At 36.8% G+C, this 576,716-nt stretch overlaps 13 protein-coding genes, 1 long non-coding RNA gene and 4 other non-coding genes across 44 annotated transcripts; 6 read left to right on the top strand and 12 right to left on the bottom strand.

The window, feature by feature from the left end:
- Positions 1 to 111,264: 111,264 nt before the first annotated feature.
- Positions 111,265 to 112,337, bottom strand: LOC109579456 (acanthoscurrin-2-like). Its single transcript, XM_019989773.3, has one exon. The coding sequence runs from the start codon at positions 112,335 to 112,337 to the stop codon at positions 112,107 to 112,109; it is 231 nt and encodes a 76-aa protein (XP_019845332.2). The 3' UTR covers positions 111,265 to 112,106.
- Positions 112,338 to 112,352: 15 nt separating this feature from the next.
- Positions 112,353 to 304,494, bottom strand: LOC105225008 (zyxin). Its single transcript, XM_011203305.4, has 5 exons — positions 304,354 to 304,494; positions 299,046 to 299,627; positions 123,641 to 124,011; positions 123,436 to 123,561; positions 112,353 to 112,683 (listed from the first exon to the last, which is right to left on the bottom strand). Exons 2-5 carry the CDS (start codon positions 299,517 to 299,519, stop codon positions 112,353 to 112,355), a joined length of 1,302 nt encoding a protein of 433 aa, XP_011201607.3. The 5' UTR covers positions 299,520 to 299,627; positions 304,354 to 304,494.
- On the top strand, positions 127,436 to 127,507 carry Trnat-cgu (transfer RNA threonine (anticodon CGU)). The gene has a single exon. It is a non-coding gene; the product is annotated as a tRNA-Thr (tRNA).
- Positions 129,839 to 129,910, bottom strand: Trnap-cgg (transfer RNA proline (anticodon CGG)). The gene has a single exon. It is a non-coding gene; the product is annotated as a tRNA-Pro (tRNA).
- Trnat-cgu (transfer RNA threonine (anticodon CGU)) lies at positions 130,621 to 130,692 on the top strand. The gene has a single exon. It is a non-coding gene; the product is annotated as a tRNA-Thr (tRNA).
- Positions 167,346 to 177,750, top strand: LOC125778482 (uncharacterized). Its single transcript, XR_007422745.1, has 2 exons — positions 167,346 to 167,458; positions 177,540 to 177,750. It is a non-coding gene; the product is annotated as an uncharacterized LOC125778482 (long non-coding RNA).
- On the bottom strand, positions 281,668 to 283,178 carry LOC105225006 (UV excision repair protein RAD23 homolog B). The gene has a single exon (XM_011203303.4). The coding sequence runs from the start codon at positions 283,020 to 283,022 to the stop codon at positions 282,084 to 282,086; it is 939 nt and encodes a 312-aa protein (XP_011201605.2). The 5' UTR covers positions 283,023 to 283,178; the 3' UTR covers positions 281,668 to 282,083.
- On the bottom strand, positions 299,890 to 304,495 carry LOC105225009 (histidine--tRNA ligase, cytoplasmic). Of its 2 annotated transcripts, none has more exons than XM_011203308.4 (5): positions 304,354 to 304,495; positions 301,497 to 301,709; positions 301,002 to 301,430; positions 300,331 to 300,930; positions 299,890 to 300,263 (listed from the first exon to the last, which is right to left on the bottom strand). In XM_011203308.4, exons 1-5 carry the CDS (start codon positions 304,444 to 304,446, stop codon positions 300,060 to 300,062), a joined length of 1,539 nt encoding a protein of 512 aa, XP_011201610.2. In that variant the 5' UTR covers positions 304,447 to 304,495; the 3' UTR covers positions 299,890 to 300,059. The 2 variants fall into 2 exon arrangements, with proteins under 2 accessions (XP_011201610.2, XP_011201609.2); XM_011203307.4 differs by lacking the exon at positions 304,354 to 304,495 and adding an exon at positions 301,787 to 302,153.
- On the bottom strand, positions 304,493 to 308,031 carry LOC105225004 (protein SPT2 homolog). The gene is made up of 5 exons (XM_011203302.4): positions 307,800 to 308,031; positions 307,107 to 307,457; positions 305,958 to 307,041; positions 305,768 to 305,891; positions 304,493 to 305,673 (listed from the first exon to the last, which is right to left on the bottom strand). The coding sequence occupies exons 1-5, from the start codon at positions 307,857 to 307,859 to the stop codon at positions 305,502 to 305,504; spliced, it is 1,791 nt and encodes a 596-aa protein (XP_011201604.2). The 5' UTR covers positions 307,860 to 308,031; the 3' UTR covers positions 304,493 to 305,501.
- Positions 308,032 to 310,543: 2,512 nt separating this feature from the next.
- On the top strand, positions 310,544 to 313,652 carry LOC105225003 (LIM domain-containing protein jub). Of its 2 annotated transcripts, XM_049456573.1 has the most exons (8): positions 310,552 to 310,706; positions 310,769 to 311,802; positions 311,877 to 312,279; positions 312,345 to 312,485; positions 312,551 to 312,720; positions 312,788 to 312,850; positions 312,911 to 313,076; positions 313,136 to 313,652. In XM_049456573.1, the coding sequence occupies exons 2-8, from the start codon at positions 310,804 to 310,806 to the stop codon at positions 313,384 to 313,386; spliced, it is 2,193 nt and encodes a 730-aa protein (XP_049312530.1). In that variant the 5' UTR covers positions 310,552 to 310,706; positions 310,769 to 310,803; the 3' UTR covers positions 313,387 to 313,652. The 2 variants fall into 2 exon arrangements, with proteins under 2 accessions (XP_011201603.2, XP_049312530.1); XM_011203301.4 differs by having other exon boundaries at positions 310,544 to 311,802.
- A 192-nt stretch (positions 313,653 to 313,844) lies between these two features.
- Positions 313,845 to 317,345, bottom strand: LOC105225002 (nuclear pore complex protein Nup93-1). The gene is made up of 12 exons (XM_011203300.4): positions 316,945 to 317,345; positions 316,703 to 316,883; positions 316,456 to 316,635; positions 316,137 to 316,384; positions 315,845 to 316,078; positions 315,637 to 315,778; positions 315,205 to 315,565; positions 314,880 to 315,126; positions 314,694 to 314,817; positions 314,501 to 314,627; positions 314,139 to 314,443; positions 313,845 to 314,076 (listed from the first exon to the last, which is right to left on the bottom strand). Exons 1-12 carry the CDS (start codon positions 317,103 to 317,105, stop codon positions 313,957 to 313,959), a joined length of 2,430 nt encoding a protein of 809 aa, XP_011201602.1. The 5' UTR covers positions 317,106 to 317,345; the 3' UTR covers positions 313,845 to 313,956.
- Positions 317,346 to 318,198: 853 nt separating this feature from the next.
- On the bottom strand, positions 318,199 to 321,385 carry LOC105225001 (PP2C-like domain-containing protein CG9801). 3 transcript variants are annotated; one of them, XM_011203298.4, is made up of 3 exons: positions 321,267 to 321,385; positions 321,012 to 321,172; positions 318,199 to 320,957 (listed from the first exon to the last, which is right to left on the bottom strand). In XM_011203298.4, exon 3 carries the CDS (start codon positions 320,738 to 320,740, stop codon positions 318,248 to 318,250), a length of 2,493 nt encoding a protein of 830 aa, XP_011201600.2. In that variant the 5' UTR covers positions 320,741 to 320,957; positions 321,012 to 321,172; positions 321,267 to 321,385; the 3' UTR covers positions 318,199 to 318,247. The 3 variants fall into 3 exon arrangements, with proteins under 3 accessions (XP_011201600.2, XP_011201599.2, XP_029405556.2); XM_011203297.4 differs by having other exon boundaries at positions 321,012 to 321,130; positions 321,206 to 321,361; XM_029549696.2 differs by having other exon boundaries at positions 321,012 to 321,155; positions 321,206 to 321,347.
- Positions 321,386 to 321,782: 397 nt separating this feature from the next.
- LOC105225000 (dosage compensation regulator) lies at positions 321,783 to 327,657 on the top strand. 3 transcript variants are annotated; one of them, XM_011203296.4, is made up of 5 exons: positions 321,783 to 322,008; positions 322,081 to 322,570; positions 324,300 to 324,621; positions 324,707 to 325,930; positions 326,001 to 327,657. In XM_011203296.4, the coding sequence occupies exons 1-5, from the start codon at positions 321,930 to 321,932 to the stop codon at positions 327,561 to 327,563; spliced, it is 3,678 nt and encodes a 1,225-aa protein (XP_011201598.1). In that variant the 5' UTR covers positions 321,783 to 321,929; the 3' UTR covers positions 327,564 to 327,657. The 3 variants fall into 3 exon arrangements, with proteins under 3 accessions (XP_011201598.1, XP_029405554.1, XP_049312525.1); XM_029549694.2 differs by lacking the exon at positions 321,783 to 322,008 and adding an exon at positions 323,259 to 323,362 and having other exon boundaries at positions 322,430 to 322,570; XM_049456568.1 differs by lacking the exon at positions 321,783 to 322,008 and adding an exon at positions 323,262 to 323,362 and having other exon boundaries at positions 322,436 to 322,570.
- Positions 327,658 to 328,158: 501 nt separating this feature from the next.
- On the top strand, positions 328,159 to 489,726 carry LOC105225017 (E3 ubiquitin-protein ligase highwire). 2 transcript variants are annotated; one of them, XM_049456565.1, is made up of 32 exons: positions 328,159 to 328,908; positions 329,490 to 330,486; positions 330,551 to 330,934; positions 331,008 to 331,455; positions 331,514 to 332,108; positions 334,109 to 334,834; positions 334,906 to 335,045; positions 335,120 to 335,652; positions 335,715 to 335,851; positions 337,761 to 337,930; positions 338,012 to 338,749; positions 338,837 to 339,082; positions 339,988 to 340,115; positions 340,187 to 340,639; positions 340,700 to 341,032; positions 341,096 to 342,052; positions 342,140 to 342,741; positions 342,798 to 342,945; positions 343,013 to 343,115; positions 345,067 to 345,202; positions 473,357 to 473,470; positions 473,591 to 473,699; positions 477,181 to 480,127; positions 480,190 to 480,513; positions 481,815 to 481,981; positions 482,060 to 483,523; positions 484,481 to 484,859; positions 484,945 to 485,975; positions 486,039 to 486,380; positions 487,768 to 488,232; positions 488,293 to 488,486; positions 488,553 to 489,726. In XM_049456565.1, the coding sequence occupies exons 1-32, from the start codon at positions 328,838 to 328,840 to the stop codon at positions 489,034 to 489,036; spliced, it is 16,065 nt and encodes a 5,354-aa protein (XP_049312522.1). In that variant the 5' UTR covers positions 328,159 to 328,837; the 3' UTR covers positions 489,037 to 489,726. The 2 variants fall into 2 exon arrangements, with proteins under 2 accessions (XP_049312522.1, XP_049312521.1); XM_049456564.1 differs by having other exon boundaries at positions 340,184 to 340,639.
- Positions 345,345 to 372,806, bottom strand: LOC105224999 (uncharacterized). Of its 3 annotated transcripts, none has more exons than XM_049456574.1 (7): positions 372,685 to 372,806; positions 349,283 to 349,736; positions 348,393 to 348,602; positions 348,137 to 348,304; positions 346,915 to 347,074; positions 346,292 to 346,423; positions 345,345 to 346,225 (listed from the first exon to the last, which is right to left on the bottom strand). In XM_049456574.1, exons 2-7 carry the CDS (start codon positions 349,658 to 349,660, stop codon positions 345,660 to 345,662), a joined length of 1,614 nt encoding a protein of 537 aa, XP_049312531.1. In that variant the 5' UTR covers positions 349,661 to 349,736; positions 372,685 to 372,806; the 3' UTR covers positions 345,345 to 345,659. The 3 variants fall into 3 exon arrangements, with proteins under 3 accessions (XP_049312531.1, XP_049312533.1, XP_049312532.1); XM_049456576.1 differs by having other exon boundaries at positions 372,701 to 372,719; XM_049456575.1 differs by lacking the exon at positions 372,685 to 372,806 and having other exon boundaries at positions 349,283 to 349,878.
- On the bottom strand, positions 384,000 to 436,857 carry LOC105224998 (uncharacterized). Of its 4 annotated transcripts, none has more exons than XM_049456569.1 (8): positions 436,077 to 436,856; positions 435,010 to 435,981; positions 392,550 to 392,832; positions 392,341 to 392,483; positions 390,611 to 390,796; positions 390,438 to 390,541; positions 389,087 to 390,375; positions 384,000 to 386,064 (listed from the first exon to the last, which is right to left on the bottom strand). In XM_049456569.1, exons 2-8 carry the CDS (start codon positions 435,772 to 435,774, stop codon positions 385,532 to 385,534), a joined length of 3,303 nt encoding a protein of 1,100 aa, XP_049312526.1. In that variant the 5' UTR covers positions 435,775 to 435,981; positions 436,077 to 436,856; the 3' UTR covers positions 384,000 to 385,531. The 4 variants fall into 4 exon arrangements, with proteins under 4 accessions (XP_049312526.1, XP_049312527.1, XP_019845331.2 ...); XM_049456570.1 differs by having other exon boundaries at positions 436,757 to 436,825; XM_019989772.3 differs by having other exon boundaries at positions 435,010 to 436,856.
- Positions 489,727 to 492,242: 2,516 nt separating the features above from the next.
- LOC105224995 (troponin I) lies at positions 492,243 to 519,948 on the bottom strand. 15 transcript variants are annotated; one of them, XM_049456586.1, is made up of 11 exons: positions 519,767 to 519,918; positions 512,770 to 512,812; positions 512,096 to 512,317; positions 511,730 to 511,858; positions 511,529 to 511,652; positions 503,975 to 504,075; positions 498,392 to 498,435; positions 497,439 to 497,580; positions 496,661 to 496,703; positions 494,837 to 494,878; positions 492,243 to 492,636 (listed from the first exon to the last, which is right to left on the bottom strand). In XM_049456586.1, coding segments are annotated over exons 2-10 (822 nt in total). In that variant the 5' UTR covers positions 512,785 to 512,812; positions 519,767 to 519,918; the 3' UTR covers positions 492,243 to 492,636; positions 494,837 to 494,876. The 15 variants fall into 15 exon arrangements, with proteins under 15 accessions (XP_049312543.1, XP_049312550.1, XP_049312549.1 ...); XM_049456593.1 differs by lacking the exons at positions 503,975 to 504,075; positions 512,096 to 512,317 and adding an exon at positions 505,206 to 505,306 and having other exon boundaries at positions 519,767 to 519,948; XM_049456592.1 differs by lacking the exons at positions 503,975 to 504,075; positions 512,096 to 512,317 and adding an exon at positions 510,768 to 510,868 and having other exon boundaries at positions 519,767 to 519,947.
- A 37,097-nt stretch (positions 519,949 to 557,045) lies between these two features.
- On the bottom strand, positions 557,046 to 557,117 carry Trnae-cuc (transfer RNA glutamic acid (anticodon CUC)). Its single transcript has one exon. It is a non-coding gene; the product is annotated as a tRNA-Glu (tRNA).
- Positions 557,118 to 576,716: the final 19,599 nt, after the last annotated feature.

Raw genomic sequence — 576,716 nt, 5'->3', positions numbered from 1 at the left:
TTGAATTCCATCTGATGCCTTCTCTGTATAATACAATATATGTATACAATAGGAACCAAAATAAAAAAATATGTAAATGACGGATAATGAAATCTCAATTATCACTTTATCATGCGAGAGTATAAAATGTTCGGTGACACCCGAACTTAGCCCTTCCTTACTTGTTTTTATTGCGTTAACCAAAAAGGCGAAAGAATGTGGAGTGCAAAGTAAGAAATAAATATTGTTTTTATAAAAATGCTTTTGAAATAGATGGCAGTTCTCAGAAAAGAGAGAGAGAGAGAGACAAAGGACTACTACTTATGACCAAAATTAAGCGCTTTTCAGAAGTCTTGCTGGGATTATATTACATGAAAGAAGCTTAGAGAACAAAACAAGTATTAATCATTATTGTTTTTCAAAATATTCTCCATTTAGATCAACTTGTATACAGTTTTGCAGGCGTTAGGACCATTTGTCAAAGCAGTTCTTTCAGTCGATTCAGAAATTTATGTTCTGTTTTTGTAAAAAAACAGACAATCGACACGAGCATTTTTTGGGCGTTTGATAAATGTTGTGGGCTCCAACGAGAGACAATTATTTTTACAGTGAAATGTTCATGCATTTTTGAATATATGCCGATTTCACTTATATCCAAGTTGTCTCTATCTCACCTTAGATCACATGGCGGTCTTACATTATCAGTTTTTGCCCAACAAAAAAAAATTTTGGATCGAGAAGAATATTTTAAGTTACTGTAAATAGCACAAAGCTTCCAACCATCTTTGCTTATGACAATAACATCCAAAAAGTTAAAGAGAAAACAGTGAAACTGATCTCTTATGGATTAACTTGAGACATTTTGGTTAATGTTTAGGGTATGAAGCACGACAATGCTAACTTGTACACAAAGATCTGAAACTTTTGCAAAAATGACGTCGAGCAAAAGCGATGCTTGACAATGTAGTTGATGGACATACAATCGAAAATTGCATCACTTGGTGTCGGGTGGTGGGTTTATGAATATGACGTCGACACCGTTCAACGAGTCATCAAATGCCAGTCCAAAATTTTGAAAATTGAGCATCAATAAATTTCAATTAGACCTCGCCTTAGTAGTTAGGTCTCTATTTGCTCCTTTGGGAATACTTCAGTAACACTTTACGCTTTAATCTACAGCCCGATATTAAAATTAAGGCAATACCTTCTTTTTCTTTACTGACGTAGACACCGCTTACACGATTATAACCGTGATAACAACATCGCGCCAATCGTTTCTTCTTTTCGCAACGCGACGCCAATTGGAAATTCCAAGGAAGCCAGGTCCTTCTCCACTTGATCTTTCCAACAGAGCAGAGGTCTTCCCCTTCCTCTACTTCCGTGTATTGCGTCGAATACTTTCAGAGCTGGAGTGTTATGGGCGATACCTTCTATGGCATAAAAAGTTGCAAACTATTTGCTCACTTTACTCAATTTCAGTTCTATGATATCCAGCTCTGCTTCCTCACACCCCATACTCACCTTTAGGGAAGTGCGTCATTATCGTATTTGTCGCCCATGGCCAATGGACGCTAACTGCCAAGTCCATCGTTTTAGCGCGTTGATGGTAGTTACAAGCTCATTAAACGATTTGCAGCATGCGTTGGACAATGCCTATACTGAAGACGGGAAGCTTATAAAAGTTCTCGCAAGTAAACAAAGAAGAGCCGTTAATTTCTTTTTATGAACCAGCTGGGAAACATTTGCTGCAGCCAATTCGCACGCAACTTAAGAAAGAAAATGGAAGAAGAAAAAATCCAAGAAAAGTGTAGTTAGCAACCCAAAAAATACCGTAAGATAAATATCATCAACCCCACTGGCACCCACATCATCCAAAGCAACAAATGCTGTAATCAGCAGTTAACAAAATATAAAAACAACAATATAGATAATCCTTGGGAAAAAAATTAACGAGATAGTAAAGGGAGAGTCTAACGAGCAATTAGATTTCATTCCATGTTGGGGAATTAATTGCCTTTCCTGCTAATGTGCCTCGGCGTGGCCGCACGAGGATGCTGCTTATTTGAAACAGCTTGTGTCTGCTGATTCATTGACAATTGCCCAATTGTTATGGCCTCCATTCGTGCCTGAAGCTGCCCAATGAAATACATAGCGCAAGTAGACACTTTGTAGGTATGAGTGGAACTTCGAAGGATAAGGCTTCGAAGGAATGTTGGAGCTCAGTTAATTTTCTCTCTACTTGGCTAGCTAATATCCACTACAACTGTTGCAATAATACGCAACTTCACACCAATTGACAATGTAAGCACCTTCTCGAGCTTTGAGGCAATTAAAGTCAACGACCGCAGGCGCTCCTTCCGGTAGACAGTTATGTATGTAAATATGTATGTTCTAATATAGTTTGGACGAGCTTCTTGATTAATTTTTTATTGGAAAACGTGTTGGCATGTGAATAGCTTGGGTGGCACAAGCTTAACAAAAGAATATTTACTTTATTTAATATATTTTACTGATAGGTTTTTAGAAATTTGGCTTCCATGCACTTGGTTTGAGCTTTTTTTTTTGTTTCCTCATCATAAATGCAAAATAATTCCTTCAACTAACTTGTTTGCATTATAGTATATGCTTAGTCTAAGCATGAAGAGTTTTTCAATTTATCTAATGTTTATCCCACCTTCGTTTGACGACATCTGACAGCCGTTTGGCGTCAGTTTGACAGCTGCCATTTAACAGAAGTGACCTGGTATGCCCAACTTCTTGGCCATTCAAATCAGTCTTTTCGTAGAACTACGAAGCCTGATTTAATTTCTTATGTTAAGATCTCCAATATTTTATAACTTTCAAAACCCTTTGGTATGGATTCATCAATCCAGTAATTAATGAGTTTTTTTCGATAGGGATGCTACAAAAGTAGACCGATAGGACGACCGGTCTTTTAGCATTTCTCTTCAGTTAGGGTTACCATTTCATCACGGAAAGATGTACGATCCAACAACGAGTCGAAATAATTAAAATTTACTACAGAAATTCGGAGTCGGTGGCCTCAACTTCAAGAGCGATACGTTCAATTTATGGTCGTCATCCTGTCAGATCAACAATTGAGCGTTTAGTGGAAAAGTTCGAGTGCCCAGGCATAGTACAAAATGTTCCCGTGCCAGTGAGACAAAGAAGTTCCCGTAGTGTCAAGAATTTTGCTGTCGCTAGCTCATCAATTGAGGAACACCCAAATCAGTCTCTCACACGTTGGGATCTCTGTGACGTCATTGTGGCGAATTTTGCGAAAAGATCTTGGCCTAAATCCTTCTTCTTCTTCTTAATTGGCGTAGACACCGATATTGGATATTCCAAGCGAAGCCAGGTCCTTCTCCACTTGGTCCTTCCAACGGAGTGGAGGTCTTCCTCTTTCTCTGCTTCCCGCGGCGGGTACTGCGTCGAATACTTTCAGAGCTGGAGTGTTTTCGTCCATCCGGACAACATGACCTAGCCAGCGTAGCCGCACTCTTTTAATTCGCTGAATTATGTCAATGTCGTCGTATATCTCGTACAGCTCATCGTTCCATCGAATGCGATATTCGCCATGGCCAACGCGCAAAGGACCATAAATCTTTCGCAGAACTTTTCTCTCGAAAACACGCAACGTCGACTCATCGGTTGTTGTCATCGTCCAAGCCTCTGCACCATATAGCAGGACGGGAATTATGAGCGACTTATAGAGTTTGGTTTTTGTTCGTCGAGAGAGGACTTTACTTTTCAATTGCCTACTCAGTCCGAAGTAGCACCTGTTGGCAAGAGTTATCCTGCGTTGGATTTCCAGGCTGACATTGTTGGTGATGTTTACGCTGGTTCCAAGATAGACGAAATTATCTACAACTTCAAAGTTATGACTGTCAACAGTGACGTGAGAGCCAAGTCGCGAGTGGCTGGCCTAAATCCTTACAAGGTCAAATTAATACAACAATTGAAGCCGCTTGACCACCAGAATCGTCGTATATTTGTGAATTGGGCTGAGCAACAACAATGATCCGGATTTTCATCGAAAAATCATCTTCAGCGATGAGGTTCATTTTTGGCTGAAGCAAAATATGCGTTATTGCTCAGGCAGCAATCCACACTTACCCATGAGTCACCATTGCATCCCGAAAAAATTAGGTTTGGTGCGGTTTATGGGCCGGCGCTGTCATTGGGCCGTACTTCTCCCGTGATAATCAAGACCGGCAAGTTACTGTGAATGGGAATCGCTACCGCTCACTGATAACTGAATATTTTTAGCCCAAATTGAATGATATGTTCTAGGACAATATGTGGTTCCAACAGGACGGTGCAACAAGCCACACAGCGAATGTCACAATCGATTTACTGAAACCAAGTTTGGTGAACATGTTATTTCACGAAATGGCCCTGTGAATTGGCCATCTCGGTCGTGCGATTTGATGCCATTAGACTATTTCCTGTGGGTTTATGTCAAGTCTATGGTCTATGCCAACAAGCCAACGATGATTGATGAACTTCGTACGAATGTCACACGTGAAATTACATTTACATTACATTTGTAACTACGTTATAACTACGTTTTCTGTTAGTAATGATAGGGAAATATGTAACAATTTTGAACTTCTATTGCAGAAGTGATGATCCAAGAAATATTAACTAGTCAGAGCCCCGAATTGCGGTAGCTTGTTTATGGTGCTAAACTTGAGTTTCTGATTTTTAGAATTCGTTGCTGTCACCTTTAGTTTTGTACTGGAAATGATAAAAAGTCCTATTGTTATGAAATCTGTTTTTGGAAGATTTTTTGGACGATGCATACACAATGATCGATCAAATTAAATTTTCAAGCAGTTCCATACACTTTTTTATTATTTCCCTCAGTGCCTTTAGCGCATTTTGGGTATTTTCGGTTTCGGATCATGTTTGGAGCGCCGTTCGAGAAGTTTTTTTTTAACAGTTTTGACATCATAGTCGTAAATGTTTTGTTCCAGGTCATAAACGTTTCAGCTACGTTGTTAAGCAACTCTCTTTCGACCTCTATTGCACTTCGCTTTTACAAAAGATTCAGGTTTTATAACCAAAATATCTGGAATGGATGTATAGAAGATGTTGAGATCTTCGTCTTACTCTCTTCCCCAAAAAAACTTGTCACGCCCAAATCAAACAGAACAAACTTCACACGAACATAAAAGTTGTTTATTTGTCGATTAAGTTTACGAGTGCACTTAAAATGTGTCAGTCCGGGTCAATTTTGATTAGATGGTAAGTGTCTTAAAATACAATAAAAACCGGTTATTCCACGATACACACTGCCATATGTTGCTAGCAGAAACACAGGACGAACAACATCCATAGTGAATTGTCATGAGCTTCCTGAAAGTTACGACTAAAGTATACTTGAAATTTTTGAATAATTAACAGTTAAAATTAATGCATAAAAATTTGCATAAATTGGCGACTTAAAAACTTTTTAGACAGTACAACATGGTCGCGCATGTACTTGCATGAAAGCAAAGATAGCAAAACAAGTATTCCCTCCACCTCAGAATTGCCAGTACGCTATGCTTAATTATATTCTTATTTTGCCTGTGAGTCTTATGCACAAAATTTAAATACAACGCTGTTTCTAACACTAATTATGCCAGTAACACCCACACTAGGGGTGAAGAAGTACAGGACGCACAGTCTTTTAAAAGAAGCTCATGTCGGACGAAGCAGTTAAAATTCCACTTGGCATAAATACCACAGCGGTAAAGTGAGTTTTTATGAGTGCCACACGAATACAGTTTGGCTAACATACTTGTACATATATTTTATATGTGTTTTATTTACATTAAAAGGGTGGTTGGGTAAGTACGGCTGAAAATCAGAATATAATTTCACCTATGAAATGTTATTGGACAAGCAGAGCCCTACAGCTGTTTGGTAATACTTTAGTGACCATCTCGCAGCAGGAGCTGTGTGTCGAGAACAGAAGCTGTGGTTCTCGATAACTATCCACTCAGAGAAAGTTGCTTTGAGCTTGGGTCGCCTCAAATGAAAGTCTGTGGTATCAATGGATCATCTGCGTTAGGAATATCCGGCTTGGCGAAACTTAGATTCAAGTACAGCTCACACTTCAATTGCATACGTTGTTTTCTCGTGCAAATAGGTTTCTTATTAATATTGTACCCTGGAAGGTGCAGGGTCTTAAAGAGGATTGTACCTTTTCTATTTAGCTTCGGCGTTTGAACTATTTTCTCCCTCCAGGAGTAAATTGAAGCCGTCGCACGATAGGTAGTCGCCTTGTATGAAACTTCATTTGACATCGAACGGCTCGGAGAGGTTCTTCCTTATCCTTCCCGATCCTGAGCAGCTTTGAAATCGACGAAGAGGTGGTGAGTTCTGTCATTGGGTGTGCTTTTACTTGTCGGGTCCCAAACCCAGCGCACAGCCCCGGGGTGGGATGTTCCGCCTTCTCACATTAGCTCGCCTTCAAATGGATGTTTTTTGGCTACCCTGAAGATACTTGATCTAAAACCGGAAGTCGTGAGCTGCTTGGAGCCATATGTTTAATAATTTCTGGCCATTCTCAAGTTAATGGCTCTCACAGGACTTTCCTGACTTGCGTGAACTTCTACACAGCCGAATTTTCGATCACCTTTGGCCAATTTTGTTTATTAAAAAGAAATTCTTGTGAAAATCGGGATCGGTGGCCATCTTGTTTTGAGCCCATTACAGAACGTACGAGGCGTTTGATGATCGTTCGGCATCAATTCTTGAACGAGTTCAAATTTTGTAAGCGCGCAAACCTTCCTTTGCAGAATCTTCAAAAAGTGATGAACTCATTTGGGTCTTCTTTGTTACTCTTTTCCACAGGATAAATATCGTCTTCGGTGCCAATCTTCTCTGAATACTCCGGCTCCAATATATCTAAGAAAACACTTCATATGTTCTCCTACTGGAATGTACTGTTCCTTGCAAATGCAGTATATTTTTAGTATCGAAACATCGAAAAAGAATTCAGTAAACAGTTTTATTTACTTGAACGAGTTTAGTAGAAGACTCTAAAAAACAATGAAAAGAGATTTTATCGAACAACCCTCGTTAATTTACAACAATTAGTATGTAAGTCTCTAAAAAAGTTGAAACTGTTTGGCAGAGATTGTCGTTGCTGGGCTTAACATGCATAAAAATAAGTTAAAAGTTGTGCTGATGAGCGGCACCAAAAAAAGCAGCAACAATAAACTAAACTCAACAGGAACAACAACTTGAAGACAACAGGAGCCAACGTAGAGGAGGAGTTTACACCAAATGAGAACGCAAACACTAATACGAAATTGGTGTCACCACACAAACGACTATTTCCGCTTCCTACGCACGTTCCGTCAGCTAAAACCGGTGAAGAGTTAAATGAGAGACACTCTTGAACTCGGAGTGGGGCGACGGAGACAAGTCGGAAGAGTTCATGTTAATCAAGTTATGATAATTATTTGTAACAAATTTGTGCGACTAACTGGATGGTGGCACGTGGTTTGATGAGGTTACATGATGGGGTCGCTGGAGTTCTACACAAATTTTTGTAAGCACTGATGATAAGAGCAGAGCGCGAGGCTTTAAAGTGTCTAAATTAACATGCAAAACAGCTTTGTGTCAGCGGAAGAAGGGGTTGTGCGACACAAACAGGACATCGGCCCATAAACAGACAGCAGAGGAAGTGTAGCGAGTTCCAGCAATTTCACCGAACGCCAGTCATTTTACATTTAAACAATTAAAATTTAAACTGGCGTTAAATTAAGCAGACATTAATGTTGTTCATGCGAGCGCTGAGTATAATAGGAGAGGGAGGGGAAGGGGTATATATGTATATGTGCATGTCAGCTGCTCGATAGTTAAATTTTCGTACCCCGCTTCCACTTTCTTGGCTTGTCGCCGGCGTCAGTCAGTTGGGAAGACAACTTTCATGACAAATTCAGTTTCATTTCGTTTCGCTTTGTGCCAAAACTGAGAAACTTTTTCTTATCACTCAAGTGAGCCTGCGAAACTTGGTCGTTTTGGACGCATACTTTACTGTCTAATATTCTTCGTTGCATATTGAATTATTTATGAAACAAGGTTACCGTAATGGACACCTTACTTGTTTGAATTGTCGAACTTGCTTTTGATACTCGTAAGTTGAAGATTTATCGTGCACAGTGTTTAAATTCACAGCGAAATGATCAGTAACTTAAATAAATAGATAGATGTATCTTGTAAAAGTTTCAAGAAAATGAAATGATTTGTTTCTGGAAAACCGTCTTTATAGGGAAACAGATTTTTACTTCAAGGTACTCTAAAATATATCGTAGTATCTGAACGTTTTAATTAGTCTGTGCCCAAAAAATTAAAAGGTGAATTTAAACTGCGCGCGCCGAAGGATTTGGAAAACTATTTTTTTTTAGGTTGGTAGTACTGTCAGTCACATTTAAGTCAAATTTCATGTCAAAATATTCATTAGTGTTTGAGATACGTGTCGTTTTGTGAGCTGCTAAAAGTGAGTTTTTCGTTTTTTGCGATGTCGAAATTTGTTGAGCAAAGAATATGCATTAAATTTTGTTTACGGAATCAAACATTCTGCTGCGGATACGTTGAGGATGGCAAGAAAGCCTTTGGTGATGAGGCTATGTCTAAAAAAAAGTTTACAAGTCGGGTACAGTGAGTTCCAAGCCGGCCGTGAAGTCCGAAGACGAAGAGCGGCCAGGGCGACCATCAACCTCAACCGACGAAGCTCACGTTCAGCAAATCAAAGATTTGGTGTTGAAACTCGTCGATTAACAATTAGAGACCTGCTGATGAAGTTGGCATATCGAAAGGCTCAGCCAATACCATTTTGAAGGATGTTTTGGGCCTCAAGCGCGTCAATGATCCGACTGGTACCGAAAACATTGAATTTTTTGAAAAAAGGCGTCGCGTGTTGAAGTGTGTGAAACGATGCTTTCCGACTACCAGGGTGTCATGAAATGCATTATAACTGGCGATGAGACTTGGATCTATGTTTACGACCCGAAACAACCGTCGAGCGAATATCGTGCCAAAAGAGAGCCGAGACCAAAAAAATCGCGCCAAAGTCACTCAAAAATCAAGGTCATGTTGACTGTTTTCTTCGATAATCGTGGTGTTGTGCATAATGAATTCCTTCCAACCGTTCAAACAGTCAACAAGGATATTATTTGAACGTTATGCGTCGTTTGCGTAACGCTATCCGCCTAAAAAGGGAATTGTGGAAAGGCAATTCTTGGTTTTTACACCACGATAATGCACCATCCCATACTGCCCTCGTAATTCGTGATCATTTCGCCAAAAACTCAACCCATATCGTTCCGCAACCACTGTATTCATCTGATCTGGCGCCGTGCGACTTCTGGCTGTTCACCAAGCTCACAAGATCGCTCCGGGGACACCGTTTTTATACGATAGAGGAGATTCAAGCCGCAGCGAAGACGGAACTGAAGGCCATCCCGGAAAGTGACTACAACCAGTGTTTCGAAAATTGGAAAATCCGTTGGCATAAGTGCATTGGATCGGAAGGGGATTAAATTGATTTGGAAGAATAAATGAATTTCTTTTTAATTTTAAAAACTTCGAAATTTATTTTTAAGAACACTCCAAGAGCACTTACTTCCTCAACTTTATTTCAAAAAATGAAATTATCGTATTTTTAAAACAATATTTCTTCAAAGTACATGCAAAAAGTTATTGCTAGTAATCTGAGAGTAATCTTCTTCGTTATCTAAAAGGCTGACAGGGTACTTTACTGAAGAAAGGAAATCCAGCAGCTCTGTCGACGAGAGAGATCATAGATAAGCTATCAGTCAGAATAAACCGATCCGAAGAAAAAACTATTGAAGGTAAACGTCCTCCATTAAATTAGAAGAACCACTCTTCGTTTCTGTTTCTGGAGGGCTACTGAGCGTACTATTCGCAACACCATTACCTATCTTGAGACCCAGCATTCGTTATTGGATAATATTCGGTTGAATAGACCACGAGCAGCACGTAGCGAAAAATATTACAGTCGTAGCTGGGAGTATACACTCGGACTGACATATGGAACGACATAAAATATACAAGAACTGAAGCCGCTTGACCCTCCCAAGCGACATTGCTTCGCTCTAATGGGCTTTTGAAAAGTTCCAAGAAGATCCGTTTTTTCGAGCCAAATTTGATTCAGTGATGACGCCTATTTCTGGCTCAATGGGTATGTAAACAAGTAAAATTGCCGGTTTGGGTAGGTCGATTGGCACCAAGATCGTGTGATATCACACCGTTCGAGGATATGTAAAGTCTAAAGTCTATGCGAGCAATCTCCGCTTCGATTCGGCTTGGAGCAAGACATTATCCGTCACTCGTCAGTTACCAATCGTAACCGATCGAAGGAGTCATCGAAAATTGGACTTAATGGATGGATCATCTGAAACGTAGCAATGCCGCGACCATCATTTTAGAGATAATCTTCAAAAAATAAATACCAAAGAATGTTCTTTAGAATGATAATAAATATTCCCCATTAAATTTGAAGTTTCTGTGTTTTTTCTTTAAAATAAAATATAATTAGATTTTTTTTCGAGCAGAAGAATTCAATAAAGGACATATAGTTCTCAACACACTGTACACTAGTGCGAGTAGTAAATTTATTTTGACACTTTCTTAAGACTTATTACCACACGATTTTTCGTCTTATTTACTTGTGCCACTCAAAGATAAGTTAGCAATTTAGCTGCGGCTGTAGCATATTTGAATGGAAATTAACGCCGCAAACCAAACGTTGACGGCGGCATAAAGAAACCGAAATGTGACTTTTCATCCCCAAAAGTCACGCAACCGCGCTGAGGCCCCGCCGTACACTTTGTCATTTAAGATAGTTGATAGTTTACAAAAGTTTCACGCCATAAAACTTTACCTTTACGCACTCACACACTCATTGACAATTAAAGAAATTAAGTTGCCACTTAAGCGAGCTGTCAGTTTGACGGGCAGACATCTTGTTTAATGTTTGCATTATCAACAGTCTAACACCTTAGCGTCCTCCGCGCCTACCACCGCCAAACCGTAAGCACTATTCGAACTACTCACGGGCACATATGTTTGTTTGTAAGTGTGTGTGTATATATGTTGGTGGCAACTCGTTGTTGTTGTTTTGTTGTCGTGGCAGGATATGTACCTGCCACATTATAAATGCCACTCATAATTAAATCAAATGTTTGCCTGCCTCCAAAGCGATAGCACACAGCGAGTAGACTCGCCGACTATTCGCCGCTCGGCTCGAAAAGGTAAAGTTTGCTGTCAGTTGCGTCGCGTGAAAAGCTGGCATTCATTTCGCAAAGCGGAAAACTATTCACAACCCGGCTCCCGCACACCCCTTACAAATACAACACGCAGGCAATCAAACAAAAAACTATTCACACACACACATGAGCCGTGATCCTTTGGGAGTTTTGTGCATTTAAGCACTATCGCAAGTAAGCATATCGCTGACTGTATGAAAATATGCTTAGCTCCGCAGCATATTCGCTCACATTTCACGCACTCACACAAACACATACATGTATAGAATACATCCATATATCTAGAACTTTATTCATTTCAAATTGTGGCATTATTATTGTATTTCGCCAGTTGTTTGCTGTTTGGTATCATTATCACTTGCGGCACGGCAGCGCCGTTATTTCAAAGTGATGAGTTTATACACACACATACATACAAATAAATATATGCTGATGATACTTTTGACTTCCATATAAGAGGACATATGTACATATCCTGCATCATTTCGTGCCGCCTCGGGCTTTCCATGCCAAATGCACATTAGTCAAACATTAAGTGAGTTTCGTTGAAATTCACTTCGTAATTTTGGCGCAGCACTTCAACTGCTTAACTGTTTAATACGCACAACTATCGGATAATAAACATATTTAGATAAGTATGCTCATAAGCGTATGCTTACGCCGCCATGCAAGAATACTAAATTAAACGTATGTATGTACGTTTGTATTATATGTGTGTGTGAATCCACGGATGAAAGTAAAAATATATGCGAGTATAACTCTAAACGCATGGTTTCTACTAATGCTTAGCTAATGAGGGTTATTTAAACGATAGAAATATGTGGCATCCCTTGAAAACATATTTAATTATTTAAATCATTTATAAAGAAATTATAATATACTTGAGGCCAATTACGATAAAAGCATTAAAGGGTAGAAAGCATGAAAGGCAGAATTGCTCCCAACTACAACAAATTTTCTCAAGTACAAGGGATTTTAAAACAGAATAAAATGTTAAATTCGGCTTCACCGAACCAAAAGCACCCTTCACTGGTGCTTTTCTTTATAATTTTAAAATTATTAATTAATACTTTAAAATCTACGTATGTAGTTCCCCCTCAAAGTAATCCCACACTTGTGCTAAGGGTTTTCCAATCATAGAAACAGTTGTTGAAGACAATATTCGGAACAGCCTTCAATGCACGTAGCGATTCACGTTTAATGTCGTTTGAGTTTGCTGAGTAGGCAGAGGTCATACGGAGCTAAATCAGGCGAATACGGCGGTTGCGGCACGATAATGGTTGAAAATTTGCGAAAAACTCACAAAGAATCAATGCAGTATGCGACGGTGAATTATCGTGGTGCAAAAACCTGGAGTTGTCGGCCCATAATTCCGACCTCTTTTTTACGAATAGCTTCGCGCAAACGACGAATAACACTAAAATAATATTTCTTGTTGTCCGTCGGAAGGAATTCGGAGTGCACCACACCTCGATAATCGAAGAAAACTGTCAATATAATTTTGAATTTTAACCAGCTGTGATATTCGGCGGATTGATCGTCTGTTTTCAGGTTGTAAGTATAGACCCAAGACTCTGCACCAATACTAATGGGTTTCATGACATCCTGGGAGTCGGTAAGCATTGAAGCCGTCTGAAGAACAACAAAGCGGCAGAGGCCAATTAATTACCGGCCGAGCTATTCCAATATGGCGGCGAAGAACTGACAAGATGTATGCATCAGCTTCTTTGCAAGATATTGTCGGATGAAATAATGTTCGACGATTGGAACCTAAGTGTGTTCTGTACAATCCACAAAAAGGGAGATCCCGCAAACTGCGCCAATTATTTTGGGATAAGCAGGATATCGCATGTACGATCTTACGATCGTAGTGTGGGAAAGACTGAACCTTAGACCTGATTAGAGTGTCTTTAGTCCTGGAAAATCAGCAACTGACCAGATATTCACAATGTGCTAAATCTTGGAAAAGACCCGTGAAAAGAAGATCGACAAACACCACCTCTTCGTCGTTTTTAAAGCCGCATTCTGCAGCACGAAAAGGAACTGCCGTTATGTCTGAATTTGGTATCCCCGCAAAGCTAATACGGGTACGTAAACTAAAAGTTCCATCACGATCGGGTTCGATACCAAACGAGGTTTCAGACAAGGCGACTCCCTATCGTGCGACTTTTTCAACCTGCTTCTGGAGAAAATAGTTCGAGCTGCAGAACTAAATAGAGAAGGTACCGTCTTCTATAAGAGTGTACAGCTGCTGGCGTATGTCGATGATATTGATATCATTGGCGTCAACACCCGCGCCGTTAGCTCTGCTTTTTCCAGACTGAATAAGAAAGCAAAACAAATGGGTCTGGCAGTGAACGAGGGCAAGATCTTCTGTAATCAAACAACCCATCGTCGACTTGGCACTCATGTCACTGTTGACAGTCATAACTTTAAAGTTGTAGATAATTTCGTCTATTTAGGAACCAGTATTAACATCACCAACAATGTCAGTCGGGAAATCCAACGTAGGATTACTCTTGCCAACAGCTGCTACTTTGGACTGAGTAGGCAATTGAAAAGTAAAGTCTTCTCTCGACGAACAAAAGCCAAACTCTATAAGTCGCTCATAATTCCCGTCCTGCTATATGGTGCAGAGGACGATGACAACAACCGATGAGTCGATGTTACGAGTTTTCGAGAGAAAGGTTCTGCGAAAAATGTTTGGTCCTTTACGCATTGGCCACGGCGAATATCGCATTCGATGGAACGATGAGCTGTACGAGATATACGATGACATTAACATAGTTCAGCGAATTCAAAGACAGCTGCTACGCTGGCTAGGTCATGTTGTCCGAGGTGGAGAAGGACCTGGCTACGCTTGGAATATCCAATTGGCGCCACGTACCGAAGAGAAGAAACAACTGGCGCGCTCGGCTATAATCGCGTAAGCGGTGTTTGCGCTAATTAAGAAGAAAAAGAAGAAGGCATAGACGTTGCTCGATATCAAGGGGTTACTAAAGTGGTATTTGGCGCTGTTGGAAGCATTACTTAACCAGAGAGGGAAGCGTAACTCAATTGTGCATGCGTCAGATGACATATGATGTTACGTCAATGTTGCAACACAAGTGTCGCGAGTCTATTTAAACAGCTAGTATCGTTTTTCCGATTCGCTTTCTAAAGCTTGGCGTATCAAAATAAATCATTTCTGAAATAATTTTTCCAAGAACTTTATTCAGTGATATTATGATATTTTCTTAGTTATATGCTTCTTGTAATAAATCTAGTAAAATAATATGTGCTTTTAGATATTCAGATTTCTTTTAGACAGGATTAATCTAACTTCTGTAGTCTCAAAACAAAAAAAAAGCAACAGATTAAACTGCAATTAAAACTATGAACCAAAAATAATCGTTCAATAAACCCATACATAGCATTCAAAATTTGCAATCCACACAACCTCGCTGCTTATCTACATCCTCCAAAACAGCAAACGAGACTCCCATATGCTCATAAAGTTGCAGATTTATGTATATAAATGCATTGGCGAAAAGCAATCGTATAGAACAGTTTCCAAAAACAAAGAATAATCAAAAATAGAGCAATGAATGGCAGTAAAAGCTTTGGCCTTCCCAAAGCGGCGCAGCGGCGGATGCGATAACCATGACCAAATGTGGCAATGACCATGCATTGATTTCCGCCCTGACCGACGAAGGCTATAAAATATGCCGACTGCACACACATATGTACATGCAATGCCTATACTCGTTGTGCGTGTGTGTATGTATGTGCACTACGATACTTGCCATCAAAAGTCGACGAACGGTAGCTGGTAGGCCGCACTGCCTGGGAAATCGCGATTTCCATGGTCGCAGTCATGCCCTCTGGGACCATTAAATGGGAAATCTGGACATTTGCAATTTATGAGTAGGCAAACATAGCGGCCAGATAGAGTGAGAGATAGTATTTAAATATTTGACGGCGGTTGGGGCGCTGGCTGAGGTAAATGGATGAGTACTTCGGTTGGCACTCGCATTTCCGGTCGACGCCGCTGATGCGTACAATTGGAAGTTCCGAATTTGTGAGCCATTTTTTTTCAACAAACAAACAAGAAGAGTTTTGAGCCTTCTGCACTTTTATTGTCATCTATTATTGAATGAATTTATAGAAAGGCGCATGAATGAACAATATGGCATGGGGTTTGAGGCATGCCACGCGAAGTTGGCTGCCGTTGCAGCACAGCTGTCGCATATTACGTGCACAGGACATTAAACAGGACGATTTTTTTTGCTCACACAATTATTTGGTTTTGCAATTTTCACATATTTTTGCATTTTTAATTTCGCCGACAACATTTCCATGCAATTTCCTTTGCGTCCATATTAAGAATATGAAAAAAGTGAAAATAGAAAAAGTGCCTCATATGCAAGGCAGCAGCTGCCGCTTTGGTCATTGACTTTGCGCTGTTAACACAAACCTAGAAAAATGAAAAAATGCGACAAAAAATAGAAAAATATACCAACAGTTATGTGAGCCAAGGCGCGTCCCGAAGGAGCTCAACAAGTGCGCTCGCATAAATAGAGCCCATAGTAAGGCTTCAGTCGGGCGTCCGGAGCACAGAATGCGAGCAATCGAAAGATGCAAATCCCGGAAATATTTAACGGTACATAGCTCGGCTGACGGCGAGCGGAAATAACAAAATAAGCAAATTGTCTGGCGAAATAAAAATTACTTCCGTGCGTAAGTAAACACTGAGAAATAGGAAAATACGAAAAAAATGAGCAAAATCCACTCAGAAAATTATAAAAAAAATTTACCAAAGAAGAAGCTCTTATGTAAGTGCTTTTTAAATATGAACTGTTCTCCCTCTCTAATGGAGAATTTCATGCAAATAAATCACAGCAAGTGAAAGCCTAACGCTTGTTAGCCACTTGCAGCGTTTGCTTTTCCTGCGCCTCCTTCCTTCCTCTCAAAATCGATATACTTAAAGGACACCACAGCTGAAGCTCTTGCCTCGCGCCATGCTGCGACCTGTTGATTTGTCACTTTTAATGTTTGTGTGGAAAAAAAGAAGAAAAAAAACAGAAAAAGGACAAATTTGTATGGTCCTTTTCTCAATCGCCAGCCTCGAAGGTAGTGTGTGGGGGCTGGCGATAAATTATGCAGGATTAAATGGGTATTAAGAAACACACAAATTTCATTCAATATTCTAACGGCAATTTTTTACAATTTTTTCAAGGTGTCGGTTGGTAAATATTTGCTTCGAACAATTTTCTGTAATGAATTATGATAATTGTGGGGCAAATAATTTATTGCTCCATTAGATGCTTGTTTTACTTCTATTTAAATTATGCTAATAAAATTCATTGATGATCTATGTGGTATTGGGGCATAAAAAATAGGTCGGATGATTTATTTACGAGCTGCGAGATCCGAAAATGCTCGCGGGGATATTTACGGATTTTTATTTATATAAAACAGAAAGAGAAAAAATAATTACTTAAAATTACATTAAATTTTTTAAAACCATAAAATGTAAAAATGTGTAGTTATGTATTTTTTAGAAAACATTTTTAATATTGTTTTTTATTTTTATAATTTCAGATGTAAACAGTGAACTACATTAAGAATTTGGTGAGTGAAATATTTTCTAACATACTTGTATATATACATTAGGGTGTTTTTTTTTTTGAACTATTAATTTTTTTCAGTCCCGTCACGAAATTTTCTTGGAAATAGCCTAAAAAAAATTCCCTGAAAATTTTATGCTGTATGCAATTTTCATAGATTTTTTAACACATACCATCTATGAAAATTCTATAAAGCCTTACTTAAAAAGCCGAATTATCTCGAGAAGTAGTAATGATAGCGAATTTGGCCTCGAAGTTTTTTATAGCAAATAAAACTTCCTACAAATTTGTCATGTACATTTTTTCTATGGCTTCTGTCATTTACGAGATATATACAAAAAAATGCGAAATTCTTGGAAAAATCGGGCTTAGAGCCCCGTTCTGCCTCGGCGGTGTGCAATTATTCAATTATAAAATTGTGCAATAGTGTTATAGATATTAAGTTAGTAGACTTCTTTAAAATTCTGAAATATTTATATGTACATATGTAAGTAAATTTGAGAGGTAGTTTCTTGGAATATCAAGAAATCGTAAGGACTCCTGCTGACTTGCTATGTGTGCCAAAGAAGTACCTTCTCGCTCAGGTTCGTCATTACCTCATTCAACCGAAGTTTTCTGCCTCGCTTGTGATTGTTCTGTGTGGATCAAGCATCAAGGCGTGCTCATGTCGACTACGTTGTACGAGTATAAGCCTCTGATTAGAGCTTTAGCCGTGTAATTAATATCAGGCTCCGAGAAATTGATGTTGGACTTTGTTTTCTAGCCATTTGAGGTAATTTAGAATGCTTGCCACTTTGCCTTATACATTTGTGCATTTGTTCACTACGAGTACAGGCGAATTAACCTCGAACTGAACTACGCTGTGGTCAATTAGGAGTACTGAAAAGGAGGTGGTGCTTTATATTTGGGGTGAAAACCTTTCGAGACAAATTTCTTGTGGAGATTGCGATTAAGTTTGTTCGCTCTCTGAATGATATGGGACGTGTTTCTTTCAAGTGCAAAGCTCCACCTATAGTATTTGTGAATGCTGGGTTTATTTGGCCTTCAAAAGAGTAATTTCAAAAGCCATCATAGCGTTGCAAAATAAAAATTTCTAATTTCGCATGTTTAAATCGCTTCATGATAATATACCACGAAGCTTGTAGCACCCAAAAATTTGAGGTAATATCTCTAAAATTTGGTAAGCATCTCTTTGTCAAAAAGTTGAATTATGTCCGAGTAGCAGGTGCTTTTGTAAACAACCGAACTGAACTTCTCGATATTTACAATGGTTGCTTTTGTTCAATAAAAAACTTGCATCAAGCTTTGTTTGCGGAATGAATATTTTTGCGCGGACACGTTGAAGATCTTGCGGAAGACTTTTACGAGGTTTGACAATTAAGTAATGAGACTGATTTTATTGCCGCTCATGTGGTAAACCTGTGACCTTGAAATTTCCTTTTTCTTTTACCGGCATCCCTCCCCTCTCCATTGATATATGTACCATCGCTCTAGCTTAGTTTAGTTCGCCTGCTGCGTCAAGTTGAGTAGACGTGTGTTTGTAGTGCTCGTCACGAAAATGGAAAAACGAAATCAAGAGCAACGCGTGTGATAAAATTTTGCGCCAGATTGGGCGAAACAGCTTCGGAAACCTCCACTAAAATTGTAAGAGTGTATGGTGAAATAAATGAAAGTATGGAAACCAAACGCCAAAGCTCACAATGGTTGTCTCCGCGCGACCTCCGCCCGAAAAAAGCTCGCATGAGCAAGTCGAAGGTGAAAACGATGATTTTTGCTTTTTTTGATAGCCGTGGAATCGTCCACAAAGAATTTGTTCCACCGAGGAAAATTGTGAATCAAGTCTACTATTGCCAAGTACTCGAAAGATTGCGAAAACGAGTCAATATGGTGCGCCCAGACATCGCTCATAACTGGATCCGTCATCACGATAACGCGCCGTGCCACACCGCCCTCAGTATTTGGCCTCTAAAGAGATCGCCGTGTTGCAACAGCCGCCTTATTCGCCCGACATGTCACCCTGTGACTTTTTTGATTTCCTAAAACAAAATCGGTGATCAAAGGAACCCATTTTGAGTCGATTACGGAGATCCAGGCGGCCGTGACGAGGGTACTCGCGGACAACCCAGTCGAAGCGTTTCAGAAGTGTTACAAAGCATGGAAAACGCGCTGGAATCGCTTTATAGCTGCCCAAGGGGAGGGAATGGCAGAGTTGTAGAATAATTTTCAAATATACGGTTTTTATGAAATCAGTCTCATTACTTAATTGTAATACCTCGTACTGATCGTAGTACGGCATAAAACACGTTTCTAAGTGATACAACGAGTTCCAAGTAGGCCGAGAACACGCTGACGACGAACCGACCTGTGTCAATTAGAGCCGCGTCTAAAGAACCAAAGATTTGATGCTTGAAAATTAAAGACCAAGCTGGTAGTTAGGAAATGTAATTTGGCTAAACCTAAACCATTTCGAAGTATGGTTTGTGTCTCAAACGCGCTAAGTCTCGATCGGTGCCAAAAGTACGATAATGTACCATGTGCTCGTCTCGTTCCGCAAACACCATATTTATCTTAATTGGCTCTGTGTGACTTCTAGTTTTTCAGCAAAGGCCAAGAACTGTCAACTCGGCACTATTCCTAGAAATTACTTCATACATAAAAGTTTTCGGCTGTTACAACAACAACTAATGCGAAGACACCATCGGGGAAATAATAACAGAATCGAAGAAGGTCTTGAAGCCGGAAAAAGATTATTCCAACTGTTTCGATAACTGCAAAAAGTGTTGGCAAAAGTGCGTTTTATCTTAAGAGGATTACACAGTAGTATATTCGCGTGTTATCCGTCCCTCTATTTGTATCAAAGTGAATTAACCTACTAGTTTTTTAGCTTTCGATTGCCAACGTCCTTTTCTCTCTACTACTACTATTATACTACTCATTTATCAGAACCACTGATATCTGTCACACAAACTCATCGATCAAAACTAAGTACTTGTCCTAAGCCCTTTTATAAGAGATCTTCAAGAAATGTGGCACGGATTATTGCCCAAGACAATGCTATAATATCCATAAATTATTCAGATCTGATATGATAGCTTAAAGTTAGCATACGAACTATCCGATTAATATGAAGATAAATGTCTTTTTATAATCTTTATACAATACAAAATGCACCTGTGAATATTATTATAGCTCCGGAATAACCGAAGTCAATATTTTTTATAGTTTTATTTAATTTTTTTTGTATTGTGATACTGCTGTTACTATTTTCAATAGCAAAGTTCCAAGAAGATCCGTAGTTTTCGAGCCAAAGTTTGTTCAGCGATGAGGCCAATTTCTAGCTCATGGATATAAGAAGTTGCTCCATTTGAGACAAAAAACAACCTGAAGAGATTCAAGAGCTGCCATTTCATCAAGCAACACAACGGTTTGGTATGGTTTGTGCGCCGGTGGTGTCATCGGTCCATATTTCTTCAAACATGATGAATGTAACCATCAATGCCGAGCGTTATCTCGCCAATTGAAGCCCACGATCTCGGCGACATTTGGTTTCAACAAGACTTCGCCACTTCCCACACATCAGATCATTCAATGCATTTTTTGGAAAAACACTTCGGTGAGCAAGTAATTTAATATTTTGGGCCGGTCGATTGATCACCAAGATCGTGTGATATCACACCGTTGAACTTTTGCTTGTGGGAATATGCAAAGTCTAAAGTCTATGCGGACAATCCCGCTACGATTCAAGCCTTGAAGCAAAACATCAAGCGAGTCATTCGCTAGTTACCAGTCGAAATGCTGGAACGATTCGTCAAAAATTGGACTCAACGGATGGACTATCTGAGACGCAACCGCGGTCAATATTTGAAAGATATAATTTAAAAAAAAAATGCCAAAGAATTTTGTTCGAACGATAATATACACTTTCCATTAAATTTAAAATGTCTGTGCTTTTTGTTTAAACAAGTAGGGAACCTTGAAAATTATCACCCTTTATCTGGCACAATTTTTGAATGTTAACATTGCTTTTATAGTGCCAACAGCACAGCTATTGATCACATACTTAACTTAGGTGACAGAACTACCTCGTCCTTCTGATTTTGCTTTATTGAAAATTTGTCAGATGTTTAAGATTCCATTAAAATAGTATTGCCCCTGCATACCACTAACACAAATATTTATTTATAAATACATACATATGTATGTATACTCGGTTGTATTTTCAATCATCTCTCTTATTGAACTTTATCTGCCTATTTACGAATTTATAAAACAGATCCATTAAAGTCAGAGACCCAAAGTTTTTGCTAAACAATTCAATTAAATTCAACCGAGTTGCTAAAAGGCTTCCTTTATCATTGCGAAATGCGAAATTATTTTTTCTAATGACATCGAAACCATTTCAACGACTTTGATGTGCGAAAATGTGCAAAAAACAAACACAACAAACAACAATAATAAATAGAATGAATGAACGAGGACAGCTATTTACAAGGATATCCATTTTTTGAAACACACACACTTATACATAAACAGACATGCGCCTCTAATTTCCAATTAAATATTATTCATTTTTACACTCGATGTACTCCATGTTGCTACATACGTATATATGTACATATATGAACGTATGTATATATGTATGTGTAATTTTGTTCAATTTTGTCAAATTTAAATCTACTACCCTTAATTACATACATACATGCATAGAGGCATACAATACTACGTAATGAGCAGTAGCTTCGTTAGACCAAATAAGCATTTGCATTTGCATGTGTATGTGTGCCATATGTGTGCGTGTATCATTTTGAGAATGTCAATTCATGTGCAAAAATCCCAGCGCTTTTGAAAAATACTCGCATCTATTTATGACGCCAATGTGTTTGTGCTAATGTCAGTATGTATGTATGTGTGTCTGACAGTGCGCAAATAGAGTCATTTGTAGCTAAGTGTGTTTGCAGGGCGAAATTGCTTTGGTTTCCAATCATATTTGTGGTTTTGCGGCTGAGCGATGGCATTGGCAATTCAGTTAAATAGAACATAAAAACGCTTACAGCTCATTGCCGAACGCTTGAATGCCTGTGGATGCCACAAAAGTTCGGCATGCCTTTGTAAGCGCACAGTTGTACATTTGTATATAAGTACATATGTATGTAAGCGCATTTGTGTTTAAACACCGATATCGACCAGTAAGGATATGTAAATGAATTCATGGGCACACGCCCGCCCCGCCTCTCAACACAAGCTGCAACAATTGGGGAGTATCATTATCCATATACACATGTATGTATGTACATACATATATGCATGTGTGTGTGCATGCGTGTGTTAAAGTGTTTACAAATGTGTCTTTTTGTGTTATTTTTCTGGTTTATTGGGCTAATTCAATAACCAACAAAGCCAGAAATGGCTACCACAAAAGCGAAAAATAACAACAACAACTCGCATGTAACCGAATATCCTTGAATACCGATGAAGCATACGCCAAATTACAATAGATACACATGTGTGTGTAAGTGTGTTAGATATATCAGTATATATAGCTATCAGCAGCCGGAATAAACAACAACAACAAACAAACAACAACTCACGACCGGAAGGGGCGAAAGCGTTTAGGCTAAGCAGGCGATATGAATATTTTGGCCAACTATACATTCGCATTCATATAAGTACATGTGTGCAGGCATGTATGTATGCATATGCATGTGTTGGTTCGCCCACAGGATATCCGTAGTAGATCAACGACACGACAGGACGCTAGGCAGGCGAGCGAAATGAATGAAGCGTCATTGCGAAGAACTTTCGACCATTTACTCATGAATGACTGCGCCAAAAAAACCAGATGCGTATGTGTCCGCGTGTGTGTGTGTAAGTTGAATTTATGCCTGTATGCAAGATTCGGTTTTCGCAAGTGAGCTTGTTAGACAGTTCACACTCAATCAGATAACTTTGTTGCGGTGTTGCAAGCGGAAGGAATTTCATGCCGGTGCGAATGAATAGCCTGGCAAGGGACACTGCAATAGATAAAGCAAAGAATAGACTACAGAGGTGGTATAAGTTACGGAATGGGTGAAAAAGATATTTGCGAAATCGCAATCAACAGTTAAAGCGTGGAGCTTTGTAGCAGTAGTTCTTCGGTATAAAGCTTAAACTGAAATATTTCATATTACGCCTTTGCTGGTTGTGGAATCGAACGATTTATTAAATCTTTAACCAAATTTTGAGTTCAAAGATTGAAAAGAATTGACAATTTGAAGACACCGCTTACGCGGTTATAGCCGAGTCAACAACAGCGCGCCAGTCGTTTCTTCTCTTCGCTACGTGGCGCCAATTCCAAGCGAAGCCAGGTCCTTCTCCACTCGGTTCTTCCAACGGAGTGGAGGTCTTCCTCTTCCTCTGCTTCCCGCGGCGGGTACTGCGCCGAATACTTTCAGAGCTGGAGTGTTTTCATCCATCCGGACAACATGACCTAGCCAGCGTAGCCGCTGTCTTTTAATTCGCTGAACTATGTCAATGTCGTCGTATATCTTTTACAGCTCATCATTCCATCGAATGCGATATTCGCCGTGGCCAATGCCAAAGGACCATAAATCTTTCGCAGAACCTTTCTCTCGAAAACTCGCAACGTCGACTCATCGGTTGTTGTCATCGTCCGAGCCTCTGCACCATATAGCAGGACGGGGAACGTGAAATATGTGTATAGTTATATAAAAAAGTGGCGTTGGAAGCCTCTATTAGTATTAGTTTGTCGAAGTTGGAGACCGATTCTACAAGTTAACTTTCATTACGTCGAAGGTTAGACTAAGAACATGTTAGATTTCATGCATGGAAAAGGCCGAAATCACAACGCCATCGGTGATCGCGCTCAACTCAAAAATATTATATGTATTTTTTCAAAAATTTTACCCTGAATTCTTAAAATACTAAAATAAGTAAAAAAAGTAAGACTGTTCTCATATTTTATAAATTCTAAATTTATTCTTGATGACCTATGTCATCCCCCTCAAAGTAATCACCCTTGGTCCCAATTCACTTGTGTCACCGTTTTCTCCAATCCTTGTTAAAGGGTAACATGGGTTTACGGGTTTCAAAAAATCGAATATTTTTATTGTCCTATTAAATTCTGCAACGCCTCAAGTATAATGTCCTTAATTTTCAAGTTGGTCTGAGTAATTGTTTCGGAGATACAGCTTTGGGAACTTGTGCGTTGAAAAAGACAGTTTTTACCCGAGAAAACCCATGTAACCCCTTAAAGTCAATTTGTGGAATAGCTTTCAAGCGCGTAGCGATTCGCGTTTAATATCTTCAATTGACTATTGACTCAAAACAGTTCTCCCGAAGTGGTCATTTAAGGAGTCATCTTAGTGTAAATTATTCGGAAAATCGATTTGCATTATTGGTTAGTCTGTATAGATTGTAATAAACATTTTCTCAAATTATTAAATTGAAATTCAAATCATTACGGTCGCTACAGCGTTTCTTGTAGAAAGAAAACAGAATGGGGAACACAGCGGCTCCAGTTTTTTTTAAACGCGTTTTTCTCAGAATGGTGTTTTTCAAAACGGTTTCCACTCTCAAAGTAAGAGTTTTGAAGATATCTTGCTCCAATTTGGAGAGAATTTTTAACTTCGTTCTCTATCGCGCTATGGAAGCTTTGTTTTGATATCTTCCCATTTTTTTTTCTACGAAAACCCGTCGAGAAAATCGATGCTTTTTTTTTCAATTCGCCCAATAAATAAAAAAAAACCGGACCGATTAGTTAATTTCGATACTTTCAGTTTGCTGAATAGCCAGAATTCACACTGATCTAAATCAGGCGAATGCCGTAGTTGTCAGACAATATTGATTGAAAATTTGGCGAGAAACTCACGAAGAATCAATGCAGTATGCGACGGTGAAAAAACCTGGAATTGTCGGTCCATAAGTCTGACCTCTTTTTACAATAGCTTCGCGCAAACGATGCATAACATTCGAATTGCAATTCATGTTGACGGTTTAGCCGCTGGGAATGAATTCGGAGCGCACCACACCTCGATAAGCGAAGAGAACCTTAAGTTTTGACCTGATTTGAAGTGTTTTTTTCGACTTCGGCTCACCTTTGTTACGATATTCGTCTTATTGATCCTCTGTTTCCGGGTCGTAAGCATATATCCAAGATTCATCGCCAGTAATAACATGCTCTATGACATCATGGCAGTCGGAAAGTATTGTTTCACTGACGTTAACGTGACCCTAGTTTTCGAAAAAATTTAGTGATTTTGAAACTGATCGTGTTTTCACTTTCCTTAGGCCCAAATGTCCTTTCAAAATAGTTTTCACTGACATTCCTGCATTTTATTGACTGATGATCAGTTTTATTTTTATAAAAATTCCAAGATCTTTTAAAACCTTTAAAAATCGAATGAGATGTGATACAAATAGATATTTGAAACCGATTTCGCCTTTCTTGAACCAAAATGTGATACAATTACGTTAGCATCCCCACATTACAAAATTTGTATCACTATTTTTGTATTTCTTACACTATTTAGAGACAAATGACATTCTAGTGCCTTTGGAAACCGTTAACTGGAAGAAGAATTTGAGTCCGATGGTTTGGTCGAGTTGAGTGATGATATAAACATTAAATATTAGGGGACCACCCGCTTACATTTCTTAAAAAGTCCTAAGATAATTTCCTACAAAGTTACATCTGTCTGTTTTGTATAAGTTCATAAGTTGATAAGTTTGATAGTAGTTCAAAAGAAGTGAAGCAAGTTTCACTAAAATAGTTCAAATCTAGGTCCAGTTATTTTTTGCAAGAACGGCGGGAAGACGAAAGGGACAACAGTCGAAAAATTCATTAATTTTCATCTGCTGATAAAACTATTTAACGTTTCACAAAAGTGTTTTTTGGTGGGCGCATTTATTATTATTAGACTTATTACTCAAAAAATCAGTTAAAAAATTTATTTAAAATAAATATTCCTGAAAAATAGACCAAATCAACAACTTTACAACATCCATATGTGTACAAATAAAACAACCCATACACATACCCACTTCTTCGCATAACAAGTAACCACAAATGTGCCGTTATCTAACCACTGTCATCGCGCTTATGTAGTTGCACACCTGCGTAAGTCCAACCACCACTCCGCCTCCCTGCAACAACTGTGAGACTAACTGAGACTAACCGTAAAAGCCGATACACAGACTAATCGACTGCTCGTTAAACATCCACCGCCACACCAGTCTCATGACTCACCCACCCAACGATACTTGGCCTTCTTGCACTCAGGCATTCACAGCGTCCTCATGGCTAAATGGTTTCAACGTGAGTTTATAACTTTATCAGCATAACGACTCCATTATCCTGTCTATAGTATGCTGCTGTTATGCTATTTAAGGATATATCGCTACACTAACCGAAGCGAAGCGCCGTATGAGAATTCCTTTGTTCCTACCTCATCTCATCCTGCAGCTAAATAACTGGTTGGTTGGTTGGCCTGTATTTGTGGCATTTAAAAATAACTTTAATGGGAAATTTATCGATCATATTTTTGCAAAAGGCAAACGCAAGTCACACACACCCACAGCGTCATAGCCGCACTGCCTCAGAGTGTACGAAGGCTCGTTTGCAGGAGGCGATGATCCGAACCAGGCAGATAAGATGAAGCGACAAGCGTAGACAAACCAGAAAAGAAAGGATATCACTTGTCCTGTTATGTGTCTCCCTCCGAAACCTCCTTAATGCACGCAGCAAAGGATAAGTGTTAAGAAAACGAGGGTAGTCTAAGCACAAGGATGGCTCAACCGACGGCGTAAAGTAAGGGAAAAAAATTTGAACACAAGCATATTAAATGTGTTTGCACACCACAAAAGGATATTAAGACACTTTATAGACGTTTTCACTTCATTAGTTTTGATTTAAAGTAGCCGAGTGCCGTACGCAGTGTCGACGTAAGTGCATGAGCAGCCAGCTATGTGCCGTTAGAGATATTCAATTTTTAAATAAGATTTTGAAATTTCCCCGCAAATTCACAAATTCGCCTAATGTAATTAAGTTAATGCACTTGACTGGCTGTTGCGCAAAATATGGAAATTGCAAATTATATTTAATTCGCAGCTGAAGTCACTTGCCTGCGTCATTTAATCGAATGTGGCATGGGGAATATGAAATTTAAGGTAAAGAAAGAAGACAGCGAGAGTTAACTAAGGAAACATGCTGAAATGTCAGTTTAGAGAAAAATAATAAAATTTTAAATAGATCATTAGAAATAGTCTTTGTTAAATATATGGAGTAAGTATTAACCAGATTCAACCCATTTGTAGCACTCAAACATACACTCATATTTTTTGGAAACCGAAGTAACTTTTTTAGTAAAAAATCGAATAGATAAATATTCTGGGTTAGTGGATCAAGGTGCCATGTGACCCTTGCTGAGAATCATCCCGGCTGAGGCCCTCAAATAGCAGAGTCTCGAACGGAGTTTTCTGATATCTGGCACCCTTCGTAATATAATATCCTTACTTGTGAATCGGAGGCTAAGACACCCAAAATATGGCTACAAAGAATGTAGAGGATGGAGATGACAAAAGTGGACCTGTCATTAGCACATCTATCAAAGAATGGTTTATTTTAAGGTCCATAACCCAAGAAAGGCAGAAAATGCACAGAAGCGTACAACTGCAACCGCTACTTAATGAGGAGCTGAAAAAGAAACTCTAGGATTACACTGATTGCGCGGAAACAGTTCCACTCAACTTAAAGATGGAACCACCAGCAGTGGCAGTCAAAAAGCGGAAGATTGATAATTTGCTGCTGTGGTCCAGAACCGCAATATCATTGGTGTCCTAGACGTCGGAAAGAAAAATTCCCAGAGCTCAATGGAAGTGGGTGCAAGCTGTGCTGTTAAAAGTGGGCTGGAGTTCTTATTAAGCAATTCGGGTCCGACACCATCATGGACATATGCCGGCTGGGAGCAAAACAAAATGATTGCTTGCGATGACAAGAAATCGGTCGAACTTTACAAAGCCAAAATAGCCAACGGTAAACCTTCCGGAGCAAATTTGATAGCAATGGACAAAAAGTCCAAAGGCAGGGGTCTTGATCGCAGCTACACCAACGTGGCCGGATCAAATAATGCATTTAATTAGAGTCTGTAATCTGAATCCGCCTACGAAGAGGGGAAGTTTGTTAGGGTCTTCGAGGACCCCGTAGCTGAATCTGGCGAAGAGACCAAAGGTTCACAATGCAGATCCCGGAGCTGCTAATAAAGGAATCCATCGAGGCGCTGGCGAAAAGTGTCGGGTATCCGAAAATAAAATGAATGAAGTCGAGGAAGATCCTATGGTGTCCTTGAGTGATATTGAAGTTAAATGTCCTTCGCAGTCTGAAGGCAGGTAGACTTTCAAAATTTTACACAGAGAGGGCTCTTGAGCCACTTCCAGGAAGATGGTGATATCACAGCAAAATAGTTTCAATAGCCCTAATTACCCACTTGACAATAGAACAACCTGATTTTGTTCTTATTCAGGTGCCATGGAATAATTAGGGGAGTATTCGCGTACTGAGAACACTGAGATGCAAGTTGTACTCAAGTATAATGCCAAAGTAAAGCTAAACACTTCTGTGGATTTAATGAATTCCACTTCAGATATCATCAAATATATCGTATACATATACTTCTATGCTTAATCACACATATTTTATGAATGAAACAACAGGGAATTCTTGCTAAATATGAACTTTAAGTTGGGCTCAAGGCGCAAATACGTTTCGCTATTAAAAAGTCTCTTCAGCGTCGTTGAAAGTGATCAAGTAGGATTCACAGTTTGTAAAATAACATTTATTGGCTTAAGTAATGCTTAAAAGGCAACAAAAACACAAATAACAACAACAACATAGGTTGACTAACAGCTCAGAGGGGAGAATAAACAAAATTCCGCTTTTACAACACGTGCACAAAAGTGAAGTCAAAAGGACAAACCAGCGCAAAAGAATAGCTCAGGGCGTTCATGTCCTTTCTTACTTCGCAAAAAAACGGCAAAGTAAGAAAAGAAAGCTGCTGGCGCGCGACGACCGTCAAAGTGAACAAATCACACCCCATTATTCCCAAATGCCGCGCAGAAAGATTGCGGCCCACACCACCAGGACCACGACGCCGGCAGCAAGCTTCGGCAGCGAAGAAAGGAACTGCTTTGTGGCAGTGCGAACAGGGGGCGGGAGCTGCAGAGAAGGGCAGCTGTAAGAAAAATACCGCTACGTCACTTTTTCACACAGATTTTCAGCGGCTTATCGCGACTTCATTTGAATATTGCGCCGTTTTTTTCTTCATTGCATGCCATTCGGTCGGTGTCTTGGTGGTGGCTGGCGCTCCTTAAGGATTTTTTATGTGTTTGTTAATGTTGTAACGGAGATTTGTGTCGAGTATCTTTTAAATAAATGAAAATGGCAATAACAAAAACAATAATAATAATATGAGCGCAGGCGGAGGGAGAGTAAGGAGGAGTGCGCAGTTATGTCAGAGGAGGTGTACAACAAGCAGTAAACAAGCAACATAATAACAATAATGAAAAGCTATTATGACGCTATGAAAGTCGACAGCGTTCGCCGTTATCCTTGTGGCATGGCAAGGACCTGCTGACGCGCGCAGTGAAAAATTATGGGCATTGGAGACGCTGGCACTTTTATTAAGCTACTATTAGGCGCACTACAAGCACTTTTAAGCCGCTGATCTAATTCTTTGGCGATTTTATTTCGGGATTTGCTGCGCATTAGTAACGCCACTTGTGTGCTATTTTTCAGCTAAAACTTATTTTATGCGATTACAAAATGGCGAATTACTCTGACTAAGCTGAGGACTTAATTTTACTAACTGGTTTGTTAGGAAGTACATAAATGATTGCAGTTCTTTATGTCTGAAAATGATAAAACTTAAGTCTAGCTCATAATTAACTGTATCCAAGAAAGCGCTAACGGATAGTAAAAATTCTTGGGGAAATACTTCAATAGCTCTAGATTCATATCAGCTTACGAGATCGTAGAAATTTCAGTAAAAATAATGATAGCAAACTGCAAAGCAAATTCCGGGTAATACTTAACCGAAAATACTGTAGATACTTCTATACATGGTATAAAAGTACCTGGAAATACTAGATGTAATACACCTATTTTTCACAATTTTTCTAGTCCTCGAAACATACACACTTTTCATAAGCACTTTTGTGGATGGCCTTCAGCTCCTTTAGCGAATTTCGTTTTACCTTTTCGTTCGACCGAAAATGAGTTCAGTGGAGCGGCAGTTTCAGTTTGAAAAACAAGAAAAAACACTTTTGAGCCAAATCTGGTGAATACGGTGGTTGATCGATATTCGATCGGTATTCTTTGGGTTTTTGGCTTTAAATTCGGTCACAATTGTGGCTCGATGGATTGATGTATATTATCATCGTGTAAAATCCATGGATCGTTCTTCCACAATTCCAGCCATTTTCGACGGATGTTCTCACGCAAACGCCTCAATTCAGCCAAATAGCATGAGTCGAGCAGGAACGGGTTTCGTACCCAAAATCATTCAAGCAGACTATCGAGAGAAGTCTAGGTCACTAAAATTGATCAAATAATTTTGATATTCCAAATATTTCACTCTGAACTAAAATCAATATGGATAGGCTTCGCAAACATTGCAGCATCAGTAGATCTATCGGGTTCTACTCTAGGAGCACGCGAGGTCCCGACCTCTCCAACGTAGTGGAGATATTCCTTTTTCACTGCTTTCATCGGCGGATGCTGAACCTGAAAACCTTCAAAGTTGGAGTGTTCTCTTCCATTCGGACAACATGACCTCGCCAGCGTGGCCGCTGTCTCTTAACACATTTGCTGAACTACTATAAGTCAATGCCGTCGTATATATCGTACAGTTCATCGTCCCATCTACTGCGGTATTCACCATTGCGATGCGCAAAGGACCGTAAATCTCCCCAAAACCTTCCTCTCGAAAACTCGTAGTGCCGACTCATCAGATGTTGTTATCCTCTAGGCCTCTGCACTATATATCAGGTCGTAAGGTAAGCTGTTCGTTGAAAGAGGACTTTACTTTCAATTACCTACTTAGTCCGAAGTAGCACCTGTCGGCAAGAATTATTCTGAGTTGGGTTTCGAGGCTGACATTTATGTTAGTGTTAATGCAGGTTCCAAGATAGACGAAATTATCTACGATTTCGAAGTTATGACTGTCATGAGTGACGTGGGAGCCAAGTTGTGAGTGTGATGATTGTTTGTTTGATGACAGGAGATATTTCGTCTTTCCCTTGCTCACTAGCAGACCCATTTGCTTCCTTTCTTAATTTATTCTGGATAAAGCAGAACTAACGGCGCGGTTGTTGGGGATAATGATATCAATATAAACCAGCAGCTGTACACTCTTTTAGAAGATTGTACCTGCTCGATTAAGTCTTGCAGCTCGAGTTATTTTCTCCAGCAGCAGATTGAAGAAGTCGCATGATAAGGTGCCGTATTATCTGAAACCTCGTTTGGTATCGAACGGTTCGGAGAGGTCCTTCCCAATCCGGACGGAGCTTTTGGTATTCTCAACGTTAGTTTACACAGCCGTATTTGTTTTGTGAGGATACCAAATTCAGACATAGCGGCATTAAGACAGCTACTTTTCGAGCTATCAAAAGTAGCTTTAAATTCGTTGAATAGGTGGTGTGTGTCGACTCGTTTTTCACAGGCATGACATTCGAGATCTAAGCCTACTCGGATAAGGTCGAAAACGTTTGTTGACGGTAGCTTTAAGTCATTCACACAGTACGTTCGATAGAACTTTGCATTCAATGTTGTGAAGGCTTATCCTATGATAGTTGGCGAAGATTGTAGGGTCTCCCTTTTTGTGGATTGGATGGGTTGCACTTCTTCTTGAAAAACACTACAGAGTTTCGAGAGAATAAATCATATTCGTATAGACATATGCTGACAACGTAAATCAAAAGTCTATAAGTATTTGAACTTTCATATAAAAGTATATCATCTTTTATTGAAAAAATGTTTATGTGTTTTCAATCCTTATTGCTTTAAAATATCAAGTGATGGATTTTTATTTTTTTAAATTTAAAATAAAAACGATAGACTATTAAATCCCCTTTCTCCAACCCATCAAACCAAAAAAATTAAACACTTGAACCTTAACCGCTGAAATAAAGCAGAAGAACAATGCAAACAAGCAGAAAAGAAAAAGAGAGAAGAACAAACGCTGAACTCCATCATTTGGATGTGGCAACTTCCATAAAAAAACAAAGGACTCGCAAGAGTAGCCAGAAACAAGTAAGCCAGAAGCGGAACAGGAAAAGGAAACAGTGACTTCACGCGAAAAGTAGCAAAAAAACAAAGCGATTCCGATGAAAGAAAACAAAAGATGCAAGAATAAAATGCAGCTCGAGAACTAACAAACATTAAAATATTTATATCCAGTCGCTCCACCGCAAGCAAAGGAAAGGAAACAAAAGAATGCGATTAAGGAGAAAAAGCTAAAAAAAACAAAAACAACGAGGCGAGCAAAACAAATTAGACAACTTAATTATGAATGAAGTGGAAAAGTGGGAAGCTGCGGAAAAGCGCTCACGAATTAAGGAAAATGCTTATGCTCCAGCTGTCGTCTGTCGCGGAGTGATGCCAATTGCAAACAAACACAGCCAAAGCAAATAAAATTTAGTAATAACAAAAACAATGTTCTCAGCCAATTGCTAGCAAACCAAAGCTAAGCAGGATGTCTATAATAATGAGGTTAATACTGACAAAAAAACAAAAACAATAAAAAGAAAACGAATTATTTACTTGCTTAAATGGCTTTTGTCGCGTGAGTGTGTATGTGAGTTGTGTGGGTGACTCCTTTAATCGGAAAGAGTTTGAGTTTCTCACTTATTTACTCTTTTTAATTTCATTTGGCTTTTGTTTCTGCTTACGCGTCTTTGACAAACACAGCGAGAATATAAAAGAGATTATCAGTCGTCTTAACGGTACGCAGTGGCGGCACTTAACCCCTTCTCTGCCTCTTTTTGGTAGATTTGTGTATCAAATTAGGCATAAAAGTCTGCCTTCGAGTTTAATTGAACGTCTATTCGGCGCACTTTACTCGGTACAACAACAATAAAAAATACTCGCACAATGCTCAAAACGAATGGTAACGAAGAGAGCAGAGAAGGCTGCCGCGAAGGGCTAGAAACAATGAAATTTTCCAATTACTTTGGCGCTTATTAAAAACTTTTTAATTTCAATGCGCGTTCAGAAGACAATGAAAAATGTTTGCTGCTTTTGTTTTCGGTCTAAGTGCTAGTTCTGGTTTTGTTGTAGACAAACCGCACACTTGATCCTTTACAATGAAAGTCGCTGGGGATGTGTGGAAGATTTGGGTATATTGAGGAGCGACTGAGTTACTTCTTAAATAAAATATGTATAGGCATGTGTTTAAATAAAAAACTTCTTCTTCTTTTCTGCCGAGTTAACAACTAATTACAGCCAGGTCCTTCTTCACCTGATCTATCCAACGGAATGGAGGTCTTTTTTCTAACTCTGGTTCCGCCAGCGGCTATAATCGCATAAGCGGTGTCTACGCCAATTAAGAAGAAGAAGAAGGTTCCGCCAGCGAGTACTGAATCGAAAACCCTCAAAGCTGGAGTATTCTCTTCCATCCGGGCAAAATGATTTGGCTAGCACAGGCTTTGTCTCTTGATACTTACAAGTTGTATATCAATGTCGCCGTATATCTCGTACAGCTCATCGTCCCATCGAATGCGATACTTACCGTTGCCAATGCGCAAAGGACCATAAATCTTCCGCAAAACCTTTCTTTGAAACACTAATAAGGCCCACTCATCAGATGATGTCATTGTCACCGTCATTGTCACACCCTTTATATGGCCGCTGTAATAAATGTCATAAGGACCTTCTCGTCTCCATCGTCGATTGCATTTCTTAAACGCCGGTGATGTCAGCCTTCATTTTTACGAGGCCCAGCTGGGCAGCGGCACGTTCCTAATCCAGGGACCGGACATTCTAAGTGCATGCGCTTAAATCTTAGTCTTTGTTACTTTTTTGTGGTCGTCATCAAAAATGGGGTCTTTCATCCGAGGTTGTTGTTTCTTGTTTGATAAAAACAGATCTGTTGAAATAAGAGAAGAAGAACATTTGAAATATTTCTTCCGAATAATATATTCTCTATTTCTTATAACCGAAGAATTACAACATTTTCATACAATAAGATCTTATCAATTGTACAAGGTATCTAATATCCAATGAATAAAAGTTAGTTTAAGATTTAGGAACCGAAAAAAAATAATTTCATAAAGAATAAAACAATTAATAACTTTATTCTGAAAATTTTGTCTTAGCCTTCATAAAGTGCGTTTTTCTCTTTCCTCACTCCTCAACTGATATTTTAATAGGTATTATTTTTTCCCTCTCTCTCTCATCACTTAAGTAATAACTATAGGAGAGTACAATAAAGTCAACAAGTATTTATGAGATTATCCAATTGTATCTTCTGTGTTTTTAGCATAAAGTCTGATGAAAATTATTCCATTATTTTTGCATTAATTATATTTTTGCCAATATGAAGGTAGTTTTATAATGCCACTCTAATAGAAACCCTTGTCCTTAAGAGTTAACATCAAATCATTTGTCATTGACGGGAACTAGTAGTAATCACTCGGTGTAAGAATACTCGTAAAGGTAATACATAATAACCTTCTCTCTTTTAGGAGTCATTATCGACATGTGTGACTTAGCGTTGTTCGGATGGAATATAATTTCTCTATATGTTTCCTACAGACGCTATAATTGATCACAGTACAGATCTAAATTGAAATTTTGAAGGAAGTTGTTCATAGGACCTGATTCTTTGCCAATCAAGCGCACAGTAAAACTTTCTTTTCAGTCAATACTGGCTTGTCCACCGTTTGCGCCGGCTCACCATGATCCGACCACGTTTGCTTTCACTTGTCAGAAGTGACGCACTTTTCATCACAAGTAAACATTGGCTTCAGCAATATGTAGCCGGAAATTCCGGCCTTAACGCTCGTTATTGTATCCATCCGTATTTAAATGATTTCAACAATGTTTTGCTCCTGGGAAATTGAAACCGTGTGTACCATACGTGTCGGACTCGACGATTTCCATTACTTTATCTGTATTTTGACATTAAAATTACCGGAAAGGAATCGACGCAACCAAAATTGCTTTACAATCCGAACTGAATAAATATTAGATTACCTCCTTCAAACCTTAGCCGCGGCTACGTGACAGATGGTCCATTCGTTGAGTCTAATTTTCGATGACTCGTTCGGGCATTTCGACTGGTAACTGGATAATGACACGGGGGATGTTTTGCTCCTAAGCCTGAATCGAAGCAGGATTGTACGCATAGACTTTAGACTTTAAATATTCCCAAAGGAAAAAGAAAAAGTAGGGACCGATGATTCCACCGGCCTACAAACCACACCAAACCTTTGTTGTTTTTTTGGATGAAATGGCAGCTATATGCTATAGTGAGCCGATCTGAATAATTTTTTGACCCAAATGGATGATGGTGTTGCGAATAGAACGTGCAGAAGGCTAATTATGTTGACCATTTAGCGAAGCGCGAAATAAATTTTTTACAGTACTTGCAATTTTGTAGTAAAGTAAGGGGGTTTTCAATAAGAGCGCTACGAAAGTTTTTTTAAATAACACAAAAACAATTTGAAAATGCAAAATATCCTGTGAATATTTTGCGTCGCCCCCTCGGGCATGCTTGAAGTAGTCCAGACCCTGAATCCAATTTTCGACGGGTTTCAAGCATAAATCAGCCCATACTGCTGCAATTTCACGTTGGATATATGTACGTACGAAGTTCATCAATCGGCGCTGGCTTGTTGACAGGCCATATCATTCTATTCGGGCCAAAAATATTCGGTTATTATTGAGCGGTAGCGATTCTCATTCACCGGCCCATAAACCGCACCAAACGTTATTTTTTTCAAGTTGTTGCTCAGCCTAACTCACGAACATACGACAATTCTGTTGGTCAAGCGGTTTCATTTCTTGTGTCAATTTGATATCGTAAGAATATAAGAAAATAACTTTTCGCAAAATTCGCCACAATGACGTCACAAAGATGCCCAACGCTTGAGAACGACGTGTGAGGGACTGATTTGGGTCTTCATCAATAGAAGCGCTAGCGGCAGCAATATTCTCGACACTCTAGGCACTCCTTTATCTCACTGGCACGGAAACATTTTGTACTGTGTCTTGTAGATTTTTTACTGTGTGCTCAATTGTTGTTCTGACAGAACGATTATGACGACCACAAATTGAACGAAGCGCTCTAAAAATTGAAGCCACTGATTCCGAGTTTCTTTCCATAATAAAATGACAAACCTTACTGCAGTGAAATAATAAAAGAGCGGAAAAAATATGGCGTCGTTTGCTGTACCTATCTGTCTACTTTTGTATGTAGCTTGTTTATGAAAATATTATAATATATGTAATAACATCCTTTTCTATTTCTTTGGCTATCTAAAATCTCTACTACTGACTCCATTATCATTTATCTCTATTATCAATTCACTTTACGTCAATAAGGTATTTATTGCATAAGATTAAAATTAGTCTTCATTTGCAGTATATTTTCCAAGTTAAAATTTTTGTTTTCGAATAATCATAATATTTGGCATGACAAAATTTTCAAACTCTTGGTTTTTTTCATTTTTTGATTACTATCAGTATTATTAAAAATTGCATTAATAAATAAAAATTTGTTCAGTCAAAAGAAAATCATATAATATTGTACATTGTTTATGTTTTTTTTTTATAATTAGCATTATACATGTTCCTTTTTGGTATGCAAGCCATAATTTTTCAAATTCAACCTGATTTATTAATATCTAGAGGGAAAAGTTGCAAAATAATATCTGTAAAAAAGTTCTAAACATTAAAGCTCGCTGGTTCAATTTTGTCGACATTTTTTTATATGTCGCGTAAAAAATATATATTTTCTGTATAAAATACCCCTATTTACCAATTCACTTATATTCATGCACTAACCTCATAATCTACAGCTTATGTACAATTATATACTGCAAAAGAGATACATAAGTACCTTTAGTTGGGCGGAGCCTCGTTTAACGAATGGCGACGCCTACACGATGCTTTGTTGTTGCTGCAGCTAAAGTGTGACACGAGTACCTAGCAAAAGCTCTAAAGCGTAGGCGGAGCTTTTGTATGCTTGCAGTTAGGTTTTCGAGGAATCTTTCACACATACATCCAGCTATGGTGGTGTGTGTGTTACTGCAACAAGATAAAACATTTGTAGGTGGATACAATTTATGTGCTAGAAGTAAAAAATATATATAATGAGTGAATAATGGGTAAAACATACAGCAAAATGAAAGCAAAAATAAAATTTTCTATGTATAAACAAGTATAGGATATTTGGTGGATATACATAACTACAAGCCACGTAGCTACCTGACTAATACTAACACATAGCTTACATTTATGTACAAATGCTTGCATTTTATAAATATGTCTGTACAAAGGCATGAATGACATCATTTATTACTTGTTCTCATGGTTGCGTATACGCCCTGTCGCACAAAGAAGTATGAAAACATTATAAATGGCACTTTTGTGTAATTCTGCTTGAGTAATGCGCTTAACTTGAAACATATTTAAATATGTCCAAAAAGCATAAATTAATGCTAATTTGTTTTGAAAAATTATTTGAAGTAGCGCATGCATAGCCAAGTCATTTTAATCAAATTATGCTTACAGCTTATTTGTTTGGACATTTAGATGACATAGTACATATTTTTTAGTTATATCCCAAAATCGCGTGAAAAAATTATACCAATTGAATCTACCACAACTTCGGCTGTTTGTTTGGCGCTCTAGTAAGAGAGCTACATAGTAAATTGCATGTTCGAATACAGAAATTCCACTGAATTAGTCAAAATTAAACTAAAACTAAGCTATGAATACAATTCTTTCATTTTCCGAAGAATAATATTTGATATATGGGTACAATGTTCCACTTAAATTTTAACTCTTTTCTTCCTCCAAGAATTTTACCTAAAACATGCATTTTGACACCTTAAGTTATCCTCCAATGAGTTATCCAACACGACCTCATCTCTTTTCTGAGGGTTCCGGCGACGCAATGGCCGAGATTAATTTTTTTTTAATTTCAGATTAGATAGTATGTAGTGTAGATTAGATAGTGTATGTTTGTAACAATAAACAATTCAATCAGTCGTTTACAACTTTTTAAAAGCTTAGCGCCTCATAATGAGCTTGAAATATCTATTACACACTACTTAAGCAAAATCCAACAATCTCGCTGAGAACAAGTCCTTCCAACATCTCCTCACAATCTGTGAAAATTAACGAAAGCGTTTGATAAGCACGTCCACCGCCAAAAAACCGATTACCGGTTGCATAAGACTCATTCTAAAACTAGACAGGTACCACCCACTTTTACTTGAAATTTGATATCAAAGGAACTTCTCAACCAATATTAACTAAATTTGGTGCATAACATTACTTTAGCATTATTGTGATATGGTTTAGTCGAATAAATGGTCGAAACTTGAGATTTTAGTCCGATGTAGCACACGTTCTAATGGGATGTAATTAAAACGTGTACAGTATATGCTAGATATAATATATAAAATCGTCAAAATCACAGCATAAATTTGACTTTATACCGAAAATATCGATAAATTTCTGGAATATATTAATGCAATTCAGAGAGCATAAAACAAAGAGCCAACATTAAATTTTGTTTCAAAATTGGTGAAACAAGTTTATGGCGATAATTGCCTATCCCGTAGCAGAGTGCATGAGTGGTTTCAACGTTTTCAAAGTGGTCGTGAGGACATAAATGACGATCAACATGTGGGCCAATCAAAATCCGTGATCACCGGAAATTCCATCGAAACTGTGCGTGAATTCATCAAAAATCAGCCGAAATCATCATTGAAATTCATTCTCCAAAACATCGATTTATCGCCGTTTGCTCCGCACAAATTGAGTTACGATCAAAAATTGATCAGAATCCGTCTCATCGATTGACGCTTGTGACCGATTGTTTGATCAAAAATCACATTTTAACCATTAACCGCTCCCAGTACTCACCTGATATGGCACCGTGCGACTTCTTCCTTTTCGGAAAAATTAATTTACCCATGAAGGGAAAGCGTTATGCAGACGTGGAGGCCATTCAAAAGGTTTGCACCGGCATGCTGGCGGCCATACCAACCAACGAGCTAAATCACTCGCTCAATATGCTTTTGGATCGTGCAAAAAGCTGTATCGATGCAGAAGGAGACGATTTTGAATAAAATAAATTGATTTTGCGAGCGCACCTTATACAGTCTTGTACAAGTAAGAGCGTGGTCGGGATAATTTATAAAAAAAAAATATTTTATGAAACTTTCATATTTATATATACATTGTACACATTACAAACAATGATGCAATTTGGTCAATAATATGTCCAGTCACCACCGGCGTCGATAATTGCCTGGCATCTCCGAGGCATGCTTTCTACTAATTTGACGCGTATTCTAGTGGCAAGAATTACCAGATTCGACGAATTTCGTAAGACAACTGCTTCAAAGTGTATGTAGCTTCTGTTTAATATATACTCACACAATAGGGTTCGCACCGGGCGACTGCGACGGCCAATTCAATGTAACGATGCCAGATTAAGTTTTCCACTGAGTATAGGGCTTGCTGCGGTGTTTAGAATCGTTGTGCTCCTGCAGAATCCAATCTTCATTTTTTCTGATGAACCATCGTTTGGCAGATAGCAGTAATAGTAGGGGAGCCCAAGAGGGGATTTTTGCAGTTACTTAAGCGTGTCAGAAAACTATATGGGGAGAAAGATTGCACCTTTTTATGTACCCCTACCAAATATGAGCCCTTAATATGGAGGCGGGCGTTGGGGGGGGTTCGTCAGATTAGAGAAAAAAAATCGATCCTTCGGGAAACTCGAGCGCGTCAGATTAAGAGATGGTATGTTAAATGCATGAAGACGAGTGTATATTTCAATATTCTGACAGTTTGAGGGTGGCTTAGAGAAATAGCAGGGTGACAAATCTGTAAAAAAAAAACGTCACCTTGAAATACTCGAGCGCGATAGATTTTTTTTTCATTTTAAAGGTAATTCTGTCAGAATCACGAAAATCATATAATCTGACAATTTCCGTGGGGCGATACAGGTAAAATCGTCGATAAAAGGTCAAGCGTACTAATCACCATAGCGTGGTTGTTGTTAGTAAACGCTTGACACTTTTGTTTGTTTCGTTCGTTTTACAGCGATCAGTTTTACATCCATTGTAAAAATGAGTGACGTTAGTGTCAAACTGTGGCGAAGAAACGTATGAAAAAAAAAAGTTTATTCCACAAACTCTAATTTTTTTTTATTAATATTTAGATCTATTTTCATATTAATAAATTATTCAATTTTCTATACATATACATATGTATATGCATACAATATACATAATACATATAATATTGTATACATATACATATATATACATATGTATACACTGTTTTTATTACATCCTGTAACAAAAACAAGAACCAAACAGAATTCTTCCACTTTTAAATCGTCAGATTAACGATATGCCTCTATATAATTGTCAGATTATCTTTTGGGAAGACTCTGACATCAAGTTCATCCCACTGTATAAAAATCTGACGCGCTCGAGTATCTCAAGGTCACCTTTTTTTTTTACAAGTTTTAAAATCAATAAATGACCTTTGTCCACGTCGAAATTGTCAGAATATTAAATGGTACACTTTTTAGAGGTTCATTAACATTCGCTTAGAAAATCTGACGCGCTCGAGTAACTTATTTTTTTTTTTTTTTAACCTGTCATTACGGCCTTCAACCCTGACTTGATTGTCAGATTAATATATATCGACTATCAGAAATACAATGCGCGTATATACCATAAATTACTGACGCGCTCGAGTATTTTCATGTGACTGTTTTTTTTTACATTTTGACACCAAACCCGCTCTTATCCCCACTAAAATGGAAAACTTCACATAGACTTTCTTTTTGTTTTAATGTTATCTTGACAATCTAGTAAGTCTCCATGACGCTCCAGTAACTGCAAATTTAGCACTCCGGGCTCCCCTACTATAAAGCCTTTTTGTAGATTTTTACCATTTTCTCGGCATTTAGGTTGTCAATAAAGAGGTACAAAGTGTCAAATCCCTGCTTTGAGAAGCAGCCCCAAAGATGCACCTTCATTCCATGTTTTACGGTCCGCTGAACAAGTCTATTGTTGGAAGTTGACCAGGCTCGCGTGAGGACAGAACGTGTCCATATAGAACATTCATCAGTAAAAATGACATTTTCAAAATCTCTATCAATATTCTCATGCGCCCAAGCGAGTCGCTTTGTCACAAGTTTTTCAGTCAACAGAGGCTTCTGCATTGTGTTTCGCCATTTCAAATCATGAGTATGAAGAAGGATTAGGATAATTTCGTAGGATATATCTAAACCTTTTGCTTGTCCTTGCCGCAGTGTTCCGTGAAAACAGATTCACTGTCCTTTTTTCATCTCTTTGGTTCACTTTTCCTATCGAACCAGATTCTGATAAATCATTGACATTTTTAGCCACTTTACATCGCTGTGTTCTTTTCTGTACAAATGCCTTCGACTTTCTCAATATATTTAGCAGCCGCTGATGGCGACATTTTGGGAACTTTCGGGTGGATGCAAAAGAACACAGCCTCGTAGCGCGACACGTCTTAGCATTCATAGCGTTTAACGTGATTCTCTCTCAAAAGATCACTAACAACTGAACCTTTGTTAACAAGGCATCAAGGACAAAGCTTCCCTCTATCGGCTCACGAAGGAATTAGAGCGAAATCTTTCATTAACTGTCGGCAAAGTCGACCACGCTCTTACTTGACGGACTGTATATGAAATTTAGCTAGCAGCGGTCCACCACCCCAAAGCAACATATTTTTAGAACGTCGTCCACCTTGTTACTGATTGTGTCTAAGAACCTCGCAGTTACAAGTGCACTATGTCGTCTGCATAGTCTATCAGTTTGGGTTATGTCCTTTAAAATTCTTTCAGAAACTTATTAGCTACAAACGACCATAAATCATGGGTCACAGCACACCCCCTGAGGATCCTTGTTTGAATACTCTCCTAGAAGGAGGGATGCATATTTATGATTTATATATTTGTCCTATATCATATATTCTCACTTTATTAAATAAAAATGGCACCATTATTTTGTCATATATTTTATTTTCCAAAAATAATACATTTAAATAAATAAACAAATCCGATTGTCAAAACACTGCACGAGACAGTGACAACAATGCCAAAACAATTCCGAGATACACAAGCATCTTAAAGACTCAGACAACCATAATAAAGCGACTCTGACAGCAATGACTGAAAATGTCTGCAAGCAACATGAATGATTTAATAAACAAATAAAGCAAATAAACACATCCATTAAATATGACTATATGTATATCTATATATGTATATGACACATAGCACTTGCACGTATACATACACATGCACATGTGAACTGAGTACTTACAAGTCACATTATGACTTAAACGCCACAAGAACAAGAACAAAAGCGCTTAGGCCGACCACAAGATGCCTCCGCAATCAAGTGAGACTACATCATTCTTAAACTCAAACAACAAACTTACAATGCCCACTTACACACGTGTACACATACATACATGTTGCCATAAGTTGAGGCACACAACTAGAGAAGACAACTGGCAAAGCAAACATGCCGACTTCACTTGGCCAAGAATAATCGGAATTTCAGGCTTGAATGACTGAAGTGCTGTAGTAAACGCAGACGAATTCGCACATACGAATTTTACATACAAATATTTCTACGTATGGGAGTATACATATGTGCTATGATGACTTATTTTCTGCTCTTGATGACATCGTCATCGTCTTGTTGAAGTCTTCTTGTGCGCGCAGAAGATTCTCCTGTTGCACAACGCCTACATCTGTAGTAAGTAATTTCACACTTGTTAATACTGTATATATATATTTCTATGTGTATGTCTATACATATATATATTTATATGAAGTACTAGGCATCCTAAGAAACTTGCAAAACCAAACTAACTTGAATCCATTGTTATTTACATAAGTGACTTGATTTGATTGTGATGCCGATTATGTCCTGTATATGAGGTGTTTATTACGGTAAATGACAATTGAGGAAATAAAATGTTCCACATTACGAAATTCCAAATGGTTGCTCGGTTCACTTTCGCTCGGACTTGTTCATTTAAAATTAGGACATAAAAAGTGGAGTATCCACGTTTTCACAAATGTAACCCTTTTTGAGTAAGTTAAAAATTATTAAATCTGGTTTTAATTTATGTTCGGAAGTTGGAGGTTGTACAATCTATTATAAACCCGACATTACCTTCGAGTAAATATGAAAATACCTGAATACCTGTGATTGGAATTTGGAAAATAATACATGCTTAGATTCTTCTATATACTCTGTACACGTCGGAATCTCTAAAGGTAGCTTCTAAAGCACCCATGCCGACTAAGTATTTGGGTTAGATGGAAATCTAGTTCCCCATGTCGTGGATAAACAGTATAAGTCTGTGGGCCCAGCGCCCTCTGTATGAGGAATTCCACCGCCGCTGCCATATTTTGCTGGTCTGGTTCCTCTCCTCTGCCCTTGCCGATACTGTTTTAGGTGCTTATAGCTGCTATAATCGGTCAAGTTCATCTCCTTCAATGCCAATGGGCGGCATACTAGCTAATACGTCAACAGCGTCGGTTGATATAGTCCGGAAAGCTCATATTACTTGGATTGCAGAAAACCTCTGCACTGAAATTATTTGTTTAGCGTACGATTTTATATCCATTGCCTGTATCCATATTAGTGCTGCTTACAATATTACCGAACTCATTGCCTCTATTGGCCATCATTCTAAATAAAGCATTATACGTTTTGTTGTCTGAAGAGAGTCGGGTTTATTACTAAAAGCAAATGACCTCATAAAAAGTAATCTAATTGTTTGATATCACAACTTCCTGGAGGCAATTCAATGTCACAATTTCTCCCAATAATTAGGTTGTTGCACGTGATTGTGTTATTGTGTTATTATGTTATTCACCGCACCACTTAGATGAAAGTGAGTTTCGTCAAAGAAGATGATTTTCTTTAAAAAAAATCGTTATCCTTTTCAAGTTGTTCCAAAGAAAATCAGCAAATTCACAACGTTTACGGTGGTCCAATGGTATAGTTCTCTAATGGGAATAATTTTATATGGATGCATGTCCAAACCATTTCTCAAAATCCGCCAGGTTATAGTTTGAGACAGTCCCAGTCTTGACAACGTCTTCGAATCGATCATTTACGGTCTTCAGCAACACTTGCCTGAACAACGGCAATATTTTCATTACTTCGAGCGTTATTTGTCTATTTGGGACTTTTTCTTATGAAAAGGAAATGCACTCGGAATTTTCAACAATTCGGCTCTTACCAGCTTTTATAGCATAGAAACGTACACAATTATTTTCATTCTTATTCCGATAGTTAAGTTTGTGCGGCAGCTATATGTTATAGCAGTCGGTTTTGAATGATTTTTTCGGCGATTGCAGCGATGCTTTGAAAAATAATCGCTGTGGTTTTTGAATAATAATCATGGAACAACACAGCTATGCATTAAAATATACTCTCAAAACGACTTGTCCTCAGTGTTTCTTAGTCTAAGAGTTCAAAAACTACGGTTTTTTTTTGCCTCTAAAGATCCGCAACCCTTAAGCGAAATCCAAATAAGTTTTTGTGCTAATCCATAATCGCAGACGAAGCATGAATGCACTGTTACACTCCAAATACCAATATGCAGTCGAAATAGTCGGACTAAAGAGCAATAAATAGATCAATTCCGATAGAACCTCATACCACCGGCATCCGTAACACTTTATTTAGGACTTATTTTAATTTGGTCAATAATATGTCCAGTCATAATTGCCTGGCGTCTCCGATGCATGCTTTGTACTAATTTGACGGCGTATTATAGTGGCAAGGATCTCCAGCTTCAAAGTGTATGTGCGTCTTCCACGAAGCTTCTGTTTAATAATATTTTCAATAGGGTTTGCATCAAGCGACTGCGACGGCCAATCCAATGTCACGATGCCAGATTGAGTTTTCCACTGAGTACAGAGCTTGCTGCGGTGTTTAGGATCGTTGTCCTCCTGCAGAATCCAATCTTCATTTTTTCTGATAAACCATCGTTTGGCAGATAGCAGTCAAGCATTTTTGTAGATTTTTATCATTTTCTCGGCATTTAGGTTGTCAGTAGAGAGGTACAAGGTCCGAATACCTGCTTTGAGAAGCAGCCCCAAAGATGAACCTTTATTCCATATTTTACGGTCCGCTGAATAAGCCTATTGGTGGAAGTTGACCAGGCTCGTGTAAGGACAGAACGTGCCCATATAGAACATTCATCAGTAAAAATTACATTTCCAAAATCTCTATCAATATTCTCATGCGCCCAAGCGAGTCGCTTTGTCACAAGTTTTTCAGTCAACAGAGGCTTCTTCATTTTGATCATGAGTATGAAAAAGGGTTCGGATAGTTTCGTAGGATATATCTTAACCTTTTGCCAAACAAAACAAATTCGCTATTATTTTTTCATCTTTTTTTGTTCACTTTTCCTATCGAACCACGTTCTGGTAAATCATAGACATTTTTAGCCACTGTATATCACTGTCTCCACTTCTGTACAAATGCCTTCGACTTTCTCATATATTTAGCAGGCGCTGATTGCGACATTTTGGGACCTTTCGGGTGGATGCAAGGAACACAGCTTCGTAGCGCGACGCGTACTTAGCACTCATGGCGTTTAACGTGATTCTCTTTCAAAAGATCAACGACAACTGAACCTTTGTTGACAATGCATCAAGGACAAAACTTCCCTCTATCGCCTCGCGAAGGAATTAGAGCGAAATCTTTCACTAACTGTCGGTAAAGTCGACCACGCTCTTACTTGACAGACTGTAACTCATGGGTGGTCCAAGTATACAGGATCCGGCACTCGTGTTCCAATTAAAAAAGCCATAAATTCGGTACAGAAAATTATTTTTATTAATTTCCAGCCATTCTTGGTTCACTCGCGCTCTGTGAGACGGTGCTGAGTCTTTTTGAAACGTCCATGGTTTGCGACCGAAATGTTTGTTTGCCCACGGCTTCAAAGCAGCCTCTAGAACACTTTCCCAAAAATATGTCGCATTGTGACAGTGGCCCAAACCATTATTTGTGGCGGGTGCTGCCTCCCGCTGGCCAACCGATGACTTCAATTCTCGTATGAACAGTCGGTCAAGTAAACCTTATCGTTTTGAGAGTTTACGAATTGCTCAGTTGGAAAAATTTTTTCGTCAGAAAACACAATGTTCGGAATTTGACCGCTTTCGGCAAGCGAAGCAACTTCTTCGCGCTCTCAAGTCTAAATTGTTACTGCTTCGGTGTGAGATCATGGGCCTTTTGGAACTTGTAAGGCTTGACCTTGAGCTCATTTTTCAATATGCGTCGGATGCTGTGGTCGGATATTTTCAGTTCTTTAGCCATTTGATTGGCACTTCATCGTGGATTATAAGATATAAAGCAATCACACTATTACGTTTGAATTCCATCGCTGATCACTTTTAGCAAAACGCTTTTGTACACTTGTGAATAATACTCCGAACTGTCATTCAGCAAATTTATAAACAGCTGATTCCAGTGCGACAGCTGCGCGAACGGTGTGAAGTTGGTTACACTTCGACCTTGTAGGTTATACGAAGCCTTTTTTGACAGATCTGGCGTGAGTCGCGACAAACTGTCATGTTATTAATTTTAGTGCTATTTGACATTTCATCATGTAAAATTTACGTCTGAACAGAATTTACAAATCGTTCTATTTCCAATTTCTTCAAAAATGATGCCGGCGAAAACGTAACCGTCAATAGCGACCGTTATCGCTATGATAACCGATTCTATGGTGCCTGAAGTTGAAGCTCCTGATCCCGTCAACATTTTGTTTCAACAAGATGGCACCACTTCCCACACATCGCGTCAATTAATGGATTTATTGAGAGAACACTTAGGTAAGCAAATAACTTCACGTTTTGGGGCCGGTTGATTGGCCACCAAGATCGTGTGATATCACACCGTTTGACTTTTTCCTATGAGGATATGTTAAGTCTAAAGTCTACGCGGACAATCCTGCTTCTATTCAGGCCTTGGAAATCCAATGTGGAAATCGACTGTCTACTTTTTTTTTGTAATAGGGACAAGGGTTTCTGTATAAGAGTGCATGATGAAATTAACTTCAAAATCGCAATAAGTTATCGAGCAATTCTGTCTATTCAATGCAATGGATTTCTTTTAATCACAACTTGGAGAACACACTCTCTCTAAAAGAAATATTATATTAAATTTATCATAAATTCTTCATTTAATTAAAGAAATGCTAACTAGCGTAATTATCTTTTGCAACGAAGCGCGAAATAAAAAAATAAATAACATTTATCTAAGCAAACCCCATAATTAAGCACGGAATATATGTACATATGTACGTATGTACTCATAGAATCACGTCATGCAAATGAGACCACTGAAATCGGTGGTGGATTTTTAATTGTCAAAGCATTGATTGTGAAAATGAAAATGTTGCTCGCGTCGAATTAACCCCTTCGGTGTGTCGCAGCAGATCACCGTATGCCCCGAGCGACCTGCACACTCAGGCATTCGACATACCTACGAATACTTATGTACAAAGGTACGAGTATGTGGGCTAAGCTGTGTAAGTCAGATTAAGCTGATTGCGAGGTAGGCTTGTAATCTCCTTTGGAAAATCTCTGCCATGCGACGCAAATTAATGAAGAAATAAAGGCACTGGAAAAACAGGTTGGACTGCTTTCGCTTGCTAGCTAGCTGGCGGTGATGGGTGGTGGCACTCTACGCATTTCTTCGTCATCGTTCTTTTTCGGATTACATTAAATTTCAAAAGCCACATGATGACTCTCTGGGGTGCAATAAAAATCGAATTAATAAGGAAATTCAGGTTAAATGAACGCTACAAATGTCGCTTTAGCTGGCGGCTTGGAAGTGATGCGTAATGAAGCAAGCTGGTGGAGCACATCACCGCTTAAGCATTTGTATACAAATTTTTACTTAAATACAAAAATGTGATTAATTTCTGGAGTTTTACTAAATTATCTATAAATGTTGTAATAAAATATGACATTAAATTCGCTCACACAATTGGAAAGTACCCCATCTATTATTACTCCTGTGATGGGTCAGCTTGCAGGTAATTAAAAGATTTGAGTGTTTCTGACACTTCTACGCCACAGGTGCGTGATATAGTGGCCTTAAAATCCCACACAAACAAAGCATTTTCCTCTATTTATTGAAATATGTATATGTGTACAGATAGACAAATAGTATCTATATACCATTGTACTCGTGTGAATGTTCACTGCTGGTCACAAATGTGGTCGCAAACATCCGGTACGCAGAGATAACTGTTCTTAATATAAGTAAATTATGACTAATGTCCTTGACACCCACTCAAACCGCTGTCAAAGAGACAAAGGTATGCATGAAAGCAATTTTTATAAAGGGTTAGTCAAGCTGAACATTTGAATATTTGAAATAAATAAAACTTAATTTGAATTCGCTAAATGCGTATGGAGACACATATGGTTATAATAGCTGTATAATCATGCTCTTACTTGGTTAAAAGTTAAACTAGAAACAAGTAAAAGAGAACATAAGCGAATAATATATTATGATCAAATTTAAACCGGACTGACGAAAAAATAAATTTTAAAGTATTTTATTATTTTTCTGATGCCAACATGGCCATTTTGAAACATGGTATCTTCAACTTTTTTGATGTTATCGTTATTAGAAGAAGCAGGATGACTCTGTAACATTTTCAAAGATTTCGTAGCCGTGATTCCATTTGAAACACAAGGAAATTGTTTTAAAAGTTTTTTTCCATGATGAAAGTCGACAGAAAAACTTCTCGAGTCGTGAACACACACTAATTGACATAAGATCAAATTTCAAACGAACATAAAAATTAGGAAGCAAAAATTATCAGATCGGTTTCCGCGCATAGTTTAAACAGACCAGTCCGCGTCAAATTTGGCACTGCATACTTGTTAGTCGACAACTTAAAGTCGCTGTGGTCCCACTGAATTATGAGCATGTAGGAAAGTATTGTATTATTTTTCTTAGTTAGAAGTGCTTCCCGAAGGTTTTCCAGCTCTTTTTAAAAACATTTATTTTTTTTTTGTTTTAATTCTTGACAGCATTTCGATTGAATTATATGGTATTACTTTTTCTGTCTCAGATAAACATGTTATAGATTTGTTTCAATTTCTCTGCGAACTGCATTTATCTCTCTACAAAAAGTTGGAAATTTTTCACAAAATTCCACCATTCATTCCCGAAAACAGGATTAAAACGCGGCTAATCAAAAAGAGAAGTAAAGCAATAGAACTGTTAGTTACATGCTCAAAATTTCTTAAAAATAATTCATAATTATTTGGGGAGAATTCTCAGCATATTCGACATAAGAAAATACAGACTTTTCTCTTACTCAATTCTTGACAATGTTTGAATAATTGGACCACCAAAAGAGGCGATATGAAATATAAAATTATTGAGTTAATAAAGAAAAGAAACTCATTTAAAAGTATTCTAAGAACTATGTTCCAATAAATGCACAATAAAAGAGTATATTCTTTCACTCATATAAACTCATCTAACAGTGAGAAATCTTCACATACTTTTCAATTTTGCGACACTCCCCAGTACCGACATAGTTTAATTGAAAAGCCTGGGAATCTGAAAATCAATATCTCGTCTTTAACTATGTGTCTTTTAGAAATTAATAAAAATGTAGATGACTTCGATTTTGGAATCAATTACTATTGCGTTGACCCATATAACCTCATGGTTTCCTCGAGCAAAAAACGTTATTTTTCCAATAATATTTTGTTATAAAAAAACTTAAATATTTTATTTTAGTTATTCCAAAAATAAATATTTTGCAAAGATTTATCGAAATTTTCAAAGCAAAACATTCAAAACACGGCTATAACGATATAATTTCCGGCAGTCATTATAAAAAAGGTGCCTCCGCATTGACAGCAGATCTTCTGACAGGATCGTTTGACGATGTAAAAAAGCAAAAAATACGTGCCTTAGGTAAGACCATAAACTAAGCATTGGGAGAAAAAACAAACAAAATGAAAATTTATTTTTGGCAGACGTTTTAAAAAATGCAATTTTTCGTTTAAATTTTGTTAAAAATTTATCTGTATTTTTTTTTTGTAACTGAACAAAATAAAATCCTTCTTTCAAGATCTTGTAAATTATTTCTCAAAAATATGTGTACATAAGAAATGTGAACAACTGACTTTGAAAACATAGTTTGGAGAAACACGTGTTTAAAAATTTAAACGAGTACACATGTAGCAAACAACTAGCCGAAATATTCAGTTATTCATCAATATTTATTTCGTCGCCTTAAAAGTCATCTCCACCAGATGTAGTTCACTTATCCTAACGATTTTCCAGACCTCGAAACACTTTTTGGGATGGACTTCAGCTGCTTCAGAGAATTTTGTTGTATCTCTTCGATCGACTGAAAACGGATACCACGCAGCGGCAAAGTGGGTGATCAATAGTATACATTGCGTTTTTGGCTTTAAATTCGGTCACAATCGGGGCCCGATGAGATGGTGCATTGTCATCGTGAAAAATTCATGAATTGTTCTTCCACAATTCCGGCCGTTTTCGACGGATGCTCACAAGCAGAGGCCTCAGAGAGTTCTATTTGGCAAATTCATGATGCATCAAACCATGAATATCAAAAAAACAATGAGCATCACCTTGATTTTTGAGCTTGTAGTGGTAGTTTTGGTTTCGGCTCATTTTTTCCCGCTCCATTCTGATGATTGTTGGCTTATTTGCATGTCAAGCATAACCCCATGTCTCATCGACAGTGATAATGCTCTCCATGAATGTGGGATCGGAATTCACACAATCGAACATATCCAAAGAAACCTGTTTACGGTACTCTTTCGGAAAAAAATTCAACTTTATCGAGCCGAGTCGAGCAAGAACACGTTTCATACACAAAATATCCACAAAAATCATTCGAACGGACTCGTGACGATTTTTAATATTTTCAGTTGAAGAGATCGAAATTCGTTCAGAACGAGGGATGTATTCAATGATCTCTCGACCATCTTTGATGGCTTTGTACTACTCGTAGGATTGTCTTCAATGATTTCGCACACGAAATTTGGTTAGAAATACAAAATTTTAGACAAACTCTTTGTTCGATATTTTCATATATTTTAAAAATCGCAACGCGCTACTGAGGTGTACCGACTTAAGCAGCTGCTGGAAACAAAATGGTTGACTGACCGCGCTCATATTTGACATAGTAATTAAGGACTATCTTAGCAATTTAGGAAAATACATTTTAATTAGAATTTCCTGGTATTTTCTGCCACATGAGCATTTAGGACACTTTTCTAGAGCTCTTATAGAGTTAAATAAGACAAAAATAAATCGATATTTTGAGGCTGTGGGATTAAGGACAATGTTGTTGTTGTTGCAGAAATCATTACTGAAGTTATTTCGAGGCGGCATGGCGCCGAGTTAATAGTCTTTGATGGATAAAATTTCTGATCCGTTCCAGTTACTTAGACTCAACTGTCGTGGAACGGAGGTTAAGAACGATCTAAAACTGTTGTAAATTTTCAATAATTAAGGAAGTCAGTCAAGATTGCTGGTAAATTTCCAATTCAAGGTCCTTGCTTTTTACATCTACTTACATTTTAATAACGCTCCTATCTTCCCAAAAAATGTATGGAACACCCTAATCCGCGTATATATGTATGTATGTGTTAAATGCCTTGCATTAATGGGTGAAATCGTGTTGAAGATGCGACACTAAATCCGTGCCTGAATTGATATGAGCTTTTTGTAGATTATATACATACATACCAATACATATGTATGTATGTACATATATGTCGTATGCATGACATTCGTATGTACCCATATGACAGCTGCAACTAACAGCAACAAATGAGTTTACAAATTCAAACATGCGTATAGAGCAAAACAAATTAGCCATTTAACACAGCAGAAACAGCAACAACAACAAAAACTACAATAACATATTATATGAGGAAACAAATGACCATAACACGATAACATGTTATGTTGCAGCAAGTGTTGCCAAAATACCGGATTCATGTGGTTGTTGTTGTTGCTGGCATAACTGCTGTTTGGCTCGTGTTATTACACATTTTGCAAGGCTCGTTAAGTGACAAGGACTGTGTAGCCTTTTGCTCTAGTTGTTGTTGTACTTTCTACTGTTTTTGTTGTTGTAGCCATTATTGTGTGTTTGTGTCGCTCTGCCACTCTGGTCAGCATCTGCGTAATTATTCAATTCAATTAATCCCTTTTACGCCTTCATCACCTTTCCCCCTCTACGTACTCTCTCACATTCGATGGGGCAAAAGTCCTTTCTGCTTTAATTCTTCTTCATGTCACTTCGCAATATTACGTTGTAATATCCTCCTAGTCATCTGTATGTCTGCCTTGCTAACTGGTTGGATAACTGTCATTCTGGTCGGTTGACTGCCAGTAGCCATGTCCATCTCCGTTTCCGCTTCCGGTTATGAGTGTAGTATGGCGAGTGCGCAAAATTTGTGGGTTGGATATGAAAAGTTAAAAGTTAAGGATTCATATCTATTTAGAGCCCAATTTATCTAGTAAAACCAATGTGTATATTCTAATTTTCTTGAATCTTTGTATAGCTTTGATTTTGTGGTGGGTTTAACTAACTTGTAAGAAAAGAAGTGCGTTTAAGTAATTTTTTATAAAAAAAAATTAAACAAAAAGAAAATAAATTAATGACCGAACCGAAATTATAATACCCTTCATAGAGCACAGTTTGCGCAAGTACTGAAGCCGCTCGACTTTCTTAAGCGACGTCCCTTTACACTATGGGCTCTTAAAAAGTTCCAAAAAGGGCCAAATTTTGATCAGCGATGAGGCCAATTTCTGGTTCTTGGGTGTGTAAGCAAAATTGTCGAATTGTGGACAAATGGCTACCTGAATAGATTCAAGAGCTGACATTTCTTGATGCTTCAAGACGGCGCCACTTCATACCCATTACATCAATTCAATTGATTTATGGAAAGAAAACTTCGGTGGGCGAAATGCATTATGTTTAACTAAATCTAAAATCATAACCAGTCAGTCAGTATACATCCAATAAAAATGTTACCCAATAACTGTCTCCAGCCATATTTTCAAAGTCGAATCGAAGTTGTTTATAAGGAAAATATATCTTTTATGAAGATATTTAGCTTGTCTCAGATCGGCCATGTGATTGTAGCGAAGACTTCCACAATAATCCATGCCAAATTTTGTGAAGATAATTTGTCAAATAAGAAAGTTGTCCATATAGGGACTTGATGTCTATCGATCAGTTCCTATGACAGCTATATTCTATTATGATTGAATATCAGTGAATTCGACAAATTCGACCGTGTGACGATTTGAAATCAAATTCTTAAGAACTGAGAGACTATTACGCGTACGTACAGACATGACATGACTAAGTCAACTCAGCTCGACTCGCTCGCTGATCATTTATACGTATACATAGATTGATTATCTCAATTAGACGATTAAACGTAGTGATTTGAAATTTGGAATTTTTTCAATAAAAATAAAAAAATTCTGAGAATAACAATTTTGTCGCAGGAATTTTTAAAGTTGGAAAAGCCAACTTTTTGAATATGTGATGGTTATTTTTGAAAAACAAAAGTTAGTTGGTGAAATTTTAGTTTGAATGAAAAAACAAAAATTTCTATGTTAAATGAATGGGAAGCTAAAAAAAAATAGCGACCCCTTAGAGTTAAGATGCAGCGCTTGGCTTGAGGTAGGATTTTTATTTTGTCAATCACTAGCTTTTGAGGGGCTAAGAGTTGAAAAAAAATACCAAATTTTTTTTAAGCACTCTAATATAATACATATAGTATATACTTTGTAGGGTCTCTGTTTCCTTCAAGAGTTTTTTTCGGTTTCGGCATGTTCTCAGAGCCAGTGAGATTGGAGTAAAAATGCCTGAGACACCTTTCTGTAAATGGCCTAGTCTGAGTCAAGGGTTAAGTTTGGGTTAGACCCAACGACGAAAACATTGGTATTGATGCCAGACTCATAGGTTGGATCACAAAATTTTCATGGATGGTTCATATATGATGCCATACAGGATGTTTTAACCTCAGTCTCGAGTCGAAGAGAAAGTTTTGAAATAATCCTCCCCACCTTCTTGCAGGCAACTTCAGCAATTGGCGTTCCTCAGAGTTTTTGGTCTCACCGAACTCAACTTTGCTGAGGACATCTAGTTTATTGAACTCGTGGGAGTACTCACCAAACTCATACGAGACCTAAATCGAATGCTAGACTACAAGCAGATAACGGGTTAGTGGTCTGAGTATATTTTGACACAGTAATTTTAGTGTTTTGTGACCTGTTGCAATCACTTTTATAACGGGTTATCCAAGTAGAGGTTTAGAGGATTTTCGATAGCCTTTTTAAAAAACTTTGTTCAGCGATGAGGGCCAAACATGATTCTGGCTCAATAGGTATTTATTTAAAAATGATATCTATGAGGGCGATGATAACCGACTAATTGATGCCTGAAATTGAAGCTCGTGATCTCGGCGACATTTGATTTCAACAAAACCTCGCCACGTCCCACACATCGCATCAATCAATGCATTTATTGAGAGAACACTTCGGTGAGCAAGTTATTTCACGTTTTGAGCCGATCGATTGGCCACCAAGATCTTGTGATATCGCACCGTTAAACTTTTTCCTGTAGAGATATGTAAAGTCTAAAGTCTACGCGGACAATTCCGCTTCGATTCAGGGCTTGGAGTAAATTATCATTTATAAGCTGTCTGGTTGTATTTTTGTTTCAAGTTATGCTTTTCAATGTATTTATGGCACATACCGCACCACTCGAAGGAAAATACTATAAAATACACATTTTGTTTTAATATTTATTTTACTATTTCTCCGCACTCTTATTTATTAAATCAAAGCCAAGTTGGAAGTTTTGTCTCTAAGAACCGTTATGGCAACATGTACATAGTTGTTTAATAATTTCATTTTAATTCACTTTTAAATATCCGCTCACATTTCACTTCCGTTTCCGGTTGTCCCTTGTCAACTTTGTCCCAACTCAAATAAGCAACCGTAAAGGAGAACTAGAAGAGCTCTGACTATAAGTAATTGTATGTATGTATGTATGTGTGTGTATGTTTGCCCACTCAATTACACGCTTTGTCTCCTGGTCTAAACTTGCTTGCGAACGGAAATAAAGGAAAGCGTGTTTTTTGGGGTAAAACAACTGTCAGTTTCCTTGCAAAAATGATAACCGATTAAAAAGCTTTAAAAAAAAACTATTGAAATAATTTTTGAGTAGGTTTGTATGGAAGTGTATGTGCTTACTTCAGCAAATGTTTGTTGTTTGAGCAATCGCCTTATCATTTCGGCAATAAATTTAATTTTAGTTTACTTTTCAAACAAAAAACACACCACATTTTATGCCGTTATGTGACATACACACATTTCATGGAATAAAAAAGAAATCTCAAAACAAGCATTTCTCCACCGTGCCACCAAACAGGCACACATCATAAATCAAAAATAAATAATATAACAAATAGAAAACGTCTTCCCGCTCCGCAATGCAGCGCAAACTGAGAAATATATACAAAACACCGCTTTGTGTAATGGCGCATGAATAACAAAAAGGATATCAGACACATACACACAGACCGACATATATGTATGATTACAGGCATGCGCATCCTTTGAGACTCACTCACATCCTCATAGCGTCTATTGCGTGCGTCCAGAGCGCAAGCTGCGCCAAGCGGCCGAATACGTGCCACAAAAGCATGCAAATGTGACTACATTAGCTATGCCAACAACAACCACAGCGCATATTAGAAAAACCGGCAAAAAAAATTTCACTGAAAACCGCAATAAACTCATTTTTTATCTTTTGCATTTTTTAAGCATATTCCCCTTACCCCATAGCCACCAAGACGACCAAACCTCGAGCCTCTAACTTCGAGCTGCTTCGTATCCTTTACGTGTGCGTGTTAACCTTTGACTTGCCACAGTACCCAGTGCAATTCTCCAGTAAACTCCATACTTTATATATTTCTTTCTGCGCATTTTCGCACGTTTTTGACTCTTGTTTGCATTCGAATCGTTTGTCATTATTTAAATTCCACTGTGACAGTTATCGCTGGCATGCGCGCATCTTAAATGATATTATCAGCTGTCATGTCTTCATATCGCTGGCATTATTTCTCCAACAAATACTTACCAAAACACTCGCATGTGGAAGTAGAATATTCTGTACATGTGTTAGCGGTAGTGTGTATATGTTTGAGTATTAGTGAAGGGTGTTCTGAGACGACTGTGCCTACCGGGTTGCGTCCAGGGGGTAGATTAAATTAAATAGCTACTTCAACAGATCCAGTTGTGATAAATGATGTGTTGCGGTTATGCTAAAAAGGTTCGCATATGAATGCAAACATGCACACATACCCAATGTAGAAGCCCATAGGCTCATGACAGACATATCGTTCATATACCATAGTTTCATTTACTGTTTAAATCATTGAAAACTGGGCTGAAATTTGTTTAAAGATATTTTGTTTCAATACACAGAAATATTTGTAAACCTTAATATATAAAAATCCAGTGTCCTTGTGTATGTTCCGAATGAACTCAAAAACGAGTCAACTGATATTCATGAATGTTGGCATATACATGTGATTTGGTCCAACTTAGATGATAGAATAGTTACGAGTATTATTCAAATTAATCGTCTCCACAATTAATAATTAACATATCTATATATATAAAAGAAAGTTGTTGTTAGTTACACCATTTGATTTGGCTGAGAATTGGTGGGGAGGTACCTTAGAACCGGGGTAAGGACAATGGATACCTTTTTATCTCTTTATATCATAATTTAGTACAACTCATAAAATAAAAAATATTTATATTTCAAATCATAAGCATTTGTTCAAAATTCATGTTTGTAGGAATCATTTGAATATATGTGTATAATTTTAAACACATTCTTCCCCAAAAATAATGCAATTGCTAAGTATTTGGAATAGTAGAAAAGAAGTGCAACCAAATATGCAGTGAAATAGATTATAACTGGCCCGGTAGTCAGTCATTGAGTATGTTTTATATCACGTGCATCCCAAAATACTGATGTCATAATCTTTCCAGCCGCCGTCTTCGCCTTTCCACGCTTGAGAACCGGTTCATCATATGCAGTCCACTAGAATGACTGTCGATTAGACTTCAGTGGGAAATGAAGCAGCTATGTTTCTATCACCGACGCAAAAATTCGGGTTTATTCCGATTGGAGAGCACTCAAATACTTCTCAGAATCAGTTATTCGTTGTGCATTTGTCGGACGGCGGGCAGAATGCAGGTCGCAATTTCTATCTGAAACGAGATTCATATTTGTTAATAACTTATCTTCTAGTTAAACTAAGAAAATTCCAAAAATAGTGTAAAATTTTACAATTTTGTTTAAATTGAAAAAACAAGTTTTTCACTAAAAAATTTTGCTTTTTGTTGTTTAAAAATATGTTCAATCTTTATTTTTCTTAGTTTTTTTTTAGTTTTAATAAAAGATATTTTAATGCCAAAGATAATAAATTTTGTCCCAATTCCATAAGACGTTTCGTTATTTTCTAATCTGCCCGCCAATTAAAAAAAAAATCATAAAAATGAAAAACCGAGAAATTGCGCGTCAAATTTTAAATTTCTGACCAAATTTCATGTGCGGAATCATTGCAAATTTTGGAAAAGGCTTACGGTGATTCAGTTTTATCAAAAACATAAACCAAGGAATGGTACAAGGACTTTAAAGACGATCGAGAGATCGTTGAAGACATGATTCGTTCTGGACGACCTCCGACCTCTTTAACTGATGAAAATACATATTAAAAAAAGTGAAGGATATGGTGCTTCAAAAACGCCAGGCAAGTGTTAGAGAGATGGCAAAAGAGCTCGGCGTTCTTCCCAAGTCCGTTCGAATGATTTTGGTGGATATTTTTGGTATGAAAGGCGTTCTTGCTCGACTCATTCCGATAAAACTGAGTTTTTTTTTCAAAAAGAGTACCGTAAACATTTCTTTGGATCGTGCGAATTCCGATCCCACATTCAAGGAGAGCATTATAACGACCGATGAGACATGGACTTAAGAGTTTTACATGCAAGCAAGTCAATAATCCTCGGAATGAAATCCGTTTCCAGTCGATCGAAGAGATAAAACAATATTCGCATAAGGGTATCAAAATTTCTGGAGAAAATGTTCGTTATAAGGCCAGTCACCGATGATTTCGTTCCTTTTATATATATATGTATATATAGAAAAATTTGAAGAGCATGTTATTCTTCCATTCGTGGAGAGTTAGTTTTTCTTTATTTCTTCAATTTACAAAAACAAAATATACTAAGCTCTACTATTAAAACTCTTTCTCGAACATTTCCAACCCACTCAGTTGACGTTGTTATTGTTCCCCTAGCGCCGGAGCTTTTCAGAACACTATCGAATCAAAAAGTCTAGGCCGCGTGTGAATTCCATTGCCTTATTGTTGTACACATACCTAATTTGTTGGGCATCAACAATATACATATGTATATATACACTGATATTATACAGTGTGTGTTTTTTAGTACTGTTCGCTTTTAGACTATTGCTTTCTTCAGACGGATCAAATATTGACAGTATAAGTCCGAATTAACAGCTTGGCTTTATTTGGTTAGTTGCTCATCCAAAATTTGGCTACTGAACAATCAATTCAGTGGCTTTCCGACGATTTCCCGACGTTTTCTATTCCATGAACACTGTGAACATTTCCTGCCTTGCATTTTCACCTCTAACGAAGAAAAATTTTAAAATATGTCTCAAACAATACATACTGAGTCAAACAACTATAAAACTATACGAGTATACTTGTAGCTGAGAAAACTTTTTTTAAGACATATAATCTTTCTATGGCATATATCACTTATACAATGCTGTAACGTGAGTTACAGTTTAGTAATCTACTGGTAAAGCGAGCACGAAAACAGCCAGCAAAAAGACAGGAGCTAAGCTAAGTTTTGGTGCTAGGGCTGGCACTGCCTCTGTAGTTGAAGCAAAGCGCAGTTCTAAGAAGGTGATACCACCAGCGGCAGCCGGAACCAAATCCTGTAGCTAAAGTAAGTCCAAAAAGTATGGAGAGGATGGAGATGCCAAAACTATTGCCGCTATTAGTGCGTCTGCTATGGAATCACCTGCAATCGCCAACCAATGAGAAGCGTACAAAGGAAGTTCAGGAATCCATTGATTGCGCGAAAGCGGTTGCACACAATTTTAATCTAGAACCGCCTGCAGCGACAACCAAGAAACAGAAATCAGCTGAAATGGCCAAGCCCTCAGCCAAAACGCCCAAAACAAAAGGTTTGTGACGCGATTGAAATCATTTTCTGAAGTGGCCCGGTACCGCATTACCATTCGTTTGCTGGATGAGGCGATCTCCAATTTAAAATTTTCAGAGCCCAATGGAAATGTATGCAAACGTGGCGGTGGCAATTAAGTAATCCGGGTCCGTCATAGTCATACACAGTTCAAGGTCAGGTCAAAATGATGACAGTGATGACGAGAGATCGGTTCAACATTAAAGGCAGGGTGGGGAGGTATACTCCAAAACCAGACTTATAGCGGTTGACAGGAAAATATTTCCATCCAGGCCAAGAGCAAGGATATAGATCCCAGCTACACCGTCACTGAAATCCGCCGACTGAGACGTAGAGATTAGTTAAAAACTACATGAAGGCATTTTGGGCCTCCTAAAGGTCTAAGTGCTTCGTCAGACGGCTTTCTACCGCCTATCTAATCTATTAGCAAAATAATCGATTTATTTTTACTAAATCTTATATTTATCGAATGGAAAATAATTCCTTCTCGTTTCACGGAACACCTTTCAAGGCGCCAGCTCCCTTCTTTACCGAACAAGTGCACATCCGCATTTTACGAAATCCGCTTGTGTGGCACGTAGAGCAATTTCAAATATTTATGAGGCTATATGGCGATTTAGTAGACTAACAGCACGCTACGAGTACAATGGTAACAGCTGGTCCAAGACAATTGCCAAAATGCGGCACGTGGAAGGGGGGGCAGTGTGGCATGTAAGTGCCAAAAATATGCTGTTATGAAACTTTGTGCATTTCTACTTATTTACAGTGTTACTTGTAACGGAACAAGAAGCAGAAGGTGGTTATATTTGATATATGCACCAATTGTCAATAACACTTACAAGGAATATGAAACAGAAACACCCGCCAGACGCGCAACATTGGGTGGTAATAATTTTATCGGCGCTGCGAGAGCAATCAGCAGAAGTCATTATTCATAATGAAGGCATTTTTGCAATATTAAAAAAAGAAACAGCGAACTTTGTCTCGTAATGCGCGAAATGTGCCTTGCTTTCAGCAACTCTTACTTGGAGAAATTGAGAAAAAAGAAAGAGAGAGAGAGCAAGGCACCGCAGCCGGAAGGGTGTGTACGCTTCAGTACAATTTGCGACGATCTAAAATGCAATAAAAATGAAATTGTGAAATAAAATGTTTTGCGAAATGTACTTCTTTATGGCCTGTGAAATTAGTATTTATGGATGGCAAGAAGATGATTTGCAGCGACGCAACGCAACGCGAAATGCCGAAAATCAAGGAAGGAAGTCAGGTAATGGGAAACAGTTCACCGATAGCGACGCTTCGACTTTATGTGTTGTGATAACACGTGCCAACTTGGACGCGACCAACACTGCCGCAAAACGACAAGCAATTGAAGCTTCCTCTTTCCAAAACTTGAATGGAACAGGCGGATATTAGTAGAGATAACAACGATACCTGTAATGATAGCAATAAAATTGAATTATGACTATGAGCACAACAAATAACATGAATATTTCGTATGATTACGCGGTCGCGGGGGGCAGTTCAGTTGAAAAAACTTTACCGAAAGTTGTAAACATGTTCGCGAAACAACATTTTAATATTCATAATGTGCACTGGAGACTCCATTACGATAGATACTATAACGCCATTACTTGTCTAAATGGCACACAGCGGGTTAATGCGCCAAATGGCCCATTCGGCTTTTACAACGTTGCTTTTCGTAATAACCCAAGTACAAATAACCGTTTTCACAACTAATTGAAGATGAACTCGCCATTAAATGACCGAACTTTAAGCGAACTCGCTATTAATTTACATTTTAAAACATCCACTCGCTTGCCAGCAAGCAAAGGGTTAATAAAGGTGGTTGTTAGAAAGTATAAAGTATCGAAATAAAGTAACAGATTGCAATAATTGCACATTTTAGTTAAAAGTTTAGCGTAACGTGTCCCACAATGGGACTGTGATATCGGATGTGGGCTCAAACTGTATTCGAGTTTTTGCAATTTGTTGTTGTTTTGAGAGCTTCCTCAATTTTCTGATAGGCTGCTTGAGATGGTTGTACATTATTCAAGGTAATCCTTTGATCCATATACTTGGAACATTTTATATGATATCAGATGGAGCTAAAGTAATTATACACTTTTTATTTTCAAAGCAGAAAAGACGCAATTCTGTTATATAATGACACTGACTTAATAACTTGAACTCATTTGAAATACCAATATAACCGTTAGACCCTAATTTCTTCAAACTAATTGGTGTTATAGCTGGTATATAGTTCACTATATATCCTACATAAGTAAGCAAGTATCCTTCTCTAAAATGATTATCGTCCGAAGAGGATCGTACTCATATAAAGAAAAGACCTTACTTATTTACTTTTCAGTCTACAAGTAAATATAGTTTTTTCGACATCAAACCTAACACTTAGCCTTCGTTATCCAAATAATGTCGATGAGTTATTGCTCTTATAAGGTTCCCCTGAAATATGGTTATCGAACTACATACATACTTACCCAAAGAGTATAGACTTGATATATCTTCTTCTTTATTGGCGTAGACACCGCTAACGCGATAATAGCCGAGTTTACAACAGCGGGCCAGTCGTTCTTCTTTTTTGCTGTTTGCGCCATATGGAGATTCCTAGTGTACTCCACCTGGTCTTTGCAACGGTCGTCCTCTTCCTCTGCTTCCATCGGCGGTTACTACGTCGAATACTCTCAGAGCTGGAGTGTTTTCATCCATTCGGGCGACATGACATAGCCAGCGTAGCCGCTAAATGCCCATAACTTTTCCGCAGAACCTCTCTCAAAAACTCGTACTCAGATGTTGTCATGTTCCATGCCTCTACATCATATATTGTATCAGGACGGAGATAATGAGTGACTTGTAGAATTTAGTCTTTGTTTAACTTTACGGGGATACCAAATTCCGACGTAACGACATAAAGGCAGCTCCTTTTCGTGCTGCTAAACGCAGCTTAAGAAATCGACGAAGAGGTGGTATATATCGATCCTTTTTTCACGAGTCTTTTCCAAGATTTGGCGCAAGGTGAATATTTGGTCAGTTGTTGATTTTTCAGGCATGAAGGTCCAATCAGTTTATTGGCGGTAGGCTTCAGTCTTTCACACACTTCCCTCTATAAAATCTTATATGCAATATTAAGGAGGTGGTAATTGGCGCAGATTGCAAGGATCCAAAGAAGCTGATGCATGCACCTTGATAGTTCTTCACCATCGTATTTGAATAGGTCGGCCGGTAATCCATCGGCCTATGCCGCGTTGTTGTTCTTCAGGCGGATTATTGCTATTCGAACATCGTCACAGACTGGCAATGGAACATCTATTTCGTCCCATTCAAAGTTATCCTTGTCCGTTAAAATGCACCTTTGCCAACACTTTTTCCAATCTTCGAAGCAATCGGAATAGTATTTTTCTGGTACAGCCTGCAAAACCTTCTATTCGGTTTATATCTTCTCAGTCGTGTTAAAACGGTGTCCTTTTGATCTTGAGGATATCCAGAAGTCGTACGGAGGGTATGACTCGAGTTTTTAGCATAAACATCGCGAAGAACTATGCATTTTACATATATATAATATCTGATTTGGATGTTCAAAGGGCAATCAAAACAAATGTGTTTAAATACCTTCTTCATTCAAGCTACAATTGGCAACCGGTAAGATAATTAACCTTACCGCGTAGACACTAAGAGTAGAATGACGAGAATTGCAATCTCTACAATTATGAATTCACTTGCGATTACCATTGCACTCACCAAGCTTCAGGCAGGCTCAGCTATCCAGTAATAACTCGCAAGAGAACAGCGCAACTCCGACCCGTTCACACTCCAACGACACCGGGGCTGAGGTGCGTTTTCTTCCAAACTCAGTATTTTTCAGTTGTCTGCGATTCTGTTATGATCTAGTATTCAAGCTAGATAAAGGAACCTTGGGTTGGAAATCTGTCTGTAAATCTCTAAGAGATAGATCTGTGAATTGCAATTTGAAGACCCACATGTATATTTATATTGGGATTGTACACTGCCTTCGCACCTTACTTAAGAATATCAATGAATCTCAATAATCTCTGCATATATAACTCGCTTGAACTCAAAAAGACTGATGGTGTGATTGTTAAATGATCTTCGAGTAAATTCTCGGTAAAGTAAAAACTAGAATTATAAAAATATTTTTTTCTGAACTGAAATCTCTCGAAAGGCAATACAGAAACAGCCAGTTTTTTCTTAGTTCATCGATAGATCTTGGAGCCAAAATTAGCGGCGCCACCTCGTTTCTGACACTTACATTATAATATGAAGAATATCTCTCTATTCTCTCTTTGCAAGTACTGGAACTCATATTAATTACATATAGCATGTACTCAGTTCCAACAACTGTTCCATTTTTGACCCGAAATTTTACCCTCCACAGACACCATGCGGCACGAAAGATAAAGCATTACGGACTTAAAAGTTTTGTTGGAGCAGTAAGAAGGCGTAGCAAATACTTCATATAAGAGTTTGTTTTTCAAATTGCCATTAAACAAATGGCGAGATTTTTTTATTATTTTAATTCGGTTAATTTAGTTCAAGAGCTGCTTAAAAGACTTATTTCCTGCGACGCAACAACCGGTAACGCGCATGGCATACTTAATGACATTCGCAGCTACTTAAGCACATAAAAGACAGGCGAAAAAAGTGCACGGAAAAAGGATTGTCTTACGAAACCAAAGGGTTAAGCAGACACGTTCCGCACGCATTTAAAAAATTAATGAAAATAAATTGTTATTTTTTCCACGTCAGCGCGCTAATGTGGGGGTTGTTGAAGACAGTATTCTGCTCGAGAGCATTAAATACATTTCTCCACTTATTATAAGAGAAGAGTTTGAAAAATGAAGAAAGCACAAAATGAGAAAAAATAAATCCGCGAAAAATAAGAGCATCAAATAAATCACATTTCCAGCGACACGGCGAGTTCTTAAATAACCACAGTTGTTGGTCTGGACAGTTGAAAAGCTTCAAAAGTAATTTCCATAATTAATTTCACTGCTTTCCGCGCATTTTAGCGCATTTCCATAATTCAAGCGGATTCGCGCGTGAAATCTAAGCAAAATAAAGAAAAAACACGTTTGCAGCAAAGACCAGCCCAAGCGCGGGTAGAAAGCAAACAGCGCGCATCCATTAATAATCAATTTAATTTTTTCTTAATAGCAAAGGAAAATTGCCCAAAAAAATAGAAAATCACCGCTGAGTGGCGGCAACACCCAACCTGCCGGGGAACCATAGCGCGCAACAGCCGCGAAAGAAAGCGCGAGGCTCGCTAAGCTACAGCCGTCGAAACTGCGCGCCGCCATTGAGGGTGGTGAGCAAAACGCGGCGCTTTAATTAACCGCAATTATGTGGGGGCGCACGCAGCATTAAAAAGTAGCAACAAAATCTACAAAAAATCACAAAATAGAAAAAAATATGCTCAAAACCACCTTCCACAAACAACCCTTGAGATTTTTTTTGCAGTTATTTCCATTTTTCTTTATTTTTAATCTCAGGCTCCGTGAGTCAATAAAACGCCAAGTCAAATTGTGTGCTTATGGGCTGCCAGAAGCGCTATACTTCACTCATCTTCATTCATTCATTCAGTCCATTGTGCAATTGTGCGTCGGCTGTTGATGGCCCATCAGACGTCGTTGGTCCGCGTGGGTCGGCAGCTGGTCCGCTCAAATGTCGAAATGATTTACCGTGTCTAATCGCCAACTGCAGAGAGGCTTTAAAGTGTTTGTTTAAGAAACGCAAGTACCACTGAAAAACCGAAGCCACTGTTTACTTTGTGGTTTGTTTTCTTTGGCTGCAACTGACACTGTTTGCATTTATTTCAATTTTTTAATTTTTTTTTTGGAATCCTTGGAAAATTTTTATGGAAATTCTCGTGCAATAGAACAAGATTTCCGTATTTTTATTTCGCTTTTAATTTCGTGATAAATTCTTAATAATATACTTACTCTGCAGTAGCGCGGTCGTCGTCTTTTCCTCTTCTAAACTAAAGATAAGCCCTTCTTCAGCACTTAGAGCGCTTTTGATAACCTTTGTACTGTGGCTATTATTTAATCAGGTATATACGAGTACTATATTGTATGTATGTTTTCCAGTCCGTATATGATTGGTGTCTTTAGTCTTCCAGCAACACTTCTATACCCACTCCAACAAAAGGAAGCGCTTTGTACGGAATATCTCACAGTAGTCCTTCTTATGACTTGTTGAAGCTTCTTCTATTCTTCTTTATTGGTGTAGTCATCGCTTACGGGGTTATAGCCGAGTTTACGAAAGCGAGTCAATCGTTCTTCCTTCCCGCTGTTTGGCGCCCATTGCAGGTTGAAAGTGTAGCCATGTCCTTCTCCACCTGGTCTTTCCAAAGGAGTGGAGGTTTTCGTCTTCCTCTGCTTCCTCCGGTGGGTACTGCGTCGAATACTCTCAGAGCAGGATTGTTTTATCAATTCGGACGACATGGTCTAGCCAACTTAATTCGCTGAAGTATATCAATGGCGTTGTTTATCTCGTACAGCTCGGCCGTCCAGCGAAATCCGATATTCACCGTTGCTAATGCGCAAAAGACCATAAATCTTACGCGGGACCTTTCTCGAAAACTCGTAACGCCGACTCATCAAATGTTGTCATCGTCCATGCCTCTGCCCCATATAGCAAGACGGAAACAATGAGTGACGTATAGAATTTGGTCTTTGTTCGTCGAGAAGGGACTTTGCTTCTCAATTGCCTAACAGTCCGAAGTAGAACCTGTTGGCAAAAGTTATTCTGCGTTGAATTTCGAGGCTGACATTTTAGCTGATGATAATTCTGGTAGACGAAATTATCTACGTCTTCGAAGACCCATTTGCTTCGCTTCCTCATTCAGTCTGGAGAAAGCAAAACTAACCGCGCGGATGGCAGTCCGCCTTAGCTGTACCCCCTTATAGAAACCTCGTTTCGATTAAAATCTGCATTCGAAATTTTCAGGCTGAAAGATTGATAGGCAGTCGCCTTATCTGAAACCTCGTTTGATATCGAACGGCTCAGATAGGTCCTTTCCAGAACTTTTGATATTGCTCAAGTCAATTTACATAGCCGTATTAGTTTTGCAGGGATACCAAATACAGACATAGCGACAAAAAGGCTGCTTTTTTTCTTGCTGTCAAAAGCATCTTTAATATCGACGAAGAGATGGTGTGTGTCAATCCACTTTTCACGGATCTTTTTCAAGATTTGACACATGGTTACTATCTGGTCAGTTTGTCATTTTCCAGACCTGACTGATAATATTCAATCAGTTTGTAGACGGCTGACTTTAATCTTTCACTCATTACGATAGAACCTTACATGCGATGTTGATAAGGGTTATCCTACAGTCGTCGGCTCAGATTGCGGGGTTTCCCTTTTTGTGAATTGGGCGGAGCATACTTAAATTCCAATCGTTGGGCATGCTTTCGTCCAAGCATATTTTACAAAGAAGCTAATGCATGGTCCTTATCAGTTCTTCGCCGCCGTATAGCTCGTTCGGCAATCCATCGGCCCATTTCTGTTCTTCAGACGGGTAATTGCTATTCGAACGTCTTCATGGCCGGGCAATAGAACGTCCGCTCCATCATAATCGATCGTAAAGAAGGGTGCAACCAAGAATTTTAACTCTAGCAACTTGCAGAAATTAAAGTCAGGTTACCTGAAGGTGCACAGCGTCAAGCAGAGGATCGAAATCCAAGCAATTGTGTAAAGTTTTCCTGCCTGAATCAGTTTATGCCATTAAAACCCCTACAACTAGAAAAACAAAAGCCTTGCTGGGGACGAATAGACTACCAGAACTCTTACGAATTATCTCGCATCAGAAGGATCTTGTAAATGCGAATGTGCTAGTATTCACCAAGCTCAAGTGACGCCAAGAACAGGAATGCATTTGCGTTCTATTATGCTTCGATTCTACTGGCAGTGGAAATGTAGTGCCTTTCTTTGTACTCGTAAGCTCATCAGCCTTAAAATTTCCTGGGATTCCGTTATGGCCTGTTTGGTAACTATAGTGTTCATGAAGTACATAACTCGAAGCCATTGATAATGAGGTGAGCCATTTTTTAACTAATCGCGATTGCTTCGTTAATCAGCTCAAGACTTGCATTACCACCCTGCTACCGAAATGGGAAGTTACTTGTTTGAAGGAGAGTGGGCTCCGAACCATAGGATTTACTGTTGCCTTAATTGATCAGTACTTTATGAAAACCTATTGAAATTACTTAGAACCCACGCCCAACACGCAATTTGATCTTATCAAGTTGATCATTGAATTGAGGGAATGAAAATACATACAATTTCTAGAGCTTCTCCCTATAAGAAAAACACAAGGCTCTGCATTCTGTAACTCGATTATGTACTCAATATAGTATTTGTACATTCTGTAACTCGATTTTCGATTTTCAGCAATCTTTCGGTAAAATATTCGATAGCTTTTGAAGAAAGCAAAAACATTGTACACTTTTATGTATCTGGCACAGGGTTTCAAACTGTCCCATATTATAAATTTGCTCTCGAATTTTCGAATAGAAACATTTTCGACGAGTTACAACCTGCACACGAAGATTTTAACTATTAGCATTACCTCAGATCGTTTACCTGTAAAGTATATGTGTGTGTTATATGCAAACGTCCTCGTGGTGTATCTCTCTTAAATGCACAACCACCCAAAGATATTCGCATAAATCATGTGAGTTATATGCAAATTGTATCATATGCAAGATTTCCATGATTAATGTCTACAGATACACACACACACACATGCCTACAGTTGTACAAGCTGGTCGCCACGCCGCCATATCACGCGTAATTCACATTCATAAGCGACAAATGTGGGCGGACACGAGCGCGCAATTGCTGGGCCCTGTCATCAGGTGCATTTAATTGCGCGTATTTCGCTTAACAATCTCGCTTCGGCGGTGTTGACTTGGCTTCGGTTGTTGTTGCTGCAAATTGGTGGCATGACCGTAATGCATCTAATTGGCATAATGCGTATGCACATAAATACATAAATTACGCTGGCAAAGGATTAATTATGTAATGCGAAGGGTGGGAGGAGAGCGTGCACATATGTAAGGAATTTCCACTGCTCGCGAGAGCCGCTTACAAATGAGTGGAGTGGGCGCTGGTTGGCCTAAAAGGTTAAATCACTAATTTATGTCGTCTTATAATGACAATTAACGCTGATTTATGATAAGGCATTGCTATAATTCGCGGACATTCATTAAGAATATTTATGGAAAATTATATTTAATGGCTGGGTATGAGTTATTATGCAAGAAAAAAATTATTAGAAAGCGCTTACGAGATGAATACTTTGAAAAGCATGAAGAGAGAAATACAAAAGTGTATGGAGTAAAAAAAAACAAACCAGAATTAACTTCAATGCCATTATGTAAAGAACTCGACGCACGCTTGCAAAAGTCCAGACGCTGAACCCAATTTTGACGGTGTTCAAGCATAAATCGGTACTCCTGCAAAATCACGTGCGGTACTTGTACGAAGTTCATCAATCGTCGCTGGCTTGTTGGCATAGACCATGGACTTGACGTAGCCAAGGCGGCAAACTGTGAGAAAACACGTTCACCAAACTTGGTTTTCAATAAATCGTTTGTGACATTCGCTGTATAGCTTGTGGCGCCGTCCTGTTGGAGCCACACATTGTACCAGCTCATAACATCTTAATGTGCCGCTCTTGATCATTTTTGACACCGCCGGCTATAAACCGCACCAAATCGTAATTTTTTTCTGAATGGAATGGTGACTCATATGTGTGGATTGCTCCCTGACCAATAACGCTTATTTTGCTTATTGATGCAGCCATACTGCCAGAAATGAGCTTCATCGCTGAAGATAATTTTTCGATGAAAATTCGGATAATTTTCAAGTTCTTCCTCAGCCCAATTCTCGAACGTATCATGACTTCGTAAGGATGTAGGCCAAAATCTTTTCTCAAAATTCACCACATCGACATCACAGAGATGCTCACTGCTTGAAAACGACGTGTGAGAGACTGATTTGGGTCGTCCTCAATTGATGCGCTAGCGGCAGTAATATTCTCGACACTACGGGTACTTCTTTGTCTCACTGGCATAGGAATATTTTCCCCACTAGACGCTTAATTTTAAACGCTCCATTAATTGGACGTAGCGCTCTCAAAAGTTGAGGCCACTGACTCCGAATTTCGGTAGTAAATTTTAATAATTGCAACTCGTTGTTGGATCGTATATTTTTTTATGATAAAATGACAAACCCACTTAAAGAGAAACGTCAAAAGAGCAAGTAAAAATATGGCGTCGTTTTCTGTCCCCATCGATCTACTTTTGTAGCGTATCTATTGAAAAATGCGTTAGATACTATATAATATCGTGAATCTTCCACATAACATTAATCCATTAACTGTACTCTTATTATTAATGCCAGAAAAATCTTTTTGGAGTTCCTCAGTTTAATTGCATGAAAAATATTTACACGACGATAAGGTGACTATGACAGCTCGTGACGGTCATGTTTGCTTACGGATTTCTATAAAATGTTGTCAGTATGTTCACATTTTCCTTTTGTACAACGCTTGGAAATTATTCGTGGTCATTTGGAATATTCACGTTATTCAAAAAATTCAAAAATTCACATTCATCGAAAATCAGACGAGGCCATTTCTGGTATAGCTTTCTTAACAAATCCAAAATGGTTAGACCAACCGAGAAAAAACACAAATTATACAATTTTGCCTATATTTTCTTAAGCTGGTCCAGTCAATCAAGTTTCAATGGGGTAGGTCTCTACAGTTATTGCTAAAATGAGTTATTGAAAGCCGTATTCTTTTGTTTACACATTTTATCTAGATTTGCTTTAATTATTTCTTCATAATCATAATGCTTTTTTGAAATACATTAATTACTATTTTTCATTAAGTTTGCCTGACAGATTATTTATGAGGTGTTTTTATTGAAGTCCATTACAAAATGTCATTTTCTATCAGAAGTTTTCATTAAAATGTGTTTCTAACTTTGATGACAAAATCGATTCAAAATCTGTAATATTATAATTTTATATTTTTCAGCAAATATAAGAATTTTTCTTTTTATGAAAATACTTTTGGAAATTTATATGCAAGTCCTCATAACTTCAAATTACACTTTAATCATAATTTAAGCGTCTTCTCAACCATGAAAATTGCATATGCATTTACGCAGTTTTCCCTTCATTTAACGGCACTCATTTCCACTATCATGCCGCAATGAAAATGTAATGTGACCGAAAAGCCTTGCATCTGAAATGCCAACAATTGTTGTATATAAAAAATGATAAGAAAATCCCATTTACACAATATGAATATTCACAAGTGCAAATGACTCGTGCAATGATACCGAAAGACACGAACATCGTCGAGTTTACCACCAACAGGCAACGCACTTGCCACCGAACCACCCCGGCAACGCGGACAGCCGACAGGATATCTTGCCGCCCAGTACACGGATATGCCAACGGGCCAAGGCAACACTGAATTGCTGTCATTAAAAATGTTGACAAATGTCAACAAAAGGTGTAACGGTAAACACAAAAGCCATTTAACGGCATATCTTCATGCAAATAATAACTTCCTTTCATTGTTGCGCATTGTTGTTGCAGTTGATACGCATCCTTCTTTTTTGTTATCTTAACTGTCAGTTTTAAGTTTGTCTGGGTCATAATTGCTGGTTTAATGACTGCTGTAGCGAATGTGTTAATATCGCTCGTTTTTTATATTATTAAAGGATCATATTATTTTAAGTTCTTCGGTTGGGATGACAAATATAAATACTTACTTCAATATTACCTCAATGTTTACAAAAAACTGGGTTGAAATCAAAAACGTTTGCTGAAATTATATCTTTTTGTTGACACTCAATACGAGTACGAAAGCTTTTTTCACATTTAAAAATCGGACCAACATCCAGGAAAGTGCTTCAAGAGACAACGGCTCGCTGGCTAGGTCATGTCGTCCAAATGGATATAAAGACTCCGGCACTGAAAGTATTCGATGCAGTACCCACAAGGGTAAGCAAAGGAAGAGGAAGGCCTCCACTCTGTTGGAAAGACCAGGTAGAGAAGAGCCCGACTACACTCGGAATATCCTATTGGCGCCAAAAAGCGAAAAGAAATAACGACTGGGGGGGGGGGCGGGCGCTGTTGTAAACTCGCCGTACGTAACGCCAACTCACCGATGTGTCAGATTCGCCCCCCCCCCCAATACAAACCGAAAATCCCCTGACCATCGATCCAGCTTCGATCGAGACTATGCAATTCTACCTCGCCCGTTTTCGCCTGATAATGCCTCAATTAAGCGGTTATTTGCAGATCAAAATTCGGTCTATTGTTTTTTTTTCTACCATGTGAAGGTCCGTTCGGCATCGAACTTCGTTTTCCAGCTTTATTTAAATGGTCGACAAGTAGCTTCGGCTTTTGTCTTAGAGTTCATCTTGGAGTATTGATTGGCCTTTTCTAATAGACATTCATAAGACTAAAAAGCTTGTCAAACACCAATTGTAACACTTGTATGAAGGAGGGTGAGGTAGAAACTTCCAGCACTTAGTACTTCTCATTGGTCCAGCTTTCAGTCTTTGTCCAAAACAGGTGCGGCATCCCTGAAAAACTCTTTCTTTTGTCGTCGATTTGTAAGGATCTTATGATCCAATATATATACATTTTTCATGTAGCACAGCGACGCGCATTCTATACGTACTTTCAAAGAATATCCCTCTTTGTATCGTTCGATTCTTAAAACTACCTGTGAACAGTACCAACTAGTTTTTTTTTGCACAACCTTTGTAGTAATGGCAATTCAAAACCGTGCTTGCCTGTCAGACATCATCCACGATTTCCAATATTTACCGACTATTTCGAAAATTGCAATCCAGCAGTGGTTCATGGCCACTTTTGCATTAAAATTACTGGAACGGAAACGACGAAATGGAAATTTAGCGTGTTGAGTCTTTGGAATATTTTCAGCCGCTTGGCGTAGGCTTTTTCCTTTATCAAGGAAAATCTGTACAATTTGGCGTATTTTCTCTTTGGTGGTGTCCATTTTTGATGCGTTCTTAAAAAAATACTGGGTCAAGCTATCACAAAAATGTTCGAAAAATTTGTTTTAGTACGAAATCTTATCTTTTTAATGTCATAAAGCGCGAGACACTGATTACTAAAGCTATATGTTAGAAAGTGAAGAATTTTTATTAGATCTTTTACTTCTGAGGCATCTAAATTTAAGTATTAAAAGTTCCCCATTGAAGATATATTATATATATATATACCTATCATATGTGGCGGTTAGGTGTTAATAAGGTAAAACCTATTTAACCAGCTACTTAATTAATTATCTTTATTACTTACAAGTAAATGCCGACTTACAATTATATTTTGAGTATGAACATAATGTAAATTTTTCTGTTTTCAATAGAACACGTGGTGGTCTCGTCCGTATCAAAAGGAATAACCGATTAGAGAGCAAGATGTCATCAATATTTAACGGATTAAATTTTTAGTTTGCTGAATACAGTGGTGCCAGATGAAGTGATTAATTAGTTACAATATTAGAAATGTTTAATTTAACAAATTACAATATAGATAAGTGATCTAAGTGTAATCAACCAAAGCCTCGCCAACCACACTTGATTTCACATTCCTCTTCATAATTGGACGACAAAATGCATGGCAATATTTTAACACCATTTATTCATTAAAATTTCCACAATTATAATTACAAGCACTTAAAGTTCATACAAGCACACACACATCTTTATGTTCGCTATCTGCATATTTGGTGTAAAAATATCACACCACATTTTGTATATTTGTATTTGTACGATTTTATAAATTAGCTCTCATTTGTACATGTGTGGTTGAGTCCATAATTTGCTTACCAGCGTCATTCACACTCACTCAAGCACCACTTGATGGCACGGCCTAACCTAAGCACACAACTCGATTGCTTGGCCGCCGCCATCAACATCAGCGTCAGACCTTCCGACGTCCTTAAGTACCCATTTGCCTGCACACATTCCACTTCCACTCATACAAGCACACAAGTAAGTGTGTTGCTGCACTCACACACACGCATAATTGGCGTTCAAGTGTGTGTTTTGGTAATTTAATTTGAATTTGCATGAATCCCTCACACACACCCCCGCCGCACTCAACCAACTGGTACTCTTGCAAAATGGCATCAATGTGCAAGCCGGCAGCAGCCCTAAAAGTGCCAAATGTAGACCCTTTTCAAGGTGCAGCGCCAAAATGGGACCAAAATCGGTAATTAAACTTTTTATGCGTTGTCTTCGCCGAAGAAGGTGTAATTGTGTAGAAGTCAGTTAAATTTTATGCATTTAATTTCCCTCAATGTATGGATGTGTGTGTGTGTCCATGTGTTGGGTCCGTTATCAAGGTGCTTGGCTCTGATTTTAATATTTTGATAAATTTTATGATTTCACATATGATTTTAATGACGTCATTTTTGACATAATAATATATTTAGACACATATATGCACATATAGTACATACATGTGTCTAGATTCGTAAAATGTGCTTAAACGTACAGGTTTAGTCAAAATGAGAAATTATTAGGCCATTCATTTAAGTTATGCAAACGCTTGACTTAATGACGATTAATGTGCTGATTATGCTACATTAATACGACATTATCCAAATATAAATGTAGAAATAAGATTACTTTTTACTTTGTTTTACTTGTATTGAGGCATGGGTTTTTGCCCAAGGCAACGGTACAATCTTCGAAGACCAGACTATAGCATATAGGTTGAACACAATCAAGTTCTTGGATGGAAACTATTCCTTTTGTGCTTTTTGTTTGATTTTGAGTTCAACACCCATATTTTCATACTCTCTCATACTCATAAAAATCCTCTGCTTGATCCTTGAAAGAATAAGGAACTGCTTGACTTAAGAGGTTACTTGGAAATTGCACGAAGGAAAAAAAATTTAAAATTGGATTTTTGGCAGACATTATAGTTGTAATCGAAAAAAATCCTTCGTCCAAGTCATTAAGAATTGTAATCAAAGACCTGTGTAAAATTTCATGCAGATCGGTTGAGTAGGACTCGAGAAATCTTGCAAAACCGACTTCAAAAACACTGTTTCGAGAAAAAGTCGGCGCACTTAGCCTGCTAGTCTCGAGCTCACAAGTTCTCAAGGATGTATCTCCGAAACTATAACTCGGATCAACTTGGAAATTGTAACCCCTTAATTGTTTTTTCTCTCACAAATATTCAACACAAGAGGCATAGATGTGGCTACTAGAATTAAAGCCATATGATTCTTCGTTAGCTCTAACCTTCGAGAGGTGCGTGTATAAATTTTGGATAGCTGTTGGATCATTAGTTTGTGAATTATGTCATTTTGAGTGAAGCTTTTGAAATTTGGCGTGTTGATAAATGATTGCTTTTTGAAGCTAAAAAATTCAGTTGAAGCAAAAGAGGTTGTTGCCGACGAAAACATCAAAAAAGTCTACAAAATAATTTTGGATGACCGTAAAGTGAAGTTGTTCGAGATAGCACGCTTACTAAAGATATCAACTGAACTTGTAAATCATAACATTAAGGAGTAATTGAGTATGAGAAAGCTCTATGAAATGTGAGTGCCGGGTAGTTCAGTTTTAACCAAAAACAGCGACATGTTGATGTTTCGGAAATGTTCAAGCGTAAAATTTTTGCATTGATATCCATATCACACCAAAGTTTAATCGACTGTCATCCGAGTGGACTGCACACGATGAACAAGCTCCAAAACGTGGAAAAACGCAAAATTCGTCTGGCACGGTTATGGTTGAAGAGATATGCTTGAAATAATTTTTATTGTCGACCCTGAAAAAGAAAAGCCCAACAATACGACACGACACGACAGCGACTACTACACAGCGCTATTGGACTACTTGTAGGATTAAATCGAGGAAAAACGCCCTTATTTGATACAAAAAAAGTTCTGTTTCACCAAGACAATGTACCTTGTCACAAGTCAATGAAAATTATGGCTAAAATCTTTGGTTTGGGACTGCTTCCGCATCCACCGTATTCTCGAAATCTGGCCCCCAGCGACTATTTTCCAAAGAGTACTCGTTGGGAAGAAATTTTCGTCGAATGAAAAAAAAAAACAAAGAACAAAAAAGTACTACAAAATTGCTATAGAAAAGTTGAAAGAAAGTATATGAGTGTAGCAGCCTTGAATATATTGAATGTGGTAAGACGGGAACTTTGCAATTGACCTGTTACTTATGTCTACAAGTTTTTTTTCTCAATTTATCATTTACAATCAAATCGAGAAAAGTTTTATCCTCTGACTGAGCCATGTCTTACTACTTTGGAAACGCTTTTCTACGACAACTTTGAAGGAGTCATCCGATAATATAGTACCCTTTTTACACCATTGTTTAGTTTCAAGCAACACGATAGTGGGAAAAGAACCTCATAATTGATTACGGGTTTCAAAATATCGTTTTTTTTATTGTCTTATTAAATTCTACAACACCTCTCGAATATTGTCCTAAATTTTCAAGTTGATCCGAGGAACAGTTTCGAAGATACAGGATTGAGAAGCTAGTTAAGCTAAGTGCGCCTTTAAACGCGTTTTTCTCGAAAATGTGTTTTTCAAGTCGGTTGGCAAGATATTTCGAGAACTACTCAACCGATCTTCATTTAATTTTACACAGGTCTTTGAGATACAATTCTTAAAGACTTGTACGGAGGATTTTTTATTTTCGATTACAACTATTTGAACAATTTGAAACAATGTCGGTAAATTATTATTTTTTTTTAATGTCTGCCCTATTCTTAGGTTTTTTTTTCCTTTGTCTAAGTTCTAAGTTACTGTTTTAACTAAAACACATATTTATCACTTTAGATGATCCTGTAAGGAGTTATCCTGCCAACGTGGGCGCATCATTTTTCCAAGGGGTCACCGGAAATGGCGCCGCAATGGCCGAGCTTAAAATATTTGTTTTCCGAACATTTTAGAATTTCTTTGATAAAGGTGTATGTTTATAACAATAAAAAATTCTATAAAATATTTATTTTTTTATGTGAGAAAAAAATTGTCGAAAAAAGGATGGTTTTTATCTGAGGAAACTCATGAAACCCTTTAAGAAGAAAACCTTATTTCGACTTAAATTAAGGAAACCCTAATTTGCAACCAAAAATTCTCACGTCAAAGTATCAGATATTTTTAAAAGAGTCAGTCGGCTTTATTTTTTCTGAAATCTCACACACTATTTCGTTTAAAGGCCCCCCTTGTTACCCAGCGATGTATGAGGTTAGCTTAAAATTATAACGGTCGATTTACCACATTCTTTTAATTCAGTTTTTTGATTTTTAATCGGCCTTTTGTGCCAACTTCATACAAGCTTATATTTACTATGATGTATGTATGTGAGCGGTTATTTCTTTATAAATACATATGTATATGTATGTATGTTATAACGAAGCTTTGCATTCGTTTATGTTATGTTAATTACATAATAAAGGGTGATTTTTTAAGAGCTTGATAACTTTTTAAAAAAAAACGCATAAAATTTGCAAAATCTCATCGGTTCTTTATTTGAAACGTTAGATTGGTTCATGACATTTACTTTTTGAAGATAATTTCATTTAAATGTTGACCGCGGCTGCGTCTTAGGTGGTCCATTCGGAAAGTCCAATTTTGGGCAACTTTTTCGAGCATTTCGGCCGGAATAGCCCGAATTTCTTCGGAAATGTTGTCTTCCAAAGCTGGAATAGTTGCTGGCTTATTTCTGTAGACTTTAGACTTGACGTAGCCCCACAAAAAATAGTCTAAAGGCGTTAAATCGCATGATCTTGGTGGCCAACTTACGGGTCCATTTCTTGAGATGAATTGTTGTCCGAAGTTTTCCCTCAAAATGGCCATAGAATCGCGAGCTGTGTGGCATGTAGCGCCATCTTGTTGAAACCACATGTCAACCAAGTTCAGTTCTTCCATTTTTGGCAACAAAAAGTTTGTTAGCATCGAACGATAGCGATCGCCATTCACCGTAACGTTGCGTCCAACAGCATCTTTGAAAAAATACGGTCCAATGATTCCACCAGCGTACAAACCACACCAAACAGTGCATCGGGATGCATGGGCAGTTCTTGAACGGCTTCTGGTTGCTCTTCACCCCAAATGCGGCAATTTTGCTTATTTACGTAGCCATTCAACCAGAAATGAGCCTCATCGCTGAAAAAACACGCGCGCGAAACACATTTCGAACCGAACACTGATTTTGGTAATAAAATTCAATGATTTGCAAGCGTTGCTCGTTAGTAAGTCTATTCATGATGAAATGTCAAAGCATACTGAGCATCTTTCTCTTTGACACCATGTCTGAAATCCCACGTGATCTGTCAAATACTAATGCATGAAAATCCTAACCTCAAAAAAAATCACCCGTTATTATCGTTACCCATTCATTCTCCTGCCATCACTGTCAATTGCACGCTTCCATAATCAAAGCAACACGAGCAACAAACGAACGGCGATTGCTCAAACACGAAATGAGGGCTGTTAATTCGATTAATTACAATAATAAACAGCATGTCCGAACAGCCCAAACTCCGCCTATTGGTCAACACCCTCGCTTCGGTACCCAAGGTACGGACGTAGAGGCAAGCATTCGTCAGCCCACCGGCAACGAGTAATATATGTCCATATATATGTACGTTTGCATGTATAGACATGTGTAATTGATGTTAAATCGAATATTGTTGTAAAGAGTAGAATGTGGGTTTGCAGATCTTTTTTGTGGCAGCCAGCAGCTATAGCCACAAGAAGTAAGACATTTTACTAACTCTCTGACACCCACGTATACATGTGTAAATGCTCATGTGAATTTGCTTGTATGTGTGCTTAATGAAGTAGCCCAAGGCCAACACAATAACTAATCACCCGCAGCTTCGGGCTTGAACAAAGTATAAATCTAGTAAATACGCATAACGAAAAACAAACACGAATGCGTACAAAAACAACAAGGAAACGTACAAAAGGCGTCGCAACAATCGAAGGATAATGACAATGATAGATTTCCTAATATCTGTCATGTTTATGGGTAAATAAAGAAAAATTATCGAAAATAGTAAGAAAATTGGGGTAAATTTTTCTGTTCCCGTTGGCAGGCAGGCAGGTCAGCTGAGATGGCGGTTACACAACAATTAAGAAAACATGTAAGGAAGTGTTACGTTCCGGACGAACCGATTTTTGATATTTTCAAACAATTAGGCCATATTTCCCTAGGTTTAAAGTCAAACTTCGGCTGCAGCGAAGCTTTAATATATTAATTTATATATATATATATATAAAAAACAGAGAACTTCAAATTTAATGGGGAGTGCTTACTATCATTCGAGAGAACATTCTTTGGCATTTATTTTTTGAAGATTATCTCCTTCATTTGCTGGTCGCTGCTACTTCTCGGACGGTTAAATTTTCGTTGACTCGTTCGAGCATTTCAACTGGTAACTGGCGAATGACACGAGTGATGTTGCCCGCATAGGCTTTAGACTTCACATATTCTCACATGGAAAAAGTGTAACGATGTGATCACACGATCTTGGTAGCCAATCGATCAACCCAAAACGTGAAATTATCTGCTCATTGAAGTGTTCTCTCTATAAATTCATTGATTGATACGATGTGTAGCAAGTGGCGCCATCTTTTTGAAATCAAATGTCGCCAAGATCACGAGCTTCAATTTCAGGCCATTCAGTCGGTTATCTTAGCGCGATAGCGGTCGCCATTGAGATATACGTTCTCGTCGGCATCATTTTTGAACAAATATAGACCAATGATTCCATCGGCCACAAACCATACCAAACCGTTTTTTCCTGGATGAAATGGGAGCTCTTGAATCTCTTCTGTTTGCTCTTCGTCTCAAATCCCGCAATGTTGCTGGTTTACACATTCATTGAGCAAGAAATGGGCCTCATCGCCGAACAAAATTTGGCTCGAAAATGTCGTATCTTCTTGGAACTTATTAAGAGCTCATAGATCGCAGCGATGTCACTTGGTAAGGTCGAGCGGCTTCAGTTCTTGCACAAACTGTATTTTGTACGCTTTCAATTTAAGATCTCGATGTAAAATGAGCCAAGTCGTTCTAAACGTCAGTCCGAGATGCTGTGAATGGCACCGATTCGACTCTCCACGGTCTTCGTGTATGCTCTCAGCTATTCGACCATTATTTCGATCTGAAGAATTTGTTTAGAGATTATAGCGCTGCCTTATATAATAACCCATACCTTATTCTTGAAGACCGCTTATCTAAAACAGTTTTTTTTTCATACAAGATATTGATTCCGATTGTTCAGTTTGTATAACAGCTATATTCTATAGTGGCCTAGCGGCCATTCTGGCAAATGAGATTTTTCTTGAGGAAAAAGAAATTCGAAAATAGCCCTATATTTTTTGGATCCCGTAAATGCAGACGGACAGACCTACGGACATGGCTAAATCAACTCATATCATAAGGTCTCCAAGTTTCTTTGTTACAAACCTCGTGGCAAACTTAATAAACACTGTTCAGGATATAAAGAAAGGTTTATGTTTAAGCTTTAAACACTGCGAAAAATTTTTAAGGAATATGCCCTCAACAATCGGTATTATTTATACTATAAACGAACTTTAGGATCAGTTATGCAATTTTTGCAACTAATAGGGTTTTGAAAAAAAGAAAGAATCGTTTCTTCAAGTTATCTAACATTTATCTAAGATGAGCACTTTAAAGCCGACCAGACTCACGGAGTCAAGGCACTCGTTACTTTCTAGAGAAAGATATCTACCGAAACATGTCATCATATCAAGTAAAACATGGAATCTTATAATTTCGGCCTAATTCATAAGAGAAACATCGACAACTAATTCTTATGAGACATATAACAAGTGTGGCTCAGGAACTTCAAAATATACCTTTGCTTCCATCTTGGCTTTACCATCTGAGCAAAATTTATTTTCCACCGAGCCACGGGAAAGGAGACATAGTCGTTAGGGCGAAACTGGCAAATACTGTGAGGGATGGACTGATTCATAGCGTGATTCCTTCCATTTAACAGTTACATTACAAGCTTAATGAGCGATTATTTAAAAAACAAGGCGGTGTCCATCAAACTTTAACAAGTTTTTGTGAAATTTTTTGACGTTAAGGTTCTTCTGATCTTACTAAGCAGGATCCATCATTTGTGCTGATACGATTATGATGAAATTCAGCAAACTATTTCACGACCTGTGAATATGCTATGAGATTTCAAGAGAAATAATGGTTTATCTAAACTCGTAATCCAAAATGACAGAGCTAGCATCACTTCGAGACCAATAACTCGTGAACTTCTGTTTGAGATGTTATAACACTTTCAAATTATTCTGGACTGAGGTTGGTTCTGTAAGGCTGAATAATTATTAAAAAAATCGTTTCTGCATCGATTTCAGTACCCTTTTTGATATTTTATGATCTTTCAAAGGATGAAGAGCACTAAAAACTCTGTTCAACATGTTGCGGTGGTACAAAAATGTATGTATATTCATAAGTATAGTATAATACAAAGGAAAAATCACATAAAGACGCAATCATTTACAGATTGCAAAACAATTGAGTTTCCTTCGGGGATGAGGAGAAGCAAGAACAGAAAATTGAAGAAAATGAAAATGTAATAAAAGCTGAGCAATCATTGGATATATATATATATACACAAAGATTATGCCGATTTATTATATAGGTAAACTTATATATAAAATACATTTATATACATACATATTTCCTTAAATTTCGCCCTTTCGGTCAATTTTCGCGCCGTAGTAGGCTAAAGCCTTCCAACTTTTCATTCCGCCGACGCAAGGCGCATTGCAGGACGAACGACTAAACGAAAACAATCAAGTTAATTTGGCGCCCCGTCAAACGTTTGAAGCCCTGCAGCAGATAAATTAAGTCATTAGTTAGCTCGGAGGTTGTCAGTGCTATTGATGATGTTACTGTTGTTGTATGTAAGAACTTTTTGCGTACTGTTGTTATTTGTAGCCAAAACGCGACACACAATGAGACTACATTGAGACAAAACTCACTTGTGTGAGTGTGGATGTAGCTTCAGCGACGTGGGAGGGAGATGCTCTGGAGCGACAGCCAAAGTGGAAAATAAATTGGTGAACGTTTGTTTTGAGATTAACCGCGATTAGAGTATGTAAAGCGCAAATGTTTGCCAGCTGTGTGAGTGCCAACAACAAATGAGGATGTGACCAAAAAACAGTGCCAACAACAAATTAGCAAACTTAAGAGTGTGGCCGGAGCAACGAATTTCGTCCTGTGAGTCAGTTGTGCGTCGCAAGTAAATGCTGGCGCTTTGATAAGCTTCAAACTCGTGGCAGCCGTAGGTTAGGCGAAGTTTATGCTTTATGTCTTGTGCTTAGGTGAGATTGGCGCAGAAAAATGGCAAATGCGAGAATAATCGTCTCGGATTAGAAGTTTTCCTCGCTGTTTTCGTGTTTACGAGTGTGCAGTGCGAAGAGTGAAGGAAATTAAGTGGTATTAATAAACACGCGAGGTCTCTGCGCTTACTCAGTAGGGTGATTAGTTCGCTTTTGCTTTTATATAGTCATTTTGGATGTAAAGAGCTTCTTGTGACGATGTTCGAGGATATTTGCCTGCTTACTTATTGTAATAAGGCGTCGTGTATGTGTAAGCTAATGAGATACCCGCTCGTCGTAGATTTATGGATTAAGGATCCAAGTGCATATAATATAAAGTAATATAAATTCCTACCCGATTAAATTTTATCTCGGAGGTGGTATGAGAGGGCTTAATGGGAGCCGATGTGAAAATTGGACCATGGACGAGACACTGCCCGTTTTTGATGAAATCGCATATCTCGAGACCAACCGATGTCGAAAAAATTAGTACCTGGCATTCGTTTCATATTTCTATCTCACAGTGACGAAATCGGATAACAACCAAGCCTACTTCCCATATACCACAATTTTAAATTCCATTTGATTCTTTAACTTTCCAGTACACAAACCAGGAAGAAGAAACAAGCAGAAATCTTTCCGGACAATAGTGTTTCTGTGTATCGAAAATGATTTGAATCGGGTCAATACTTCTCTGAGTCCCCATAGACCTAATATAAAGATTCCAGGTGACTTTATGTTGCATATATTAGCCAATATTTGAGTTATCTCAATTGATTATTTCAAGTTGCAACTTAGCCCTTTATTACTTGTTGATTAATGGCGTTATGTACGCGTGGTAATGGTCCGAGTCCACATATCTGGACACCAACAAATATATGTAACAAGTACCATCAAAATTTCTCAAATTTTACTCAAGTTATCGTTTTCACAGTCGGACGGACAGACAGTAACTCGGATTTCAACTCATCTCGTCATCCTGATCATTTTTATAAAAGAACTCTACATCTGTCTCGATTAGTTTTAGGTGATACAAACTTTAAGGTGAATAAAAAATAATAAAACTTTGCAGCAACATGTTGGGAGAGTATAAAAATAATAATCATCTTGTTATTTTTTAAATTTTTCATTCTCAATCCTCAACTGCTATGTAATTTTCTCATTGGCATAGATTGGGAGAAGTTGATTAACTCTTGCACATGAAAAATAAAAAAATGTAGATCATCTTGTTAGAGAGCTCTCTCAACAGTTCTTACAGCTCAAGTTAATGACTTTGAGTTCGGGTTTTCAGTAAAAGGCTCATCTCCGTCTGATTCATACCAAAATTGTTGAACTTTTATAAAAGAACATCAAGCACAAGCTAAAAAAGAAAATGTTTATAACTTTAGTGCGACTAAATCCCAAAATCGAAAATACGACGCCACAGCCAGAGGACTCACCAATATGCATGTTGCATTCAGGAAATCAAGAAAGAATACAAATTACTTTTTTTGGACTATGAATATGAGACAAATTTTCAGATGCGATCGACAGCAGATGGATTTTTCGGCTCATAGAAAGAGCCCATATCCGACATCTGCACCGAGGTCACGGCCTAACTGTCAACCCGGAGAAAACAGAAATCCTAGATAAAAAAGTGAGCTAAAATGAAGAGCTGTTACTTCAAAGTTGCAATTCAAGTGGTGCAGTATCGAAAAAGTGCGACATTAAACCCCTGCAGCAGACACAATGGACCTGTTTGCTGAGTAATGCAGTCGCAATGAAACTACTTCTACAAAGGCTCTGAAAGTTATCCTCGATGTTCGGTCAATCTATGTACATATATATACATAATATCATACCGAATTTTGTTAAGGAACCCGTTAGAGAAGAATGAACCAATGGTTCCGTATTCGGTAGTTTCAACGACGAAACACATTCATCGACGGATAAAAGAGGAAATAGATAAAGGAGCAGGTACAGTAGAAACTCGATTAACCGGACTAATTGTTGTCGATAGGCATTCGGATAATCGAAAATCCGGATAATCGAATGTATGAAGAAAAACAAATAGATATTCATATCCTGCAACGAAAATCAATGTTTATTAAGAAATGAACACTTACTTATGTATGTATGTACATATTTTCTTAGATTACACTACATACGAAATACTAAACTGCAGCATTAATCATGAAATACAATAAAATATTTAGGTACGTATGTACGAATAATTTGTCTACAATATGTATTTGGTAATTTGCATTTGGTTATTTCATGATAAGTAGGTAGGTAATAAGTTTAATTTGGTTTAAAATATTTGGTAATTGTCATTTGAGGTAAGCAACTTTTTCTCTTCATTGCTGCTATATCACGAACTCGTTTCAGTTGTAGTAGACTCACAGTATCACTCTAGGGGTATTCTCTCGCTCTTGCAAACCCCTTGCACGGTGCAAGAATTGCATATCTTTCCTCTCGGTGCACCGGCACGACAACAAACACACGCAGAAAATTATTTGCAAGGGCTGTAAAATATGTCAGACCAAAAACTATGTATATTTGCGTGCAAGTCATGGAAAAATATAATTGCAACCCTGTTTTAGCTGACGTTTTACATAAAGTCATATAGCGTCGTTAAATTGTCTCTTACGCTTCGGCAGGTTTAAATATGTAGACGTGACACGCACGTCAGAGCGGAGTCACAATTGCAAATGAACTAAAACAATAATGAAACGCGAGGGGCAGCGGCAGCGACCCCACACTGCGCGAGCGGAATATGCAAGTTCCGACACGTTCATAATTTCTACGTAGGTACATATAAATTGGTCGCGATTGGTAGTCCGGATAATCGCGAATCCGTATAACTGAGGGCCGGATAAACGAGTTTCTACTGTAATCCATACGCAGAAAAAAGGTTCAAACCAAACGATAACAATGCAGTCTTTCAGGCCGATATTGTTAGTATATATAATACTTAAATATAATTTCGCTAAGATTCCGCTGACCGTTGCAAAGGTTTTTTGAAGCAGTGGACGCTTGAGGAACACTTCACCAACACTAGCAACACCAAACACACCACAAATTTAGACAGACCAAAACTTTTACAAAATGGGAACTAAGTAATATTGTAGGAGTGATCACAGGTAGCCTTAAGGTCCCACCTTCAAAAATTTTAAAGTGGGCTTGGTGGAACATATCTTTGTGAATACTCAGTCTTCAGCTGGATAAGACAGGATATATTTCACCGCTCTGAATAGTCCAACTAAAGAGATATTGGGCAGCTGATTTGGGAAAAATTAAGTGTTTTACCAAATATATTAAATTGACGTATAAGACTTAAATTGGTTACCACCCGGGAGCACATTGGACCTAAGGATGGCCTAACTGCGTGCGTTAACGCATTTGCGCCTCTCTTTTCAACCAATGACCAACCATTTCAAAATATCATCCAGCCTATTCAAATCTTAGCTCCTGATGAAAGATCAAACTTCTCTAGTAGGATATATTGTTGGCTATCGGTTTTATTTTCTTAGAACTATCCTCTCTGTATATCTAATTGACTTCGGAACACAAATCTCACCCATATCTCACGCATATCTAAATTTCTCACTGCGAATTAAAAAGGAAAACTTTTTCCTACAGTCTTCCAGCAGTTTGATTGATTTCTAAGCAAAATTATCTTTACAACCTTTCAGTGGCATGTGGCGAGATTTATGCCGCAGTAAACCTTTCAGCAAATTTGTATGCAACACGAGAGTAACCGACAATTAATTGCCACAACGCAATCGGAATTAAACTAATCAAACTTGGCTGCAAAGAAATTAAGTCAAAAGCCGATTGTAAGTAAAACTAATGAGTTGAAGGGCTGTTGACGAACTGCCTGACAGTTTGAGGGGGGAGGCGAATAAATGCACCACAGTTCACTAAACTCGGTATACGTATGTATGTGTGTATAAGATGGTATATGTGTGCTGTGGTGGCGACCAAATAAATTGATGACGTTTGCAAATGTGGCTGCCAACATTTGGTTGTCTGAATCAGATAACACAAACAACAATAGAAGCACATAAAGCCAAGAAAAGCAACAATAGCTTACAACAAACAGCGAAATTCACCCACAGCCAAATATTTACACAGAAAATTCATCCGCGCTATGAACACGTGACCAAAGAGAGTCGAAAAATAGTGTGCGTTAAAGGAAAGAGAGCGCTAAAGCACACCCAGCTCGAGCGGAGTACGAGAGACTACCCACATCTTGCTTTTACTATTGTTGTAGCACAACACAAAGAAAAGGTTGTCGCTGCTTTCTCCGAACTTTCTTAACCTCTTCTTCCATTCCCACGAACTGTTTTCTTAGTGGCGCATTTTCTTATTGGAAGCACGACTTTCTTACTGGAAATGTACGGAACTACCTGCAGCGATGAACCTGTAGCTGCGCATATCCTTTTTCGTAGAGGGCAACACACATACACACCTGTACATAGCTTACTCCTGGAAGTATATAAACTCCTCCTCATTTGTTGGTACTATTCAGCGCGAAAAAGTGGGGGATAAGTGGGCGTTGACATTTTCGCGTTGTTGAGTTTAATTGAGGCGCGAATGCCGTGACTGGAAAACGTTTGGCCACTCCTTCGTAGGGATTTCGTTAGCTGTAGGAAATTGCGAAATTGACGTGGCAAATGATTAACAGTAGACGTTTTTTAGTGGGGAATTTTAGGGTGTTCTACAAACCTACCGCCTGTTATTTCAAGCAATACGACGTTTAAGACGGCGATTACGAAAAAAAACATAATGAGATGGAATTTCGGAAAGTCTTCACAAGCCGACATGACTGCGATTGATATTAACCGCCTTAATATAAACTTGTTATACACTTAAAACGCGTCATCGATCTATGAGGATCCGATGATTTACTTTGTTAGGAGTTTCTGGGTAATGCAATACGAGATCCATCGATCTTGGATCAATCTTACGACATAACCTATCCTTAGTGTGGTCTGTAGCTTCATGATCTGTCTTATTCGAACGGTGACTAATTCGATGAAATATCGTGGCAACTGCTTTTTGTCTACGCCGCAGCGGAAGCCTTTTATTAATATCTAAGATTTTTAACAAAATTTCTACTGCTTTTACTCAGACTTGTAAGGAAAATACTCTTTGTAAAATAAAAAAAAAAATCGAATTTAGTACATTTTACTTTATAAATTACCTGCTGTTTACTAAAATTTTCGAAGGGGAATAATTTTAAATGTTCATCAGCTTTCGATCGACAAGTAGTTTTAAAGCATGTTAGGCTATCCTCTTCTTGAATTTATTTGAAGCAGAGAATCCCATCAGATTTGCTATACAAGCCAATGCTACAGGTTTCCTGAAAACTAAACTCAGCACTGAGGTGAATAAAGAAGGAACGATGGCTGGGTAATCAGCCCAACATCGGTGGGTATGAAGAGAGCAATTTACAGCGGTTGTAGAGCTACCGAACCCACCTTACAATGTACAGGTGCTAGAGTCTATGAACACTCAGACTTCGAAAGTGTTGAGAGGCTTTTCTACGCTCTACAAGGGATGCCAAAGGTGCCATGTCGGCAATAAAGACGTTGGCCTAGGCAAAAACAAGTCATGAGTGATTGATTGAAAGCGAAAGCGAAAGCGACCTATAAACCGGCGCTGAAAGTCCACTTGGCTGCAAGTCTAACCGGTCAAGGGAGGAAAGATTGGATTGGGCTACGGCAAAAATGGAAGAAGACCAAGCATACTTAACGTCGATGCCGACATTCACACCCGAAATTAACAGACCGGATCGAGAAAGAAGTTGCAACCATACGGTTGCTGTCTGCTGACCCGCTATACGACGTAGAAAAAATAATGACGCTGTAAATATAAACACCTGGCTTGATCATGAAAAATCTTAACCGTACAGGGCGCCAGCGCGATATCCAGAAAGCATTTAATCGAGGCTCTCGTTGACCTAAATTGTAAGGACGACTCCTGACTGCTATGGGTAAAGAAAGTATTTGCGAAGCTTTAAGACCTGTAGGAGGGCGCCATTATAGAAATCTTGGATCATAGTTTCATTCCGTCCATTCCGAAGTCGAAGGTGCTAATACTTCAACGGTAAAACCAGAGGGTGCATTGCTGCTCCTCAGAAGACAAAATCGTGATGGGTCGACGGATAATTGGAAGGTGATGAAGGTCACTAACTCTGTCAAGAAGAATGGCAGTCAAAACTGCATCCTCAAAGTAAACAAGTCATCTGAGGTTGTTCTATACAAAACGTCCGGGAAGATGGCGTGAGGCGTAGGTTGGATGAGTCTTTGTCCCGAAATACGCTACCCGGCCGAAAACAATGAAAACGCGCTGGAGAGGTGATTGGTGGGGTGGAGAAGGATCTAGCAGAGATCCTAGAAGCCAACCTGAAACCTCCAAGAGTCATGTAAGCGAGAACCGTGAATTGGATCTGCTCTAAGTTCTTTTAAGGAATCTTTTGTCTATACAAATACAATAGTATAGTAGCTTCGGTGAAACCGCAATTAAAGTTTTTCTTGTTTTTTTTTTTTTATTTTGTATACATAAGCCTTCCTATAGCGAAGCAACTTTATTGCCGAGGCTCTTAAGCGTTTCATTTAGAACAAAGTTGAACAACTCATATTTCAGTAAAATTTCATCAAAGGCATTCCACGACGATGCAAATGCCACAAATTGTTCTCTAATTGTCGTGCAACATTTGCGCATAAATAACGGTAACAAAACCAACAACAACAATGAAGAAAGTAGGAAATTGACAACAGCAATTATAACTTCCTGCAGCAACAGCAACAGCAGCTGAGAATTTATAATATTTGCATAATTAAAAGCGATGAAAGAGGTGAAAATCTCAAAAATTCTCTACCACGCCACGGCGCTACACCCACCTCAACGTCTCGCGTCTAACTGCGCTGCTTAATTTATTTAATTAAATTCAAAGTAGAATTTGTCAAGTGTGCCTTTGATATTTTAAACGCGCCCCATTGAGGGGTGGACTCGACATTGCGGAACTTTTAATACGAATGTGAGCGGTATATATTCTATGTACATGTATCAGATAGTATATATGTACCTATATGTATATAGTGCATGCGTTTATAACGATATAAAGCTCGGCGCCGTCTTCTCATCAGCGCCATCAGCTCGTTGTGATGAATTTCGTTTCATAATTGCTTGTAATTGTAACAACAATCCGCATATTTATAAAAGTTTACGTAATTGCTAATGACAACAACAATAATAACGGCACGTCAAAGGGTTGCGGCCAGCTGTGTTGCAACAACCAGCCTTCAAACTCGCTCCTGGCGGTCACAGCTGCTGTTGTGGCTTTGGCGGCGAGTGAAGAAAACGGGGCGCCTCGTGCTTGTTCGCAACTATACAATGTCGCCAATAACCGTTGTTCGTTGTTGCATGCCAAAAATATTAGTCGCTGGCGCTTCGCGAGGCGCGAGGCAGCGCCTTCGCCGAGTGCTGACTGATTGGCTTAATAAATTGTCAGGCAAGTTGTTGTTGTTGCGTATAAATGTCACAATAAGTTTTGCGGTGAGCGGTGAGGGGGTGGCAGTTGCGCCGCCTGTCAATTGTTGTCAGTCAATCAGCCGCGCAATGTCGCTTTTCCGTTCGCTGAGTATCGCACATCGTTGAATGTTGCTCTTCGCCCACGACTGGTTATGCAGCTGTTGTTTGTTGTTGCTGCCGCCACATTTATTGACAGCATAATTGTTGTTGTTGACTTTTGTTTTGACAATCATTAATCACGTGTCATAGCCGCTTAATATCTGTTGTCACAAAAGCCAACCTGTTTTTATTGTGGTTTTTTATGCCGTTGTTTTTGTAGTTGCCTTCATTGTAGATATGTTTGTGCACGTTGTTTGCTGGCAATTGAGCCGATTAAAAATGTCACCAATGTCAGCAGACATCATTTTTCTCGGCCAATCAATGGCGCTATTCATTGGGGAAAAGCAAGCGCCGCTCGACAGCGCTTTAAATGGGATTTAGCATTAAGCCTACGAACAGTGGGTCGAGATAGAAACAAATAGGGAAGTGAAGAAGTTACTTCTCAAATTTCGTGTTTTTTGTTAGAACTCAGGAAATGCACTTGAACAAATATTGGTTTTTTAGACCTGGTTCTTAAGTTGTACTTTGGATTTTTCCTACTCTGTTCGTTGAAGTCTAATTGCAGCGCCTGTTCACCAACGGTGCGGCTGCGAGCGGGCCTCAGTCTTGAAACCATGTATAAATGTGTATAAAACTTTATACTACTCGACTACCGAGGTTGTGCGCTGAGTTAGAGACCCACCACATAGAAACCACTCCCAATAAAAAAGATACAACAGCGTCTGATGAGAAACCTCACCTTTGATGAGGAACGCAGCAAACGAATAAGGATTATGATTTAAGGGCAGGCACCTGGAATGTCCGTCTCCTAAATTGGGAAGGTACCGATGCCCAGCTGGTTGATGTCTTCGTAAAAGTGAAGATTGACATCACCGCCGTCCAAGAAATACAATGGACGGGACAAGGATGGAGAAGTGTACGTCTTTGTTACATTTACTACAGCGGTCATATAAAGGAATGAAAATTCGGTATGGGATCCGCGTCATAACTTTGAAGTCGTATATAATTTCGTCTATTTTGGCACCAACAAAATTACCAGCCTTCTAGGGCATGTTTTCCGGATGGAAGATAACACTTCAACTTTGAAGGTTTTCGATTCAGTAGCTACCAGTGGAAAAACTGGATAAGATTCTTACACTTATAGCTTTGGAGACTAACTCACGATGAAGAAAATGCGTATCCACTGAATTGCGGGGCTAGGGGCATAATAGGAAATTTAACAAGCTTTCCAGAGAATTAAATAAAAATAAAACCAATAAAAAAAAGATGAGCTAAAGAACTTGAGCGTCTTCAACTTTGCAAGAAGATTCCACGACACATGAGTGGTTTTAAAACCACAGGTGTAATGTTTTGTGGACCACCCTTTACGCACTCACCGTGTATTTCTTTCCAAAGTATAAAGACACAGATATATTTTAGATCTAACCCAAGAGGCTCGCCACTTCTTTATGTATAATAAATGCACTTTAATTTTTTAACGATTTGCTCACAATGATTTGGAAAAAAGTATAATCTTTAATTAACAAAAGGTATATAATATTATGTATCAAATTAACGATAATGTTCGGGGAAATATGGTGGATGTTCGCCAAAAGGAAAAAAAACGTCTTGATCGGACCGAAGTCGTAGCGCCAGAATGATGATGTTAAACAAGGTGTCCGTCCTTTTTGTACATGTCTTCGGCGAAAGTAGATGTTGGTGTGTGATGTCCTTGTGTGTGTGTTAGAACGTGGTGGATGATGTGAAGAAAGTGATGATGAGTGTGGGGAATGTGGCGAATCAGTGTTGCATATGTACGTAGATGTGTGGGATGATGTTGACGGGCAGAAGTGGGAAGGCTGATACCCATTTAGCCATCCTGGGCCCCCTAGGCAAATTTTTAGCCTAGTAATCGCTGGAGTTGTTGCAACGTAGCTACCACATTGCCGAGACCGGTTGGACGGCGGGTTGGTGGCCTAGGACGCTGCCGCCGTGTTACGTTATGGTGGTCTCGCGGACGCGAGTCGTCCGGAGTGGTCATTGGCCTTCGCTGTTGCTGCCGTTTTGAACGTCGTTTACCCCCGCGGTTGCGTGGGGCAGAGTGTCGCCCGGTCTCGGGGCTGGTGATGCGGTGCAGCATAGTGTGGTGTGGAAGCATACACATTTGGCACACATAGCCGGACGTACACTCTTGTGTGGTATGCGTAGGCGACAGGCAACTCAGGCAATGGCCATGAGCCCGGGCAACCTGCTGGCGTTGCTGAGGTGGCATTCCTTTAAATATGTTGCAGTGTGGCAACCTGTGCGAACGACAACATAGAGGACATCTGATGCGAGGTAGCTCATTAGGTTGCGACGTCGGAGTTGCTCGAGTTGCACTGCGTGCAGCGGTGGACTGCGTTGTTGCCGTGATGGTTCGCGGCGCTGGTGTTGGGACAGCCCCCGGGCGGGGAACGTGGACAGCCGAACGGATGGTTGGCATTGGTGCTGTTGCCGCATCGATATCCATATGTATCTAGAGAAGAGTTATCATCATTAGATATTGGTTAAATATAGTGGTGAACTATGTTGCCACGTGGTGTGGCATGAGTGAGATGCAGAGGTTTGCATCCTTTTATGTTATTTTTGGTTTTAATATATTATGGTTTGGCATGAGTGGGTCGTCATGTGGATCGACCCTTTTATGTTATTTTTGGTTTTACTAAATTATTGTTTGTGGTATATTTGGCGGTTTTTTCGGTTTATTGTCGGCTTTTTTTTTTTTTTTTTTTTTCGGTTTACGGTTTATATATCGGTTTTTTCGGCTGTTGGCAAAAAGCATAGTTTAACGACCGGCCTGGTTAGTGTTCCAGTTTGCGTGCGGAGATCGACTACGCGAATATGACCGTCGGAGCTGTAGTAAAGCTTCTCTATGCGGCCAAGCCGCCATTCGGTAGGGGGGAGACAATCGTCATTGATCAAGACGCAATCTCCAAGCTGAGGCGCCTTTTCTGGTGTTTTCCACCGGTACCTTCTGTGGAGGTCCTTTAAATAATCTTCTTTCCATCGGCGACTGAATTCATGATGGAGAATTTTAATTCGTTCCCATCTGTTTAATAAGGAGAGCGTCTCCACGCCAGGCTCAGGTGTGGCCAGGATGGGCGCTCCTTTAAGAAAGTGGCCGGGAGTTAGTGCTGTGAAGTCTGAGGGATCTTGCGAGAGGGCTGCGAGAGGCCGTGAGTTGAGAACGGCTTCAATTCTAGTTAAGAGTGTCGTGAACTCTTCATAATTGAATTTATAAGTGCCAGCTAGCTTCTTGAAATGTGATTTGAAGCTTTTTACGGCTGATTCCCATAAACCACCCATATGTGGAGCGCTTGGGGGGATAAACTGCCAATTGATGCCTTGGGGAGCATATTTTTGTATAATGTCTGGTGAGACTTGTTTCATAAAATCCACAAATTGTTTCTCTGTGGCTCTTTGAGCTCCGATAAATGTTTTACCATTATCGCTCATGATTTTGGATGGAAAGCCACGTCGTCCGACGAAGCGAGCAAATGCCGCGAGAAAAACCGCCTTTGTCAGAATGGTACATAGCTCAAGGTGTACTGCTTTTGTCGTAAAACCGACAAAGACAGCCACATTGCCTTTCATCAGGGTGGGAGACCTTAGCATGGACACCTTTATTTGAAAAGGCCTACCAAAGTCGACACCTGTAGTGGTGAAAGGCAGAGCAAAGTTACAGCGTTCCGGTGGAAGTGCTGCCATAATCTGCGTTCTCATTTTCTGCTTGTGCATAGTGCAGACCTTGCACGTGAAAATGCACTTCTTGATTTGGGGCTTAAGGCGGGGAACATAGTACTCTTGGCGTACCATATGTTGCATGAGGCGATGTTCGGCGTGTAACATGAGTATATGGATATAATTGATGAATAATGTGGCAAATGAGGATTTCTCTGGTATTATTATAGGGTGGCGTTCATTATATGTTAGGCTTGAATTTGCAAGCCGACCATTCGCACGAAGCAGACCTTTCGTGTCTAGAAATGGATTTAATACTAAGAGTGAGCTCCTTTTATCAATCGGCTTCAGTTCTCTTAATAAGGATATGTCGCGGCTGAAATAGCGCGTTTGAGTTGATGTGATAAGGGCGATTTTTGCCCTTTGCAAGTCTTGGTGCGTCAAAGTATCGCCTTGGGGATAGGTTGCCCCTTTAACTTTATACTTGAGTCGCTCTATGAATCTGAGGATATAGGCGACTACTCTGAGTGCTCGGGGGAACGATGAAAATCGTGCAAGGATGTCAGCATCATCCATTGTAGTGTGATAAGTGGCGATTTTTCGACCTTCTGGGGCAATTATGTTGCGCATGGGCGATTGTGGCCAAGAATCGGGAGATTCTGTTAACCATTGGGGGCCATTCCACCAAAGGGTGGAGGTGGCGAGATGCAGAGGTTTGCATCCTCTTGTACCTAGATCCGCAGGATTGTCAGCACTGGCTACGTGTCGCCAAGTGGCTGCTCCTACTAGGTCAAGTATTTGAGACGTTCTGTTGGAAATATATGTTTTCCACGCATGTGGTGGTTTTTCCAACCAGGCTAGAACTATTTCGGAATCGGACCATAGATATACCTTGTATTTTGCCATGTTCAAGTGGGTCCGTACCATGGAAACTAGCTTTGCTAGTAACAGAGCGCCACAGAGTTCAAGTCGTGGTAGACTTATGGTTTTTAGAGGCGCAACTTTTGCTTTAGCCACTAGTAGGTGGCTTGTAGTTGCAATATCGCTTTGGGTGCGCACATATATAGTGGCACAATATGCCTTTTCAGAGGCGTCGCAGAAGCCGTGTAGTTCCACCTTGTATTCGGGGGAATAGTTTACCCACCGTGGAATTTGTGTCTGCGAAATGTCTTTTAGGTTATTAGCAAACTGGGACCATCTTTCTAAGCGAAGAGGTTTCACTTGTTCGTCCCAGTCAGTTCCGTCTAGCCATAATTCTTGGATCAGGATTTTCGCTTGTATCATAATTGGCGAAAGCCATCCTGCGGGGTCGAAAAGTTTTGCCACAGAGGAGAGAATTTGGCGTTTTGTAGTGGCGGATAATGCGGATATGGACTCACTCGTGTATGAAAACTGGTCCGATATCGCATTCCATTGGATGCCCAGTGTTTTTGTTGTACTTTCCTTTTCAAATATAAGGAAATTAGTATCCAACAAATGGTCTTTAGGAATATTTTTTAAAATATTTGGGTGGTTGGCTGTTATCTTTTTTAATGGAAACCCTGCGGTATTGAGGGCATTTATTACCTGTGATAAGGTATCGTATGCTAGTGGAAGACTGTGGCTTCCAGACAGGATATCGTCCACATACGTCTGTGTTTTTAACACTTGTGTTGCCAGAGGAAATTCTGACTTTGTGTTTTCTGCCAGTTCGTGGAGTGTGCGAATGGCTAAGTATGGAGCACAGTTTACGCCAAAGGTTACTGTTTTTAATTTAAAGTCGCGTAGTGGACTATCAGATTTTCGGAATTTAATTCGCTGAAAATCTTGATCGTCTTTATGTACGGCTATTTGTCGATACATTTTTTCGACATCCCTTTTGAATACGTATTTGTATATACGCCAATTCAATATGAGGAGCATTAGATCTGGTTGACGTGTAGGTCCCGTAAATAGAATATCAGTTAGGGAATTCCCCGAGCTAGTGGTTCTTGAGGCATTGAAGACAACTCTGACTTTTGTTGTTTTTTTTGTCAGGCTTTACTACTGCATGATGTGGCAAGTAGAATGAGTAATATTTGCCTTTTAAGATTTTTTCACATGGGCTTACTTCCTCCATGTGATCTAAATGAAGATATTCTTCTAAGACACCATCATAATCTTGTTTCAGCTCACCTTTTCTAAGTAGGTTTTTTTCCATACTTAGAAACTCCTGTATTGCAGAGGTGCGAGAGTGACCTAAGGCGATTGTATCTTGAAATTGTTGGTTTAGTGGTAGTCGCACGACATACCGACCATTATCTGATCGAGTAGTTGTGGCTTTATAAAAGTCTTCACAATACTGATCTTCTGGTGTTGTAATTGAAATGGGGGGGAGTTCTTTTAACTCCCAAAATTTTCTCAATTATGAATTGAGGTACTCGTTTGAGATTTCCTCAACTTGAGTTGTCATTGCTGTGACTGGTTCCGCAACTAGTCCACTTAGGACCCATCCGAAAATGGTACTTTGCGCCAGTAGTGTTTTCGAAATTTTTTCAACACCTTCCAGTATTATTTGCGATATAAGATCGTTGCCTAATAGAAGGTCTATTTGAGCGGGGCTGTTGCAGTTGGGATCTGCTAGAGCCAGATGTGAAATCTTATCCCAATGGTTGCTATTTATTTGATAGCTTGGAAGCATGTTTGTTAGTTGCGGTAAGACAATAGCATTTGCTTAAATGCGCTTATCCGCGTGGGGGGAAATTAGGGTAATGGGGCATATTTTGTTAGAGTTTTGTACTACTCTTCCGCCCATTCCCGTAATTTCATAGTTGGCATGTTTTGTTGGCAATTTTAATTAATTTTGGGCTTTAGACGCTATAAAGGATCGTTGGGACCCTTGGTCTATTAAAGCTCTTAGTTTGAACAGTTGTCCTCGATGTTCGATGGAGACAACTGCTGTGGGTATTAGTACTCTACTATGATTATCGCTGTGTAGCGTTTGAGATTTTAATGCCTTTGAGCAGCATGGCGCCTCTTGGCAAATTTCGAGATTTTGTGTTTCGGGAGTTGCTGTTGCAACTAAGCCCGTGGCTTTTTTTGAAAAAGCGCTACTTTGAGATGTGTTGGGAAAGTTGTTTATGTGCAACATAGAATGATGCCTTGTGTGGCAATATACGCAATTGAATTTTCTTTCGCAAGTATTAAGATTGTGTGAGTAGGGCAAGCAGTTTGTACAGAGTCTTTTTGACCTGACAAAGTTGTTCCTTTCAATGATATTTAATTTATTAATCTTCTCGCAAGTTCTTAGCTTATGCCCTCCTGTACATATCATGACGTGAATTTATTTTGTTCAGATGCGAACGATTGTGCTTGGAAAAAGCTTCTGTTTAAATTGTTGTTGTTATTGACTTGGGGTCTATTGCAGCTTCTGTTTAGGTCGGGTTGAACGTTTTTAGTTCTGACTGTTTTTTTATCTACCCTTTCCGCAATTTCATATTGGGCAGTCAAGAAATCTTTCATTTGCTGCCATGTTGGGCAGTCTCTTCTTGATGAGAGCGATTGCTCCCATAGAAGTAAGGATTTTTCTGGTAATGCTGCGGTGCATATGTTTACCAGAATAGCGTCCCAACTGTCTGTGGGAACATTTTGTGTCGTTAGATCCGACAAACAATTTGAAACAGTGGATTCTAATTTTATGAATTCTTCACTTGTTTATTTTTGAATTTTCGGCAAGCTCATGAGTATGGTTACTTGCTTGTCGACCAATATTCTTTTATTTTCATATCTTGCTTTCAGAGCTTCCCAAGCCAAATTGAAACTGTCATCACTTAGTGCGAACTGTTTTACTATTACGCCTGCTTGACCTTTTGTTTTGTATCGGAGATGATACAATTTTTGCGCTTGCGATAGTTTTGGATGGTTAATGTACACGGCAGTAAACATGTCCCGGAAGGACGGCCATTGTTCATAATATTTCTGTATCGCACGCTGGTACTTTGAGATGAATGCCTGTTGCCTCTTGGGCTTGCAATTGTGGTACCTCTACTCTACTGTAGGGAGTAGGTGCAATTGACTTTATAAGATTTAGTTGATCTGCGATCATAATCTTTGTATCTTCATACTGGTCTAAGCAGTTTTCAAATTTGGCGTATGCAGAAGATTTAAAGTTTTCTGGTAGATCTGAATCGTCAGTATCTACAATTGCGTCATATGCAGCTTGGAGACGTGTCCAAAAATTTTCAATCGTTTGGCTTTTTATTTCTAGCGCCGATTCAGAATTGTCTTGAATCGGCGAAGAAGCAAATCGAGTGCAATATTTTATGAGACAGTCGCTCTCAGAAATGAATTTGGAGAATGTTATGTCTTTCCCCCTCTTTTGTTTTGTAGCACCTTGCTTAGAGCGTGTAGCTTCTGCAGGTGTACATGGACTCTTATCGTCAGTAATCATTTTTGGAATTTTTAGGAATTGAGATGTTTTAGATTCTTTTGAATCTATATTCATTTAGAAAATGCAAATTTGTAAAATATTTGTGTATATTTTCTTTCAGTGTATACTGAGAACTTAATTAACCGAGAACTCTTTTAGTTAAATAAGAGTTTTTTATTTCGTACAAAAATTAATAAAATCGCGTTTATAGCTTTTTTTACTCGCCGTTGTGTTTACTTGCGTATACGTTTATTATTATTGATGTTTATTATTATAATATAAATTATATATTATAATTTATTAAAATACTATATAATAATATTATTATAATAATATTATTTTTTGTATTACAAGTATTTTTTTTTTTTTTGTCTTTGTGCGGATTTATTTGTATGCCCTCGTACGTTTGTGACGGAATGGGTCAATACCTTTTTTTATATAAGTATGTATGTGCGGCTCTCTGTGCTTGCCCGTATGTTTTCGTGTTATTGCACTTCTCTTTTTCTTCTTCTCCGGGAGAGATGTATTTTATTAAATTTGTTTGCCTATTAGGACTGTGAATATATGTATGTGTGTTGTATGTTTCATATACCCGTAATATACATATATGGTTTATTTATATAAACCTGTATTTCTTTTAGAAGAAAATTGTTAATTTGTTTTAAATTGCACACAGTTTATTTTGTGAAATAAATTTAAAAGAAGAATTTAAATTTAAAGTTTTTATTATAACTTTTTTAATGTGTATCCTAATAATAATATTAATATTATATCCTATATGTGGGATATATGTTTTGTAGTTTGTATATACTTGTATAACTATGACCGCATGTATGCCATATGTATGTACAAGTATGTCTAGAAATTTAAATTTGGCGGTACGAAAAAACCGAAGAACATAGAAATTGTAATATGCAGGTATTTAACCTCTGCATTTAAATGTGAGTATATACTTGTTTGTATGTATATAAATAATTTATCGTATGTGTTAATGTTTATTAACAGTGATATTTTAAAAATGTATGTATATATGTATGTTTATGCTCTCTCTCTTTGATGCTTTCTTAAGATTTTTTTGTTGCGCCTATTGCTTAATTTGAGCAATCCCGCTTTCTGCTTTAAGAAGCAGAGGGAGTATTGCCGGAAAATTTACAAGTAAATACTTGAATACTGCGATAATATTCTCTTTTTGGTGAGAGTTTGCATAAACAAAAGTAAGCATGCGTAGGCGATATAATAACAATTTTTTTTTTTTTTTTAATATCGGGTTTTTAATTTATACCGTAGTATTTTATATCCGTTTTAATAAAACGTTGCTTAATGCTTAAACGGCTTTATATGCAACCGTAGTTACTAGCATACATACATATATACATAAATCAAAACCAAAAAATGGAAACGATACAACTCACTTTGATTTCCCTTAGGGATTTTTGGGTTGTACCGATCAGTGAGTTTGTTGTCCAGTTCCTCCTCTTCGTTGTATGCCAGCTCTTTTCCCTTTCTCTTATCTGCTTTCTTTCCCTTTTTAGTTTTTGATTCTTGTTAGAACTCGCGCCCGTATAAATTATTGTGAGTGTGTTTGTTTTTTAGTTAGTTTTAGTTATTTCAATTTAGTTCGCGCCCGTTTGGTTTTTTTTTTGTTTTTTTCTTTTATTAAGTGAGCTATGTATGCTCTATTTTGTGCTTTTGTGTACCAAGCACTTTGTACTAATGTCACTGACACTTTCTTTTCTTTGTATTATGTATATAATATGTATATTAATTTCCTTTCACTTGCTTTTATGTTCTTAGATTACTTTTATTTTTTGTTTAAGTTTTTCGATCACTTTAATTTCCACCACACTTTATTTTAAGTTTTGAGATTTAATTATTATTAATTATTATTATTTGTTTAAGTTAAGTATATTTTTTGTTTTTTTTTTTTGATGAGAGATTCTCTGGTTTGTTATTCTAGGTACTAAGCACTTTATTTTGCTGCCACTAACACTTTCTCTTTTGTTTCGAATTGTTGTATTTTGTGTATGTATATATTAATTTTGTAGCACTTGCTTTTATGTTCTTAGCTTGCGTTTACTTTAAGTTTAAGTTTTGATCACTTTATTAAACTTTCGGTCACTTTCCCATGTATGTATATATGTATACATATATATGTATATAAAAATTTTATATTTTTTATTTATTTATTTGTTTATTTATTTATTTATTTTTTATTTTCCGTAGTGCCTTTCTTTTAGGCTCGAAGGACCATGTAATGTTTTGTGGACCACCCTTTACGCACTCACCGTGTATTTCTTTCCAAAGTATAAAGACACAGATATATTTTAGATCTAACCCAAGAGGCTCGCCACTTCTTTATGTATAATAAATGCACTTTAATTTTTTAACGATTTGCTCACAATGATTTGGAAAAAAGTATAATCTTTAATTAACAAAAGGTATATAATATTATGTATCAAATTAACGATAATGTTCGGGGAAATATGGTGGATGTTCGCCAAAAGGAAAAAAAACGTCTTGATCGGACCGAAGTCGTAGCGCCAGAATGATGATGTTAAACAAGGTGTCCGTCCTTTTTGTACATGTCTTCGGCGAAAGTAGATGTTGGTGTGTGATGTCCTTGTGTGTGTGTTAGAACGTGGTGGATGATGTGAAGAAAGTGATGATGAGTGTGGGGAATGTGGCGAATCAGTGTTGCATATGTACGTAGATGTGTGGGATGATGTTGACGGGCAGAAGTGGGAAGGCTGATACCCATTTAGACAACAGGAAATCTGTAAAAAAATAAAGAGAGTTTTTAGAAGCTGACATATTGAATATACATACTTTATTTGTGAATGTGCCGCAGGTTGAGCGGTGGCATCACTAAACTTTTAACTGAAAACTAAAAACTCATTTAGGAGTAATATTTTTCCAATATGTGTGGAAAACAACCAATTGATTTTTTCTTGGAAATTAACTAAATCCGAGATAGATGGGTGTTACAGTCAGCTCTTGCTTCGGTAATGTCTTTCAAACAGAAGTGCCTGCTATCAAGGTAGCAGCAGACTAACTTCTGCGAAGTAAGGATGCTTTCAGAAACCATACCTCAGCTCTGTTAGCAGATCTGCTATACAGGCCATGAGCTTGCTGATAGACTGCTGTTTCCTTTTCATTGGGAGTGGTTTCTACATAGCGTGTCCCAAACCCGGCGCACAACCGCGCTAGTAGAGCAGCATAAAGCTTTGACCGCACTAGAAGTGACAATAAGCTACTTCCAGGATGCGTGAAATCGTCAGAGATTTAAAAGTCGATGAGCTTGCAAGAAAAGACACCCTTACAGAAATTCCATGAGGATGGGAGCTTGTAATTTTCCGCCAGTCTTCGTGAATTCGGGACCTGGATCTATGGGCCTCACGAAGGTCCATTAAAGTGCTAGCTCTTAGCAAGAATAATATGACCGAGGCAGTTGGTGGTTGTTCATTGGGGGTGTTTTTTACGTGGCGGGTCCCAAACCCAGCGCACAACCCTATGCAGGGGATAATTCGCCTTCTCACTTTAGCTCGCCTTCGAACAGACGTTCTTAGGCTACCCAGACGATATTTGGTCAAAGACCGAAAGTCGTGAGCTGCTTGAGTCATATATAAAAGAATCGTTTCTGCCCACTCCAAAGTGAATGGCGATCAGAGAACTTTCCTCACTTGCGTGAACTTCTACACATGACTCCATCCTCCAGACTGAACAAAGAAGCAACGCAAATGGGTCTGGCAATGAACGAGGGCAAGACGAAATATCTCCTGTCATCAAACAAACAGTCGTCGCACTCGCGACTTGGCTCTCACGTCACTGTTGACAGTCATAACTTTGAAGTTGTAGATAATTTCGTCTATTTAGGAACCAGCATTAACACAACCAACAATGTCAGCCTGGAAATCCAACGCACGATTACTTTTGCCAACAGGTGCTACTTCGGACTGAGTAGGCAATTGAAAGGTAAAGTCCTCTCTCGACGAACAAAAGCCAAACTCTATAAGTCGCTCATAATTCCCATCCTGCTAAATGGTGCAGAGGCTTGGACGATGACAACAACCGATGAGTCGACGTTGGCCACGGCGAATATCGCATTCGATGGAACGATGAGCTGTATGAGATATACGACAACATTGACATAGTTCAGCGAATTAAAAGACAGCGGCTACGCTGGCTAGGTCATGTTGTCCGCATGGACGAAAACACTCCAGCTCTGAAAGTATTCGACGCGGGAAGCACTCCGTTGGAAGGATCAAGTGGAGAAGGACCTGGCTTCGCTTTGAATATCCAATTGGCGCCAGGTAGCGAAGAGAAGAAAAGACTGGCGCGCTGTTGTTGACTCGGCTATAATCGCGTAAGCGGTGTCTACACCAGTAAAGAAGAAGTAGAAGAAGAAGTTTTAGGTTTCCTAACTCGACATCGTCCAATAGGCATTCATGCCCTAAGTCTGAAAATCTTGTCGGATGTTAGTTGAGAAAGTTGTATGGAAAAGGAAGAGGTGGAAACATCTAAACACTTTCTCCTTCAAATTCCCACTTTCGTCAGTTTGAGGTTGATGCATTGGTTGTATTGGCTGGAATTGAATTAGAAACAGGCTTCGATATTCGACGGATTTTTGATCCATATTTAGAAGCATCACAACGGACATGCGTCTCTATCAGTCCAAACTAATCCTAACCTGAAATTCGAATAATAGTTTGATTGAATACTTCAATCTCTGAATTTCTTGGAATGAAGATCACCGATTTTCTTCTTAAACTCATTTCGATGGGATGCAGTACGATAATACCGGTGTATTAAAGTGGTGAAGAAGAAGCTTAAATTATTCAAGGCGTCTTATTAAACTTTAGTAAGCATTATTGACCTCTTAAACAGTTTCACTGTAAATTTTAGCTGCGACTAAAATTCGCTAAGCAAAAATAATTTAAAAGCCAATGATTAATGGCATGTCATATTTTGTTACAACAAATGTAATCTGCTTAAGACTTATAATGGTGTTTTCGTTGCGTTTTTCAATATTCGCTCAATTTCTGCCATGGAAGAGATATCAATTTCTGCGATTAATGAAAATTTAAAGAAATTTTTGAAACAAAGCAAATCTTTACACCAAAAAATACATAGAATTCATTTTCCATTGAGTATGAGGTCAAAGCATTTCCAAATCCTTATTTTCACAAAACCGCAAAACTTCTATCTCTCCTATTTAAACTAACACACACATCTAACGAAATAAATAAAAATAATCTTTATTGCGCTGCCGTCAGTCGCGTTCAATTTTAAGTTTTGCCAGAATAAATTGCGATTTTCTATTACAATTCGATAAGATCTATTCAATATCGTTGACATGCCGAAGAAAGAGCGGATGGGGGAGGTACAAAAGCATAAAACTTATTGGAGAACTATTCTAAATCGCTGTCATACGCATATTACGAATGCATGTGTATGTTTTTTATAAGTGTGTGTGTGTGTGTGTGTGCGTCACTCAGCCGCCTGCCAAAGCCATAATAATAAAAGTCATTTTAACAGCTCCTTCGGCGCATTCACCACGCCCGATGTCGAGGCGAAACTTTCGGCTGAAACAAACGCCGATGATGCTTTTGTTCTTGTTATTGTTGCTGTTGGTTGCGGTGGCCATAGATTACGGCTTCCAATATTGTTTAATATCGAACTCATCCCACCAATACACTTTATGATAAAGTTGTTTCAGCGCGCTCATTCATTATTACTTCAGTCTAAGATCGAGCACACACACACACACACATACATATGTATGCATATGAGCAATCGCGCATGTGTGTATTCATATGTGCAATTTCTAATCGCCTCAAGCTGTTATAACGGGTGATTTTTTTGAGGTTAGGATTTTCATGCATTAGTATTTGACAGATCACGTGGGATTTTAGACATGGTGTCAAAGAGAAAGATGCTCAGTATGCTTTGACATTTCATCATGAATAGACTTACTAACGAGCAACGCTTGCAAATCATTGAATTTTATTACCAAAATCAGTGTTCGGTTCGAAATGTGTTTCGCGCTTTACGTCCGACAAATTTTGTTCAGCGATGAGGCTCATTTCTGGTTGAATGGCTACGTAAATAAGCAAAATTGCCGCATTTGGGGTGAAGAGCAACCAGAAGCCGTTCAAGAACTGCCCATGCATCCCGAAAAATGCACTGTTTGGTGTGGTTTGTACGCTGGTGGAATCATTGGACCGTATTTTTTCAAAGATGCTGTTGGACGCAACGTTACGGTGAATGGCGATCGCTATCGTTCGATGCTAACAAACTTTTTGTTGCCAAAAATGGAAGAACTGAACTTGGTTGACATGTGGTTTCAACAAGATGGCGCTACATGCCACACAGCTCGCGATTCTATGGCCATTTTGAGGGAAAACTTCGGACAACAATTCATCTCAAGAAATGGACCCGTAAGTTGGCCACCAAGATCATGCGATTTAACGCCTTTAGACTATTTTTTGTGGGGCTACGTCAAGTCTAAAGTCTACAGAAATAAGCCAGCAACTATTCCAGCTTTGGAAGACAACATTTCCGAAGAAATTCGGGCTATTCCGGCCGAAATGCTCGAAAAAGTTGCCCAAAATTGGACTTTCCGAATGGACCACCTAAGACGCAGCCGCGGTCAACATTTAAATGAAATTATCTTCAAAAAGTAAATGTCATGAACCAATCTAACGTTTCAAATAAAGAACCGATGAGATTTTGCAAATTTTATGCGTTTTTTTTTTTAAAAAAGTTATCAGGCTCTTAAAAAATCACCCTTTACAAGTTTTCCACTTCACCACCCCACCGACCACCGACACTTCAGCTGCCGTTTGCTGGTGGCGCACGAAGTTGCGTCGTCAATTTTCGCGCTTGAGGAAAATTTCTCTTCCTCACCCTTCGCATCTAACTTCACTCATACACACGCACATAATTTCCCAGTGGCATTGCCGTAACTTCTTATCAGCGTTTTTCTTTTATTACACTTATTGTTTTTGTTACTTTTTGTTCACATTTATTATTGCTGTTCGGGCAAATCGGCGCTTTATGCGAGTCGCTTGCTTTTGTTTTGTTCCGAATGGCGCGCCATAAAGATGCCATCGGTCTTGCGGGTTTTCTCTTTGTTAGCTGAACTTTATCTCCACCCCGTTTTTGGTAGGGACGCAGGGGTGTTTGCTTTGTTTTTCGCCTTTGCTTGGTGCCATAATCAACATAATGCTTAGAAAATGTAATTTCTCTGCTCTTATCAATGGACTGGAGCTCTTTTAATGAATTCAATATAAATATTAATGTTGCTGTGTTATTGTTGTTGTACTTATGTAATTTGTTTGTTGTTGTTTTAGAGCTAAGAAAAATTCGTTGAATATCCGTCTGTCTTTATATACGCGAATTAGCTCCAGTGTTTTTGAGGTATGAATTATATATGAAAATTCTCACACGTCTCCAAGATGCTTCTCATTTGTAGGAACCGCCGATATCAGCCCATATTAGTATAGAATATACTTTCCTATACATTTATTGATATTCTTTCATAATTCTTAGACATTTTTTTGGTTTGGCGTTCCTCAATCTTTTTTCCAAATCCACCCAGAGTTTCGGATTGTTTTTAAAATAATAAATGGTGTCCATAGTACATTGGATCTTTACTAGAGGCCCATGACCACTCCAAGAAACACTTCTCCGTAATATCAACTTGATACCTCCATGCCTTATGGTCTTCGTTGTACTTTTTTGAATTGATTAGGGGGTCAACTGACATTTTGTTTTTCTTTACCAAAGTTGAACTGAACAACTTTTGTTGCATCGGAGCATTGAATTTTGTGTCAATCTAAAATATTTCTGGCCAAATTCAAATAACCGGTTTATGTGTAAACTCTTCAATAAACGTAGTTATTTTGGACTCTTTTAGATTATCAGAGATCACCTTTTTCTTATATATAAAGTTGACATTGTCGTCTGCAATTTATTTTTTACCTGCCCGGAAGCTGTAAATACGCACCTTTTACCGATTTTTGTGATGAGCTCATCCTGCTTATTGGAGGTTTGTTTCTGTCTGCCGCTCTTTTGAACTTCCAGCGACTAATTTTAACTCCCAAATGCTGCCTTATATAGGCAAACATTTTCCTTTCTGAAAGCAATTTTATATTAACTTTCCTTTGTTCACTAGATCAATGTCGAGCTCCTGCCGGTTTTGGCTTTGTTCTTAACAACAGAAAATATCTGTAAGTGTCATACAAAATGATCGATCGAAATCAATATAAAGATCCTCATTATTTTCCTTGTGTGGACAGACCTTCGTCCAAAATATAGTCCGCTCCAGGGTGCTAACAGCCGTGAGAGCTTACGGCAGTCTAGACAGTTATATTCAATCATTCCGACCTACCATAGTAAAACAAAGGCTATGTTCGTAAATGCATCATGACTTGCAGCATAAGCAACAGTAGCAACACTGCAAGTTTGACGTACTTCTTATACAATTTTTGACAATTTGCAGATACATTTGTTTGCATTTTTGAACTCGTATAATACTAAAATGCAAATTTTCTCTACCGGAAGATTTATTTCTTTTCTTAATGCGCTTGTACGTTACCAAGAGATTTAAGAATTTTCTCTGCGGTGTGCTGTCCAGTCTTATATGTGGATTTACATTTTTAACTTCGGTCACAACATTCTTCCACAATACATTTTTTTTTTCCTTCTACCCGATTTAAACTCATCTTCCATATTCAACCGTACTCTCAGCAATAACTGTGTCTCCGCATTACTGAGATTTTAACTAAAAATTTAAAAATAATAATTAAAAAAATTAATATTAACATAATATAAATAAATTTCAATACAAAAATAAAAATAAAAAATTTTTTAACATAATTTTCGTCAGTCATCGTAGTTAAATGCAGTAAACAATTTTTTGATAGAAATTATGAGTGACGGCTGATAGAAGTGTTGTCTTTTTGAACGCTTGATTATTGCAGTGCTGCAATATTGGCATTTCTGAACGTTCTGTTTGTTATGCAATCGTCATAATGCATTTACGAACATAGCCAAATTGTTTTGGTAAATTTTATTTTTATTTCTTCAATATAGTTCCCTTCAAGGGTGACACATTGATAAATGCGATGTTTGTAATTCGATTTGTCTTTTGCTTCAAACAAGTCCTCAGTTTCGGCTATCACTTCAACGAATTTCTTCTCAGCAAGCATTCTTTTGAAACATAGGAGCCAGATCTGAAGAAGGCGGTGGATGTGGAAGCAATTTGAAGCCCAATTCATGGATTTATGCCATCGTTTTCACCGAATTGTGACTTGTAGTGCATGGTATTAGCGATTTCGTCCTCCTAACTGTTCAACTGTGATGGTCTTTCCAAAAGTGAGCTCGTGCATTTACAACTTTTTGGAGACTTTCTTACATTTTCGTCGGCAACAACCTATTTTGAGTGTCCAATGCCTTCACCGTTTTGGGGGCTCATTTCACCACGTCTAAAGTTAACATACCAATCCCTGATGGTGGATTCTGCTTGAGAACTGACTAACTATATTTTTTTACAATAAATGAAGTTGCTTCATTCAAAATTATATAATTCACGAAGTATTGATCCGACAGCTGTCAAATTTATACACACGCCTTTTGAAGGTTAGGGCTTCTTTTACGAAAATGGATTTTCCTTCTAAAGAATGAGTATTCGAATTATCTCGTATGTTTAGATCTTCCACCAAATTATCAATTCAATATCTTCAAAAATCGTATGTACCGGCTTAGCATTAAAAATATTACTTAAGAGTACTTTAATGGCTGTTTCGATATACAAATAATCAATTAATCTTTTATCGAGATCAATTTTCACACAGTCGTCTCCTTCCATGCTAAATCCGTTCTTCTAAGGAGCCTGGAAGCTATACCTTCACAAACATTCTATAATAGCTCAATATGAAAAATTTCTTGTGAACTTGCATTATTGGTTTTGGATAATAACTGCTGCCAAATTTGCAGAAGATATCTCGTCAAAAGAAAAAGCTTTCCATACAACCACTGTACTCGTATTCCGATCGCCAGTTTGAGTGGCAGCTCTATGAGCAGATAATTTCACGTTTTGGGCCAGTCGATTGACCATCAAGATCGTCTGATGTCACACTGTTAGACTTTTTCCTGTGGGTATATGTAAAGTCTAAAGTTTATGCGGACAATCCCGCTTTGATTCAGGCCTTGGAGCAAAACATCACGCGCGTCATTCGCCTGTTACCAATCGAAATGCACCAACAAATCATTGAAAATTGGGCTCAACGGATTAACCATCTGAGACATAACCACGTCCAACATGTGAAAGAGATAATCTTCAAAAAATAATTGCCAAAAAATGTTCTTTCGAATGATAATAAACATTCCCCATTGAAATTGAAGTTCCTGTAATGTTGCTTTAAAAAACTAGGGAACCTCGAAATGGATCACCCTTTATTTCGCCAACAACTTTTTTTATAAAAAAAACGCATCGCATTACATCCATATTTTCTTTTTAATAATGATGTTTTTATTAATTTCTTAGTGTTTTTTCTCATAATATCGTATTATTTATATATTTTCTAAGTATTAATTTGTTCATCGTCTGCTTGGTATTTTTATTTATATTTTTTTTTTTGCTTTTTCGCATTTTTTCTTCTTCAATATCTCAATATTCTGCGTTAATCAATATCAGTTTTATGTAATATTTTGATTTTTGATTGAATTTCATCAGAATTCCTTTAGCTTGTATGCTCCTCGTCTTACTTAATTACACAATAATAATAATAATAATATAGTAGTTGGAGTGTTCACACTCGAGCGGCTACAAAATACTATGTAATATTATACAGTTATGTATTTGATTTTGTTGTAATTGTTGTATATTTTGCTGCGCACTTCACTAACTTTGGTTTTGACTGGCTTTTGGTGTGCTCGCAATTATTTATTAGATCTGCATTTACAATTTAGCGTAACATAATTTATTCGCTATGTGTGTGTGTGCGTGTTGCATGGACTTTTTGAATGTTTTTTCGTGTTGTTATTTTTTTTTGGTTTTTTGTTTCTGCATTTTGTTTGCATTTTTTGCTTTTGTGGCATGGATTTATTTCTGAAACTGAGTTATTGTGATTTGATTCAGATTTGGGATGGTTTATATAAGCTTTATCTGTTGCGTGTACAATGTATTGCAATTTTTTTAATATTTTTTTTTGTTTTTTCTCACTCTTCAAAGCCTACCGTCCAGTCTTGGAAAGCTCCAAAGTACACACACGCAAATAAATATGCGCTTGTTGAGATTTCTTGTTGTTGTTGCTTTACAATTCCTTCCATTACCGCATATATTGTTATTATTTATTTTTTATTTTATTTTTTACAGTTATTTATATGAAGTAATTAATTAATTATATTTTGAAAAATACAACAAAGAACTGTAATATGTATGTATGTATTGTAGTACTACGGTACTTTCACTTTACATCGTCTCATTCTTTCCTAATTAATATTACAATTTTACATTTTCATAAATTATACACACTCTTATGGAATAAATATTTAAAAATAGTTTTTCTTTTCATAATATTCGCACACAGTTGACAGTTCGTTTTGCATTTCGCATTCAATATGTATGAATATGTATTGTGTAATTGTTGTTTTTGTTTTTATTCTCAAACTATGCTCATACAATTGATTTAGCCTCACACTAAACTAAACTTAAAAAATAATCAACAATTCATCGTCAAATTTCTGCTTCACATAACATTCGTACAATGCAAGAGTCTGCGTGAAATTATTTCTCTCAGTGTTAATATGTAATTGTTTATATAATAGTTAATAAATCATATGGTCTCAAACCAGCCATGCTTATTTTAAGTTTTATGTACAGTTGAAGCTTTAAATATTTTTATTACTTTTGTGTTTTTTGTTGTAATACTTAATAATAGAAAACAGCTCACTTAGCCTTTAAACGATATAATTTAAATTAAATATTCTAGAGAAAATAATTATTTTTAAATAAATTTACAAATTGTTACAAAACAACTAAGTATGAGTCGATACAGTTCGGTGGGGATGACTAAAAACACCATTTTGTTTGCATTTTCAATAAAGTTGTGAGATTTTACGCCTTCATTTTCTAGCACTCAATCAAAACATTGAAATTTTTTTCTAATCGCTTGAGGGACACTGTAGAAGGTGTAAACATGATTACAAAAATAAAAAAGTCGAATATTTCAAGTAGTGTTGCGAAGAAAAATGTGTTTAAATGTGCTACATAACTGAAAAATATCAGAATGACTATATCAAATAAATGTTGCGCGATATTGTTGCTAAGCAATTATTGCGAGAAACAGTGTTGCAAAGCATAATGTGTTTGTGTAATAATATAATGGAAAAAATTAAATAAGGCATATCGAAAAAAATTAAATATTTAATAGATTACGAAAAATTGTGATTAACAAAAATTGTTAAAAAATGTTGCGAATCGGTAAAATATATGAAAAATATTGTTGCTGAAAAAAAAAACATTTCTTTTAACCAATGTCGATCATTTTTGAAATCAAAAAAGAAGTATAATAGTTGGATGAAACCCATGGCTTCAGCGCTGGTTTATTGTAAGTGTTTATGTTTCTAAACAAATTACTGTTAATGTTGCGCAACATTGTTTTTGGAAAAAGAAACACGAGCAAGCTCCGGCTATAATGCCATTAATATCGTTGAAAAAAACAAAAATATGTATATATGTAAAAAAAAACATAAAATATATATATTTTTTGGCATTTTTAATTAAAAAATAATAGAGTAAAAAATATATTAAATCGAAATTATGCAAAAATTAAAAATATTTAAATAAAAATAAATAGGATTTGACTATATAATAAAAAATGAAAGCAATAAAATTAAAAACAAAAAAAATATATTATATATAATAAATAAAAACATTAAAAAACAAATTAAATGAAAAAGTTATTAATTTTACGAAATGGAATATTAAAAAGAGCTAAAAAGTGTACGAAAAATAAAAATTATTCGATAAAAAAAAAATAAATTTATTAAAACTAGAAAATAAATTAAAAAATAAACAATATTAAAGTTTAAAAATTTATATAAAAGTTTATTTAAAAATAGAAATAAATAAAATTCATCAGAAAATTAAAAAATAAGCACAATGACTATTTGTTGCACATAATATTGAAAATAAATTATAATAACTATTATTTTTAAGTGAACAAAGGCTTATAGAGCTTTAGATTGTTAAATTACCAGAAGCAAGAAGCAATTCTGAAAAAAATGTATTAAAAAATTATTACAAAAATAAAAATTTAAATAAAAAAACATAGTAAAATAAAAATCATTTATTTATATTACAACAACGAGTTAAAAAAAAGAAATAAAATTGTATGAAACAAAAGTATTAAAGACTTCAAAAATACAGTATACGAAAATAATATAAAACAAAAATTAAAATTAACTGAAAAAAATATATAAAAAGTAATAATACAAAATTTTAATTTTCTTTATAAAAATGTACCAAAATAATATTGAACGTTAATTAACAAGACCAAAAATTATTTAATTTTAATAATTTAATTAACTAAAATAAAACATTTTAAAAATAGTAATGAACCAAATTCAAAAGCTTTTAATAAAATGCCAGAATAAAATATTGAACTTTTTTTATATTAATAAAAATCAGAAAATGAGATGTCTTTAATAAAATTAAATAAAAAATATTTATAAAAATAGCCGGTAAAAAATATGCATTTTACAACAATTCAAAGCAACTACAGTTAAATGAAGAAATTTTAATTTTGCCTTTTAAATTTAGATAAAAGCTTAGAACTCAGCGCAATAAAATTTGCTCAATTCTATTTTAATTTAGTTCAAAAACATGTTTGGCACACTTTGTCCTTATATTCGAAACAATTTTCTCAAACAAAATTTTGCTTTCAATACTAAACGCCGGTCTCACATTGCAGTAACATTAACACAAACAGTTATTAGCAAACATCATGGTAGAACACACCGTTAATTCAAAAAAAATTGTTTTTGTTTCAAATTATACTAATGTAATACATATTTCATATTAAAATTAGATATTATAAATTAAAATTAAATATTGTCCTGCTATGAGATAAACTTAAAAACTAAATTCTTTGCTAAGCACACTTTCGACTTCACATACATAACGGTAATAAGGAAAGTATGCGCATTAAATAATAACTGAGTCAATAATAAAAATACATACTCTACGATATACACACACATGTCTAAAAAAGCACGCATAGTCAGCACACACACATACATATATGTGTGTATGTGGGTTGTAATGATACTTTTAGGTCTGTCGCCGCACAACTTCACTGATTTTTGTTGCCTTCGACACAACCGCCACCCACACCATTCAGTCAATTTATGTCGTAGTATTTTCTTTGGTAGCTTTTACAGCCGCCGTCCGCACCAACGCCACCAGGACCAACGAGGCCACCGATACCGACACCGGGCGCTCCACTAATCCCACCGCCACCGCCGCCGCCACCATTTAAACCATTGTTGTAATAGCACCCACTGATGCTGGTGGCTCCGACGTTGGCGCCGATGCCGACGCTGCTGCCGCCACTGCCACCGCCGGCAATCATGGCCAAAGCTTTATTTTAGCTAGACGCGCCCAGCGAGTTCTTCATATGCGCTGCTGCTGCCGCTTGCACGCCGAACGGTGAGCCACCGGGACCGGTTTGTGGACCATTGTTGTTGTTGTGATCGCCCGGTGTACGCGGTCCGTTTTGCACCACACTGCCCGGTCCGCCGGGACTGCCGCCGCCCATCAAACCACCCGCACCGGTCGGTGAGCCCTGTCCAATGGCGCTGGCATGTCGCTTCAACATCGGATGATTAGCCATTGAGGCGAAGACCAAGCGCTCCTCATAGTCATATTCGCAGAGAATCTTATTCTCGCACAGGTAGAAACGATCGCCAACACAGAACCTGCAAGTAAAGAAGAGAGGTAGAAAACGTCAGTTGAGCGCATGTAAAAATCGTTCAGCATAAAGGAAAAGTTATTTTCTGTTTTTGAGCTTTCTGCACGAAGGGAAATGTCAGCAAAGGAAACATTTCTTCCACTTGCTTGACTCGCAAATCGAGGGCATTCAAGTCTAAAGTCAAGTCGTTGTCAATTGTCATGACATGCGAGAGTGGCTCTGAACAAAGCGTAGCACTCATTTATGACATTTTTAATTTTTTCCTTTGAGTCAGACAATTCTCTTCACTTTACCTTCGTTGAAAATTGTCTTCCATTCATTCGGCTGACAGTTGTCGATATTTGTTTGCATGTAGAAGAGTGGGAGCGAAAGCAAATGGCCACAATTTCATTTAAAAGCGAAAAGGTAAGAGCTGAGACAAGGGTTCAGATGCCACAGAAAAATCATTCGTTTGAAAACTTAGCATTTACTTCGTATTGCTTCTCAGCTTGGGTCATATATTTTTTCTGTTGTTCTGTTGTTAAATATATTTAATCATATTATTCTAAAATAAAATACTACACTCGATCGAAATCGAAAATTAGATACTCTTACATATTATAAGAATAGTATATGTGCTGACTTCACATATTTTTGGTTCCTGTTTAGGTCATGTCCATAGACCAAGTGGATTTAAATATAGTTCTTAATACTTTAGGAAGTATAAATACATTTTGAAAAAATCCACCGCTGAATCCTCACCAAGGGAGCTGATTGGTAATAAATAGCATAGTATCACGAGGAAGGAAAGACCAGCTATTCGCCAGGTATCTAGCTAAAAACTGGCTTCTTATCAGAGAGTTCATTACTCCTCAATAGCAGATACCTACATCCAGATAGAGTCTTACTATACCTGTAGGTGCAAAGGCTAGCGCTAGAAAACGAGTTGAATTGGTTCTAGCAAGGCAATAATACCAGAGACTGCCGGAACCAAATTCTGTAGCTAAAGAAGGGCTGCCGGGGAGCAATGAGACGAGGAAGACGCCAAAACTAAGTATATTAGTACGTCTGCCAGGAAATAACTTGGTTTTAAGGTTAATGAGCCAGCGAAGCCATGCGGAGAACGACGAACGACGTGCTATGAGAAGGTTGCAGCTGCAACCGCTAAGTAATGAGGAACTTACAAAGGAGCACCAAGAATCCATTGACTGCGGAAAGCAATTTTGGCTAATATTAATCTGAAGAGGCTAAACCGTCAGCCAAAAGACCAAAAATTCATTTGTTGATGTGACTTGAAACCGCATTATCATTTGTGTACTGCAGGGAAAACATGGAGGAAAAATCTCTATAGTCCAATGGAAATGGATGCATGTTGAGGGACTAGACTCCCTCCTCTCTCGATGAACAAAGACCGAACTCTACAAGTCGGCCTTAGGAGCGTTCGAGAGAAAGATTCTGCGGATGATTTATGGTCCTTCAACGAATTAAGAGACAGCGGCTACGCTGGCTAGCTCATCTCGGCCGAATGGATAAAAACGCTCCAGCTCTGAGAGTATACGGCGCAATACCCGCAGGGGCAAGAATAGGAAAAGGATAACCTCCACTCCGTTGGAGAGACCAGGTAGAGAAGGAACCGGCTGCTCCCGGAATCTCCAATTCGCACCAAATAGCGAAAAGGAAGAGCGACTGGCCCGTTCGACTATAACCGCATAAGCGATGTCAACGTCAATCAAGAAGACTAAAAAGACTCCTTACAAAAGAAGAAATCAGAGGTCTCGCAGCGATATCAGTTTGATCTCAGAAAAGTACTCTCGTTGTTGAGAAAGTTGAAAAGTGGCCAAATTGATCATTGGTGAGGGAACTGACTTTATATCTAGATATTGTTGTTGTGTTTTTTTATTTATTTAAATTAATACTATCTGAAACAAAAGTATGCTGTAACATAACAAACATTTAAGCGATATCAGTTAAATCAGCGGAGCTTACAGAGGAATTACAAATATGTGTGCACACAACAACCCAAAGGAGCCAAAGCTGGCGAGTTCCTCTCCCAAAAGGGTGCACCGCCATGATTTATGCAACATTTTCACCAACCAACTGCCCACTCATATTTACTGTGACAATGCCACAGCAAAGTAAATCGATTGACAGTTTATTTGCAGACAACAAAAATGAAAGCGACAAGCAACTGCTGCTGCTGTCACACCACCAACAACAACAAATCACTGGTTGCTGGGAAAGTTTGGCAGCAAAAAAGTGCAGGTTTGTGTTTATCTTACAAAAACAAAAACACAAACAAGATGAAAAATCGCAGAAACAGTTGCAAAAAAGCAACAACAGCAACTAGCGCAGCACCTGTGACTCGAAAAACTGGGAGAGGTGCAGCACATAGCACAAAAAGCGGCACCGCTGATAAGCACACACACATATGTGTGTTTGCATGGGAGTGTGTGTTCATAAGCCAACATATCACCGCTCATACCCACCAGCTGTCAGTGTATCATCGCCGGCAGCGTCTGATGAATGTCGCTTGTCGCCTACCGCCTACCACGACTAACGGCACTATTTTTTCCTTCACCCAGCTTGTTGACGGGGGGCTTTGAAACCAATCTGTGATTTTTAACTCTGTGCTGGAAAAAATTGAGAAAAATAGTGCGCCGCAAAATAGCTGGAAAAAATGTCATAAATTTCTCTGAAATGAGCGCAACAAAAAATCCAAAAAATTCGTTTGGGTGTATCCAGGCAAAATACCACAAAAATGCAAACAGTTCACTTGTAGTGGGGCACGGCTACATAGTTGTGGCATGTGGCATATACAAATGGAAAACGGTAAATGTTTTGCGGCAGAAGCTGCGGGCACTTCCGGGCACCACTCACTGAGCATCCATCCCTTGTGCTGGAGACCACGGCTGGCAAGCAGCGCCCCCACCCACTAGGGAGCCGGTGACTACACTAGCCTAGAACGCCAACAGGCAGCCAGAAACAGTCGCAGCAAGAACCAATGGTCACACAAAAATATTTGCTTTAAAAAAATTACAAAAACAAAAACAATGCCAAACAACAGCGACAATTCGGACATACGTATCAACACATCAACGAGCGCCAATATCGATGACGACAGGAAATTATGCAAACTTTATGCTGAAGGCACCGAAAAACACAAAATAAAAATATGAAAAATTAACTGTGAAAACCATGGCTGTATGCACGCGTTTATCGTTTTTACGATTTTTATTTTGATTTTCTTTCAGCGCGTCAGTTTTTTATTGTTTCACTTGTAGTGCTGCAACTGAAGACCCGCATGTTAAATTAACACAAACGTCACATTTCCGCTCGAACAAAAGCCACAGAATTTTTACGCAAAGCAAGAAAAAAGCAGAAAAATTATATACACAACTCAAATATGGCGATCGGCCGGCGGCTGTCAACGCCACTGTGAAGTGGCCGCGTCGCGCACGTGAGCGTCCGCCCGGTGTGAGAATGAGCAGGCGCTGGGCGGCTGAATGACAGTACGCGACGCGGACGTGTGGTGCGGGAGTGTGGCAGTGTAAATTGCATGGCTCAATGATTTTTTGGCAATTGAATTAATTTTTAAAAAATTTATTAGCTGCAATACAGTGAAGCGCGTGAATTGTAAATTAATAGCGAATTGTTTGGGCAAGCACTGCGTCGGAATTGAAGGAAAAGCAAGAGAAATTAATTGAAATTGAGACGGGAGTTAATAATTTTTAAAGTACAGTAGCTGAAGCATTATTTGAATACAGTACATAGATATGAATGTATGTGTGAAGTTATGAGAATTACAAGTGTTTTTAAAATGGAGAATTTAAAGTTTTAGATTGATATCCGCGAAGTAAGAGGTTTTTCAATAAGAGCGCTACACAAGTTTTTTAATGGAACAAAAACGGTTTGGGATATCAATGAAATTCTTTCATTATGTAAAATTACATTCGATGCCCTTATGTATGGAACTCGATTTATTTTGCATGACCAAAACGGGCACGCTTGCAGAAGTCCAGATGCTGAACCCAATTTTCGACGGCTTTCAAGCATAAATCGGCCGATACTACTCCAATTTCATATTTCGATATTCGATCGGTCAGTTTGTATGTTATAGTGGTCGGATATCGGCTGTTTTGACAAATGAGCAGCCTCTTTCTGAGAAAAAGAGCAACATTTCAGAAAAATATCAAAAGCTGAGTGGAACTAGTATATGATATGCAGACCGAATATGGCAAAATAAACGCAGTTCGTCACGCCGATCATTCACATACTACTATGAGCAAGAAATAGTAAGACTTTGTTCATAATTTTAAAATTCTTAATTAATACTTCAAAATCTATATCGTCCCCCTCGAAAGTAATCCTCTTGCCTCAGAGAAAGTCAATTTCCGAATAGTCTTCAATGCACGTAGCGATTCGCGTTTAGTATCTTCAATTGACTCACAACGTCTGAATAGCCAGAAGTCACACAGATCTAAAACAGGCCAATTTTGGTGGACAATTTGGCAAAAAAAAACTCACAAAAAATCAATGCAGTATGCGACAGAGTTTTCGACCCTTAATTTCTACCGCTTTTTACGAATAACGTCGCGCAAAAGACGCATAACACTCAAAAAGTATTTCTTCTGGACAGTTTGGATAGTCGGAAGGAATTCGGAGTGTTCGGAGTGCACCACACCGCGATAGTCAAAAATAATAGTCAACATAACCCTGATTTTTGACCCGATCTGACGTGTTTTTTCCACTTAATGTCACATTTATCACGATTTTCGACCGATTAGACCTGTTTCCAGGCCGTAAACATAAATCCAAGACTCATCCACAGTAATAATACGTTTCATAACATCCTAGTAGTTCAGACGTTAACGCGACGCTGTTTTTCGACAAAATTGATTGATTTTGGAACCAATGGTGCTTTCACGTTCCTAAGACCCAAATAACCTTTCAAAATGGTTTTTACTGATGTTTCTGATAATCCAACGATGCCAGTAAGATCTCTGGCTGTTAATCGTTTAGTCTCAAGCACCAATTCCTTTATTTTATAGACGGCCTCGACGTGTTTCGTCTTCAACGCGTTCTCGACACTCTTTGAATAATTTGTACCAATCAAAAACATTTGCTGGCGACAAAGGCCTTTTCCAAAATTCTGAAGGTTTCGGCATTAGAAATTTGATTCCGCACACAAAATTGAATGGAACTTCTTTGTATAATTTCACTCATCGTAAAAGTTGCCGAATGTACTTTACGTACTTCAGAAAGACAAGCATATACTAAGCACTAATGATTTTGATGTGAGATTTGGCATAGATGTCACAGACAGTCATACCAACCTAGAAAAAAATATATGTTGACGATTAAAAAGTTTTACAATTTTTTGCGCACAGTAGTATACAGACAGACAGACGAATATGGCAAAATTTACTCCAGCTCGTCATGATCACGGTGAAAGGTGAGATTATAACCTTCATTTAACCAAAAAAGAAATTTAATTCGGGAAAGTTGAAAAAACGTTACAGCAGTTCAAAAATGAGTGAAAATAATAAAGAAATTAGCTATATTTGAAATATTTGTATAGAAAATAAGAAAAAAATGCCACGCAAGTCACCAATGAAATTTGTGAAGTTTACGGAGACGATGCAGTGTCAGTTCGTGTAGCACAACAACGGTTCACTCGCTTCCGTAATGGAAATTTCGATGTGAAAGATGCATCTCGATCTGGTCGAACTATCGTTGAAAAATTCGATGACTTTATAGAAAAGTTTGACCAGGACCGTCACATAAGCAGCCATGACATCGCTAAGGAACTTAACATTCATCATCAAATGGTTTTGAAACATTTAAAAAAGGCTGGCTACAAAAAGAAGCTCGATATTTGGGTACCACATGAATTGTCTGTGAAAAATTTAATGGACCGAATTACCATCTACTGAAACACAATGAAATCGCACCATTTCTGAAGCGAATAGTAACAGGAGAGGAAAAGTGGATCAAATACGACAATAATGTGCGAAAAAGATCATGGTCCAAGCGTGGTGAAGCTCAACAAATGGTCGCAAAGCCAGGATTGACGCCTCGAAAGGTTATGCTGAGTGTTTGGTGAGATTGGAAAGGAATCATCCACTATGAGCTGCTCCAGCTTGTTCAAATGACTGATTCTACATTTTACTGTCAAAAACTTACGAGATTGAAGCACGCAATCGGCCAGAACTAATAAACAGAGAGGACTTCGTCTTCCATCAGGACAACGCTAGACCAGACACAAAAATGAGTGTCGTGGGAGCTTACAATCAAGACAATGTACAGCATCAAAAATCAATGAAAATAATGGCAAAATAGCGAGATTTGATACGAATCTTCGCAGACCTCTAGAAAAAGTTTGACGGAAAGAAAAAGAAGCGGAATCGTACTACGAAGATATAAGGAAGATCGCTACATATAATCGGTGTATCCACTTTCATGACGAAAGCTAACATAATAACCAATTTTATAGTCTTTTAGACCATAATAGTTACTCCGTAGTGCGGAAGTCAAAACAAGGCAGCGTTTTTAAATATAAAAAAATGGCCAAAATCATTGATTGGGGTTTCGCATTAGTTTTCATCAGTTCACAATATTCTTCGAATCTAGACTTAAGCCACTTTTTCCGCTCCAGAGGCTTCAGGAGAGAAGCGGAAAGAAATTTAGCCCCAAAGAAGTAGTAAATCCCGTGCCTGAACACTATTTTGAAGAAAAAAGTAAAGCGTAAAATAAAAATCAACGGAATTCATATTTCGTTTACCAAAAAATGCCAAGAAAAGTAAAAAAGCGAAGTGAGATTTTGTATGCATTGAATTTTCTCTTCAACATTGAAATTCCCAAACCAAAAACGACAAAACCGGCGAATTGCAAAAATCATGACGATTGATACACGCAGGCCGACGGCCAAAACGGTTGCAGCCAATTGGCAATTTAAATATTTTATTTAGTGGAAAAATTGGAAAATGCATTTTAAAAATGCGCCTCAACATTGCACAACAATGTGGCCAAACAATTGAGGCAAGGGCCGTTGCCTCCGCATGCGTGTATATGTGTGTGTGTTTGAGTGTTTTGTGTGAGGCCTCGCTGCTGTGAAGGCAGCGCAGAAGCGTGTAAGCGGCCTCTCGGCGCCTATTGTGCTGCTGCTTGCTTGCTATGAAGAAAATCATATTAATAATGCATGCAATAACGGCATATTGTTTTTATTTTGTGCACGAAAAAGCGGCAACAACACAAACAAACACACACACGCGCACAAAAAGCACTAACAAAGGGATTGAGGGGGCAACAAAAGGGTTATGCGCGCGTATAAACAATAAATATAAAGGAATGCGCAAAAAAAAGAAACAAGAAAAATAGGCGCGCCCAAAAGTATGCCTCACACAACAATTGAAACGGAAATGGAACTGCGGCACACGACGGCCATGAATTTCAAATAGCAAAAATCAAATTTAACGCCGCAGCAGCAGTGCGGGAAACTTGCGCCACCACTTGTTGTAGGTTGTTATTGTTGTAGTAGTGGTGGCGCTGCCACACATACAATTTATTCACAAAACCAGTGAAATGTCGACACATTTGCGAATGGATATGCATGTGCGTGTTTGTGCGTGCGTTTGTGGCGATAATATTGTCCGTCTGTTGGCATTCACAAGCTGGGCATAAACTCTCGCTGGCAGTCTCTTGAGTGACATTTCAAGAATTGGCCAAATGCTATAAATTCGGCGATTTTCCATTAGTGCACCCCTGTGTGCTGGGGATGCAGCGCTGATGAGGGGATGCAAAACTGCCGAACAAGCCGAGAACTGGCAATAAAAGCAATATAAATATAAATAAGCGAGGCCTAGGCAGCAAGCTTGGCCCCGTCGACGCAGCGGCCAACCCTTTGCCTTTGCGTTATAAATATGTATGTATGTTTGGATTTGCAACAAACATGCATATTGTTGCTGCCACAACACACAATGCGCCAATAAATGCGCTTAAACACACAAATAACGGTAATAGTAAGCATACAAATAAGCAAAAGTCAACGAGCGCGTAAGCCTCTTTCGCACACACGCACATGCCACAATGCTTTCGTTGTTGTTGTTGTTATTGTTGTCTGTATTTGGCGCCGATTTGTATGCGCTTATTGTGTTTTGTGTGTTTTGCATTTATTTGCCACACTTATGTACATACATACGCCACTTTTGTTATCCTTTCTTTCCTTCGTTCCTTTTCGTGCGAATTTTTATTGCCCTATTTATTATTGTTGTATTGGTGTCGATTGCAATTTTGTTATAATAAAATTTAAACAGCCATTTTGGGTATTATTTGATGCGAGATTAAAAAGAGATTTACCTCGGCACTTAAGGGCAACCCACAATAATGCGAGAAAGGCATGCAAAGTGACCTGTGGCAGGGAAACCAAATTTGCGAATGTGAGCTCAGGTTGCAGAAAGGGTTGCTTTCATAGATTTTGGTGGCAGGATATTTATGGCTTAGTATCGATAATTGACCATAGAAATAAATTTTTAATAAAGCAAACTACTTAACACGCCATAAAAATGGACATAAGTGTGCAATATTAATGCAGAGTAGCGTAGTAAATGGTGGTAGAAATGGCGTAGAAAGCAGAAAGGCTGCAAGTTCTTTTTTTTTAATGGTCCCTTTGTTTAATATTTGCGAAAATTATTGTTATTTTTGTAATGAAAGTTTGCCACGAAGTTAGCAATGTCTGTATTTTCTCAATCTGTTTATTCGTCTAGTAGTTCTGTATACACGAACTGGTCTCTGTCACATGACTTTTTCTTTGCACGAATCTGCTTTTTTGCCATTTCTGCCTTATAAAGTGAACGATCAAGATCACGTTCAAGTATTGAAGTAACGAAGTTAAAGCTTTTCCTTGTTTTATAGTATATAAATAAAGTTAAAAGAGAGAAATTGGATGTCTGTTTTCTTAGTATCAGTTTCTAAGTTAGCTCTTGCCTAGCTTTGGTCCATACTCTTCGAATTTTTTGCGGTTATGAAATTTACGAAAGAGTTAGAGTAAAACTAATGAAAAAAGCAAACAAAAAGCATTTACTAAGGTTTAGAAGTTTGAGAATTTTATAGAATCAAAGTCACTATTAAATTATATGCCTTATACTACTGTCTCTGAGCCATTCGTCGAAAGGTTTTTTTCTAGGTTGGTATGACTGTCAGTGAAATCTGTGCCAAATGTCTCATCAAAATAATCAATAGTGTTTAGTCTACGCTTGTCTTTCTGAAGTAAATAAAGTTCATTCGGCAATTTTTACGATGAGTGAAATTGTACAAAGAAGTTCCATTCAATATTGTGTGTGGAATCAAATTTCTAATGCCGAAACCTTCAGAATTTTGGAAAAGGCCTTCGGTGATAAGTGTTTGTCGCGAGCAAGTGTTTTTGATTTGTACAAATTATTCAAAGAGAGTTCACAACGCATTGACGACGAACCACGCCAAGGACGGCCATCAACAACAACTGATGTTGTCAATAAAATAGGGGAATTGGTGCTTGAGAACCGACGATTAACTGTAATCACTAAATTTTTTCAAAAAACAGCGTCGCGTTAACGTTTTCCGACTAAAAGGATGTCTTGAAACGTATTATCACTGACGATGAGTCTTGGATCTATGCTTACGACCCGGAAACAGACAATCAATTGCCCAAATATCATGGCAAAGGTAAAAAAATTAAGGTTAGGTTGACAGTTTTCTTCGATTATCGAGAGATCACAGCAACTGACTAACTAATAAATAGATCACAGTTCATAAACATATTTCCCATATTTATCAATAAGTAACTTCTTCTTATTCTCTTCCACTTAGCGCAGTTTACTCTATATGGAAAGATATTTAGAAGTATTAGTTATAATTATTGAAACCTTGATAAAAATAACATTTGACCCGGGCTCATTTTTGATCTCCATATCACAACTAGTTTACTTGAAATGTTTGCGAAGACAATTATTTGATCAGCACAAAGTATTCAATGAAGATCGTGAAATCATCGAAAACTTGTCGCACGCATGTGGTTCATCTACATCTGTTACTAACAATCACATCGACAAAGTTGAAGAAACAGTGCTTGAAAATCGCTGTATTAGCACCAGGGAGATAATAGAGGAGCGCGACACCTCTTATGTATTGACTCACCAGATTTTGGTTAATGTTTTTGGTATAAAATAAGTGAGTTACTAAATCATATCGTCCGAGTGGATGAAAATACTAAAGCTCTGAGAGTACTTGACATAATACACGCTGCGGGAAGCAGAGGAAGCGGAAGACCTCCACTCTGTTGAAAATACCATGTGGAGAACGGCCTGACTACACTTGGAATCTCCGATTGCGCCAAACAGTGAAAGCGAGGAGCGACTCGGGCGCGTAAGCCAATAAAGGAGAAGAGTGAGTTACAATCGTCCCAAAAGATTTGAATGTGTAGTAAAATTCTAGCATGTCTATGACTTTTTGGCCAAATTATGTAATTTTTTTTGCCAGTCCGGGTCAATTTTGATCATATGTAAATACTTTGCCAAATACTTTGTAATAAATTATAGATCTTAATAGAAAGTTTAATATGCAATTTCTCTGTTTGTGGTACGTTTCTTTTGATCTTATCTGTGCCTTGACAATTAATATTTTGAATTAAGTCCTGCAAAACATCATTTTGTCCACCGCATACTATGTTTCCGTACTTGTTTTATTTACTTAGAAATTAATATTCAAGGTCACAAACTGAAAATATTACGTAATGTATGCAACTAACCTGTGATTGCATTGTTGACAAGCGAAACATTCCAAGTGATAGACATTTGTGCGCGCTCGCATGACCATCTCAAAGGCCGGAATGACTTTACTGCAGGCTGCACAATAGCCAGTGTTGCCAAATAATCTAAAAGTACAACATTTCATTAAAATACAAAATCATATAAGAAACATATATATATTGCTTGGTCTACAAGCGCACATACCTCAAGTAATCGCGTTTACACAGCATAAGATTGCCCTTCGTGTAGAGCGTAGAGCCCACCTCGCCCAGGCGGCAATCACAACAACCACATTTGAGGCAATCCTCGTGCCACAGCATGTCGAGGGCGCGCAGCAAGTAACGGTCCTGTATGTGCTTGCCACAACCGGCGCACAACTGGCTGCCATTACCGTTGTTGTTGTTGTTGGCATTGCTGTTCGCATTACCGACGGCGCTGACGGTGGTGAGACCGTTGTTGTTGCCATTCGGATTACCAATATTGGGATTGCCATTGCCGTTGTTGGGATTTTGCGCGCTCTGTGGATTATTTGGACCCATGTTGGGTTCCGTTTTGGTGATGTCCATAGTCATCATCTGCAAAACAGTAAAAAAAAAACAAAGGAGCGTTAGAGCAAAATAGAAAAATAATTAAAAACGACATGAAAAGGGATACTTAGGCCATAGAAATATGTGTGTGCATGTGTGTGTGTTCTTATAATAATGAATGGGTTAAATAAATTAAGGTCTGGTGTATGCATGAGTGGCTAATCTAAAGCGAAATAAATCTGCGTGGCATTTTTCCACCTCTAAAAGTTTGCAGCGTCTTGATAAAAAAAAATTAAATAAATAAATTGGCGCAAAAGATTTATCACCGCATCAAAAGTGAACGCAAATGCTTTTGTTGTTGCTACTTTTCAGTTCTTAATCTATGATTTTAAGCGTTTTTTATTTATATTTTGTTGCTGTTCAAGTTTTACGCCTAATAAATTAGCCGAGTTGATACTCTTTGCTTTAGATTGTGCCGAGGTTGGCGTGTCGCTTGCGATTCCACCCGTTTCATTCAGCCACCGAAGATAGGTCTTTGAAAAAGTCATCATTGCATTAATTGCCACCACTTGGCTTCACTTTGAATGGGCACACTTGAGAAGGGTTGTGCGCGCCGTCAACGACATTGCCTGCAAGGTGTGCTTGCTGGCGAAATGTTGGTGAGCGCACCTTTGCGAGCATTCATTTTTTACGAACCGTTTATATAGAGAAGGAAATTAAATTGCATAGTTTGAGGTTAGGCAGCGCACGTAATGGAAAGTTAAGTATGAAAATGCTCATGTAGGAAGTTTGCAATTTAGAAAGCAATTTTAACTGATGAGAAAAAATGGTTCAGCAAAGAAGTTAGAATATAGCTATTGTCATTGTAGAAATTTCCTCTTATTAAAATTAACACCCGAGAATATTATTCGGCAAAACCTAGAACAACCAAAATGTATTAGAACCACACAAATTTCAATATTTATATTCCCCTATATATTCCTACCACAAAAAACACTCTAAAAATATTCATTATATAAGTATCCAGATCGCCATAATTATTCAGAATATTCGTACTAAAAGAAATCGGTATTTTTTGAGTAAGAAGTTTTATTGTCCATAATTTTATGCAAATATTTTTTAATACAATAAATTGAAGCATATATTAATGCATACAAAAATTAAATTTAAAAGCGAAAAAATGTTTGATATCTTTAATTTTTAATTTTATATAATCTTTCAAATATAATATCATAATTTTTTTTTTGATTAATTAAAAGAAATTAATTATAAAAAAAGGTACAATATTAACTTAATTACTAATTATTTTAAAAATTATGCAATTAATTAGTTAATTTTTAATTACTTAATTAATTAAAAATCATTTTTTCGTATTTTAAACAAACAAAGAAACGTAATATACTAATTAAAAAAAATATGTATATAACAAATTATTAAAATGTATTTAATTAGTAATTAATTAAATAAATAATACTTAAAAAAATATATTTTTGTTTTGATATCTTTTTTGATTACTATACAATAATTAATTAATTATAATTAACTAATTAATACTTAATTATTTAATTAATTTTTTTATTCGTATAAATTATTAAAGCAACGTTATATACAAATTATAAAAATATTTCTATATTGAATTATTAAAATTAATTTAATCATTAATTAATTAAAAAAAATAATAGTAAAATTAATTAAATTATTTAAATAATAAAAAATAACGTACATGAAAAAAACAATATATTTTTATTTCTTTTTTGATGATTATATAACAATTAATTAATTAACTAATTAATTATAATTTACTAATTAATTACTTAATTATTTTTTCGTATTTTAAATAATCAAAAGAACGTTATATACAAATTAAAAGATATGTATATATCAGATTTTTAAAATTACTTCAATTAAAAACTGTATAAAATACAGAAAAAAATATAAAAAAATACTAATAATTAAGAATAATAACTAATTAATAATTATCAAAAAAAATTTTGTTAAGTATTTTTTTCTTATTATTTAATTTAATTTTACCATTATATTTTTTATTAATTAATAATTAAATTAATTTTAATAATTCAATAAACAAAATGATTTAATAATTATTAACTGAAAATTTTATTTTATACATATTCTTTTAATATGTATATAACGTTTCTTTGATTAATTACAATAAGAATAAAAACAATAATAGCTTACTCCTCAATGTTCACTCTCTAAAAAATACTTTTTTAAGTTAGTATAGAACATGTGTTTCCTCTAACTCCAATTTTTTTAATACTTTTCTGAATAAGAAAATCTATTTGTAACCTCTTTGTTACCATTTTATTCTAAACAATAATAAAACATTAATTTTTTCATGATATTTTCATAAAAACACATCAATAAAACCAGATTCATCTATCTAACACCCGAAACACTCAGAAAACTGAGTAATTTAATACCCAACAACACCTATTCTGAGATGATTTAAATGTAATTACCCTTCCATATATTCAATAGAAGCTTATCATGATGACTGACATTCAAAATATTCCAACAAATTTTAAGCTTAAACTGAAAAAGTATACAACAAATACACCAATGTACACTTCAGACTTGAATTTTAATGTCTCCATTTCACCAAGCTATTAATTATGGTCCGGTGCAAAAACTGTTTCAAACACGACCAGCAGACGCCCACTTGTTTTCCTTCAACTTCTTATTTTGGTTTTATTTCTTTTTTCGCAGCAGATTTGCTCACTTTGAAATTCGCTCGCGCGCAACAAGGATATTTTGTTGCAAAGGGTTACTCACTCAGGATATAAAACCTGTAGTGACCTATGGACCTTAGCGCAAGAAGTGACCAGTCAGCAAGGCAAAAACAAAGGAAAAACATAATAAAACAATAGCAACAAAATAGAAAAAATAGCAAAAACTCCTACAGTCGTAACAAGTTCTCTTTGCCATTGTACTTTAATACAAATGTATAGCAACAGTTGCAATTATTCGCAATAACAACAACAGCCTTCGAAGCTACTATTTCTGCCATTTTTTCTGCTTATTTAAATGTTTTGTAGTGAGGGAAGGTATGGAAAAGGACTTTTTTCTACATATTTCCAGCAAATACGTCCTGCAAACCGTGATTCGCTACAATTTCACCAGCTGGTGGAATATACTAAATCGCTAAGTCCATAAGAGTGTAAGCTGAAGTCTAGCTCAAAAAGTATTGATATTGTTTGGGCTTAAGTTTGTTTTCGGCTTTCTCTTCTACTTTTGTTTTAGCATTTTTGTTTGCGGACTTTCACTTTACTTAATTATTTCCACACATTTTTTGTTTTTATTTACCACTTTTCTCTTTCAAAGCCTCAAAAGAGTGAAAATGCATACATAATGCATCCAAGCTTGTTTTTGTACAACAAATCGCAAGGATTATTTGAAAATTATGCAATCGAACGTCATTGAGATGAGCTTAAAGTGAAGTTGCAATTAATGCGTCCCTTTAGCTCAGTGGTAGAGCACTGGTCTCGTAAACCAGGGGTCGTGAGTTCAACCCTCACAGGGGGCAACGAAAGGCGTGAAATGCGTCAGTAATCTTTTAATTTTGAAAGTAATGCAAAGAAAATGCATTATGTAATCTACTTTGTTGCTTTGTTATGTAATGTTATTTATTTGCAAAGTTGAGGTTATGAGGAACATGTGAAAACCGCATATAAATCTGCGATAACTTTAGTCTTCCTGTTGATCAGTTGTAAGGGTAGATAATTTTTCAAAGCGACAAAAAATCATATTAGAATGAAACAAAAATGAAAGAAACAACAATTTATGCGCGATAGGAAACCGCGAAGAGGAAGGGAAGCGGGATGTTTGAATTATTAAGGGTTGAAAACGGCAAAACTATGTGTACGTGAGGTAGAAATTATATTATAAAGTTGTTATTCATCAAAAAATCTACAACTTTTGTCTTTACACCTTTATCACGTGACCTCAAAATGTGTGTAAAATGTTTAATTAACCTTTTTTTCACGAATTTAGGAGCAAACTTCCGTATGTTCTAAACAAACTTTATTTTTTTAGTGTAGAATTTGTAATAAAGGGGTTACATATGTACATACATATATAGGTTTACGGATTTCAAAAATATAGATATTTTTTATTGTCTTATTAAATTCGACAACACCTCCAAAATATTGTCTTAAATTTTCAAGTTGTCCGAGTAATAAAATATTTCATATTTTATATGAGACAAAAATTATAGAAAAAATGGTGTTTTTTACCCGACGAAACCCATGTAACCCCTTAAGAATTCAAAGAGATGAGTAGGAGACTATCTCTGCCGATCTTGTCTTATATCTTACTTTTTTTACAATGGGTTCCACGCCAACATTACATTTTTACACAAGTCATGGATACGATTCTTAAAGATTTGGATAAAGAATTTTTTTCGATTACAACTATTTGAAAAAAATGTCTCGAAATTTTAATTTTTTGGTGAAAAAATGTCTGCCAAACCAAAATATAATTTTCAGTTTTTTTCTCAGTCCGAGTTCTAAGTTAAAGTTTTAACTAAAACGCATATTTTTTATGCATATGATCATAGATGCTCCTGTAAGGAGTTATTCTGCCAACGAAAAATCATATGAATTTTCTCTGGCATATGCTTTGATACCAAATATATACCCATTATCTAATTTATATATGCAGAGTCGTTTGCACATTTGTAACAATAAACGTACATTCTAATAAAATATTATCATTATTTTACACATTCAACACCAAAAATGCTCAATTCTATTATTTTAGAGTCCTCTGATGCAAAACTGTGGTGAAACAGGGTCATCTCGAATGAGTACACACCAACGAAAAGCTACGTTCTCGACCATTCTGAATTTTCTCTATGACAGAGAACGTTTAATATATATGCGTGCGACTACATACATATTTGATTCACGCTTTAACAGCGATTGAGGGGTTTTTAGCAATGTCTATGAGACATAACATGTGAAATGTAAATAAAAGTATGTACATAATGTAATGAGCAGCGATAAGTTATTATATGATTAGAAGAAGATTATATGATTTGAATTCGCGAAAGCGAACATAAATACTATCTTTGTTAATGTGAAAATAAAGCCTATTTTATGTAAGTTTTGAATATAAAATACAATTATATGTACATTTACTTCATAACATACATATGTATTTCATTAACAATATCATATAGTTATTATATACAAAATACATATGTATGTTATTGTGACAAAGTATACATTAATATAAATTTGATATATTAAAAATTATACATATAGGCATTTCACATTAACATATGTATTTATGTTCGCTTTCGCGAATTCTAATCATATAATCACATGTATGTATATTGCCCTGCATTGGTTCTCTTTTATTTACATTTACATGTTATTCTCATAGACTCTAAAAACCCCTCAATCGCTGTTAAATGTGGTGAAACTCGCTCATAATTTGTCTGTGGTGAGACTCTTCCATCTCTGCCGAGTTAGCCAAAAATATTTTTACGTTCTTCGCGCCGTGAATTTTCTCTATGATATACGTTCTCTGTTCACACAATACAAAGCAAAGCAGCACAAAACTATAGCCTACTTTTCTGCGCATGATTAATGCAACTCTCAAATCTAGCTGCAAACTGCATTACCGACAAGAACGACCTCGAACTTGATACAATAACACAAGGACAACTGATTTGAATGCCAAGACTTGGTTTCTCTAATGGCAAATGAGGTGAGCAGAAGCCACACTACACAATTAGGCACTTGCTTCTATTTAATTTCAAGAAGCTTGCGCACGCAACTAACGTTTATTCAAATAATTGCAAAGGACTTAAAACTTATACCAAATACTAAAAAACATAACTCAACTGCAAGGGCTTGTTCGGGAATTGAACCCGAGACCTCTCGCACCCGAAGCGAGAATCATACCACTAGACCAACAAGCCGATGTCACCTCGATCGTCAAAAGCCGCAAATCACAGCTGCCGAGTGAGCCGACAAATGTGCGAAAGTGATGAAGCATCGAGAACAAAGAATCCCAAAGAATACACACGAATCCACATGCATTGTTGTTGCTTGCTGCTAAGCTGGCGGAGCATGTGCAAAACAAGCGCAACGCAGCGCATTGGAAGCGAGGCTAATTTTAGTGCTGCGATGCGACGAATTGCGAAATCAGAATTGAAAAAAAAAACATCGCAAGTGAAACGAGAATCATAAAAGAGAAGTGGGAATATTCGAAATGATACCTCGTATTTGACTGACTCATTAGCCTGCATTGTGTGTGGAGCAGTTTTTTGTGCTAACTTTTCGCACACATCTATGTACATATGTATGTATGTATTATCCAGCCTACTAACTAAAATTAGCAAATAAACTTGCTCATTATGCTTTCTTTCTACCTCATTACACACACATTCTACATTTGCCTGCCTTCTACCGGCTTTTCACTGCTTTACCGTGTTTTTAATTTTTTGCTACGTTTTTTGCGCTCGTTGGCCCCATTTAACGTTCTGCGGCAGCGCACATGTTTATAGAATACACAGCCTATGCTAGATAAGAACAACATTCGCGCTCGAACAGCAATGCGCATATCAGCACGAATGAGACAGCGTGTGTGTAGTGTTGTTGTCTGACATGTGTCAGCATTTATATGTGAGCCTCTTTAGCTCAGTGGTAGAGCACTGGTCTCGTAAACCAGGGGTCGTGAGTTCAAACCTCACAGGAGGCATGGTTTCAAAATTTATAATTTTGTTTGAATTTTTTAATATGAGGAGGAAATTAAGAATGTTTGGAAAGAGAAATATATTAATTTAAAACTTAAAAAGTTGATATTATAAAGTAAGTCTGAAGTATTAGATATTAAAATAATAATATAAGACTTAATGGTTGCCAATTATGATTCTGTAATTTTTTGTGAGCTGAAAAAATTTGTTGTGACTTTTTACCGCCAATAAATATAATAATTTTCATATTTTCTTAAAAGAAGAAAAATATAAAATTTACAAAATTGCAGCGTTTTTAAAGAACAAAGTTGAATTTTGTAGATTGAATCCAAATTTTGGTCCTTTTTGGAATGTTTTTGGTCTGCCAAAATTCAATATTTGATCAGATCAGATGAAAAAACTGATAGGTAATTGTAAAAACGCAAAGAAATGTTCAAAGATAGAATTTTTTAATCATAAAACCATTTCGTGCTTTAGAATTTTGCAGTTTTTCTTATGGATTTTTAGCTTTTTTAATAAGTTTTTTTTTTTCAATTTTAACTGATTTAAAAAGCCCAAAAAATTTTATAATATTGAAAATAAAAAATTTTAAGTTTGACATTACTTTTCATTACATTATTTAATTTCAAACAATCTGTAGTTATTGAGCGTTTGGAAAGTCGGATTTTCTTTCGATGTCTTTTTCAAAAGTCTTTTTCACTTTTTAAAAAGAGCACCCAAGATTTCTCAGGTTCCATTGAACCGTTTTACCTGAAATTCTAGAGAGTCCTCATTTATAGTCTTGTCTATGCTTGGAACCATCCATATTTCCGAATTTCACTTCGTTATTTTTTAAAAATTTGAAACAGTCAAAAAAGTGATACAATAATTGGTTTTTTTCAGGTAGTCGTCATTTCGAGAAAATTTATTTACATTTTTTTTTCGTAGAACCAGACATTACGACATTATTTTAGTTTAATAATTTTGTTTTTTGAAGACATGACGCGATCTGAACGACCTTAGACCTCTTCAACTGAAAAAAATATTAAAAAAGTGAAGCATAGGATTCTTGAAAATCGTCAGGCAAGTGCTAGAAAGATGTCAAGAGAGCATGGCAACTCTCGCGAGTCCGTTCGAATGATTTTGTTGAATATTTTGGGCGTGAAACGCGTTCTTGCTCGACTGCTTCCGATAAAGCTGATTTTTTTCCAAAAAGTGTACCGCAAACAGGTCTTTTTGGACACGCTTGATCGTGCAAATTTCAATTCCAAATTCACGGAGAGCCGAAGAGACATGGAGGAAAAAAAAACGAGTCAAAACAGCTCAAAAATCAAGGTGATACTCATTATCTTTTCTCAAAATTCGTGGTTTGGTGCATCATGAATACTTTCTGGAGCGAGAGACGATCAATAAGGAGTTCTATTTGGACGTATTGAGGTGTTTGCGTGAGCACAAAAAATGAAAATGGCCGAAATTGTAAAAGAACAATTCATGGCTTTTACACAACGATAATGCACCATCGCATCGAGCCACGACTTAAACCGATTTCAAAGCCAAAAACGCAATGAATAATGAAAACCATTCATCAACCACCGTATTCACCAGATTTGGCTCCGTGCGAATTTTTCTGGTTCCCCAAACTGAAATTGCCGCTCAGTGGAACCCGTTTTCAGTCGATCGAAGAGATAAAACAAAATTCGCTGAAGGAGCTGAAGGTCAAAAATGCTTATGAAGTGTTTTGTGGAAAAATGGAACTGGAAAAATCGGTGGCATACGTGTATTACATCTGGTGGGAATTACTTTGAAGGCGACAAAATAAACATTGATGAGTAATTAAATATTTTGCGTTTTATTTACAAATTTCGGCTACTTTTTTGTGACAATGTATATCAAAAGAAATTTATTCCTCTGAATATTTCGTTTATCGCAGCCCTACTGTATCACTCAAAAGACACTAATCGCAGGTGTCGCTTCTAATGACAATTTAAATGCCTCGAAAATTATTGCCGCACAAACAAAGGAAGCTTAAATGCTTAAATTAAAGTTAATCTATATTTTTTTAAATGAATTTCCATTTTGTCTTACACAACACCGGCCGCAAAGTCTATTTAGTTAATGAAATATAATGATAAGGGCAGGCTTTAAAACGAATTTATAATACAAAAAATAAGTGCAAATGTACATATATAAATTGTACATGCTAATCTTTGGAGATCACTTGATTTTGGTGTGCAAATCCCCAGAGGCAGTCCGGCAACATTTCTAATAAAGTGGCAGCGAGCGGCGTTTGTGTGGCGGGAATGTGCAGAAATGAAGCCGTCGCCGACATGCAATGCTTATTTAGTACAGACACTTGTTATTGTTTTTGTTAATATTACCGGTTTCGTTTCACACCTGTCAGTTCATTAGCGCGCACACTGGAGCTTTTAAAAATGTCTTTAATGCTCTAATTAGGGGAGTAGCCGACAAGCAATGAATTTGCGCACATTGAAAGAACGCTACCCATTTGGGTATTCGATCACTGGCGACAAGCGCGCCGTTTATGAGCGCTTACATATGTACATAGCGCATAGCTACACACATGCCAACCAGCGCAAGACTCATAACTGACTAATTAACTTAACCATTTTGGTCGATTTATGAGACGCGCGGCGGCACGGTGTGTGTGTGTGTGTTTGCGATTGCGTTGAAATGCGAGCGCGCGCGCACACACCAGCAATTTTGGCGACCATGTGAGTGAGTGATGAAGTGACAAGGTGGCAAGGTGGCGATGTGAGTGAATTTAGTGCCAAAGTTGTACATTTTAATGGTTAGTAAACACTAAACAAAGCGGCATTAGGTGATATAGAGCATAGAGCAAGAAATAGTGTGGTTTATTGAGTTTTGTTGTTCTTGTTTTTGTTAAAATAAAAGAAAATAATAGTTTTTTTGGTGACGAAGTAGCGCTAATGGGCAATTAAAAGCTGAAAGGCAAACAGACTGCGCGGCTGGCGCTATATATCTTAGATACCTATCGCGCCGATCTATATTAGACAAACCGCGCCACTCACACATTTCGTGCAATTAAATTTAATGGTTTGCAGTTTCGCGAAAACCGAAAATCACCTAGAATTTTTAAATTTATCAATATAATTTACCGAAAATCATTACTTAATTGCTGGGCCAGCGCTCGAAAGCGCGTTCTTTTCTACCTTGCCTTTGGCGCTGACTTATTATCTTTTCTACTACGCGCGACGTTTTTTGCCACTTGACGCTCAATTAAAGTCTATGACTTGAGGTAAACGATCGCGTACGACTGGCTTGACAACCGCCATGTTTGCGCTTACGGAATTCGGCGCGCGCATTTATCTTTTCGCTGATTTGCGCTTTGATAGCGTTGCGCATTTTGCGCGCCTTTAAAGCGTCGACGACCAAAAACGAATCAAAACGCGCGCAGCTGTCAAATACGCGCGCCCCCACAGTCTACACAAAGTGTGACAAGCCAGGCGCCACGCCATAGTGGAGTAAAATGGCAAATGCAACAAAAAAGGTTAAGGCGCTTCGGGCAACCGCTATAAAAAACAAGTAATAAAGTTGCTACAACAACACTGCGAGGCGTTTGAGTAACTCATATGTGTATATGTATGCATGTAGGTATGCTGATTTCCTTTCGCTGTTGTTAAGCGTTGAACGCGCACTTTTTGCTTTGTGTGTTTGGGAAAAATGCCCGGAATTCCTTGTGTGGCACGCGATGCACTTGCAACACGAAAAGTGCAATAACAGTAATTCTTTCGCATACTTTTTGTCTGCAACTTTCTCACTGATAGCGCGTAACCGCTGGTATAAACTCCACTTCCACATTTATGCGCTGTTATGCAAAGCACCGCGGTGTAGCATACTTTTCGGCGCGGGACTTATTTATCGTGTAACTTTCTGTGTTCATAACGCATATATTTTGACTTTATCCTTCGATTGCACATTTACCGCAGGGCACCAGCTGTAGTTGCACTATCTGCCAATATTGATGGGTGTTTATTGCTGCGGTTTGTCTGGCAGATAAGGTCTCTACGGTTAGCGTGGTACATACTATATATATCTATGTACATGGTTCGGATAGAAACGCGTAAATGTAACAAAAAATACTTTTGAAGTGAATGCTCAAAAAATGAGTTAAAAAAATCACAAAGCTAGATCCGCTATTCCGTTTCGAAAATAAAAGGGATATGGAGTCCAAGACAATGGCATATTGGTTTTAGAATTCTCTAATGTTAAAAACTTAGTTATATTAAGTAGGATCTTACGAAGTCTTTTAGGCAGCTACTAGGTGTGTGAAATCTAATGTATTATGAAGTGCTAAGGAGACACCAATGGAAAGACGTTAAATTAATTAATTTACACAGACGACCTTATTGCGGTAGCAGGGACCAAACACCTAGTTGATGTCCGGTCAAGTGCAATGATTACATAAACCGTCTGCGCCGATTGTTCTCCTCAATGAGTTTGGAAATGGCTGAGCAAAAGGCAGAAGAAGTCTTGCTTAGAAGTACTAGAAAAGTGGAGTAAAGTATATCCCTCATCATAGGGGAGTGCGAGATTCATTCACACCCAGAACTAATATATATGGGAGTAATAATAGTCTCAAGGCTCAAATTTAAGAATTCACTGCAGGTAAAGCGAATAAAATCCATATCAAGAATGATGACAAATAAAAGCTTAATAATATGGTAACAGCGGTGGATATGGTCTGTAGGATACCGGACATCCATTCATAGATCGACAGACAACATGGGAACCTGGATGTCCACCTAACCCAAAAACTAAGTGGACAGGGTTGCTTTAGAAGCTACCTCTATAGATTCCAGCACGGCATTAGTCCGAATTGTCCGACGTCTTCAGACTGCTTTGAAAGCCCTGAGGATATATCCTTTTCTTGTCTCGCTTTTTTAGTATATGAGAAAAACTTAAAACTACACTTGGTGGTAATTTTACGGTGGAGAATTTGACGATACTCATGTGTCAGTCCACAGAGAATTGGAAAGCTGGCAACCTCAAACATGACAAAACTTACACATATAGAGCACAGTAGGCGTCCGTCAGTCCGTGACATAAAGAAGACTTAAATGTCTTATCACGCCCACGTAGTAATACTTGAGCAGGTGGTTCCGTGGGAGACTGGGTTAGTAGTAAGTTCCACACTCCAGCTTTTCCTTCCTTTAAAATCGGGAATCAAATCAACATATGTGTTACGCAGTTCTTAAACATAACCTTAAAATATAAAACTGCATTTTTTTAAAGCAGGGCGAACTCCCATATGCAGTACTTAAAGATTTCGGTGTTGAAAGTAATACTCTTGCTAAGCACTTTGCTTCTTCAAATGGTTTTCCTTTTCTGGGGAGCTTATTAAGCGATTAGATCAGTCTGGAGCTCTTAAAAAATCTACAACTTCAAATGTATTCTCTAAATTAGGAATAAAAACTGAAATTTTTACTTTCGAGCTTTATTCAACACGTAAGTTAGGAGTTAGGTTAAGAGGTCGACCCTAACAAGGATCTTACTTGAACAGTTTATAACGCCAGTCATTTGTGTTAACTAAAAAAAACTTCTATATAATGGATCATAAGACCTTTACTAAACGACAGAGCGCTTTGAGCCTATAACTTGTCGGGACGGCCAAAGTCAGTGTCGGCTATGCTTCCTCGTTCACTAAAAATAAGACCTTCGAGAAGTTTTATCCTAACTCTGTCTGAACAATGGCGGAGATAGTGCCTGGATCATTTTAGTGTGCTTTAAGCAATAACCAAATCGACTTTTAGAAAATCCCAGACAGTCTAATTTCGTTTAGAGTTTAAGTTTCATAAATGCCTTTCTCAAGAGCGTTTTTAGTGACAATATACTCCAGAATACAGGAAGAAAAATTCTTATAGTAGGAAGTTTATGTTCATTCAAGCTTCGAATTTCGCTCACATTCGAGTGAATTGAGTGAGTGACTAACACTAAAAAACTCGAAATCAGCTTCGAAGTATCACGCTGAATTTTTAATAAATTAAATTAAACCACAAATCGCTTGTTTATGTTTGCTTTACTTCTATAAATTGTAACTGTAAATAGTAAATCACTCAAACGTTTAAATAAATAACTCACTCATACATGACTCAATACATAAATAACGCGTAACAATTAATTCCAATGCCAATGGATATATGGTAACTAGCCATAGAAAATCCTAAACATCAAAACAATGCCACGAATGCGGGTAGCGACAGACAAATTCAAAAATCCATAAATTTCGGCATAAATGGAAAGTAAATTGATTAGAAATTTACAAGCGTTAGAAAATACAGAAATAAAACGCGCCAGAGAATATTCACTTTTTATTGTTATGAAAATCAGCGCGCGGCTATTTGTACACAACACACACATATACACGTTCACATTACACATACATGTTCAAATTGCACATACACATTCACATTACCAATATACATACATATAAAAAATCATAAAAGCATATTTGTGAGTTTGTATGGGCGATTATGTCCAAATTGAGCGGCTGGCTGACCTAGCCGGGCAGGTGTGATGTGCTTTTAGTGGCACAATGTCCACGCGCACAATGTTGTTGTTGTTTGAGATAGAGGGTATGATTTCATGAATATTTTTAAATTTCCATTTCAGCGATGAAATTGAAAACAAAAGGCTATGCTCGATGCTAGTGGCAACAGTGGCGGCGAGCAATGGAAAGCAATGTCGCTGCAAGCAAACTCTCATATGAAGCAAATGGAGTCTAAAAAAATATGTAAAAATTTGTGAGACCGGTTCGATAAGGCACTGAATGCTTCCGAAAACAAATAAAATCTTCGAAAGGCCGTTATATATTGCAATTTCCGATATTTTATTGCAATGTATTGGAGCTACTTAGTTTATGGGTGGACTTATTAAAGAACTTGAAATCAGTTGCTTGTTTCGGGGAACTTCTCTTAATGAAGGCTGGAACCCCCGTGTTGACTCTGTCTTTATTCGGTAGAATACCCATATGCTTGACTCATCTCATTGGGATCTTGTTGGTGAAAGATCAATTACAAGTCTTCTTTGTTCGTTTCGAAACATATTTTACCACATGGTTGGAAAGCCACCCGAAACCTTGTTTCCAAGTGTTCTTTGGACTTTCTAAACCTTTTTTAATTTGTGGCGGCAAAACCATCAGAAACACTCTTAGTTTTCGCTCATTTAATATTACTGGAGTAGTGTATAAATTTTAGCCGTGAAGATTCTCAAAACGCCTAACCTCGCTGTCAATAGCATCGAGTGTATTTGTGGTAAGACTTGTATGGGTGCTAGGCCACAGCGATATTGCGGGAAATAGTAAAGTTGATGAGCTAGCAAGGAAAGGCACTCTAGGGGCGCTATCGGTATAATGGGAGCGGATCGGTACTCCCATATCCTCTTGTGTTCTACTACCAGATAACTGGCCTTTGCGGAATCTTGGTTACCGCTGGGCCATCATCGGTGCAAGCGCTTTCAGAAAAGCCTTTTGGTGATTTTACTGGAGCAGTGCACCCGTGAAGAGCTTCGTTCTGCTCCTCAAAAAATTCGATACTATTTCAAAGGGTTTAGTAAGGCATTTCTTTAGTTTCCTTTAGTTTCGTTAATTCTTTTGCCAGCCTAACGATAGTTAGACACAGTACACAGTATGTAGATTATTGGGAAGGGGCCACCACTAGAAGGAATCAGGACTTTTACACTAATTTAACAAGCCCTCAGCATGATGAGAACACTTTTCCAAACATAAGTATGGTCTTTATAGGGAAACTCAGATTATTATTTAAGTTTTTTTCAGGGCGGTTCCTTTGTTTTTAATAAACGGGGTTTGTTCAATGGTTTCTAAGCATAATTGAACAAGGTCTCCTAGGTTTTTAGGATTTCGATTTGTTTCAAAAAATATTTTCGGAACAAGCTAGGTGTCACAGATCACAGGTATATAGCAGTTCTCTTGCTTCTTCACTAAAAAAAAAATACCACCCAGCCTTTGCTAACCAACCTCGTACTTGCCATAATTTTATATGAACTCACAGATATGCAAAACTCTTGGCCAAGTTTGGCCACACGCGACCAAACCAGCTTGGCGGCTCTGGGTGTGGAACAGCCAAATTGGCCGCTTGACGGAATTCGTTGATGTTTATGGAATTGAATTTTTGGAGCGCGGCGGAACTGAAAGTGAGTTGGCATGAGAGCGCAGAAACGCCGAATGCGTGAACGACTGAGCGGCAGAGGGAGCGAGAGTGCTACTGCCCAATTGGTTCTAGGAGTTCAGGATGCGTGGAAGTTGCGCTGCCATATCGAGTTACAAACGATTTCCGCCGCGTTAAATTTACATAAAGTGATTTGATTTGATTTTGATTGAATTTTTATGAGGCGCACACAATTGCTGCCGCCACCAAACACAAACTCACATTACGCGCCGGCGGTGGGCATCATTCGGTGTATTTGATGGCAGTCAGTCAACACAGCGAACTAACTGTTGAACGGTAGCCACGGATGGACGACGCTGATGAACAATGCGCGCGATGTGTTGGACGCGGATATGACAGCGGTCTGCAGAGTGTGGAGGGTCAATGGCGGTTGGTCAACAAAAGGAAAGAAATTAAATCGAAATGCCTAAAAAGCTATTTGCAACAGACTGCCACGAACGACTGACTGACTTTCAATGCTGAAATGTTTGTTAACAGCGCGCTATTTGTTTGGTGTTGTGCATTTTCATTGGCATCGTATGCGCAATTATGGATTAGCGAGGCATCGGCTAAATGAACCAACTGCGATTCAGTACTATTGGCCTATAAACTTATCTGCTAGACACACAATGTTCAATATTATTGCGCTCGTTTTGTATTTGGCGAAGCCAAATTGCGGCTGTTTTGCAAATTTTAGTGCATAATTTATGCAACAACGCACTAACGGTACTCAATGTGATGGAAATCATATTTCGCTTCATTTAGAGTAGTGTTGTAATCGATAAACAGCAGCACTTCCTTGACAGTAATTGAGGTTATGTTGATCATAAATTGTTCGGATACAATGACAAATTTTAAATGGTAGTCGAAAAAGTTTTTTCGTTTTTCGTCGACGAATGTCGTTGCAGTGGTATATCTCCAGTTCGTGTAGCAAACAACGGTTCGCTCGTTTGCGTTCTGAAAATTTCGATGTGAAAGATTCATCTCGCTCTGGTCGACCTATCGTTGAAAAAGTCGATGAAATTATGGAAAAGATTGACCAGGACCGTCACATAAGCGACCATGATATCGGTAAGGAACTTAACTTCACCATTACACAGTTTTCAACCATTTTAAAAAGGCTGGCTACGAAAATAAGCTTAATATTTGGGTACCACATGAATTATGCAAAATGTTATGGATCGAATTAACATCCGCGATTCTTTGCTGAAGAGGAATGAAATCGCACCATTTCTGAAGCGAATGGTAACAGGAGATGGAAGTGCATCAATAAAGTGCGAAAAAAATCATGGTCCAAGCGTGGTGAAGCTCAACAAATTGTCGCAAAGCCAGGATTGACGTCTCTAAAGGTTATGCTGACTGTTTGGTGGGATTGGAAGGGAATCATACAGCTGATCCAGCATGGTCGAACGACTGATTCCACATTTTACTGTCAACAACTGATGTGGTTGAAGCAAGCAATCGAAAAAAAACGCCCAGAACTGATCGACAGAAAGGGCTTCTTCTGCCATCAGGACAACGCTAGACCGTACACATCTTTCTTGACTCGGCAAAAACTGGGAAGCTTGGGTGGAAAATTTTGATACATTCACCATATAGTCCTGACTTTGCAACATCGGACTACCATTTGTTTGGGTCACTACAGAACTCCCTTAATGCAATAAAGTTGTATTTAAGAGAAGCCTGTGAAAACTACTTGTCGCAGTTTTTCGCCGAGAAACCAGAAAAGTTTTACACTGATGGAATAATGTCTCTGGAAAAAAATGGCAAAAAGTGGCCGACAAAATGGTACATATTTGGTTCAATAAAGTGCATTAAAAATATAAAAAATAAGTTGAAGTTTGATTAGAAATACGAAAATACTTTTTCGACTACCCTATGTTTGTTATCGATCCAAATGGGATTTGATCGATCGACAATTTCGGGTCAACTCTGGTATTGTAGAATCGGCTGTTGAGGAAATTGAGTCAAATCACGACTCTTCTCATTCCGTTATGCTATTTGATAGCTTCATTTAATCATACTGGTACTCATATTCTTAATAACTCTTAATGATCGGAACAAAATTACAATACTTTGCTATTATTATTTTATGCCTACACACATAAAAGGCATAAAAATCCAAGCAACTAATACAAATGACTCTTAATATTTTCTGACGCGTCAGCTTAAGGCTTTAATTGGACATTTATATTTTTTAATTGTCCAAAAACCGCACATAAATCTTTATGCCTCCGAGTTTAATTCAATTATTTTAATTTATGAAAATACTTTTGCATTTATGAACAGTAATTTGCGCTGTAATCGTTACGCTTGTCGAACAGTATGACTTATAAGTACATAGTCAACCATATATTTATATGTTCATAAGTATCCATATAGAGATGCCTATATACTGTACACTGTACACATGTGCTTGTGGGTATTCTTATATGCGCCAACTGGCCATAATTAACCCTTAATTGCTTGGAGTCAAATGGTAAATAGAAATAGAAACAGCAGCAACAACAACAATCACAACAAAAAACAATTAGCTACTCAATTAAAGTGACAGCAGGTGGCCGGCCGTTGGACACTAAACGCTAAACGCCAAACGCTGAACGGCAATCACCGCCTGCCATTCGACATTCGCCAATCGCCAATTTCAAAATGCCAAAAACGAACCGAGCAACCGAGCAACTGCTCAAGTCAGTACTGCCAACTGACCAAATTGACTGCAGCCAAGAGACGACCGAACGGCATTTGCTGTCATTAACTGTCATTAACCAATTTTAATCGCTTAAACAGCAATAACAACAATAACTGCAATAACAGTAGCAATGGCAAGAAAAATCGTCGGCACAAAGCATAAATAAAGTGAATGCGATTGCAATGATTTGTATGCCCCGGAATCGCTCATCCGCTCGCTTGCCACAAATGAGCCGCCAATCAAATTATTTATGTATGCATCCGCCGTCGAGTTGACTCAGCGATTGTTGGCCGCCTAGCTGCACTGCCTATTAACTGTTGCAGCCCCTATTGACTGTCGCATATATATTTGATGGTTTGACTTTTATTTTTGAGGTTAGACTTCGTTTTCCTTAACCGTTCGGCAAATGGAGAATCGTATCATCAAGAATTTTGTATCTGACCCGATAATTACTTTCCGTTACATTTATAAAAGTCTAAAATGTCAACTAGTTCGCAGGTATTATATAAAAAATCAGCCTAAAAGTATGCAATGTCGATTGAAAATGCTGGTTTATCGGTTTTAGTGATGTGCTGCTGAAATTTCCCAACGGAAGCCCAACATTCCAGATTTCCACCAGGGGTATAATCGGTTTTCGTCGAGGAACTGTTTCGTTACATACTTTCGTGGTGATCCAACGGTTGTGATCTAACGGGCGGGGTTAGACTCATGCGGGGACTCGTTGCATGTTAGACATATATTTGATATGTCCGAGTCGAGGCTGGATAAGTAGAAGTTTAACCTATTACAGTATCCAGAACGAAACTGAGTAAGGATCACTCTGGATTTTCGCGGAAACTCGAGCTCTTTGTCTGCAATGGGTGGTGGTTTGACTCAAAGTGTGACGGAGTCGGCGAAGGGGTTTATGGCTCCACTTTTAATGGCGGTCAGTGCATGTCTGATGTTTGTTGTGTCCGAAGTCCGGTCGGCGTGTTGTCTTATGTCGAAAAAAACTCTTGATGTTCCTATGAGGAGTTCATTATGCTTCTTAACTGGCAGTTTACGGCCCTCACTGTGGAGATGTTCGATCGGAGGCATCAAGTGGCATCCCTTTATAGTCCAGAGTGCAGTGTTCTGGGATGTCTGAAGCTTCCTCGTCTGTGTTTTACTGCATCCAGGCATCCAGTTAGCAAGGATTTTGTTGCGGCTCTGTACGTTGGTGATAATTGCGGCCATACGAGGTGTGAAGGGACACAGGCTGTCTACTGTCACGCCTAAAATCTTAAGCCTATTCCTTCCAGTCAGATATGTCAGTCTGAAAAAGTAGAGGATTTTGAGGTTCCGTTTTAGTAGCTCATCAGCCACACCAACAGATAGGAAGGCAACGATCGGCATTGTATATTTTCAAGCGAATGAATTCATTTATAGCTCCTATGAATTAAGAGAAAAATCAAGGTTTTTCTAAACTGGAAAAAAAGAGTGGTCAAGTTCGAACTTTATGAATATTTCTAGTCCGCGTTTTGGAGGCAACCCTCAACTGTATCGGAGGTGGAATTTTAGGGTTCTTCAAAGCGCTTTGTTGAAAATAGTAATGCAAAAACCAGGTTCTGAGACTGTCATTTTTGAATTAGAAAAGATAGCCAAAAAGCAGGAACACATGCTTTTTTAGATTTCAATTTCAAATTAGAAAAAAAAAAAGTAATTATAACAAGTGTGCCGTAGAGTGCTCTCCGTCCTCAGTAATAGCAGACATTTGTAGCCATCATCATTAGTCAGCGAGAAGAAGGCAATGAAACACTCGGAAAATGCAACTCATGCAACGCTTTTGAGCTTTGCGCATGCTCCTGCTCAGCGATTGTGGCATACAGCTGTCATTAAGCTATTTAACCGCAGTAATGATTACGATTGCCGGCAATGGTTGTTGTTGCAGAGCGCAGTGATGACATTTAAAAGCTGAAAAATTGCATACGAAACCGTTTAACGAGCCAGTCTCGCACAAAACACACACACAAACACACTTTTTACAGCTCTGAAAGTGTGCTGCGATATTAAATCAGCGGCTTGATTGCATTAGCAGCGGTTAGTGGCATACAGTGGTGGCGCTGTGCGCTGGCTGTTGCAGCGATTTTAGTGATCATTAGCGCATGCAATGACTTTACGAGCGGCAACCAAGCGCTGTCGGTTGTCGGCTGTCGATATTTACTTTTATTTCTTTTCAGATTTTTTTCGCAATTGCCGCTATTTGCCTTTCGTTTCTTTGGCGCTGGTATTGGTAGATGTAGAACTGTAAGCGCTCGAGTGTCATTCTTGTTGTTGTCGTAGCTACTCTCGTGAGCCGTTGCACCTTTTGGCATTTGTGTGGCAATTGTCAGTAAATTTATAATTGAACAAACGCGATTTTGACAGATTTCAAAGATAATAGTGCAAACGCGCGATACGCTGCGCGAGCGCCAGAGGTAAGCGCACTTTATTGACAGCCAAGCGGCCAACACCAAAGAAAAAGCAAGAAATAAGAGTTTAAAATCTGCAATGGCAGTAATCAACACCCAGCAGTGTGTAGCACAAAGCAAACAAAGCGAAACGCGCTGATTGGCAAACACATGCAACGCCGCTTACAACCGCAGCGTCCGCCGCACAGCGTCAACCAACGGCAGGGCACTTCGCGTCACCGCCACCATGCCGCTACGTACTAAATCATAATCATGTGTAATATTTTCAATAATAGGCAATTATCGTGAGACAGTCAGTGGCACTGCGCGCGGCATGGCGCTACACGGCAACTTCCGCGAGTCGCCAAGCGCTGAGAAACGCGGCTGGTTGCCAGCGTAGAGACGCCGCCAGCTGTTGGCGCTGCTGCTGTACTTGCAGCTGGGAAGGAAAACTGGCAGCGTATCGAGTAACCGGTTCCCAACACAAGCACATGTGCTTACAGTTACAAATATATGTACTATTCTGAATGTGTGTGTTTGTATGCGCGCGCGCAATTGCCATCGCAACGTACCGCCAGCAATAATTCGGTTAATTGCTATGCCTGTTGCTGCCAATGTTGTTAATAGCGCTTCTGCGAATATCAGCTGTCATCTACAGCATAAAAACAACAAAGAAAACATTGTTGCAGACTTGCGAAAGAAAGCGTTTTCCCAGCGCTCAAGCGCCAGTGACAAATTGAAACTCAACGACTTGAATAACTATTTCACTTTTCCCTCACTTGTTTACTTTTTTATTATGTATGTATTTCAGCGAATTACGTTTGCCAGTCAGGCAGCGTGCGCAAGTTGCTACTTGTCGTCGTGGCATAATTAATTTCGCATTTGTTGCACGTGAATTTATGCGCGCATATTTAAAATGCATATCAAAAAACGAAATTAGTGAAATAAATCAATGCGAGCGAAGTTGCAAATGTGACGCGCACACAGTAGTAATAACAGTAATTGTGACAACAGCAGTAGCTGTCAGCAACATATGCGCCCAAGTCGCGCGCTTTGCAGTGTGCGCGCAAAAAGTGTGTTTGTACGTGCCTCAGCGCGGGCGCACGTAGCGTCAAAGCGCGAAAATCGCATAGCCACTTTATTACATAAATATACAGCATATATGCACGTTTACAGTCATGCGCGCCAGTATATACGCGTTCATATGCACACAATTGCCGGCTGAGTGGTCAAATCGCGACTTCATTCGCAGCTTTCAATGCGTCAGCGAGCGCCGCGCGTTGTGTGGTGGGACTTTTGAGCTCTAGATCTCTGACTAACAGAAATATTATGAATAGAAAAGTGTGAGGAACTGTCGTAAATTATCATATGTTATTCCTCAACTACTTCTTTTTTAGTCTATTACAGAAATTTCTGTTTAGTATTAGTCCTATAACCTAATTTTGGTCAACCATTTCGCAGAAGACTTTTCTTCGAGTCATAGCAAATTTCCTCGACTAGCTCTTTCACTTAGCCAGAAGATCTCAACTGACTCCTATCTTTAACTACTACCCCCAAATATGGTAGCTTGTGAGTCTCGAACATCTAAATTCACACAATGCACCAAAATTCATATACAAGTATATGCTTAATATGCCCTTAGAAATACTGTATCGACCTGTTCGTTCACGGATTCCTCTTGATGACTCCTATCGCACAGCCCAATTGTGAAGTTCGTATGATCCCAGTTAAGGAGCATAATGAAATCGCCTCCAAGCAGTTCCTGCTAATGTGCTTTCGCAGAAATCATTCTTGTAGTCACCTGCATGGAGCGGTACGGCCTCCTTTGGAATATGAAGAGGTCATTCCTGAACGACATCATCAGAAAATACGCCGACCAGACTTCGGGCGCAACTCACTTCCGACAAGCATTGACCGCCATTCACAGTGGAGCCATCAACACCTTCACCGACTCCTCTTCAGTGAATGGAGTACTTGGAGTCAAACCACCACCCATTGCAAAGGACGAGATCGTGTTGTCACGGGAATCGAGAGTGACCCTCATGTAACTTCCTTCTGGACACTGTGACAGGTTAAGCTCCTACTTTTACAGAATAGACCCCGACATATCCAATATATGTCCTACGTGCAATGAGTCTCCGCATAACACTGGCTACCTCTTTGCATGCCGCACCAACCCCATTTATCTGACACCCCTCTCTCTTTGGTTCGACCCCGTCGAAACAGCGCGTCTTGGGCCTTCCGTTGGATGACGTCAACGACAACTTAGCAAATTCTTACCATCCTGACGGCACCTGTTACAACAACAACATGGAGTCCACAAAGCAGATCATGTAAGTTTCCATGATTGACGGGTCTATGAAATTGGAACAAGTTTTCACTTTCATATATTCAGTGAAATCCTGAGATCGTAAATGTTATAAGCCGGTTCAATAAGTATATTTAAGCTAACGTACACCCTTCATAACATATTCAGTTTTGCTTCTAGGAATCGACTACAAAAGATCTTAAGCATAAACAGAGAAGTCGAACCAAAATTGAACAGCTGATCAAAAGTCTTATATTGATGGCCAATGAAAACTGTAGAGTCAAGGTTCAACGATACAGAGAACCGCCCGAAACCCGGTAATAGAAATGGCAAGCCCTTGAAGGTTAAAACCATGATACTTTTTCCCCGTATTTTCTAGAGATTTCACCAGCTTGGTAGCGTCTCAAAATCATCGCAAAAACCCAAGACTAGTTACAAATACATAACTAGTTCCCAGAAACTTTTTTCCACTGACAATAAAGTAGAAAGATTTCAAATGCATAAGGCTATTAATAAGCCCACTGTTAGCCACATCATCGATCCACCATTTACAGTTACAAAAATTGGCTTTGCACGCCAGAAATTATGCAAAATAAATTAACAACCAATTAGCGCGGGGACTCACGTTGCTCAAATTAAGCATAAATACAAACTTCAGCTCCTATATGTACAAATGCGCAGAAATTTATTTACATGTCTGGCATGTAAAACGGTAAGTGCATACATATATTTTTACACGATTTGTCCACTTCATTGCCAGCTGCTGACAGTTTGCGCTCAGGTGTTAATAATGTGTTTGATACAAGCACTTTAAAAACTGATTTTTAATAATAGATAACGGTCAATGTGGTAATAGATAAAAAATATTGTCTGGCGTTAGTTTACAGCTACACGGCCAACTAGCTTTATGACTACTAGCGGTACTGATTGTGTTATGGACTGGGTGTTATTGGAGTTAAAAAATCCATTTGTTCGTACTTTCGGAAATTTCTTCTAGGTTGAGGTTATTAGTGTTGGAGAATAAGAGTATGTATAACAATGGACTTCAAGATCAAAATATAATTGATATTTTATTATTGAAAATAATATTTACACACATACACGCTATATTAAGTATAGTATGTGTACAGGTATGTATATTATCAAGGAATCAAAAAAAAACGAACGATCTCAAAGTTATTCCACAGCTAACCCTTGAAAATCGGCACCAAAGAGGTCCTTTATAAAAAATAGTGATTTCAAATGGTTATGTCGATATTGGGTTCTATTTTAATCATATTTGAGGAAAGTGCTTAACAGCTAATATTTAGTTGTATGAATATATAGAAATGAGGTCAAGAAGTATTTAATTGGCAAGGATGGGTTTGCCAAAAATTTTGCAAGCACGATCGAACGTATTATATAAGGGATAAGGTTAAGTTTAGTAAGTAATCTAAACATGTCATAAGTGATCTTTGATCAACTTGGTGGTAATACTGTTTTAGAAGAATCTGTCTAAGGTTCATTTAGCGTATAGAATCAAACTTTTTTCTTAAATGGAAGTCCAACATTTTTTAAAATGAATCCGCGACTATTTAAGTGAAAATAAAATATATCTTCCAGAAAAAATCACAAAATAACACTAACCATAATCAATGAAGATTCATATGTTGAAGACGACTGCGATAAAGAGTATAGTTTGGGCACCACTGAACTTGATACGAAGGCTGCTATATATATTTCTGTCCTAGGCAACACTAAGTGTTGCCAGGTGCAATCTGACATTTTCATTGGACAGTTTGACATTTTTTAGCAGAACATCACACAGAACGTTTTGTCATTTAGTCGTGAATTGTTTTATTTACAGGAAATTAAAAAATTCATCTCGGCAAAAAAATGGAATTAACTCGTGAACATTTTCGTGCGATCATTTTTCACAACTTTCGACGTGGATTATCACGACAAGAGTGCATCGATGAACTAAAATCTTTGTATGGCTATGAAGCACCATCCTATAGCACTGTGAAAAACTGGTACAACGAATTCAATCGTGGCCGACGCTCGCTCAAAGACGAATTCCGTGAACTGATAATGCAAGACCGTCATGTAACATACCTTCAGATAGAGGCATGCCTATGCATTTCTCCCACCAGCATACATTCGATATTGCATGAACACCTGGCCGTAAAAAAGGTTTGTTCTCGTTGGATCCCGCACAATTTGACAATCGCTCAAAAAAAGGCTCGTGTGGATTGGTGTAAAGAGATGCTGAAAAAATAAAATCGCGGTGCTTCAAAAGACGTTTATAAGATCGTCACAGGTGACGAATCATGGATCTATGCGTATGAGCCCGAAACAAAACAGCAATCGACCGTGTGGGTCTTCCAAGACGAGCCAAATCCAACGAAAGTTGTTCGTACACCACCATTTGTTTGCCTGAAGTCTTCGGAGAAATTCGAAAAAACGAACAAGAGAAGACGAATCATTGTGCACCATGACAATGCGAACTCTCACACATCGGCTCAAGCCAGTGCCTTTTTGACCGGGCAAAACGTCGAATTGATGGGTCATCTTTTTATTCCCGCACATCAAGAAAATAGTGCGTGGCCAACGATTTTCGTCGCCAGAAGATGCTGTTGAAGCATTCAAAAACCATGTTTTGGAGGTGTCTCAATCGGAGTGGAAAAAGTGCTTCGAAAATTGGCGCATGCAAAAGTGTATAAATCTTAATGGAGATTATTTTGAAAAACAATAAAACCATTTTCGTTGATAAATATTCCTATTTTCATTATTAGGCCAGAAATATAATATAGCAGCCCTCGTAATTGCTTAATAAACTGAAAAAACACATAAAATTTTGTTCGAATGGCGCCTAACTGAATAACAGCGTTGCATTTACAACAATTCCTCAGCACATTAAATCCGCGCAGCAAGTGCAACGCACGTGTTGCATGAATTTTCACACATTTCGGAGACAGAAATTTCGCACACACATTAAAATAAAGACCCTTCAAATTTAAAACTCAACAAACAGAGGCCCACGCAAAGTGTTGCAAGTGTCATATGCGGTAAACATGCAACACAGGCGGAACGTCAACGTGTAATGTGTAAAATAATTAAAACGGCACACTCAGCCCACACAGTGCGCAGCGCACACGCACACACATACAAAGGCATAAACCAAAACGGTAGAGGCAGGCGACTCAAACAGCTTATGTGGCAATGCGTTTTTTCAGTGCCACTCAGCTAACGAAAATACGACACCACAACGCGGTAAATGCCACATTTGCCACGCGCAGATACACACACACACATTGACAATAGCGCCTTTAATGCGACAGCAAACACACCCACCCAGCGCCCACACTGGCACAGACACTCACAACTGCAATCACTTGCCACACACGCATTCCACAAATTCCGGCGATGCGCCACACCAATCAACATGCCATGCCACTCAGGCAGCTGTTGCAACGGCAGCCGTGTGGCAGCGACGCGCAATTTCGGCAGCAAATCGTGTTTGCCGCCATCAACATTACAGCGCGCAACGGTACAGCACACAGTTGCCAACAGACTGACGCCCACACCCCAACAACATGCACGATCGCTTGGATGGGTGTGCGTGTGTGTGCGCGTCTGCTGTTGACGTTTGTCATATGAAACTCACCACTAATTAGTGTCATTACACACGCTCCATATGACGTTGCGACAATTTTCCATTACCAACACCCAAAGCGCCAGCAGCAGGCTGGTGGTAAGGCACAAACCTCGGTTTGAAAAACCAAATCAGAGGCCACACCAACTGCAACACTTTCACCAATGTCGCCGCCACCAACGCCAACACCATGCGAATGTGTGCGTGTAATCACAGCGGCCAACGGATGACTTGTAGTCATAATCACCGTTCGCATCCCGAGAGCCGTCATGTGCAGACAGGCGTTGGCAATGCGCGCTGGTCACCGCTCCGCTGTCTGTTTGCCAGCTGAAATTCGTTGTGAAATCCTATACTTTTAGGCGCATTGCAAAAACACTCCAATACTACATAGCGCTGGCGTTGGCATTTGTGGTGGCCTTTTTGGCGTTTGGCCGTGGTTGGGCGGCGGCAAATGCATGTGGCCAAGCTGTTGTCATAGACAAATTCAATTCGAGCAGTCAAAAATGTGATAGGATTTGTGTCCGGCGCTCGTAAATTGGTGCGAAAAATTACGCTTTTCAAACACCTACGCATACATACATATCCACACATACATACAAATGCATATGCAAAATGGTTATGCAAAGATGTGTGGTGAGCGCCTCATTGTAAATTGAGCGAGGGAAATCAACGTTTTTTGCTACGCTTTGATCAAAATTGTGGAGGATTGTATATCAACACAGAACTGAAAGTATCAATTTAAAGCTTAGATGTATTTAGAAAATTTTAATTGTCAGAATTATTTAGAAAATGTTTAAAACGTTGAGGGAAATCTTTAACGAACCTACGAAAGTGTATCAAGTAAATCGAGAGAAAACGAGAACAGGCATTTTATTTAACAAAATTTTATATAATTTTTTTGTTATATAATAATATATAGATATTTACATATTTAAACATTATTTTATTTCGATAAGTATCGATACATATGTATATCGTTATAAAAATCGATAAAAAGTGTATCTAAATATATCGTTTATATTGTATTTATAATTAAATTAACGAACTATTCTTAAGCACGATTATTTATCGATATTTTACAGTTTTAAGTTTGTTTTTCGATTATTAACGATAGTTTGTATCGTATAAAGAAACCGATAAAAAGAAAATATATCGAAAAAATCAAAAAGCGATTTACTAAAGTAAATAAACTTTATGTAATTATTTAAATACAACGACTACCGATTTTCGGTTGTGATAAAGAGCGAGAGAGTTCTATTCCAGTCATTCAAATTATATATAGATAGATAATCGTGAATCACGATAATCATCGATATTTTATAATGTTAAGTTATTTTAATTTTTCTATTTCGATGTTTAAAGATAATTATATGTATCGTCCATATCAATCGATAAATTGTCAAATGATCGATAAAAATATTTATCATTATTTAAAGTATCGATAAAAATAATAAACGATAAGTATTTTCAATCCTCTAAATAAAACGATAAAAGAAAAAAGTTTCGATTAAAGCTTAATCGAATCAAAAATATCGATAAACTTCATGCCATTACCTAAATATAACGACTATTGATTTTTGGTCGCCCATATCGACTTCAATATGTAAGTTGCATTCCAGTCATTCAAATTATTTATAAATTAATAATTGTTAATAACGATAATTTATCGATATTTTATAAATTTAAGTTATTTTAATTTTTTATTTCTATATTTAACGATAATTATATGTACATATGACTAAATAAATCGAAAAATACATCAAGTATCGATAAAAATATTCAACGATAATTATTTGTACCGTCTAAATAAATCGATAAATATTTAAAATATCGATGATAAGAAAAAGTATCGATAAAATCAAAACTCAATTAAATTAAAATCATAGAAAAATTTCATATCATATAACGACTATCGATTTTTGGCCGCGATAATAAGCCTAAACCAACTACAAAATGTAGGTTTCATATTAATTTATAAAAAAAAATATTCCATTGAAGAGTTTAGGTATATGAGTTATGTCTCCATTGAAATCTAAGAAAAGCCTAGACGAAAAGTACAGCAAGATTTTGTTTAGATAGATTGCCTTACCCGAGTTTGAAGTCTCAGTTAAGGTTATATAATTAAATAATGAAGTTATTAGCTATTCGAAACCATTTTCACGAAGCTTCGACTTCCTTTTTCACTACTGTGCTTACTGAACAGGTATTTGCCCAACCCAAACTACTTAGAGCTACTGCATGTGCTGCGAATAGCCAGCACGATATCACTACATGATCCAAACTCGATAATTATGCCTAAATGATTAAATTAAATAAAAACTTGTTAAGTTATTTACTGAACTCTTGAAGCAAAAACAAAACAACGAGCATACGTATAACCACCCTTCGTTGTCTCGAATTAATTACCACCTTCACTTTGAAGAAACCCAACGACTCGCAGACGAACGTTGCAGACAATCGACGGTGTAAAAATGCCCACTCATTACTCAAATGACCACCAAGTTAAATAAACACAAGCCAGCCAAAGGCCAATCATCAATCTTAGCAGGGATCCCTTTCATTCATAAAACATGACATAAAATTACACCTGGCTCGGTCGCAGAAGTCCAACGCAGTGGCGCGCACAAGGGTGTCTCTGGCGATTTGTGGCCGACGGACAGACGACGGCACGTTAGGTACTCATTGGCAATTACCACATAAAAAGTTATGAGCACACACTCACAGCCTAATTTTCGTAGCAAATGCTACTAAGTAACCATGCGACCCCTTGCAATGGGACTTATACTATGTGAGTGAAACTATGCGACAATTTTCTGGTCAAATCCCGCACGAAACGGATTTAAAAGTAACAAACTTCCGTTAAATGGCGTGCAATATGGCAATTTTACCGGTCACTTTAATTGTATGTCGGCCTAGGGGGACTCGAGGTGAAGTTTTGCAAGTTGGTCCAAATTACAGGTTGATTGCAAGACGCTCAATCGAGCGCGAGGTTAAAAAGGGTTTGAAGGAGTCAACGGCGAATACCTAATGCGACAGCAGGCGTATAACGATGGCGCAAAACGGTATAATTAAGGGTTACATGCTGATGGAATTACCGCAAGGAAGGCCAGTAGTCGCCTAAGAGCATGAGCGGTAAATTGGGTACAACTATATACAACGTAAGTATGTGAGTAGCGTGCAGCTAAGCGAGTGTCGCTAGTTAACGAACTAAACTGTTAAGGAATTAACTGAGAGTAATGCAGTGAGCAGGAGGAGGCGGGTCAACCAAGGAAAAGGTGGGCATGAGAGCAACGGGTATAACAACTATAAGTAGTATTATTAAAATAATGAAGTGTACACGAGAAATCGGAATATTGATTACAGTTAATGAGGCAGAGCTACCGCATAGCCAATCATGCATACAGGTGTATACAGTTTTGGGCAGCAAATCAGGGCAGCTTATTTTATTTTATTATAAAGGAATTGGAGATGAGGCGATAGTTTTGGTCGAGCTTTTATCTTGAAAGCCTCTGAAGTTAGCCTTTAAAAGGAGAGTGTTATATATATTAAGTAACTTTAGATCGATAATATAGAAAAAATTGCCTTAAAACTTTCGTGTTAGGTGGTATTCACCTTAGCTAAATTCCTTAAAGGATAGTTACTAACATTTGAAGCAGTCTACGGTAACTCTATGGATTGTTTTTGATCTTTCGGTAGTACATTAAGGCAACAGTTGATTTATAGATCCGAAATGCAACTTTTATCAGGGAGGTGAGCATTAATTCGACAGCAGGGCGGTGATACTATTTTCGAGCTCGATCACTGTGTGCTAAAAACAAGTCAATCCCTACTATCAATTGCACCAAAATACTTCATTATCAGGCTCGAATACAGGGTCAGAGCTGATCACTAAAAAATGCAAAGCTCGCACGAGAGGGCATCTTAGTATCGACTTGATATGATTGGGAACGAACTATCCGCTGTATTCGTGCGTTTTAGCGATGAACCTCTGAACCTCTGGACCTCAGCAGAGACGTTCTCAACTGTCTCGCCGACCTTCCCAAGCGACATCGCTTCGATCTATGGCCTCTTGAAAAGTACCAAGAAGATCCGACGTTTTCGAGCCAAATTTTGTTCAGATATGAACCCAATTCTGGTTCAGTAGGTATGTAAATAAGCAAAATTGCCGGATATAGGACGAAGAACAATCTGAAGGGATTCAAGCGCTGCCATTTAATCCGGAAAAAAAACCAACGGTTTGGATCACCCTTTCGTTAGTTTTGAAATACCACCGAAGTAACTCTAAATGAACCTGCCTGAAAGCTCTAGATATAATTTTTGGATCACCTCTATGAAAAGTTTTAAATATTTGTTGGCATTGCATTGAACAACTGCTATTAAATCGATGTTAAATCACAATTTAGTGATCTTAAGACTGTCATTTTGAAACCCATATATATTTATATATTGCTAGGCTTGATGTAAGAAGTATGAATTTCTCTAATAAGAACTCCATGAATCATTAAGAGCAATTAAAAATTCGAAGCGTGCTATTTTTCTGCACAACATTGTGGTTTTAAAGTCAACCAACTGTGTTAGCACACTTTTTTATGCTTGGATTTGGAAGAATGACGAATCTAAGAGTCTCAAAAAGAAAACGCTCCGAACAAATTATTTGCATATTTGTGACTTAGACGCATTTTTTCAAGTTCTAACGGTAAATACGAATTATGAAAATAAACGCAACAGACTGTGCTGCAATAAGTTAGAATGTTAGTCGCTGGTATTTGTAAATGTCGAGTTCGACGGAAACGGAAATACAATCGTAAGGCACGCAGCCGTCAGCGTCAGTCAAATGGGCGCGTAGAGAAATCTACAACCGGACTTAAGTTTCGAGGAGTTGTGTAAACATTTAAATTGCATTTCATTTAAATTGGAAGCACGAACGAAAGACTCAAGAGGTGGTTTATACTACAGCAGGGATTTCGAAGTGAAGAAAGGATTTGCGGCATATAAATTATTATACGACATGCAAGAGGAGGAGAGAAAGAGCGAGAGGGAAAAAGAAAGAGAAATATGTATGTAGAAATGCTTCAAGAATTCAAGCAAAAATATACAATAATACTAAAAACGGTAAGTTCTTGTGAGTGAATGTATGTGTAGAGGTAAGTGCCACATTTGCATACTGTTGGACATGTGCTGGCAGTTGACCTGAGAGTCAAGTGTAGGGGAAAATAGGAAAGGCAAGCAATAAAATGTAATTTAAAAACAAATATGCAAGGCTTCAGCGAAAACAATTATACAAAAACTACAAGTGGAAAAACAAACAAACCAACGACAACAAAAAAGCAAGAAAATGTTATAAATATGAGAGACCAAGAAGGTAGGAGAAAATTGAAAAAAATATATATATATATACAGTGGCGGACAAAAGTCTACATACACCCCCTGTTTTCTTCGATGTGAGAGTACAAAAACTTTTTAGAAAAATGTGTTGATACAGTTTTATTCTAATATCTATTATAATAACAATTAACTAAAAAAAATCATTATTTAACATAAAACAACAAGTTTATGGAAGAAAAACTCAAAAATTGCTTTGACAAAAGTCTACATACAGTTCTAATCTCCTACTTTGTACATTGCAATATTAACAGTAAGGTAACGTTAGCCTTTTTCTTTTATTTCAATATGTTTATTGTTTGATATTTATTGAATTTAGTTGTGGTTTAAACATTTCAATAGCTATAATGGCTCCGCGAAATGAAATATCAATTGATGTAAGAAATTTGGTGATAAAAGAAAGAAAAGAAAAAAAATCATATGGTGAAATTTCTAAAATTTTTAACTTGAGTCGAGCAACAGTACAGACAATTCTAAAAAACTTTAAAAATAATGGTTCCAACGAAAATAAACCGCGCAGTGGACGCCCAAAAAAACAATCTCGTAGAGACGTCAGCCTGATTCCCAACGAAGTAGACCAAAATCCAAAAGTAAATGCTCCAAATATAGCCGAACGCGTAGTAAGTACATCACAAATGAGTATCCAACCAAAAACAATAAAAAAAAACTCTAAACGATAACGGATTCCACAGTAGAACACCACGGAAGAAACCTTTTATTTCTGAAAAAACCGGAAACTTCGTTTAAAGTTCGCCAAAAAACACAAAGAAAAGGAAATGGATTTTTGGAAAAAAGTTTCATTTACAGATGATTCTAAATTCACCCTTTTTGGTAGTGATGAAAGGGCTAAAATTTGAAGGAAAACTAACGCCACGCTTGAACCGAAGAACGTAGTATAAATTGTGAAGCTCGGTGGCGGCAGCGTAAGGGTTTGGGGAGCTGTTGCGGCCTCTGGAGTTAGAAAGTTGGACTTTATTGAAGATGAAATGGACGGTACTTATACTTAGTCTCTGTTGGAACATAATTTGAGGCCTTTGGTGGATAATTTAGGGCTCGGTTCCGGTTGGATATTTCAACAAGATAACGATCCGATGCATGCGGCGCAAATTGTCAAGGATTGGTTGCATTATTATACTCCAAGTGAATTAAATACACCACCTCAAAGTCCAAATATGAATATTATTGAACATGTATGGGAGATTTTGGAGCGTAGAATTAGAAAGAACCAAATTTCTAGCTCTGCTCTACTCTAAGAGCGCATATTGGGACCTTGGAACAGCATTACATTTGCAGCGTTGACAAATTTAGCAGAATCAATGCCACGGCGTCTTCAAGCAGTTATAGATACCAATGGGGACCCAACTAAATACTAAAACGTCTTAATAACTAGCATTTTTTACAGTTTTTCGCACTGAACTAAGATATTTTTGTACTGTATGTAGACTTTTGTCAACACAATATTTGAGTTTTTATTCCATAAATTTGTAGTTTTATATTAATTAATGAATTTTTTAAGTTTGTTGTTATTAGAAAGAAGATTAGAATAAAACTGTATCAACACATTTTTCTAAAAAGTTTTTGTACTCTCACATCGAAGAAAACAGGGGGTGTATGTAGACTTTTGTCCGCCACTGTATGTAAATGGCAAACAATTATAAAGCGAAACGTGAGTCAAACGCAGCTTGTTGTAAACTTGGCTGCCACACAGCGCCAGCAACAACAAGGAGAAACATAACAAATACATATGGAAGGAGAGGAAGGAGGGGAAAAAACTAAAAGAATATACCACATAATTCATTTTTAATTTTTTTCGGAAAAACTTTTTCATTTTGCTTTGCGTTTGTTGTTTTAAAAATGCAAACAACGTCCACCTCTGCTGACAAATGTCATACTAATGGCGCCTCAAACGTGTAATGCTTCTTGCATAACAACTACTTGGACTTTTTTATTTCAATTGTTTTTGCTTTGCAGGCGCCATTGTTGCCATTGGACCCACCAAACACTCATTACGGCCAATTTGGCGCTGCCAGTGAAACCTGCTAAAATCTGCCGAAGTCCGGTGAGGTACTTTGACTTTTTAAACAATAAATCATACTGATGATAAATATAAAAAAAAAATCAGAAAACTGTATTATTTTTAAACAACATTAAGCGTTTGCATGTCTGTTGACTGCGTACAACAACTCAAGGAGCAAAAATTGTTTATCGTTACCCTGAACATGAATCTGTGGAAAGACGAAAGTGAAAAATCTGCACATACAATTGAAACTGCAGGGCAAAACAGAAGAGCTTGGACACTAGGCATTTCCTAGAATATTATTAGTTCTTTTATTTGAAGATTTTCAAAATACGAAGAGAAGAAAGAGAAACTATAGCTTGTAAACATCTTTAAAGGTTCATGCAAATAATGAGATAACTATTTTCGAGATTTTACAATGGATTCCAATGTAATATTCATCATAATTGAGAATAAATCAGAAGCAGACAAAATTTCTTAAAATTATTACAAATTATTAATGTTTATATACAGGTGTTTATATCGCCGGGACCTGAAATATGGTTATCTGTAGTACTAGATTCCAGCATGGGAAAATTCATGAAGCTACCAGGCTGTTTTCGTATTGAAAAGCCACGCACCAGATCGATCATGTTGTGATGGACGGAAGTCATGTCTTCAGTGTTTTAAACGTGCGTACGCCCCGAGGACCTAACATTGAGTCTGGTCATTATCTGGTTGCAGCTAAGATACGCACCCGCCTTTGAGCAGCAAAAAAACGCACGCCAACCATCGCAAGGAAAGTTCGGCGTTCACAACAGACAGCCAAACGATTTTCTGCTCGAGCACTGATCAGCAATTCGGTATAATGGAACTATAGAGCAGCATTTCTCATCATCACCACTCACCACCCATCGAAAACGGCTGCAATTGTGGTAGAACACTTCATGGATTTATCATCGATAATGCACCATCGCTTGGAGCCACGATTGTGATCCAATTTAACAACAAAAACGCATTGAATACCATCGTTCAACTACCTTATTCACCAGATTTGGCTCCGTGTGTTTTTGTTCGTGTTCCCCGAACTGAAATTGCCGCTCCGTGAAACCCGTTCTCAGTCGATCCAAGAGTTAAAACAAAATTCGCTGAAGGACCTGAAGGCTATCCCGAAAAAAGCTTATGAAAAGTGTTTCGAGGACTGGAAAAATCGTTGGCATTTTTAGGGGTTACTTAGAAGGCGACAAAAAAAGTATTGATGAAAGTAAAGCTATGATAATAGAAGAGGGTATAATAGACCATAGATCGCAGTGCGTTCCTCGACTTTTGATATAATCTATTCTACTTGTATAAATTTTGTTCCTGTACTTTTCTCGCCAAAACGCTGCTCATATCGAAACATGCCGATATTAGGCAGCTGCCTTACTGAACGGTCGGAATCAAGTGCTTGTATGCAAAACCTTTTCATTTGACAAGTTACATATCTTCAAGAAATTTGGCATGAAATATTGTGTAACGGATCGATCTCGGAAGAAAATGTTTAGATCGGATCTCCATATTATTCTCACGATTAGAGTTTATATTTAGACTTAGAGAAAGATTAGAGTAGCAAGGAATCATTTCTATTGCTGAATGGTATTATAGCATCGGTGCAGTTGAAGGTAACGATTATTATTTTTTTTTTCAAACAGAAAGGCAAACACTGTGCAACAACTTATAGCGGTACTTTGTGTAATAACTGTAAATCAAACAATTTTAGCAAATCTAATATAAAGAATAGTGAAAAGGGGCTGAAATCGTAGGAGGAGGTTAAAGTAAATCACAAAAAGTAAAGAATAAAAAATGGGAAGCGGCATAATTGCTGAAGAATGTAATAAAGAAAATGCAGGCGCACATTGCAACATGTGTTGCCGCTTCATAACTCATCAAAAACATACCGGAAGTAAGACGAAAATTGTTGTTCTACTACTCACACATAACCACACACATATTACCAACTAGTGCATACATACATACATATACGTATATATGTAAGTATGTATACAAATACATTTGTAATAAAAAATCCAAACTGGAAATTTATGACTATTTGGTGTGGAAAGTAATAAAGCAGCAAACAATAACAAGCACTAAAACATAGAAAACACCAAAAGGAGAGGAAGAAGAATGCAAGTGCGAAATAAAGCACTAAGGCATATATGTATGTACATATGTGTGTATGTACATATGTATGTGTGATTATTATTATGGCAGCACAAATTGAGCGCAAACGAAGGAGGATTTATATTTCACCATTTTTTCGCAGCTTAAACCTTTTTTGCACTAAAGCAAGTGTGTGTGTGTGTGAGCGCGTGAGCATGTGCTGGTATGTTTTCGGTTGTGTTGGCGTGCGACATGTGTCGTTGATTGGTATTTATGGGCGTTTAAGTGCTCTCATTCAGCACTCATATTGTTAGTGCTAAATTGCACTTAAGCGTGTAGTTTTGTTGTTGTTGTTAGCAATTCACGTGCAATTGACAGCAGTAAATGTCAAGCGGCACTTTCAATCGAAACACGTTTGTTTGTATGTGTGGGGTCATAGTTTATCCTTGCCACACTTGAAGCGCAGCCAACTTCAACTGCAACTTCAACTTTGAAGAGCCTTTCAGCATACAAGCTGCTATTTGCCAAAGCTCCATGCCACAGCGAGTGAGTAGTGCCAAAGCAGCGGTAGCAGGCAAACGGATGATTTCATTTAGTTATGTATTATATACATACATACATATGTATATGTACATATGTGTTCATATCTACCTACAACATTTGGTGTCAGCTTGCAACATGCCACTATAGCGTCTGTTTTTGCCCCCCACACTTCGATTCTCGACAGCACAAGAGTCAAGCTTCAGTAAATTTATATACATAAATGTACATGTGTTAGTGCGACTGTGTAGATGTGTTTGCATGAGCAGCTTGCCACACCGCCAGCGCTTTGTATGATTTCAAACAAGCCCTACTCGACGCTTTGTGGGCCCCACTGTCAATTCCACGCCACTTAACGATTTCTATTCGGCTGCGAAGCACTCGCTTACATATGTATGTATGTATGTATGTATGTATGTATGTATGTATGTACATATGTATGCATGTAAACACGAATGCAGGTATGCATGTGTGTGTGATCGCACAAATCGCTGCGAATCAACGCATTTCGCATTAGTTTCAATACAATTCTCATTGCTTTTTGTTGCTATTGATATTTACGGCTTTAGTTGTTGTCGTTGTTGTTGTTGTTGCCACGCTCATGTTTTACACATCATTGGAATTTTTATTAAGTTGTTTGCAATATGTTGCTGCCACGCCGCCTGACTGCATGACTGATATAACAATGAAGTTTAGCGCGGAAAAAGGAAAAGCATAAAAAACAGTAAAAAAAAAAAATCAGCAACAACAACAAATCTTATATGCGCTGTCAACAACTGGGCCGCTCTGTATGCCACATTTCCTTTCGCAAATAAATAAATGCTCGTTTATCTTCCGTTTATACGCCGAGTGTGCATATTGTTGTTGTTTTTGTTGCTGTTGTTATTGTTGCTACCGCTTTGTCAACAACCATTGTCGTCTTATTTTTCTGCGTAAACAATTACGACAAATTGCGCTTTTATGGAGTTCAAGCCCGGTTGCAAACATCTGTGTATGTGGCAAACGCACTTACGCGCAGCGACTCCGTTAGAGATGGTAGCCACAGCCATAGGGTTGATCCCGATTTTAGGCGGAGACATTAGACATACTACAGTTACAAATAAAAAATGATTATCGAAACTTTTCTCAGAAAATTCGAACAAAGAGCATCATAACTTACTTGACACCTATATGCTATAGTGGTCCGATCCGAATCATTTTTGCGGAGATTGTAGCGTTGCCTTAGAAACTAATCCATGCCAAACTGTATGAAGATAACTCGTGATATAAAAAAGTTTTCCATACAAACACTTCATTCTGATGTTTGTATGGCAGCTATATGCTATAGTGGTCCGATATCGGCGGATTTTGGTAAAAAGTTCGTGCGCAAAATTTCAGATAAATATCACAAAAGGGTGGACTACAGATAGGCGGACAGTCAAACGGACATGCCTGAATGGACTAAGATCGTCACGTAAATCGGTTATATACAATACTTAAACTATACATACATATATAGTTTAAGACCTTCGACTTTTTTTTCTGGATGCTACAAACTTTGTGGCAATCCTAATATACTCTGTTCAAGTTATAAAAAAGCTATACCAAAAGGCTAACTTGCAATACGAGAGATATAAAAATAAAAATACTGAGAAATACAAATAGGCCAATTAATCTTCCTCAAAAGATTACTTAACAGTCGATATTACAGAGTTCCAGACTTCTAACAACTAGTCCCGCATGGTTAGCGGAGCTCAGATATTTTCGAAGCAATAAGAATGCTCAAAAGTTGGATAAATAAGGTAACTTGCAGAGAACTTTTTAGTTCCTCTACTGCTGAATAAATACACCCCGAACCAGAGTAACTGAAATTTAATGGATCAAACTCGCGAATTACAATTCTCAGTTCTCTCTTTTAATTTTCACATTTTCTAGCTAGACCATAGGACCTTTTCAAGAGACACGTTACTATAGAGCAAGACCGCTTTTTCGCGATGTTACGTATACCACCCGCCGAACTTAGCCAAGAACAGAAGATCCAGGATCTGAACAGCCGAATGAAGTTGAGGATAAATAAATGCCTTAAATAATGCCTGAGCACACAATTGTCACGTGGATCTGACAACTCAATTTTAGAAGTCTAAGCAAAGGTAGCGCTCTTAGAGCAGACAATTAGTCATTTTAGACAAAATGGAAAAAACTACATAAAAGAAACCACTAATATTAAAACAATTTGGGTTTTGGTTATAAAATGGTTATACATATATTGGATATTATATCTGACAACGATTTTCAATATTTTTTGATGATACGTTATTTTTCATTTTAGGTGACGATATGTTGGTTCTGGTTGATTACGATCATAGGCCTAAATTTAAAAAAAAACCACTCAAGAGCTTGGTGGTTATATCAAGAACTAGCTCCTGACCAACTAAAACTAATTATTTAATATTTCTAAAGCTGCTTCCCCATAACACTAACCAAGTTTTATACTTAAATAACAATTGTTTATTTTTCCAGATTAATACCAGTGATCGATTGCTCAACGGGGTCCCGAATTTTCTAAATACAGATCTCTAACTAACACACACAACGACACCAATGGCCGCCCATTCCCATTGTTCGCATGTCAAGCATACATATGTACATAAGTGCTGCTTAAATACTTAAGAAAACTGTTGTTCACTGACCCACCGTGTGACAGCTGCTGTTCGCGGCGAGAGGATTTGACAGAGCAAACTTGTCAGAATTAAAATAACTTCGCTGTGGCAAAATAAAAAGTCGGAGATGTGGAAAAAGCAAGTAGGCAACGCTCTGCAGCAAAAACAAATGCACACACGCACTATAAAAGTTCGCACACCAACACAACAACAACAACAACTTCTGCAGCAACAACAACTGCTCCGACTACAACAACAACTACAGCCACAACAACAAGTATACGTACTACCACTACAGGCATTTGTTTGTACAACTCAATTCTCTAAGCGGTAATTTCAGACAGTTAGACGCACTTTTCAAGCACAACAACTCCGATTCCAGCGGGTGCTATTGACACTGGCATTGATATGCACTACGCGTCGCTATGTGGCAAGCTGATGAACATATGCATCTACACAAGTTTGTGTGTATGTGTGTGGCTGCCTCCAGTTGCAGCTGTTGTCGGCTGATATTTAGTTAGTTGGACGTTTCCGTGAATAAATCCTTCTCGCAGTTGATATAACTACCAATAAGGTTATGGTTAATTAGTTAACAGCAAACATCGAACAGGTAAAGAGTAGGCACCTAGTGGCTTTCCGGAATTGGTGAGCTGCAGGCGTTCTCAGCGCATATTAATTGAGTTCAAAGTACACAAATATAGTAGAATGTTGTTGTGAATAACATTTGTTTTGATTTTTTTGGACTGTTCATAAATTAACAAGTTTGTATGAAGTGAAATGTTGACGAGGGGAAATTATATAAACTCTGAAGAAAAAAGTTGGAACTTATTAATTTTTTCCTAATACTCCGGTATGGGCTTATTGATGTCTCTGGAAAATGGAAATTTTTAGCAAAAACTAAGCCTTTCAAATTTTTGAGAGCTTAGAAAATATGTACATATGTACATATGTATATGACGACGGTTTTTTTAGCATGACTTTCTTTGACCTCCGCTTTGTTTGCCGTTTGACTTAAGAGTACTTGGCAGAAATAAGGCACTCAAACCGTTCTTCAGAAAGTCTTTCGCGAGAAAAAGGTTGCACATTCAGTTAAACAGATTATGTTCACTTGTAAATTGTGTGATTTAACATAAATATTTTACGAAAGTTTAAAGTTGATCCAAAAGGAGTGTCTGCGGTATGAGCGAATTTGTAAGAATTTTAAAGTTTTGGATCTCAAATTTGAGATAATTTTAAGCAGAAAATCTCACCACCAGACACCTTCCTTCGGAATTTTCGGGTACCCGAAATAAAAGTGAAGACCTTTGGCTAAAGTTGGATCTAAAGCCCACACTTGCTAGCTTTTTGGATTGGGTTAAGTTAGTTCTAACTTTATAATTGGTCAACAGATGCAGGTTAGCCGATAAAGCCTTTAAATAAAATATCTATTTTTGCCAGAGCTATACCCAATTTTGAGTTCTCTGACATTTCTTTTGGGAAAGCAAGGTACTGTAGGAAATTTCATTAAATTATCGTTTCCATCAATAGCATTGGGGTATTTTTCAGCATTCTACCAGCAACAATTCTGAGACTTTTCCTTTTGAGCTAATCGATTTACACCTATTATAAGTATATGAGATCATGATCGAGCTGTAATTTAAATTTTTATTTTTGAAAGGCAATACGCTTTCACAAATCAAAGATGAGTTGGGACTCTGTGTATGGTGACTCTGCACCATCGTTTACCACCGTAAAATTTTGGGCAACTGAATTTAAACGTGGTCACAGGAGCTTGGAAGATGATGAACGTCCTGGGCGTCCAAAACTGTAACCACTAACGATAACCCCCCCCCATCGCTAAAGTTCATCAATTGTACTAGACGACCGCCGGATTAAAGTTAGGGAAATAGCTGAGATTATGAAGATGTCAAAAGAAAACTGTTTGTCACATATTAACCAAGATTTTTGGGCATGAGAAAGCTGTCCGCGCGTTGGGTGCCGCGTTTGCTTCCGCTAGACCACAACCGTGCGCGCATAAACATTTCCAGCGCTCTGTTGGCTCAGTTTAGAGGCAATAAGACCGAGTTTTGGCGCCGATTGATACTGTAGACGAAACTTGGATTCATCATTATACGCCCGAAACAAAAAACCAATCTAAACAGTGGAATTGTAAAGGGGGAACCAGCGCCAAAAAAACCTAAAGCTGTGTATTCGCCTGGGAAAGTGATGGCGAGTGTTTTTTTGGGACAGCCGTGGAATTATTTTTATCGACTATCTTGAAAAAGGAAAAACTATAACAGGATCATACTACGCATCATTATTGGACAAGCTAAGGCAGAAATTTCGAAAAATCGGCCACATTTGCAAAAAAAAGAAGTCTTGTTCCACCAAGACAACGCACCATCTCATACCTCAACAGTCGCCATGGCGAAAATCCACGAATTGCGGTTCGAACTGCTTGACCATCAACCTTTATTCACCGGATCTAGCACCAAGCGACTTTTTTTTGTTTTCTCAACTTGAAACTGCGCTCGGCGGCCAGAGATTTTCGTCAAATGAGGAGGCAATCTCTTTCGTGAACTCGTATTTTGCAGACGAAGACGCCAAGTACTATTTGGAAGGTTGCAGAGATGGGAGCATCGCTGGGAGAAGTGTGTGGAGTTACAAGGAGACTATGTAGAAAAAAAAAAAAATTTTTTTGAAAAAGAGGCGTGCAGCATGGTTTGGTCGGTTATTATCGGTCAGCCCTCGTATGTAGTCTTTAAATAAAATATCAATTTTTGCCAGAGCAGTACCCTATTTTGAGTTCTCTGACATTTCTTTTGGGAAAGCATGGTACTGTATGAAAAAATGTCATTATTTAACCGTTTCCATCAATAGCATTGGGGTATTTTCAGCATTCTACAAGAAACAATTCTGAGACTTTTCCTTTTGATCTAATCGTTTTACACCTATTATTAGTATATGAGATCACGATCAGCTGATCATTCAGATCTAACTAATTTCATCAATTAATATTTTAATAAAAGTCTTAGAAGTGACATCTTATGTACATATCTAGAGAATATAGACAAATAAAATGAAAAACATCATTATCAAAAGGTCAGTAATATATTAAGCGATTCAGGAGATGCATTTTAAAATAGATGAACAATCAGAGAAATCGATAAATTTTTGTTGAAGGTGAACAGGAGGTATATTTAAACATCGCAAGGGGATTGACAATAAAGTTTGTTGTACACTGATTTAAACCCTACAAACCTGTAGGTACTTTTCGTAAAGGTTTGGACAGAGGGTAAAAATTTCGCACATGTCGTATATGTATATAGCTGCTGTCGGACGGAAAACCAACAATAAAATACCAAGGTGGCACTAATTGCAATAAAACCGCCGCTAAATTCATACACATATACAATATAAACATACAAATATATCTGAATATCAAACTGAAAAGACTGCTAAGACTGCTGTGAATGAGAGATCATTTGATTTATGCTCGTAATTAGGCACGTTTTGCAAATTGAAGATCGCGACAATAAACTATGCTAACAAGTTTAGCACTCCCCAATAAGCCAATAAATGCCAATTAAAATCGCAAACCAAACAAAAACGCCAGCAACAGCACGTCTACATGTACAACAACAAGTGTGTTTAGTGCATTTACAACAAATATAATTGAAGTATTTACAGCGATTGTGGCGCATTGAATGAAAAAGTCATGTCAACTGAGCTACTGAGCCGCTGAGCAGCTGCAACAACGCGCGACATTTACATATTTAAGCCGAACAATAATTAAGCAAATAATTAATATTGTTGAGGCAAAAACAAATATTCAAAGCACAAACTAGTGGCATTTTGAGATGCCGTGAAAAGCAATTAACGCGCAGCCACTGGGGCGCTAGCGAGGCGGAGACTTCGTCGAACCGGCGAAAAATTGCAAATACGAAACAAATTTATTTAAACGACTTAGTAGCGATTCGAGTAAATCTTAAAAGCAAGTGTCGAGCATGTCAAACGCCAAGCAGTTACATACACACATACACACACAAATTCAATACGAGTTATACTTATGGTAGACATTGTAGTTGATCATTACACTAAATGCACATAAATCACTCGAAAGTACTGTAAATAAGCGGATAAACACAGTGACGAGTGTCTTACGCTCGCATGTGCATGTTTGTTTTAGTAATTGTAAAATATAACTCTGCGTGCTTAAGCAAAAATGTGTGAAAATGGAAATATACTTTTGGTTACACATACATACATAATTATAAGAAAAGCAATAAAACAATGGATTAAAAAAATTAAAAAAAATCGTTCACTTCGCAGCCATAATATCTTTCAGAGGGGTACATAGTTCTGACAGCATAGAAGGGTATAAAAAGTGTTGCCAGGTGCAATCTGACATTTCCATTGGAAAGTTTGACATTTTTTAGCATAACATCACGCCAGAACGTTTTGTCATTTAATCGTGAATTGTTTTATTTACAGGGAATTAGAAATTCATCTCGGCCAAAAAAAATGGAATTAACTCGTGAACATTTCGTGCGATCATTTTTCACAACTTTCGACCATGGATTATCACGACAAGAGTGCATCCATGAACTAAAATCTTTGTATGGCTAGAAGCACCATCCTATAGCACTGTAAAAAACTGGTAACAACGAATTCAATCGTGGCCGACGCTCGCTCAAAGACGAGTTGCGTGAGGTCGTCCAAAAACAGCCGTAGTGCCAGAAAACATCGATACCGTACGTGAATTGATAATGCAAGACCGTCATGTAACATACCTTCAGATAGAGGCATGCCTATGCATTTCTCCCACCAGCATACATTCGATATTGCATGAACACCTGGCCGTAAAAAAAGTTTGTTCTCGTTGGATCCCGCACAATTTGACAATCGCTCAAGAGAAGGCTCGTGTGGATTGTTTGTAAAGAAATGCTGAAAAAATACGATCGCGATGCTTCAAAAGACGTTTATAAGATCGTCACAGGTGACGAATCATGGATCTATGCGTATGAGCCCGAAACAAAACAGCAATCGACCGTGTGGGTCTTCCAAGACGAGCCAAATCCAACGAAAAAAAAACATTTTCGTTGATAAATATGCCTATTTTCATTATTAGGCCAGAAATATATATAGCAGCCCTCGTATGTTGATTTTGATCAGTCAGTTTGTATGGCTAATATATGTTAGAGCATTCTGATCTGAAACAATGAAGACGACTTGTCAAGTAAAAAAGTTTACCATGAAAGGACTTGATTTTGATCGGTAAGTTTGTATGGCAGCTATGTATGTGCTATAATAGTTCGATCTGAACTATGTACATATATGGTTGGGATTGTACTGTTATATAATACATTAATCCTTGCCGAATTTCGCGAAAATATCTTGTCCAATAAAAAAGTTTTCCATATAAGGAGTTCATTTGGATCGGTAAGTTTGTATGGCAGCTGTAAGTTATAGTGAACCGATAACGGTGGTTCCAACATATGAGCGGCTTCTTGGTGAGAAAAAGACGTGTGCAAAATTTCAGGCTGATATCTTAAAGGTTTAAGACTATACAGACTGACAGGCATGGCATTATCGACTCAGCTTGTCACATTAATCGTATCTATACTTTATAGGGTCTCCGACGTTTTCTTCATGTTCATGTGCAGAGAAAAGAATAAATAAATTAGAAATATTAGTTCATATAATTTAATTTTTCTATTTTTTCGTCTATACTTTTAGTACATATAAAAAAACGATATAAAAGAAACCACTCATATTGAAACAAAATTTGAGTTTCGATTATAAAATGGTTACAAAATGGTTATATATTGGTTATTTCTGGTAGCGGAAGCCGAAAAATCAGAAAAAAGTTGTAGAATTTTGTTGCTTAACAATAAGAAATACATAAATTGGAATTACTAAGTTTTGAAAAGGCAAACATAAAATATTAAATTGCTGATTATCATCAAACGAGTTTTAAAGTTAAAAAAAAATAAAAAGCTTTCGATATTACAAAAAGTTTAAATATTAACTTTTAATACATTAAATTAAACTTTAAATAAACACTAGTATTCATTACATATACTAAAATATGTATAATTACAGATTATATAATTACAATTATATTAATTACAGATTTATATTTAAAAATTTTCAAAAACATTTTCTTCTATTGATTATTATTAGCATTGCATAAAAGAAAAAAATAAAATTTGTTGCACAGTGTAAACTTTGCTTAATTAGAAAAATGTCAATGCAACTTTAATTAACGTCTCGAATAAACAGTAAATGATTTGAAAAAATTGAAATCCTCTTTTCACTTATTGGTTTTCCAATTAAGAAAGGCGTAACTCAAAATTAAAAAAAAATTAAAAAAAAAATTAAAAAAAAAATTCAAAAAAAAAAAATAAATAAAACAAAAAAATATGTAAAATTTTGCGGAATACGAGTTGAAAGGGTGGCGAAATATTTAAAGAATATTAACAGCTGCGCTGGTGCACGAATTGCTAGCCCTGCATGTAATTCCAAAAGTAAAATTGCTTTTGCAACAAATTTTGTAAACCAAATATTTGGTTGAGTGGGTTAACAACGAAAACTAAATGTCAACATATCACTCTTGTTCATATACACAAATATAGTATGACTAATTGCAAATATACCCTGCAAACCATGAGCGGGTAAAAACTAGATAATCAGTGGTAACATGGTGGTAAACGTGGGGATAAACATATAGAGTGTGTCTTAGGCCGAGCGAATATTTAACCCACTCACGTACGTATACATGTGATCATACAACAAAAAATAACCCGAAAATGTGCGTTGGTGTTAGTGCATAGAGAAAAAATGTGTAGTTTTGTATTGAAATATGTATTTGTCACAAGCGGGTAGCCCGTGGTTGGCTGGGTACATACTTATAAATATATGTACATGTGTGTGTATGTGTGCGTAATTGTTTTTGCCGCCTGTTTGCTTAGCAATCTTGACGAAACACTCATGCGGCAGTATTAATTACCGATTCGCAAATAATGAATACAATAAATGCCAATAGGCAAGCGTTATTAAGAAATAGCAAATTAAATGCCAATGCCTATTGAGAATGTGAGGTAATTGGACAACAAAAACAAAAACCAAATTAAATAAAAAATATGGTATTAAGAAAACAGCCGCGCTAATGACAACAGACCTCAATTAGAATTACAGAAGTTGCCACATACATACATACATAACGAGAAATAATGATTATAGCAACAAAAATGCAATTATACATTGACAAAAAACACAAATGAAACATAATAAAAATTAATTGCAAAAACAAAATTTATAATAAAAATAGCTATGTATGAAGAGGGGTTGCTAATAAAAATGAAAACAAAGAATAATTATTTTTAACAATGAAAGGAAGTAAGAATTAGTAAAAAAATATTTGCAATTAATTTAAATTTGTTAAGCGGAACTATTTTATATATAAATCGAGAGGGGTCGAGAGATCATTGATCCTCGTTCTGGATGACCTTTGATCTCTTCAACTGCTGAAAATAATGAAAAAGTGAAGGATCGTTAGGAAATTGTTACAGAGATGGCAAGAGAGTCCGTTCAAGTGATTTTGATGGATATTTTGGGTATGCAAATCCATTCTTACTCGACTCGTCCCGATAAAAATGACTTTTTTCAAAATGAATACGTTAAACAGGTCCATGTGGACATACTTGATCCTAGGAATTGCGATGCCACATTCACGGAGTGCATTATAACAACCGATGAGACATGGGTTTATGAGTTTGACATGTAAACAAGTCAACAATCAATGAGTGGGAGGGAAAAAAAGGATCCGTCGAAAACGGCCGGAATTGTGGACGAACAATTCATGGATTTTACACAAAGATAATGTACCATCGCATCGAGCCACGATTGTGACCGAATTTAAAGCCATAAATCCAATGTAAACCATCAATAAAGCACCGTATTCACCACATTTGGATCCGTGTGATTTTTCATTGTTCTTCAAACTGGAATTGCCGCTCAGTGGAACTTGTTTTCAGTCGATCGAAGAGATAAAAAAAATCGCTGAAGGCCATCCTAAAAAGTGCTTATGAAAAGTGTTTTGAGGACTGGAAAAATCGTTGGCACAAGAGTATTACATTTGGTGGGGATTACTTTGAAGACACGGCCAAAAAAAAAAAATTTGGTCTAAAAATCAATCACCCTAGTACTATAATACAAATATTGCTATATATTCACATGCGACTATTCATACTTTCGTTCATAGAATTGTATAATTGTGTCGGCGATTAAGTTAATAATTAAGCGAATACCAAATGCGGTTGCACATATCAAATTTAATTAACAGCTGCAATGCAATTAAAATGGCAGCCAAGATGTGTCAGTAGCCATGAGTAAGCACAGCATGCGAAATTAAAATTGTACATTTAAGGCGTATTGAAAATTCGAATAATTTCGTATAAACGCTGCGAATACTTTAGTATAAAACTTAAGCAAGCAAGCCGATCATTTACGAAGCCTAAACCGATTTGGTAAGTAGTTGCAATTATATAGATTGTATTCATACTATTTTGTATGTAACTGATATAGTTGTACTGCAGTGTTCTCAAGCAATTGTTGTAATGATTATGCTATGAGCTCATTGAAGCGGAAGTAGGGCTAAAAAACGATAGCTGTTACTCCAAATGGATTATTTGGAAACACCGCAGCAGAACCTGTGTTTTGGCCCGGTTTCAATCAGCATTAGAAAGCTTTTTCTAGCAAAGGTCGGATCTAAACAAACAATGACGAAACTACCGGCGAATTTCTGCCATTAAAAACTCTCTCTTATAAGTCACTAGTAATAACCCATGAAAACTGTATGAAACGTGGTTCCATCAATGCATTCCGAAGCCCATTTGAGCACAACACAACAGAGCCGTCAGCGCAGCCTCTTTCAGCCCAGAAAAAGTACCGAAAGAGGTTAGTCTTGCGGTGAATTAAGGCAAAAAAAAAAGTATCTGGAGACCACACACAAAGACTCCTCGCATCTTGGGAACTACGCCTATGTTGGCAGCTTTAAATTTTAAAAAATTAAGGGCTTTGCATATCTCGGAACCAACATAAATACCACCAACAATTTAAGCCCGGAACAATTTTTGCCTCAGTGGAAGACATCCACTCTGTTGGAAAGACCAGGTGGAAAAAGGCCTGACTATACTTAGAATCTCCAACTGACGCGAAAGAAGAAGTCACTTATTATTCCGGTATGACTATACGGCACAGAAACATAGACGATGACGAACCGAGATGAGAAAACACTTGAAATATTCGAAACAACAGTTCTCCAGAAGGTCTTTGGAACTGTCCGCGTAAGCGATAAATATCGAAGAAGATGGAACCACGAACTGTATGCGTTGGTTAGGCCATGTCGTTCGAATGAAAGATGCTCCTTCGATTCGATGAGTGGACAACAGAAACAAGAGTGGTCACGCATCCAATGAAAGGATCAAGTGCAGTATCCGAAAGAGTTGACCTCGCGAAGGACAGCGGCCACTGGCGAAAATTTTTGTTCCTGGTTCAGATTGTACCACGGTTGTAGTATCCAAAAAGGACATTTGAAAAAAAGAAATTGTAAAAAAACAGGTCCCATTTGAGAAAGAAGAAAGTATGGCGTCTCATCAATTCAAATAAATAAAATAAGTTTTGTAAGTATATTTAACAAAGGATTGTAATATAACATTAACTCTTGCCAACAAGTGCTACTTCGGACTTAGTAAAGAAGTAAAGTCCTCTCTTGACAAATAAAGATCAAACTCTATAATCCCCGTCCTTCTCTATTACTCCCATCCTGCTATATGGTGCAGAGGCATGGACAATGCCAACATCCGATAAGTCAGCATTACGTGTTTCCGAGTGAAAGGTTCTGAGGAACTTTTATGGTCCTTTGCGCATTAGAAACGGTGGATGGTAAGATGAACTCTTCGAGATATACGACGACGCAATTAAGAGACAGTAGCTACGCTGGCTAGTTCATGCCGTCCGAATGGATGAAAGCACTCCACAAAACACAACAGTTCCGTTAGAAATCGATGGGGAAACTATATTATATGCATGTCTCTGTATCGTTTATGTCCTGATTAAAGTTTATAATAGAGGACTAAGTATTTAGTCATTTTCAACTCCATAATTAACTTTAGTGTTTGCTGGAGCTTAAATGCTCGCCGACTGCGCAAACTGCGCGCTCACATACAAATAACTGTACATATGCAGGCATTGTATGTGTTTCTCAGTCAAGCGCATTGCTGTTTACAGCATAGAATTCATGTTGATCAAACACTCCAGTCAAGAAGTTAATAAGGAGAAAAAGTCTTTAGAAAACTATAATTAAATAAAACTGTATATAGTGGCATACAAGTAAATACACATACACATGTACAGTAGTATGTAAGTCAGCGCACACAAGTGTTTTGCACTAATTAGTGTATTTTTCAAGCGAGATGTCGGATGTCGGTTTTGATTTGATATGAATGCAGAGCAAAAATAAAAATGGCCTGCCAATTGTGGCATTAAGTAGCGGCCAACCGGTTGCATGCCTGCCGCATGCAGTGAATGTTGCCACCGCCGAACGCCGATCGCCGTGTCCGTGGACGTTCACCGCCGTTGGCCTCCACCACTAACTACTACTGCCACTAGGCTACGACGACTAACTTGACCGCAAGCACACAATTAATTAAGTCTCAACTGCTATCTTTCAATTAAAAGCCAAATAGAATCACCATTATTAGTGCTGGTGATTGTGGCCGATACGGAGTTGGTCACCACAGCGGCGAGCAGGCGGCTGGGCAGGCGGGCAGGCAGCGAACGCTACCAATTTGCGAGCGTGGAGCCGTTAATGTGCACCGATAAGCGATTGCAAAAGAAAGCGGCAATAACTCAAATGGACATATGAACACGTACAAACACCGCTACGAACATATGTTTACCCATTACATACATACATATGTACAGTTGTACGTGGCGGTCATCATAAGGCGAGTGCGCGCCTTAGCCAGCGAGCGAACTAGCTGCGCCACGCCTAGCGCAATTTGCTTCGGTCACTTCCATATTTCCCTACAAGTTGATGGACAGCTGACCATAACTGGCGCTCGAATGCTACAAATATGCTTTGATTGTGCCCATACATTCCAGCGATGCGCATTTATTTAATTAAAAAGTAGCGCATATCCTGCAGCCGCCCATACAAATGCATCAGCGCACGTCGCACCGGGTGCGAGTTTGTAGGCGAGTTCAAGGGAAATCGCATAATTATAGCGAGTTTATGATATGTCTTGAAGTGCCTGCGATTGCCATTTCTTGCTGGTGTTAATAACGGTAGTATTTACATGCCACTTGAGACGCACAAATACGTCACTCACACACGCACCCATACGAGGGCGGCCCTACAAGTAAATTGAATGACAAAAATTCCTCACATAGCACGTGATCATGATCTCAGCAAGCTCAGACTTTTAGTTTTAGGTTAGGTTAGGTTAATCTGGTAGGCCAATAAGTCACGCATAAACCAATTTTGGTTCTTTGCGATACCAGATGGAGTTCAGTTTCTAGATCCATCAAGGATAATCATCCTTCAGGATTCTTGCGCTTGTATGGCCTCACTATCGATACCTCCTCTAGGACCGTAGGGACCCCAGATGCTTACAGCGTAATCTTGCCAATGCCACAAGAGATGCTCCATTGTTTTCCTGGTCCCTTGCTCTAGACATTTCATGCAGTCTTCTCAATCAGTCAGCCCCATTCTGCGGGCATGTGCCGCCATCAGACAGTGACTAGTTAGTATTGTGATCATGTTCCTGTAGTGTCTTCTATCGAGTTCCAATAATTTTGTGTACTTCCTATCAACATGGCTTTTCAGTTTTGTACCCAGGAACCGTGTCTACGACGACTCTTCTTCAATGGCGACCATTCAAAATTAGTTTAACGAGTTTCAGTCGATTTCAGGAGCCACACCCAGGTTCACCGAAAACGACTACTATGGAGTCTACGGTCTCTATTGGAGGACCAGCGATTGAAAATAAGGCGGTAGGTGAGATACCAGGCATCTCTGAAAAAGCCGCGAGGATCATATACTGCATGAAGTATTGGTCTTGTAAAAACTTTCATTTCGTGTCCACCGAAGAACCATGTAACCTCCAATACGCACCAAAAACTGATGAATAATTAAAACAGTGGATTTAACCCGGCGAAAGTGATCCCAAGAAGTCGAAGACGGCCAAATCGGTCAGAAACCGTTTCTGGGATCCACAAGGTGTTATATGTCACGCTTGCTTGGTCCAATTCGAAATAGAATCGGGAAAATTACCTTATTTGGCGAAGAAGAGCTCTTTCACCATGACAATACCCCGGCTCACATCGCCGCCGAAGCCACTACCATTCGAATTGTGCTTTGGAGTGCTGCTTCAATATAAGAATTCTCTTGATTTGACACCGGGGGCTTTTTTCATGACATTCCCCAAAAAAGATATTCACCCGATTTGATCCCGGGTGGAAAAAACAATAATTCAGACAGACTAAAGTTTCAATAGTCTTTAGTCTCGGCGCTTATCGGACCACCCTCGTATATATATGCAATATATAATGTTATGAAAACTTTGCTAAAGCCTCAACGGCCACTTCAGACTTCGTTATCATATGCACAAAGACGCAAGTCGATCGAAATCAATCAGTTCGATCAGCACCGACTGCACCGGTTTTAATTATGATTTGTGTGCCGTTGATTAGTGTTGCAACAGAGTGTCTCATTGTTGTTGTTGTTGTTGCTATTGTTTTGCAGTGTGCTGTAAGTAATTGTCGACTACTGGTGCCACATGCCATATCCTTATATTGGCAGTCTCGAGAAAATTTTTAAGAGGTGCGGCATGCCCAAAGGCGGCAGCCGAGCGCAGAAATTAGCTGTAATCGTCACCAATTAGTGCAGGCGATTTTCATTCGATAATCCATTTTAGCAATATCAAATAGTTACATTGGCGCATGTTTCACCTCCATGATTGCCGCGTAAAAAGCTAAAAATCACTTAATTACACATAAAAGGATGTGCTTCGCTATTTTGTTTTGAATTCAGATATGCTAAAGATGCATTATGCAGTTAATTAGTAGAAAATGAGCATCGACTTAGGTGCGATTGACTCAAGCGATTGTGCATAAAGCGTGCGCAGTTTTGATTCCGAGAATTACGCAAATATAGCACACAAGTGTCTATTTAATTACAATTTCATGTGGCCTGCTGAGGTCTCGACTAAAAAAAACAAATTGCCAAAAGCGTAGCTTGCATTTGGGAATCACTATGTGAAATTACGGAGCAGAGATGACAAGAGTTTGCTCTGTCGCAATAAATGATCAAAATTAATATGTCAAATGATTTGGTACAAAAAACTCTTGGCCGGACAATTAGATTCACAGAGATTTTTAACCAGTCCAAGACTTTTAACATTACAGCTTAACTCACAAATATTTGAGGAACATTTTCATGCCTTCATGACAATAACATCTTGAAATAAGTAAGATATTCCAGAAAGAACACATCACTAAAGACCTAGCATTTGATTAGTCGACGGTACGAGTTTTCGAGAGAAAGGTTCAGCGAAAGATTTATGATACTTGGTATACGCGATATGCCAAGACATTGACATAGTTCAGGAAATTAAGGGAAAGTGGCTATGCTGACTAAGTCATGTCGTCCGACCGGATGAAAACACTCCAGTTCTGAGTGTATTCGACGCAGTACCCGCCGGAGGGAGAGGAAAAACCAGGTGGGGAAGCACCTAGTTACACTTCAATTGGTACCAAACAACAAAAAGGACGAACGACTGGCGCGGTGTTGTAAACTCGACTATAACAGCGATGTCTACCTCAATAAAGAAGAAGAAGACTAAAGTTCTAGAAACAAAAAGGAGATTACTCGATGGTAAAAAGAAGTAAAACAAGGACCGTCATTAAAAAAAAAAATCATAAGAACTTTGATACTTCGAAATAGAGTTCCATGTTCTGAAGTTAATTCAAAAATAGGAGAGGAGTTTTTTTATAAAACAAAAAAAAAAAAAAACTTAAACACAAAACCACAGATATTTTATTTCATCTTAACTTCAAACATGGGATTAATTAAAAAATCTTCTTTTAGGAAAAATCACAACAAACATTAGGAAGTATTAAATGTATAAAAAGGCCAAACACTCTGTCATATTCCTTAAAATGCTCATAGCTGAGATAGAGTTGAAACCATTACAAGAAGTTGTTCCTAAACACCCAACAGCCCGTCGAAGAAGCATAAAACCTGCAAAATCATCCCAAATGCACACCAGAACTCTACTGAACCCTTATTGAAAACTAGGAAGAACCGAAAAACATCTCGCGTATTAGATAAACAGAAATGAAAAGAAGTATCATCTAAGACACATAGGCTGCTATATATATCTCTGGCGTAGGCAACACTAAGTGTTGCCAAGTGCAATCTGACATTTCCATTGGAAAGTTTGACATTTTTTAGCATAACATCACTCAGAACGTTTTGTCATTTAATCGTGAATTGTTTTATTTACAGGGAATTAAAAAATTCATCTCGGCCAAAAAATGGAATTAACTCGTGAACATTTTCGTGCGATCATTTTTCACAACTTTCGACGTGGATTATCACGACAAGAGTGCATCGATGAACTAAAATCTTTGTATGGCTATGAAGCACCATCCTATAGCACTGTGAAAAACTGGTACAACGAATTCAATCGTGGCCGACGCTCGCTCAAAGACGAATTCCGTGAAGGTCGTCCAAAAACAGCCGTTGTGCCAGAAAACATCGATGCCGTACGTGAACTGATAATGCAAGACCGTCATGTAACATACCTTCAGATAGAGGCATGCCTATGCATTTCTCCCACCAGCATACATTCGATATTGCATGAACACCTGGCCGTAAAAAAGGTTTGTTCTCGTTGGATCCCGCACAATTTGACAATCGCTCAAAAGAAGGCTCGTGTGGATTGGTGTAAAGAAATGCTGAAAAAATACGATCGCGGTGCTTCAAAAGACGTTTATAAGATCGTCACAGGTGACGAATCATGGATCTATGCGTATGAGCCCGAAACAAAACAGCAATCGACCGTGTGGGTCTTCCAAGGCGAGCCAAATCCAACGAAAGTTGTTCGTGGAAGAAGCACTTCGAAGCAAATGGTCGCCTGTTTCTTCGGCAAAACTGGCCATGTGGCGACTGTTCCGCTTGAGCAACGTAGGACGGTCAATTCTGAGTGGTACACCACCATTTGTTTGCCTGAAGTCTTCGGAGAAATTCGAAAAACGAACAAGAGAAGACGAATCATTGTGCACCATGACAATGCGAGCTCTCACACATCGGCTCAAACCAGCGCCTTTTTGACCGGCCAAAACGTCGAATTGATGGGTCATCCGCCGTACAGCCCTGACTTGGCACCCAATGACTTCTTTTTATTCCCACACATCAAGAAAATAATGCGTGGTCAACGATTTTCGTCGCCAGAAGATGCTGTTGAAGCATTCAAAAACCATGTTTTGGAGGTGTCTCAATCGGAGTGGAAAAAGTGCTTCGAAAATTGGTTTGAGCGCATGCAAAAGTGTATAAATCTTGATGGAGAATATTTTTAAAAACAATAAAACCATTTTCGTTGATAAATATTCCTATTTTCATTATTAGGCCAGAAATATATATAGCATCCCTCGTACTATAGAATCGCCTTCACTTTGTAAGAGTCTCTTTAAAGTCGGCACAGGAAGTTTTATATTTCCAAACCAAAGCGTGTCGTGTGCAATTACAAAAGTTGTTCACTTTGTGGTTTCGTTTGTGCAACGCGCTGAAAATGCGATTTAAAAAGCAATGCAGGACATTATGCAAATACACGAAGTCCTTGCACATGCGGATGAGAGCATACGTGTAATCATTACCATTATTTAAATATTAAATAATGAGCGTTATGTGCAAAGAGAGCAAAGGTGCTGCTTGCCGAATTTCCAACGGTGACAGTGCATTTTTCATAGAATTTACCGCGCGACAACGGAGAGGAGGTGGAAATGCATAAATATGCGAACGGCAATGCGGCACAGATTGCGTTGCATTCGATTGGCATGCAGCGGCGGCATGGCTCGTTTGTTGCATGAACCGATTGCACAGGCTGTTTGCGTGGAATGCATTTAACGAACGAATTATTATCAGCACTTTACACTGTATTTACTTCATTTTAATAAAATTTCATGTGATTTACATTGGCAGCGACGCGGCGGTGTGGGGTGAATTCGAGCGCATATGCCGCAAAAAAGTGTGCATTCAACACCGACAATGTTGCAACATGAACGCATGGCTGGGCGGACGACCTCGGTGCAATCGCGCGCCTTTCAACCCGAGCTGGACGCTTAAAGGCACCTAGCAGCGGCACCGAAGTGGGATAATGCGTGAGTGAGGGGGGCAGGGGCGGTGCTGGTATCCTTCGAAATGCACAATTGCTCATTCGAATGGAAATTATTTACTTACAGTCGTGTTGCATGTTGATTTACAGTGCAGCCGACACTTGCGCGCCCACAACGCAGACACACACAGTTACATATGCATGTATGCATTGGTATTTACATAGTGCGTGTGTATGCGGTTTATGCGGCAGTTTATTAATATCCTTTCGTCATAAATGCATACATGCCGGCATTCAGGTGCACTCGAGTGTACATTGTGCTTGCATGCATTTTAATGGTTGTTGCTGCTTTTTGCTCAATTTTTTTTTGCATTTAAAGCGGTGATTGTCATGTGTCGTTTGTTGTTGCACGCGTTGTTTATTTTTGTAATTTTTGCACACAATTTTTCTTATTATTAATTTTTATATAATTTTTGCAAATTTAATTTCGCATTTGTTTGTTTGCTTGCCATTTTTTGTGCAACATTTTGGCGCTGTTTGCGTTTTTTCTCGCCATTCTATGTAAATGAGTCACGTATTTGTAGGCGTTGCAAGCGGTCTACATGCGTTTACATGTGTTTGTGCGTGTGTTTGTTTGTATTTGCATGACCACAAGTGTTTAATAATTTCCACTTGACTAAGCGTAAAATCTGTTGTTTGTAAATGAAGCAAACCAAAAGTGGATTTCACTCGCATTTCACCTCATTATACATATACATACACACATATGTATGTATATACAAATTAATATAAAAATATATAACGGATCATCCAAGTAGAGACACTTTTTTCAGAAGCCTCTTTGGACAGATCACGCGTGAGTCATGTGAAGAATGTGTTTCGCCCGCTTCGTTCAACTTATGGTCACCATAATCGGCCAACTGAGCGTACTGTTCGCAGCACCATCATCCATCTTGAGACCCAGCATTCATTATTGGATAATATTCGACCGAGCTCAGCACTCAGTGAAGAAAATATAGCAACCGCAACTGAGAGTGTTCGTGAAGACCGTTGACAGTGGATTCGAAGCCGTTTGCAGCAACTTGGACTGACTTATGGAACGACTTCCCAAGCGACATCGCTTCACTCTATCATCTTCCAGCCAAATTTTCTTTAGCGATGAGGCCCATTTCTGGCTCAATGGATATGTAAACAAGCAAAATTGTCGCATTTGGGACGAAGCAACCTGAAGAGATTCAAGAGCTGCCATTTCAGCCAGAAAAAAGTGTGATTCAGTGAAATTATCGATCCATATTTCTTCAAAAATGATGCCGATGAGAACGTAACCGTCAATGGCGACCAGTATCATTACTATGCCTGGAATTGAAGATCGAGATCACGGCGCCACTTCTCATCGCATCAATCAACGGAATTATTATGAGAACATTTCGGTAAGCACCAAGATTTGCTACCAGGATGGTGTGTTATGACACCGTTAGACTTTTTCCTGTGGAGATCTGTAAAATCTAAAGTCTAAGCAAACAATCCCGCTTTGATTCTGACCTTGGAGCAAGACATCACTCGTGTCACACGCTAGCAATCAGGCGAAATCCTCTAACGTGTCATAGAAAATTGAACTCAACGAATAGACCATCTGACCAAACGTAAGATAAGAGATATTCTTCAAAAACTAAATGCCAAAGAATGTTCTTTCGAATGATAATAAAAACTTTCCATTAAATTAGATGTTTATGAGTTTTTACTTTAAAAAAATGGGGAACTTCGAAATGCATCTCCCAAACTTCAAACCTGGTCTTGAAAATTCAAATATTTTCCGGATTTTTAACAAAAATTTAAATTTTTTTATATGTTGTGGGAACTAAATTTTGGTATAGCAATCTGTCGAAGCCAATAAATGATATGAAATGCTAGAAACTAGCATCGGTTTAACTTTTCACTTGTGTATTATGACACTTTTGCCACCGAAGCCATCAAATATAAGTATGTACTAGTATATATACTTTCGGATTATGAATCAAAATGTTACCACTTGTTTACAGCATACACCTTCAACTTCGGATTTAATCACCACCTACTGATATTAAGTGAATGAATATTGAATTTGCTTACCTGCAAAGAGAAAAATAAAAAAATAATGATTAGAAAAATGCAAAAATTATTCTTTTTATTATAAAATTATATAATGCTATATATTACTTTGTAGGAGGCCGACATAGATTTTTGAGAATAAATTAAGAATATTAAAATTATGAACAAAGTTTTAATATTTTTTGCTTAAATCTCAATCAAATCAAACATTTTTTCATACTTTTTTTTAATCATAAAAATTCATTCCACACACGTTCTCGCCCAGCTGTATCACAACCAATAAGGATTCCGAAATTGTACGCAATTTCGTTTTCGAAACTTGGCAAGCACTAAAGTTTAGTGACTAAACTCACGCCCAAATAATGCGCTGTAACACAAAGAGAGCCTAATTTGAAATTTCACAAAAGGAAATGCTAATTTTTACGCCGCTAATTAGTAAACATATTTACAAAAGAATGTCGCATGAGTGTGTGTGTGTTTATGAATATTCATTCGCTTGGCATTTTGTAATTACCAAGGCATTGTGCAATTGCTAATTGCGGCCATAATAATAATTGGTCATTAAACAATGTGACTGCAAGTCAGTTAACAAACAAATGATCAACACTTTATAAAATTATTAAATGCAATTAAAAAAAAAAATTATTGGGCTTTTATGAATAAATAGCTTGCGATATGGATTTGTAGATATGAACAAGTGACACCAGACACTAGAAAAGATACTAAGCTAGCACTTCCGACAGAAAAATATGATTTAACTTTTTTTTCAACAAGTGGCAACTTTCCGCGGCAGCCCTTATACTTGTAAATAAAAACTATGATTTGGGTACTTTCTCTGGCATTAAAGAGGTTCTTCAACAATGTATCTGAAGAGGCTATTATTTGAACCCTCAATAAATTTGAGGTCGAAGATAATCTCAAGTCTCTTATGGGACAGAGGTTGTGGCGGAGTGGGGAAGTGCACGAGCACTTCGGAAAGTACATAGCTTATAGTTCTGGATTCTAGTGGTGAACGACATTTTGAAGGAACTTGAGGAACAAGCCTACCAGGTAGTAGCCCCTCTGTGGACGATGTAGCTCTTTGATAAAAGGAGTACTCCTAAACAGCAGTAACAATCTCATCCGTATCTAAGTGTAGTCACAGGGAAATGGATTAGCAAACTGAGATATTTTTATTTACTATGAGATACATAATCCCTTAAGTTACTCTCCTCTCATTGGGAAGCTCTATTCTGCAACTGGTGACAGGGCTTATCCTTGATAGGCAGCTCTCATGGAAATTTCGAGGAGAAATTGAAGAAAGCATTGCTCGCCTTATACTGTGTGTATATCCTCGGATCAAAAGGGATGTTCTGGCTCTATGAAACCGTAGTTAGACCAATAATGTTTTATATAGACTCCGGGCAGGGACAAAATTTAATTATCCACTACTTCGCTTGCAATATTGATAACTGTACCACGGAACCTTCTTCGAGTCAAAGGTAAGCCTCCTTCCGAGAAGCCTGTATTCACAACGATATTCGAGCGGCCTGACTTTTAGCTCACTGGCTGTGTGCTCAAAACTAGTGAAGTAATACATGACCTCATTAGCATTGGCTCAAAACTTCATCCATATTAGACTTATTTTCGCAGCGGAATCGTCGGCATCCTTACCACAATTTCATTCGATTGGAAATAAGTCCGCTTTTCGATGTTGGCTTCCGCTCTAGCGCTGGATCTATGGACCTCTAGTGAACTCCGCAAGCGTTGGTCAACAACAAGAACTTATGCGACTGCGAGACCCTTCTGGCCAAGAGTGAAGAGTAAAAAGTTAACCCAGCTACTTACTTTTTGCAAAGTAAATCTCGTCGCAAATTTTGGTTTTTTAACTGAACAATGTCTAATAGACACACACAGAAAGTGACTAAATATTTTGTCGAAAGCTCCATACCAAAGCATGCCGCTTTTATGAGCTGAAAACGTTTCGTCGATTTTTGAGGGTGTATGTTCTACTTTTAGAAGTTTTTGGTTAACACAAAGGAGAACCATTGATTTTTGGATCAACCCTACAACCTAACCCAACCCTCCTCAAGTAACAACCCAAAATATTCAACAAAAATCATTCGAGCGGACTGACGAGAGATGGGAGCAGTTTTGCCATCACTCTAACACTTTCCTGACGATTTTCAAGCACCATATTTGTCACTTCAACGATCTCTTGACCGTCTTTGAAGGCTTTGTACCATTCCGAATCACCATTTCCTAAAGCTCGGAGTGCTACCAGACACCGTCTGCAGAAGCTGTATAGAAGAAGGTGAGGTGGAAATTAGTCAACATTTCCTTCTTGACTGTCCCGCGTTTGGAAGGTCAAGACTTAAACATTTGGGAGCGCATACCTCCAAACGTAATTATAATTATCGGGTGCTTTTTTGCCACAATGTACTATTTACATACGTATGATGCAATAGCATATTTAGGTATTTAAATTGAAACGGCTTATTTAATATCCCATAAGCCACCAATAGTAACTCCAAAACAAGGTTAAGCACACACATTGGCGCTAACAAGCGACAGAATTCAGCGTAGATAAACTAGTTGAGAATAGCAGTTGTAATTGAAAGAAATAGTCGCGGCTGAAAAGTGATTGCTGACCATAAGACAGTTACAGTCAATTAAAAAATGAGCATATTCACAGCGTTCGGCACAGTTTCGCGCAATTAAATAGCCGATCAAACCCATTGACACACAATGCCGATGGAGCGGGAACGAGTCCGGACAGGGGCTTGCTCAATTATGGAGCATAATCGCAATTAAAAATAGCTGGTTGTAAGAAAGAACACACGCTGTGCTTATGTTATTAACGGTGCTATTGAGATTTTAATATTTTTTTGAACTTGTGTAAATTGAAAGCTTGACTTTTAAAGACTGGCTAAGTGTTTATAGATTATTTTATAGAGAAATCAATTTACACGCAAATCAGCATAACCGATAGATAACTGGTAATTATTCAAATGTCAAATGTGCTGACCACAAACAACAACAAATCAGCGCGTTTGAACAAAAAACCATAAATAATAGCAAAATGAGTTTTTAATTAAAATTTAATTTCCATTTCGTGTATGCAAGTGTTGACTGTTGACTTTGTTAGTTTACGAATTATTTCCCCTCCACTTTACTTTTGTTTCGGCAATTCGTAGTTTTTAGGGTTTCTTGTGATTTGCTCCACACACACTTTTGGCTTGGAATTTGTATTTTAGCATCATTATGTGGCGGCAGAGGAAGTGAAAAAAGCGCGCGCCGACACACAGACAGACAGACAGACATATGGTGCAAATGATGAAAAGCAAATCAGACAAACATAACATAATTGGAAAGCAACAACAAAAGGGCGCGCGAATAAAAAGCCAGCGCCAAAGCGAAGAACAACAAAAATAATTGTGAAGAAATCTGTGGGCAACGCAACATGACTCAATTTATTTTTAAATGCCAATTAAGCGCACTTTAACTCGAAATGACAAACAGTTGGGGGGCGCATAATGCAGAGGCACAAACAAAAACCGACACACACGTGCACCAAACTACATACGAACAAACATGAGACTCATACAAACATAGGAGCGCATACATACATTAACGACGGCAAATCAGTGGCCACTTAAAGCGATCGACTGACTGACCTGCCGGCTAATCAGCCGACCGACCAGCGAACCGCGAACCGCGAAAGGCGAGCGACGGCCGCGCGAGTGAAAAAATCAGTTGTCTTCCACAGAGTCTTAAAACACTTTTCGCGCCGAATGATCGAGGGACAGTAAACTCATACATATCTACATTTGGTACAGAGGCCCTCGTGCGCCGCCTGACGGGAAGTTAGTGGATAGCAAAGTGACTGCCTTAATTCAAATTTACGCAACAAATGGACAAATGCGAGAAGACAACAAATCATTAACGGCTATATAGGAAATATACAGTAAAAATATGCATAAAAGCGAAGGAGAAGTGGCGGAAAAGCGCATGGCAAGAAATCAGAAATAGTAAACGATAATTAAAAGGACATTTTTAATTGCACGAGTCTTATGTGACTTGACAGTTTAATTAGACTGACAGCGCCAATCAGTAAGAGACATGAGTGGGCAGTGGACACTTGGACGCTTGGACCGCAGTGCGGCTGAGATCTGAGGAAAACTGCACATATTGTTGTTGCTATTTATAGCAGATATTGTAATCTTTTCAGTGGTGGTTATAAATAAATGCGGTCGGTGGTTATGACGTGTTGTCCATATTTATATACTTATTAATATGAAATGTGGCTGACAAGATCAGAAGATATCTGCATGAAACTATGAGAAAAGTTTGATATAAGTAAATATTGAAAAAAAGTAATAATACAAAAATTTTAGTTCGAATGTATGTAAATAATAAAATTATAAAATTATATGGCGTGAGCCTGCCTAGACATACGTAAATTTATGGGCAAGATCAATTTAGGTTAAATACGATCAATAAGATAATGTGTGATAAACTCTGATCCAAACAACTCATGTAGACAAATATATATTTATATATGAGATCATTTTATATCATACTGAACTGATCAGATCACATCACAGTTCAGATCAGACAATTAAGGTTACTAGATATGTGATAGGACCAGATCAGATGATGGCACCATTCACCTCTAGTCACCCAAACCCAAATCATTAATAAACGAACCAGTCTTTCTCATCACCATTTCCTAGACAAAATCTACATATCGTACAAATAAATTAGAGTAAGGTTAGTTAGGGTGAACCATTTCGGGGTTCCCTATTTTTTAAAGAAAAGCCAAGAAACCTAAAATTTAAAAGGAAATGTTTTTAAGCATTCGAAAGAATTTTTTTGGGATTCATTTTTTGAAGATTATCTCTTTCAAATGTTCGCCGCGGCTACGTCTAAGATGATTCATCCGTTGAGTCCAATTTTCGATGACTCGTTCGAGTATTTCGACTAATAACTGGCGACACATGACAAACCCGCATAGACTTAAGACTATACATATTCCCACAGGAAAAAGTCTAACAATGTGATACACACAATCTTGGTGGCCGATCGACCGGCCCAAAACGTGAAATTATCTAATGACCGAAGTGTTCCCTCAATAAATCCATTAATTTATACGATGTTAGGGAAATGGTACCGTCTTCAATTTCAGGCATCAAATAGTCGGTTATCATGACGCGATAACGGTCGCCATTGACGGTTACGTTCTCACCGGCATCATTTTTGAAGAAATATGGACCGATGATTCCACCGGCCTACAAACCACATCAAAACGTTGTTTTTCTGGATGAGATGACAGCTCTTGATTCTCTTCAGGTTGCTCTTGGTCCCAAATGCGGCAATTTTATTTGTTTACATACCTATTGAACCAAAAATGGGCCTCATCGCTGAACAAAATTTGGCTCGAAAACATCGTATTTTCTTGAAACTTTTCAAGAGCCAATAGAGTGAAGCGTTGTCGCTTAGGAAGGTCGAAACGGTGCCAAGTCGACTCTCGTTCGTGTACATGATGAAATGTCTATCCATGATGAAATGTCAAACAATACTGAACAAAATAGCATGACAGCTTGACCCGACTCAAGCGCGATCTGTCAAAAAAAGGCTATTGAAAAAGCACCTCTACTTGGACCACCCATGAAATCCTAGATTTTATCTGATTATTTTAGTAGAGTTGAAGTTAAATTATGTCGATCTTAGAAATCAGATGAGAAGAACTTAGAACAGCTGGGTTTCCACATAAATTTGTTAAGATCACATAAAGTCAGATAAGTTTAAATTAATTGAGATCAGTTGAGACTAGTTGAGGACCAATAAAATCAAGTCGGACGAAAAATTTTGCATATTAGAAGAAAATGCGACAGAATATTTAATATCGAGCAAACTCTAATCATATACAGATAAAGTTTAACATCAGATCAACGTCACTTGAGGTCTCATTAAACGAGATCAGTTGATCTAAGATAAGATCAGAAAGAATAATACGAGATTTGACTAAATAATAAAAATAAAGTAAGTAAACAGGATAAAGGAAGAAGAAGATAATACTTCACGCTCACGGTTAAAACGGAGAACAAATACGTTAAGATGCTATGAATGTATGAAAAATGTTTTTGTGTTCCTTTATGACTCATGAATACTGAGCATTCTAGATAACATAAGAATCTAAATTTAAGATATACGGGAGGATGTTTTCTGTGACACCAATAGTTCAACATATTAGAATACAATACTAAAACTTCGCGATATACCAAACTTCATTGAACACCCAACCTAAAGAACGCTTGCGACCATCTACGAAAACACCATTCAGCAACTAATTTCACATAAGTGCTGCTCATAAAAATATATAGTATTATGACTTCATTATAAATTTCACCAGCTAACGAATCAATTAACCTAAACAAATAATTACAAAAGGAAAACAAACACTAAAATGATCGTTCTAATTTTATGACATTATTATGCGCCTAATGATCCACTTCCCACAATGTTTACATGTCGATGTAGCGCGGTCATGTTTCCGCACCCCTGCTCAAACAGCTTAAAAGCATGTCGAGCTTTATTTTTATTTTATTTTTTCTTTTTTCTAAAGTATCTTCTGCATTAATAAAGTCGAGCTTAATTGTCACACTCTGCCAACAAGCAGGTAGGCCAAATAAGGCGCTCGCTGGCTACGAAAAACGTTTAGAAATAACAATCACACATAATTGGCAAGTAGGGTGAACACGATGTGGCACACAAACACATACACAGACGGACATATGAGCGCAGTGGTGTGAGCTACCACAACCGCAACCTTAAAACTCAAAACTTCACTCAACCTCCGCTTGGGCTTCTTCGAAACCAACAAGCCACAATTGTAGCCCCGTTCTCGTTCTCAACTTTCAACACCGCTGCGCCGCAATCTGTGGCACATATGCCAGCACATACAAGCGCACACTTGCATATAGTGTTTCCTGCCTTGGCACATTTACTCTATTTATTAGTGGACCTCATACTTATGGATCACCTCTTCCTGCTTTTGTCTTCATTCTCATTTTTATTTCTATTTTTCAGTAGTTGCTACTGTTGTTGTTGTTGCGCGCTCTGCTGTTGGCAACATTCTTTTCCGCCAATCAATTGCTGCGCTTTGGTTTGGCTACTGTGTTACTTAATTGTTTTTGTATCTATGGTGCACATTGCAGTGGTTCGAGGGAACCCTTTGCAGATATTTATGTATTTTAATTGGTTGTTTATTTAGCTACTTTCCTCATTTGACCGTAATTGCAATCTCCGACGTACACTTAGACGTTTTAAGCGAGTAATTTGACTTTGAAAATAACAAGAAGTTGGGAGTAAAGGCCGAAAGTAAAGCGGACTGTGAGCAAATTTTCCGGGAAAACCAGTGATGGATTAGAAAAAGTTGTCATTATGCTAAATAGTATTAATTTGTTCAAGTGGTTACAGGGGTTTCGTCGAGCAAGAAACGGACTAATTTTTTTAATATAAATGTTTTATTCAAAAAAAAGGTGTCTCAGCGCTAATGGCAGATTTCATCTCCGAAGAAGAAAAGATAAGATAAATATATGCGGACTGTCTATTGTACCCTCTCCTAAGTCACAACGACCCACTTAGCGCCAGCATATTGACAAGTTCCAATCCAGTTCTGCTAGGTGCTAATAAGGCGATGTGGTCCCTGTATGGAAATATGGATCCAATAGCCTTTATCCTGCGTCTGCAGACTGTTATGCAGTCAATTAGTAGATGTTGTGGCTTCTCTCTCTCTGCCGCAGAACCGGCCATTTGCAGAAGAAGCGAGGCCCATGTTATATAAGTTCTTCTTGAGCTTACAGTAGCCAGTGTAGAATGTGACAAGTAGCCTAGTTTGTCCCTTGGAATCTTGGTTACATATTTAAACCTGCTGAGGTTGTAACCACCCATTAGCAGCTTCGCATGGCGCATGGCTTGAAGTTGTTGCCAATACCTCTCCCTACCTCCTCCTTTTTTCTTGCGGATCAACTCCTTTATGATATGAGGACTCACCACGATGAAGAGTTCGGGCCTGTTCTCTTTTGGCTATATCTTTGTGACCGGGTACCCAGATATATTTTTCAAACAGACGGCAACTCCACCCAAAATTATTTCCTAGCATCATTTTGATTACTACTTTAATTGTTGCACATATTGTAGTATTTAATTTATCAATATTGTTGAACAAAAATTTCCAAACAGGTGGCAACTCTCAAAAAAAATTTTATTATATACCCTTTTACAAAAAAATTCTTATATTAAAAATTTTCTATATCTATATTTGAATTATATTTTTCAAACAGATGGCAACCCTCACCGAAAAAATCCCTCGTAACTACTTTCTACTGTTTGTTGCACATATTGTAGTATTTTATTTATCAACCTTTTTGAACCGGAATTTCTAAACTGGTGGCTACCCTTAAATTTCTCCCTTTGCTTTGTTTTGCTTCGTTCATTTTAGCGCTCTTTCACAGCGGCAACTTGGGATTTCATCGACATTTTTCGAAGTTGTTAATTAAGTAAAATAATTATGTTGCATGAGCGGCAAGTGGCCAGGTAAGAAATTACAAGGAATTACATGCATTTTTTACATATGTAGTACATGCATGTGCGGAAAAATAGCAAAAAAAGCAAACTTATTTACAAAAACCTTGCGGCAAAGTTAAAAACCCAACTTCAACATACTAATGCCACAAACTAAGCTGCTTTACAATTATTTTACCACTTGGTATCCCTTTCTTTCTCTTTCGTCTTATTTTATTCGATTCTTCTTAACTTATTAAGCTTGTGGCATAAAATCGTTCATTACCACATATTTTGCTTTATGACGGTTTTTACATTGTTGTAATGCAATGTTATTGTAATGTCAACCCTTTTTTGTTGTTGCGGCATTTTTGTAATCCTCATTGGCGGTGTTGTTATTGCTGTTGTTCACCTTGTCAGCGGACATCATTAAAATACCTCAATTGTCGCCCATACTTTGCGAACGCATTATTGCGCTTATTCAACGTTAAATGCGCTCTTTTACTTTTAATTAATTCTTCGTGAAATTTTTTAAACCTCCTTTTTGTAGGTTATGTTGCATTCGCAGCAATGTTTGAATTTTCCTAATGAGAAGAGACGATTCGCTTAAATGAGGTTAGGAAATGAATATTTATAACAAATCAAGATCAGTGGGGTTTTGGCAAAAGATCGGTGGAAAATAACTGGACAGCTTCTATAACTAGTAAAGACCTCCAAGAGATTGAATAATCGGTTTGAGTAGTCAAAAAAGTCAAGAGGTTCAGTCATTAATTTTATGTTGAGTACTCTCTAGATTGATTCGATTCGATATGCCAAGCAAACATAAGTTGAGAGAAGGCAGTTTAGCGCAGTAACGAACAAATATGTATTACTCCCGATAAAGTTGATTTTTTCAGAAAGTACCGTCAGCAAGTCTCTTTGGACGTGCTTGATCGTGCGAATTCCGATCCCGCATTCATGGAGAGCATGCAAACAAGTCAAGAATTATCTGAATGGAATCCGTTTTCAGTCCAACGAAGACATAAAACAAAATTTTTTGAAGGAGCTGAAGGCCATCCCAAAAAGTGTTCATGAAAAATGTTTAGAGGACTTGAAATATTGATACCTATTCCATTACTTCATACCGTGGCAGCCACAAATGTTTAAAGCGCAGCCTTGAAAATGCGGTCTTTTTGATATGTCAGATACATTCTGTAGGCGGTGGCGCTATAAGACTGTGACCAGTGAGTATTCCAAGTATATTCCTACAGTTCTTTCTATCGAGTCCCAGTAAGAACTTTGCATATTCCCGATCTAGCGCATTACACATTACTTTTGCAATTTTGCGTTCAGTTAGATCGTTCCAATGCATTTGGATTATTCTTGCCATACTTTTGTCCAGATCAATTTATAAACAATGCATGCTTTTCCAAGGTTCATCACGTTTTCAGGTGATAGCCGCACACCATTCTCGGCAATCTTCTCCACGACCTCATTGTCCTCAATTTGTTTGTGACCTGGCACATAGTAGAAGTGAAGTCGCTTGGCGAGACTTCCCACTGCTAGCCTGCCTTGATAGCTGCTTGACAGTCCCTGTAGCTGTTAACTCTGGAGTTCTGATGCATCAGAGGTGGCTAGCTTCGCTTTCCCAATAGCCAAGACCGCTGTTTGAAATGTTCTGCAGTGGATTTAAGATCGTTTTAAGCAGAAAAATCTTTCTCACAGCCAGACACTTTTTTCGGAGGCCCTCTCAGAGATGGGTTACGGGATCAAGGGATTGCTAAATTTCTCAAAATGAATCGCTGATTATTAAAATACCCAAAATTCTTTAAATCTGTATAATTTTTATTTATTTATTAAATAAAAGATCCCTCCAAAAAAATACACAAAAAGTGGTATAACCCCTAACGCCAACTCACCACCTTTCATCTGAACTGTTTTTGTCACATCACATCTCACCTTATCTCACAACTCACATAAGTTCCACAAAGCTAATCTAACCTAACCATAAATTACACAGAAAGCAAAGAAAACTTCGTTATATGAAATAAATATACATAAATATGTGACGGATTTTTTTTTAAACTTTTTTGTTTGTGAAAAAGCATTTAATTCAACCTTTATCTGACCGGAAATATTTTAATCAAGTTAAAAGCTTGTAATATATACAAGTATAAATTTCTAGACTCCGTCCTTCCGATTTTGCGCTCAGCTAAAAAACCACATTTAATTAGCTATAAGTAGCCTGATTTTTTTGCCTCAATTATTTACATTACGGTTGTTTTTTGTTTCGTTTTTGTGTTCGTGACGTCTTTCACAACATGTTAATTAACGCAATTACGGTTCTTTAACAATTTCCGTTCGACCATTTTAAGTACTTGCACTTGTTAACTTGTGCTCGTTTAATTGATACTTGTATCGGGCGATTTTTTCGAGTTACTCAGGTATGCTCATACATAGTTGCGGCTGACTTGTGCTTTTTTGTTGCTGATAATCATTAAAACAAAAACAAAACTGTGTTTAACAATGTTTTACGTAATTAACTACCTTTTCAGAGCGCTTATGTTGGGCACTCGTATGTGAGTCTAGTGCAGGCGCATAGGAAATGTGGAATGGGTAGCATATGTTTGAGCATTCATGCATATAAAGGGGTAGTAATTATGTACTATACGAGTGTACAAAGTCTTATTTTTTGGTTTTCAGTGGTTGTTCAGTTTAAGGGAATGGTTGCTAGATACGACGAAACTTCGAGAATATCTCGTTATTTCATACCAATCATCGTTACAATGCTATTTAAATTATTTTAAAAGTAAAAAAAATCTCATTAATCTTCTTCTTGGTCAACTGCAAGTTTTCGATAAAAACAATAGAGACACTCTGTACTAAGCTATAGTTTTTTCAATTAAAATAACTTTCAAATATTCATAAAACAATAATGTAGCCTTAGAAATATAATTTTGTATTAAGAACACTACTTTGCAAACCTTAAAGTCATTTTCTACAACGTTTCCACGACAAGCAGGGCTTATATTATATAACCGGAATACAGGGAACTGCAGGCTTAGGAAGCACTTGCATAGTCTCTTGCGCAAACTGTCGGTTCTGCGACATGGAAGAGGAATATCCAGATCATTTGATTCTAGATTGCTCAGCTATTTTTAGAAGCAGGCACAAAGCCCTAGGTTCCACTTACGTGGACAGAGATTACATCATCTCAGTTGAGTCCAGAAAACACCTGGAATTGTTCAGAATGCTTCTCCTTTGTGACCATATGTGATATAGGAGAGGGCACAATAGACTATAGATCGCAGTACTATGTTCCAATTTTTTATCTATCTATATATATAACCGGAACGGAGGTAGATTTATATTCAGCCAAGAACCATAAGCTCTACAGCGTTTATCGAAGTTATTTGAGGAGCTCTTCAAAGCAACAACTAAGTGCAAAAGTCAATAAATATATGTCTCGAAAGAATTGCCAACCATATCCGTATACAAACTGTACACGAAATTTACGCCGCTACCAAAGTCACTCTTAACGAACGAGAGGATTTATCCTTATTATAAAATCGGAATAGTGTACTGAGATATACACCAAACTGTTCGAATTTTAGGTTACGAAAAGACACTAGACAAAGAAAACTACTCATAAGGCAATCCTTCCCACGACAGTCGGATCTAAATAACCGGAATGGACACGGATTTTTAACCGGCCAAGAACTGTCAACTCGGTACCATTCCTCGAAATTGCTGCAGGAATGTTTAATGAAGCTACCACAAAAACAACAACAAAATAAAAAGCAAAACGAAAGCAGGGAACGCTACAATTGAGAATTAATTTCAAAGCAATGAATCGAATATGAGTTTTCCGAACTGCCGAACGTTCCATGGATCTATTTGAAATCGTATTAGTTATGAAAGTCTAAATTATGTGGCATCAAAATTGAATATTCCATATTACATACTTATACCATGTATGGTATATAAGTCTATGAATTAGAAACATAAGGCGCCAAACGAAGCACGCCCACACAAAAGCCGAAAATACACCATTGAAAATGCTTAAAGGAAAAATAATAATCCCATAATGCAGTAGAGCCTTGAAAAGGGTGCAGGGAAATCCAAAAACATACACAAACACATGTGCATGTGTATGTCATATGTGTAAGGTTATATGTAGGTGTGTGTATTATTTCAAGTAACGTGTTAGCAGCTGTGACACGAGCGCTTGCAATCAACCGAAATTCTTGTACGCACATAAATTTTGGAATTTTCATTACAACAACAAAACTACAATAAGTAATAATTTATAAACGATAAAGCATGAAATACAAATTTTAAATGAAGCCAAAGGCATATGCTTGTGAGGTGTATGCGTAGAGCTACCCTCAGTGAGATATATAGCATGACAAACGAAAATCACACGCACACAAATACATACAATTATGTACATATGTATCTGCATAAGATATTTTTCGAAAATATTTTCTATTCAGATTATAAAACACATTGCAAGCGAATGTTTCGGATTAAGTTAGCGTAAATTGAGGGCTGTGAAAGGCAGCGGTATATCGTTATATATTTTAGTAGCGTGATTATGACTTAACACGAAGCTATTTAAAAATCGAAAATATAACAAAAACAAAGCGCAGCATCAACAAACAATGCCAGCAGCGTAAAATAAAGAAAACGAATCGGCCACTTATCCATAACTTATTTGAGAAATATGTCATTTGCATAGGCGAGTGTCACGTTACGTGCTGCCACTTTCCTTTTAACCCTTCACTTACTTTCAGATTAAGTGAGTTTCCTGCGGCAAAAGAGTTTTCAACTCAAAACTGTCACTTGGTTTGTCTTTTAAATACATTTTTAAGTAAATATATACACCAACAAAAACATATATATATGTAAATGTAATCACATATATCTCTGCTAAAGCTATATATTTCTTTTCTTCCATTGATATTGTCATTAAGTGCTTTTTGCATTTAATTTTTGTATGGCTTTGTTGGGATTTAATTGCGTGTTAATATTTTATAGCATTTCAAAACTGTCAGCATCAATGCAAATGTCAAATATTACTTGCAGACAGTTTACCAACACACATACATATTTATTCACACGCAGACACATTTTTAGACAAAGTGCCTGTCACTTTTATTGAAAGTTCCTTTTTTAGTGCGAGATGTCTCTTATTTTTAATTGAATTATGCCACTAAGTGAATATACCCTTACCAGCTCAGATGAATGGAAGCAAGAATTAGAATAAAGCTTTCTTCATTTATGCTTGGAATGTGTCAGTGAAATGTCTTCGTGGAATTGTAGACGAAGTAAAAGCCAGATCACTGACAAGAGAGGGAGGATGGAGGCATGTGTAAAAGTTCGCGCAAGTGAGAAAATTTCTCTGATTGCATTTTACTTGAGAGAAACGATTCTTTTACATATGGCTCAAGTAGCTCACGACTTCCGGTCTTAGACCAAGCATCTTCTGGGTAGCCAAAAAAAAACCTTCGTTTGAAGGCGAGCTAAAGTGAGAAGGCGAAATATTCTTCCCCAGGTCTGTGCGCTGGGTTTGGAACCCGACTCGTAAAAAAAACACCTCCAATGAGAAAAATAAAAGAACCACAGATAAGACCCCATTTTAAGGACGACCCCTGTAAACATATTAAGGAGTACGATTTAAAGGCAGGCAGAGGGAATGTCTGGTCCCTTGATTGGTAAGGTGTCGATGTAAACAATTAACACCTCCGCCCGATGGTGCAAGACTTCACGCTACCGTGAATTACAACGAATTCGACACATAATTTTCTTTTGTCCACTAGTGGAAGCGGGCATGTCAGTGGGTTATAGAAAAATGGTAAATTAAATAGACAATCTGAAATTGGTTTCAGAAGTTGCCACTTAGTCGCATGACAGTTTTTGACGAGCCACATTCATGATCTCGTATTGAACAGATCGCTAATTAAAGATGCGCCAGACAGCTAAGACAGTGGCCATTTCCAAAGACCGCGAGAACTATCCGTTCCGGATTTTTTACCTGGCCAAGGACGCCAACTTGGCGGAATTCTTCCGCTACAACAATAACCTCGAGAACTATATCCTGAATTAAATATTGGTGTACAGAAATTTGACGACGAGGTTGCAAGGAACACTTAAGAGCTTTTGACACTGCGTAACTACTTAGAAGAAGAAGAAGAAAACTGTTCTACAGAGCGATACTGTTCTACAAACGAAACGTGATCTGAATGACAAAAATGACTCACTTCTCCAACGATGAAGCGACCTAATTGATTAAATTGGGTAACGAGCTGCTTCCCCATCTACAATATGCTCAAGATTAGGCCCTGTTTGGCTGAAAACACACACAGCACACCCCGAAATGTGTGTCGAATGATGTCCAATATCGTCAACCATTTATAGGAATCTGCATAGCATACTCATACATTTATTTTTAGACGGATTCACTAAAATGGTTCATCGCTGGTTCACCTACATCATGCTAAAAGTGAGGAAAGGGTAAGGTTTCTGTAAACTCTACTTTTTACACTCTCTTATATTATTACTTTCAAGAATACTATTTCTTATAAAACTTCCTTTAAAATTTATTTGAATTACTTTCTTACAATTTGACCCTATATTACTCCTGAGTTCCAAGTAAAATATTGAAACAAATTAAATTTTGATAATATTCTTGAAAATTCTAAATCATCAGGCCTTTGTCAACTATCGGTTTTATACAATACCTTTCAAACAATTATGAGAATATAAAGGATAAGAATCAATTAAAAGCGACAATATTCCGAAATAATAGTAAAGTAAGATGGAAATAAATTTTCTCGGATAATTAAGAAAGCAAACATTGTCGCCATTGGCATTCGGTGAATTTTCCGAAGCGGCCAACATACAAATATGAAAGGCCAAGAGCACAACAAATGCACCTTTATACATTCCTCGTCAGGTTGACGCATTGACAACGAATGTGACAGTTGATGTGACAGTTAGTGTTGATGTTGCGGTCAAGCAACTTGTATTTTAGTTCGCTGGCAGCTCGTTGCGGTAGCGTGTGAATTGATCGATGAAGCGTGGAAGACACGATAAGAATTGCGCATTTTGTGGCGTTGCCAGTTTTAAGTGATTTTTATGTGCCAACTATATTAGCCAAGCCATAGTATGTAAGGATAGATTATACTCTAGAAATCTATGCATGGGACGTGTAGCTTTGAAAAGTAATAAGTGGAAGAAAATAGAAGAAAAAAAATAAATAAGTGAAGTAGTACCGTTCCCATGGCGGTCGGGTCTATGTAACCAGAACGGATCCGAAATTTGCACTCGAGACTTGGCTCCCACGTCACTGTTAACATCTCATATCTTCGAAGTCATAGACAATTTCGTCCATCATGGAACCACCAAAAACAACGTCAGCCTCAAAATCCAACGCATCTTTTGCCAGTAGGTGCTACTTTGGACGGATAATTGAGAAATAAATTCCTCTCTCGACGAACAAAGACCAAAATCTACAAATAACTCATCATCCCTGTGCTGTTATATTGTGCAGAGGCATGGACAATGACAATATCTGATGAGTCGACGTTACGAGTTTGATTTGTGGTCCTTTGCGCAATGGCAACGCCCAATACCGTGGTCGATAAAACTACAGGTGGAGAAGGATCTGGCAATACTTGGCGCCAAACAGCAAAAAGGAGCCATGGGAGCAGGTCTAAAAAAACTTCTAGAGAGTAAGGAAATGACCTTAGTTTTTCAATACCTAAAACTCAAATCTACAGAGGAATCATGACATTCACCATTAAGTTCTAATTAACAAAATTAATATTTGAAAAAGGCCAAAAATACTTCGGCCGTGGAGTCTTACCCTTGCTTCCATGACTGAAAACGGTTTTTTGAGAAACCGAACGAGAAAAACGAAAGACAAAATTGTTGCGAAATTTGTGTTAGTTTACCGTTAGTTTACGGTATAGCAACAGGCTAGAGCAAATTTCTCGGCCAAAGCCATGTGTGCGCCATCAACTAATCGGCCGCCTGTCAATAGCAATGCACGGATTTTTTGGGGCAAGAATGTGCAATAAAGCGCGCACATTCTCAAGAAGTAGCCAAGAGTGCAAGATCGTGTGTATGTATGTATGTATGTAGAACGCGTAATGACACTAAATTATTAAGCAGCGGCAAAACCAAATCAAATCAATTAAAAGCCATTCATTTCGATTCAGTTACGCCACCGCAAAAGATTTTCGTTTATGTTATGTTGTTTTTGTTTTTGGTTTCTTTGCTGTGCTGCGCTTTGAGTGCCGCCACTTGGCGAGTATAAATTGCCACTTTGCATTTGGCAGCCGCACAAACAAAACTGTCAAATGCTGTTAATGACAGACAGAGTGTGGTCGGCCGAGCGACGCGGCAACTCGCAACGTGCAGCGAATGAGGCGGCAAAAGCGAGAAGGGAATTTTGCAGGAGGGGTAAAAGGGGAAGCGCTTTTGTGCAGTGTAACGAATTAATTTCTTAAAACCAAATTTCTCAATCAACTTCAAGCGAAATGCGGACGTGGAGGAGACTGAAGGTCGGTGGGAATGTGGAGAAATAAGGTGCGACTACGAAGAAGCAAAGAGAACGAGCGAATCGCAAAAGTGCATTTCGAATGATTCTAAAAATATGCGAAAACAAAAGAAAAAACAAGCAGAATGAATGAAGAAGGGAAGTAGGAAAGCAGAAGAAGAGTGTGATGCATTGAAGCGCACACAAAGTGTCAGCCACAGACACAAACAGAACAGCAGGCAACAAAGTCGCGAACAGCAGCAACAACAACGCAAATGCAGCGTATGCGCAATATCCTAACAACACTATATGTTTTTATTGGTCTAAACCGGCAAACGGGAGAATGGCAGCGAGCTAAGCAAGCAGCCAACCAACTCGCTGGCTCACTGTCACGTGCGAAACCTTGTAGGAAAAATCTGAAGTAAGAGTGTGTGTTTGGTTCGAGGTTAAAATTCTTATGGTTATACAAGGACTTGATTTTCAATCGGTGTACAAAAGCCATTGTGGTCCAATCTGAACAATTTCTTCGGACAATGTAGCAGTGTCTGGGACATAATCCAAGCCTAATTTCGTGCTGATACCTTGTTTTCATACAAAAAGTAGATTTTGATCGGTCTGTTTCTATGACAGCTACAACCTATAGAAGTCTGATATCAGCGGTTCCAAGAAAGAAGGAACTTCTTGGGTAGAAACAGACATGTGCGAGTTTGCAGTTCCAAAACAAAATCAAAATACAGTCAAAGCTTTATTAAAATGAGGCATTGGCTGGTCCCAACATTTTTTGATGCTTATTATGGTCAGTCTTTTAAGTAGGCAACTCTATTAACCGGACAGGCTGGTACCGCCAGTGTCCGCTTATGGGAGATTTCACTATAATTGAAACCAGTTCAGTACTAGAGGCATATTTCGTCGATATATTTAGCAATATTTTTTAAAAAGATTTCATAAAAAAAGATTTGCATAAAAGAACACTAACTGACTACTCGGAGGAAGTCATAATATCGCATACAACCGCTCATTTGAAAACGAAGTAAACTCGAGTGGCTCTTTACTTTCTTTACTGACGTAGACCTCGAGTGAGTAATGGTGCCAAAAACACGAAAACCGTGCGAGTGCATAACCAATACTTTTACCTAGAGGGCAGGCAGATACCAACAACCATATGACCGTACCACGGATATGCGAAGTACGCTTGATCGCAAGGCTGGTTGGCTGCACTATTAAATTATGCTGATGCAGCTAATCACTTTGACAGCAACGGCATTTGAAATAAGCGCAACGAAGGCGAACGAAGAAGTAAATATAATAAAAAAAGAAGCGCACTAAACCAACGATGCGGAGGAGCCGTCAAGCGAAAGCGCAGCACACACACACAAAATCACATAAATCGAGTGATACTAAAGCAGCAAATTGTGTTGAAAAAAGTGCGAGTGAGTGCACACTCTCGGCTGCTGTTGCACAATTTCTATGTATTTATTCATAAAATTATGTCTAAGCCATGTCACAGGACAATTTAGCAAACAAACTGTCAGAAACATGACAACTCAACATGTGCTACTGTTTACAGCAGACAAGCGAAATATACATATATATGGGTATATATGTATATATACACACACGCAAGTGAGATGCGCACTAATTGAAGCATACACACAGGCGCACAACCGAGTGCATACACGCCTGAGTAAGTGACGGCGCTGGAAGGGAGCGCTTAAGTGAAATTGTGTAGAAACAGTTTGAAGTGAAGGCAACAATTAGCTTTTTGAGTGGGCAGTCTTGTAATTTTGAGTTGGAACAATAAGAGAACAAAGAACTGAAGCGCCAACGCACTACTAAATGTGAAAAGAATATAAATATTCTGGAAGATTATGCCGCTACAACTTTTAACGTTGAAAAAAATGGAAAATTGAAAAATGCTATAATAGTAAATAAATATAAAATGTGGTACTCTCAAGTGCCTCAACAACAAATAAATTCATTAATAATCATTTTCATCCCTTTAATTAGGCTTGTATACTTTGTATAAATACTTACAGTGTCTTATCAATAAGTCGAGGTAATAAAATATTGTAGATGTGACACTTGTAGACATAATAAAAAATACTCCATTTCGTAAGAATAAAGCGACTACTTGTGGGTTCGATTACTTTATGACTACCTATAAACTAAAATTGTTATAAAATTATGACCGACATACTAACTATATAAACAAAAACAACGATATGGCATTTCGAAAGCATTTCGACGAGCTAAGCATGTTCTATTGTGGTTACTACACTTCACTCGTGCTTATTTGTTCTTCTTATCACATACATATGTATATTTATTATGTGTATGTAAACACATATAATTATAGTATTTTTGGAATGCTTAGACAGTTTTAGTATTTTTGTAATAAATTTTGGTGACAATTTTAAGTGGTCGTAGAGAAATCGTAATTAAAAATATAATTTGGAATATTTCGAAAATAAAAAGTGGCGTGGAAATTTAGAATGTCCAACATATACTTTAATATATTTCAGATGACAGCAGGTTGTTAATGACTATTAGCGTAACACATAAAATGTTCGTTGGAAAAAAATTAAAACGAAACTACTAAATATTAATGGTTGGTCCGTGCTTGGACCATATTCATTAACATAAATCACGAGGCCTTAACAAAGTGTTAACAAGAAAGGCAATAAAGCGTGTGCGAGTTTTGTTGTAGAAAACTATTTTGCAACAAAAATAATGATTTTGTGCGTGATAGAGTTGGAAACTATGAAGATGGAGAATGGTCTCGAAATTTCGGAATTTATAATGCTATATGATTTTTTTTTAAAGAATTGCTAACTGATGCTAGAAAAATTAATAAAAAAAAACTTTAATGCATATATTTATATTCCTTTTTGAAAACTCAGTTGAACTTCTCTAATTCGAAACACCATAATACACAGAAAAACTTCGAGTTATGAAATTTGACTTCTATTAGATTCAAGGATTCGAGTTATGGAAGTTCAAATGTATTTAAAAAAAATTTAAATTTCTTGCAAAAAATATGAAAAAATTACATTGATCTGCGCAGAATTAAAATAATTTACTAAAAAAACTTTAAATATAATTAACTAAACGAATTAATTCAAAGTAATTAAAAAAAATTATAATAATAAATAATAAAATATAAAAAAAAAATTAAATTAATTAAAAAAATTAAATTAATAAAAAAAATTAAAATATTTTAATTACATTAATTATTTTAAATATAAAATTATTAAAAAAAATTATAAAAATTTTAATTCAACAAATAATAATTAAAAAATTACAAAACTAATATAAAAATATAATAATAAAAAATATATACATATATACATATGTACATTTCATAAAAACATTCTAAATCTCAAAAATTTAACATAAAATGTAAAAAAAAGAATTGTTTAAAAAATGGAAAAGAAATATTAAAAAATAATAAAAATTTATTGAAAAAAATAAGTTTAAAAAGATATATTTGTTTATAAAAATTTTGATTCAAAAAAAAATAAAAAAAATTAAGAAATGAATGAATGAAAAATAATATATGTTTATAAAAATTTTATTAATTATAACAAAACCATATTGTTTTTGTAAAACTTTTAATTATAAATAGCAAAAAAATTTATTGAAAAATTATAAAAATAAAAATTTTAATTAAATGTAAAAAAAATGCATTTATAAAAAATTTAATTAAAAAATAGCAAAACATTTATTAAAAAAAATTAAATTAAAAATATATATTCGTACATATATAAAAAATGTAATACAAAATAAAATAATAATTGAACTTCGGAAAATAAAGTTTTTTTGTTTACAAAATAGCAAAAACAGAATTTAAATTTAATAAAAATAAATAAAAAATGTATATACTACCACTTTTATAAAAAGAAATATTTTTTAAGTATTTTTGAATGTTAAAAAATTAAAAAAAAATGTATTTGATTATAAACATTTTAATAAAAATGTAACAACTTGGACTTCATAAAAAAATTTTTTGTTTTATTAAAGTTTTATTAAAAACAAAAAAAAAATATTTAAAAACAAAAAAAAAATTATTTAAAAACAAAAAAAAATAATAATTTAAAAACAAAAAAAAATATTTAAAAACCAAAAAAATTAATTAATTTAATTAGGAAGTGGCAAAAAATTAAATAAAATAATAATAACATATTAAAAAATTTGGTGTATAAAATTTTTTTATAAAAAACAACATTATCAAAAATTAATTAAAATAAAAAATAATCAAAAATAAATATGTAAAATATATAATAATAATTATAATTAAATTAATAATTATAATTTAATTAAAATCAAGTTATCAAAAATATATAATTAAAAGTGTTCACACTGTTTACAAGCAAACAACACAATCAAGCCCTGAACCATACACCAATGCGCTTAGCGGGGCCAAAAGGGGTGTGTCACAGTGATAAGAACTTACGAACCAGTGCAAGTGCTTATCAGCCAGTGACGCCACTTTACGACAACCACAATAAATTATAATCACAACAATAACACAGTGGTATGACAACAACAAAAATGTGGTATAACAACAACTATATGGTATAACAACAATCGCTTTTCATATGCGTCAGCGCACAAATTACTCAATTAAGCAGTCAATGGCTGGCACACAATAAAAAATATGAAATAAAATATATAAAAACAACAAGAATAACACATATAGGAAAAAAAATTAAGCACTAACAATAACAAAGCAAAAGCAGCAATAAAAGCCGCACCGATGAACTGTGGACCTATTTTTAGTTGCAACAAAGTAGCTAATTATTTCCCTGCTTTTCTATTTTAATTAGAATATTATTTTGAAATTCGAAATTATTGTCATTTTAATTGAATATTTCACTTTCATACTTTATTTACGTATGTTTTGTCACGTTTCAATTTGCTTATGAATTATGTTTGTTATTGAAGTGTTTTAATGTGAAGACACGCGGTTGCTTCCTTGATTTTGCTGCTTTTCTCGCTTAATTGCCTGCACGAGCGCTTCGCACACAATGCTTTTTTGCTGAAATATGTAAATGAATTCCGGTGTTTATTGGCGTGATTACTACTTAACTACAGCAGTGTTTAATATTTATTCATTTTATTGTTGTTGGTTGGCATTTAAAATTGACGGATGTGTTGTGCTCTCTATGCTCGGGTGCTCGCTTAATAAATGAACGATTACCGTAAATTATTTAAATACTGAATTATTTTCTTAATTATGTAGTAATTTTATAATAATTAGAGACAATAGCTCGTTGGACCGGTAATAGCCGATTATTGCATACATTCTCTGCTTTAAATAGCTCGCTAATTGTTATCAAACTTTAATGATGCAGTCAGATGAGTTATTGCATAATAGCTGTCTTCGATTGCATACTATTTTGCTCGTTAACGTTTTTGAGTTCTACTCTCGTGTTTAAAAAAGACAAGGGAATACAAAAACAAAGTTAAAACAAATTTTAGAGTATTTGAATACCACATTATAATGGTATAATTATATAATTGAATATCTATTCGCTCATAACAGTTTATGCGATTTGTACCTATTGCTTGTTCGATTCACCACTCTCTAATTTCTAAGCAAATAACATAATTTAGCTAATTATATAAGCATGATTATCATTATATATTTATCCATTAAAGCCCAAAATTAGTAACTTACGTATGAAATGGGATATTTGAAGACCTTAATGTCAAGTTTTACACCCGTTCAGTATTTTCAATTAATATCCCATAAAACAATTCCATATACAATTGCAACAGAAATGTGGAAACTTTGCTTACCTACAATGAGAAAGAAAAAAAAATAAAGTTGGCATATAATGATTTATACATTATATTATAATAGAAAGCGTGTGTTGGAAAAATGATCGGTAAATACAAGATCTGTCGCAAAAGAAACAGAATTTTTTAAATATAACTGTTTCTGGTGGCGCCACCTATTGGTGGGTATATGAAATAAAAAGTTTGGTCTCTTGTTGATATTTCGTAAAAATTTTAAGACAATTGGATAACTACAATCGATGTTATCGATCAAAAAGTGACAGCAGCTTTTGGTCATCGGTCGTAAAATGCGTTTTGAACAAAGAGCAAATATTAAATTTTGTTTTAAACTTGGGAAAACGTTTACTGAAACATTTCAAATGATGAAAAAACTGTATGATGATCAGTACCTATCCCGTAGTAATGTGCGTGAGTGGTTTAAGCGATTCCAAGAAGGTCGTGAAGACCTCTGTGACGATCAGAAGTTGGTCGTCTTCAGAAGTCAAAAATAAAGACAATGCTGATTTGTTTTTACGATTCCGACGGTATTGTACACAGAGAGTTCGTCCTATCTGGCCAAACGATTAATGCTGTGTATTACTTTGGTGTTATGAAGCGTCTTTTGTCACGCATTCGTCGTGCTCGACCAGGCAGGGTCCTGGCGCCTGTTGCACGATAATGTCATCGCTCGACGCTTGTCACTGAGTTTTTGACAAAAAAAACTCCATATTAACCATTAATCACTCACCCTACTCACCTGATCTGGCACCCTGTGATTTTTACCTATTTGGAAAACTTCATTTGCGCATGAAAGGATACTGGTTTCAGGACATTTCAGCTATCCAAAAGGCGACGACCGGATTTCTCAAAAGCATTCCGAAAAATGACCTTAAACACTCATTTGAAATGCTAATTTACCGAGCTAAACCCTGTATCGAAGCATAAGGAAACTACTTTAAATAAAAAAATATAACTTTTGACAAATATCAATTTTTTGTTGTTTTTTTAACAGTCCTGTTTCTCTTGCGACAGACCTTGTATGTTACAATTAAATGTTGAAGGATATTTCGAAATGAAATTAAATCGTAATCACGGAATTGTAAAAAATGGGTCCAATATAGCAGTAAAAAGATGCCTACTCAGACTTTAACAGTAGGGGCCTAAACTGCCTCGAAAAGCGAATTATATTAAATTTAACTTCAGACAGGAGAAAGAAACAGCTATATATTCCATTCAGGATGTTTACTTAGAATATAACACCAATCTTTTCTCTACGACTCGAAAGTGTACATAGGAAGATTAATAAGTTTTATACGACTAGTGTATGGAGGAAGACTCAACCTAGAGTCCCATCGAAAATGGCCTAAGGCGAAAAGTTAAAGTGGTTTTTTACCCGCCTCGAACTTGTCAGAATGGATTTGGCAACTGGTGTTTCATATAACAGAGCCATATTCCCATATGGATTTAACCAAAGTTGGTAACATACAGATCTCTAAATTCCTCAGAACAATGTTTAAGACGTTACATGGGCTTACGGATTTCAAAAAGTCGAAATTTTTATTGCCTTAGTAAATTCTACAACACCTCTAGAATATTGTCCTAGATTTTAAAGTTAATCCGATTAATTGTTTCGGAGATACAGCCTTGAGAACTTGTGCGCTCGAGGCTAGCTAGGCTAAGTGCGTCGTCTTTAAACGCGTTTTTCTCGAAACTGTGTTTTTGAAGTCGGTTGGCAAGATTTCTCGAGAACTACTCAACCGATCTTCATGAAATTTTATACAGCTCTTGAGATACAATTCTTAAGGACTTGGACAAAGGATTTTTTTCGGTTACAATTATTTGAAAAAAATGTTCGCGAAATTTTCATTTCTTTTGTAAAACTGTCTCTCAAAATCTAATTTTTAGGGTATCTTCTTTCCGAGGGGTGACCGGATATGGTCGAGTTTAAAATATTTGTTTTCCAAAAATTTCAGAAATTCTTTGCTAATAGTGCAGTTTGTAACAATGAAAAAATCCTAATAAAATATTTCATTTTTTATATGAGAAAAAATTGAGAAAAGGCTGTTTTTTACGCGAAGATACAGATACCCCTGAACAAAATTAAGAATACCTTTTGCTTTAAAGACTATGGTGTCTATATGAAGACTAAAATTAGGATTAGGGACCGTAGTAACTCCCAAATCAACCAAGTCAGAAATTTGCTCTAGTAAACAATCTTTTATGTGTTATATATTGTTACAATTTTAGGACTTTTTACTTGCAAAGCTTTTTTAGTCAGTCCAAATCATAGTAATGCTTGAAAGAAGTGTTTCGAAAAAAAATTGTTTAAAAATGTTAATGAAAACTTTATAAGAAAATGGTAAGAAAGAAATATTTTTAAAGGCAAAATTTATGTCGAAATCAAAAATGTTAAGAGTTGCTCACAATGGTGTTTAATACTATCAGGTACCAACCAAGTAATGAAAGACATGGAAGAAAGCCAGCAATGCCCTAAAGAGAAGTCAATTCTATTGTCAGATACTCTAAGCAATTTCTATTTGCTGCTGCTTAGTGGAAGAATACTGCGATTCGCCAAAGAACATTTAAATTGGTCTTCGACAAAATGGTGCAACATTTTATGGTCGGACGAATCGAAATGTGTTATGTATGATGGTAAGGGTTCGTGTCAATGTGTAAAACGACCGCTCAGTGAGTTCCGCAGTCGATGGAAGATACATATATGTATGTATATGACGACATTGACATAGTTCAGCGAATCGAGAGATAGTGACTGCGCTGGCTAGGTCATGTTGTCATGCTATGAAGGTTTTCGATTCAGTACCCCTCGGTGAAAGCTGAGGGAGCGGTACGCCTCCACTAAGTTGGAGAGATCAGGTGGAGAAGGACCTGCCTGCCCTTAGTATCTCGAATTTGTGCCAAATAGCGAAAAGAGGAAAGGAAACTTCTTAACTCAGTTATAATCGCGTATGCGCTGTCGATGCCAATAAGGAAGAATAAGTACAAGCATATAACCTTATTTGCCATTTAATTATATTAAAATCTTTCTCATGTTAATTTTTTATCTTATTTATTCGTTTTTTTTTATATTATCTCTATTAATATTTAAATTCAGCGTCTTCGCTACACTTATCACCCTTCCTATCCCCTCAGAGTCGCCCACACCCACTAATATGCCTGAAGTCACGCTAAATCGCCGTTGCGCTTCACATGTCTTCATAATTATTTTCAAATATTAATTAATAATATTTTTTGCGATTTTACACAAGCTTTGAATGATTCAATTAGCGCTATTACGCTCGCATATCGCTTGCCATTTTTGCTGTTTTTGCTATTTTTCGTTATTGGATATACATATATATGTATATAGACATACGATTATATATATCGGCAGCACGAGCACTTTGGCATTTAATTAATAAATCAATTTCATTGGTGGCAACAAAGCGCAATAAACATTTTAATTAAAACTTGTAATAAAAATAAATGCGAAGATAAAAGTATAAAAAATGTGTAATTAAAATAAATAAATCTTACGAATCACTTTAATTGCAAATCACATGCTTGCGCGCACACACCCACATACATATCCATACACAATATATGTATATGCAAATATATAATAGTAAATAGTGATATAACAAAGCATATGCTTAGGCGCAGAGCAAGCGGAGCAACATGTGCAGCGTCGGTAGGGCTGACGATCAGCGCCGAGCGCCAAGCGAATGGCGCGCAGTGACGACGACAGCGAGAACGATGAATAGCAGCACTAATTAGTTTGTTATTCCATTTAAATTAGACAAACGGCTTGGCTAGCTGGCTAGGTAGCAACAACATCAACAACAAAAGCAAACACAATAGCAGCTTTCAGTGTATTCAGCGACAGCCAACGAGCAGCGCACACGAACGGCTGCTGTCAGTGCGGCTAAGGCGTTTTTATTTATGATCATTAGCGCAAAAAATGTACAAAATATACAATATAAATAGTAAAAAAAAAAAAAAAATTACAAAAAAAAAATAGAAAATAAATATTTTAATTGTTTTTCTGAAATCCTTCATTTTCACTGCTTCAGCACTTACTGGCTGCTGTTGCTGCTGTTATTGTAGCGGTAGCGCGCTCTAGCTAGCTATCGCGCCAGCTTCTGTTGTTCTTGTTGTTGTTGTGTGTATATATGCTTTTTCGTTAATTGCATAAAATGTAGAAAAACTCATAAATTTTAATGAGGTCTCTTTAATTAAACTGCAAATTGTTGTTATTGTTGCTGTTGCTGTTAGCGTCGGCACATTGAGTGACACGGCTGCCCACTCGCGCCGTCGTCGCCTTTGCCAAGTGACATAGCATGGAGTGAGCGCGCGCTAATGGAGTGGCGCAGAGTGACTGCTTGGACAAATATGTCCAACGCTGGCAGGAATCACGACGTCACATAACTCCGTTTCAGTTCTGAGCTATTTTAATGAGATGGCTTGTAGATGCAGTTCAGCGGCAAGCGGAAAACGAAAAGGGTATACTGAGAAAAATTTCTGTAAACACTAAGATGAAGTAAAGATTAAGAAGACGGATTTTTTTTTATTTTAAGCGTTCTAATGATGTTTTTCAAGCGGTCTGCTGAACATTTTAATCGACGGTAGATGGCGCTGCAAGCTTGTGTTTATAAAATTTAGGTTTACGCCCCAATCTATGCTTCTTCTTCACTAAGGACATTTTAAACTTTAAACCGGAAACTGTCAACATTATGACTATGATAATATGTGTGGTGGGGTAGATCGCGGTTTACGATTTTTGCGTCATAAGTTTCGCACCTCAGCCGGCGCTTAAAAATATGCAACAAAAATACTTCACTTAATGTAATCTGAGTAAAATTACCTATATTTTGGAGTAAAAGAGGCATAAGCTTTAAAATAAGACAGTTTCATAAGGTGAAATATGAATATTTCCAGTATCTATTATTCAAAAGCAATTAGAAAATACCTCCTCGAAAATACCACCTCTCAAAAATATGCAAGAATGGTGATATATTATTCTTCCATGTTTTTGAGCGGACTCGAAAGCAAGCAAGTATTGCTTTCACCTGAAAGGTTTAAAATTTTCGAAAGCTTCGAAGGAATTGAAAGCTTTAAACAGCGTTAAAGTTTTAAAACTTCAAAAATCTGCCAAGCAACAACAAGCTTTAAAAAAAGTGAAATCTTTGCACCCATCGAAAGCTTAGAAAGTGCGCAGAGCTTTAAATTGGTCGAATGATTTGAAATCGTCGAAAGCTTCAGAGCATCTGAAAGCTTTAAAAAGATTCAAAACCCACAAAAACTCCCAAGTAACTAAAAGCTTTGAAAGAAATGAAAGGTTTGCAACCAAAAAAAACTTCGAAAGTGCTCGTAGCTTCAAATGGGATGAAAGCTTTGAAATCATCGAAAGCTTCTAAGCCATTGAAAGTTTTAAATAAACAGAAATCTTTAAATTAAAGCTTTCAAGCTTCGAAGTAGTTTGGAATGTTTCATAGCATGAAATTTTAAACTTTAAGACTCTTCAACTTTTTTCATTCAAAGAGATTGAAAAAAATTGCCTACAATTAGGACTGAAAAAGCAAGAATTTGAGAAATATTCTTTTAGATCAGAAATCAAGATCAGCAGCTAACAGCTTCCCAACAACTTACAAACTCATCCATTTCAGACACAAATTAATGGTGCACCTTCGAGTAGAGAAAAACGTCACGACACCATGACAAAAGTATGCAATTAAACGTCAAAGCAGCACACACACCAAAAATGGAGAGCCACCGCAACAACAACAGCTGGCAAGTGGAGATTTCCAACCAATGCGGTTGACACACCTTCACGCCAAAAACTGTCGAATGCCACTGCGAAGCGGATAAATTTTTTTCCGCAGTGCACTCATTAAGCTACGCTCGCGGAATTCAAGCGCTCGCATAACGAAAATAAAAATGACAAAATGCAAAGAAAAACTAAAAATAAAAACATACAAGAAATGGACAAAATAAAAATCAATAAACAAGAATGGCACACAAAGAGAGAGAGAAAGAGGCCGAGCGGCGCTGGTTGCACGTTGCGACGTATGTGGCTGCTGGTGTCGCGTACAGCGATTGGCATAGCGTTTATTTTATAATGTCAACTAATAAGTGCATCAATTGCAATATAACCGCCCCACCACCACCACCGGCAGGCGACGCACCAGCGAAGCACCGAAAGAGCGGCGCAGCAATGTTAGTTGGCCATTAGCCATGGCCGTTGCTGCGTAATCACACACTGTTGCCGCCGCCCAACACTGACGACTGTTGCCATGGCCAAGTTCGTGGTTGTTGCTGCTGCGTCGCTCGCCACCTTACTTAGGCAATGGCTGCGCGATGTGCGTGCGCGCATGCGCGTAGCCGCTGTTGTTTATTGGCCAACGCACGAATGTGTTTTGTTATATTTGTATGTGTGTGTGTGTGTATGAAGGTATGCTTGTGCAATTTAATGAAAATAATGAATTGCGTTGTTGATCGAAAGGAACGCTTATGAGACATGTCAGTGCGATTCCCAATTCTGTAGGAAATGTAGCGAAAAATAAAAGTTTGAGCCAAGCAAACACACGCAGGTGAATGGGTGCACCAGTGAAGCCGAGCAATGCATTCGCTTTTGTTGTTCTTGCTTTTGCTATTAAATACCTCATCATTTGTGGCAATTTATGATGAGCGAGCGCGGAAGCCACAAATGCGCGGCAAAACTCCAGTTTCAATTGCCAGAAGACACGTCGGTGCTGCGGCGCAAGCGACAAGTGGAGCGCTCGGGGCGCAGGCTGGGGTTCTGTGGCATGCCAAACTATGTGGTTGCTCGTTTGGTGACACTGATTAATCCGCATTCCGGATTTCGGTGCTTTTAACTCGTCTTCGGTGCATCTATGCATAGGTGTGTGTGTGTGTTTAATGTGCTGGTTTGTCGGATTATTGTATTTGTCAGGATGTTACACCGTTGCTCCATACATATACATACATATATGTTGGTATGCTTTATGCGAGCAGCGATAAGAGAAAAGACACAGTAATTGTGTGTTAAGATAATGCATAAATCAAAGTGTATTTGGGGCACTCTTAAGCGGACTTGCTTTGGAAGATCTTAAGTGCAACACCTAATTTTTGACGGGAAAAAATTCAGTAAATTAGGAGAGAGGCATAGTTTTTGAATAAAGCAGAAATTTGCAGCTGTTATTCGATACTCAGTTTGATTGATGATTAATGTAACGGACCTCACATGCATAAAGTATTAGTTTATAGACAAATAATGGATCTGAAGCAACGGTATTATCAGCTATCATAAAAAAATGTAATAGCATTATCAGCTGACATAATAAGATAAATATATGGCAAACATGTTTCGACAAAATAGAAAGCTTTTAAGTAAATGTAAGCTTTAAAAGGAGTGAAAGCTTTAAAGCGATCGAAAGCTTTGAAGCAACTAAAAGCTTTAAAAATGGTCAAATCTACGAAGACATTGAAAGACTTTAAAATTGTTTTTGCGAAGGCATTGAAAACTGTAAGCACCGTGAAAGTTCTAAAACCTTCAAAATCTCCCAAGCAACTTGAAGGTTTGAAACTGAAAGTTTGAAACCATCGAAAGTGCGCAAAGCTTTAAGTGGAATGAAAGCTTGAAATCATCGAAAGCTGCGAAACAATTGAAAACTGTAAATGAGTAAAAGCTTCGAACTTTTTGAAATTTTCGAAGAAACAAAAAGCTTTAAAAGAAAGCTTTGAAACAATTAAAAGCTTCGAAGTAGCTAATAATTTTAAAAAGGTTAAAGCTTTCAAACACGTTGGAAACTTTGAAATAACTAAATACATGTAAAGGAGTGAAAGCTTTAAAACCATTAAAAGCTCCTTAGTGGCTGGAAATTTAAAAAACTGCATTTAAAGCTTTCGAAGCTTTCAAAAGAGTGTAAGCGTTAAAACCATTAAAAGCTTCGTAGCAACTTTAAATTTTAAAAAAGGTGAAAGCTTCGAAATCGTTTAAAACTTATAATTGAAGTAGATAAATTTTGAAATAGGTGAAACCTCTGAAACTGTTGATATTTTTCGAAACCAAAGTTTTGAAAAGGGTGAAAGATTCAAAAACAGCGCAAACTCGAATGCAGAGAAAACTTTTAAATAGAAAAAACTTCAAAGTAGCTGTAAATTTAAAGAGGTAAAGCTCTGAAACCATCGAAAGCTTCAAAGCATATGAAAGATTAAAAAAAAAAAGCGAAAGCTTTGAGAATGTTAAAAGCTATTACACATTTTCGGGAAAACAAGTCAAGGTAGCTACTAAGAAGTAGCAATCGTCGAGAGTATCGCAATGTATAAAAAAGTGGCATATCGTTTCGGTTGTCTGAGAATCCCGAAGTTAAAAAAATTATTAGTCGATGATTGGATTATTATGATATAAGCTCCAGCTGGATGATCTGACTACGCCGCAAATCATTTTTGAGCAAAATACAACAGCAATATCGTTAAAGAGGTAGTACCTACTCATAGTACTCACGCGAGTTATCTAATGACTAAAAGTAGTCATCATTAAAATTCCCACTAATAACGTTCACGCATTCGAACCAACACATTAGCACTCAACTTGCCCACATGCACACACACATACAGGGGTAAATACAGAGCAGGCAAACAGTGAAAGAATGAATTCTAGTTATTCGGAGAGACGTAGACACAATTAGTGGATGGCCGTGATCGCGCACAATGTCAGACTTTATAGCCGTAAATGTAAGAAAGAGGAGCAAAGCAGAGCAAGCAATGCATTTACGTTAATTATATTTAAAATGCTCATTATACGAGTAGGAATGGGTTTCGTAGCAAATTGGTCGAGGTTTCTTTCCGTCTGTTGTGCGAAGCGGCTTTTATTTTTGTCTTCATTTCTGCTTTGTGCTGCGTGGCTCCCAAAGGAAACGCTCACGCGGACTACCAGTGGTCGTTTTTGAGAAATTTAAGCAGAGCCAAAGGGAAGACAATAAAAGCTTCGGAAGGAAGGAGTGCGTGTCAAATGTGAGGTTTTTGCGAAATACAACAACAACTCGGCACAGCAGTTGCAACACCAGTTAAGAAAAAAGTGTGCTTTCGAGCACAAAGCAAATAAGTAGGCGATCAGTAAAGCAAAAAACACAAAGAAGATGAATGAAAGAATCGGTGCAATGACGGCAAATACTTTGCTCAAAGAAAAAAGGTATTTTGCGACCAATATTAATTAACTTAATGGGGTTGCCCACTCGCTATGTAGGTACATAAATAGTATATGGAGCACATACAATGGAGAGCGTGTGTAAAGCATTGAGAGATCGCATGCGCGCACTGCTTGCAGATCAGTCGTTTCAACTATTATTCTTTTGCGTAAAATCAGCCTTGAGCACAAAGGGCACTAGGGTATATTGGTAAAAGGCTAATGGATGTGGAGTATTCCTGACAAGACAAGTTACAGCGTTACTTTTTGGCTTGCAAATGCCCTTCAAAGGTGTATTATATTATATTATAAAAGAGTATAAAAACCTTTATCAAGCATTTGATCGGTCAGTTTATATAGTGGTCCGACTTCAAGAAATAAGCAGCTTCTTGGTAGAGACTGATGTGAACTTTTTTGAAATTCGGTTCAAACTCATAGAAATAAACTAAAGATCTAACTGAATGAAAACTTAAGCTAAGATCTAACTGAGTTATTTCTTTCAGAAGTCTCTGGAAGTTATTTTGCCACACGGGATAGTCGATAAAATATCCCTTAGCTAAAGCTTAGTCTCGATCTAACCTCATTGACCATTTTCTCTTCGCAAACCATGTTGATCGGCAATGAAGCGCCGAAGGAAGCTAAAAGAAGTTAAAATCAAAAAAATTTCCTTCGTGGACTCAAATATAATTGTTCGACTCTGCCATTGGGTTCTTTGCAGCCCTTATGTTAAAATCAAGTGAGCCTTTAATTAAATAAAGGCAAATATTTTTACCAAGATTTTAGAAAACTGAGTTAGAATCTATTATTAGATCACGCACCGAAAACAGGTCTGGTTCCAACACTTATAAGTACAACTGTAATCCTTAATAAATAATTGCAAGAATTAAACGATGAAAACTTCGAACGAAAAACACTGTAAGCGGCTTAAATCTAAAAACCGCACAAAGCTGGATCACAACAAAAGGCAAACACAGCAAATTAGGCAGCAAAGAGAGCCGCGAGTAAACGCTAATGAGCGGCAAAATGACCTTTAAGCATATAAATATGCGTTCCTCTAGTGCTTTGGTCTTTCTTTCAAATTGTTTTGCTTCATTTTGCGCTTTTACTCTTCTAATGAGCACATCGGTTGGCCAGCCAACACAGCGGAAAGCGGCAGCACTGCGTGACAGATTTATGGCAACACTGACAAACGTCAGCGCATTGCAACGCCAAACCGAGCAGCAACCACAACAACAACAACAGTGTGACTGTTATTAATAGCGAGAACAAAGAGCGAACATTAGTGACAATTGCCGCATGCGTGGGCAACTACTTCGGGGCTGTTGTCGCCGTTGACATGCAACATCTTTAATTGAGCCGCGAACGCATGCAAGGTCTTGCGGCGGTGGCTGTTTGGTGAAGAGGTTATGTGGCATTTTAATTAGCAAACACTTAGGCTTGCAGTGTTGTAGTAAATCGTGGCAAAGACGCAAAGCAAGCACGATTAAATGCACAGTGTGTGCAAAAAATGTGAAAATGTGGGCGCGGCAAAGCGAGGCTACCAAGTGGTTGTTGTAGCTCGTTAAAAAGCAAAACACTGGCGCGCTTGTCGTGGCGAGGTGCAGTTAGTCACGTGGTTAAAGTGCAATATGCAAAAAATATGCTAATAAAAGCAATAACAACAAGAACAAGAAATATGCAACTGATCAGCTGTAATTGTTGACTTTTTATACCTTTTACAGGGTGTAATAGATGTGCCATGAAGTTTGTAAAGCACAGAGAAACCGCCGGTGACTCTAGACAGCCTGTGCTTAAATGAAGAGCCTGACGAGCTGCGTCGCTTTAGCTTTATCCGTATGTATATAGGCGTATTAGTTCCTCAGTTCTGAGCTATCGATGTGAAATTTCACACAAGTCCTTTTCTCTAAGCCCTATAAACTCTCTTAGACTATAAACTGATCGATCACAATGATTCCTTGTATGAAGAACTTTTTTGTTTGTCAATATATCTCCACTCCAAAATTACATAGATCGGACCACTATAGCATATAGCTGCCATACAAACTGACCGCTCAAAATTAAGTCCTTGTATGAAAAACTTTTTTATTTGACAAGATATCTTCACGAAATTTGGCACAGAGTATTGTCCAAGGCAACGCTACAATCTCACGTCTTACTTTTCATATCGGCTCATTATAGCATATAGCTGCCATCCAATTGACCGATCAAAATTAAGTTCTTGTATGAAAAACTTTTATATTTGAGAAGATATCTTAACGAAATTTGGTATAGATTATTTTCCAAGTTAATACTATCATCTACGTAGAAATTGCTTAAATCGGATCACTATAGCATGTAGCTGTCATACAAACTGACCTCTCAAAATTAAGTTCTTGTATGAAAAACTTTTTTATTTGTCAAGATATCTTCACGAAATTTGACATAAATTATTCTCCAGAGAAACGCTATTATTTCCAAAGAAATTGAATAGATCGCGCCACTATTGCATATAGCTGCCATAGAAATCGGCCGATCAAAATCAAGATAAAGATCAATTCTACACTTTAAAGCTATGAGAAATGCATCTGTAAAGGGTATAATAGCTTCGGGTATTCGAAGTTCACGATTGCATTTATTGTTGTATTAAATCTATGATTTCATATAAAAATAAATGCAGAATTTGCAGCTACACACCTCACACACCTTGGCCCCTAAAATCTTCATTAATTTTGCTTCTAACACTTCAACCCACACTGCTGCCCACTCACGTGCAATTCTCATATATTCTCGTTGTTGTTTTTTTATTTATTTCTTTAATTGTTTTTTATTTGCTATTAATATATTCCATTAACTGCAACAACAAATAGAGTTCAGCCCGCATTAACGGTGCTAATGGCGGCAACAGTTGCGGCCTCAGCTGCTGCCGCTTCCCACTTAATAAGGGCGCAACAAGCTTGTTAACAACGCGAACAACTAATGATCGATCGCGCTTACCGTTCGCCAGCAACACCACCAAAGCGCTCCATGCACATACACACGCGCACACTCACAAATAACGACTGCTGTCTATGTGTGCGTGGTTGTTTGGCTTTTAATTAAATGTGATTAATATTAAAGGCAAGCAAGTCAGCGAATACGGCGCGCAAAAGCGACTAGCTTGACGGCCAAGCATTCAGGCGGCGCGCGGTATAGCACCGCCAGTGGCAAGGCAAGCAGTTAGGCAGGCAGGCAGCAGTCGGGTGCGACGTCAGCGATCGCCTAGACAACAAGCGGGCAGCAGCATTCGTAAGTGGCAATTAAGAAATGCTTTTGCTACTTTTCTGCGTTAGTCGCTTAATTAAGTTGGAAAAATCGCACTAAAACAACAACAACAACAACACATATTACAACAACTGTAAGTGCATGCAAAATGCCGTTCACTTGGCTGCATGCGCAGCATATGTGCACACACCACTGCCCGCTACCCCCACAACATTGCGTCCCCTCTCGGGCGCTGCCTTCATCAGTCTCGGCGCTGCTGGCTCCCCTTCACTGCTCCACTTAATTGTTACATTTCGGCGATAAGTTAAATTGTTGCTGTTGTAATAACAAGCCTTACCACACACAAGCACACATATATGTACATATAAACACATGCACACACATTTTAACGGCATTCAGCGATCGTTAGTCGGCATTTGGCGCGAATAATTGCAATATTTGCACGTTCTAATCATAAATTGTGCGCTACAATAATCAGCGCGAATGGCAAATGGCAGCAAGCACGAAGTTAGGGCCCAACGTCAATTAAATTTGCGCAAAAAAAACAAAAACAATAACAACTAATTAATAAATGCCAATTAAAAATGTTTATAAATAACTCAGAAATAAAATTAAATAAGCAGCGGAGAAAAATTATATTAAAAAGTATAACAACAACCAATAAATCTGAAAATTCGATGCCAAGAAGCACTATGTAGAGGCAATAAATCTTTTAGCCAATTATATGAAAAAACTAATAATATTAATGATTTCATTAGGAAGACGACGAAAACAATTAAAACTCATTGTGGTCACAAGTATCATCGGAAAAAACCATAGCAAGACGCTGCAAAACATAACTCTACATAACAACAAGAAACATAGCACACAAAGCTAAACATAGCGGAACATAATAGAATAGAGCTTTGTGTCAATGTCGTCGCACATCGCGTACAGCTCAACGTTCCATCAACTGCTGTACTCGCCGTTGCCAATGCGCAAAGGACCATAAATCTTCCGTAGAACATTTCTTTCGAAAAGTCGTAACGCTGATTCATCAGATTTTGTTTTCGTCCATGTCATAAGGCAGGAAGGGGATGATGAGTGACTTGTCGAATTTGGTCTTTGTTCGTCGAGAGAGGACTTTACTTCTCAATTGCTTACTAAAACTAGTTTCTTCGACTTAGAAGTTATGATTGTCAACAGTAACGTGGGAGCCAAGTCCTGACGACTGTTTGTTTGATGGCAAGAGATATTTCGTCTTGCCCTCGTTCACTACCAGACCCATTTGCTTCGCTTCTTTATCTAGTCTGGTAAAAACAGAACTACCGCCGCGGTTGTTGAGGCCAATGATATCGATGTCATAAGCCTACGTCAGCAGCTGTACAGTCTTTAGAATATTGTACCTTTTTTATTCAGCTCTGCAGCTCGAATTATTTTCTCCAGCAGTAGATTGATCACACGATACTAGTCTAGTTTATCACGAAACCAAGAATTTTAGTGACACAAAGGCAAGCAATGAAGGTCGTGAAGTCAAAGAAAATTTGCTGCATGTGAGTCGTCCATTCATCTCTTAATGACGTTGATAACACCGAACAGGTTAAAGAAATCATACTTGAAAGTTGTCGTGTTGACATCTGAGAGATAGTAGAGGATCTCAACATCGTCAATGGATCGACACAAGACATTTTGGTTAATGTTTTGGGTATAAAACGCGTCAGTGGTACACTTATACCAAAATATCTGTATCTTTTGCTAAAACGACGTCGAGTAAAGATCGCACAAGGATTGCTTGACAAGACACCAGTGGACCCTACATTCATCAAACGCATCATTGGGAATCAATACTTGGCATTAGAGCTATTTTATCCAGATAACTAGAGGTATGGCATCTAGGATATTTCAATCACGGTGATCCTACCTCTAATTCTTTTAGTTGACTTATGAAGACTGTAACTACAACAAAAAATCAGAGTCCTGTACTGACACGCAGTAAACGTAAAGAAGATGTATGTAGATGAGAACAGAAGATGTATGTAGATGAGAACAACCATTAGACTACTTACTATGTACTTTGCCAGCTCCTTCTTCAATTCAAAGTTGAAAAGCCTCAAGGAAAGATCTAGATCTCGAATATTCATGTGTGGGTTTATCGAATATTACAGTGCATAGCCTAACAAAGCTCTAGAAACTAAAGCAGGTACTCAGATTTGTAATTCAATAAAAATATTTTAATCCCTCATATGGGTTAGCTTAGGTTAGTCTGGCAGGCCAATGAGCTACGCATAGACCAGTTTTGGTCCTTTGTGATACTTCAGCTACTAGGTCTATGAGGTGTAGTCATCCTTTAGGATGCCTGCGCTTGACACGAATTTCAACAGACTCTGAGGCTTCACTATCGATATCTCTGCCAGTGTATCATACCGTGAGGACCCCAGATGCTTACAGCGTAGCCCCTCATATGAGTATGTCGTAATGCCACCAGATACCTAAAACCACTTAAAGTTATGAGCTTATATCATACAAAGTAGAAAGGAGTACCACTAAAATCTCCTATTAATTATCTGCAAACTCACATACCACTTATTCCGATCCGACCTCTCCCCAGTACCCCTTGCCTGGTATTATTCTATAATACAATATATTTGAGATAATTTTCTGGCTCGCATTTTTTGTTTGCTAATCACTTTGGTATTTTATTTGCGCAATTGTTTATTTTCGCTATTTGCCGATTACACACACATACACACACTCGGCGTGGCAATTAATTTATTTAATGAATGAATTGCAAGTGTTATAAATGTTGTAAATTAAGTCAATGTACTCATTATCTAATGAGTTGGCTTTTATCAGCAAATTTGTTGTAATTTTTGTTTTTTGTTGTGATTGTTGCGTTTGAATTGAAGGTGACAACTGATTAGTTCATACATGTGCATGTTTGTTTGTATGTATACATGGAACTAATATTGTCATTAGCGGCGAATTCATTGTAAACAGTTATGTAGGTACATTATGTATGTATATTTCAAAAGCAAAACAAATTAGTTTTACAAATAATGTGTCAATAATTATAAAAATAACTGTGATAATGAAATTAAAGCTAAATTTCCTCAACTAATTACCCCAACCAGCAAGTGTACTTATGTATGTATGTTTTATTGCAATATTTTGTTAATGTTTGACTTCCGTAAATTTTAAAATCTCTTATTTGTGAAATAAAGTAAATAATATTTTTAAAATTCTTAATAAAATGTCTATATTATAGTTTTCATAATTTTTATGAAACTAAAAAAAAATATAAAATTTTTTATGAAAATAATTTTTTTTTTTTTTGGAAGTAAAAAAAACTTATTTTTTATGAAATGAAAAAATTATAAAACTCTTTTTGGAAATTAAAAAAATAATAAAACAATTTTATTAATATTTGATAATTTAATGTTCGGAGCTCTTCATCAATATTCAAGTTTTTATATTTACTGTGATATTAAATATGTTGGCAACCCTATTGAATTTATTATATAAATTTTTTAAAGATATTCCTTGGATTCTTAGCAATATAAAGAAAAATTATTACATTTCAGTATCAGAAGATTAAAAAAATTATATTTAGGAATACCTGGCAACCATACTGAAAATTCAGTTTGTTTTGTTACGAAAATTTATACATATTAATTTTATATTTTTTATTTTTATAGAAATTGTTGGAAAGTAAAATCTTCTGACATTTTTCTTTGGAACTTCCCGATCCCTTTCATAAATCTGTTGGAATATATTTTCATACATATGTTCCAGCAAGGAATAGAAAATGCTGATGCTGACAGAACAGACCTTTCATCAGACATTATGAGCTTGCTCAAAAGCAGAGAAAGTTCACTCTGAGTGAGAGCAACTCACTTTCTGTTACATTTTCAACACTAAAAGCTTTTAAGGCAAAGAAATATAAACATAATTTTCAAGAAGGTCCAAATAAGTTACTTAGTATAGGAATATATCAATGTACGGCGTTGGGCATGCCAAAATAACTATATTGTTAAGGGTAATTTTTATTTTAGCTTTTTCTAATTTTTACAACTATTATTTCTTTGCCTAGTATTGTTCTCTTATTTTATTTAATTTTTTATTTTATTTTTTTTTTATTCTTACTTTTTTAATCTTATTTTTTTATTTTATAAAATCTGTTTAAATAATTGTTTCCAATTATTAAATTCAATATATTTAGTTTCCTTTAAATTTTCCTGTTTATTTATTTTTTTAATTTCCTCTTTATTTTTCTTTTTTTGTTTTTTTTTCACATTTGTAACAATTTTTTTCATTTAATAAATATATTATTTAATTGTTTCTTTTTTTCTGTATTTTTTATTGTATAAAATCTTTCTAAAAATATTTTAATTTATTAAATTAAATATTTTTTAATTATCTTTATATTTACATGTTTATTTTATTTCCTTTTTATTACTAATACTACTTTTATTTTTTCACATTTTATAAATATTTTTTTAATTTAATAAACAAATAATTGAATTTTCTTTTGTATTTTTATTTTTATTTTTCATTTATATACTTTTTATTAATTATATTGTTTTCAATTTCACAATATTATTTTCAACACCATTTTTTATTTTAACTTTTAGTAATTATAATTATTATTTTTTAACATTTTTATTGTATCATATTGTTTTATTTGCATTTTTTAGTAGCAAAATAATATAACCATCAACGCTGGTGTTACATTTCTTTTTTTTTTTAATTTTTTCCAAATTATTTATCGATTATTAATTAAGAATTAAAATTATAATACTTTTTTTATTTCTATTTTTATTTTTTTTTTTTTAATTTTTTATATTTTAAATACATTTTTTAATACAATATTCTTATTCTTTTTCTTTTTCTTTAAGCTGATTTTACTTTAATTTAAATTTTTTAATATATTAATTAAAAATTAAAACTAATTAAATGAGTTTTATTTTTTTTATATTTTATTTATAATTTTTAATATATATATTATAATAATTAAATTTTTTTTAAATTTTTTTCATTTTATTTTTTATAATTTATATATATTTATTAATAAATTTATCTTTAAGCTTTTATCGATTATTAATTAAAAATTAATACAAATTAAATGTGTTTTATTTTTTTTTTATTTTATATATTTTTTATAATTTTTAGTTTTTATCATATTTATTTTTAACTTGTGGCTGATTAGTGTTTATCAAATATAATTCATTAAAAATTAACATTAATTAATTTTTTATATGTTTACTTTTTCTTTTTTATTTTTTTATTTTCTTAATAATTTATAATTAATTTATTTCTAAATGATATTTTTTCTTTCATTATAATGTTATTTTCAACCAGTGTTCGTCATTCCAATTAGAAAAGTATTAATTTCTCGAATACCACGAATTTGCTACACTTAATAATTTCTATAATATGCATGGTCTCTATATTATAGAAATTTAATTAATATAAATTTCCTATGGTAATAAAACTGTGATTGAAACAGATGCAGATCCATTCACCTGCCATTTCTAAAGCGTCTTCGAAAGGTTGATTATATGGCAAGGGTTATATATGATAATTAATTTTTTATTGCAAATTTTTTCAACGCTGTTAATTTGCGGAAAGCAAATAGAGCTAATGCGCACCCTAGAGCGCGCTTATTTCTCAATTACATAATAAATTATTGCCGCCTTTGATGGTGAGAAGGCGAGAATGAAGGAAAATAAAATAAATTAATTTTCGAACAGCTTCATTAGACTATTCGAAGTTGTACAACAATTTGCTTGCCACCACACAAGCGACACGACAACTAATTATTAGTAGCGGGATTGCGGCCGACACATTACGAAATTGATGAATTGCGGCGAAGGCGATTGGCAGCGACAATTCAATTAGAAATTAAATTTCACATTTCGTACAACTAATTTCGAACACAAGTGCACAAACGCACGCACGCAGTCATCTCGGCATAGAAGTAGATCACTGGTCGGTCGGTGTTGTGACGATCGGCCGATCGTCTAGCGCCCGCAGCAGCGGTGAAAACGAAAGCGCAAAAGAAGCCGAGCAATAAGGCTAATTAAAAATGTCAAACGTGGCCAAACTGCAGCTAATTAAAAAATATATATACACACATACATACAAGAAGTAAGAATTTGCGACAAAAAGTGCAGATCGAAAGCAACAATAACAAAAAAGTAGCATGTAATATGTATGATGCTCGCAGTAATTGCCAGCGGACGACGGCGATCGTCGCTTTGTTCGAGCGCGGCGGCGACAGTTTCTTTAATTAATGCAATCAAATTTCGTTGCAACAACAACAACAACAGTAACAATTGCGGCAGCAGCAACAAAAATAACAGCAGCGCGGCAACGCGAAGGCAATGCATGGCTGTGCAACATGCAACGGACAGCAAGCTGCCAGCAATATATGCAGGTATATACACACTGACACATATGCAAACAAAATACACCAGCACACATACTTATACACATGCACTCAACACTCTTGCGCCGCTTGTGAGTGACTGACAGCCAACTAGCCGCTTGATCGCACGACAGCCGAAATTCCCCGCGCTGCCGCCGCTCGTTGCAAGCGCTGGCAAATTGGCAAATGACAGCGTGCAACAACAACAACAACAAGATCGTCGACAACCAGTGATGAGCAGCAAGCAATGCGCGCAGTAAGAGCCAACAACAGCAACAACAAGCGGCAGTGGCTCAACCACCAGCGCCCGCGGCGGCAGGCGGCATGTGCGGTGGCAACGATCGACAACAATACAACAATGGCGCAAGCAATTATGGTGAATAAAATTAAATTATGCGCTTGGTTTACTGCATTTTCGCTAATTTAGTTTAATTTCCTTTTGGCATTGTCATTTATTGTGCTGTTGACTATAATTTGCCGTTGTTGCCGCTGATTGTTGCCGTTGCTTTGTTGTTGTTCAGTATTGGTAGGTAGCCGCCTCACCACTTACCACTTGTGTTGCGGTCTGCATGCAAGCACTTTGTGTAGTTGCAAAATGCTTTTAATTGAAATTAGTGAAATTGCTGATTTTAAATCATTTTCATGAATTTGCCTTTTAGTTTCAGTCAGCGAGTAAGCAGAGCACGAAAACAATGAAAGGACAGCGAGCGGTTGCAGTAAATCTATTTGGTTAAGCGTAAATACGAAGAGGCGTATTTTTCTTGTAGACATTGTAGACAAATTTTTTGAATATTAGATTGGGTAAAATACCGTTAAAACATCAAGTTCAGACATCCTTAGCCGAGTCGTTAAAAATACGGCGTAAAATCCGGTTCACGAGCCCTTAGCAATGTCAACTACCTTTGAGCGAGAGACAAAAAGAGAGAAAGAATGTCATAAAGGAAAGATCTTCTGGTTGCCGTTTCGGTCAGCTGTCGCCTACTTGGAAATATGCGACCCTTAGCAATATGGAGTACCTTTGCGGGAGAGACAAAAGGAGAGAGAGAATGTCATAAAGAAAAGAGCATCTGATTCCCAAAAAGTTCTTCGAACAACTGTTGCCTACTTGGGAGCAAGCGAGTAACTATACTATATAATATTTCAAATATACTATTGAACCGCCACAACACTTGATTATAGGTTATAGTTAGAAACCACCATGGAAAACAAAGCTTAAAATTAAAACACACAAAAAACATTTGTTGGAACTCGGCCAAAATAGTTTAAGTCAAGGAAAAATTATTGTCGCATATTTGAGAATGTCCTAATAAAATAACAGTAACTACCATTCAAGGTCCGAGAGAGCATCCACAAGATCTACATAACATATTAAAGCGATCGTTCAGTTTCTTGATTTTGAAACCTTAAATACGTTAAATTTGAAGACGTCAGAGTCTACGTCTAAACACCCCCTAAATCAGTATGGAAAGATTATTTTAAGATGAATCAAAGATTTCTTGAATTAAATAAGCTATAAAAAGACTAGTATAGAGATAAACTGCAGCCAAAAAATAGACATTTGGTGACTTCATTCGGTAAACGGCAAATTTGCTGGAACTTATGGTTAATTTTTGTTATGTAGAAACATTCTTGTCCGCATGACGGACTCTTATAATGAAGGGGTTGTAACCTTTATCGCATTCGCTCGGGCGATTGGAGCATCTTTTTAGAAGATAACTATAAGTTCTGTTTTCAATTTGATGACTGACGATGGTAGCACAAGAAGCGGTAGGACTCCTTTGAAGTTCCCAGGGAAGTCGGGTCTAAGTAACCAGAACGGAACCGGATTTTTATCCGGCCAAGGACTGTCAACTCGTCAGGTTTGCTGCCGCTACAACAACAACAATTTCTCAGTCGAAAACTTGGCAAAGTAAATATTTGATATCATAAAAGAAGGACATAGAAGTTCACTGAACGGATTTATTTGGTGTCTTACTAAAAAATCCGCAAAATTCCAAAATTAATGAGATGATGACCGCTTCAACAGGCCGGTGAAGTAAACCCGAATGGACACGAATACTGTAAAGACGTCCTAAGAATTATTTCAAACATTTTTCCTGCCGCTACAATAACAACAATCACCGAAGAGACTAGCTTTAAAGTTTTTTGGGAAGAAGGGTATGTGAAATATTTTTAAAACAACTAATATCACTTCAGTTTGATCAAAGCTAGCATAGTTATAAATTTAAGGCTGCTAGCTGACCAAATCTGATCCGGACCGTTCCATTTAAACTACGAGCTCGAACCAAAGCCATACAAAAAATTTCCTAATGCGGTAAAAGCTATTTTTATGTTCGTGTGTGGATTGCGTCGTCCATTCTGCTCTGTTAATGACGGTAACATCAAAAAAGTTATATAAAAAGTGCTTAAAAATCGTTGTATTGGCATCAGAGAGTTCGCAGAGGATCTCCCATAGATAGCAGATGAACATCTCTTATGGACGACGCAACGCATTTTAAGTAATGTTCTGGGTATGAAGTGTATCATTACTAGATCCGTTTCATAAGTTCTCGAAATCCAAACGAGACGTTTGCCAACAAATGTGAGGACCATACATTCATCAAACGCATCTTGTGGTAACCAGGCGTCGGTTTATGAATAGGCCGTCGAAACTGTCCAACACTTTAATGCATGTGATTCCAAACATAAGCCGGAACCGAACAAAAAACAACAAAAATGACTGAAGACACTGAAGGCCATCCAGCCGAAGCTGATAACAAGTGTATGTAAAATTGGATTAAGGTTTAAACAATCAGTGATAAGATTGATCAGCGCTGAGATTGATCAACATATTACCAATTGATGGTAGCAGAACTATATCTTACCCTTAGGATCCACTTACGAAAAGTAAAAAATAGGCGCGCTATAATGGTTTTGGCCAATTATTAAGTGGGTATGCAGCAACAACAAATTATCGAAAATTGTACAACAATAATTTTTGATGCCTCCCATCCAACGAAAGTGACAAAATTTTTTCCAATTGTTTTGAACTAACTATTTTCAAACCGTATATACATATGTATATGTACGTACTTATATTTATTACTTTATTGTTAGCTGATTATATACGTGTATGTGTGTGTTAATGCTGGAATGCATTTTTCCGAATGTCTAACTTGAGTTTTATTTGCGGCGAACTTGTCAGCTGCAACTAATGCTAATGTGGCGGCTGTCAGCTAAATTCACCATTGCCTCAGCGGCAATTGTTGCAATGCGAATGCAGCGTTGCGCTGGTGAATTTTATTGCTGCTACACTTTTTCTATGCAATTGCAGTTGTTGCTGCATGCAACTGGGGTGCATTGCAAATGCAATTTATTTGCATTGTTATTTTAACTTTATTGCAATGGTAATAACGCTGGAAACAACAACAACACTGGTGAATGGTGATGGCGGCAGCTTGGCTTGCATTTTAGCCACAATTAATACGTTAAAAATGCGAATTGCTGACGCTCTAATGCTGCTGTTTCCACTTTTTCACTCTTGTTGTTGTTGTATGTGCATTTTTTGTTTCCACAATTATGGCTAGTCAATTAATTCTAATGAGTTTACTGTGTAATTTCCATTTTTGCAACTTTGCAACTTAATTTAATGCGTTCATGCCCACACAACAACAACAAATACAATATGCAACTGCCACAGCAACAGCATAATATGTGCAACATACGGCAACAACAGTAAAACAACTGTTGTGTAGGCGCTGAAATATTACCCCTTTTAAAATGCAACAATAGTTTTATTGTTGTTGTTGTTGTGGTCCATATTGTTGTTATAGTTGTTATACCCTTCACAGGGTACATTGAGTTTGTCACGAAGTTTGTAACACGCCAAAGGAAACATCGGAAATAATATAAATTGTATATGTATATTAATGATCAGCATGACGAGCTGAGTCGATCTAGCATGTCCGCTGTCTGTCCGTCCGTCTGAATATTTTCAAACTGGTCCGAACTCCCTCAGTTTTCAAGCTATCGATCTGAAATTCTGTACATGTATTTTTCTCCCTACGGAGTTGCTCGTTTGATGGAATTGCCGATATCGGAACACTATAATATATAGCTGCCATACAAACTGATCGATCGAAATCAAGTGCTTGTATGGAAAACTTTTTTGTTTGAGAAGGTATGGTGCTGAAAATTGGCATGGTTTGTTATGCAAAGCAACATTACAACCACCAAAGAAATTGTCCAGATCGACCTACTATAACATATAGCTGCCGTACAAACCGAATGATGAAAATTAAGTTCTTCTATGGAAAACTTTTTTATTTGAAATGGTATCTTTTCCAAATTCGGTATGGATTATTATGCAAAGCAACGGTACAATCTCCGAAGAAATCGTCCAGATCGTACTACTATATCATATAGCTGCCATACAAACCGAATGCTCAAAATTTAGTCCTTGTATGGAAAACTTTTTTATTTTACAAGATATCTTGACGAAATTTGGCGCGTATTATTTTCGAAGGCAACAATTCAATCATCGAAGAAATTGTTCAGATCGGATCACTATAGCATATAGCTGTCATACAAACTGATCGATCGACATCAACATCAAGACTTTTTACACCATTTAAGCTAAAAGGAAAGCGTCTATGAAGGGTACTAGCTTCGGTGCAACCGAAGATAACGTTATTTCTTGTTTTTGCTATTGCAACAACACATTGCGCCGACAAATACGTGTGTGCTACTGGCTATGCGCAAGTTGCAATGCGTTTTCTGTTGCACTCGCTGCACGCATGCGCCTAGTTATTCCCATTGCTGTTACTGTTTTGCTTATAATTAAATTGTTTTGCACCGTTGTTGGGTCTGCTGTTTAGCATTTTCTTGTTGCCGCCTGCATAATTAGCGGGCACTTTTCTTTTTAATTACGTTCTGGTTACACATTGTTGTGCCGATATGATTGCACTTGTTTTAATTGCAGTTGTAATGTTGTTATTGTTGTTGTCGTTCAACCAGCACGCCGCTGACTCGCTGGCTTTAGGTATTTCGCTAATTAATTTCTTACGTTGTTGTAATTAATTTCATGCAAACTCATATTTATGTGCTTGCGCATGGCGTAAGGCGCTGCGTGTGTACGTGCGTATGTGTGTTATGCATTTGTGCCACTTGCAATGTGCAACAAGCGCGTTCAACAGCTGCCATCACCACCAGCGGTGCTTGCGACTGCCAGTGCTGCCACCAGTGCAATTTACACGCTTAATGTAGTCGAGTGGTAATTGCTTGTTGTTGTTGCAATTATTGTTGATATTGTAAATTTTGTTGTTGTTGCTTTTCATGTTTTCCGTGTTAGTTGTGTCCGCGGGCGGTATTCGCCAATTAGGCGCAAAAGCATTAAACTCGCCTAGGCGGCCGCATAATTTCAACTCCTCCTCCTTTCATATCTTTTCTAGCCACTATTTTCTCTTTTTTGTTGAACATTTCCTTCGCACTTTTATACATGAAACTATCATACCAATATACAAATACACTTGGACGCCGTCTTAAGACGTTGAGCTAGGCGGCAGATCCAAATGTATAAAATACAAAAACAACATATTTATGAAAAGTTATATTAAGCGGTTTTTCCACTTCCAAATATCTAACTTCCTTCTTACTAAAGAGAATGAAAAATTGTGGACCATGAACCAGGGCGAAGGCGGCGCCAACAAAAATCCTCCATGCGTACCCGTAGCCTACAGAGCAGGCAGATCAACCACGACCAATACTGCTCTTTACAAGCTAACCTCGGAGATACAGAGTTTGCTGGAAACAATGCAATCCGCTGTCTAGGATATGTGGAGGAATTTTGAGGACAACCGATATCGTACAAAGGGGACTAGGCTAGCCAAGTGATGGTGCAGAGGGATTATACTGAATATCAACCTCGAAGGCGACCATCGTCCCGTTTACGAGGCGCAGGTCCCTGCCTAGCCTTCGGAACCTAATCCTTAAGGGCAAATAGATAGAGATAATTAATATGGTCAAATATCTTGGTCTCACAGTGGATTCCATTCTGCAGTGGAAGCAGCATGTTGACCCGTGGTCAAAACTACTAAAGCATTTGAAGTCATGCTCGAATTCGTACCGCTACACTGGTAATCGGCCAGGTTGCCAAAGGTAAGGTAATCTCTTTCCAGAGCTTGAAGGACTTAGGTGGCGAAATACCACTAGCTCTTCTTCTAAGGGTCAACATTACCAAACTTCACTATTTACTTCACTAAGAAGATCAAGGTTACTTTCAGCAGCAAGGCTAAATGGAACGGTACTGCTCTCAAGCTACTGCATAGGGATAGTAGTTACAATCAAATGAAACACCGATGGCTCAGATACGTCGGAGAGAATTGGTCGCAGAACCACGAACTAAACTCTCCACAATTTTCCGAGCATATTCCAAGCAGAGGCCTTTGCTATAAGTCGGTGCGTTCAGATAAACCTCGCAACGTACGAGATCAAATCGCTACTGGTGCAGGAGTGTATAGAACGTTTGAATAGTCTATCAGATCGTAACCAAGTGCACCTCATCTGATGAGGTCGCACGCTCCGCAGCATCCACCAACTTTGTAGGACCCGAACCGTTCATTGCGGTTGGTCCCCATACTATAAAGGATCTGCTCCGTAGGGATTAAAGAGTGGTTAAGGAGGGAAACAACTCATGGCAGACGCCATGCCAAGTTGCTAATGTGTGGTTACAACCTTAAAAGGTTTAAATATGTATTAAACCTCCCAAGAGACAAACTCACGCTACTGTCGCCTTCTACACTGGTCATTATAAGCTCAAGAATCAGTGAGAAAAGAGCAAACCATGGAAAAAATTGAAATAAAATCATATATTTTAAAAGCCTCCGAAATATATATTTCAAAGTCGGGCCAGTGTTTTATATATTTATATTTTTTTAGTTTTTTCGAAGATCCGTTGCCGTTCTAGGCTTTTAAGAAATTTGTGCGCTTTAGATTCATACGAGATGTTATAATTGCTATAAGATCGTAGCAGCGACTCATAAATCCGAAGAAACACGATTGACTCGAGACTATACCACAAAGGAAACAAATTTAATAACTGCAATCCAAATTAACAGAAACTCGATTACAGCCTTGTAAGTTCTGTTAGGCCCGGATGCAACGACAAGAGTTTTGGGAACGTTCAAAAACTACTGAGACCAATCAATGTGAACTCCGTTATGAGAGATCTCAAACCTCAACTTAGGTATAAATGGTATTAATTTTTGGGTTATACCCTCTACATCTCAAATCAAAAAATGAAATGCCAAGCCAAGCTTTTACGAGTTCAACTCAAACGCTTGAAAACACCTTTTGATCTTCATTGAGAAAATAGGCACTGCACCAATTGAATGATTCCTGACTTTTCATTTACAGTTTCGTAGAAGACAAGAACTTATGAGCATCTAATGCTAAATTTGCGATTCTAAAATTATTCCACGTTTTTAATATTTTTTCGTTTTATACCAAATATTTCGAAACAAAAAGTTCTCATGACCACAACATGTCTTTTTTTCTCATTTTTAGAAACCTTTAGTGTTTCGCATACATTTTTGCATAATTTCTGCTGCGTTCACAAGGAATTTTAACAAGTACGAAAATATTTTTTATACGCTCAAACGCACGGGCAACGAGTCGCAAAAAAGGCAATGCGGCAAGGCGAGAAGTAACGGGACGAGGAGCGCACGAGCGCGTACCGATCGTTGGTGCGCTCGTATATGGCTTGCTTACGCTTAAACGAGTAGTGCCGAGAGAACGCATCAACACTAAAATTTCAATTAAAATCAGCAAATCGCGCTTGGAGACATGAAATGCAAAAAGTTTCAAAAAACCTAAACAAAAAACCAAATAACGAATTAAGTCAAGCGCTTTTTTCGCTTGAAAAATTAAGAATTCTACAAATGCGCGCAACTACATAAACATAAACACAAATGAAGAATTTAACCAATGAATTTTAACGAATTAATAACACAGCAAATAAAAGCGCGCGGTGCGATCTGCTGTCGGCGGGGCGTGGAGGCGGCACAGGCAAATGGGTGGCGCGGCGTAGGCCATAATGAGGCGGATCGTGTATGCGCGCTTGTCAGCAGCCGAACAGCCCGCGAATCCCCCGAGTGAGAACGCGTGAGTTAGGCCGTCAGCCAGCCAGCAAGCAAGCGAGCTCATTAAAAAATTCCAAAATCTCAACTCAATGAATGTGACAAAATTTTTAAATCACCTCGAGACGACTACGCCAATGCATAACGACGACTGACTGATGAACGGCAACGCGTAGCATGTTGGATGGCTAACGCGAAGAACGGATGCTTGTCTGCAGGGATGGCAGGTCACAACAAAAACAACAAATAACTGCTGGTGCTGGGCTAAGAATGTGACGCGCATACACATATTTGGTTGGCAGCGGCGGTGCGGCGGTCAAAAGCGAATGAAAAGTGAACACGAAAAGTGCAAAAACAAATATAAAACATAAATGCCTGCGCACGAAGCCAATCATACAGCGCAGAGCACAAAACGAGGTATAACAATGACAAACAACAATCAGAACGAACAAGAAAAAGTTAGTTAAAGCATAAATAAGTACGCGCTGGAGCAATGTCGATGAAATCGAAACGCCAAAATGATTATGTATGTGGAAAAAGTGCAAGTGATGCGCACGCAGCGGCTTGGCGGCGGTGACGAAACATTTTTAGAACAACGCCACACTTGCTAAATATACCATATATATATATATATATATATGTGTGTGTATGAATGTGTGTAGCGCTAGCTTGGCTTTGGGACCAAAAAGTAGATTTCTGACTGTGCGCAGCGAACAGCAGCAACGTGGTTTGACTGAATTGAGGTATTACGACAAGCGCTGCTACCATTTTAACTGTGGCGCATTGTGTTGCGTCGTATTGTGCCGCGCGCCGCGAAACACCAGCTCGTTGCCGCCAGCCGCTGATTGGTTGTGGTATCGCTCAGGCGCGCTTATAGATATTTTTAATGAGGCTCTAATTGACATCTGCATTTATTTGCACTGCAACAAACTGTCAGACCAGCGGCACCAACACAGCCAGCCACAGACAGGAAGATGCCAACTGACGAACAGGCCAACTTGTATGTATATATGTATGGCGGAGTATGCTTGCCTGGCGGCGCAGAGAGCTCATCGATCACCGAAATGACGGCGACCGCGAAAATCGGCCAGGCAACACAACAGATCTTGCGGTGGCCCGCAACAACTACCACAAGCACGAAAATAAAAGCAATGAAAAAAACAAAAAAAAAATTGGAAAAAACTGCACTTCGCTGCTGGCTGTGTAGCTGAGTTGTGGAGAGGAGCGCGCTGAAGAGCATAAGCGCGGAAGCGCAACGAAGATATTTTAATTGGCATTTTAACTAAAAGTGTTTAGGCTTTAGTTAAAATTGTTCACTGCCGCTGCGGCCACTACCGCAATTGCTTTGCTACTGCCACTGCTACTGCTAGTATGTTGCTGCTGCTGCTTGGCAGGCAATTGGCGGTAGTCGCGTCTCGTCGCATCGCTTCGTTCGCTGCGCCTCATTATACAATAACAATGCAAAGGTACGTTCAACCCAATTAACAGATTTTTTGCTTGTTTGCCGCTGCAAAACTGCAGGCAGCAGCAGTAGCACGGCGCACAGTACCGACTCAGCTCGAAGCAACCGGCACATAAGAGCGAAGAAGCCGCCAACCAAACTTGCAAGCAGCCACCAGACACCAACAACCAACCAACGAGGAGTCAGCGCGGCAACAACACAAATAAAGCAATGCAAAGTCAGTCAACAAAAGTCGGCAAAAGCAACAAAATCACGAAAGGCGGCCGGCAGTTGATGCTCGGCGGCTTGCGGCTCACAGTGTTGCATGCACCTTCATTTGTGCAACTACTTAGTTAGTAACTCATATGTTGCTACAATTCTTCGCTTTTTTTGCGTTATTACTTTTTTGTTGTTTACTTTTTTAGCCTCTCGCCTCGTTTTGGGCTTATCACGGCAACTAAAAATCACAAAATAATGATGAAACACGCAAAAATCTGCAATAACACAATGCCAAGCGGCAAGTTGGTAGCAGCTACACATCAATAAGCTGCAAAAAATCGGCTCAATCGCGTCAGTATTGCCATTTCGGCATCACATCTCATCAGCGGCAGCTACGTCAAGCCCAAGTGTAGCTACAACTATTGGCCGGGCGATGGCTGTCTGTCGTTTATATGACATTCTTGTCACCCACCCACTCTATGGGAGTTCCTTTATAAGACAGCGACATGCAGACAGTTTGTGAGTTTGATTTCTAGACAATTTTTAGGTTATTTTACGAAATGTATAGTATACTATCCCGAAAGAAAAAGTAGCGGGTTGCCCTTTGAAAGAAATGCCGGTACTTTATAAGCAAGATGTTATTTTTATGCCTTGAATAATTGTCTTCTTCTTTGTAGAGGTTCAGACAATACGAAAAAATATTATTTACCTCTTTTTAACAAATGAAAGACAAAAAACATCAAGAAATATATCACAAATAGTAGTCCTAGGTAGCTTTTAAACGGTTGTTCTTTGGCAAATCAAAGGTTACTTGGTCTACGGTCGGAAGCCATGAGCCGCTTAAGCTATATGCAAAAGAAACGTTTCTGACCACTCCCAAGTGAATGGCAATCAGAGAACTTTCCTCACTTGTGTGAACTGATTGACTTCGCGCTTTGGGGCCCGAAATATGGTTATCTTTAATACTAGATAACAGCATAGGAAAGTTCACCTAGCTACCTGGCTGTCGCCTGATCGGAAAGCTATCAACCAGATCGATCATGTTGTGATAGTTAGAAGACACGTCTACAGTGTTTTAAAAGTGCTTACGCTTCGAGGACTCGCAACAAGATAGTGGTTGTTGCAGCCAAGATACACACCAGCCTCTGTGCACCAAAAAACGCATGCCAACGAAGGTTCGACGTGGAGAAGCTGGAATCACAACAGACAGTCGAACGATTTTCTATTCGACTTACACTCCTGCTCTCTGAGAGCAACTCGTTATAGGAGAACTGTGGGACGGTATTTCAAGCTCCTTACGTTCTGCTGCAATCGAAAACAATGATTTTCGGAAAAGGCAAAAGAAAAAACAGCTGGTAGGATGAAGAGTGCCCTGTCACAGCGGAGAGAAAATGGACTGCCTACCTCGCAACGTTACAATCGACCACAAAACTTGCGGTATGGAATAGATAGCAAGAGTTGTAGAGGGAAGCCAGACGCATTTGCAAAAAAAGAAAGAGGCAAAAATGCGTGAGTATGAAAAGTTTGACAAGCTAGCCGATGGGGGTAACGCTCGAAAATTCTACGAAAAGATGCGGCGACTAAAGGAAGATTTCAAGACCGGAGCATAATTCTTATAGAACTCCCAGTGGCGATCTAGTAGTTGATGCCCAGAGCATTCTAAAATGATGGAGAAAATACTTCTCCAGCCGCCAAGTATTTTCTTGAAATATAAACCTTTTCTAATGCCTCCAAGAATGTGACTTGCATGGTCACTCTTACTAACTTTTATTTAAAGACGTAGCTTAGGTAAGATTCGTGAAGATTACGATATATGGTACTTTAGGGTGTATATTAAGAATTAATCTTTCGCTTTTTAAAAATTTACAATAAACTTAAGACTAACAAATTGAGAGCGAGCTTCAGTAATACTTTATAAAAAGGTATCTGATTTATTAAAAACGGGTTTTCACAGTCGGTTCTGAATTTAAGATCAAAAAGTGCACTAACTTCGAACTAAAATCAAGTTACGAATAGTTTGCTAGAAAAGAGAAAACAATAACGAAACCCAAGATCGGCAAATGGAGCTGTACTTGTTAAAGATCGCTAAGAGATCTACTATTTCAAAACACTAAAATACTTCAAGCTAAAATTTGTCGACTTCGCCTGCCACACAAGCACTAAGAAACGAACAAGAAACTAATTAGTCTCCTTTGAAGAATCTTCAAATAATTGCCAGTCGCTTAATGGGCGTAACTGATACCGCAATTTTTGACCATAAAGATTTGTTATTTCCATCAATTGAACGCGCATGAAATGCCAGTCAAATAGCCATGCTGCGTCGTTTAACAACGACAGCAACAACAATGGCAACAACAACAGCAATTTGCGCGACAAGTGCAACAAAAATGACACGTGTGCTCTAGTGGAAATGCAACAATGAGGCGAGCAGACAGGCCTGCGACAAAATGTTGCCACATTATTAAATTTCTATAACGATGCAATCAGCGCAGCATTACGCGCGGAACACACATAAACGCGCGCCAACAAACATACAAACGACAAGCTATAATAGCAACAACAGGCAAACAGACAAACGATAAGGACAATAACAAGCGCGTATAATAAGCGACGGCGGCGGCGGCGGCGACCAGAAATTTTATGCGTAACAATAAAATAAACAGGACACCTTCCAGGGCGCAGAAGACGACGACGACGCATGCGGTGCAGCTCCACGCCGCCTGCTGACCACCAGCGGTAATAAGAATAATAAGAACAACAACAACAATCACGATGCACTTCAGTTACTGCGTACGTTCACGCATGCCAACAGCTCGAGGCAGTCGAGGAGGAACAGGCCGCCGAAGATCGCGATCACGTATGGCTTGATGATCGCGTAATGATGTGTCGCTGATCGGTGGCGGCTGTGGCGCGGTGGCTCACTGATGAGGCGAATTGCTGCTGTTTCTGTGACAACAACCACAACAGCGATTGGCAGTAACAACACTATTCCAAACGGACTGCTGTCTACGCGCGCGCGCGCTCCATGACTGCTCACCTTTCGGGTTTTGAGTTGTGCCGCTCCTGTCTTCCTCTTCTTCTGAGTTCGTTACTTGGCATTTTCTACACTATTCGCTTTTGCTACTCATTCTAGGCCGGTTTGGTGCGTCCCGCCAAATTGCAAGCACACTCAAATACACACACATACATACATACAAGCATGAAATCTCTTGTGGAACGTTGGAAAGGAGGAGTGCGCCCCAATTAAATGTGAGATCGTGTAATTGGCAAATTAATTTCAAACCAATTATCGTGTGTGTGCAAAGCAAATGCACAAATTTATTGTTGTTAATGTTGTTGTTGTAGTTGTTGTCGATGGAGCAGAAAGCAGCGGTAAAGTGTAAAGCAGTAAAATCGGTAGCTCCCTGCGTCGTCGAGGTGGAAATGGGGAGTTGGCGGTCGAATATTTGTGAAATGTTGCTAATAAATATGTAATACGATCGTTTCTCGTTTTCTTTTGCGAAAATGTGCGAAATAGCAAAGAAATCTATAGCGTAATTAGCAGTTAGCAGGCGGCGGTGCCTTAGCGGTTTCGAAGTTGTGGCTTGTTCGAAATTTATTTCACTATAAATAATGACGGTAAGTGCTGGAAGCAAATGGGCGCCTGCTCGGCAGAATATTCTGATAGGTATTTGCGTCGAACATGCAAGGGTATGTAAGATCAGTGGCATTGCTGTAAAACGGAAGATTGTACGTATGCTCATACGTCAAATATATTTTTTGAGCTTTAGAAGCAGATGATAGCAGAATATAACTTCTGAACTGTGTGCCAAGGTGGCGCTTATGAAACTGAGATCTGTTATTCCACAAATTTTGGAAGAGACGAGCTAAAACCATATCTTCTGGTGGATAGAATCATTTTGGAATTAGATTTATAATGCTAAGATCAGATCTTTCATAAACTTTATGAGGAAGACAGCGTTGAAATTTCTGTTAAACATTCCCATCAAAAACCATGTTTGTAGACTTTCCACATAACCTCGAAATTTGTGTGAGAAATTCAAACAGCCAAGTTTTTTTAAAAACAAGGTTGCCAAACGCATAAAAAATATAAAAAACAGAAAAAAAAATTAAATAAAAAATGTTATAAAAATTAAAAAAAAAAATTATAAAAAAAAAAATAAAAAAATTATAAAAAAAATTAAAACAAATATAAAAAAAATAAAAAAAAAATAAAAAAAAAAATTAAATTAAATATAAAGGACAGGCAACCTCGCAAAATTTTCGATTTTACAATTCCCGTTATTTTCTAAAAAAAAAAAACACCTAGTAAAGCATTATAAATAGAAACGATTTGCTAGAAAACATCAAATCGCTTGAAACTTGCTGAAGAAAATCCCCAATACTGGCATAGAGTTCTCTGGAGTGACGAATCTAAGTTCAATTTATTCTAGTCCGACGGGAGATCGTATGTACGACGTCCTCCCAACATGGCGCTGAACCCCAGGTACACTGTGAAAACAGTAAACACGGTGGCAAATCTGTTATGGTTTGGGGAGCCTTTTCATCTCGTGGTGTTGACCCAATTGTGCGTGTGCAAGTGTTAATGGACCAACATCAATATAAAAACATTCTGAAGAATGTAATGGAACCGTATTCTTAAGAGAATATGCCAGTCCATTACATTTTCCAGCACGATAATGACCCAAAACACACTTCAAGGTTAGCGAAGAGCTGGCTTACGGATAAAAATATTGACGTTTTGGATTGACCTGATCAAAGTCTCGATCTCAACCCAACTGAAAACTTATGGGAAATTATGAAACGAGATCTTAAGGACAAAAAACCGCGAAATAATGACAAGTTGTTTCAAATGGTTCAACAAAGTTGGAACAGCATATCAGTACAAGCGTGCCAACAATTAATCCAAAGTTTGACGCTAAGGCTAGGCTAGACAAGGTTGGTAAAAAGAAGGGGTATCCAACAAAATACTAAAAAATTTAATAAATTTTTTTAATTTTATATAAATATTTTTAAATTGTTATTGTCGTTTCTAATTATATGACCAAACTGAATTTGGTGTTCTTTATGTTTACTTCATTATCTTAAAAATGGAATTAATGTTGTTGTTTTTTTTACGTAAAACTCAAACAAAATGCGTTACTTTGTTGACTCCAATTAATAGTTTTAATGTGGCAATCTAAATTTTTAAAATAAATTCAGTCGTTTCTAATTATAAGACCACCACTGTAGTTCCTAAACTCAACTATGTACAGAACACTGTTATAAGATATTGCTGAAACGGGATAGTATTGACGAAAATTTCTCAAGAAATGTCTTTACTCTCTGAAATCACCAATTAATCACAAGATTTACGAAGTTTCAGCTTGGCAAACCCACATTTTTCGAAATTTCATGACTAACTCTACACTTTAGCAAAATATCGGCGATACTCTACAGCTGTATTTGTTGTTGTTTGCAATAAAAATCCATTTCATGTTGAACACAACACGGTAAGTGCAAGGAAATTAGCGCACCAGGTGGGAAATACACGAAATTTCCATTCAAATGACACATTACGCGCGCATGTGTACACAAACACACACACATGGCGAAATATGAGTAAACAATTCACGAACGCAGGCCAAAGATCCGCACCACGAAACGCCGAAATTCCGCTGACTACGAAATGCCGAATCCAAGTGAAATATAATGCAACAAAGCGCACGCACACACACACACATATGCATGTGTGCGCCAAAGTCACTTAGGCGACACAACAAAACAGGAACAAAATTGTCTGTATGTATATTTGTGTTATTGCAAATGCAATGCCTTTTACAGCCACCAGAGTCGATGTAGCATATGTCATTGTTGCTGCTGTCGTTGTTGTTGTTGTTACCGCGCTTGCATTTACGAGGCATAATTTTAATAATAATTAATAAAAATGTAATGTGCGTGCACTTCATTATTCATTTTCGCCCCTGTCGTTGGACGGCGGTGCCAGTGCCGGCAAAACACGCGGACGGACATGGGCAATGCATGGGTGTGCATATACTGTATGCATGTGTGTTTGTGTGTGTATTAAGCTGTCCGCCACCAAAAGCGTCATATAAATTCAAATAAATGGCTTTTATGGAGACGTATGTATGTATGTAGATATGAGTGTCTGTTTAGGTGTACGCGCGGACGGACAGCAGTTTGGTTGGTTGACCGGTGGACTGACTGCTTGGCTGCTTGCTCCGCGCAAGCTTGGCGTGGTCTTTGCTGCATTTCGCACTTTTACGCGCTGTCCGCCTTCCAGTCAGCAAGACCAGCAGCCAACAAATGCACACATATGCGGCGCACAAGTACCTGCCACAATCGCCGGCAGGCAGTGCTTTCGCGCACCGGCGAACCGCCGCTGCATTTGACCACATTTTTATTATGATTTTTGTTCGGACACTTTTGTTTTTGATACCCTGAACAGTGTTCAAATTATTGACCTACTCGTAAGCACCTGTTCAAATAATTTTCTGAGAGTTTCAGAGATGTCCACGTCGTCTTAACTGTAGGGTTTTCGGTGCTACCTGGAAATTGGGTATCCATTAGTATACTTACCTAAAAACTCTTCACTGAATACCGTCCAGCTGAGGCCTAGCTTGTGAGATATCCAATGCTATACACCGACATTTACAAAAACTTCTTTGTGCCAGTTTGAGGATCTGAATCGATGTCGTGTGTCAAATTAACCCACAGTTTTTGAGATATCGATCTCAAATCTTGCACACGTTCTTTTCTTTCCAAAAAGTTGCTCGTTTGTCGGAATTACCGATATCGGTACACTATAACATATAGCTGTCATTCAAACTGACCGATTTAAATTAAATCCTTGTCTGGAAAACTTTTTTATTTGACAAGATATCTGCAGGAAATTTGGCACGGATCATTCTCAAAGACAAGATTACAATCACTGAAGAAATTTTTCTGGTCGGAGCACTATTGCATATAGCTGTCATACAAACTGAATGCTCAAAATTAAGTCCTTGTATGGAAAGAATTTTTAGTTGACAAGATATCAACACGAAATTTGCCACATATTATTCTCCAAGGCAACCTTACAATCACCGAAAAAATTGTTCAGATCGGAGCACTATTGCATATAGCTGCCATACAAACTGACCGATTTATATTAAATCCTTGTATGGAAACTTTTTTATTTGTGAAGGGTATTAGAGCAGCGGTGCAGCCGAAGCTAAAATTTTTCTCGTCTTTTTCTGCATTTATGCCTACGCTCTTAATTATTAATAAAGCGTATTGCAATCGCGCCGTTCGACAGCCGAGGTGTAAAGGCGCGGCGCTGGAAACGGGCGGCGTTTTATGGCACTGCCACTCACCCTTTGCCGGCGTGGCAACGGAGTGTATGTTAACTTTTTAATTAACGAGTTTTCTTTTCGATTTCAATTTGCCAAGCGACGTGTATCTACATACATACATACATATATATGGTTATACCAATACCAATACAATTTTATGGCAGTTTTAGCGTATAAAGCTATGGTCCCAGTTATTCGATACACACAAGCGCAGCGGCAACCCTCATATATTTATGACTTTTTATATGTCAGCCAACAACCCCGCTCCTCTCGCACCCAACTTTCACGTCCTAAGCTAGCATTCTTCCCTTTTAACGCCGATTTATTGCTGTGCAGCGTAAATCTCGCTTAACTACCGCGTGTATTTGTTGTTGTAACAGTTTTGCGGCGCTGCGTTTTTTTTTTATAATCCCCTCGAATTTTTTTCATTGATTCGCATTGTGCGCTGCTGTCTTTTTTATAACTAATTCAATTAAATATGGGCGAATCCCAATGTCGCCGCTTGCAGCAACAACAGAGAATAGTTTCACAGTTTGTTGTTGTTGCTATTCGATCGTAACGTAAGTGTGGTTGTCGGTGCTAATTAATATTGTGTGACGCGTTCTCAAAAAAAGGGGCACAAACGAATAGACAAATAGAAAAAAATAAAAAAAAAAACGGAATAAGAGCAAAAGAGCGAAAGAGCGTGTGAATGAGAATTGTGAAAAGCAAAAAGAGCACAAGCAGATTAAGCAGCTTCGCGCTGCAATTCAATGGCAAATCAACAGCAGCCATCAAATTGAAACAGCAACAACAACAACAACGGTAAAACAGCTGCCACACCAACACGCCGCGCCGCCGTGTTGCAATTTATTAATAGTATATGCAATTTGTAGCCGCCTGCTTGCAATTGCTGTTGCTGCAGCGCTTCTGTGCTGGCCGCCCCGAGCGGCAAGTGCTCCATACGAGGCTAGACGAGCTTTGCTTGGTGTCGCGCACGTTCGTACCGGCATCGCACCGCTCTGTAGTCTAGCCAGGAGGCTGCTGCCACTTAGTCGCTATGCTCATATTTTATTACATTGTTGCATGCAACTTGAGGTTTCGAATGTGCGCCACCACATAGGCCTATCACTGCACACTTTGCATTCCGATTCACAATGCGGTCGAGTGCCTGTATTTGTATGTGTGTGTAAGGCTGTTTACAGTTGTCAAGTTTGCAATGCAACATTGTGCAACAAAGATTATTTTAATATTTTAATTTTCGATATTTTTGGCAAGTTTGAAAAAAATTATATTGTTTTTGAAAAAAAAAAATATTTTTTCGAAAACCTTATAATTCTTACACAAATTTTTTTTGAAATAAACTGAAATTTAAAAAAAAAATAATTTTAATTTAATAGAAACCAAAATAGCTTTTAATTATACATAGAATTTGTTTTAGAAAAAAAATTTATTTTTATTTAATGAATTGAAATTTTATAAAATAAATATTTTAATTAAAAAAAACAATAATTTTAAGATTTTTTTTTAATTAAATAACATAATATATGCAATTTATTTTTTGTTCAAAAATGGCGTCTAATAAACTAAAATTTTAATAAATTCAATTTTTTTCGAAAAAATATTTTCTAAACAGTTCTAATATTATTTTTATTAAATTAAAATTATTATTTCAATAAACTTCAATATTATCCAACAATTTTTCTAAAAAAAAAAAATAATTTTTCCATAACATTTCGTTTCAATATTCAACTTAAAATTTTAGTAAATTTAATTTTAAAAAATTCTAAAATTAAATGTTTTTATTTTATTAAATTAAAATTATTATTTAAATAAATTTCAATATTCTCCGAAAACAATTCTAAAAAAAATATTTTTCCATAATAATTTTTTCAAAATTTTTTTTTACTATTTTATTTCAAATTTAACTTAAAAATAAAACATTATGATTTATCAAAAAAAATAGTAAATTAATTTCTGGTCCGACATTTTTTTTTTGCTTTTTGTTTCAATTAACTAAAGAAACGGAGGTGGCTCTGTGCCTTTTTCGCCAAAAAATAGATTTTTCATGCATGCCATTTTTTAATTAAGATTCCATATATGATCTTGAATACTTCGAAAAGATTAATACTGCCCGAAATGACTTCGTAATTGGAACCGATTTTAGTTGGTGGAGCAAATCATCTTTGTCGTAGTATTCTTTGAGATCGGAAAGGTCCAAGTGATCGCTAAGGAAGTACTCGTTAAAATTAATATCTTTAGTTAGCTGGAGGAAATCACCAATTTTTGATTATTTGGCAGATAAATTGCCACAAGAACAAGAAATAAAGAATATAATTTACACTTTTGAAGTATTCTTGTTACAGAGTTACTGAAAATAAGATTACGATGTCTTCTTCAGTATTTACTTTTAACCATCCTAGAGTTTCGTCCAGCATAATTATATATATAATGTATACGTATATACAACCACAAGTTCGATCTTCACCTACTAAATAATAAAAAAATTCTCTAAGGTTCTACAGAGACACAATATTGATCGAGAACACGCGAAATTTTCACTTTAACTATAACGATACTGATCGGTACTACTTAAGGTCGATACAATAATTAATATAATTAATAATTTTTTACGATAAACCTCTTAACACTTTCTCAGCTCTCTATAATAGAAAAATGACTTTTTCATCTCTCGTTTCTCAAAATAGTTAATGGCTTTGTTAAATAGTGTTCTTCCAATCAAGCAGCGACATCGGCAGCTACCTCCGTGCATACAAACAGATATACACGTATTTGACTTGATTTCATGTAGCCAATGATTTAAGTGTGACTATTGCAATCTGTCCAATTAGCAGTAATGTGCGGAGGACGAACACTTTGAAGTCTGCCGACGCAAGACTAAAAATTAAAGTGACTTGGTCGTTGTGGATGTGAGGAGGCGGACAACTTTGTTGTAAATTGGATGTAAAGTGGAAACCGAACAATACATACATATGCAAATATGTACATATATACAAGCATATTTGTATATCTAAAAATATCTGCAGAAATGACGAGGCTTTTAATTTTAGCTTTGCCCACTGATAAGACACCAAGCGGAATTAAACTACTTAGCAAATACTTAGTTAAAGATATTTTTGTGAAAAAATATTTATGCATAGAAAAATAAGAGTGAAGTATTGGAAAACGAAGTAATAATTGCCGAGAGGAAATTAAAAGAATAATAACAGCCACAAGAACGTTCACAGCCCCATTAGCAGCAGAGTTTATGAACAGTAGCAGAGATATGTAGTATATTAACAGGAAAGGCTCTCATATAACATAATCACATATAACAACAAAGCCAATCACAAGGACAACAACAACAACAAATGTAACGACGGGTAACAGGCACAGGTACCAACAAAAGCAACAACAAAATGCTGAAGTGAAGGAAGCACAAACAGAGCTGGCAAGAACACGAGTTAACTGCAAAATTATACAAAAATAGCAACAATTCGATGCACACCAAGCACAAAGCGCTTAAGAAACGTGTCAAAAGGCCTACAAAGAAGGCAATTAACACAAACAAAGCAACAACACAAAATATAAAATAGTGGCAGAGCTTTCAACTCGTAGATAATGCATTGTTTGGCTTATAGAAAGGAGTTTTATCCTCGTTCGATTTACAAAAACTTGATTTTTTGCATATGAATGCATATTTACTTGTTCATATTCACCGAAAATTTGTATTTGATCTCTGAAATAGTTTCCAAAAATAAAGTTGGGTAAATATTATACAAGTAATAATAAATAGGCAGCAAATTGGTCTTGGGGCTTGGTGCTATTGGCTCCCAAAACTTTAGGGGGTTACAAGGGTTTACGGATTTCAAAAAATTCGTCCGTAAACGCGGGTTTTTTCTTTCTCAAAACTGTGTTTTTGAAGTCGGCTGGCAAGCTTTCTCGAGAACTACTCAACCCGATTTTCATGAAATTTTACACAGGCCCTGATATATACTCGTAATAAGACTTAAACGACGAATTTTTTCGACTTATAACCCCTTAAGGGGGTTATTCTACTCTAGAATTTTGAAAATTCGATTTTTTTTCATATATTTACAAGTTTAGACCCTTAAGAACATATCCTCCAAAGGATTTTTAAAAATTAAAATTATTTTAAGAGCTACAGTTTACTTTAGTGACGCAGAGTGCCTAGCCCGGTAGCTAGGTAGACTCACTTTATTAAACGCGTTTTTCTCGAAACTTCCTTTTTTCCACACGGTACCGGAATTATCTCAAGTTCTATACAACCGATTTACTTGAAAATTTTGTTGTGGAACCTTCTTTATATAATCCTTTATCGTTTCTACCAGCATTGTGTCAAAATTTTTGTTTTTAATATTTTAAAAAAATTCAGGAATTTCAAAAAAAAAAAAAAACAAGAGAAAAAAGCAAAAAATGATTTTTATTTTCAGGCAGTTTCGCCATATTTCCCCTCCCCTCTTCCAAAATTTTTTTTTTTTCGTATTCCCTGAGGTAGGGACTATAACAGCATCCTTACTGATTAAGAATTTCTTTTGATTTTTTTTTTTAAGCAGACTACCAGGAGGGTTAGGATCAATGTCACCAGGATGCGCCATTTTTTTTTACACCTGTCTCTCCCACCCCCCTCTAATTATTTTAATGTTTTTAATATTTTTTTTGTGATTCTTAAACCCTTGTGTTGCCACCCGGGTACCCGGGTACCCCACGGAGTGTATTTTGTTGAATAATAATTTTTTTTTAAAAAAGATAGGCTAAAATCCTCTTGGATCCCCCTTTTTCTCCCCCCCCCCCACCCATGGTTTAACCGATTATCTAGCGAATTGTGCATTATACATAGTTTAAATTTATTCTACTAACTTCAGAAATGTTACATTTGAAAATAAAAACACGTCTCAGCCACCCGGGTACCCCGACAGAAGTTCGGCGCAGTTTGTATAATACATTATGAATTATAATTTTATTTTATATCTAAAAGGAGTAAATAAGTATGTATAAGATAAACTACAACAAAATTATGTTCATTTTTAATTATTTATTGATAAAAAAATGCTGTATATAATAATAATAATAATTTTATATGTTTGCGCAAGGGAAAACATGAAGTTACAAAAAAATTAATGAATTTTTTGCTTTCTGCACCGTGAAATATAAGTAATAATTTAAACAAGGGAATTTAAATAACTAAATTCTAAGAATTAATTAAAAATTTAAGAAAAGTGAAAAATTACTCATTGCAATGTAAACATTTAGAAATGTTCACCAAATGCTGATCGCATACGGGCTTATCGCACTCAACACAGGATTTCAGTGTCTTTCGGCGTTTGCGAATAGGCTGCTCGTTACAAATGTAACAAGATCCAACAACAGCTTTCCTCCCAGTGGCGCCTCGACATTTGTCATTTCTGGGTACCACCTCTACTATTGGCCCTTCAAAGAAACTTTCGACTGGGATTTTGGTAGAGTGGTTTCGCATTATTTGCTGATTCGGGACACGCTCTTCGATCATCGGCATTGCTCATTCTTCTCACAATTGTCGAAGAGAAAGTCTTCGTCTGTTTGTTTTCTTGCAAAGCATGCTGTTATTCTCATAGTAGATGACATAAGCAGGTACATTTGCAATGTCGAGGATGTTGAAAAAGAAAGCCAGCGGCCATCTACACGTTCGCTGTGTCAACGCCAGCTTTTGTTTGATTATAAAACAAAATCATTTCTGGTTTTTTGCATCAGAAATTTCATAATCATAGTGCATCGTACTTATAAGTATTACAGCTTTGTTTTTCTTTTTATTTTATTTTATTCATATTTTGTTTATTTTATTCATATTTTTCGCATTAAATTTTCGATAAAATTAAAATTCCATCGTGGTAAATAATTCGTGTATTTATTTTATTTACATTACCTCAAAACTGTGCTTTCGGTAACTCCTCCATCATTTTATTTATTTGAGGTATATAAATAAAATATAATTATCTTTACTTATCACTTCACAAACTTTTTTCAATAGTATTGCAATAAATAAATAACTACGAATATCGATATGTAATGCACACACGCTAACGAACTATCCACACTGACTGGAGTGACTCCAGTGAGTCAACGACGGAAACTTAACTATACCGCTTATATTCATTTCACGGAATTCTGGAACGTTCCTGAGGAACAAAGCAATTCAGAGAGCGACCTATTTCCCCACCACTCGAATTCCACGCAACTGGCTTTCGCAAAAACGAGAAATTTACGTTAGAGGAGCGCGCGTTTTATTCTTGATTTAGGACTAAGAAGGTGTCTTTACATAATTTATATGGTACATTCCAGTAGAAATACCTTTTTCAGATATCAACAAATAGATCCTGATAGAATGCACTCAATTATTTTTACCTATAACGCACTTATTGCGTACGGGTACCCGGGTACCCTGGGCGGCAGACAGTGTGATTTTTTTTGGGTGGCAACACAAGGGTTAAGATATCGAATAAAAACACCATAAAAGTGAATGCTAAAAATATGTTTGGCTTTTTTTTAAATCAAATTCAAAAAACTGGTCCAAAATTTGATTGGTCGCCCTGTGACGAAATGTCTACCTATATACAACACCAACAAAGAAAAAAGCAACAATTGTGAATACCTTGGCATTGCAGCCACTCGCTGACTTTCAACAGCTTCGATCGCTCGTCTGCTGCGACTTCATTTATTACTCGTTACTTCCACGCGCTTTACAGCGACAAACGAAATTAAAATAAAATTATTATGGCATATTTATTAGCTGTTAGCAATTACAATTGCATCTTTCAGTTGCAACAGCATACATAACCTTTTATTATCAGCAATTGCATTATCTGCAATCCATGTATGAATATTTTAATGCTTTTTGCTCTTTTCGCCACCTCTTTGGGGAATATTGCAAAGGCAATGCACGCATCACGCTCATTTTTAACATATTTTTTATGCATAATTAATTTATTGTTTAAATGCTAATTAATACGAGTTGCAATTAAATTACGATTATTGCTGTTGTTGCTGACTGCTGACTTGTTTCTTCGCTATCTACATCTACACTTTGCTGTTGTTGTCAATGTTGATGGCAAGCGAAAATGGGAAAAACTACAAAAAAAAAATTACAATAAAATTTATGAAAGCGGCAAGTGCAAGCAATTATAGCAAATATTGCAACAATGTTGCGCAATGTGAATTTAACAACTCAAAAGACTCGGGAAGCGCATAATGAGCAGCGTTTGTGTGAAAAAGAGCTTCTAAAAATATGCAGAAAAACTGAATGGGCGAAAATATCATAAGGTACGCAGAAGAAATCGGGAGCTAAAAATACATATATGGATGTTAATTTAACGGGTGAGCCAAGTAGAGGTATTTTTTCAATAGCCTTTTTTTGACAGATCAAGCGTAAGTCATCATGGAAAGACTTGTGCAAGAACTGAAGCTGGTTGATCTTCCCAAGTGATCACGCTTCGTTCTATTGGCTCATGAAAAGTTCCAAGAAGATCCGACGTTTTCGAGCCAAATTTTGTTCAGCGATGAGGCCCATTTCTGGCTCAATAGGTACGTAAACAAGCAAAATTGCCGCATTTGGACAACCTGAGGAGATTCCAGAGTTGTCATCCAGAGATAACAACGGTTTGGTGGGGTTTGTGGGCCGCTGGAATCATCGGTCCATATCTCTTCAAAAATGATGCCGATGAGAACATAACCGTCAAGTTTCCTCACTAAATCTGAGAAAATAGTTTGGAGAAAAGCCTGTTTATGGTTTTGAGGTCCGATTTGACGGCTCATATCCCCGAAATTTTTCCTTCAAATTTTCGGAGAATATCCTTGTACATTTGATATTTATGCAAAAAAAGTCTATGCTGCTGGAATTCAAAAGTAGATATAACGCCTTAACGAACAAAAACTTGAAAAGACTTGAAAGCATATTCTAGCAATTAAACACGGATTTGGCTTTTGTGTTCGAAAACTCGTGAGAAAATGCTTCATACTAAATGCAAGGCAATAACAAATTATTCAGCAAAAAATTATGCATACACACATACATACTCTCATACACATACATAATTTTTTCGTTTGCATATTTAAGATTGCTGCATCAATTTGAAGCCAATTGCCGCCTGTTCTTTTTGTTGTTGTATACTTCTACTGATTGGCTCGCTGGCTGGCTGGCTGCCGGCTTGCAATCGCTTTTCGCTGCAATTATACAATATAAATATGTAAAGCAATAAAGAAAACCAAAAACAAAAACAAATAAAACAACAAAAAACAGTAGCGTGAGTAGCAACTTATTTTCATGGCATTGTTGCACTTGCTACCGTCGTTGCTGCTGCTTTTTGTTTTTGCTGTTGTGTTACAAGAAAATATTTCCAGAAAAAATCGTTAATTAGTGGAAATAACTTGGTTTAAGTGTTAATTAAGTTTAGTTTAAATGAGCTCGTTAAGAAGAAAAATATTACAACAATATATGCATGAGCACACAAACACACATACATATCCATATGTATGGATGTAAGTGCAGACATGAAGAGAAGGACATGCATTGTGTTGTTGTTGCAGGCAGGCAGCAGCAGCAGCAACATGTGTGCGCAATCAATCGACAGACTGGCTCATGAGGAGAGCAGCGAAGTACGGTAGGCGGGGCAGATGCAGCAGCAGCAGCAGGCGGTAGACAACAAATTTTTGTAGTCACACAAGAGTGTGAGTGCATGTGTGTTTATAGATCGTGAGTAAGTGGTTAGCGGTTGGAAAAGGAGCATTAGGTACACGGCGAGAAATTGTTCAGTTAATTTAAAAAATAGTGACGAAAGAGATAATGAAAACAAAATAATAAATATAAAATATAGCAGCTTAACTAATGAAAATAACACAAAAACATTACGAAAAAGAGGGATAAATAAAATAACACAGAAACCGAAAAAAATAATAAATTAAAAAATAAATTTAAAAATAAATTTAAAAATAAATTTAAAAAATAATAAATTAAAAAAAATAATAATAAAAAAAAAATAATAATAATAATAAAAAAACAAAATAAAAAAATAATAAAGCTCAATTATTCAAACAAATTGTTTGAATATGGAACAAAAATGATTTGAAAAATGGAAAACACACAATTTTTGTATAATAAAAAACTTTATTTATATAAATTAACAACAAAGAAAAAATTAAAAAAAAAAATTAATTAAGCAAAATATTAAAAACATAATTTTAAAAATATAATAAACGATCTTTATATTTTTTAATAACTTTAAGACATAAAGTGCTCATAAAAAATACGAAGCTAAATTTAAAAAAAATACGTTACAAAATATTGTATAAATAAAAAGAATTAAAATAAAAAAAAATTGAGCAAAAAAATTAAGTTAAATTAATGAAAATGTGTCAACTTTGTAATACTATAATTGAATTTAAAAACTTATACAAAGTAAGAAATCACACTCCAACAACATTCAAGTGTGATGGTCAATGGTGTTGCTAGGTCCAATATTTTTTTTTTTAATTTCAATATGCAAGAAAAATGTCAGCTTTTTCAGAATAATTGATATAATTATTCATTACAGAAACATTAATAACAGCTATTTATTGCTCTTATCTCTCTTAAATAAAAATAAAACAATGTGCAAATTATTTGAAATTAAAAATATGGGGTAAAGACAAGAAGCTATTAAAAATTTATTTTTAAGCAACAAAGTCTAAAAATACAAGCATTGTGATAACCATTATCTGCAAATTTTATTATATTTTTAAAAATAGGAATGTGAATACACTGAATGAAAAACAAAGAATGCTCGTATTCAGAATGTACGAGGGGATATAATATACAACATGATAGCCAGCCATCGATAAGCAGCGGTTCAACAATAATTCAGAAATGTTCAACTACATATATACAATATTATATTGCTACATAGATAGAATATGGGATTTTTTATGGTGTTATTTTTCATTCATTTAATCAAACATAGAACAAAGTAAACAAAATAACTACCATACTGTACACTCTGGATAAGGAGCCAAACCAATTCGAGATAATGAGTTCAAAGAAAAAAAATTCTATGTTTTTCGAAGTTAAAATTGAGATTTTTGATTTTTGGTTTCGAAAATGAGATTATTACAAATATTATAGATACTTATGTATGTACATCATGAAGATTCCTAAAAAGGTAAAAATATGAGCGTCACCCACGTTTTCCTCCAATAAGTTTTTTTATATACAATTTGAGTTTTTTTCGAAGACCCGATTTTGATCGCTTAGGGAATCTGCTGGGCCAGTAATTTAAAAAAAAAATTATATTTTTTCGAAGGTCTAGAAGATACGCTTGATCGAAAAATGTCATACATCATTAAAATGAAATAATGATGTTTAAAATCAGCTCAACTTCGAAATTCGAAGTCAAATATTTCGAATTTGGAGATCAATTTCGAATTTAATTTTTGTTTTGAAGATATGCTTGATCGAAATATGCTATGCATCAGTGAAATAAAATATTGATTTTTCAAATCAGCTCAACTCTGAAATTCGAAGTCAAATATTTATACTTTTTTTTGAAGAACTTCGAAGATTAGTTTGGCCGAAAACTATTATACATCTATGAAGTGAAATAATGATTTTTTTTAAATCAGTTCAACTTTGAAATTCGAAGTCAAATTTTTCGATTTTGGAAACCACCTATTTGTTTCGAATATCGACGAAGACAATCGAAGAATGTTTTACACCATTGAAATGAAATAATGCTGTTTCCCATTAGGTCAATTCTGAAATTCGTAGTCGAATTTGAAATATTGAAAAAATTAATGATGTCGAATTTGAAGCGAACTTCGAAAAATTTAGAAATTGTTTTTGAACTTATGACATAATCTCTCAAAAAAAGATTAGTTTGGTTCAATACCTAGAAAAAAAGTCGATTTTGTCGAATACTGCCACAGTTAGATTGAGGTTAGAAGCGTTTTGGAACTTCGAAAAGTGAGTATTACTGCAAGAAGTTGAAACAACTTAAATGCATTTTACCAAAGGAGAATTTCGTAGCAATTAAAATTCGAAAAGCTAATTAAAGGATGAACTAATAATGATAATAAATAAAATATCAAATTTTGTCTACATACTTGTATTGTGAAGAAAACCCGACCCAAAGTGAAAAATTAAAGTATTTTCTTTTCGAGTAGTTCTAAAAGTGCTTGAAACCTAAGACAAATTAGCATTTCTTTGTACTTGAGATTTTTAATATATTTTAATGTAAATTTTCTGAACATTATTTCGGCGGTTATTCTTGAAAAAGGAGCGTTGAGTAAACATTTTCTAACTTTTTTGTACTAAATCTCGATTAAAGACTTTAAAGAGTTTCAAAAATCTCTGTAAAAATCGATATGGCCAATCTTAAAATATATAAACAAGTATAACTCATAATTGTGTTTTTTTTTTTTTTTTTTTTTTTTACAAATTTGCAATCAAATGTGGATGGTTTGGCAATTATGTTTGGAGTGCTAGTTACGTAAAAAAACAAACTCGTCAGCAGAACTTCCCAAACTTAGTAAATGTAATTGTATTTTATTTTTTACTAATTTTTCACAGTGTATACTTCACGTCTTTGTTTATATGAGCATACACACATAAGTACACACAAAGCAGTACTCATGATCAGGGCCGCATGGGGAAGTCTGTTTACTCTGCTCATTATTTTCCACTTCTGTGCGCACACAAACGATTGCCCGGCAATTATTTAAATCTTTACAATATTATTAATTATTTTTAATTAGTGCGCAAATTTATTGATAGCAAATGCCTGGCCGCAAACAGCCGAGGGAAGAAGAAATAATTGACGCAAAGAAAGCACATACTTATGAACACACACATATACACATCTGTATGTACATACATATGTATATATTTTATATGAATGTGCTTCAGCGTGAATGAAGAAAGAGTCGGCAGAAAAGAAAACGGCAGAAAGAGCACAGCGCCAATCAGCGAGACAACTTGAAACGGCAGCAACCCACATGAGCCTGCTGACGGCTGACTGCAACTGAAAAATGCAACAGCACTGCAACCACTTTACGAGCCGCTGTCGAGCACTTGGCCCCCCACCGACCGCTGTGAGCCAACACCGCCAGTGTGGCTGCGACGTGCGGGTGGCACATTTAGGAAGCAATTAACGAAGAAAACGGCCAATTGTATGCGAATTTTGTAGTGCATACTTCGTGTTGTTGTTGTTGTTATTATTATTATTATTTTTGTTGTTGCTTACACACTTATAGCGCCGACACACCGACACACAATCAGGCCGAGTCAAAGCCAAGCAACAGCCGCAATCATTCACGTTCGCTTGCCGTCGTAGTCGTTGCTGTTGTTTTTGTTGTTGTTGGTAATATTTAATGCCAGCTTCCTTGGCTGTGTTGACGCTCTGTGAAGTATGTAGTGTTAGCTGTTGCCCGTACCGCCCACCATGCTCATCAGCCACCAGCCACCGTCCGCATCGTACACCGCTCAACGCCCATCGCCTTTGCGGCTGTCGCTTGGTGAGTAATTGCCGGTGGTGCGTGGCGCACTCGAAATAGCGACGAACGCGCGCCGAAGGGGAACGCTGTTTGGCAGAAAGCGGAAATTTTAGCTAAAGAAAAACATTAATTGGCAATTATTGTTGCTGCTGGCCGAGCAAACACACTGTTGCACAGGCAGACACACACACAAATGCAACGCTCTGGCTGCCTACATATTTTGCATGCAACAGCGAAGTCGAAGTCGACGGTGTGCGAATTGGTTGCGAAAAAAACGTGTGAGCGACTCGTGCACACTCACACACACACACACGAAGCAGAGTACATGTTTATATAAAATTTGTACAACAAGACAGAGAAAATAGAAAAAGTAAATGAAAAAGGCAGCAACGGCAGCCGATCGTGGAAAAATCGCCAAGATCAGACGCGGCGAAAAACAGGAGCAAGAACGGCGTATGTGAGTGTTTGTGTGTCGTGGGTTCGCTAGCGCGCGGGTGGGGGCAGGTTGTAGCTTTAATGGCTCATAGTTGCGGGTAATCACTTGCTATTCGTTTATTGTTTACCCTTGTGTTTACACAGCCTGTTTGCACTGGAGCAGCCACCGGTGCATATATTGTTGGTATTGATGGTTGTAGAAAAGCAGTCAGTGAGAGTGGACGTGTTTTTAGTGATCTAAAATAGCAGCAAACATTTTGTGATTTTTAAAGTGGTAGCAGGCTTGTTTTTGTTAGAGACTTACCGGGAGACTGGTACTGGACTTTTGACATATTGGATGCTAATACCAAAAATTAGATAAGTACTTTTGATTTAATTTCAATATAATTTATTTGGCACTTACCTGCCCCTTTTTTGATAAATTTATATACAGATAATAAAAATTAAATAGAAATTTCCCCACGTAACAGCGAATCAATTCTTTTTTTGCCGTTTTGATTTAGTCTATCAGCTGTTTTTTGTTTTGTTTCTCCTTTTTCTCCTTCTTCGTTTTGCTTTGGTTACGGCATTGCCAACCATCAAAATATAAGTAAGGTTTGATAGGGAAAAGACTGAACGTACCCACTGACAGGTGTTCCCAACTATTCTCTGGCAGAGTTATGGCCTCTGAGAACAGTTTGGGATGTACACCAGAGAATCCTTTTCGGAGGAACTCAAAAATCTTGAGAACGCCTCCAAAAGGCAAAACTGAAGAACCCACCGCTGCTGGATCAGCAAAAATATGTGAAAATGCCGACCAAGCAGGCAAAGGTGGCAAATCTGACCAGCTTCGAAATAGTGAAAATCCCAATATTTTCTGCGAACTGGGTAAGAAAATTAAAGAGCTCGAAAGCATGATGTCTGGTCAGAGACATATTAACCAAGCTATGCGTGATCTGGTAAGCTGTATCACAAGTTTGTATGACAAGGCAGAAAAGCAAAAGAATCCGTCGAAAAGAGTTATGGTAGGAAAGGCGTCGCAGGTATCCCCTGTCCAAAGTGATAAAAATGCCCCAAAGAGACCTCGCGAGATATTGGGATATTTGCCACCAACCAAGAAGCCGAAAAACATGAGTTATAAAATGCAAGCAACATATAGTGAGGTCACTGAATGCATGCAGAAAGACAGTTTGGGAGATAAGCCCGCAGGCGAGAAATGGGTAGACGTCGTTAGAAAGAAGAAACCGATCGAGAAGAGAATCAGATCGAAACCAGACGCTATAATATTAACAAAAAAGGAGGGAGCGTCGTATGCGGATATCCTGAAGAAAATAAAATGCGACAGAGGCCTCGAAGAACTGGGTTCAAACGTGAGGTACATTAGAAAAACCCTCAAAGGAGACCTGCTAATTGAACTGAAAAATCAAGCAGAAAAGAGAGCCGACACGTTCGAAAGCGCCCTAGAAGGAGTTATTGGTGAGATGGCCGTAATACAGCCAAAAACGCATAATGTTACTATTACGTGCAAAGACTTGGATGAGATAACCACACCTGAAGAAATCTGCGAGGCATTACAAAAGGAGTGTGGGATCCAAAACCTGGGGAAGCAAAATATAAAAAATTTGCGGAAAACTCGAAGTGGCACTCAAATAGCTCATATATGCCTACGAGCTGAGGATGCTAAAACTTTACTTAAGTGCGGTAAAGTAAAGATCGGGTGGTCTATCTGTCGTCTCCGGGAATTTACACCTATTACACGCTGTTTTAGGTGCTTCCAACTAGGGCATATAGCACACAAATGTAGCAGCCCCACTGATAGATCATCCCTTTGTACTCGTTGCGGAACCCCAGGTCACATGGCAAAGACATGCACGAATTCCCCGAGTTGTATGCTCTGCAAAGGGGAACACTCTGTTCTAAGTACGGCCTGTCCTAAATACGCAGATATGTTGAAGTCAACGAAAAAATGAAGATATTGCAACTAAATCTCAATCATTGCGCTGCAGCACAAGACCTTCTTAAACAGACGGTGCTAGAAGAAAACATAGATGTCGCCATATTAAGCGAACAATATTCTCAACGTTCGGAAAGCACTTGGTGTAAAGATATAAGTGGCAAAGCAGCAATATGGGCCTGCAAAGGACAAGCCTTCACATCTCGCTCCAAAGAAACCCATAATGGCTTTACATGGGCGAAAATACAAGGAATATTTTTTGTAAGCTGCTATGCTCGTCCTAGTGCAACAATTAGCGAATTTGAAGATTTCCTCCTTGAGTTGTCTCTAGAAATCAGAAGCAAATCGCCAATAATAATAGCGGGAGATTTTAACGCATGGTCTACTGCTTGGGGTAGCAGAATTACAAACCATCGCGGTCGTCTCATTCTAGAATTTCTGAGCCAAACAAACCTTATGATTTTAAACAGTGGCACACAAAATACCTTTCAAAAGGGAAATAAAGGATCAATAATAGACCTAATGTTTGCTAACGACGCGCTTAGCAGGCATACTAAGTGGAAGGTGTCAAACATGTATACAAATAGCGACCATATGGCGATAATTGCTGAAGTTTCGTTCTCCCAGGAAACGGAACGCTGTCCGAGAAATACCTCTCGAAAACGAAGTTGGCGTCAAAAGGAATTTGAAACCGACGTTTTCCAGAGCGTCTGGAGTACGGCAAATGCATCAGGCGAAAACGCAGCCCACTTAGTATCCGCTGTGCGGAAAGAACTAGTTGCAGCTTGCGATGCAACTATGCGCAGGACGAGATACTATAACAATCGAAAGCCGGTATACTGGTGGAACGACGAAATTGCCAAGCTGAGGAAGCTCTGTCACTCAGCTAGACGCCGCCTACAGCGTAACCTGGGAAGTGATAACGAATTCAGCCTTAGAGAAGCATTTAAATGCCAAAAAAAGCTCCTGAAGTCAGCCATTATCCGTAGTAAGAGATCCTGTTTCGAAAAGCTCTGCGAAGAAGCCAACATAGACCCCTGGGGAACGGCATACAAAATTTGTATGTCAAAGTTCAAAAATAAGTCGAAGCAACCCAAGAATGCATTATTTATGAAAAACATTGTCGAAGCGTTATTCCCGACACATGCCCCCATTTCTTATATTAGACGAAACGAAGCTACGGAGCCACCCCTACTAGTCACAGAAGACGAACTATTGGCTATTGCGAAAAAGATCAAAAACTCTAAAGCGCCAGGAATAGATGGTATACCAAATAGAGCCCTTAAAGAAGCCATAACCCTAAGGCCCAGTTTATTTGTTAACATGTACAATGCGTGTATATTAGAAGAGGTATTCCCCGATCCGTGGAAGATACAGCGTCTGGTTCTACTGCCAAAGCCAAAAAAGCCACCAGAAGAACCGTCATCTTATCGACCTCTTTGCATGCTCGACACAATTGGAAAAGTGTACGAAAGCATTGTAAGAAACCGCTTGGAGTTAGCAATCCAAAAAGCCGGCGGATTATCAGAGAGACAATACGGCTTTATTAAAAAGAGGTCCACTATTGACGCACTAAGAGAAGTAGTTGATACTGCGAAATGTGCAATAAGTGGAAAAAGATGGAAAGGTGGCACAAAAAAATACTGCGCGCTAATAACCCTGGATGTGAAGAATGCGTTCAACTCCGCAAAATGGGCAAATATAATAACAGCTCTGCACGATATACAAGCTCCTCCTTATCTGATAAATATTATAATGAGTTACTTTCAAAATAGGAGATTGCTATTCGAGACGGACGAGGGCACTCAGAGCTACACTATCTCCAGTGGAGTACCGCAAGGCTCGGTTTTAGGCCCGCTGCTATGGAACCTGATGTACGACGGGGTGTTAAGAATACCGCAACCAAAAAATGTGAAAACAATCGCATATGCGGATGACCTCATAGTGGTAGCTGTAGCCAAACATCTGGATGACCTCCGGGTCAAATGCAATGATAGCATAAATGGCTTGCGCCGATGGTTTACTACCATGAGTCTAGAGCTGGCTGAGCAGAAAACAGAAGTATTGCTCATAAGCTCTAGGAAAATTGAAGAGAACATATCGTTAACCATAGGAGAATGTGAGATTACTTCACAGCCGCAGCTGAAGTATCTTGGGGTAATAGTGGACTCAAGGCTCAAGTTCAAAGAACACTTGGAGAATGCGACACGTAAAGCGAATAAAATATATAATGCGTTATCTAGAATGATGGCTAATAAAGGCTGTGTTCGTTCCAGCCGACGATGTTTAATAGCTAAGGCAATAAGTTCAGTGATCCTGTATGCGGCTCCAATATGGATACAGGCGCTAGAAACAAAATCATATAGTAGACCAATTAACACAGTGCATAGGCTTTCAGCAATACGAGTCATAAGTGCCTTCCGAACTATTTCAAATGACGCCGCCGAGGTATTAGCCAGTATGGCACCGATTGACATCCAGGGAGACGAATTCGCGCGAATATATAATCTATCAGAGACGTCTACCATAGCAAAAAGAGAAGAGAGAAATAAAAGCATTGCAATGTGGCAGCAACGGTGGCAAACTTCATGCAAAGGACGGTGGACCTATCGACTGATTTCGGACATACACTCGTGGTTAGGTAGACAACATGGGGATCTGGATTTCCATCTTACCCAAATACTCAGTGGGCATGGTTGCTTCAGAAGCTACCTTTTCAAATATAGTCATGACTTTAGTCCATACTGTCCGACGTGTTCAGAGTGTAGAGAAGACTCTGAACACGTGTTCTTTTATTGCCCTCGGTTTTCAAGCATAAGGGAAAAGCTAAAAACCACCCTTGGAGGTAGTATCACGGTGGAAAATTTGACAGCACTTATGTGCGAGTCCTCTGTAAAGTGGAAAGCAGTCAGTGAAGCGGCAAATCAAATTATGACAAAATTGAGACAATTAGAACAGATTAGGCGTCAGTCAGTCCGTGCAATAGAGGAGACTTAAACGTCTTCTTCTCTCCCATGAAGTAATACTTTGTCCAGTGGTCCCGTGGGAGAGACATAAGGTGGGAGTAGGTTAGGTTTAGCGGATTAAAGTCCCGCACTCCGGCTTTCGATGCTTCCTCCTACTATAAAAAAAAAAAAAAAAAAAAAAAAAAAAAAAAAAAAAAAAAAAAAAAAAAAATACCCATACCCACACACACACACAGACGCATGCAATACAGATGTTGGCAGCTGTTTATGCGCCAAGCAATTATTGTCGCTAGCATGGCTAGCCACCGGTCTAGTTGGCCAACGCTGTCGCGGCAACAATTCAATTAAGTCGCTGAGTAATGCAGATTGATTAAGATCAGTCTGTGGACGCGGAGAACGGCGAAAAAGGCGTAAAAGAGCAAGCAGTTCACGAATGGCTAAGAATTTTCAAAATACATTTTTGCGCTAAAAGCATTAATATATTATTGATATTTAAATTTTATTCGGTTTTTGTTTCTATTAAGCTGTCACTGATTGTAAATTATTGTCGGAGAACATGCAGTAGAATGCTCATGCGACAGACACACCCACCACTCGATCAAATATTTCATTATGGAGCGCGTACAAATATAGGTGACTGCAGTATAATGGGTAGTGTGGCTACCAATAAGTTAGTCCGTTCAAAACTCAATATAGTATTAAAATTTTAGAAAACCTGGAAGAATGAATTTTTAAAATAATCACTTCTACAATTTCGCTCTAACAAGCATCACTCGGGGGTCAATAGCAAAACTTTGTAGTTGAAATAATGAATTGCGAAACTTTACAAAAGCTTTTATAGTGTCAGATTTCCTGTTTTATTTATCACAACTACTTTTTTCTTTTAAAATTAACATATTTATTATTAAAAAAAGATTAATGGAATTATGTCAAAAGCTTTCACGGCTTTCTACAAATTTTTACTTAGTTTAAAGCGCTGAAAGCTCTAAAAAGTGAAAAGTAGAGCTTTTCCCAGACATCATTTTAATTTCATGTTCTTCAAGCTTCCGAGTTTTTCTGCTTGTTCTAATATTTCAAGAAAGCAGTGAAAGCTCAAAGCTCAAGAATGAGTGACTTGAGTTTAGCTGAAATAATTATTATAAATTCACTCTTCCAACGCAGAACACTATTTTTTGTCAACATCCTTGCAATTATATTAAAAGCTTTCACGGTTTTCTACAAATTTTGGCTTCAAAGCTTCATGTAAATTTTAAAATGGTTTTCCCAGACATAATTTAAATTTTATGATCTCTGAGCTTTTTTTTCTTGTACTTATATCTCAACATAGCAGTGAAAGCTCAAAGGTCGAGAAAGCATAACTTAAGTTTAGCTGAATTAATTTTTAGAAATTTTGACAAAAATCTTGTGGCAGAAAGCTTGAAAATACTATAATGGTGAACACTATTTTTATCAGCATCCTAGCAATTATGTCAAGAGAGCTTTCACAGTTTTCTACAAGTTTTTAATTAGAAGCTTCATATAAGCTCTAAAAAGTAAAAATAAAAAAATAGAGCTTTTCCCAGACATAATTTAAATTTCATTCTCTATGAGCTTTCAAGTTGTTCCTTCTTGTTCTTATATCTCAACAAAGCAGTGAAAGCTCAAAGTTCGACTTAAGTTTAGCTTAACTTGGGTTTAACTGAATTAATTATTACAAATTCACTCTTTCATATTTTGACAAAAATCTTCTGAAGGAAAGTTATAAAGTACTAGTACTAGGTGAACACCATTTTTTATCAACATTGAATATGCTTCTTTAAAGCACGGCTTAAAGCTTTCAGAGATTCCAATTAAATATAATATTTAAGTCTAAATTAACCAATAAACGACTTATGAGCACGAATTACTATTGAAGCTTCAGGTAAGCTTTGCTGAAGCTTTTAGGATATAAAAGTTTAGTCCAAACTTTGGAAGTTATATATAACATGCACTGACTTGATCAAAACAAAACAAAACAATAGATTTACATCTCTCAAAAATACTCTAAAGCTTTTTATGCTACAAATCCGACAATAGAGGAATGCGATTTGCTCTAGGTGGCTTAAAGCTTTTAAAGATTTGAATTAAATATATTTTTTAAGTCTAAAGGTAAAACGTATTATGAAGAAGAAGAATTAATATTGAAGCTTCATGTAAGCTTTTCTGGAGCTTTTGGGACATTAAAGTCGAAGCTTTGAGCGATCAAAAGAGCACGCATTGACTTGATTAAAACAATTAAAGCACTCACATAGACCCATATTTCTCAAAAGACTTAAAGCTCGAGTTTTTATGTTACAAATGCGACAATAAAGGAATTCGATTTGCTCTAGGTGGCTTAAAGCTTTTAAAGATTTGAATTAAATATATTTTTTAAGTCTAAAGGTAAAACGTATTATGAAGAAGAAGAATTAATATTGGAGCTTTATGTAAGCTTTTCTGAAGCTTTCGCGGCATTAAAGTCCAAGCTTTGGGGGATTTATAAAACAAGCTTTGACTTGATCAAAACAATTAAAGCACTCACATGGATCCATTTTTCTCAAAAGACTCAAAACTCGAGTTTTTATGTTACAAATGCGACAATAACGGATTTGGTAACTCATATGTCAAAGCGAATAAAGCTTTAAGCAGAGTAGTAGACATAACATTTTTTGTTCAGAATTAAAAAATTCGATTTGATTTGAAAAAAAAAAAAATTAAAAAAATATCTACCCGCGGCCACTAGTGGCGAAAATAATACCCGCAGCTCATAAACAAATAAAATTTTTACTATTACTAATAGCATATGGATCCAAGCATCTTTAATAGAAAATTTATTGCGAACATTTTATGTTTGCTTATAAAATAATTGGCAAATGCATGCAACATGTCTTAGAAAGTTTGTATGTTTGTATTTATAACTCAATTATTTTTGTTTATATTTCGAAATGCAAAAGAATTCGCGGCTGTGGGTGGAATATAGGCCAAACAGGTGATTAGAACAATAAGTAAACAAACAAATTTAATTTATATGCAGTGAATGCTTACTGTTAAGTAAATAAATTTGAAAGCATCAAAAAAATTAAATGTGAAATTTTTTTTTAACTTTCAAAATTATAATTACCAAACAAATAAAATATGTATAGAGACGAAAAAAACTCAATATAAATTGGTAGAGAATTGAATTCGTCATAATTATGGTTTCTGTCATTGATAAATAAAATTAGCACGGACACATACCAAATATTTAGAATGCTTAAAGTGTTATTAACGCTGAACAGGTGAACAGTTTTTAACACAAAGAAGAAAACGTCGGACAACCTATTAAGTATATATGACGGGTGATCCAAGTAGAGGTGCTTTTTTCAATAGCCTTTTTTGACAGATCACGTGTGAGTCGTTTCAAGCTGTCATGTTTTTATTTTTCGTTCTATATTGTTTGGCATTTCATCATGGAAAGACTTCCGCACGAACAATGTTTACAAATCGTTCAACTTTATTACGAAAATTCACGTTCTGTAAAGAATGTGTTTCCCGCCCTTCGCTCAATTTATGGTCAACATAATCGGCCTACTGAGCGCACTCTTCGCAACACCATCACACATCTTGAGCCCCAGCATTCATTATTGGATAATATTCGACCACGTCCAGCGCACAGTAAAGAAAATAAAACAGCCGTGGATGAGAGTATACACGATGACAGTGGAGAGTCGATTCGTCGCTGTTCGCAGCAACTCGGACTGAGGTATGGAACGACTTGACGTATTTTACGTCGAGATCTTAAATTGAAAGCGTACAAAATACAGCTTGTAGAAGAACTAAAGTCGCTCAATATTCCTAAGGGACATCGCTTCGCTCAATAGGCTCTTGAAAAGTTCCAAGAAGATCCGACATTTACAGGCCAAATATTTTTTCAGCGATGCGGCTCATTTCTGGCTCAATGGGTATGTAGTATGTAAACAAGCAAAATTTTGGACCTGCCATTTCATCCAGAAAAAACAACGGTTTTGTGTGTTTTGTGGGCCGGTCGAACCGTCGGTCCATATTTTATCAAATATAATGTCGGTGGGAACGTAACCGTCAATGACGACCGTTATCGCGCCATGATAACCGACTATTTGATGCCTGAAATTAAAGCTAGTGATCTCGACGTCATTTGGTTTCAACAAGACGGCGTAACTTCTCACACATCACATCAATCAATGGATTTGTTGAGAGAACATTTCGGTGGGCAGATAAATTCATGTATTGGGCCGGCCGATTGGTCACCAGGATCGTGTGATATGACACCGTTAGACTTTTTCTTGTGGGGATATGTAAAGTCTAAAGTCTATGTGGACAATCCCGCTTCGATTCAGGCCTTGGAGCAAAACATCACTCGTGGCGTTCGCCAGTTACCAGTCGAAATGATCGAACGAGTCATCGAAAATTGGACTCAACGGATAGACCATCTGAGACGTAACCGCGAACAACATTTGAAAGGGATTATTTTTAAAGCATAAATGCCAAAAATGTTCTTACGTTAATAAGCATTCCCCATTAAATTTGAAGTTTCTGTGATTTTACTTTAATATAGTAGAGAAGTGGATCACCCCTTAAAATATAGTAAATATTGACTAAAGCATTTCCCTTTATCATTTTTCTTGCATATTCCGCGTTCTGAGCAAATTTTTTGTAAGTTCATTCTGTTTGCATGTTGCATGGAAATACGAACAGTATTCACTGCGTCCATAGCCTAAGGCGGCTAACATAATGCGCGTTCTTCTGCCTCTCTGTCTTATTTATTACGGTTTTTATTATACAAAGCATTAGTGAGGCATTAAAATAATTTTCGCATTTTTAAGCATTAAAAAATATTCCAAGTTGAATATAATACATACATACATATGTACACAGACAGACTACTTAAGTATTTTCTTGGAAATTTATCACTTAAACGCTTTCAAGTTTTCCTGCCGCCTATTGCTGGTGCTCTTGCAAATCCCTTTAGGAGCAAAGCCAACAAGAATATTTATTATTTAGACGCCAAAGTGACCGCCAAAGATCAACAAACACTGAGCTGTTGGCGCAACGGCGTTCTGCTTGCTGATGGCGCTGTGACAACCAACGCACAACAAGTACCGTTGTGATCGTGTTGTTGACACTTCAAGGCGTCGTCGCTGAGCCGATTTGGGTGCGTGAGTATGGCATACACTTGACAAATTTTCAGCGCGTGCTTTGCCCACTAAACCAATCAGCCAAGACGTAGGGAGACAGACAGACAGATAGCTAGCTAGCCAGCCAGTTGGCCAACCGGAAAAGCTGGCAAGCAGGCGGCCAAGCGAAATGAGCAACAATCTAATGGCCAAACAATTCAAGCAAAGTGGTAAAACACGTCACTTGTCAGCGTAAAATACAAAACATAACAACAATACCAACAACATGTGTACGCACATATGCCATATGAATGAAAACAACAACCACATAAAAATAGCTTAGTGTTTTTTGTAGAGGCGCTAAATACGTTTATAAACAAATGACAAACGCCTGACGTGCTATTTGCGAACACAAAACAAAAAAAGCAAACAAAAAACAGTTTTTCATTGTTATTTAATAGACGCACTTTTTCTAACCCAAGACAGACAAATAGACTGCGCTGGCTGCTTAAACAACAGAACTGCCTTTGCTTAGCCGGTAAGCGCTTTCGGTCACACTTTACTGTCGTCGTCGTCCAGTGATTGTTGCAGACACATTTGTTGCTGTCAACGCGCATTAACGGTTTTTACCTACTCTAAGTGGCTTCCTCTCTCGCCAATGTGCTCACGTGTCGCACGGCTGACACCACTTGTCAAGCAGTCACTCTGTCGTCACGTCACTCTGTCAGTCAGTCAGTCAGCCAGTTAGTCAGTTGACCAGTCTGTTATTCACCTTTTCTAAACAAAGTGTCTGTCAAGCGCTTGTTGTTTTTGTTACGTGTCCGTAATGCCCGTTACTGCTACTGTCATTGTCACTACTGTTTATAATGCGCATTGTTGTTGTTGTTGGTTTAGACGATGTTGCTGATAGTGTCAGCGTCGCCGAGCTGTGCTGATTGCGATCGCAGCGTCACGTCTCTTAACAGTCTGATCACATTTCACACGCTTGTTGTTGTTGTACATAATATGCGTCGCTGTTTGTTGCTATTGTTGTTTTGCTGTTTTTCTTAATACTTTTGCCGCCGACAGTTTGTTAATGAAGTTGTTGAAATTGTAATGTGTTGCTGACACTTGTTGTCAGTTGACAGTTTGATACAAGTTTAAGTATTTTGCGCTTTATTTTCTTACGGTTATTAGTGTAGTATTTTTTATAAAATTACTTTTTTTACAATTAGCTACACTTGAAAACTTGTTGTTATAATTGTATAGCATAAATTTAATTAAATATTTAAACATTTTTGTTTTTGGTAATAATTTTAGTGGTTTTAAATGAGTTGCAGACAAGATACAGTAAACTCTCGATTAGGTGAACTAATTTTTGCCACACATATAGGCACTTCAAACAAAATAAATATTATTATTAAACATTTTTTTCTTCCTTTTTTCTTTTTTAAATTTTGTAGATGTCAGAATCTGATTAAATATAAAAAACAAAAAAACTGTAATAAAAAAATATTTCAAAATTAATAATTCAAAATTTTCTTTTATAACACTCATTAATTATTAAAAATTAACACTTCTTTATTTTATTAAAATAATTTTATTTGAGCAAGCATTATCAAATTTTAATAAAAAAAAAGAAAAATAACAAAAAGTTTTATTCACTTATTGAAAACACACGCCTTTGAACTATCCACTATATATTGGAGGTGTTTAAATAATTAAGTATTTACTGCATACATACATACATTTTACTTGTTGATTTTATTTCTATATATAATTTTTTTGTTTTATTTTATATTTTTTATTTATTTTATTTTCAATGTTTTCTTTATTTTATTTTTTTTTTATTCAATGTTTTTCATTTATTTAATTTTTTTTTATGAAGGTCTGATCAGAACAATTTTTGGAAGATTTAACCGTTGCCTATCTTTCTTTCTAGATTTTACCGTTGAATATGACATCAAATACAAAAGTTTTCCATACAATGACTAGATTTGGATTATTTAGCTTGAATGACAAATATAATGATCTAATATCGGAATTTTCGACAAACGAACAGCATCTTGGGGAGAAAAGAACGTGTGAAAAATTTCAGATCGATTTCTCAAAAATTGAAGGACTAGTTAGTGTATATACAGACAGACGGGTACGGCTAAGGCGACTCAGCTCTTTTTATTATATTTTTTATATTGGTCATTTTTTATATAACATTATTTATCAATAATAAAGCACTTTATATGCATTTTATTATTTATTTTCAAACGTGCTTGCCATAATTTGATGTTATCATCAGCTTTTGTTTTATTTAATCAATTATATCATTATTACTCAATCTTTATTGCCTCGGATGTTCCTTATAAAATTATATATAATTATGTTTGAATTGCGGATGAAAAAAAAAAACAGATTTTAAACCTTCCAACCAACAAAAAAAACTATTATTTGATAATTTCTCTCCACTGGACTTTAATAATGTTTATTTTTTGTTTTATAAAAATGGGTTTTTATTAGTTTGAATATAAGTATTTAATTTATATTATATACAATATTACATTCCATTTTTATTATTATACTATACATAAGACAATTATTTCTGTTATCTATTTTATATACTTTATCCTCATATTGTGGTTTATAATTGTTTATTTCTTATTTATTTTGGCCTAAGTTTTTACTCTTGTTTATTTGAAATGGAAATATTTTAGTTTATTTATATTTTATTTTTATTTTTATTTTTTTTTTATTTTCGCTTTTTTACTTTATTTTATATTTTTATAAACCATATTTTATTCTTATTTTATAAAAATTATTTTATTTTATTTACTTTACTTTTTACTTTACCCACTTGTATCAAACTGTCTTTTGCTGAAAATTCATGCACTTTCACAACAATGCTTTACCTGCTTTTTCTAAACAACTAACGTTGCATGCACTTATTTCACACTTCTCGCACGTTACTGTTACTATTATTTTCTATAATTATATTTACTCGCATTCGCACTTCTGCACACTGAGTGATGTGTTAATTTTTTACACAAAAACAAAGATTGTCTGATTTGCTATTTTCTTCACGATGCTTGTTGTTGAGTGGTTTTTCTCAAACACACTTATGTATGTATGTATGTACCAATAAGATACAATGTTGTTGTTATTTAATTAACGCGTAGTCGCAACTGTGATTTCTCAATTATTCGTTATTTGCTTTTAATTTGCGCTCTTTCGCTTTTGTGCTAGTGCCTGTGCCGTTACCACTGCTATGCTGCTGCTGCCACTGTATTTGATGTTGTTGTTGCTGTTTTAGATTTTCTGCCGATGCCACAATTCAATTTTAATTAACTTTGATTTTTGTAGCGACACACAAATCCACTCAAATATAGTAGTGTGTATGCAAGCGCGCTGCTCACTACAATTATAATTGGTTGCTTTATGTATTTCTTTTGGCAGAATTGTTGTTGATTGAAAACGCACTTTCGCGGCGTAAAATCACAAATCACAAAACAAATAACGGACAGCGCGCAACGAACCGATCCCACAATTAGAAAACCGGCTTAATGTAGTATTACACGCTCCAAAAGCACCGATTCGTTACAGATTTGTTGTTGCGATTTTTGTAATTAATTTTGTTTCCTCGATTAGAGCGACAATTGCCAAATTGCAATTAGCGCCTCGCAAAAACCGCACAATTTTTTTTTTATTTCTACACTTATTTTTTTCTTTCTAATTAGTATCGAGAATGATATCGCTCGCGCACCGCTTTGTTGCTGCTTAGGATCACTTGAGCACGCTGAACTATCAAACAAATAAATATTTTTGTTTTCCTTTAATTTTTTTTTGGAATTAGTGAATCACGCGAAAATCGTGCGACTTTATGAACCGACTGCGTCGACGTTTATTCGACGAATGAATGAAAAATCTGAGAGATTGAAAAATGAATCGCCCACCCGGCCGCTACCGCTAAGAATTTGTCGTCTCTGCTGTTGTTATCGTTGCTCTGTATACAAGCATACCCACAAACACACGAGCGCGAAGCCGCTTGGTGGTTGCCGACTTGCCGACTCTGCGCGGCCTTTGTTTTGACTTTGTTATCGTTATTGTTGTGCAGTTGGGTCCACCCCTTTGCCTTGCGCACTTTTCAAATTTCCCGCAAACGGCACACAAATATGTTGCTGAGAGCTGTTTGCCACTCAGCCGGATTTGTTTGGCCAGCCCAACTGGGACTTTCCATGTTTGTTGCTCTCTCGCTCAACGCGGCGAGACCGGCTTTTTCATTGTGCTCTGCCATTGACAGCATTGCATGCGTTTGTTTGTATGTGCATGTGTTTATTTCTGAGATGCTCAAGTGCTCCTCCACTGTTGCTCCACATCACACCACCGCCAGGCGCCTACAATGTGGTGCTCGCTTGCTCACTTGCTCACATGCGCTCTCTCCTTCGGTTGCTTGTTGCTCCACTTAATGGGTGCTCTGTTTTGCGGTGGGGTTGCTTTTGAGGAGGCCGTTGTTGTTGTTGCTAGTGTTACATAGTGGCTTTTGCGCACATTCCGTTGCGCTTTGTGTGTGTTTGTTGGCTTTTGTCTGCTTTTGTCCTTAGCTTTGTTATGTTTTTGCTTTTGTTGTTTTTATTTTTATAAAAGCACCTTTTTTTGTTTGTGGACATATTCGCATCTGATACGCGATTGGACAGTGTCGTCCTTGACGCGCACAGGTATATAAGGAGTCTCCTCCACTCCACACAATATACGAAAATACCTACATACACACGTAAGTTTTTGGGGGGCTACATAGTGAGGGGTTTTGAAGTATAGTTTTATATGTTTTGGTGGGTCTGGGTTATAAGTAGTGTTTCGGCATGTTTGGTCTATTTATAGCAATTTTTCGAAAGTTTGTATTTCCAAATTATTCTTATTCTATCTTTAGATCATCTTGTGAGCTTGCGTTGTGGTCGAAAATGATCAGTAAACTGTACTTTCCTAATGTATGTACATACAGCAAATATAGAAATTTCCTTAAATACAACCTCCCATTACGGTAAGTACCAGGAACAATAAATGCTCTACTAGAGGTTAGATTACAAACCAGAGAGGTCTTAAGATTTTTTCCCGCGAGGGAGCGCTAATCTTGTATACTACCAAATTTTTAAGCTATTTGACCTGGATCAATTTACAGAACGCTCTATTTTTAGAAGAACGTCTAGACACACTCCACAAAAGGAAATAAAAACTAAACACTCATTAACTACATACCTACATACATATGTATGTATATGCTGTGTATATATTATATGTATACAGGCAGATAGAGCTTCATGGTTGAGGATTTTAGCATAATATAAAGAACAAGTCAAATGTCGTCCTGCTTTAGCAGCGAGAGCATACATTCATATACTTATGAAGATTACGTGTACAGCTAGTGATTCTTCCGGAAATAACTTTGAGTCTATAATAACCGTCATCTTTTAGGTTGGGAAATATCTATTCTGGGAAGTATAACTTACTAACTCTAATCGTAAAAATTTCGAAAGCTGCATAGCCCAATTTAAGGCAGTTCATAATTTAAGTTACTTTAGAAAAGACGCCATATTTAAACATATACTTTGGTAATTCAATTTTAGAGGCTAACTTCGACAAAAGAAAAAGTCACTTACTTATTAATCTAACAGATAGAAATTAGTTGAACCTAAACCCAAAAAAACCCGATTTTGACTTACACTGTTATTAAAAGCTCATAGTTTAAACCTCGTCAAAAGCAAGTATAAAAACAATTGTAAAATTATAAAAACTCCCGCGAATATACAGAACCCTACTTTTACCAGATAGCTCATACACAACAAAAACAGGAAGAGTAACTCTGCCAAAATACTAACACGGTGTCAACAAAAAAATTTTGAAAATTATATCAAATTATTTATTTTACTTTTAATATTATTTATTTATAAATAAAATAAATTGTTTATTAAATGCCGTCGCTGCAAAAATTTACTTATGAAGCTAAACTTCTACACACCCAACCACCCTCTCTTTATGAGCTGACCGTGATTTGTTTATGGAAACAACTAAATAAATAACAGCTGATGCATTCCAGTGAGCGCGCGGATGAACACCAAAATAAAATGCGAGTAGCACGTGTACTAACAGCGATTGCGCTCTGCAGAATGAACATAAACAAGAAAACTGTAAAGTGCCTGTTAGCTGCAACAGCGAACTGCTAACCACATGCAGGCGAAATATAAACAATAATAATAAACTGTGAACAAAGGTGAGTATAACACAACTTTTTGTGGACAGGTGATAGCTTTAATAATATCGTGATTGACGTAAAATAAAAAAATTAAATTAAATAAAATTAAATTAAATATTAGTGAAAAAAATGTTACGAAGAGATTATGTCTCAAGTTTTATTAAGTAATTCGTCACATCTCTCCCTCCCACATTGATATGTTAGCTGTGCGAAATTTGCTTGCTCCGCTTGAGGGTGTAACACTTAATTTGTAGGCGGTCGCCTAATCCTCCCAGCAAGTGGGTGGAGCGAAGACCATGTAGATATTCGTATATATGTATACATACATATGTATGTATGTATATGTCAATATGTCAATATGTTTCTTTAATAAAAATGAAACCAGTAATGTTATACGTATATGTATACAAGTACGTATGTATATTAAATTACTTATATACTATATAAATAACTACAATATACAGTTTTTTCCCAAACAAATTAGGGGTGTAAATAATAGACACCGGTAAAAAATAATAAAATTGCATTAGTAAATATTTTTGAGCCTAACAAGATTATTGGAACTACATTCACACCTCCCAGCATCCAGATGAGCCCTTCGCTTTAGTAGTTACAAACACATTTTGGTATGCGACATACATATGTATGTATGTATGTATATATGAATATTGTGATAAAAGCATAGATATGTAGGAGTACGAGTAGATCGATAGCGAATGCAAAAGGTGTGGTCGAACATTCTCTTGTTTGAAACTAAAACAAGTAAAGGGTGCTCATTTTTAATTAAATGATTAATAGTTTTTAGCAAGTAACGGTAAATGGCAATGACAACCAAGGTAGCATAAAGAAAGGGGGAGGAAAGGCAAAAAAAACACAACCAACAACAATACTGCAACATTACAGAAGTAGCTAGAAAAGTAGCGGTTAAATTTTGACAGCTATGTAACCCCTTTTATTTGTGCGTAAACGCTCATTTTTTAACGTGCACCCCTTTATGGTAGACGTCCAAAGGATGCCATAATGTGCTTTTCTTTTCACAAATAATTCGTGTTGGAAAATTGAAAAATACAAAACTAAATAAAAATAGCAACAGCAGCATACGGTTTTTCGTGGGGACTGTGCAGTTTTGCTGCTCTTGGTCGCGTGGTTTTTTGTTTTCGGCCTGTTTTACAGTTACGCTGAAGGTGTTGACGCACTTTGCGGTCCACGCTGTTTTCGCAATAATGATTAGGGTCTTTAATAGCTATCATGAATCTAATGAATGGGTTGACAGAATGTCATTTTTTATTTTTGACATTTTTAAGATTGTGCTGGTGCAGGCGGAAGCAGTGTCGCGCGTTAAGTAGCTAGGTAAGTATATACACGTGTTGGAACGTTGAAACTGCATCTCGTTTGTTTATTTTTGAGACGTCGTCATTGTGGTTTTCTCTTTCAAACAAATAAATTGGCGTTTTGGATTTGTTATGTTGTAGTAAATTTCAGTAAGAATACGTTCTAGCATTTATCTAGAGTATTGTTTCAAGTAGAGAAAACTGCATATTCACCAATAGGTGTTAGAAACGGGATAAGATGCTGAAATAAGAAGTTAACTCCCACCGTATGCATTGGAGGGGAATGTTCTACGGATCCTCCTGAACAACTTTGCTTAGACCCATAGTCTAAAACTAGTTTCAAGCAGGCGAATTTAACGTCGAAGTGAAAAATCGGTTGTAGGGGAGATACGCGAATATGGTTGTTTAATCTGACCGATTCCGTCAAATGATCAAAAGAATATCAAAATGCCTTAAACATCGCTGGCGCGAAACCGGTTTTAGACCCTTAGTCTCTTAGGCAAAGTCGTTCATAATAAGCCGTAGAATATTTCTCTCATACGCGATTTTTCCGTTTTTTTGGTTCCCTGCAAATCGACACGCTTTAACATGAATTCCGATGTAAAGACGGTAATACCTAATTCCTGTATTGAGCTGTTAGTATGAAGAAGAACAATATTAAGAGTCATAAGTTTAAGAGTTATTTCGGAATTCAAGATGTCACATCACACAATTTAAGATATTAAGCTTCAATTCATTCAGAAATTCCTTTCTTAAGGCTTTACTGTTTCTATCATCTGAAATCCCTCTAGTTGTATCAGAGTAATGTAATCTATGTTCCAATGCTTGGATGTATACATATATCAAGAAGCCTGAGGGCAATACAAAGCTGCCCTTTTCCTTCGGTGGTCATACTGAATCGATACAGAATAACCGCCATGACTACATTAAATCTGGTTTGGACCTGTAGAATTTATTCTTTTTTAACTTATCATAGTATTATATCTTTTCTAAAGTAACTGAATATTTTGCGATTCTTTTTTTTTAATAAATTGAGCACCGAGGGATGACTACAGCCGATTCTTCTAGAAATTTCTCTACATGAAACTCCTTCTTCTGCCAAAGTGAAAATAACCACTTTTTCATCGCGAGCAAGTCGTTTGTATTTGGAGCTCATTTTGTATGCCTTCCGACATAACGATTGATATATGTTTGACACAACTTATTTTTTTTTTAATGTTTTATATTTGTGTAAGTCAAAGATCACTTCGTTAAAACCTAACGGAAAAATTCCATTACCGCAACAAGTACCGTTACAATGAGTGATAGAACACGTATTAGCTAGAAATTTTCTTAATGGTAGTGATAATACAAGAAAAACGATCAATAAGAATTACTACGTGGCCGTTTTGAAGCATGTTTGTGAAGCAATTCGTGGTAAACGACAGGATTTGCGAAACGAAACTTCATGAATTAGCCAAAAACGAAACTGTAACTGTTTTCGGAACTGAAAAAACGGCTTCGGCGAGTCCGCTTCCGCTGAAGCCATTAAAATTCATTTGCTGAAAGCACGGAAAGTCAGCTCAAACGAGGCGTAGAACTAGTGTATGGAAAATTGGATTAAGCTTTAGCATATTTGTATGTAATTGCTTAAAATGAGTATATTTTTACTTTATAATTTTTTTGTCAGTCCGTGTCACATTTGATGACGCTAGTTATAGTTTCGAGATTAGACATAATGCAGCCGTTTAAGTTGTCGGACCACTACAGTATATGTATGTATTTTAAGATGAGGCCTTTGCTTTTGTGAAATCCGCGAAACCTCGTATCGCAAGTATACCAAAAGTGTCTTGGGAAACAGGGTAGAAGTGGAAAAGCCAGATGCAAACAACTTTGCTTCCACTGAGTGCCAGGCCACATTAAAATCCGATGGAACGAGCTACCTGGATGCAAAACTGCAAAGCGGTAGATCGGAAGTACACAAAAATCCTATTGACACTCGAATGGGGATGACAGATCGAGAAGACTGCAGGAAAGGTCTAGAGCAAGGCAGCAGAGAAATAATGGAGCATCTTTTGTTCACTTTTCCGGCATTGGCAAGACTACGCTGTAAACATCTGGGGTCTCCACGTTATGCTACACTGGAGAAAATATCGATAGTGGAACCAACGAGTATGTTAAAATTCGCATCAAGGCGCTAAAGGATGACTACTCCTCATGGACCTAGTAACCGAACTTCATCTGGTATCGCAAAGGACCAAAACTGGTCTATGCGTAGCTCATTGGCCTACCACACTAACCTAACCTATAGTTTCGGGAAGCTTTGTCGAAGAATTCTCTCCGATCTCGTGTATACCACAAGACTGGCGGATATAAAGTTATAAAATCCAGAATTAGAGGCTAAAAATAACACTAAAGTAAAATTAGATTTCCGCTAAGCAATATCTTTTAATAATTAATCGGAGTTTGAGCCGACCATAATCTAAGCAGCAGCGGCAAATTATACATAAAATATAATAATAAACATTTCAATTAAAATAATTAGTACAATAAAATGTTGTTGTCGGTGTGCGGCCTCGTGAAATGAGTGGCCAGTTGTTTGGCGCATTATGCGTGTATAAGATGTATGTATGTATGTGTATGTATTTAAATGTGTGAGCTAAGCACTCAATTAACCATTTTAATGATTAGAGGGCAGAAGGCCACGCAGCAAGGCATCACATACACACACACACGCACGCATTTGAAATAATGTGGCATGCAACCACCCTCAGCGCATGACGCTTTTGAACAACACTTTGTTTTCAAGGCACTTTTTTTTTGCTGAATTGCTTTGCTTTCTTTGCAGCGTGCTTTCCAATTATAAATAAACATGCGAGTTTGAGTAGGGCAAAGAAATAACGGCGGTTGCATGATAGCAGCAACGCCCCAACAAGGACGCGCATTTATTAACACACATACAAGCAAGCATATGTGATGGCGGTGGGTATGTGTGTGAGTGTGTGTGTGTTGAGAAGCTGCTCTTCACCCACATTATTGAGCACTCATCATCAACATCCAGCGAGTGGTAATCATTTAGAAAGCTTTAATGCTGCCAATGAAGCAACCGACCGACCGACAAGGCCATGCCACACCATGTTGCATGCCACTATGGATGGCTTGTATTTAAAATTAATTCTACAAAAGTGCGTTTTGATGGATAAACACGTGGCGGCAGCATAAAATCTTCACAGCACTCAACTGGAGAAACTTCGCGTAGCGCATCCACCACTCACGCGGTGGCTGCCACTAATAGAAGACGGGTGTGTATGTATAGGTTGGTATAAACATACATGTGCTCTCGTATTGTCCTCGTCGCGTTGTGTTGCATTAGAAAATTCATTAAATTGAATTTCACGAAATTCAACCACCAACCGAGCTCATATGTGGCAGGAGGCTGCCTGCTTGCTCTGGTATAAGGCTCCCAAACCCAGCGAAATGTAATAAATTGCACGCTAATTGCTCGGGTTCAATTAAAAACGCTCTTCAAGCGCTACCCAAACTGCTCACGGTGGCAAAAATAGAAAATAATACACGAAATGTATGAATAATAAGCAAGGACTCTCATTTTCTTTGAGAGAAAAACAGTCCGAATGTATTCGCAGCGTTTCGCATATGCTTGCGTGCTAAATGCAATCAGATTTTGCACAATTCTCACAATTACATTTGCATACCTGCCAGCCATCGACTTTCTAAGAGATTGGCATTTTCAGCAGGCTTCCGCCCCAAAGCAGCACAAAAGCAAGTGGACGCGTGTTTTTTGTTTTAACTTGCATTTTCCTCCTGTTTTCAACTTTTTTACATAATTTTATTTTTTATTACTCACATTCAACCAAAAATATATTCATTCTCGCTACCCTTTTTGTGCTCTCACCGTAAAAGCGGCGGTTGGGTGATCTGTTGCACAATAAATACATTGTGTTGCAAGTGACGCACATAGAGACATCAACTTCAGGCTCATAAGCAGCGAACGGCAATTGCTTATGCTTATCCTTTGTGCAAATAATTTCCTAATTATTGACATACAAATTCATGTATAAATGGATTAGATTGCCGGGTGCAGCTGTGTGGTGGACTGGTTACTGTCATTTGTTCTCCGCTAATTGGCATATACTCGTATCAATGGTACAAAGAAGGTACATATCATTACACCAATGTATCTCTTAAGAGTGGAATGGCGGTAACAGGGTCTGCTAACCCGAGTAGAAATATACCAAGAGTAAATACAGTTTTTTATAATTAAAAAAAGGAAGCAGCTGAGATTTGTAAATTGGTGAAACAGGAAAACAGAAGAAATAAAATTAATTACCTTAACGAAATGTATATCTAGAAGGTCTAAAAAACAACTTTTTCGATAGTCAAACGATCCCAGAACTGTTTTTGTCCGGCCAAGGACTGCAATTGTTAGGCATACGAAAGCAAATTCGAGTAAACTTTCAAAGGATACTGAGCAAAAAAATAGTTAGACTTTGTTCATAATTTCCAGAATAGCATCAATGCGTATAGCAATTCACGTTAAGTGTCTTCACTTGACTCAAAACGTGTCTCCGGAGCAGTCGTTCGTGTTTGCTGAATAGCGAGAAGTCACATGGACCTAAGTCAGGTGAATACGGTGGTTGCGACACGATATTGGTTGAAAATTTGGCGAAAAACTCACGAAAAATCAATGCAGTATGCGACGGTGCATTATCGTGGGTCAAAAACCAAGAGATGGCGGCCTGTTATTACAGCCTTTATTTACGAATAGCTTAGCTCAAACGTCGCATAACTCTCAAATAGTATTCCTTGTTGAGAATTTGGCCGATCGGAAAGAATTCGGAGTGCATCACACTTCGATAATCGAAGATAACTGTCAACATAACCTTGATTATTCACCTTTGTCACGATATTCGGCCGATTGATCGTCCGTTTTCGGGTCGTAAGCATAGATCTAATAATCATCGCTAAATATTAACACGTTTCATGACATCCTGCTCTTTGAAAGCATTGTTTCAAGACGTAAAGGCGACGCTGTTTTTCGAAAAAATTTATTGATTTTGGAATCAATCGTGCTTTCACTTTTTAGGGCCATTTAATTTTTCAAAATTTTCACTGGTCCTTCCGATACTCCAACGATGCCAGTTAGATTCTCTTTAGATAATTTGTACCAATCAAAAACACTTGCTCGCGACAAACGATTATTACCGAAGGCCTTTTCCAACCTTCTGTATCTTTCGGCACCAGGAATTGATTCCGCAAAATTTAAACTCAATCTTTGAAAACAGTGTCGAAAACTGTTGAAATAGGTGCATCCCATAAGTTTTCTCTTAGATTAAAACAATGCGATGACTATATTTTCCGTAAAATAGAAACATGTTCCAGGAATCCATAAAACTCCATTCTATACAAGAAAATTTGCTGAAAACCCGATACAACGTATTTCACAGGCGGGTACAATTACTATCCAAAGTTACAAGAATTACTTCCGTTGGCTTCCAAGTCAAAGGTAGACTTTGAAGAGAACTGGGCTGCAATCTGCGTACTTAAATAAGGTCTAGTAAAAAGTAAGTTATTATTTTGCGAATAGATGACGTTAGTAACCTGTATCTCGAGACGTATAAGTACGTTCGGGTTATGCTACATGGCAGGGAGTTAAGACTTCCAAATAAAAAGATGGGAAAAAAGGAATTACGCCATATATTGCAGTTTCTCATTGATAAAAACTGAATCCCAAGCCAGGACAATCTGGTGGACAAGACAAGATTGACAGTCAGGAAGAATTTGGGTTTCAGAGAGCATCATTCGGCGATCTAACCCCGTTTGGATCGGTGAGTACTAATTTGTGTTTGTCGTCATTGGAGCAAAGCCTTGCAGCAGGGTTGCTTCGTATCCTCCTGACTCGTGCTGGCATTAAGTCCAACCCGGGCCCGGAGGAATTTTTCTGCTGTGTCTGCGCAAAACGGCTTCATCCAAACTCCACCTCGGTCAAGTGTAATACATGTAATGGCTGGAGCCATCTTAAAAAAAAGCAAAAAAAAAAATGAGCTACTCATCTACAGCCAAACTCTTAAATCGAGCCTGCACTGTCAACAATTGGACCGTCTCAAAGAAGCAGGCGTCCAGAGCAGCCAGTTTTGGCTAATAGGAGAGGAATGCCATCGGACCAACGACAAGTTATACACATCGATAGTAGTTCGCCATACACTGCTTGGTTGGAACGTTTTTATGCATCCACCTTATAGTCGGGATGTGGTACCAAGTGACTGCCATCTAATCTATATTTAGCAAATATTTTCCTGGCGAAAAATTCTACTAAAAACTTCCGAAAAAAAATAAATTGTGACCCTCTTATTGCGTTTCACATTACTGTATAAAATATTAGCACACCCTATATAAAGACGTGATTAAATTTTAACGCCTTCGAGTTCGGAAGACCACATTTTTCAAAATTACAAACACACCAACTTAATTCCAGCGACAATTTCCTTTCTTCTAGCGCAATTATCAGCGCATAAATCAATTGTGTAAATACTCGAACGCCGGTAACGTAATGCCTCACTAAAACAAACGAATTTGCGTAATTTCACATTTAAAGCACTGCAACGAAGGCTCCATTTTCCTACAAACAACAACAAACAAGACATATGTATACTATCGTCAATGTTCAGCGAAGCCTCACGGGCAAGTATCGAGTTTGCTTCCGAAAACTTGATGTGTGCACGGCGTAGGTAAGTGCTAGGGGAGGAGAAAACTCCTGCCGCTTTCCCTCACTGGACACTGTGGGAATGCGCGCAGAATCATATTTGCACAATTTCCGTTGCAATTCGATTACTTGTTTGACTTCACTTTCTTCTCGGTTGTGTGTCAATGTATTATCCGTATTCATTTCGCAATTTCGCAAACTGAAATATTCATATGTATGTGTGTATGTACAGTACTGTGCAAAACAAAAGCAACAAATTTATTTCAACCGAAAATTTTGATACATTTTCTTTAAAAAAGTTTTACAGTGAGAGTGTGTTCAAATAACGGATGATCCAAGTAGAGGTACTATTTTCAATAGCCTTTTTGGTTTGGCATTTCATCAAGGAAAGACTTACGTCTGAACAAAGTTTACAAATCGTTTATGGTCAACATAATCGTAACACTATCAGCCATCTTGAGACCCAGCATTCATTATTGGATAATATTCGACCGAATAGAGCACGTCCAGCACGCAGTCAAGAAAATATAGCAGCCATAGCTGAGAGTGTACACGAAAACTGTGAAGAGTCGATCCCTTAGATCTCAAATTGGAAGCGAAAAATGCAGCTTTGCAAAACTGAAGCCTTGCAATCACCAAGCGACATTGCTGCGATCTATGTGCTCTTGAAAAGTTCCAATTCTGGCTCAATGGGTATGTAAACAAGCAAAATTGCCGCATTTGGGACGAAGAGCAACCTGAAGAGATTCAAGAGCTGTCATTTCATCCAGAAAAAACAACGGTTTGGTGTGGTTTGTGGACCGGTGGAATCATCGGTCCATATTTCTTCAAAAATGATGTCGGTGAGAACGTAATCGTTAATGACGACCGTTATCGCGCCATGATAATCGACTATTTAATGCCTGAAATTGAAGCTCGTGACCTCGGCGACATTTGGTTTCAACAAGGCGGCGCCATTTTCCACTCATCGCAACAAACAATGGATTTATTTAGAGAGCACTTCGGTGAGCAGTTAAGTTCACGTTTTGGGGCGGTCGATTGGCCACCAAGATCGTGTGACACCGTTAGACTTTTTCCTATAGGGATGTATAAGGTCTAAAGTCTATGCGGGCAATCCCGCTTCGATTTAGGTCTTGGAGCAAAACATCACGCGTGTCACTCGCCAGCTATCAGTCGAAATGCTCGAACGAATCATTGAAAATTGGACTCGACGGATGGACCATCTGAGACGTAGCCGGGGTCAACAGTCTTTCAACTGTCCTAAATCCTCAAAAAATAAATGCCATAGAATGATAATTAACATTTTTCCTCGAAAAAAAAGTAGAGAACCTCGAAATGTATCAGCCTTTAGTCAGAACCCACCGGCACTACTATTTCCATGAACACAGCTGTATATACATATACATATGTATGTATACATATGTATGCATGTATGAACGCGTGTGAAAGTCCATTCGCCGAGTATCACTTGAAATGTGTGACGGTCAATTGCATGGAACTGCGAATCGCTTCAGTGACCCAACATACACACACAAAGTAAATCTTAAATGCACACACACACACATGCGCAGCCTCGAGTAAGCATCTTTTGTGCATGTGTTTGCATAACAGCTCATCCTTATCAGTTACACGCATTGCCCGCTGAAATAATCTACAATTTGTTTGCTTTTGTTTTAAAATGCGATAAATCTGCATGCAAATGTGTGTGTGTGACGGCTCGCAGCCAAACGCCTCAACTTCCATGACTGCTTCTCCGCAACCATGCCTGTGGTTGGGGGTGTGACGTGAGTGATATTGGCATTGCGGCTATTATATAATTGGGTCTTTCTTGGCGACGAGTGCCTGCAAGTGATGGTCCCTGCCTGCGGCGGAGCAATAGTCCATGCCACACCCGCCCACAGATATTTCGGACTTGTAAGGCAAATAATTGTAGAGGGGAGAGTAATTGCAAGCATATGTTTAGTGGTTGGTATAACTGATTAATTTTTGAATAGTATCCTTTTGATGCTAATCTGAAGTGACCATATCTACTTGCCGCAATTGAAAGATACGGGTATGAGTTGAGCAGAATGGAAATTCTCGCTGTAATATTGTTCAACATTTGCATGCAGCGACCCTTTATTTAGCGGAGGTTCTACTACCTTGAGGAAGCTTTGGAGTGTTGCCACCTCTCCACCGACGCGAGTAAGCTTTGGACTACCATCAAGGCTTTGTCTAACCTGAAGAGCTATGATGACCGAGTGGAAATTCAATTCAATGTGAGCTATTTCAGCCGGAAATTCAGTTCTAAAGATTCTTGAGGTTTTCATACTGCCGACATTCTTTCACCTCCTGAGTCTAGCAAACCACTAGCATGGCTTAAGCAAAATGCGCTGCACCACCATAGCACTTAGCGTCATAACCGCCCAGATAGTTCATGGCCTCAACCAAAACACATTTCTGTGAGAGGACGATCCTCGCAGCGTTGGACTTGTCAAAAGTCTTTGACAAAGTCAACCACACAACATTACTTGAGCACATCGAACAATCCACACTCCCTCCAGGATTGAAGTTGTGGACTAAGAACCGCCTATTCGGTCGGCAATCATCCGTACTATTTCAAGGTAAAAAACCAAATTGAAAAGAATCAAACAGGTAATTTCTACATATCGAAACTCCCTAAACCACCAGAGAGATTATCTTTCCCCTAGCACACTGGTGATTAAACGACTATCTCTCCAACCTTTCTCGAAGGAGTAAAGACATAGATGACGTTAAGATTCCGAGTGTCAATAATCCTAAGATTTTAGGTGTGACACCAGACAGCTTTTACTCCTCAAACGAATTCAGAGCCGCAACAAAATCCTCAAGTCCCTCGTCGGCAGCACAGAGGAAAAAGAGAAAGAAACGTCTTTGGCAGCATACAAGGCAATCAATTGATCGGTCCTTAACTACGCCGCTCCAATATGGTCGCCTGAATTCAGTAAAACGCAGGCGAAGAAGCTTCAAAAGTGCCACCACACCTTACTGCGGACTATAACGGGATGCCTCTTGATGTCTCAACTGCCATGACTCTAACCACTTTTTTCCATGTTCAGCTAACCCTAAACATCTGACACCCCTCTTCCTGTGGAAACAGCACGTCTTCTGGGCGTACCGTTGGATGACCTCGATGACAAATTATCTGAACCTTACCACTCAATAGGGTACTAGATACCAGTTACAACAACAACATTAAACTATCGATACCCAAACTCTATTCATCGGAGAAGTTTATGATTTAGCATTGACCGAAAGTTTTCATTTAAGCAGCAAAGCTCAAGTACGTAACCGAAGCGGAACCAGATTTTTATTCTGTCAAGGACTCTCAACTAAGCAACATTACTTCAAACAACTTCAGGGATGTTTTCTACCTTTACAACAAAAACAATAAACCAGACGATGTTAGCGATGCCTAAACTCTTCCCAACATAATTCTGAGAGAGTACCTATGCGGAATATTGACACTACCGCGAGCCAAGACTTCAAGTTTTTTGTGATCGATCAGTTTGTGATCTGATGTGAACAATTTGTATAGAGATTATACCGTTGCTTTAGACAATAATCCGTTCCCAGGACCGGGTTTTTTATCCGGTCAAGGACTGTCAACTAATCCATGCTAAATGATCAGCAGACAAAAAGCAAGGGACTAGTTCGCATACCCTTATATTTTAGGATATACATATGTAGCTAATTGAAATCAGCTCGTCACGGTATTAATTTATATATATACATACATAAGTATGTATATATTTATTATATATGTATGCTATATAGGATATTCAGTGTAAAATTACATATTGCTAAAAGCATTTACTGAAAATTGTCACAGCAAGATCAGCAAGTTCATTCATAATGGTTCAACAAATTCAATTTAAAATTTTCGCAGGAAATCTGCAATTTCATTTCATACGACTTCTCATAAATAAACTCATCGCCATTTTTATTATAAAATCCTTCAAAACTATTTGAGGAACTCGTTAGAAACGAATTCATGCTGGTTATGAGCGAACTAAAGCAAAGTTCATAGACCCCTTGGTGTTAATTTTATTGAATGCTGTCGCGCAGCTTTCAACACCAAGGGGTGTCACAGTAATTGCGCAATTGTGGCGACTATGAGAACTACACAATTGAATCTTATGTACGCAAGTATAAAAATGAAGCTATGAATGTGTGATCTTCCAATCAATGCACAACAATTAGAAATATATCGTATTACACAATAAAAATTATACAACAAAAACGTAAATAAATCCCTAGTACTCCTGTACTCTTTTGTTGTAAAGCAATTTGATTCATTCATAACAAATGCTTGTGATTACATACATACATAAATATTCAAAAATTGTAGCGAGCTTATTAAAATAACAATAAAATTGTCTTTGAAGACACTCTTTAGAAAAGAAAAACAAGTCTTCGTTATGACTTGGACCTTTTCAGCAAGTTCAGGAAAACATCAATCAAAATTCCAATTAATTTCGGTGCACATACTCATACTTATGAGAAAGAAAAGCAGAATGGCTGCGTTAATTAAGTAACTCTCTGTGCAACTTTAACAATATAGACTCATGCATATTTCGTTTAAAGTATGTTTATTTATTTTGCAATTCAGTTCAGAAACTACCAACATTTTTCTCGTAAACATGTACATGAGTATGTACATACATATACATATGTGCATATAATGAAATTGAATTCTATTTGTAGTAGCAGCAATTGTTCTTGTGAAACAGGTCGCAAGTGAATAGCATTTTTAATTAAAGAAATATTTTTGGTATACCAAACAATGGCGCTAAAATTTCTTACATACATACATATGTATGTGCAGATAGTTGAAAAATAAGAATCGTACTTTTTATACTATTCATTCAAACCGGCATTATACAGGCCTTTCCCTGTATTTATAATGTAACCAGTACAATGTCATGAGTTTACAATTTAATTAATTTTATATATATATATATATGTATAAGTAGTACTGGTGTTCATATTTAGTTGGTACCGCCACCTGGTGCGCCTTCATCATCATCGTCGTCATCGTCGGAACCCTCAATCAGTGAGCTAAGAAATTCTTGTTGATTTTCGTTGATAAGTTGTAGTATGGCCGGATTGGCTTCGCCAACACGTTGTATGGCGTCGTTGATGAGGTCTGGGTGCTGCTGTATGGCGCGACGCAAATTACGGAACAGCGGATCACTGCGGAACATTTCGAATGGCGACATGCCTACATCAGCATCACTTTCACCACCACCATACAGTAATGCATTTTCTGGTTGCATTAACACTGATTCGGGAATACCCTCAATTAAATATTCGATAGCGCGTTCTGGATTATTGAAACTTGCTGCCAATGCACGACGTACTTCGACCTCTGGATATCCCATACATACAATATTTGCTACCATTTCATCATTTACGCCACTCGTTGGTCGTGTAGGCTGTGGTTGCTGTACTGGTGCAGCTGCTGTACGCTGTGGTGTTGTGACCTGAGCCTCAGCCGCAGCAGTTGTCACTGGAGCTGGAGTTGTCGCTGGTGTCTGTGGTGAAGGTGGCTTTACCTCTGGTTGTGGTGTTTCTTTCACTGCTTCAGTTTCCTTAGCTGTCGGAGTGCTAGCTGCAGCTCTGGCAACGGCTGCCTCGCCAGCAGCGGACACAGAACTGCCTGCACCCGAAGTTGCAGTCTCCACACCACTTTCTTCGGGCTGCTTCAAAACCATTACGACAAGGAATTTCTTTGCATCTATATTGTAAGCACTTAATGGCTGTTCATTGAAAAGTATTTTACCGGCATAAATGAGTTTTTGCAGCTCAGGCTTAACACCAACGTCTGGATATAGCGACAATTCCTTTTTCAGTTCATACACAGTCTTTGATAAATCGATATCGACCATCAGTGATTTCTGACTCAATGTTTTAATTTGCAGCTTCATTTTTTGACTTTATTCAATAAGTTAATAACAAAAAAATAATAGGAAAGAAATTCTAGCACACGAGAATATCCTATACTTTTGTTTTTACACATCAAAAAATTTGACATTTGCCGACTCATGCGTAGTGATGTAAAATTGTAAACATCCGCACTCGTAATACACAAGTAATTGGTTTTTCATAAGTCGATATTTGCTGTTTACCTATACATAAGAGATTATTCGTTACCAAGATAGTGGTTGAAAATCAAACGAGTAAAACGCATGTGTATGGTAATATCGACAGCACTAGGCGAATGCGAAGAAGAAGAGAATGAAAGAAGGTTGAACGAAATGACTTGCGCAGAGAAATGTCAAAAGTGACCTCAACGTGGTTGTGGTTGTTGGGCACAGCGCTGCCATATGCATATTACTAGTTTTTTAATATATTTTTATATTTTTGTTTTAGTAAATAAATAATATTTTATAATAACTTGAATAAATTTTTGAACGGATGGAAATAGAAACTTTGCATTCGTTCATATACATAAGTAAATTTTAAAAAGTTAGAGGCCAAAAATAGCATTATAAGCATAGTATAAGGAGAAAAGTTATATGTACATATGTAACTGCGAGGGCGGTTTAAAACATATAGGAACTATGTATATATTCAATAATTGATACATATAATAACAGAAAGAGGTTTGGATCCACCAAGGAGATAGAATTCTAAATTTTTGGAGGATCGCAATATAATTATTTCGTATACGTAACAATTGGAAGATATCTTAAAAATTAATGTTGAGAAAAACTTCAAAAATTAGTTATAGTTTAGATACTTTAGTTAAGTAATTTAAATGGGAATTGGGAATAGCAACAAAATTTAGACCGATGACCTTGTGGTTAAAGTTAATTCTCATTCTCCTGATATCCTGTTTAAAAAACCTTCGGAAATGCATTTAGGTCACAAAATTCACAATTACTTTGCTTGATATTCGCTCAAAAGATTGATTTGTCTACAGAATACTCGTATTTAACTACCTATGACGTTTTGTTTATAGCGGCAGAAAACATGCCCGGAAGTAATTGGGAGTTGACAGTCCTTGGCCGAATGAAAATCCGGGCCCGTTCTGATTACTTAGACCCGACTGTCGTGGGAACTAATTGACATTTCAAATCGATTTTTCAAGAGATTAAAAACATAAAATCTCCAATCTGTTCCAAAATAGAGGAGTTGACTAAAAATACTTAAATAATGCTAAAGCCAATGATTTGTGAAATCCTTGTCAGCGATTCCCAATAAAAATAATTCGAAAATATATTGATTATCGAGATCCCAACCTCGTTTCTCAAAGATCGTTATATCAAAGAATTTGTTCACGAATTCTTGGCCAAAAAACAATATCGTAACGATGCTACAACCTCCATATTGGTTCTGTGTAACTTTTTCCTATTTCCAAAAATAAATAGACCCTTAAAGGGCCATCGTATTATAAGCAAATATCATTAAAAGCGAAGAGCTAAAGTCTATGCAAAAAATCTAGTTGAGAAGTGCTTCGATGATTGAAAGAAGCACTGGCATAAGTGCGTAATATCGAATGGGGACTATTTTGAAAACGACAAAATTAATGACAAAATTTCAATTATTTTTTAAACAAACCTCGTACATAAGTTGTAACATGAAATATTGTACTTTAAGGTTATAACTGAGAAACAAATTGTCTTGCGATACTCGAATTCCTTCTACTTCCAACACTCAACCGCGATGTCGCTCGTATACAACATATGCAATTAGTATACACAGATCCAGCTGTACACGAACAACCTCATCTTATATCAAAACCAGCTGACCTCACAACAATCCTCCCTCTTCCAATGGTCTAAGCTTATCGAAACAATGCATACTTCGGATATACACAGTTAGATTACTTAGAAGATAGCCCCATTAAATCACAATAAGCTAAACTTTGGAAGCTTCTGCTACAACAACAACAAATACAGTCATGTTGCGCAGAATAACTCATTATGCTTGTTATCAAATCTAATATGCATGCAAGGTCTAGGAATCTTGTCGCAACAAAACTATTGCAAAAGTAGTTATAACATCGTTACATCCACTAATAATACCCGGCAGCATTTCAGCTGCTTACAATTTTAAATAATCACCCCATTGGGAAATCGCCAGTGCGTAGCAACTACTAAACCCTTTTGGCACAGGAAAATTACACCAGCCATCGGCACTAATCTGGTGAATTGTGTGCCCAGAGCAGCGAACCGGTTTGATTACGAATGCGGCGCAGCAACCCGTTCGCCCTGTCCGTTTGTTGTTTGAACACTGATTTATTGCTCTTGGTCACTGCGAGGCGGATGTCGGACAGCCCCGCTACGGCAACGCAGCAGCGACCCTCATCTATCACAATTTTCCAAACAACTTCCGTTGTTTTTCTAAGCATTCGCCCATTTTTTGTGGGACTACAAGAGCATTTCCTTTGCGAGTTTGGTAATTGAAGTTTTTAGTTTTCATTAAAATGTTGCTTTTTGGGATAAAATAATATGTTAATTTAAATGAAGAGAAATTACGAAACATTATTCGGATTTCGGACGGCGCAGCACAAGTAAATATTTAAGTTAAAAGTTGTGTACTGGTGCATGTAAGTGTGAATGTGGGTGGGGTGGTGAGAGGGTGTCTGCATTAATGCTGATTTATTTCGCCACTTTTACAGTTTTCAATTAAACCGGAAATTATGGACTTTTCGACAAGCGTGAAAATATAAGATTTCCAGCACTTTCTGTGCACGCATTGGGTTTCTATTATTATTTTTGTTGTTGTTGTTGTTTTTTCTTCTCAACCGGAAATCTCACAGTTACGCCAATTGTGAAAACACGTGCAAAATTTTAAAATTGCCAAAGTCTGCGAGACGCAGTCGAGCCAAGCCGAGTTGAGCGAAAACGGCGAAAGAGAGAGAAAGCGCCGAGTAAATCATATGAAATATGTGGAAAACGTGTTGCAGATACTTATCGTTATCGATTTATCGCGAGCAAGCGTTGCTTGGCCGACGCACGGAGCCTTCACAAAAGCCAAAGTGATTTTCGAAAAACCCGAAGGCAAAGGGAAGGAGATAAAAAAAGTGATTCGAAATCATTTAGCACACCGTTAACACCCACATTAGGTACACATGAGTGCACCACGTAGCCGAGCGCCAAATGAGAATGAGTAAGTGCATATGCACATGTGTGTGTGTGTGCAGCCATATGAATAGTGTAGGGTATATGTATGTTGCGGCAAAATGTGCAACTCGCTCATAATTAAAAGCAAACATAAAAATATTCGAGATTCCGCGTTGCGCCAGCTGAAGCAACCCTTCATTCATCAGCTTGCATTCCTCTCCTCCGCACACGGCTACTCCTTCACACTTCAGGTTTATTGAAAATTATGCCGTAATCGAATTAAATGCAGCGACCATCGACAAATACACAATCAATGTCAGCGTGTTGCAACTACAATTGCCGCACGAAACGAGCGAAGCGATGTGATGTGAAAAAGTCGGGCGTCTTCCACGCAAATTTGCTGGTTTCCGTCGCGCCACACAAACACAAATAAGTACAAGCAGTGTTAGTCATATGAAGTCTACTTCTAGGGGTTGGCCACATCGATTAGTGCTGATCAAATAGTAACCCGAAAATGCAACAACGCAAGTCACGTGTCAGCCGCGCCAATGTATCATTATTGTATTTCTCTTCTCAGATTTTTTTTTGTCTTCATTGGTGACCCGAGATAAGGAACAAGCGACACGCGGTCATTGACGAACTGCCAGTGCCACTGCAAGGGCTGTGTGTGCGTGCGTCTGTGTGTAGGTGAGGGATTTTTAAGGAAACATACCAAAATGTAGCAATGTGAAATTGTCAACAACATTGATTGCTTTGTTGTTAAGTAGGTGGCAAGCGATCGATTGTGTTGCAAACAATGGGAAATGACTTTTCGGCGGCACGCGCTGGTTTGCCACGGCAGCTAATGACATCAGATGCAGTTATAGGTCGGTGTCATATTTTATAGTTTAAAATTTTATGCTGCGCTTCTGATATCAATCAATTTAGAGCAATAGTACGCCACCGAAGGCGGACTTCGAAAGAGCGGTTCCGCACAGATTTTATAGCCCTAATGGAAAAATAGAATCAAAGTCGGTATGAGTTAAGCAGCGCTGAAAAGGAAATTCAGATTGACGCCTTAGTGCTGAACACCTTGGTACATAAGATTATTTATAAACAATACAAGTATATAATTAAGAACGTATACTATTGATACCGGTTTCGGGTCGATTATACAATAATAGACATGAAAACCTTCTTGAAAATCTATCCTAGTGACTTATGTGCGCTTAAAGTAGTTGAGTAGTCTAGAGAAGAAGATGATGAATTTCTCGCCAAACTTCATTTACTTTTGTCAAATTGTAAAGCTGACAAGTTTTTCGTGATAGGCAACTTTGGACTAGATTCAACTTAAATTGAATTCAGGCAATACGTACGACATGGGTGAGTATTAAGAGCTTGAGAAGCTGGCCGAAAGGGGAAGGCACGAAAATTCTACTAAAAGATGCGGCGATCAACGGAAGATTTCAAGACTGAAGCATACTCTTGTAAAACCCAAAGTGGTGATCTAGTGACTGCTGTTCAGAGCATACTAAAGTTATAGAAGCAACAATTCTACAGCTTGCTGAACGGCAGTGAAAGTATAACATCTGGACACGGCGAACCCGATTCCCCAATCGATGACGATGGAGCAGACGTTCCATTACCCGACTATGAAAAGGTTCGAATAGCAAAAACCCGTCTGAAGAACAACAAAGCAGTAGCGGCCAATGGATTACCTGCCTGCGTCAGTTTCTTTGCAAGATATGGTCGGATGGAAGCATGACCGACGATTAGAATTTAAGTGTGCTCTGCCCAATCCCCAAAAAGAGAAACCCCACAATCTGCGCCAATTACCGTGACATAAGGTTCTATAGAGCGTACTGTGTGAAAGACTGAAGCCCACCGTCAACAAACTGATTGGATCTTATCAATGTGGCTTTCAACATGAAAAATCAACAATTGACCCGATATTCACCATGTACCAAATCTTGGAAAAGACCCATGAAAAGGCGATCGACACACACCACCTCTTCGTCGATTTCAAAGCTGCTTTTGACAGCACGAAAACTAATACGGCTGTGTAAACTGATGTCAAGGCCGGGAAGGACATCCCCGAGCCGTTCGATCCTAAACGAGGTTTCACACAAGGCGACTCCCTTTCGTGCGACTTCTTTAATCTACTGCTGGAGAAAATAATACGAACTGGAGAGCTAAAGAGAGAAGTTACCATCTTCTATAAGAGCGTACAGCTGCTGGTGTACGCTGATGATATTGATATCATTAGCCTCAACAACCGCTCCGTTAATTCTGTTTTCTCCAGACTGGATAAGGATGCGAAGCGTATTGGTTTAGTTGTGAACGAGATCGAGACGAAATATCTCCTGCAATTGAAAAGTAAAGTCTTCTTTCGACGAATAAGGAGGCAACGACGAGTCGATAAGTCGAGTGTTCGTTAACAAAATTTTGTGGAAGATTTATAGTCCTTTGCGCATTGGTAATGGCAAGTACCGCAGTCGATGGAACGATGAACTGTATGAGATATACGGCGATATTGACATGGTTTTGCGAATCAAGAGACAGCGCCTGCGCTGGCTAGGTCATGTTGTCGGGTCGAAGAGAATACTCCAGTTTTGAATGTTTTCGATTCAGTACCCGCCGGTGGAAACAGGGGAAGACCTCCACTCCGTTAGAGAGATCAAGTGGAGAAGGACCTGGCTGTACTTGGTATCTCGAATTGCCGCAATATAGCTAAAGGAAGAATCGATTGGCATGCTGTTGAACTCGGCTATAACCGCGTAAGCGCTGTCTACGCCATTAAAGAAAAAGAAGAATACATATGACGAGAACTGCAACAAAAATAAAGTTTTGAATTCATTTACCGACAGCATCTGTGGATGGGGCATCAAAGAAGTCTGCTAGTGACATGGCAACCTGTATTAATGAAATCTGACCCTATTTCTACCGTAGGAAGCAACGAAAAGCAGTAGAGATCTATATTTCCATGTTCGCCACTTTTCGGAACTCCTTTGGAAGCCTACTTATAGTCTCCGAGTAGTACCTATCCAATGAGCAAGAAATCTCATAGTTAAAAACATGGAAAAGGAGATTATACAGGCAATTAGTGTTATGGTTTCAGCAGATGCAACACTAAAATAGGGGTCCATATTTTGGAAGACTAAAAACTAAACTTAACTTAAATTATTTATTTCTTTAATGTAGGATAAGTGAAGCTATTAGCTATCAAAACCATTTTCAGAAAAAACGATTACCTTGGCTACACCGAATCTAAAATACTCCTCGAAGGCGCATAAATCTATATTGATTTCTTTATAATCTAAGATGCTTTGCCCAATAATCTATGCCAAATTTCGAGAAGATATCTCGTCAAATTAAAAAGTTTACGATACAAAGACTGGATTTCGAAAGTTCAGTTTGTATGCAATCCATATGCTATAGTTGTCCGATTTTAACCAATTTTTCGGAGGCTGTATTTGGTTTGTTCAGTTTTCTGTCAAGTTTGCCGAATATATCTCGTAAAAATTTGGTTTTGATTGTTCAGTTTGTATAGCAGCGAAATCCTATAGTAGCCCAAAATTGAGGGTTTCGAAATAGAGGAACTTATTGAATATTGATTACTTCAATTACATATTCTTTTAATTCATTGAAATAAGATGCTTCTTTATCGATATATTCATTGAAATCAGTAGCTTCTTTATCGATATAAACTTTGTTACCACCAAAATTTTGTGGTTTTGATGCGCATTTTATTAGTTGCTAGTCTCATCAATAGGAAGAGCTTTACTAAGCTGAAGTAACCACGGAATTAGTACTTAAAGATATTGCGTATTGGCAAATTTTCTGATCTTTCAAAACAAGATTGCTTGATACCGCTTTAAATTCTGCAATAGGAACAAAGCTTTTTACTTCGGTAACATCAGAGTTTCACTTAACTTGTAAGTTGTTATTATACAGCATGCTAAAATGGACTCAAACCTTAACTAACCTTAAGTTCACAAGTTTTACACTTTCCTAAAAGTTCAAAAAAAATTTCAACGACAAAAGCCTCCAGGAAAAGGGTAACCACGGTAATTAGTGATATCTATGAACATATGTATGTAGGTATGTACGGAAGTTTTTAGGAAGTTATTAAACCAGTTTGATTAACCTCAGCGGTAGATATAGATCAGTATTCCTAAGGGTAAGTTAATACACACATAATGCCATTCCACATAAGTATAATTACATTTACTCTGTATGATAATATGACCATACGACCTTGAGAAGGTATGATAAGAACCACAGAAATTTTGAAATAAATATACGCTTACATTTACTCACTTAGCTGTCCGCTAATCAGGCTTAGCAGTAGCCGAGCTTGACAAATCCCAAATTTATGACTTAATCCAGATTCGATATAGTTTATCGCAAACTACACATTGCGGTGGGGATGAATTGCTTGCTGTCGCTATAGAATTAGAGATTGCACAAAACTAAACAATGGAGACGTAAGCAAACGAGAAACACTTCCCACGCTCAACCTTGACACCTCATTAATCCATAAATAAGCATAGACGAACAAAACTATTCACGGAGAGGAACTACAATGGACAAGGCGCTAACAAAAAGGCGAGCAACTGCGCCGTCTGTTATGCATTATAAATAAATATTATTAATATTATGCATTGGCAACAACTTTAGAAGGTTACATGCAGAGATATGTATGCCATTGCTTATGGAATTGGGATTGAATGAACCCCTCATAGAGTGTTATGGCGTGTACTGTGAACTCATCAAGTTCAGTAGGAAACCGGCCAACCCCTAATTGAAATTATGCGCCAGTAAAGTCGAATGAAGCTGCGCAGTGGAAACTGGAGTACTTCCACAATTTAAATGCCATGAACGGATAAACAAATGAGGCGGTGAACAAAGTAGAGCGTAAAAAATACCAACCATATCGAATGCAGAGACAAAAGCCATACTAAACGGAAACAAAATGCAGAATTAGGAAAATAGTAAAAAAAAGTACGGAAATTAATATGAAATTTGAATTTAGCAGAAATGAATGCACAGTGTGTGGAGGGCAGGGCAGCGTGATCAAAGGGGAGGAAAGGTGGTGCACGCTAAAGGAAAGCTGTCAACTGCAGTTGTGCAATGGACCAACGAGAAATAACTGCATACATAATTATGGTTATACATATGGTACACACATATGCACATATGTACGTCTGTACATACATTTTTGGGATTTCTCAGGAAACTCTATGCTACTTTGAACTCCAACTGTTTGAAATCGAACGAAAGCATTCAAGCATGACAAATCCATTCAGAAATTTATCCAAATCAACGCACACGCTAGCCGCGCAGTCAATTACATAAATATATTCATGCATATCCACGTATAAAGACCGGAATACATATAAGCAAGTCATGCTTGAAGGTCAGTGATGATGTTTGAAGGGGTAAATATAGGCTGTCAAACACCCGAAGTGTATGTAGGATGACAAATACAATAGAATTTAAATTGAAATTTTTTTAGAAATTTGTATAAAGATATACATACTTATTTTTAGATATTTTTGGATAGTATACCGTTGCCTTGGACAATAATCCGTGCCAAATTTCGGAAAGATATCTTGTGAAATAAAAACTTTTCCCTGAAATGAATTTTTTGGTTTTGATCGTTCAGTTTGTACATAAGCTATATCCTATAATAATCCGATAGCAGCAGTTCTCACAAATGTGTAGCTTCTTGGGGAAAAAACGCGTGCAAAATTTTAGATAGATATTTCAAAAACTCAGGGACTAGTTCACTAATCATTATATACATATATACATATATTTTATAAGGTCTCTGATGTTTTTTTTTTGGATGTTAGATAGATAGATAGACGAGGATTATGTCTATTGTGCCCTCTCCTAAATCACAAAGTCCAATATACTGTTATATGCTAGTGAGGCGAAGTGATTCCTATTTGGAAAGATGGATCCCAGGGCCCTTATCCTGCGTCTCCAAACTGCAATGTAGTCAATTGTTGGTTGTGGGGTTTCAAGAAGCTAATATAAATGCTTCTTCAGCTTGCAGTGGCCAGTGTATAATGAGACAAGTAGCCCGATTTTGTCCCTTGGGAGACTGTTTACATATTTAAACCTGCTGAGGTTATAACCCATTACTAACTTGGCATGGCGCATGCCTTGAATTTGTTGCTAATACCTCTCCCTGCCTTCTACTTCATCCTTGTGGAGCAGTTTCTTTATGGTAGGGGACCCACCACGATGAAGGGTTCAGGTCATATCTTGTTTGTGGATGCTGCGTAGCGGGCGAATCCAGTTCATTACCGGCTATAACTTTGTTACCGGGTACCCAGATAAGGCGCACTTGGTTACGTTCGGCCAGGCTATTCAGCCATTCTCTACACACTCCTGTACCAGTAGCGATTTGATCTCATAGGCAGAAACAGCTTTAAGTGCCGCTTGACTATCACTAAGTATGGTTATACGTTCGTTGCGATAGTTGCGTTGGCGGTTATCTCTTTCCATAGCTATGGAGAGTTTGGTGCGTGGTCCAGCGACTCCTGTAGCAATTGTCTATGACGTTTTTAAGCCGTCGGTGTACCACTTGATTGTACTATGCCTAAGCAGTAGCTTGAGAGGGGAATCATTCCATTCAGCTTTCCTGCTAAGGATAACCTTGAACTTCTTGGTGAAGTTTACCCTTTTGGTAATACTGTCTCTTGGGAGAAGAGCCAATGGTATTGCATAGCTAAATCGATTCAGCTCGCAACGCTGGATTGAGATTCCTTACCTCTACCACACCTTTCTGCGATAGTTGGAGCCCTACCGAAGTCTGCGAAACTTTTGAGACTCAAGCCACCGCCCCATACGTAATTATTGGTCATCATCTAACAATCCTTGGCTTGCAGCCACATTATTTACCAGCTAGACGAAGCAGTATTTGACTATATAGGTCATCTCTACCTCTCTGCCTCCAAGGCTGAGGTTCCTGAAGCCGGACAGGAACCTACGTCTCTTAAACGGAACGATGGTTCTTAGAGGGGTGGATGTTCAGCTCAACTCCACTGGGCCATCCTTTAGCCAGGTTTAAACCTCTTTTTATTAAAATTACCCCTGGCTAAAATAACAATGTCATCTTTGACAGCGAGACACACTGTCAGTTAGCAAAGCTAGTAGGTCGTCCACGACAAGGCTCCTTTTGGGTGTTATGAAATTCGTGGAAAACTTATCATACCCTGTTCACTTTATAAATATGTTTATAAATGTAATAACAATTATAAAATTTTGTAATCCAAGTTGTAATTTAATGCGTATTCCGAAATACCAGTACTATATTTCATTGTTACTTTCGTTAATCTTGTTAAAAAGAGAATTACAGACTCGTTAACACGAAAACGCGGACCTCTCCTTTATACCAAAGAATGCTCTCAGTTCAGATTTTCAACCAGATTTTGATCAGTATAACATACTTGTCGAAGCTTAAGCAGATGATACGGTCAAAAAAGTCCCTGGAGATTACAAATATTTGTGCTAATGACTTTGGATGCGCCAGGTACAGGGAAAAGTCGTTTAGTCTTAACCGTAAACATTATGGACCATGTAGATCAGGACTCTACTGTCAATGATTCAGGATATTTGGACTATCAGTGTTTTACTTTGACCGCATGCGATTGCGATGGGTTTCGCGGATTTAGAAAAATCGATTTGTCATTCGAGTCTTGTCTTTGGTATACTCGTAAAAATCGGGCAGTGGAATGAAAGAGCGTTTCAATGCTAAATGCGGTGAATATTATCATTCAACAGCGACCGTCAAAAACTGGATAAACTATCGAAAAGGGCTATCACGAAGGCTTGCTTATGTTAAAAGACGCTATCCGTTGACGCTATCAATGGTCGATTAAAAATGCACGAGATAACTGAGACACTAGATATCTAAAAAACCGGGTGGGTCGTAAACATAGATCCTCTAGTACACTCTAGAGACCCAAGAACAGTTGGAACTGTGGTATTTATCCGTCAAACCTGCTTCGAAGAAGGCGAAGACTTGGATATATGCCAGACAGCTAAATCTAAGAATATTAGACAAAATATCCCACTTTTCGAATAAATAGTAGCGGAACCAAGCATAGTAAAATCTTCTCTCCAGTAACTCTCCACTTAAATTACATATTACAAAAATTACGATTATTGCAAGGAAAATAAGTTAAATAATTGAAATTGGTAACCCTATTTTTGATGTTCTGCCCCCAGAATTTCCAATGTTTCCCTTCGTGATAGGTTGGCATTAATCTGCTTAGCCATGCTTGGTTTGTATTGTTTATAGACACATTTTCAAATTTTATTCAATGTGTTTTTGTAACAATTTCGGTTAAAAAATTCAAAATCAATTGTGAAAAATTTGTGTAGAAAATGAAACTTACAATTAAAAATTTAGACCACAAGAGTTTCGTAATCAACACCTACGGCTTGAAAACTGTTTCCGATTTAAAACGTAAACTCTACAATGTAGCCGTTACAAATCTTCTACCCGAACGACAACAACTGCTCTATGCGGGACGCGTGTTGAAAGACAACAAATTGCTCTCTTCCTATTCCATAGATGAGCGTAAGTTTTTGTTGGTCATGGCAAGAAAGCCTTGGAGAACGTCGAACACTGGTGAAACAATCCAGCAAACCACCAACAATAATAACAATAACAACAAAAACAAATGTATGATAGAAAAAACTGGGCAAAAGCCCGTAAACGTTGGTCAAGGTGATGAATTAAATAACAAAGGAACGCCAAAAGATATGAAAGAACAAAGAAGAGTGCGTATAAAACACATTAAAAAGAAGCGAAACAGCAAAATTTTGATGGCAAAAAGTTCGATAAAATTGAAGGCTTCCAAAAGCGTAGCAAAGAAAAGACATATGTCACAAAATAAATTTAAAACTAGAACATCGTCAAGCGCTTCCTCATCACACGAAGATAGCCGAGCAAACAATAAAACACGACAGGATTCAGCAAGCTCTATAGAATCAAACGATTCGAAGCAAGCAAGTTGTCGTTGTCACAAGGTCAAAATAGCAACTAACAACAAAACAATGACGTCAACGAAATCCTTATTGAGCACCAACAGATTGCGCGTAACGAAGAAAGCCAGCAAAATGCAGGCAACGAAGCGAAAAATATTGAAAAAATCGACACAAAACCGAGTTTGCGATGAGCACGTACTGCGACAAATTGTGGCGATGGGCTACAGTGAGGATGATGTACGACGCGCTCTAGTCGCTAGCTTCAACAATCCCAACGAAGCTGTCGATTACCTTATAGAGCAGGTGCAAGAGCGCGTCGGACACCAAACCGCAGTAAAACAGAAGCAGCAGCAGCGGCGGCCACAAACCGCAAATCAGCACAAAGCTAAAACAACGGAGCAGACGAAGCACAATCAAGCGAACGCCCTGGCATTTCTGCGACAAGATCCAGACTTCAAGAATCTGCGACGCCTTCTGCGAAAGCGGCCGAACGTGCTACAGGACGTCATAAGGCGTATCGATGAAACCCAGCCGGAGTTGTTGTTAATGCTGAAGGAGCATGAGAGTGAGTTTCTGCAGTTGTTGCACGAAAGCAGTGCGGAATCGGAGGATGAGCAGTGTAGCCATTGCAACTACAATAACATGCATATCTCGCCGGAGGAGGAGAAGCATATAGCGCGTTTGGTGCGCATGGGCTTTAAGCGTCAGATGGTGATCTTGGCCTTCATCGCTTGTGATCGTAATGTCGAGAGGGCTGTGGACTATCTTTGTCGCATCGATGACATACACATTTGAGCGCTGAAACCGGTGAGATTTTGGAAGGTACTAAATATATAAAGTCAGATTTAATTAATTTTTTTTTGAAAATTTCTTGTATTTTTATCAGTCAAATACTTTTAACTGAATAAATTTTAGGTTGCCCGTCGCAACCCCAAAAACATATATCAAAATAAATGCAGTGAACAAAAAAAAAAAGAAATGCACTTGCGTAAATTTACCTGAAGTTCCACAACAACAAACATACAAATTAAAAATATGCAGTTATTCATTTATTTACAGTAACGTTGATGGGATGATAGCCTCGTGGGGGTTAATGTTGCGTAATCCTATTTATTTAATCGTTTCCACATTTTATTGCCTCAATTTATCGCAAGGGATGAGTCATTTCAGCCCTTTCAGTTATCAATGCATCTTAGCGAGCGATCAATGTTTTGTTGCTGTGTTGCGCATGTGCAGTTTGATGGTTTCGGTTGATTTTTAAGCACAAAGTCAAATAAGAGAAAGGGTTGATAAATAGCTAATGGAACTCCGTACAAATTAAGGGTAGTTGATTGGAATTCTCTAAATCTAAGAGCTGAGATTAACAGTAATTTAATATGTACCGAAATGCAGGAAAAGGAAATCACAACAGCATGTTTACAAATAAACAATGCCCACAATTAGGGGCCTGACAAAGTCGAAAGTTAATTGTTCTTATCGGAGGAAGCAATTATAAAATTTTGTTCTTGTTGTTGTAACTGTAGATCCCCTTAAGGTTCAGATAAGTTGTCATCGAGGTCATCCAACGTTGGGTCCCGGGAATGTGCGGTTTCGGCGGGTCGGATCATAGGGAGAGGAGTTCAAAGAGGTGGTTAGAGTCATGTGGGGACTCGTTGCATGCTGGACATATATTTGGTTTGTCGAGGTCGATTCTGGATAAGTAGGAGTTCAACCTGCTACAGTATCCAGAGCGAAGCTGCTCTAATTCCAACGTCAGCCGGTTCTACGTTACCGGAATTGACCCGGATTTTATCCAACCAAGGGCTGAGGTTTCAGACAAGGTGATTCCCTATCGTGCGACTTTTTCAACCTGCTTCTGGAGAAAATAGTTCGGGCTGCATAACTCAATAGAGAAGGTACCATCTTCTATAAGAATGTACAACTGCTGGCGTATGCCGATGATATTGATATCATCGACCTCAACACCCGCGCCGTTAGTTCTGCTTTCTCCAGACTGGACAAGGAAGCAAAAGAAATGGGTCTGGCAGTGAAAGAGGGCAAGACGAAAAATCTCGCGACTTGGCACTCACGTCACTGTTGACAGTCTTAACTTTGAAGTTCTAGATAATTTCGTCTATCTTGGAACCAGCGTAAACACCACCAACAATGTCAGCCTAGAAATCCAACGCAGGATAACTCTTGCCAACAGGTGCTACTTCGGACTAAGTAGGCAATTGAGAAGCAAAGTCCTCTCTCGACAAACAAAAACCAAACTCTATAAGTCACTCATAATTCCCGTCCTGCTATATGGTGCAGAGGCCTGGACGATGTCAACAACAGATGAGTCGACGTTGCGAGTTTTCGAGAGAAAAGTTCTGCGAAAGATTTATGGTCCTTTGCGCGTTGGCCACGGCGAATATCGCATTCGATGGAACGATGAGCTGTACAGATATATGACGACATTCACATAGTTCAGCGAATTACAAGGCAGCGGCTACGCTGGCTAGGTCATATTGTCCGAATGGACGAAACACTCCAGCTCTGAAGGTTTTCGACGCAGTACCCGCCGCGGGAAGCAGAGGAAGACCTCCACTCCGCTGGAAAGACCAAGTGGAGAAGGACTTGGCCTCGCTTGGAATATCCAATTGGCGCCACGTAGCGAAAAGAAGAAACGACTGGCGCGCTGTTGTTGACTCGGCTATAATCGCATAAGCGGTGTCTACGCCAATTAAGAAGAAGAAGAAGGGCTGTTTTTTCGTTTGTTTGTTGGTCCGATCAATTTGAAATTTTCAGAAGACCTATCAAATATAAAATTTCTGAAAATAATTTTATTTTTTAAGCCACTGTGAGGAAAAGCAGAAAAATCGCCCTCATCGCCAGACACTTTTTTCCAGAAGTCATTCAAGAGATCGGCTACGGGATCAAGAGAATCCAAAATTTTCAAAACGATTCTCCGATTATTAAAGTATATTAAATTTTGTAAATGTACATGTAATGCCTCTCCGAAAAAAATCTCAAAAACACGCGAGAGAAAACGAGAAAAAGCTTGAAATAAAAGATGGTTTTCCTTCGTCAACGGACTGAAATTAGTTCGTCAGACCGTCTTAAAAAAGTACGACAGCTGTTCAAAATTTAAACCACATGGACAAAGTAAACCGTTACTACAATACAATGAGTGATGCTTTGAAAAGAAAATTGAGCTGAGAGTGAAGTGTGAGTCAATCGAAAATCAATTATTCGAGAACTATTGAGAGCGAAACATAACTGCTGTTCAAAAGTAAAAAAACATGGACAAAGTAAACCGTTACTACAATACAATGAGCTGAGAACGAAGAGTCAGTCAATCGAAAATCAATTATTCGAGAACTATTGAGAGCGACGAGTACCGGGCTTGAATATGCCCTTCGAATCAAACCTTCATTTGCGATTATTGAAAATCTTGCGGTAGATGGCACCAGGTGTGTTAGAGGATTGTGTTAGTAAAGGTTACATATGCAAAGGGGTAGTTTGTGGTAAGCGAAGAGTTGGATGATCGTTGTCTGTATATGGAACTATGTATATGCCCGATTTCATATAATTCAATTTTAAATATCTCTAATGGAGCGACGATGAGATGAGAGAATGACACTCGAAAAATTCGCCGAAACCGAAAAACCCAAAGTTGAACTCACTGAAGACGCTCAAAAAACTTTTCTAGTCCGGGTCAAATTTGATCACATGGTAATTAAGGACTTAAAAATCTCTAATCCCAACAATGAAAAAGTATGTTCAAAACGTTGTCGACAAACAAAGTTAACTATTCGTGGTATTAAGGATAACCAACATATTTTCTTTTCATCGGATTACTTTTTCATTTACTCAACAAACGGTTTTATAATTACTTAGGTTAACCGAAATTCAATTATCACTTACCTTAAAGCTCATTTGTACATTCGGCGAATTCGCCATCGACGGCATTTGCATTGCTTTGGTATTTGTTGTTGCTGCTGCACCAGTTGTTGCTGTAGTTTTCTCGTTGTTCTGTTGTTTAGTTGTGGTTTTATTTTTTCTTTTCGTATAAGTGCGTTTGGTGCGCTTGTAACGTCTTGGCCGACAGTTGAGAAACTCAATTTCATGCTCGTTCACCGCCGGCGGCGGGGGTACCGGTGCCGATACCGGCGCATAACCCATATAATCGAAAGTATTTACATTCGGCATGACATTGCCAAGATTTTGTGGTTGTAATTCTAGCTGCGGATATTGTGGCTGGTATTGTTGGGTTTGTTGCATGGTCTCGTAGATCATTGTGCTCGCATCGAAGGGTGCCGGCGGTGTCACCGTTGTAACACCACCACTGGCGTTAACATTCTTAAAGCGGCCGGTCATTGCGTTTAGATATTCCGGCATTTTTTCACTTTATTGTTTATGTCTGTTTTTATTATTTGTTTACACTGTAGTTTGGGTTTTAGGTAAAAAGTTTGGTGTCTTGGGGTATTATGAAATTTTGCTGTTTAGCTGCAATAAAATTTACAATTTTTGTTATAAAATTTAAGATAAAAGATTGTATCGAATATCGCTAAAGTAAATACTAATAAATATATAATTATTAAATTTTTGTTTACTATTTTTTTTTTTAATTTTATTATTTAATTTCTTTTTATTTAAAATTTTGGTAATACATATTTTTAATTTTTTTTATTTTTTTTTTTAATTTTTATTTTACTATTTTTTGTCATGCTCTATGCAACAATTTACCTGTGTAAAAGAAACAACAACATTTTTTATTTAAGCCCAGTAAATGCCTTTTTATTTGTGAATTCATTTAATTTTTATGTTATCCTTCTGTATCGCATATTTTTAATTTACTTGTAATTATATTTTGTGATAAATAAATAATTCAATCTATTGTAGCCTGCTTATAGTTATCACGCAAGTAGCTCAAGCAATTTAATTGTTCAAACGCTTCTTTATCTCTTTCCCCAATTCGGCCAGTGTTATCTCCTCCTCCTTGCGTGTACTCACTTCACGTAACTTCACAACGCCTTTGGACAATTCCGAGTCGCCAAACACGACTGCGTAAGGTATTTGATTTTCCTCACAGTATTGCAACTGCACTAGCAACTTAGGATTAAGCTTATAAGAGTGTTCAGCCTTTAGAGAAATAACACATACATTAAATGCCAACCTAGTTAAATATAGTGAAATATACAGCTCTCACCTTAATGCCTTGATCCCAGAGGCTATTTAAAATGCTCAAACGCTTTTCGTGCAAGCCTTTATGTGCCGATGCTACATACACCTCCACCTCATTGGTGCGTGTCTTTACGCCGGCTGCCGCATTTTTGGCTTCCAATACTGAGAAGATACGTTCCACACCAATGGAGACGCCAACGCATGGCACCTGCTTGCCCTTGGGGTCGAACATGCCGACCAAGTTGTCATAACGTCCACCGCCAGCCACTGAACCGACAGCGCCTTGTTCCTCCGCAGCATCAGCACCATTCTGCACAATCTTCGGCTCGGCCTTTAGCACACACTCATAAATAACGCCGGTATAGTAGTCCAGGCCGCGTGCCAGACTCAAGTCGAAGCTAATCTTTGGCGACAAACCCATAGCATCGCAGTACTTCAGCAGCAGCTGCATGCTCTCCAAACCTTTAACAGCACTAGACACAGATTTCAATTTTTCATCAGCTTGCAGCTGTGCCACAAGCTCAATACCGCCACTCAGACGCACATATTCACCAATTTTATCAGCAGCGACCGCATCCAGACCCTTTTCCTCAATCATTTCCTTACGCACTTCAGCCCAAGGAGACTTAAAGAGAATAACAAAGTCATACATGAAATACATTATAATTAAGGATTTGTTTATTTTGTGCAACTCACCTTATCCAACTTATCTACGGCAGAGCAAATAGTGCGGAACTTATCCGCAGGTACACCGCACGCCTCGAACATGCCATCCAATAATTGCCGATGATTAATTTTAATCACATATTCGCCAATGTCCAATGTATCCAGCACCTCAGAAACAATTTTCACGCACTCCGCATCTGGCAGCATGGGATCAAAAGTGCCGGCAATATCGAAATCGCATTGATAGAATTCACGATAACGACCGCGTGTCATAGCGGGATTATCACGCCGGTATACTTTGGCGATATGGTAGCGCTTTAAAGTAGATATTTTACTCATAGCCAGGTAACGTGCTAGGGGCACAGTCAAGTCATAGCGTAACGACAAAATTTCGCCACCTTGATCTTTGAGATCGTAAATGAGTTTGGAATCCTCACCATACTTGCCAGTGAGCACTTCCTGTAAGTAATTACAAAATAATAAATTTATATTAAAGAGATGTTAGTGAGTTCGGCGCACACTAACCTTCAACTCAAATACAGGCGTATCGATGGCTTCGCCACCATGTTTCTTAAAGACCGCCACAATCTTATCCAGCACGCCCTGCCGCAACATCATCTGCTGTGGCGAATAGTCGCGCGTACCTTTTGGCGTCTTCAGCGTAAACTTCTGCGGCGTTGCGGGGCCATCGCCGAGCTTCGCTTTCAACGCTAACAAACGCGCTACCTCTTCATCTATCTGAAAATCCAATAAAAATAATACAGTTTCGGTTGCACAAATTGTATACATTATTTAATGCATGTACTAAAGCTAACCTGCGTCAGTTGTTGTTCTAGCAGAGTTGCCTCTTCATCAGTCTCATTATTGCTGTTGATTGCGTGGCTTTTCTTTTTTCTATATGAAATTTGATTTGTTGGAGCACTTTTGAATTGCCCCACCTTATGGTTGGTGGCGCAGTGACGACACGTTTGCTGATCTGCGGGCCCGAATTTTCGCTCGCCGCTGAACGTTGTACACACAAATGAGGACCAATTTGTTATTGGCCGACTTTTTGTATGACCAATTAAGTAAGCAGTTTGACGGCCAATCGAACGCAACATTTTTTTGTTTTGTTTTCTTTAATCGTTAATAGGATTCTATAGTTTTACTGATTATTTCGTTTACAAAATTTTACTCAATATGAGTTCGAATAATCTTGTGTGGAGAATTTTTTGGTAAAGATTTAATAAAACGCGCCGATTTGTTTAAACCTAAACAACAACAATAATGAAACTGATTAGAAATTGTCTCCGAGTGGAAAAAAAACAAACATATTCTTAGAAAAATTCGTAACTTACGATGCTATTTTTTACTGTTAATAGTTGACGCGCATAAACAACAACAGAGATTATTTACAAACATATTAAGCAAAATTATTTATTGATGAAAATGAAGCATTACTAAGCGTGAGGTTAATGAAATGGAAAAGTGTGAATGAAGATGATGTGTTATGTAAACAGATATGTATAATTGAAAAAGGATATACAAGGTATTAATTTACACAAATTATGGTGCGTCTAAAACCAAAATATATTAAAAAAACTAATTGCGTTTAATTTTTTAAATATGAAATCGTTTGTGCTCTCTTAAAACTCAATTGGAATTGAAATTTTGTTTTATGTGATTGCAACATTCCGTTATATGAGCATGTGTCAACGACCGTGTGAAAATTAGTTACATTACCACATAATAATGAAATGAAAATGTTATAATTTTAACTTACGAGACTAAATTCTACGAAGGGAGACTATTTAAAATTTTTTTTCTAAAATATTGCATTCCATCGGCCACAAATTGCTGCGTTGGAACACTTCAATATGATTGAATATTTAAAGTTATACGTTGTTTAAACATATTCTCTTTATATGATAAAAATATAAGAAATAGTTTATAAATATTTGTATGTATAATAACATACCTACCTGAAATATGTTATAAATAACAAACAAAAATAATAAACCGAGTATTCATAGAAAATTAAGCTTTGTTTATGAATACTCATAATATACTAATTTTAAAAAGTAAGTAAATATGGCAAAACAATATTTTGCAAAAATTATTCCACAAGAGTATAATTTAGAGAAGTAATGAATGTTATGATCAAGAAGGAAATATACATATGTATATAGATATACATGCATACCTACATATGTACATAGTATGCATGTATTTGGAATACTTAGACATTTTGGCTTCTAATTAGCTTCACTTAGTGTATAGTGATCTTCTGTCAAACATACATACATACATTACACTAGAATCTAGGTAGATGCATACATACATATATAGTATATGCGAAAATTCATATGCAACCCAATAAGACTAAAATCCGGTTTAGTAGAAGAATAAGATGCCACTCGTCTAAATGCTTGTGCATGTCCATATTGTAATGTGTTACGAAATTTCAAGGTAATTGGAGCGCCAGCTTAAGCATCATAACCAATCCAGAATTGTAGTGCATTCTCGCATTCAAGTTCAAAAAAATATAAAAAATTAATTGACGCAAAAATCAAAGCCAGTTTAGGAGGCATGAAACAAGTTGATCTGTAGACTATGGCTGCACGCGGCAAGCCCCTAAAAATGAATACCCACGATACCGTTACACGTAACCGCCGTTCTCATATGTATAAACGACATTACTTTTGCTTGCAGAGCATAATATGGATGTGTGTACATTTTTCTTTAACAAAACATAAAAATGCTATTAGTGCTTTTGAACACTAGAAACCGGTCCATGGCACTGCATTCAAATAGTATATACAAGGTGCCTCAGCAATAACAATAGTCATTACTTATTTTAGTTGCTGGCCAATTCGATTCGAAAGTGAATGTTTGACGAAAATCTGCCAGCAATACAGACTTACATTGTGTATTTTGTGGTAATTTTAGGTAACCAGTCAAGCAGTCTGCATAGCCAAAGCGCAGCAGTCAAAGCTTCCCTCCCCCCGCACGAAACGCTCTATTACATTCATTATTAATTATGGTAGACGCGAGTCAATGCTGCTGCAGCAATGAATCACCCGAAGACAGTAGATACCCTGTCAAAAACTAACAACACCAACAACAGTGAAACAATGAGGGTTTTTGGTTTGAAGGTTTTTGCAAGACATTCTAATTATCTGATGAAATCTCTAAAAAAATTAACGAATATTTTTTAATTTAGAAATGTGTACCAACTATTATTATATACATTTACTTTTGAATATATATACATATAAATGCGTGATGAAGTATTTTGTTTAGTAACTTGACTTAAATATGGGTTCAAGAATAAGAAAATGATAACAAATAGAACACCAATATGATTTGAGTCTCGGGAAAACAGCTGCAGTGATGAGCTTACCTTTTCTTTGGTTTCCTTGGCTGCTTTAAGTTTTCTAACTAAATCGCCTTGAATTTTAATTTCTTCGAGTATCTGTTCACGCGTCTCACTCATTCTATTCTACACAGGTGTTAGTTTTTTCTAATTCACAATTTTAATGTATATTGTTTTTTTTTTTTACAGATGCAGTCCCGTTTTTTAGTTCGTTCGATGCAAATTATTTCTCACTTTAAATTTACACTCACTTAGCACACTACTCTACTTATAGAAATAGTTGATTGCTATTTGTATTATTTCATTCAATATTCACTTATTTTATTTATATAAAATAATGCAAAAAAATGTATTACCAAGCACAAAACGCACACGCGGTGGAAAATGCAAGTTGAACGAATACGTTGCTGTTGCGGAAAAGGTAAATTATTTGACAGTTCGTTTTGACATTTCTTTTGTCGACTGTCCTCGGAAATAAGCTGAGAGTTGCCCAATTGTATGCACTGAGCAATAAATATACAAAAGTTCAAAAATAGGCCGAACTTCCAACAAATTGGGTTTGATGGTAATGACATTTTGACAGTTAACTTATTTTAAGTAAACTGGCGCTCCCACGGCAATTGGGTATGTAACAAGTTCCAATGAGAACAAAACCAACTAGTGATTTACAAACACAACGCACCCCTTGGAAGTTGAAGCTTAATTATGTGCTTTACAATGTTAGCGGCAATTGATGCTGTCACTTTGTTGATAAATATATTTGTATTTCCCCCTTCTTATGTGTGTGCGTATATTCTCTCTATGGGCTAAATCACAATAATGATAAAGAAATAACGTTTTTTGTTTAATAATTGCAAAATTTTATTTTTCACTTTTAATAGTTGTATTTACGTATACAATTCAAATAAACTTTTAGCGAAAATCTTAAATAAACGTACATATGTAAATGTTTATGTACAGTAATATATAAAAATATTGTGGCTAGTTTAGACTAATTGAAAGCAAAGCATTTCTCACAATAAAAACAAATAAAAATTTTAACAAAGTTTGTATAAATTGGGGAAAGCAGTAAAAACAACCAATTAACCCAATATAATTTAAATTGTAGTTACATAATAATTAATGATATTGCGAACTATTTTACTCAAGTACTCAAGTACTTTTCATGCGTTAACTTATAGTTTTCGCTTTTTCGCCAACATCTTGCGACGTTTTTCGATCGCCTCCAATTTCATGTCCTCCAAGTCTTCTTGTATTCCTATTTTTTTACTAATATATTCCTCACGCTGCACTTGCGCAAAGTTGGATTCCATAGCAGCATCATCATCATCATCTAAATCACGATACCTACACACAAACAAAGAAAACAAAATTTGTTAAATTCTTTCCCAACAACGACGAGTAACAATTGAATAAGAAATTCAATGTTCTATTTACTTACTTTTGTTTATCATAGCCAAATATAGCACGTATATGTGATGAAACATCTTCTTCTTCATCACCATCGTCAATAAAGTCGTCCATCTCTGAATCGTATTCCGAATCATCATCTTCAATACGCAGTCCTATTAAAAGAGAATAAAATTTATTTTTAGTCTATGCTTTCTTATATTATATATTTTGAAACTCACTTTTATTTGGTTGTGGCTTCTTTGTTTCCCTGCCGCGATTGCGCTGCACATCAGACGGTGGAAACTGCCGCGTCTTTTGCACGTCTGGAGGAGGAAACTGACGCGGTTTCACAGATTTCATATCACGGGGTGGAAACTCGCGAGTTGCACCATTATATGGATTCTTACTCGTCGAGCTGCCATAAGGATTCTTACTGCTGCTGCTGCTGCTGCTGGCTGAAGCACTGGTACCCGATTTTGTACTAACTGACGAAGGTTTATATGCAGCGGAATGAGATTGTTTGGCACTTGTTGAAGAAATAGCTGAGGCGGATGTACTCTTCGCATGTGAACTCAATATGTCGTTTTGTGATGATATTGATGTCGATGCGGAGGAAGGATGTTGCTTTTTAATACCATTAGTCCCGCTAACAATAGTTGAAGACTTAACAGCAGAACTTTTATTATATGAGGATTGTGCTGTCGTTGTAGGCGTAGACTTGGTTTGGTTTAATTTTGGGATACGTCCATTTGGTTCCATTCGATTGGGCGCATTCGACGACGCCGTACCGTTTTCTCGGCGTTCTTTTCCCGAACTGGCTCCAAGAGTGCGTTCCTTTTCTCGTTCTCGATCTCTGCGTTCACGTGCTTCCTTAGCCCGCTGTCGCTCCTCCATTTCCTTCTTCTCCTTCATTGTCAACAAACGTTCTGGCTCTTTTTTCTTAACAACTGGCACTATTTCAACCGGTTCATGCTGTTTTTGCTCAGCTAATTTCAGTAAAGCTTGAAAGTCCATTGGAGGTGGTGGTGGTTTACGATTTTTTTTACGATTTTGTTCCTCTTCTCGTTTTTTTCGTTCCTCTTCACGCCGTTCTGCCTCAGGATCATAAAGAGGTTTGGAAGAACTTGATCGACTTATACTGGGTTCCTTAATACTGTTACTTAAACTAGTGCTACCATGCGCTATTCTTTGTCCTTTAAGACCTCTTTTTTCTTCAATTTCACGTGTAATGGCCGCTTTTACCCGTTCCTTTGTTCCTGACAGGTCTCTTAGCGATTGAGGTCTACTTGGTGCAAAGCCTTTGTCCTCTTTTACGTCTTTCACCTATATAAATGTAAGATGATTTTAGTACAAAAAACACTTATTATTAATAGATATACAACACATACCTTTTCTATATATTTTGCATAAAAAGCATTTGCTTCGGTTGAAACATATCCATAATCATCCTGATCGGGCTGCTCAGGTCCGGACATCGTAACAGCTGTATGATCTGTATTTATTGCATCGTCCAACACCGATTTATTGGCAGATTTTGTGACTTTTAGCATTTTTCTTATCTTATTTTTTGATTTCTCATCTCGCATTGCCAATAGGTTAGCAAGCTTTTGTTGTTTTTCTTTTTCTCGTTCACGCTCCTCCTGCTCACGTTTTTGTAAAAACTTTTGTATGTTCGCCGACAGTTTCTTCTCCTTTGATTCTTTTTTCGGTGGAGCAAATTTAGTGCTATAATATTTACCCTAGACAATAAAAATATTTTTATTTAGTTCCACATAGTACACGATTGATAATAATGATAATATTGACAATGGAGTTAGGCAGAAGACAGTTTAATTAGAAATACACTGATTTGGAAGTTAAACAATCCACCAATCAGCCAGAGTCTTATCATGTATGCACCAGGGTTAACCAGTAAAAACGTTGACAAACTGATGTTTTTTATGGAATTCATTTTCATGAAAGTATAATTTGTAGTAACTGTTCCTAAAGAATACATGATCCTGCCACGTATTAACCATTATTTAATTGCTTCAATTTGGGTGGAATTGAGCCCACTGAACAGCTGTTGGCCGTATTCTTACCTCATTTTTACTGTTTTCACTATTTTTCTTTGCCACATGCAGCAAAGTTCCGAAATCCATTTTGAATAATTTTTTATAGAGATTTAGATTATTTTTTCTTTTAAATGAGCTTAATACTAAGCAGTTACATGTATATTAAAAATGTCGCGTTACTTTTACGATTTTGCAAAATTCGAGAACATGAAATCTGAACTAATTTTTTATGAAGACTGATAGAAAATGACCCTTGCTGACAGATATATATTATGATCCGATAAATAGTTGCAAAAAATACCTCAGGGATGATTTTTTGTAGGGTTGCCAGATTTGAGAAAATTTAAATTTATTGTGTTTTCTCAAAATTCACCACGATGATAAATCTCTATTGTAACAAACAGTTTTAACATTTTTCTTTTATTTTTTATATTTGACATTTATTAAAAGATTGACGTTATTTTTTGCTGTTGCTAGAGAGATAAATAATTTAAATTTAAAGCTTTACTATGTTTCCCACCACAACAAACTCACCAAAATTCGAAAAAGTCTTTTCGTGTTTCTAAGCGAACTTCAACTTATTTTTTTTTTTATATTTATACTAATAAAAATATGGTCGGCCATTTTTTACCATTTTTCTTTAGTATAAACCGAAATTTCTAGAACGGAAGCGAGCGAACCATTGTTTACTACACGAACTGATACAGCATCGTATCCGTAAACTTCACAATTCCATTGGTGGCTTGCATAGTATTTTTCCCATTTTTACACAAACATTTCAAAATATAGAGAATTTTTTCATTATTTTCACTCAATTTTTATTAGCTGTAAATTTAATTTATTTTGGGTAAATGAAGCTAAAAATCTTACCTTTACCAACACTGGAGATATACGACTGCAACGTGAAAAGACTTTTTCGATTACCTAACGGGCCGTCACGACAGGATAAAATCTATGTCTTACTAACTGGTTTTCCCTGCCTATTGCCTGGGGAGACTCCATATTGCTTATTTCTTACAATATATGGCAAACTAATTAGTTTACCATATATTGTAAGCAATAAGCTGTCACTTCAGCAGTTTGACAGCGCAGTTTTCATTTCTATGAAAATTTCGAAGAGGCAACATATCCCATTTACACATATGTATGCCGACGGCATTTTCATTTCGGTAATATGAAATTTAGAAGATCGAATATTAAGACGATTGTGTTATGTTATAAAAATAAAGTACATGTTCAAAATAACATTTTTTCAAAAAATTAATATTTAGTTTAATATTGTTAATTTACAGAAAAATTATGGAATGAGCGAAGTCTTAAATTTAATAAACTTATACAAGCATAAATAATCATTTCTCAATTTAAATTTATTATTTTAATTGGTATATAAAATTTATGCCAGAATTATTATATAGTAGTCCAAAAATATGAATTCTTATTTTCCCAGAAATACATTTGTAAAAAAGGGATCTTCATCCTTTTCTTATTATCTTATTTTTCCCAGAATACATTTGTAAAACGATTTAAACAGTTCAAGAGTTCAAAACATGGGCTACTCAGCTACCTACCCGACGGCATTTCGCAATGTGATAAATTTTTCACGAGCTCAAAGCATGCGCTACATCAGCCCAAACCTACCTACCCTACGCATTTGCGCAAATGATTATGTTATGATAACAAATGCCCACATACAGATTTGGCAATGGCAATAGCAATAGATTTGACAGTTAGTAAGACATAGATTTTATCCTGTCGAGACGGAACGTAATATATGTATTTAATACAAATAAATATTGCAAATAATAACAATATCATTATTATTATTATCAATTTATTAAAAGTGGTATTGTTATTTAATAGGTATTGAGCGTTGCCAGAAAAAACCTTAATTTAATTTGAAAGTTTTACTGTGTTTCCTTAAAATTGCCCAACGTTCTAGATTTTTCTATTGTAGATTAATAAAAAAATATTAATCCTTACATTTCTGATGTATATCACTATAATATAAAATATAACAACATTACCGACAATTGCAATATTTTTATTAAAAAATATATTAAAAAATAACAAATATACCAAAATATTTTATAAAAAAAATTAATATATTGTTACAAAAGTAGTATTAAGTTGTATTTGTATTGCTATATGCATCCCTTATTATGAACAATAGCTGTAGGTATATGGAATAGCATTTGTCTTGTTGTAGACATCTGGCGCCGCGGCTGTCTGCTTGTCGAAACAATAGACATCTGGCGCCGCACTGTCTGCTTGTCTACTTAAACAATTGCTGAGTCTGGCGCCGCGGCTGTCTGCTTGCGTCTGGCGCCGTATAGCATTATGTTCTGGTAATTTCCAGACGCAATATTCTAGAAGGACACGTCGGCATCAGCGAGAAGTGCGTGGCTATATAAGCCGTGGCAGCGCCAACGTAATCAATCAGTGCTAAGAGTAAACTGCTATAGTGTAGACGAGTTGTGAAATAAAGAGTTGTTGAATTAAATTAAACAGTTTTGGTTTTATTTGTCAATCCAGAGATACGAACCTAACAAAGTGAACTAGCAAGCAGTAAATTCGTAACAATATTTATGAATATGTTTTAAATTGCCAACGAATTTAGCTGGATGATAAAAATTATAAAAAATAAACTAATAACGTTTTGACTGTTAAATATATTTTTTTTATTCTGTCCACGGCAACTCTGGTTTTATTTCTCTTTGTTATAGAAAAATGTCTCTCTTTTATACTCTTTTGATAACTCCAAACTGGGGAGCCTATTTTTTATCTTTGGTGGCAACTCCAAGGAGCGATTTCATTTCTTTCTTTCGTATTATTCATCATTGTCTCCTAAAAATTCCGGAAATTCCTTCTTGGATTCCGTCATCTTTTTATTAAATACATCGTAGTTCATTTCATAATCAATCATAAATTTATGAGGTACTAAATTGAATTTGTTTGGGGTACCGGTGTATTGAGGTAAATACTTTGACTAACCACAGCACAACAAAGCAAATCGAACTTCAGAGTTTAATCGATGGCTGGTCAACGCCGCAATGAAAACCTCAGTGAAGCAATGCAACGTTTACAAATGGGGGAGGATAAAAGTGCGCTTAGCTCACCCAAGTACCCTACAGTACCAAATTATATACGACAGCATGCAGGCAACACTCCTATACAACAACAATCTGCAGAGGAGTATAAGTTATACGAGCGCACAAATATAATTGCTTCTTCTAAGTATGCCACACCCCGTCCAATTGAACAGTTGGCAGCTGATGCGAATATAAACAATGTTCCAATTTCCCAACCAGTGTCCAATGGTATCGGTCCGACAGCAGGCAATAGTTCTCTATATACTGGACGCAATGTCATGTATGAAAAAAAGTTATCAACGAAACAATCTCCAGTATACGAAAATCTCGAATTTTGCGGCAGCGTGGTTGGTATTCCAACAGACTCGTATTTCGAATCTACACATAAACGCGCACAACCTCAAAGTCCCACAGCAAATCCGTCGCGCGGTCAATATATGATAATGCATGCCAGCACCAGTGGTGGGCGCTTTGCACATACGCCAGTACCAGAACATCATGCGGACACGGCACCTATCTATGAAAATATTATACCACATTCCGGACAACGTGCCCAGCCACAAGCCTCACCGGCAACTGCCACTATTTATCAACATGCAGAGATGTCACCACAATTAAGCGGTGCTGGTAATGGTGCATTAACGCCACTAGCGCCACATCATATACGCGAAAATTCTGGACTGGATATGTCGGCAGTCTTGGCATCTCCTATGCATCGGCGTAGCACATCGAATTCTTCGTTAAAAACAGCAGCATCCAACAGTACTGCCGCTGCTACTGCTGGTGGTAGTGGTTTATCATCGCCAACACAGCGTTATCGCAACCTTTCCTTGCCCAGTCACCCTAACAGTATACAAACCTCGCCTGCAAAATCGTTGGCTTCTAGTACAGCTAGCAGTAATGATTACAAGCTATTGCAGCACACACCAATCAAAAATACGGTATATAAACTGAAAGTTTCTTAACTTTTGTCATTATTATTATTATTGTTTTCTTATCCCTTTTTCTGAAACAGCATCACATTCCCACACATCACCCCATCATCAATGTGTCTGTTAATCCGAATTACATTGAAGAAATCAACAGTTCCGATTATGTTTGCATGACAGCCAACTTGCACCGCCAGCCAGCTAGAAGCCCTACAGCAGGCGTACAGCCCCTACGCTCAAATACCACTGCGCTCGCTTCAAGCAGTAGTGGTTACCGCAAGTTGTGTAATGAGTCGCCCGTTTATGTGGGCAGCAGCAGTGGTGGCAGTGAGCTAGATAAACAATCTGCATTGACTGGTGCACGCAAAATTTCGCCAATGAGCGAACGTAAATTCACACAATCACCACTTGCTATACCGCAGCGTCCTTTGTCATCGGGTGGCGCTGCAGCATCATCCATTTCACCAACACCATCTCAAAATAGTACTGGTAGGATATCGTCTTACTACTTACGTCTGTGGATAAGTAACACAAGATATTTGTTTACTTTATAGGGCTCTCCAAAAACCTGCTACCATACAGCGTGACACCACCACGTCCCACCGGTCCCACCGAAGCGCAGCGCAAAATCGAAGAACTCACACGACAACTAGAGGAGGAAATAGAACAAAGCGAAGAGCAGGGCGAGTATTTTGGTAAGTTATTGCATGCATGTTGTTGTTATCTACAACTTTATTTTGCTGTTTCTTCCTATTTACAGGTATTTGTCATACGTGCGGTGATAAAGTGAAGGGTGCTGGTCAAGCTTGTCAGGCTATGGGCAATTTGTATCACACGAATTGCTTTATTTGTTGCTCTTGCGGACGTGCGTTGCGTGGTAAAGCGTTTTATAATGTGCATGGACGCGTTTACTGTGAGGAAGACTATATGGTAAGGATAATGCTAGATTTATTTTCTGTTTAAGTCGTCAATATACATATATATATTATTTTTTTAGTATTCGGGTTTCCAGCAAACAGCAGAAAAGTGTGCAATATGCGGACATTTAATAATGGAGATGGTATGTTGCTCGTTCATCGTTTTTAATATTTTTAATACGTTTTTAATATCCAAATCACAGATTCTGCAAGCGATGGGCAAATCTTATCACCCCGGCTGCTTCCGCTGTTGCATCTGCAATGAATGCCTAGATGGTGTACCCTTTACAGTGGATGTGGATCATAAAATTTACTGTGTAAATGACTATCATCGCATGTTTGCGCCAAAATGCGCTAGTTGTGGCAAAGGTAGTAATTTTTTGTTAATTTTCTTTTAAGTAATTTAAGATACAATTGCTGCTTTCCAGGCATAACACCTGTAGAGGGCACTGATGAAACAGTACGCGTCGTCTCCATGGATAAGGACTTTCATGTCGATTGCTACATCTGCGAAGAGTGTGGCATGCAGTTGACCGATGAGCCCGACAAGCGTTGCTATCCCTTAGATGGACGCCTATTATGTCGTTCATGCCACTTGCAATGCTTGGCCATGCAGCAGTCTTCTCCACACATCCGACATCAGGAACCCGTGTGCGCATCATATCAATACATGGGTTAAAGACAAAAAAAATAATTTGAGTGCTCAAATGACGTATTTATACATAATTTACTCATATTATGCATTCCTAATATTATACGCGAATTGAAGGATCAAAAATTAGTACATAAGTCGTACAGTTGAACGCACAATTTTTTTTTACTATAAAGTAACGGGAATTTTTAAATTTATGGCTTTTGAAAATAATATTTAATGTTCATGAACAAAAGACACTGCACACAGAGGACTCCAGTGTTAAACAACAACATAAACAGTTAGTTGTGGAATCCAAAAAAAAAAAAAATACATTCATACAACTGTCTAATGTGTACTCTTTACATACATGCAATACGCAATTGTGGAATTTATCGTATTAGTGGTTTTGGATGCGCTTTGTAATGCTCACGCAACTGCATTTACATACATAACTCATATATGTATGCATATTAAATAATAAAATAAAGGATCACGACGTTGCATTTAAATATATAAATTAAAATCTATGCAGTTTTTAACTTTTATTGAGTGTAAAATGTTTTCTTTTTTTATTCTTAATTCTTAAAGACCTAAAAGCAAGCGTACTTTGTAAATTCAGTGCATTAATATTTCCGTTTGTACAAGACGTTTGTTTGTGTCGCCTGGCATGCGATATGGTACTGTGGCAGCCATATTTGTGATAGCCTTCGCCTTTTCGCGTAAATGCTGTAGTTGCTGCATAAAAACAGAGTAAATTAATAAATTGCTTCAAAGTTATCATGTTCAATTACACTTACGCGATCACGTCCTGTATCAACAATACCAGTATCACGTCCTTTCACACTTTTATACTGAGCATATAGAATATCCATTGCCGCCAACAATATATCAGGATACACTTTACAAATTTCCCCACCCAAACGCTTGAAATTATTTATGCATTCCTCCAATTCGCTCATAGACAATGGCACGAGTTTGGTGTTGGCGAGTACCTCTAAAGCCAATTGGTATTTTTGCTCGTGGTAGTAATCGAAGAATGACACAAGCTCACATAACAAATTGAAGGTGGAAATAACTTGTGGATCGCATTCAATGCGATTGCCTGTAAGAGAAAAAAGAAAATTATTTGTGAAAAAACACTAAATTAAATTAGCTTTACCGCGCATTCTTTCTCTGAAATCAGCCGCCATAATTGTCAGACGTTCACGCAACGAATCCTTTTTGGAGCTTTGATGTACGACCTGGGACAACAGTATGGCCAGGTAGCGCAAAGATTGATTTTGCATCTATGGAAGGATATCGAAACATGTTTGAAATTTAATAATCTCAATTGAAATATAATTATGGCTTACGCTAGCAATATCAAATAATTTGATGGCATCCTCGAACATGCCCTTATTCACCAGCTCCTCTGCAGCCATGCCAGCTGCTGTGCGCGTGTCAAATTCAACACAGTCGAATTGCTCAAACAGACCGCTAATTACATTGAAAGGCGAGATGATTAAATAGTAGTAACATAAATATGAAGTACAACTTACCCCGACATAATGCCATTTGGTTGCATTTTACCAAATATCAAGTCATAATTGCGACATTCAATGGCTAAATCACTGACACAAACCAAAAATAAATTGCGTCCTTCCGGGTCTTTAAGATTACGCAGGAAAAAGTAGTACTGCAACGCTTCGGCGGGGTCGGTAACCTCAAATTTTTTTACATACAACATAACCAAACGGGCGATATTCAAGCGGCGCATTGGCATTGGGTCTTCAATGTCGACAGACACTGAAAATAAAAGCAAAGCAATATGTAGTCACTGCTGGAAACTTATTTAAAAAAAAAATATTTGTATTATTTACTTACGCAATGGCTCTTGGACATTGCGCGGTCCACCGATGAGGAACATTTCGTTCAGCGCAAGTGCAATGTGCACAGCATGAGTGCGATATTGCTCGGTACGCGCTAAAAATTCAATGGCTGCTTCAAATTGTCCGGTTAAAGCAAGCACTTGGAAGTAAAGATGACGCTGTTCACTGGCGTTAAAATGCTTCTCACCATATTTTTCGAGTATCATTGTTTGTAAGCCCGAGTAAGTAAGCACTTCGGCATTGTCATGGGATTCGGGGCGTAGTAAGGACAGTTGAATCCATAAGAAGTCATCGGTGGTTTTCGCAACTTCCAAGTGTTGTTCATTTATGTCGCAACCAGCTATTATGCAGTAAACCTGAAAAAAACGTAAATCCAAAGTAACTGCTTAATTGACTAATTACAACAAATTTACTTTGTTGTACTTACCGCCTTTTTGTATGGATCAGTGGAATTCTTAATTTTATTACAATAATGTAATTTGAGCTGCCCTTCCAATTTGGAATTAATCTTCTGCTCTGGCTTGTTGATTTTATCTTCAAGCACTTGTATGAAATCCTCATGACCGGCACTAAACGATTAGATATCAAAAAACAATAAATTAAAAAAAAATAAAAAATATTCTTCGCCGACTTACCCGCCCATTTGCATGCAACGTAACGCAGATTGCACATCGCCGCATCGCAGACAGTAATACACCATTGGCCAGAGTGGTTTATTATCAATGCTTGCATCTTGTAAACCAAAACAGTTCGATTGGTTGAATGTCAGGCCCACAAAAGAGGATACCAAATTAAAAGTGCTGGGCACACCACCACGTTGCGCTTCACGCAAATTACTACTGATGATTGTTGACATGTATAATTTGTACCTGCAATACCAACGTTATAAATAAAACTTAATACTTTGTTATTTTAATCGTTGATTACCTATTCTCCAAATATTTTTTTGCTTGATCAATGAATTGTGTAATTTGTGTGCGATTTTGAATGGGGTCACGATTTCGCGAAACTGGTGCTATATTGACCATATACTTCATAATTTCCCATATTTCAGTAACTTTTTGATCTTCAAAACTTTCCGCAACCTTGGCAAATTTCTGTATGAGATTAGGTCGAAATGCACCTTTAATGATGGCCGTATTATATTCATATACCTCACGTGCATATGCCATTTCCTGCAAATAAAAACAAAGATTTGTTAAAAGCTTTAAATTAATTGCTGTTACATTTCGACATCAGTACGCACAATTCGATTGAGGCATGAACGAGAACCAAAAGTTTCGTTCAGCACTGTTTGCTCTGGCAGTTTTTGTATGTCAATCCAATTCTGCGAGGGTCCAATCAATGAGTTAAGCAATTTTACTTTCTCTTGCTGCCATTCGTTGCGGACACACTCCCACCGCCGTTTTTCTGCAGCCTCAAATGTCTGTTTGTACAATATTAAATGCTTTGAATGAAATGATTGCTCATATTTAAAAAAATCCTTTACTCACACTTCTATTAACTTCCTCGATCATAGACAATATAGCATTTTCCTTTTCGTTTTTTAAAAAACTTCGAACGTCGGTGTCTGCAATAGGATCTAGCGGTTCAAAGGTTTTCCGAGCATTTAATGCTTCTAATTTTTGCGAAATTTTCGGTAGATCAATGCCCTTAGAGCCGAGTAAGATATGCCTGAAAATTTCGATAAAGTGTTACTAACAACATTTATAGCTAGATAATAATTGAGACTTACGCTTGTATGTCCTGTGCGCCTGTTTGAGTTACACGTGAGTGCAATTCCTGAGTCGCTTGCAAAACTTGCGAAATCGTACGCTCAACACGCGGCAACTCCTCAGAGTTCTGTGTCTCATTGGTTAAGCGCTGTGCTTGTTGCAGCAATGAGTTAAAATCCATGTTGCTTTATGAATACAGCTGCGGTTATTAGGAAAAAATTGATTTAACTTTTAATTTACAAACTACAAATAAAACTATCCAATAGTTTTTGGCGGCAGTGACTTTGTGACGGCTACAGCTGTACGTCACACAGATTGGTGATGCCATTTAAAATTTTAATATCAATTCAGATGCATACAATTTTTTTTTTTCTGAAATAACCAATCGCTTTACGAAATAGCACAGTATCCGTGACTGCTTTTGACGAAAATTTCAATTATTTTACCAGTGATTTAGCAGATATAGTATACACCATATACATATATGGACATTCAATTCCGAATGAACGTGCGATGGTAAATTACATCATCTTCTATTTTTAATCCGGCAACACCGTACATTTTTAAAGAGAACTAAGTTCAACAAAGAGTATAAATACCAACAACATATCCTTCTGAAATCTCTTAACTGAGTTAACAAGAATTTTTAATATGAAAATATATTTCAAATTAATTAGCATGAAAAAAACAAATTTATATTTTTCCTTATAATCTTGCAGTACTTTATTAAAAAAATATTTTTTTTATATCAAAGAGTAATACATATATACCATTCCAATTATATTCCAAAATTTTCAAAGTAACGGACTGTTTCGGGCACTGGGTATTAAAATGCTAGTACTACATACAACATTTTTAAATTATGTTCCATTTCCAATTAAACACTTGCTTTATATTTAGTTCCATGCTCCTGATAAACTTCACAATTTGCAATGACGGTATCTTTACTGAATTGTGGTATTGTGAATTATTCGAGCTATATGACACTTGAAAACACGTACTACATTGTAGATTAATTATTCGAGTAAAATTTATGATTTTAGCTTAGTGTTAAGATTAATTGGCCGCATTTGAAGCTCGGGTAATTGCATCAAGCCACATGTAGTATTGTATGTATGTATATTATGTTTAATAAATAAAGCATTGGTATAAAATCCGCCATATGTTTAAAAATCTGCAGGTCACATAATACTTATCATTCTCAATTGTGCTTAATTCCTTCAGTTGCCAAAATATTACCTCTGCGCCTTGCTAATACCAGACTACAAGCACTATATATGGTATATATTTCGTGATGTTGAATTGTGAGATTCTTAAAGAATTTTAAAAGTTAGTTTCATTAAAATTTTTTGATTGCAATAAGGCTGCAGCAGTTGAAGTAGAAGCGTTCACTTCCTCACTTTTGCTACTGCCATCATCATTAGTACTACTATTACGTCCAATTCCTACTGTATAAGCCACTACGGTAGCATGATCCAACTTTCCAGGCAGAGCTGCGAAAGCGCTACTATCTACGACACGTTTTCGTGCCGCGCGATGCTGCATGCGGTTGAGTTCGACTTCACGTTTAATGCCATCAGGACCCGTTGATAATTTGTAAAATAGTTCACGTTGTTCCAGTGTTTTCCTACGGGCTGATGTGATCATACGAGCAAAATCAATTAATAAATGGCACAGTCTACGAGCTGATGTGCAAGGCGAAAATGTTCCATTTATGCCAAAACTCAGCAGATCTTCTAGACGGTAGAGTGTGAGAGCGTGTCTTTGTGGTCCAGTCACTAGGGGTAGGCCCGAAATAGATTTTGGTATCTTTGGTAAAATGTTGGGAGCAATATGCTGCTGCCTTCCAGCTGAGGGTCCAGTCGTGGAAAGACGTCTTGGTTCTATCACAGTATGCGAACGCATATATTTTGGTCGACTTGGTGCACTAGCTGCAGCACTTACATTAACTACTTCCGGTGAAGGTGATTTTTTGGTGCGTGGTGGCCGCGTTGGTACATTAGCTGGAGATGTTGGCAGTGATTCAGTTTCGCTCCTAGATGGGTTGTGATGTACATGATGTAAACGTGCATAAATAGATGAAGCACTTTTATTTTGTCTTTTTGGTGCTAAATGATATTGCCCTTGTGATTTACTACTTGGCATAAGTTTTACGTCTGGTGTCCACGCTTCAGCAAATTTCCCTACAACCGGGTCGAAATTGTCGCTAATTCCGTCTGACGTTAAGAATACAATATCGCCCTTTTCAATGATCGTCATTGATAAAGTTAAGTTACTAAGTTCCGGTTTATTACCATCGGCAGGACCTAGTGCGCCCAATGCATCGCGCATGTCGCGCATTGATGTTATATCATGTGATGCTTGTGTAAACTCACGGACGCCATATTTTTTCGAATATACATATCCCAATGAGTCACCCACATTGCATGCGCATACAACGTATTTACCTTCATCAGCTAGCGGTAGTACCACGGCTATTGTCAGTGTACTTAGAGAACCACCCACTTCGAGTATGCAGCCGTGACCTTCCCACAAACTTCGTAGGAGACTTACAAATACTTCCGTTGTCGACGTTGCCATACACTCTCGTGCGAGTCCGAAAATAGCACGATCCAAATAGTCAAGACAACCATGTACTGCCGAACGTGCAGCTAAACGCGCACCATCACCCCAATTAACTCCGTCAGCAAGCGCCATAGCCGCTGCATCTCCGCGTACAACTATACCATAGCAATCAGCTATAGGACTGCCCATAGGCTCCTTTGTTAACATGTTGTTTTCATAGAGTGATACTGAAATTCCATAGGCATAATCAGTTTCCATGCGCCAATCAGTTACACCAGCAATAGCATCTGCCATAAAATTTTTGATTTCCTTGCAACTGGTTACGTCACTTTGATTTGAAACCGCTTCACGAAGTAATCGTTCTGTCGTATTATCTAATATAACCTTTGTGGAACTATCAACTTCTGAGGAAGTGTTCTTGGTATCATTTTCTTTGGAATCCTTAATATCAACAGATGCTGATAATGCATTTGTTTTTGTTATATTCTCCTTCAAAGACGAATTTAATATATTTTTGTTGTTTTGATCATTTGCTGCTTCATTGGTGGTAAATTTTGTGCTCACTAAGCTCACAACAATCGTTGTAGACTTGTTTGTGTTTTCCGTGCTTTTCTTGTTATCCGCTTTTGTTAATGGTGGTTTTGATGATGTATCACATACCTTTGACGTGTTTAAATCACTTGGTATGTTTTCTGAATGGTTTGGAATTTTATTGGAATTTGTAATACTAGTCCTGGAGTTTTTGCGTGAACGCATACCTGATGGCTTATTTGCATTCTGATCGCTATTTGTTGTGATGGCACTATTACTTAATTTACGTGGTGCACCACTATAACGATTGAATTTGTTTTGATTTCGGTTATTAGTGGTAATACTTTTTCGAACCTCGAAGCAGTCATTTTCCTGAGTAGTATCAATGAAATCAATATCGTCTGCGTAGCTTGCACTTAAATGCAATTTTGAGCGCTTAATGCCAGTAAGGCCTTCATCAGGACCTGTACTGGCGGCAGTTATATTGTTGGGACCAGTCGCATAGACACCAATTTTAAGATCTGGCAGGTCGCTTGGATTTTGCCCATTTGAAATTTGCGGTCCTGGGATAAACTGACGTTCCATGCGTCCTTCTAAATATTTAACAATAAAATTTCCGTCATCTGAAGTTTTATGAACTTCTCTAGGGCTATCGCGAGGTTCAGCAATAAAACTTAATTGACGGAAATATGTTGTGACCTTTTGCCGTAGAGAGGGCATCTTTATCTTTCTTAATATACCGTTTTCTTTCAATTACTCCGTATTAAGTTTGTAAGCGACTACTCAGGCGAAAAATTATAATTGGGCTGAGATCAATTTAACGTCATTGCACTCTCACTAATTACTACAATTAAGAAAACAAATGCCTCAACGGGGGTTGGTGATATTCGAAAGTCTTTTGTCTGAATAGCTGTTGTGCTCCATGTGATAATTACGACTGTAAGAAGGAGTTCGTTATTATTTTCAATCGTTACATATATATAAGTTATACCTGATTTGTATATGTGTATAAAGAAGAGACAAAGGTTTGATTCATTCGCAAGGCCAAGTTTTATTTTCTTTGTAAAACATTGTTTTCGAATTTCCAAGGTAGTGGGCGGAGTATTTCATCTGAATATTATGTTTTATTATGAAACTATAATGTTCAAATTGCTGGAAAGACATTGGATATTAATTCATACTCACTGATTAAAAATTTGTTTCCAAAAATAGGTTTATATTCTATTAATAATTTATTTTCAATTACTTTATTATCGATTGTTTTTACTAACTCACTATACGACCAGCTTATTATGAATAAGCTGACTTCCGCCAGCGTTGCCGTTTCACTGTAATTTTTATTGGCGATATATGTTTGACGGGCGACATTATATCATACGATATAATAAAAATTACCTTTGAAGTGAATTTTGTAAATACTTTGTCATGCTTCAGGAACAGCTGTTAATTTCCTTGTTCTGATTCTGTCGAATTCGAGGAATCCTTAAAATAACATATGACAACCGCCAGCTTTGGTATATCAGTTGAAAATACCAGATAATTTTAAAATTTATGTTGATTTTCCCACTAATTTTACTGCCAACAATAATTTAGTTACGTCTAAAGCAACATAAGAAACTTCAAATCTTCATTTAGAAATTGTTTGCTTCCGACACTGGCTTTAACAGATAAGTTCGAAGTCAGCTTTCGTACGAGTTCGAAGCAAAAGTTGTATGTGAATTGGCTATTATTGTTTATAATTCCATTTAAAATCAAAAATAGTAAGTCTGGCAGCTCACGCAGTATCAATAATTTTCACTGGTGTTGAATTTGTGTGCCGGTTTTAGAATTTGAGAAAATTTTGCTTTTTACAATATAAATTAGAATTTAATTTATTGATAAACGATTTTCAAAGTTTTATCCTTTTACAATGGCTGATATGAAATCTGTTTTCCATGAGTGGTGCTCAAAGAATAAAGTAGAACCAAAATTTGAGGTTCGTCCGACTGGTAAGTGTGCATAATTGCATTGCCATTGAAAATCGATTTGTAACTCCATATATTACATATGTATATTCAAAGGCCCAAAGCATCGCCAACGATTTTTGTGTGAAGTACGAGTTCCGAATTACCCCTACGTGGCGGCAGGTAATTCTACGAACAAAAAAGATGCAGAACGCAATGCAGCTCGTGATTTCATGAGTTTTTTGGTACGTACCGGCAAAGTAAATGCGTCTGATATACCTGCAGACGCAGGAATGGCAGCTATAGCACCTGCAACCAATGCTGATGGGAGCGGGGATAGATATGGTTCGCAACGCAAATTCTTTGATGGTGGAATGGGCCCACAAGATTTGGGTCAGGCTTATCAACCCATAGAGCGTGAGATCAATCCAGTGGATAGAGCACGTGAACAATTGGAAATGAAAGAAGCGGAGTCAGTAGATGTAAATGCAGCCATACATGGTAATTGGACCATCGAGAATGCAAAAGCAAAGCTTCATCAATTCATGCAGATGAACAAAATAACGGCGGATTATAAGTATACGCCTGTTGGTCCAGATCACGCCAGGTAAAATTATGATTATTTCATTTAAAACATAAATTCATTACAATATGTATATGTATTCATTTAAATTGATTCATTTTTAAGTGAGCTCATCTCTTCGATTTTAAATCTATAAATCAAAGGGGAAAGCTTCTAATATTTACGTAGTACCTGTGGCAACGTGAAGGCTGGGTGAAATATAGTAAATGCAATTGAAACCAAATGTGATCAAAACTTTTACATATGTGTGGCAATGTGCGATAATTTGCAAATATATGGTTTTAGTTGGTTGTATGAGACGAGTATTTTCAACCCTATTTCAGTTGAAAGTTTTCGCCTATGCTTATTAATAAAAAGTTTGCCTAAAATAATTAATTGGTATTATCGCTATGTGCAGTTTGTCAAGAAATTGTTTTGCAAACAATTAATTTACGATGTAAATATAAAGCAGTTTAACTATCGATTTTTTAGTCGTTTTTATTTTTTATTCAGTTAATTTGCTTTTATTTTAAAAAATGTAAAAACTTTTATTTTTTCAAAAAATTTTTGACAGACTGTATTCTGGACATTACTATATTAGATACTTTTTCTGAGGTGCGAAAAGAAAATGTAAATAAATATATTAATGTCCAAAGTATCACAAAATAATACGAAAACTGTAAATGCTCTTAATACCAATGTAATTTATCCTGTATGATTTTTTATAATCCAGTAGGTTTCGGTATATTAAATTTGTAAAGTAACGCACAGTGCCACAATACTTAAAAGGCATTCTTCTAAGGCCTATATTCACCACGCCGCAATAAATTGCCATTGGTAAGTAAATTATGTATATATAAAATTAAAATAATAACCATAAAATGCTGCTTGATATTCCCACATCTTACAAATTAAATAAATATCTATTATTTTAAATTACATATATATATTTTTAAATATAATACATTACTAAGTATAAAATTTAAGACAGGAAGTAGATATAACAGTCCTTTATCGTTTTTGTTGACACAAAATAGTCGCCGAAAAGCTTAGAGAATGATGTCGGAACAGTTTTAGTACAAATTAGTACTCACGGATCCAAACGGGGTTGAATCGCCGAACAGTTAAAATCGGGTGGTACGCGGGCTTGGCTGTCAAAGCTGGTTTCATAGATTCGTTAAAAGTGTCTGAAAAATTTTTAAAGTAAAATTTTTACTATTTTATCGGAATAAAATTTAAATCTTCGAAGCTTTAGCGATTTTTTTATGATTGATATTAATTAACAAACGTCACAGCGACGATAGGTAACTGTTACAACAACAATAGTGACGACGACCAGCTCTTGTGGGACTGCGAGATCTTTTGGCTTAGAGTAGAACGCAGGAGATCTACTGAACTACTTGCCCTGAGCAAAGTTCACCTTGGCTCAATCGCAAAAGTTCTTACTGGAGTAAGGCTTTTGCAAGTCTGAGGTTTACACATCTTGATAGTTTTACATTTAGTGAACAGCCGAAATTGACACTAGCCTTAAGCTCATAGCGATTTTTTTTGTGCGTTCTAAGCTGTCCAAGTGAGATCCTCTTCGGATCGATCTCTTAATCTAACTTTACCAGCAAACGTAAAAATAAATATATAAAAATATCTTGACCTAACCACAGAAACTCAAACCATCTCGGGGAGTTTAGTAATTAACATTTTTTAATTTAATTCTTACATACGATATCTTAATATCCTTTTATTTGTTCATAATAATAACAACAATAAATTCGTTTAGGAGCTTTATGGCTGAAATGCATATTTTCGTACGTCAACTAAAACGTACAGTTACCGCACGTGAAACTGGTTCCAATAAACAATCGGCGAGCAAATCGTGTGCTTTGTCGTTGGTGCGCCAACTTTATCATTTGGGTGTAATTGAGGCTTTTAGTGGCACATTAAAGCAACGCAAGGAGGATGCGGATATGAAACCGTATCCAGTAAAAATCTCTGAAGATTTAATGCAAAAAGTGGAAGAATGCATTCGAGACCTTGACCTACCAGTTATTAATCCTTACAATATTAAAGCGGAAAATGAGAATACTGGTGTTAGCTTACTTGTAAGTAAAATTTATTGATTATATTATATACATATACATAAATAAAAAATATATATATATTATTAATTTTTGTTATATTTCCAAGATCCCTACCAATAGGGAAGCAAGAAATCAAAACGACGATGCCTCTCAAATGCAGGGTTCGGTTATACCTTGGGCTCCGCCACAACCTAATTGGAATGCGTGGAACGCTTGCAATATTGATGAGGGTTACTTGGCTACAGCCACTTTAGATGATCTCTGCGAAGATCTCGAAACAACTTCGAAAGAAAAGCGAATGAATAATGCAGAACTGCATAAATTCATTGAGTTTCGTGAATGCCTCCCTATTGCGGCTATGCGCAATGAAATAATGTCCAACATACATGAGTATCCTGTTGTTATCATACGCGGTAATACTGGTTGCGGCAAAACTACACAAATTGCGCAATATATCTTGGAGGATTACATTGCATCTGGTCAGGGTGCCTTCTGTAATATTTATGTCACGCAACCACGTCGTATTTCAGCTATTTCGGTGGCAGAACGCGTCGCCGCCGAACGTTGCGAGAATCTTGGCGAAGCGGTTGGATACTCAGTCCGTTTCGAAACGGTGACACCACGCCCCTATGGTGCCATTTTATTCTGTACTGTCGGTGTTCTCTTGCGCAAACTTGAGGGCGGCTTACGCGGCATCTCACACATTATTGTAGATGAAATTCACGAGCGTGATGTAAATAGTGACTTTTTATTGGTCATACTACGTGATATGGTGCACACATATCCAGATTTACATGTCATTCTGATGTCTGCTACAATTGATACAACATTATTTTCGGAATATTTCGGTAAATGTCCCGTTTTAGAAATTCCCGGTCGTGCTTTCCCTGTGCAACAATTCTTCTTAGAGGATTGTGTAGAAATGACAAAGTTTATGCCGACACCTGAATCGCGCAAGAAGAGCAAAGATCGCGATGACGAGGAGAAATCTGTAATTGCAGAGAATGGTGAAGATGCAAATGAACAAAATTTGAACAAAGTTTGCGACGCAAAATATTCGCAGCAGACCAAAACGGCAATGGCATTGTTGTCCGAATCCGAGTGTTCGTTTGAATTGATCGATGCGCTTCTGGTGCATATTAAATCGAAGAATATACCGGGAGCTGTGCTTATCTTTTTACCTGGCTGGAATCTAATTTTCGCTCTGATGAAGTATTTGCAGAACTCACAGTTCGGCGGACCACAATTTCGCATCTTGCCATGCCACTCGCAAATTCCACGAGAGGATCAACGAAAAGTGTTTGAGCCAGTGCCAGATGGTGTAACGAAGGTAAAATTAATATATTTATTGCATTATTGAAACTATTTACTTAAATTTTTTTCGCTGTTTTCACTTTCAGATCATACTGTCCACCAACATTGCTGAAACATCAATAACAATTGATGATATTGTTTTCGTCATTGATATCTGCAAGGCGCGCATGAAGATGTTCACCTCACACAATAACCTCACAAGTTATGCCACCGTCTGGGCAGCCAGATCGAATTTGGAGCAACGTAAAGGTCGCGCTGGTCGCGTTCGACCGGGTTTCTGTTTCACCCTTTGCTCTCGTGCACGTTTTCAGAAACTTGAGGAGAGCATGACACCTGAGATATTTCGTACACCATTACATGAATTGGCACTCTCCATCAAACTGTTGCGACTTGGTTCTATTCATCAGTTTTTATCAAAAGCTTTGGAGCCACCTCCATTGGATGCCGTTATCGAAGCTGAGGTGCTTTTACGCGATATGCGCTGTTTGGATGATAATGATGAGTTGACACCGTTGGGGCGCATTTTAGCACGTTTGCCCATTGAGCCACGACTCGGTAAAATGTTGATATTAGGCTCAGTGTTTGGCTGCGCGGACATATTGGCAAATATGGCCTCATACTCGAGCACTTTCTCCGAGATATTTGCTTTAGACATTGGACAACGACGTTTGGCAAATCACCAGAAACTATTAGGCGGTCGCAAGTGTTCTGATCACGTTGCTATGATAGTTGCTACACAGATGTGGGAAAACGCAAAAAATCGTGGCGAAGAGGAGGAGATAAAGTTTTGCGAGTGGAAGGGGTTGCAGTTGTCAACCATGCGCGTTATGTCCGAAGCTAAAGGCCAACTTTTAGATTTGTTGCAGCAAACTGGTTTTCCTGAGGAATCAATGATATCGTATAAAGTGGATGCGAATAATGACGATCCGGTTTTGGATATGGCTACTGCGTTGCTTTGTTTGGGTTTGTATCCAAATGTTTGTGTACACAAGGAGAAACGTAAGGTATTGACAACGGAATCCAAGGCAGCACTTTTACATAAGACTTCGGTAAATTGCAGCAACTTGGCTGTCACTTTTCCTTATCCGTTCTTCGTGTTTGGCGAAAAGATAAGAACTCGTGCTGTATCCTGCAAGCAGATGACAATGGTGGCGCCACTACATTTGCTGCTCTTTGGTTGTCGCAAAGTAGACTATATCAAAGACAATATAGTTCGGCTAGATAATTGGCTTAACCTTGAAATGGATCCCCAGCATGCTGCCGCATTGGCAGCGCTTAAACCGGCTATTGAAACTCTGGTCACTATTGCATGTGATAGACCAGATGAAATTGGTCAACTCGAAGAGCCACAAGCGAAACTGATAAATGTTGTAAAGGAGTTATGTGTTATGAATGCTGGTGATTACAACATTACAAGGGAGGCTGGTGTGCTACCCTTTCAAAGTCGACAAGGCGGTGGGGGTGGCCATAGTGGTGGTCCACCGAGTAAGCGTGGACGTTTTGATGGCGGCAGTGGTTGGAATCGTGGTGGCGGAGGCAGCAATTGGGGCTCAGGTGGTGGTGGCAACTGGGGCCGCGGTGGTTTTGGACGTAGTAGTGGAACAAATCAATGGGGTCGCTATGGAGGTGGTGGCAGAGGCAGATTTTAAGACTTTAGATATTTTGTAAAAGATGATATCGCAGGATATTTTATCTGGTATTATAATATTTAATTGCTAATAAAAGTATATTATTTACAATATATATTCTAATTTTAAATTATTGTACAATATTTTCTTGTGTCAAATCGAAATAATGATATTTAATATAGATTACGTTCTAGCCTATAACTATTATTGCTGATTTCGTATTTTCGAAAATTGTTCTTCACAATATGTGCTGCAGTAGAAGCGCTTGGTATGTATGTATGTCGCTTCTTCCTGACAATTGCGGCACCAACGTTTTCTTTTGATATCCACCTCCTCTGTCTGTAGCTGACGTAGGCGCTCTTGCAGATGAGCAATTTCTGCTTCGAGCTCCGCAGTTCGCTGATGAATCCGTGGCCAAAGATAGTGCACCACTCGTGATTCATCGTTGATTGTTTCAATCAATGCTTCGGTTTGTTTAACGCTTAAGTTTGACGGTCTACAAATTTTTAAATGATAACGATGCAACTTTAAACATGGTGTTTTCGTTAAAAAGATATTATTTTCTACAAATTTCTTTGAATGTAATTTTTTCGACATTGAGGGTCTGGTTTTTGCCGAAATTGTATTTCTTCCTTTTGCCTTCCTTTTCACCGGTTTGGACCAATTAGAAGCGGTATCCGTGGAAGTGATTATAGACATAGTTTCGCTTAAATCGGTATCGTAGTATTGCATTCTGCAATTTTCTTAATAAAAAATGTAATATTAAATTTATTTCCAAAGCCTACTAATTGAAATTATTTTAAGGTTATGAGTTGCCAAATATTGTTTTTAGAAGCGCAAAAGAATACCCAACCTTAAATAATTGCACTCTCCTCATTCTGAATTTTTTATACTTCAAAGCAGAGCAATTATTAACAACACCAAATTAAATTGGGAAAAGGATATTTGTGGGATTTTGTTTTGAACGCAGCTGGCATCATCGATTTGGTTTTTGCAATTCCTTTCTCCTTTTCTACTTTCATCCTATTGCAGTGCTTGGAAAATAATGCTGCTGATAGGAAGTCTATTCAATTGTGCAGTGAAAATTTGTTAATATTCGGTTTATTTTTGATGAAAAGGGTTTAAAAAGTTCAAACGCAATGTAAAACAATATAGTGCTTAAAAATATACAAAAAGTTTGGTGAAATTAGTGGGTTCGGTGAAAAATTAATCTTTGCACCGTTGCCAGGACGAAAAATCGATAGTAACAGACGGTGATTTGTGAAAATTCATTTTGTAGTGCATTTAACCGCATAATGGTAGGCCTACTGGATCCTTTGAAATATGGAGAACATTTTTATGAGTTATACACTAGTAATACTCGACGGTAAGTGAAATTTTACAAAATATCCAGTAAGAAAAATTTCGGGGCTGTGCTGACGGGACATTGGGCAGTGAAATATCGATTTTTCCATGCATGCAATGACAATCAACCCTTAAATTACGTCAAGGCTATTGACATCTGCCAGTCAGCTGTAGCCAACGCAGCTGCCAACTGGCATGCAAGAAAGTGGTTAAAACAAAGATACGCCGATAAGTGGTTTGTAGGTCAAAAAGCCGGAAAGTGATAGACAGCTGTTTTTGTTTACACTTTCCACGGTATAACTGGGTAAAGAATGCCGGGTTGTTTGTTTATGTTTACATTTTTATCCAAGGTCGCGAAAGGCCAATGACATACATTTTTGCATGTGCGCACGTGACGTCAATATAAAAAGGGAAATGAGAGATTTTATTTACGTATAGTGTGTATCACGGACACATGTTGATAAGGCGAAGTAAGAAAATAAGACAAATATGTACATATGTATATTTATTACAATGTGTTGTTATTGCAGTTTATAAAATCGTTATTTATTACTAATTTTATAAATATGTGGATAATATTAATTAGTACACGACTTTTTCCAGAAAACTTCAAAATGATCGTAAATCATTGTCTAAACGAAAAAATAAAGATAAGAAAGCCGCCGCACTTGCTGCAGCGGCAGCAGTACTTGAGGGCAACGCAGGTGCCATTGTAAATCCCATGGACCCACCGATCATAAAAGATCAGTTGCTATTATTTCCTACTTTTCCCGTGGCACATATAGAACTTGAAGCCAATGCATCGAAATTCGCAATTTTCGCCGTGATACGCTCTACTGTCCTGGAAGCAGAGACACGTTATGCACTCTTTCAAGATAGCAGGGGTTCTTTGCGTCGCTTACACAATTTAAGTTCCTCCTGTTGTTTGGTTTGTGCCGGCACCTGTATGACGACTAATCTGCTTGACTGTTCTTGTCACAGCATGCTGCCAACAGCAATTAATGGCGCCAATGTTGGCAATGGATTGCTAGTCGAAAAACGTTCACGACATGATTCCGCCAACAGTGATGCTGAGAGTGAGTCTGAAGAAGTTACTGAGAAAGAGTTTACACTTGTGCGTGTACCATTGATTGTGGGTGCGGGATTGCGCAGTCTTTTCGAACTAATCGCTGAAGCGCGTCACATACAACCCATGTTATGTACGAAGGCACTTAGAGCATTACTAGATGTCATACAAGGACAACAACCGGAATCATTTAAATTGGAACCTGATGATTTGATAAATCCGCTATATGATTTATTGCTCGACTTAACCACTATGCCAGCAGCCCTGGTCGCCAATGCAACTACTGAAGCCAATTGGTCGGCAATGGCTTGCGCAGCTCTGATTGGACTTTGTATTGCACGCGGCGATACCGGAAAAATATTGAAAGCTATAGCGGCCATGTTGATGTCGCCCAAACAATTGTCTACACAAATAATACAGTTGCCTGCCGTACTATCCTCGCTGCAGCGGACAGTTATGAGTGCCGCGCTGAATAAGCCCACAAGACCAGATTTTCACACTCATGGCGTGCCCTTAAACTCGCTTGTCGATGAGGTACATTAAAATTTTTGATATACCATATAATTGTTTATATATTTCATGAAAAATTTCTTTACAGTTCAACTTAAAAACATCTGCCGCTGCAAGTGGTAACCTTTACACTCAACCTGCCATGGCCTCAGATGGCACCTATCTATATCTGCTGCTTGGTAGCTCGTTGCTTAAAATCGGCACTGGTTTTAGCGGTTCATTTAAAGGACATATCTATGCACAAAATGATGAATTTACTAAGGAAAGAGCTGGTTGGCTGGGAAATTTTGGCGGTAACCTCTACTTTCGACGGAATGTGAAGCGTTCAGCAGACCATTTACACCTAGTTAATAAAGAGACGCTGACCATAAAGGGTATAAACTCTGTTAATCTTGTACCTATACGGGAGGGTTTCAATTATGTGCTTTTCACCGATGAAGACTCCATCAATGCGATTTGCACTAATAGAGATGTAAGTGTAAAATATATATGTAATTGAAATTATTTATAAAAATACAAAATAATCCACATTTTTCCCATACTAGGACACGCTTGTTGTGAAAAAACTCAATTTCAATAACTCCAACACTTATGGTAGCGATTCGGCTCCACCTTTCGAGCTGCCTTTGAAGTTGGCTCGTAAGAAGTTTCGTACTCTCGGCTATGCCGCTTTTGAAGATGAAGTGCTCAATCAAAATCAAATACAAAAAATACAATCCTCATACAATATTTTCGAGCCGAAATTACCCAGTGATGTTGAGATACAGGGTATCGTATGCGGCAAAGAGTTCGGTTTGGTGCGTGCATCGAATGGCAAGGTGTACTATTATGGTAAATCAGCGTCGTTGGGCCTGAAATCAATTGGACGCACGCCCACCATGAAAATGACTGAGTTGATTATTTCGAAAGTTTCGAATATTGTGCATATCGCCGTCGGACACGATGGTATACACGCCTTGTTGGTAAATGATGACGGTACTGTTTACTTTACGGGTCAGTATAACATTTCACTATTTTTAGTTAAATTAGTTATAAAGCATTTTACTTACAGGTACCGCACGCCGTGGCGAAGATGGCGACTCTTCAAAGAATCGTCGACAGCCAAAAGCAGTAAAGCCCAAAAAAATGTCGAAAATCGATGGTCATGTAGTCATACATGCGGCCTGCAATAACGGCACATCCGCTTTTGTCACGAAAACTGGCAAATTGATCATGTTCGGCAAGGATACGGCGCATTGCGATGCCAGCGGCTGTGTAAGCGATTTCATTGACCAACACATAACGAAGGTGGCACTGGGTAAAGCCCATTGTGTGGCGCTAAATTCGAAGGGACAGCTTTTCACTTTCGGTCTGAATAACAAAGGACAATGCGGTCGTGTATTCAGCAAATCCAGTAAAGACAATTGCATATCTTTACAAGGTGGCGGCAGTGCTTCGGGTGTGGGTACAACTGGTGACCCTGACGGGAAAAGTTTGTTGGGTAGCAAGAAGTTAAAGTTCGATTTTTCGACGCTCTGTGACTACGACGATCATCAGTTGGTACAAGGGCAATGCCGTGTTTGCGTGATGTGTCGTGAATGCACCGGCTACAATGTCTCGTGTGTGTCAACGTTGAACGTGCCTGTGGAGGAGCGTTTACCGGGCGCGTAAGTGCAACAAATACATATACTTTTTATTTTTACACCCTGCAGGAAACATCGAATAACCTATAAATTATATACATAAATGATCAGAGGAACAAGCTGAGTCTATTTAGCTGTGTCCGTCTGTATATACGTGAACCATGTACGGCTTTCTCTCCGAACTTTTCGCTTCGGAACTTAACACTCGCCCTCACTAAAACCACAGCGACCATATTCACAAACTGAACGAAGGAATACAGACATGACTTTAATTTTGCAGTCGATGGCGTTAAGATTCCGACCGTCAATTACCTTAACATTTTAGGTGTGACTTTCCACAATCTGTGCTCCTTCACTCCTCATATGACCGCGATTATCCCCAAAGTACAGAGCCGAAACAAAATCCTCAAATCGCTAGCTGGTGGCACATAGGAAAGCACAAAGAAACGTTGCAAGTCAATCGTTCGGCCGGTCCTTAACTACGCCGCACCTATAAGGTCGCCTGGATACAGTAAAACGCATACGTGGCAGCTGCAGCCTTGTCAGAACACTGCACTCCGAACTACGGCAGGATGCCTCTTGATGTCTCCTATCGAACACCTGCATAGTGATGTCCGTATGCTGCCAGTTAAGGAGCATAATGAACTCTTGGGAATGGGGTACTTTCGCAGAAATCATCACTGCAGTCACCTGCTTGAAGCGGAACCGCTTCCTTTCCTCAGCTAAGCCGATGACATCAAACAATACGCCGACCACATTACGAACGTAACTAACTTCCGACAAGCACTGATCGCTACTCACAGTGAAGCCATCAACACCTTCCCCGAGTCGCTCCCAGTGAATGGCGTACATGGAGTCAAACCACCAACCATTGCAGATGAACAGCACGAGTACTCACCGATCTAAACGGGGTTAGATCGCCGAAAAAATAGCCCTTGGTCGGATAAAATCCGGGTCAATTCCGGTGCGTAGATTCGGCTGTCGTGGGAATTGCAACTTCGTTCTGGATACTGTAGCAGGTTAAACTCCTACTTATCCAGAATCGACCCCGACATACCTAACGTATGTCCTGCATGCAACGAGTCTCCGCATGACACTGGCCACCTCTTTGCATGCCCCAAAACCCTACCCATCTAACACCTTCCTCCCTTTGGTCCGACCCCGTCGAAAAGGCACGTTTCTTGGACCTACCGTTAGATGACCTCGACGACAACACAAACAACCCTTACCATCCTAACGGGGATTAGCTAACCGTCAACAACAACAACAACAGCTCGAGTTGTCGGCAGAAAATGTGATCCTTGCTCAAATATACTCATACGACCAGCGTGCAACGAGTCCCCGCACGACACTAACCACCTCTTTGAATACCCTGCTAACCCTACACATCTGACACCCCTTTTCCTATGGTCCGACTCCGTTGATCACCTCGATGACAACTTATCTGGAGCTTACCATCAAGTTTTTATATGAAAAACTGTTTTCTTTGACAAGATATCTTATTGAAATTTAGCATAGTTTATTATTCAAGGCGACGCCACAATCTCCCAACATATTGTTCAGATCAGACCAATGCAGCAGATAGCTTTCATAAAAACTGACTGATCAAAACCATTCCCACGACAGACGGGTCCAAGTAACGGGAACGGACCCGGTTTATTATTCGACCAAGGACTGTTAACTGGGCATCACTCCTCGAATTTACGTCAGGAGTTAAGACAAGCTTAAAATAAGACTTACCGACGGGGTTAGATCTCCGAAATTATAGAGCTGCATAATTTCCGGGCCAATTCCGGTACATATAACCGGCTGTTGTGACCTCAAGAATGATTTCTGCCGCTACAACAACAACCGATTAAAATCAAAATAAATGTTTTCACAAAATATCATTTTCTTCTATTAAGTAGTCTTAAATGGACTTGAAGGATGTATATATTAAACTGCGAAGGATATTGTAGCTTTAGTGCAGCCGAAGTTAACGTTTTTTTCTGTTTTTCTTACTAATAACGACATTGCTATTTCAGCATTTGTCCTTGTGGTCACGGCGATGCCGGCTGCTCCAAATGTGGACTCTGCTCCACATGCATCTCGCTGCAGGAGGCTGAAAACGATGCCAACAAGGATAATAAACAGTTACAAAGTGAGTTGAATCGTCAACGCTCGAAGAGCTTGATAATGCGTCGCAAGGAAAAGAAATCAGGTGCGGAGGAGAATGTTGGCGCGCAAGCAACGGACGCGGACAAAGATCCACCACGCGTTGCACCATTGGCACCACAAATGCTTAATTTGCCGAGTAGCTCGCCGGTGGTGCAAGTGTCTTGCGGCCTGCATCATACCGTGGTACTCACATTGGCCGGGGAGGTGTACACATTTGGCAGTAATCAATATGGTCAGTTGGGCACTGGTGATTTGCAGCCGGTTAACGGCCCGGTTAAGGTTAATGTGCAAGGCGCGATTAGTCAGGTGAGCGCCGGCAGTAATCACACTGTGCTGATGACCTACAAGGGTATGGTGTACACTTTTGGCAATTACCAAAAAGGTCAGTTGGGCCGATTGCCCAATGATTTTCCGGGCGATAAAACCGCAAGCGTGACTGGTGAGGATGTGTGCGCTACAACAAACAAAACGACGAGTAGTGAGCACAGTGCTGCCAACACAGGTGCTAGTGGTGGAGCGAAGGACGGCGTAATTGCGAATTTGCTGACACAGCGCCAGAAATTCCTGTGGCACTGTGCGCCAGGCGCAGTTTTGTAAGTGAACCACTTTGATATTTTATTAAACATTGGCTAATAATATATTTTTATGTATTTGGGATGTGCAGCGGTTTGGGTCCAAGTTTCGGCAAGAAAGCTACGTGGATTGGCGCCAGTGGCGATCAAACATTTATCAAAATCGATGAGTCGCTCATTACTACACACATACTGCCGAAAGTGAATGTGGTTGCCAATAAGAAAACAATTTGTAAGTGCCTTTAACTCAGATTCTCCAAATGTGTTGCTAAAGCCATAATTTTCTTACCTCTTTTGCAAAAATAGTGCTTATTCCAACCATACCACTTACGTTCCACACACTCTCGATTAATCGCCGTGACGGCAGTTGCACCGCTCACTACCGCAACCAAATCAATTTCGTGCAGCTCATACAAAATAGCAATGCCAAGGTAATGCCGGAGCTAAATCAAAATATAGCCGCAAGCGCCGGTGCTTCAGCAGTGGCCAGCAGCGCACCCGGTGTGCCGGCGTCACCTTTGCAGCCCGCCGTTGCGGGCGCCATAAACGAGCAGATGTCGCGTAGCATGCACGAAGCGCGTAATCAAATCTTTGATTTGCACGACAATCAGCAGGGCGAACAGCAGCAGCAGCGTCGCCGTCAACGAGTGCGTGAGCAGGCAAAGAGCCCTGCTGGCGGCGGTGCCTCGGCGAGTGGCAGTGTTGCGCTGGATAAGCCGCAGCCGCAAATTGCATTCGCTCTGGATCCACACTACAACGTTTTGTGGGTGTATGATGGTGGCGCGCGCAAGTTGCAGTGCTATAATGTGTTGGCCAGCGAGATCGCTAATTGTGGTGCTGTAAGTGGTGAAGTGAATTTTGCGAACTTCTCTTGAGACATTGAAAATTTGTTTCCTTGCAGAATTCATCGAATTTCCGTGCCATATTATCGCCGGAGCTGGCTTTGCCTAATAAGGTCGATGCGCGCATATCCCGCTCGCAAGCTTCACTGAATTTACTCGCATGTCTGGACATACTCACTTCGGCACAAGATGCAATGTAAGCGAACTTATACCTTTAGCTTTATGTTTTTTGCAAGTAAATTTTTTTTTAAAGTAAAATCTGCAAAGCTTTTATCATTAAACGACCATTCTTTTATTCCATATTTATTTGTAGCTCTTTATTCATATATTTTTTATTTAAAATTTTTTTTAATATGTATTCAATTTTGTATTGTTTTATTTTTTATAAATAAGTATATTTTTGCTTTATTTATTTTTTTAATTTTAATTTTTTTTTTAAATACAATTGTTAAGGGGGTATTCTACTCTAGAAATCAAATTTTGGGCAGTTTTTTATAATTTTATTTAAAAAAAAAACCTAAAATATTTTTTCTATCCATTGTTTTATGGTGTTTTTATTGATATCTTAAGAATACCGAAAAAAAATTTTACAAAAAAATATTAAAAATTAAAATAATTAGAGGGGGGAGAGACAGGTGTAAAAAAATGGCGCATCCTGGTGACATTGATCCTGACTCTCCTGGTGGTCTGAAAAAAAAATCAAAAGAAATTCTTAATCAGTAAGGATGCTGTTATAGTCCCTACCTCAGTGAACACGAAAATTTTTTTGAAAAATGGCGACTGCCTGAAAATAAAAATCATTTTTTACGTTTTTTTTTTTGAAGTTTCTGCATTTTTTTTTAATATTAAAAACAAAGGATTAAGGATTATATAAAGATAAAGGATAAAGGATTATATAAAGAAGGTTCACACAAAATTTCAAGTAAATCGGTTGTATAGAACTTGAGATAATGCCGGTACCGTGTGGAAAAAAGTAGTTTCGAGAAAAACGCGTTTAAAAAAGTGAGTCTACCTACCTACCGGGCTAGGTACTGCGTCACTAAAGTAACTGTAGCTCTTAAAATAATTTTAATTTTTAAAAATCCTTTGGAGGATATGTTCTTAAGGGTCTAAACTTTAAATATATGAAAAAAATCGAATTTTTCAAAATTCTAGAGTAGAATACCCCCTTAAGAGACTTTAAGCTTTTTCGCATATTACATAAATTAATTTAGTACGTTTAGATTATAATTGAGTAATTAGTCTTTGCTCGTCTTCCTCATTGTTTTTTTTTTCTAATGCTTAAAATCCATCAGCTGATTGCTATTTTATCAATGTTCACAACCAAATTTACAGTGTAGACAACAACTCGCAGAGTTAAGCACAGTGAAGTCAATTTGATTGCGATTATGAGTTAGGCCCTTTTCTCAATGTCTGCCTTGCCAACTATCAGTTAAGTTCTGGTTAACTTAACTAAGATTCTTTCTTGCGTTAAATAACCTTTTTTAGATAGATAGATAGTAAACATTTAGGTTTTTTACTGCGAGCTTTGGTCTATTGTGTCCTGCCCTATATCGCATATGGTCACCTGAACAATTTCAGGAGCCTGCTGGGTGCGACTGAGGTGATGTGATAACTATCCGTGTAGATGGAGGTAGATGATCAGGTGTTCTGCGGTTTCCCATTCCATATCGCAGAACCAGCAGTTTGTGCAAGAGACTATGTCCATATTGGACAAATGCTTCCTGAGCCTACAGTGCCCTGTATACACCGTAAAAATGAGGCGGATTTTTCTCGGGGGAGGTTGATCATGTCCTTGAACCTTGCGAGGACTGCTGAGAGTAACTCTAAAATTCTTTGTAAAGTTAATACTCTTTGTAACGTTCCTTGGCCCAAGCATCCGCTTGATAAATGACTTTACGATTGTGGTTACAAACATTTTATGATACCTGGCTTGCAGCCCCAGGCTGATTAGTGCCTTAGCCTTCACCCCTTTAGACACCTCCAACTCTCTGCCACCAAGTGTTGGGGGCCTCAAACCAGGAAGAGATCTTCCAATCAACCTTTTTTTAACGTTCTTAAAACAATATTTTTCTAATATTTATTCCTTTAATTCACATCCACAGACCAACTTGCTTCGAGGAGTCTGCACCTAAGCAACAAAATCAAACCAAAGAAGCTTTGAATAATGAGTATCAGATAGTCAACCGTTTTGATAATTTCGGTGGCGGCTGGGGCTACTCCGGGCACAGCGTCGAGGCCATACGCTTCTCTGCCGATACCGATGTCATGATTTGTAAGTACTCTTACATAAATCTTTGACTTCTTACTGAATCAAATTTGTCATAACCTCCAAATCAAACTTTTCAAACTACAGGTGGCTTTGGCATGTTTGGCGGCCGCGGCGAGTACACTTGCAAATTGAAACTCTTCGATCTGGGCTCTGACGGTGGCGGCTACGAAAAGGAGGGCGTACTCATTAGTGAAACCAAAGAGGTGCCGTTTGAGTGTGCTGCACGTAGTAAGCATCACATTATGCTGCCTAAAGCGATCAATGCTGCGGCCGGACGCTGGTATTTAATATGGGCACGCATCGCTGGACCCTCCTCCGATTGTGGTTCTTGCGGTCAGGCTTCGGTGACCACCGAAGATCAAGTGGTATTTACATTCAAGTCATCGAAGAAGGCCAACAATGGCACCGATGTGAATTCCGGTCAAATACCATCGATTCTCTATCGTCTCATAACGCAAGAATCGAAACAACCAAGCGCGCCAGTCGATGTGGATCCAGTGCAGAAGATTACAAAATCCTTTGCCAATACAGTGAGCAAGGAATGCTTTGAGAGTTTAGTAGTGTTGCTGAACTGGTCGTGGGAGACATTCAAAACAAATTTGCGCGAACAACGCGAAAAGGGCCGCCAACTGCAGGTGAAGCAATCGTTGGCCTATTTGATCTATGTGAACAAGTCCTGTCTGCGCTTGTTGCGAAAATATACAAATGAAATTTATCCACAACGCGCCTCAGCAACATTTGCCAATACCCTGACCGCCACGAGCATCGCTAATGCCCTTACGAAACTGCAGACGCGCACAGGAAAGTCTGCCGATGGTAAAGGTGCGTAACTTTTGAGTTTTGACGTTGATTTAGTTTTTCTGTTAAGGTTACCTCGAAGCAATCTAAGTTTGTGAACATTATTTGCAGATAAAAACTCCAAAACCGCCCTGAGCAACTCTGCCTCCATGGTAATTGCGAATAACGTCGCCAAGTACTTTGGTGAGACATCTGCTGCAGCGACCACATCGATATCAGGCGCTGCCAATGGCCTCCCATCCAATCGTAAGCCCAACATGGAGAATATACAACTGGCAGAGTGTATAGGAAATGTGCGTGCGCTGCTGATTAGCATATTTTGTGATGACATCTTCAAGGATATTTGCAACGAGAGAGGTGAGCATCCCAAAAAATATGACAGACAGATTGTTCTTAGACAAGACAAGAAAACATTGATTTAGATTATCATAGATTAGAATTAACTGACGTGTGTACTGCGACTTGAGCATCTTTTGCACAGACTCATGTAGGTCCAGTACTCTGATGAATTCCACGATCTGGCGAGACGCCTTTCTAATATTCTATAGATTCAAGGGCCTTCTTCTTGAGTCTGAAGATGGCTACGCCACGGTCTGCACTGTGACCTGAGGTTTATTGTGCCCTTCGCTCTTTTGAACAGACTCACGTACGCCCAGTTCCCTGCTGAATTCCGGGATCTTAGATAGATCAATAGATTGTGCCCTCTAATTCTTTCACAATATTTCGTTCAATCCTAAAGCTCTTAGAAAATCTGGCCTCACATACCATGTGAGGGCTTATATTTATCTGCTATTTCGTTTCCTTCAAAACTTGTACATTGTTCCGGAACACAAAATAGCCGAACTTTATACTGTTCGCCTACTACTTTTTCTCTTCTCCGTTTAATATTGGCCATATTTGGTTACTCCACTTGGAATAGTTACCATTAAGATCTAACAGAACGTCCATGAAACGAGCTGTTTCGATGGAGTCAGCCCATGGGGACACTTTCGAGGACTCCACATGTAGGACTTATGTTGAATATATCAGATTCTTATATGAATTTCTGAATAAGTGGAAATTAGGCAACCTGAGTTCTTGCTCTGGGTGCAGGATTGCATCCACGAACGTCATTAACCGGGAGAGAGTCGATAAGGATGTAATAAATCCATTGTAAATGGCATTTTATGCCTATCTGGAATTGAACGATAGGGGGCTTTGAAGCGCAGAATGTTGAATGAATCCTTAGTTCGTTAATTATTTACCATTTTTTGAAATTTCAGGCTTCGCTATGGTCTTGGAAATACTAGAGGAATGTCACATCAGCTTCGTGGCTTGCTTTGATGCTTTCTACCCGACATCATCGCTAAAGTGGAACTGTCTCTGTGATCTGCTCTCTCAAATGGATAAAGTAAGACTAAAAGTTTTTGCAATTACCATACTTTGATTTGCTAAGTTCTGTTCCACTTCCCGCACCAGCAGCAAGGCACCTTACACTCTCGCTTACTCAGTGCTATACTTGCGGGTCTTTGTTCACCGTCTGTGAAGCTGCGCACCACATTCTCACTACTCAATCCGGGCAATGAGCGCCAATCGATAATTAGTCCCAGCGACAATTCTGGTCTGCCAATGCTGTCGTCCACTGAGGCGCATCAATATCCCATACTCGTTGAACAAATGATCTATCGCACACAACAGGAGAAAGCCGACTTTCTCAGTAATTCATGGACATTCAAAGATGTGCTCGTCAGACTGCTGGACATTATATCGAATCCGATACGCGCGCGCATTGAGAATATATACAACCGTAGTGTGCAATTCAATTATGCAGGTGCATATGGGGGCAAGGACACCAATCAAGGCTTAATTGATAACTGCTGTCACCTTTTGGCGCGTGTGCTGGCCGAAATTGTGTACCAGACCGCTTTGAGCGACGTGAGTATATTGATGTGGAAGAGTTAAATTTTAATATATGCAAAAATCATCCATTTTAAGTACGACAAGATGTTCATGCCGCCACGCAGTCTGCACTCGACCGGCTCACGTTTTGCGCGCTGTGATCAGAGTCGCACCTGGAACACAGGCAATTTCGGACCCGATGCTATTGGCTTTACCGTCGACCGACCAGGTATTGCCATTGCAGGCGCTATGGTTTTCTCTGGCTCCGGCTCTTATGATTACCAACTGGAGCTGCTGTACGACAACACCGTCGACTTGCAGTCACAACACAAGTGGGAAACGCTCGAATCGGTTTCGGGCTCGTACGATCAGGATGTGGTGCATAATGACATGACAGAAATCAAATTCGAGCGACCAGTGCATGTTAAGGTGCTTAATTGTTTTATTATTACAAAAACAAAATATTTATCATGCTTTCGTGTCTGTTTCCAGGAGAACGCACGCTATGCGCTCCGCATATGTTCGCAAGGCGCGCGCACCTGTTCTGGCGATGCTGGCATGCCTTCAATACGTGGACCATGCGGCACAACATTCCACTTTTATTCCTGCGATTTGAGCTTCAACGGCACGACGCCACAACGCGGCCAAATACCTTGCCTACTCTACTACAGCACGCCACTTAAGAGCGATACGTCGGTGGCGGGTAGTGGCGCTGGTGGTGGAAGCAGCGGTAATGCACCAGCCTCCAATGAGGTCACAACACGCGATACGGCTTTACAAATCGCCAGCGATATCACAAAGAAATGCACCGAATTGTTGATATTGGCGCGCAATGCTTTGGCCGCCTCACTCTCACCGTCAGACAATTCCTCAAACCACACACAAACCATTGACTCGGAACATAATATTACGCCGATTGAGGAGCACATGGATATCAACTGGGCGAATAATTCGCGCACATCCGTGTTGCCCGTGGACGCGAATATTTCGACGGCGCGTGACATAACTAAGCGCATTGAGTCCTTTTCGAAGGGCATTATTGAGACATTGAAATTTGATAAACGCTCCACGAATCCTTTCGAAATGGAAATCGAAATCGGCGCTACCGAAATACATCCCAAAGATTTGATGATAGAGGAGAGCACCGGTGTACAGGATTTGAACTTCCGCAATGGTCAAATAGCCAAATTGAATGGCAACGAGCGTGTGGACGATGAGGATGAAGTAGCCGAAGAGTTTGTGAATGTGCAGCATCAGCACCATCTTCAGCAGAATAATCAGATTGGCGGTGGCGGCATTTTGCGCTCTGAGTCTGAAGATGTGGCTGCGCCTCAGCTGACGGTCGTGCAGATTATGGAAGTTTTCAATATGGCATCTTCGAATATGTTCCACACTTTGCTGCCGCTGGTTTATGCGCATGTTGCCAATCTCGCTTGTAGCGATCCAAAGGTTAGTAGCGTCATCAAATTCGTCTTCATTCTTCATTTTCTGGTTTCGTAGCTTTTTGAGGTTATATTAAATTTTTTTGTGCCGTAGAGTTCTGTGCAAATACTCGGCATGATTAAGGAGATTTTACCGCACATCGCCGCACTCAATCAACTCTATGCCACAAAGGATCAAAGCGCGAACGCTGGCGCGGTGACCATAAGCCCTGCCGCTGCGGCGCAGAGTTTACGCAACGCTATGGCCGTCGACAATCGTGAATTTCGTTCACGTAAAAAGAGTGAAAGCGAGGCGCAAATGTTGGGCGATCGCAATGGCAGCGAAGCCATAACTACGAGCAATCATTATTGTGTGGTGGAGAGCGAGCATCCCTATCGTAGCGCCACCATTAGTTGTCAGCGTGTCGAATTCCCCCCTTGTGTGCAGTGGTTAACCATCGAATTCGATCCACAATGTGGCACGGCGCAGTTGGAGGATTATCTGTTACTATCGATACCAATGCGTCCGACCGTTACGGCGCCTTGTCCCACAAATGAGGACTACTTTGATATGCTGGATAATAACGTACGACGCACGCAGGGTTGCACAGGCAATGCGTTAATTAGCAGTTGCTATAAGAGCGCCGTCGGGAAGGATGAACGCGAGAGTGGTGCGAGTGTGGATCGCGATTGGATTGTAGTGAAAAAATTCAACACGTGAGTTTCGGTATTAATACACAAAATTTCTTTAATAAATTATTGTTTTATTACAGTTCCTCAAATTGGATGCAAAATGTTATGATCTTGCCTGGCAATTGTGTAGAGTTTTCTTTGGAGACATCTTCACTGTACGCACAAGATCCACATATTAATCGTTATGGCTTTAAATGTCTTGTTGTCGGTTATGATAATCCCTCAACTGTAAGTTTTTATAATCTTGGCTTAAATCGGTAATTTAGCAGCTTGTTCACTACCAATTTCATTATAGCTGAGTGCAACAAATTCTTGCTTGATACGGCTTGAGCAGGAATTGGCCTATTTAGGTGGAATGTGTAGTGCAAATCTCATGAAGAAGGATCTCAATTTACCAGGTAACTTATAAGCATCATTATTAAAATGTATAGGTAGAAATTTAGTTAGTTGTTTATTGGCGCAAGCGGATCTGGGGTTGAACCCGGAGTAAACGGATCTGATGGTGTTCACAAGAAAACACAGCTCTCTCTCAAGGGCCGCACCAAGTACCTTGAGGAAGTCTTGGACAGAAAACTGTTGTAGAACCACAATGTGGAAGAAAGAGTAATAAAGGCTAGCAATGCTTTATATGCGTGTAGGCAGATGCTCGGCACAACCTGGGGGCTCTCTTCCTCTCTCATGCACTTTTGTTATACGGCTATTGTAAGATCAATTCTGTTCTATGGTGTAGTAGTATGGTGGACAGGCGTGCAGAAATCCACTTACCGGAAGCCAATGGAAAGGGTTCAGAGGCTCGCCGCGCTGTGCATAACGGGAACGGAGGCTCTTGAACTGGTACTACCTACCACCTATAGACTCCTTTGCTGAAAACTGCGCAGCAAAATGGCGAGAAAATCTTCGGGACGACTACTGTCTGCAGGTGAATTTACATATGGAACCTTCGGGGATAGCTCGGTGGGTAATGGCGGTTTGGCAAACACCGACTACATGATCCCACTTTTCTTCTGGGAAAGAATGTTCAAAGTAAAGATAGAAAAATATAGTTCGTATAGGTATGTTCGCTGCGCAAAACAATCTAAACATTTATATGGAGGGCTCTAAAATGGAGGATGGAGTTGGTGCGGGGATATAGTGTCCAAAATTAGGCATAAGGCAGCCTTTTAAGTAGCCAGTAGTAGTCTACGTAGACAACCAATCACCAATCAAAACAGTAACCTCGAATCGCACAGCCGCCAAACGTGTCTTGAGAAGCAAGGCAGCAGTGGAAAGTGTTACCAAAAGCAAGTAACTTCTCTTCTAGGTCACAAAGTCATCGAAGATGATGAAACAGTAGACGAGATTGCGGAGAATAGTGTACGGCTAAGAGCGGAAAACGTGATCAACATTTGTTACGACGATCTGGACAGAAGAATGGTGAAGAAAATCAAAACCCGATGAAACAAGCTACCTGTGTGCAAAATTGGGAAAGTCATGTGCAAAACTGTAGTTCGGAAATACACAAAATTCATATTGGCCCTCGATAGTAGAGATTGTAGGAAAACGATCGGAATACTAAGTGTTTACTGTATGGTAACAACACACGCCCGCAGAATGGGGATGACAGATCGAGAAAACTGCAGGAAATGTCACCAGGGAAACAAAAGAACATTTCTTGTGCACTTGTCCCCGTTGACAAGACTACGCTCTAAGCATCTGGGGTCCCCACGGTATGATACACTGGAGGAGGTATCGATAGTAAAGTTATGGAGTCTGCTAAAATTCGCGTCAAGTCCTGACATCCTAAAGGATGACTACTCCTCATGGACCTAGTAACTGAACTCCATCTGGTATCGTAAAGGACCAAAACTGGTCTACGGGTGGCTGTTGAACATTTTTGTCCTCTTATTTACAAACCCACGCCTCGTCACCAATAATGAGTCAAGTATCTCTTTTGCGACCTATACTTAGCGTCGTTTTTGCGAAAGATTCAGGTCTTTAGGGGCGATTCCAGTATTGACACGCTTCATATCCAAAACATTAACCAAAACGGGTTGAGTCGAACCATAAGAGATGTTGAGATGCCATTTTTGATCCCTCCAAGACCTTCACTGCATGCTTCGTGCCACTCACATACTCAAAAACTGTTTCGGGCCGCCCTAAGAATTGAAAAACCTGGGACTCTGCTATTATTAAAATATTTATTATTGATTGTATTTAACCTAAAAGTAAAAAAAAAACTTGAGTGATTTATTTCTTTTTGGTTGCATACATTTATTTCCTATCACGAATTCATTAGCAATAATACGTATTTTATTTTATTTGAATTTACGTCACAAATATAAGCATTTAATTTTTGCTATATTTTTTCAGATGATAAAGATATGGATGATCTTGGCGGCGTTGAAGAGACAATTAATGCACATCATGCGCTCCTCTCGAAGGGATTTGCGCTTTCTGAACCTGTTTTAACGGTACAACAGGCATTAGAGTCCTATCTGCCAATTGGGTAAGTTGAAAGATATTTCAAAAATCATTAAATGGAAACTGATAGCCTTCCAGAATCTATAATATTGATTGACAAAAGAGTAATTTGATAGCAAAAACATTTAGATTCGGTTTTAACCTTAAATTTAAATATGCATTAAAGATCTTATTTATTTAAATACTCATATTTATTCACATTATATATATATATATATACAATAACTTCAATAATTTACAGCTATAAAACTTAAACGTAAAATTTGGTAAAACAGCGTATTTGGATTTCTTATAATGCATAACAGCTTACACCCCCCGCTTTTACTCCCCCTATTCGTATACATATTTATATACTACTGTTCTCTATATTATATATTCTAAGCATATATATATTAGAATTTATTTGGCGTGGCAAAGAATTTGCATAGCTTCTCTCAATAACACCCCACTGCTTGGTCAGCCTCCACATTTGGCTAGCACGCTCACAGATCAGTCTTTAGGAGTCCCGCATTTTCGATCTGATAGACGATTTGCGTTTCCTTGTATGTGCGCGGTTCGGGCAATACAACGTCCAGTTTGCGCTTCTTTCGTCGCTTGGCCACTTGCAGCCACACAATGATGCCGATCAGTAGTAGTACGAGCACCAGCGCTAGCACGCCTAAAAGTATGTATATCAAATAGGAGCGTGGCTGACAATTTGTTTCGATGTATTTGTTCAACAAGACAAATTCGCTGTTGCTACGACTAGCCGCGATCATTTGGCCGTTCATCCCGTTCATGGGTGTTGCCACCGCTTTGGTCGGCTTTGCCAGCACATAGATGTTGTCCACATTATTGCGAAAGAATGTCTGCTTGGGTATCGGTGGTTTCTGTGCTGTGTCCAAGTCGCTGCAGCCATAGGTGTTCTCATAGCGTAGCTGTTTGATGTTGAGCGCAAAGCGTTCGTTAAATTCCAGCGGCCGCGTTTCCACAGGCAGTTGTAGTGTGTTGTTGTTGAATTGCAGTTCGAGCAGTTCGCTGTGCATGTAATCGCGGTGGATGTGTATGCCTATTAGGTGTGCAAAAGTGATTTCATTGTAATCTTATTTAAATCGGTGTATATAAACCTGCTTACCTTTAAAGGCTATCGGACTAGTGAGACCAAAATAATTATCGCGTATTACAACGCTCTCACGCACGTAGGCCTCAATCCACTCGGCATCGATGGCCGCGAAATAGTTCTCTGTGATGCTGAGTTTGTTGATAACTGCAAGTAAAGAGAATCAAATGATTTGCTTTTGAAGAAACTTTTGCATGGTGTGCGACTTGGCTAAAATATTGCAATGTTTGGTTTCAGAATGTGAGTGCTGTGCTGTGTTTATTTATTTACGTGACGAATCTCTCATAAAAAGAAATGAATTATTGGAAAAATAATAAAAATTTTACAAGCCAAAACAACTAAACATTTTATTATATTGTGTGAGGTTTGTGTCCTTGATAAAAGCTCACATATTTATTGTGTAAAATATAGTTTTTATAAAAAATTGCAATAGTTTTTAAATTACACTGAGCATTTTTTGAGTTAAACTATGTGCGTTTCAACGGAATTTGGTATTCATATTTTTATTCGAATTTTAATTAACCTTTTAATGAACCTAACCTAACTTATGCCACAATAACTGAGAATTATATGATTCATACATATTTATATGTACATATATGTATTTTATTTTATTTCTTTCAAAAATGTATACTCACTTTTAAACGAAAATGCATGTGAATGCACTTCTTGAAAATTGTTGTTGTGTATACGCAGTGAGTTGAGCACCTCAAGTTCATAAAATGCTTTCGATGGCACATTTGTGTTAAATACACAGTTACGAATTTCCAGTTGTTCAACGGCAAACTTCTTGAAGGCCTGTAATGAAAAGAAATTGCTTAATTGGTCCACATATTTCTAGAACAGAAGCTTATTTATAAAAAAAAAATAGGTATTGATGGAAAAGATGGAGTCCTGTTGAAAGAGAACGAAAATGGAACAAGCAAACCGAATTTAAAAGCCAATGAGGTTTATATGTCGAAAGTAAGAAAGAGTAACGGAACTATTTGTTGATCAGATAAACTTTCTACCCAAAAACTATTTACCAAATTGGTAAAATTAAATACAATTTTCTTTTGAGAGGTTGTAGAAAATATTCGTAAATTTCATAACCACTATCTCTTTGTCAACTCTAAATTCAGAATGTGCAGTGTCTTCCAGGCCGAGATTGCAGCCAGATTTACTGCTGCGGAGTGTAGCCTTTTTCAGAGAAGCCGCCATCCATTCAGATAGCAGAGCGGCGATACTAGCCTCGAACTCATTAACAGTGCGTTCAGAGCTAGTCAAAGAGTGCTTGAGTGTCTTTATAATAGGACTGGTATGGAGGCCAGGCCACAGCGAAATCGTAGGAAACTGTAAAGCTGGTGAACTAGCAAGGAAAGGCACCCTAGAACCGCTGCCGGTAGAATAGAAGCGGGTCGGTGTTCCCGTAGCCTCTTGTGTTCTACTATTAAATAACTGAGTTTCGCGTAAGCATAGCTAGCCTGCCACCATTGGTACATGGACTACGGCAAAAGCTTTTTGACCCAAGATCGATCGCAAGAGTTCTAGTGATCTCTTTACCCTCAGTAGGCTAGACTCTTCCTAGTTTTGGGGCTTTTAACGGACACATGAGTTCTTCTTTTCTATGGCCTCATAAAGGACTATACATAGTAGTTCACGTGCGATCTTTGATCAACCATCTAAACTAACCTAACCTATATTTCTCTTTATTTACATTATAGAAACACACTTAACTTCACCAATGTTCAATAAGTTCTAAGACTACACTACTTTTTGACAATTTCTTTTAATTCCAATCCCAGACGAGCCGTGTAACGGCCTAACAACCACCGAAGATTTGGGATGTTGTATTTATATTATGCTGGGTTGTCTTCTTACCTGTGGTTCTATTCGCTTAACGAGCACATTATCCATTTTCAATAAAATAGCACGATCCTTGAGCGTCGTAAAACCGAATGGATTTATCACATCGATGCGTCCACCGATAAATGAGATCTCTTCTATATTACCGTTGATCGCATGCGAGTCGATCAACTCGAAATTCACCTGAAAATACATATACATATTTAAATATATATATAAACATACCGTTATTTCTTTGTTTCCGCGAGATCGTTACCTCCCGTCAACTTACCCGATCGAATTCGATAATGAGCGGCGTATTGCTTGCGTAGCGCGGAAACGCCAATGCATACTTGTTCAATATCAAATTTTCCACATTCTTGAAATTTATTTTGCGCAAACCTTGCGTATCTTCGAGTGCATTGGCCTCGATGGTTAAGGATCTGCAATTACTTATTTCTACTTGGAACACGTAGCCGATCAGGTGAGGTAGTTGTAGGCGCTGAGTAGGAGAGAGATATACATAGAGAGTGTATTAGAGCAATGAATAATTAAAGGAAACTCAAAATCTAACGGCAAATATGAGTCATCACTGCATAAGCACTTGGTTACATGGTAAAGGGTGGTCCAAAAACGTTTTATTTTCATAAACGATTTTAGCTTATTAGGGGCTTATCTATGTTTAAGCTTTATTAAGTTTGCCACGCAGTTTGTAATTCCCAGAAGGAAAAGGCGGAGCTCGTTTATAGTAAAAATGTATGTACTTATAAATGTCCATCTGTCTGTATATACACTAATTAGCCTCCCAGTATTTGCGATACCGCTCCGATATTTTGTACACGCTCTTTTCTTCATAAAAAATAGCTCATTGGTCGGAACCAGCGATATCGGATCGCTATAAGTCGTAGTTGTCATACAAACTGACCGATGCAAATCAAGGTAAAGATCTTTTAATACCCTTTTCGGTGAAGTATACGATTTTTCTGGTTTTCTACATTATCAGCGTATTTGAATTATAAAGCTTTCAACCTCAAAATTTGTTTCAATATCAAATAAGAACTCAAAGCCATGAAAATCAACTTGCGGACCATCCTTTTCTAAGCAAAAAAAAAAATTGTACATTTCTGCGTTTGTGCGTAATGCCGTTAGATCTTACATATTCGTGTGCGTGTTTGCACTTACCTGATTCACAGACTGACAATCACAAGTGAATTTAGTGTCATGCGCTATACAAGTGACATTCTGTAAGCTGCCCAAAGGCGGTGGGATGGGTTGAAGCGGTGGTAGCATCGGCTGTGGTGGCTGCCAACCACCGCCATTACGGTAGTAATCAGCGCGACCGTAGGACGCAGACAATGTGAGCAATGTCGTCACCAAGAGCCAATATGTTGCTGTGCCGAAATATTGTTGATGACCACGACAGTTCCGCCACAGCCAATTGTTTTGTCTTTTATAATTTAATAATATTTGTCGGTTTCGATTTTTGTGATTTTTGCACTTTTCATATGCTTCTATTTGTGGCGGATTTGTATCCGCTGTAATCAGCGATGCGGCGGCCATTGTAACGTTTTGGGTGGCAGGCAATTTCTCATAGTTTTTTCATTTATCTCTTTTCAAACACTGCTTTAGCACTTTTCTAAATTAATTTATAAAAAAAATAAATTAAATTTTTTTTAACTATTCGTAATTGTATCACTGTTTCACTCGAGCTCTTCCCGACAACTGGCGAACTGATAAGATTGCTCGACTGGCTTACACTCAGTCACCTTATTGTTACTAAATACCTACAAGTAGAATTTTTTTGTTATTCGATATCATTTTGCACACACATGCGTACGCATATCTAAGGCATATGTATTGGTTTGAGACAGTTGAAACGCTCCAATACAGTTTAATGCCGTGAAAACGCAAGCTAAATATATATTCGTCGCTTAAAAGTTGTGTCATTATTTACCTACTAATACATTTACATCCACGTGTTCGTATATGCATACTAACGGTTAATGTCTTATCTTATCGCTTAACCGTTTTCGCTGATTTAGCGCTAACGAAATAGGGGGAACTATTTTTTGCCCTATTATTTTTATTTTTTTTTTATCGAAAACTTTATTAGCTCGTGTATTTTCTTTATGATTATTGACGGCAAATACTTATTGTCACCTAAAATGCAAAATAACGTAACACCACTTTTCATAAGTTTACGAGTGAAGGAAAAACAATGTAATAGAAACCACTCAAATTGAATCAAAATGTGTGTTTTGGTTATAAAATGGTTATATATTGGTTATATCTGACAGCGGAAGTGTTGTAGTGAACCATGAGTAATAGAAAACTCAATTTAAAATTTTTTGATGATACGTTGGTTTGCATTTGTATATATGTATATAGATCAAAAAAAGTTCTATTAGCTCTTGGTGGTATTAAATAACTTTCGATTCCTTTTGTTGCATCGAAATGCCCGTGATTCTAGTATGTTACAACAAATAGCGTTTAATTTTTTGGTCGCATACCAATCTTCCGAATATGAGACTTCGTCAGTTATTTCATACAAGTCCCTGCAATGTCCAACTAAAGCATTATGAATTTTTTCGACACTCGTAGCTTTGGTTGATGGTTATATGTCTAAAGTTTTCGCTAGTGGGATTCGACTGTGGGATTGAATATCATATTTTCTCCTTTGTTCCATATGACCAACATATTGGTTGTTTTAGAGATTGCTGATTGCCTTCAACTCCAACTATTTTCTTGTAACTTAGCGACATATTGCTTTCTGAATAAATAGCTCTTAACTATTGGTGGTTCTTTGGAGAGAAATATTGCAAATATTTCATTCAGGTATGCACCCTTAATAGTAACTAAAACGATAATGCCTGCCTTACAGTTCGAAAGTTTTTCCTCTAACTTAGAACTGGAGAGCTGTTCTTGTGTTAAACATTTTTCTGAATTACTAGCCTTGGACTCATTATGAGTGCTTTCAGGGCTGGTTAAAGAATGCTTAACCTCGCTGTCAATGGCATCGAGTGTCTTTATGATAAGACTGGTATGGGTGCCAGGCCACAGCGGAATCGAAGGAAACTGTAAATCTGATGAGCTAGCAAGAAAAGGCACCCTAGAACCGCTAGGTGCTCACGTATTCTCTTGTGTTCTATTACTAGATAGCTGGTCTTTTTCGCTGGGCCACCATCGAAACATTTGCTGTCACAAAAACCTTTGGCCCAAGATCGATCGCAAGAGGTCTAGTGATCTCATCGTTTCTAGTAAAGGTAGCCATTGCCCAATTGGCTTCCACGCATTTAGACTGGGAATTCTACCAGACGTCATCTACAGAAGATGAGGTCAAGACTTAAATACTTTGTAGCGCATACCTTCAGACAAAGAAAGGAAAGAAAATTAAACGGCTACAAAAATCATTGAATGTGTTTAAAAAGTATGTTCATGTTTTTGAGTGACACAAAGTATTCAGTGAAGGTCGTGAAGCCGTTGAAAACTTCCCACCTCTGCTAATGACGATAACATTGAAAAAGTTAAAGAAACCGTGTTTATAAATCGCTGTGTTGACATCAAGGAGATATCAGAAGATCTCTTATTTATGGATTCAACATATATTGAATAACGTTGTGGATATGAAGCGTGTCAATGATACAATCATAAGGCCTGCACCTTTTGCAAAAATGAAGTCCATTAGAGGTCGCAAAGAAAATATTTGAAACTGTCCAAAAATGTAGAGCTAAAAATAAGTTGAAAACGAACGAAAATACTTTAAAGTCGGTGAAAAATGCTGGTGTTGCTAATCGTTTTCTTTGACCACACCACACCACGGTTTAGCATGAATTCGTTTCACAGGATCAAACGATTCTATCTACTTGAAACATTTTATCGTAAACGATCAGATTTGTTTTCAGAAAATTCATGGATTTCTCACTATGATAATACGTGGTCACATTCTAGTATGATTGGGATTGGCCTTTTAGCTAAACACGAAACGAGAATCATCACTCAGTTATCGTATTCGCCATCTCTGTTTCTCTGTGATCATTTTTGGTTTTTAACACTGAAAAATCATCGCCATCTTGGTTTCCCTGTGACTATTTTCGGTTTTTATAATTGAAAAATCCGCTGTGGGTACCGCTTCATTACTCTCCTGAAAGCCATTAAAAGTGATCTCAGCCGAAGCTATAACAAGTGTATGACGAATTGGATTAATTGTTGGAATGTCGTGACTCAAAATAAACCTATTTTGAAGGTCAAATTGTTTTTGGCTTCCAAAACTTGAAATTTATAGTCTTCAAATGACATAAGTCAAGTATCCAGTCTGCAACTAAAAAACTGCATAAACCGTTACACTATTTCCATATCATTATATGTATACCTTTTTCTCGGAATCTATACGGAAATAATACGTCACATGCTTCTTCTCGTGCGTTTTAATTGCTTTGATTTATTTGATTTCTTTGAAAGTCATTTGTCACTTAGGCGTGCCGTGCCAGACACACTGAACTCAATTATTCTATTTAGATCATTCTTTTTTAAATAAGCATCCCGTTGAGTTACAGTTAAATATTTTGAGTATTAATTTTTTCTTAAGATTTTTATTTTAATATTTATCATAGTGATTTCACAGTAAGGTAGAAAATTTCGAAAATTTATCAATAGACGTATCCTGAGAGCTCCAGATTTATAGGTGATAAAATTCCATATTTACTGAAGACAATTTTCCCGTATTTGGTTTTCCATTTTAAGCCTTGCAGCTTGAACTTCCGAACTACATTTAATTGTGGTTTCAATTTCTTACGGGTTGTCTATAAATCTTTCTTAACTAAGTGCTCTTTCTTCATTTTTATTTTTGCTTCACCCTGACTTTGCATCGATATGGATACTATACTCGTATTTGTATGGAGTATGTAGAACTGTGCATAATTTACGAACGAATAAATAAACAACTTCATTGGCAGCGCAAAGAATGCAGCAAGCTCATGATCACTGCTCAAAATCGGTAGCGCAAACTCTTCCTCTAATAGGCTTAATTGAATTCGAGGTCTTGAGCGGAGCGCAAAAGCACTGCTTTGTAGCTGCCATTGACAATTAGTGGGTCTTTTATAACTATAACGATCTGTGATTTTTTCGCTTGTCTTGCTTTTATTTATTTATTCATTTATAGATTTGTTGTTGTATCGATTCATTTCATTAGTTACTTTGTATATACATATATGTGGCATGCCCTTTAGGAAAAATAATTGCATCCGAAGTAGTAAGAGTTTAGAAATAGTTATTTAAATTTGTTTAGAACTCTATCGAATTATACCGAAAGAATCTATTGGAAAGGTTGCTCGGAGTATCTAATTGTTGAGAAAAGTCGGAGCAGCATACAAATTTATATAAAAGGTTTGGTCGAAGTAGCACCATAGCCACCATTTATCTTCGTATACGAGTAATTATCTCCATTTATTTCCATATAAGAACAATCGCCATTGCGTAGAATGCGTACAATCCTATTAGAGGTTAGAGTACTATCAACAATTAATTATAATTAGACGAATTTTATACCGCCCATTTTTATTTGGTCCGAAATCATAACTATTGGAAATTTTCTTATAAACTCAAATTACAATGTTTAGAGTGGGGAGAGCAATCAATTTTGACTAAGTTCCCTGTATTAGACCAAACACTGAATGTTTTTATTACAAATAGTTATTTTTTGATCTTATTTTGACTTAATATTGAAAAATCATCCTTTCGATTGAAAACTCTCAAACTAATCAGCATGTCTATATCCGCTAAAAATAATATATCGCAGTTGAAAAAAGTTAGGTTAAGTTAATCGAAATAGATATATGTTTGTCAAAACAACAGATTGATAAATTTGTCAAATTATATATTTTGCTAGCTGAAAAATCAAAGTTCCGACTCCAGATTTCTTTTGTATTTTAGTCCTCGTTGGAATGAAGAAGATCATTTAACTCGCTTAAATTATAGCTTTTGGCATCTTCTTTATACGAATAAATTTAGCAAAATAAGCCTTTATGTCTAGAACTTCGTGTTGATAGATGAGGATTGCACCGGGACCTTAGAAATTTTCGGATTCTGAGGCTTGATCTTGTGAGTAGAAATCTTTAGAGCTGCTCATAATAGTCAATGTTGTTGTGAAGTTTTTCGATTAATGTCTGGAGATACTTTATTATGGTTTCGTAATTTAGAGAGGGCGCGTGTGTGTTGAATTCCATGTAGGTAGGAAAGTTTTTCGACTGTCATCTGTTTGTATGTTTGGGACATTACATAGGTCGTCTTTTATATTTCGGGATATGGAAACCCTAGTATAGGAATGTGGCAACTTACAGCTGAATCGTAAAGTTTGCTATTTTTGATGGCAACTTACTCAGAACATTTTGCGTACACGCGATATTTGTCTTTTTTACAGTAACCTATAATATGAACATTTTCGCGCGTTTCTTTTTTACAAGATTCATCAGCTACAGTGCGTCGATGAACCTAATTCAATGCTTGGCGATAAAGCTCACTCAAGAACCAGTGTTTATCGATGGTATGGTGTATTCAATCGAAGTCGTAGATCACTCCAAGACGGATTCGTGAAGACCGTTCAAAATCAGTTGAAACTACTGAAACTGCGCGCAAACTCACATTACAAGATTGTCATGTAATCTATCGTTCGATTGAGTTATTAGCGGGACCAGTACTCATTCATGAACATTTGACTATAAACAATTTTTTTCGCCTTGTTGATTGGTCAAGAGAAATGTTAAAATACGATAGCGGTTCTTCGAAAAACGTCTTTGATCGTGTGTGTATGAGACCGAAAGTAAACAGCAGTCGACTGTGTGAGTGTTCCAAGATGAGCCGCATCCAACAAAACAAAAACTATTCGTACACGAAGCACTTCCCAGTAAATGGTTGGCATTTCAAGAAATCAGAAAAATCAACCGGCGAAGAGAGATCACGACAATGCGAGCTCTCACACATCGATTGAAACAACTGCATTTTTTAAGCACTAAGAAAGGGATTTAGGTGTTTCGACAATTTGTTAAGTCTCAAGCTAAAGTGTATAGGTGCTAATGAAGAATATCTTGAAAATTAATAAAGCGATTTTTGATGATTATAATTTGTCTTTGCTCTCTAATCTGGAAATATAAAAGGTAACCCTTATATATTAAGCGTTCTCCAGGCTTAGTAATATATTTTCACCTAAGTGCCCTTTTAGGATTTTAAGTAAATACATTTAGTTTTTAACGTTTGTTATCAGGAGCTTGAAAGAAATCTCAACAAATATTTGACTTTCGACGAAGTGTTTGTTATTATCGAACAATTAATACATAAACCAATATACGTTTTTGTAGGTGTGAGAGACCCATAACGCACATACAAGGAATTTGGGTCAAAAAATGAAAGTGAAATATTTCTTAAGTCACCGCCCTTTAAAGGCATTTATGATTGCGTCAGACTTATGGGAACCCATGTACAGAGACACCTCCCAATACTTCTTTTGTGTCAATCTGCTTGCTTGAAGATTTGCTTAAGGTTTTTTTGAGATAAAATGGACCTTGTAAATATTTGTTCTGGAATTACTTTAACTCTTCGTTTTGTAAATATTTTTGTGTTGACTTGTCAATAAGCGCCAGAAAATATTTATCTGCTTTTAAAATTTACATAATATATGTATCTACAACAACCAAAGCTGTGATTAACACTGACATGGCACACACACACACACACACTTATATAGCCAGCGTTTTTTGTCAGTCACACACGTTTGTTTTGTTAAAAGCTAAGTTTAAGCATCTAAGTGATCATCAACACTGAGCGGCTAACGGAGCATGGATCAGTGACCGGCCGGTCGATCAAAAAAGTATGTAAATTCATGAAGAACTACGACATAACACCAGACTCCACTTTACACACACACACACAACCGCATTTTTGTACAAACACATTAACGATTTGAGGTTTAAGCTGAAGCTTCGGCAGGCGGTCGGAAAATGTGGTGGGCGGAAGGCGGTTAACATGCCTGCGGTTAACAAGCCACACAGACCCTATTTAAAGTGCATCGTTATTTTCACTTATTCTGATTACATTTATTGTTCAAGTGGCCTGACAGCCTGACTGAGTGGCGACGAACTGTCACAGCTGTGCGGTGCGGTGTGCGCTGACGCATTCGTCATCAGTGGCTTGCAGTGTTTGCTATGTGCCTCTTTAACAGTGTGCAATGATTTTATGATTGGAGGAAATTAAATTAACGCGAATTTGTTGTTTGTGTTGTTGCATTGCATTTCCTGTATGCCAGCCGCATTCGTAAGCTGTGCCATCCGCTAGAATTCTTCTGCAACATGAGCGCAAACACGTAGCTGATGTGATCTGCATAATCTCTAGCATTACACCAGTATGCTAAAGAGTAGAACTATACCTACGATTATTATCTAACACTAACTCCTGTCTCCGTTTCAATATGTAGAGATTCTTGTTTAATGTGTCATGTGTATTTTGATAAGCTGCTGCAATGGGGACTCCAATTTTCTGTTAGATCCAGATGACTTATGGAATGGCTGATTAAAATCCAATTCAATGTCTAATTCGAGACTTCACCTCGTCTTGCAGCTGGCAACTTCTTTCTTTTTACTGATTAATGAGGGTCATCTTTCAAAGTTGATACCTTTCATTTCTTATTCACATGTACTACTATTACCAAAAAATAGTAAAACTTTATTCATAATTTTCAAATTCTTAATTTAGTCTTCAAAATTTACGTCGTCCCCCTCAAATTAGCCCTCAAACTAGTCCCCGTTGATCCCAATATTTTCCAATCCTCGAAACAGTTTTTAAATCAATTTCCGGAATCGACTTCAACGCGCGTAGCAATTCACGTTTAATGCCTTTAATCGACTCAAAACGGTTTCTCCGGAGCTCGTTTAAGTTGGCTGAATAGGCAGAAGTCATACGGAGCTAAATCAGGCGAATACGGTGATTGCGGCACGAAATTCGGTGAAACTTTGGCAACAAACTCACGAAGAATTAATGCAGTATACGACGGTGCATTATAGGGGTGCAAAACCAAGAGTTGTTGGCCCATAATTAAAGGCCGACGAATTTGCTTCTCGCAAATTACGCATAAGACTCAAATAGTATTCTCTGATGACAGTTTGGCCTAGATCCAAGACTCATCGCCAGTAATAATATGTTTCATGACATCTTAGTAGTCGAAAAGCATTGTTTCCAGACGTTAATGAGACGATCTTTTCGAAAAAATGGAGTGATTTTGCAACCAAACATGCTTTTACTTTTCTTAGGCCCAATTGATCTTTCAAAATCCTTCTCTGATAATTTTTTAATTTCTGGTTCAAGAAAACTCACCAAATCATTCATCGTTTTTTCAGTTCTCCACTGCTATTAGTGGGTTCTGCATTGAAAACCATCGAGCAACTACTTCTTTTAATTTTGTTTCTATCCAATAGATCGCAAAACTAAATTTAACTTATGAAAAAATTTCCGTTCCGCTGAAGTTTTAACTTCCCGATCGTCGGACCCGGTTGTAACGGCAAAATATTAAGTATTTTCCAAAACTGCTAGAGCAAGAGTTTAGGTCTAGGACATGTATCGATAACATTTAGAATTATGACTCGTTATTTCTTGACCTCAAAAATACCTGCTAGGGTTTCTACTACTACTATACTACTTAATTAGGTCTTCATTTTAAATATTCTTAAAAAGATGGTGCGTGTGCCATATAAATTCAACTATGCCGTAATCCTGTTCCAAATGCATCATTGAATTGAGAACTTCAGTTTTTCATAGTTCTTAGTTATTTCTTCTTCCACTCCAACCCTTGAAAGTAAGGAAGTGAACTGTTGTTTTATAATTATTTCTTGAATTTTAAAAGGTCCGGTGCCGCATTAAATATAACAGGTCAATTGAAAGTCCCCGACCTAACATATAAACTAGATTCTAAAATAAAATTAATACGATTTTTAGTTAGCCCTAACCTTCAGAAGGTGAGTGTATAAATTTGACACACCAGTCAGCGTGTTGATAAATTATCGCTTTTTGAAGGGGAAAAATACTGTTGAAGCCATAGTTTCGTTTGATCAACATTTTTTGAACTCTGCATCAGAGAAATCAACCATTGAAAACTTTTCTATCTTTGCTAAGCTTGAACGAGGCAAAATGAACACCGAGGACGATGAAGGCAGTGGACGCCTTAAACAGGCGGTTATCGACGAAAACATCAGAAAAGTGCTCAAAATAATTTCGGATGCCCGTAAAGTGATGCTAGAGAGAGCTGAGATTTCAAAGATATAAACTGAACCTGAACATCATATCATTTACGAATATTTGGGTATGAGAAAGCTCTGTGCAAAGTGGGTGCCGCGCGAGCTCACATTTCACCAAAAATAACGACGAGTTGATGATTCGGAGCAGTGTTTGGGGATGTTCAAGCATAATAAGCCCGAGTATTTCCGTCGATGGACAGTCCTTCAAGTGAACTGCGCCCTTTTCAAAGCGTGGAAAACACAGTCGGCTGGGCAGGTTATGGCGTCTATACTTTGGGATGCGAAATAGTTTTTACTGACTACCTTGAAAAAGGAAGAACCATCATTGATTCATAGCGTTATTGGAACGTTTGAAGAACGAAGTCGATGAAAAATGGCCGCATTTAAAGAAAAAGATAGTGCTGGTAATGCGCCGTGCCACAAGTCAGTGAAAACGTTGGCAAAAATCCATGAATCGGACTTCAAATTGTTTCCGCATCCCCTGTATTTTGCAGATCTGGCCACCAGTGTTCGCGGGGAAGAAATTCTCGTCGAATGAAGAGGTGATCGCTGAATCTAAGGCCTATTTTGAAGCAAAGTACAAATCGTACTATAAAAATAGTTAGTATCGAAAAATTCAAGGGTAATCAGTGTATCACCCTTGATCGAAACTATGTTGAAAAAAAAAACGAATTTTGTCAAGAAATGGTAATTTACTATGGTAGGCCTGGGACTTTTCATTTCACCTGTTATAATTAGCCTATCCAAACTAATCCCAGATTTACCGTTGAATATATTATGACCAGAGTTAACTCACTTAGTTTAAAGTTATAAAAATAATGAGCTTTCAACTGCCGTTCCCACTTGCGAGCAGCACTAAGCATTCGAGTGCGTCCGAGTCGTTATTTAATAAATTAATTAAATTTAGTTGCACTAACTAACGCACAAGCGATTAATTACAATGCAATTTTCTCTATTTATGTGTGTGTCTGTATGTGTCATATATGATCGGCTTAATTAAGTTGTTTAAGTTTTTGCTTGCTTGCGCTAACCCGCCGTAACAACTTTGACAAACACAGCTTAATCAATTGTTGCGAATTTAAACTAATTATATTTTAATTGTAACGGGTGATTTTTTTGAGGTTAGGATTTTCATGCATTAGTATTTGACAGATCACGTGGGATTTCAGACATGGTGTCAAAGAGAAAGATGCTCAGTATGCTTTGACATTTCATCATGAATAGACTTACTAACGAGCAACGCTTGCAAATCATTGAATTTTATTACCAAAATCAGTGTTCGGTTCGAAATGAGAAAATCCGCTTTTTTATCGACAAATTTTGTTCAGCGATGAGGCTCATTTCTGGTTGAATGGCTACGTAAATAAGCAAAATTGCCGCATTTGGGGTGAAGAGCAACCAGAAGCCGTTCAAGAACTGCCCATGCATCCCGAAAAATGCACTGTTTGGTGTGGTTTGTACGCTGGTGGAATCATTGGACCGTATTTTTTCAAAGATGCTGTTGGACGCAACGTTACGGTGAATGGCGATCGCTATCGTTCGATGCTAACAAACTTTTTGTTGCCAAAAATGGAAGAACTGAACTTGGTTGACATGTGGTTTCAACAAGATGGCGCTACATGCCACACAGCTCGCGATTCTATGGCCATTTTGAGGGAAAACTTCGGACAACAATTCATCTCAAGAAATGGACCCGTAAGTTGGCCACCAAGATCATGCGATTTAACGCCTTTAGACTATTTTTTGTGGGGCTACGTCAAGTCTAAAGTCTACAGAAATAAGCCAGCAACTATTCCAGCTTTGGAAGACAACATTTCCGAAGAAATTCGGGCTATTCCGGCCGAAATGCTCGAAAAAGTTGCCCAAAATTGGACTTTCCGAATGGACCATCTAAGACGCAGCCGCGGTCAACATTTAAATGAAATTATCTTCAAAAAGTAAATGTCATGAACCAATCTAACGTTTCAAATAAAGAACCGATGAGATTTTGCAAATTTTATGCGTTTTTTTTTTAAAAAAAGTTATCAAGCTCTTAAAAAATCACCCTTTAGAAAAGCGAAATAAATACAGAAATAAAAAAAATAATTCGAAATGCGAAAATTGTCATTTGTCAGGCATGCTTTGAATTAAATTATGGCATACTTTGCGGTTGCAATAAAAATGCAAATAAACATTTGCATAACAACAATTTCTAATTGAAGCGTAGTTTCACTCAGTTGCCGTTAGTTCAGACATATTCCATGAATGTGCACCGTAAAAAATCTAATTTGCAAATACTTTTGCAATGTGATGGCACTTTGATTTTGCAAAATTCAGAAGGAAAGTGCAAACATAAAATTAGACTTATTGTACTTGTTATTTTATGAGTTCAATTATAGTATTGTTGCAAAATTGTTACTTTCCTCTATCGAAAATTTTATGTTCTAAAATTATGATCTTGAACAGAAAACAACTATACCGGTTTAGACACCGCTTACGCAGTTATAACCGAGTCGTTTCTCCTTTTCCCTATTTGGCGACAATTCGAGATATCAAGTGCAGCCAAGTCGTTCTCCACCTGATCTTTCCAACGGAGTGGAGGTCTTGCTCTTCCTCTACTTCCACTTTCTTTTCGTCGATTAACTCGTTTAAGAGGTGGTGTGTGCCGATCTTCCTTTCACGGATCTTTTTCTAAATTTAGCGCATGGTGAAATTCTGATCTATTGTAGATTTTCCAGATCTAAAGCCACATTGATAAAGTCCAATCAGTTTGTTGATGGTGAGCTTTAGTCTTTCACACACTACGCTCGATAAAACAATAAATGCGATATTAAGGAATCTTATTACATGGTAATTGTCATAAATTGTGGGGTCCCCTTTTTGTCAATTGATTCATGCACCTTGTCAGCGCATCGCCGCCATATTTGAATAGCTCGGCCAGTAACCCATCTGCCCCTTCCACTTTGTTGTTCTTCAGGCGGGTAATTGCTATGCGAACCTCATCATGGTCGGGCAATGGAACATCTTTTTCCTCGATTGGGTAATCGGGTTCGCCATCTATAGATATTACACCTGCATTGCCGTCATGAATTTGTTCTCTTTTGGAAGGTCACAGTCTTTCATGGAGAATGACGGATCGTAACCTATTATTTTTTATAAGATGGATCTATATATTAGTTTTCGGGATATGTTTGCCGGACAGTTATTGTCATACATCTAGTCTGTCTAGTAAAAACAAATCTATTATTTTTGCAATAAATTCATTTAGCACAGATAAATTGATTCGTCTTAGGTGAAATATGCACCGTTTTTTCGATAACTTTTTGCCTTTTAGAAGGTAATTTCATGATGCCATTCCCATAGAAACTCTCATCTCTATGGGCTAAAAACTGGGAATTTTATTTTCAAAAACTTTTTTTGAGAAGCATTTGCTAACAGCCAAATCATTCGCCGTAGACAGAAACAGGTAGTAATCATTTGATGCTAGATCCGGTCTTTAAGGTGGATGCGTAAGATCCTCCTAACCAAGCTTTCAGGCGTGTCGCTAGCGCTGTGTGTGGTCTGGCGTTATGCTGGTGAAACACAATCCTTCTTTTATTGGCCGAAGCTGGTCACTTTTAGGCTATGCTTCTTTCAGAGCGACCAATTGTTGACAGTTTGAGTCCCAATTAAGAGTTTGGCCTCGAAGAAGCTGCTCATAGTGGTTGATTCCCAGCGATTTTGTTCGAATTTCTTCGAAGATTCGGTTTTTTTGGTTTCAGCGGAGTCGTTGTGACGCAAGAATATTGACACTAAAATTTAAGTTAAAACCTCAAATAAAGCTCTAATGAAAATGAAATTAAATTAAAAATTTAATACTTTCAAGAGGTCTCCAAGGTTCTTAACATAGATTAGGACAATAGATACCTGCTACATTCAACTACATAGTCGACTCTCTTATTACTAATTAGGTAATTTATTCTTATGGAGTTGTAAATTTTTTCTTATTTAAATTGAAGGTTTTGCTTCTGAAGCTGAATCTAACTATTGTGTATATCCCACTCTCTTGGAGAGAAAATACTAATTAATCGGGTAAAATTTTATGAATTATGATATATTGTAAGATATTGGGTTGTCATAAAAGTCTTGCGGTATTTTCGCTAGTTGGCGCTGAAGGCGCGTAGTTCTAGTTTTGTTCGTCGTATCGGGTCATGCTATACCTTTTTGGAAAGCTCATTTCACGCGCTAACACGTGTTTGATTGATTGTCGTTTCTTTTAAGTCATTCGTGAGTTATAACGTCGCAAACATGGAGCAAAATAAAGAGAAAATACGGCATATTTTACAGTACTACTACGATAAAGGCAAAAATGCATCTCAAGCCGCCAATAAAATTTGTGCAGTTTATGGACCCGATACAGTTTCCATTTCCACCGCACAACGATGGTTTCAACGTTTTCGTTCTGGTGTAGAGGTGGTCGAAGATGCGCCACGCTCCGGAAGGCCTGTCGTCGAAAATTGCGATAAAACCGCTAAATTGGTCGAAAGAGACCGGCATAGTAGCAGCCGTAGTCATCAAAAATTCATTTCAATTTTAATAAAAAAAAATTCAATAAAAATACCGCAAGGCTTTTTTGACAACCCAATATATGGAATTAGGTTTAAATCTTGGATTAGGGGGACAAAACACGACTGTTTGGAGGAATTGTCTGCAAATAATACTATACAGTAAAGCGGATCGATTTACAGGGAGCATAAAAAAGTAAAAATGGAGGAAAGTTCTTTGCGAGAAATGTTCTATGAATCATTCTGAACAACTTTACTCAAGTGACTATGAGACCAGATAAGAGACTAAAACCAGTTTAAAGCCAGCGATTTTTAAATCGAAGATTTTTTAACGATTTTTAAAAATGTTTTCGTCAGTTTTTGAGATTCCGAATGAAACTTAGTTTGTAAGTGCATTTGGATATTCTATTCATTTTTCGGAATCTGCCCATTCGGACAACTTAGTCATGTGTCTCCCATATATCCGATTATACAGATTTTTTAGATTTCGCCATTTAGACTTCGTTGGACCAAAACCGGTCTTAACCCCTAGTCACTTATATAGAAAAAAATCGATCTAGACACATATATTTGAATTTGTAAAATACATTCTAAAGATAAGCCAATAAAAGTTTCTAAGAGATAAACTGACAAATAGCTTAATTGCATTTGGAATATCTTAAAGAATACTGTAGATTTTTTTACGAAAATTTCGAATTGTTCTCTCCTAAAAAAAATTACTTATTGTGAGCGTGTGCTGCTATAATTGCTTGAAATATCTGTCTGACATCAAAATTTAAAAAAAAATACATATTAAGTAAGACATATTTTATTGATGCCTTCGAAATATTTGCAAATAGAGAAAATGTATTGTGAATTGCTAACGGCATTTGTTAAGTACTTTCTTGCCTTATAGGTCTGGCAACACATTTCACATTTTTTCAGCGAAATTTCGCGCACTGTATTCTCTTCACCCTCGACCCCGCACACCTTTGGCACACGCACAACGCTTTGACCACACTTTTTAGCCGCCTTGTTGCTATTCTACCACTTGTTGTTGATATTTATTAATAAGAAAAAAATTTAGCGCAAATATAACAACAAATAACTGAATGAAAACCAGCTTTTCAATAATTACTAAACGAAGTCAACAAATATTTTCGTTTGTGAAACAATTAATATTTATTTTTAAGAAGCTCAGCACTTCCAAATTCACTGCCACTGTTTGCCGCGCGTTAACAATTTGCCGCCGACAACCCGGCCACCGCCCTCGCCACCCGCTGTCAACTGGTTTATATTTTTTGCCACAATTCGTTGTGTTTTTCTCCGTTTTGCGACGCTTTTAACCTTCAATTCCTAAGTTTGTTTTGTTTTCATTTCAAATTTAGCATGTCTATTTTGCATGTGTGACATATATACTTATGTACATACTCGTATATGCTTTATATATTTACGTCTGCTATATTTAAATATGATCGCTTACACGGCCCATGTCGTTAGAGCGCGAACATACATACCTCTGTGTAATAATCATGAATCAATAGTGTCATTTTTAATGTTCGAATTAGTGTTATTGCGGTCTGTATTTGGTTCACATGTATTTATATATGTACTCTTTTATATTTGTACATACATATATATACATATAGTATTATATTTTCTTTGGAATTTTTTATAGTACGTAGACTGTTTGAAAGAGTTAAATAAATTCTTATACCTATACCGATTTTCGCTGTTATGAATATCTGGAACTAATAGTATTAAAAAGTAAGGATTCACTGGATAATTTAAAAAATTGTAAGTAAGCAGATTTTGTCCAATATTTTTTACCCGATTATTAGAACTACCCAAGCTACTACTAGTTTACTCAGCATTTCATTCATTATTCAATAATTTCGGTTTAATAGTTTTTTCCTTGTATTCCCTTGATCTACAGGAGGACCTCCGTTAATAGGTGTCTGATAATGAGGAAGATTTTTCTGCTTAAAACTTTATCAAATCCAAAAACCATAAAGACTACTACGGTAGGCAAAAAATAAGACTTTTTCATTTAAATTTCGTGTGAAATTCTATTCGTCGAAATATTTTTTTGCTAGGTTAGTTTGACTGTCACTGAAATCTGTGCTAAATGTTACATCAAAATCATTATTGGTGTTTAGTATACGCTTGTCTTTCTAAACTACATAAAGGGCATTCGGCGATTTTTACCAAGATTGAAATCTTTCAACAAAAAAGTTCCATTAAATTTTATGTGCGGAATAAAATTTCTGGTGCAGAAACGTTCAAAATGTTGGAACTGCCCTTCCGTGATAATTGTTTTTCGTCAGCAAGTGTTTAAGATAGGTAAAATTAATCAAAAAGGGTCGAGAAGGCGTTGATGACGAACCGCGTTCAGGACGCTCATCAACATAAACTGATGACCAACACGTCAATAAAATAAAAGAATTGGTGTTTGAGAATCGACGATTAACAGTCAGAGATCTTATAGGCATCGTTGGAATATCGGAAAGATCAGTGAAGACCATTTTGAAAGATCTTTTGGGCCTAAGAAAAATGAAAGGACGATTGCTTCCAAAATAACTCTTTTATTCGAAAACAACGTCACATTAACGTTTGTAAAACAATGCTTTCCGATAGCCAGGCAGTCATGAAACGTATTATTACTGGCTACGAGTCCTATGCTTACGACCCAGAAACATATGATCAGACGGCCAAATATTGTGGCAAAAATGCTCCGAAGCCGAAAGAACACGTGAAAACAGGTCAAATATCAAAGTTATGTTGGCAGTTTTCTTCGATTATTGATGTGTGGTGCACTCCGAATTCCTTCCGACTGTCAACCTTCCAAACTGTCAACCGGGAATACTATTTACGTGGTATGCATCGTTTGGGCAAAGCTATTCGTAAAAAAAGGCCGGAACTATTGGCCGACAACTGTTGGTTTTTGCACCACTTTAATGCACCGTCACATACTGCTTTGATTGTTCGTGAGGGCCCGCTTCGAGGAAACCGTTTTGAGTCAGTTGAAGACATTAAACGATAGGATTGGAAAAAAAAAACGTTGGCACAAGTGTTTTGGGGTCAAGAGGGATTACTTTGAGGGGGACGACATAGATTTTGAATAATGAATTAAGAATTTAAAATTATGAACAAAGTCTTACTATTTTTTTGCTATAGATGAACACAGGTACGGATTGAATGACTAGTCAAACTTTTAGTTTTTGACAAAATTCTAAAGTAATTTACACTTCTAAGTGGTTTAAATTATTCTTAGAAATCTTATACCTTTAATCATATCCTGACAAATACTTATATCAATAAAGGTCATTCGAAAATTTCAAGACGACCGATCCAGAAAATTCAGAGAATTTCGAAAGAACACGTTTAAAGATTACAAACGATTCCTATAAATGCCTTCCTATCTTCGAGACTGCTGGTCCGGTAACTTAAAATTTTCGAAGAATTATCTCAAATAACGGGTGATTTTTTTGAGGTTAGGATTTTCATGCATTAGTATTTGACAGATCACGTGGGATTTCAGACATGGTGTCAAAGAGAAAGATGCTCAGTATGCTTTGACATTTCATCATGAATAGACTTACTAACGAGCAACGCTTGCAAATCATTGAATTTTATTACCAAAATCAGTGTTCGGTTCGAAATGTATTTATCGACAAATTTTGTTCAGCGATGAGGCTCATTTCTGGTTGAATGGCTACGTAAATAAGCAAAATTGCCGCATTTGGGGTGAAGAGCAACCAGAAGCCGTTCAAGAACTGCCCATGCATCCCGAAAAATGCACTGTTTGGTGTGGTTTGTACGCTGGTGGAATCATTGGACCGTATTTTTTCAAAGATGCTGTTGGACGCAACGTTACGGTGAATGGCGATCGCTATCGTTCGATGCTAACAAACTTTTTGTTGCCAAAAATGGAAGAACTGAACTTGGTTGACATGTGGTTTCAACAAGATGGCGCTACATGCCACACAGCTCGCGATTCTATGGCCATTTTGAGGGAAAACTTCGGACAACAATTCATCTCAAGAAATGGACCCGTAAGTTGGCCACCAAGATCATGCGATTTAACGCCTTTAGACTATTTTTTGTGGGGCTACGTCAAGTCTAAAGTCTACAGAAATAAGCCAGCAACTATTCCAGCTTTGGAAGACAACATTTCCGAAGAAATTCGGGCTATTCCGGCCGAAATGCTCGAAAAAGTTGCCCAAAATTGGACTTTCCGAATGGACCACCTAAGACGCAGCCGCGGTCAACATTTAAATGAAATTATCTTCAAAAAGTAAATGTCATGAACCAATCTAACGTTTCAAATAAAGAACCGATGAGATTTTGCAAATTTTATGCGTTTTTTTTTTTTTTTAAAAGTTATCAAGCTCTTAAAAAATCACCCTTTATAATTGAATTCAAAATACAATATGTACATACATACATATATACATAAAAGTACATACATATAGGCAAAAAAAATAAAATTTCGAAATTCACTGGTGGATATAATCCCTTTAGTCAGAAGGAACTAAGCGGAAGCCGTTAGACAAAGATGGATTCATATATTTTTGGTTTGGATTCCTTTACATTTTTGTTTAAAGTTCTAGTAAAATAGGCACCCAATTATTCTACTTCTAGTCATATATGTATATTCATAATTGTATATCTAGAATACCTAAAATGGTGCTGGTCTAAGCTATAAGCACTTACTTTATATTCGTAAGGTTGTGATAAATACATATATACATATGTATGTACATACTTTGAAGTATTTCAAGTATAATTATCATATGCTACAAATGCGTGGGTGTGACACCTAGCAAAGTTGATTTACATTATTTTAGGTTTTTTGTTTGTAAAATTTTTAGTGTTATTTTTTTGCCAATAGCAAAATTCTGTTACTTTGTATTGAATCACCTTTTCGTCTAGTTCTATAGTATAAGCTTGCCAATATACACAACTACATGTGAATATAAGTGGACGTGTGTACATATGTATAAAAGCATATGTCAGTTAGCAAGCTCTGAATTTTTAAAGCGATTTCAGCTTTTTATGATATGATATAGGGTGTACTCGCTATATTCCACGTTACCAGCATCACTTCGTGCGCTCATCGGCATGCAAATAAATTTTTTTCAATAGGATAGGTTGACAGACACGTCTAAATATATGTACATGTAGGTATATAAATATGTATGTACTGATCGACTTGTTAAAGTGTCATAAAATTGCAATTTGTTTCTATAAATGAAAGTGACACCTTAGTTGGCCGCTCCCACAGCCCACCGCAATACCTCCTGTGGCACTACCCTCCCATCTCGCTCTACCCTCGTCACCACTTTCTCCCCTACATTCAGACTTCGCTAATTTCATTCTGCAATTGCATAAATAGCAAACACATGCTTAGTCAGTTCGTCAAACAGTCTATCAGTCACCCAATGGTGTGCGTGTGTATGTATGGCTATAAAAACATCTTGTTCGCCATATTTTACGCTCGCTTTGTTTACGTAATGAGCCAACGAGCGTTGTGCATTTCATCAATCGGTGTTTTAGTGGCCCGGCGAGGTGAATGGTGGGCACTGATTGCAATCGTAATCGCATTTTCGCTGCATTGGCTGTTTTCTTTGTTTTTGCGCATTTAATTGCGAATATTTTTCGTTTTTCGTTTTTCATTTCATTTGGTGTCCGCATTATTGAAAGTCACACATTTTGGGGGCGTGTGGTTTACGTAAACAATGAAATGAGTGCAAATAGCTTATAAAGGCGGAAAAGAATCGTGGGGTATTTTAGATGTGCCAGAGAGCACGTTTCGGCTGAAAAAGATACCCATACACATGTGTATGTTGTTGTAGTGCTCAAACACTTAAGCTGGACCAACACTTGATTTTCTTTTGTTTTTATTTTGCCATAAATTTTAATATTCACTCACTATTTATTTTCATAAATGCAAAAAATGCGGAAAGCATAAATATGCAGCCTGCTTGTCTGTCCTGCTCCGCGCATCTCTCGCGCTTCTTTGCCTCCCTCAGCATCGGTGAGTTGCTCGTCCTCTGCGCTTGTCGGCGCCTCAAATGCGAAAATAATGAAATCAAGCGCGAAAGTGTATAGCAGTTGCGACAACAAAAACAAAGGCAAAGGCTAAATATGCAAAAATTCTGAGATTTGCCTTATACGTGACTTCTAAGCGCTTTCGCATGAATACCACATGGCCGGGTGAAGCTGCAAGCTGCAGCCAACTGTTCGCGATCACGAGTGTGTGTGTGTGTGCGGTTTTTGTTGATGGAACGCATTCCAGCAATATGTAACCCTGTAGGAAGCCGAAGAGGAATTACTTGTAAAATAAGTGGAGAAATTAAGTTAAATGGTAAATCTGAACATTTTGTCTAGGAGAAAATCCTTCGGCCGTGCTCTAAAAAATAACGCTGATCGAGCCAATATCCAGGGTGTCTCAAGTACTTTCGAGTGGTACTCTTTCCTGCGTTGGCGGTTTTCGGCCAAATTTACCCAACTCAAATATTATAAGAACTCCTGCCGACAACGTGAAAATTGATGAAATCGGGTTGTACCCCGCTCACAATTATATATAACGCTAAGCTTAAAAAGTGATAAAAGCGCGAAAAATGAATTACTGCGCCAGATACGTTAAAATTAACCTCCGATATAGTATGAGAAGGCTTTATGGGAGCCAGGGTAAAAATTGGACGATGGGGGGGCATTGCCCACTTTTTGTTGAAATCACATATCATGGAGCCCGACTGACTGATGTCGACTAAATTCAGTACGTGACATTATTATCATATTCCTATATCAAAGTGCGAAAATGGGCGAAATCGCATCACAACCAAGCGTACTTCCCATATAACAATTTTAAAGTCCATCTGATTCTTTCCTTTCGGGTGTATAAATCAAGAAGCAATTAATATATCAGGGTAAAACTTTGCATCAATAGTGCCTTTGAGGTATGCCACCTTATAACTAAAAATTTCCCAAATCGAACCAAAACCGTTCAAGTCCCTAGGTTATAATTGACTTTTTATCGAAAATATCGGTCAATGTGTGAGATATACAACTGTATATCTATGTACATATATTGTCGATTTTTGCTTTGTTTAGAATCAGCTTTCTTTGCTTAAATAAGTCATCATTTGTTGTTGATCCTATACATAGTAAGAATCGAAGAATTCACTTTTAGAAGCTTGCAAAGCGACGCGTATCTCAAATGCTAATAAATATCTTGACGTGAAATTTACCATAAATGTCCCCAACACTATTACCAACTTACAGAAAAAAATATAACGATTCGAAAACACGCGAAGTATAAATCAAAACATTTACCTAGTAGTAGTATGTTGTTGCCGAAACAGTTCGGTCTACGAAACTGATCTAACATGGATACATAGTATATACAGTGTAATGTTTTCGGGAACAAATTGTCAGCATACGATTCTATAAGAAACCTACAATATTAGGTTGAGATCTTCAGTAAGGAAGAAGTCAGAAAACTATTCGTTTATATGTATTTTTTCACTTCAGATGCTCATTCATAAAGTCTATAAGAGTTTGTTACAGGAAGTATCCACGATACTTAATCTCTAATCGACGAAAGTCAGATCCACATAAGCAAAAGTGATCCGTATTTATATCCGATCTAGAACTGTCCCTATTCTCCATTCGTTGAGAAATGTTTTTGGCGCTATAACAACACAAAGTAGCTCAGGTAAGAAAGATCGGGACCCTATAAAGTACTTATATATATATTTATGAATGATCAGCATAACGAGTAAATTTAGTTACGTCATCTCTCTGGTTCAGATTTGACTTCTATGGCATATAGCTCACATTCATACTGACCGATCAAAATGAAGATTAATATATTTTTTTTTTATATACGCGAACTAGTCCCTCAGTTTTTGATATATTGATTTGATATTTTGGACACGTCTTTTTATCTGATATCTGATACCTCTATAGCGTATAGTTGCCACACAAACTGATCGATTCAAGGCCAGTCCATGTATGAAAGACTTTTGTATTTGATTAAATATCTTTACGAAATTTGGCATCGATTATTGTTTACGACAGTGCAACAATCTCCTATCTTATTGTTCAGATCGAGCTATAGCATATAGTTGCCACTCAAACTTCCCTTCTTCTCTATTGGCGTAGATACCGCTACGCGGTTATAGCCGAGGAGCCGAGGCATTCAAACATTCCGATAAAAAATATATTTTTTATACCATTTATGCTATAAGAAATGCATACGTGAAGGGTATTATAGCTATGGTGCAGCCGCAGTTAACATTTTATGTTGTCTTTGGAATTATTTAATATTTTTATTTCGTATTTTGACGTTCCTATATCCACTTGCTGGAGCCAGACACACCATACATATGTACGCAAATATACGCAAATATGTTTGGCACTCAATGGAATACCAGCGGCGCATGCGGATGCTGTGACCCATCGCGCCCGTCGTGGAGAACTTTGCGGGAGCAAACGCAGACGCAGCCGTCGACAACGAACCTTATGAACTTTTCTTCCGCTTTTCGCTTTGTGGCTGCTGCTCTTCTAGTTGCTTTTCTAATTTGTTTAACCTGCTGTGTGTTTGCGCTTTGCTGAATGCGAAACGAAATCTGTGCTTGTGGCAAACTTGGCTAGACAGTGGTGGCTTGAACTGTGTGGCGACCGCCAGCCACAGCCGCACTTGCCTGTGCGCGCTTCAACAATACACCACCAAACAACAATAACCACAGTGGCTTGGAGCATGCGTTGCTGGCTGTGCGCAACGAATTTGCATCCCAACTTGGGCTTCGGCTACGGGCAACCGTGCCTGGTTATGAGTATAAGTATGGTTGGATATGTGTGTGGCTGTGTGTGAGCGTGCGCAAGTAGCGACAGCTTGTTGATTTGCTTAATATACGCCTATTTGCCTTTTGTTCTTCTATTTTTCTAACGCTGTCTCATTAACGGTTCGCCTTATTAACTTATTTCTTCTTCTTATTTGGCCCTATTGCCTGCCTCTGGCTTTGTTGCTATTCCTTTAGAAAAGCATATTATTAAGTATTAAATTATTTTTGCATTCAATTTAAATGTTTTATTTTTTTTTGTTGTTTTTGCCTCGTTTTGTTTACTTGTGGCCTTCTCTCGGTAATTAAATATAGAAATTTACGCTCATAACATTGACCGTTTCACCGTTGGCTGTTTGCTAATGTCTGTACGTAAGTAAATATGATTGATTGTTTTTTCACAAGCGTCTATATAATTGTACTGCTAGAAGTCTGTCCGTTTATGAGTATTTTTTGTTTTCTGTTCTGTTTAGTTGCCACTTGACTCGTGCTTTATGCGTTTTAGAAATTTTAATGGATTTTTTGCACATATCGGAGTACATTTGTTAATGTGTATGTGCATATATTTATTTTTGTTGCTTCCAGCTGGCCATTTTTATGACTTCCTTGAAGTTTTTTCACTTGGCCTATTTTTTTGAAATGTTTTTATTACTAAATCTTTCATTTTGCACATGATGGTGATTTATATAATACCATTTCATCCCAAACTTATAATTTTTGTAACTTTTTATAACTACTACTTTCAATTTGCACACGAGTGTGATTTATATTCATCGAAAAATTTATAATTTTTCTTTGAAAGGCATACCTTTTATTTATTTATTATCATTAATTATTATAATTTTTTTTTTGGTTATTTTCTAAAATTTAGTTTTTCTAACATCACACTAGTTTTTGGAAAAAAAATTCTGACACGCGCACAAATCTTCCACACTTGTATAGCTATGCACACTCACAAAACTTGTCATGTACCCGCTCACGAATCCGCTTGATCTACCGGTCGCAACGTCAGTTTCCATACTGATCGCATACCAGAGCTAGCGAGCGAGCCGAGTGAGCTGCAGCACACACTCATACGGACTTATGTGCCCACCCGAGTAGTATTTGGCGCGCTTCAAAGCTTCCATAGCTAGCCTAACAGCACCGTGTTGGAGCCGCTGCGGCCCTGCCCTTGCGCCCACAACCAACCTCTGCCTCACTCCACGTTAATAAAATCGTGTGTTAAACGACTCTGCCGACTTAGCGCGTCGCTCGGCGTTGTGTCGAAGCCAGTCCCTGCTGCTCTGTCGCTCTCTGAAATCAATGTACACTTCTTTCGTTTGTTTATTTATCGCACGCTGCATTTTGTGCTTGCATTTATTGATTTTGTTTACATTTAGCGCATGTTTTGTGCGCTCTCAAGTCGCTTGCCACCCATTTTCACTGCTCTTCTCCCATTCTTAAACTCACAACTAAAGTTTAAACGAAAACAAAGAAATTAAAAAAAAAAAGTTTTTTCAACGTTTCCACTTTGCTTTGTACTCTGCGTCCACTTTGGTTTCCGCTCATGCTACAAACACTATTCTCTTGCCACTTGCGGTTCCGTTGCGGTTATACTTGTGTTTGTTGCTTGTTTGATTCCCCATTACACAACTTAATAGATTGAATAGACTTGTCTGACATTCCTCTAATCTGCACTATTGTGCTGTGGCATAATAAATAAGATATAAAATAGATAGCCGGAGCGTTGGGTACGCGGGATGTGGCGGAATGTTGTGTTGCCGCCCAGGTAAGCAATTAGTTCGATTGATGTATAAATGTATGTAGTTCAGGGAGGCGAGAGATGCGTTCACACATTTCAACACTCTACATGCAACACCTTAGAAACATTTTTTTTCATAGCCGGGGGGGAAAATAAAAATTAGATTTACTCTATGAATCGTTTGGTACACTGAAAAAAATGTTTACTTAATAGTGATTTTTTCGTGTAGATCCCGTTATATTCTAAGAGCATTCTGAACAGTCTTTGTAATTTGCTTTAGAATTGATATTATTGTAATTTAACAATTTTAAAATTTGAGAAGATAGAATCGGAGGATTGGATTAGAGGTTAGTTTGCCATGAAGTTTTATCCGGACTGGCAAAAAAAAAGTTTTGAGCCAATATAAACATGTCAACGCTTAATACAACTTTCCATATATTTTTGGAGTGTCATTTGCAGCATTTTTGGACAGTCGTAACGTCTTATTTGTAAACGCACCTATCCTGTTGTTGTGATTGCAATGGGTACCTAATCCCCGTTAGGATGGGAAGGATTAGATATGTGGAGGTCATCCAAAGGTAGGCCCAGGAAATGTGCTGTTTCGACGGGGTCGGACCATATGGAGAAAGGTGTTAGATTTGTAGGATTAGGCGACCATATTGGTGCGGCGTAATTAAGGACCGGCCGACCGATTGCCTTGTATGTTGGCAACAAAGTGTTTTTGTCTTTTGTTGAGGATTTTGTAGCGGATTTGTACTTTGGCAATAATCGCGGTCGTGTGAGGGGTGACGAAACACAGATAGTCATTTACGTTTAAGCTCATCTCATTGATTACATTGCCCGACGCCATTATCGGTCAGTCATCAGCATAAGAGGTGATAGAAATTCGCTTTAGTGGTTGCGGGAGTTTCGAGATGTAGAAGTTAACAGGAATGGAGAGAGGACGCCACCCTGCGAAACTTCTTGTTTAATTCTTCTTAATTTTGAGTTTTTACCTCGAAATATTAGAGGCAGATGACTGACGACCTCTCAGATACTTCATAGTCCAGCTCTTCAGTTTTGGAGGGCTGATGAGTCATGATGAATGACTTATTTGTGCCTGAAGTGAAGCATATTGATAAGAACGACTTTTAATTACGATAAGACGGCGCTGCGTATAATAAGTCAACGAAATAGTCAATTTATTGAAATAAACTTTTAGTGAGCGTATTATCTCGCGTCCTGGGCCTGTTGTGTGGCCTCTAAGATCATAACACCGCTAGACTATTTTTTGTGGGGTTATGTGAAGTTATGTCTACACACATAAGGCGGAGACCATTGACGCCTAGGAAGTGAATATTCGGCGCGTTATTGCTTATATACGGCCCAGATTACTGCAAAAAGTGGTCGAAAATTAATCCTAGGTTGTAATTTATTCGAACCACAAATCATTACACAGCTGTACAATAACAAAATTCGTTTGTTGCGCTGAATACCTAGCAAATTTTGATGCTTTGAAGTGTCTAGATTGCGATCTTAGGATAATGGCATAACTAATATTTTGATAAATATCAGATAATTAGTAATATATGGTATATTTATGCAAAAAATTATGTGGAAGGTTTTAAGGTTTTACTAAAAATCAAACATGGAGATATCTAGAATTACAGCCTACAGAATATCCTACTTTACTTTGAAAATTTCGCTTTCGATCAAAAGAACTGAGATCATAGTGTACTGAGGAATAATGATGTCGGCAAATACTCAGATATCGGTACAGTACTTAGGAATGATAAAACAAATTGTCATAGCTTTGGACGTTGAAGGATATTGTTTTAATGACATTTGTAGAAAATTTCCGAATGTCATATGAAAAAGTTGAAAGGTGACATAATTGATGGAACAATTAAAAAAAGATACAACTTTTATCAAAGTTATGATTGCTCTTGGGAAGTGAATCAGGTAAACATTATGTATCAAAATATGAAGAAAGAAAAGCTTGAAACCTGTGACTGTCTCTAGGAATATATTTGAGTATCAAGTGAGACTATGTCCACAATCATCTGAATTAATTTTTGCATAATTTTGGTAAATATAGTGAGGAACAGAGAGAGCGGTTCATCAAGGTTCAAGGTTCTTTAGATTGTCATATGATGGCAGATTCTTCTTCTTCTTTATTGGCGTAGACACTGTTTGGGCGGTTATAACCGAGTTTACAACAGTGCGCTAGTCGTTCTTCCTTTTCACTGTTTGGCGCCAATTGGAAATTCCACGTGAAGCTAGGCCGTTCTCCGGTAGAAAGGGAGTGGAGATCTTTCTTTTCCTCTGCTTTCTTCGCCGGGTACTGCGTCGAATACTCTCAGAGCTGGAGTGTTTTCTTCGATTCGGACAACATGACCTAGTCAGAGTAGCCGCTGTTTTTTTTAATTCGCTGAACTATGTCAATGTCGTCATATAGCTCATACAGCTTATCGTTCCATCGAATGCGATATTCGCCGTGGCAAACGCGACTCATCAATTGTTGTCATCATCCAAGTCTCTGCACCATATAGCAGGACGGGAATTATGAGTGATTTATGAGTTTGGTTTTTGTTCGTCAAGAGAGGACTTTGCTTCTCAATTGCCTACTCAGTCTGAAGTAGCACCTGTTGGCAAGAGTTATCCTGCGTTGGACTTCCAGGCTAAAATTGTTGGTGGTGTTGACGTTAGTACCAAGATAGACGAAATTATCTACAACTTCAAAGTTATGACTGTCAACAGTGACGTGAGAGTCAAGTCGCGAGTGCGACGACTGTTTGTGTTTGATGACAGGAGATATTTCGTCTTGCCCTCGTTCACTGTCAGACCCATTTGTTTTGCTTCCTTGTCCAGACTGGAGAAAGCAGAACTAACGACTCGGGTGTTGAGGACGATGATATTAATATCAGATGGCAGATTACTATTGGTTATTATTATAAAGAGATTATCAACTGAAAAATTTTAAGAGAAATGCCCATAAAAGCCGTTGTATTGAAATATGAAATATGTTTTCGTCATGTCTCTCTCTTTTTACTTCGCTGTATCCTTGTAAAGATATCAGCTACTTTGTTAATGTTTTCTGATTTTTGCAAAGTAAAATCAAAGTAAAGATTATAAACGAAAACAAATATAAAAAAATAAATGATTGATAGTTTCACGAATTGTGGTATCAAATATATCTAAAATCAATCTAACAACAAAACAACTGTAGACCCGTGCTATCACTTGCCGGAAGTAATTTTGAAATTTCTTTTTGTAGACCACAAATAGAATATACTTATTTTGGAGTATAGTGATGTCATCCCATTGTAATTGCATTTTCAATGTTAATCCAATAAAACATAACATACTTGTACTAATTTCTATAATTGTGATTTACTTTCATCTCATGAAAAATAATGATTTTACGTTTTGATTTCATTTCTTGGAAAATTTTTGTAAACAATCCTAGTAACGTTAAACATTGTAAACATTGGGATATTGTCATAGACTTTGAAGTTCTGCATTCCAAAGCCCCAAAGCTCCCCAGTGCGTTGATGTAAATAAACTACTAAAGTGCTTGCCAACCGCATGACTAGAGTATAAGCAACAACTACACTAAAATATACATAGTTCATACACATATTTATATGATCTATGCATATAGATATGTATGTACCATACATATGTATGTGGACATGAAAGCCAATTTGGCTACCTGACACCACAAGCTGCATGATTCATTCTTATTTTTATTATGAATATTTTTGCAACACTTTTTTTCTAATGTAATCGAATACAAATTGAAAACCATTAAGCAAACATAAATAAATTAAATGATAAAACGGAGCTGCTGGTGGCCACTTATAGCAAAGTAGAAGTTACGCCGCCGGTGATGAATAGGAGTAGTCAGCAAAAGTAGCTTTAAAAATATTGCAACAAGTAAGGAAGATCGATGCTCGAGTATAACCACTCATTTCATACTCTTGCAACTTGCAACGATTAAAGCCAGGAAAGTACCGTTAGGTACATAAGGCCTGTTACTTATATGGACTCTAGGACGAATTTTCACCCGATTTTATTCCTTCTAAGCACAAATAAGCACCGTTATAAGAAAAACACGCTCTCTCAATTTTATTAAAATAACTCACATATTGGCCGATATATGCGGTATAAAGTCAACTGGAAGTTCGAAAATCTTTATATTAGGTATATGGAGGCTCAGGGAAGTATTGACCCGATTTAATTTTTTTATTCAGTATTATTATTCTCAGGAAAGCATCTTCTTTGAATTTCAATTGTATATCTCACATATTGTCTAATAGGGTAGCATACTTTAAAGGCATTATTCGTGCAAAGTTTTATCCCGTTATATTAGTTACTTCTCGATTTGTAAACATGAAAGGAAAGAATCGGATGGAATTCGAAATTGTGTTAATATAAGTAGGCGTGGCTGTTGTCCGATTTCGCCCATTTTCACGCTGTAACATATACATGTCATAGGAATGACACATACCAAATTTGGAACCGTTTGGATAGGCCTCGAGATATTTGGTTTCACCTAAAAGTGGGCGGTGCCATGCCCATCCTTCAGTTTTGACCATGGGTCCATTAAAGACGTCTCTGGCGAATTTAGTTATTGATTTATGGCGCTTTAAGTAATTTTTAACAGTACCGTTATATGAGAAGTGATCGGGGTTGCTATTCGATTTCTTCCGTTTTCACAATGTTGGTAGGGCTTTTCATGATATTTTCGAAAATGAAATTTGGTTGATTTAGCTTTAATGGCTTAGGAGATATATGCATTAAACTTAGAGGGTAAACCCACGCCCATTTTTTCTAAAGTTTTTACCCACAGGTGCCCCTTCCTATTGTGATTCCCTATGCCAAATTCCATCTACATCTTAAATTAGGGCTTAGTTATGCCACTTTAAGTATATTTTATCGGTTAAAGCTGTTTTGTGGGCGTGACAGTGGTCCAATTACGACCATTTTCGTTTTTTTTTACTAAGGAACCTATATACATACCAATTTTCATCGAAATATCTCAATTTTCACTCAAGTTACAGCTTGCACGGACGTACGGATGGACAGACAAAAATCATGCGGATTTCAACACGTCTCGTCATCCAGATCATTTATATATGTATATATAATATAATATATATGTAGATACATATATATATACATATATAATCCTATATCCATCTCGCTTAGTTAGGTGATACGTACGACCGTTAGGTCAACAAAACTATTATACTCTCTAGCAACATGTTGCAAGAGTATAAAAAGTACTTAAACTCGTATTTTTAGTCTATGTTGTGGCTATTAAACTCGTATTTTGTTGTTTATGTACATATTTCTTTTTTGCTTTTATGCTTGTAAATTAAAATTTGTAATGGAACTTAAAACAATTTTTAGCAAAATTTTTTTATATTTCTTTATACCCAATGTATAGCTTTCACAAACGATTTTAAGGAAGAGCTCTTCTAAGGAATTAGATTCAAATATACCTATGCAAATACAAAAAAAAAATCGATTGTTTGAAATTCATAAGTGTGTATAACCCCTTAATCGAAGTCTACAATATATCTTGCTACTAAGTCCTCTGGATCATCCATCCTTCCTTTCGTCGCCTCTGAATATTTACGGAATGTGTTAAAAATTATGATAAATGAGCTTGCGTTTTTCGGGGATAGCCTTTAGATACGCATATGCGAATTTTGATGCATCCGCTCCTTTCTGATATGTCGAAATTTTTTACCTATTTCATCTACTTCCATATTTCCGCATGTTTTTCCATGGATTTCATGGTTTATAATGGGAGGTACTACCCCATTAAGCGGTATCTTGCGTTATACAGCTCCGAATACAATGGAACTAAGTTGTCTAAATTTCTGAAACCAATTCATTAGTTCATTTTGCGTAAATAATGGTGATCTACTAAACGATAATAGCTATGTCGATATAAGCTTAATATACAGGTTGTCAAATTTCCTCCTTATTTCATTTAAGATACCAAAGCAATACAATCAGGCCGGTGTTCCTAACACTAAAGCAGTAAAAATTATGTAAAATCAAGCTAATTCACAAGGAAAACTATTTGCTATAGTTTGTATTTATATAAAAATCAGCATGCGCTGGGTATATAAATTACGATTTGGGCCGAACCAAAATTTGTGCAAACTTCATTTTTCGGCAATAGCAAAAAATAGTTTTGTAGTTGGCAATTTGTGCCGCCACTCAATCCATTAAACACTTGTCTTTTCCACTAAAATATTGCTGAGTGCTGTGTTTCCGAAAATCTTGCCAAACACCTTGCATTACGACCACGACGCTCATTAGCCTTACATACATACGTATACAGTATACTGTGCAACAAGTTCTGGAAATAAACAAGAAAAAATTAAGTATTTTTCAATTTAAAAACATAAGCATAGTTCATTTATCTGCTTTTAATTCACTTTAGGGCTCTATTTGTGAAATCATTCTATCAAAATGATTTCGGACAATTTTATGATTATGGTTAAAGAAAAATTCTTGACTACCGTTTACGAGTTAACAAAAGAGAACCTCAATGTGGTAGCTAACGGGATAGAAAGGAGCGGCTTAGCTGTGAATCCAATTAAAACTGAACTGGTTTTACTTGCTTGTCAGAAAAGTAAAGTACTTGGGGCTCTTCCCTGATAGAAAGCTGTCATGGAAGCCCAATGTTGAGGAGAGGATGAGGAAGGCAATGGTTGCTTTAAATTGTTGTAAAATAGCTAGTGGGAAACGGTAGAGTCTCTCGTTAAGCCAATACTGTTGTATGGTGGAGCACGGTGCCACTTAACCGTATAGCACCCGTGGATATAATCAGCAGATGAATTGCTGCAAAGGTTGCGATCAGACTCCGGGAAGCTGGACACAATAAGGTTGGTACCATTAGAGGAACATTCCGAAATCCTCTCTCAATTCGTTTCCATTCTTGATAACTTCGAGAAGATTTTTGATGGCGAAGTCGTTGGAGAAAAGGCTCAATAAGTTTTTTCGTGATTGAGTCGAAACTCAATTGTCTGTCGGTAGCTCTCAATCAAATCTGGTTGCAGACTGTCATAACACTATAGTGCTTTTAAAGCAGAAGTGTGCTGCTATGTATGATGTACTTTTCAAAAGTGCTGCTTCTTTAAAGGAGGTATGCATCCACTTCGTTAATAGGTCTACTAAACAGGTCCTAAGGTCACTGAGGCCAAAGCTAATTAAGTAGTGCATGATTCCGCTAGCAGTAGCACCAAGCTACTTCCATGTTAAAATTGTTTGGCTGCTTGCACAGTGGAATTTCCGGAAATTATACAGACAATGAACTTGCAAGAGAAGACAACTATACCCAAATTCCATTAGGTGTACCGCGCGAGCTCAGCAAGCGTTGGTCAGCAACCAGCACAAGCTAGAGTAAGACGCAAAAAAACCACTGAACTTTTAGCAAGGCTCACATCGCTGCAATGATAGGCGTCCTAACTAGACACTGTTCCATTGGCACTTATACGGTGAGGCTAACGATTTTGGAGGACCGAACTTTACAAAGTTCCAATGAGGAAGATGAGGTGGTAAAAGTTAGACACTTTATCCTCCACTCTCCGGCTTTCGCCGGAAGCACCTCGGTTGCCATACTGTGTACGAACCCGGGAAATTGGTCAGGATTGATATGGCAACCGGAAGCATCTCGGTTGCCATACTGTGTACGAACCCGTTGGTCAGGATTGATATGGCAACCGGAAGCATCTCGGTTGCCATACTGTTTACGAACCCGTCGAATTGGCCAGAATTGATATAATATTAGTCGCCCCAATAAATTTGTGGCCCTAGGCATTTTGTCGATATGCGATGTTCTTTTTAATCCAAACCTAGGCGTTCTGGACATCACAACAGACCAGTCTCTAGCAGTCCAAGTGGGGTTATTCGTTGCTTCACGAGAATTCATCCAGCTTAAAGTTTATTAGCAATATGGATAATACTTTTTCGTAATCTCAGATCTCTCCCTCTTACTTCTGTTTCTTTTCTTTTCATCAATTGCTTCAAATCCTGTTAGTACTTTTTATCCAGACTGTTGATATACATATGTAATAAAAATATAAATATATATATATATCTACTTATGTGTATGTAGATCTACATTACAGCGTGTGTTAAATGAATGAATGCCACATTTAGCGTTATGCCGCATGCAAATCTAAAGTGCTCGCAGTATCTCAACGACTCCAATTTATCTGCGTATACGTTCGATTTCTATACGGCGCCGTTATGGAGCAAAGCTTTATATAGTATTTATGCGGTGACTGCAGTGAGTTAGAACTCGTCACTTACCTAGTGGCGAAATATAATAATAAATATAAAGTGGTTTTAAAGTTTCACGAATATGCTGTTAACTATTTATTGACTGGTTTCTGGTTGGCTACTGCTAAGTACAGGAGAAGGCTAACCAGCTTCAAATGGATACAGATTTCGCGGAGATATGGAAATCACATCATGAAATTGTTAATCAATTAACAAAAGCCGACAAGTAAATTTTTAATATTTTTAGCAACACCGTGCCGGTTAAGCACTTGTTTGCGCAAGCTTTAAATTGGACCCCTTAAGTGTCATGTAAACTGCCGCGCCTGTTGGTAGCAGTTTAAGAATGCATTTCAGAGGCACTGTGATGAATTTACTACTTTCCCGCCATTCAAAAGTTTCAATGAAATGATGTAATGTAATGTGTCGGCCAATAAATCCGGCCTCTTTTTACAAATAGCTTCGCGCAAACGACGCATAAAACTCAAATAGTATTCCTTTTATAACAATTTGGCCACACCACACCTCGATAATTGAAAAAAACTGTCAACATAACCTCGATTTTTGACCTGTTTTGACTTTTTTTCGGCTTCAACTCACCTTTGCCACGATATTCGGCCGAATGATCGTCTGTTTCCGGGTCGTTAGCATAGATTCAAGACGCTTTGCCAGTACTAAAACGTTTTATGGCATGCTTTTTGTCGGAAAGCATTGTTCCACAGACGTTAACGCGACGCTGTATTTCGAAAAATTGAGTATTTTTGGAACCAATCGTGCTTTCGCTTTTCTTAGGCCCAACTGATCTTTCAAAATGGTTTCCACTGCTCCTTTCGTCATTCCAACGATACCAGTAAGATCTCTGACTGTTAATCGTCCATTCTTAAGCACCATTTCCTTTATTTTATTGAACATCATCCGTTGATGTTGATGGCCGTCCTGAACGCGGTTCGTCGGCAACGCGTTCTCGACCCTCTTCGAATAATTTGTACCAATCAAAAATACTTGCTCGCCACAAACAGTTTTCATCGAAAGCCTTTTCAAACATTCTGAACGTTTCGGCATCAGAAATTTGATACCGCACACAAAATTGAATGTAACTTATTTGTTGAATAATTTCACTCATCGTAAAAATCTCCGAAGGCACTTTATGTGCTTCAGAAAAGCAAGCTTATATTGTATTAAGCACTAATGATTTGATATTTGCCACAGATGTCACTGATAGTCCTACCAACCTAGAATAAAAATATATCGACGATAGGATTTTCGCGCGAAATTTAAATTAAAAAATCTTACTATTTTTTGCCTACTAACTATATTGTGAGCTCTTTCTGGTCTACAGCGGCCTTTCTCTCATTAACAATGATTTCGAAAACCAAATATCGTTAACAAACTGCTATTGTGTAAGACGACTTGCGTATAGTTGCTGGTCTACTAGTCAATATTTTTATAGAAAGTGCTTTCAAAATCATAATTTTTATATAAATTTTTGTAAATTATTTAAATTCGGAAAAATAAACCAAGAAAATTTAAGTATACCTCAGATAAAAATAGATAGATGTTGCACCGTCGAAAAAGTCTTCTCGTATTCCTAATCAAACATCAATTTATTTGTTTATTTATTATTATGTACCATTTTGGTCGATTTCTCTTGCCATTTTTCCGCTAGAGACATTATTCCATCTGTGTAAAACTTTCACCAGTGTAAATCGAAATTTCCAGTACGGAAGCGAACGAACCATTCTTGTGCTACACGAACTGACATAGCATCGTCTCTGTAAACTTCACAAATTTCATTGATGGTTTGCGTGGCATTCTTCCCTTTTTTACACAAAAATGTGAAAATATACCATTATTTCTTCATTATTTTCACTCATTTTTGAACAGCTGTAACTTTTTTTCAACTTCCCTGAATTTAATTTTTTTTGTTAAATAAAACTTAAAATTTCACCTTTCCAATAGTATACATAGTGTATGACACAATGTGATTGATAGCACTGGAGATATACGACTGCAACGACATCTATTGACAAAATACGAAAATACTTTTTCGACTACCAATATTTCTATTTTTTTTCTTTAAGTAGCAACCTAGTACTACATTGAAGAATAACACACATTTTTATCATTTCGATTTTTCGAGTTTTATTTATTTTTGTTAAAACATTTTTAACATTCGCAATAAATATTTGTTATTATGCATACCTACAAATATATAATAGATTTCTTTACATCAGTTTAAAGACCTTTCAATTATTAATACAAACTAAATACATATATACAGTGGCGTAAGCCTCGTTGTTCGTCGTTTTATTTTATATAACAAATTTTCTTTTTAGATTTACAATTTTAAATGCTAAATTTTGCAGTTGTATGATCGTAGTATACAAATATATCTTTACTGTTATGTTACTTATGGTCTATAAAGCAAAAATAGTTTGGTTGTTAGGTATTTCTTATATATAATTTATATAGACATACACATTTATGATGCTTTCGTCTTACTTTACTTAATATTTTAAATGTTATATAAATTATTATTAATTAATCACAAGCCATAGGTGTATGCGCGTTTGAAAATGCCAACATTTAGAATGTCCTTTTTTTGTATGCTAATATATATATCAAATTATATATATATTTTTTATATAAAGGTTCTTTTTTTTATAAAAAATAGTGCTATATTTATCAGAAAGGTAATACATGCATTGATACGTAGTGTTCCACTTGTTCAGAAAATTAGAAATTATTGAGTGTAAATAAGTAAAATCAATGAGGGTTTCACTTGTGCAGAAAGATCTAAATAATTGAGTGTAAATAAATATACTCAGTGAGTGTTCCACTTGTTCAGAAAATCTATATTTTGGAAATTCAGTCAAAATATGTGAAGATTTTATATTCACTACATGGCAATTAACTTAAGTGTCGGAATAGTAGTAAGTGCTCTACTTGCTCTGTGAAATCGTGTTGTAAAGATTTTAAGTGATGTTTCGTTTCCATCTCTATTTTCTTATTATATATATTGTGTGATGTTATGATATTATTTAGACACATATAAAAACAATATCTTTTTTTCTTTTCTTTTAGAAAAAGATTTTTAGTAAAACTACAATATCTATAACGTGATTAAGTACCTTTTTTTGAAAAGTCTGCGTTATTTTGTGAAAAAAAATGTGTCAAAGTTAGTGCATAGAAAAATGAGCAAAAAAGTCTGTAGCTTTTCTGGAGTTTGAACAGTTTTTTTTATAAAAATAAATACGAAGTGCTCACGAATATTTTATAAAAATATATATTTTTAGCAATTTTAAATATAAATTTAATGAATATTTGCTTTGAAACATTATAGTTTGAAATATTAACGTTGTATACTTTTAGGCGCACAAGCAATATTTCATCTTCCTTAAATTAAATTTCGTCTGCTTAAATTTCTATTTTACAAATATTTTGTGATAATTTTCTTAGCGCATATATACAAATAATATATAGTTAAATGAAGAAGTGGTCAACACCCTTGCTGTTCTCTACCTTCTAAGACTAATCTTGCCAATAACATCACGTGTATTAATGCCCGCGCAAAGTTTAAATGGATATTTTTTCCAAAGCACTTATAGGACATCATAATTAGTACACCCACTGTCAGGATATAATATCACGCTTGAAAGTTTGCATTAGGTCAGCAGCTTAAAGTGAGTTTGGACGAAAATATTTCTTATATTTTGCTCTCACTTTTATCGCATAGTCTTAGGAGAAACGCATTACGTTATTTACACATATACCGCTCAAGCATCCGCATACACTATAACATCATCGATCAGTACAGTCTCATTGCTGCCACCCGAATGATCCGAGCCCGTATCGGGTGGCAAAGCTCTAGCGCCACGCATGTCCATCTCCGTCTCATCCACTTCGGGCGTAGCCAGACGTGCGAACGTCGAGGCCGGTGTCGGCATCGGTCGTTTGTGCGCAATATCGGGTGCGGTGTAAACTGGCGGTGCGACTAAATGTTTATTGGGCGGATGATCAGCCGCGTTGGGCAGTTGTAAGTTGAGTCTATTTTCGAGATCGTGCGCCTTGCGTTTGACATTCGATGGTGGCAAAGCTGGTCGATTATCAGCGCCGTATGTAGGTAGTTTGCTAACTTGGTATAGCGGGTGTGAGATGTTATTGTTGTCGTTGCTATTATTATTATTATTAATATTACTGGGCGGCAGATGGGTGCGCGGCGCTGCTGTGGGCGCTCTCATGGACGGTTGTGTGGGCAGTCTGTTGGGCATCGGCACTGCATACGGTGGCAAGCGGTGTGCATAGTCGGCTGTATGAGAGAGAAAGTGAGAGATAAATATTTAATTATTGCAAAATTTGTGTTTAAATTAATTTCAAAGCAATCAAAAAATTTTTAGTATTGTTGTGTTTGAAAAGTGTTTCTGGTGTTTGTTAACTATAATCACCGATGTAGAGGAGTCAGAAGAGAGGTCCACAAAAAAAGAAGTGCCGACACCAACTTAGTACATATAACGCTAGTATAACAGATTTTTTTTAAAACTTACTACGAAACTATTAGTAACTAGTTGCTACAACTACAAATACAATGCGTAGGGAAACGTGTTTTTGTTTTGAGTACCTGATGTGCAAAGGTTTTCTTTTGTTTTTGCTGTGTGATTTTAGCTGCCAATTTATCCACGCATAGCCCGAAAGTGCTAACTTAGAATGGGAACGACTATAAAAGTGCTTAAATTAAACGTAATTTTTATTATTTTAATGTGTGCAATTGACTATTGCTTTAGGGAGAAGACATATTATTAAATATTCAATGCCTTTTTATATAAAACCACATTATTAACCACAATTTAATATATTATAAAATAAAATATTAATTAATAATTTAACGATAAAGAAAAAATTGATTTTGTTTTTTAATATTATTGCGCAATATTTTTATTTAAATATTATTATAAGTTATTTCAATTCCATTATTTGTGAAGACTAAAAAAAGTGATTTTTAATAAATAATTTTGTGAATATTTAAAAAAGTGATTTTTCGATAAATATTATTGCGATTTTTTTTTAAATATTATTATAAATTAATTCAACTCGATTATTTGTGAAAAAGTAATTTTTTATAAATATTATTGCGTAATTTTTTATTTAAATATTTTTATAAGATAATTCAATTCGATTATTTGTGAGAAATTAAGAAAGTGATTTTTCGATAAATATTATTGCGCAATTTTTTAATAATTTTTTGCAAAATTTTTAGTTTAAAAAATTAAAATTAAATAAATTTTATATAATAATTTAAAGTTAAATTAAAAGAGTGATTTTTCAATAAAAATTATTGCGCAATATTTTTATTTAAATGCAATTATAAGTTAATTTAATTCGATTATTTATGAAAAACTAAAAAAGTGATTTTTCAATAAAAATTATTGCGCAATATTTTTATTTAAATTTAATTATAAGTTAATTTAATTCGATTATTTATGAAAAACTAAAGAGGTGATTTTTCAATAAAAATTATTGCGCAATATTTGTATTTAAATGTAATTATAAGTTAATCCAATTCGATTATTTGTGAAAAACTTAAAAATAGATTTTTTAAAAATTTTATTGCGCAATTTTTTTATTTTAAAACATACATTTTTTTTAATTAAAATATAATATGATTTGGTTTCATTTTTTTTTTTTGAGATTAAAAAATTGAAATGTTTTTATTTAATGTATTTTTCAATTTTAAATATTAAAACTTTTTAAAATAATATACATACATACGAGTACAATTGTTTTTCAAAAACTAAAAAATATCGTTTGTTTGCAAATATTTATATTTTTAATTTAATAAATTTATCTTTATTTTTAATTAATTTTGTTGTTTTATCAGCAATTTTCTCTAATATATATTAAACAGTAAACTGGTGCGCCAATAAATAAACAAAAAAATATTAGGGGGAAAAAATTAAAAATAAAACAAAACAAAAATAAACATAAAAATATTATAAACTAAAAAATTAAAAATCAGTAAGAAACTCTTAAGCATAAACTCACTTTCAAATAAAAAACACGCAATTTTATTTTAAACTTAACCATAAATTAATTTACAGCTTTTTTTATTTATGTCTTCAATTTAAATTAATCATATTTGACCGTTATAATTTGTGGATCTCAACACAAAACAGAATGCACATAAAGAAAATTCGTAAATAATATTTAATAAATGCACACTTTTAAACAAAACTGTTCGAAATTATTCAAATACACATATAAATTATTTTTATTTACAAAAACCATAACTAAACAACAAAAAATATTATTAAAAATAACTTAAATGGAAATTAATGAGTTCACTATACAAATACTACAACAATACTTGAGCTGCTCAACAAATATATTATACTATATTTACACACACCTCAAATTCTGGCGTGCAAACGTGGCATAAGCTTTTCGAGTGCAATTTTGCACTTAACAGCTTTCGTTGCTGGCGATAAATAAATATTTTTATTCGAAATCGTATATCACTAGATAATGTTGTTAAAGAATAGAGGAATTAAAGTGAAATCGGCGTATATAATGCCTTAATCGATTAAGTACAAGACAACTATCAAAAATGAAAAAATTAAAAGAAACTGGATATTTATCAAATATTTCAAAATGCATGTAAGAAGGTACCTTTTAAGGAGTTAGTAACTTCTGTTCTGTACTGTTCACTTAAAACTCACAGAAATATAAAAAGCTTTCACCCAAATAGGCACTTGTACATAAATATTTAGACCTGATGAAAGCTTCATTTGAACACAAATTCAAAAACGTGAGTTTAAGCTTTCATATAAGTGGCAAAATATCTGTTAGAGGATCATTAAAAACTTCGTAATTATTATAAAAAAGAGGTTTATATTCATTTCGAGTATGTAAAAGTTACAGGCCTGAAAATTTGTCTTGCATAAAAAGCTTAAGCTTCACTTACTGATACTCAAAAGCTTATATTCGAGTTTTTTGCTTTTACTTTCACTTTCTGAGATACAAAAGCTTAAATTCGAGCTTTTTTTATTCGAAGACATAGGCACTTAATAAAACTTTCATCTGCACACACTATTAAAGCTTGAGCTTTCACCGCCGAATTCCAACACTCATTTTAATATATTACAGATTATTCAAAATGTAATAAATTCACAGCCTACAATGTAATGAAAAAGATATCAGGCAAAGGTCAACTAATTGAACCATATCACTTTTGGTGCTGGAGACACACAATGGTGCAGTACTTGTTCTTCTTTTGTGTAATGTGCGTGCCAGTTGTTGTTTTTTCTTATTTGTTGTTTGCTAGTACAATAATTTACCTCGATTATTGATGGGTTCCGCATACTCCAGCTCGGCATTTATGCCCAACGCTAGATCATGTGGTGTCGCATAGACACGACCATCCGCTGGCGATGCATAATCAGGCAGCAATGGTTGACCCAACTCCTCGTAGAACGGTTCATTGGGCATATTAAGCGGTTCGGCGTTGCGTCCATTGTCTACGCCATTGATGCGTTCACGTTCTCTTTCACGTTCGCGTTCACGTTCACGCTCGCGCTCCAAACACACCGCCTCTCGGCTAGCTATTATGTGCGCAGTGTCAATGCAGCCAGCATAGTGTGGTCCAGGGTAATTTTCACGTTGCACACGCGTAAAGCTCTCCGTCCTGCAGATGGCGTTCGTTGTCAGTTGCAGCGGTTGCGATTGCGGCTGCAGATGTTGGACCAAGACTCTGCAGAAGGCATTGAGATCCTGACAACGTTCAACTTCATTTAGTAGATTTTCGATTTTCGTGATAGTTTTAATGCATTGCTTCTCGCTGCGATTTGTTTGCAAAAGTTCGTCGCACAAACGTTTGATTTGTGGCTGTATCTGTGGATGTCGCTTCTCTATTATATCTTGGGCGCGCACGATAATATCACGTTCGCCTTGCGTGAATTCATGTCGATGCTGATGTGACGCGCTAGCACCACGACTGCTCTTACGCTGTTGACACAAGCAACGCAATATCAGCACTAGTATAATGAGTAGCACTACCGCCAATATAATGGCAGTGCCGAGATAGATGATATGCACGAATTGTGTGGCCTGTTGCTCGAGTTCTTCGATTGTAAAGAATTCACCATTCACCTTCTTCAGATTACGATTGGCGCCACAATCTAAAGTTGTCTTCTTTTCGTCACACACTTCATGCTCGTACCGCTGCATATTGAAGGTGGTCGCGTTGAAGCATACACCCAATTTCCGATCGATCGTGCAATAGATTTCTGAACGTAAATCGCGTTCAGAATACGTGTCCAGCCACTCGAGATTGCAGCGACACGGCAGATCGACAATGATCTCACGCAATATGCAATGACGATTTCCTATATTCAAACTGCCCGGCTTCGGTTTGGTTACGGAGTTACTTTCGAAGCGGCAATCGAGGGGTTCTTTCGTTTCCTCCACTATAATGCCGCCGAAGTCACCAAAACTATTTTTCACAATCACAATATTCGACCATTCCTTGATACGCAACCAGTGCTGACCGAGATGTTTGATGTGATTGTCTTTGATGGTGGCATTGATGGTGTTTACATAGATGGCATTCTCGTTGATGGTGTCAATACTGTTTTGTGATAAGTGTATTAGTGCAATTTTAAAATTGTATTGTATTTTCCCGTTACGTACCTGTTGTTTCGTAAAATCAGCTCGCCGATGCCACTGCCATGTATGGCTTCGCCCTCGATGTAGCCAATAACGCCACCAGTGAAGGACACATGCTTGCTGAGCAGCTATAATGGTTTGAGTTGAAGTTGTAAAAAGTTTTATGCCGTCTTATAGTGCGAATTTAGTTTACTCACCTTTTCCGTAATCGAGCGTGATTTGATTATGCCAATGGCGCTATTTTCGAATATAATATTGAAGATGCTGTTGACATCGAAAGAGCCACTATTGATGGTGTTAATGGTGCAATTGTTGAATTTGATCTCACGCATTGAGGCTTCGAAACGATAGATATTGTCGATATGAGAATTCTCGATGTATAACTGAAATTTGAATTTGTAATTATTATTAGGTACAAAGTTACAATTTCGAAAAATCAGTGTTGCAAAACTAAAGTATGCTGCCAAACCATGTATGATTAAGGTCAATTGTGTGGTTTAACACTGTGTTCAATTAATCTTCTCTAAAGATTTCGAAAATTTCTACGAAGTCAAGGCAATAAATTTAGGGTTTCTCAAACTCACGGTTGGTTGAACAACACTCTTATACCGGGTGATTTTTTTGAGGTTATTCATGTTTGACATTTCATCATGAATAGACTTACTAACGTCATTGAATTTTATTACCAATCAGTGTTCGGTTCGAAATGTGTTTCGCCGCTGGAATCATTGGACCGTATTTTTTCAAAGATGCTGTTGGACGGTTACGGTGAATGGCGATCGCTATCGTTCGATGCTAACAAACTTTTTGTTGCCATACAAGTTTTCTGTTTAGCCAGCTACAGTCTGCAGAACAAAGCTGCGCAAGGGTCACTCTCGATTCTCGCGACAACTCGAGGTCGTCGTTTGCAATGGGTGGGTGTTTGACTCCAATCACTGAGAGAGAGTCGGTGAAGGTGTTAATGGCTTCACTGTGAATGGCGGTCAGTACATGTTTGAAGTTTGTTCCGTCCGAAGTCTGGTCGGCGTATTGTTTTATGTCGTCGAAGTTGTTTAGGCCGGTTCTACGTTACCGGAATTAACCCGGATTTTATCCCTCAAAGGGCTGTACTTTCGGAGATCTAATCCCGTTTGGATCGATAAGTTTTAGATTTTTCTTCAAACTTTCTACAGTAATAGTATAATTATGTCTCTTATGGCCGACTAAAACTTGTTAGTGTACTTTTGAATATGAAATAATATCCTTTGATTTCATTTGAACTGCAATATAACATATGATCAAATTTGACCCGGACTAAAAAACTTAATTTTTACGTATTGCACTACACTGGTGGTCTATGAGAACTGCGCTTATCTGGCGGCGTGGACCACCGGTGGTTCCCAAGCAAATTCATTTATCTGGCGTCGTGGACCGTGGATATAAAATAGATTGGGGAATTATAAATTTATATTTGCTGTAGGCGTTTTCAACATAAATAAAATTTATTTGTTATAGTACTTTCTAAAGCTAAACAATTAGAAAAGTGCCGTTATGCAAACAACTTGGCAATCTTGTACATACAATGTATAGAAGCATATATAAAATGCGCCGGGTAGAACGAGTTAAGGAGCCAATGCTTAAACCAATTTAGTCCTAGTCAATTTGATCGAATTACAAGTACATTTCTCAAGTTCATAAAGAAAAAATGGAGTTTTTGTTGTTAAAGAAGTGTGCTCCAAATAGGTTTTAGGGATTTTGATGGACCGTGACTAGATATAAACCAACGAGGATTGTTAAGACCGTCTGTCTTGAAATATTATTTTTCTAACCCTCTTGTAAGAGCCTATTAACAATATTGTTGCACTCCATATCATCCCATATTATGTACTCGGTTGTTTCACGATTCGAAGAATTACAAATAAAGTTTCACCTTTTTAAACACACTCACCTTCGCATCGGCTGAGTTGAACGCCTTCTCCTCGATACGCAAATCAGCTATCCCAAAAAATTTGCCATTAATTTCGGCTTTCTTGAAAGCATTTGAATACAAAATTAAATCGTTACTGTTGCGCACTGTGAATTTTTTACTGCCTACAATAAATAAAGGTTATAGTACAATTCCAATAATAAAATAACAATAAAAATAATAATAGTTACCTGAAAAAGCGCCCTCTCGCACGACCACCGAAAAGACATTTTGCATCACAATATCTGGATATGGCCCCATAATGCTGGCATTACCAGGGAAAGCGCCTGTTGTGATCTCCACTTGTTCACCGCTACTATGAGTACCGACAATTGTGAAACTGTTCAAGACTATATTATTGTCAAATAGATCCTTTTCCAAGCGGAAATGTGTATTTGGTGCTAATTTAATTTCAATTGATTTCGTGTTATTTGGTATGCGATAAATCGGACCGAAAATCTCATTCAGCGGTGTCTGGAGATGAAAAGAAGAAAGAAAATTATTGTAAATTAGTAACTCGAGTGGAAAATGTGTTTGTAAAGCTACTGCGCCATATACATAATATATATTTACACATAGTTTAAGTTATGATAAGTCTGCTGTGGCTATGCGAGGCAGATTTTTTCGTTATAGAGATATAAGAAGATGTTAAATAGTATTAAAATTTATATTTCTTTGTTGCCAGAAACTTATAAATATATTCCCACTACGTAAAGTAATGCATACAACGCAGCAAATATCAGTATTATATATATTTCTCTCTTATAAATACAAATTCTACCAGGTGCTTTATTTATTATTTTGATGAATCATGCTTGATACACAAGTGATACGCAATTACGAATATACTATTATATGTTATAAAGTATTTGTAATATCACTTGCTCTGCATATGTTGTATGACAGTGTATTAAGACCAAAGTACACTTATTGAATTTCAAGAAAACGTAATGATATAGTACATATGTATGTGGAAATTGGAGATATTTAAAAAACAAAAAAATAATAGATAGCACTACACGACAAACTTTTCCTCTTATTTCAATAATGTATAACACTTTCTGGTCAAACTTTACGATATGATACGAGTATGTGCTGAATGGGATCAAATCGGAGCTTCGAAAGACAAACAAACAAAATATTTGCTATATCTTCGAATACACAGTGAAATTCCTCTTACCGGACAACCATCGTTGTGAAGGTTTTGTAGGTCTATAGGAGCTGACCAAATACGGGGGCCTGGCAAAAACGTGTGTTTAAAATGTATGCTTAGAATCACCAAAAAAAAAACAGAAGTCGCAAGATACTCGTATCATCGGTTATCGGAGAAAAATTGAGCGAAATACTATCAAAATATTGCCCGTGTTCGGTCGTTGGAAAGTTCACTTGTCCAATTATAGGAACTGCCGAGTGCTGTACATTGTAATAAGTAAATGAAAAAATAATAATAAAAACGTTTACTTCGCTGCGCCAAAGCTAAAATACCCTTCACAGATTCAAGTTTTTCTAACAATAACTTTAATTGATCGATCAGTTTGCATAACAGCTATATGCTATAGTGATCTCATCTGAGCAATTTCTTCGGAAGGCACCGGTTTCCGTGCTAACAAAATCTGATCGAAGTGTTCCATACAAGGACATAATTTTGATCGCTCAGTTAGTATGGTAGCTAGATGCCAATATCGGATTGTTTCTTGAGTAAAAAAGTGTGTGAGCAAAATTTCAAATCGATATCTCAAAAACTGAGGGACTAGTTCGCGTTCATAAAGACAGACAAGCAGACTAATGGATATGCATAGCTAAATAACTGCTAAGCTAAATCAGGTATTACATATACATATGTTGCAAAGGCAATTTGACGAAGATATAAAAGTGTACTTTATATGCGGGAGCAATTTGCTTGTATTTTATTTTTGATCGATTTAGTCTATTTGACTCTACATGTAAATATTTGTAGTATATTTATTAAATATTAGCACGAGAAATTTCTTAATATCTTAGTTAGATTAGGTTAGTTTGATAGGCCAATATGCCACGTATAGACCACTTTTGGTGCTTTGCGATACCAGATCGAGTTCAATTACTAGGTCCATGAGATGAAGTCATCCTTTAGGAAGCCTCCGTTGGGCACGAATTTAAACAAACTCTGTGGCCTCACTATCGATATCTCTTCCAGTGTATCAAACCGTGGGGACCATAGATGCTTACTGCATAGTCTTACCAAATACACAAGAAGTGGTCCATTTTATTCCCTGGTGCCTTGCTCTAGTCACTTTTCGCCAAACTTTGTAGCCACAATCTGGTTCAAATTTTTTGAACTTTGTTTTTTCACTAAAAATTACTTTCGACCAAAACTCGTTATTATAATTTACGTACGTTTTTGCGAACTCCAAACTCTTCTTTTTACTTTCTTCACTTATAAGTGGATTTATTTGTAGAGTTCGCCCATTATAGCCAGCAGCTCTAAGCGTCTTACGTACGGTTTCATCTCTAACACGTATTCCAGCATACTGAGCGAAGCTTTGATTAATTTCAGGAGATAAAGTAAGTAAACTTTCTTTAATTTTTTTCACGATAAAGATTTTATTACGACTATGCCTTTTGGCATCTTTCGGGAAACGGCGACTTTTGACTCTAATGGATTTCAAAGCGAATCTCAAAAAATAAAAATAAAAATGCTTAATCAAATGAACTAAAGAGTGCCCAGTACTACTACCGCAACTTTTTATAAATTAAATTCATACATTAGGATTAGTATAAAACACTTTTTTTGTATTTATATATTTTTTTTCAAATTTAGCAATACATCAATATACAATGTACGTATGGTAAATGTGAAGGTCAAACATATGAGCTTGAAATTTATGTTATACATTGATCCATTTAATTATGAAGGCAAATTTATGAACTGATTGAAAAATATATTATTAAGCACTTATGCACAAAGGCCTGGTATACAAGTACCATGCAATAAAATACTTAAATACATTGTGGTAAGGAACTTTTATTGTTGAATTATGTGCAAGTAAATTATGCATGAATTGTAAAATACACAAATCTCGCCCTTAAATAACACAGAAATTTCATTCTAATAAATTCTTTTGAAAAACCATAAACATAATAAAATAAAACCACAATAAAATTACTTTTAATTATCAATACCATAACTATTTCCTTAATTTGCCTAATATGTACTAAATGTATGCATGTGTAGATGCATAAGTAAAAGGGAGTACATTAAACTCGAAAATTAGTTTAATTTGCTACGCTGCAAATGATAAGAAAATATAGTATGCATGCATACTCGGAATAAATAACACAACAAATTTGTTTGTGTAGATAACGCAGCGTAAATAATAATTTATTTTTCTCAATGAGTCATCGCGTCAACACTTGCCGCCACCTCGCCGAAGGCACGGCCCTGCCGTACACGTTTGGCTCTTAGCTGCCGTTAGCCAGTTTTGAAATCACTTCGTATAAAATATTTTTTCCTAAAATTGTCATATTTGCGTTTGTTTTTCCAACTTAATATTGCTATTCTACTAAGCGTCTATTTTGTTTTTGATTTCATTTGATGATCTTCAATATTTTCATTGTTTTCGAAATACTCGAACATGTATGTATATGTATGTATATATGGTCATCTGAAATGCAAAATAACGTAAAAACATTTTCAGAAATTTACAGTGGCATGAATGAAACATGACATAAAATGGATCATGAGTGAAAAAAATTTTTAATATTGGTTAAAACTGGTTTATATCTGAGCGCAGTACCTGAAAATGTTGGACCTATGTGATATTATGTATATAATTTGAAGTAGTGAAACATAATCAATAAGACACTCGATTTCGAATTTTTTGATGATACGTTATTTTGCATTTCAAGTGACGATATGTATGTATCGTTGATTTATTGAGTTTATTTACAATATAGTATATCCGCATATTTATACTCTCGCAACAAAGTTGCTAAGGAGAGTATTATAGTTTTGTTCACATAACGGTTGTTTGTAAGTCCTAAAACTAAAAGAGTCAGATATAGGGTTATATATACCAAAGTGATCAGGGTGACGAGTAGAGTTGAAATCCGGATGTCTGTCTGTCCGTCCGTCCGTCCGTCCGTGCAAGCTGTAACTTGAGTAAAAATTGAGATATCATGATGAAACTTGGAACACGTATTTCTTGGCTCCATAAGAAGGTTAAGTTCGAAGATGGGCAAAATCGGCCCACTGCCACGCCCACAAAATGGCGGAAACCGAAAACCTATAAAGTGTCATAACTAAGCCATAAATAAAGATATTAAAGTGAAATTTGGCACAAAGGATCGCATTAGGGAGGGGCATATTTGGACCTAATTTTTTTGGAAAAGTGGGCGTGGCCCCGCCCCCTAATAAGTTTTTTGTACATATCTCGGAAACTACTATAGCTATGTCAACCAAACTCTATAGAGTCGTTTCCTTCAGGCATTTCCATATACAGTTCAAAAATGGAAGAAATCGGATAATAACCACGCCCACCTCTTATACAAAGGTTATGTTGAAAATCACTAAAAGTGCGTTAACCGACTAACAAAAAACGTCAGAAACACTAAATTTTACGGAAGAAATGGCAGAAGGAAGCTGCACCCAGGCTTTTTTTAAAAATTGAAAATGGGCGGGGCGTCGCCCACTTATGGACCAAAAACCATATCTCAGGACTTACTCTACCGATTTCAATGAAATTCGGTATATAATATTTCCTTGACACCCTGATGACATGTACGAAATATGGGTGAAATCGGTTCACAACCACGCCTTCTTCCAATATAACGCTATTTTGAATTCCATCTGATGCCTTCTCTTTATAATATACACATTAGGAACAAATGATGATAGCGGAATAAAACTTTACACATACATATATATAACTTTTCAAGGTCCCTTATATCGAACACGAAGAACTCAGTGCCTAACCTAACCTAATTTTTCACCGAAAATATCGGTAAATCTCTCAGAATTTAATTCTAATTAATTTTACAGCAAAATAAAAAAATATGTAAATGACGGATAATGAAATCTCGATTATCACTTTATCATGCGAGAGTATAAAATGTTCGGTGACACCCGAACTTAGCCCTTCCTTACTTGTTTTATTAGGTATTAAGAATTTAGATATGTATAGCATACATATGTACATGTGAATGTATGTATATACTAAAGCTTAGATCTTGTAGACATTTTGGAGCAAATGAATATTTTTTAATTTAACAGATAATATAAAAATACCAAGAATTAAACAGTTTTAAGACGAATTTTAAATTATATGCAGTGTCGGACAAAACATCTTGGACTCATTCTACGAATTGCATTATCATCTCCTATTCACGCAATTATCATTCTAAGTATATATGAATCACTCAGTTTCGACGTGTGCTTTAGGTCGTTGTCGTATTGAAACGACCATGAAATTGGCATGGGAAAGCATCACGTTCTCAAGGATATTCTTGTACATGAATCGATCCATAATACCACTGAGTCGATAAAGAGGTGCAACAACAAACCAGTAAACATCCCCATACCATAATGGCATCTCCACCATGTTTAACCATATCTTGGCAGCATGTAGGATCTAACAGCTTATTTTTTGGTCAGCGAACACTTCTCATTCCGTCTGAATATTTCAAATTACATTTTGATTCATCGTTCTACGGATCATTCTGTACAACATTGTTTAAGAGACCATCGGTCTGAAGACGGTTTTGTGCCAACGATTTTTAGTGTTCTTACAGAATGAAATTTGCTTCGTCGCACTAACGTTTGTGATTTGCTTATCAAACGTCAAAGAATCCATATTTGAAGCGCATTGTTATTGAAGACGAAAAATGGGTTGTTCACAAAAATGTAAAGCGCAAGACATTACGGTCTACAAACGATGAACTAGCTTAAACCACTTCAAAAGCCGAAAGTCATCAAAAAAAAAGTTATGTTGTCTGTTTGTCGAGGTTTCAAAGAAAACGTTTGTTTTGTGCTTTTGCCTGACAAAATTTTGATTAGTTCTGAAATATATTGTGATCAGCTGGACAAATTGAGTGATCCACTCAAAAGAAGGGGTCAGAATTGATCAATAGAAAAGAAGTTTGATGATTCACCAATGTCGTCTGCAGAATGAATGGGATATGCTGTTACACCCAACATATTTGGCATCTTCGGACTATTACTTGTTTCGGTCTCCGCAAAATTGGATGGGAAAACCTTCACCTCAAATCAGGGCGCTAAAAACCACTTCCACCAGTTTTTTGTTTGCAAGGATCAAACGTGGAAGCGTGGAATATATAATTTCTTAACATAATATCTGTTGTTGAGTTTTGACCGAAAATATTGGTCATTGTATTATATGTTTTAATTTATAATAAAATTCAGAGATAATCCTTTTCTGGCAATAGTATCTCTATGTATCAAAAATGGCTTGAATCGCGGCAAGACTTCCCTGAGCCTCCATATACCTAACATAAAGATTTTCGAATTTCCGGGTGACTTTATGCTGGACGTATCGGCCTATATTTGAGTTATCGCAACGAAAATTAGAGATCATGTTTTACTGTAAACAGTGGACCTAGCCACCTTTCACTATTATTAGTATTTTCGAATATCCGGCTGGCTTTGCTCCATTTGGTGATTGTATGTGAGGTACCTAAATGAAACCCAGGGAACATTTTGCACATGTGGATAAAATCGGGTGGATATTACTTCAACTCCCATATATTAACTATACAAGTATATAATGAGTTTCATTTTTCTACTAAACTTTATGCCGAATATGTCAGTGAGTGTATGAGTTATAGTACAAGGTGTGTTCCAAAGAAAACAGGACTTAAAAAAACAACAGAACAAATTGTTTTTCGACAAAAATCAATTTATTTTATTCAAAATAGTCTCCTTCTGCTTCAATACAGCTTTTTGCATGCTTGAAAATCATGTCAAACGTGTGTTTTACATATCTCGTTGGCTTTTCAATGGCCTCTACGTCTCCATAACGCTTTCCTTTCATGGGCAAATGCATTTTTCCGAGAAGGAAGAAGTCGCACGGTGCCATATCACGTGAATACGGGGAGTGGTTAATTGTTAAAATGTTATTTTTGGTCAAATAATCGTCCTTGAATGTTGGATTCTGAGCAATTTTTGGTCGTCAGTCAATTTGTGCGGAACAAACCGTGCATATACCTTTCGTAAGCCCAAATGTTCGGTCAAAATGCGATAAATCGATGTTTTGGAAATGTTCAATTTCATTTCCATGAATTTCAATGATTATTTCGGCTGATTTATGATGAATTCACGCACAGTTTCGATAGAATTTCCGGTAAACACGGATTTTGATTGGCCCACGTTGAAACCACTCGTGCATTCTGCACTCTGCTACGGGATAGGCAATCATCGCCATAAACTTGTTTCATCAATTGAAACGTTTCGGTAAAAGTTTAACCAATTTTAAAACAAAATTTAATGTTGGCTCTATGTTCGAAGCTCATTTTCGCACCGATAACACAAACATACTGACACTTAAAACGCATTAACTTCACTTCCAATCTATAAAATGTAATGAAATTCTCACTGGATAAAGATAGCAGATTCTAACGCACCAGTCGACATATAGATGGCGGCACCAGGGGGGGATTCAAAAAGTCCTGTTTACTTTGGAACGCACTTTGTATAAATAAAATTGCTTGGATTCCGACGCTCTGGCTGACATTTTACACCTTAAGATATTTCGATGGCATTGACTCCTGCAAGTTGCAAGAGTATAAAGTGTTCGATTGCACTCAAACTTGATCCTTCCTTACTTGTTTTAATGGAAAATGTTAAAGTTCGTTTTTTATACACAGAATTAATAGTAAAAACAACACACTGTAAACATTTACAGAGAACTGATAAGCAATCGGCGCTTATTTATATTTTCAAAATCATGATTCAGTGTTTTCTTTGATAATAATTTTTCTGGAATTAAGTATGTGTCTTAATCTTGAAGATATTAGTGCTCATGCACGACATATTAATCTTTCTTAGAAACTAAAAATTTTAGTACAAGCGTTAATTTTAAGGGAGCGACGAAATGAAACTTGCTACTCTATAAAAAATGCGTTCGGATATGTCAGTTCATGAAACTTATTTTAATTGTTTGTGCGATTAGTCACTCTCAAAGTTTTAGGAGTTGAGGACAGCTATTAATGATTACTAGTAAATAGTACAAACGTACAAAGAAGGTAATATTAATTGCTAAATGTTAATAACCTTTGTAGGCAAACTATATTTTTAACTATATTGAGATATGTGTACCAATATCACTTTCTACTCGCGTTACTTGGTTCTCGGACCAGAAATACAAAGATTAACATTGATTTAAAAAATGCTCTAATACTTTTGTACGGCGCGACACAGCAGCGTGCAATGAAAATGAACAACGAAAGTCAAAACAAAGAATTAGCAAATCACTGAAATTGTCTAGACTGCGGGCTGTGACGGTTGAACGATTGACGGCGTTGCTTAGTGCACATACATATGTGGATGTGTTGGCGATGGTGTTGTTAAGTTTTTCCGATATCGTGGCGGAGTTAACGCTCTCAGCTTGGTGTTATTTTGCGTGCCAGGAATGCTGAAATTGCCAAGTGCACACATGTGTTCGAAAACGTAGCGCGAATGCAAGTCAAATACTCGTATGTACATTATATGTGTATGTATGTATTTATAAATATACTGTGCGTATCTGTAGTGGTTTCGCACTCCGCCAATGACGTGCGCATCATTTTAAAAAGCCGCTGAAATATTTATGATTTTCTGCATTACGAAAAAGGCGAACATAAATTTAAAATTTATTTTTTAATTTGATTTTGTTTTTTTTTTTCTTTTACAATTATCATTTATTCACTTATAATTGCGGCTTATGGCGGCGTAGTGGCCCGAAATGGGGAAGGAAATGTCAGCGCAGGTGTGCATGCTTTGGGCAACGCACTCGCGCACACTTTGGCGCTAAATCGTAAAAAATTGTGATATTATCGAAAAAATCGTTTTGTTTTTAGTTGGCTTCCGAAAAGGTGCGATAAATATAATTTATACTCAGCTTTTTTAACACCTTCCGAAACTATATGTATGGTTAGTAAATTATGTGCAAAGCAAGAATGCAAAATGCATAAGACGACTTGCTTAATTTAATATATAAAATATTTTTAAACTCAGTAAACTTTAGGTACGTGAGTATCAGACGTTGATTTTTTCACGCGGCACCGATTTAATATTGTTGGTGTTAGGGTTGCCCATTTGAGGTTTTTGTTTTTATTTTTTTTTTTAATTTTTTTTATTTGTAATTTTAGTAGATCATTAGGCGGATTATTATTTTATAAATACAGTTATTAAGGTATAATTTAACACATTTTGATGTACATACACATATTTGTATACAGAAAATCTGAAAATCGGTTATGGACTGACTGAAATGCTAATTTCACTTGGGTATGTTTTCATCTCTATGCCCTTGATTTGAATTTTCGTGTCAAATTTAAGCTAGATGTAACAGTTAGTGTTAGCTTGACAGCTAGGATTTTACATCACTAAAAGTCGTGTGAATTTATTTTTTACATTTTAGTTGATTTACTGCTGTAAAATCGTTGAAAGGTGAAGAGAATTCGTAAATGGTGTGAAGCTTTGAAAAATTCTATTTATTTTTTCTCTCATATATCTATTGTAAATACCTCCAAAAATAATATAATAAAATTTTAAATCAGTATCTCAAAGAGTTTCTGAGTTACAGCCTGTTATTTTGCCAGTACTCAGTTCAATCGCGCTAGTCTCGAAACAACATTTTCTCAATTTGTTAGAACTAAATGAGCCGATCATTATCGAATTTTTTCTACATGTCATTACTTATAAATAGTTCTCTCTATAATATCCTAACAGTTTTTTTATCTGATCGACTTTTTTAAGATTTTTTTTTTTTCAAAAACTAAAATTTTGGGTAATATTCGACTTTTTTAAGGGGCTACGTGGATTTACTAGTTTCAAAAAAAAGCGATTTTTATTATCTTATTAAATTCTACAACACTTCTAGTCTATTGTCCTAAATTAAAGCTGATCCGAATAATAGTTTCGGTGATACGGCCTTGAGAACTTGTGCGCTCGAGGCTAGCTAGACTAAGTACGCCGTCTTTAAACGCGTTTTTCTCGAAACTGTGTTTTTGAAGTCGGTTGGCAAGATTTCTCGAGAACTACTCAACCGATCCTCATGAAATTTTATACAATTATTAAAGACTTGGACGAAGGATTTTTTTTCGATTACAATTATTTGAAAAAAAAATTATCGCGAAATTTTCGCTGAAATTTTCTCTTTTTATAAAAATGTCTATTAAAAAGCCAATTTTCAGGTTTTTTCCCTTCATTTTTTGTAATATTGTCTATCAAAAAGCCAATTTTCAGTTTTTTTGCCTTCGTTCAAAAGCCTGTTTTTTATCAGAGGAAACCCACATAACCCCTTAAGCGGCGTAATTTATTAAATTGTTAACTTTTTCCGAGTAAAGGGAGTTTTTAGATCAATACGACGGAGAAGGTTGCAATCACTGCAGCAATGGAGGGCATTTTTTAACAGCGTCATAATCGATACGGCCTTTCTTTTAATTTTCAAAAAAATATTTTTTTAAGGCTGTCAGACTAGCTGTGTCCCTATTTATTATTTCTGTTTTAACATCTTTACATTACATAATGATTTTTAACAAATATTATACATTTAATGTTAAGAAACAATAAAGTACAGCCCTAATGAAGACAGGGATGTACGTGTGTTTGTGCCTTTCCACCTTCCCGCATGCGGAAATTCCGCAGACAGCACAATTTAAATATCTATTATTTACATTGTCACCAATTTTGGTTTGTCGCATGTAAAATTGTTGTGATGGAAGTGTTGATGGGAGCAAGAATATAGCAAATATTCGTGTGTAAGAAAGTACGAACACAAACATACATAAATAATATAAGAAAAATAAATAAGCCAACGAAAAGAGCTTTTGCCACCAGTCTGTCGTGCAGTTTATCAGCTCAAGCAGCAACAACAAAAATAACAGTTTATAATATTAAGCAAATATTTGTATGTATTTGTGTACTTATGTATGTATGTATGTACGAGGCAAACAAGCTTGAAATGAAGTTGTGAAAATGACAAAAGATTTTTGAAGATGTCAACAGCTGAGCAACAACAAACACAAAAGAAAGGAAGAAAGCAAATAAATAAATTAAATAAGTCCCCACTTTAATTTGAATTTAATTAAAAGATTGCACTCGACACTTGTCGACGACCCAACAGCGCTGCGACCACATAATGCACACAATACTACTGTGTGGATGCCATATACTTGTCTACACAAATATATGTATGTATATGTATGTGCATATGAGCATTTGTGTGTTCGATGCACTTCGTCTGGGCAGCCAAATGGAATGAATACTCTGCACAGTGGGTGCAAACACACAAAATTTTGTATTCCAGAATGAAAGAGCACATCTACACGATTTTTATCGTGGATTATCCTTCTTCTTTTCTGACGTAGACACCGCTACGTGGTTATAGCCGAGTTAACAATAGCGCGTCAGTCATTTCTTCGTTTCGCAATTTGGCGCCAATTCGTTATACCAGTGTAGGCAGGTCCTTCTTCACTTGGTCCTTCCAACAGAGTGGAGTTCTTCTTCTTCCTCGGCTTCCCCCGGCGGGTACTATGTCGAATGATTTCAGAACTGGAGTGTTTTCATTCATTTGGACGACATACATAGCCAGCGTAGTCGGTGTCTCTTAATTCCCTATGTCAATGTCGTCGTATAACTGGTTCCATCGAATGCGATATTCGCCGTGGCCAATGAGCAAAGGACCATTAATCTTCCACAAAACCTTTCTCTTGAAAACTCGTAACGTCTACTAGCAAATGTTGTAGCAGGACGGGGATGATGAGTGACTTGTCTTTATTAGAGAGGACTTTAGTTCTCAATTGCCTACTCAGTCCGAAGTAGCACCTGTTGGCAAGAGTTATTCTGCGTTGGATTTCGAGGCTGACATTGTTGGTGGTGTTAATACAGGTTCCAAGATAGACGAATTTATCTACAACTTCGAAGTTATGTCTGTTAACAGTGACGTGGGAGCCAAGTTTGTTTGATGACAGAAGATAATTTGTCTTCCCTCGTTCACTACCAGACCCATTTGGTTCGCTGCCTTATCCAGTCTGGAGAAAGCAGAACTAACGGCGCGGGTGTTGAGGCCAATAATATCAATTTCATCGGTGTACTCCAGTAGATGTACACGCTTCTAAAATATTGTATCCTCTCGAGTAAGCTCTGAAGCTCGAATTATTCTCTCCAGCTGTAAATTGAAGAAGTCGCATTATAGAAAGAAACCTCGTTTGGTATCGAACGGCTCGGAGATATCATTCTCGCTCCTTGCAGAGCTTTTGGCATTGCTCAACATCAGCTTATATAGCCGTATTAGAATTTTCCTAGGATACTAAATTCAAACATCCCAGCATGAAGGCAGCTCTTTTTCGTGTTATTAAAAGCAGCTTGGAAATCGAGAGGTGTTGTGTGTCGATCCTCTTTTTACGGGTGTTTTCCAAGACTTGACGTAAGGTGAATATCTGGTCCGTGGTTGATTTTCCAGGCATAAAGCCACACTGCTAAGGTCCAATCAGTTTGTTGACGCGTTGACTCGATGGAACCTCATTATGCGATGTTGAGGAGCATATGAATAGCTCAGCCGGCAATCCATCGGCCCAGCCCCTTTGTTGTTCTTCAGGCGGGTAATTGCTATTCGAACTTTTTCATGGTCAGGCAATGGAACGTCTGCTTCATCGTCATAAATTGAAGAATCGAGTTCACCATCTCCTGGTGTTGTGCTTTCCCGGCCATTCAGCAGGCTAGAGAATTGTTCCCTCTATAATTTTAGTTCACTCTGGGCATGAGTCACTAGATCACCGCTGGGGGTTCTTCCTTAATTTCGTTGTAAAATTGGCACAAATATTGTTTCGTTTTTTATATTTTTTGAACTTTCAATGACACCCTCAATTGCATAAATCATAAGCTTATAATTACTAATAATAAATTTTGTTTCTTACTGCAAGTACACACAATTCTTCTTTGTCGAAATAAAAATAGTTGCACTAAAACTAACTAAAAGCTGAAATGACACACTGTGCTCAGTCGTTTTTACAGCAACTTCATAACCGCCGTCGTTAGTATCGTACAATGCCTCGTTGACTCCCTTGACTACTTTCGACTACCGGCTGCTGATTGTCGTCGATTGCTGACTGCTGATTATTGTTATTGCCATTTTGCGGTTATTTGTAATGCGTTTTGTCGTCCGTGTCGTCTGGAGTTTGCTTCGCTGCTTTTGTGCTACTTTTTTCTCTTCTTTTTTTTGCCATGATACTCTTCTTAAATATCAATCCTGGTGAAATGTACGATCACTCAGTTGACCGGATAAGCAGAATTGAATGATAAAAAGTCACAGTAGTGCAAAGAGCAATGTAATATGGCCTCACTAAGTATGAGATACAATGTATGCAATTCCAAAGTACGCTGGGTGCAACAAGAGAAGATAACTTTTGTCCTACAGAGTTGAAGTGCTTGTCATTTGCTGAGTCTTCGGACTAATAGCGCGACAAGTTGGAACATTTTATATAAATATATGTATGTTTGTATGTACATATGTAATATATTTGTGTATTGAATTATGTAAGTAAATGATTACACACTCGGGTGTCGTATCTTGGGCCTGTCGTCCCGATAGAATTGCGGTATACCAGAGTCCAAGATATGCCTGGTTTCCAGATTAAATTATTTTTCTTTTACATCACCCATTTGTTGCATTTAATCTTGCATTTACGCATGCCGATCTACATATGTATACATACATATGTATGTATATTTCATATTTATTTTCAATATATATGTACTTATGATATGTACATATGTATATGGTATTTGTTTCTTATAAAGCGTGCAACAGCACTTTCCACGGAGTTTGCCCCACCAGCTGAGCTATCGTCACTACCATTTCTTGTAGAACTGCTTCTGTGGCATATTACGAAATTCAATATGTGATCCACACTTCTGTAAAAACACTTTGATATACCATCTGTATGTAAATACAAATATACACAATACAATAAAATGAAGTGAGTGTGGTACAAAAGTCAGCAGATAACGCTGGGTTGCATAAAACTATATAAAATAATCACAGCACGTATGCCACATATTACTCCATATAGTATACATAAGTATGTATGTGTGTGTACAATCCAAGAAGCATTTTAACATCTTGTAGATACTTGAATTACAACACTTTTAGAAATTCTACAAGCTTCGCTTCCACTCTTTTGCAATTAGTAGCATTATACTAAACTGTTTGTCATACATGTTGAATCCACACATATGTACATACAGCCGTCTTCTTGAGCGTTGACTTTCCCAACAGCTGTGTGACACCGAAGCCATAAACAATTTTTGAGCGCTTCGTTGCGTCTGTTCTGCTAGAAACAGTTATGCAGATGGAAAAAGGTATAGAAATTTTCCTCCAAATCATAGTTGGCAATTCGAGCCACTCACATGAATACATACATATGCATGTATGTATATACATAGAATGGGGATAGTGTGGAGAAAGGCAGTCAGCAGCAATGGCATTTATGTGGCTTTAGACTGATTTCCACTTAGCAGGTAAATAGGGCGAAAATAGGATTTCCACTTAAGTGCATCGCTATTATATTCGTTAAAACTATAGTTCTTCTATTTGTTTTACATACTAAGGGGTGATTTTTTAAGAGCTTGATAACTTTTTTTAAAAAAAAAAACGCATAAAATTTGCAAAATCTCATCGGTTCTTTATTTGAAACGTTAGATTGGTTCATGACATTTACTTTTTGAAGATAATTTCATTTAAATGTTGACCGCGGCTGCGTCTTAGGTGGTCCATTCGGAAAGTCCAATTTTGGGCAACTTTTTCGAGCATTTCGGCCGGAATAGCCCGAATTTCTTCGGAAATGTTGTCTTCCAAAGCTGGAATAGTTGCTGGCTTATTTCTGTAGACTTTAGACTTGACGTAGCCCCACAAAAAATAGTCTAAAGGCGTTAAATCGCATGATCTTGGTGGCCAACTTACGGGTCCATTTCTTGAGATGAATTGTTGTCCGAAGTTTTCCCTCAAAATGGCCATAGAATCGCGAGCTGTGTGGCATGTAGCGCCATCTTGTTGAAACCACATGTCAACCAAGTTCAGTTCTTCCATTTTTGGCAACAAAAAGTTTGTTAGCATCGAACGATAGCGATCGCCATTCACCGTAACGTTGCGTCCAACAGCATCTTTGAAAAAATACGGTCCAATGATTCCACCAGCGTACAAACCACACCAAACAGTGCATTTTTCGGGATGCATGGGCAGTTCTTGAACGGCTTCTGGTTGCTCTTCACCCCAAATGCGGCAATTTTGCTTATTTACGTAGCCATTCAACCAGAAATGAGCCTCATCGCTGAACAAAATTAAAGCGCGAAACACATTTCGAACCGAACACTGATTTTGGTAATAAAATTCAATGATTTGCAAGCGTTGCTCGTTAGTAAGTCTATTCATGATGAAATGTCAAAGCATACTGAGCATCTTTCTCTTTGACACCATGTCTGAAATCCCACGTGATCTGTCAAATACTAATGCATGAAAATCCTAACCTCAAAAAAATCACCCGTTACATACTATGCATGTACCAAGTGAGAAGTAGGCCTAAAGTAGAGTAATCAAGTGTGATTGACAGATTGTTTGTTTTAGAAACGAAGATCACTTCTTTCTTTATTGGCGTAGACACCGCTGACATGGTTACAGCTGAGTTCACTTACAGATATTTAAATATTGACTAAATATTGATCGAAAGAAGAAGATATGGACTATATGTTTAAAAAATATTTTTAAAAATATAAGAAAATGTTAAACCTTTGAAAAATTATGAGTTTCAACGATAAAATTTTATTTTGCTTTTACTTCTTCATAATAGTCCCCAAATGCATTAGCTGTTGTATACAGTAATCTATTTTAAGGGGGTATTCTAGTCTAGAAATTTAAAAAAATCTAAATTTTTTTTTATTTTCAAAGTTTAACTATTCAAGAATATGTGTACAAGAGGATTTTTCAAAATTCAAATTATTTTCGGAGATATAGGCATTTTTCTGACCTGGCATCCAAACTAGTGCGGCCGGAACGCGAAACTTTAAACGCGTTTTTCTCAAAACTGACTTTATCGGAACGATGTCCACGATTTCTCAGGTTCTACTGGACCAATTTACTTGAAATTTTTATAGAGTCTTCTTTGTAGACTTGTCTATGGTTGGAACTAGCCCCATCCCCAAATTTTTATTTTTATTATTTTTAAAAAATTCGAAATAGTCAGAAAAAGTGATCCAAAAACACTTTTTTTTAGGCAGTCGTCATTTTGTGAAAAATTGTTTTTCCCCACTTTTCCGTAGTTCCGACCATTGCGACATTATTCTAGATTAATAATATTTTTTTCTTTTTGGTCTCAGATAACTATAAGGGTTGAAATCATGGGCATGGTCACGTGGAAATTTTTAGAGACCCCCCACTTCGTCAGCTCATAATTTTTGAAATTTTTTACTTTTTTTAGTTTTTAATTTTTTTCTCTACTCTTCTAAAATTAACAAATAACTAATAAAAAATGGATAGTAAAAATATTAATTGCCTTTTTTTACGACACTTTAAATATTACCTGAGAAGCATGAATTCTAGAATACCCCCTTAAATAAAGTGCTATGAATTCGTTCCCTTCCTTATCTTATATCTTTTATTAAATCAGGAATAAGTCTCAAGTTTTTACAAAGTGCATACATATATCTTTAACCGATAGGTTTAATAGCTAGGTCTGCGGTGGCCTCTCCGTTACATTGATGTTGTTGACTCTAAATCGCTCTTTTGTACACTTAGCCGTGTGTTTAGGATCGTTGTCCTGCATAAATATTCACCTAAATGACATATTCTCTTCAGGGTATACATTCTTGTAGTATTGCCACATATTCAGTTGCCTTCATAGTCCCATATCATATGTAGAGACCCCAAACCATTCTATGAAAGCGATACCCCAACCATAATGTTTCCGACACCATTTTTAGGGATCTTCATCAACTAGGATTTGGGTTCTTAGATTTATAGCTGCATTCCTCGGTCTTCTTACATAATGAGAACCTCAATCAGAATTAAATAAGTTGACTTTTGTTTCGTCAGACCAAAGAATATTACGTCATTGCTCTTTAGATCAAAGAACATATTCTTCAGCAAACTTAAGCTTTTGTTGCACGTTCTTTTTTGACAGCATGGGCACGATTCTCGGGTTACAATTCTTTCATGGATTTTTCTTAACATAACTTACTATATTTCTTTGACAGACAATTTTATTTATGACTTCGCGTGTTTCAATCTGGGGAACCCATTTTACTACTTGTTCCGCAAAGAGCGGAATTAGCCGAGCCATAAAAGGCAAGAGAGCTTTAAGCGTTGTGATCTTAAAATCTACCTACACTCGCTAGTCGTAGAGAAATGCTTGGCATAATATTTCTTTTAAAACTTATGAATAGGTCAGTCTGTAGTTCATCTCTGTTGTCTGATATTAATTTTAACGTTCCCGTTCACTCAACCAAGCAATTTATACCTTTACTGCGGGAAAAGCACATCGTTCTACATTTTTTACGGTCAAATGGCATATCATTTCTAATTAATTGATTGATATTAAAACTGAAAGTATTATTAAAATCTTTTATTGGACTTATTTTATGTATGTAAGTGGAAACATTTATAAAAATTTCAATTTTATTCCCATACTACATCGTGGTATTGTGCGTTTTACAATATTATTGTTTTGAGATTTTATCATAGCACAAATCAATTTTCGAACTCTCCCTACAACGCATGCTAACTGTTCATTGACATCGACCTTCATGCAATGTTTTAATGCAACACTTCATTTGCTTGTTTTTGTTTTCATTTTTAAAGCACCAGCGCCCCACCCACTAAGCATGCATTTGAATATACATACATACATATTTATAGAGGCCCATATATGCACTTGTGTATGTATATATGTACATATGTATGTATGTACATATGGCTGTGTGGAAATGTGCGCATAAACAAATGGGGCTGCACATACATACATAAGTAATTGGAATTGAAGCGGCGAGTTTGCTTTACAGACAAAGCATTTCCTGTTATGGTTTTGACTTTGCTTACAACAACAGCGCGAACTGGAAGTGCAACGCTTTACACACAAACACACTCAACACATTCGACGCGTAGAAGCAACTAAACAAGTGCATGCAACAAGCATACCAACGCAAGATTATAGCCACCAATACACATACATGCATATTTTCATATACACATTCGCACCCATACATGCTTAAGCAGCTGCTTGCACGCGGCACCCAAGCAAGCTGGCAAGTGCAAGCGCTAAAAGCTTGAGCAAACTGCCCGATCAGCCCGACTTGCCGACCTATCACACACACACACACTCACACATAACGTTGTTCGTTAGCTGAATTCAATGGGCACTCGCAAACTTACGCAATCAATCAACACATTGCCGCCGCGGCGGACGCAAACGTCAACTCGCCGGTGTCATTTAAGAGCATCTCAAAAGGAAATAAAGAAATACAACAAAAGCGGTAAGGCATTCTAACGGCACTTTGGCGCTGTGTGGGCGTGTTCACTAATAAAATTGTCGATTTGTTAATGACACTTGGAACGATCTAACCTCTAACGTACAAACAAATGTATGTGATGCGTTTCCTTCTCCCCTCACCCTCACTATAGTACTAACATAGAGACTGCTGCAGCCAGAGATAATGCTTTTATAATACTCGTATGACAAACAAACCACAAGTTTACACCACGCAACTGTGAAATTCCATTGTGGAAAATGCGTTAAAGTTAAATAAACTTAGAAGTCTCGTAAAAGCAGGAGATTGGAGAAAAATCTACACAGGAAGTGATCACACGAGTTACAAAAAAATTACAACTCCGAGATCTGTGTATTCGTGCAACACATACACATTTATATATGTTTGTATGTATGTATATATACATATATATGTATGTATGTATATCGTTGTCACTTGAAAATGTGTGAAGTTTTGTAAATTACGCATCGTGAGTGTCAAAGTCTGAAGAAAATGTGTGAAAGACTACGGCGCGTCAGGTTAATTATATTATATATCGCATGATCTAAGTATGAGTCACGCCATAAGCAAGATAAGATTTTGTTTTATCAATTTTATATAGAGTTTGTCTTATTACAATGACAATAACTAAATTTGTTGACAAATACAGTGACGTTGGGTACAATTATGATGATTTTACATTAATGTAGGTCCGGAATAGTAATTTTTTAAGTCTGATGATCTACTAAGTATATTGGAAAAGAGAGGAAAATTAACAAATAAAAATGTTTTTGATGAATATATAATATTTTGAGGCTGATTTCCTGACTTCTTTACCTCTTCGATTAACTTTTCCGTTGCGTTTCTATGTACATAGTAGTCTAGGTATATAAAACAATGGGTGTGCTTTTTAAGCTTGTGGATTTGAATACCCTTTTGGAGTTGGTACTTTTAGAAGCTGTTCTTCTTCTTCTCTGTTAGCGTTGTCCACGCTTACGCGGTTATAGCCGCATCGTTACTTGAGTTATATTCACTTTGGTTTGTCATTTCACAATGAACAGATTTACTTCGAAACAACGTTAAGAGTCATGCAAATTAACTGCCAAAATAATGGTTCGAAAAAAAAAGAAAATTTCGTTTAGCCAAGAAACTTTGGTTGAATGAGTACGTTAGTACAGTCACAGTTGTAGTTACGATAATCTACAAATAATGGTTGATCCTCAGAATGTTACTGTTTGGTGTGCTCTATAGGCAGACCATAAACTTAACCGAAAAAATTGTACGAGTTTGAGTTTTTTCATTTATTTTTAAGTTTTTTGCGCCGTAACATGAAATAAATAATTTTCCTTGGTCTCGATTTCTGCTTTTTTATAATGGTTAGAAAATATTGTTCAAATGGCCCTAAGCCAGTTTGTTATTTTTTATAATATTGCGATTTTTGTACTTTAATAGTTTTTTTTACGTAGTATATACATTTTTAATTACTATTTTTATACCCTGAACAGGGTATATTAAGTTTGTCACGAAGTTTGTAACACCCAGAAGGAAGCGTCGGAGACCCTATAAAGTACAGGGTGGGCCGTCTAACGTTTTAAATTTGAATTATCTATATTTCGACATTGGAAACGTCAAATACCATTCGGAAAGTGACAGATATTCAGTAAAAAGTCTAAAATTTACGATTGCTATTCACTAGAAGAAAACTAGGAAATATTGAAAACTTTTTTCCAAAGTGGTGAGTCTTCAAGCCATTCAATTTCACCGAAGAATCATCTTTTCGGACGAGGCTTATTTCCACCTCGATGGTGACGTTAACAAGCAGAAATGTCGCATTTGGGGCACAAAAAACCCGCACGTAATCGTCAAGAAGCCAATGCACCCAGCACGAATCATTGTATGGTGCGGATTTTGGTCTGGTGGAATCATCGGCCCATTTTTCTTCGAAAATGAAGAAGGAACCGCCGTAACCATCAATGGTGAGCGATATCGCGCAATGTTAACCGAATTTTTCTTCAAGCAAATTGAAGAGGAAGACTTGGACAACATTTGGTTCCAGCAGGACGGCGCTACGAGCCATACAGCAAACGCTACACTCAATCTTTTACGCCCTTTCTTCGAAAATCGCATATTCAGCAAATTGGCCTCCCAGAAGCTGCGATTTAACTCCGTTGGACTATTTTCTGTGGGGAGCTGTTAAAGATATATGTTACGCCAACCATCCAGAAACAATTCAAGATCTAAAGTACGTGATTCAAGCTGCTGTAGCTGCCATAAGGCCTGAGACCATCGAGAAAGTACTCCAAAATTGGGTGGATCGGATAAGCTGCTGTAAACTCAGCCGTGGTGGTCATTTGTCCGAAATTGTTTTCCACAAATAAATTTCATAAAACAACGTTTTAAATAAATGTTAGACCTTTGAAAAATATCAAGTCGTTTTTTTTATTGACTTTTTAAATTTAAAATTTTATATGACCCACCCTATATATATTATACATATATACAAGTATAAACCGGCTTTGATTCTTGGAAGTTGAAAGGGAATAAAATAGAACTTAGCTCTTCCTTACTGGTTTATATATGTACATATGTATATATTATTCTATTCTGCCACTCCCACACAGCAGGCAATTTGTCACTCGCGCACACATACTCATACAAACACGGACACGATTGCATTTGTATACATGTACTTAATGTATACATACATATGCACATCTCGTATGCTCCAGTTCTAATTTTTTGGACTTTATTGTCAAATAAATGTGCGCTTTTTGTGTTTATTGAGATGAAATTTTGAAAGCAAACTTTTCCAGATAATAATAGCACTTTAGTGCTTTCATAAATTGTGAAAAATTGTTTTTGTTATTGCTTACGAAAGCTAGCACAGCAGCTGTTCGACACTCGTATGAAATTAGTGTAAATGTGTTCGAGAATATAAAAGTATGTGTATGTGAGAAGGATAAAGTGCGTTTGTTGCAGTAAATGGGTGTGGTTTTCCGTTATTTTTAAATTTTATTACACCGACTTTTTTCTATTTCAATGAGTAAATATTTCGCAATAACTGTAGCTATTAACAATTTTCATTTAGAAAATCATGATAAATTTTACGAATATATTGTTGTGTAGTGAGCCCTGGTTGCTGGTGCTTGTTATTTTTTATATATTATAATAAATAATATAAAAATTTATATGCTGTATATTATTATATGTACATACATATGTATATTTATGTATCAGCGGTTTGCTAACCCACGTCTTAGCTATTAGCTTGAAATGTGCTTTTGATAACCTTACTTTTTGTTTGTGTGGTACTTAGTTCTAAAAGCGTGAGAGGCAACTAAAAATATGACGAACAACATCATACAATTTTAAGTACCTATTTACGAATATTATGCAATTTGCATTGAATAAATTTCCGAGGTGCGGATGGAGCAATAGTGAGAGAGGCCCAATAATGCAAGAGCCAACAATTTTGTTTAAAATATGTTCCATCTTCCATCCTTTAGTTTGGACTACAGTGAGAAAGGGATCTAAGTAATATGAAGTTATTTGTGACTTCCTTGTTTTTTGGGAGCTGATTCACAAGCTCTAAAATCCTTTAGGTTCCAACTTCTTTGATATGTGTGGTTTAGCTTTTGTTGCGGTTTTTTATTTTATTCGAAATAATATTTTTTTATTTTATTTACGGAACTCTTACTGTCTTAGTGATTTTCTTTTAATATTAGCATTTATAGAATTTTTTTTAGATGTATATTGGTTATCATGCAGTCGAATTCAAACAAAATTTGAGTTTCGATTATAAAATGGTTATATATTGGTTATTACTGACAGCGATTTTCGATTTTTCTTGGTGATACGTTGTTTTGCATATTAGGTGAAGATTTGAGTTACAGCCTTCTAAACTGTAGCTGTTGTAGCATTTCAATCAGCTTCATCAGTTTGTTATTAAACGTGTTATCTCGTTTAAATCAAATCTTTCAAATATGCATGAGTGATTACTTGGAGAAATAATACGATCACTATCAAATTCTGCATCTTCTGCACATAAAGTGTATATCATACCCTAATACCCTACCACTTTGAAGACATTTTATAAAATATTTCACAGAAATTATTGAATATTTAAATTTTTTATCAAAAATTCACACAATGACCTACCAGTATTTTCTGGTCGGAAGTCGACATTTAGCAGATCAAAAACCGACCGACATTTTTGTGTAATATTTGACTTTTTGACCTTTTTTTTAGTGCCATCGGAGATTATAAACTACTATTTTTTTCGAAAATTGTATTCTCCAATTTTAAAATACACCATTAAACAATAATTGTTGCAGTATGTCTTTTCAACTTTTGACAAATTTTTATGTTACAAGTTGAACATTTTACACTTTTTTCCAAGTTGGGAAAAATGTTATTGCCATTAAGAAGAATATTTCCTTTACGTTGAGAAAGCTATGATTCTATAGTTCAAACACTGTTAAGCATAACTGTAAAACTTGAGAACTACATTTCTGCTACAATTTGGCACTAGAATAAATTTTGAAAGATATGGTCTTACATTCAAAGCTATTTACACAGTTTATGTCATTGACTGCTAATCAATCAAACGAAAGTAAAATATTTGGTGTTTGAATAGAGGTCAGGCCATAGTACTTAACACCATAAATGCGGTAGCACCACATGGATTACTGTTTCGTTTTTATTTTAAACAGATATATGCATATACATATACATAAGCACATATAATTATTGTACTTATGAAAATATACATACATTCTATTTTTTCTTATTATCAGATAGAAAAATTTATATCTCGCTTCCACACCCTAATACACCCTGTACGTACATAAATGTGTTTTCTTTATGTTTCTAGGTGCAAATGCATCTGTAAATACATGTGCAGACCTAACTTCAAATACTTACATATGTACATACATATGTATGTTTTATCACATAGTACTAAGTTGAGCAAATATTACTTGGCGGCTACTTGAAGTTAAAAAACGAGTTTCTCTTCGTATGTAACGCTTTTAACTGCATATGCAATTGTGTATATACACATACATATATGTACATATATACAAAGTGTGTCAATATTTATCTTTAGATATAATTTCGTTTTGTATGACATAATGTGTTAAATTTCATAAGTGACACAGAATTTCGATAATTCTATTACAAAGTGTCGAATTTGAATCTAACAAGCACACACATACTATATGTATGTACATATGCATCTATGTATCTGCATATGTAGGTGTTTATTCGAAAATTGGCGCGAATGTCACGTTCTTGGAACATAAATTTTTTCAGTTGTAAAACATGAAAACGCATGTAAGAGAAACATTTGAAATGTCATAAAAGTTCTTTAGGGTTCGATATATTTTTCGTTTTCGATGTAATATCTGTACATAACATAGATGCATACAAATCTACATAGATTAGTATATAGATTGAAATTAGATGGCAATATTTTTCAAAATCTTGCTTTGAGGAAATTTTCCTGTACTTGCACAGGAAGTGGGTTGGCTTTGAAGTGACTCATCTCTTAAACTATTAAAACTTTTTACGAGCTGATTAGAATTAGTCATGTTCGTGTCTGTCTCTCTATCTGTTGGTATACACTCGACTAGTCCTCTATGAATTTGAGATATCGATCTGAAATTTTGCACATGAATATTTTTTTAAGCGGTGCAGAGGAAGTTACATGAACCGTATTTCAGTGATGGTGTTCTGCATCAACGCAAACAATTTTACTCAGAAGGGGTAAGCTGTAGTCTATAAGGTGGGTGAGGCAACCTTCCCAGCCGCTGCTTTCCAAATAGTTTTTAAATGGTCTTCAATATGAGACCGAGCGTTGTCATGCTGGGAAATTATTACTTCGCGTCTAATCGCCAATTTCGGGCGTTATTCGCCTATCGATCGCTTTAGTTCAAAAATTTGTTGTAATTAGCGTTCTCATGAATGGTTTCAACAAGTTTTGAAAGCTCGTAATAAAGCATGACCTTCTGATCACAAAAAATACAGAGCATGACCTTGGCGTCATGGAAATTCGGTATTGCCGTTGATTTGGCAACGTTTCACATATGATTATTTGCGATAATGGTTGTCGTAATGGATTAATCTTCCACCACCAGTCACAATCCGATATTTTGTTGTATTCGAGCAGCATATCTGACATCCAAACGCGTCGTTCAGCGTCTCTTGACTTCAATTTAAAGGGTGACCCAAATAAAGGTGTTTTTTTCAAAAGCTTTTTTTTTGACAGATCACGCTTGAGTCGTGTCAAGCTGTCATGTTACTCGTAAATTCGTTCAGTATTGTTTAACATTTTATGACGGAAAGACTTACGCGTGAACAACGTTTACAACTAGTTGAACTTTATTACGAAAATTCACTTTTTAAAAGAAAGTGTTTCGCTCGTTTCGCTCAACTTACGGTCAAAATAATTGTCCTACTGAGCATACTTTTCGCAACACTATCACCCTTCTTGGAGAGTCGATTTGGCGACGTTCGCAACAACTCGGACTGACGTATGGAACGACTTGACGCATTTTACGCCAAGATCTTAAATTGAACTTACAAAATGTTTAAGAACTAAAGCCACTCGACCTTAATAAGCGCATAGTTTTGCTCTATGAGCTCTTGAAAAGACCCAAGAAGATCCGATGTTTTGAGTCAAATTTTGTTGAGCGATGAAAGCCATTTCTAGCTCAACGGGTATGTATTATAAACAAGCAATATTGCGCCATTTGGGACGAAGAGCTACCTAAAGAGATTCAAGAGCTGCCATTTCATCCAGAAAAAAACAATGGTTGGGTGTGGTTTGTGGGCCAGTGGAAACATCGGACCGTTATCGCGCCATGATAACGGACGTCTTGAGACCTGAAATTGAATTTCGTAATTTCAGCGACATTTGGTTTCAACAAGACGGCGACATATCCCACATAACGCATCAATCAATAGATTTATTGAGGGAACATTTAGGTGAGCAGACAATTTCACATTTCGGGCCGGTCGATTGGACACCAAGATAATGTGATATCAAGCCGTTAGACTTTTTTCTGTGGAGATATGTAACATCTAAAGTCAATGCGGACAATCCCGTTTCGATTCCGACCACCACGCGCTCATTCGCCAGTTACCTGTCGAAATGCTCGAACGAGTCATCGAAAATTGAACTCAACGAATGGACCATCTGAGACGTAGCCAAGGCCAACATTAGAAAGAGATAATCTTCAAAACATAAATGCCAAAGAATGTGCTTTCGATAAACATTCCCAATCAAATTTGAAGTTTCTGCGTTTTTACAGTAAAAACCTGGAGAACCTCGAAACGGATCACCCTTTATATAAGGACATGCTTACTTTATTGCATGTAAATATGTAACTATGTATGTATGTGTTCGTAAATTGTCAATCACATTAGATGAATTCGTGAATTCACGAATTTCGTAACAAAGTCACGTTCCAACATGTTGCTGCCACACACAGTTGACTGCTGCAAACACATGACGAACCAGAAACATGCAAACATACATAAAATACATACATACAGTATTGTAATGAATATAACACAGAAAACAAAAACAATTAACTTAGAGATTTTCATAATTAGATAAAAGTCAGCGCGGAGCACGCACTCTCACCCGCAGCGCCATTGTAGCACATGCATACATATGCTAAATATGTGCATTCAATTGTTGCATGCAGTCAAGAAGACACTTGGAAAATCCTTTCTTCCCATCAGGCGGCGCTGCTGCGATTTCCTCGGGTTTCCTCTTCAGCAAATGTTTACATTTCAAATGCACGAATGGGCACCTCCTTGCATCCTAAACGCCAATAAGTACGCTATAGTAGTAGTTGTTGTTGTTGTCAAAGTGTGTCTTCTGCTTTCTTAATTGCTTTTGTTGTTTATGCCTGGCGTTATTTGTTTGTAGTACGTGCGTTCGCCGAGTGTGAATGCATTTGAACCACTTTGGGCGGACGGACGGACGAACTGAGGATCAGGCGGGCAACCGATGTTGGCGACCAAGGCGACTCACTTACTTGCTGCTCGTACTTACTTTGCGGCATGTTAATCACATGTTGAAAGAGTGTGGGAAAAGCAAAGCCAGAAGCCGTGTGGGCAGACAGCCGAAAGAGCACTCACGCACTGCACACATACATACATACATATATACATATGTGCAGCCTAAAGGCAGTATCAGAGATCTTAGAACCCTAGAAGCATGCTGCTTCAGCAGGTAGCCGTCATAACCGCTATTTTGCTTTATGTGTGCATGTGTGTGTATGGAATTCGTGGTATTCCCGACATATCTAAATATAAAATTTAGTTTCAAGTAAATTTGAATTGCTGTGGCGGTGCTTATATTCCATACTCTATGTATGTATTTGTATATGTGTGTATGTGTGTGTTTGTATGCATTTGCGACGTGCAATCAACTTTTATGAATGATTGCATTCACATCAACCACGTCGCATTGTGTTCGCTGCTTAGGCACTTAGTTCCAAATTGATTTTTAATTTACAACCAACGATTGTTGTTGTACTTCTAATGGCATTTATGGTGTTGATTTTGTTCTTAAGTGCGCCGCTGTTTGCCAAAAATAGCTAAAAAATCACTTTTAATTGAATTAAAGTTTGTGTCGAAAAAATCAACTTTTATGACTGAAGCACACACGATCTGCGCTTTATGTACGCAATTTTAGTGCCTCATACACTGCGCGTCACTTGAAAGCTTACGATACGAGTATATAGATGTGTGCAACTAATTAACAACGACTTGTTCCTATAAATTAAATGACAATTTCTGTAAAAATTTTAAGGGTAAAATAGAATTTTATTTTAAAATCTCTTCTATGAAAGTATGGTCAGATTTAGCAGCCAAAAAGTTTTGTTAAAATCCCGTTATTCTGAAACAGTTGAGGATTTTATGCAAAAGTGAGTAAATTGCTACTAAGTAGGCAATTGAGAAGTAAAGTCCTCTCTCGGCGAGCAAAGACCAAACTCTATAAGTCAGTCATCATCCCCGTTCTGCTATATAGTTCGAAGGCACTAACGATGACAACATCTGATGAGTCGACGTTACGAGTTTTCGGGGAGGTTCGAGTTTCGAAAGGTTCTGCGGATGTTTTATGATCCTTTGCGCATTGCAAACGGCCAATATTGCATTTGATGGAACGCTGAGATGGGAAATCTTAAGGAGACGTTGAAACGACCTTTTGACATTGACATTGGAGACATTTACCAAACTTATAACTTTTAAAGCTGTAAAGTATTTCAACAAGAATAAAACATCAAAAAACCAGCTTCAAGAAAGAAGAGAGATCGGAAATCGACTATTAGAGAGGGCAAGTTAATTATCCGTGAGTCAAAAACAAGTTCCTACAAGACGACAAATCCAATTCGTGTTGCGGTTTTTGGAGAAAATCCAAATACATTATCTGTAGAAACCGTAAAAAGACGATTACGCGATGTAGGACTTTTAGGTAGAGTTTCAAGGAAAAATCCATTAATCTCTGAACGCAATCAAAGTAACCGTTTAGAGTTTGTAAAGATATACCGTCATTGGACAGCATAAGAGTTGAAAAGAGTGTTATTTTCTGATGAAAGCAGGCATCGCTGCAAGGAGTTGGATCCCAAATACTGTAGGCCAACTTTAAAACATGGTTGCGGCTGTATAATGATTAGGTGTACCATATCAGGGAGAGATGTTGGTCTTATTTGTAAAAAAATAATGGAGAACGTAATGATGACAATATGCCCATAACATGGGTTTAGCAGCAAGATAACGATCCGAAACAGGCTGCGCGTGGTACAAAGCAATGATTTTAAGAATACATCGTGACTCTATTAAACTGGCCTGCAGCCCGGACTTAAACCTAATCGAAAATCTTTTTCGTATACATTTGAAGAAAAGAGTTCATTCTCATAAAGTTGAACATTTCTAGGAATTATACGAAGAGGTTAAACAATAATGGAATCACAATCCATTGCTTTGCGCATATTCAATGCCAAATTTCGTGAAAATACATATCTCAATAGCACAAAATGGAGGGACTAGCTTGCGTATATACGGACAGACAGACATGTCTAAATCGACTCAGCTCATCACGTTGATCATTTTTAAATTTTTTATGGTGTCTATGACTTCTGAGTGTTATAAACAAACTGGGTATATCCAGGTTATAAATATCATTTGCGTCTGAAAAAGCAATTCAGTTAAATGTCATGAATCTTTCATTTGTTCCCTAGAGTATAGAGGCACATGTGAATTGAATTGATTGAAAGTCCGTTGTTAAATGACTTTCAAGTCATAGAATAAAGAACTGTGCATTAAATTTTGTATATTTGTAGCACTAACTTCCTTTTCTAATATATTAATGAACATAAACAGAAAATATTAAAATACAATAAGCTTAATTCCTTTAAATTCCTGGAAATGCATTATAGTTGATATTATAAGTTAACTAATTTTTCGTTTTTTTCAAACTTTCTTTAACGCTGGGCATATCGAAGAACAAATTTTCGATAAAAAACAACTTGAGGTGTCACTGGATTGCGGTTTTGGGTGAACATAATCAAATCGATGATGTGCGAGTTGATAGTTTGTCCATAATATGAAGTTAGACTAGATATAGATTTTTGATTCTTTTGTCAGACATAAAGCTTATTAATGTCCGACAAAAGAATCAAAAATCTTACGGTGTCTTACAGATTATCATGGTGACACGACCTCGGTATGACTGGGTTACCATAAATGAGTACATAAGTGATGCTCAGCTGCCTTCCTCAGACAATAAGTGATCATATACCAAAATTATCATACTTTTCTCAACTTATCTAAAAGAAACTATTTTCAAAAAAAAATTAAATAAATATATTTTCGACTTAATTCTATTTAATTCGCCACTTGCATATTCCTAATGACCAGAACTTAAGTATGTACCAAATCAGTAAATACTTTCTATCTATTCAAATTTCTTCTCAATTTGCTGTTTGTTGTTTCGTAATTTATGCCACTATTTATTTTTAATAAACACAAAGCCTTTCGTGCCCACAGTGCCACGCTGCGTGCCCAAGCCGCTGCTCAACCATTCCGTCAATCATTTAATTAAAAGCTTTTAGTTCTACAAATATATTCACAGCACTTTATGCTAATATTCTTTCAAATACTTCTAATTGATCTTTGAGCATACGTAAGGCACAAAATAGAATTTCGACTAATTTCCACAATTCCACCTCAGTGCAACGTGCAGCCGGACAACAACAACGGCAAACGTGTCCAATTGACTCGTATGCCGTAAGCGTTTATGAGGCTGGAACGCTTCGAAGTATAGGAAAACTTGTTCCAAACATATACACACATACAGTTACTGCATGGCCAGACGTCAGACGCCCGACAAACGCGCGATCGGCTCGACATTCGATCGTTCGCCCGCTCGGTCGTTCCGATGTGTCCCAAACGAACTAATCCATAATTTATTTTTAATTATCCCACAAACAGACGACAGACGCGCGAGCATTCACAGCCCATTATAAGCATGTGTGTGTGTGTGTGAGTGCTTGTGTATGTGTGTGACACTTTCGTGAACATAAATATTGCTGGATATTTCCACTTTTGTCCAACTTTTTGGCTTTTAGCAGATTCCTGTTGGCTTTAATGTTTCCGGTGTGCCGGATTCGTCGATTCGGTGTTTTCTGAAATTTTGAATGGCATGAAAATGTTTCCAAAAATAGTGCTACACGTTTCGTGAAGTGCGCTATGTAATACTTGAGAATGAAATTCAAAAACCAAAAAATTAAAAAAAATGAAGTCTAAATTCTCTTTGCAGAGGGATACAAGAAAAAGTTGTTACTTCATACATCACTTCTGACAAAGTCAATGCCTTTGTACCAGTGCTAGTGTGTTTGTATTTATGACGGTGAGTGTAACGCACGACATGCGTCTGCCATAAACTAAAAGCAACAAAAATAGATGTTCTTTTGTCGAAACTTTTGAGATGCAACACAGAACCCAAAATACATTTAGGGCCTTTATGGCTCTACAATTGCTGCTGTCTGCTTGAAACTTGGCAAGATCCGGCAGCAATCGGACACTTACAAATGAAACAAGTTTGACAGAAAGCAACAAAACACAAGTCCATGTAGCCTTAGTTGGTTGATAAAAACTATTGCCTGCTTAGTGTTCGCTGCCAGAAGGAAAATGTAGACACCGTAAGCATTTGACACCGTTAAGGTCAAAACGAGACGCCCAAAGTGTGAACAACAAAAGTGGCCTTGTAACGCCAATTCAAGAATCTGCCGTCGAAATCTTCTCACTCCAAATGCTTGCGTGATCTCTACATGATCACACTCATTTGTTGCTAAATAAAAAGCGAAGAAAGAAAGCAATTAATTGGAGGCCTATAATTTAAGTTGAATTATAGGTATTGCATTCAAATATACATTTTTGTATGTTTTCCACTTATAAATGTTCCGAAAAGCTTTCATTTGACTCACATACAATTTATATAAATCTTTCGAGAAAACACCTAAATCAAAGCTAAAAAAATGAGCTCGCAAAGTAATCTTGAATTTTAATTAATCGCTTTATTTACAGAAAATATAAATAATGCAGTGTGTGTGTGTATGTGTTTTGTAGATTGTTGAAATCTTAAAGGTGCTACTAATTCATGTTTCTAGGTTATATGGGGAAATTAAAGTATTTTGTAGTTGGGAAAATTTGTTTTCGTGCGTTCGTTCCGAAGTTGCATAAGTTCAATAGAGCCCTTTATTTTAGTGGATTCATAATAATTAAGGTAGCGGGTGCTTAATAGATTGGCCTGAGAAATGTTTTGGAGTGCACACACAAAAAACGAGTTTGAATAATGAGAGGTAAACTGCTAATTTCTCGGATATACAGAGGTACAGAAGGCAAAATCTATATTTCCGACAATTATTTCGATCCGGAACGAGGTTTTGCAACAAATAAATGTGTGGTGTTTTATATAATTAATATAATAGAAATATAGACTTGAATGCTGAGTATTGCGTTATGAGTATTCATAACCCTATTACTGAGGTTTATTCTAGGGTTCTGTATACTATTTTTGGATATAAAGACATATTCTGCTGTGATCAGTATATATTGTGAAAAAGGACAATCATAATCTCAGTAACAGGGTCCTTTTTTTATATGTCATTCTGTTTAAAATGTGGTATACAGTACCCTGCAATAGAAATTTGCCGTCTGATTAGGTTTGTTACAGGCTGAAAGCATTTTCATCGATATATGAGGTATTTTGATCCATACCCAAGAGTAGCAGAAATAATCACTTTTCAACTATGTAAGTGTGGTCTCTGAACTCGTAGGAGAAATCTCTTGGCTATTGTAAAAAATTGTCTTTTGTAGTTCAGGCGCCAATATTCAAGACATTTTTATGTCGGTATGTATGAATTCGTCATGCTTTTATCGCCATAGCTTTATGTAAGCGCCAGACATAATACATACATATGTATGTATATACATAGTTAGTACGTACGACGTATGTATACTCATACTTTGTGTTTCATTTCATATAAATTTACACAACATCATGAAATTATGATAAAAATGCGGCCGCACAATCTTCAGAAATGTGTATACATACAAACACACCAGGGGATCGTAAAATTATTTATGTATATACATATCAGAGGTGCTAGTCGGTGCTTTCATTCGTAAAACCATTTAAATGAAAACAAGTAAGGAAGGGTTAAGTTCGGGTGTCACCGAACATTTTATACTCTCACATGATAAAGTGATAATCGAGATTTCATTATCCGTCATTTACATATTTTTTTATTATTAATTAGAATTAAATTCTAAGAGATTAACCGATATTTTCGGTGAAAAATTAGGTTAGGTTAGGTTAGGCACTGAGTTCTTCGTGTTCAGGGACCTTGAAAAGTTATAGTCCGATAACGACAATTTTTTCACAAGCGATACCTCAGCTCAAATACCGTATTTGTGTAAAGTTTTATTCCGCTATCATCATTGGTTCCTAATGTATATATTATACAGAGAAGATTCAAAATAGCGTTATATTGGAAGAAGGCGCGGTTGTGAACCGATTTCCCCCATATTTCGTACATTTCATCAGGGTATCAAGAAAATATTATATACCGAATTTCATTGAAATCGGTCGAGTAGTTCCTGAGATATGGTTTTCGGTCCATAAGTGGGCGACACCACGCCCATTTTCAATTAAAAAAAAAAGCCTGGGTGCAGCTGCCATTTCTTCCGTAAAATTTAGTGTTTCTAACGTTTTTTGTTAGTCGGTTAACGCACTTTTAGTGATTTTCAACATAACCTTTGCATGGGAGATGGGCGTGGTTATTATCCGATTTCTTCCATTTTTGAACTGTATATGGAAATGCCTGAAGGAAAGGACTCTATAGAGTTTGGTTGACATAGCTATAGTAGTTTCCGAGATATGTACAAAAAACTTAGTAGGGGGCGGGGCCACGCCCACTTTTCCAAAAAAAAAAATACGTCCAAATATGCCCCTCCCTAATGTGATCCTTTGTGCCAAATTTCACTTTAATATCTTTATTTATGGCTTAGTTATGACACTTTATAGGTTTTCGGTTTCCGCCATTTTGTGGGCCGATTTTGCCCATCTTCGAACTTAACCTTCTTATGGAGCCAAGAAATACGTGTCCCAAGTTTCATCATGATATCTCAATTTTTACTCAAGTTACAGCTTGCACGGACGGACGGACAGACAGACATCCGGATTTCAACTCTACTCGTCACCCTGATCACTTTGGTATATATAACCCTATATCTGACTCTTTTAGTTTTAGGACTTACAAACAACCGTTATGTTATCAAAACTATAATACTCTCTTTAGCAACTTTGTTGCGAGAGTATAAAAATATTGAATAATTTTACTCATTGCAAAATGACAAGCGTACACCAAACTTTAATGATTATTTTGATGTGACATTTGGTATAAGTAGATGTCAATGACAGTCATACCAACCTAGAAAATAAAATATTTCGAAAATTAAAAAGTCTTACAATTTTTTGCCCACAGTGATGTGTTTATTATGGTTAAATCATTAAAAAACGGTTATTGAACGCTGAAGTTTTTTCTAAAAAAAAATCATCTACTTTTAGTGCAAAATGCTATGTAGCGTCCTCTTCATGTGTACAATTATCTATACAAATTTATTTATTTATATTTATATAGAATTAATTTTAGTTGAACGCGTCCATTATTCCACAGTGGCTGATTTATCAAACGCCTAGTTATGGTTGTTTGTTTAAGGGCAATGTACTTTTATTTAGTTTTGTGAAATTAATATTTTTCTATATATTTCTATACCATTAACAGGGTATAATAAATATTCAACAAAGCTTATAACACTTGGAAGGAAACGTTGGTGAGATTATAATGTCCGTCTGCCTTTATATACGCTAATTAGTCCTTCAGTTTATGAGACATTAAACTGAAGTTATGCCCACGTCCTTTTCTCCCCAAGAAGCTGTTCGTTTGTTGGAACCGCCTATATCGGACAGCTATAGCTTAAAGCTGCCATACAAAGTGAACGAAATGTTTTTTATTCGACGACATGTCTTCAACAGTATAATTTCCGAAGAGAATGTTCGGATCGGAAAACTATAGCATTTAGCTACCATACAAACTGATCGATCAAAATCAAGTCTTTGTAAGGACAATTTTTTTTTTGACGAAATATCTTCACGGAAATCAGAAATCCAAGACAACGGCAAAGTTTCTGAAAAAATTGTTCAAATCGAGTCATATTAGCAAACCAACCGATCAAAATCAAGTTATAGATCTTTCTGTACTCTTATGTGTTGTGCACCTGTGAGGGGTATTATAGCATCGATGCAGCCGAAGTTATCGTTTTTCTTGTTTTAATAAATATTGCGACAAAATGCGCACTAAAAACTGGCTAACATTAGTCAGCAGCGCTGATATATATGTACATGCACATAAATAGAAATAAGTGTGACCATATGTACATATACATATATATATGTATGAATAAACGTATTCTTTTGCGTTTTACAAATGATTTATTTGACTTGCATTTTTTATCTACTCTATCGTTGTTGTTGGGTGCACGTATTGCTACTTCTTCCGGCAGCAGACGATTATGCGATCCGTAATATCCATTTCAAATCGCATGTATGTATGTATATATGTAAGTACATAACTATAAGTGCATACACTCCTGCTCACTTGAATATTATGTTAAAAATATTTAATAATAGGAACCCACTATACTATTATACATTTTTTTTTTAATTTTCATAACTAATTGTAATAAAAATTTCGATAATTTTCGATTTTTTTAACTAACTAATTTTAATGAAAGTTTCTATAAATTAAAATATGAATTAAAGCAAATTTTTTTTGAATTCTTGTTGGCAAATATTTGAAATTCCTTTCAAAAATGGTTCATTAGATTAAAATAATTATTATAAATAATTGCTGTTTTTATTCACACTAAATGACTGAATTAATTAAGTTGGATACAAGACCGAAACTGAAAATCTAAGATCCTGAAAATTATTTCTTAAAGAGTTAAGTATATCTTTCCGTAAAATTTGAAATATATTTTTTGGTTGAAAATCGTATTTATGTATGTATATCGCATGATATAATCAAGAAATCTGTAGATTAGACACTCCATATTGCTGCGCATAGTTTTGTTTCGTCGACTATTTCTTACCGGTTCCATCTACTTAATAATAATATAATATAATATGTATTTACGACTGAGAATCGGTAGAAGTAATAGAAGAAAACATAAATTAGTTTCACTGATCTAGGTTTAAGCGCATTGTTCACCTCAACACGCCACATAAGAGGTTATTTTCAAGTGAACGGCAGTGTACGATTAAGTTCTGACATACAAATTGTGATGAGTTATTATGAGATAATAGATATGCTTATTTCCGAAGTATACAGTGGCGGACAAAAGTCTACATACACCCCCTGTTTTCTTCGATGTGAGAGTACACAAAGTTTTTAGAAAAATGTATTTATACAATTTTATTCTAATATTTATTATAATAGCAATTAACTAAAAAAATCCATTATTTAACATAAAACAACAAATTTATGGAAGAAAAACTCAAAAATTGCTTTGACAAAAGTCTACATACAGTTCAAATCTCATACTTTGTACATTGTTATATTAACATTAAGGTAACGTTAGCGTTTTTTTTTTATTTCAATATGTTTATTGTTTGATATTTATTGAATTTAGTTGTGGTTTAAACACTTCAATAGCTATAATGGCTCCGCGAAATGAAATATCAATTGATGTAAGAAATTTGGTGATAAAAGAAAGAAAAGAAAAAAAATCATATGGTGAAATTTCTAAAATTTTAAACTTGAGTCGAGCAACAGTACAGACAATTCTAAAAAACTTTAAAAATAATGGTTCCAACGAAAATAAACCGCGCAGTGGACGCCCAAAAAAACAATCTTGTAGAGACGTCAGCCTGATTCTCAACGAAGTAGACCAAAATCCAAAAGTAAATGCTCCAAATATAGCCGAACGCATAGTAAGTACGTCACAAATGAGTATCCAACCAAGAACAATAAAAAAAAAACTCTAAACGACAATGGATTCCACAGTAGAACTCCACGGAAGAAACCTTATATTTCTGAAAAAAACCGGAAACATTGGTAAAAGTTCGCCAAAAAACACAAAGAAAGGGAAATGCATTTTTGGAAAAAAGTTTCATTTACAGATGATTCTAAATTCGCCCTTTTTGGTAGTGATAAAAGGGCTAAAATTTGAAGGAAAACTAACGCCACGCTTGAACCGAAGAACGTAGTATCAATTGTGAAGCTCGGTGGCGGCAGCGTAATGGTTTGGGGAGCTGTTGCGGCCTCTGGAGTTAGAAAGTTGGACTTTATTGAAGATGAAATGGACGGTTATAAGTATAAGTCTCTGTTGGAACATAATTTGAAGCCTTTGGTGGATAATTTAGGGCTCGGTTCCGGTTGGATATTTCAACAAGATAACGATCCGATGCATGCGGCGCAAATTGTTAAGGACTGGTTACTTTATTATACTCCAAGTCAATTAAATACACCACCTCAAAGTCCAAATATGAATATTATTGAACATGTCTGGGAGATTTTGGAGCGTAGAATTAGAAAGCACCAAATTGCTAGCTCTGCTATACTCTAAGAGCGCATATTGGGACCTTGGAACAGCATTACATCTACAGCGTTGACAAATTTAGCAGGATCTATGCCACGGCGTCTTCAAGCAGTTATAGATGCCAATGGGGACCCAACTAAATACTAAAACGTCTTAATAACTAGCATTTTTTACAGTTTTTCGCACTGAATTAAGATATTTTTGTACTGTATGTAGACTTTTGTCAACACAATATTTGAGTTTTTATTCCATAAATTTGTAGTTTTATATTAATTAATGGATTTGTTTAGTTTGTTGTTATTAGAAAGAAGATTAGAATAAAACTGTATCAACACATTTTTCTAAAAGGTTTTTGTACTCTCACATCGAAGAAAACAGGGGGTGTATGCAGACTTTTGTCCGCCACTGTATATTTGTGCGCATATTAATTATAATTATTAAAAAGGTTAATAATGAATTAAAGTATGTATGTATGTATGTATATATGTATTTTTGTAATTAAAATTTATTAATAATTTAAATATATATATAATTTCGCTTTTTTACCATAAACAGATTTTTTTACCATAGAAATTTTTGTTTTTACTTTTTTACTAACATGATTTTTTATTATTAATTGTTTCTATTCTATTTACTTGTTTTATTTTTTTTATTTCCTTATTTTATTTTTTTTATTAATTTTTTTTTTGTTTTTTTATTAATTTTTTTTTTATTTTTTTATTAACTTTTTTTTTTAATATACGTTTAATTTTATTTTATTTTACAACATACAAATGTATATGTAACTCTTCGGCGTTTTCATTTATTTATTCTATATACATATGTATGTATATTCACTTTGTTTTTGTTTAGTATTGTTTTTATTTTTTTTTTTTGCTTGCATGCAACTCAACTGAGAAAATTACACGCAAAGTGATGCCACTCCTTAACCCTAGACGGTCATCCTTCGTCAAAATGACTACGAACTATTTTATTTTCATTGTAAATATGTTTTTAATTGTTCGTGTTGATCTCCGCTTTCGTACAGCGATATAAGTTTTCTCTTTATTTTTGACTTGTATTTATTAATAATGAAATAAATAAATAAAAAAAAAATAAAACGCGTTCATTATTTCGACTCACACCCTACTGAAAATGGATTTGAAATAAGTCGTCGTCATATTGACGAAGGATGACGTTAATGTACAAAAAAAAGGATGACCGTCCAGGGTTAAAATCCATATAATTATCAACTTCAATGTTAAAAGGAGATACATATGTATTCATAAGCAAATATATGTGTACATACATATGTATATACATACAAATAAATACTATATGCAATTATATCTTCATATAAACTAAATAAACAGAAACGTACATACATACATACGCGAAATACGTCGCGTCGTTACGATCATCTGTAGCCGGCTTATTTTCGTACATATTCATAATGAATATACTCGTATGTATGTATGTATTACATAAGCATAGTATGCGTATTTATTTAGAGTTTTGCTGACGCCACTTTTCCTCATTGCTAATTTTGTCAATAAACACAAGCTATACCTACACACAGTCATAAATATATACATATGTATATGCACGTGTTCGTGTATACCAGACTAACTGGTTAGGTCTGTTCACCAATTGTCCGGTTAGCGAGTTAGTTAGTCAGCCGCGCTTGTTTGGCTAGTCACTTAGCTACTAGCTAGAGCTGTTGGCTTTCCACCGAACGCAACACGCATTGACGCAACAGATGTGCGGCGAGCTGAAAGCCCGAAATGCACCAAGGCCCAGTGACTGTGTTCTTGAATGGCAATGCATTGCTTAATGGACGCATTTTGGCGCACCAAAGACTATTTATTGTCGTATAATACATATCTATGTACATATGTAAATGTTGCTAAAATCGTAATTGTTGTTATTGTTGCGAGTTAACTGTGCTTAATTTACTTCACAAATTAACAGCAGTTCATAACAATGATTGCGTAGAAGTTAATGATGCTTTTTTTGTAATTTAAATTACGCCAACAATTAGTGAAAAAGTGGAGCGCTGCCAAACATTTGTGCTGACGGGTCAGTTCGTAACGCTTTTTGCTACAAAAACAAAAAAAAAAACAATAACAATGCAATAAATTGTTTGCATTTGAGGTGATCCGATACACTTGTGTATGTGTTGGTAGTAAAACGGTGATGACAAATCGCTTTTGTGTTTATGTATTTATCACATAATCCAATTTGTCATATTAATTGCTTATCACAGCAACGGCAGAGTCACCAACATTTGCGAAAAAACAACAAAAACCAAATTGGCATGTGTTTATTTGAAATGTGCGAAAAACATATGTAGCAGGCTTATACACTTGCTGTTGCGTAAAATTATCTTACAGGTGAATATTTTCGTATTTAAACTCTGTGCGCTAAAAATTAATATACAAATATTTTGTTTCGTTTTTAAATATGTATATATTTTTGTAATATTTTTAAATTCTTAATAATTTAATTTTTAAAGTAATATACTGAAATTTTCAATGATTATGTCGAATATTTTTTATGTTGCAGCCTTTTTTTGGGTTTAGCCGTCAATAGTCAATGTAGGAAGACTGTAAATTTAGATTTCGCAATTTTATTTAAATACACCCCATAAATATAGTACATACAGTTGGAAAAATGTTTATGTCTGAAAAAGATTCCTGTTTGAATTGACATTAGCTTGCTGCTATTATTGTACGCATCACTGTATGTATCTATATATACTATACATTAATATGTTAGCACACTTGTATAATTTTATAAATTTTTATTCACTTTGAGCATTCGCCGAGTCATTTGTTTATAAACAATCTAATTTTTGGCTTGGCTTCTAAGAGTATGTGCATGTGTGTGTGTGAGTTAGAGAAAGACATGCGCACTTGCGCAAACTCTCTTCATTAACAGGCGCTTGTTCTTTTCGCTAAAACTTTACATTTTTTATTAATTGCATATACTTGTGTACAAATGTATTTATATGTATATATAAGTATACAGAAGAAAAGTATATGTTACATTAACACCGATTAATCGCTACTTCAGCATTGTTGAAACCTGTCGATTAGTCAGCGCTGATCAAGTTAATATAATGAATGTGTGTATATGCATGTACACACACGTGTAATCATATACATATGTATGCGTGTTAACATGTTAATACAACGTTGTTAATTGAAGTAGCGATTCGCAGGAAATCTGAAGTGATCATGTCACTGATTTATTTTTATAATCAAATCTCGTGCAGCGATGTTATTTATCGTAAATTTTCAAATATTTTTATTTTTTATTTTTACTTTGTGTGGCAATTTAAAGCATCGACATTGAATTTTACAATAGTTTATGTATTTTTATATGATTAATTCATCTGCAGATCGATATATTAATAATTTCTGAATAAATTTTACGGAAGTTCTTGATACAGGGTTCAAAACACCGCTCTTAAACCTCAACATTTTTGAAACTTTTGTTCCATCAATACTTATTTATGCATATCTAACATTTGTAGTGTTTATCGATTAATATTTATTAAGTTAACCTTATCGATACAAATTCGAAATCGTTTTTTAATAATCTTTTATTTTATAATTGATATGGAAATAGATTAGTTGATTTTTTTTAACTGAACAGATTCAGTGATAAGCATAATTGCTGCTTTGAGTGAAGTAAGTTCAGGGAACAATGGCACTAATTCGTGCTAAAAATCATTAACAACAACATAAATAAATGTGGTTACGAATACCGAAACTTAAAAATAAAGTACAAATCGTCATCTAAAATACAAAACAACGTATCATAAAAAATCGAAAATCGCTGTCAGATAAAATAACCAATTCAAAAACCATTTTATAACCCAAACTCAAGTTTCAGTATCAGTGTATGATAACTTAAAATATAATCATTTTATAACCCAAACTCAAATCTTGTTTTTTTTTCTTACGATTAACTACATCATCTTATGCCATATTACGATATTACAGTAAGATTTTAGCTTCCACTTTCAGTTACAACCGATATATAACCATTTTATAAGCCAAACTCAAGTTTCAGTATCAGTGTATGATAACTTAAAATATAACCATTTTATAACCAAAAACGAAATTTTGTTTCCATATGAGTGGTTTTTATTATGACTTTTTTCCTTCGTCTGTAAACTTATGAAAAGTGAAGTTACGTTATTTTGCATTTTAGGTGGCGAAATGTGATCGTATTCAAAACATTCTTAAACAGAAATATGTAAATAGTTGTGGGTTGGAAGCAAACTGTTCGAAATATTAATATCTGCAACGCAAGAATCGCCATATCTAACCAAATCTTCTCAAATCAAAGTGATGGAACATGCAGCATTTGGGGCAATTAATGTTATAACTATCCAAATCAGTCAAACAAAGATGATTGAAACTAAAATATTTTAAAAACTTGAAAATATCTTTTTTCGAACTAAATTTTTTTTTAACAAAACATAAAAACAATTACACGACACAGTTCAAAATAACTCGTATGCATGAAAAGAAACTAACTGTAAAATGTAATAATTTTTGTAAAGGCACTAATTTAATCTCCTTTGATGTGCCTATGTACGTCTAATCTTTAGAAAAAAAATATTTATATACAGCGGGTAACAGGTTTTTGACCAACATTTGAATTCTTAGCAAGTTAAACTACTCATTGAAGTAGCTATTTTTTGCTTTTGTTATTGTAGCGGCATAAAATATTCGCCGAATAGACTTGCTATCGAGTTGTCAATCTATAACTAGTTAGAAATGCCGGTCCGTTCTGGTTTTGGAGACCCTGATGTCATTTGCATATACTCGTATATCTACTGCCGATGGTTTCATTTGGTCGCTCAAAAGTCTCTGTCAGCCGTAAACTTTCAAAAAAATTCGAAGGTTTGAAAAAAAAATCGAGCTAATGATCTAGTTGAAACTAGAGTAGAGGCGATGCAAGCAATTAGACTAGTAAATCTTATGGCATTGAAACCAAAACGATAAAAAGTCATTAGAAATAAAAGTTACGATAGTGACCTTGAAAGAAGCTTTGGCTTCCAGCTATACTATATATAGAGCCGTGTTGTTATACTCTGATCAGGGTATACGTATTAAGTATGTCATTAAGGTTATCATATCCAGAAAGGAACGTTGGAGATCCTATAATATACATAGTATATGTATATCTATATATAAAATGGCCAGAGTGATGACCTGAGTCGAAGCACCCTTGTGTACATATGTACATATATGCGAACCAGTCTGCCTGTTTTTGAGATATTGCTTTTGCACACGTCCTTTTCTCCCTAAGAAGCTAATTTGTCGAAATCGCCGATATTAGAGCTTTATACCATATGGCTGCCATATGAAGTGACCGTTTGAAATCAATTTCTGGTAGGGGAACCTTTTTAATTGTATTATGGCTTTGGTGCAAGCAAAATTCACATATTTTATTGTTTTTTAACTACGTTGGTGGTTTTTGAAAAAAAAAAAAAAATTCTATGATCTTTAAATGATATTGACCCGGTTTAAAACTTATCAGTAAGTTATTTTTGTAGACTTTTTCAGTTCGATGCTTGATGTACCTGAAATGTCCAGCCTGCTGAAGCTTATACCTTTACTATTGACATACTTCACTTCACATTATTTGCGTTCAATAGTATTTTTGAATAATCTTTCCTAGCTTTTCAATTTCAATTCTAAACCGATTTCCCCAATTCTAACCTCTCAAATATTTATAAACAGTAATAGCTTCTTACTCACCCTCGATTTTCGGTTATTATAGTCACAAGTGACATGCACATAGATGTCACGAACGCAGCTACATACATCACAGATATCCATGCGTCGCGCATTATCCATCAAACTCCATATCGATAAGTCGTTATTCACTTGTGCGGCCATCGGCGATGGTTCCTTATTGGGGCGCGCAAGCTGCGTTCCAGTGTTAGTGTTGCCTTCCAAAGCGTTCGCAACCATTTGTTGTGTGTAGAAGTGTTGTGGTTTAATTTTGTTGCCATCATAACCGAAGCGAGCGGTTGGCGATAATTCGTGATGACGCCGCTGACGACCACTCACATTTTCGCTACCATTTCCGGCATCAGCCTCCTCCTCGTCATAGTAGTCATCGTCTAGATCTGAGTTGGCCGCTGCAGCGTTATTCTTATCAGCAGTTTCTTGAGACGTCACAGCGAGTGAACGCTTCAAGTGCCGCTTTGACGCTAAGAAAGCCTCTGCATCGACCACAGCATTGAGTGACGGAGTGGGTGGTGAGGTGTGCAATGCTGGCGCCGGCTCAGCAGCTAGTGCAGTGGCTGGCGCAGGTACACAGGTGACGGCAGAGAGAAGGCAACCGAGTGTTAACAATAACAAAAGAAACGCTTTGCAGCATATTGTGGCAGTTAATGGCAAATTTGGGCACGTTTTTGTGTTTGCTACCGCGCTGCTGTCGCTGGCGGATGTGGTGGTGGGCGGAGTTGTCACGGCGGGCGCGCAGGCGCGGAGGGCTTTGCTGTGCAGTTGAGGCATTTCGGTAATATTTAGGTGTTGCTTTGAACGGAATTTGGTTATAATTTTGAAAATTTTGATATACTTATGCAATATGTTCGCTTTAGAGTGTGTTTAACTCTTTTGGATTTCACAATATTGCAATTTGCTTGTGTGCAAAATTTAATTTTTGGTGAAGTTCATCTAAATTGGTTTGAGTTACTGCCACGAGCAGGTCTGCGGTGAACACTTAAAAAAATAATTTAATACATTTTTTTATTTTTAATTATATTTTTTATTTCATCATCAAATTTTGTGTTTGTTTTTATTTTTAGCGTAATTACCACAAGTTGGCCTAGGCACTGCACTTTTTTTGTTATTTACTGTTGCTTAAAACACGCTCACTTTTAAACCCGGCACTAAAAATGAGCTCGTGTGATTTTTTCACGATTTTTTCAAAACAATTTTACTTAAATTTTATCTTTTTATTTAATTTTGCAGCTGTAAAAATTGCTGGCCATAATCTTTATTAGTTAAAAATTTTTCACAAACATTTTCTTTTCACTTTGCTTTGAGCTGCAGCTATTTCTTAATTATTTTCCACAATTATGCACAGTAACAACAATAACAACACAGCTTAAGCAGTCGCCACAAAGCCAACACCTCGCAAAAGATTTGATTCTGCGCTTTTTCTTGGTTTGGTTAAGTTTGCTTTCACGGCTTCAACAAAAACACACACACTTTTCTTGAATTTACTATTATTTTTTCTTTTTCTTTCCCCCTTGGAAATCTTCTTGCACTAGTAACTTCAATTTCCGCTCGCTATTTGTAAATTGTTTTCTCGCTCTAATTTAGGCTAATTGATTCCTTTGTTGTTCGTCTACGAGAATTAAATTTGCTTAATTCTTTGACATTCATTTTTGTATATCTTTTCGTATATACGTCTAACTGTATGTGTTATACTATGCCTGCATTCACATAAATATTTTATCTTTTGACTATAAATATACACAAATGAAATCACCAGCCAACGAGCCGCACACGCACGTTAACGTCTGCTTAAACGCTTATGAAACAAGCTAAACCGTTCCGCACGACAGTTCCACAAGGTCTGAGAAATACCAAAATACATGATCGGACAAGAATGCTTCAATTTTCATTCAGCAACTTACTCTGCTCTTGAGTGCAGCAAATCGAGTGGAGTGTGCGCAGCTCTCAGCTATTGCTCGCTCTCTTGTTGGTATTCTGATTGGACAATTGTCGCTGACTGCGTGAGCGGAACGCAATATAACCCAGTGAGAATTTTTTGTTTTATATCAAAGCAAAACAGTTAATTTCATAAAAAATTTTGCTTACCGTTTGTTTTTGTATTAATATTTTATATCATTTCTCTTTTGATCAAAGTTGCGAAACCCCTAGTTTTCTGTAAAATGGAAGAACTGTAAATTAGCTAATAACCGAAACTTTTTATGAACAAACCAGTTTTGGTTCATACTTTTGAAATTGAATCATACTTTTGAAATTGATATATGTATGTATGTACATATATACTAACTTCGACAGCTTTCATTACAACAACTAAAGTGTTACTCATTTCGATGTTCCCTATTTTGTTAAAGGAAAAAGACAGAAACTTTAAATTTAATGGGGTACATTTATTATGATCCGAAAGATTATCTCCTGCATATGTTGACTGCATCTACGTCTCTTATTGTTCATGCATTGCGTGCAATTTCCGATGACTCGTTCGAGCATTTCGACTGGTAACTGGCGAAGGACACACTTGAAGTTTTCTCAAGGTTGGAATCGCAGCGAGATTGTCCGTAGAGACTTTAGACTTTACATAGCGCCCCGGAATAAAGTCTAACGGTATGATATCACACGATGATTCCACCAACCCACAATCCATACCAACCTTTTGAATCTCTTTAGGTTGCTCTTCGTCCCAATTGTGGCAATTTTTCTTGTTTACATACCAAAGAAATTACAGAAATGGGTACCATCGCTGAACAAATTTTGACTCGAAAACGTCTTCTTGGAACTTTTCAAGAGCCCGTAGAGCAAAACGATGTCGCTTTGGAAGGTCGAACGATTTCAGTTCTTACACAAGTAGTCGATTCTCCTCGGCCTTGGTGTACACTCTCAGCTACAGCTGCTTTATCTCTGCATGCTGGACGTGGTCTATTTGTCGAAGGGCGCGAAACACATTATTTACAGAAAGCAAGCAATACTGAACGAAAATAACATGACAGCTTGACACGACTCATGCGTGATCTGCAGAAAGGCTATTGAAAAAATTACCTTTACTTGGATCTATCTATCTATTAAATCTAACGTTGCCTTTAGCAATATTCTGTGTCACATTTCGTGAAGATAACTTTACCTAATAAAAATGTTTCCAAACAAGGACTTGACTTTGAGAGATCATAGTATGATTGTTACATCTCATAGTGGTGCGATAGCGCCGGTTCCGATAAATGAGCAGTTTTTGGAAAGAGAAATATGAGAATTACTGTGAAACTGTGTGACAGACAGATATGGCTAAATCGACTTATCTCGTAACCTGGTACCACGGGGAGCAGTAAGCACTTGGAGGTAAAACTCCAATCTGCTCATTGGGTTTGGTCCTTTGTGGAGATTCGTGGTGGCTGTGGTTAAAACCCAAATCGCGGGAAGAACTGACTTTGTCAGTTCAAATGTGGAGTTGCATTGCAACCTGGCATCGTGCACATAGTACGGAAGAGGTTTTAGATGGGTCTCGAACCCTACCAAGGTGGTTAGTGCATCCATGTCACACTGCCGATTGGTATTGAAAATCGTTACCCAGTTTTCAGGGCGCTGATCGACGCATTGGATTGATCCGTTGTGCTTCTGAGCACCGTGGATTTAGGCCTTCGCAGGTAGGATCCCACGTAAAACACTCTCGACTGTTATCTCGTCACGATTATAACTTGTTATATACATACTTTATAGGGTCTTTGACATTGACTCTGGGTAATATAAACTTTTTGGGAAAATTAATATATCCTGTACGGAGTATATAAATATATTTTGTTACCCAAATTTCTACAATACTCTCTACAGCTGAATACTTTGCCGAGTTTTAAAATTTATTGGAATAAAATTCTTTCAATAAATTAAATGATACCGCAAACCCAAATGTAATATGATTTTTATTAAACTAATCTCTTCAAGAAAGTTCCAATAAATCAGATAAACTAATTTTACTTAAATCTGGTAACGTTGCCTCTCCAATCGTACACATTTCCTCAAATACTAACTTGTGTTATTAATAATGTCAAAAGAGAAAAATGAAATTGAGTACCTCACCTACTCTCTTATCTTTTGTTGAGTGTTTTCACAGTTCTTTGATCATACTGTACGGTATAAAGAGTCTTTAAAACAGTGGTCGGCATTTCTTAGCAAAATTTTGCAAACTAACTTCACACGTACGCTTACGCTCTATCGCTCAGTCGTTGTCGAGCCAGCAACGAATTAACATCATGTAAGACTGTAGAGCAAAACCAAATATGCCCTGCGAGAAATATTTTATGATTCTAAATGCCTATGGTGCCATGCAATGCCTTTTATGTTCCAAGTCTTTTGAAAATAATATGGAATATATCCTTAAAAGACATTTTGTTAATTTTCATTATACTATTAATTATTTAGATTAGATGCTTAATTTTAATTCCAATTTCTCACTGGGCTACTTTTTTTTCGTGCTCACCAACACAGTGACAGATCCTCTCATGCCGACCACTGCCTTAAACTTTAAACCCCATCCGTACCAAATACATATAACTTATTGTATTTAGGCTTGTTTGCTCGTTCTTTGTAGCAACCTTCGTTGCAGTGCGCAGTGCATTCGTATATATTTATAAACGAGTTAGGAAATACATACATATATACATAATTACAGCTGATCTTGTTTATGCTCTATTTGTTGTTGTTTTCCATGTTTTGATTATAGCTTTGTAAACGTTTCTGCCGTTGGTCAAGTTTGAAAACTTGTTTTACGAACCATACAACTTCACATTATCAACAAGTATATTTTTATGGTTAGTTGCCACTACGAAGCGCCTCACTTTACAGCTACATTAGTTTTTTGTATACATACATACATAAGTTTAAATATACATACATACATATATGTTAGTTATATATTTGTATGTATTTGAATACATTGGGGTTTGTAACGCCAATTCACTTGACTTCTTGCAGCCTTTGTTTAAACCGGTAGTGGCTCGATCGCTTAGCAAGCATGCGTTTGAAGAGCGAGAGCCGGGTGAGAGAGTGAGTAGGATAAGTACAAATGTGAAGAGACGGATTGACGGTTTAATTGAATGCAACTAAAAGTGTTTGCATGCAATTAAAATTTTCTTCTTTTGATATTATTTATTGCATTTGAGTGTCGATAATTGGAATTGAATGTTCGCATGAGTGAAAAATACGTGCTGTATGCATACATTCATATACATATATAGGTATATGTACATATACGTATGTACTTATGTACACATGTACATACATATGTACAACGGAAGAGGTTGGTGTAAAAACGCATTTTTATGAGAATATTGTATTTAGTGCTTTAAGAGGTTATATTCACTGGAAAAGAAATTTTATTAAACAAATAAATAACAAAATTTTAGTCAGGATGACTTTTCTGCTAAAATTATCTTAAATCTAAAAATCAATCAAATTTATTATTACTAGAGATAAATATAAGGACCTGCCGAAATTTTGATTTTTGACAAAATATCGGCTTTACAATAGAAACAACCCTAGAGGGACCTTAAAAAATCCAAATTATTATCAAAACTTTATTCCTTGGATCATTATCTAGCAAATGTATTTAAGTAGCTTGTATGAAAATGCGCGTGATGCTTTTCTTTACTAGACTTTACACATCCCCACCAGAAACAGAAAAAAACCTTACGGCGTGATGTCACACGATCTTGGTGGGCAATCGACTGGCCCAAAACGTAAAATTATCTGCTCACCGAAATGTACCTGTACTCTCAATAAATTCATTGATTGATGCGATGTGTGGAAAGTGGCGACGTCTTGTTGAACCCAAATATCCTCGAGGTCACGAGTTTCAATATCGGGCATCAAATAGGCAGTTATCTCGGCGCGATTTAAGATCTCGACGAAAAATACACCAAGTCATTCCATACTTCAGACCGAGTTGATGCGAATGGCGCCGAATCGACTCCTCACGGTTTTCGTGTGCACTGTCAGCTGCTATATACATATGTATTCCAGAATATGTGACGAAATTCGGTCGAGTGTTGAGTGCTGCAATCCATACAGAAAACAAAAAACTAAATGCAAAAGTATTTTTCATGCAATAAGTCGCAGCAAAAGAAATACAACCCTGCATTAGCTATAAATTAGGAGTTCCTGTACATTTCATGCACTCTTGCCTTGTATTTTATGTAATTGTTTATACCCTGAATATGATATAAAGGGTGATTTTTTAAGAGCTTGATAACTTTTTTAAAAAAAAAAACGCATAAAATTTGCAAAATCTCATCGGTTCTTTATTTGAAACGTTAGATTGGTTCATGACATTTACTTTTTGAAGATAATTTCATTTAAATGTTGACCGCGGCTGCGTCTTAGGTGGTCCATTCGGAAAGTCCAATTTTGAGCAACTTTTTCGAGCATTTCGGCCGGAATAGCCCGAATTTCTTCGGAAATGTTGTCTTCCAAAGCTGGAATAGTTGCTGGCTTATTTCTGTAGACTTTAGACTTGACGTAGCCCCACAAAAAATAGTCTAAAGGCGTTAAATCGCATGATCTTGGTGGCCAACTTACGGGTCCATTTCTTGAGATGAATTGTTGTCCGAAGTTTTCCCTCAAAATGGCCATAGAATCGCGAGCTGTGTGGCATGTAGCGCCATCTTGTTGAAACCACATGTCAACCAAGTTCAGTTCTTCCATTTTTGGCAACAAAAAGTTTGTTAGCATCGAACGATAGCGATCGCCATTCACCGTAACGTTGCGTCCAACAGCATCTTTGAAAAAATACGGTCCAATGATTCCACCAGCGTACAAACCACACCAAACAGTGCATTTTTCGGGATGCATGGGCAGTTCTTGAACGGCTTCTGGTTGCTCTTCACCCCAAATGCGGCAATTTTTACGTAGCCATTCAACCAGAAATGAGCCTCATCGCTGAACAAAATAAAGCGCGAAACACATTTCGAACCGAACACTGATTTTGGTAATAAAATTCAATGATTTGCAAGCGTTGCTCGTTAGTAAGTCTATTCATGATGAAATGTCAAAGCATACTGAGCATCTTTCTCTTTGACACCATGTCTGAAATCCCACGTGATCTGTCAAATACTAATGCATGAAAATCCTAACCTCAAAAAAATCACCCGTTATTAAGTTTGCTATGAAGTTAAGGGAACGTCGGATAGTTTACAAAATGTACATAGAAATTATCGGCGTGACAAGCTGAGTCGATTTACCGTGCCATTCTGTACTGTGGTACAGTCTCAAGTCTCTAAATTTGAGATTTTAAGTTAGAGACAATTTTTGAGGCTTGAGACGATTTTGCTATTCTGTAAGTAACAGTCACAAAATCTATTATATTTCATTATTCAGAGATGTTTTTACATGTGAATGAAAATAAATATGTCGATAACAAATATTAAATTTTCTATAACATAGTCAAATACATAATTATCAATAAGAATAAAAATATATGTTGACTCACAATATTTACGAAATATCTGTAAAATTTATTTAGTTTTAACGTTTTCGTGTTTGAGTTGCTTACAAAATATAAAACACGACAATTGATTAATATCTATGATGATCTCTATTCAGTATATTCAAAATGGCAAACAAGAGTTTTTTTTTTAGTTTTGTGACCTGCTAGCTATCAGGTCTCAAATTTGAGGCAATATTTTGCGACTAACACTAGAGACTGTTTAGTGAATAGTAACTAGTCTCTAATTGAGACTTTACCTCAATATGTCTCAAATAGAGACTGGTTACAGAATCGCGCTATTGGTCATGTTCGTCTATCTGAATATACTCGTAAGCGAACTAGTCATTAAATTTGGATATTGATCTGAAATTTTGCATATATGTTATTTTCTACACAAGAAACTCCACATTTGTACGAACTGTCTATATAGAAAAGTTTTTTATTTAACGAGATACCGTTACGAAATTTGGCATGGATTATTGTCTAAAGCAATCGTGTAATCTCCAAAGAAATTGTTCAGATCGGACCACTATAGCAAATACCTGCCATATAAACTGAACGAGCGGAATTAAGAGCTTGTATGGAAAACTTTTTCATTTAAGGAGATATCGTCACAAAATTCGGCATGGATTATTGTTTAACCCTGGACGTGCAAAGCAGCATACCGCAATCTTGGAAGAAAATTTTCAGATCGGATCACTACATATAACATTAGCATCCATATAAACTGAAAAATCAAAATAATTATGGTCCAGCTGTCAAATTCTTTCCAAATATTTCAAGTTCTTTACAGCAAAATATAAAGCATTCTTCCTTTATATGCAACGACCTCCTTGTTCAAAATCCATATTGTGCATCAACCACTTTCATTCTCCATTTCATAGCAGCAAGACAACTTGTATCCCGGCCACTGGTTGCTCTATAAATAGATTTGCACTCATTTATTTTTAAAAAGTTAACGTCGACGAGATAACAAAAAAAAGATAATCATAAAGTGAAAATAAAACATAAATAAATAAGAAATTATTTGCTGAAATGCCGAAGCAACGCACGCGGGTTGTTTACACATTTGCCTGCCAGCTGCCTGCCGTTCAGATAAAATCAAAATCGCTGTAACGCTGTAACGCTAATCTGCACTGGAGCACTTAATACCAATCAGTAAGCACCCGCTGGGTGCTTCCCGGGCGGGAAGCAAGCCGATTTTAAACGAAAAGAAATGTGAAAATTTTAGCGAGCAAATATGCAGTCCGCCATTAAGATACATAAAATATTTGATGTTGCACACTCCCACAAATATACATACATACATGTATGTACATACATGTGTATGGGCAATGCTAAGAGACTGAAGCATGCACATTTGTATAGAACATACTTACAAACAAACATGTGTATGAATATAGTACATATACGCAGATTTAAAATTTAAATACATACATATGTGCATCTTCACACATTTGAGTTTCCAATGTGCATTCGCACATCCTCTAGCATAAACACTTGAATTTATACATATACTATGTATATACATATATGCGTGTGTATATATGTAACTATAAGTACATATGAACATATGTGCATACATATGTTATGCCGGAATCTACAATTTCGTGTCTCTAGGTGCTTTTGCTCTTGTCTAAAATTGAGGCAATACGAGTGTAAAAGATCCATAAGTTCGCGTATTATTATAATTCTCGAACAGTTAGTTGAACTCAGCTGCTCGAAGACATAGGCCATATATGTATGTATATATAGATAATTATATTTATTTCTATTACATACAAATATTTGCAGTTTTAAAGCACACCCTATAGGGTAATTAATATATCCGTCAGACTGCGCCTGTATCTCTACTTGAAACGCAAATATTTTTGGAATCAGAAATTTTCTGATTATGAACTTTCTTTTGTTGTTTTTGCTGTAGTGGTTAATGTAATGTTGATAGCTTTTGACTGGATAAAAACCCGGATGCGTTCCGACGGACTTACGGAACGGAGATGGGAGAGTAAAATTTTCTTAAGACTTTCCGTGTGTGAATCATGGTAGAATCAATCACAGACTAGAAAGCGAACCTTATTTATCCCACCTAAAAGATTCGATATGTCAAATTAACCCGACTTTATCGCCATCTTGTGTGAAAAAAAAAATCATTTTCTTATTACTACAATCGTATTTCCCATACGTTTTGGGTAACATTTTGATTCTGTGGTCACATACCTTTGGAAATACTTATAAAAATGAGGACCTCATGAAAAAGCTTCTGATAAAAAGGGGAGGGTTATCGTGAGTCCTCTAGGTTCAGTCATATTCTCGCGACACGACACCATAGTCAAGCCCATTATGTTCTGTGGAATCTTTATGTGGCGGAAGGCTCTAGAAAAGACTACATTTGCAAAGAAACGCGAAAGCGTTCAACGGGCGGCGTTCATCAGCATGTATGATGCACTAAGGTCCACTCCAATCATGGCACTTAACGCTATCTTGCACATAGTGCACGCAGACTTCTTCGGAAAGCGAAAGTTGCCATCAGACTCAGAGAATCTGGGTTACTAAAAAAACACGTATCTCAACACTCGGATATCCTCCAAACCTTGACTTCATACCGGATCCTAGGATCATGGTGTCGCCAAATCGAACTCTGGCGGCTCCTTCTCTGCCCATATACAGGATTTTATCTTTTCTATGGCTTAACAAAGGGCTTCATATGACAGTCCACGTGCAATCTCTCTCGATCAGTCATCTAAGTTGAGCTACTACCTTTGGCAATCTTAAGAAGTTTCGAACATTAACAAATAGAAATAAAAAAATTTGATTTTAGATGAAATAAGAAATATTACAAAAGTCGCAGAAAGCCAAAAATTTCGCACAGGGATTGCACTCTTGTTCACCCTGAGGGTGGTGCTCCTAAACTAAATATTCGCTAGTGTGGAGACATAACAACGCAACAACAATGTACAGGCCAAAATAAATATGTATTCTACCTAAATAGTCTATGGCTGGCATGCACAGACAGTCGCTTATTGCAATACTTTAGCTTCCATGTGGGTACAGTGGTGTGCGCTTAAATGGCATTCTTTTAAAATCAAATGTTTAAAACATATATAAAATATTAGGCGATGAAATGTTCTAAATTAAGGTTTTTACTGTTTACGCAATGATCATAACTCTTAAGAATATATATATATATATATCTAAGAAGTTAATAATGTTGGGGTGAAGCTAAGGTTAAGATGTAAAATTGCCCGATTTTAAAAATGCAGTTTCGAGGTAAACGTTCGTTATTTGTATAATGTTTTTAGAATTCTAGAGTGTACTTTACGCCACCAAATATTATAAACGTTCTTGTTTTTCGTTTAGTTTGGCCTAACTCCATAATAAAGGGCCTTTGTTTGTAGAGATGTGGCTTTAAGGAAGAAATAAAACGCATGTAATTTGATGTGGTGACCTAGAATTTAGTTTTATTTTAAAGATAAGGGTTTGCCACTATGTTTTAGAAACGATTTTATGACTGTTATTATTGACTCGAATAACGCGCCGAATGTTCTCATCCAAGGCGTCAATCGTCTCGGATTTATTTTCGTAGACATGCGACTTCACATAACTCCACAAAAAATAGTTCTTGCAGGCCTCGACCCAGCACGACGACGGAGATAATGAGTTTAACAATAGTGTCCTTCAATAAGTGGATTGTTTCGTTCGCTGTATGACATATAGCGCCACCTTGTTGTAACCAAAGATCGTTCACATCAACAGCAGCCAATTCAGTCACGATAAAGTCATTACTAATGGGTTTATAGCGTTCTCCTTTGACTGTACAATTATGACCGGCTTCATTTTTGTATAAATATGGAACAATGATTCTCTCTGTCCATAGAAAACAACAAACAGTATCTTTTTGAGGATGTAATGGCAAAGGAAGAGGAGATCTCCACTCTGTTGAAAAGACCTGGGTAAGAGAACCTGTAAAAAGGAGAACGACTGGCACGCTATTGTCAACTCGGCTATAAGTGCGTAAGCGGTGGCTACGCCAATAAAGAAGAAGAAAAATGGCGTCTCAACAATGGCTTATGGCTTATCATCACTCCAAATGCGATCATGTTCGTTTTAATTAACGTACCCATTTAATTAAAAGTCAGTTTCTGCGCTGAACAAAAATTTCTGTGTGTATAGGGATCACTGGTCATCTCGTTTTGGACCCATTCACCGAAGGGGACAAGCTCTTGATGGTCTTTCGGCTTCAATTCTGGCACAAGCTGGATTTTATAGACGCGCCAACCAAGATTCCTCTTCCGAAAATATGAATTTTCGGTTACACCAACACTTAGCCCATCCCTACTTGTAATGATATAATTTTGGTTATTACTTTTAACTGAAATTATCTGCTTTTGCAAGCCTTCGTGGTGCCAATTATGTGCGCATCACTGTAAATACATGGTATTATTCATATGCTTGTACTTTGAAAATGAAAGTGGTGCCGGCTTGTTAACGAACTGACTGTAATTTATTCTACATACACATGCGCATACTTACGTACGGTGGGCACGATGCATTTGCAGTGAGGATTTCTTAATCGCACTGACCGTGCACACAGCAAATATGCACTTGCGCTTACATACATACGCACAGTCAAATGCCGAGTCAGACAGGCGTGCGCACATAAATTCAACTGCGTTTGACTTGAGCGTTTTGTCACCGAAATTGTTTTCATATAAAAGTACTTAAAGTGTGTAATTACTGAAAAGCAGGAAAATTTATTCTTAAAAGCGATAGAACACAATGTTTCTACTTTTCTACTTATTATTACATTATTTTATTGTTATTGTTTTAATATTGTAATTTATACTCGTATGAATATCAATCATACTCTTCGTTTGTTAGCTGTAGTTGTGTGTGGTTAGGCTATTTATGGTGACTGATTCTGCTTATCAGTTAGTTTGTGCTTTTGTTTTTGTAGTTTTTATGTGTGTGTGTTTTATGTAGAAAGCCGCATAATGGGTCACTTCTGTTGGGTATTCAACTGTTGTGATAACGTTGTTTTTAGCGCCGTCGAGTTTATCTACGAGCAAATGCATTCGGAATTATGACTGTAGATACACTCATACAAGCACATACTTATTACATACATACATATGTATGTATAATATATTAACATATGTTTGCAGGTTTGTTTTCCTTATCAGCGATATGGTATTGCATTCCTCGCATAATGCTTCCATATGAGAGTTGAGTTCTTATCGCATTCTTTGTGGATTTAACTAATAGACTTTCGCTAATTACAATTTCGATCCATATTTGTTGCTAGGTCCATATTTATCATTTCGTCTCCTTTGTGTCATGCTAATCTCTTTATCAGTTCTAGTAACATAATTAACTAATCCATATCATGTTTATTATATTCCAAATAAAATTACCGTTAAGTGAGAGGTGATTGTAATTTTTGGTCTATTTCGGTCGTTGGAAGATTCATTTCTTTTACCTTTAGTTGTGATCGATGGAGTGGCGTCAACTTATACATGATGATATTAAGAGCTTAGCATATTTTAGAACATCAATTTTAGATGACTCATTCGAGCATTTCGACTGGTAACTGACGAATTATACACACGATGTTTTGCTCCAAGGCTTGAATCGCAGCCGGATTGTCCGCATAGACTTTAGACTTTACATATTCAGATCATGGTGGCCAATCGACCGGCCCAAAACGTGAAATCATCTACTCACCGAAGTGTTCTCTCAATAAATCCATTAATTGATGCGATGAGTGGGAAGTGGCGTCGTCTTGTTGAAATCAAATGTCGCTGACATCACGAGATTTAATTTCAGGCATCAAGTAGTCGTTTATCTTGCCGCGATGACGGTCACCATTGACGGTTACGGCATCATTTTTAAAGAAATATGGACCGATGATTCCACCCGGCTCACAAACCGCACCAAACCGTTGTTTTTCTAGATGATATGTGAGCTCTTGAATCTTTTGAGGTAGCTCTTCGTCCCAAATGCAGCAATTTTCCGTGTTTACATACCCATTGAGTCAGAAATGGGCCACATCGCTGAACAACTTCTTGAAACTAATCAAGAGACCATAGAACGAAGCGATGTCGCTTGGAAAGGTCGAGCGGCTTCAGTTCTTGCACATGTAGTATTTTGTACACTTTCAATTTAAGATCTCGACGTAAAATTCGTCAAGTCATTCCATACGTCAGTCCGAGTTGTTGTGAACGACGCCGAATCGACTCTCCAAGTTCTTCGTGTACACTCTCATCTACGGCTGCTATATTTTCTTCACTGTGTGCTGGACGTAGTGTATTTTCGTAATAAAGTGAAACGATTTGTAAACGTCACTTATTAATTGTTATGAATTTTTATCAATCGTTGATGCGGTTGCCTCTCAACTATAGCGACAGCGGGTGATTCTATTCTTGAAGATCTCTGCATTGTACGATAGTAAGTCTAATGCGAAGATTTTGCGGGTAAATTTGGACATATCTGAAGGATAAGCTGTGACTAATTACACGTAGAACTAGAGGTAGTAGAAGTATAACAGTCGTTAGGTTTGGATATTATGCAAGTTCTCTGAGATCGAAGAATTTGTTGCGAAGGTGTTTGTGTTTTATAATTGTATTTCCATCAAAAACTGCTTTGAAGCCAGTCTATGGACGCATTTTAAAAAATTCGAATTTTTTTTTTGTCTTAAAATACTCGTATGTCCTAAAAGCATTAGCTACATACATTTGCCACATAATGGGGGTAAAAATAATTAGTAAGACTTTGTTCATAATTTAAAAAATTTTAATTTATTCTTCAAACTCTATGTCGTCCCCCTCAAAGTAATCTCCCTTGGCCCCAATACACCTTTGCCAACGTTTTTTTTTAATCCTCGAAACAATTCTTTAAGTCAATTTCCGAAATAGCCTTCAATGCGTGTAGCGATTCACGTTTAATGTCTTCAATTGACTCAAAACGGTTTCCCCGGAGCAGTCGTTTGAGTTTGTTGAACAGCCAGAAGTCACACGGAGCTAAATCAGGCGAATTCGAAGGTTGCGGCGCGATATTGGTTGAAAATTTGGCGAAAAACTCACGAAGAATCAATGCAATATGCGACAGTGCATTATCGTGGTGCAAAAACCAAGAGTTTTCGGCCCATAATTCCTACCTCCTATAACGAATAGCTTCGCGAAGCATAACACTTAAACAGTATTCCTTGTTGACAGTTTGGAAGGTCGGAAGGAATTTGGACTGCACCACACCTCGATAGTCGAAGAAAACTGTTAACATAACCTTAATATTTGACCAATTTTGACGTGTTTTTTTCGGCTTCAACTCACCTCTGTCAATATATTCGGCCGATTCATCGTCTTCTTCTGGGTAAACATAGATACAAGACTCATCGCCAGTAATAATACGTTTCAAGACATTCTGGTAGTCGGCCAATATTGTTTCGTAGATGTTAACGCAACGCTGTTTTTTGAAAAAAAATAGTGATTTTGGAACCAATCGTGCTTCCACTTTTCTAATGTCCAAATGATATTTCAAAATTGTTTTCTTTTATCGGTTCGATATACCAACGATGCCAGTAAGATCTCTGACTGTTAATCGTCCATTCTTAAACATCAATTCCTTTATTTTATTGATTTATTTTGAGCGAAGTTGGTCATGGGAGACTATCGAACAAATCTACTTGAAGTCTTAAAAGTAGTTTCGCAGTAAGATTATCTACTCAAATACTCGTATATATTAATTCATATATCTTATGTAGATTAAGGTACTGTTTTTCAGTTTCTTTTCTCTTCAAGAAATCGCTCATTTATCGGAACCGTCGACATCGAGTCAGTATAGCAACTGACCGATCAAAACTTTTTAAATCTCTGAATGGAAACTTTTTTATATGTGAAATATGCATATTGTTTTGAGTTCAAGAGAAGCTTTTGTTGGATCATCAATCAAGAATTGAGAAAGTGAAATCTTAATCTCAAGAACACAAGACCTCAAATATGTAGAGGCTCTTAAATCGTATTTATTTCTTTAGTTTTAACAGACATTCATTGGGTATGGAGACATTTACTTTAATCAAGTACTCTATATAACCAATAATATACATACAATACGAATTCAAATAAAATTGTGGCAAACATTTTACTTAATATGTAAATAATTTTAAATTTACTGGAATATTGCGGCTTTATATGCTATCGCGAGGAGTTAGTGATAACAATTTCACGATCGGAGAAAATGTTACATGCATTTCGAAATGTGTGTGTGTATATATCAGGCGATCACATGATAATATAAATTGAGAGAGAAAAGCACCCGGAAATTGTAATAAATTCCTCGGGTAAATGATATTTTAAAAAATTTATGGACTAAGTTGGTAGGACCAACTAAATTTCGTGTGCAGAATCTTTACGGATGTTGGAAAAGGCTTACAGTGATTCAGTTTTATCAAAAACACAAGCTTACAAGTGGTACAAGACCTTCAAAGACGGTCGAGATATGTCTCGTTCTGGATGACGTTCGATGGTTCTTAAAAATCGTCAGACAAGTGTTAGAGAGATGGAAAAGAGCTCGACATCTCTCACGAGTCCGTTAGAATTATTTTGCTGAATATTTTGGGTATGAAATTTCAATTGAAACTTGTTTCGATTAAGCTGAACTCTTTTCAAAAAGTGTACGATTGTGAATTTAAAGCCCAAAAACGCAATGTATACCACCGATCAATCACCGTATTCACCATATTTGGCTCCGTGTGATTTTTTCTTGTTCCACGAACTGAAATTGCTGCTCCGTGGAACCCGTTTTCAGTCTATGGAAGAGAGAAAACAAAATTCGCTGAAGAAGCTGAAGTCCATCCCAAAAATTACTTAGAAGGCGACAAACAAAATAAATATTGATGAATAAGTAAATATTGGTAGTCGAAAAAGTCTTTTCGTATTTTCTCAATAGATGTCGTTGCAGTCGTACATATATATCCAGTGCTACCAATCACTTTGTTTCATACCATATTACAGCTGTTCAAAAATGTGTGAAAATAATGAAAAAATTCTACATATTTTAAAATTTTTGTATAAAAAATGGGAAAATGCCACCAATGAAGTTAGTGAAGTTTACGGAGACTTTGCTGTATCAGCACAACAATGGTTCGCTCGCTTCCATTCTGGAAATTTCGAAATTCGATTTACACTGATGGAATAATGTCTCTAGCTGAAAAATGGCAAAAAGTGCTCAACCAAAATAGTACATATTTTAGTATATATTTATTTATTAGTATAAACATAAAAAATAAGTGAAAGTTTGATCAGAAATACGAAACAATTTTATGACTACCCAATATTTTACGTTTTATTTACAATTTCCGGGTATTTTTTTTGTCACAATGTACGAGTAGTACATACTTATGTACATCAATAGCAAAATAAAACGCCAACGAAAATGCCAACCACGAGCTAATGATTTAACGAAAATATCCTTAGCAACGTACTTAACATAAAACAACAACAATAATAATCACTTATATACACCATAAATAATTACAGATGTAAATACTAAGTAGAAAAAAATTAATTGTTTAGTGAATCCCGTTGTTCTTATCGTCGCTTGACATTATTTCGTTAGTGTGCAACCTATTCTGTTATGAAATTATTTCATCGTGTAATAACCCTCCTGTGGAATGACTTCGACATTTCTGTGTATGGTACATATGCAAACATTTTATACATATTATACATATTTATATATTTACATATAGTATTACATATAGTATGTACATACATATATAGTACATAGTGCACTTATCATATGCGTAGAAGTATTGGTTGCCGCATTGTAAATTTGTTCATAGAAAACATTTGGGTTTCAAAGTATATATAAGGTTCATGTATCTCCATCTAAGTGTATAAGTATGGTATATACTAGTGTCGTGATTTTCAATTTAAATTTGTTGGCAAATGAAAGGAAAAGCCTTGTTAAACTGTTTTCAGTCCATGATTTGCTGTGGACTATTGGGTTTGATCTTCAAATGAAAATACAATGGAGTAATTAAGCGCAGGTTTGAACGCATGTGAGTGTGCTTCCGTTAGGGTAGTCGGTTTTTGTTGGCTAGCCGTTTTTCTTGCCCTAAGGTGCGAAAAAACAAAACAAAATTTCACATATGTATTGAACACTGAAAGACACGTATTCACGAAATAGCACTGCTCTATTGAACAAAGTTGCCATAAAAGCTATACATCGATTACTACTGATGTCTTCCAACTTTCCAATTTTACGATAACATTTTTGTAGAAAGATTTGTCTTTTGCTTGAAAATTTGCTGTCGTTTTAGTGTTTACTTTTTAATTATTGGCCAAAGTTTCTTTCCAGAGAGCATTTCCTTAAGTAAGAGAAGAGTATAGAAAAAGTCACTAATGGTAAATTTGGAGCATACGGAGAATGTGTAAGCTATCCATTTTATTGATCAGACATTGTATGCGTATTGATTGTGAGCTCCCGCTGTACCCGATTTAGACATCCCAAACACATGAACCGTTTGTACCCTTCCCACGACGGTCAGGTCTATGTAACGGAACGGTCGTGATTTTTGTATGTCCAAGGGTTGTCAACTCGGTAGCATTCCTCCAAATCACTTTAAGGATGTTTCCTTTCTTAAGAGTGTCAGCTAGCTCATTTATGGTCATCCAAAATACTTTTGTGCCTAACAGTATCTTTAGGACATCAACTAGGCTCATGGACTTCAATGCCTTTATGATATGTCCGAAATTTAATAAACTTTCCCCAAGGACGCGTATAAGACGTAAGGAAACCAAAAGACCTTTCTCTCAGAAATAAAAGTTTGAAGAATTCTATTATATAATATAAGCGATTGATTTCCTCAAAGCTTGTGTATAAAAGCAGGAGTGACTGTATGCAAAATGGTTGTAATGATCAACTACAAATATCATTCTGAGCAACTTTACTAAAGTCAAGGTTATTACTAAAAGTAAAAGATTACTTATTTTTGGTTTACGAGCCACACTTGCGCTTTTTATTGTGGTGAAATACAATTTATTTTAAGCCGTAATGATTTTTATCCAAAACAGCCTACCGATTGGCATCCAAGCATATCCCCTAATTTGTATTACTTTGTATGCGTATGCGTTGTTTCTTTGCTTTGAGGGGGTCCACGTAATTTCTTCTATATTTTTATACCCTGAACAAGGTTTGTCACGAAGTATGTAACACCCAGAGGGAAACGTGGGAGACGCTATGAGAAATACATTGAAATGATCAGTCCTTTTGTATTTGAAGGGTATTTAGTTTCGGTGCAGTTGCTTTTTTGTTTTTGGTTTGATCACCCTTTTTGCTTGCCAGTTGACACTCTATCGAATTATTTAAAAATATCACCGAAAACTTTGATTAGCTGCATCAATATGCGTGTAAATTGCTCACAATTAATTTAAAGAGCCCACTTAGCGCTGAAAGTACTTCATTTGTGGCGCTTCAACACCATCTGCCTGTCTGCAAAACAGTGGAAGCGTGGTGGGCCGTAGGCACGCTTGTCGCCTGAGGAATTTCCGCTTGTGGCGACACAATGCAATCAGAAGCCGAACAATATAAACCACCAGCCCCTTTAAATAAATAAAACGTTATTGCAGATTTTCAGTTTTGTTGTTTTTAGCATTATTCTGCGCCAAGTGCTAGGCTATTTTTAGCATTTTTCAATGCAAATGTCAATTTTCTGTTTAGGGAAGTCAATTAAATTTCACTAGAAGCACACCGCAAATGCTGGTTCATGTTGTTATTGTTATTGTTGCAGCTCTTTTAATGGCAGGCGGTTTTTGTTGACGTGGGGTCTGTCGTTTATCGGCACCAATCGTACGAACGCTTGCTCCACCACAGAGTTGGTTTGATTTATTAAGTCTGACATTTTATGCTTTTTGTTTTTGTAAGTACACATTTGTACATAAATGCCTACAATCATACATTATAATTTATATATAAATTATCTTTAAGTTAATTTGTATTATTTGTGAGCATTTTTTAATAAGAAAATTCTAAATATCAGAAGACTCCGGTTTGCGGACTCAAAATATACATATATTTGAAGCCGCTTATAAATATGTAAGTATGTATCCGTGCTTTATTTCTAAATGCTGAACTACCGCAACACTCATAATGACACATTGACGTGTCATGAATTTCAAAATCTATCCTTCAATGTGCGACGTCTTCACATCGATGACACCGCCATTTGCCACAGTTGGTCTAAGTAGCTTCCAGTGGCTGCCGAATGCCCGGTAACTATTTGATATGGCACCACCGGCTTCTAGCCGCTTGCCTTTGCATTGCAAGTACAGCCCTACTGCATTCCGTAAGATATAATATATGGAACAATGCAATTCAAATGCGTACAGTGGCGGTCTCGTTCCTAGGGACGAGTTTTGTACTAATTAACTGGTATTTTAGTCAAAATAGGAACAAATATTAGCTTCCGTTGGGCCGAACGTAGAATACCCGTAACGAATAAGGAAGTTTTTTAAATTTTATCGTGCAGTTATTATGATCGATATCGGCGATTCCGACAAATTAGCAAAATTTCAGATCGATATCTCAAAAACTCAGGGAGTACTTCACGTATATATAGAAAAACAGACGGAGGTGGGTAAATAAGCCCTGCTCGTCACGCTGATCTTTTATATTTTCTTCTTTATTGGCGTAGACGTACGCGGTTATAACCGTGTTTTCAACAGCGCGCTAGTCGTTCTTCCTTTTCGCTGTTTGGCGCCAATTGGAAATTCCATGCGAAGCTAGATCATTCTCCGATAGAAAGGGAGTGGAGATCTTTCTCTTCCTCTATTTTCCTCGCCGGGTACTGCGTCGAATACTCTCAGAGCTGTAGTGTTTTCTTCCATTCGGACGGTTGAACTATATTAATGTCTTCAACACTTATATGTTGTAGAACTTCGCTGTAATGCGGATTATGGTTAGAGGTCCATCCACCAGGTTGAATGCCAGGACTCGGCGACAGAGTCTCTACCCCACCACAAATCCTACACTGAATTCGCTCCCTTTTCCTCGTATAAGGCCTCTGTAGTAAATGACACAAGAATCTACTCCACAAGAACCGCACTTCTTGGACGGCGATGATGTCAGCCTCAACTCTTACGAGGACATCAACCATTTTAGCAGCGGCACCTTCCCAATTAAAGGACCGAATATTACAAGTGTATGCTCTTAAATCGTAATCCTTAATGCGTTTGCATTAGTCGTCATCAAAAGGGGAGTCTCTCATCTGAGGCTGTTTTCTTCTTTTCATTTCGTATGTTTTTTAGGTGGCGGGCCCCTAGCGCACAAACCTGGGGAGATATACACATATGTGTATTATTTATAGGGTCTTTGACGTTTTCTTTGGGGGTTGCAAACTTCGTGGAGTTTCATGTATGTAAATAAAGTCAACATCTGCCGATTCAGCCATGTCCGTCTTCCCGTAAATTTATATATGTACGCACTACCATAGTTCCTCAGTTTTTCAGATTTCGCTCTGAATACCCGTCCTTTTCTCACCAAGATGTTGGTCATTTGAACGGTCGGAATATAGTGCAAGTAAGAGAAAATTTTTCATTTGACCAGATATCTTCAACAAATTTGACATGAATTATTGTCCAAGGCCACAATGTGATCTCCGAAGAAATGGATCAGATCGTGCCAATAGCTGCCAAACAAATGGACCATTCTAAGTTAGTGTAAGAAATCTGTTGTATTTGTGAAGGGTATTATAGTTGCGGTGCAACCAAAGTTAACGGTTTTTTCTGTTTTTGCACTTCGGTGCTCTGCCCCAATTACCGTTTTTGTAAATGTGATACCAATATTATGATCACCACTGTTGGCAATCAAGCTTATGAACAAGTGTTCTTTTAAATCAAAGACCTGCTACTGATCACATAATTTACTCGTTTATTAGCAGATATAATCAATAAAACACGCCGCATTCTCAGCAAAAAATAAAACAAGTGATCGAGTTGTGTCTTGTTTGTTTTCATGGCCATTGACATTAAGACAGAAAACAGTTTTCTGTACAAAATATATGTAAAAGATAATTACTAAATGCTTGGGCGGTGTTTGAAAAAATATTTGCAATCAAAATTCCGAGAAAGGAGTGACTAAATACATGACCAAGTGACGGAAAAGTGTGCGAAAATTGATAACTGAGATGTAAACATATGTATGTATATATGTATGTATGTACATACCATGATATGAAGTATATGCGTATATTTGTTTTTGATGCCCATATTAAAGCCGAGCCGAGCGTATTTACTCTTTTACGCAATACGCGAATTTACTCGTCTTTCAGCGTCCACTCTGTGGTAAGGTGCCTTTTTTGGCTGCAGATTGATTTTGTTTACAGTTCTTCCTGTCAAAAACAGACTCAAAGCCTTGACTGTGCCCCTCCGGAAAAATATTGTAATTACTATAATATACGGATTTGCTGTATTGGGCTAGGTTATGTTAGGTGTCGAATTCCCCAAATTGGCGGAAGATCCCATTTAGACGGTTATTTACAGTCCTTTGAGAAGTCAGATGAGAAACTCCTTTAGTTGGATCTCAGCTATCGGCAAACCTATCACAAATCTGACTACGTGTGTTATTTCTAAACAGCTGATGCAACTGTCCTCCGGTAAAATGTCCAATAATACCGCATTTATCGTGTTCAGTTAGAACTCCTATAACATTGAAAGGTTGACCGTGCTCAGAGCTAATAATATCTACTGGGACTGTGAAAGGATTTGTATAAAGGACCATCCTTAACCAATGTAGCACAGTATTATTCTTATTATATTATTTCTTAGCGGTCTAATGTTCGATTGAAAACAATTTTTTTAAAAATGACATTCTGATATTGAGTCTATAATATTATTTTTCAATGATATGTGGAGTCATCTAGCAATCTAGCATTTTTTCTGCCTAAATAAATATGTGCGAGAGTGCCTCTCTGTGATATGTATATAGTATAATGTATAATATACTTAAGTATTAATCCATCGAGGTGTGAACATTGCAGCAATGCCTGTATTCAATCTTATCTTTAACAACTGATAAGGAAAATGTTGGCATACTCGTATCTATTTGTGTATATCATACACACATATGTACATACATATGTACATACATGCTCGTATTTGTTAATACAAATCAAACGCTACCTACAAATTGCTATGACTCAATCGATATCGGTAAATAAACGGCAGCTGTCATATTTCGGTCAATGAACTCCTTATGAAATATGAAAGTAAATTTATATTTATATCCATGGCCAATTGCTTTTACATGCTTATCTCAGAAAAATTGGAAATAATAACACCTTAGCGCTTATATTAAGACTTGCACTTGTCATAAGTTAATGGCTACAATAGTCTTATGACTGCCTGGACCCAGATAGTTCAAAAACTAAATGTTTCCTGTTGTTGCTGTTTGTTATATACATAAATACTTAGCTTTAAGTCATTACAAGCATTCTAAAGGTCAAACCATATAGTATTTACTACACTACATGCCTCACTAGAACTTTTAGTTCGCCGAAAAACCTCAAACCGAATGTTTTCATTCGATCCAATGGAGATGTTCAAGGCCATTGTTATACTAAAAAAATATATACGTATGTATGTATATACAAGTAGTACTGTGCTTTTCGTACGAAAAGCCGCTTTGTTCATTCGAGGTTATTACTTGTACAAATATATAAAAACTGTGACAAAAAAGCATCCGGAAATTGTATTTAAATTCCCCGGGTCAAGAGATCGTTGAAGACATGCCTCGTTCTGAATAGCCTTCGACTTCATCTGAAAATATTCAAAAAGTGAAGGATATGTTACCTGAAAATCGTTAGGTAAGTGCTAGAGGGAGGGGAAGAGAGCTCGACATCTCTCGCGAGACCGTTCGAATGATTTTAGTGAATATTTTGGGTATGAAACACGTTCTTCCTTGACTCGTTCCGATAGAGCTGAATTTTTTTCAAAAGTGGTACCGTAAACAGGTTTTTTTGGACATGCTTGATCTTGCGAGCATTATAACTGTCGATGAGATATATGTATGTATGTATGTATGTATCTAGGTTTATGAGTTTGACTTGCAAACAAGTCAACATTTTCGGATTGGAACCCGTTTTCAGTTCAAAATTCGCTGAAGGAGCTGAAGCCCATCCCGAAAAGTGCTTTTAAAAAGTTTTTCAAGGACTGGAGAAATCGTTGGCATAAGTTTATTACATCTAATGGAGATTACTTTGGAGGCAACAAAATAAGTATTGGTGAATAATTAAATATTTTGCGTTTTATTTACAATTTCCAGGTACCTGTCAGAATGTATATATACAGTATTAAGAACGTTCCAGCAAGCCATGAAAAATTAAAAATTTTGTTTAAACTAGAACTTTAAGTAACTCAGTCCAGGTTAAACTTGATCAGATCATAATATCATCCCACATAAATTCAATTGTTGACATTTTGACATCCTTATATTTCCTCAATATTTGTAATCAGTGGCTCAGGAAACTTTGATACTGATCAATTCTAAACTTCTTTAAGGGGTTGGTCTTCGACTTTACCGAGTTAGAAGTCCCAGATATTACATCTTTTCTGCAGGACAAGGAGGTCCAGGTCCAGGCTAATGATCTCTTATTTAATCCAATACGGGTTGCTTGCTGTACCCTTCATTTCTGGTCCCAATGAATTCATGTAAATAATATGGTTGTCCGAAATAAACTTTAAATTTGTTGGAAATTTTAAATTTTAGGTTGGAAAGCATAAACATAGAAGTAAACGAAGAAGTAAAACGCATATTTTTAATAAATAAATAAATAAAAATTAACATTTAGGGAGCTTAATGTACTTTAATAATCGGCGATTCTATTTGAATTCCCTTGATCCTGCAACCGATCTCCAAAAAGACTTGCGAAAAAAGTGGCAAATGGATAAGAATTTTTTGCTTAAAATAATCTCAAAGCAAAAACTAAAAAATAAATAAAAAATGTATATGAATACAAGTAATAAATGAATAACTTGACAAAAATTTTATTGTATTGTATTCCTTCGATCATTAACTGATAAATACATATGTATCTAAGACGATCGTCTAAAAATTTCAAATAGATCAGTTTAGGAGTTTCGAGTAAAACGAGTTTAAAGTTTGGAGAGCCGATAACACTAAGTTAAAAAATTTTTTCAAATACACTTCTACCTTCAAAACTTCTATATTTTCCGGATCAACTTAAAATTTCGGAGATGTTTTTCAAATATGTATGTACTTATATGTACATATGTAACCATGTACATTTCATATTTAAATAAAAATACAGAAAAATATTTTTTTTTGAAATTCATACATAAGTACATATGTAAGTGGATATACCCCTTTAAAGGACGTAATGAGATATTCCCATAGTTGTGTTGAGCAGATCTTCTGAACAGCTAGTATGGCTGTATGGCTTGTAGTAGAATTATATTTTTACGTTTACCTCAAGGGTGGAGTATCTTAAATAGAATCATGAGTCCTGTTAATATTGCATGCACAAAAGAACATATGAACCTCCATATGTGTATCTATCGCTTGCTACCAATTCTTAGCATACCGATTTCAAGATTTTATATTGTAATTGATTTACCAATTAATCGAAAGTGTGCTATCATTTAGTAGTACGCCTCAATATCTCTATACTTGCCATGTATTTACATACATATGTACATACATACATATGTATGTATATAAATAACAATAACTAAATATGTATGTTATACCATTCTATTTCACTTTCAGGGTGGTTTTCGGTGCACCAAATTGATATATTTTTCCTGCCTTAAATTTAATTTATAGTTAAATATTGTGATATACATACATACATGCATACACTCATATCTGCTTTCCATTTAAAATTATTTTGATAGCAAGAATCGCTTTAAAATTCAACAAACCAAAATTGGTAATGCGCTGATGAAAATGCGGCGTGAAGGCGGATAAGAAGTGTACGTACGTGTGCGTGTATACGATTTTCACTGCAATAAAAACCATAAAAAATTTCGTAAGTGAAACCGAACCCATGAGATAAGAACGAATTAGGTGGCGGGAAGTGAGACGGTGGCGAGTCATAGACGAAAGTGTGTCATTTCGGGGTTGTTTGTTAATTGAAAATAAAAACTCAACAATTAAACAAATAAATAAACGTAATAAATGCATTCAATTTATTACTAGACACTACAAAGCACATTCTTCCAGGCGACGCCAAGCTAAGCTAGCTGTAAATCTCATGGGGTTATTGAAAATTCGTCAATCGCTTATGACAATGAGTGGCATTCATTCATTCCTTCAGCCATTCATTCATATTGAGATGTGTCCATAATGTAACATCTATCTGTTTATTTTCGCCTTGTGCACGCACATGCATATACATATGTATCTGTATAAAGTATGTATTCTTGTGTGTGCATGTTTCGACTTGTTGCTGTTGGTCGTCTGGAATGCTTCGGCTACTCTCCAGTGGGTTGTTCGGTTGTTCGCTGGTACATTGACCGTGACAGTGACGTAGCAAAGCAGCTTCGATACATACATATGTATGTATGTATGTACATACTCATATTATGTATAAATGCATATAAGTATGTACATAGTACATACATGGCACTTCAAAGGGCGTGTGAGCAATGTACATATGCAGTTGCCTTTTAACGCTGCTGAAAATGGGTTAATTAACGCTTATATATTTATGTACATACATATGTAAATACTCATGTGCTACATACATATTTATGCTGTTGCATGCAACAACCGGTTTTCTAATCGCATATGCATACATACATACATATGTATGTATCTATATACGGTATTTTGTTTTATTAATTTCGTTGTGAGATATTATGCAATTGTTGGCTTTCGAGCTTGAGACATTTGTTTTGATTGAAGCTTTTCTCTTACATACATATGTATGTACATTCATTTGTATAAGCATCTACATATGCATGTATGTATGTACATAAGTATGTACTTACATACGCATGCGAATGAATTGTAAGCTGACTTCATTTTGTTGCGGGAAAAATTTTATTTCAATATGATTTCATTGTTTTGTTATCGTTAAAAACAACTTCAATAAATTAAAAACTGGAATTATTAATATTCCTTTATCTTAAAATAAGTTTTAAGGTTAATTTACGATAATTTACAGTTAAGTGATAACATTTTATTGTTATAAACCGGCAATAGCATTGAAAATTTTCTCATAACCAATATTGATATTCGCAACATTAAACCTCCATTGGATTATTACTAACTTGTTATACTCTTGCAAAGTGTTGCTACAGATTATAATAGTTTTGTTCATTTAACGGTTGTTTCTATCGCGTAAAAGTAATATGTCAGGATGTCAAGACGAGTTGAGTTCCGAATCACTGTCTGTCCGTCTGTCCTTGCAGGCGAACACTTGAATAAAACTTGATATACATACATATGTATGTATGTAAGTACATACACTTGGTGCACATTTTCCCTCGCACTCAATATAAAGAAAAAAATAAAAAGATTTCCCTGGTTTTGATGCCTGAATTGGGACCCTCCTTCTTCTTTACTGGCGCAGACACCGCTTACACGGTTATAGCCGAGGTAACAACAGCGCGCCAGTCGTTTCTCCTTTTCGTTATGTGGCGCCATTTTGAGATTCCAAACAAATCCAGATCCTTCTCCACCTGATCTTTCCAACGGAGTGGAGGTCTTCCTCTTCTTCTGCTTCCCCCCGGCGGTTACTGCATCGAAAACTTTCAGAGCTGAAGTGTTTTGATCCATTCGGACGAAATGAACTCATAATTCGCTGAACTATGTCAATGTCGTCGTATATTTCATACAGCTACCAGATACCGGTTCCAAGATTGTGGAAATTATCTACGACTTCGAAGTTATGACTGTTTTGCCTCGTTCTCTACCAGATCCATTTTCTTAGCTTCTTTATCCATTCTGGAGAAAGCTGAACTAACGGCGCGGTTGTTGAGGCCAATGATATCGTCGCCAACTGTTGTACAAGAAGTCTTCCTTTCCTTCCCTTCCCTACTTGTTGGAATTAGTGTTTGTAATTAGCAAGTAAGACACAATTCTTAATTTTTATTGTTTGTAGAATGTTTATAATGCATTCCTTAGCTGCGTTTCGTTTACATCCATGTTCCTGATACCATGTTCCGACCAATAATTTGAAGTGATACGATTATTTTTAATCTATTAACTATTCTACGCTGTCCTTTTTGCCGTTTGAAATATAAAACACAGAAACTTCAAATCTAATATAGAATGTTTAGTATCATGCAAAAGAACATTATTTGCCATTTCGTTTTTGAAGATTATTTCTTTCAAATGTTGGCTGTGGCTACGTTTCAGACGGTCCATACGTTGAGTCCAATTTTCGATGACTCGTTCGAGCATTTAGAAAGCAATGGCAGAAATGGGCCTTATCGCTGAACAAATTTTGACTCAAAAACGTTGGATCATCTTGCAACTTTTCAAGAGCCCATAGAGCGAAGCGATGCCGCTTGGGAAGGTTGAAAGGCTTTAGCTCTTGCACAAGCAGTATTTTTTTCGTTTTTAATTTAAGATCTCGACGTAAAATGCTCCAAGTCGTTTCATATGTATGCATGTCGGCCCGAGTTGTAGCGAATGGCACCGAATCGACTCTGCACGATCTTCGTGTACACCCGCAACTGCGGCGGCTATATTTTTCCAATGCCTGCTGGACGTAATCTATTCGGTCGAATATTATCCAATAATCAATGCAGGGTCTCAAGATGGGTGGTGATGTTGCGAATAGTACGCTCAGTAGGTCAATTATATTGACAGCTTTGCCAAGCTGACGGTTGTGGATTTCCATTTTTGCTTTAGATTCGCCGCGTGCTTTCGTATAAGAAAAAACTTTTAAACATTTTCTAAATTTAATAGTTAGTATTCTAATATCACAAATGGGGAGAGAGCATCATCTTGCATATTCCACCTATTGTTTTAAATACATATACATACATACATACTATGTATGTTTTATATGTTTTGCATTTTTATATAGGCAAACAATTGACTAAAGCGTGATAAAAACGCGTGCATGCGTGTCTAGTGGCATTCAAAAAGAACTTATTACCGCTGCCCATGTGAGTAAATAGATATGCATTTACATAAATACATACATACATTACATTTTGTATTGCTGTCATATCGCGGGAGCATTGTCCGATACCCGCACATGGCGCACTTCGAGCCTCAACACCACACAGACCGCATTGTTATACCCCCTTTCCCCCTTTGATAATACGCATTTGTTGCATCAACTGTTTGGTTTTAGAGGTTTGCATGAGTCAAGGCTTACAACGGCAATAACAACAATAACAAAATATTTTATAATACAAACAAAAATCCCACTAACACAGCTTTGTGGTGGCTGTCTACCGCTGATTATGGCATTGCTCTTTTCATTACAGTTTCATACTCATTTTCATATTGTTGCCCTTCCCGATCCCCGAACGTAGAGAGAGTTAGCAAGGGCCAAACTGGAGTGCTCTATATATTTGACATAGCAACAGTTGTTAGCAAGCATTGAGGCGTTGATTCCCCCATTTCTACCAACTGAAACTGCACGCGGACTCATTCAAAATGTCTTTACACAGACACTTCGAAGCCAATGCAGTTGACGGGCACCCTCGTCCCCATTTAAAAAACAATTTCCTCGTAGTTTTGTCTGCATTTTTATATGTACATATGTACATATGTTTATGCCTACATAGTTGTACCTGCATATGAACGTTGATCGTCGGTGCGATATGCTTATGACTGTTCTATCAGCCATGCTTCTGCTGGAAGTCTCGTTTTCCCAATCCGATTTTGGTTTTATTGAATTATAATATGTTAAAGGAAAATGTATGTATGTATATACATACATATGTACATAACTTACATATATCCAGCTGTGAAATAAACAGTGTAAGCTGCTTCACAACTATTGTGACTGGTCTGCTTTTGATCTTTTTCTTTAGCAGGAGCTGGTACCTATTTCATATTGGCGTCCATCAAAAGTCTATTGTCAGATTTTGGTTAAGAATGTACTAGTTTCATACTAGTTCGAAACATACAAGTATACATAACTGTTTACTTATTATATGCTCAGACATTATTTCAATATGGTTTTAGTTCAGGTCTTTAAGGTTACCTAATTCAGACAAGAAAGATGGTAATTTCGGCTGCACCGAACCCTTCACTAGGAAGGTTGTACATTTCTTATAACAATAGTATGTATAAAAAATCTGAGAACATCACCGCTCAACAATTTGCATCGAACAGAGACCGGTTTATTAGTTCTTTCTAGTTTTTTGACTTAAACGTTGAGGCGTACTTGGGTCACTAAGGAAGGTCACATAAAGAAAAAAAAGTTGTAAGGATCGTAATTTAAATGATAGCCATTTGCTATAGTGGTCCGATCTGAAAAATTAGTTTGGAGATTTTAGCAATGTTTTGTATAATAATTATGAAAAAGATATCTCGTCAAATAAAAAACTTTTTTCATACAACGCGGTTCATACCCAAAATATCCACTAAAATCTTTCGAACTGACTCGCTAGAGATGTCGAGCTCTCTTGTCATCTATCTAACACTTGCCTGGTAATTTTCAAGCACCATATCCTTAATTTTTTTTAATATTTTCATCAGTTGCAGTCGAAGGTCGTCCAAAACAAGGCATGTGTTCAATTATCTCTCGCCCGTCTTTGTACCGCTCATAGGCTTGGGTTTTGGATAAAACTGAATCACGTAAGCCTTTTCCCACATTGGCAACGATTCCGTATACGAAATTTGGTTAGAAATGTAAAATTTTAGACAAATTTTTTCTCCGATATATTTATCCATATATGTATGTATGTATGTATATCAATGTAATATAGGATAGTCCTACCAACATAGCAAAATACATTTTTTTGAAATATCATTTACCCGGGGAATTTAATTAAAATTTCCGGACGCTTTTTGTCACAATGTACATATGTATATTTGATGTCTGCACTCACTTTTTGGGATCAGATATTAAAATATTTGTGTGTAGTGATAAGTACGCACATACATACATATGTATGTACATGCATATGTACTTTATAGTGGGTGCGTATAAACCAAATCCAGAAAAACACTTGCAATCTCAGTGTGTCATGTGAGGTTGTGTTGTGGTTATTTTTTAGCCAATAATTCCTGGAAATCTCTCTAAAACATAAATAGAGATAAAATATGCGGAAAATCACTTGTTAGCTTCTTCAGTTGGTGCTCTCGTGCCTTCATGAAAAACAACAAAATCACACATGTGGATACATAAAGACACATCCACGACGCACTTCAATATAATTCCAATCAGATATGCACATTAGGCGGACGTTTGACAAACACATACATATTTACTCGTACCGATGCACCTACTCACTCTTATGCTCAGAAACCCAGCAGTAAATTGTGCTATGTCGTCATCCATAACATCTCACGGTAGTGACCGAACACGAAGAAATCGAAATTTCTAATTTATTATTTAACAATATTTGTCAAAAGCCATTCAAAAATCAAATTTCTCAAAAGCAAGAATATTTTTTCAATAAGAGGGATATGATTTAATTGATCTAATTGTTAAGAAAATTCGAGTGTTTTTTATTTAATGGAACGTACGATAAATGCAATTAAGTTCTGAATATAACATCATTCAAATGGGTTCCGCGACTTCTTCTGCATGAACCAATTCGATGAACTAAATGTTTGGCCACTTTTTCCACTAAATCAAGTCGTATGCCATTAATGGCATATATTGAGTTCTAAAGCTTGAAAAGAGTCTGGTTTATTGTTAAATACCAATAACTTCAAATAACCCCACAAGTCCAATGGTGTTAAAACAGAACTTCTTGAAGGTCATTCAATGTCACAATTTCTTGAATCAATCGAATCTCTAAACTTTTCTAGCAATAATTCGGTTGTTGCTTGTGCTATGTGCAGTGGCGTAGCTACAACTTCGGTCGCCTGGGGCCAAGGATGTTCTGCCGCCCCCCTTTATCTACCTACCTACAAGTTTCATGAGGTGGTTCGAACAAAAGTGAATTTTTACAAAATATCTTCGATATTAAGTACATATATAAAATTTAGGAACTAGAAGCCACGCAAAAATCTGAAGTTCCAAAATTCTCACAATACGGTTTTTGAGGAAATTGATAGTAAATTTACAAGACATCTCATTAAAAGCCATAGAAAAAAAATTTCGCCCTATATTTGACACAATTTTCTGGAATTTTTGCCTGAATTGGAGTTTTTAAATACCATTTTTGAAAATATGGAAAAATTTGTTACATTCAAAGCATAGGGTAACTGTGAGAGTGACACGTCGCTCTAGCTAGAAAAGTGCATCTTTAAGTTCTACCACTATTTTTAAGAAATATATAAGCCAAAAAATATATGACAAATTCAAAGACTGAAGAGTATTCGAGTAAAAATTAAAATTTTTCATTGTTATACAGATTATTACATTGTGAGTGTACAAGTATTTATCATTTATAATAAATTTTGTAAAAAAAAAAATTTGAAGTATTTTTCTGAATATTAAACAACAGCGAAAATCGTTTTTCCGCCCCCAAGACGTTGCGCCCGGGGCGACAGCCCCCTTCGGCATCTCCTAGCTACGCCACTGGCTATGTGGCATGTATCCCTGTCTTGTTGGAACCAGTTGATATCAAGGTTAACTTCTTCCAATTGTGACCATAAAAGGTTGGTTATCCTCGATCAATACCGTTCTACAATGACAGTAACGGTGTCACTCATGGCATCATTTCGAAAGATATGCAGACTGCTGATTCCATCAGACCAAAAGCCACACCAAACTGTCAATTTAGGTGAATGTACTGGTTGTTTATGAATAATTTGTGAATTATCTTCGCACAAGCAACGACAGTTTTTATTATTTACAGTACCACTCAGATGAAAGTGAGCCTTATCGAAGAATATGATTTTATTAAAAAAATCGTTGTACTTTTCAAGTTGTTCCAAGGCAAGAACCACAAATTCACAACTATGACGGTGGTCAAATGGTTTCAGTTCTTGAGTGAGAACAATTTTATACCGATGCAAGTCCCAAGCCTTTCTCAAAATCCGTCAGGTTGTGGTTTGTGAGAGTCTCAATTCTTGAGAACGTCTTGGAATCGCCAAATTACGGTCTTCAGCAACACTTGCCTGAAGGCCAGCAATATTTTCTTTACTTTGAGCAGTTTTGTCTTATTGGCACTTGAATATTATACAAAGAAAATGTACGTTCGAAATTTTCAAGAATTCAACGAATAGCGAGCACAGGTGGATGACGTATTACGACTATAAAATAGCAAAGCGCACGAAAAGTTACAATTGGAGATTATTTATTTTGATAAATTGAATAATTTGTAAACATTGTTCTTCATAAATTGTAAACATTACTGAATCAAATGAAGAAAAACAACAGATCATGACATTAAAAATGGACTACACGACACTTAATGATGGGTTTTTGGGAAATTTAGAGTCTGGAATCTATTTTTCAAAAAATGCCTTAAGATTCTTATGGAGAGGAGTATTATATAATTGCTAAAATCTTAAAATTATAAAAAAAATTCGGTCCATTTAATGATCGTGAATCAAATCATAATTTGCAATGAGAGAAGGCTTTACAAGTGGAACATTGGTTTTTTTTATTAATGAAAATCAATTTTAACAATAAAAGTTTTTAATAGTCATTGTAAAGTCCTTTAAAACGACATATGTATATATGTATGTATATGTTTATAATTCTTATGTTTAATTATATACATACATACAAATATCACTTCATTGTAATATTTGGTTATGTTCCACAGGTCAACAGTTCCACAATTTGTCGCTAAACTCAGCGAACGTACAATTGTAGAGTTATTTGATCACACAAGAAATTTGAGATATTGAAATAACTGATAAGCCAAATTGCCCAGAGAATTGAAATTTATGTGGAGAAATTATTATTTACATTCCCTACAAATAAAGAGAAGAGAGCATCATTGCTCATCCACTCAATTAAAATATTCTCTTTCGACTCTATCTCTCTGTTTTAACTCAAGTTTTACAACCCACTCAATTGTTCACGCTCTCTTAGTTTGTTTATTCACTTTATCTCATTGAAGACTCCAACGTTAAGCCTCTCATATATACATATGTATGTATGTATGTATGTACCTTAATGTTTTTGTTATTCGGCTATTGTGGCTCATTAAAATTCAAGACGTGAGCTCTTTGTCGAGTTATCCTGATAACAGGTGCCACGTATAATAAAATCTAATGAGATTTTATGGTAAATGCGGAAACCATTTGGTGAATTGCTTTCTTTTGTATTATTTATTCTGGAATGTGTGTGATATATAGCTTTTAGGGAAATTTACATCTAGCGTGAGTAGTTTGAAAAAGTTGTCTATTGACGTGTAATAAAAAAAGTATCATCAGTGTGTGAGACCGAGTCAAAATGTATGCTTTAATACTAGTATTCCAAGTTAGGGTAAAATCTTAACCTTTTTCCATTGTTCATATCACAGACTCAGAAAAGCAAGAAAAATTCAAAAATCTAGTATATAACAGAAACGGATTCCATTTAAAAACCCAAAAAAGTTTGTCAGATGGTCGGGCATGTCAATGTCGTTATCTTTATCTCCGACTGACAACCACACGTAAAAATTATCGTTTTACTTCTTATATTGTAATTTGCTCGCTAATACTAATAATAATAAGTCTCAACAATGGTTAATTTGCTTCGAAACGAAAGTATATTTTTGACTAATCTCTCATCATCCGCAAAATGACAATTTCATATCTTTTATACATTTTCAATAACAAAACTTTAAGGCGGAATTTTGAATTCAATTTGAATAAGTATTATAGCTTTGAGATCAAACAATACGATTTTATTCTAGGATTGGGTTTAAAATTCTTACCAGTGGGTAAATTTGCCTTAGGCGACGTCTTGATGTAGAGCAAATGGTGGATAGCGCCACCAGTCGTTTAACATTTGCCTAATATAACCCTGTCCTTTCCAGTCGAAATATCATCGATCGGGGCATAATCAATTGTTGAAATTGTGACACTTAGCCACACAAAGTTCCTGCTTACTATTATTAGAAGAGACTGTAGGAACATGATTGGAATACTTATTGGTCAAAGTCTGGTGGTGGCACACGCCCGCAGAATGAGGTTGACAGATCGAGAAGACTGCTGGCAATGCCAATGGGCCGTCTCTTTAGCACTTGTCCCACATTGGCAAGACTACGCTGCAAGCATCTGCAGTCCCCACGTTATGAGGAAATTTATACTAGGAGAAATATCGATAGTGAGGTGACAGAGTCTTTTGAAATTCGCGTCAAAAGTAGGCATCCTAAGGCATGACTACTCCTCATGGTCCTATAAACTGAACTCCATCTGGTATCGCAAAAGATCAAAACTAGTTTATTCGTGCATCATTGGCCAACCATACTAACCTAATCGAACCTTTGATATTTAAACATTTCAAAACGAATCAACCCTTTCTTGAGTACAAATCAAATCAAGCAAGCGGAAGATCAAAATTACACAAAGTTCCTGCTCACTATTGACAGAAAAGACTGTAGGAACATTAGAAAACCCAGACTAAAAATGTGTTTCTTTGGTAATCACTTAAATTAAAGTCGGTTAGTAAAAACCATTTTCAGTTCGGTTAAGATATGAATATTTAAATTCGATGCGATCTATTTGTATACTGTTTGTTTGTGTGTGTATATCTACTATATACCAAAGCTAGAAATATATAGTTACGATTTAAAAATTTCGACATTGACAAAGTGAAAGCCCGACTTTCATACATATATCTTTATGGTGGTGCTATTAAATATTTATATGTAAATATGTATATTCCTGAATTATAGGAATGTCTAACTGGTGAGATGTATCTTTATGAGCGCTATCACACCGTAATTATAGATTTGGCCTTTTAGTAACAACTCGTAAATAAGAACAGATTTGTTATGCCCATCTCCAGCTGAGTTGAGCTTCGGTTACGCACACGATCACATTCATTTTACTTCATTCATGCATTCATTGTCTGCTTTACTGTTTTTCAAGGCAGTTGCCCTGTTTACAATATACATACATACATATATACGCGTATAACAGCTCCTGCTATTGTGGCTATCACGTTTTTTGTATTTTATTGCCCTTTCCACCGTTTACTTGCTTTGTGCGCGCACGTACGACACGTTCCCACATCGCCGACTGATCATTTCAGGCATAGTTCGGCGTCTACGCCGCGTTGATGAGCAAAACGTCAATGCTCTGACTGGAGGGTACGCACATCTAACTACATATGAATGTGTGTTTGTGAAATGGATATAAAAGATGCGAGCGCCTGCGCACGCCGGGATACACGCCGCATTTGTCGATTCGTGCCTTTTAACTGCATTGACTTTGTGACGTACGAGCAGCCACAAGGCTACCAACAAATATTGCTACATATGTACTTATCATATCTATGTATATATATGTGTATTGTACATACATATATGTATGTGTAACTACCAATTTGTAGACAGTCAACGGCTTTACCAAAGTTTTATTAATTGCCGCCTGCTATGGCTTGAAAATCACGAAACAACGGCGAGCAGACAGTTTGACGAGGCGCACAGTGCATTTATTGTTATGAAATAAATAGGCTTAAAGCAGTGTTGCCATATAAATATTTTTTCTACATAACAGAATTTGTATATTTCGGGCTTTTTTGATGTCCAAACTAATAAAATAAAAAATCTTTTATACTCTTGCAACGTGTTGCTCGAGAGTAGAATAGTTTTGTAAACCTAACGGTTGTACGTATCACCTGAAACTAAGCGAGATAGATAAAGGTCAATCCGTGCAAGCTTTAACTTGAGTAAAAATTGATATATCTTGATGAAATTTGGTACGCGGGTTCCTCTGCTCAAAAAAAAATACTAGTTCGTAGATAAGTGTAATCGGGCCTATGTATTATATGCGACTACCTCGGAATGCCTGTTTAAAGTTGTATTATCTTTCGCTTTATATCCTGAAGAGAGTTGTTCAGTTTAATCTGTACATTTGTGTACCTATATCGGACCACTAAAGCATAAATCGGCGGTTTGACAAATGAGTAGCTTAAGCTTAGTACACTGCCATAGAAACTGATCGATCAAAACCAAGCTCATGTAAAGAAACAGATTTGTTTTACAAGTTGTGTTCACGAAATTTTATACAGATTATTATCCACGATAATGCTACAATCTCCAAATATACATATTATTCAGATCCGACCACTATGGCATATACAAGTATGTCATACAAACTGACTTATCAAAACCATGATAAATGATCAATTGAAGATTCCAACTGTAGCAAGTTATCATCGGCGTACGCCAGCAGCTGTGTGCCTTGTCTGAAACCTCGTTTGGTATCGAACGGCTCGGAGAGGTCCTTCCAGATTCTGACGGAGCTTTTGATGTTACTCAACGTCAGTTCACTCAGCCGTATTGGGTTTGCTGGGATACCAAATTCAGACATCGCGGCATAAAGGCAGCTCCTTTTCGTACTGTCGAAAGCGGCTTTGAAATCGACGAAGAGGTGGTGTGTGGTTTCTCTCCTTTCACGGGTCTTTTCCAAGATTTGGCGCATGGTGAATATCTGGCCGGTTGTTGATTTGCCAGGTCTAAAGTCACATGGGCATGCTTTCGTCCGACCATTCTACAAAGAAGCTAATGTATGCTCCTTATCAGTTCTTCGCTGCCGTGTTTGAGCCGGCAATGGATCGAGCCTCGCCGCTTTGGTGTTCTTCAGGCGAGTAATTGCTATTTAAACTTCTTCATAGTCGGCCAATGGAAAGTCCGTTCCACCGTCATCAATTCGGGAATCGGGTTCACCATCTTCAGGTGTTATGCTTTCACTGCCATTCAGCAGGCTGGAGAAGTATTCCCTCCATAATTTTAGTATGCTCTGGGCATCAGTCACTAGATCACCTCTGGGAGTTCGAATAGGAGTAAGGCTTTGACCTTGAAACCTTCTGTTAGTCCCTGTAGACAGTATAAAAAGAGGTTAAGCATAAATACTTTTCACCTGGGAGTAAAGCTAAAACATACCGAATAGGAAAGTGGCGAATAGAAGCATTCTCCTTGAGTTTGAAATTACGGTTCCTCAATTTTTATTAATGTTAACTATTGAGAACCTCTTAGAATTTACGCAGCTTTATGAGTTCCATATATAATGTATACAATACGTAATGAAACACCCTTAGTCAATACCGTAGAAGCTTTCTACGTAGCATACATACTTACGAATATTTTTTTTTTTTCATCTACCATTTATGCACTAAACGGCAACACTGGCTTTAAAAGCTGACTTTTATTTTCTCACAGCACACAGCTACCAACAACGAACTTGAAAGGGTTAGAATCAAATCTTAGTAAGAAAAGCCATAAAGAACAAAGCCGTAAGCCGATGAAAACCAGTTAATGAAACGGTCAGAAAATTATTTGTTCATAATGATGGACGCAGACGCACTCTGAATTATAAATGTGTTTTCTTTTCGCTGTAGAACCTCTAATTCTAATTCGAGGATTTTCCACTATCAGCGGCTTCTTTATAGCTAAGTGATTTCTTCTTATAAGGTTATAGCCGCTTTTTGCTTCAGTGTGTAGTGTTTCTAATTGTACAATAAGTAAATGTCTGCGGCTACCACCGCTCCACCTGTTAAATGAAAAATGATTACATTACTTAATTCGCTTAGCAAGTGAATTTTACTTTAAACACACGTAATTTGTGTGAAGCATTCTCCAACAAGCATTAAATTCTTCTTTATTTCCTTTTATGCCATTTCAGTTCCCAATCAAATGAACGTCAATTTCTCAAAGATTTCATTAGTGGCGCACCGGGTTCGTCTGGCGCTCGTTTGGCTGCTTGGCTGCAACCGGAATCACGTCTCGATCCAAATAAGTAAGTTGAATTGTTTATCACGTAATTTCTTGTTATTGCATTTTTATTTGGGCACATACATACATTATTGATTTCTTTATTATGAAATTTTTCATTTCATTCCATTCCGATTCCAATTAGATGTGAATTAAATACAATAACCGAACCGCTACGTTATGGTTGGCCAACCCAGATCACTGTGACCATACGCGATCAATATGGCGATGCTGTGTTGGTACCCGAATTGAAGGTGAGTCTGCATTTTATTTTTCTTTATATTGGTTACATAAATTAATTAGGAGAGTATCACATCTAAGACTTTTTACAAATCAAACTCAGAGAGTTTTGATTTTCATACAAACAGCTCGGTATAGAATGGAAATTCGAGAAAAGATCACTTAGAATATTTTGTATTGTTGTAGTGGCTAGAATCGCGTTAGAGCAACTAATCTTGAAATACTTCACAATTAGACTTTTTGATCCAGAATCTTTCATTACTCATCATCACTCATGAAAGATTTTGTAGCAAATTGATAAGTAAAGCATAAGAGATACTAACTGAAAAGAGGATAGCATATTCATAATATCATTTTACGGATATAAAAGGTGACCTATTTATGTGTTACCTTTTTTTTTAAGAAAGAACAAAGAAACTTAAAATTTTATCATTCGGAAGGATATCCTTTTATTCATTTATTTTTTGAAGATTCTCCCTTTCAAATGTTGGCCGCTGCTACGTCTCAGATGGTCCATCCGTTAAGTCCATATTTCGATGATTCGTTCGAGCATTTCGACCGCGTGATGTTATGCGCCAAGACCTGAAACGAAGCGGGATCGTCAGCATAGACTTTAGACTTTTCATATCCCCATAGGAAATGGTCTAACGGTGAGATATCAGATGATCTTGGTGGCTAATCGACTAGCCCAAAACGTGAAATTTATAGCCGTTTCACCGAAGTGTTCTCTCAATAAATCCATTGATGCGATGTGTGAGAAGTGGCGCCGTCTTGTTGAAACAAATGTCGATAAAATCATTAGCTTCAATCTCAGATATCAAATAGTCAGCACAATAACGGTCGTCATTGACGCTTACATTCTCACCGGCATCATTTGTGAAGAAATATGGATCGATAATTCCACCGTCCCACAAACCACACCAAACCGTTGTTTTTTGTGTATGAAATGTCAGCTCTTGAATCTCTTCAAGCTGCTCTTCGTTTCAAATGTGGCAATTTTGTACGTTCACATATTCATTGAGCCAATTGAGCCAGAAATGAGCCTTATCGCTGAACAAAATTTGGCTCGAAAACGTCGTATCTTCTTGGAACTTTTCAAGAGCCCATTGAGGGAAACAATGTCGCTTGGTAAGGTCGAGTAATTTCAGTTTTTGCGCAAGTTGTATTTATACGCTTTCAATTTAAGACCTCGAGGTAAAATGCGTCAAGTCGAGTTGCTGCGAATGGCGCCAAATCGGGTCTCCACGGTCTTCTTGTACACATTCAAATACATCTGCTATATTTTCTACGAGTATATTGGCCACAAGTTGAGCGAAGCGTGCGAAACACATTCCTTCTAAACATTATTTAGGCGTAAGTCTTTCCATGATGAGATGCCAAACAATACTGAACAAAAATAACATTACAACTTGAGTCGACTCACGCGTGATCTGTCAAAAAAAATGTACATTAATCACCGGTTAGTTTTATTGAGCTTCGATGTATTTCAGATTGGTTTCGCCTCCATAACTATTTAAAATAAATTATTTAAATAATTTATCGAAAAACTTAACTTTTTAATGTAACAGGGAGAACAGATTTTTTTGCCAAAATTCGTTTTTTATTTAATATAGTTTCCTTCAAGGGTGATACACTGAATATAGCGCTTACATTTTTGTACTAGGATTTACCCTTTGCTTCACCTCTTCATTCGACGAACATTTCTTCCCAGCGAGCATTCTTTTGACTTCTGAGAGCAGGAAATAGTCGCTGGGAGCCAAATCACAGGAGTATACGGTGGATGCGGTAGCAATTCAAAGCCAAATTCATGGATTTTCGCCAGCGTTTTTACTGACTTGTGAGTCGGGTCTTGGTGAAACAGCACTTTCTTTTTCCTCAAATGCGGTAGATTTTCGGGCGATTTCGAACTTTAAACGGTCCAAAGAAGCTAAGTAATGTCGATGTTGAAAGTCCTTTCTTTATCAAGAAAACATGGCATAAATTATTCCATGCGCATCCCAAAACTTGACCAGCCGGCTGTTTCGTTTTTCTACGCTTTGATTCGGGGTATCATGTAGAGTCCACTAGGATGACTGTCGATTGAACTTCGGAGCAAAATGGTGGAGCCATGTTTCATCCACTTGCCACACAGATGACAAAGTTTTGGTTTATTACGCTTGAACATCTCGAAACACTGCTCCAAATCTTCAACTCTTCGTTTTTTTTTGGTCAATAGTGAATGATATGATGTGCACTTTCAGTTGATATCTTTAGAGTGGAACTATTCCCACAAGTATCCGGGATACGTAACCGTAAGACAAATATCCTGGGCTTTCAATTGTCAGCACTTCAAACTAGAATTGGTTTCCCCAACTCACATTACCCCGCTTTTCTAAATCACTTGTGTTCCAAATATCGGATAATGTAATAATTTCTGTAACTGCTGATATTAAGCCTCCGATTAAATGTCTAATATTGTACGAGCATATACAGTGAAACTTCGATAACTCGTATTTGCAAGGGACCACAATTTAAATACGAGTTATCGAGTTTTCCAAGTTTTCAAGTTTTTTTTTTCAAGTCAAGTTTTTTACGGCAAGAATAATTTCTTTTTTTTTTTTAATTGTTGTAGAGGCTTTTGAGGAAAAAATACGTGTTGTAGAGGCTTTTGATACACATTTTTCAATTTTTGTCTCAAGAAAAATATGAGTTATCAAAGGGACCGAAATACATACATTTTTCGCGAATTTTTCTAGGGACCGAAGAAATACTATGAAATATCAAGGTTTTTCGCTTATCGAGGTTACGACTTATCGAAGTTTCACTGTATAGTAAATTGGATCCTTCTAGATCTAACTTAAACGCCTTTTTGTTTTCCCTTTTGAAGAAGTAGCGTAAAAACTATATTTGTAATTTTTCCTTCGATAATGAATGGGGTTTCTCCATAAAAAAGAACTTTCTCCACAACTCAAATGCAAGTTTGAATACTTCTGTGAGTGTTTAATCTCTATATTTATAAGAAATCCATTATTTTTCAAAGAAAAAGTTACTTAATCGCTAGTGTCTATGCAAAGTTATACTTTATATTAATTTTAATATGGTACATGTATATCTATATACATATGTGTATCGGTTTTGGTAATCGAGAGATTTAAGATGTATAAGAGATTGGCCTTCTGCATTTGTCTTAGTTCTGGGGCTACCGATATTGTCTCTTTACTGGCAGGGCCATATGAGTTACTTCCTCGCTGACAATGAAGTTATACCGTCGTTGCTAGGCATTCGTAATGAACAAATTCCACTTCATGGTGAGCAAGAAGTTTGTGAGGGATGGCCTTTACTTTTGCATTACCCATTTGCCTAATTTACGTGTTAGTTAATGGGCCTTCCCTTGTATATTTTGACCAGCGTATACTCAAATGGTAAAATACGCTTTTTTATCATCCAAGGAAAAACTGCCCCAACTATAAACACTTCAAGTGAACTATAAATTTTAATTATACTTTTCTCTCATAGGTGGAAATCAAAGCCATTCCAACCGGCGCTTCTGGCAATGGCAACATCAAAATGCGACGCGGCTCTTATACGGACAACACCTCATACGGCGGTGTGCCGCCGCCACCTCGCCTTAACTATGAGCCAACCATTAAAGAGAAAATGTGTTTCAAAGCCATAACCTTCATGAAACCTTACGGCAATTACTCTTTTGAAGAATTGCGCTTCAGCAGTCCCATACAGACACGCATCACCGAGACGCTCTACGCGCAAGACTTGGAAGATGGCACATTCAGCGTGCACTGGACGCCAAATTCAGTCGGCAGTTATTGCCTCACAGTCAATATTGATGGCATACTTTTGGAAGAAGTATATCGCGTGGAGGTGAAAGAAGGCGGTTTACCACCACCCTCACACAAACAAGCGTTGAAGAAACCACAACCGCCCAATAAGTTGCGTAAATTTTTCACCAAAAACACGGCCGGCTTACGCATACGCTCACATCCCACACTGCAGTCCGAGCAGGTGGGCATTATCAAGTTGAACGGCGTTATTTCATTCATCGATGAGATTGAGAATGACGACGGTATATGGTTGCGGCTTTCGACCGAGTCGATACGTCAGCATTGCACAATGGGTTGGTATCCGACTGAAGCGTGGTGTTTGCAGTATAATCAGCATTTCGGGCGAACTCTACTACATCCAATAGATGAGGTTGGTACTACGTCGAGTGGAGCGACAACTACGACTACAATTACCACCACTACTACCGGCACCAGTACCACCGATGCGTCGGCTGGTGTTGGCACTGCCATGTTAGTTGGTAGTGGTGGTGGTAGTGGAAAGTCCGCTTCTAAGCCACGTCATAAAATTTTGCTGGATAATGTTGAATCACCCGTTTCACCGGTACCAATTGAATCGCCATCCAAAACGAAATCCGTGTCACCAAACAAGAAGATCTTTGACTTCTCGCAAGATCGTTTCACGCCGCCAAAGTCATCTGAACTTTCACATACCTCCACAAATCCATTTCTATTTCCTAGCGTGACAAAGTCAGAATCCGAAGATAGTGAAATACAAAAGGTTTTCGATATGCAATCTTCAACGCAGACTAACAGCACCTCATCGTCCCAGCAACAACAGCAAGCCGATCTACTGTCTTTGCATTCATTACAAAATACCAGTCCATCACAAATCGGTTCGGCTATTGCTGGCGTCGTCGGTGGAGGCGCTATTAAACTACAAGCTCTACAGAAATGGTTCAAAGGTGACACTTTGGATGGTCCAGGCCCAGCCGCTGCTGGTGGGCCGCCCTCGCCGGCCAAGGAACATCAACGTAAGCGCTCAGACGTAACCGAAGTAATGTCTACAGTTTCTGTGCGTGAGCTAGTACGCGTAATGGGTGGACAAGATACGCGCTGCAATGGCAACAGTGCGCATGCGCAAGGCAGTGTACCACGAAGCTCAAGTCCTGTACAGATACCTGCCACTGGCAAAAGCTCGACTGAGTCTACGAGCGTTAGCATAAAATCTACTGAAGCTTCGGAAACTTCAGGGCTCTTTAGCTCCCTTACACAAGATTCAAGCTCGAAGGAATTAGAACATGCACCGCTATCTGCTGCGGCCACATTTGATATATCAACTATACGTATGACAAGCTTCACACCATCACAGACGGCTGCTTTACTTTCCACACCAAAGCATTCGCCACGTAAACTGATGTCTAGCCTAAGACGCACCACATCACCTTCGAGTCGTGGTGTTGATGCCGCTGTAGCGCTTAAGGAGCCCGATTTGACACAACTCGAAGATGATATGAGCATGTTACAGATTACAACAACCACCACTGGCGGTGGCGTCACCACACAGGATCAAATCTTATTTGGCGAGATGAAGACAGCGAGCACCACTGCCAGCACAGACGACTCGAGCCCACCAGTCTGGCCGCCACCACTTAATCAGGCTGGGACTTCTATGAATGCAGCAACGGTCCCAAAATCGTCGCCCAGTAAACGTAGTGTAATTGGGCCCATCAAACGTGCAATGCCGCCATCATTAGCCGAAAGTATACGCGCTGTGTTTGCGGCTTTCCTCTGGCATGAGGGACTCGTGCATGATGCTATGGCATGCGCTAGTTTTCTTAAATTCCATCCAACACTTCCGAAAGAGGGCGCCACAGTTGTGACACGTCGTGACTCCAAAGACAGTCGTCTCCAGCTGTCAAGAGAGCAAAAAGCGCAACAGCGGCACTCTGTTGAGGTGGCAAATGCTGGCACCTATCTGAATATCAGACCCTCCACGCTGGAGACGCTTACGAAGAGCGGCAATTCTTCGCTGAATAATCGTAAGCATCGCAAAAATTTGACAGCTAGTTCAGGTGCGGGTGGCGGTGAGGATTCGGAGGGTGGCGAAAAGCAAAAGTTACACACTTTGCCCGAAGTGGTGACTGTGTTGCCGCCAGCGCTGCGTTGTCTTGTCTATCTATGGGAGCAGGTGTGCACCAATTGTGTGCAACTGATGCAAACGAATATAATGGATCGCGAGAAGAACGGTGGCGTTGCCGGTGTCGGTGTCGGTGTCAGCGCTGGGGTTGGTGGCAATGGTACGCCCACACGTGAGCCAAGTGCGGATGTGAAAGAAAAGCAAGAGTCTAACGAACGTGATGTGGCGAAGAAGATGCGACGGAGGAAGAAGGACGATGGCACATATTGTGAGATCTGCGAGGTTTTTCTACCAATACCAGTGACATATCACATGCGCATCGTACATCCCGGTTGTGGCAAATCGGCCAAAGGCAAAGGTTACAATTCCGTGGGCATTTTCTGTGAGGGTTGGGCCGGGAATTGCGGTGAAGGTGGCAAGGGTGCATCCAGTTGGTTCTTGATGTGCGATGAATGCCGCGAGAAGTACATGACTGCAAGTAAGAATGTCAACAATGTGAATAATGCACCGGGCGTAGTACTTACCTGTAAGCATACCTCAAAATGACTCTTTAAGTTCTCTGTACAATGTAATGTAATTTTTTTGCAGCAAATGAACTAAATTTATTCGGCGTAAAGACAACGTCACTGATCGCCAACTCTGAGATTTATACAACAATGCGTGAAAACGCCACATTCCTGCTTGAGCTCTCCTCAAGCGCTTCTACTTTAAACGCTCCGGGTAGTGGCAATAGCGCCGCGGGCACAAATCCGCTCAATATGATTTCGTCAAGCAAACGATCACCTCAACAAATGCCAGTCGTAGTCGAGCATCAACACTTCAACATGCCCGATTTGAATAAGCCGAGCACAAGTCGTGGCGATTCGGCGCGTAATAGTCGTATTGGCTTGCGGATGAGCGGAAAGTTTGGCAGTAAGTGGCATATGAATATAATACATATTTCGTTCTTATCTAGTGTGGGTATGGACCAAAAGGGGCTTATACATGTTTGTATATTGATTATAACTAATTGGATTAGTTAGGGTCTGCTTTAGTATTATAACGGGGACGCTACAAAAGTATACCGATAGGGACAGCAAACGAAGGCATATTTTTACTCGCAATTTTGACATTTCTCTTCAGTAAGGAATGATATACGATCCAACAACGAGTCGAAATTCTTAAAATTTACTTCCGAAATTCGGAGCCAGTGGTTTCAACTTTAAGAGCGCTACGTTCAGGCTCATTTTTGGCTGAATGTCTTCGTCAATAGGACGTACTTCTTCCGTGATGTGATCGACCGGCCCGTTACAGTGAATGGGAATCGCTACCGTTCAATTATAACCGAATATTGTTGGTCCGAATTGAATGATATGGACTTGGACAATATGTGGTTTCACAACGAAAGTCACAATCGATTTATTGAAAACCAGGTTTTGTGAACGTGTTATCTCACGAATGACACAGCCAATTGGCTGCCTCGGTCGTACGATTTGACGCCGTTAGATTATTTCCTGTGGGGGTACATCTCAAATCTATGGTATATGCCAAATTTACAAAGAAATCGAAGATTGGTGAACTTCGTACAATTATCGAACGTGAAATTGCTGCAGTATCGATCGATTTATGCTTGAAAATCGTCTAATTGTGGGTTCAGCGTCTGAACTTCTGCAAGCGTGTCCGTGGTGGCCATGCGAAAGAAATCGATTTCCATACATAATGGATATCGTAAAGCGTTTTTGTTTACTATATCTTCGAGTTTTAGTGGCATTCATCGGAATCTATTCGACTAGAATTATACATCTAGTCTACTATATATCCTGTGTATGTATAGATATGAGCGTTTTTTGATAACATCTTCATCCTCATTAATGATACTCTTTGAGAATATGATTCTTTTTGGTACTGATTTGTAGCTTCCACTTGAATGAGAAATATTGCAACGCTATATTCCAAAGCCCACCTTAGCCTTCTCGAAATAACTTAACTATTTGGCTTAGCGTCTTCTTAAATTTTACCCGATTTCGGTCTGTCGAATTTGAACGCACAGTTCCGCCTCCTGATTAAATCAGTTTTAAAGAACTTGTGTTGGAATCCTTTAATTGTAGGTTAGCATCGTAATCCACACCAAAATTTGTTCTATAATAGATTTCGTAAAAGGTTCTTTCAGGGATATATGTCCCGCCTTTTAAAAGTCACGTGGTTAACAATATTTTTTTTTTTTTACTGCACAGGCTCCACCCCTTACCGTAAAAGCTTTGCGGGTAGCTCTGTATCTCCGGAGCATATTTGGCTGGCACCAGAAACGTTTGCTTGCTTAGAATCACTCGGAGTGGCTAATAACGAAGATTTGCCTTACGAAATGTTCGGCTTGAATGCCACGGAAAATGGATTTGATCGGGTAAGTGCGAAGACATTTCTCACATTTTTTCTATTATAATAATATGGATGTATATTTTTTGAAATTCAACTCTACCAGCCACTTTCGGAAATGTCGTACGAATCGTGCGATCCAAATAATTACGAAATAATGACGGGATCAATGAGCGCACAGCAAGGCGGTGGTGGTGGTTCAAATACCGGAACGCTTTCAAAATTCCATCGCAGTTTTTCGATGGGTCAAGGTTGGGCCTTGGCTCAACACCAAGGCACTTTCCAATTGAAAAATCTCGCTGCGAACGCGGACGAAGCACAACAGACCAAAGTCGTGTTCAGGCGACGCAATAACTCCACCAGCGAAGGCGATGGTGCTTTACTCATCTGCTATCCTTCGGAAAATTTGCGTCGCCTGGTGCCGGAAAGTATATTGAACAGCAGTATTGTACACCCAGCTGTGCAGCGACTGGCCAACACCGATGGCGGCATGAGCGGCACAAAAACGCACTCGCATTCTGTCGACCAACCGGAGGGTAATGACAATGAGGAGAAACTGAAGACAGCGGAAATGGGTGGTGTTAAAACGAAAGAATATGAGTACTCGAGCGGCAGCGCCTTGCTGAGGGCGAACGCTATGCGTGACAAGGATACATCAAACACGCTCCTCGAAATGGAGTTGGCCTCACAGGTGAATGCGCTGCTGCAACGTCCCGCTATGGCATTCATTACACAAAAACATGATCTGGAGAAGCTGCGCTACGCTATGAAGCGCAGTCTACGCATAGCCGCCTGCCGCATATACTCGCTACAAGCGATCAATTGGTTATTGCGCTCGGTGACGCAAAGCATTTGCCTACACGATCTTATGTGGTGGTTCGTCAGTTCGCTAACTATTTCCGCTGTCGACATGATTGATGGCAAGTACGAGGATGTCGAGCCTGCATTGGAACACCCTGTCACTTATACGCAGATCAGCGGTCGTTTCTCACATTTAATTACACAAAGCTTGCATGTATTTCTGCAGTCTGTTGCCGATCTTACACTTTACTTGCCACTTGGTTCACCCTTGCAACGCATCGCCATACAATGCTTCGGCATACGTTTTCGCCAAACGGATCATCAATTTCTACACAATTCTCATGTGTTCGGCAATATTTCGAAGATACTTTCGAAATCCGATGAGCAAGATGATGTTATGGCTGTGTCGAGCATGGGCATGGCGGGTGCGTCAGCCATTGAGGGTGGTTTTGCTGTTGGCAATTCTGCGGGCATGCATGATGTGGAGCATAATTTCCAGAGTGTTGGCGGTGCGGCGGTGGTTGTTGCGGGTGGTGCACCTGCAGGTGCTAAAATTGTTTGCTATTCCGACTTGAATGGCATGTTTGAGGTTACAGTGTCATCACGTCAGGCCATGGCCGAATCGCTGACGGACAACTCGACTGAGACTTTTTGGGAAAGTGATGAGGAAGATCGCAATAAATGCAAGATCATTGAAATCTCGATGACTAAGCTGACATACACGTGTAAGGTGGTTTTGGTGCATATCGACAATAGTCGGGACATACAGGTGAGTCGAACAAAGTTTACTTGTGCTATTTTTGGAATTTCTGTCTTCCATTGTAATTCACAATTATTTGTCTTAAATATTTGTGGTATAAAATAGCGGTGAAATTATTTGACCGCTCTATCTTACCTAACCTAAGAAATTTTTGGAAAACGTATCCAACTTCCTTAACCCGTTTGAGAAAGGAAAATTTCCGGTCAGATGTCCTGGTGGAAGAGCACTATTTTCTTTGGGGTTATTTTTCGTCCCAAACCACGAAATCGAATTCCAATAAGTGTAGCCAGGTCCTTCTCCATCTGGTCTTTCCAACGGAGTGGAGTTCTTCGATATTTTCGGTGCTGCAAGGTTTTCGTCAATTCGGACAACATGACCTGCCAGCGTCTATCCGCTCGTATATCTCATATAGCTCATTGTTTCATCGAATCCGGTATTCGCCGTGGCCAATGCGCAAAGGACTAAATCTTCCGTAGAACATTTCTCTTGAAAACTCGTAACGTCGACTTACCAGATGTTGTCATTGTCCATGTCCTTGCACCATATAGCAGGACTTGAATAATGAGTTTCTTGTAGAGATTGGTCTTTCTTCGTTGAGAGAGGACTTTACTTCTCAATAGCTTACTAAGTTCGAAGTAGCACCTATTGGCAACAGTTATTCTGCGTTGTATCCATCAATCCATCAGCTTCGTCGCTTTGTCGCTTCGTCAGATGGGTAATTGCTATTGGAACTTCTTCATGGTCGGGCAATGGAGCGTCTGTTCTATCGTCATCGATTGGGGAATCGGGTTCGAAAGCTTCTGGTGTTATGCTTTCACTGCCATTCAGCAGGCTGGAGAAGTGTTCCCTCCAATTTTAAATATGCTCTGGGCATTTCTTAAAAATAAGAAAGAAATATCTTTGCAAAGAGTTTTATTATACAAAAATTGTTTTACCAATAAACATATTACCTAATTCTACTTTTAGAACAAAGTGCTGAATGTGGTTTTTTATGCTGGCCAATCGTTGGGCGATACGAATCTTATCAAATCCGTTGATGTTGATCCAAAAGCTTGCGCCTGGATATCCGCCAAAATTACCAATGAGTCTTACACTCACTTCCGCTTAGAGTTCCACGGTCCGGAGAATACATTACGTGTGCGACAAATTAAATTGCTCGGTCTACCGAGCATCATGAGTGGATTCGACGAACATTTTAATGAACACTTCGGTGGAGCGCACTCTGCGGCTGCGAGCGGTAATGCAGGTAACGCACTCAAGTCAAATTTGAAGCTGACAAACGCCTTACGCATACAACAGCAGATCTGTGAGTCTGAAACACTACGTGTCTTCCGACTAATAACAGGTGGGTACAAAATCGAATGGCTTCAAAAAATAAATTAAACTTGCTTTATACATATATATTTGAAACGCTCTCTCTCTCTCTGCAGGTCAAGTCTTTGGCAAATTGATCAGCAACGTCGCAAGCGATGCCGGCCATCAATCCATACTCGGCATGGATTCAAGTGGCGCTTCAATGCTCGCCGATTCGTTGGACCTGCGCGAACATATGGTTGGTATACTCTTCTCGCGTAGCAAGCTCTCACACCTGCAGAAGCAAGTGATTGTGCATATTGTGCATGCGATTAAAAAGGAAGCGCATCGCGCCAAAGAAGATTGGGAGATTGTGAATTTGGCCAATTGTTTCAAAGACGCGCATGCCAACACCACGTCCGCCACCTCGACGGGTGATCCGAAGAGTGAGTCCAGCTCAGAGCGCTATCGTGCGCCCGATACGTACTGCTTCGAAATGCTCAGCATGGTGTTGGCGCTCTCAGGCAGTGTTGTCGGCCGCTCATATCTCTCACATCAGTATGGACTGCTGAAGGATCTTCTAACGCTGCTTCATACAGGCAGTGATCGCGTTCAAAGGCAGGTAACAGCGCTGTTACGACGCATACTACCCGAAATTTCGCCAGAGAGCTTCGCGGAGCTGATGGGTGTGCAGCGTTTACCGCCAGCCGATTATAATATTGCACATCAAAGCGCGGCCGACTTCGATATGAATCGCTTGGGTTTGTTGGACATATTCTTGGCTGTCATCGCCAAGGCGCTACAGTTACAAGTCAAAGTCAAGTCAACCTCAAGCAAACCTAGTCTTGAGAAGACACCCTCCTTCGTGCGTTTATGCAGTTCGCTGGATTTATCTGTGCACCTGTTGAAGCAAACGCAGAAGGCAAAAGCGGACGCTGAGTGTGAGAAAAGCGCCAGCGACGGTGATGCCATTGAATTTTCGACAAAAACGCATCCCTTCCGTTTCGATCAACAGGTGGAGAGTGGCGAGTATGAGCTGGGCCGTTCGACACTGAAAGCGAGTAAGAAGGAGCATAAGAAAAATCTCAATCAGCGTTGGTTTTTGAATGGCGTTATATCCACCAAACAGGCCGAAAGTATTATCAGCCTTGTGCGCGATTTAGCCAGCGTAAGTTTTGCCGAATTTTGCAAGTTTTATTAAAAACTATAATTCTTCCTTCTTTTCGCACAGGGTAAATTAAGTGAAAAATGGTCTCAGATCACCAAAGCCGCCATTGCGGAGTCTGTATTGAATTTGACACGTTTGGATGAGATTTTCCGCAATCCGGAACATTGCGTCAAAACCGCCACCATGTGGTTGGCGCTCGCCAGTCTCTGTGTGCTCGATCGTGATCATGTGGAGAAATTGTCGTCCGGCCAGTGGTCTAAGGTATCCGATACACGTCCCATGTGCACCAATCACGATGATGGCGAGACTGCTGCCATAATCCAGTGCGAGACTTGTGGTTCGCTGTGCGGCGATTGTGATCGATTTTTGCATTTAAATCGCAAAACACGGATGCATAAGCGCACGGTAAGTGTAAGATTGCAATAGCTGATAGATGTTGCAGAAAACCCGTTATTTGGTTCCATATAATTAAATTGTATAAATTAACTGTTTATGAGGCAAGTGAAATATTAGTTGCGATATGCGGCGTGAATGGTATATAAGGAAAGTAGTTCATATTAGATATTTACTCGGAACCTGTCCGATGCGTGCATAGGTATTCAGTCTATGTGGACCTTTTATGCTCTGAACAAGACATACTAAGTTTGCCACGAAGAAGAGTAGTAGGACATAGTTATTGCTTTAGGTTAGGTTAATCTGATAGGCCAATAAGCCACGTATACGTCAGTTTTGATCCTTTGTGATAACAGATGGATCCAAAGGTTACTGCATCCACGACTAGTAGTCATCCTTTAGGATGCCTGCGCTTGGCGCAAATTTTAACAGATTCTGCGGCCTCACTATCGATACCTCCTCATACCGTGGGGATCCCAAACACTTACAGCGTAGTCTTGCCAATGTAGGACAAGTGCACAAGAGATGCTCCAGCATTTCCCTACCGCTCTGCACTAGACATTTCTTGCAGTCTTCTCGTTCTGTCAACCACATACTGCGGCCTTGTGTCGCCAGCCGACAGTGCCCATTAGAAGGAAGTAGTTATTAGCAGATTTCGGTAATCGCATCTAAGATTAGGTCCCAAAATCGTGTTGTTTCGACTGGGTTGGACAATAAAGAGGTCAAATTAGATCAATTGAAAACCACGCATTTTTAATATATCGGCGTCAAGTCTGAATAGAGAGGATATCGAAACTAATTAGGACATTGAAACACAGTTAGACCCTTGTCCCCGCGATTATAGTAATATATACGTATTGATTGTAGTTTAAATCGGTCAGAACTGGACTTCAGTTCAATAATCTATTGATCTTTATCGTTGGTATTTGTTGGAATAAAAACTTTGTAATACAGTGTACTGTAGGTCCCACCATTCCCAAGACAGCCGCGTCTACGTAACCGGAACGAATCCTGATTTTTATCCCGCCACGTACTGTCCACTCGGCATTCCTCTAAATTATGTCAAGAATGTTTTCTGCCGCTACAAAAATAATAAGCCATCGTTACCACCATAGCACATATAATTAAATTCTAGAAAAAAAAAAATATTTTCTTATCCTACTGTTATTCCACTACAATCTCTGTGGTGTGATATATTTGCCTGGACTTCGTCAAAACTGGATTTCCAGCATAATATTAACATTTGGTAGCAATAATTTGCATATAATTCTCATAAATTCTTAATATCTTAGCTTAACTGGGACATATCGCCTTATATCTAAGTAGTGACTATCCATGACTTTAGTCTATAACCTAGTAACGCTGAACTGTCTGTAATCGACTAATTTAACTTTATTAGGTTTGCAAGGAAGAAGAGGAAGCCATACGCGTTGAGCTGCATGAGTCGTGCGGACGCACTAAACTCTTCTGGCTACTCGCCTTAGCCGACTCAAAGACGCTGAAGGCAATGGTGGAATTCCGCGATGGCAGTCACACAATAATATCCGGACCACAAGAGGCGGTTGGACGTTGCCGTTTCTGTGGTATTACCGGCAATTCGGGACTGCTGGAGATCGGCAATGTGTGCGCCGATGCGCAATGTCAAGAGCATGCGGCCAATTCGTGTATGAAGGTGAAGTCGTGCGACCATCCGTGCGGCGGTGTGGCCAATGAGAAGAAATGCTTGCCCTGCTTGCAGCATGTGTGTCACGCGCGCGAAAATAAGATAGCCGAAGAGCTGCATGAGCCAAAATTGACGCAGGACGCAGATGACATGTGCATGATTTGCTTTGTGGAGGCGCTCTCGTGTGCGCCATCCATACAGGTGCGCATATATCTTTATTATTTATTTATTTTCTTAATTAACTGTTTTTGTGATTTTTAGCTCGAGTGCGGTCATGTGTTCCACTATCATTGCTGCAAAGCTGTCATTGAGAAACGTTGGAGCGGTCCACGCATCACCTTTGGCTTCTCTTTGTGCCCCATTTGCAAAGCGGATATACAACACGCACTGCTCGGCGATATCTTGGAGCCAATTAACGCGCTCAAACAGGACGTCAAGCGCAAGGCGTTGATGCGGTGAGTTTTGGCACCCAAAATATCAAATAATCTAGTTATTTTCATTAAAATGTGTCTTCTTTGCAGTTTGAAATACGAGGGCATCGTCAAGGATACCGACTCCAAGGACGTGACCAACTTGGCCATGGATCGCTACGCCTACTATGTGTGCTACAAGTGCCAGAAAGCCTATTATGGCGGCGAAGCGCGTTGTGATGCCGAAATCGGTGAGAAATTCGATCCGCAAGAGTTGGTTTGCGGCGGCTGTTCGGACGTTGCGCGTGCGCAAATGTGTCCCAAGCATGGCACCGACTTTCTCGAATACAAATGCCGCTACTGCTGCTCGGTGGCGGTATTCTTCTGCTTCGGCACCACACACTTCTGCGACACATGTCACGACGATTTCCAGCGGCTCACGAACATACCGAAGAATAAGCTGCCACAATGTCCGGCCGGCCCGAAGGCCAAGCAACTGTTGGGCGACGAATGTCCCTTGCACGTCATACATCCGCCAACGGGTGAGGAGTTCGCGCTGGGGTGCGGTGTGTGTCGCAACGCGCAAACGTTTTAGCATGATGCGGCGTTGCAGCAGCTGCGCGGTGGCGCATTCGAGGCGGCCGCAGCGCAGCGTCGCCAAATGGAGGCGGGCTTAATGCCGCTCGAGGAGTGGATCGAGGTGGAAATGTTGGATTTGGACAATGAACGCAGCTTTGAGGTGGTGCTGCGCGACGCCGACGAACACGAGGGCAATCGGAATGAATAGAAGCTAAAGAAATATGTGTAGCTGTAGGCGTTTTTTCTAGTTCACTCACGAAAAGTATTTTTATTTGATCTCATAATTCGATTTTTACTACAAATCTGTATGTTAGCATTAGGTTTAAATTTATAGCAATGCATGTGCGCTTTTAAACTCACACACCCACACACACATACATACTTATATGAATGTAAAGAATCGCGTATATTTAGATTCCCGTTGCGCCTAGAATACTCAACATTTGGAAGGCATGTGCAACATTTGCAATATTTAATGTGCTAAAATTAACACTAAGTTACTTATATAAACACTAAAACATAACTATTTAATATATGCCAACATGTAGTCGTATTTATAGACACGAACGTGTAGCGAATCGTCATTGGCGCATGTGCTAATATTATGTAGACGAAATTTCAAAATAAACATTTGCAATAATATTTGTGTACACTAAATAAATATATAAATATTTGCACACAAAAATGTTTCAAATAAGTTGTTTTAATTAAAAAAGTGGATATTGGCATATGTGAATACACACACTCCAACAAAAAATACTGTAATTAATAAAATCGATTTTTTTTGTCGAAAATTTCTGCCGAACATTTCGCTTATATTGCAAATTTCTGACAAAAACTCCACTTTATCAAAAAATGCCATACAAAATAATATAATTTTTGTTAATTTGCCTGAGATTTCGCCTTGATTGCAATTTTCTGTTAAAAAATCCATGTAATTGAAAAAATCCTAAAAAAATTCGAGCTAAAAAATCACATCCACCACCCTAGCGGCGACGTTGCTGGCAATTTTCACAAAAGTTAAATCGTCCGAATTGCAACAGGCGCCCAGCACCGTACTGCAGGTGGTTGCTGCATTTTGCGCACACATACATAGAGCGGCAAGCATGTGCGTACAGCGTAGCCGCAGCATACTTCCAGGCAAACGGATGACAGCAAACTGCTATGACGACGTAATTCACGCACGCTGCCGTACTGTACGCATCTGAAGCCAAGAATGTCGATTATATACAATATTATCTTTTATGTATTGTATATGAAGTGTTTTATATTTTGTAAAACGTATATATAATCTCCATTCTCTATATGAAGACATTCTAAAAATAAGTTGAGCGAAGAAATATTCCAGCAAACAAAAATAAAGTGTATATGCAGTGCATTGGTTCCGGTAAAATTTGCTATTTTTCATGCTTACAACAAGTTCAGTGTCTTCTAGTAAATATGCACGCCTAGCAAAACATAGCGCGCAGCGATTAGCAAAGATATTGCAGCGCCGTATTTTCTTAAATAATTTTACTTAAAGAATAAATATTGTATTGCAGTGCAATACGTTGCAACATCCGGTGCCTGAAAGTGTGCTACACTGTAACTGAGATAATGCAGCGTTGGTAAGGTAGTATAGATTAACAGGTAGCCACTTGCTGCATATCATGGGTTTCTGGGCGCCTATTGCAGTGGGGCAAAAACGAATTTTCGACAGAAGCGGCGCGACACCGCTCCCACAAAGGCGATTCGGTTTTTTTTCGGTGGGCGTTGTTTTTGGTTTTTATTATTAAATTCAGGAGATTTTTTTACGACCTTTTAACTAATTTTTAATATTAAATACAATAAATATTTTTATAATATGTGCAGTGAAAAAAAATAATTATAATTATAAAAATAATAATTATATAATTTTTTTTTATATTTCAAAAATAACTTAATGTGAAAATTGTTATGGGGATTTTATTAAAAATTATTTTATCCATTTTATAAAAAAAAATATTAATTCTGTGAGTTGATGGAATATTTTTTTTGAATTATACTTTGTAATTTTTTTGTTAGTTATTTTATTTCAGATATTTTACGATTAATTTGCCAATTTTTTTTTGTTTATTATTTTGTTTCAGGTGCTTTACGGCTTTTCATACCCTTTTATGCCCTGAACAGGCCAAATAAAATAAATTTTGATGTAGATTCATTATTAAAAATAATCTCCGTTTCACAATTTTATTGTTAACATTATACTCTCGCATGTTAAAGTGATAATCGAGATTTCATTATCCGTCATTTACATATTTTTTTATTTTGCTGTAAAATTAATTAGATTAGTAGTTCCTGAGATATGGTTTTTGGTCCATAAGTAGGCGACGCCACGCCCATTTTCAATTTTTTAAAAAAGCCTGGGTGCAGCTTCCTTCTGCCATTTCTTTCGTAAAATTTAGTGTTTTTGACGTTTTTTGTTAGTCGGTTAACGCACTTTTAGTGATTTTCAACATAGCCTTTGTATGGGAGATGGGCGTGGTTATTATTCGATTTCTTCCATTTTTGAACTGTATATGGAAATGCCTGAAAGAAACAACCCTATAGAGTTTGGTTGACATAGCTATAGTAGTTTCCGAGATATGTACGAAAAACTTAGTAGGGAGCGGGGCCATGCCCACTTTTCAAAAAAAATTACGTCCAAATATGCCCCTCCCTAATGCGATCCTTTGTGCCAAATTGCACTTTAATATTTTTATTTATGGCTTAGTTATGACACTTTATAGGTTTTCGGTTTCCGCCATTTTGTGGGCGTGGCAGTGGGCCGATTTTGCCCATCTTCGAACATAACTTTCTTATGGAGCCAAGAAATGCGTGTACCAAGTTTCATCATGATATTTCAATTTTTAAAAATTAATAATACCAGTAATTAAAAGACATTGCTTTGGTTTTGTTGTACTTTGCCAACAATTTTGTAAATTCACATTTATTGCTTGGTTTAACTGTTTTTTTACATTCAGTAAGTTGTTGTATTGTGGTGTGGTCAACCATATTTACAATAAAAACACAATTGAATACAAACAGAAATTGAATAATTAAAGAAGATGCCATTCCAAAACCACAAAACGCCGAAACATTTTTCGACTCGATCTTAGGAGATAAATTGTCATTATTAATAAATGAGTATATTTTATAATTTTCGTTTTTTAACTAAATTCATCTGTGTTGGGATTTTTTATCATTAGTTTTTGTGTGTAATTTATTATGCTAATTGTTTGCGCGTAAGTGTAGACAGCGCTGCAGTTTAGTGCTGAGCGTCTACTTCCAAAGCAAATCACTTGTTTTTAAGCCTTCTACCGAATTCGTGCCGCTTTCCCCCCGTTGCTGTTGCCAGTTGCCAATATTTTGCTAGGTGGTGTTGCTTTTGTTGTTACTGTTATATATAATTATAATAAAAATCGGGTTTCTGTGTATTTTTTTTGTTTTTTTTCTTTTCACTTAATAAACATATAACTTTATATTTAAAAATATTTGTTGTTGTTGTTGTTGGTATTGTTCTAACTGCGCTGCTTCTCTGCTAAAAACAACACCCGTTGCGATGTTGCCAAATTGCTCGTACATCATGATTTTATGCTGGTGTTTCTGGGGCGTGATCCTAAAAGAATCGTTTAGAATTAAGTTCGATATATTTGTTTGGGTGTAGAAGCTCTTAAGGGCACACGGATTGACGGGCAAAGTGCGCAGAAACATGATGATGGTGACATCATCTAGGGATGCATACAATTTGTTGGAGATAACGGTTGGTTTGGCTCTTTGGTTGGGTTTGTCATGACTCATATGTACATATGTATGTATGTATTTCATTCCATACAACTCGTGCGGGTAAATAACTAGATGGGATTCGACTCATTTGGACTCATTTAAAACCAAAAATTCGTACAAAAACTCAAAGAGGAAATCGTCGAGTGAAAACAGCCAAAAATCATTTATAATTAAAAATATTTACAACTGTAAGTAATTTGAGTGTATTTGGGTGGATTTATAAAAGAAATCACACTCGTGTTAGGAAAAATTAAAAAAAAAAGGAAGAAGTACAAAAAAAATTAATTTAGAAAATAAAAAATTTATAAACTAAAAATGAAATAAAAAAAGTAAAAAAAAATATATGTACATATGAAGAAAAATAAATTACAATTTAAAACATGGAAATAAATCGATGAATACAAAAAAAAAATAATAAAAAATTAAAACATGTAAAATAATTTAAAAAAAATTAAGGAAAAGTAATAAAAAATAAAATAAATAAATATAAAGTACAAAAACTAATAATAATATCTATAAATAAAATTAGAAAACTAAACAAATGTGCAAAATTAATAAATTTAGAAAATAAAAATCTATAAACAGGGAAGAAAAGAATAAAAAAAATGTGAAAAATGTGAAAAAAGTAATAAATTATAAATTAAAACATTGTAAGTAAATCAACGAAAGCAAAAATATTTAAACCAACTCAAACAGCTTTCGTAAAAAAACTCTGAAATGCTTTCATAAAATAAATAAAAAGTTAAAAAAATAAAAGTAAAAAGAAGAAATACATTTAAAAGAAAAAATAAAGAGAAAAAAAATAAAAAAGAAAGTAATTGTACCAAAAATAAATAGAAAGTTAAAAAAAATAAATGAAAGAAATTAATAAAAAATAAAAACTATGAAAAAAATAATTTATAAATAAATAAATACTAAAAAAAATTAACAAATAGTAGTAAAAACATTAAAAATTATATATATTAATAAAATAAAAAACTAAAACAAATGTGCAAAATAAATGAATTTAAAAAATAAGAATTGAAAAAAACATAAAAAACAAAAAATATGCATTTACCTACATATATACAATATATAAATATTTCTTTACAATAATTTAAAACAAAATCGCAAAATGTAAAAAATAAATAGCTTTAGTAAAAAAGTGTGAAATACTTTTATAAAATAAATAAATGAATAAAAAGTAAAATAAATAAAAAATAAAAATTATGAAAAATTACAAAACAAAAAAAAATAAAAAATAGTATTAAAAAAAATAAAAATTATGACAAAACAAAATTGGTAAAAATTATAATGAAATGAAAAATAGTAATAAATAAAAAAAAACATTTTATAGAATAAAAAACATTTAAAACTTATTAAAATGGCTTCAAAAATAGAATCAAGAGGGTTGCGCTGGACTTTAAATCAAAATTGCAAACTCAATTAAAATATTATATAATAAAAAACAAAATAAGAAAAGAAAAGCCGCGTATAAAAAAAAATGAAAAATTTTAAATTAATTCGGTAATGATTTAGAATCACTTAAAAATCAAAAAAGTGATAACAAAAATCTTGTTGGTGTTTTAAAATTTTTTTGTGTTTTTTCTTTTTTAATTTTTGTTTTGTTTATATATTACAATTAAAAAAGTTTGCTTGCGACAATTTTTGATAATTTTTTAAATTTTTTTTTTGTATTTCTTTGTTGTTATTAACTAACACAATAATTTTCTAGTACTGCAATGAACAGCTGTTGCTTTGCTTTAATTAGTATTTCTATACAATTGCTTTTTGGTTTTTGTTTTGCTGTACCATTGTTTTGTTGAGAATTTAGAGAAGGCGATTTAAAGTGTAGAGTAGTGCTTTTGTTGTTTTTGGTTTGTAACAATTAAAATTACTTTTTAAAAAATATATATTTGTAAATAATGAAGTATATTCATAAATCTGATGTTGTTTGAATGAATAAAAAACTTTAAATAAAATTTATAATTAGGGCGGGAGTCACACACAGGTCGGGTACGAGCTTAGGCATCGGCTTCAACTTCCTCCTTTACCTTAGCATCACCGGGTTTGCCCTTGGACCAGTCGGGTTTTTTCTGCAGAGAAGAGTGAATAAAACAGACGTTTGTATAAAAATGTAAATAACAGTGCTTCACAGTCATGGTGACACATTAAAAACTAAACGAACATATACATATGCATATATTTATCATGAAAAATAATAAAATAAAAAATATTTGCTACACATATTTAACTAACAAATACAGTGCCACTACACATTAGCATGTGTATGCTTGATACTAAAGGTGGGAGGTGCAAAGGGCTGCATGCAGACGTGAGGCGTTTCACAGTTGGTGAAGGGTATACAAAACAAGTACACAATTTAGGCAGGGAAAGAAATATTGTTAATGAAGAAAAATTTAATGACGCAGAGATTTTTGCTTGCTCATTATCGGCTATTTAATCTTTAAATTCCCAAAAAGCAGAACTTGTCAATATTTCTTATGAAGCCTGAAGCAACGCAGAGTGGTTTTATGTGACATTGTTGTAAGGTAAAAAATGACTATAAGTTTTTAAATTAATTTTCTTAAGAATTAGTGTCTTTTCTCGTGAATGTGGGCAATACTAAAGTTGCTTTTTATCTATTTTGAAAAAAAACTCTACTAATATATTTAACAAAAAAATTTATAAAAAAATATTTTATATATTATAATATAATATTTCATATACAAATTTAATTAATTAAAAAATTCAAAAATGTTTTATAAAAGATATTTTATATTAAAAATATTACTTAAAAAATTTAATTAAAAAATTAAAAAATATTTTATATAAAAAAATATTTAATAAAACATTTAATTTATTAAAAAATTAAAAAATATTTTATATAAAAAATTAATTTTTGAACTGAATTCTTTTTGAATAACCACGAAAGTAAAAAATATTTCATATAAAAAATTAATTCATTAAAGAAACTTAGCATTTTCGAACTGAGTTGTTTTTGAATATTCATGAAAATAAAAAAAATATTTTATGAAAAATAATTTATATAAAAAAATATATTTTTTAATTCATTAAACAAATTTAAGATTTTCGAATTAATTTTTTTTTAATAATTATTAAAGTCCGAAAAAATGCAGGATATATTTAAATTGAAGAAGCCTCTTACTACTGTCTTAATTATACTGCTTTCATAGATATCATTTACTTCAAAATAAAGTATGTAACTTTCCTCGGAAAAATCAACAGAAATATGAAGTTCATAGTACTTTAAGGATTTTTTTATAAAATTAGTTAAACAATCGTATACGATAGAAAAGTTACTTTTTAAAATGAAATACTATCTTTTTATGATATTAAATTATCAAATTTAATCTCTAATGTAAGCCTATGCATTTTTGATTAATTTTACATAAATAGTCCATTGAAAATTTTAAGGTTATATTTTAACAAAAAATTTGAAAATTTTTCGCATAAACAAATTTTATAAAAATTTTCAAAAAAAATTTCGCTTTCTCCAATTTTTCACACTAACCAAATTAAACCATATCTATAACCACTTCTATGTAATTAAATTGCTAATTCACTGCGTGCTTGCTTCATAACATCACTTGAGTTTAGCCTGCTTTTGGGCGTCATGCCTAGCACTTGTATAAATGTTACATGCCAAACATATGGACATAAAATAAATGTTTCATTCAATTTTGGTGCTCAGCTGCTGCTATGAATGTGCTATTTCCAAACAAAAAAATCTTGCAACACAATTCCGGTGTACATATGTATGCATGTAAACATATAAGTTTCCAATGGCACACTACAAATTGACACTGAACAAATTTGTTTTTGGAATTTTGGTATTTTATACACAAATTTCTTACACTTTTTGACTGTTGACTTTAATTGAGCATCTTTTATCTTTTTCTATAGAGCGCAGAAGTATTTTGGTTAGCGTTGGAAAAGAAAGCATTAGATTTTTTTTAGAAAACCAATAGTGTTTTATGTACAATTTAGAGTATATTATAGAAAAGAAATAATGCTAAGAGAATCATAATTATAAAAAGTATCTGATGCAAAATAAATAATGGTTGAAATAATATGCCCAATAAGCTTAAATAATAAAGTATTCCTAACCAGTATTGCTAACCAGTAATGTGTGAGTATAAAATTTTTCTATTACATTGCTTTTAGACAAAAATCAGTCAAGTAGTTGTCAAGTATTCAGTACGAGTATGCACAGAAAAGAATCAATTTAAGTGTCCCACTATTTGCTCTTCATAGCGATTTTAATTTTTCTTTCCGACTTTAATAAAATACAAGTATATTTGTCTTTGTTGTAGGTTTAGGATAGTTGTGAATTCTTTTTCTATAACTATACGCTACTTTTCTGCTGATTTAGATATCTCAGAGCTGAGATTGGAAGCTTTATTGTAATTCAGTATGTAATTTTCTAGACTTAGGTCTAACGCGAAAATATTGATGGCATATAGAAAAAAATATTTCCAAAGAATATGATCGCGACATTGCCATTTGACGCACTTGTAGTCTTTTATCTAACTAAAAATATAACTAAAAATAACTGTAACTAAAAATATATTTTTTTGTTTTATAATTAATACAATATAATACGTATTTATTAAAAAACATCTTCGAACTCACCTCCTTCTCTTCTTCCTCCAATGTGAATTCCTTCTTCTTAACAACCTTAAGTTGATTACGGAAGTTGAATTCGGCGGCCTTCTTTTGGAGCTTGGCGAATTTGTTTTCATATTTGGAGACCTTCTTCAAGGCTGGTTTCACGCTAAAAAATTGAGAAGAGAACAATAAAACAGTGTTAATTAAATCCAGATAATACGATTGAGGCGATTTATTTTTTTGTTTGTCAGAAAATTTACTTATTTGTAGCATATAAACTAGTTTGTACTGGCTAACAAAATTCTACTTTAATTGTGACATGCTTTTAGGTAACGTAGTCAAAATTTACGTTGAGTAAAGCGGAGTGGCTGGGATTGATATTAATCGTCATTTTAAATGTTTGGAAAGCTCAAAATGCTTCGTCGATAGGACTATTAAGATCTGGTGGACGACTTTTAGGAGTTTAGGGCTAACGCAAAGGACAAATATCTGTCCAAGTGAGATCCATCGATTTTATATTAAGCCTACGAACCCAGCGGACTAATGCAATACTCATAAACTCATATATATAATGTATTTAAATAGCTATATATTGGCTGTATGCGAGTTACTTAAACTTAACGAGTTGCGTATCGAGCAAACAACTGTTTTAAATGTAACAGGCTGGAATAATAAGTATATAATAAACAGTTTTGTATTATTTCGTTTCTAAGGTGTTTTAGAATATTAATCTTTTATAGAATGAGTTTTCAAATTAAAATAATTAATCTACGATATTTGACAGACGATTTTCTTAAACTTTTTTGTAGTGGATATTCTCAGACACAATTTGTGTTAACACTCATTCTTCACTAAACGAATAAATAGACCAATCAAGAATCCTTTATAGAATAAGAGCAAGTCTGCCATAATAAATTTCATAACTTTTCTATATCATAAAACTAGCAAAAATGAATTATGTAACTAAAGATACTTACAACTTGCCACGCAGATCGTTGACTTGGGCATTGAGATCGTTGATCTATGGTAAATAGTAGATTCCATAACATCAATCAATACGAGAAGCAGCAGCCAAACAGTATTCGTAGGTGGAAAAATTGAAAAAAAATAATACATTAATATCATATTGCAAAGATTTAAAAATACATTAAAGCACTTTGCTAGCTAAACTTAGTAAGAAGGATTACATCAAATAAGTAATATTTGGTTAGTCGTTTTTTCTAAGAAGAATACAATACGGATTAGATACATAACAAATATAGGTACATACATACATTTCTAGCTTTTTAGCGAGTGTGTTAATTTTTTATTTTTTTTTTTTATTCTTTAATATTTTTTTTGTTTTTAATAAACAAGTAGTACTTAGAAGGCGCTTTTTACAACGTAGCTGAAGCCTGCAAGATACACGACAGCATTTCCGGCTATAAGACGGTGTTTCCATACAGCTTTTGATTTTAGTAAATTTCAATGCAGAAGAAGGCGGAGAGAGAGATAGATAGACAGCACTTTGTAAATTTAAAATTTTTTTGTTGTTATTTCGATAAATTCTTCCAAGTTTTTTGCCGTTTAAGTTGGTTAGCACGCTTGAGTTTAATTTTATTAATTTGTAATATTTTCTCAGTGATTATGCTTATGTGATAGAAAAGTATGAGCTTTTTTTAGTTCAGAATCGTTATAGCTGATTCTTTGCTGGGATCGTCAGTAAGTAAAGAGTTACTTTACAAATGTATAGTTCGAAATTAAGAATTAAATTAATAGTTTCGAGTTTGTTTTTAGAAAGCATCTGAACAACATAACATCCAAATGTCGATTTTTTCGATTTTCAAATTTCTTTTAACGAGCATCGAGTTGTTTAATCTGCCTCCGACGTACTACATGTGGCTTGGAGTGAGAGGCGCAACTTTATTTTTTTTTAGGTCATAAGTTGGCATTTTAGCTTTTGAGGTGATCAGACTTAGAAACATATATTTTTTTTTAAATAATATGTGAAATTTTGAATTTTCACAAAAGTGTTTGCTAATAAATTTTTTATTTAAAAGATATTTTTAAATTTATTTAAATCAAACGTTTATACGTGGTTTTTAAAAATATTGTATAATATTGTTATTTACAAATTCTCTATATTTTTTATAATTTTAATAAAATTTTTTGGTAATAAATTTTTCTAATATAAAAAATATTTTTAAATTTATCAAATCATTATATTTGATTTTAAATAATATTGTATTTTTTTACCAATACTGTATATTTATTTATAAGTATTTTCGTGTTGCTAAACCGACACACTGTACTCGCTCTCACTTGAAGTTACTTGTAGTAGCAAGTGAGCATGCAATGCAAGTGAGCGCGAGTACAGTGTTCGCAATAGTAATATTACGATATTATAAAACACGAAGTGAGTTGCTCTAACTAAAAAATTTTTAATATTTATTTATTTAAATAATTGTAATATATTTTTTTTTAATATTTATGTATTAATGTTTAGAGCATATTTAAGAATGTATGTAGTAATTCTTGGCATTAAAAATTTCTATCAATTCTGTTTTTGCTTGCCAACTACTTAATGAAACGCTTCTCATCAGCAAATTTTCTTACTCCAAGCCATTTCACCATTACTCTTCACATGTTTTCAAAAAATACGCTTCTCCTTAACCTCAAAAAAGACCTTTCATTTTGTACTTGCGCACTTTTAAGTTGAATTACAAGTAATCTATCTGAGGTACTGCACAGTATGGCACACAATTTGTGTTTTACATAGTTTTTTTTCGATTGATATATATGTATTATATATGGTATATTTCTGACGACAAATACGAAATAAGACGAAAAATATTTCGTTACACAAAAAATGTAATTGCATGAGTGTTTTGAAAGTATAAGAAATAAACAATTGCATTAAAAATGTTTGTGTTTTTTATTTGTTGTAAATAAATTAAATGTAAATGGATAAGACTAAAAAATATGCGATATTAAAAAAACAAAAAAAATGTTATAGAAATGTACTGCTCAATTAGTTGTACGTATGTATACAATTAAAGCAGGGTGTATGGTAAATTAAAATGCAGCAAAAGATGAAAACTAAACTCTCGATAATAACTGTAATAAATTAGATCACAGCGAAGAACAGTTAGGGCTAGCTTAAAGATGTAAGAGAAAAACGCTGTAGTACTAACGAGTACTAAGAGAGAATGAGAGAGAGAGGAGAGTGAAAAAGAGTGGACTAGAAATAGATTTTTCAGTTTAGAAAATATTGTTATAATGAGAGAGAGAGAGAGGGATAGATATAATTTCTTTTTTTCATTTCAAAAAATATTGTAAGTAATAATGTGTGAGACAGAGAGGGGTTGGGGTTTCAAAAAATATGCTAATAATGCGGCAAAGTTTGAAAATCTCTAATTTGGGTGAGAAATTGAATTTAAAAAGGAACCGTTTGAAAATACGTTTTCGAAAAATAAAAAAAATTTATATAAAATATATTCTCTGTGTTTAATTTTTTTAATTTAGAAACTGTAAAAATATATTGGTTGCTAATTTTTTAAAATATATGTATTTCGCTACGCATTCATGCACTGATGTTTCGAAAACTCAATTGGGGATTTTTTAATATTATATAAGATTTTTGCCACATACAACTTGGTATGCTAGAGTTACGCCTTCAATCTCTCGACGCAAAACTATGTATATTAGGCTAGGCACTTAGTGGTAAGCACTAGGGATTGATGCGAAGAGCAAACTACCGTAAAAGAAGTATAGTAAAACAAATCAAAAATTTAACTTTGCACCAATTATGTGCTCAGCTTTATCATAGTGTACCCATAACTCTCATGTGCACTCTTTCAAGTTGTCCTTTGAGCATAAAAAAATAATTATTCACTAAAACACAAATTATAATTGATGTAAAGCAACCAATGCTTACAAAAAATTAACAAAAATGTACAAAAAATTGTTGAAATGCCTACCAATGGTGAGATAGTATGAGAGAAGAGAGAGAGAAAAATAGTAAAATAGTAAGAGAAATACAAACTTGGAGCATTAAGCCACTTAAGAGCGACGCATATCGTATAAATAATTCGTAATGGACTTGAGGAAGTTCGTTTTCGAGTTTGGTTAGCGATAGAAATGGGTAACACATTTATTTGTATGCATTTAGATATAGTTTTAGTATTTAGTTGTACATCAAGCTATGCAATTTTTGTGTATGAAACGATTTTTTTTTCAAAAATAAAATTTTTTGTTTTTGTAACTCGAATTGGTGGCAGCATTTGTTAAAACATTATTTTTGCGTATTTGTGTGTGTTGATTTTTTTCTAAACGGAGTCCACAATGATTAAAAAAAAAATATTATGACTGATTAATGGCGGTAAATTGCTATATTCACAAAATTCAACACTAATTCGCAATATTTTTGTATTTTGTTTCGTAACTCATACACTTTGGAAAAATTTTCTTTGTTTATATATTTTTTAAATAATAAATATGGTTACTGTGTTGCATTTTGCTGCTTACTGACTGTTATGTTTACAAATTGAATGTGCCATACTGATGCTGATCATATTGCTCGAATTTCTCATGGAAATTTACAATCATTTTTTTTTGTTTATAAAATTTTTTTAATTTTTGCTTTGCTTCATAACCTGCGCGAATTTCTTCAACAAATATTTAGCTAAAAAATCGACATTTTGTTTTCGCAATTTATGTTGCACGCGTGTTCAGAGCACTTTCTTTCAAATACTCGCATGTCTAGATGAGTTTTGGCATAACGTTCGAATTTCAGCATGTCACAGACGGCGTGGACATGTTTCACATTTCGCACGAATTCATCGATGGCATATTTTCATCAATATAATTTTGTTATTCAATACTTTGGTGCATTTTTGTGAATGCTATGTAGATTATATTTGAATTTGAACGCGCTTGCATTTCGAATACTATTTACAGATGCTGTTGTTACTGTTGTTGCTTTAGCGCATTTGTTTAGAATTTTATTACGGTTTGGTTGGCTACAATAGTGGGGGTGTGGGTGGTGGTATTGGTGCAGTGGAACATAAAAAGTAAAGGGCGTGAGCGTGCTACAGATAGCATAGACAGAGAGCTGGAGGGCTGAAGTGCTGGTATTTTGTTTATTTTTTTTGGTTTCAGTGTACTGTAATGGCAACAGCGCTTTAACGGTGCTGGTGGCGTTACGCAGTGTGGAACGTAAGAATTTTTGGCATGGAATGTACAGTTTTGGAGGGCGTGTGGGCAAATACGTGTGCGGAGCGGGAGCAACAGTGCATGTGTGTGTGTGTTGAAACGAACACAGGCGCCAAGAAGTATGCTGCAAACGATTAGAAACGAGTGCTCGCGAACTACTAGCGACATGTTGGGTTGCTTTTTAGTAACTACATACATTTTTAGCATATTTTTAACAAAATTTTTAAATATTTTTTTTTGTTTTTTTTTTTGTTTTTGCAGGTTTTAGACAAGTGTTGGGTAGAACAAATAAAAAACACAAAACATAATTAATTTCACTTGCTTGCGTTTTAAATAAACAGAAATATTCAAATAATTTTTTAATTAAGAAAAAAATTGTTTGTACGTGTGTGCAATGATCATTGTGGAGTTGCAAAATAAAACTACAATTACAGTTATAACAAGTTTTTTCTACTAAAAAGAGTAAAGAATGTGCAAATTTTAAACCTAGCGGTTGTTTTTGACAAAGTGTTGGTGTTTGTAGGTAATGTCCAACGATGAGTACGAGTGCAAAGTGCCAGTGAGAATATGTGAACTAGAAAATCGGGCAGCGAAACTACTGACAGGTCACAGGTGATATGTCTAAAAGCTAATGCTAGCATTTAATTTATTTACAAAAGTGAAAGTATATTCTAAGGCGACTAAATTTGCCTGTGCTAAACGCGCCAATGTCTACAGTGTGGCCGATGAAAGTTGCCAAAGTTGCTTAGGCTAAGCACATAGTGGCGCGGCGTTGAATGGTGGTAGAAGAAAAGTGACGTAGACAAACAAAAACAACATAATGACAATGAAGTGCATAAGTGAAAGAGCGAAAAGGCGCTACAATGCATATTTTGTCGCCAGCGCTACTTGGCTTGACTATGTGTGTAATCTAAAGCTGCCTTAGCTACAGCTTGAAATGTGAGTGGTTGATGCAGGACTATGACTGACTTTGCGGTAAATCTTTTGGTGTATTTTTTTAATGAAATTATTTATTCATTTTTTTTTGATAAATATTTTTTTTTTCAATCAATAATAATGTGACTTTTTATGCTTTGTGTGTGCGTAGTGTGATCGATTTTATGTATTTTATGTTGTTGTCGTCACAAACTTTACACTTTTTTGTACGAATAACCGCATAAAAACGTAAAATTAAACAAGAATTACGAATTTCCAATGCAATTAACCACAAGTTATGAAACTGTTTGTTGTTGTGTGGGTGTGGGTGTGTTTTGTGTTTGCGTGTTTACTTTACTCTCACTTTAGAGAGAGTACAAACAACAGAAAATTGTGTGTTTATTCACTTCAATTTTGATTATTTAAACACGTTTTGGCTAATTTTGCAGTACCTCCCAGTCTTTTTTCCTGACTTCGTATTCCAGATCCCATTTCTGGCCTTCGCATATATACATACGCTCGTAATACTCTTCACAAATCTCTTGTAATTCGCCTGTAAATATGTGTTTTGATATACAAATATATATTTTTTTTTATATAAATTGTAGTTTCGTATAACATACAAGTGCACACACACACACATAGCTGACGGCGAAAGCGCGCTACGTGTGTGTGTGGCTTCAACTGCACGAAATAGAGAGAGAGAGAGAGAGAAAAGAGAGAGCGAGATAGAATGAGTGATAAAACTGAGACGCAAAGCGCGTGCTGGCTAACTAACTGTACAATATGTTGACTCTTTCTCTTCATTTATTTTTTGTTAATTTTTAATTTTAATACCATTTACCGTTGTATTAATTAGCAAATGTCAAAAAATCTTCATGATGTTATGTGTTCAAGTGTGAGTTTTGCGTTTGTAATTTTATAAATATTTATAAAATAGTTGTTGTTGTTTTTTATATATATATTTTAAAAAGAGGAGGACACGCCGGGTTCAGTTGCACCAATGTTTTTGATATTTTTTGCTTCTATTTTTTGGTGGCAAGTTTTGCAAGCACAAAAATAAATTTCTTGCAAAATCAGTTTAATGTTTAATTATATATTTAACTTAATCTTAAGTGTTGCGTAAATAATTTTACAAAATTCAAAAATTTCAATTTCCAATAAATAGTTTGAAAAAAATCAAATCAAGTGCGAAGTGCTAAGAAAAATTATTTAGAGTACAAAAACATAATTGGTGATAAATTTAATTATTTTTTTTAACATTTAATTAAAAAATGTGCATATTAAAATTGTTTTATTTATATTTATAAGAAAATTTAAATAAATAAAAAAAAATTTAAGGAATCATAACAGTTATTTAATACTGTTACACTGTTACAGAAATTAATTTTAATTTTGAATATTCAATATTTTAATTTATTTATTTTTTAATTTTTTTTATATTTCAGTTATTTATGGCCAAAAACTGCAGAACGTTCTTCTTCTTTTTTCATTTTTATTTATTTTTATTTTTGTATTTTCTTCTTGCTTTCAAATTTTTAACCAAATTATTTGAAGAAAAAAATACATTCAGCGTAAGTAGGTTTAAAAATATTTTTTTTGCTGTAATTTTTTTTAATTGCAAATATTCTTGGTTGCGTTTGTTTATTTATTTTGTTTGGTCAAATGGCAGCCTTTATTTACCTCTTGTGCTTTGACTTTTTCTATATGCTCTAAATCAAATTTGTCCCCCTCCAAATTGAAAAGACGTTGCCAATATTGTTTGCAAATTGTTTGTAGTTCGGCTGAATCACGTGACATTCAAACAATTCAATGTAATGCCATACATACAGATATAGAGATAAATTTGTAATGCAATTGTTATTGTTATGCTTGTAATAGTTATTCGAAAAAATTTGATTGTTTTTGTTTTTTTGTTTGATTTGTAATATTTATGCATGTAATAATGTGAAATTAACCGTTTTTTCATGTCTGCTAGTGTTGCTACTACTATTTTCCAAACTAACAGGTGTTTGTGATATTTACTGGCGATTTAGTGCAAATTAAATGGGGAAAATTGTGTTGGGGATTGTTTTATATAAAATTTTTTAAAAAGTATTTTAACTAAATACTAATTTTAGTAAAATATTATGATTCATAGATGTATGAATATTTAAAAGTATATTATAAAATATTTTTTAAATTTTTTCTAAATAAAAAGTTCTCTTCACAAAACAATCTTGAGTAAAAGCTTGAGCACTTCACCTACAACCCGCTTTACAGTAAAACTGCTGAACACACGAGAAAGCACAAGAAGTGAAGGAAAATATGTTTTTATGTGTGCAGCTATCATTTCAGCATAAGTGGCTACAAGCTTTAAGCTTTCGGCGTCTACTAATCTTAACTATTCGAAAACAGTGGCTAAATGGTACACTAAATGATCATTTGTACTGAAGCCTGTAAAAAAACTAACTTATTTTAGTATTCACAAAAAGCTTTAGAAAGCTTTTGAATTTACAGTCTGTTCAAAGAGATTTAGAAAGCTTTCGAATTAATGTGATATTTTTCCAATATCCTGACTTAAAAGCACACCGTGAAATCTTTGTTTATAATAAAATTATGCGCAGTTCTACTCCGTACACACGATAGCCGTTAGAAATATGAAAACTAATATAGAAAAAAATAAAAGCTTTTAACAGCTCTGAAATGCTCAAGAGTTTTTGCGGAGAGTTTTTAATGTTATAGCTTTTTTGTAAACACGAGCGGACCGTAAAGCCTAATAAGAGCTTTTATAATATATTCTATTTGTGGAAAGCTTTTGAAGAACTTTTCTTAAGCCTGCTAAATTTTACATCATTGTGATTAATAACATGAATAATTGGATCAAGAAATCAGAGTTGAATTGAACTAAGTTGCAGTTCCTTTGAAAACTTTCACAAATCTACATTGCAAATAAAGAAGGAAATTCAAAAAATATTTTTTCACCACATTTTATGGTAAATTTCGTTGTACTATTTCTTAAAAATGACTTTGTTACTGATGGGTGAAAAAAACTTTCAGAGCTTATAGTGAGCTTTCAATTGAAAGCAGGTCTTAACTTTAATATAATATATGTTTTAATGGTTTAGTGATTAGGAAAATGTCTAAGTTACAACACTGGAAAGTTGTATAAGTAAAAAAATGTGTTTAAAAAATTGTTAAAAAAAAGAAATTTCAACTAAGATTACGTCTGTTAGTAAACACACTATATGACGTGATTTACTATTTATTTAATTTTTTTTATATTATTTTTAATATCAGTATACCATCGATGCGAAATACCAAATTTGGAACGTAACGAAAATATTAAAAAAAATAATAATATTTTCATAAAAATTATAAATGAAGGAGAAACTACAGATATGACAAGAGAGGCATGGAAATGATATATTTCATACACGTACAAGTTTATTTAGTAAAAGCTTCGGCAAAAAACAAAATTCTCAGCTTCCACAAAATATGTAGTGCATATAAAAAAGTGTTTAATTGTGTTGTTGTATTTAGCAAATATAGACAAATTAGATTGCTTGGCAAAAATCAAACTTTGCACCAGGAGCAATGAAAAGTTTTAGAGTAAAACTAAAAACAAAATACAAAACTAAAATAAAAATTTATTAAAAATGTATATGGCTAAAGTTTTGTTGTTGTTGCGCTTTAATAACAGTTAAATAGGTTGAGAAACAAGTTAGGTTAATTGCTAACTAAAAACAGCTATGCCAACGTTTGAAGCGTTAGCTGAGCAAACGGAAAACAAAAAACAGAATTAATACTAAAAGCTGATAGTGTTCGGGAATATAATTATTTTTGCAACAAAATCAATTAAGTAGTCTACTGCACACAATTAGTGCCAAGAGTTGTCTAAATGGTAAAAGAAAATCAAACTGTTTGGCTTGAAACTAGTTTTCTACGAAATTTAGAGTTACAAAAAAGGAAATTTTTTGCTGTGTGAGACACACACTCGCATATTTCTAACTTTGAAAATACAAAATACGAAAATGCTAGCGTTTGTAGGTGCAGATCTAAGCTAAAAATTTTGTATTCAAAGTTGCTAGTGAGAAAAATTTCCAACACTAATTGTACCTTTATACAATGGAAATATTAATTAGCACTTTTTATTTACAAACATTTAGTTTTATACAAAATTTATGCGTATTGCATACAGCAAATAATACAGGATGCGCACCAACAACGAGAACCTTGGCAGTGCTTGATTTTCGGTTCATTTCTTCACTACAATGTTTACTATACAACTATAATCAACTATACTTGTAAGTAATATTTTTAAAGAGAAAACAAAAAATAACAGAAATATAAATGGTGAAAAAAACAAAAGAACTACTCAAAATACATAAGAGCGCACAACGTCAACTATGAAGCCTGGTCCCAAAAAATTTGCTTCGTCATTGTCTACTTTATGTTGTTTAGATACAAAAATTTGTGAGTGTGTTGTTGTTGTTTTTAATATACTTTGTAGTGTTACCAACAAAATTCAAAGTAACTACAAACAAAATAAGATCTATTTTAGATTTTTAGAGTACAAAATATAGTGAGTGTTTTAACAAAGTAAAAAAAATGTACAAAACGACCAAAAGTCTAAAAAGCGCAAAAAATGGTAACTTTTCAACCAGTTTGTGGCAGAAGTTTGGCAAAACGAAAAAAATGTATGGGCATGAAAAAATTTAATGTTCTATTTCTTGCCTCCAATTCCTTACGGGCAACCTGATATTCAACGTCATATTTTTGATCCTCCAATTTCAGGATTTTAGCATAATAATCCTGTACAACTTTTTTAAGTGTTTCTGCGGGCAGAAAGTGCAATTAAAAATTGAGAAAAACGGTTAATACGGAACGTTTTCGTTTGTGCCATTGTGTGCTGGGTACGAGTTGTGTATGCGTGTTCCTGTGTGTGTGTGTACATGTGCGTGGATGGTGCCATGGATGAAGGGCGAGTGGAGGTAATGGAGAGGGACAGAATACTTTGGCTTTATTTAATATTTATATTTTATATTTGCCGATCATTTATTTGTAAAAAATATTTATTCATAAAAAACTTAATATATTTTTTTGGTGTTGTAGGTTGAGGCAGGTATGTATATAAAAAAAAGTCGATACAAAATAATAATTAATAAACTGTGATTTTTTTTGTTGTGATTTAGGGAGTGTGTGGGAAATAAAAGGGGAGTGTGTATTTCCAAATTTTTTTATATGCCTATTAAATGCCATCATTATATAATTTCTGCATATACAAGATTTTAATATATTGAAAGAAAAGAGATTTAATGAAAAAAAAACAATTATGCTGTTATAAAAATTATGTTTTTGTATATTTAAAAAAATGGCAGATCGACTAGTTATGCTAGCTGAGCATTGTTGTACACTAGTTTCTAGGCTAGCTGAGAGTTGTTGTAAAAAAGTTTATCTACCTAGATAATTTCATATTTCAACAACAACTATTTGCGGAAAATGTAGCATACATTTAGGATGTAAGATTTTCATAGAATAAACTGTAAGATCTCCTTTCAAAGCTATTTTTTAATAATTTTTATTTAGTATTTTGTATTTGTAAAAAAATTTAAATTTTATGCTTGACTCTTATTGACGGAAAATGTAGCATACATTTAAGCTTTCAGATTTTTAAAGAAAGAAATTAAATGTTCCGCTTTCAAAACTAATTTTTAATAATGTTTATTTACTTGGAAGACTAACATTTGGTATTTTATATTTATAAATTAATTAAAATTCTTTACTTGGCACTTATTCACGGAAAATGTAGCATACATTTAGGATGTAAGATTTTCATAGAAAAATCTTGAAATTATTTCATTGAAAACTACTATTTCACTAATTTTTATTTATTTTTAAGAGCAATATTAAGTATTTCGTAACTGAAAGTTTATTAATTTCAAATTTTAGGTGCCTTTTTTTTTTTAAAGAATCCCTAGAGACGCATACTGCAATGAACTTGTTCAAATTATCTACTAACTCTGCGCAGACAGTACTTGGAGGATGGAAATTTGGTGCAATAGCTATAAGATCGCTGCGACTAACTGTTTCCTGATAACTTGGTCCTTCCTTTCCGGACTAACTTTGTGTACACAAAGTCTATGAAGTGTATAAAAGCGGGCAAATGCTTTATTATCACTTCCACACATAAAAAAATAAAAATAAGGGGTATCTATTATAAATTGGAGCAAATATAAGGTTACCTATCTTCAGTCAAAAAAAGTATTTTTAAGTCAAATAAAAATTCGTCACGCTATTGTCAAGGTGAATAAGAATTCAGGTTATACAAGTGGTATTTAACGGTCTAAAAAATAAAACATAAAAAAATAATAAAATATTTTTCAAGTATACTTTTCTCATTGTTTTCGTTTTCGTTGTTGTTGCAAGTTGTTGTATTGAGCTAGAGACGAGTGCAGTAATTTCAATACGCATTATAAAGTGTATTAAACATCTGATAAAACACTACTATATATTCATAGTATGTATGTATATAAACAATATAAGTAAATTTGTAGAAATTGTGTGCAAAAAACGTGAGCATTAAAAACTTGGTGAGTGAGTTGAGTTTATAGTAAAAAAAAAAGATATATAAATATTTTTATAAGTATTAAAGTGTAAAATAAAGTAAAAAATATATAGAGAGAAAGAGATAGAGAAAGTGTTGTATTAAGAGTTTAAAGTTTTCAAAAGCATTGGTTTAGTGTTTCTAGTTTTGTTGTTGTTGTTTTTGTTGAGTATTTCATTTATACAAAACAGATTAATTGCGGCATTGCAGAGACTCCGCGGCGCGGTCGGTGTTGCTGCATTTGTCGCTGGCAGCCGCTAACTAAATTACAACAAAAATTTTCGGAATAAATTTGGACTTTTTTTTCGGTGAAACTAAATTAGTTATAAAAAAATTTTGGGAATAAATTTTGATTTTTTTGTGGTGAATTTTGTGCTGCCACTGGACAAGCGCAGCGCACAGCGTACCGGCGGCGCAGAGTGTGCGTTTATGTGTATGTGTGTGAGTTTAAAAAATTAAACTGCTTTAAATTGTTGTTGTGAATGCACGCATTAAGTGTTTGAGTTAAAGTCTGGCAAAGAAAATGCGTTTTTTTTGAATTATTTTCAATAGTTTTCGATTCGGCGCAGTTAAGTGCTTGAAATATACTTTGTGTTTGCTGATATACTTTTTTCAAAAACGAAAAAAATAATCAAAAGTATGTTTTTATATGTGTGTACCTCAACATCCTTGCGCTTAACAACATACTCAAGGTCATATTTCTGGTCCTCCAATTTACAAATCCTGTCATAGTGTTGCTTGATAAGATTTTTAAGTGTTTCTGCAGATAAGTGGAAGTTAATGAAATGCGTTGTTTTCAACAAAAATTAACACAATTTCATATTTTCTATTTTTTTTTAATTTTTGGGGTTTGTTTGGTGCTTAAAACAAAGATGGTATGTATAATAAAAATATAAGTTATAAACAAGAATAAAATGGGAAAAGAAAAAATATGCAATAAAAATGTGGGAACAAAAAGTGTAAATGGTTTTAAACTTTTTAGCGATAAGGGTAGATTGTATGCATAAAAAGGGATTTCTTAAAAAAATTTATAAAAAAAATAATCTAAACAAAAATATAGTTAAAGAAAATTTAAAAAAAATCTAAACAAAAATTTATAAAAAATTTGCTTTTTTTATAATAAATTTAACGAATTTCGTGACAGGCCAGTAAAATGTGTGCGTGAGTGCTGCTGAGCATGTATATGTGTGGGTGTGCGTGTATTGAATTTTTTTTATATAAAATGTGGGTAAATGTATTTGCTAATTCTTGCTAATTATACCAGATTTTTTTGAAGAACTTTGATTTTTTTGACTTTGCTACGAAATTTTGATTTAGAGATGTCTTTGAAACTACTACTTTCTGCTAATTTCTTTACTTCATTAAAATCCTTGAAATGTCGACATGTGTAAGTATGTAGAAATAAAATCAGATATTTTACCTTCGCTGGCGTCGCTGAGATTTCTGGGGCTACCGCAACGCTCTTCAATGATGCGTCTACGTTCGGCGGCTTTGCGTTCCTGTTCCTTCTTCAACTCCTCAGCGGCTTTCTTACGGAGCAACAACTGCGTATTGGCAAAGTGAAATGCATTTATGTTATAGAAATTTGATTTCATCAATATATTCGTAATTTGTCACTCACCCTAAGTTTCTTCTTCCTTTCTGGTGTCATGAAACCTTTCTTGGCCTTCTTAGCCTTGGAGGCTTCCTCCATACGCTTGCGCACCTCAGCACGCTTGCGCTCAATCTCGGCCTGTTTAGCCTTCTTTGCCTACAAAATATCCAATATACAAGATATGTGTGTTTAGCACCGTGTACCGTTAAACGACGAGTATGAACACATGAACACAACGAATGAGACAGCAGCCACATTGCACTTCACAGCGTGTAAACAAGAAAACGCACGGCACAGAGCACCAAAACACATACATATTTGTGTTTCACAATAACACACTTTTCGAAACGCTGGCAACACTTAACGTTTTTACAAGAAATTCTGTGCGAGTACCTCCTCTTTGGGATCAAGTGGCTTGGCAGGCTTGGCGGGAGCGGCCGCGGCAGCTGGTGCAGCGCCTGCTGCGGGTGCAGCACCTGCGGCTGGTGCGGCAGCGGGGGCAGCTCCCGCGGCTGGTGCGGCCGCTGGTGCCGCTGCTGCTGCTGGTGCTGCAGCCGGTGCAGGCGCTGCTGCTGCGGGCGCTGGTGCGGCTGCTGGTGCATCGGCTGCTTTCTTCTAAAAGACGCAGATGGAAAGAAAAGAAAATTATTAGTAAAAATATTGATTTCTATGGTAAAAAGAGCAGCATGCAATAATAAGTCGTAAGTAACGGTGTTAGGCGTGGCATTAAAAGTAGATTAATTTTGTGGCAATTAATTTCAAAAGACTATACAGCTATTGCAGTTGAAATTTTACTAATACATCAGCTTATACTTATGTGCCAAAGCGTTCGAAATATAGCTAAAAGCAGAGTTACAGAATTAAAGCTTCAGAAATGTCAAAGCACTAGCTTGGCAGCGCCATAATTTTGAACTATAATATTCACCTTCGTTGTGTCCATATGCCAATGCTGTATGTGTCATATCATTAAGCGCGTAATTACTGTAAATATTGAGAGAATAAAAGCATTAATGTTTTTTCACTTATATGGCAGTTATCGGTTGCTCAGAGAGCGATACTCACCTCACCTCATCATCAGCCATTTTGGATTTGTGTTTTTGGATTTAGTAACTGTAATGTAACAAATAAATGAAATCATTTTAATAAACCTTCAAATATGAATTGATAAAATATTATTATTATTTTATTAGGTAAATGTACAAAAATATTAAACATAACGGTAAGAAAGGAGTGCAAGCTACTATGGCCATCGATCCCGATATAATGGTATAAAGGTATCAATAAAATATATTTTGTGGCGATCCATATAATATATACACAAAAAAAAATCCACATCAGATCTTGCTGTTTAAACGTTTCAACATTTTCCAAACATTCTCTAAAGACTTTTCCAACGATTTATTTAATTTCTATCATCGAGAGAATGGTATGGAGAAAGTTTTGTCCATCTCAAAATTTTTATTTATTTACGTTGTGCTCTCCGTTATTAGCTTTACCTTTATACTACTCTTTTCATAACAGAATAATAAAAAAATTCAAAGACTTAGAGCAAAAAACGGATCATAAAAAGCATATGCAGCCAGTGACAGAAACATGACAGTTATTTCATAAATTTTGACAGAAAAAATCATTATGAAGGAATGGTCAAATATATGTATATGTATGACGTAGTTATAGAAAATTGTTGTTGTTTTGAGGACCACACAAATATGTCAAAGATATTTAAATTATGATTTCTCTTTTTTCTTACAAAATAATCATTATATTTTGGTATTTACGTTTTCGCTTACAAAAGACGAGTTATTTCATACCTTTTACTTATGACTCACACGGTGAGTTTTTCGTAACACTAAGGCAATGAGTATTGGAGAGTAAGCTTTTTTTTGCTTTGCGATTAGAAAGTGACAACCTGAGGGTATTATTTGTCAAGGCTATATGCCGAATTTACTATAGAATGAGCTCCACATCATCACATTCGTACAGATGACGACTTACTTGACCATCATTTATCATGGTACAGACAAACACACATACATTTATAATATTTATACCCTGAATAGAGTATATTTAACCTGAGCTGCTATATACTTTATATATGAGAGGTTAGTGTGATGCGTTGAGTCGATTAAGCCATTTCCGTCTATATATATGTATGTGCTCTTCAGTTTTTGAGATGCCAATCTAAAAATTTATACACGTCCATTGCTCCCCAGGATACTAATCATTTGTCGGAATATCTGATATCGGACTACTATAGCGAATAACTGTCATACAAAAACCAGTACTTGTATGGAAAACTTTCTTATTTAAAGAGATGTTTTCAAGAATTTTGCCAGATACTATTAATCTATCAATGGAAGAATCTCGTATGCAAATTTTTCAGATCGGACCACTACATCATACACTGGGCGGTAAAAATTAGGTTCTTGTATGAAAACTTTTTTATTTGACGAGATACCTTCAGGAAATTTGGTATAGATTACTAGCCAAGATAACGGTATAATCTTCAAGGAAATTATTTAGATCGGTTCACTATCGCATATAGGTTTCATACAAACTGAACGATCAAAATCAAGATAAGGATATACGCTTCATGCGATAAGGAATGCATTTCTGAAGGGTATCATAGCAACAGTGCAGCCGGAGTTACCCATCTTACTAGCTTTTTTTACACTTGGTACATAAAATTTAGAGTCATACATTTGCGGCTTAACAAAATAAAATTTGATAGATATTTCAGAGAAAATTTTGAGAGAGGAAGTCTTTACCAGAGTCTTTTTAATAAGAGATACTATACCATTTTCAAATATACCGTAACATTTTTATTTCTAATTAGCACGTAAATAGAAACGACCTTTGTCATAATTTAATGGAGTTTAAAGTTTAAAATAAATATGAAAAGTCTCTCGATTAATTGCTGTGTCGAAGTACAACAAAGAAAAGAAGTGTAAAAGTGGAAGACAACAGTGTTTAATTGTTATCAACTTCAAAAAAAATACTATTTTCAAATACCGCATCCATTTGAAACTTTAACTTTAAATTTTGTAATTAAAGTTACAAGTTTTTGTTACAAACTACTTTTTTGTATACATACCTCCAATATACGTAAAAAATTTCATACATACATACATATTATCCATATCTTTCACTGCTAAATTGCATGAATATGGAAAACTGAAAGCAGCTGTCGCTTTGATTTGTTTATATCTTATACATGTATGTATATACAAATCAGCACCGCCTCGCTACCATTTTAGTATTGGAACGGAAATTTCGAATTTTCCACGCATCATTTCTGAATTTAACAAAGCAAAAACAAAACCGTGCAGCACTTTGGTGCGCACAGCTTTTTTAGCAAGCCGTATATGGGCGCTGCTTGGCACAAAAGCAACGCAAACAGCGAGTGAATGCTAGCAGGCGAACAGCCAAGTGGAGGTAACGTATACGCCACGGTGTGCGGCACTCACTCATAAAAACGATCAGATAAATAGTACTCTGCGCTGTGTATGAGCGTGTGTGTGTCTGACATACACACTTATTTTGGAGCATGTATTTGTTGACACGCACACATACATATATATTGTTCGGTGTAAATGTATATATATGAGTGAGTAGTAATAAGGTAGATAAATAGACGAGCAGCTGCGCAATTGACTCATTCAGCCATTAATTTGCTTTTAATCTGTTAACAGCCAAGCGTGAGAGAGAACACACTAGTGTTGGCAAAAGGTGTGTGGGCGGCATGTTGCAGTTGTATTGGTCGCGGCGCATAAATAAGTCGCAATCATATCCAATTTCAAGTGATTACGGCGCTGTTTTGTATGTGATTTTTTTATTGTTGTACTGGAAGTATGCTTTTTTGCTGTCTTCGGCTTTATTGAAAGATGTGTATGCGTAAGTGTGCAATGGTATTCGTTTGGAGAGAATTCCTAAATTGCAAATCTCTGTGACACGGCCTTCTAACGATCGAATCTTGCGCTAGTAAATGTATAAATATGTATTGTTGTTGCTTTGTTATATTTATAATACTACGTATTCGTAAATAGCTACGTGTTGCTTTGCAGTTTTTCATAAACAAAATACGATCTCTCCTGTTGCTCTATATTTGAAAACATTTTTTGATCGAAATCAAAATTTAATGAGAAGTAATTTTAAGGAATTTTTTGCTAAAATAGAAAAAAGAAAAGTCAAGCTTCTCAGAGTATTATTTATGAATTTCAACTTTCGCTCTGGATTATAATATTTAACATTTATTTTTTAATTCAGTATATAATTTATAATTTTTAATTATCAAGTTTTCTAATACTTTTTAATCAAAATATTTTTTGAAAGAAAATATAAAAAATATTTTATAATATTATATTAAAAAATTAGAAATTTTTTATAAATTAAAAAAAAAAAAATAAATGAAAATATTTTTTTAAGAATAAATATTTTTTTTATTAATTCATATAAACATATCTCAATAGGCGAATATATTTAATATGATACAATACAAGTTTGAGTAAATAAAATTCCTAAGACCCAGATCTCCATTTTACAATATAAATATTTTTTTTTTTAAATAGTGCAAAGCACTTTCAAATAAATAAATTTACATTTACGTCTGAATTTTTCTAAATATTTCTACTGTTTGCATAGAAGACTAATTTTGTTGAATATTTTTTCTAATGTTCACAATTTATTTGAGGCGCAAATGCGACATATTTATTTATATTACTGCCACTGACGAATATGTGCCGCACAAAAATTATTGCAACATCAAAAACATATGTAGACATGCTTATAAATATAGCCATGACATTAATAAATAAGATTTGTACGTGTTGTTTGCGCTTGTGAAATCTTTTGTTTAAATATTTGCTTTAAAAGTGAGCTGAGTTATTGTAGGAATTTATAGGCCAAAAATAATTTGGCTTATTTCCTTGAAGAAAGAATAAAATTCGCCCGGTGTTTTGCTAACGTCACCTAACACCTACTCACCTACTCGCCCATTTGTAGCTAACAATATACAGTATGTAGGCGTGTGTGGCTAATATTATTTTTTTACCTACAATTAATTTGACTGAGAAAATAAAATTTTAGCACGTAAGCATGTGAAAGATATTTGTTTTTCAAATATGTTGAGACAAGCATACATACATACACATGTACTTATATACAGCCATTTAATTGTATGTGAACACATTGGGGCGATAAAGGCAATTGCTGTGCCAAAATTTTTTTTATTAATAAAAAATATAAAATTTTAAAATATTTTTTCGAATTTTGTAATGTAAAGTGCGGTTTAAATTTAGTATAATATATTGCATTTACCAATAAGAAAGATTATATATTTTAACAGAATTTCTTCTATTTGCAGCTAACAACTGTTAGCGATAGTAATAATTAGTTAAATAATGTGTTTACATCAGAAAAAATGTTAACAGCTCTAAAACGGCGGTTTTAAGATTTAGCGCGCTGAAAAGTATGCAACATTTTTAATATCGTTCCTTGCTGATTGCTTTATTAAGCTTTTGTTTACATAATGTAAACAAATCTCGCTTTAATTGTTTTTGAATTCGTCTATTTAGATGTAAAGGAACCTTTTCTATGTACGGTCGGTATACTCTCATATTTGACAAATGATAATTCATGGTCTAATAGGGGCCACGGTATGATACACTGGAAGAGGTATCGATAGTGAGGCCTCAGGATATGTTGAAATTTGAAATAAAGCGCAGGCATTCTATATTATAACTATTCCTAATGGACTTTATAACTGAACTCCATCTGTTATTACAAAGAACCAAAACTGGTCTACGTGTGGCTCATTAGCCTATTAGACTAAGCGAAGCTTTATGACATTAAATATACATTTTTCTTTTGTTCAAATTTTAATCTAAAATATATGTATAGCGTCTTTAGCCGCGGAAAATACTGCAGCAACGGAATATTATGTACTGAAGTCGAACTTTTTCGAAGTCTGTGACTTATTTTGACCGGTTGCTGGGTAAAGATTAATAAAAGGTCTTTAAGAGTTGAGAAGACCACATTGGTAAGCGAGAGTTCGAAACTTATTTGTTGTTAACAGATTTAAAACAAAAATTTCTCTGAATATTTGCTCTCTATTCGCTTCAGTGGCGTTAGTTACTATTTCAAAATCTTTTTTGACACTAAGTGTGTGATGGGACAATTTTTGTATCTTCTTGTTTAAAAAGTTAATAAATTTAAAGCAAAATATCAAAATAATAATTGAGGCAAATTTGAAGTGTCACTCAAAAGTAAAATTAATTTTCGGTTTTGTTTTAATGAAAGAATAAAGTTTTTATGGAGCATATAACCACTTAAAATGCAAAACAACCGATCACCAAAACCGAAATTAAGTTTTTTGTTGCTTACGATTCACTACATCATATTACATATGTATATGTAGTACAAAATTTTCAGCTTTCGCTATCAGATATAACCAATATTTAACCATTATATAACCAAAAATGAAATTTTGTTTCAATATAAGTGGTTTCTATTATATCGTTTTTCCTTCGCCTGTAAATTTATGATATTATTAGGTTATTTTGTATTTTATATGACGATAAGTTACTAAATTATTTCTTATTGAATTTCCATACGCAATATGGCATTATTGTGATCTGTAAAGCTTTTTTAGGAAAAATTTTTTGTTAAAAAAATTTAAAAAGATATAAAATAGGTGTGGTTGATGAATTTAAATTTTAATAAATTTTTTTAAGTCATTCTCTTTTTTATGAAATATTTTAATTTTTTTTTTTTAAATTTTACGTTAAAGAAAGTAAAAAAATATGAAATATGAGCGGCTCATGAATTTAAAATTTAAGAAAATTTTAGAAAATATATTTCTATTTTATGAACCTTCCAAAGATCACACAAGAACATTTTATACCCTCATATGATTTTTCGCATTACTCCTTAGCTGTCATTAGAGCTGGCATTTCAGACATGAAATATGTATGTCAACATATTTGCTTACTGAGTACCAAGATCAAGCAGAACTTGAAGCGAATGTTATACTTTCAATCAAAGTAAATAAGCATGTTTGTATGTGAGTTAATAGAATTCGGAAAATTCTTAGCATTTCCTCTTCTTCGCACAATTTGCTATGCTGGCGATCACACACGATCAGTTTTCGGCTCTAGCGCTCGTACACTTTGGGCAGCCACTTTGCTGGCGTGTAGAGAAAATTTTCTATTTTCAGACAAAGTTGCATATACATACGTACATAGTTACACATACATTTGCAGCGCGACATACAACCGTTTTAACGTTGCTACTAATGCTTTGAATTAACTTGAGCGCTAAGGAATCGTATTTTTTAGTAAAAATCTATGCTGATTCTTTGTTATTTTTATTTTCGTGAACGCCTTACTTGCGTGAGTTAGATGTATGAGAATGTGTGTGTATGTACATGTGTCTATATAATTTATATGTAGTGTAAATTTGTATGGATTTCTGTTCATATGTGTGCCTGTATGTGCTCATATGCATGTATTTGTGTTTATATGTGTATACGTGCGTATAAATATGTAGACATGATTAAGTTAATATATTTGTGCTTTTCTTAGTATATGTGAGTTTACTGTATATATTGCCGCGTGTGTGTATGTATGTGTGTATCCTTCAACGGTAGGTAACCGAACCGCAATTTCGTACACTCATAAACGCATTCGCATATATTTTTAAAATGAAAGAGGGTTATGTAATTGCTATGATATACGACCGTGGTACACTTAAAAATATATATATAGCAGATACACTTAATTTTTCAGCTAATAAGTATAGTCTTTTTATTTTAATAATTTTATTTAAATTTTTTTGTAATCTTTCAAGTCTTCACTTCACATAAAACGTTCATTTTGATTGCAGTATATTCATTTTCCTCGACATAATTACACATTTGCTCCTTTTTGTAAGTTTAATACATGTAAATATCGTATATTTTTCCATTTGCGTTGCCACACAGCTCAAAAAAAATATATTGGAAAAAATTGAAATTTCCAGCACCTGCAACACTCCTTTTACTCAGCCACAGCAGCTGATAGCACTCACCTTAAAGGAATTAAAAAATAGGTGTGCGAGCAACCTCACAGATCGGAGAACACTGTTCGAACGGAAAAAGACTGAACGGTCCGACGATCCACGGCAGACTATATTTCGATCGGAATTCGCTCACCAGATCATTTTTCTTGCGTAGGCTTGGCCAACAGCGCAGAAATGTTGTCGAAACGAACAAAAGCAGAAATAAAAACACAAACAAATAAAAAAAAACTGCTTGTATTAGCCAACTGCATAGCATTTTATGTTGTGGCGAAATCGAATTCGCCGCGCTCTCACGTTCCACACTGGCATACTATGCAGTTATATGTGCACATATGCTTGGCTCATGTCCACATAGTACGTGGGTAGTGAGCGTATGTAAACTTCGTTGACTTTCTGGCAGTGTGCGGTAAACTTTGGAAACGTTTCAACGATGCACTAATGCCGCTGCCGAACTCTAACGAAAGAAATACGAATGCTAAACTTCGGCTGTCGGTCCATCATATCTGCTTTAGACTTTCTTCATTTTACCGTTAGCATTTGGTCTCTAATATCTTAGAGAATTATACATATGTACTTATGTATATTACAAACATATATGTACATATGTACATTTTGTAAATATGTTAGATGCGATGTCCACAGTGCGATGCACACAGTATGTGCGTTTGGTATCTGGGCACGGCGGCTAAAAATAGCGAATACACCGAAATAGATGTCGAACATTTTATTTTGTGTGATTTCATTTAAATTAAAGAAAACTCGCAAGAGAAAATTAAGATTTTGCAATGAAAGCTATTTAATATGAATATGTGTGTACATAAATATATTTCATATACCTTACACTGGCCAGTATATAGACCCTTAGGCACATAGACTATGGTGAATGCAAAGAAAATACAATACAATTTATACCTTGAATAGGATGTATTCGAATATATCTTAATATTTATATTATCACTCTTACGAGCCATATCGTTTTAGCCTTGTCCGTGTGTCAGTCTGTTTATTCGCTCGGTTTTTGAAATATCGATCTGAAATTTTGCTCACGTCTTTTACTCCTAAAGAAGATATAAATTCGTCGAGACCACCAAAATTGGACCACTTTGTGTTATATGCCATACAAACTGATTGATAAAAATCTTGAAAAATTAATTAGAGATTTCCCATATCCAGATAGACGCACATAAAAAACTGGATCAACTTAGCTCATCATATTGATCATTTACATATATTTTTAACATTTTTGTAGAATTTTTTTGAACAAATGGAATCCGCTTCAAAAGCTTTAAACGCGTCTTTCTCGAATTGGTGTTTTCTGGGTTGGTGAACAAAATTTTTCCGAAACGACTGAACCGAATTAAAAGAAAACTGTTCCTAGATATACATATTTGTCATTTAATGATTGAAGGAAAAATATTTTTATAAGAATATTGAAATTTAAGACACTCTAAAGTTTAAGTTTTTCCAAACAAAACATAAAATGTTTTTGAAAGCCGGCATTTTGTTAAAATCAGAATTTTTACTACATTTACATTGATAGAATTTTTTAATTGGGCTTTGGGATTTTGGATAATTTTAAGTGGAAAAATCATCTTCATTGCCAGCCACCGGTTTTGGGAAGTTGTCCTGGAAATCGGCTACGGGATTAAGGGAAACCAAAACTTTTCAAATATAATGGCCGATTATTAAAATACATTAAGGGTTTACATGGGTTAACGGGTTTCAAAAAGTCGATTTTTTTACTGTCTTATTAAATTCTAAAACACCTCTAGAATATTGTCCCACGTTTTCAAGTTGATCCGAGAAATAGTTTCGGAGATACAGATGAGAACTTGTGCGATCGAAGTTAGCTAGGCTAAGTGCGTCGTCTTTAAGCGCGTTTTTCTTGAAACTGTATTTTTGAAGTCGGTTGGCAACATTTCTCGAGAACTACTTAAACGATCTTCATGAAATCTTACATAGGCCTTTGAGATAAAGTTTTTAAATACTTGGATGAAATATTTTTTTCGATTACAGCTATTTGAAATAATGTCGAGAAATTTTCTTTTTTTTTCGTAAAAATGTGTGCTAAAAATTAAATTTTCAGTTTTTTTCCTTCGTCAAAATTCTAAGTTAAGACTTTAACTAAAACATATATTTTTTGACTTAAGATGATCCTGTAAGGAGTTATCCTGCCAACGCGCGCACATCTTTTTTCTGAGAAGATACCGGAAATGGCGTCACAATGGCCGAGCTTAAGATATTTTTTTTTCAAAAATAATAGCGTATGTTTTTAAAAAGTTCTAATAAAATATTTAATTTTTTTTATGTAAATATACTTTTTTTATTTATTAATTTCTCTTAATTTTTTTTTTTTATTTTGAAGAAGATATGACCCCTTAATTTTGCTTAAAATTAAATTCATGTAATTAACTTTTTACATTTAGAATTTGAACAGTATTTTCGGTATATTTTATATATTATATACATATTTGACATTGGTTTATCAGATCATTGATTGCATGTATCCATTTCAAGGCATGATTCGAACACGAAAAGTTTGTCCCACTATAGACATAGCTCCACACACAAATTATATCCCATTAAGCTAGAAATATCCCCCTAATAAATTTTTAGGATTTCTTTATTGTTTTGTGAGCAAAAGTTGACAAACTCTTTCGAAATATATGCTTTCGAATATATATATATTTCGAATGTATGAATAAAAATAATTAGGGTAATACTGATGTGAAAAGGAAACATATTGGGTATCAAATAGAGCTGAAAGTGATTTCAGCGGCTACTACTTTGCAATGTGCTGTTCTTTTCATACTGAAGTACAATGAAGTGCGTTCAGAGCAAAACAATTGGCCAATATATTTGACTCATCCTTACCATTATGTGCAATGAAGTTTGGAAAATGTTGGAAAAATGCATGATCATTCAGTTTATAACAAAGGGCTTTAAAGTCATTACGTATTCCAATTTAATTTTGAGAAATTAAACACACCCTAATATTCTTATTATTTTATATATCAAATGGATATGGTAATATACATACATAACAGCGCTTATGTATGCGTATATGAAATGTTGCAGTTTTCATCATCTCAAAAATATGTACATACTATATATCCCTCTCGTTAACAATAGAAATGTGGAGTGATTTGACATCAAGTGCATGTGTATATATGTACATATGTATGCAAGTATGTAAGTAGAATAAACAAGCGATCTTCAGTGAAAGCTAAAAATTTGGCCAGTCTTCAATGCCTGCTGGCTGTTGCTGGCCAATTTGTAGCAGCTCATTAGTATTTAATGCATATTGCACAGTTATCGTTGAAAAAAATACTCTTTATGAATTTAAGAGTGTATATATGAAGATATGTAGTACCTTTCTTGAGGCACAAACTAATTGCTGCGCAGGTGGGTGGCACGAATTCAGTTCCATTCAGAATGGGGTGACATATTTACATAAACGAATAAAAATAACATACATATAAGTATGTATATGGAGGCGGATGAGCCAAAATAAATAAAAATAAATAAATAAAAATTTACAATATATATTGATAAATTTAAAACAATAACAAGATACCAACAACATGATTTATATATGTAGCTTATTTAGTATTTTATTTACGAGTTTTTTAAGTTCTATCGAATTATTGACGATTTTTTGTTTAAAAAATTATATTTCATTTATTTAATAAGTTCTATCATTCAATAAATAATAAAAAATTTGAGAAAAAGTTTAGAGCACAAGAAGTTTGAGAAACTTTTTTTTTGAAAACCTGTGGAAGTCACTATATAGTATATGGAAACAAATACAGAAATAGAAGGGACCGCTTTAAAGCTATTCTGGTAAAGATAGTTGTAAAAATCAATATAATAAGAGCTTCAAAAATATCTCTCAAAAAGAAGGAAATTCAAATTATTTTGAAAGTTATAGCTGTTATTGTGGCAACTAAGCTGGTATAGCGTTAAACAGGACTCTCGAAACTGCTTTTTTCGAAGCGGTCATCACGATAATTCAAATCAGTTATTTTACTTGAAATTTGGCAGAAATATTGCTAAAATATTTGGTAACGCAGGAGCATACAGAAGCTGAAAATTTCTAATTTGTATAACAATATTTTTAAAAAATTCAAGAAAGTTAAAAAATTATGAGCTAAATAGAATAGATCTTTATTTGTATAGCACCCGTTTTATGGTTTTTTTCATTTATGTTGGTACATATATAATTATATACAATTATCATATTTGTCAAAAATTCAGCATATAGTATATTCGTTGTAATATTCTAGAAATCGTGACGACGTCAAACGCCCTTTTTTCCACGTTACATGGGTTTCCTCGAGTAAAAAACAGTATTTTTCGAGAAAAACGCGTTTAAAAACGATGCACTTAGTCTAGCTGGACTCGAGCGCACAGGTTCTCAAGGCTGTATCCCAAAATTATTACTCGGATCAACCTTAGGACAATATTCTAGAGGTGCTGGAGAATTTAATAAGACAATAAAAACATCAGTTTCTTGAAACCCGTAAACCCCGTGTAACCCCTTAATAAAATTATTATTTTTTTAATGTATTTTGTGTACTATTGATATATGTATAAACAAATGATACAAAGGAATATTGTAAAAATATCAATTGAGTTTTTACCAAATGATCAAAAATGTTCGAAACTCGGAACTCTAGATAAGAATACCCTCTTAAAACTTTGTACATAATGATCGGCATTTTGTAGGAATTTTTTGCAAAAATTGGATAGAGCGTTAAAAAAAGTTATAGAAACCAGTTTTTGACTTTCGCACAGCCGGCACAACAACGGGTAGAGTTAAACACAGCCAAATTTACAGTATGTATAACACCCCGCAGAGTTGCATACCATTTTTAACTCGACTTCAATTCGATTAGGAATTAATGTAGTAAAATAAAATATTTTTGCATTGTGAATCGATTTAAACTTGCGATTTAATAGAGCGAAGGCCGGTTAATTGATAATTTAACACCTGTGCGAAAAGGTTATTAAAGAACCATAATATTATATATAACATATAGCTGTGGGATCATTCCACACCTTAAAATAAAATTTGGATAACTTTAACATTTACTAGCAGACTAAGTTTGTTAGACATGTTTTGGAAATCTTAAATCCGTATAATTTTTATCATGAATCGCTTTAGAAAAAAACATCACTTTTGATCAGTGGAGATGCTCATTTCACATTGTCTTGCAACGATAAAAATAATCGTACTTGTAAAACATTTCCCAGATTTGCCAAAAATATTAGATTGTTATTGGGGTAAAAACAATCATTGAACGATATTTTTTTCCAGCAATTTGAAGGAGTCCGTGGAAATCAATTTTTGTTCATTAAGCTTTGCCGCGATTTAACATATTGAACGTGGTAGTAGGTATCATGCTACTAGTCAAATTATTCAGGTTGTGTTATGACATCAACCATGACATTATCCACTAAACGTGAAAATTTAAAAGGATCCCTTTTTATTAAAGTCTAATACTTATCATATTTTTTCCGTCCGTAAAAATTGAGATATCTTTTTGAAACTTGGCACGTAGGTTTCTTAGTACAAAAAAAGTTCGAAGATGGGCGTAATCGGACAACTGCCATGCCCACAAATCGCCATTAACCGAAAAACTAAACACTAAATAAAGATATAAACCGTGAATCCTTGCCTGATTGCAGTATGTTTGTGTGCTACAAATAGGTTGAATCGGATCAATGCTTTCCTTAGCCCCCACATACCTAATATAAAGATTTTATCTTAACGAAATTGAGAGAGCGTGTTTCTCTTATAACGATGCATATATGTGTTTGGAATGAAATCGGGAATCGGGTAAAAACTCGCCCTAGACCCCATATAACCTTATGTACTTGAGATACTTCGAATGAAATGTTCGGTTATATCCGATTAGGTATTTTGGATTACAATTTTTAATTTGATTCTAAGGCTTACAAGTATATTCTTAGTTTTTCAATCCGCATCAGAAATTTTAAAAATTAGTGTTGATTCAGATTTCGGGATCACAAAACATAAATTCCTCGGGTAAATGATATTTTAAATAAATGTATTTTACTAAATTGACTGTCCTTAATTAATACGCCAAATATGTGCAGGATCTATCAAACCAGTTTGTTAACAGCAGTTGCTTCAGTCGGTACACCTCAGTAGTGCGATGCGACTTTTACAATAAATAAAAATGTCGAGCAAAGAATTTTTCTCAAATTGTGTACTTCTACACAAGTTTCGTGTGCGGAATCGTTGCGAATATTGAAAAAGGCTTATGGTGAATCCAAAACACAAGCCTACTAGTACATACAAAGCCTTCAATGACGGTCGAGAGACGTGGAAGACCTCCAACCTCTTCAACTGATGAAGCATATGGTGCTTGAAAATCGTCAGGCAAGTGGTAGAGAGATGGTGGGAAAGCTCGACATCTCTAACGAGTCCGTTCGAATTATTTTGATGGATATTTTGGATATGAACCGCGTTGTTGCTCAACTCATCCCGATAAAACTGAATTTTGAAACATGCTTGATCGTGCGAATTCCGATCCCATATTTATGGAGAGCATTATAACTGCCAATAAGATACGGATTTATGAGTTTAACATGCAAACCTGTCAACAATCTTCGGAATGGAGAAAAGAAAGAGCCGAAATCAAAAAAAAAAAAAACTATGCCAAAGCCGCTCAAAAATCAACTTGACCCTCATAGATAGTTTGGTGCATCAGGAATTTGTTCTGGAGGAACAGACGGTCAGAAAGGAATTATATTTGTCTGTATTGAGGAGTTTGCGTGAGAACATCCGTCTGGAATTGTGGACGAACCATTTATGGATTTAACACGATGATAACACAGCCCGACAAAATTAAAAAAAAAAAAATGTTTGCTTCTTTGAATTTATCAACTGATTCTATTTAACTTATGACTTGAAAAAAAATAAAATAAAAAAGCTATATCATGAAAACTAGAGCTGATAGAGACAAACTGATTACAGATTTGAATTTAGCGCACCCAAATTAACTAGAATCAGTTGATAAATTCAAAGAAGTAAATTGAGGGTGTTGGCCTGTGTAATGCATCATTGCATCGAGGCACGATTGTAACCTAATTTAAAGCCAAAGGTGCTTATGAAAAGTGTTTCGAGGTCTGAAAAAATCGTTGGCATAAGTGTATTACATCTGGTGGGGATTACTTTGAAGGCGGCAAAATAAATATTGATGAATAATTAAATATTTTGCGTTTTATTTACAATTTCGGGTAGATTGTATAGGTTTTAGGTAGAAAGCTTCGAATTGTCAAAGTCTCTAGGGAGAAAATGTTATTTTCATATCGATTTTTGCTCCATTTTTTTAATGTTAAATAATAATTCCCAATATATGTATAACACAAGAATATAACATATACTATATAATATATACTATATAATATTTTAGTTTACTCTTATTTTTAGTATTTTTAAGTCGGGCGTAGCCCCTTTTCATTACGCTAGATTCGAATAAAATGTTTTCCGATTTTTTCACCGAAAATTTTCACGCGTAGGCGGTAATGTGCCACACATGTAAACACATGTATGTGTGTATGTATGTTTTAGCTATAAATACGGATTGTTTAAATAAACAACGAAACCACTTGCACATAGAGGAATACATACACTAAACATATGTATGTAAAACACAAGTATTTTTAAATTCATATACGCTTTTGTGGTATACATACATACATATACGTACCTTTGTAGATACTTTAATGTGTATACAGAACTTCTTGAAGAAATTTAAACAACAGATAGTAATATATAGTACAGAACTCGTACATGCATTCCACATGAGCGTTCTCTATCCGAAAGTAGATGTTTTCCAAAATTGAAAGGAAATTAGATTTTTATTGTTTAAAATAATGGCTTATAATATTTACTTACTTTTTCTAATAGGTCTTTAAATAGAATTTGTTGTATATGGCATCTATGACCGTGTTATCAGCTACCCACTATGATGAAGTGGGGAGAAAAGTTGGTGGAGAGCATTTAAACGTCAATTGCCTGCCGTCACTCTGCGCCCCTGCGGAGGAGGAGAGTGTTGTTTGTATTGAAAATCATTTGACCTAGTTCACTTCAATTCGTATGTATGTAGGTATGTATGTATGTATAAGAATATGTGTCTATTTTTGAATGAATGTATGTGTTTGTTGCACGGCGCTGCAGTTGTGACGTCATCGTTTTGACGTCATCAGCCGTTTAATTGACTCACGTTTGGGGTTAAGGCCAACAAAATGCTAGTACACTCAAGCAACTTATGGTTCAGCGAAAATAATGGATGCGCTTGCAGATGCAGATATTTTGGGATGCACAGCAATAGATTTGTTTCATATATAGAAATGCATATTTAACATATATGGATACTTTTAAATATATGTCGTGAATATTGATTGATATAATAAAATTTACAAGAAAACAAGTAAAACTTCGGTTGCACCAAACATACAAAAAAGTTCCTACACAAAATCTTGAGTTTGATCGGTCGGTTTGTATAGCAGCTATATGCTATAGTGATTCGATATCGGCGGTCTAGACGGCGGCTTCTTGGAGAAAAACGACTATTAGCAAAAATCGTCATGAGATTTTCTCCAAAATTAAATTTTTTTATGAAACGGCTATCAAAAATATAATTTTCACTTTTTTCCCTTCGATCTTCTTGATTAAAAATCCTATTTTTTACTTCAGATAATGCTGTAAAAAGATCTGCTGTTAACGCGGGACTGACGGGAATGACGTCGTAAAGGCTGAGTTTTAAATATTTTCCTTTGAAAATTTCACAAAATTTTTGTTATTGATATACGTAATTTTGGAATAATAAAAAGTTTGAATAAAATATTAAATATGAAAAAAAATTGTAAATAGGCCATTTTTGTTCGAGGAAACCCTTGTAACCCTTTGGTATGAATTTTTTACACTCCTAGTCATTATCATTCATCTTTTCTATATGGAATTTAGCGAAATGTTAAAATACGTAGGTTGCTATATATATTTCTGGACTAGGCAACACTAAGTGTTGCCAGGTGCAATCTGACATTTCCATTGGAAAGTTTGACATTTTTTAGCATAACATCACTCAGAACGTTTTGTCATTTAATCGTGAATTGTTTTATTTACAGGGAATTAAAAAAATCATCTCGGCCAAAAAATGGAATTAACTCGTGAACATTTTCGTGCGATCATTTTTCACAACTTTCGACGTGGATTATCACGACAAGAGTGCATCGATGAACTAAAATCTTTGTATGGCTATGAAGCACCATCCTATAGTACTGTGAAAAACTGGTACAACGAATTCAATCGTGGCCGACGCTCGCTCAAAGACGAATTCCGTGAAGGTCGTCCAAAAACAGCCGTTGTGCCAGAAAACATCGATACCGTACGTGAACTGATAATGCAAGACCGTCATGTAACATACCTTCAGATAGAGGCATGCCTATGCATTTCTCCCACCAGCATACATTCGATATTGCATGAACACCTGGCCGTAAAAAAGGTTTGTTCTCGTTGGATCCCGCACAATTTGACAATCGCTCAAAAAAGGCTCGTGTGGATTGGTGTAAAGAAATGCTGAAAAAATACGATCGCGGTGCTTCAAAAGACGTTTATAAGATTGTCATAGGTTACGAATCATGGATCTATGCGTATGAGCCCGAAACAAAACAGCCATCGACCGTGTGGGTCTTCCAAGACGAGCCAAATCCCACGAAAAAAAAACATTTTCGTTGATAAATATGCTTATTTTTATTATTAGGCCAGAAATATATATAGCAGCCCTCGTAAGGGATAAATGAAACTATCGTAAATCTAATACTCTATCTAATCTAAATCTCTAAATTAAATGTGTTAGGGTCTAAGGTCATCACAAGTGTACATAGCTATTTAGACAGTCCTTTGTAAAACCAGAGAAACTCCTTTTGTTGGCTATTAACTCCCTATTTGTGGAAGGCTACTGAGTTATACATAGTTGTCGGTATATTTCCGCTGGATACTATAACCGGATTTTCTTTGCGTAAGTATACATAACCACCTTGAGTTTTCAAAAAATCGATTTCTCTTTAATTTTATTTTCATAATGTACACGTATTTAAGAATACACACAGACAATTTTTAGAGTGCTTGTAAAGTGCATTGCAAACTTTAAACGCGTTTTTAAAAAATGGTGTTTGCAAAGGTGACCAACATTAGTCTAAAACGGCTAAAGAGATATATTTCTTTAGTAATTAAACAAACATTTTTTCTCACCGATAAATATTTTTTAATAACAAAATAAAAGCCGAAATTTTGGTCAAAAAACTTATTTTGCTTATTCCTTCGATTTACCAGGTTAAACATTAATTACAGAATCTTTTTGGTTTTTTTAATTTTAGAGGAACCAGTTCAGAGATATAATGGTCACCGCGAAACGTCTTTTTGAGAGGAGCTCTCGCAGATCAGCTTTAGTTCCTTTCCAAACGAATATTTTTACTAAGTCTTAAAATAAAATTAAAAGATGCAATAATATGTGTAAAATTTTTTGGAACAATTAATTTAAAAGTTTTCTAAAAAAAAATTTGGAAAATGCTTTTTTCGGTCTTTTAACTGTATAAAGGTAAAACACCTTAAATGACTCCGTTAAGAATCTGGAGAAATATTTCTAATCTATCAATTTTTAAAAACGCAGCGTAGTACAATAATACATGTTTAGTCATATTACTGCATCAATATACAACATAAATACTTTTAAATATTCCATAAGGTGTTAATAGAGATGAAGTGTTTAATGAAGTGTTGAGAAAATTGTGCATAATCTTCATCTATGCTTCATTTAGTGATAACTGGCTACCAATGAAAATTGTAAATTTATGGACCCTGATCGGATTGTCGCCAATTAGAAAAACGGGTGAAAGTTGAAATTTGCTGACGGCTCAATCCACTGATAGCAGGGCAAGGTAGTTTAGCGCGGTCAAAACAATTCAAAGCTTCCATAATATTTTTTCAAACACATAATCCACAAAGGTTAGGTTCTCATATAAATATATCATCTAGAAGCATCTTTCCAATATGTACAATTAAATCGGTAAAACAGTGGATGAAGAATGAATAGAGAGATTTCGTCAATATTAATTTGTTTTTATTTATGGACTAAAGACCGCAGAACACTGTGAAAAATCTAGATAATTTTTATCTAGTGGAGAAACTTATAACGGATACAAATACGTCGATAAAGTCATAAAATCGATAAATCAGCTTTAGCATGTACTAAATCGCTTTTAAGCTTTGCTCTTCGGATACCCAGAGGATACTTGATCTACTGGAAGTAGTGAGCTGCTTGAGCTATATGTAAAATAATCGTTTCTGATCAGTCATAAGTGAATGGCGCTCAGAGAACTTTCGTCACTTGCGTAAAATTCTAAACATAACACCATCCTCCAAGCAAGGGTTCTGCGGAAGATTTATGGTATTTTACGCATTGGCAACGGCACTCCGGCTCTGAGAGTGCTCAACACAGGGAAGCAGAAGAAGAGAAAGACCTCCACTCCGTTCGAAAGACCATGTGGAGAAGCACTTGGCTACACCTAGAATTTCCAATTGGCGCCAGACAGCGAATAGGAAGAATGACTGGTGCGGTGTTGTAAATTCCGCTATAATCCCTTAAGCGGTGTCTATTCGAATAAAGGAAGAATAGCAACAAAGTTGTTTTGAAATCTCTAAAGTCCCTCAGGATTTTATAGTAGATAGTGAAAAAATGCCTTAATATTTTTCTAAATCTCACTTCCTATTTCATGACCAGTAATGGGCTCCAGGACATAGTGATATTCCTGGCACCGCGAAGCAGATGAATTAGTCAGAACAGTCCCTACCCTACAATTAGATTCCGATATTCCCTATATGCCTTTGGCTACTTGTAGATATTTTATCAACAAATATGTTATGTATATTGATGGTTCTCGCAGGAAGTAATTCCTGATATGCTCAACAGCAGATAAGCGTAACATCAATAAAATACTATATAGTATATACTGACTATTAAAATAAAAAAGGAATGAGAGAATATATAGCATATTCTGTATGAATGCAAGGTTGTGCATAGGAAAATAATCACAACTGTCAATCGCATGTTACTGTGCGGGGTCTGGGAACTTGCACATTTATGAATAATAGATGAATTTCATCAGGAGCATAGGGCGGTTTAGAGAGGACATAATGGAAAGAGGGGTCGCGGTTGCATCACAATGGGCCTCATTAATACCTAAGTACTTTGTCAGACATTCTCCCAACCTACCTACTCTTAAGATAGACGTTTTTTTGTACGGTTTTAGTTCTATCCAAAGACGTGTAATTTAAAGTTAGTATGGAACAATAACCCTTTATATAAGAAGAGAGATTTGATATTAATTATCAACTGGCAAAGTCCTTTGTAATAGAAACTTAGAAGAGTTATAATGTTCTACAGTTCTAATAGTAGAATATTAATGAAATAAATCTTTATTTATTTATTCCAAGTCTTCAGGCCTCTGACTTTACATCGATGTGCTGGCATCTCTACACTGCCTAGTTACGAAAAACATCTCTTTAATTTTCTTTTAAATTTTATTGTCGCGGCCATTTAAGAAAATCACTATAACACAAAAACAACGTAACCAACATCAACACTAACAATATGAATTGCAATTTGTGAATGAAATTACATTTGTCGTTGTGCCAACCACCAACCGCCAACCATCAACTAACGCGCAACCATTCACCCACAAACACGGGATTTGTGTCGCGGATGTGAGAAATGAGTGCGCTACGATATTCTGCAAATGCAAGATGCAGCAATGACCCCCACCAGCCACCAGCCTCCAACTTAACGCATCTACAACGTTTAGCTCGTTGTGACTTGGCTTGGCTTGGCTGTGAATCAATGTGTGTGTGTGTGTGCGAAGGTGAATGGCGACGGCGACAATGTTGCTGCTGCTGCTAACGCTGGCTTTGGCTGTGACGGCGCTTATTTTTAGCTTTCAATGTAAAATTGCTTTATTTATCATAACGAAAAATAGACGACCTTTAAACCTTCTCATTTCATTGCTTTCCCCATTGGCTTCCTTCTTGGTTTGGTTTGAAAAATCGTTTGCTAATTAAATTATTGCGAAAATAACTAAAATATGCGTTTTGTTAAGGGCTTGTTAATAATAGTATATAAAGTAAGGCGCAATGAAGTATGGAAATATAAGTAAGTGGCTTTAAGGGGGTAGTAAGGTTGATTCGAGCGAAAAAAGCATATTTTCAATAATTCTTTTTAGAAATATAATCAATATTTATTTATTTGTATATTTAAAGCATAAATATATGATATTTAAAGAATATTCTGTGAAAGTTTCAAAGAAAAATATTAAAATATGAACCGGTGACAGAGAATTTTCGCAGACGTACCAAAAAAAAAAATGTATTCGCGGTGAACCGCATAACTCATGACAGGATCCTTTGAAATTAAAAAAACAAATTGATTTCATTAGTTAATAAGTTTCATCAGGTAACGCTGTCGAGTTTTTTTAATGGTTTTTCAATTTTTTACAACGCTCGGAACTCAAAATACTGATTTTTCATCAAAAACATCAGAAATTTTATTGTTTAAAAATATTTATGTAAGTTAAAATAAAAAAAAAAACTCGACAGTGTTACCTCACAATTTATGTAAAGAAAGACTGTGCAAGATTTCCAAAGGATCAGTTCAGTAGATTTTGAGCTACAGAGTTCACCGGCTTCGAAAAAGTGAAGTGTGAGGAAAACACGTTTAAATTTTCCCAGACGCTCAAAATCAAATCGGAGGGCGAAGACTTACAAGTGTATATCTCAGTCAATTTTTTTAATTGCTCTCAAGTTTTCACAGAATAATCTTAAGATATTGAACATTAATACAAAATAAAAAATGGAAAAACAACTACCTTCCAGAAAATAAATGAATTTATAATTAAAAGAAAGCAAATTAAAGAAAACTAAAATACAACCAAATAAAATTAAAAAAAAAAAAATATTTTTTTTATAAAAATATTTGGGTTAAACCGAACATACTATACTGTCGAAATTTTTAAGATCAAAGTCGGAGAGAAATTTCCAACTACAATCATATTTGGTAACGTATCAACTTATACTATAGGTTGTAAGCTCAATTAGTTTGATGTTTAATATGATATAAACTCAATCAAAGAAGCAAAATTTAATATATAGGGTATATGAAGAAAACATACACCGATAAAAGATATGAGGTTCAGACCAAGGTTTAGATTGGAAAATTTCAAGTGTAGCCAACTGGTCTTTCCAACGGAGTGTGTGATGACTGGAAATATTCTTCGTTCACAACGAGAGCCATATGCGTCGGTTCTTTATCCAGTCTGGAGAAAGCAGAGCTAATGGCGTGGTTGTTGAGGCCAATGATATTAATATCATCGGCGGATGTACCGTCAATTTAGCCCTGTAGCTCGAATTTTCTCCAGCAGTACTAAACAAGATTTCAGTCTTTCAAACAGAACGCTCGATAGAACCTTATATGCGATGTTGAAGAGACTTATCCCACGGTAATTGGCGCAGACTTTGGGGTCTCCCCTTTAATGGACTAACTACATCGCATATATTGAGACTAGGGGAAAATATGTACAGATTATACTACAATGTTGGCTCGTTCACTCAGTAATTTTATTTGATATCAACAGCTGGTCTTACTGAATTTTTTTTTGCAGCCAATCGCTTTACTGTTATATATTTGTTTGTAGAAAAAATTCTTAAATGCTATGAAATATTTTTTGTTTGGTGCATTATCGAAGATATAAGATCGTAAACAGCGTTTTCGGCATAATTTACTGTTTAGTATCGAAAAGGAAAAATTATGTGATGTGTAATTGCTGACCGAACTACAAAATTAGTTTGCAAAATTTCGTTCCGAAAATTTCGATCTTCTGGCTACACCATATTCTGAAAGGAGTCTTAAAGCCGATGCGGATAAAATAAAGTCGTTGTTCGATGCAAGAAATATAAAATTTGTTTAACGCGACTATTCACAAGTGCATGGAAGGTGGAGGATGAATTTCAGAGCCTGACATATAAGTTCCTTACGTTCTTACAGATCAAAATTTTGTTCGTCGCATTAAAGACTGTGTTTTGCTTATCAAACGTCAAAGAAGTGATGCATTTTCTGCAGTGGGTTGTTTGCAAAAATGTAGAGCTCAAGAGATCATGTTATAAAAAAAGCTAACGAGCTCAAATCACTACGAAGACCGTACACATAAAGATGTTACGCTGTCGGCTCGGTGCGATTTCAAAGCGATCGTTTATTTTAAACTTATGTCCGACAAATCCACAATGAATTCTGAGTGCATTATGTTCATTTGGGCAATGGAAATGATGTTCTCAAATAGAAGAGGCCAGAATCGATCAATAAAATAGTTATAGTGTTCCACCAGGATTGCCCTGTCGAGACCTCATACAAGTTTTGTGACTAGCAAAAGCTTTTACAGCTATCACACCCAGGAAGTTGTTTTAGGATTATAAAAATTTGTTCGTCAGTTTTTGAGATATCCGAATGAAATTTAATACGTAGGTACATATTGATATTCTATTGATTATTTGTCGGAATCGGTCAGATCGGACATCAATATCATAAATCTTCCATACAAATGACCATTCAGATTTTTCAAATTTAGCCTTAAAAAAAGCTAGCTTGAAACTAGTTTTAGACCCATAGGCTCTTAGGCAAAGTTGTTAGGAATGATCTGTAGAACATTTTCCGAATATCGCGTTTTTATAAAAATAAATTGACCCGATTCTATCCATTTTTGTAATTAAATTATATTATATTATTACGAGAAAATATATGTATATCTTAGATGAATTAAGATATCCATAGACCTATATATGTGATATAAAGTCAACAGGAACTTTGAAAACTGTTATATGAAGTATTTGAGGGCTAAAAGAAACATTAAACTGTTTTTGACCTTTTTCGCATCAAAAACGCGTTACTCGTATCATCAGGAAAAGACGTTCTCTGCGTTTCGTTGGCATATCTCAGAGATTGACCGTTATTTTCAGTAAAAGCCATAGGAAACCAGGTCCAAATATTCAGTAACTCGGTGCTTGAAAAATTAAGGTCTGATTTTGACAATTTTTAGTCTTAAGATGTCATAACCTGATCCCAATATTTTTATCCCGTTCGCGCAAGTGAGGAAATTTCTCTTAGCGCCATTACCTAGGGACTGGCCAGAAAATAGCCTTTTACATATGGCTCAAGCTCACGACTTCCGGTCTTAGACCAAATATCCTCTGAGTAGCCAAGCAACATCCGTTTGAATGCGAACTAAAATGAGAAGGCGAATTATCCCTCGTATGAAAAGAACAAAATAGCCTCGGATAAAGCTGCTTTTGGCAGCACGAAAAAATTATGACTAAATTTGGTATCTCCGCAAAACTACAAGTAATACGGCTGTGTAAACTGGCGTTGAGTAATACCAAAAGCTCCGTCCGTTGGTAGGGACTTCTTTTTCGACTTTTCCAATCTACTTCTGGAGAAAATAATACGAGCTGCAGAGCTAAATAGAGCCGGTACAATGTTCCATAAGAATGTACAGCTGCTGGAGCACATTCTTGGTACAGAGGCATGGACGATGCCAACATCTGATGAGGCGGCGTTACGAGATTTCAAGAGAAAGGTTCTGAGGAAATTTGTGGTTCTTTGCGCATCGGCGAATACCGCTGACGATAGAACGATGAGCTCTACGAGACATATGTCGACACTAACAAAGTTCAACGAGTTAAGACGCTGGCTAGATCATGCCGCCTGAATGTATAAAAACAATCCAGATCTGAGAGTATTCGACGCAGTACTCGCGGGGTTAAGCAGAGGAAGACCTCAATGTCGTTGGAAAGACCAAGTAGAGAAGGACCTGCTACATTTGGAATTTCCAACCAAACTGCGAAAAGGAAGAACGACTGGCGCGTTTTCTAAACTCGGCGATAATCGTGTAAGCGGTATCTACGCCAATAAAGAAGAAGAAGAATATATAATGTTATCTACCTAAATTGATTGAAATTAAGTGAAGGGTTCCTAAGATATATAATTACAATTTAAAGTTCGCAAATCGTTCGAATCCATTCAAATTTAACAAAAATAACAATTTATAAAATATGTAAAGGAAACCTAAAAAATACAAAATAATATAACATGGGTATTAACTTACTTAAGGTCAATAACAGACCCATCAATACGTAAAACCAATAAAAAATGTTTTTCTTAACTCCACCGATGTACGTTCATTTGTTCGAGTATTGTGGAAATATTGGCAGATTTGTAATTTTCCTTGCTTTGAAAATAAAAACAAACATTTAAAAAAAATTTAAAACAATTAACTATGCACATATATGTGGGGGAAGGTGGGGAATGTTGGGCCAGCGCGATATTTTTTTCCCTAGTATAGGTTGACAGCTGCAACCAACTGTCATCGGCTCGTCTCATACTAAGCTCAGTTTCTATATAGCACTCGAGCTGTGAACACGTGTTATAACCTCTCTGCGACAACAAAAAGAAATTCGACACTCCGAAAGTTTTTTTTCAACTCTGTGTACAGTTGATTTTTTTCACATTTTCCAATAAATTCATCCAGGTAAATATGTTGATAATATTAGTTGAGCCTTTAGCCTTCGACACACAAAAGAAATTTTGCACGAATTTACATTGTGTTCATTATCCACCGCCATTTTGCAAGTATGAGCGTTTGGGGAATCTCGGGCCACATAGTTTTTACATTTGACATGCTAACTTTATATATTTGACGCGTTTAAGTGATTTTTCGTGCAGAATTCCAACAACACAATAGTTTTTCAACATTTCGTGATAGTTTCGATATATTTTTTTTAGTCATTATGCCGCGGTACTATCCCAAACAAGAGAAAATTGTTGATTTCGACAACATTTTGGAGGCGATCAAGTCGGTGAAAATACATCACAACAGCGTTCGACAATCTGCGACGGCACACAAAATTCCGAGGACCAACCTGATGCGTTATATTGCAGCATTTGATGGTGCGAGCATCGACGTTACTACTGCCAATGCCGATGTAATGAAGCATTTGCTGGCTGAAAGCACGACGATGGGCGCAAAAACAGTGAGTTCTGCTGGTTTATTTCTTTTTCTTTCATCGAATAATAAATAATTTTTTTTTTTATTTCAGATCTTCAACATCGAACAAGAGAAGGCGCTGATAAGCTACATTCTCCAGGCCAGCGACATCAACTATGGAATTAGTTTGATGGAGCTTCGTAAGCTCGCGTATGAATTTGCTCGGAAAGTTGGCGCGTCGTATCCGGATCCATGGAACGACAATCAACAGGCGAGTAAGGATTGGCAGTTGGCGTTCATGAAACGCCACAAAAATTTGTCACTGCGAACACCAGAGCAAGTAAGCCAGAGCCGTGCGAAGCGATTCAACAAAGAGAATGTCGATGCATTCTTTGCCAACCTTTCATCCGTTCTCGGTAAGACGCCGTTTGAACCTCACCGAATATGGAACATGGATGAAACCGGGTGCCCGACCGTGCCAACCAGACCTGTCAAAACCATCGCGCGCAAAGGACAAAAGCAGGTCGGCTCATCAACATCTGCCGAAAAAGGCACCAATGTGTCTTTGGCTTTGGCCGTCAGCGCTAGTGGCCAGTCTATACCGCCATTCTTCCTCTTTCCCCGAGTCAACATGAAAGAGATTTTTATGACTCATGTGAGTCATGGCGCTGTTGGTGTTGCGAACGGTTTGGTTACATGAACTCTGACTTATTCCCTCAATTCATGCGTCATTTCATCAAGCACACCGGTGCTAATGCCGATTCGCCAACCATGTTGCTGCTGGACAACCACGGTTCGCATTTATCGATCGAGGCGATAGATTTGGCGTTGGATCATGGCATCACGTTGCTGTCTTTTCCGCCGAAATGCACGCACAAAATGCAGCCGCTAGATGTTGCGGTATTTGCACCATTTAAAGGCATGATGACCGTGAAGCATGATGCATGGAAAAAGTCCAACATTGGTGTCACTTTCGATCTGCATCATGTGCCGCTCCTTGTCGATCAGTGATTCGATGTTATGTTAACGCCGAAAACCATCAAATCCGGCTTCCGAAAAACTGGCATCTACACGTTCAACCCGCAAATTTTCACTGAAGTTGACTTTGTCGCTTCGGAACTGAGCGGCGAAAATTTGTTCGGTGACGAAGAGAAAGACGCCGACAATCAACGTCGAGTTCTTGCCTCTGGTGATGCCATTGTGACTGCTGCGAATGAGGAGGTGTCAACGTCGGAGGCATCGACAAGTGCCCCAGCTTCAACAAGTGGTGCTGCATCATCGTCGTTGTCTCTTGTTTCGGCTCCACAGCTCCGTGATGCATTGAAATCGGTTGGCCCGTTGAAATTGGGCACACCTGCGCCGAAATCAAAACGTGGCCGCAAGACAATGGAGTCAACGATTTTGACATCGCCTGAGGTTGTCGCAGGTCTGCGTGACAAGGCCGAAAAAAAAGCGGCAAAAATTGGCGAAGGCAGCCGATGAACCAGCAGCCAAGAAGCAAAAAGGCCGTGGCAAATCGAAGACGCCACGGAAGAGAAGCCCGTCTCCGACCGAAACCGACATCGAAGAGGACTTCGATTTTTGCACGATTTGCAAGAAAAAGATGCCGAATCACGAGAATCGTCAAAACACGGCCCATTGCATCGTTTGTGATCGAGGGGTTCACTTGAAATGTGCCGGACCGAACCCGAACACTTACACCTGCATCCACTGCGAGTCTGAATAATTTTTTTCGCCAATTCCTATTTTTCTTATTATTTATGAATCTCTCTTTCATTTCCATTGATAAATAAACGTTTTTCATCGGTAACAATCATGTTTTAATCGATTTACAGACTGGCCCGACATTCCAAATCATCGCAAAATCAGGTTTTTTGCGCCAATGGCTATAACTTTTAAATTTTTGTAGAATTTTATCAAACCAATGTTATCAAAAGGAAGGTTACGACTCGCACTACAAATCCATGCTTTGGAATTTTCACAAAAAATAACTTTTATGTGACTTTTTAACCGAAATCAAAACGTGGCCCAACATTCCCCACCTTCCCCTACATATATATATAAAGAACCAGTTCGTCATTTAATTACGAAGCAAATTTTTCTAATTAATAATACACAAATCTATGTTAGGGGCATTAAACAATTAAGTGAATAAAGGGGTGAAGGTAAAAACAAAAAAAAACCTTTACCAATTTTTATCTAGTTTGTCATTTTAACAAAAATGTTTTAAAACTCAAATAAAAATTATTAAAAATATATATTAAAGGCTTGTGCGCTTTAAAGTTCGCACCGCTTTAAACAAAGGACAAATTCAGTATGGTGGCAGCTTTGACGTCACAATTGTGAAAAAACAACAACAATAAAGACAACAAGACTAAAAACAATAATGGCAGCTATAAGTAAGAGTGCAGTTATTTGGTGTAGAAACCGTGCCGTTCCTGCGTCATCGAATACTAACTCTATATACGTACACACATAGATGCATATGAATGTATACATATACAAGTACACACAGATATTAACATATATACATAAATTTGTACAGCATAAGGAAAATAACAAAAACTACAAGTATGAATTAAAAGTAGTATAGAGGCTAGAGCAGCGGCAGCGGCAACAGTAACGGTAACGTCGGCGACTTGAAAGTCCACAACAACAGAAGCATCAACTATATAAACAGCAAGGCTCAAAATAACATCGCTAACAGCATAACTAACAGAACAGAGAAAACGAACATCGACATAACAGAAAATGCTAACAGCAGCAGCAACAGCAGTCACGTCTGCTAACAGAGAAAACAATGCAGGCGACAGCGTTTTATGCTTCCAACAGCATTCCAACAGCAACATACATATGTACACACCAACACACATACTTACATGCATACATAGATGCATATACGCATAATGTTAATGCGTGCAGCAGAAGTGCCGCCCGAGCAGAAGCGCAAGCGGCATGCAACGTTTTGAGGGGTAAACACGAGGTGTTGGGGTAATGCAATAAAGTAGCGGGCGCGGGGAGAGTGATGACGGCAGAGCATAAAGTAAATCATCAACGTCAGCATGCATTTGCAACGACAACAACAACACTAGCAACAACAAATATTAACATAACCAACGTAAAAATAGATTGACCTCAATTTGCACGCTGACGGCGAATCGAAGCGAAACAAAAATAGCTGCAACACCAACAACAACAACAACAAAAAGGATGATAAGAAAAAAGTTCTGCGCCAAATGGCGGCCGATGATGCCATGTGGCAAAATGTCAGCAGCCACATGGCCACTGCTGTCGCCAATGCCGCCGCCGTCACTGCCGCTACCAACGCTACCGCTCACACTCCTCCCGCACTGCATCAACCGACGCGCCGTACTTACATATAGAGCTGCGAAATTTTCTTGAATGAAAACGGTGAACGCTTTGCAGCCAAAGGCAGCGGCTCCAAACCGCCATTGAGGAAATCACACAGAGCAGAGCAACAAAAACAACAAGCAAAGCGAACAGCGTACAGCGTAAGGCAATCAGTGTCAGTCTGCAAAGGCGGCAACTTGGTGTTGTGTCAACAAGCAAACCAACAACAAGATGATATAAAACGGCAATCAACAAAAACAACGTTGTTAACGTCAGCAGCGGCAACAATTGCAATAGCAACAACAACAAACATAACAGCAAGAGCAAGAGCAAGCGCAATCGGTAACAGCAACAGCGGTGCTGCAACGGCCGCACACAGCAACAGCCGCTGAAAGTTTAGTTAAAAGTTGAGTGGCGCAAGTGGCTCAATGCCATCAACTACGCAAAAGTAGAAACGGAGCCAGCCATGCAATTCCTTACACGTCCACACATACACGCACACACACATTGGAAGTTACATACATACACCGAACGCATTATGTATTGCATATAGGGTATAACAGTAAATACATATGTATATAAGAATATATGTTGCTCCATATGTACCTGTATGCTAACCTATATACAAGTAAACGCACATACACATACATATGCATTAGTGATACATTTAATGCACGTAAGTATACGGTTATGTTGCAGCTTTGCTCTCGTCGGTCCGCATCAGCGTCATACAGCTGCTCTGTTGCGGGGCGCAAAACTTTTCGGCGTGCGGCATTTGTGCGCTCGCCGTGTTTATATTCCAAAGGCCGCTTTCGGATCTCTCTAGTGCAGGTGCACTTAGTAATTCCAAGTTCGGCATAAATTTTGGTGCATGTTTTTGCACAGTTATGACCCTCGACATTTAATCACTCAACTTTAATGTTGTTCTACGGAAAAAATGTTGTTTGTACCTTAAAGCACTTTAAAATTGTAAAATAATAATTGAGAGAATTCCTAATCGGCAACTAGAGATAAATAAACTGAATGATTATTTAAAAACTCAATATAATTGGTAGGCAAAGGAAAGATAATGTCGTTTCAACTAATGAAGGCCTTAAGAGAAGACACACCACTGGCCTTTCTTCCAAGAGACGGCGTTACGAAGAGCGTAAACTTCACAAAGAAGCTTAGAGTTACTCTCGGTAGTAAGGCGGTCGATCTATTACTGAAGGGCAGCACTATTCAGTGGTACACAGACAGCTCGAAAATACCGGAAGGCATTGGAGCAGACATTACGCAACCGCACACCAAACTTTCCATATCAATGGGATGTTTTCCGAGTTAAGTATGGAGAAATCAATCTCCATCGCAACTATCGCAACCAGTGTATCAGTACACCCAGCCATAGTCTAGCGCCACTAAAAGCGATCTCAACGCTGTTAGTGGACGAGTGTATAGGAAGACTGAACCGCTTATCAGTTCGCAACCGTGTGCACCTGATCTGGGTGTCGGGGAATAAAGGCATAGCCGGCAATTGGACTCACGGCCCTAGGATCCATCTACGTGGATAAGGTTGACACCACCTCCATCGCGTCAGCTCCGGGTCCTTTGTGACCATATCTGATATAGGAGAAGCCACAGTAGACAGTAGGTCGCAGTTCAAAACCTCGATAATTTTCTATATAGCTAATTCGTAGAACAATGCCCTTTCCTAAAATAAATATTGGTTTTTATAGATAAAAGAATGCAAAATAAAATAGTTTTATTAAATAAATTTCCATAAAAAAACAAAAACTTTCACTTCGATTGCACCGAAGCTATAATACTCTACACAGTCGCATTTTTTACTGCATCTTGGTTTTGATCGGTCAGTTTAATGGCAGTTAATAGACGTACGAATTAAACAATATGTTCTGAGATCGTTTTTCAAGCAGAAATAAAAAATATATAATTTAATGTTATGGCTAAGAATTTTGGTCTTTTATAAAGATAAGCGTTTGCCATTATGTTTTAAAAACGATTTCGAGCAAATAACCGCCGCGTCTGGTTCGAATTAATTCCAGCCGATAGATCTCATTTTCGACCACGACTCGAGATAACGCGCTTACCAAAAGCTTCATTCAATAAGTTGTTGAAAACGAAGGTCGTCCACACCAGTCACATCAGTCAAGAAAACGACATTAATCATCGCTTTATAGCGTTCCCCATTCACTGTAACATTATGGCCGGCTTCATTTTTGAATAAATATGGAGCAATGATTCCCTCTGTCCATAGTGCACCCTAAACAGTGCTTTTTGAGTATGTAAGGAGGTTTAAACACTGCTTTGTTATGATCATCACTTCAAATACTATAATTCTCTTTACTAACGTACCCGTTCAACCAAAGGTGACAAGTTTAAGTGCTAAACAAAATTTTCTGTGAAAATAGTGATTTCTGGCTGTCTCGTTTTGAGCTCATTCACCGAACATGATGAACGAACGTGATGTGTTTGAGTCGGTTCATTTTGAAATGTAAATCGAATCTGAGTATAATTCAAGTAATGGCTGTCAAAAAGACCAGCTCCGAAAAAAATTATATTGAACTGAAAAAATTTTCGGTTTTTGTAGTTTTGCCTTGCTCAATGTCTAAGTTAAGTTTCTTGACGACATATTGTCAAACAAAGAGTTTTCAATACAAGGATTTGATTATTACCCCAAATTCAATGACGATTAATTGATAATAGAAATTTGATTTTTTTCCATAGATTATTGATTTATCTTGAAATGTGTTGCCAAAAATTACTTTAAAAATGCAGCTTCAACTGTTTTCATTGACATTATTTAGCATTCTGCGAGTAGAAGAGCAGGAAAATTGTATACCTTATATTATGTAATGAAACGTTTCGTGGAAACTCTGGTGAAATAAATAACAAATCTTCGTAAATATAAGCTATCAGCGAGCCAATTAGCAAATATTAGCTTGTACAAAGCTAGGTATTTTCTATTTTAGAATTAAACCAAAAAGTGTAATTTCACTTACACCTTCTAGCAACAAAATCTCGACCGTAAAATTTCGGACCTTAATGTTTGGAAATAACCGTTATTTTCAATATATCTACTAAGCAAAGATTTCTTGCCTCCAAAGATGTCTACTTAATACACTTCGTGTTGTTAATAAAACGTATATATTTTGAATTTCTACAATTAAATCAATTAAGATCATGCAATTAGTTCTAAACTATTTAAATTTCAAATATGGATAAGTTAGACTTTTCATGCGAAAATCTCATCTCATGTTAGCTCAGCTTAGTGTACCCTACTATAGTACGGCATAAACCACGAACTAATGAGAGCTTTTCAACAATATTAATATTATAAAGCAAATATAATAAAATTTTAAATTTTTCTAGATTATAAATTAATATCTTTAATTTAAAATCAAATGATATTCAATAAAACTATTTAAATCAAATTAAAGCGCAAAACATTAGTCACAACACACATAAATGATATATAGAAATGAAAACAAACAATATTAAACCCCAACCAACGTATTCACCAAACAAAAATGATAAGGGAAATCATCAACTTCCCAACAGCTGAATAGCAAATTCTGCCAAAATCGTTGGGTGTTGGTTTGCAGGCAATTGGGCGGAGTTTGGGGTGGCTGCCTTTTCTGTATCCATGTACTGACCCCGGGTTATATTTAGTACAATCTAAAAATAGAATCGAAGGTCAACACAATTGCTCACGAACACGAAGCCGAAGTGCCACGACACAGAGACACACATTCGGAGTGTTACGTTCGGCGTTCGTCGCTTTGCACTTCGGCTAGCTGCAACAACAACAATTTGCGAAATGTAGGACTCTGAATTAGCAGTGATGACGCCGCCAAATGACGCCAGCAGCGCTGCTGCTAACAACAGCTGGCAGCAACTGTAAACTTCGGAAAAAGGCTACTGTGGTGCGTCAAGCGCGAAATTATCCAAGCATACACACAAAAATACATAGGTATATGTATATGCATTAGGATATATAATATATGACTCTACTTTTATTGCCGAACATGGCACATTCAACAGAGCGTTTGCGGAACGAAAACTTTCGTCAAAGCATGGCACTCGTGCCACGAATGGTGGATGGATGGCAAGGAAATGTTGTCGAAAGAGCTTTTGCATGCTATAAGTTGGGTCAAAAGTTCGGTAACCTACTCGAGGTTGTTGAACTAGCACCAAATTTATGACGTACGTTCGCGCTCAGTGTGCACGTGTGTATGTAAAGATCTGAATATAAATTTTTTTCTCAACAATGCGAAGCGACTTTCTATTTCATATTTTGGAAACTTCTTTCAGCATTAAAGGATATAATAATACTTGTTCCAGATGATACTGAAATTATTAATTTCTGAAAAAGCTTTGCCAAATAAAAAAGTGGATGCTGTGCTTCCAAAAAGGCAATTTATGTGTTTATTCTATATTGAAGGTGCGCAGCAGTCCACGAAAGCTACGGTAGTTATTAGATATCTTATCGGTTATATACTAAAATGGACTAACCTATGTCCAGAAATATTTAAAAATAAATGTGTTTGAAAACTGTTTTAAGGTACTTGAATCATCAGATGTGGTGCTCTACAAAAACTTCTTAGAAAAAATAAAATTTATATAAATATCAATTCAATCGTCGAAACACTTTTCAAACTCGAATTTTTGATAGACTTTTGCTCTTTCAAAGATGCGTCACGCTCTAGCAGGCAGATAAAATATTTGAATTCGTCGAATCTGACCCTCCCATTAGCGCTATTGCGATTGCTCAGGAGTTAAACATTACCACACGAATTAACGCAAAAACCTTCATCGATCCATATCTGAAGACGGACGGAGAGGAAGAGTGAGTCACTTACGCTGCTTGAAGCCATAATGACAATGGTTGACAGACGGTGCGACAAGCCTGAATTGATGGTCAGGAAGGAGCTCCAACACGGATCGGTAGCGTCAACAATTTTATCCCTTAAGTTTCAGCCAATACCAGATGATTTGTGTTCCATTAGGAAGGATCGTGCAGCAGATGATTTATACCTTTTACTGACAATGTTTGTAAAAAAAGAAAGATTAACATTTATGCTATCGAAGATATTTAATTCTTTTTGATGCATATGTATTACTTTATTTGATAGGCTGTTGCCTGATTCCTTATGTACTTGATAAAGAGGACAAAATCAATGGCACTATTCTGCAATGTCACCACATCATTCGACATAAGGATTAATGTCAAGATAAGCTATTATGCTTTATTTCAAGTTCAAGTTAATAGTTTTTTGGTTAAAAGGCAAGCATCAAAAATCAATCAGAAAGACTTCGGATCGATTGAAATATTGAGATAATTCCTACCGTTTAGCAGTATTTATCAGAATTTGTTCAGATCGGATGATTATAGCATATAGCTGAAGTTCTTGTCTGAAAAGTTTTTCATTTGCGAATCTGCATTTTCAACCGATCTTAAAACAAAATTTTCAAATGAAAAAATTTCAATAATTTGTAAGCAATTTAATGTTTTCTATATATTATAAGTGACAAGGTCACATTAGCATAGACAAACACACGCTTCTTCTATAATGTAAATGTATGTTGCGGCGCTTTAAAGTCAGTTGATGACGACTTAAGCGAAAGCAATTGCATTTAACTCACACACATATACACATACATACGCTTTTAACGGTTGCTATTAACACATTGACCTAGAAAAACTTAAACGAGAATAGCTCGCCTTGCTTGCACTCCGAAATTCCGAATTCAATGCAAATACTCGTAAGAACGAGCTTTTATTCAAATGCCAAGCAGAGGAAAAGCACAAGAGTTGTGACGTCACCAATGGCATTCATTCACAGGATACATATGTTGGCAAAGCGGCGCAGCAGCATTGAAGACAACGGCAGCAGTGGCAGCAACATTGCCACACACATGCGGCTGCGTATACTATATAGCTACTTATGTATGTGTGTGTATATACATATATGCTGCTACAGCGCAGACCAACACATCAATGAACATTTGTATGTGGCGCAGGCAGCTGCCATTTGGAGGACCTTCCACAAGTACAGCAAAGGCGAATTCATTGAGGAAATCGACATGGGCACACAAACACATACATACGTGTACATATGTACGCATTGTGAATTTATAATAGAAATATATGTGCTGGCTGCTGGCGTCCATCACCGACTGGCAACAGCACATAGGGACGCAGCAGCTGCGCAGGACCATTAGCGGCAGCAGCAGCGCCGCCAGCGCGTTGAGAGCCTTGCTTGCTCCGCATTCATGCCCCACACACACACACTCACACACATTTATGCATGCATATGTACAGCAAGCGCCATGTTAGCAGCGTTGACGCGTTTGTCAGCCGTTTATTTCGAATACAGATTTCGCTTGGCGTTACTGGCGTTTCTTCTGCTTGTGGCTGGTTATGGTAGAAGTGAAGTTTGCATTGCAGCACATTTCTGAATTCAGTTGAATAGTCGTCCTCAAGCCAAACAGTCGAAATTCGCTCCTCGTAACGCTACTGCTTACGGTCTTTCAAGCCTTTGACACTGGTTGTATTTGTTTTTTGTATAACGGTTAAAACGTTAGTTTGAAGTGAAAATTTAAATCAAAAGGAAAAAAATTAACCACTTGCGTGTTTGAGTTTTATAAAATTCAGCTGCCATACATCAAAATTTTTAAATACGCTATCATTTCCGCTGATGTTGCCAGCTTCGTACGTATCGTGGACGCTTTGTTTATGTTTACACGCCCACGCAGGATTCTTCAAGTTGCTGGGCACGTGCAACAACTGAAAAGCTGCATCATTTTTAAAGTGTTTGTTCAAGTGTTGCAGCAAGAATTAACAAAAAAAAAAAAATTAAAAAAAAATAAAAAGTGTTAAATTTAACTTTTCTCACATTTTTCAGTAATTTTAAATGTTGTTGTAATATGTTTAATGACATGCTGCTATTAAATCGAGGTTCATGTGCACATCACACATATGTACATATGCTTATGGATTTTGGGTGTGTGAAAAAAAATGTTTTTTAGTCAAATAAAAAAGTAACAAAATTAAGAATATAATTAAAAAAATGTGTGTCACTTGCTTAATAAATCTCGTGGAGTTTTTTGACCTTAAAAATCAACGAAAAATAATATTTCGCCCATGATGACTGCGTAACTGGAAGTGTCTCTAATGGAACTCAGGTATTTCAGCACACATTTTTATTTTTATTTATTTTTATTAATTTCACTTCAATTAATTATTGAATTTAATTCTAATTAAATTTGAAATCCAGCTGGAAGAATTGAAAATAGAAAACGAAATATTAGTAAACTATTCCAATAGCTTTTGCTCTTTTGGGTTATGCATAAAATGATGTTATAACAAACTTCAAGCAAGTGCACATTTAGAGAAAGGGATTAATTCTAGTGTAGGAAGCTCTGCTAAAGGTGTTAAAGCCTACAATCTTTCTAACTTTTATATTATTTATTGAATTTGTTATAACTATAATAAATGCTCATTGTCAACAAAATTAAGCCTTTAATAATTAAACACTTTTTATTCATTTTGACCTTGTAAAAAAAAATAAATATATATAAATAAATGTATTTTTTCCCAAATATTTTTAAAAAATTTTTTAAACGAAATTAAGTTTTCTATAATTTAATATTTTTTTATTTATTTTGAGTTTGTCAACTTTTTTGAAAAAAAAAGTTTATGAAAAACTTAATTTTTTAAATTTTTTCTTAAAAACTCAATATGAATAAAAAGTATTAAATCATAAACAACTTAATTTTGTTAAAAAAATTTTAAAAACATTTTGAAAAAAAAAAATTTAATTTTTTGTAATTTATTTTTATTTTCCAAACTTTAAATCACTGACTGATTTTTTCCATAGTTTTCATAAACTAAATCAGTTTATTTTATGTGTGAGCCCCAGTTTTACATATTAATAAGAAACATGTAAACTTAAATCATAAGAACTTAATTTTGAAAAATTATATTAAATTTTTTATAGCATTGTTTTTAATTGTTTTTTTTTTCAAATTTAGGAAATGGAAAAAAATCTACACTATTTAAAATTTTTGCAGACATTTCTATGCCAAAGATTTTACATTTAAAAACTACGCTTATATATCAATGTCAACAACAACAAATCCTAACAAAGACAAAAAATTATAAATAATATATATTTTTTTAAAATGCTGTTTGCAGTCCTTCTATTAACCTTCTGCAACTTTGTTATATTGTTTTAAGAAAATTAAAATGTAAAAAATATAGGTTTAGTTTGATTAGTTTTTCGATACTGAGTGATTTAATGCAATTTTTTAAAAGTTATAAAACTACTTTAAATATAACATTGATGAAAGTGCAAAGATATAAAACGTACTGTGGCCTACAGATTTTCAAAATTTTGTGTGCTCTTTTAGCTCATATCTGATGCTAAACAACTTTACTGAGAACGATTATAAGTGAGTTGCAAAAAAAAACAAAACTAATAATTTATAATTTTTTCGTTACACAAAATCTAGTTGCAATAATTTTTTCAAAATAAATTTCGAAAATATTTTCAATTATATTTCAATAGTAAAATTAATTTCAAGTTATTTAAATTTGTTTGTATCAAACCATCAACAAGGTTCCATAAGATTTGTATTAGAAATTACTCAAATTGTGCAATAAAAAAATTAATTTTTGCATTAATTTATAGAGTAAATCAGTAGTGATGAATATTATTTCATATGTATTTAATTTTTTCAAGACTTTACTTTTATCAACGAAACATTTTCAATTGCTCCTTCACACCTTAAATTCCTTTAAAGTATACAAATTTCAACACAACAAAAACTTCGTTGCATATGACGTCACACTTGGCAATGTACCAACGTCGCGTACATATAAATAACAGCGCTTACGAGCGCAAACACACATACATACACATCAAACGGAATATAGTGTGCAAAATAGCATTACAAAAACATATGTCAGCAGTTATATATGTATATATAGTATATATATAAGTATGCATACATTATATGTAACACTTGTCGCTGCATTACACAAAAATTATTTATTAATATTTTGGTTATTATCCTTCCACGCTCCCCATCAACCCTTTTAACAGCTCGGAGTCTTGTACATTGAATGCCAAAGCGCGCCAACATTTCCGTAAGGGCTGCGCAAGGGCACAGCACAGTTACAGTTACAGTATCCCACCATGCCACCCATCTATAGTCCCCGCTGCCGCTTCTGCCCAGTCAGCGATCATATTGATTTTACTCCCCAGAATACAGGCACACGTGAATTGCACGAAACGTCTCGACATACAAATCAAACTGTCTCGAAACGAACGAAATGTGTAGGACACACCTGACGTATGAGTGATATTTATTTACTGCCAGCGAGTGTATACCATATTAAAAAAGTTGCGCATACGCACTAGCGTCCCAACTGCATTTCAAGTGGTGAACCGTGACGTATGAGTGATATTTTTATCATATTCAATTTTCCCAATAGCGATTTTCAATAATCCTTTCCTCTTAACAATTTACTAAAATTAACTTTACTAAAATGATGAAAAGCTGACTAAAATAGACTTATCGTACGTAATGCCAGCTAGTTACATTAGTATATGTGCATTTGTGCATGGTAAGCGCGTACGTGACTAACGGTATATCAAACTTACGCCTGCTTTCAAGCACAACGTAAGCTTTTGTCGTTATAGCTTTTATAGGCTTCTATGGCACACATATTTATCTCATCTTTTTTGTTTTACTAATTTTTCACTTGTTTCGATTTGAGCGCTCTGGTGTGCAGACAAAATTTAGCTTGTTCGTTAAAGAAAACAATTATAGTAAGCATTTGTTTACTAAATTTAAAATATAATGAAATTTGTAAGCAACACAGTCTATATTCATTTTTAACTCTGAATTCGTCAGTGCGTATGAGTAACATTTTACGAAAAATATTTAAAAGAGTTTAATTTGCTTCTATATATTTTTTAAACCTACATACATACGTGTAAATATATACAAAATAATTTCAATAGTTTTTATCTTTTAGCGCGTAAGTGTTTTGCTTTTGCTGTAAGAACATATTAAATTATTTGAAAAATAGCATTGTTCTAGAAGTAATAAGGGGTTACCTCAGGTAAAACCCTCCTATTTTCAAAAATGTTTTTCTCATATTAAAATGAAATATTTTGTTAAATTTTAATGACTACAAATATACCAAATATATTAAAGGACACACGTAAGGTGAAAATCAATTTTTCAGTATTTAGGTAAAAATCATCGATAAGGGGCCATCCATAAATTACGTCACACGAATTTAAGGACTTTTTAACCCATCCCCCCATCCTTGTCACATTTTGAACTAACAGTTTATTTTCTTTTTTTCAAAAAACGGCATTTTTCAAATTTGCGTGAGTGATTACTCGGAGACAAATTATTTGTTCACTATTAAAACGTTTTTGCTTATAAAGTTCTCAATGCAATGACCGACTAAATTTTTTATGTGTTCAAAACCTGAATTTCGGCAGTACAGAAACGACAAATTCATCTCCACCTTCTATTTTAAAATTGCCGCCTTTTTTCCAATTACGAACGTAGGTTTTTGGACGGACAATATCTTCTAACGAGAGCTTGTTTGCAGAATTTATCCACGGAGAAAGCCAAAATTACTACAGCAGTGGTGGTCGTAGTTTTTTAGTATTGCCGGAGATCACATGCTAAACAAAAAAACATTTTTTTTTTCAAAAATTTTAATGTATATTCTTAAAATATGTATAAATATATTCCTAAATGAATATAATGAAACAATTGAAAAAGGAGTTTTTATTATTTTTTTAAATTCCCAAAAATCACTATTCTTTGAGCTGTCTTACTAGGTGTACCACTTATATTCCCACTCGCTCACTTTCTCAGACAATTTGTACTTCCTTCAAATTTTCGCTTCCTTCCTTAAATTTATTTTCCCCATAAACTCCCATCCCTCTCTTTCTCTTGCATATTTATCCAGCCCTTTTGGGCTCGTTTGCTTGTTTGCCTTTTATTCCCTTCATCATAAAAAATACAGAAATTCGGAGGCCATTTACCCTGCTGACGTCATCAAAAGGCATTCCGTATACTATATACACATACATATGTATATGCAAAGCACTTTGCAACAACACAGTTTTGCCTCCACCAATTTGTTGCTGCTGTTAGGCCTCCATTGGGCCAAATATCATATGGAAGCATATACAAGCCCACATTTGGGCAAATTTGGCTACCCCAGTCGTTTGGCTGGCTGCTCAGCTGAAGCTCTTCTTCATCGAACAATTGTTGTTGCTGTTAGGTATAACAAATTCTGTTGCTGCAGCTGTCGTTCATCTGGGTTGGCGTTGTTGTATTACAACCCACAGTTTTACCCAGTAACCTAGTGAGGCGCAAGTAACAACACATTTTGAGCGTTATCCCTTCGCGACACGAACTCGAGGAAAATCACAGCTTTCGCTTTCACTTTCGTGCATCCCTCTCACAACCGCTCTCCACAGCTCTCTTCTGCGATTCACCGTAATTTGTTTGGCTGCTTGTTGTTGGTAGGGTGCTTTTATTTGACTTGGGCTTTTGCTGGATTTCTTTTTTTTTCTTTTGGTAAACTCTCTCATTTGTTGTTTTTCATTTATTTTTGTTTTTGCTCCCGCCAATTTCGTTTCTATTGTGCCTTTTTTATTTCAATTTTATTTTCGTCACAATTTGTATTTGCGTCGGGTGCCCACGCACGTCTCGCGTCCTAGTGTCCTAGTTTGGCAGACACTTCGTTTGTGAACTTACTAAATTCGTAAATTCGTGCGAACTTAAATTTATTAAGTATATAAATGATATAAACACTTGCAATTACACACGTTTAATATGTTATACATTTTTATTGAGATTTCAAATTGTATATTTATGAAAAAAAATTTTGTTAATATTATATAATTAAATTTTATATAAAAATTATATACCTTACGGCCAAGTTTTTCTAGAAGGCCAGTTTTCTCTGCCGGCTATGGCAGCATATTGTAGAAAAATACGTAAAACGTCCTTTAAAAACGAAATTAGGTTAGGTAAGGTTAGGACGTAGGGTTGATCTAATGATGGATCTCGTTCTTTGCGTTAGCCATAAAGACCTAGAAATGGGTCACTAGATCCACATAGATCGACGCTTTCAGCTTACCTAAACTTAATTAGGTCGTTTAATATCAATTTCAGCAATTTCAGAAGATTCGCAATACCTAGATATTTTAACCTCAGTCCGGCAACAGACGAGAAAGCGACAAAATGACTTCATCTCTTCTGCCACCATTAGACTTCGGCAAAGAGCGTCCGACAAAATATTTAACCGCACCGCTGAACCTATTTAACAATGTCCAGACAGAGCACCTACAATTGCGGCGAATATAACTTTGCTAAAAGCTAGTAGTTTAATGGGTCAGGGGACTTTCACAACACCACAATTGATGGTAGCGACCGAATGCGCGAAGACCTACTCGTTCCAATATTGCTTGGATTTGGGAAACGTTACTCTTTCTGGCTAGCTCATCGGCTTTACAGTTTTCGACGTTTTAAGGCATCCAAACAAATCAAATATGGAAGTAGCATGATACTTCTGCTAGTTAAGTCATGCACTTCTTGACCAGTGTTGAGCGCACAGTCAGCGAGATAAAAGCTAGTGTAGCCGTTCGGCTATCGAAGTGAATACATACCTCTCTGAATGAAGCTCCACTTCGAAGTAGTACATCTACTTATTTACTGCTACCTTGATGACAGCTATCTCCACTTGAAAGACGCTATAGTGGTCTGATAGTCTGAAATTAGAGTTGAAGGAGAGCTCTCGGCGGAAGCCTCCACCTCTACTTTCCCTCTTAACTTCAATCCATCCGTACAAGAACCCACTTCACCCCTTCTCCAATGATTTGTAAAGAATGAAATCGAAGCAGTGCAGAATTTTAGTATGTCCCTGCTCGAGGGCCGTCGTATACCCACATTCTCTAAGTCTAATAGCAGCCCTTGCCGCTAAGCACCTACTAGCTATGTATGTCTACAGAACTCATCTTGTAGAATGGCATTGACTGCCACTACTTGGGTTTTCCTTAGTGCACCACAGCTGCCTAGGTAATGTGGTTTATTAAAACATTATTGGCTACAGTTTCACATTTACCTTTTGTGAGAGATCCCAGCTCCTCCCATTAATTCTCTGAAACAGTATGAGGCAACCAATTCCTTACTCACTCTCTCCTCTCTAATTAACTTCAATTACAGCTTCCTATCAAGAATAAACCCCAAGTACTTCACCTTGTATCTTTATAACAAAGCAACTCAGAAAATTTAGTGATTTCTAAGCCATTAACCCAAACTGGGCACTCTCAGATTGGGTTAAAAAGATGTATAATAAAAAAATCCAATATCTGCTCTAAAGGAATTATTTCGAAATAAAGGGGTCGGGTTCAAAAATTTTTAGGATTACCGTGGAATAAAATATCAGAGAAAGCTGCCGATGAAATCTGAATGAAAGGAGTAGCTACTATTCCGACTAACTGTAAAAATTATTTCTCGCAGCAGTCATCGGTTGACACAATAAGTAAACCAGCAATGGGTTCCTCATAAAACTAAAGTGCGAGCAATTATTTGGAAGAGATTTTAAGGTATATTTTATATTAAGTACCCATTATTATTGAATGAAATGAAGGTTTTATTTAGTATAATTAGAATGATCCGATTTAAGTCGTAGAACCTCTCGTCCTCATTGGCAACTGTTGATATTCACAAGCTTCTCTTGACGCGAAAAATCATTCGCTATGAACAGGAACAGTAAGTAAACATCAGGTTCGAGGTCCGGACAATAAGGTCGATGCATAAGACCCTCCCAACTACGCTCTCTTAGTTTGTGGCCAGCTATTCTGTTCCAACAAACCTCACTTGACGTTGTCTTAAGGAACCCACTTAACCACCAGTAACCGTCCGAGTTAGTTTTTCATGTTAAAATTTGTATATGAAGGCTGATACATCTATCCAGATAAAAAACGTGTATATTATGACAGATATGTAAATATTCTTCGATATGTCAATCACCTCCTAGCAGTTTTTAATGATTATGAACTGTTCAAGAGTCGACAGACTTCAGTGAAATTGTGGAGCTGAACTGAATTGAGTGCTTTCTTTAAGAACACTTAACGTATAAGGATATATATGTAAGTCACAATAAAGACTAAAAAACGATAAGTATAAGAGACCGTTAAACCGTTAAACCAAAAATTTGTCTAAGGGTTGCCACCTTTTTGAAAATTTTAAGTCAAAACAATGTATAAGTCACAATTAAGACTAAAAACCGATAAGTATAAAAGACCGTTAAACCAAAAATTTATTTAAGGGTTGCCACCTGTTTGAAAATATAAGGCAATTAAATTTATATTTCAATCAAATTATAAACTTTAATGCAGATGCAATTCAAACTGAAAAGAATTTTCAGACAAGTTGCCACCTGTTTCTAATAACAACATAATTAAAAAAAAGAGATGAAATAAATCCAAATATTACAATTAATACTAAAAATCGAAAAATTTGAGAAACCGCTTAACCCAAAATTTGTTTTTAAAGGGTTGCCACCCGTTTGAAAATTTAGGAAAAATTAATTTATATTTTACGCAAATTAGTACTATTCATGCAGATATAATTTTACAGCGACATCAAACTGTAAAAGGTTGCCATCCGTTTTAAATAACAAAATAATTAAAATAAATTGATGAAATAAATAAAAAAAAAAAAAACAAAATATAAACACGCAATTAAATTGTTTTAAAAAATTGTATAAGGGTTACCATATGTTTGAAATTTTTTCTCTAACAACTTGATTAAATAGCTAACTTTTCAATATTGATACCAAGTTGAAGAATTTTGAGTATTTTCGAATGTAAATGAAAATATTTATTATTTGATCAGGAACTTTTGTTTGGAACTTCAAATGCTCTCGAATTCACCTGTCCACCGCTTTTTATTTATTATAATTTGTTGTTGCAGTAAATTAATATTGCAAGCGGCATCGGATACCGACCTCTTCGATTGTGACGTATGACAAATGAAGGCCGAAAGTAAACACCACAATGTGCACATTTAATGGCATTGACTATACATATCTTAACACATGCATGCCCAACCCGCAGCAACCCCTCAACCGCTCATATTTCGACTGCGAATTTTTCAATGAACTGCAGTCAAAACAGTGTTGTTGCATCGTTACGTATAGTATATGTAATTGTATATATATATACATATATATGTATAAGAGCATTGTGCAATAGTGACTGTATATTTATATATATATACTTGTATATGTATAGGCGACCCTTAAATGGCCTTCTCCGCGCCCTTTACTCTACCATATATTACACATACATACAAGTGTCAGAATAACCGTTAACTGCAACATATGTATATGTAGTATGTACATTTACCGTTGCCGCCGTTCTTTCATGACGCTCCAACTGCCCTTTGCGCATCGACATTTTTGGTATATATGTATGTATGTATAGATATAATGTATGCATCCTTATGCGCACGAATTATAAAGGACATGAGTGACGTACGAAATATATTGATGTAAGTGTGTACATACTTGCTCGCAGATGCACATATACATATGTACATACTGAAAACTACGTGTAAAAATTCATTTTATTAATAAGATTTCTACTATTTTATTCCCGTGAGGATATACCTAATACTTAGGAGGTCTTTAATTAATTTCGGAAAAATTAATGTTATAACTATTCGCTTACCCAAATATAAATTTGATAATATTTATAAAAAAATGTCTTTCCCATACCGGGAATCGAACCCGGGCCTCCCGGGTGAGAGCCGGGTATCCTAACCACTAGACAATATGGGACACTTGATGTTGCTTTACTAGACAGTTTACAATAAGCAGAAATTTTAATTAGCTATTTTAGACATATATGTTTAAGAATATTGATATGTGAGTATATATGTATATGTGACATGTTGATGCAGGCATATTTTTAAAATCAAAATTCATAAAGTGCGAGAATACATATGTATGTAGTCAAAAATCATAAATTTCAATTTTTGAGTATATTTGAAAGAAAGGTATATTTAGAATTAATTTAAAAATTATATTACTATTCTTCTATACATTTTTCTAATTTCACATTTCATTTAATTTATTACGAGATAAAACGTATTATCAGAAAACTTAAATAGTTAATGAGAGTGATAAGTATTAGTTATATTTCCAATTAATTTTTTTGAAATTAAGAACATGTATGTATATTTAGCTTTTACGAGGGCTGCTATATATATTTCTGGCCTAATGAAAATGGGCATATTTATGAACGAAAATGTTTTTTTTTTTCTTTTCGTTGGATTTGGCTCGTCTTGGAAGACCCACACGGTCGATTGCTGTTTTGTTTCGAGCTCATACGCATAGATCCATTATTCGATGATTCGTCACCTGTGACGATCTTATAAACGTCTTTTGAAGCACCGCGATCGTATTTTTTCCAACGAGAACAAACCTTTTTTACGGCCAGGTGTTCATGCAATATCGAATGTATGCTGGTGGGGCGAATGCATAGGTATGCCTCTATCTGAAGGTATGTTACATGACGGTCTTGCATTATCAGTTCACGTACGGCATCGATGTTTTCTGGCACAACGGCTGTTTTTGGACGACCTTTATGGAATTCGTCTTTGAGCGAGCGTCGGCCATGATTGAATTCGCTGTAACAGTTTTTCGCAATACTATAGGATTGTGCTTCATAGCCATACAAAGATTTTAGTTCATCGATAGACTCTTGTCGTGATAATCCACGTCGAAAGTTGTGAAAAATGATCGCACGAAAATGTTCACGAGTTAACTCCATTTTTTGGCCAAGATGAATTTTTTTAATACCCTGTAAATAAAACAATTCACGATAAAATGACAAAACGTTCTGAGTGATGTTATGCTAAAAAATGTCAAACTTTCCAATGGAAATGTCAGATTGCACCTGACAACACTTAGTGTTGCCTAGTTCGAGAAATATATATACCAACCTACGTATGCAACCGAAGTTAACGTTTTTGTTCTTATTTTAAACACTAATGAATTAATCAAATATCACATTATTTTATATTTCACACATTGACTGATATTATCGGAAAAAAGTCAACTATGGTTTCTGGAGACCACATATTCGGTACCTAGGGGATTGAACAGTCTAGGTTCCATTAAAACAATTTTTGGTTGTAAAGTGGCACACTTCAAAGGCATTCTTCTTCAGATGCCCCGTAATACTGCGATCCCCTCTGTCTATTTAAACACTCATATCTTATTCCTTTGATGGCGTTTTTTGGGCGTAGCAGTGGTCCAATTACTCCTAACTACGTTCCTTTTCAGTACTAAGGAATCGGCATATCAAGTTTCATTCAGATATCCCAATTTTTACTTAAGTTACAGCTTGCACGGACGAACGAAAAGGCCGATTTTTGGTCAAATAATCGGTTACAAGATATCCTTCGAATGTTGGATTCTGAACAATTTTTGGTCGTCAGTCAGTTTGTGCGGAACAAACCGTGCACACACCTTTCGTGAACTCAAATGTTCGGTCAAAATGCAATAAATCGATGTTTTGGAGATGTTGATTTCGGCTAATTTTTGATGAATTCACGTACAGTTTCTATGGAATTTCCGGTGATCATGCATTTTGAATGGCCCACATGTCGATCGTCATTTGTGTCCTCACGACCTTTAAGAACGTTGAAACCACTCGTGCACTCTGCTACGGGAACAAAATTTAATGTTGGCTCCTTGTTCGAAGCTCATTTTCGCATCGTCAAAATCAAAAGTTTACTTTGGAACGCACCTCGTTCATTAAAGTAATCCCCCTTGGTCCCAATCCATTTGAGCCAACGTTTTTTCCAATTGTTAAAGCCAAATTCCGGAATAGTCTCAAAATGGTTTCCCTGGAGCAGTCGGTTGAGCTTGCTGAATAGCCAGAAGTCAAGCACTAATTGAAAGTCAAACACTATTGACTGAAAATTCACGAAAAATCAATGCAGTATGCCACGGTGAATTATCATTCTGCAAAAACCAAGAGCTGCCGGTCCATAATTCAGTCCTTTTTTTACGAATAGCTTCGCGCAAACAACGCATAACAAAAAGTCAGTTCTAATACGTTTCATAACATCCTCGTAGTCAGCAAGCGTTTTTTCACAGACGTTAACGCGACGCTGTTTTTCGAAAAAATTAAGTGATTTTGGAATCAATCCTGGTTTCACTTTTCTTAGGCCCAAATGATTTTTCAAAGAGGTTTTCCCTGATCCTTACGATATTCCAACCATGTCAGTAAAATTGCTGACTGTTAATCGTCGATGAAGTAGCAATTCCTTTATTTTATTGACATATTAATCATTAGTTGATGACGATGGCCGGCTAGGCCGTACTCCGTTGTCAACGCGTTCTCGACTCTCTTTGAATAATTTGTACCAATCAAAAGCAATTGCTCGCGCTGAACGTTTCGGCATTCGAACGAAAGATTTTGGTGGATCCCCGGGTTGCAATAAAATAAGGCTTAACATAGTTGCTGGGTCTACCTGTATAATCAAATAGTCGATTCACAGGTAGTATGACGGTCCTAAACGGTACTTCTAAATATTTATCGTATCACTCATACGTCGCTAAACAATAAACGCTTCAGATTTGACTGTAACTGTAGTTATCACTTTGTTAATGCTTGCAACAAATGCGGCAGTTCGATGCCATACAAGTGAGACACTTACGCGTCCTTTATATACATACATTTTCAACATATTACATACATACATGTACATATGTAACAACAGAGAAGAATGCATTTCGCTATTGCAATCGTGCAAGTTTAATTCAGTGTGTTTTCTACACACCCTATACACCATCACCAAGTAATAAAGCAACAATAGCAACAAATGAAAGTGTCGTAATTAAAAATAAGTAAGTATATTTAAGTTTGTAAAGTTTGGTAGCCAAATCGGTACACTTTTTGTTCCCAATTTTGGTTTAGTTTGAGCACAAACATCCCTACACCTGACGAACAAGAACAACACCCTTAAAAAGAAGTGTGCACACAACAAGTCTCAGCAATAATTGCTGGTGTTTGTCAAGATATTTTAAACGTGATACCAATATTTGTAAGTATGTTTAAAGGTGTTACATCATAAATATATATGTGAATGTGTGCGACCCCTATTGCAGTTGCACATTTTGGATCGTATTACATTTGGCTTCTTTCGCCGCGACTGTCGTTGAGCAGCTTGTCGCACTATTCACATATTTCTGTACAAAAACATATTACAACTTACAAGCAACGTTACATTTCTATAAATAAATATACATACATACACAACATTCAACACCCGCGCCGTTAGTTCTGCTTTCTCCAGACTGGACAAGGAAGCAAAAGAAATGGGTCTGGCAGTGAACGAGGGCAAGACGAAATATCTCCTGTCATCAAACAGTCGTCGTACTCGCGACTTGGCCCTCACGTTACTGTTGACAGTCATAACTTTGAAGTTGTAGATAATTTCGTCTATCTTGGAACCAGCGTAAACACCACCAACAATGTCAGCCTAGAAATCCAGCGCAGGATAACTCTTTCCAACAGGTGCTACTTCGGACTAAGTAGGCAATTGAGAAGCAAAGTCCTCTCTCGACAAACAAAAAACAAACTCTATAAGTCACTCATAATTCCCGTCCTGCTATATGGTGCAGAGGCCTGGACGATGTCAACAACAGATGAGTCGACGTTGCGAGTTTTCAATAGAAAAATTCTGTTAAAGATTTATGGTCCTTTGCGCGTTGGCCACAGCGAATATCGCATTCGATGGAAGGATGAGATATATGACGACATTGACATAGTTCAACGAATTCAAAGACAGTGGCTACGCTGGCTAAGTCATGTTGTCCGAATGGACGAAAACACTCCAGCTCTGAAAGTATTCGACGCAGTACCCGCCGCGGGAAGCAGAGGAAGAGGAAGACCTCCACTCCGTTGGAAGGACCAAGTGGAGAAGGACCTGGCCTCGCTTGGAATATCCAATTGGCGCCACGTAGCGAAAAGAAGAAACGACTGGCGCGCTGTTGTTGACTCGGCTATAATCGCATAAGCGGTGTCTACGCCAGTACAGAAGAAGAAGACATACATATGCAAGCATACAAATCTTCTGCGTTGTTCTCCATACTTTACTATTGAATTGTTGGTGGGGGTTTACTGCTATACTCACTCATCAGTTATGCTCTTCAGCTTACATGGCTGTTATGAAATAACGGGTTTAAAATATATAGTCCCAATATATCATTAGATATATTCTTTTTGTTTCTAACGATAATCAATATACGTTACATTAACAATCAAAATATTTTGGGACAAGAAAGCACCCGGAGATTGGAATTAAATTCCTCGGGTAAATGATATATCAGAAAAGTTTACTTTGCTAAGTTTGGTTGAACTGACCTTAATTACTATGCCGATATAAGTATGTTTACAGCAACTGATTAAGTTGGTACACCTCAGTAGTGCGTTAGGATTTTTACAATGGATAAAAATATTGAACACAGAATATGTCTCAAGTTTTACATTTCTAACCAGATTTAGTTATGTCTAATATATGGTCGAGAGATCGTTGAAGACATACCTCTGAACGATCTGGACCTATTCAACTGATGAAAATATTAAAAAAGTGAAGGTGCTTGAAAATCGTCAAGCAAATGCTAGAGAGATGGCAAGAGAGCTCGTCATCACTCGTGAGTTCGTTCGAATGATTTTGGTGGATAGTTTGCGTATGAAAGGTCTTCTTGCTCAACTCATCCCAATAAAGCAAGCTAAATATTTTTCAAAAATAGTACCACAAACAAGTCTTTTTGGACATGCTTGATCGGGAGAATTCGGACTCCATATTCATGCAGAGCATTTTAACTGCCGATGAGACATGAGCTTATGAGTTTGCCATGCAAACAAATCTACAATCATCGGAATGGAGGGAAAAAACGAGTCAAAACCAAAAAAAAACACGCGAAAGGCGTGTTTTGGTGAATTATGAATTTTTTCCGGAGGGACAGAAAGTCAATAAGGACGGTGAATAAGAGGTTCCATTGATTTTATTTCATCATAAACTCTGTGTTTGTAAAAAGTACGAGTATTTAATGTTAAAAACCAAAATTAAAGATAAACTCAAGTAAAAGGTTTTGTGCTTATGGACCACTTGAAAATATTTAATAAACTCTGAGTTTAATTCGACATTTTTTATGTAAACTCAAGTAACTGCAAAATTAATCAACGTTACCAATTTTCAAGATTTTTATATACACTAACTCAGAAACTGCGAACATTTTTGTGTGCTTAAAAAATCCTCTTTGTAAGTGGTCCTCAAAGATTTACACTAAAACGCACTATAAACTGTACTTTGTTGGGCTTTGTGAAAATACTATAAATAATAATTTCTTTAATTTAAAATTAATATCTTAACAATTTCTTGCCTCATTCCATGGCGCATACACTACAGATATACATACACATATGCGAACCAATCAGCTGTCTATTGTCTGCTTCCGCTCGAAATGTGTCATTGGAAGCGAATTAGGCACGAATTCCTCTAATTTAATCGCCGCTCATATTCAGCAGCGGCACCGGCAACGACTACGTTAACGATTGTGTCACAGCACACGCCACAACACAGCCATGGCTTCTGCGACCGATTTTAAATACCCTCGATAATTGTCACAGAGCCATTTGAAGGCGAGCGGAACAGATTGTGCCCACTTAGGTATTATTTCACTATGCAGAATGAGGTGTCATGAGATAGTATGATACATACACATATGACGTTAATGTGTTTTCTAAAACTCACAACATGAATTTTGTACGTTTTCATTTGTATTCATAAAATGGATACGGACAAAACCTTCCCAGTTTTGTGTGCAGGTCTAAAAGAATGAGATCTATGAAGAAAGTGTAGAAAAGATAGCTTTTGGTAGCGATAACAGGGTGATGTAATTTGTTGCAGGACAGTTTAAGCTAAGTACTATATAAATAATACTTTGCTGATAAACACAAAAGGAACCAACAAAATGCACGTAAGTTTACACAAGGGAGTATAAAACCACTTGTCAAAATTTGATTTTTGTTTTGAACCTATCCCAGCCCGGTTTTTCCTGACTGCTGCCTTTTCTGATTTCTAAGTTGCCAATCAGGAACTAGATTGTCCCAGAGATGGCTGGAAGATGACAAGAAATTATATACATATATGTCAATCTTAAGATTTTTATAGAATTAGTTCTCCCTGCCTGGAGGCATAGACGGTTGGAAACGTTTGGGAAACAATATACGAGTACACGAAGATTCGACTATTTTGGACTTTGTCACCGGACAGTGAAGGAGTTAAAGCAATTTTAATTTATTTTTTCGACAGAAAAGAGCAAAAACTCGTATATGTTGGTTCCAACTCGGGAGATTATTTTTATAAAACTAAGGATAGAGTTTCGAAGTTTAGTTCTACTTCAGTGGTACTGGAAAACTAACTATGTAAGATTTTAGATTGCACTTCAGATATATGCTTTCCATTTATAGTCTTGCAAATTTCGACCCACCAGAACAAGTGATGACTTTATGAGAAGCTTTTTCAAGGCAAGAGGTTTGCTCTTTCTTCTTGTGTGGAAACAGAGATGGAATCCATAAACAGAGGAATTGATATTCGCTTATCTAACTACATTGTCACGTTTACTGTCTTCCATTTGCTTATAAATATTAAATATATATAAGGCACCCTAGAACCGCTATCGGTAAAATGGGAGAGGGTCGGTGCTCCCTTATCCTCTTGTGTTCTACTACTACAATGCTGGGCTTCGCGGAAGCTTGACCAGTGCTGGGCTACCATCCCTGCATGCGCGGTCGCAGAAGCCTTTTGACTCAAGATCGATCGCAAGAGATGTAGTGGTCTTTTTGCCTTCAGTAATGCTATCTTCTCCTTAGTTGTGGGGCTTTTAACAGGTCATTGCCCTATTGGCGTCCATGCTGTAAGGTTGGGAATTTCACCAGAAGAAGATGGAAACAACTAAACACTTCCTTCTTGACTGTCCCGCATTTGGAAGGTCAAAACTTAAACTTTTGGGAGCGCATACCTTCAGAAATTCCACCGAACTGATTGGAATGGAAATTAAATGCCTGATTGTATTGGCTACTCAGCTTTTTGCTAATTTATAAGTTCGAACACAGGTGTTCTTCTTTGCTATAGTCTCACAAAGGCCTACATATAGTAGTCCACGTGTAATCTTCGATTAGCCATCTAATCAAACCTAGCCTATAAATGATCAGCATGATGACCAGAATCGATTCAGGCAGGACCGTCTGTCTGTACGCAAGCTAGTTCTTGAGTTTTTGAGATATTTAGTAAACTGAACAATTTTACTTGTGATGGGTATTATTGCTTCGGTTCAGTCAACACTAATGGTTTTTTCTTATTTTTTAGTCTTTTTAGTTTGTTGTAAGAACTTGTGGCGCTATGTTTCACTTAAGTATTATACTATGAGAAAATACACCTATAAGTACGCCAAAACATGCACCCTGTAAAGACCGAGGCGTCACGAACTCAGCCCCTTATAGCACAGCTCTTGGTGAATATTGGTAAGAACTTTGGTAATTTAGTACTCGTAATAAGTAGCGGCTAATGTTATTACAACAACACCAGCAAACAAGTACATTTGTACGTATGATTTGGTTTTGGTTTGTGCTGCTTCTTGGACGTTATGTCAATTTCAGCGATGGTCTTCTTTTGTCAAAGCAGCTTTAAAGTATTTTAAAATAAACGCCAGCAAAGCGAATAGGCAACAACAACATAACAAATACACCAATGGAGGGTGTAAAAGTACAAAAACAAAAAGGAAGCAAAACGTGTAAGCAAATGCAATAAACGCCGCACGCCATCTCCAAGGTAGTAGCATGTGACATATGACTACGAGTATGTGCGTGTGTATGCATGCATGCATATCAAGGGTGGGGTAAGGTACACCTATGAGGGTGTATTGGCATGCTTATATGCACCTTTGGACTCCACGTTGCTGTCTTGCACCTGTCCAACTTTCTTGCCTTTTTTCCCCACACTTTTTTTGTACCCGGACACAACGTTGTGGGAAAGGTACACAAATTGTGTTTGCTTAAATATTAGAAGGTTTCAAGAATTAAAGGGTTATATTTGAAATTCTCAGATATTGTCCTACAACTAACTTAACCTTAAACAAACTCTTGAAAAAATTTCATAGCTTTCGGACAATTCGTTCGTGAGATGAATTTTTTTGGTGCCACAAAGCAGATGACGTATAAAGGAGGCTGCCAAGGAACAAAATACAAAAAACTCAACTCTAGTAAGAATGTCGAAAGCTCTGCCTTCGAAATAGTCTAAACTGGTTTTTGAATTGTGTCGTAAACTCAAAATGGGCTCAGGCTGAGGCAATAGTCGAGACGAAGTTTTCTAAAAGCGATAGAAAATGTACAGCCACAATTTCAGATAGATAATCCTGTATCCATTCAAACTTGTCCTGATATATCTTACTCAATTGGTCTTCTCTTTATAAGTATTTTTTAAGTTACTGGGGGTTCTTCGATCTTTGGCCGAACCTATAATACCCTCCACAGGTGCATTTCATATGCCATAAAAGGGTATATAGAGATCTTCATCTTGCTATCGGTCAATATCACACCGTTAGATTTTTTCCTGCGGGGATATGTAAAGTTTAAAGTCTATGTGGACAATCCAGCTTCGATTCAAGCAGTTACCAGCTCGAACGAGTCATTGGAAGTTGGACGCAACGGATAGACCATCTGAAACGTATCCACGGCGATAATCTTCAAAAGATAAATGCCAAACAATGTTCTTTGGAATGATAGTAAGAATTCTCCATTAAAATTGAAGTTTCTGTGTTTTATTTTTTAAGTAGGTAATCTCGAAATGGATCACCCTTCACTTATGGGTGTTACAAACATCATTGCGAACCTAGTATACTCTATTCAGAGTATAAAAACTGATAAAAAGACCACAAGAAACAGTATTAACATCTCTTTCTCCTCAATTCTCTAACTTAAACCCTCGAAAGTTGGTAGTTAGGGAGTTAGAAGGAGCGAAATTCACTACAAAATAACTGTAATATTTACATACAATAAAATATTAAAAGAGCAAAAACTACAACGACTTTTTGTGTTTGGTTCGATGCGCAGTTTTCCTTTCCCTTTTTAGCTTTTCATGTTTTTTTTTTGTCGTTCTCTTTTGCTCATGCCACCAATTGCGGTTACCATTTAGAAGGCTGCTTGCTGGCCAATATGCCGCCATTGATGAGGTATAAAAGAAGATTACCAACGTGGACAGTGCTTCAGTCAGTTAAATGTTGTCAATTATAGTCAAACAACGACGCGACGGTAACGGTAAAAATGCATAACGACTTTCGAAACGACATTTTACAAAAATTAATACAATTCTAACCTAAAAAATAGATCCAAAAGTGTAGAAAAGTTTTTAGAATGCAACAATTAGACGATCAATCTAACGGTTTAACTTTGAATAAATCAAATCATGAAAGATAACTCAGAGATAAGTGTGATCAGCGTTGGCGCGCAAATAAGGACAATCAACTAACGGTTATGAGAAGTGTTAAGTCACGAGAATAAAATGCTTGCGAATGGGAAATGGGGAAAATGAAGACCTTTTAAATTAACAATTGAATTATACGTGTCCACGGATATAAAAAAAACTATTTAAGGATATTAAGTAGTGCAAGGGTGCGAGAGGTAGAATTTTGCCATTGTTTGAGGGTGTCATGCATTGCATTTGATGACGTTTACATTTCAATTTTTCTTTTGTTCCAAATTGACTTCAGTGCCCCAACGCGAATCCGTAGCAATGCCGAAGTGTTTGTTGCGTGTGAAGTCTTATGGCGCACAGTAAAGCCTATTAAGGATTTTTACGCTTCAGTTACTAACCCACCCACGCATATAAGTAGTTGTGCCGATGGTACGAGCTGGTCGTGGTCAGCTGTACTAATATATAGCAGGTTTAGGGAGATATATATATTTGTATATGCGTAATAGGGCTGCATGCAGGGCTTCAGTGCTGAGTTTCACTGCTTGGCTTCGTTTCTTTCCTGGTCTAGCCTTAGGCTTTAGGCATTGAATGATTTTCCACAGTGGGTTTGGATTACTTGCTTGGGGTATACGCGACTTTTTCAAATACAGCTTTTTAATTTAGTCTAACCTAAAATACCAATCAAGAAGATACTCTTTATTAATAAACTTAAAACTCTTAAGTAACATGATAAATGAAAAGTATCGTCGTTACAGTATATTTTCACAAATAAGAACTAATTCGCGCTAGTCGATTTCATTCAATTACTATCTACAGTTTTATGCGCTATTACGACTTTTATAGTGAAATTATTATCATTAATTTTGAAAATATGTGAGAGAGATGTACTGACAAAAGGCACGCTTGGGGCACAACTAGTATGAAATTACAAAAAAAAAAACATTTTGTTTATATATTTAGATTTAGAATCTTTGTGATTCCAAACCAAAAACTAATGCAGTTGGATAACAGCTAACGCCAAAAAGGCCACAAATCGTATTAGATGTTTTAATTTTAATTCCGCTATTTAACATGAATGTCTAAAGTTATGAGATCCACTGTTTGTGCCTTTATCTGGTAAAGGAGAACATTCGAGGAGAAAGTGTTGAGATGATTATATCTAATTTTCTTACAAACAGCTGATACAGCTGGCATCTGGTAAAATATTCAATCTTATAGCATGAATTCCGATCGAACAGTGGGCAGTTAGAACTCTTACACCCACTACCAGGTAGACCTTGCTGATAGTGAAGAGTTTCAAAAGGACCTTGCTACTGTACAGCTGCTGGTGGTCGACCGTCCACTAGTGGGCCACATTTTGCCGTTCCCATTCTGCAATTATTGATACAGAAGTACCTTTCCTAGCAAACTCATCAGCCTTACAGTTTCCTGCAGTACCGCTGTGGCAAGGCATCCAAACAAGCCTAATTATAAAATAACTTGATATTAGAAATAATGAATTTAAACTTGCTTGAATTTATAGCTAACTCTGATTTTCGAAAAAGTAAAGTAAAATCCATTAAAATTTTGACGATTTAATTTTAGAGTTACTTAATCACAATAGTGACATCACTTAGTTGTTGTTCATAAACACAAAATCTTAAACTCGAGTTTGTGGTTCAACAGAACAGGAACAGAAGAACATAAATTTAGAATGTAAATGTAGAGTATCGAATTGTATTTTCCTGCGAGCTGCTACTGGTTGGTGTAAAAGTATGTTAGCTTCACGCAACACTCTAAATATTTATACGAATGGCTCGAAAATGGACGATGGAGTTTATTGCGGTAATATAATGTCCAGAGTTAGGCATAAAGTAGCCTTTTATGTTACCGGACCATAGCAAAATATTTCAATTAGAGGCCTTTGCTATTGCGAAAGCCGCGAGCTGGCCTCTAAAGCACTTGCAGGCAATTCCAGAGTCAACATCTATGTAGATAGCCAAGCAGCAATCAAGGCAGTATCGCAAGTTGGGCCGTAATTTTTCAGGAACCAAGGCAGCAATGGAAATGAATGAGGACAATGAAAATGTGGACGAGATTGCCAAGTATGGTGGTATGGTGTACTCCCGAAAACGGGATCAGCATACATTATCTATACGACGATCTGAACAGAAGCATGGTAAAGAAGATCAAAATCCGATGAAACGAGCTACATGGATGCAAAATGATACATCGGTACACAAAATTCCTATTGGTACTGGATAGGAGAGACTCTAAAACATGATCGGAATACTATCTGATCACCGTCAGGTGGCAACATACGCCCGCAAAATGGGGCTGATAGATCGAGAAGACTGTAAGAAATGTCTAGAGCAAGACAACAGGGAAACAGTGGATCATCTCTTGTGGCCGTGTTCAGTATTCACAAAACTACACTGTAAGCATCTAGGATCAACACTTTATGATACACTGGAGGAGGTATCGAAAGTCAGTCTGTTGAAATTCGCGTCAAGCGCAGGCGTCTTAAAGGATGAACCTAGTAACTGAATTCCATCTGGTATCGCAAAGGACCAAAACTGGTTTATGCTCTATGCGTGGCTTATTGGTCTACCAGATTAACTTAACATAAACTTTTCTCTTTAGAAAATATTTTTAAAAATATATATTTATTCTACATACAAGCCGATTATATTAAAAAAGATTATGCAACAGCCGCAAATGGGTTAAATAAATTAAATTTTATATATGCAATATTTATAAGCCGAAACCGAAAAAAACAAAAGTCGCTGAAAGCACTGAAGGCAAGTGCAAGTGTATTGAAGATTGGATTATCGCTTATTTGGAAGGCGTTAATAAAGATTCATATTAAAATATCTGAAAATGTATTTTTTGCCAATCCGAGTAAGACGGTATTTAAGAAACGATTGCCATCTACATAAAATTCACTTTTTGAATAGTTTTTCAATGCTAAGTATATTAAAATTATGCTTTCTAAATCAACATTAGGAAAAATTATACCGTGCTATCATTACAACATTTGTATTTATTCATCTCGTTTCTTATTCCGTGTACGCTGCTGTATTTTCTAACAAGCCAATAAAAATAAAAACTGCTAAGTTACATATGCTCACATACACGAAGGACTCAGCTCTAGTTCACACGGCCGCCACGCTTCGCCCACACAAACACACACACTTACATGGTAACCCTCACACAACCCTAACAATTTACATTTAAGCTCCTATAATTGTATGTATTTTGGAATCTTGGACATATGTTGCGCTTATAATTTATTCACAATTATTTCATTTACCTAAAAGTGCTTAACAGTTTGTACTTGTTGGTGCTTCGACAGCCATGAAGTTCAATGTCTACACATGTGTGGTTAAGTTAAGCAAAGGATTTGACTTCGGTGCTAAGCTTTCGACCCGGTCCACGTCGATAATTACAAAAAAAAATGTGAAAAAAGGCCAACGATTAGCAGAAAGTACAAAAATAGTTAAAAAATAAGCCTGGAATGGTGCGAAGTAATTGAAATGTATATATATTCTATTCTTAATCGAATCGTGTATTTTATCACGCAGCGGTTTTGTTTGATGTGAACTGGTACTTATTGCAGCTGCTGGCCACTGCACAAGATTAGATTATGACTCTTGTGCGTGTGACAGCGGCTATTGTGAGAGACCGAATAACAACCACATCACCAGTGCGACAGTTATAATAATGATAGAATACGTTTAGCTTGAAAATGCTAAAACTTTTTTTCGTAATGGATCACCTTCTGTTTGGATGAATCACTAGGAAGATACATTTTGACAATTATTTTGTTTTTAATGCTCGTGGCGTCCATGTTTGTGTACGGATTTGCGTCAAATTTTGTCAGAGTGAAGGAAATATCGCTGCCGTTTAGGCCAGTATTGAGGCCTATCCGAATCAGTTGGTTAAACGTCATTTTGCTCAGCTGAATCTCTCCCCGATGACAGCATAGTGAATTTTGCGGTTGGATTTGGCTATGAATGAGATTAAATACATCAGTATAAGATGGAATTGGCACAAGAACTAAAGCCGATGGAAATGAAAGGAGCCAAGCACGATTTTCATCGTAAAATCATCTTCACAGATGATGCCAATGTCTGGCTTAATGGCTTGGCTATCGCTCTTAGTGTGAGTCAAATCCTCGAGTGGTTCAGGAAACCCATTTGCATTCCGAAAAATATGCCGAACCTTTTTCTAACGAAATGAGGCAAGAAATGTCGTTACGACCAATTTTCCCCGAGATGTGATGAAATCGTCGGAAACGATCTTTGTTTCTAAAGAGACGCGGACACATTGTGCGTAAAATTTGACGACTCGTAATTTTTAAGAAATGGTCCAGTCAAATGGCTACCAAAAGAACATACAATTTATCGCCTAACTAGATTGTTTTCTCGGAAGTTTATTAAATCCAAGATTTACGCCAGTCAAACAGTAACGCTTCAGGAGCTCCAAGACAACTTTCAGCGCACTATAGCCGAAATGCTTCAGCGGGTCATACACAATTGGCGCCAACGGGTGGAAATATGCAAACGGACATTTTGTTCAAATTATACATGACATACAATTATCTACTTAACGAAACAATGTAAACCTACTTTGACCAAATTTCAGTGTTATTTCATTTTAGCATCACGTCGTTCTTTGTAACCCTTTCTACAAGGTTTGTCCGGAAAGTAATAGGACTGAGTCGATTTAAAAAATTGATTAAAACAATCATCACAATTGGCGTTGACGGTTCGACCAGGAGGAACAAATTCATGGTGGACGATGACTTTGATGTCAAAAAAGACAATGAGCATCGTTTTCGTTTGCTCATTATAGATTCCGGTCCTCCAAAAAGGCCTGGTCACGACATTTCTTGCTAAAGCAACATCTGGGTAAGCCTGCTTGATCATATCAAACGTTTCTGTCGCAAATTTACCGAGTTTGACACAGAATTTAATCGCCTGCCACTGCACCACTCGCAGACACGTCGCGTGAAAATGTTTGTCCTGACTCTCCAAGTGCTCGGAAACAGCCGCTCCTTCGTTAACTAGGAACGCCCTCTATCGAATCCAGTCGGTGCGCGCACGCTTCGGAGTACAGTCGCGGCGGAAGCAACAATCCAATCGGTCGCGGTAGTTTTGATTCGATCACATGTGGATTTTGGAAGAATTTCTTTTACATTTCCAATATAGCTTATTGATTCGCCCTTAGATAATGTAAACATTGATTCTTTTCCTTCCATGGCGGCCTTCAAAATATGGTTTAACAAGTTTCAACGTAATCGTATTGGGGTTTTGAAGGTATTGGCGGAACATTGACTGAAGATTCGTACGATTGCTGTTGCGATGAGCCTCTTAAATGACCACGTTGCGCGATAGATACCGAGTTGGCTCACTCCGGAAAACAAGCCAAACCGTGACCACAATCTGAAGAAGTAACCATTGTAACCATTGAAAAAATATGGAGCATGAGTCACAATAGAAACTAAGGAACCATAATAATATTGGGCTAGATCGCCTACCTGAAGGACGACAAAATGGTCACAAAGCTCTACTTTGTTATATACTGGGCATGGTCAACGCCAAATTTGGCGAGAAGTGCCCGTAGTGTCAACAATGTTGCTGTCGCTAGATAATCAATTGAGGCAGACCTAAATCAGTCTCTCACACGTCGTTCTCAAGCGTTTGGTTCTCTGTGACATCGTTGTAATGAATTTTGGGAAAAGATCGTGGTCAACATCTTTACATGATCAAATTGACGCAAGAACTAAAACCGTTATATAACCAGAATCGTCATATATTCGAGAATTGGGCTGGGTAACAACTTGAAGTTGATCCGGGTTTTTATCGAAAAATCATCTTCAGCGATGAGGCTCATTTCTGGCTGAATCTACACATACTCCATGAGTCCATTTGCATCAAGAAAAAATTACGGTTCGATGCGGTTTATGGCCTGGTGGTGTAATTGGGCTGTACTTCTTCCATGATTATCAAGACCGGCTCGTTACTGTTAATGGGATTCCCTATCGCTCGATGATAACCGAATATTTTTGGCCCGAATTGGATGATATGGACTTGAACAATATGTGGTTCCAACAGGACGGCTCCAAGGCCGTACCGCAAATGTCACAATCGGTTTCTTAAAAACCAAGTTTGGTGGGCGTGTTATCTCACGAAACGGCACAGCCAAAATTGGGGTCAGCGTGGACGTGGTAGCCATGAAAACGAAATCGAGTTTCATACATAATGGCATCGAATGTACTTTCACGTTTTTGTTTTATTAAAAAAAAAATTGGACCGGTCTTATTGAAACATTTGTATGTGATATAAACTCAACCGAAGTTAATAAATTGAATGTATTGAGCTGCATGGAAAACATCAAACAAGGAGTCAGATTTATTATATTAGGGATAAGAGGTTTGGACCAAGGTATATACAAATTTCATTTATATTCAGCGTTAAACCCACAAATGTGTCCACTTAATTTCATTAACTATCACATGTTTTGACCAACCTAAACGCTTTGAAGTCAGGTGAAAATCATTTACAGGGTATCTTGAGGGCTGCGGAGATCTGGCTGATTGCATTAACTTTTTTCAATGTTTAGGTATAGTCAACTCGAATAGCAATTACCCGCCTGAAGAACAACAAAGCGGCGGGGGCCGATGGACTGCCGGCCGAGCTATTCAAATACGGCGGCGAAGAACTGATAAGGAGCATGCATCAGTTTCTTTGTAAAATATGGTCGGACGAAAGTATGCCCAACGATTGGAATTTAAGTGTGCTATGCCCAATCCATAAAAAAGGAGGCCCCACAATCTGCGCCAACTACGTGGGATAAGCCTACTCAACATCGCATATAAGGTTCTATCGAGCAAAACAAATGGGTCTGGCAGTGAACGAAAGCAAGACGAAATATCTACTGTCATCAAACAAACAGTTGTCGCACTTGCGACTTGGCTCTCACGTCACTGTTGACAGTCGAACTTTGAAGTTAGAGATAATTTCGTCTATTTAGGAACCAGTATAAACACCACCAACAACGTCAGCAGGGAAATCCAACGCAGGATAACTCTTGCCACAGGTCCTGCTGAGTAGGACGGTCCTCTCTCGGACGATGACAAACTCTATGAGTCGTTTGCAGAGTTTTCGAGAGAGAGTCGACGTTTGCGAGTTTTGCGAAAGATTTATGGTCCTTTGCGCGTTGGCCACGGCGAATATCGCATTCAATGGAACGATGAGCTGTATGAGATATACGACGACATTGACATAGTTCAGTAAATTAAGAAACAGTGGCTACGCTGGCTAGGTCATGTCGTCCGAATGGACGAAAACACTCCAGTTCTAAAAGTTTTCGACGCCGGGGGAAGCAGAGGAAGAGGAAGACCTCCACTCCATTGGAAGGAGGGGTAGAGAAGGATCTGGCTACGCTTGGAATATCCAATTGGCGCCACGTAGCCTAAAAAAAGAAACGACTGGCGCGCTGTTGTCAACTCGCTGTTGTCAACTCGGCTATAATCGCGTAAGCGGTATCTACGCCAATTAAGAAGAAGAAGAAGGTATAGTCAACTAAAACTATTGCTGACATATTCAGCATTCGATTTATTCACATTAAATATTATATTATATGGGAGATGGGAATTCACACACTTTCGACATTAAACTAAAGTATATCGAATATCAATTTTGCTTAGATATATTATATATTGCCTGATATATAAGATATAAAGCTAACCGGAAGTTTTTATCTCAATTTCATTAAACAACTGTAATGTGGCCGATATGTGGGGCATACAGTCAGTTGGAAGTCCGAAAATCTTTCTACGCTTTTTATGGAGGCTAAAGGACATATTGACTTGTTTCAACCCATTTCAGACATTAACATTTCAATAAAATACAAGTATATCACAAATTGCCCAAGATTTTTGGTAAAAAGTGAATTTATGCACCGGCTTTTGAAAAGATCCAAGAAGATTCGACGTTTTCGAGCCAAGTTTTGCTAAACGATGACGTTCATTTCTGGCTCAATGGGTATGTAAACAAGTAAAATTGCCGCATTTGGAACGAAGAGCAAACTGAAGAGATTCAAGAGCTGCCATTTCATTCAAAAAAACAACGGTTTGCAGCTCGTGATCTCGGAGGCATTTAATTTCAACGAAACGGCGCCACTTCCCACACATCGCAACAATCAGATAGTTTCACATTTTGAGCTGGTCGATTGGCCACCAAGATCGTTTGACTTTTTTATGTGGGGATATGTAAAGTGTAAAGTCCATTCGGACAGTTTCGCTTTGAATCAGCCTTTGCAGCAAAACATCAAAATCCTCGAAAACTGGATTCAAGGGATGGACCATCTGAGACGTAGCAAAAAAATAAAAACTCCAGAGAGTGTTCTTTCAAATAATAATAAACGTCGCCGATTAAATTTAAAGTTTCTGTGTTTTTTCTTTATAAAAGTAGGGAACCTCGAAAAGGATCACCCTTTAGTTGAAAATGAGATTTGAATTTTTCTACCTATAAAATAGTAAAATGTAAGGCCTAGATCTTCCAATTACAATTAAGAGCTTGAAGGTATCTAAGAAACTAGTATACTATAGTCATTATTTTTTTACCTACCTTATTGAACAAGGTATATTAAATTAAATATGCCACGATGTTTGTAACTTCCAAAAATAAACGTCAGAGACCCTATAAAATACCGGGGAAAATGTCGGTTAACATCATGTTATATCGCTCCCTATTGATGTTAGGGGCATTTTCTACCTCATTTTGAAAAAAATAAAGCCGATGATGCTGCCATACCACAATTTGCACCAATCTGTCAATTTTTGGAGATGCAATTTCGTTTCCTAAACTACTCGTTCATTTGACTCAAAAAAAAATAAAAAATTCATAATGCCAAACATGGGCCTCATCTGAAAATATCATTTTTTTATGAAAATCGTCGTTGGTTTCCATCATTTCTGTCGGCTTCAGTTCTGGTGCCAACATAATCTTATGCAGAGCTTAGTTCATCATCTTAGAGATGACCCAACTGTGCAGAACGTCGCTGAACTGACTCGATTGGCCTCAACACTGGCCTGAACACCATTTGATGGGAAGGTGGCACACTATTGCGGATATAATAATAACTTTGGAATTTAAAATTATACGTTGAATGGCGAGATCAGAAGAAGCCCTATGACGACGGTGTTTTGCGCGAAGAGCTCTTGCAATAGCCAACGGAGAACGTCAGTTTGCGTAGTCACCTTGGACAATTTCGAAATATTGTACCAAACATAAATCGGCAAACTTTATCGAACACACTGCCAAATTTTACACAAATTCGTAAACAAACATGGTCGCCACGAACTGTCCTATTGGTAAACGCTGTATATATGTAAATGATATCTGCCGTCCGTCTCTTTGTATACCATATGCGAACTAGTCCCCCAGTTTTTGAGATATCGACCTGAAATTTTGCACATGCCATTATCTCACAAAAAATTTTAAGAAGGTTAGGCAATGATGCAATCTCGGATGAATTAGTGTTTTTATTTCAAAAATATCAAAAACAAGAAAAAACGTTAACTTCGGTTGCACCGAAGCTAAATACCCTTCACAGGTGCATTTCTGTTAGTAACTATGTGTTCAGTTTGGAAGCTATATGCTATAGTCCGTTATAATTAGTTCCGCTACACCTACAAACTATATTACATTGCGGAGAAATTTGGTTCGCTATTTAATGAAAAAAGTAAATCATAATTTTGTGATGACATTTAGCCGAAGTTGACCATATATGAACTTGATTTTGATTGGTCGGTTTGTATAGCAGTCCGACCTTAACAATTCTTTGAAGATTAAAGCGATATCTTGGGCAATAATCTATACTAAATTTCAAGTAATGT

Source organism: Bactrocera dorsalis, chromosome 4 (assembly GCF_023373825.1).
Source record: "Bactrocera dorsalis isolate Fly_Bdor chromosome 4, ASM2337382v1, whole genome shotgun sequence".
Taxonomy (NCBI): domain Eukaryota; kingdom Metazoa; phylum Arthropoda; class Insecta; order Diptera; family Tephritidae; genus Bactrocera; species Bactrocera dorsalis.
This window is presented reverse-complemented; position numbering and strand designations above follow the sequence as displayed.

What these genes read in the sequence shown, in the direction of transcription:
- LOC109579456 (XM_019989773.3), bottom strand. Translation starts at nt 112,337, where the DNA reads ATGATTGCCGGCGGTGGCAGTGGCGGCAGCAGCGTCGGCATCGGCGCC.
- LOC105225006 (XM_011203303.4), bottom strand. Translation starts at nt 283,022, where the DNA reads ATGAAGCTGCAAATTAAAACATTGAGTCAGAAATCACTGATGGTCGAT.
- LOC105225008 (XM_011203305.4), bottom strand. Translation starts at nt 299,519, where the DNA reads ATGCCGGAATATCTAAACGCAATGACCGGCCGCTTTAAGAATGTTAAC. An exon ending in TGTAAACGCGATTACTTGAG is followed by an intron (nt 123,562 to 123,640) that starts GTATGTGCGCTT and finishes TTGTACTTTTAG; the next exon opens with ATTATTTGGCAACACTGGCT. An exon ending in TGTCAACAATGCAATCACAG is followed by an intron (nt 112,684 to 123,435) that starts GTTAGTTGCATA and finishes CTTTACTTGCAG; the next exon opens with GTTCTGTGTTGGCGATCGTT.
- LOC105225009 (XM_011203307.4), bottom strand. Translation starts at nt 302,071, where the DNA reads ATGTTGCGTTCGATTGGCCGTCAAACTGCTTACTTAATTGGTCATACA. An exon ending in CCGTAGATAAGTTGGATAAG is followed by an intron (nt 300,931 to 301,001) that starts GTGAGTTGCACA and finishes ATTCTCTTTAAG; the next exon opens with TCTCCTTGGGCTGAAGTGCG. An exon ending in TCTGGGATCAAGGCATTAAG is followed by an intron (nt 300,264 to 300,330) that starts GTGAGAGCTGTA and finishes ATTTCTCTAAAG; the next exon opens with GCTGAACACTCTTATAAGCT.
- LOC105225004 (XM_011203302.4), bottom strand. Translation starts at nt 307,859, where the DNA reads ATGGATTTCGGAACTTTGCTGCATGTGGCAAAGAAAAATAGTGAAAAC. An exon ending in ATGCAAAATATATAGAAAAG is followed by an intron (nt 307,042 to 307,106) that starts GTATGTGTTGTA and finishes ACATTTATATAG; the next exon opens with GTGAAAGACGTAAAAGAGGA. An exon ending in TTTGGCTATGATAAACAAAA is followed by an intron (nt 305,674 to 305,767) that starts GTAAGTAAATAG and finishes GTTTGTGTGTAG; the next exon opens with GTATCGTGATTTAGATGATG.
- LOC105225003 (XM_011203301.4), top strand. Translation starts at nt 310,804, where the DNA reads ATGGCTGGTCAACGCCGCAATGAAAACCTCAGTGAAGCAATGCAACGT. An exon ending in ACACACCAATCAAAAATACG is followed by an intron (nt 311,803 to 311,876) that starts GTATATAAACTG and finishes TTTCTGAAACAG; the next exon opens with CATCACATTCCCACACATCA. An exon ending in GACATTTAATAATGGAGATG is followed by an intron (nt 312,851 to 312,910) that starts GTATGTTGCTCG and finishes TCCAAATCACAG; the next exon opens with ATTCTGCAAGCGATGGGCAA.
- LOC105225002 (XM_011203300.4), bottom strand. Translation starts at nt 317,105, where the DNA reads ATGGATTTTAACTCATTGCTGCAACAAGCACAGCGCTTAACCAATGAG. An exon ending in CGTTGCATGCAAATGGGCGG is followed by an intron (nt 315,779 to 315,844) that starts GTAAGTCGGCGA and finishes CTAATCGTTTAG; the next exon opens with TGCCGGTCATGAGGATTTCA. An exon ending in CTGATCCATACAAAAAGGCG is followed by an intron (nt 315,566 to 315,636) that starts GTAAGTACAACA and finishes CGTTTTTTTCAG; the next exon opens with GTTTACTGCATAATAGCTGG.
- LOC105225001 (XM_011203298.4), bottom strand. Translation starts at nt 320,740, where the DNA reads ATGCCCTCTCTACGGCAAAAGGTCACAACATATTTCCGTCAATTAAGT.
- LOC105225000 (XM_011203296.4), top strand. Translation starts at nt 321,930, where the DNA reads ATGGCTGATATGAAATCTGTTTTCCATGAGTGGTGCTCAAAGAATAAA. An exon ending in GTTGGTCCAGATCACGCCAG is followed by an intron (nt 322,571 to 324,299) that starts GTAAAATTATGA and finishes AAATTCGTTTAG; the next exon opens with GAGCTTTATGGCTGAAATGC. An exon ending in ATACTGGTGTTAGCTTACTT is followed by an intron (nt 324,622 to 324,706) that starts GTAAGTAAAATT and finishes TATATTTCCAAG; the next exon opens with ATCCCTACCAATAGGGAAGC.
- LOC105225017 (XM_049456564.1), top strand. Translation starts at nt 328,838, where the DNA reads ATGGTAGGCCTACTGGATCCTTTGAAATATGGAGAACATTTTTATGAG. An exon ending in GGATATTTGCAACGAGAGAG is followed by an intron (nt 339,083 to 339,987) that starts GTGAGCATCCCA and finishes TTGAAATTTCAG; the next exon opens with GCTTCGCTATGGTCTTGGAA. An exon ending in GAGTCCTATCTGCCAATTGG is followed by an intron (nt 345,203 to 473,356) that starts GTAAGTTGAAAG and finishes ATGCCATTTCAG; the next exon opens with TTCCCAATCAAATGAACGTC.
- LOC105224999 (XM_049456574.1), bottom strand. Translation starts at nt 349,660, where the DNA reads ATGGCCGCCGCATCGCTGATTACAGCGGATACAAATCCGCCACAAATA. An exon ending in TCATTATCGAATTCGATCGG is followed by an intron (nt 348,305 to 348,392) that starts GTAAGTTGACGG and finishes ATGTATTTTCAG; the next exon opens with GTGAATTTCGAGTTGATCGA. An exon ending in TTAAGCGAATAGAACCACAG is followed by an intron (nt 347,075 to 348,136) that starts GTAAGAAGACAA and finishes TTTTCATTACAG; the next exon opens with GCCTTCAAGAAGTTTGCCGT.
- LOC105224998 (XM_019989772.3), bottom strand. Translation starts at nt 435,774, where the DNA reads ATGCCTCAACTGCACAGCAAAGCCCTCCGCGCCTGCGCGCCCGCCGTG. An exon ending in ATAATAACCGAAAATCGAGG is followed by an intron (nt 392,833 to 435,009) that starts GTGAGTAAGAAG and finishes TTTCATCTCCAG; the next exon opens with ACACCGCTGAATGAGATTTT. An exon ending in GGAACCCATCAATAATCGAG is followed by an intron (nt 386,065 to 389,086) that starts GTAAATTATTGT and finishes TCTCTCATACAG; the next exon opens with CCGACTATGCACACCGCTTG.
- LOC105224995 (XM_049456580.1), bottom strand. An exon ending in AAAGGAAGAAGAAACTTAGG is followed by an intron (nt 511,653 to 511,729) that starts GTGAGTGACAAA and finishes GCCAATACGCAG; the next exon opens with TTGTTGCTCCGTAAGAAAGC. An exon ending in TCTCAGCGACGCCAGCGAAG is followed by an intron (nt 508,340 to 511,528) that starts GTAAAATATCTG and finishes TTCTGCCCGCAG; the next exon opens with AAACACTTAAAAAAGTTGTA.